The sequence below is a fragment of the Pseudophryne corroboree genome, chromosome 8 (assembly GCF_028390025.1).
Source record: "Pseudophryne corroboree isolate aPseCor3 chromosome 8, aPseCor3.hap2, whole genome shotgun sequence".
Classification (NCBI taxonomy): domain Eukaryota; kingdom Metazoa; phylum Chordata; class Amphibia; order Anura; family Myobatrachidae; genus Pseudophryne; species Pseudophryne corroboree.
In genome coordinates, this window is record NC_086451.1 from 427,455,110 (window position 1) to 428,031,825 (window position 576,716).

Below are 576,716 nucleotides of genomic sequence, written 5' to 3' on the forward strand. Positions count from 1 at the left end.
CAGTGTACCCCGCTGCAGAAATTGTTAAGTTCAGCAAATGTTTTATGGGTTAAGTGAGGGAAGGATGATTGGGCAATATCATTTTATAGTAGAAAATGCCTTTAGTAAGCAAAGCAATGAGGCACACAAACTGTGTTACATTGAACTTCCATGTACAATATCTATCCGGCTTTCTCCACGTGATGTTAAAATGGGCTTTTTCTCTGGATCAACACAGTTCAAACTAGATTATGTAGATAGCCAGAAAAAAATTAGACCTATACACTGCACTTTCAGATAGACCTCTATGGTAATTAATATAAATTTATGGTAGGTAACTGCATGTGGTAACGTTAACGGTCAAATAAATAACGCAAAAGTGCAAAGCCACAGGGCATGCTGTTTTGTGACAACCAGGCCACTGTTGCACAATGGTAAAATCTTGTACCGACCAGTGGAAAGAGTTGGGTGGAAAACAAGTTTCAGTTTTGTGAGCCAGGATGATTTCAGTGACATTAATGGGTGGAAAATGGATATTTAATGGGACGTTCCACTGCTGCATTAGAGGGTTAATAGCCTTGTTGTTCCTGCAAATCGGATCTGAGTATGCCACTACCTCTGAGTCCTGGAGATCGGGTCCTGTCCCTTATGTTAGTGGGATGCATTCTTCTCCCAATTGCAATTCTGTGAGAAAATGCATTTCTTAGTGCACTTTACTGTAATATAAAGCTTGAAAACTCACTATATTGAATAAGTCGGTCCTAAAATTGTAGTGGATTGGACTTTAATGCGTTGTTTCACTGGTAACACAATGTACAGTTTACTGTCCACCAAATCATAACATTAGGGAAGGGTGTACTAAGCCTAGTGAGTTAATAACACACTGCTCATATATACTTGGTGAAATAATAAATGCACTAACACATATAACAGTGCACTGAGGGGCTGCGGGTTATAAATAACCATTATTGTCTGACTGCGAATCTCAAACCTGAAAAAAGCATCTGGAACTTCTGTCCGTTCTGTAGAGGGGTCATCTTTACATCACAGAAATAGTCTGGGCTATGTTTTCTGCCATCCCATTGGTTAATGTGAAATGTTGCAGGAAGGACAAAGCCCAGAAAATAAAAATATACAGTATATACTTTTAGTGTCTTCCCATTTTATACCCTTTGTACAATAATAAACTGTGCAATAGACTGATGCTTGAGTAAAGGGCCCTACACACTAACCGATCCGCCGCCGAGCTGCCCGACGGCGGATACGGCCGACCCGGCGGCGGGGGGGGGGCAGTGACAGGGGGAGTGAAGTTTCTTCACTCCCCCCGTCACGCGGCTCCATTGAAGTGCAGGCAAATATGGACGAGATCGTCCATATTGGCCTGCATGCACAGCCGACGGGGGACCAGCGATGAACGAGCGCGGGGACGCGCATCGTTCATCGCTGGAGCCTCCACCTGAAAGATATGAACGAGTTCTCGTTCATTTATCAACGAGATCGTTCATATCTTTCAAAAAATCGGCCAGTGTGTAGGGCCTATAAGGGTTTGAGGCCATAGGGCAATAAAAGGTCACATTTCCAAAACTGACAATTACAACTTGCGACCCATAATAGGAAAAGGAAAGAACAAAATGTATACAGAAACACACAACTAGAGTTTACCAAACTCTACCATTGCAGTCCATGTGTTAAGGATATCCATTTAACTTTAATCCAATTCATTTAATCACCTTGATATAAAATAAGAAAAAAAAAATGCTTCCCTTCCACGCAGAGCAGCGTAACTAGCTCCAGGCCAAGAAACACGTTGCTTTGAGTGAGGGATTTTATATTTTAAATGTAAGTTCCTGTACCCTTTTATCCCAGAATTTTTTATTCTATACAACTAATTGAAATTCTAACATATACGCCATTATTTGATTATTATTATTTCTCATACGTCCTAGAGGATGCTGGGGACGCTTCAAGAACCATGGGGTATAGACGGGATCCGCAGGAGACATGGGCACTTTAAGACTTTTAAGGGGTGTGAACTGGCTCCTCCCTCTATGCCCCTCCTCCAGACTCCAGTTTTACAATTGTGCCCAGGCAGACTGGATGCACTTGGAGGAGCTCTACTGAGTTTCTCTGAAAAGACTTTGTTAGGTTTTTTATTTTCAGGGAGGACTGCTGGCACTAGTCTCCGTGCATCGTGGGACTTAGGGGAGAGAAGTCAGACCTACTTCTAGTGAGTTAAAGGCTCTGCTTCTTGGCTACAGGACACCATTAGATCCTGAGGGTTTGGAACACTAGGTACGCCTAGGGGTTCACTCCCAGAGCCCGTCGTCACCCCCCTTGCAGAGCCAGAAGTCAGGTGAGTAGAAGAAGAAAAGAAGACTTCAGTGACTGCTTCTGAGGTACCGCACAGCGATCGCGCTGCGCCCCATGCTCCCACACACTGCGGCACTACAGGGTGCGGGGGATGGGGGGGCGCCCTGGGCAGCATAAAACTCCTCATTAAGGCTGGCAAAGTGGAAAATAAGTGCCTAGGCACTAAATCCTAACCCCCGCCAGTGTAATTATTTAAAAAAATAGCGGGGCTGAAGCGCGCCATTAAGGGGGCGGGGCTTAGCCCTCAGCTCTCATCAGCGCCATTTTCTCTTCACAGAGCTGCAGAGACCCTGGTCCTTCCTCAACACTGCTATACAAGTAACAAGGTGCAAAACGGGATGGGGGGGGGGGGGGTGGCACAGTTAATTTGGTGCAAATATAAGTATTATAAAAGCGCTACAGGTCTGAAGCTATATATTAACGTTTCAGAACCGGGATTGGGCGCTGGGTTGTGAGCTGGCAAACTCCCTCTGTGTTTCTCTGACAGGCTTTACTGTGGGTCTGTCCCCTTGTTGCCCAGTGTGTCTGTGGGTGTCGGTACGTGTGTGTCGGCATGTCTGAGGCGGAGTGCTCTTCCCAGGAGGAGACTGTGTTAGGGACAGAAACGGATGTGGGAGTGACCCTGTCGGCACTGCCGACTCCTGATTGGGTAAATATGTTGAATGCCTTGAATGCCATTGTGGCTCTTATTAATAAGAGATTAGATAGATCTGAATCTCAGAACCAGACATGGAAGAAATCTGTGGAGGATGTGTTATCACAGGTTCAGACCCCCTCGGGGTCACATAAACGTTCGTTTGCTCAGTTGGCAGACACAGATACCGACACTGACTCCAGTGTCGACAATAGTGATGCCAGATTAGACCCAAAATTGGCAAAGAACATTCAGTACATGATTGTGGCAATAAAAGACGTGTTACATATCACTGAAGACCCTGCGGTTCCTGATACTAGGGTCTGTATGTATAAGGGAAAGAAGCCTGAGGGAAGCCTAAAAAATTGTGGGAAAATCCTGACAAAAAGTTTCTGATTCCCAAAAGGATTCAGGTGGCGTATCCATTCCCCTCTGGGGATAGAGAAAAGTGGGAGTCATCCCCCATTGTGGACAAGGCTCTATCACGGTTGTCTTAAAAGGTGGCTTTACCGTATCCTGACACGGCAGCCCTTAAGGATCCTGCGGATCGTAGACAGGAAAATACATTAAAATCCACTTACGTCACCACGGGTACACTGCTCAGACCAACCATGGCATCTGCATGGGTGAGTAGTGCTATCGAAAAGTGGGCAGAGAACTTGTCATCTGATGTAGATACCCTAGATAGGGATAGTATCCTGTTAACTCTGGGTTATATCAAGGACGCTGCGGCCTACCTAAAGGAGGCGGTGAGAGATATTAGCATTTTGGGATTAAAAGCCAATGCCATGACGGTTTCAGCTAGGAGGGCATTGTGGATTCATCAATGGAATGCTGATGCTGACTAAGAAAGCTATGAAGTCTCTCCCATATAAAGGTAGTGTCTTGTTTGGTGAGGGTCTTACTGATTTGGTATCTACGGCTACCGCGGGTAAGTCGTCATTTTTGCCTTATGTTCCTCCACAACAAAAGAAAGCTCACCAATTTCAGATGCAGTCCTTTCGGCCAAATAAATATAAAAAAGTCCGAGGTTATTCCTTCCTTGCTAATAGGGGAAGAGGAAAAAGTAAAAGATCTCCGGCCGTGGCAGGTTCCCAGGAGCAGAAGTCCTCCCCGGCTTCTGCCTAATCCACCGCATGACGCTGGGGCTCCTCTGCGGGTGTCCGCACCGGTGGGGGCACGTCTCAAGCTCTTCAGTCAATTCTGGGCTCGTTCGCCCCTGGACCCATGGGTTTTAGAAATAGTGTCCCAGGGGTACAAACTGGAGTTTCAAGACGTTCCCCCTCACCGATTTTTCAAATCGACCTTACCAGCTTCTCTTCCGGACAGGAAGGTTGTATGCGATGCAATACAAAAGTTGTGTCTAAATCAAGTCATTATCAGGGTTCCCCCGTCTCAACAGGGAAAAGGCTTTTATTCAAGCCTGTTTGTGGGCCCGAAGCCAGACGGTTCGGTCAGACCAATTCTGAACCTAAAGTCCCTCAATCTTTACCTAAGAAAATTCAAATTCAAGATGGAATCTCTCTGAGCTGTGATCTCCAGTCTGGAGGAAGGGGATTTCATGGTATCAGTCGACATAAAGGATGCCTACTTACACATCCCCATATATCTTCTGCATCAGGCTTACCTGAGGTTTGCTATTCGGGATTGTCATTACCAATTTCAGACGTTGTCGTTTGGTCTGTCCACGGCTCCGAGGATTTTCACCACTGTAATGGCGGAAATGATGGTTCTCCTTCGCAAGCAAGGAGTCACAATTATCCCGTACTTGGACGATCTCCTGATAAAGGCGAGATCCAAAGACAAGCTGGTGCAGGATATTACGCTCTCCCTGACAGTTCTACAACAACATGGTTGGATCCTAAACTTGCCGAAGTCACAGTTTAATCCGACAAAACGGCTGTCGTTTTTGGGAATGATTCTGGACACGGAATTACAGAGAATTTTTCTTCCAGAAGAGAAGGCTCTGGAAATTCAGAGTTTGGTCAAACAAATTCTGAAACCAGCGAAAGTGTCAATCCATCAATGCACTCGATTGCTGGGGAAGATGGTGGCGGCCTACGAGGCCATTCAATTTGGCAGATTCCATGCCAGAGTGTTTCAGTGGGACCTGTTGGACAAGTGGTCCGGATCTCATCTGCACATGCACCGGAAACTAATCCTGTCCACCAAGACCAGAATCTCACTCCTGTGGTGGCTGCACAGCTCTCACCTCCTACAGGGACGCAGGTTCGGGATCCAGGACTGGATCCTAGTAACCACGGATGCGAGTCTCCGAGGCTGGGGAGCAGTCACACAGGGGGAAACCTTCAATGGAAAATGGTCAAGCCAGGAAGTTTGTCTACACATAAACGTTCTAGAGTTAAGGGCCATTTACAACGGTCTTCTTCAAGCGGAACGTCCTCTTCACAACCTGCCCGTCCTAATACAGTCGGACAACATAACAGCAGTAGCGCACATAAACCGCCAGGGCGGAACAAAGAGCAGGGCGGCAATGGCAGAGGCCACAAAAGCTCTCCGCTGGGAGGAAAGACATACAAGCGCTCTGTCAGCAATCTTCATTCCAGGAGTGGACAACTGGGAAGCAGACTTCCTCAGCAGACACAATCTCCATCCAGGGCCACAGAAGAGACACCCTGGCCCTGGGGGACAGGGTGATCACCCGATGCATCTGAAGATGCGATCCGGACCACTTGTCCAGCAGATCCCACTGAAAGATCCTCGCATGGAACCTGCCGAAGGGAATGGCTTCGTATGACGCCACCATCTTTCCCAGGACTCGTGTGCAGTGATGCACCGACACCTGTTTTGGCTTTAGGAGGTCTCTGACCAGAGTCACGAGCCCCTGAGCCTTCTCCTCCGGGAGAAACACCTTCTTCTGGTCTGTGTCCAGAATCATGTCCAGGAAGGGAAGACGCGTCGCAGGAATCAGCTGCGACTTTGGAATGTTCAGAATCCAGCCGTGCTGACGCAACACTTCCTGAGAGTGTGCTACGCTGATCAGCAACTGCTCCCTGGACCTCGCCTTTATGAGGAGATCGTCCAAGTATGGGATAATTGTAACCCCTTGCTTCCGAAGGAGCACCATCATTTCCGCCATCACCTTGGTAAAAACTCTCTGTGCCGTGGACAGGCCAAACGGCAACGTCTGGAATTGGTAATGACAGTCCCGTACCACAAACCTGAGGTACTCCTGATGAGACGGATAAATGGGGACATGCAAGTAAGCATCCTTGATGTCCAGAGACACCATAAAATCCCCCTCTTCCAGGCTTGCAATGACCGCTCTGAGCGATTCCATTTTGAACTTGAATCTTTTCAGATAAATGTTCAGGGATTTTAAATTGAAAATGGGTCTGACCGAACCGTCCGGTTTCGGTACCACAAACATAGTGGAATAGTAGCCCCTTCTCCGTTGAAGGGGGGAACCTCTACCACCACCTGCTGGAGAAAAAGTTTGTGAATTGCCGCCAACACTATCTCCCATTCCATGGGGGAAGTTGGTAAGGCCGATTTTAGGTAACGGTGAGGGGGCGTCACCTCGAATTCCAGCTTGTATCCCTGAGACACAATTTGTATAGCCCAAGGATCCACCTGTGAGTGAACCCACTGGTGGCTGAAATGTCGGAGACGCGCCCCCATGGCTCCTGGCTCCGCCTGTGGAGCCCCAGCGTCATGCGGTAGATTTAGTGGAAGCCGGGGAAGACTTTTGTTCCTGGGAACTAGCTGCATGGTGCAGCTTTTTTCCTCTACCCCTGCCTCTGGCAAGAAATGACGCACCTCTGACCTTCTTGCTCTTCTGAGAACGAAAGGACTGCATTTGGTAATACGGCGCTTTCTTAGGCTGTGGAGGGACATAAGGCAAGAAATTTGACTTCCCAGCCGTAGCTATGGAAACTAGGTCCGAGAGACCGTCTATCCGTCCCTGCAGCTACCGCACTACACATCCAGGCCGAAGCAATTGCTGGCCTCAGCAGTGTGCCAGAATGTGTATAAACAGACTTCAGGATAGCTTCCTGCTTTCTATCCGCAGGATCCTTTAGGGCGGCCATATCCTGAGACGGCAGGGCCACCTTCTTAGAAAAGCGTGTCAACGCCTTGTCTACCCTAGGGGAGGATTCCCAGCGCAACCTGTCCGTTGGCGGGAAAGGATACGCCATAAGTAATCTCTTGGAAATTATCACCTTCCTGTCAGGGGAATCCCACGCTTTTTCACATAATTCATGTGAAGGGGGAAAAGTCACTTCATGCTTTTTCTCCCCATACATATAAATCCACTTGTCAGGGACAGGATTTTCCTCAGAAATGTCTAATACATCCTTCATTGCTACAATCATGTAGCGGATGGCTTTAGTCATTTTAGGCTGCAACTTTGCGTCATCGACACTGGAGTCAGCTTCCGTGTCGACATCTGTGTCAACTATCTGGGATAGTGTGCGCTTTTGAGACCCTGACGGCCTCTGCGCTGTAGGATCAGGCATGGGTTGAGACCCTGACTGTCCCAAGGTTACAGTTTTATGTTATGCAAGGAGTTTACATTATCATTTAACACCTTCCACATATCCATCCAATCAGGTGTCGGCACCGTCGGCGGCGACACCACACTCAGCTGCACTTGTTCTGCCTCCACGTATCCTTCCTCATCAAACATGTCGACACAGGCGTACCGACACACAGCACACACACAGGGAATGCTCTGACTGAGGACAGGACCTCACAAAGGCTTTTGGGGAGACAGAGAGAGAGTATGCCAGCACACACCCCAGCGCTATATAACCCAGGGATTACACTGTACCTTAGTGTTTACCCCGTAGCTGCTGTTAAATATATCTCTGCGCCTAAATTTATGTGCCCCCCCTCTCTTTTTTATCCTCTATTGCACCTGTATACTGCAGGGGAGAGCCTGGGGAGCGTCCTTCCAGCGGAGCTGTGAAGAGAAAATGGCGCTGGTGTGCTGAGGAAGAAGGCCCCGCCCCCTCAGCGGCAGGCTTCTGTCCCGCTTTAATGTGTAAAAAATGGCGGGGGCTCGGGCATATATACAGTCCCAGACTGTATACAAGGGTCTACCTGTATTTAAAACTATGTCTATTTTTGCCAAAAAGGTCATTAATTGCTGCCCAGGGCGCCCCCCCCGCGCCCTACAGTGACCTGAGTGTACGGTGTGCTGTGGGAGCAATGGCGCACAGCTGCAGTGCTGTGCGCTACCTTAAGTGAAGACAGGAGTCTTCAGCCGCCGATTTTGATGTCTTCATGCTTCTGTTCTTCTGGCTCTGCGAGGGGGACGGCGATGCGGCTCCGGGAACGGACGATCAAGGTTAGGTACCTGTGTTCGATCCCTCTGGAGCTAATGGTGTCCAGTAGCCTAAGAAGTGCTACCTAGCTGCCGTGAGTAGGTTTGCTTCTCTCCCCTCAGTCCCTCGTAGCAGAGAGTCTGTTGCCAGCAGAAGCTCTCTGAAAATAAAAAACCTGACAAAATACTTTCTTTTCTAGCAAGCTCAGGAGAGCCCACTAGGAGCACCCAGCTCTGGCAGGGCACAGATTCTAACTGAGGTCTGGAGGAGGGGCATAGAGGGAGGAGCCAGTGCACACCAGATAGTACTAAATCTTTCTTTAGAGTGCCCAGTCTCCTGCGGAGCCCGCTATTCCCCATGGTCCTTACGGAGTCCCCAGCATCCACTAGGACGTTAGAGAAATGGTATTCCAGCCAATTAGCTACTGCCGTGTTTTGAAATGACAGGAGCTGATTGGCTGGAGCACCACTTAGAATATGCAACAAGTTTTAAATACAGGTAGACCCTTGATTATCCAGCACCTGATGGTCCGGCATCTCTTTTAATCCGGACACATAAGGTGCCGGGAGAAGTTAGGACGTGGGTAGGAGTTAGGCTGCGGGAGGGTTTAGACAGGCAGTAGGACTCGTAATTAAGCTTCGGGGTGGGGAAGAATGTCGGGCTGCGTGCGGGTAGTCCGGTTGCAGGCGGGGGCAGTCAGGATGTAGGGTTGGAGTTAGCCTAATTCTACCCAGCATGTCTCCCACAGCCTATCAGGATGTCGCTGACACCACCGTTAATAATCCGCCACAGTGCCAGAAGCGAGGGTGCCGGATTATCGAGGGTGTACCTGTAGCGAAAACTCATTAATAAATAACCCCATCGTTTTTTCCTACTTATACATACATACTGTATGATCCTCATTCCCTGATTCTATATCTCGGTGTCCTCCACCGAGTCATCTCTTTGTTCTTCTACTAAGAACCTCTCCTCTGTGTGTGTCCTCTGGTGCCTGTACAGGTGCGAGCTGCTACCATAAGATTTTCCGCAGTCACATATATATCTCTTTTCACTTTCCGTTTTTGCTTCTAGCTGGGACCTCTGGTGTCTATAAAGATGAGAACTACACGTGTAACTCTTCCCACAAGCGCAGACGTACGGCTTTAACTTTCTTTCCTGCTCTTCTCTCCGGAGATAAGTAACAACACAGCCCTCACTGTTCTCATCGTGCATTCTCGCGCAGGTTTTCTGGTGTCTATACAGATGTGAGCTGATGGTGTAGCTTTTCCCACAGATGCAGGTATAAGATTTAGCCTTTATCGTCTTCTCTTCCCAGGTTACGCTTTGACTGTGCCCACTGATCAGCTGGTTTTCTCCTGTGTGGGTTTTCTGGTGTCTATATAGATGCGAGCTACTGGTGTAACCTTTCCCACATATACAGGTGTACGTCTTCGCCTTCTGAGTTTGCGTTTCTGCAGCAAAGTTTGAAGGCTTTTTGTTGTCCTCGTTTATGCAATCATCTTCTCTTGGGGTCATCTGGTGTCCAGATGTGGATAAGACACTAGTAAGGTGTTTTCTTGGCTTATGGCTTGGTTTATGTAACAACGTTTCAGCCCCCTGCTCTTCCTCTGCGATAGCTGCTGGTGATTTTGAGGATTGGTCTTCTCTGTAGATGTCACTATCGACTGCTGAATTTGAATTTCCCGTAGTACTACATTCTCCATCACTCCAACTAGAAACTAAATGATCTTTACCCAGTTCTTCATCCCTTGAAAAATCCCCATTGCTGTTGGATCCCATTTCATGTACGGCCTTGGACAAATCCTCATCAGTTCATCGATCATTAGGGGCAAGGGGGTAGTGGTCTGTGAATTATTGGATTTATGGTTTGTTTTTGACGTTTAGTAGGAGTTCTGCAAATGTCTGCTGGATAAAAGCACACATTTTTTATTATAAACCTCAAAAATGTAAGATAACCTTTAAGCCTTTAATCGATTATTAGAATGGAACCAGCAGCAATCTTTTGCTTTACACATTACACATCGCTCCAGAGGTGAAAGCTGTATTTGCTAAAGACAGCACATGATTGAAGGCTATTATACAAATTTGAAACATTTATTTCAAACATCAAGCTCAAAAATAACTTTGATATAGACTTAAGGGAAAATCGAATTGCTTATTAATGCAAGTTGCAGTCATGTTGTGCAGGGAGCAACCTGCAATGATGTCGTAATGCTGTATGTAATGATTTAAATGTAAATATGCATTCCATCCGCATTGCAAACCATACACAGTCTCATGTGCCTAAGGGGGGAATTTATCAAAGCATACAACACTAACCAATCAGCTTCTTACTCTCATTTTACAGGCAATGAGGCAGATGTATTCACCTGGAGAAGGGATAATAGGATTTTAATTACCTACCGGTAAATCCTTTTCTAGTAGTCCGTAGAGGATGCTGGGGTCCATATTAGTGCCATGGGCTATAGACTCGTCCACCAGGAGCCATTGGCACTTTAAGAGTTTAATAGTGTGGGCTGGCTCCTCCCTCTATGCCCCTCCTACCAGACTCAGTCTAGAAACTGTGCCCGAGGAGACGACATACTTCGAGAGAAGGAATTATACAGATAGTGGCAAGATTCATACCAGCTCACACAACTGTCAAAGTCAGAAAAATATCTCTATACACGTTGCCATATTTGCACCGCACACTGGTCCGCGCTGCGCATGCGTACGCTCTCCCGTGAAGGCGCATACCCGCAATAGCGTGCACCCGCGGGCGCACGGTATGCGTATTTACGGTAGAGTTTATGTAGTCGTAGCGTGCGACTCATTCATTACACATTTTCATAATTAATGTAGTTTATAGATCATGATCCCTTTAATGATTTCTGAAAGTTTAGTTAACATAGAACGTCCCTGAACGGAGGAATCCCTCTTTGTATGGTACGAAGGGTCTAACAGGAATCATACTGTATAGCAGTGTTTGGTACCCATCGGAAGAGTATTTAATTAGCAATATTCCGGTGTTGGTTTGGAGCGTATTAATCGCTCGTGCGAATAGTTATGGACATAAGAAGTTTATGTCCATTTCTATTATTTACTCATACTCAGGTATGCGGCGGGAAACCCAGTTTCCCACCCACCTGAGCTGTTGGAAATCGTCACAGCCCACCTGTATGAATCAACCTATGACCTTTTGTTATGATGCGAAGCCGAATTCCTGTGTCCAATGGACGACAAGATTGTAGGGACCATTGGATTGCATTGTGTGTGGGGCATAAATAGGCAGGCCGACCACATCCAGCTCTCACTCTTCAACGGTTCTCATTGCTGAAAATCGGGTGCTGGATGTCCAGGCGCATGCGATCGTTTCCCCTTGTGCGTAAGTTTTCTCTCCGTAATCATTGTCTTACTGTGAGCCAATTTCTCTCATCTCTCTTTCTCTCTCTCTCCTTTCTCTTTTCTCTCACATCTCCCCTAGACTAGTATTGAATTGTATTAGATAGTATTGTATTTTGGTTAGGAAGTCTCTGTTATATTGTAGTGTATCATTTGTACTGTTATCCCCTTTTACAAGTATATTAGATATAATACAGTTAATAGGCTTTGGACCCTAAACCAGTATCTGTGTATTTTCTATAGTGTTAAGTGTTCACTTGAGCGTCGGTGACGCTCAAGCAGCTTTGTAGTTAGTCAGGTTACACAAGGTTGCACTTACACCCTGTATCCACATTAAGTTATTCTGTGTATTTCATTTGTATAAGGTTTAAACATAAAGGTATAGCATTGTGAGCGTCTGCGCCGCTGGTGACCTCCTCGTGGTCTCGAGCGTATGCTACGCCATAGCGAACCATTACTCTAGTCATAACCAATAACGTGTCCTGTGATCACTGGGCCGTGAGCGAACGTGACGCTTGAGCGTCTCGCCTACGGCGGAGCGATCGTTACGCAAATAGCGTACCCTTACGGTACTTCTTAAGTAAACAGCGTACAGTGTTCTTAGACTTCATAAAGGGTTGTTTATACGACAAAGGAATTTAGCATTGTCAATTGGGGACTCGTCCGATCCTTCTCATATCTGCACTAGGTAGATCAGCAGACATTATCCCTCCAGCAAAGGGTGGGAGGTTGTCTCGCAGTGCTGACGGGATAAGCGTCTGCTTCGCTTAGATAAAGAGTGCTGAAGGAATCCGGGAACCGGAAGTAAGAACAAAACGCTTGTGTCTTTTAAAAAAACTGTTTATTTCTCTTCTGTCTTGCGTATACACGCACGCATACATATATATCTGCATTTCTTTTTCAATTTCGTATATCACTATTCCTGTTTGCCAATTTTTATAGTTGATAGAAAGTGCTAAAAGAGATTTGCTGTTATTTCATAGTAGAGGTAATAGTTAAAATATAGACCAACACACGGCTTGTCTGGGAGATAAGGCAGTCAGTGTGGTGTGCGGTAGATGATCAGGGATCATCCACATTGATAAAAATAGAAATTGTGTTACGGTGGATCTTTGTTTTGCGTACACGTGTCCCTAACAAAAGACTTGCGTACGCAATCCAAAGGCAGACGCACGCAGCGTACATTACGCAACGTAGCGTCTGGTTACGCCCACGTAGCTCGTCACGAAAAGTTGAATTAGCGCAAAGCGATAATTAGCGCAAAGGCGATAGGTAACGCACAGCGGTAAATAACGCAAATCTATTTTTGGAAAAATCTGAAATTTAGTTTAACAGATCCTGCTCCTAATTGGTAACACAGTTGGACTGAAGACAATTTCTGCGCAGAAATAGATATAGAAACAAAGTGTACATGTGTTGAGTGAGTGTGTTTTTTTATCACATAAGTTTATATAACTTAGAGGTTGAACCAAAAGGAAAGTCGGGTACTCGTCAAGGGACATACGTGTAAGTGACATATACGGTGGCTAGGGAGGCATCCCTGGTTAAATAATATTTGAGCATTAGAGTATAGCGGGTCATAAGGTAACAAGACCAGGAGGTCATAAGGTAACAAGACCAGGAGGTCGTAAGGTACTAAAAGGTCCGCTATAAAAGGTACAAGAGGCACAACGCCTGGGGTGTTGGTGCAGAACCCATATAGGCCATAAGCTCTTGCTGAAGGAATCGCGGCCGGAAACATCGATTCCATTAATCTCTCAGTACATAACAGGTAGTGCTTATGTACTGAACGATTGGACCGCACGTAATTGTGTGCAGTAGTTAGTAATCTGACCTAATACCATTAGAGTAAAGTGGTCACAAACGCTATTTGTACATTCTGACGTGATTTGTGTAATTTTTTATTTTTAAAGGGAAGTTCGCTGGTCACTCAGGAACTATCTAACAACCCCAACTTTACTGGAAAGAGTAAGTGTCCTTCGGGTAACCCTCACATGTTCCAGTAAATAAAGGTTCACAGGGGCCCTGGGTTGGGTACAGCAGCTCTGGTTACAGTGATTGCAGTACTGGCCAACGTGGGCGAGAAGTAAGTGGGGTACTTGGTAAACCGCCACCGCCGGCCTGCCCAGGACATCTTGGTTTGTTTGGAAGGGTTCGCTGAAAACCTTGATATAAAGATCCAAGGAGGAATAAGCAACACCTGCAGATTATGGGGGCCATTTGTTCAGGTAGGGGGCGATCAACCTCGGTTCGGGTTGATTTAGGGAACCGGCCAGTCGGGTCGGCACGATATGTGATGTGTGAGAAATATGGAAATCACGCTGAAGTTTTATGTGATGAATGGGAGAGAATGACTGTACAAGACAGGTAGAAATTCCCAAGAATAGGTAGCTCCAGTCCAGAAGTGTTACAAAATTTAAGGAGGAGGATATGTCTCATTGAACCAACAAAGAGACGAAGTAAACATTATGATTATTTGCAGTTAGGGCAACAGGAAGGTGAATTACAAAGAGACTCAATTGACTTTTCTGAGAGGAGAGATAGTGGCATCGGGGGGGGAGTTGATTGCGGAGAGAAAAGCACAAGGTTGAACAATAAAAACGCTCTTAGCAACTGTAGTATAGATTATAAGAATAAGTGTAATAACTGTAACAATGATTATTGTAATACTGTTGAATGTACGACTATTAACCTGTGCAAGTTGCACCCCATGTCAAACTTCCCTAAGGAATACAAACAAGAAAGTGAACCCAGAACGATGTCAGCACCTCTTCCAGCAACCATCACAAAAGCCATCCAGGTGGACGCGACCAAATTGGTAAAGGCAATAATCGAACCCCCTAACGGAGGGTCAGGTGAGGTCGTGTCCACAGGTACGTACAATGTTTCATATCACGCACAAACAAATATACCCCAAAATGTAAGACCAACACAAGATGATGTAACTGAGCTCGATCTGGCCAGGGTGATCTCAGTCCCCAATGGGAAGACTGACGATCAGGGAATCATTCCCGTCAAGGACAGTGCAATGCGCTGTCTCTGGTCCCGGACCGAATTGAGATCAATTATGTCTGAATTTCCTGATCCTAGGAAAAATCTAGCCAAATGTCAAAGGTTTATTAAAGAACTAGGAAACGCCACAGAACCCACCAACAAAGAGTGGCGGACAGTGCTGAGGGCTTGTTTGCCCTCCTGGGTTGACCCTGAAATATTCATTGCTGATTGTAAATTAAACACGGAGGTACCTTGTATGGAGGAACACAATCAGGAATGTATTAGGCAGATTAACCGACAGTTAGGAATATATTTCCCAGCTACTGTCAAGTGGAATGACATTTTCTCCATAAGGCAAAACGAAAGGGAAAATGTTTCTAATTATTTCAATCGAGCACTGCAAATAATGGCTAGAAACACTGGGATCGCAGACATCAAGACAAATGCACAACATAAAGGAATAGCGGTTTAGGTATTAATGAATGGTTTAAAAGATGAATTAAAAACAAGGGTACAGACCACCAACCCAAACTGGAGAGATATCTCGGTGACCGCACTAAGAGAGGCCGTCATCAATCATGATCAGAATATCACCAGATACAGAGAGTCACAAAGAGATAAGTTAATGGCAGCAAATATACAGGCCCAAACCACAAGACCACCCCAACAAAAGCCCCACACCCCTGCGAAAAATCCAGATATGGAAGTCTATTACAATTGTCATAAAAAGGGACACTTTGCAAGAGATTGTAGATCAAGAGAAAGACGACACCATAATCATAAAATCCAAGGAATCAGGGAAGTACAGGGGAAACGATTGACGATGATGAGCATCCGAGCGTTTGAGGAGGCATCAAATCAACCAAAACCTCAGGTCATTGACACGTGGAGGAAACCCAGGATTTGTTATCATTGTAGGAGAGAAGGGCATTATGCCAGCAACTGTAATAACCCACATAAAGTTAGACCCCCTAGACCAAGAAATGAGCAAAATTACGACACACACCATTATAATCAGGGATCACATAGGCAGGAAAGGTGATTATTAGGAATGGAGGCAAGCCTGAGGTAACGGTTAATAAAGTGGGAGGTCATTCACTGAAGACACAGGAATGACCAGGTGCAAAGTTGTAAATGTATTTGTGAAAAATGTTTTTCTCTCTCTCTCTATCCCCATCTCTGACTAGTAGTGGTAAGAATTCACACATTGCATATCCACTTGGTCCTTGCAGAAGTCTACCAAACCCCAGCATGACCTCCGCCACAATGTATTTCTGGCCAGATACAGACAGTGGAGTAATGCAGGTGCTGGTGGGGAGGGACTGCTCAAGGAGACCATTAGACACATAGATATGACAGCCTAATAAGTCTGACAATGTTTTCTTAATGTTGACAATGTTTAAAAATGCTTTGTTTCTCTTTTCTTATTGGTGGTTATTGTCGAGTTATGTAATGTATATATGCACATGAATTGTTCTCTATCTCTTTTGTTTTTTTGTTGTCTCTCTCTTCCCACTCATGTTTCCATGGTTTAAAGATGGTATGTCACCCCTCAGTTGGACCAATGGTAATGCCAGATTTTTTTTCTCCTTACAGAAAGATCGCCGGTTAGGAAGGAATATTGCATCACCAGAATGTTCGTTTGGAAGACTGAGAGACAGCACCTTTGAGAGGACAGCAGAACAAGAAGAACAACAAGACGAGAGAACTTATTATCGTAACAAGTTCTCTCCCCCTCAAACTGTTTTCTTATACCCCCTTTACAAATTTCTTCTTTTCTCCTCCTGTAAGATGGACTTGCCCCAAGAGACTGTGATATGGATTTTCCCGTTAACCATGATGTTGACCAGAGCAGTCTGTTTCGGTGAGAGTACCAGTGAGGTCGAGAAAGGATCCAGAAAGGTCCTGATGACTGAGACGGAGGTGTAAATTTCCAATAGCAACTCAATCACCAAGCAAAGGCGAGTACCGGGCACGATCTAACAACCATGTTATCTGTAAACATTTTCTTTGAAGGATTGTTGGTTCAAAAAGAAAACTGTATCTGTAGGCTCGGTAACAATAATGCCAATCCAGTTTTAATAACCATATGGACCGGCATCCATTGAGTGACTATCACTCCTTAGTGGGTAGCGTGTTAAATGAGACAGATTGTTGGGTAGGTTCTCAAGTACCTCAAGGGCATAGCAAATCAGGGCTAGTACCATTTCCTTTAACGGTAGGGGAGGTACTTGAGCTAAAGGGTGGGAGACCGGTGGACCGGAGGTTTAACATCTCCAGCCCCCCTAGTTTGAAGTTCCACCAATACCATGTGGATAGGTCCCTCTTATGTTTTAATATCTCCAATCCCCGTAAGCCGGGAAATTGGGAAGTGTCATGGAGCAACCAAACCATGACATTTTCGCATAGAGCAGATAGAATGCCTACAGATACAGAGCTGGTACGCCACATAGCCAGTAGAGGAAAATCTTTCCGGTATCGATATACCTTAGGAAATAGGATTACTAGAGTTGGAGAGGTATCACCAGGATACTGTGCACATATCGTACAAACTGATACGTGCATTAAGCAGATGGAAGAATTAGGGTCAGGAGATTTCACCTGGAAGGTTTGTAACATGGTCATGTCCTTCTCCGTCCCTTATGTTCTCCCCGATGATGCATATTTCACATGCGGGAGAAAGGCGTACAAGTGGCTTGCCCCAAACTCTGAAGGATTGTGTTATATTGGAAAAGTATTGCCTGAAGTGATGACTGTTACACATGACAAAATGAAGGACATACACCGTGGTGCCCAAGCTCCTTATACTCACACTCATTACGAGCACCGAGTTAAAAGACAACTGTCAGAAAGGTTAGAGCATCCGGCCTCTGATCTTATCCATGAATCCACCGGGATTCAGGTTCTGGTAGCGTTAGATTTCACTCGTACCGCTCGAGGAGTGATGAATTATAGATACATTTCCGCACTCGCCAATTTGTTAGATAATATCACTGAAATGTATGATGACACGTTTAGATACACTGGAAGAGAACTTCAAGCTTACAAAACAGAACTAGTTCAACATAGGATGGTTCTTAATTATCTTACAGCAGTAACAGGCGGATATTGTGTTACATTGGCAACACAGTACGGCATAAAGTGTTGCACGTATATCACAAATAGCACCGAGGATCCGGTAGAGGTCATAGACCAAAAGATGGACGATATTCTGCAATTAAAGTGGGAATTTCGTCGAAAACACAATCTCACCCTTGCTGCTGTAGGTAATGAGCTGACTGGTTGGGTGTCATGGTTGAACCCGCGAAATTGGTTCTCCGGTTTAGGAGACTGGGCTCAAGGAGTCATAATGGATGTTGGAAAGTTTCTACTATGTATCTTGGGTGTCGTTATATCGTTTGGATTGATATTTAGATGCGGGCAGGCTTTAATGAGGTGCAAACAAAGTACAAAAGTGATGAGCTTGAGGAGTGAGGAAACCGTAATTAACCTGGATTTGATTTATGACCCAACGATAGAAACCAGAATGTGATGAAAATGCGATTATACGGTCCGTTTCTTTCACCTGTTTTTCTGTTTTTCTCCAAGATACAAAGACCCCCTTGGACGAGGAAGCTGACGAGACGAGATGTATACAGACAACAGACAAGCACCAAAGATGAAGTTTTGACAACCTATGATATGGACACTTGATGAACTTTGCCATGGATCCCCAGTTTCCCTAGTACTTTTAAACTCACGCTAGCCCAACATTTTCTGTAAATCCGATGGCTCTGACAAAGCTATTTGCTCATGCCCAAGGAGCAATACAGCGCAAAGAAGACGACTCTCAACAGATACCGAACACAACTTCGACGACAGATGTACATTTCCCTGACATAGAATATCATTGCATTTTCCATAAGTGTTCTTCATTTTCATCTCTACAACCCTCAGGTAATAACACACATAGTATAGGGAATACAGGCACAGATATCAACAATCACATATTCCCCCATTCATGTATCATCAACTAAAATGTGCTCCCCATTTTGTTAAAAAAAAAAATCCGAAAAGAGCTCGGTAAAGTTTGACAGCCCATCCACAGACCTGTACCACAGGATAAGAAGGAATTCAAATGTATACTTCGCAATACTTCGAAGCTTGATTTACCACACGTACGGCACGATGATACATGACCCTCCAAACATGGACTCATACACACATGCTTCTGCTTTCTCACTAGGTCATACCCTCTTCACACCTACTCCTCTCTCCTCCCCTACCCAACCATGGAAATGAATTAACCCCTGACATATATTTTTCTCCTTTTGAAATGTTTTAGAAGGTGGTAGTTATTATTGACTGCCAAAGGGTGGACTGTCAAAGTCAGAAAAATATCTCTATACACGTTGCCATATTTGCACCGCACACTGGTCCGCGCTGCGCATGCGTACGCTCTCCCGTGAAGGCGCATACCCGCAATAGCGTGCACCCGCGGGCGCACGGTATGCGTATTTACGGTAGAGTTTATGTAGTCGTAGCGTGCGACTCATTCGTTACACATTTTCATAATTAATGTAGTTTATAGATCATGATCCCTTTAATGATTTCTGAAAGTTTAGTTAACATAGAACGTCCCTGAACGGAGGAATCCCTCTTTGTATGGTACGAAGGGTCTAACAGGAATCATATAGCAGTGTTTGGTACCCATCGGAAGAGTATTTAATTAGCAATATTCCGGTGTTGGTTTGGAGCGTATTAATCGCTCGTGCGAATAGTTATGGACATAAGAAGTTTATGTCCATTTCTATTATTTACTCATACTCAGGTATGCGGCGGGAAACCCAGTTTCCCACCCACCTGAGCTGTTGGAAATCGTCACAGCCCACCTGTATGAATCAACCTATGACCTTTTGTTATGATGCGAAGCCGAATTCCTGTGTCCAATGGACGACAAGATTGTAGGGACCATTGGATTGCATTGTGTGTGGGGCATAAATAGGCAGGCCGACCACATCCAGCTCTCACTCTTCAACGGTTCTCATTGCTGAAAATCGGGTGCTGGATGTCCAGGCGCATGCGATCGTTTCCCCTTGTGCGTAAGTTTTCTCTCCGTAATCATTGTCTTACTGTGAGCCAATTTCTCTCATCTCTCTTTCTCTCTCTCTCCTTTCTCTTTTCTCTCACATCTCCCCTAGACTAGTATTGAATTGTATTAGATAGTATTGTATTTTGGTTAGGAAGTCTCTGTTATATTGTAGTGTATCATTTGTACTGTTATCCCCTTTTACAAGTATATTAGATATAATACAGTTAATAGGCTTTGGACCCTAAACCAGTATCTGTGTATTTTCTATAGTGTTAAGTGTTCACTTGAGCGTCGGTGACGCTCAAGCAGCTTTGTAGTTAGTCAGGTTACACAAGGTTGCACTTACACCCTGTATCCACATTAAGTTATTCTGTGTATTTCATTTGTATAAGGTTTAAACATAAAGGTATAGCATTGTGAGCGTCTGCGCCGCTGGTGACCTCCTCGTGGTCTCGAGCGTATGCTACGCCATAGCGAACCATTACTCTAGTCATAACCAATAACGTGTCCTGTGATCACTGGGCCGTGAGCGAACGTGACGCTTGAGCGTCTCGCCTACGGCGGAGCGATCGTTACGCAAATAGCGTACCCTTACGGTACTTCTTAAGTAAACAGCGTACAGTGTTCTTAGACTTCATAAAGGGTTGTTTATACGACAAAGGAATTTAGCATTGTCACAACATACAAATCCGGCTAACATGCCGGAAAACTCAGCAACAGCTGAAACAGTAAATAACGCAGAACTTACCTAGGAACCAGGCAGTACTAAACTATAACACCAATGCAGGAAAACGAAGCGCTGGGCGGGCACCCAGCATCCTCTGCGGACTACAAGAAAAGGATTTACCGGTAGGTAATTAAAATCCTATTTTCTCTTACGTCCGAGAGGATGCTGGGGTCCATATTATTACCATGGGGATGTACAAAAGCTCCCAGAACGGGAGGGAGAGCGCGGAGGCTCCTGCAACACTGCTTGACCAAACTTAAGGTCATCAGAGGCCAAAGTATCGAACTGGTAAAACTTAGCAAACGTGTTCGAACCAGACCAAGTAGCAGCTCGGCAAAGTTGTAAAGCCGAGACACCCCGGGCAGCCGCCCAGGAAGAACCCACTTTACGAGTAGAGTGGGCCTTAACCGATTTCGGACACGTCAATCCTGCCGTAGAATACACATGCTGGATAGTGAACCTGATCCAATGCAAAATCGACTGCTTAGAAGCAGGACACCCAATTTTCTTGGGATCGCAGAGGACAAAGAGAGAGTCAGTCTTTCTATGATGAGCTGTCCTCTTCACATAGATCTTCAAAGCCCTGACCACATCCAAAGCCATTGAAGCAATTGAGGAGTCAGTAGCCACTGGCACCACAATAGGTTGGTTGATATGGAAAGCCGATACAACCTTAGGCAGGAACTGTGGACGAGTCCTAAGTTCCGCCCTGTCTTCATGGAAGATCAGATAAGGGCTTTTACAAGATAAAGCCCCCAATTCCGACACACGTCGTGCAGAAGCCAAGGCCAACAAAGTGACCGCCTTCCACGTGAGAAACTTGATGTCAGCCTCCAGCAGAGGCTCAAACCAAGCTGATTGTAGGAACTGCAACACCACATCTAGATCCCAGGGTGCCGTTGGTGCCACAAAGGGAGGCTGGATGTGCAGTACCCCTTTCAAAAAGGTCTGAACCTCAGGGAGGACAGCCAATTGTTTTTGAAAAAAAGATGGACAAAGCAGAGATCTGGACCTTGATGGATCCTAATCTCAGGCCCACATCCACTCCCATCTGCAGGAAAAGGAGAAAACGTCCAAAGTTGAAACTCCACCGCAGGAAATTTTCTTGTTTCACACCAAGAAACTTATCTCTTCCAAATACGGTGGTAATGTTTAGACGTTACCCCCTTCCTACCTGAATCAGAGTAGGAATGACCTCACTCGGGATACCTTTCCGAGCTAAGATCTGGCGCTTAACCGCCATGCCGTCAAAAGTAGCCGTGGTAAGTCTTGATAGGCGAACGGCACCTGCAGTAGCAGATCTTCTCGAAGAGGTAAGGGCTTTGGATCTTCCAGCAGAAGATCCAGTAGATCCGCATACCAAGCCCTCCTTGGCCAGTCCGGAGCAATGAGGAATGCCAGAACCTTTGTTCTTCTTGCCAGCTGAAGAACCCTTGGAATCAGAGGAAGTGGAGGGAACACATACACTGACGGGAACACCCACGGAGTTACCAGTGCATCCACCGCCACTGCCTTAGGGTCTCTTGACCTGGAACAGTACCTCCCCAGCTTCTTGTTGAGGTGGGAGACAATCATGTCTATGTGAGGAACCCCCCACCAACCGGTTACCTCCTCGAACACCTCCGGATGGAGGCTCCACTCCCCTGGATGGAGATCGTGTCTGCTGAGGAAGTCTGCTTCCCAGTTGTCTACTCCCGGAATGAAGATTGCTGACACCGCTACAGCGTGCCTTTCCGCCCAGAGGAGGATTCTTGACACCTCTGACATAGCAACCCTGCTCTTCGTTCCGCCTTGTCGGTTTATGTAGGCTACACTGGTCACGTTGTCAGACTGTACCTGAACAGCCCGATCCTGTAGAAGGTATGCTGCTTGCAGAAGGGCGTTGTACACGGCCCTTAGCTCCAGGATCTTTATTGGGAGAAGGGATTCTTGATTCGACCAACTTCCCTGAAAGGTTTCTCCCAGAGCGACTGCTCCCCAACCTCTTAGACTTGCATCTGTGGTTAAAAGGATCCAGTCCTGAATTCCGAACCTTCAGCCTTCCAGAAGGTGCGGAAGTTGTAGCCACCAGAGGAGTGAAATCCTGGCCTTCGGAGACAGGCGTATCCTCTTGTGCATCTGTAGGTGAGAGCCAGACCACTGGTCCAATAGGTCCAGCTGAAACGGTCGAGCATGAAACCTGCCGTACTGCAGAGCCTCGTAGGTGGCAACCATCTTCCCCAGAAGGCGGATGCATTTATGAACCGATACCTGGGTAAGCTTTGAGACCTCCCGGACCATTGTTTGAATCACCAATGCTTTCTCCACCGGGAGAAAAACCCTCTGCACTTCTGTGTCGAGGATCATTCCCAGGATAGACCGCCTCCTTGTCGGCTCCAGATGAGACTTTAGAAGGTTCAGGATCCAACCGTGCTTCCTGAACAGCTATGTCGTGAGCGCGATGTATCGCAACAACCTCTCCTGGACGACGCCTTGATCAGGAGATAGTCCATATATGGAATTATGTTCACCCCGTTTGCGTAGGAGAACCATCATCTCCGCCATCAGCTTTGTGAAGATCCTTGGTGCTGTGGAGAGGCCAAACGGCAGCGCCTGGAACTAATAGTGATCGTCCAACAGTGCAAACCTGAAATATGCTTGATGTGGTGACCAAATGGGAATGTGGAGGTAAGCATCCTTGATGTCCAGCGACACCAGGAACTCCCCCTCCGTCAGTCCTGAGATGACAGCTCTCAGAGATTCCATCTTGAATTTGAACTCCCTGAGATAAGGGTTCAAAGACTTTAAGATTAGAATAGACCGTACCGAACCATCCGGTTTTGGTACCACAAAAAGGTTCGAATAATAACCTTTGTCCCACTGCTGAGGTGGAACTGGAACAATTACCTCTGACACCAGCAATTTTCTGATGGCCTCCAGAAGAATTGTTCTGTCTGCCAGCAGAGCTGGCAAGCCCGACTTGAAGAAACGGTGAGGTGAGGGATCTTGAAACTCCAGTCTGTACCCCCTGGACACTATATCCAGGACCCAGGGGTCCAGGCTAGACGACACCCAGATGTGGCTGAACTGCCCCCACCTGACCTTCCTCCAGGCCTAGCTGTCCACCGTCATGCGGAGGACTTAGGGGTATCAGAAGCGGGCTTCTGAGTTTGGGAACCTGCGGGAGCAGGTTTCTTTCCTTTGGCACGACCACCTCTGAAGAAGGTGTTCGAAGGCTTGTTCTTTCTAGACCTCGCGGGCCGAAAGGACTGTGACGTGGCTGATGTAAAAGGCTTCTTCGTAGCCGGTGCAGCTGAAGGGAGAAAAGGAGACTTACCCGCGGTAGCCATGGCAATCCATGCATCCAGCGCCTCCCCAAAGAGAGCCTGACCTGTAGAGGGTAGGCCCTCCACACTCTTCCTGGATTCCGCGTCCGCAGACCATTGGCGCAGCCAGAGACCCCTGCGAGCCGAGACGGACATGGAGGAGATCCCCGCAGCCATGGAACCCAGGTCCTTCATGGAATCTACCAGGAACCCTGCAGAATCCTAAATATGGCGTAAAAATAAATCAACGTCGCCTCTATCCAGCGAAGCCGACTCCTCCCGCAGAGTGATTGACCACCTGGCAATAGCTTTTGCAATCCAAGCACAGGCTATAGTAGGCCGTAATATAGCCCCGGAAGCCGTGTAAATGGATTTTAGCGTAGCATCCACCTTGCGATCTGCCGGGTCCTTCAACACGGTAGATCCCGGGACTGGCAACACCACCTGTTTAGACAGCCTGGAGACAGAGGCGTCGACTATCGGCGGGGACTCCCATTTCTTTCTATCTTCCTCTGGGAAGGGAAAAGCAACCAAGATCTTCTTTGGGATCTGAAATTTCTTTTCCGGAGTTTCCCAAGCTTTCAAAGATAGCGTTTAATTCATTGGATGCCGGGAAGGTGAGGGGGGGCTTCTTATTATCTGTAAAAAAGGCCTCCTCCATCTGCTCAGGAGCTGCGTCAGAAATATGTAAAACGTCCCTTACAGCTTCAATCATCAACTGCACCCCCTTAGCAAGTGATGCTGTCCCACTCGACACATCCCCATCACCGTCTGCAGTGTCAGAGTCGGTGTCCGTGTCATCCTGCATAAGCATTGCAAGTGCACGTTTCTGAGAATGTACCGCAGGGGACCCCGTGGAAGCAGTATCAGACCATACAACCATAGAGGATTGTAGGACCTGAGTGGCATGCTCAGTCCTAGCAACCCTATCAGAAATCTGAGAAATAGTCCTCCTCAGAGAGACTAACCACTCTGGCTCTCTAGCCGGGATCTGCGCTACAACATGGTATGGAATCTTCCTGGGAAGACAAATCCTCTGCAGCATATGAAACAGTGTCCCTAGACATGTTGACACACACACCAAACACCCCACAAACACACAGGGTATTTACTTAGACAGAGTTTCCCGCCAAGAATGGCAGAGAGACACAGAGACTGGAGCCAACCTACACACAGCGCTATAAAAGGTATAGGGAGACCCTAACCAGCTCTGACTGAGTCCCTTAATAGGTGACACAGCCTAAATACAGCCTCCCCTCCCTTCTACAACCCCCTGGTACCATACAGATAGCTGGAGTTGCTCTGGAGGGACTTGGACATCCACTGGCAGTGATTGCAGGCAGGAAAAATGGCGCTGAACGCTGCTGGGTCCGCTCTGAGGAGAAGCTCCGCCCCTTCAATTGCACTGTCTTCCCGCTCTTGAAGATTATACTGGCCTACGGAAATTTTTGCTGGCTGAGATCCGCGGACCCCGACAGGCTGGAAATGGTCAGAGCAGGGTTCTGTGCTGGCTCAGGGCGCCCTTCACAGCGCCGCACCGCAGTACTGCTGAACCGTCCGGGAGCGCGGTTAATACCGCTCTCACACCCTTAAGCCGCCCTCTTCACATTGACCCCCCGCTTGTAAGGGGGGACAGTGACTAACTCGCCACTCTTCAGCACTATGAGGGGGTGGCGGCTGGCTGCCAGGGTGAGCGTTCCCCTGTGACGGGGCGCGATCTGTCCCCTCTGGAGGTCAATGTCCAGTCAGCGGAGGCAGTGGCTCAAGACCCCGCAGGGCGGACACTGCTCCCCCCTCAGTCCCTCGATGCAGGGAGGCTGTTGCCAGCAGCCTCCCTGTAAAATAACTAACTCTACAAAAAACTTTTACTAGAGAAGCTTTGTAGAGCTCCCCTAGCTGTGACTGGCAACTCCGGGCACATTTTCTAAACTGAGTCTGGTAGTCGGGGCATAGAGGGAGGAGCCAGCCCACACTATTAAACTCTTAAAGTGCCAATGGCTCCTGGTGGACCTGTCTATACTCCATGGTACTAATATGGACCCCAGCATCCTCTAGGACGTAAGAGAAAAAGAAGTGATAAGTGCAAGGTGATAACGCACCAGCCAATAATTACGGATTTGAAAAATGACAAGAGCTGATTGGCTGGTGCATTATCACCTTGCACTTATCACTTCTTTATCCCTTCTCCAGGCTTAATACATCTGCCTCTGTGTTTGAAAAAATAAGATTTTAAACCTACCGGTAAATCTTTTTCTCCTAGTCCGTAGAGGATGCTGGGGACTCCGTAAGGACCATGGGGAATAGACGGGCTCCGCAGGAGACATGGGCATTAAAAAGAACTTTAGGTATGGGTGTGCACTGGCTCCTCCCTCTATGCCCCTCCTCCAGACCTCAGTTAGAGAAACTGTGCCCAGAGGAGACGGACAGTACGAGGAAAGGAGTTTTGTTCATCTAAGGGCAAGATTCATACCAGCCCACACCATCCACACCGTATAACATGGATATACGAACCAGTCAACAGTATGAAATAAAACAGCATCAGCCCGAGACTGATCAAAACTGTAACCCTTATGTAAGCAGAAACTATATACAAGTCTTGCAGAATGTAGTCCGCACTGGGACGGGCGCCCAGCATCCTCTACGCACTAGGAGAAAAAGATTCACCGGTAGGTTTAAAATCTTATTTTCTCTTACGTCCTAGAGGATGCTGGGGACTCCGTAAGGACCATGGGGATTATACCAAAACTTTAAAACGGGCGGGAGAGTGCCGATGACTCTGCAGCACCGATTGAGCAAACATGAGGTCCTCATCAGCCAAGGTACCCAAGACGAGCCCACCTTCCTAGTGGAATGGGCCTTTACAGAATTTGGTAACGGCAATCCAGCCGTAGAATGAGCCTGCTGAATTGTGTTACAGATCCAGCGAGCAATAGTCTGCTTAGAAGCAGGAGCGCCAACCTTGTTGGCTGCATACAGGACAAACAGAGCCTCTGTTTTTCTAACCCGAGCCGTTCTGGCCACATACATTTTCAATGCCCTGACCACAGCAAGGGACTCGGAATCCTCCACAGGCACCACAATAGGTTGGTTCATATGAAAAGATGAAACCACCTTGGGCAAAAATTGAGGACGAGTCCGCAACTCCGCTCTATCCACATGGAAAACCAGATACGGGCTTTTGTGAGATAAAGCCGCCAATTCCGACACTCGCCTTGCCGATGCCAAGGCCAACAACATGACCACTTTCCAAGTGAGATACTTTGATTCCACCGTTTTAAGAGGTTCAAACCAGTGAGACTTAAGGAACCGCAACACCACGTTAAGGTCCCAGGGTGCTACTGGAGGTACAAAAGGAGGCTGGATATGCAGCACTCCCTTCACAAAAGTCTGTACTTCCGGAAGAGAAGCCAATTCCTTCTGAAAGAAAATGGATAGGGCCGAAATCTGAACCTTAATGGAGCCTAATTTTAGGCCCAAATTCACTCCAGTTTGTAGGAAGTGAAGGAAACGGCCCAGATGGAATTCTTCCAGAGGAGCATTCATTCCTGGACTCACACCAAGATACATACTTCCGCCATATACGGTGATAATGTTTTGCCGTCACGTCCTTCCTAGCCTTTATCAGAGTCGGAATGACCTCATCCGGAATGCCCTTTTACGCTAGGATCCGGCGTTCAACCGCCATGCCGTCAAACGCAGCCGCGGTAAGTCTTGGAACAGACAGGGCCCCTGTTGTAACAGGTCCTCTCCGAGAGGAAGAGGCCACGGATCTTCTGTGAGCATTCCCTGCAGATCCGGAGGAAGAGGAGGAAACACATATACCGACTGGAACACCCACGGTGTCACCAGGGCGTCCACTGCTTCCGCCTGAGGGTCCCTTGACCTGGCGCAATACCTCGGTAGCTTTTTGTTGAGGCGTGACGCCATCATGTCTATCTGAGGCAGTCCCCACTGACTTGCAATCTCCGCGAAGACTTCCTGATGAAGTCCCCACTCTCCTGGATGTAGATCGTGTCTGCTGAGGAAGTCTGCTTCCCAGTTGTCCACTCCCGGAATGAAGACTGCTGTCAGAGCGCTTACATGATTTTCCGCCCAGCGAAGAATCCTGGTGGCTTCTGCCATTGCCACTCTGCTCTTTGTTCCGCTTTGGCGGTTTACATGAGCCACTGCGGTGATGTTGTCTGACTGAATCAGAACCGGCAGGTCGCGAAGCAAAGTCTCCGTTTGACGAAGGCCGTTGTATATGGCCCTTAATTCCAGTACGTTGATGTGAAGACAAGCCTCCTGGCTTGACCAGAGACCTTGGAAGTTTCTTCCTGTGTGACTGCTCCCCAACCTCGGAGGCTCGCGTCCGTGGTTATCAGAACCCAGTCCTGAATACCGAACCTGCGACCCTCTAGAAGGTGAGCACTCTGCAGCCACCACAGGAGAGATACCCTGGCCCTGGGGGACAGGCTGATCTTCTGATGAATCTGTAGATGTGACCCGGACCACTTGTCCAGAAGGTCCCACTGAAAAGTCCTCGCATGGAACCTGCCGAACGGAATGGCCTCGTAAGACGCCACCATCTTTCCCAGAACTCGAGTGCAGTGATGCACCGACACCCTTTTTGGCTTCAAGAGGTCCCTGACCAAATTCATGAGTTCTTGGGCCTTTTCCATCGGGAGATAAACCCTATTCTGGTCTGTATCCAGAATCATGCCTAAGAAAGGCAAACGGGTCGTCGGAACCAACTGTGACTTCGGGATATTGAGAATCCAGCCGTGCTGCTGCAACACCCTCAGGGAAAACGATACGCTGTTCAGCAACTGCTCTCTTGATCTCACTTTTATTAGGAGATCATCCAAGTACAGGATAATTGTGACACCCTGCTTGCGCAGGAGCACCATCATTTCCGCCATTACCTTGGTGAAAATCCTCGGGGCCGTGGAAAGCCCAAACGGCAACGTCTGAAATTGGTAATGACAATCCTGTACAGCAAATCTCAGGAACGCCTGATGAGGAGGATATATGGGGACATGAAGGTATGCATCCTTGATGTCCAGGGACACCATATAATCCCCCCCTTCCAGGCTGGCTATGACCGCCCTGAGCGATTCCATCTTGAACTTGAACCTTTTAAGTATAGGTTTAAGGATTTTAAATTTAAAATAGGTCTGACCGAACCGTCCGGTTTTGGGACCACAAACAGGGTTGAGTAATACCCCATCCCCTGCTGAAGCAGGGGAACCTTGACCACCACTTATTGAAGACACAATTTTTGAATGCATTTAAAACTATCTCCCTCTCTGGGGAAGAAGCCCGTAGGGCCGATTTTGAAAAACCGGCGAGGAGGCACCTCTTCGAATTCCAGCTTGTAACCCTGGGAAACAATTTCTATTGCCCAGGGATCTACCTGTGAGTGAACCCAGACGTGGCTGAAAAGTCGAAGACGTGCTCCCACTGGGGCGGACTCCCTCAGCGGAGCCCCAGCGGCATGCGGTGAATTTTGTAGAGGCCGGGGAGGACTTCTGCTCCTGGGAACTAGCTGTAGTTGGCAGCTTTTTCCCCCTGCCCTTACCTCTGGCAAGAAAGGAAGATCCCCGTACTCTCTTGGGATTATGCGATCGAAAGGACTGCATCTGATAATGTGGTGTTTTCTTAGGTTGTGAGGAAACATAAGGCAAAAAAATTGATTTACCTGCAGTAGGTGTGGAAACCAGGTCCGTGAGACCTTCCCCAAACAATTCCTCACCCTTGTAAGGCAAAACCTCCATATGCCTCGAGTCGGCATCACCCGTCCATTGTCGGGTCCATAGGGCTCGTCTAGCAGAAATCGCCATAGCGTTGGCTCTGGACCCCAGTAGGCCAACGTCTCTCTGAGCATCTCTCATATATAGGACAGCATCCTTAATATGACCCAGGGTCAATAAAATGGTTTCCTTATCCAGCGTATCTATATCAGCAGATAAGGTATCTGTCCACGCTGCTACAGCGCTACAAACCCAAGCCGACGCTATTGCCGGTCTGAGTAATGTACCAGTATGTGTGTAAATTGACTTCAAGGTAGTCTCCTGCCTGCGATCAGCAGGATCCTTGAGGGTTTACGGTATCTTGAGATGGCAGCGCTACCTTTTTGGATAAGCCTGTCAACGCTTTGTCCACCCTTGAGGAGGATTCCCACCGTATCCTGTCCTTAGCCGGGAAAGGATACGCCATAAGAATCCTTTTGGGAATCTGCAGTTTTTTGTCCGGAGATTCCCAAGCCTTTTCAAATAACTCGTTCAGCTCATGAGAAGGGGGAAAGGTTACCTCAGGTTTCATTTCCTTATACATGCGCACCCTCGTGTCAGGGACAGAGGGGTCACCTGTGATATGCAACACCTCTTTTATTGCAATAATCATATAATGAATACTTTTAGCCAATTTTGGCTGTAACTTCTCATCATCATAGTCGACACTGGAGTCAAAATCCGTGTCGGTATCCGTGTCTACAACCTGGGATAGTGGGTGCTTTTGAGACCCAGAAGGCCCCTGCGACATAGTAAAAGGCAGGTCTAGACTCCCTGTACCTTCCCTGGACTCTGCTTTGTCCAACCTCTTGTGTAATAAATTCACATTTGCATTTAAAACATTCCACATATCCACCCAGTCAGGTGTCGACGTTGCCGACTGAGACACCACACTCATTTGCTCCACCTCCTCCCTAAAAGAGCCTTCCGCTTCAGCCATGCCAACACATGCGTACCAACACCCCACACACACAGGGAATCTCTAATCTGGAGACAGTTCCCCCACAAGGCCCTTAGGAGAGACAGAGAGAGAGTATGCCAGCACACACCCAGCGCTAATAACTTTGGAAACCAAAATTCCCAGATAGCGCCTTATATATATATATATATATACACAGTCCCGGAGATGCGGCACTCTGGTTCACTTAACAAGCAACAGGCGGGTGTGGACTCCCAGTAGGTGTCAATGTTTCAATATTTATTTATATTGTCATCAGGATACAAATAGAGAAAAAACAAACATACCTTTATGTAAGCCCATCACCACGTGAATGCCGGCGTCGGGAGCGGGACTGCACACCCGCCCCTTTGCCGCGCTGAAAATGGACGTCATAGACCTGCGTCTAATTCGTCCCAGTGTCGTCACCATAGCAACCAAAACAAGCCTAGAGACATAAAGCGCACTATAAATACAAACGTATTAATACCATTCTAAACAATGTTCATCCCTAATCTCATAAGGGACATATGGACAAACAGACAAATTTTAGAAAGATAAAAGGAACTTAGGGGTACTCATGGCAATATATTACCGTAATGCTGCATAAGATACATTTTCATTAAGTCCCTTTGGGGCAATTACATTAAGGCGATGGATCCATTGCGCTTCACAGCGCAATAATTGTAAGGATCTGTTGCCCCCTCTAATATTTATAGGGACAGTGTCAATCATACGGTAACGGAGACTCGTGAGAGGGTGTTTAAAAAGTGCAAAATGGCGAGCTACGGGTTGATCACTCGTGCCCGATGTGATTGCTGCCCGTATAGCTGCCCTATGGTTGCCCATACGCTCTTTGAATTTGCTCTCAGTTTTACCGATATACGATAAACCGCAAGGGCAAATGATTTGGTAGATTACAAAGGAAGAATTGCATGTAAAGTGATGTCTGATGAAAAACTGTTTTCCTGAATGAGGATGACAAAAAACGTCTCCCGTAAGGAGAAATTGGCAAGTGGTACAGGTACATTTAAAGCATCCTACTCGAGTATTAGACAAAAAAGTAGCTTTCTTAATAGGCCGTACAGAGGTCAAAGTTTTTAACCAAAGAATCTTTTAAATTTTTACCTCTTGAAAAACTGGGCATTAGCCCATGTTCCTGTAAATGTAATTTGTCATCACTTTGGATGATAGGCCATAGTTTTTTTGCTTTATTCATAATGGCTGATGAGCAAACATTATATTGACTCACCCAGGGTAACTTATTTTTATTTTTAGAGGTTCCAGATTCTATTACATCCCCTCTGGTCAATAAGCTAGTTCGATCCAACTTTAACACTTTGTCTTTGCATTGTAATAACAGGTTAAGTTTGTACCCACGTTCCAGAAAATTATCGATCATCACATCAAGTTGCTCAATTGCAACCCGCCTATCACTATTAATCCTCATCACCCTTACCATTTGCGAATACGGTAAACCGTTAATTAATGCTCTGGGGTGGCAGCTTTGTGGTTTCAATAGCAGGTTTCTATCAGTTTCTTTGGAGAAAAGTTTAGTATGCAGGCTCCTATTTTTAATGGATACATTTACATCTAAGAAATTAATGTTGTCATTACTGTAACTATAGGTAAATTTAATTGGATTCTTTGAATTATTGTGAATTTCTATTGCTTCTATAAGAATCTGTATATCACCTCTCCATACCAGAAATAAATCATTTATATATCTAACAAACATAAGAATCTTAGATGAAATAATCTCATTTGAGAAAAATAATAGATGCTCAATTAAGAACATCACCACATTTGCATAGGCTGGAGCCATAGAGCTCCCCATTGCACACCCCTTTGTTTGCAAATAAAACCGGTTATCATAAAGAAAAAAATTGTTATAAAGAATGAGTTCAAACATCTGGAGGATCACATCAATCACTTCATCAGAATAATCACTTTTAGTTTGTAGAAATAGTTTAAGCGCATGCAAACCCAAGGAGTGCGGTATAGATGTATACAAACTAACAACATCTATTACTACCAAATAGCTATCATCAGGAATCTCAGTAATAGTACTCAACCGGGTTAAAAAAGTAGTCGTATCAAGTAAGAAGGTTGGTTCCAATTGAATCAAAGGCTGCAGCAGAGAATCCAAAAAGGTTGCTAAAGGTTGCAGTAACGATCCCCGCGCCGATACAATAGGGCGACCAGGTGGCGGGTGTAACCCTTTATGTACCTTTTGGGATCGTATAAAAAATTGGTATTAATGGGAATTTAGGGTACAAAATATCCATAATATTCTCAGAAATAAACTGCATATCAACTGCAACCTGCAACAATTGGAACAACTTTCTCTTGCACACAGTGGAAGGATCCTTAGGTAACAACTGATAAGTTGACAAATCATTGAGTTGACGCATCACCTCCCTATCGTAATCCAGCAAATCCTGCAGAACTATCCCTCCGCCTTTATCTGCCTGGCGGATAACTAGCATTTTATTAGAAGTCAGTGTTTTTAAACCTTGACGTTCTGCCATAGTTAAATTAGGATGTGCTGGAACACGAGGGGAAGTTACTGCCTCAACCTCCTGATCTAGTAATCTAAAGAAAGTTCTTATGCTGGCATTATTAGAGACCGGATCAAAATTAGAACGCATAGCAAACTTTTTTAATTGGGCTGGAATCTCTGATTTACTCCCTACTCCCGGCCCTTTATTGCTTCCAAAGAACTCTTTCAATCTAATCGATCTAGCCAGTTCTTGTTTTTCCATCATCCAAGGTAGTTCTTTAAAGCTTACTGAAGGAATGAAGGACAGTCCTTTTAATAGTAGACTAACTTCACCTTTGGAAAGTTCATGGGACGATAAGTTAAAGATTAGGTCTTCCTGGCTAAGGGAGGTCTGCCTACTCGCCCTCTGCCTTTCTGACTGCCCTCCCAGCCTCGTGAATTTCCTTTTTCGCCTTGGTTGAATCCCCGTTGCGCTGCTCTGGTTAAGGCTCCTAAAGGGCCAGATGTAGATGGAGTTTGGTCCAGTTCACTGTTGGAACTCAAATTATCTTGGGAGGAGTCCGTATCAAAACGTTTAGTTTTTTAATAATAATTGCGTTGTTTATTTCTCCTAAAGAACGGTTGCTTACGTTCCTCATTTGGTCCTCCAGAAAGCCATCTATAAACTGTGTGTCTTTCATAATCAGACTCCACCTTATTAAGCTTCTCTTTCTTAAATTGAAGTAGTTCTCTTTTATAGGTTGCAATCTGCTGTTTCAGTCGATCCACCCAGTCGGTCCCCTGATCAGATGTTAGTACAGCCATATGGGAATTTTCAAAACTTGTAATTTTCTCTCTGATCGAGTGAAGCTCCTTAGTGGATTGTTCAATGACTAGTAGGATGAGGTCAAAAGAGCAGCGGTTTAGAATACCCACCCATTTGCGACAAAATTGGGGATCATAGCGACCTATTGTGGGGCAGTTCTTAACTCTGAATCCCCTAGGAATTTTCTTTGTTTTATAATAGTCGCTAAGAGAGAGTCCGTGTAGATAAAAATCTACTTCCTTCTTTTTTAAACGAAGAAGGTCTCTATAAATTAATTCTGGAGCCATAGCTTCAACCTCATCCTTAACTCCTGTGTTGTATAAGATGGCATCTACCTCTGATTCTGAGAAGGTATGGATGTCACCCACTGGGTAGCAAAACTGCAATGCCGGAGTCACAGCCTCCACGTCATCCGCCATAGTAGCCATAGTAAAATAACAATAAAGTGCCAAGTGCCTTCAGCTGTCTCCAACCAGTTCAGTGCCGTTTACCAAAAAGTGCAAGTGCTAGAAAAGTGTCCAAAGTGCATATGACAAACTCTAACGGGCGGCTAGGCCATATAATGCTTAATGGCCAAATTGCATGTGCCGCCCGCAATAAAAAGGTTTAAAAGCAACCACAAATTGTTGAAGCAGGTTTCAGCAATACATCCATATGGTGACTAAATAGCCGTAGGGTGCCGTGACAAAGCATTCATTTCCACAATGTCTGCCTACATATAAAACTCATGTCGATCTGGCACTCCCTTCAACGAAAAACATCACCTGCACCGGTGCCCTCATAGAAATAAAGATACAGTCCCGGAGATGCGGCACTCTGGTTCACTTAACAAGCAACAGGCGGGTGTGGACTCCCAGTAGGTGTCAACGTTTCAATATTTATTTATATTGTCATCAGGATACAAATAGAGAAAAAACAAACATACCTTTATGTAAGCCCATCACCACGTGAATGCCGGCGTCGGGAGCGGGACTGCACACCCGCCCCTTTGCCGCGCTGAAAATGGACGTCATAGACCTGCGTCTAATTCGTCCCAGTGTCGTCACCATAGCAACCAAAACAAGCCTAGAGACATAAAGCGCACTATAAATACAAACGTATTAATACCATTCTAAACAATGTTCATCCCTAATCTCATAAGGGACATATGGACAAACAGACAAATTTTAGAAAGATAAAAGGAACTTAGAGGTACTCATGGCAATATATTACCGTAATGCTGCATAAGATACATTTTCATTAAGTCCCTTTGGGGCAATTACATTAAGGCGATGGATCCATTGCGCTTCACAGCGCAATAATTGTAAGGATCTGTTGCCCCCTCTAATATTAATAGGGACAGTGTCAATCATACGGTAACGGAGACTCGTGAGAGGGTGTTTAAAAAGTGCAAAATGGCGAGCTACGGGTTGATCACTCGTGCCCGATGTGATTGCTGCCCGTATAGCTGCCCTATGGTTGCCCATACGCTCTTTGAATTTGCTCTCAGTTTTACCGATATACGCCAGCATAAGAACTTTCTTTAGATTACTAGATCAGGAGGTTGAGGCAGTAACTTCCCCTCGTGTTCCAGCACATCCTAATTTAACTATGGCAGAACGTCAAGGTTTAAAAACACTGACTTCTAATAAAATGCTAGTTATCCGCCAGGCAGATAAAGGCGGAGGGATAGTTCTGCAGGATTTGCTGGATTACGATAGGGAGGTGATGCGTCAACTCAATGATTTGTCAACTTATCAGTTGTTACCTAAGGATCCTTCCACTGTGTGCAAGAGAAAGTTGTTCCAATTGTTGCAGGTTGCAGTTGATATGCAGTTTATTTCTGAGAATATTATGGATATTTTGTACCCTAAATTCCCATTAATACCAATTTTTTATACGATCCCAAAAGGTACATAAAGGGTTACACCCGCCACCTGGTCGCCCTATTGTATCGGCGCGGGGATCGTTACTGCAACCTTTAGCAACCTTTTTGGATTCTCTGCTGCAGCCTTTGATTCAATTGGAACCAACCTTCTTACTTGATACGACTACTTTTTTAACCCGGTTGAGTACTATTACTGAGATTCCTGATGATAGCTATTTGGTAGTAATAGATGTTGTTAGTTTGTATACATCTATACCGCACTCCTTGGGTTTGCATGCGCTTAAACTATTTCTACAAACTAAAAGTGATTATTCTGATGAAGTGATTGATGTGATCCTCCAGATGTTTGAACTCATTCTTTATAACAATTTTTTTCTTTATGATAACCGGTTTTATTTGCAAACAAAGGGGTGTGCAATGGGGAGCTCTATGGCTCCAGCCTATGCAAATGTGGTGATGTTCTTAATTGAGCATCTATTATTTTTCTCAAATGAGATTATTTCATCTAAGATTCTTATGTTTGTTAGATATATAGATGATTTATTTCTGGTATGGAGAGGTGATATACAGATTCTTATAGAAGCAATAGAAATTCACAATAATTCAGAGAATCCAATTAAATTTACCTATAGTTACAGTAATGACAACATTAATTTCTTAGATGTAAATGTATCCATTAAAAATAGGAGCCTGCATACTAAACTTTTCTCCAAAGAAACTGATAGAAACCTGCTATTGAAACCACAAAGCTGCCACCCCAGAGCATTAATTAACGGTTTACCGTATTCGCAAATGGTAAGGGTGATGAGGATTAATAGTGATAGGCGGGTTGCAATTGAGCAACTTGATGTGATGATCGATAATTTTCTGGAACGTGGGTACAAACTTAACCTGTTATTACAATGCAAAGACAAAGTGTTAAAGTTGGATCGAACTAGCTTATTGACCAGAGGGGATGTAATAGAATCTGGAACCTCTAAAAATAAAAATAAGTTACCCTGGGTGAGCCAATATAATGTTTGCTCATCAGCCATTATGAATAAAGCAAAAAAACTATGGCCTATCATCCAAAGTGATGACAAATTATATTTACAGGAACATGGGCTAATGCCCAGTTTTTCAAGAGGTAAAAATGTAAAAGATTCTTTGGTTAAAACTTTGACCTCTGTACGGCCTATTAAGAAAGCTACTTTTTTGGTCTAATACTCGAGTAGGATGCTTTAAATGTACCTGTACCACTTGCCAATTTCTCCTTACGGGAGACGTTTTTTGTCATCCTCATTCAGGAAAACAGTTTTTCATCAGACATCACTTTACATGCAATTCTTCCTTTGTAATCTACCAAATCATTTGCCCTTGCGGTTTATCGTATATCGGTAAAACTGAGAGCAAATTCAAAGAGCGTATGGGCAACCATAGGGCAGCTATACGGGCAGCAATCACATCGGGCACGAGTGATCAACCCGTAGCTCGCCATTTTGCACTTTTTAAACACCCTCTCACGAGTCTCCGTTACCGTATGATTGACACTGTCCCTATTAATATTAGAGGGGGCAACAGATCCTTACAATTATTGCGCTGTGAAGCGCAATGGATCCATCGCCTTAATGTAATTGCCCCAAAGGGACTTAATGAAAATGTATCTTATGCAGCATTACGGTAATATATTGCCATGAGTACCCCTAAGTTCCTTTTATCTTTCTAAAATTTGTCTGTTTCTCCATATGTCCCTTATGAGATTAGGGATGAACATTGTTTAGAATGGTATTAATACGTTTGTATTTATAGTGCGCTTTATGTCTCTAGGCTTGTTTTGGTTGCTATGGTGACGACACTGGGACGAATTAGACGCAGGTCTATGACGTCCATTTTCAGCGCGGCAAAGGGGCGGGTGTGCAGTCCCGCTCCCGACGCCGGCATTCACGTGGTGATGGGCTTACATAAAGGTATGTTTGTTTTTTCTCTATTTGTATCCTGATGACAATATAAATAAATATTGAAACGTTGACACCTACTGGGAGTCCACACCCGCCTGTTGCTTGTTAAGTGAACCAGAGTGCCGCATCTCCGGGACTGTATCTTTATTTCTATGAGGGCACCGGTGCAGGTGATGTTTTTCGTTGAAGGGAGTGCCAGATCGACATGAGTTTTATATATATATATATATATATATATATCTTGATTTGCGCCAAATTATGTGCCCCCCCCCCCCCTTTTTTAAAGCCCTCTGTCACCGTATTCAGCAGGGGAGAGTCCGGAGAGCCAGCTTCTCAGCTTGTGCTGTGGAGAAAAATGGCGCTGGTGGGTGCTGAGGATCAAGCTCCGCCCCCTCAGCGGCGGGCTTCGGTCCCGCTCAAATCCATTCAAAAACTGGCGGGGGATACCCATATACAGGCCACAGAGACAATATATCTAGTTTTACCAGTCCCAGAGGTGTAAATTGCTGCCCAGGGCACCCCCCTGCACCCTTACAGTGCCTGCCGTGTGTGTTTTGTGTGGGAGCAATGGCGCGCAGCGTTACCTCAGTGAAGATCTGAAGTCTTCTGCCGCCTCTGAAGTCTTCTATCTTCTTATACTCACCCGGCTTCTATCTTCCGGCTCTGTGAGGAGGACGGCGGCGCGGCTCCGGGACGAACAGCTAGGAGAGACCTGCGTTCCGTCTCCCTCTGGAGCTAATGGTGTCCAGTAGCCTAAGAAGCAGAGCCTAGCATTTAAATAGGTCTGCTTCTCTCTCCTCAGTCCCTCGATGCAGGGAGCCTGTTGCCAGCAGGCTCCCTGAAATTAAAAAACCTAACAAAAATTCTTTCTTTCAGGAAACTCAGGAGATTCCCTGTAATGCACCCAGTCTCCTCTGGGCACAGTATCAAAACTGAGGTCTGGAGGAGGGGCATAGAGGGAGGAGCCAGTGCACACCCATACCTAAAGTTCTTTTTAGTGCCCATGTCTCCTGCGGAGCCCGTCTATTCCCCATGGTCCTTACGGAGTCCCCAACATCCTCTAGGACGTAAGAGAAATGACAGCAGCTGATTGGTTAGTGCTTTCTCTCTCTCTCTATGCTTTGATAAATACTCTCCTAAAACACTCCTGAGAGGAGTGCATTATACTGCATAGCACTTACCTATATTTTCACATTGTTATTACATTAAATAATTTCTATTTTTGGGGCTGCTCATCGCTGGAAATCCTTCTCTAGTCTAAATATGTGGCACAACATTGAGAGCTCCTACATTTTTGGCTACAGCCAATGGAAACTTTTTGAATTCGGTAGTAACTACACCTTGGTTGGCCTTTAAGTGGCGCTGGTCAGTCTGTTCTCCAGATCACCAACTGTCTGGTGATCTGGAGAGAATAAACTGTAACGAAAGCCGGCCTACGGGAGATTTAAAATCATGTATGTGAGGCAGCCCCATGACCACTGTATAAGCACCACACATGTATGTAAGGGATCAGGTCTCTAGGTCGACCACTATTGGTCGACAGGGTTTCTAGGTCGACATGTCAAAAGGTCGACATGAATTTTTCACAATTTTTTTCTTTTTATGAACCTCTTCATACTTTACGATCCACGTGGACTACAATTGGGAACGGTAACCTGTGCCGAGCGCAGCGAGTCACCTTGCCCGAAGCATGGCGAGTGAAACGAGCCATGCGAGGGGACACGGTGCACTAATTGGGGTTCCCGGTCACTGTACGAAGAAAACGACACAAAAAAAAAAACCTCATGTTGACCTAGACCCTGTCGACCTAAAGACCCTGTCGACCTAGTTACTGTCGACCAATAGTGGTCGACCTAGACACTGGACATAGGGCTCACAGGGAAGTTCCCCGGTGGGCCGACGCACCCATGGGGCCTGTTTTGGTTGTGGACATGTGGTCCTATTTATAGACATAATGAATGAGATGCAAAATAATAGGATTTTAATACCTACCGGTAAATCCTTTTCTCTTAGTCCGTAGGGGATGCTGGGGATGCTTCAAGAACCATGGGGTATAGACGGGATCCGCAGGAGACATGGGCACACTATAAGACTTTGAATGGGTGTGAACTGGCTCCTCCCTCTATGCCCCTCCTCCAGACTCCAGTTATAGGAACTGTGCCCAGGGAGACGGACATTTCGAGGAAAAGGATTTATTTAATAATTGTAAACTAAGGTGAGATACATACCAGCTCACACCACTAACACGCCGTACAACATGGCATTCAACAACAACGCATACAACGGCATGACCAACAACAGTCACAGATTGACAGAACTCAACGCAACATGAGCGTAACAATAACCAAACTGCAGATACAGCACGCACTGGGACGGGCGCCCAGCATCCTCTACGGACTAAGAGAAAAGGATTTACCGGTAGGTATTAAAATCCTATTTTCTCATACGTCCTAGAAGATGCTGGGGATGCTTCAAGAACCATGGGGTTTATACCAAAGCTCTAGAACGGGCGGGTGAGTGCAGATGACTCTGCAGCACCGATTGACCAAACAAGAGGTCCTCCTAAGCCAGGGTATCAAACTTGTAAACCTTCGCAAAGGTGTTTGAACCCGACCAAGTAGCAGCTCGGCAAAGTTGTAACGCCAAGACTCCCCGGGCAGCCGCCCAGGATGAGCCCACCTATCTGGTAGAATGGGCTTTCACCGATTTCGGTAACGGCAATCCTGCCGTAGAATGAGCATGCTGAATCGTATTACAAATCCAGCGCACAATAGTCTGCTTAGAAGCAGGAGCCCCAATCTTGTTGGGAGCCCACAGGACAAACAGAGCCTCTGCTTTCCTAATCTGCGACGTTCTGGCGACATAGATCTTCAAAGCTCTGACCACATCTAGAGACTTTGACTCCGCCAAGGCGTCAGTAGCCACTGGCACCACAATTGGCTGGTTAACATGAAATGATGAAACCACTTTTGGCAGAAATTGCTGACGAGTTCTCAACTCCGCTCTATCAGCATGGAAAATCAAATAGGGGCTTTTGTGAGACAAAGCCGCCAACTCACACTCGCCTTGCAGACGCCAAGGCCAACAACATGACCACTTTCCAAGTAAGGAATTTTAACTCAACCTTGCGCAAAGGTTGTAACCAATGTGATTGCAAAAATTGCAACACCACATTGAGGTCCCATGGTGCCACTGGGGGCACAAAGGGAGGTTGGATGTGCAGCATGCCTTTTACGAAGGTCTGAACTTCTGGAAGGGAGGCCAATTCTTTTTGAAAAAAGGTCGACAAGGCCGAAATCTGTACTTTAATAGAGCCTAACTTTAGGCCCGCATCCACACCTGCTTGTAGGAAATGGAGCAAACGCCCCAGGTGAAATTCTTCCGTAGGAGCCTTCTTGGATTCACACCAAGACACATATTTTCTCCAAATACGGTGGTAATGCTTTGCCGTTACTTCCTTTCTAGCCTTAAGAAGTGTAGGAATGACTTCACTGGGAATACCCTTTCGGGCTAGGATTTGGCGTTTAACCGCCACGCCGTCAAACGCAGCCGTGGTAAGTCCTGAAACACACACGGACCCTGTTGTAACAGGTCCTACCGAAGAGGAAGGAACCAGGGATCTTCTATGAGCAATTCCTGAAAATCTGGATACCAAGCCCTTTTTGGCCAATCTGGAACAATGAGGATCGCCTGAACCCTTGTTCTTCTTATAATTTTTATCACCTTTGGAATGAGTGGAAGTGGAGGGAACACATAGACCGACTGAAACACCCACGGTGTCACTAGGGCGTCCACCGCTATCGCCTGAGGGTCCCTTGACCTGGAACAATATCTCTGAAGTTTCTTGTTGAGACGGGACGCCATCATGTCCACTTGAGGAACTCCCCAACGACTTGTCACTTCTGCAAAGACTTCTTGATGAAGACCCCACTCTCCTGGATGGAGATCGTGTCTGCTGAGGAAGTCTGCTTCCCAGTTGTCCACTCCTGGTATGAAGACCGCTGACAGAGCGCTGGAATGTCTTTCCGCCCAGCAAAGAATCTTCGTGGCCTCGGCCACCGCCGCTCTGCTTTTTGTTACGCCTTGGCGGTTTATGCACGCCACTGCTGTCACGTTGTCTGACTGAATCTAGACCGGCATACCTCGAAGGAGATGTTCTGCTTGCAGTATGCCGTTGTAGATGGCTCTTAATTCCAGAATGTTTATGTGTAGACAAGCTTCCTGGCTTGACCACTTTCCCTGAAAGTTTCTTCCCTGTGTGACTGCTCCCCAGCCTCGAAGGCTTGCATCCGTGGTCACCAGGATCCAATCCTGAATCCCGAACCTGCGTCCCTCCAGAAGGTGAGAACTGTGCAGCCACCACAGAAGGGAATTTCTGGTCCTGGGAGATAGAATTATTTTCCGGTGCATTTCCAGGTGAAACCCGGACCACTGGTCCAGCAGGTTCCACTGAAACACCCTGGCATGGAACCTGCCATACGGAATGGCCTCATAGGCCGCCACCATCTTCCCCAGCAACCGCGTGCAGTGAAGAACTGACACCTTTGCCGGTTTCAGAATCTGCTTTACCATGTTCTGTAATTCCAAAGCTTTTTCCACTGGAAGAAAAACTCTTTGCAATCCCGTATCCAGAATCATACCCAGGAACGACAGCCGTGTCGTTGGATCCAACTGTGATTTTGGCAAATTTAGGAGCCAACCGTGTTGTTGCAGAATCGTCAGTGAAAGGGCCACATTTTTCAAAAATTGCTCCTTGGACCTCGCCTTTATGAGGAGATCGTCCAAGTACGGGATAATTGTGATTCCCTGCTTGCGTAGGAGAACCATCATCTCCGCCATTACTTTGGTGAAAATCCTCTGAGCCGTGGACAGACCAAACGGCAACATCTGAAATTGGTAATGACAATCCTGCACAGCAAATCTCAGGTAAGCCTGATGCGGAGGATATATGGGGACATGTAAGTAGGCATCTTTTATGTCGACCGACACCATAAAATCCCCCTCCTCCAGACTGGAGATCACTGCTTGTAGAGACTCCATCTTGAACTTGAATCTTTTCAGAAAGACATTGAGGGATTTTAGGTTTAGAATCGGTCTGACTGAGCCATCCGGCTTCGGGACCACGAACAGGCTCGAATAAAACCCTTCCCCGTGTTGAGACGGGGGCACCGTGACAATCACTTGATTTTGACACAACTTTAGTATTGCAGCGCTTACTACCTCCCTTTCTGGAAGAGAAGCTAGCAAGGCCAATTTTAAAAATCAGTGAGGGGGCACGTCTTGAAACTCTAACTTGTACCCTTGGGTTACTAAGTCTACTATCCAAGGATCCAGGTCTGAGTGCACCCAGACCTGACTGAAGAGCTTGAGACGTGCCCCCACTGGTGCGGACTCCCGCAACTGAGCCCCAGCGTCATGTGGTGGATTTGGTAGAAGCCGGAGAGGACTTCTGCTCTTGGGAACTTGCCACCGCCTGCGACCTCTTTCCCCTTCCTCTCGCAGCAAGGAAGGAGGACCCTCGTCCTTTTTTTAATTTATTGGGCCGAAAGGACTGCATCTGATAGTGGGGCGTTTTCTTCTGTTGTGCAGGAACATAAGGTAAAAATTACGACTTACTCGCGGTAGCCGTAGACACCAGGTCAGTAAGGCCGTCGCCAAACAATACCCTACCGTTAAACGGCAGAGACTCCATCGCCTTCTTAGAGTCAGCATTCCATTGATGAATCCACAACGCTCTCCTAGCCGAGACCGCCATGGCATTGGCCCTTGTTCCCAAAAGGCCAATATCCCTTACAGCTTCTTTTAAATATGCTGCAGCGTCCCTGATGTGACCCAGAGTCAAAAGCCCACTATCTCTGTCTAGGGAATCTACCTCAGATGATAAGTTATCTGCCCACCGTTCAATAGCGCTATTCACCCATGCCGCAGCAACGGCAGGCCTGAGTAGTGACCCCGTAGTGACATAAATAGATTTCAGTGTATTTTCCTGCTTACGATCCGCAGAATCCTTTAGGGCTGCGGTGTCAGAGGACAGGAGCGCCACTTTTTTGGATAGACGCGACAAAGCCTTGTCTACCGTGGGGATGGACTCCCACCTTTCTCTGTCCCCAGAAGGGAACGGATATGCCACTGGAATTCTTTTGGGAACATGAATCCTTTTGTCAGGATTTTCCCAAGCTTTTTCAAAAAGTGCGTTCAGCTCATGAGAGGGAGGAAACGTTACCTCAGGTTTCTTTCCTTTATACATACAGACCCTAGTATCAGGAACAGTGGGGCCATAATTGATATGTAAAACATCTTTTATTGCCACAATCATGTACTGAATACTCTTAGCCAGTTTGGGATGTAATCTGGCATCACTATAGTCGACACTGGAATCAGAGTCCGTGTCGGTATCTGTATCTGCTACCTGGGTAAATGGCCGTTTCTGTGACCCAGAAGGAGTCTGGGCCTGTGACAAAGCATCCTCCATGGATTTCCTCCATGTCTGGTTCTTAGAATCAGATTTATCAAATCTCTTAGCTAACTTAGTCACATTTACGTTTAAAACACTTAACATATGCACCCAATCATCTGGCGGCGGTGCTGACAGGGCCACTCTCACAGAATTGTCTGTCCCCACTCCAGTCTCCTCCTGGGAAGAGCATTCAGCCTCATATGTCAACACACACACACACGTACCGACACAACCACACTAGGGCTACAGGAGACAGACCCACACTAAAGCCTGCCAGAGAGACACAGAGAGAGTTCTGCCAGCTCACACCCAGCGCCTATCCCGGTACTGAGGCCAGTAATAAGACTGCCCAGACCTGCTAGCGCTTTTTTTATATAAAATAAATCACCAAATTTTCAGCCTCCCCCCCGTTTTGCACCCTGTTACTTGCACAGTGTGGAGGACAGGGACAGCGTCGCTGCAGCCTTCAGTGAAGAGAAAAAATAAGATTTTACTCACCGGTAAATCTATTTCTCGTAGTCCGTAGTGGATGCTGGGAACTCCGTAAGGACCATGGGGAATAGACGGGCTCCGCAGGAGACTGGGCACTCTAAAAGAAAAATTAGGCACTATCTGGTGTGCACTGGCTCCTCCCACTATGACCCTCCTCCAGAACTCAGTTAGGATACTGTGCCCGGAAGAGCTGACACAATAAGGAAGGATTTTGAATCCCGGGTAAGACTCATACCAGCCACACCAATCACACCGTATAACTCGTGATACTATACCCAGTTAACAGTATGAAATATAACTGAGCCTCTCAACAGATGGCTCAACAATAACCCTTAGTTAGGCAATAACTACATACAAGTATTGCAGACAATCCGCACTTGGGATGGGCGCCCAGCATCCACTACGGACTACGAGAAATAGATTTACCGGTGAGTAAAATCTTATTTTCTCTGACGTCCTAGTGGATGCTGGGAACTCCGTAAGGACCATGGGGATTATACCAAAGCTCCCAAACGGGCGGGAGAGTGCGGATGACTCTGCAGCACCGAATGAGAGAACTCAAGGTCCTCCTCAGCCAGGGTATCAAATTTGTAGAATTTAGCAAACGTGTTTGCCCCTGACCAAGTTGCAGCTCGGCAAAGTTGTAAAGCCGAGACCACTCGGGCAGCCGCCCAAGATGAGCCCACTTTCCTCGTGGAATGGGCTTTTATTGATTTAGGATGCGGCAATCCAGCCGCAGAATGCTCCAGCTGAATTGTGCTACAAATTCAGCGAGCAATAGTCTGCTTAGAAGCAGGAGCACCTATTTTGTTGGGTGCCTACAGGATAAAAAGCGAGTCAGTTTTCCTGACTCCAGCCGTCCTGGAAATATAATTTTTTAAGGCCCTGACTACGTCCAGTAACTTGGAATCTTCCAAGTCCCTAGTAGCCGCAGGCACCACAATAGGTTGGTTCAAGTGAAAAGCTGATACCACCTTAGGGAGAAACTGGGGACGAGTCCTCAATTCTGCCCTATCCATATGGAAAATCAGATAATGGCTTTTACATGACAAAGCCGCCAATTCTGACACACGCCTGGCCGAAGCCAAGGCCAATAACATGACCACTTTCCACGTGAGATATTTCAAATCCACAGTTTTAAGTGGCTCAAACCAATGTGATTTTAAGAAACTCAACACCACGTTGAGATCCCAAGGTGCCACAGGAGGCACAAAAGGGGGCTGAATATGTAGCACTCCCTTTACAAATGTCTGAACTCCAGGCAGTGAAGCCAGTTCTTTCTGGAAGAAAATCGACAGAGCCGAAATCTGGACCTTAATGGAACCCAAGTTTAGGCCCATAGTCACTCCTGACTGTAGGAAGTGCAGAAAACGACCCAGCTGAAATTCCTCTGTTGGGGCCTTCCTGGCCTCACACCACGCAACATATTTTCGCCAAATACGGTGATAATGGTTTGCGGTTACTTCTTTCCTGGCTTTTATCAGCGTAGGAATGACTTCCTCCGGAATGCCCTTTTCCTTTAGGATCCGGAATTCAACCGCCATGCCGTCAAACGCAGCCGCGGTAAGTCTTGGAACAGACAGGGTCCCTGCTGTAGCAGATCCTGTATGAGCGGTAGAGGCCATGGGTCCTCTGATATCATTTCTTGAAGTTCTGGGTACCAAGCTCTTCTTGGCCCATCCGGAACCACGAGTATCGTTCTTACTCCTCGTTTTCTTATTATTCTCAGTACCTTTGGTATGAGAGGCAGAGGAGGGATTACATAAACCGACTGGTACACCCACGGTGTCACTAGAGCGTCCACAGCTATTGCCTGAGGGTCCCTTGACCTGGCGCAATATCTAGTTTTTTGTTTAGGCGGGACGCCATCATGTCCACCTGTGGCCTTTCCCAACGGTTTATCAACAGTTGGAAGACTTCTGGATGAAGTCCCCACTCTCCCGGGTGTAGGTCGTGTCTGCTGAGGAAGTCTGCTTCCCAGTTGTCCACTCCCGGAATGAACACTGCTGACAGTGCTAAGACGTGATTTTCCGCCCATCGGAGAATCCTTGTGGCTTCTGCCATCGCCATCCTGCTTCTTGTGCCGCCCTGTCGGTTTACATGTGCGACTACCGTGATGTTGTCTGATTGGATCAGTACCGGCTGGTTTTGAAGCAAGAGGCCTTGCCAGACTTAGGGCATTGTAAATGGCCCTCAGTTCCAGAATATTTATGTGTAGGGACGACTCCTGACTTGACCAAAGTCCTTGGAAATTTCTTCCCTGTGTGACTGCCCCCCAGCCTCGAAGGCTGGCATCCGTGGTTACCAGGACCCAGTCCTGTATGCCGAATCTGCGGCCCTCTTGAAGATGAGCACTCTGCAGCCACCTCAGTAGAGATACCCTGGTCCTTGGAGATAGGGTTATCAGCCGATGCATCTGAAGATGCGATCCCAACCACTTGTCCAAGAGGTCCCACTGAAAGGTTCTTGCATGGAACCTGCCGAATGGAATTTTGCTTCGTAAGAAGCTACCATTTTTCCCAGGACTCGTGTGCAGTGATGCACCGATACCCGTTTTGGTTTCAGGAGGTCTCTGACTAGAGATGACAGCTCCTTGGCTTTTTCCTGCGGGAGAAACACTTTTTTCTGTTCTGTGTCCAGAACCATCCCCAGGAACAGTAGGCGTGTGGTAGGAACCAGCTGTGACTTTGGAATGTATAGAATCCATCCGTGCTGTTGTAGCACTTCCCGAGATAGTGCTACTCCGACCAACAACTGCTCCTTGGACCTCGCCTTTATAAGGAGATCATCCAAGTACGGGATAATTAAAACTCCCTTTTTTCGAAGGAGTATCATCATTTCTGCCATTACCTTGGTAAAGACCCTCGGTGCCGTGGACAGTCCAAACGGCAGTGTTTGGAATTGGTAATGGCAATCCTGTACCACAAATCTGAGGTACTCCTGGTGAGGATGGTAAATGGGGACATGTAGGTAAGCATCCTTGATGTCCAGGGATACCATGTAATCCCCCTCCTCCAGGCTTGCAATAACCGCCCTGAGCGATTCCATCTTGAACTTGAATTTTTTTATGTATGTGTTCAAGGATTTCAAATTTAAAATGGGTCTCACCGAACCGTCCGGTTTCGGTACCACAAACAGTGTGGAATAGTAACCCCGTCCTTGTTGAAGTAGGGGCACCTTGACTATCACCTGCTGGGAATACAGCTTGTGAATTGCCTCTAGCACAGCCTCCCTGCCTGAGGGAGTTGTCGGCAAGGCAGATTTGAGGAAACGGCGGGGGGGAGACGCCTCGAATTCCAGCTTGTACCCCTGAGATACTACTTGAAGGATCCAGGGATCCACCTGTGAGCGAGCCCACTGATCGCTGAAATTTTTGAGGCGGCCCCCCACCGTACCTGGCTCCGCCTGTGGAGCCCCCGCGTCATGCGGTGGACTCAGAGGAAGCGGGGGAAGAATTTTGATTCTGGGAACTGGCTGACTGGTGCAGCTTTTTCCCTCTTCCCTCGTCTCTGTGCAGAAAGGAAGCGCCTTTGACCCGCTTGCTTTTCTGAAGCCGAAAGGACTGTACCTGATAATACAGTGCTTTCTTAGGCTGTGAGGAAACCTGAGGTAAAAAAAATTTCTTTCCAGCTGTTGCTGTGGATACGAGGTCCCAGAGACCATCCCCAAACAATTCCTCACCCTTATAAGGCTCTATGTGCCTTTTAAAGTCAGCATCACCTGTCCAGTGTCGGGTCTCTAATACCCTCCTGACAGAATGGACATTGCATTAATTCTGGATGCCAGCCGGAAAAATATCCCTCTGTGCATCCCTCATATATAAGACGACGTCTTATGTTCGCAAAATAGTATCCCTGTTTGACAGGGTTACAGACCACGCTGCAGCAGCACTATCTGCAGGTCTCAGTCTAGTACCTGAGTGTGTAAATACAGACTTCAGGATAGCCTCCTGCTTTTTATCAGCAGGTACCTTCAAAGTGGCCGTATCCTAAGACGGCAGTGCCACCTTTTTTGACAAACGTGTGAGCGCCTTATCCACCCTAGGGGGATATCTCCCAGCGTAACTTATCCTCTGGCGGGAAAGGGTACGCCATCAGTAACTTTTTAGAAATTACCAGTTTCTTATCGGGGGAACCCACGCTTTTTCACACTTCATTCACTCATTTGATGGGGGAACAAAACACTGCCTGCTTTTTCTCCCCAAACATAAAACCCTTTTTTAGTGGTACTTGGGTTAATGTCAGAAATGTGTAACACATTTTTTATTGCCGGGATCATGTAACGGATGTTCCTAGTGGATTGTGTATATGTCTCAACCTCGTCGACACTGGAGTCAGACTCCGTGTCGACATCTGTGTCTGCCATCTGAGGGAGCGGGCGTTTTTGAGCCCCTGATGGCCTTTGAGACGCCTGGGCAGGCGCGGGCTGAGAAGCCGGCTGTCCCATAGCTGTTACGTCATCCAGCCTTTTATGTAAGGAGTTGACACTGTCGGTTATACCTTCCACCTATCCATCCACTCTGGTGTCGGCCCCACAGGGGGCGACATCACATTTATCGGCATCTGCTCTGCCATCACATAAGCCTCCTCATCAAACGTGTCGACACAGCCGAACCGACACACCGCACACACACAGGGAATGCTCTGACTGAGGACAGGACCCCACACAGCCCTTTGGGGAGACCGAGAGAGAGTATGCCAGTACACACCAGAGCGCTATATAATTTAGGGATTAACACTATATTGAGTGAATTTTTCCCAATAGCTGCTTGTATATACAATATTGCGCCTAAATTTAGTGCCCCCCCTCTCTTTTTAACCCTTTGAGCCTGCAAACTACAGGGGAGAGCCTGGGGAGCTGTCTTCCAGCTGCACTGTGAAGAGAAAATGGCGCCAGTGTGCTGAGGGAGATAGCTCCGCCCCTTTTTCACAGACTTTTCTCCCGCTTTTTTATGGATTCTGGCAGGGGTATTTATCACATATATAGCCTCTGGGGCTATATATTGTGATATATATATTTGCCAGCCAAGGTGTTTTTATTGCTGCTCAGGGCGCCCCCCCCCAGCGCCCTGCACCCTCAGTGACCGGAGTGTGAAGTGTGCATGAGGAGCAATGGCGCACAGCTGCAGTGCTGTGCGCTACCTTGGTGAAGACTGATGTCTTCTGCCGCCGATTTTCCGGACCTCTTCTTGCTTCTGGCTCTGTAAGGGGGACAGCGGCGCGGCTCCGGGAACGAACACCAAGGCCAGTTCCATGCGGTCGATCCCTCTGGAGCTAATGGTGTCCAGTAGCCTAAGAAGCCCAAGCTAGCTGCAAGCAGGTAGGTTCGCTTCTTCTCCCCTTAGTCCCTCGATGCAGTGAGCCTGTTGCCAGCAGGTCTCACTGTAAAATAAAAAACCTAAAATAAACTTTCTTTCTAGGAGCTCAGGAGAGCCCCTAGTGTGCATCCAGCTCGGCCGGGCACAGAAATCTAACTGAGGTCTGGAGGAGGGTCATAGTGGGAGGAGCCAGTGCACACCAGATAGTACCTAATCTTTCTTTTAGAGTGCCCAGTCTCCTGCGGAGCCCGTCTATTCCCCATGGTCCTTACGGAGTTCCCAGCATCCACTAGGACGTCAGAGAAAAAAGGCGCTGGTCAGAGCTATGCGGGCTAAGCCACGCCCACTACATGGCGCGCTTCCGTCCCGCTCAAAATCTTTATACGGGCGGGGGTCCCTTAGCTAGTGCCTGGGCACTGTTAACTTTTATGCCAGTGCAGTCTGAGGTCCCCCCATGCTGCCCAGGGTGCCCCCCCTGCGCCCTGCAGTGCCGTGATCCATGTGGGCGCATGGCGCGCAGCGCGACCGCTGCGCGGTACCTCAGACGCGTCTTCTGCCGTCACTGAAGTCTTCTGTTCTACTCATACTCACCCGGCTTCAATCTTCTGGCTCTGTGAGGGGATGACGGCGCGGCTCCGGGAACAAGCAGCTAGGCATACCAAGTGATCGAACCCTCTGGAGCTAATGGTGTCCAGTAGCCTAAGAAGCAGAGCCCTTGAACCCTTAAGGCCCATATAGACGGGCCGATGCGGGAGAGATGTGTGCTGAGCGAACCGCTCAGCTCACATCTCTCCCGCCGCTCAGCACAGCGCGATCTGTGCGGAGCGTGCGTGTCAGGAATCGACTCACCAAGCTGACATCTGTCCGCCGCTGCGGACTCCGTACTGGGTCCCTGCGTTCATCTGTCATCTGCGTCTCTGCCATCAGACGCCATCCTGGGCCTGGGAGCGCTCCTGTGATAGCGGGCGTGTAGCACGCCGCGTTCCCGCTAGGCCGCGGCATGGGCGCCGCCATGACAGCCTCCAGCAGTCAGCATACGGCGGCCAATCCGGTGCTTGGCCGCACCCACTTTTCCTCACTCCACCAATGACTGTTTAACAAGGGGTATATATGAAGCTGCAGGATAAGTCTGCAGGCATCCTGAACTTTGTGTCACTCCTGCGACTCATGTGTAAGGATCTGGTTCCTGTTTCCTCCGTGTACCTGGATACCTACCTGCTGTTCCGTGTTCCTGGCTTTCTACCTGAGACTTTGTACTCCTGGTTACTTTTCACAGCTCCGTGGAACTTCAAGCCCCAGCAATACCTGCATCCATCTACAGGCTTCACACTCATCACCATCTCTGTGTGCTTCAGCCTAGCAGTAGAGACTGACTCCAGGTGTGTTCCATCTCCCCACCTGTGATGCAGCTTGCTCGCTGCCAGTGCCTCATCACCTGCACTGTGGACATAGTCAGACTCCTGCCTCTGCTACCAGGTTTGCCATACAACACCATCTCTGCTGGTTCCATGTTTTAATCTGCTCTGGTTTCCATACCAGAATATTCTCTGCCAAATTATCACTCATCTGTTATCATCACTACCGGTTATTATTTCATCAGTCACCATTCATTCTGTTACCATAGACTCTCAGCTATTACGCTGTACAATTGACATTTGCATTTCTACTGTTATTTTCTGCTGCCGTTTGTGAATCATCTGTATAATAAATATCATTGCGCTCATGCGCAGAAACATAATCCAGCCTCCTCGTTTTCTCCCATCCACCTCCACTGACCCACTAGCGCCCCCTCCGGGGACACAGACAAAACCAAGTCTGACAGTAAGTTCAGGATCGATGGACTCGGACGGTGGACGGAGTGTGGGGTCAGAGGCCTTGCAAAATCTGGTCTCCCGTTTGGATGGTCAAGAGGCTGCGCAGCAGCAGATGTTCCAGTTCCTGCAAGGGATGTCCTCCCGGATAGATACACTACAGCAATCCCTGCCTAGTGTACACACTTCTACAGTTCCTGTTACTCCAGCACCTGCCAGTACTGTGAGTTCCTCTATGCCGGCTGCATCAGCTCCAGTGTCACGTCTGCACCTGCCCGTGCCAAGCAAGTATGATGGCAGCCCAAAGTTATGTCGCGGGTTTCTCAACCAATGTGAAATCCAGTTTGAATTGTTGTCACATAATTTCCCCACGTCAAGATCCAAGGTTGCTTACATCATCTCTCTACTTTCTGGATCTGCTTTGAGTTGGGTGTCTCCTCTGTGGGAACGTGCCGACCCTCTGATTAACAACTATACAGAATTCGTGTCAACCTTCAGACGGATCTTTGACGAGCCTGGTCGTGCAACATCAGCTTCTGCAGACCTAATCCAACTTCGTCAAGGTACCCGTAGTATGGGACAATATGTCATCCAGTTCCAGACGTTGGCCGCAGAGATTCAGTGGAACAATCAAGCCCTGGTAGCAGCTTTCTGGCATGGACTCTCTGATCGGATCAAGGACGAACTGGCAACCCGCGATCTTCCTGTACAATTGTCTGATTTAATTTCCCTGTGCATCAAGTTGGACTCTCGCATCCGCGAACGCAACAATGAACGTGCTCGGAGTGAGCCACGCAGATCAAGGATGATACCTTCCGTACAGTTCCAGTCTCCACCTTCTGATGAGCCTATGCAAATAAATAGGTCCCGCCTAACTCCTGAGGAGCGGTCAAGAAGACTTCGTGAGAGACTTTGTCTTTATTGTGCGGCTGCAGGTCACCAGATTAATTCCTGCACAGTGCGTTCGGGAAACGCCAGATCCTGACTTGTAAAGGAGGAGTCAAGTTGGGATCTTCTAGACAAGCTCCTTCTAATCAAGACCTTATCCTTCCTGTGACTTTAGAGACTTCAGTTGGGCTTCAGTCTGCATCAGCATTAGTGGACTGTGGAGCCGCAGGAAATTTCATCACCCAAGCTGCGGTAAATAAATTTTGCTTGCCTGTATGTGAACTTTCTTACCCAGTCTACATTACCGCCGTGGATGGTAGCCGAATCTCCAAGGGGAATATTTCTCACCAAACTGCACCAGTGGTTTTGGGAGTTGGGTTCCTACACTCAGAATTAATAAAGTTCTTAGTCATTCCTCAAGCCACCCAGGAGATCGTTTTGGGCATGCCCTGGCTCCAGCTACACAATCCACAGTTTGACTGGTCAACGTTACAACTTACTTCATGGGGTTCACATTGCCATCAGTCCTGTTTAGCCCAAGTTTGTCCAATCAAGTCTACTGAAGTAAAAACCCAGTCAAGTCTTCCTGCGGCTTATCAAGATTTCTCTGATGTCTTCAGTGAAAAGGCCGCGGATGTCCTGCCGCCCCATAGAGAATGGGATTGTCCCATCGATCTCCTTCCTGGCAAGAAGCCACCTAGGGGGCGTACCTACCCGTTATCTGTTCCCGAAACTGAAGCGATGAGCGACTACATCCGGGAGAATTTACAGAAGGGATTCATCCGTCCTTCATCATCACCCGCTGGTGCAGGCTTCTTCTTTGTTAAAAAGAAGGATGGAGGACTGCGTCCATGCATTGACTACCGGGGTCTCAATGACATTACCATTAAAAATAGTTATCCATTACCACTCATTACCGAATTATTTGACAGAGTTAAAGGAGCCCGCATCTTCACCAAGCTAGATCTCCGCGGTGCCTACAACCTCATCAGAATCCGGAGTGGTGACGAATGGAAGACAGCTTTTAACACTCGAGATGGTCATTACGAGTACCTGGTAATGCCATTCGGGTTGAGTAATGCCCCAGCAGTGTTCCAACACTTTGTGAACGAAATCTTCCGTGACGTTCTGTATAAATACCTCGTTGTTTATCTGGATGATATCCTCATCTTCTCCCAAGATCTTCCCTCTCATCGTCTACAAGTCCGTGAAGTCCTCCGACGTCTTCGTGAGAACCGGCTCTACGGTAAACTATCCAAGTGTACCTTTGAAGTTTCCTCTATACCCTTCCTGGGTTATATAATTTCCGGATCGGATCTCCAGATGGACCCGACAAAGTTGGAAGCCATTGCCAATTGGTCCATTCCAAATTCTCTCAAGTCTATTCAGCGGTTCCTGGGATTTGCCAACTACTATAGGAAATTTATTCGGGGATTCTCCACTCTCATCGCTCCTATTACCAACTTAACTCGGAAAGGGGCAGACCATTCCAACTGGTCAGAAGAGGCTTTAGCGGCCTTCCAGAAGATCAAGCTGGCCTTTATGTCTGCTCCAGTTCTGTCCCAGCCAGATGTAAACAGACCGTTCGAGTTGGAGGTGGATGCCTCTACAGTTGGAGTTGGAGCTGTTCTCTCCCAGAAGGGAACCGATGGGAAAATCCACCCCTGTGGATTTTATTCTCGTAAATTCCTCCCTGCAGAAGCTAACTACTCCGTTGGAGATCAAGAACTACTGGCGATTAAGCTGGCCCTCGAGGAATGGAGGTATCTCCTGGAAGGGGCCAAACATCCGTTCAACATCTACACGGATCATAAAAATCTGCTATATTTAAAGGCAGCCCAGTGCCTTAATCCTCGCCAGTCCAGGTGGGCTATGTTTTTCTCACGTTTTAACTTTAAGCTTCATTTCCGCCCAGGTTCGCAGAATGTTAAAGCTGACGCCTTATCCCGATCTATGGAATCCGAAGAGGAAACGCCTGACTCAGTTCCACATTCCATCCTGAGTCCAGTGGTATTTGCTGCATCTCAAGTCTCCCCAGCTCCTCCTCCTGGTAAGACTTTTGTTTCCCCAGAACTCCGTCCCAAGTTGCTGTCTTGGGCCCATCAATCCAAGTTCACTGGTCATCCCGGTGTCCTGAAAACCTTCAAGTTCCTCTCTGAGACATACTGGTGGCCAAAGATGAAAGCTGACATCAAGGATTTCGTAGCATCCTGTCCTAAGTGTGTGCAGCACAAGACTCCTCGTCAGTCTCCAGCAGGTCAGTTACAACCATTGTCTATTCCTAGTCGCCCTTGGTCACACCTGTCCATGGACTTTATCTCCGACCTTCCTCCTTCTCAAGGATACAATACCATCTGGGTTGTAGTGGACAGATTTACCAAGATGGCCCATTTTGTTCCTCTCCAGGGTCTCCCTTCTGCCCCAAAACTCGCCCAAATCTTCCTACGGGAGATTTTCCGCTTACATGGTCTACCCTCAGAAATAATATCCGACCGAGGTGTACAGTTTGTAGCGAGGTTTTGGAGGGCTCTCTGTTCTGCCATGCAGGTTAAACTGAAGTTCTCGTCATCTTACCACCCTCAGACGAATGGGCAGACAGAGAGGGTAAATCAAGAACTAGAGACATTTTTAAGATTGTATGTTTCATCTTCTCAGGATGACTGGTTTGATCTGCTCCCATGGGCCGAGTTTGCCCACAACTTCCGCTACCACACTGCTACTGAGACAACTCCATTCTTTGCAGTATATGGGCAACATCCTCGTGTTCCAGACTTCCAAGAACTCCCTCACATGGATGTTCCTGCCGCCACTACTGCCCTGAGTCAGTTTTCTTCAATCTGGAGGAAGATTCACATTTCTCTCAAAAAGGCCTCCAGCCGGTATAAATACTTTGCTGATCGCAAAAGACGCGCAGTTCCTAGCCTGAAACCTGGGGACAAGGTTTGGCTGTCTACCCGGAACCTCCGTCTTAGGGTCCCGTCTATGAAATTTGCACCACGTTTCATTGGTCCCTTCCCTGTCGAAAGAGTCATCAACCCTGTGGCCTACAAGCTGAAGTTACCACCTTCTCTGCGAATACCTAATGCTTTTCATGTTTCTCTCCTCAGACCTTTAGTCCTGAATCATTTCCAAAGAGCTCTTCCAGTTGGCCCCAAAGTTCGAACTCAGCGGGGCGTGGAGTTCGAGATTGGCAAGATTCTGGATTCCCGTTGCCGGTATGGACGTCTTCAATACCTTGTCGATTGGTCCGGTTATGGCCCAGAGGAGAGAAGTTGGGTAAATTCGTTGGATGTCCATGCTCCAAGGTTGGTCCGTGTCTTCCATAACACTCATCCTTCCAAGCCACGTGGGTGTTCGGTGCCCACCCTTAAAGGGGGGGGTACTGTCAGGAATCGACTCACCAAGCTGACATCTGTCCGCCGCTGCGGACTCCGTCCTGGGTCCCTGCGTTCATCTGTCATCTGCGTCTCTGCCATCAGACGCCATCCTGGGCCTGGGAGCGCTCCTGTGATAGCGGGCGTGTAGCACGCCGCGTTCCCGCTAGGCCGCGGCATGGGCGCCGCCATGACAGCCTCCAGCAGTCAGCATACGGCGGCCAATCCGGTGCTTGGCCGCACCCACTTTTCCTCACTCCACCAATGACTGTTTAACAAGGGGTATATATGAAGCTGCAGGATCAGTCTGCAGGCATCCTGAACTTTGTGTCACTCCTGCGACTCATGTGTAAGGATCTGGTTCCTGTTTCCTCCGTGTACCTGGATACCTACCTGCTGTTCCATGTTCCTGGCTTTCTACCTGAGACTTTGTACTCCTGGTTACTTTTCACAGCTCCGTGGAACTTCAAGCCCCAGCAATACCTGCATCCATCTACAGGCTTCACACTCATCACCATCTCTGTGTGCTTCAGCCTAGCAGTAGAGACTGACTCCAGGTGTGTTCCATCTCCCCACCTGTGATGCAGCTTGCTCGCTGCCAGTGCCTCATCACCTGCACTGTGGACATAGTCAGACTCCTGCCTCTGCTACCAGGTTTGCCATACAACACCATCTCTGCTGGTTCCATGTTTTAATCTGCTCTGGTTTCCATACCAGAATATTCTCTGCCAAATTATCACTCATCTGTTATCATCACTACCGGTTATTATTTCATCAGTCACCATTCATTCTGTTACCATAGACTCTCAGCTATTACGCTGTACAATTGACATTTGCATTTCTACTGTTATTTTCTGCTGCCGTTTGTGAATCATCTGTATAATAAATATCATTGCGCTCATGCGCAGAAACATAATCCAGCCTCCTCGTTTTCTCCCATCCACCTCCACTGACCCACTAGCGCCCCCTCCGGGGACACAGACAAAACCAAGTCTGACAGTGCGGGGGGAGACGGGGGTGCCGCTCATTTCACCCAGCGGGTGAAGTGAGCGACCCGCTAGATTGGCCTGCATGCAGGCCAATCTAGCAGCAGCGATATCGATGAGCGGGGCTGCGCATCGCTATCGCTGTAGGGGGTACACACGGAGCGATAATGCTGAAATTTTAAGCAATCTGGTCAGATTGCTTAGAATATCGCTCCGTGAGTACCCCCCTTTAAGAAGTAGGTCTGCTTCTCTCCCCTCACTCCCACGATGCAGGGAGCCTGTAGCCAGCAGGTCTCCCTGAAAATAACAAACCTAATAAAGTCTTTTCCTGAGAAACTCTGGAAAGCTTCTCAGTGTGCATCCAGTCTCACTGGGCACAGAATCTAACTAGTGTCTAGAGGAGGGGCATAGAGGGAGGAGCCAGTTCACACCCATTCAAAGTCTTATAGTGTGCCCATGTCTCCTGCGGATCCCGTCTATACCTCATGGTTCTTGAAGCATCCCCAGCATCCTCTAAGACGTATGAGAAAATTTGCATATATGAAAATTTCTTTGCCACTTAGCCTGTGATTGCAGATGATCTAGTCCAGGGGTTCTCAAACTCGGTCCTCAGGACCCCACACAGTGCATGTTTGCAGGTAACCCAGCAGGTGCGCAGGTGTATTAATTAGTCACTGGCACATTTTAAAAGGTCCACAGGTGGAGCTAATTATGTCACTTGTGATTCTGTGAGGAGGCCTGCAAAACATGCACCGTGTGGGGTCCTGAGGACCGAGTTTGAGAACCTGTGATCTAGTGTATGCTTTGTCTGCCTGCTTGGCTGACATAATAGATTGAGTGAATAGTGATTGGGATACGCGGTTGGTGTAATAAGCAAGAAAATATATCTTTCTAAAGAATTAAATAGTTTCCTAAATTCTGAAGGTGTATCACATAATGTGCTCATAATATTTAATTTTATTTCCTATTAACTTCCCCCTTGATGCTGGACATGCCCACTATCTGAAAAGTCTTAGGGGGAGGGTGCTGCTGCCATGGCCCATGGCTAGACCTTACACCTCTGGTGTTGCCCATGTGGGGCCACTAGTACAAATTTTTCCAGGGCCACTTTTTGTTCCCAATCTGCCCCTGAGCACCACACATGTATGTAATGCAGCCTGCACTGTATACACACTACACATGTATGTAATACTGACCTATGACCACTGTATAAGCACCACACATGTATGTAATGCAGCCCCATGACCATTATATAAGCACCACACATGTATGTAATGCAGCCCCCACTGTATAAGCACTATACACGTATGTAAGGCAGCCCCACTGTATAGGTACCCACACGTGTATGTAATGCTGACCTATGACCACTGTATAAGCACCACACATGTATGTAATGCAGCCTGCACTGTATAAGCACCACACATGTATGTAATGCAGCCCCATGACCACTGTATAAGCACCACACATGTATGTAATGCAGCCTGCACTGTATAAGCACCACACATGTATGTAATGCAGCCCCATGACCACTGTATAAGCACCACACGTGTATGTAATGCAGCCTCATGTCTGCTGTATAAGCACCACACATGTATGTAATGCAGCCCCACTGTATAGGTACCACACATGTATGTAATGCTGACCTATGACCACTGTATAAGCACCACACATGTATGTAATGCAGCCCCACTGTATAGGTACCACACATGTATGTAATGCTGACCTATGACCACTGTATAAGCACCACACATGTATGTAATGCAGCCCCCACTGTATAAGCACTACACATGTATGTAATGCAGCCTGCACTGTATACACACTACACATGTATGTAATACTGACCTATGACCACTGTATAAACACCACATGTATGTGATGCAGACCTCACTGTATAAGCACCACACATGTATGTAATGCAGCCCCATGACCACAAGATAAGCACCACACATGTATGTAATGCAGTGTGCAGGAGCCTTCCTGTTAGCTGTCCATGACCTGGCTGTATGTAGTGTAACCTATAGCCAGTTACAGTGTAGATGAGCCCAGCACCACCATCACTCACCAGCATCGCTGCCCCTACACCACGGGTAGCGTTTAGTTTCTCTTCGTGCAGAGGACCCTACACCACGCCGAAGGATTCCACTTCTGCGCCGTGATTGGCCGATACGCCGCCTTCAGCCAATCAGTGAAAAACAGTGGAAGTACCCAATCCCAGGGACGACTGTTACCGTGCTCTGCTGTGATAGGGTGCTGCTGATGCCAGTCACTGGTGCCTTGTCCCTCCTCCTCCGCTCATTGAAATGTTTAGCGTCTGAGCGGGACATCGCCGCGTACTCCGCTCCCCTTCTGCATCCAGCGCTGCCCCATCCTCCCCTCAGCTGCTGACCCCGCCTGGCGGCGGCTCTGTACTGGGCAGGTGACGTCACGGCGCGTCCCGGGGAGCCGCAGAGCTAACACTCCAGAGATTGCCCTGTAGTCTATCAGCATGCTATACAAACCCAGACCAGCCAAGCGGAAAGTCACACCGTAACAAAATAAAGCACATAAAAATAATTTGTTCTTAATGTCTTTTATTAGTGAGTATAATATATATATATATATATATATATATATATATATATAAATCCATCTACTGCCGGCACTCTGTACACAGGACAGCTTGCTCCGGTGCCATATCCAAAATCAAATACAAGTCCATGTAAGAAGGCACTCAGGAGACATCAATAGTAGCAAAAACTCAAAGTGTATTCACGGTCGAGTACTTTCGGGGACAGCACCCCGTCCTCAGGACCACACCAATACAGCACAAACAATACATGTACAAAAAACTTACCCCCTTATACCCCTACTCATGCCGCAATCTCCTCCCCTGGTGCCGCCATTCAGCTCCCGGGACCCGCCGGCCGAGGACGCACCCGGTGATGCACTTCCGGGAGTCGCTCCGCCGTCACCATGGGAACGCCAGCATGCGTTTCAACAGTCAGGAAGGATGCGTTCCACCAGTGTTAACTCCAGGCTGCCTCATCCGGTGAGACCCTAGGGCCAATGGTACAGCATCGGGTTAGTGACTGCAGCAGGCATATTACTTATAAACATTGCATATAGAGAAAAGAAAATAACATATAGAATAAAATACAAATACATAATGCGGAAGAAAAATCATATCTATAAAAAACAGACGCAAAAAACAACAGTAATATCAGTATATCATATATCCCAGAAACCATATATATATAACGAAGAAGACATATTACACCAGGGAATTCCAATTAATTTTGTCATTGAGGCCCCCAGGTTTAGTAGTTCCAAGCCTCAAAATCCAACAGGATTCTTTAATCAATAATGATTTAGCCCTATCCCCACCTCGTAAGGATTCGGGGACATGGTCTATAATAAAATATCGGATAGACTCAAGGGGATGTTTGAACTCCTTAAAGTGACGTGGTACTGGTTGATCTATATCTTTACCATTAAGGGAAAGTCTAATGGCGGATCTATGGGCGTTCATCCTTTCTTTAAACTTCCGAGTGGTCTGTCCGACATAGTATAAACCACACGGACAGACCACCACATATACCACATGAGTGGTATTGCAAGTGAGCACAAACCTAATGTCGTACATCTTATCTCCATGAGGGTGCTTAAACTTTTTACATGGGATAATGAACTTACAGGTGGTACAATCATTGCAGGAGTAACACCCCGCTGGTTTTACATAAGTATTAGGGGCTTTACAAATATTACGTCCTGATATATCCGTATGGACTAAACGGTCTCTCAAGTTGCTGCCTCGCCGAAAGGCAGCAATAGGTCTCTTACCCTGGAAGATAGACAAATCTTTGTCAGTACTAATTATGGGCCAAAGAGCTTTACTGGCTCTCTTTACAATAGAGCTAGCAACAGTAAAGTCGCTGCTCCAAGGTAAGATGTTCTCCTGATCTCGGACTTTGGTTTCCAACAGGGCTGCTCTGGGCATGTTAAGAACTTTTACTTTATGTTCTTCTAAAAGTTTATTATCATACCCTCTAGATGCAAACTTAGCGACTACTTTATCCACCTCACTGGGTACTTTGTCTTTATTACTAGAGATGCGAGCAACTCGCATCATCTGAGATAGGGGGAGTCCCTTCTTTAATGCACTAGGGTGGTGGCTCGATGCCACCAAAAGGGTATTCCTGTCGGTGGGTTTTTGGTACACTGTAGTCTCAAATTTATGGTTCACTATATTAACCTGAACATCCAGAAAGTTAGTGTTGGTATGACTATAGGTATACGTAAACTTGATGGGGGTCTGTAGGTTATTAATCTCACCCATCAAATCCAAAAAAATTTCTACACCACCTGTCCAGAGTAGGAAAACATCATCGATGTACCTCTTATAAAGCAAAATATGTCGGCTACGATCAGGGTCAGAGAAAAATACCTTGGATTCAAAATCAAACATGTAAATGTTTGCATAAGAGGGGGCGACAGAAGACCCCATCGCACACCCTCTTAATTGCAAATAATATTTACTGTCAAATAAAAAGTAATTACGACATAAAGTAAGCTCCAAGAGATGTAAGAACAAATCATGGTCAAACACCTCTATTGGTACATTAGTTTCAATAAACTGCCTCATCGCCCTCATTCCCCCCTCATGGGGGATACTAGTGTATAAACTACTAATATCTAAACAACACATCAACGTCTCAGATGGAAGGTCTGGAAAATCTTTCAAAATATTAAAAAATGAAGTAGTGTCCTTCAAAAAAGAGTCTTGATGTAACAGGCAAGGTTGCAAAACGCAATCTAGGAGCTGTGATACCGGTGAGTATAAAGAGTCCCTAGCCGAAATTATCGGCCTCCCTGGGGGTTTGTCTTCATTCTTGTGTATTTTTGGAATTGTGTACAGTACCGGAATTTTCGGGTACTGCACACACAATGCTTCAAAGATCCTTTTAGAGATCTTGTGTTCAGAGAGAGCCTTTGTGAGAATTTGAAATAATTCCTTCTGGTAGGATGCAGTCGGGTCGCAGGATAACTTCTTATACACCCCAATATCTGAGAGCTGAGAAACAATCTCAGAACGGTAATCGTCAATATTCTGAATCACAATCGCCCCGCCTTTATCGGCGGGTCTTATAACAATGTCCTCATAGCCTTGTAATGTTTTCAAAGCAATATGCTCAGATCTAGATAGATTTAGGTGAGGTTTGCCCGGGGCCTTGGAAAATTTATTAATAGGTGAATAAATTTTCCAAGGCCCCGGGCAAACCTCACCTAAATCTATCTAGATCTGAGCATATAGCTTTGAAAACATTACAAGGCTATGAGGACATTGTTATAAGACCCGCCGATAAAGGCGGGGCGATTGTGATTAAGAATATTGACGATTACCGTTCTGAGATTGTTTCTCAGCTCTCAGATATTGGGGTGTATAAGAAGTTATCCTGCGACCCGACTGCATCCTACCAGAAGGAATTATTTCAAATTCTCACAAAGGCTCTCTCTGAACACAAGATCTCTAAAAGGATCTTTGAAGCATTGTGTGTGCAGTACCCGAAAATTCCGGTACTGTACACAATTCCAAAAATACACAAGACTGAAGACAAACCCCCAGGGAGGCCGATAATTTCGGCTAGGGACTCTTTATACTCACCGGTATCACAGCTCCTAGATTGCGTTTTGCAACCTTGCCTGTTACATCAAGACTCTTTTTTGAAGGACACTACTTCATTTTTGAATATTCTGAAAGATTTTCCAGACCTTCCATCTGAGACGTTGATGTGTTGTTTAGATATTAGTAGTTTATACACTAGTATCCCCCATGAGGGGGGAATGAGGGCGATGAGGCAGTTTATTGAAACTAATGTACCAATAGAGGTGTTTGACCATGATTTGTTCTTACATCTCTTGGAGCTTACTTTATGTCGTAATTACTTTTTGTTTGACAGTAAATATTATTTGCAATTAAGAGGGTGTGCGATGGGGTCTTCTGTCGCCCCCTCTTATGCAAACATTTACATGTTTGATTTTGAATCCAAGGTATTTTTCTCTGACCCTGATCGTAGCCGACATATTTTGCTTTATAAGAGGTACATCGATGATGTTTTCCTACTCTGGACAGGTGGTGTAGAAAATTTTTTGGATTTGATGGGTGAGATTAATAACCTACAGACCCCCATCAAGTTTACGTATACCTATAGTCATACCAACACTAACTTTCTGGATGTTCAGGTTAATATAGTGAACCATAAATTTGAGACTACAGTGTACCAAAAACCCACCGACAGGAATACCCTTTTGGTGGCATCGAGCCACCACCCTAGTGCATTAAAGAAGGGACTCCCCCTATCTCAGATGATGCGAGTTGCTCGCATCTCTAGTAATAAAGACAAAGTACCCAGTGAGGTGGATAAAGTAGTCGCTAAGTTTGCATCTAGAGGGTATGATAATAAACTTTTAGAAGAACATAAAGTAAAAGTTCTTAACATGCCCAGAGCAGCCCTGTTGGAAACCAAAGTCCGAGATCAGGAGAACATCTTACCTTGGAGCAGCGACTTTACTGTTGCTAGCTCTATTGTAAAGAGAGCCAGTAAAGCTCTTTGGCCCATAATTAGTACTGACAAAGATTTGTCTATCTTCCAGGGTAAGAGACCTATTGCTGCCTTTCGGCGAGGCAGCAACTTGAGAGACCGTTTAGTCCATACGGATATATCAGGACGTAATATTTGTAAAGCCCCTAATACTTATGTAAAACCAGCGGGGTGTTACTCCTGCAATGATTGTACCCTGTAAGTTCATTATCCCATGTAAAAAGTTTAAGCACCCTCATGGAGATAAGATGTACGACATTAGGTTTGTGCTCACTTGCAATACCACTCATGTGGTATATGTGGTGGTCTGTCCGTGTGGTTTATACTATGTCGGACAGACCACTCGGATCCGCCATTAGACTTTCCCTTAATGGTAAAGATATAGATCAACCAGTACCACGTCACTTTAAGGAGTTCAAACATCCCCTTGAGTCTATCCGATATTTTATTATAGACCATGTCCCCGAATCCTTACGAGGTGGGGATAGGGCTAAATCATTATTGATTAAAGAATCCCGTTGGATTTTGAGGCTTGGAACTACTAAACCTGGGGGCCTCAATGACAAAATTAATTGGAATTCCCTGGTGTAATATGTCTTCTTCGTTATATATATATGGTTTCTGGGATATATGATATACTGATATTACTGTTGTTTTTTGCGTCTGTTTTTTATAGATATGATTTTTCTTCCGCATTATGTATTTGTATTTTATTCTATATGTTATTTTCTTTTCTCTATATGCAATGTTTATAAGTAATATGCCTGCTGCAGTCACTAACCCGATGCTGTACCATTGGCCCTAGGGTCTCACCGGATGAGGCAGCCTGGAGTTAACACTGGTGGAACGCATCCTTCCTGACTGTTGGAACGCATGCTGGCGTTCCCATGGTGACGGCGGAGCGACTCCCGGAAGTGCATCACCGGGTGCGTCCTCGGCCGGCGGGTCCCGGGAGCTGAATGGCGGCACCAGGGGAGGAGATTGCGGCATGAGTAGGGGTATAAGGGGGTAAGTTTTTTGTACATGTATTGTTTGTGCTGTATTGGTGTGGTCCTGAGGACGGGGTGCTGTCCCCGAAAGTACTCGACCGTGACCGTGAATACACTTTGAGTTTTTGCTACTATTGATGTCTCCTGAGTGCCTTCTTACATGGACTTGTGTATATATATATATATATATATTATATAGAATTCGAAAATAAATTGTCAGATAAATCTGGTTTATAGAAATCTATTTGTGTTTCAAATAATGCCTTTACAGGAACACAGGAGGTGAATACCAGAGATCTGTCGCTGCTAGCAGGATATTTAAATAAGAATCTGTTACTGTTGTGTCTCTGAGCTGATAGCTGCCTGCGGCGGTGAAACACGTTACCGGTATGCACTTACCCGCAAGTCACAGAGGTGCCCAGACGCGTTGGATAGGAAATGGCGGCAGATAGGAGACCGACTGCCGTATCCCAATGTTTAGAAGTCCAACATGGGCAAGGTAAGTATAGTTACCTTACCCCAATGACCCCCCAGGACACACACCTCAACCCTAACCCTCCCCAGTGGTGCCTTACCCTAACCCCCCCCCCGCAGTGCCGGGATGTTGCTCCTTGTTGGTATTCCGGCGTCGGGATACAGTCGTTCGGTCAACCACTGAAGGTCGACATTATCATTAGGTTTACATGCAGTAGGTCGTCATATACTAGATCAAAAAGGTAGACATGAGTTATTTAAAAAAAAATAACATTTCTCATACGTCCTGGAGGATGCTGGGGGCGACATCAAGACCATGGGGTATAGACGGGATCCGCAGGAGACATGGGCACTCTAAAGACTTTTCATTGGGTGTGAACTGGCACCTCCCTCTATGCCCCTCCTCCAGACCTCAGTTTTAGAAATGTGCCCAGGTCGACTGGATGCACGCTGAGAAGCTCTACTGAGTTTCTCTGAAAAGACTTATGTTAGGTTTTTTATTTTCAGGGAGATCTGCTGGCATCAGACTCCCTGCTTCGTGGGACTGAGGGGGCAGAAGCAGAACCAACTTCCTCAGAGTTTCATGGCTCTGCTTCTGGCTGACAGGACACCATTAGCTCCTGAAGGGAACTGAACGCTAGCCGTGTCTAGATGCTCACTCCCACAGCATGCCGTCACCCCCTCACAGAGTCAGAAGACAGGTGAGTATGAGAAGAATGATCTTCAATCAAGTAAGTGACGGCTGAGGTGCATTGCTGCCCACACACACTGGCACTGCAGGGCGCGGGGGCGCCCTGGGCAGCAAGAAAAATACCTCAAACTGGCTAAAAGGGGGCATAAGATGCGCAGGCACAGCCCTAGCCCCACCAGTATAAATATTATGAAAAGTTTCTGAGGTAAAAAGGGCGGACCTTCTTCCTCAGGCAGCCAGCACACTACTCAGCACCATTTTCTCTCCTCAGACTGCAGAGAACACACTGGTCCTCTCCTCCACTTCTCACAAGTACAGGGTGCTGTAAAGGGGGGGCACAAAGCGATTGTGGTGCATTTGATAGTGTATATTACTATTTAAAAGCGCTTTTGGGCTGTGGACATACTGTGTTCACAGGCAATACTGGCGCTGGGTTTGTGAACTGGCTGCTCCTATCCTGTGTCCCTCTGACAGATTTTACTGTGGGTCTGTCCCCAAAATAAGTCCCAGTGTGTCTGTGAGTGTGGTGTACACGTGTGAGGCATGGCTGAGGCAGGGAGTTCCTCCCCGGAGGAAGCCATTTTAGGGACACAGAGTTGTAATGTAGTGTCGCTACTGGCACACCAAGAGCCTGCATGGGTGAAAGAGCTACGTGACAGTATGCATCTGAGTAACCGTAGATTGGATAAGTCTGAATCTAAGGCTGCATGCTGGAGAAAATCTGTGGAAGATGTGATTTTTCAGGATGCTGTTATTCCTTATGCGGGTGGCCCCTCTGGTTCACGTAAGAGACCATTTGGAAATGTTGTAAACACTGATACCGACACGGATTTTGATTCTTGTGTCGACAATAGTGAATCCAGAGAGATAGATCATAAATTGGCAAAAAGTATACAATATATGATTGTGGCTATAAGGGACGTGTTGGACGTTACAGAAAGCACTCCTGTACCTCAGGAGAGAGCTTATTTATGTAAGGAAAAGAAATCCAAAGTCATGTTCCCTCCTACACACAAACTAAGTGCTCTGTTTGAAGGGATGTGGGTAATTCCTGATAAAAAAAAAATTGTATTCCCAAAAGGATTCACATGGGAGTCACCCCCTGTGTTAGACAGTGCACTTTCCAGGTTGACAAAGAAGGTAATTATCCCTGTTCCTGGCACGGCTTCTCTTAAAGAGCCAGCTGACCGCAAAATGGAAACAACATTGAAATCCATTTATGTTACCAATGGTACACTGCTCAGGCCCACTATTGCCTGCGGATGGGTAAGTCGCGCTACTGAAAAATGGTCAGAAAGCGTGTCATCAGAAATTGACACGATTGATAAAGATGAGATACTCCTTAAGTTAGGGAATATGAAGGACGCTGCCGCCTACATGCTGGAAGCAATGAAGGATATTGGACTCGAGTTCACAAGCCGCTACCATGGCAGTATCGGCTGGGCGGGCGTTATGGATTCGCCAGTGGAACGCGGATGCAGATTCCAAAAGAAACATGGAGGCTCTCCCATATAAAGGTGAGGCCTTATTTGGCGATGGCCTGGATGCGTTAAGTCTCGCCGGCTACCGCAGGCAAGTCAACATTTTTGCCCTCTGCGCCTGCACCGGCAAAAAAGACCTATCACCCGCAAATGCAGTCCTTTCGGCCCAATAAATACAAAAAGACGAGAGGTTCCCCCTTCTTTGCAGGAAAGGGAAAGAAGCCCACACTGGCTCCAGGTTCCAAAGAGCAAAAGTCTACCCCTAATTCTGCCAAATCCCCAGCATGACGCTGGAACTCCCTTGCGGGAGGCTGCTCGGGTGGGGGCACGTCTCAAACTCTTCAGCCAGGATTGGATTCTGTCTGGCCTGGACCCCTAGGTGTTGCAAATAGTATCCCAGGGATACAAACTAGAGTTTCAAGACAATTTTTCAAATCGACCTTGCCAGCTTCTCCACCAGAGAGAAGCAGTAACAGCGGTAATCCAAAAAATTAGGTCAAGACCAGGTCATAGTCCTGGTACCGTTGTCACAACAAGGGCGGGGTTTTTATTCAAGCCTTCTTGTTGTTCCGAAGCCGGACGGCTCGGTCAGACCGATCCTAAATCTAAAAAAATCTGAATTTCTTCCTGAAAAGGTTCAAGTACAAGATGGAATCACTTCGGGCGGTGATTGCCAGTCTGGAGGAGGGGGACTGCTTGGTGTCAGTGGACATAAAGGATGCTTACCTGCATGTTCCCATTTATACTCCTCACCAGGCTTATCTGAGATTCGCGATTCAGGATTGCCATTTCCAATTCCAGACGTTACCTTTCGGTCTCTCTACGGCGCCGAGGGTATTCACCAAGGTGATGGCGGAGATGATGGTCCTCCTTCATCAGAAAGGAGTCAATATAATCCCTTATCTGGACGACCTCCTGATAAAGGCGAGATCCAGGGAGCAATTATTACAAAACATATCCCTATCCCTGTCAATACTCCAACAACACGGATGGATCATAAATTACCCAAAGTCACAGTTGGAACCGACGACAAGGTTGTCTTTCCTCGGGATGATTCTGGACACAGAAGTTCAGAGTATTTCTTCCGCTGGAAAAGGCTCTGGAAATCCACAAAATGGTAAAACAGATATTGAAACCATCAAGTGTGTCGATCCATCAGTGCATTCGGTTGTTAGGGAAGATGGTGGCGGCCTACGAGGCCATACAGTTTGGCAGGTTCCATGCCAGAGTATTCCAGTGGGACCTGTTGGACAAGTGGCCGGGGTCACACCTACACATGCACAGAAAGATAATCCTGTCGTCAAAAACCAGGATTTCGCTGCTGTGGTGGTTGCACAGCTCTCACCTGCTAGAGGGAAGCAGGTTCAGCATTCAGGACTGGGTCCTAGTAACCACGGATGCAAGTCTCCGAGGCTGGGGAGCAGTCTTTCAGGGAGAAAACTTCCAGGGACGTTGGTCACAGCAGGAAGCCTGCCTTCACATAAACGTGCTGGAGCTAAGAGCCATTTACAACGGCCTTCAACAAGCGGTACATCTTCAAGACCGTCCCATGCAGATCCAGGCAGGCAATGTAACAGCAGTCGCATACATAAACAGGCAGGGCGGAACGAAAAGCAGAGCGGCAATGGCAGAGGTGACAAAAATCCTCCGCTGGGCAGAAAAACATCTATAAGCTCTGTCGGTAATATTCATTCCAGGAGTAGACAACTGGGAAGCAGACTTCCTCAGCAGACACGATCTCCATCTAGGAGAGTGGGGCCTCCACCAAGAAGTCTTCGCAGAGGTGACAAGTCTTTGGGGAGTTTCTCAAATAGACATGATGGTGTCTCGTCTCAACGAGAAGCTTCAGAGATACTGTTCCAGGTCGAGGGACCCTCAAGCAGTAGCAGTGGATGCATTGGTGACCCAGTGGGTGTTTCAGTCAGTGTATGTTTTCCTTCCACTTCCGCTGATCCCAAATGTACTCAGGATCATAAGAAAGACAAGGGTTCGAGCAATCTTCATTGCCCCAGACTGGCCAAGAAGGGCTTGGTACCCAGATCTTCAGCAGTTACTCATAGGAGATCCTCGGGCTCTTCCTCCTCGGGAGGACCTGCTGCAGCAGGGGCCGTGTGTGTACCAAGACTTACCGCGGCTACGTTTGACGGCATGACTGTTGAGCGCTGTATCCTAGCCAGGAAGGGTATTCCTAAGGAGGTCATCCCCACCCTTATTCAGGCCAGAAAGGGAGTAACGTCAAAACATTACCACCGTATTTGGAGAAAATATGTGTCTTGGTGTGAATCCAAGAAAGCTCCTACGGAAGAGTTCCACTTAGGACTTTTTCTCCACTTTTTGTAGGATGGTGTGGAGACGGGCCTATGATTGGGATCAATCAAGGTCCAGATTTCGGCCTTGTCAGTGTTCTTCCAAAAACAATTGGCCTCTCTTCCAGAGGTTCAGACCTTCATGAAAGGGGTTCTGCACATCCAGCCTCCATTCCTGCCTCCAGTGGCACCATGGGACCTTAACGTGGTATTGCAGTTTGAGCCTCGACAAAAGATAGAGTTGAAGTTTCTCACTTGGAAAGTGGTGATGCTTTTGGCATTGACATACGCAAGGCGGATGTCTGAATTGGGGGCCTTGTCTCACAAGAGCCCTTACCTGATTTTCCATGAAGATAGGGCAGAGTTGCGGACTCGCCAACATTTTCTTCCAAAGGTGGTTTCTGCTTTTTACATAAACCAACCTATTGTGGTGCCACTAGTTACTGACACATTCACTGATTCAAAGTCTCTAGATGTGGTTAGAGCTTTGAAAATCTATGTTGCTAGACCAGCTTGTATACGGAAAACAGAGGCTCTGTTTGTCCTGTATGATCACAAGATTGGCTGTCCTGCTTCTAAGCAGACTATTGCACGTTGGATTAGAAATACGATTCAGCAAGCTCATACTACGGCTGGATTGCCGTTACAGCCGTCGGTAAAGGCCCACTCCACTAGGAAGGTGGGTTTATCCTGGGCGGCCGCCCGGGGGGGGGGGGGGGGGGGGGGGGTTTCGGCATTACAACTTTGCCGAGCAGCTACGTGGTCAGGGTCAAACACATTTGCTAAGTTCTACACCTTGGCCGATGAGGATCTAAAGTTTGGTCAATCGGTGCTGCAGGGTCATCCGCACTCTCCTGCCTGTACTGGAGATTTGGTATAGACCCCATGGTCTTGATGTCGTCCCCAGCATCCTCTAGGACGCATTAGAAAATAGGATTTTGATAACCTACCCGTAAATCCTTTTCTCCTAGTCCGTAGATGCTGGGCGCCCCTCCCAGTGCGTACTTTACCTGCAGTTTAGTTATTACAGTTACACAAGTTGTGTTATCTTGGTTTCAGCATGTTGCTGCAATTAGTTCATGCCTGTTGGCGTGTGTTATGTTGAATGCAATGTGTGCGGCATGGTTGAGGGTGTGAGTTGGTAGATATCGCACCACTAGTAAAGTAATTCCTTTCCTCGAAATGTCAGTCTCCCTGGGCACAGTTCCTACAACTGAGGTCTGGAGGAGAGGCAGAGGGAGGAGCCAGTTCATACCCAATGAAAAATCTTTAGAGTGCCCATGTCTCCTGCTGATCCCGTCTATACCCCATGGTCTTGATGTCGTCCCCAGCATCCTCTACGGACTAGGAGAAAATAAGATTTTAAACCTACCGGTAAATCTTTGTCTCCTAGACCGTAGAGGATGCTGGGGACTCCGTAAGGACCATAGGGTATAGACGGGCTCAGCAGGAGACATGGGCACTGTAAAGACTTTAGATGGGTGTGCACTGGCTCCTCCCTCTATGCCCCTCCTCCAGACCTCAGTTCTGAGAACTATGCCCAGAGGAGACGGACAGTACGAGGAAAGGATTTTTGTTAATCCAAGGGCAAAATACATAACCAGCCCACACCATCCACACCGTACAACTTGGAACATACGAACCAGTTAACAGTATGAAACAAAACAGCATCAGCCAGAGACTGATCAAAACTGTTACATAACCCTTATGTAAGCAATAACTATATAGAAGTCTTGCAGAACTTCGTCCGCACTGGGACGGGCGCCCAGCATCCTCTATGGACTAGGAGAAAAAGATTTACCGGTAGGTTTAAAATCTTATTTTCTCTTACGTCCTAGAGGATGCTGGGGACTCCGTAAGGACCATGGGGATTATACCAGAGCTCCAGACCGGGCGGGAGAGTGCGGATAACTCTGCAGCACCGATTGAGCAAACATGAGGTCCTCCTCAGCCAAGGTATCAAACTTGTAGAATTTAGCAAAAGTGTTTGACCCCGACCAAGTCGCTGCTCGGCAAAGCTGCAATGCCGAGACGCCTCGGGCAGCCGCCCAAGAAGAGCCCACCTTCCTAGTGGAATGGGCCTTTACTGAATTTGGTAACTGCAATCCAGCCGTAGAATGAGCCTGCTGAATCGTATTACAGATCCAGCGAGCAATAGTCTGCTTGGAAGCAGGAGCGCCAACCTTGTTGGCTGCATACAGGACAAACAGTACCTGTTTTCCTAACCCGAGCCGTCCTGGCTACATAAATTTTTAAGGCCCTGACTACATCAAGGGACTTGGAATCCTCCAAGTCACCCGTAGCCACAGGCACCACAATAGGTTGGTTCATATGAAAAGATGAAACCACCTTAGGCAAAAATTGAGGACGAGTCCTCAATTCTGCTCTATCCACATGGAAAATCAGATAGGGGCTCTTGTGAAACAAAGCCGCCAATTCGGACACCCGCCTTGCAGATACCAAGGCCAATAACATGACCACCTTCCAAGTGAGAAATTTCATTCAACTGTTTGAAGAGGCTCAAACCAGTGAGATTTTAGGAACTGTAACACCACGTTAAGGTCCCATGGTGCCATTGGGGGCACAAAAGGAGGCTGGATATGCAGCACTCCCTTTACAAAAGTCTGGACTTCTGGGAGAGAAGCCAATTCCTTCTGAAAGAAAATTGATAGGCTCCATTAAGGTACAGATTTCGGCCCTAACTTTAGGCCCATATCCACCCCTGTCTGTAGAAAGTGGAGAAAACGGCCCAGATGGAAATCATCAGTAGAAACATTCTTGGCTTCACACCAAAATACATACTTCAACCAGATGCAGTGATAATGTTTCGCCGTCACCTCCTTCCTAGCCTTAATCAGAGTAGAGATGACTTCCTCCGGAATACCCTTCCCAGCTAGGATTTGGTGTTCAACCGCCATGCCGTCAAACTTAACAGCGGTAAGTCTTGGAACACGCAGGGCCCCTGCTGCAACAGGTCTTCCCTGAGAGGAAGAGGCCACGGATCTTCTGTGAGCATTTCCTGAAGATCTGAATACCAGGCCCTTCGAGGCGAATCTGGAACAATGAGTATTGTCTGCACTCTTTTTCGTCTTATGATTCTCAGTATTTTTGAGATAAGCGGAAGAGGAGGGAACACATAGACCGACTGAAACACCCATGATGTCACCAGGGCATCCACAGCTACTGCCTGAGGGTCCCTTGACCTGGACAATACCTCCGAAGCTTCTTAATGAGGCGTGACGCCATCATGTCTATTTGTGGAAGTCCCCACTGACTTGTTATCTCTGCAAAAACTTCCTGATGAAGTCCCCACTCTCCTGGATGGAGATCGTGCCTGCTGAGGAAATCTGTTTCCACTCTCGGAATGAAGACCGCTGACAGAGCGCTTACGTGATTTTCTGCCCAGCGAAGAATCCTGGTGGCTTCCGCCATTGCCACTCTGCTCCTTGTCCCGCCTTGGCGGTTTACATGAGCCACAGCTGTGACGTTGTCCGATTGAATCAGAACCGGTAGGGCGCGAAGAATATTCTCCGCTTGACGTAGGCCGTTGTATATGGCCCTCAATTCCAGTACGTTGATATGTAGACAAGCCTCCTGGCTTGACCATAGTCCCTGAAAATTTCTTCCTTGTGTGACTGCTCCCCATCCTCGGAGGCTCGCGTCCGTGGTCACCAAAACCCAGTCTTGAGTGCCGAACCTGCGACCCTCAAGAAGGCGAGCACTCTGCAGCCACCACAGGAGAGATACCCTGGCCCTGGGGGACAGGCTTATTTTTCAATGTATTTGTAGATGGGACCCCGACCACTTGTCCAGAAGGTCCCACTGAAACGTCCTCGCATGGAACCTGCCGAAGGGGATAGCCTCGTAGGTCGCCACCATTTTTCCCAGTACTCGAGTGCATTGATGGACCGACACTCTTTTCGGTTTTAACAGGTCTCTGACCATGTTCTGGAGTTCCTGGGCTTTTTCCATTGGGAGAAAAACCCTCTTTAGTTCCGTGTCCAGAATCATGCCTAAGAAAGATAGCTGAGTCGTTGGAATCAACTGTGACTTTGGTAGATTTAGAATCCAGCCATGCTGAGCGACACGCTCTTCTGCAATTGATCTCTCGATCTCGCTTTTATCAGGAGATCGTCCAAGTATGGGATAATTGTGACTCCCTGTCTGCGCAGGAGCACCATTATTTCCGCCATAACTTTGGTAAAAATCCTCGGGGCCGTGGAAAGCCCAAACGGCAACATCTGAAACTGGTAATGACAGTCCTGTACATCGAATCTCAGGTACGCCCATGTCTCCTGCGGAGCCCGTCTATACCCCATGGTCCTTACGGAGTCCCCAGCATCCTCTAGGACGTAAGAGAAAAGGATTTACCGGTAGGTTATCAAAATCCTATTTTTTGGATTTCTTCATACTTTACGATCCACGTGTACTACGATTGGAACGGTAACCTGTACCGAGCGCTGCGAGGCACCTTGCCCGAAGCATGGCGAGCCATGAGAGGGGACACGGTGCACTAATTGGGGTTCCCCGTCACTTTACGCAAAAAACGACACCAAAGACACGTCAACCTTTTTACCTGTCAACCTAGTACATGTCGACCTAACGCCCATGTCAACCTAGTGCCAATGTCAACCTTCAGTGGTCGAGCTAATGACTGTCGACCTAAGTTGGGTCGACCCAACGACCCATACCCCCGGCGTCTGTATTTCCACTGACGGTAAAACCTGGCCGGATCCCACCCAGACACTGCTGTAATCTCAAAGGTGTTACTGATTTGCCAACCTCTTCACTCAGATATATAAAAAGACTATATGTGCATTGTATCATCCCAAAGAACTCTTCTTTCACACTGATACGTCATTATTCACCCGGACGCTTAAATAGGATAAAATATAAATAAATAAAAAAGTGCTGAATACATGCAAATCACGCATCTTATGGTTTGTAATTGAGTGAGTTACATTAAAAGTATAAATAATTTGTTTCTTTACATCTGACGTCTCTTAATATTTTCTTTTACAGTTTGCGATTGATGAGAATTATTTATTTGATTAAAAACAATTTAAAAAAAAAATATTCAGCAGATCGGCAGATGTTCAAGGCATGGATTGGCAGCACTTTCCACCTCACCAGTCGTCTGAGTCATCCGTCGTGTCGGAACATTCCTGTTTGGCTTGAAGCTTTTCCCTCCTATGAACTTTGTAGTGTGTATCCAGGATAAACTTCCTGTTAAATCTTTTCCCACATATCTCACATTCATAGGGCTTTTCTCCGGTGTGGATTCTCAAGTGCCTGTTGAGGCTCGTTTTCCGGGTGAAGCTTTTCGGACACTCCGGGCACTTGTGTGGCTTATCGCCGATGTGAATCTGTTGATGCCTCTTCAAGCACGAAGAGAACGAAAAACTTGAGTTACACTCAGGGCAAATGTAGGGCTTCACCCCTGTGTGAGTTCTCTGGTGGCTCGTAAGGTGCGACAAGGTCGTAAAACCTTTTGGGCACTCCGAACACTTATAAGGTTTCTCCCCGGTGTGCATTCTGTGGTGTACGACAAGGTCCTGTTTGTCACGGAATTCTTTATCACACTCACCACACTTGTATTCTTTCTTTTGGGAGTGTTTGATTATGTGTTTCCTCAAATGCCAAATAAACCTGAAGGTCTTATCACACAATAAGCAAGCATAGCGGTTCTCTCCATTCTCACCTTGAACCACCTTCTCTCCATTCTCACCTTGAACTACCTTCTCTCCATTTTCACCTTGAGCCTCCTCTTCTTCACCCCAAGTCTCCGGTTCAGGATAATCTGTGTCATCCTCCTTTTGGCAAAACGTGTTACTGTTCTTACTGTGAACACTTTTTTCTTTATTTATAGTCTTACCTACGTCAATATCTGATTCCATCGCACAGGTTAATAATCTCTGATAAATGGCAAATCACTCTCTAAATTCTATGCGGAGTCCACACTTGCAATTTCTACTCAACGATTCATAAAACAAATACTGAAATTCTCTATGAAGTGATGATACAAGTATTTCCAGGAAAGCTTCCTTCTTCAGGTCTCTATGCATCTGAATTATTATAAAGGTTCAACAAAAAGGAGTTCGGCTCTTTTTTTCTGTTTCATACCTAAAATAAAAAAATAATAATGAAAAAAAATTTTTTTTTATAAAGATGTGACGTAAAATGAAAAAAAAAAAAACACAATATATAATTAAATTCAAATGCACATTATAGGCTGAATATGTCACTAGGTGTTAAATTTACTAAAGCTTCTAAAACAGAGAATTGTTTATGTTACCTATAGCAACCAATCAGATTCTATCATTTCCCTATGGCCTTTTACAAAATGATAGACAGCATCACCAATAAACATCATGTCTATACTTTTTTTTCTCTCATACGTCATAGAGGATGCTGGGGTCCACTTCAGTACCATAGGGTATAGACTATTCCGCAGGAGCCATGGCACTTTAAGACTTTTTCAGAGTGTGAACTGGCTCCTCCCTCTATGCCCCTCCTCCAGACCTCAGTTTAGAAAATGTGCCCAGGCAGACTGGTCGCACTCTAGTGGAGCTCTACCGAGTTTCACTAAAAAGACTTTATGTTAGGTTTTTTAATTTTCAGGCAGACTGCTGGCAACAGTCTCCCTGCTACGTGGGACTTAGGGGAAGAAGTAGGAACCAACTTCCTGAATAGTTTCATGGCACTGCTTCTTGCTGACAGGACACCATTAGCTCCTGAAGGGTACTGAACACTAGCTGCGGCTATGCGCTCACTCCCACAGCACACTGTCACCCCCCTAACAGAGCCAGAAGTCAGAAGACAGGCGAGTGTATTACCGAAGAGGATCTCAGGCCATCGTGACGGCAAAAAGGTACCGCGCAGCGGGCGGGAACGCTGCGCGAACATGCTTCCCATAACATAGGCACAGCAGGGCGCGGGGGGGGGGGGGGGGGCACCCTGGCCAGCATGAAAACCTACTCTATCTGGCAAAAAGGTAGCATATTGGGCCGTGGCACAATCATACACCCCCGCCAGTGTAAATATTACCTCATGTTTGCTGAGGAAAAACGCGCCATTGCAGAGGGCGGGGTTTCTTTCTCAGGCAGCCAGCACATTGTTCAGCGCCATTTTCTTCCAGCAAAAAGCAAGGGAAGAAACGCTGATCCTTCTCTCAACGTATGATTTTAGTATCAGAGTGCAAAAAAGGGGGATAAAGTGTATATTGTGGTATTATTGTTTATTATTTATTTATTAACAGTTTCTTATATAGCGCAGCATATTCCGTTGCGCTTTACAATTAGAACAGTAATAGAACAAAACTGGGTAAAAACAGACAGACAGAGGTAGGAAGGCCCTGCTCGCAAGCTTACAATCTATAGATAACCTATTATTGACTATTTATAGAGAGAGAGATAAAAAAAAGTCTGTGTACAAAGTACACAACAGAGGGATTTTTATTTTATTTTTTAAGCGCTGAGTTGTGGACTGGCAATGCCTTTTCTGTGTCCTTCTGACAGATTTTACTGTGGGTCTGTCCCCTATAAGCCCCGGAGTGTCTGTGGTGTGATTGTACACGTGTGTGACATGTCTGAGGGGGTGGTCTTCAGTATGCCGGCGGTCGGGCTCCCGGCGACCAGCATACCGGTGCCGGGAGCCCGACAGCCGGCATACCGACACTTATTCTCCCTCGTGGGGGTCCACGACCCCCCTGGAGGGAGAATAAAATAGTGTGGCACGCATAGCGCGCCACCGTGCCCGTAGCGTGGCGAGCGCAGCGAGCCCGCAAGGGGCTCATTTGCGCTCGCCACACTGTCGGTAAGCCGGCGGTCGGGCTCCCGGCGCCGGTATGCTGGTCGCCGGGAGCCCGACCGCCGGCATATCGCAGTGAACCCGTCTGAGGCAGGGAGCTCTTCCTCTGTGGGAGCCATGTTAGGGACACAGAGTTGTAATGTGACACCAAGAGCCTGACTGGGTGAAAGATTTACGTGATCGTGTAAATCATATCAGTAAGAGAGTGGATAAGTCTGAGTCTCATGCAGAAAACTGAAAATAATCTGTTGAAGATGTGCTTTTTAATAGTTCTGCCTTTCATCCACAGGGGACCCCTCTGGGTCACAAACATTTGCACAAGTAGTATGAACTGATACCAACACGGACGCTGTATCCTGTGTCGACACAGAGGAATAGGTCCCAAGTTAGCGAAAACATTCAAAACATGTTTTTAGCTATAAAGGAGGCATTAGAAGTTACGGGGCCCCCTCCTTTACCACAGGAGCAGGCTTATTTTAGTAAAGAAGTAATGTAACTTTCCCTCCACCCCATGAGCTAAACAGTCTCTTGGAGGGAGTCTGGTTTAACCCGAAAATAAATTTCAGATTCCCAAAAGAAGTCAGGCAGCTTAGCTTTTTCCATGCAGAGGACAGGAAAAGGTCGGAGTCACCCCCCATTTTAGACAGTGCCCTGTCACGGTTAAAAGGCGTTTCTCCCTGCGCCTGGGACGGCTTCACTTAAGGAGCCGGCAGATCGCAAACTGGAGACTACGTTGTAATCTATTGATGTGGCCAATGGGACACTACTCAGGCCTACCATTGCCTGTGCGTGGGTGCTATTGAAAACTGGTCAGAAAACTAATCATCAGACATTGACACAATAGATAGAGACAACATACTCCTAAACGTTAGGTCCTATCAAAGACGCTGCTGCGTACATGCTAGAAACCATGAAAGATATTGGTCTCTTGGGATCAACAGCCGCTACCTTGGCAATCTCAGCACGGAGGGCGTGGTGGTTTTGCCAATGGAATGCTGACGCAGATTCCAAAAGGAATATGGAGGCTCTCCCGTATAAAGGCGAGTCCTTATTTGGAGATGGGCTGGCTTACCGCAGGTAAGTCGACATTTTTACCTATTGCTCCTGCGTCGGCAAAAAAGAAATCACTCTCAGATGCAGTCATTTCGGCCCAAAAATTACAAAAAAGGGTAAAGGTTCCCCTTTCTTTGTGGGTAAAGGAAGGGGAAAAGGAAATAAAGTCCATAGCGCAGGCATTCCCAACCACAGTCCTCAAGGCACACCAACAGTGCAGGTTTTAGAGATATCCAGGCCGCAGCACAGATGGTTAAATCAAAATAACTGAGCTACTAATTAAGTCACCTGTGCTGAAGCCTGGATATCACTAAAACCTGCACTGTTGGTGTGCCTTGAGGACTGTGGTTGGGAATGCCTGCCATAGCGTCTCCAGGATCACAGGAGCAGAAATCAACCACTGCTTCTGCAAAATCTTCAGCATGACGCTGGGACTCCCTTGCAGGAGTCCGCTCAGGTGGGGGCACGTCTGAAACTCTTCAGTCAGTTCTGGGTTCAATCTGGCCTAGACCCGTGGGTCATACAAATAGAGTCCCACGGGTACAAACTGGAGTTTCAAGACATTTCCCCAGGCCGTATTTTCAAATCGACCTTACCAGCTTCTTTCCCAGACAGGGAAGTGGTGGCAGCAGCAATACAAAAATTGTGTCAGGATCAAGTTTTTGTCCTGGTTCTCTTGTTACAACAAGGAGAAGGGTTTTATTGCAACCCTATTCGTGGTTCCAAAGCCGGACGGCTCAGTCATACCAATTCTTAACCTGTATACTCTGAATCTCTACCTGCAAAGGTTCTAGTTCAAGATGGAATCTCTGAGGACAGTGGTTTCCAGTCTGGAGGAGGGGGACTTCATGGTGTCAGTAGACATAAGAAATGCCTACTTACACGTTCCCATTTATCCTCCACATCAAGCTTATCTGAGATTGGCAATACAGAATTGTCATTACCAATTTCAGACGTTGCCGTTAGGACCTTCCACGGCACCGAGGGTACATGGCACTCTCACTGACAGTACTTCAACATCACGGTTGGATCATAAGTTTTCCAAAGTTACAATTGGAACCGATGACAAGATTGTCCTTTCTGGGGATGATACTGGACACAGAAGTACAGAGGGTATTTCTTCCAGTAGAAAAGAGAATGGTCAAACAAATTCTGAAACCAACAAGAGTGTCGATTCATCAATGCATTCGAGTGTTGGGGAAGATGGTAGCGGCCTACGAGGCCATACAGCTTGGCCGATTCCATGCCAGAGTATTTCAGTGGGACCTATTGGACAAGTGGTCCGGATCCCATCTACACATGCATCAGAGGATAATTCTGTCATCCAAAGCCAGAATTTCGCTCCTGTGGTGGCTACACAGTTCTCATCTCCTAGAGGGACGCAGGTTCAGGATTCAAGACTGGACCCTGGTGACCACGGATGCAAGTCTCCGAGGCTGGGGAGCAGTCACACAGGGGGGGGGGAACTTCTAAGGAAGATGGTCAAGTCAAGAAACTTGTCTTCACATAAACGTTCTGGAGTTGAGAGCCATTTACAACGGCCTTCTACAAGCGGTGCATCTTCTTCAAGATCAACCCGTACAGATCCAGTCGGACAATGTAACAGCAGTCGCGTACATAAACCATCAGGGTGGAACGAAAAGCAGAGCGGCAATGACAGGTGTCAAAGAACTTCCTCTGGGCAGAAAGACATGCAAGAGCTCTGTCGGCAATTTTCATTCCGGGAATGGACAACTGGGAAGCAGACTTCCTCAGCAGACACGATCTCCATCCAGGAGAATGGGTCCTCCACTAAGAAGTCTTTGCAGAGGTGGCAGGTCTTAGGGGAGTTCCTCAAGTAGACATGATGGCATCTCGTCTCAACAAGAAGCTTCAGAGATATTGTTCCAGGTCGAGAGGCCCTCAAGCAATAGCAGTGGATGCACTAGTGACCCAGTGGGTGTTTTGGTCGGTATATGTCTTCCCTCCACTTCCACTCATTCCGAAAGCTCTCAAGCTCATAAGAAGAACAGGCGTTCGAGCGATCCTCATTGTCCCAGACTGGCCAAGGAGGGCTTGGTATCCAGATCTTCAGGAGTTGCTCATAGAAGATTCTCGGACTCTTCCTCTTCGCGAGGACCTGCTCCAGCAGGGTCCGTGCATGTATCAAGACTTACCGTGGCTACGTTTGACGGCATGGCTGTTGAGCGCCGGATCCTAGCCCGAAATGGTATTCCCAAAGAAGTCATTCCCACTCTTATTCAGGCCAGGTAAGGAGTAACGTCTAAACATTACCACCGTATTTGGAGAAAATATGCGTCTTGGTGTGAATCCAAGAAGGCTCCAACAGAAGAGTTTAAGTTAGGACGTTTTCTCCATTTTCTCCAGACGGGTGTGGATGCGGGCCTACGATTGGGTTCAATCAAGGTCCAGATTTCAGCCTTGTCTGTTTTCTTTCAGAAACAATTGACTCCCTTCCAGAAGTTCAGATATCGTGAAAATAAGAATTTACTCACCGGTAATTCTATTTCTCGTAGTCCGTAGTGGATGCTGGGAACTACGTAAGGACCATGGGGAATAGCGGCTCCGCAGGAGACTGGGCACATCTAAGAAAGATTTAGGACTACCTGGTGTGCACTGGCTCCTCCCTCTATGCCCCTCCTCCAGACCTCAGTTAGGAAACTGTGCCCGGAAGAGCTGACACAATAAGGAAAGAATTTGGAATCCCGGGTAAGACTCATACCAGCCAAACCAATCACACCGTACAACTCGTGATACTATACACAGTTAACAGTATGAACAACAACTGAGCCTCTCAACAGATGGCTCCCAACAATAACCCTTTAGTTAAGCCATAACTATATACAAGTATTGCAGACAATCCGCACTTGGGATGGGCGCCCAGCATCCACTACGGACTACGAGAAATAGAATTACCGGTGAGTAAATTCTTATTTTCTCTGACGTCCTAGTGGATGCTGGGAACTCCGTAAGGACCATGGGGATTATACCAAAGCTCCCAAACGGGCGGGAGAGTGCGGATGACTCTGCAGCACCGAATGAGCAAACTCAAGGTCCTCCTCAGCCAGGGTATCAAACTTGTAGAATTTTGCAAATGTGTTTTAACCCGACCAAGTAGCAGCTCGGCAAATTGTAAAGCCGAGACCCCTCGGGCAGCCGCCCAAAAAGAGCCCACCTTCCTCGTGGAATGGGCTTTTACAGATTTAGGATGCGGCAGTCCAGCCGCAGAATGTGCAAGTTGAATCGTGGAGCAGATCCAGCGAGCAATAGTCTGCTTTGAAGCAGGAGCACCCAGCTTGTTGGGTGCATACAGGATAAATAGCGAGTCAGTCTTCCTGACTCTAGCCGTCCTGGAAACATAGATTTTCAGGGCCCTGACCACGTCCAGCAACTTGGAATCCTCCAAGTCCCTAGTAGCCGCAGGCACCACAATAGGTTGGTTCAAATGAAAGGCTGATACCACCTTAGGAAGAAATTGGGGACGAGTCCTCAATTCCGCCCTATCCATATGGAAAATCAGATAAGGGCTTTTACATGACAAAGCCGCCAATTCTGACACACGCCTGGCCGAAGCCAAGGCCAACAGCATGACCACTTTCCACGTGAGATATTTTAGCTCCACGGTTTTAAGTGGCTCAAACCAATGCGACTTTAGGAAATCCAACACCACGTTGAGATCCCAAGGTGCCACAGGAGGCACAAAAGGGGGCTGAATATGTAGCACTCCTTTAAGAAAAGTCTGAACTTCAGGCAGTGAAGCCAGTTCTTTTTGGAAGAAAATTGACAGAGCGGAAATCTGGACCTTAATGGTACCCAATTTGAGGCCCATAGTCACCCCTGACTGTAGGAAGTGCAGAAATCGACCCAGCTGAAATTCCTCCGTTGGGGCCTTCCTGGCCTCACACCAAGCAACATATTTCCGCCATATGCAGTGATAATGTTTTGCGGTCATATCCTTCCTAACTTTAATCAGCGTAGGAATGACTTCCTCCAGAATGCCCTTTTCCTTTAGGATCCGATGTTCAACCGCCACACCGTCAAACGCAGCCGCGGTAAGTCTTGGAACAGACAGGGCCCCTGCTGCAGCAGGTCCTGTCTGAGCGGCAGAGGCCATGGGTCCTCTGAGATAATTTCTTGAAGTTCTGGGTACCAAGCTCTTCTTGGCCAATCCGGAACAATGAGTATAGTTCTTACTCTTCTCCTTCTTATTATCCTCAGTACCTTGGGTATGAGAGGAAGAGGAGGGAATACATAAACCGACTGGTACACCCACGGTGTCACTAGAGCGTCCACAGCTATCGCCTGAGGGTCCCTTGACCTGGCGCAATATCTTTTTAGCTTTTTGTTGAGGCGGGACGCCATCATGTCCACCTGTGGCCCTTCCCAACGGTTTACAATCATTTTGAAGACTTCTTGATGAAGCCCCACTCTCCCGGGTGGAGGTCGTGTCTGCTGAGGAAGTCTGCTTCCTAGTTGTCCACTTCCGGAATGAACACTGCTGACAGTGCTAACACGTGATTTTTCGCCCATCGGAGAATCCTTGTGGCTTCTGCCATCGCCATCCTGCTTCTTGTGCTGCCCTGTCGGTTTACATGGGCGACCGCCGTGATGTTGTCTGACTGGATCAGCACCGGCTGGTTTTGAAGCAGGGGTCTTGCATGACTTAGGGCATTGTAAATGGCCCTTAGTTCCAGAATATTTATGTGTAGGGAAGTCTCCTGGCTTGACCATAGTCCTTGGAAGTTTCTTCCCTGTGTGACTGCCCCCCAGCCTCGAAGGCTGGCATCCGTGGTCACCAGGACCCAGTCCTGTATGCCATATCTGCGGCCCTCTAGAAGATGAGCACTCTGCAGCCACCACAGCAGAGACACCCTGGTCCTTGGAGACAGGGTTATCAGCTGATGCATCTGAAGATGCGATCCGGACCACTTGTCCAACAGATCCCACTGAAAGATTCTTGCATGGAACCTGCTGAATGGAATTGCTTCGTAGGAAGCTACCATCTTTCCCAGGACTCGCGTGCAGTGATGCACCGACACCTGTTTCGGTTTTAGGAGGTCTCTGACTAGAGATGACAGCTCCTTGGCTTTCTCCTCCGGGAGAAACACTTTTTTCTGGTCTGTGTCCAGAACCATCCCCAGGAACAGTAGACGTGTCGTAGGAACCAGCTGTGACTTTGGAATATTCAGAATCCAACCGTGCTGTTGTAGCACCTCCCGAGATAGTGCTACCGCGACCAACAACTGCTCCCTGGACCTCGCCTTTATAAGGAGATCGTCCAAGTACGGGATAATTAAAACTCCCTTTTTTCGAAGGAGTATCATCATTTCGGCCATTACCTTGGTAAATACCCTCGGTGCCGTGGACAGACCAAACGGCAACGTCTGGAATTGGTAATGACAGTCCTGTACCACAAATCTGAGGTACTCCTGGTGAGGAGGGTAAATGGGGACATGCAGGTAAGCATCCTTGATGTCCAGTGATACCATGTAATCCCCTTCGTCCAGGCTTGAAATAACCGTCCTGAGCGATTCCATCTTGAACTTGAACCTACTTATATAAGTGTTCAAGGATTTCAAATTTAAAATGGGTCTCACCGAACCGTCCGGTTTCGGTACCACAAACATTGTGGAATAGTAACCCCGTCCTTGTTGAAGGAGGGGTACCTTGACTATCACCTGCTGAGAATACAGCTTGTGAATTGTCTCCAGCACTGCCTCCCTGTCTGAGGGAGTTGTTGGCAAGGCAGATTTGAGGAAACGGCGAGGGGGAGACATCTCGAATTCCAGCTTGTACCCCTGAGATACCACTTGTAGAATCCAGGGATCCACCCGTGAGCGAGCCCACTGATCGCTGAAGTTCTTGAGACGGGCCCCCACCGCACCTGGCTCCGCCTGTGGAGCCCCAGCGTCATGCGGTAGACTTGGAGGAAGCGGGGGAGGACTTTTGTTCCTGGGAACTGACTGTATGTTGCAGCTTTTTCCCTCTGCCTCTGGGCAGAAAGGACGCGCCTCTAACCCGCTTGCCTTTCTGGGGCCGAAAGGACTGTACCTGATAATACGGTGCTTTCTTTGGCTGTGAGGGAACATGGGGTAAAAATGTTGACTTCCCAGCTGTTGCTGTGGAAACTAGGTCAGAGAGACCATCCCCAAACAACTCCTCACCTTTGTAAGGCAAAACTTCCATGTGCCTTTTAGAATCTGCATCCCCTGTCCACTGCCGAGTCCATAATCCTCTCCTGGCAGAAATGGACATTGCATTTATTCTAGATGCCAGCCGGCAAATATCCCTCTGTGCATCTCTCATGTATAAGACTGTGTCTTTAATATGCTCTATGGTTAGCAATATAGTGTCCCTGTCTAGGGTATCAATATTTTCCGACCGGGAATCTGACCACGCAGCTGCAGCACTGCACATCCATGCTGAAGCAATAGCTGCTCTCAGTATAATGCCTGAGTGTGTATATACAGACTTCAGGATAGCCTCCTGCTTCCTATCAGCAGGCTCCTTTAGGGCGGCCGTGTCCGGAGACGGTAGTGCCACCTTCTTTGACAGACGTGTGAGCACTTTATCCACCCTAGGGGATGTCTCCCAACGTAACCTGTCCTCTGGCGGGAAAGGGTACGCCATTAGTAACTTTTTAGAAATTACCAGTTTCTTATCGGGGGAAGCCCACGCTTCTTCACACACTTCATTTAATTCATCAGATGGGGGAAAAACCACTGGTAGTTTTTTCTCCCCAAACATAATACCCTTTTTTGTGGTACCTGGGGTAATATCAGAAATGTGCAACACATTTTTCATTGCCGTAATCATGTAACGGGTGGCTCTATTGGAATGTACACTAGTCTCATCGTCATCGACACTGGAGTCAGTATCCGTGTCGACATCTGTGTCTGCCATCTGAGGTAGCGGGCGTTTTAGAGCCCCTGATGGCTTTTGAGACGCCTGGGCAGGCACGAGCTGAGAAGCCGGCTGTCCCACATCTGCTATGTCGTCAAACCTTTTATGTAAGAAGTTGACACTGTCACGTAATTCCTTCCACATGTTCATCCATTCAGGTGTCGGCCCCGCAGGGGGTGACATCACATTTATCGGCACCTGCTCCGCCTCCACATAAGCCTCCTCATCAAACATGTCGACACAGCCGTACCGACACACCACACACACACAGGGAATGCTCTGACTGAGGACAGGACCCCACAAAGTCCTTTGGGGAGACAGAGAGAGAGTATGCCAGCACACACCAGAGCGCTATATAATGCAGGGATTCACACTACACACAGTGATTTTTCCCCTATAGCTGCTATAAATACAGTTTGCGCCTAAATTTAGTGCCCCCCCCCCCTCTCTTTTTTACCCTATTGAGCCTGGAAACTGCAGGGGAGAGCCTGGGGAGCGTCCTTCCAGCGGAGGTGTGAGAGGAAATGGCGCCAGTGTGCTGAGGGAGATAGCCCCGCCCCCTTCTCGGCGGACTTCTCCCGCTTTTTTAAGGATATTTTTGGCAGGGGATTTTACACATATATAGTCCTACTGACTATATTATGTGTTTTTTTGCCAATATAAGGTAATCTTATTGCAGCCCAGGGCGTTCCCCCCCAGCGCCCTGCACCCATCAGTGACCGGAGTGTGTGGTGTGCATGGGGAGCAATGGCGCACAGCTGCAGTGCTGTGCGCTAACTTAATGAAGACCGAAGTCTTCAGCCGCCGATTTTCAGGACGTTCTTCTTGCTTCTGGCTCTGCAAGGGGGACGGCGGCGCGGCTCCGGGACCGGACGACCGAGGCTGGGCCTGTGTTCGATCCCTCTGGAGCTAATGGTGTCCAGTAGCCTAGAAGCCCAAGCTAGCTGCAAGCAGGTAGGTTCGCTTCTCTCCCCTAAGTCCCTCGTAGCAGTGAGTCTGTTGCCAGCAGATCTCACTGAAAATAAAAAAACCTAAATATATACTTTCTTTTCTAAGAGCTCAGGAGAGCCCCTAGTGTGCAACCAGCTCGGCCGGGCACAGAATTCTAACTGGGGTCTGGAGGAGGGGCATAGAGGGAGGAGCCAGTGCACACCAGGTAGTCCTAAATCTTTCTTAGATGTGCCCAGTCTCCTGCGGAGCCGCTATTCCCCATGGTCCTTACGGAGTTCCCAGCATCCACTAGGACGTCAGAGAAAGGGGTTTTGCACATCCAACCTCCTTTTGTGCCTCCTACAGCACCGTGGGATCTTAATGCGATGTTGCAGTTCCTTAAATCGGACTGGTTTGAACCTCTCCAAGAGGTCAAGTTAAGGTTTCTTACTTGGAAAGTGGTCCGTTGTTGGCCTTGGCATCCGCAAGGCGGGTGTCTGAGTTAGGGGCCTTGTCTCACAAATGCCCTTATTTGATCTATATGGAGATAGGGCTGAACTAAGAACTTGTCAGCAATTTCTTCCAAAGGTGGTTTATTCTTTCCATGTGAACCAACCTATTTTGGTGCCAGTAGCTACTGACACTTCCGCTGTTTCGAAGACTCTGGATGTGGTCAGAGCTTTGAGAATTTATGTCAAGAGAACAGCTCGGATAAGGAAAACAGAGGCTCTGTTTGTCCTGTATGTTCCCTACAAGGTTGGGTGCCCTGCTTCTAAGCAGACGATTGCGTGCTGGATCAGATGTACGATTCAGCATACTCATTCCACGGCAGGATTGCCGGTACCGAATTCGGTGAATGCCCATTCTACTAGAATGGTGGGCGCCTCCTGGGCGGCTGCCCGGGGAGTCTCGGCTTTGCAGCTGTCGAGCTGCTACTTGGTCAGGGGCAAACACATTTGCAAAGTTTTACAAGTTTGACACCTTGGCCGCTGATGACCTAAAGTTTGGTCAATCGGTTCTGCAGGAACATCCGCACTCTCCCGCCCGTACTGGAGCTTTGGTATAAACCCATGGTACTGAAGTGGACCTCAGCATCCTCTAGGACGTATGAGAAAACAGGATTTTAATACCTACCGGTAAATCCTTTTCTCTAACGTCCTAGAGGATGCTGGGACTCCGTAAGGACCATGGGGATAGATGGGCTCTGCAGGAGACATGGGCACTTTAAGAAAGACTTTGACTCTGGGTGTGCACTGGCTCCTCCCTCTATGCCCCTCCTCCAGACCTCAGTTTGATACTGTGCCCAGTGGAGACTGGGTGCTTTTCCGGAGCTCTCCTGAGTTCCCTGTAAAGAAAGCATTTTAGTTTGGTTTTTTATTTTCAGGGAGCCTGCTGGCAACAGACTTCCTGCATCGAGGGACTGAGGAGAGAGAAACAGACTCACTTCTTTGAGTTTCAGGGCTCTGTTTCTTAGGCTACTGGACACCATTAGCTCCAGAGGGATCAGTCCCAGAGCAGCGCCGCCGTCCTCCTCGCAGAGCCAGAAGAAAGAAGCCAGGTGAGTATGTGAGGAAAAGACATCACAGGCGGCAGAAGACTTCAGGATCTTCACTGAGGTAACGCACAGCACTGCAGCTGTGCGCCATTGCTCCCATTCCCCTCACACACCTCGGTCACTGTAAGGGTGCAGGGCGCAGGGGGGGGCTCCCTGGGCAGCAATATAAACCTCTCCTTTGGCATATATGTGTATATACATGTACAGCTGGGCACTGTACATGTATATAAAGAGCCCCCGCCATATTATCAGATATTTTGAGCGGGACAGAAGCCCGCCGCCGAGGGGGCGGGGCTTCTCCCTCAGCACTCACCAGCGCCATTTTTCTCCACAGCACCACTGAGAGGAAGCTCCCCGGACTCTCCCCTGCTTGACACACGGTGAAAGACGGGTTTTTAAGTAGAGGGGGGGCACATAAACGGCGCATATACATATGAACAGCGCTACTGAGTAAACAGACTGTGTTTTTTCCTGGGCCATATAGCGCTGGGGTGTGTGCTGGCATACTCTCTCTGTGTCTCTCCAAAGGGCCTGGTGGGGAACCTGTCTTCAGAAAAGAGCTTCCCTGTGTGTGTGTGCGGTGTGCCGGTACGCGTGTGTCGACATGTCTGAGATTGAAGGCTCACCTAAGGAGGAGGGGGAGTGTATGAATGCTAGGTCTCCGTCGGTAGTGCCGACACCTGACTGGTTGGATATGTGGAATGTTTTAAGTGCTAATGTTAATTTATTGCACAAAAGATTAGACAAAGCTGAAGCTGGGTTACAGTCAGGGAGTCAACCCATGCCTGTCCCAATGTCGCCTGGACCTTCGGGGTCTCAGAAGCACCCACTATCCCAAATAGCTGACACAGATACCGACACGGATTCAGACTCCAGTGTCGACTACGATGATGCAAAATTGCAGCCAAGGGTGGCTAAATGTATTCGATATATGATTATCGCTATAAAAGGTGTTTTGCATATCACTGAGGAACCCCCTGTCTCTGACACGAGGGTACACATGTTTAAGGGAAAGAAACCTGAGGTCGCCTTTCCCTCCTCACATGAGCTGAACGAATTATGCGAAAAAGCGTGGGAAACTCCAGACAAAAAACTGCTTATTCCCAAAAGGATTCTTATAGCGTATCCTTTCCCGTCACAGGACAGAATACGGTGGGAATCCTCCCCTAGGGTGGACAAAGCTTTGACACGCTTATCAAAAAAAGATAGCACTTCCATCCCAAGATACGGCTACCCTCAAGGATCCTGCTGACCGCAAGCAGCAGGTTACCTTGAAGTCCATTTACGCACATTTTGGTTCGTTACTCAGACCGGCTATTGCGTCAGCCTGGGTTTGTAGTGCTGTAGCAGCATGGACAGATTCCTTGTTAGCGGATATTGAGACTCTTGATAAGGATACCATTTAATGACCCTAGGGCATATAAAAGATGCTGTCTTATATATGATAGATGCTCAAAGAGACATTAGTTTACTGGGTTCCAGGATAAACGCTATGTCTATTTCTGCTAGGCGTGTCTTATGGACCCGGCAGTGGATAGGTGATGCCGACTCCAAGAGGCATATGGAGTTGTTGCCTTACAAGGGTGAGGAATTGTTCGGAGAGGGCCTCTCGGACCTCGTCTCCACGGCTACGGCAGGTAAATCGAATTTTTTGCCATATATTCCCTCACAATCTAAAAAAGCGCCTCATTATCAAATGCAGTCCTTTCGTTCCAATAAAAGCAAGAGAGTACGGGGATCGTCCTTTCTTTCCAGAGGTAAGGGCAGAGGGAAAAAGCTGCACAACACAGCTAGTTCTCAGGAACAGAAGTCCTCCCTGGCCTCTGCAAAATCCACCGCATGACGCTGGGGCTCCCCTGAGGGAGTCCGCTCCAGTGGGGGTACGTCTTCGACTGTTCAGCCACATCTGGGTTCACTCGCAGGTGGATCCCTGGGCAATAGAAATTGTTTCCCAGGGTTACAAGCTGGAATTCGAAGAGGTGCCTCCTCGCCGGTTCTTCAAATCGGCCCTACCGACTCCTACACTGGAAAGGGAGATAGTGTTAAATGCGATTCACAAATGATGTCTTCAACAAGTGGTGGTAGAGGTTCCCCTGCTTCAAAGAGGGAAGGGGTACTACTCAACTCTGTTTGTGGTCCCAAAACCGGACGGTTCGGTCAGACCCATTTTGAATTTAAAATCCCTGAACCTTTACTTAAAACGGTTCAAGTTCAAGATGGAATCGCTCAGAGCGGTCATCGCAAGCCTGGAAGGGGGGGATTTTATGGTATCTCTGGACATAAAGGATGCATACCTGCATGTTCCCATATATCCTTCTCATCAGGCGTACCTGAGATTTGCGGTACAGGATTGTCTACCAATTTAAGACGTTGCCGTTTGGGCTTTCCACGACCCCGAGAATTTTCACCAAGGTTTTGGCGGAAATGATGGTGCTCCTGCGCAAGCAGGGTGTCACAATTATCCCGTACTTGGACGATCTCCTCATAAAAGCGAGATCACGGGAGAAGTTGCTGAACAGCGTATCACTTTCACTGAATGTGTTACAGCGACACGGCTGGGTTCTCAATATTCCAAAGTCGCAGCTGAATCCTACAACTCGTCTGCCCTTCTTGGGCATGATTCTGGACACAGACCACAATAGGGTTTTTCTTCCGACAGAAAAAGCGCAGGAACTCATGACTCTAGTCATGAACCTGTTGAAGCCAAAACAAATGTCAGTACATTGTTCAATATTTTCATTAACGACCTAACAGAAGGTCTAGAGAGCATGGTGTCAATTTTTGCAGATGATACTAAATTGTGTAAGGCTATAAATACAGAGGAGGATGCCGAGTCTCTTCAGAACGACTTAGTTAAATTAGAAGCATGGGCAGCCAAATGGAGAATGCGCTTCAACACAGACAAGTGTAAGGTAATGCACTGTGGTAACAAGAACATAAATTACACCTACCTACTAAATGGGGTAAACTTAGGGGTTTCTGTACTGGAAAAGGACTTAGGTGTCCTCATAGATAGCAAGCTAAGCAGTAGTACCCAAAGTAGGACTGCAGCAAAGAAGGCTAATAAGATATTAGCATGCATAAAACGGGGTATTGATGCTAGGGACGAGAGTATTATACTCCCGTTATATAAATCACTAGTGAGGCCACACCTTGAATACTGTGTACAATTCTGGGCACCGTACTACAAAAAGGATATCCTGGAGCTTGAAAAGGTACAGAGGAGGGCGAACAAACTAATTAAGGGCATGGAGACGATGGAATACAAGGAAAGGCTTTAAAGACTAGGCATGTGTACATTGGAAAAGCGGAGACTAAGAGGGGATATGATCAACATCTACAAATATATAAGGGGACAATACACAGAGCTTGCGCGGGACCTGTTTTTGGTTAGATCAACACAGAGGACTCGTGGACACTCGCTCAGGTTAGAGGAGAGGAGATTCCGCACAATACCGCGTAAAGGCTTTTTCACGGTAAGGACAATACATGTTTGGAATTCCCTGCTTGAGGGAGTTGTAATGGCGGAATCTGTCAACACCTTTAAGAATGGGTTAGATAAATTCCTAATGGATAAGGATATCCAGGGGTATGGTGCATAGTCATGCATTATAGTTACTATAAATAGGGATAAAATGTAACAGCTGACAGCAGCATCAGTCAGAAATTTTAGTCAAATCATCATGCATAGGAGACCACAAATAGGTTGAACTCGATGGACAATTGTCTTTTTTCAACCTCAGATACTATGTCAGATACTATGTTACATCATTGCACTCAAGTCCTGGGAAAAATGGTGGCGACATACGAAGCCATTCCCTACGGCAGATTCCATGCAAGGACCTTCCAATGGGACCTATTGGACAAATTGTCCGGGTCACATCTGCAAATGCATCAGCAGATCACCCTGTCCCCCAGGGCCAGAGTGTCTTTCCTGTGGTGGCTGAAAAGTGCTCACCTTCTAGAGGTTCGGCATTCAGGACTGGATCCTGGTGACCACAGACGCGAGCCTCCGAGGTTGGGGAGCAGTCACACAGGGAAGAAATTTCCAAGGCCTTTGGTCAAGTCAAGAGGCTTGTCTTCACATCAACATCCTGGAACTAAGGGCCATATACAACGCCCTACGTCAAGCGGAGATCTTACTTCGCGATCGACGAGTTTTGATCCAGTCAGACGTCACAGCAGTAGCTCATGTAAACCGCCAAGGTGGCACAAGAAGCAGAGTGGCGATGGCGGAAGCCACCAGAATTCTTCACTGGGCAGAGAATCATGCAAGCGCTCTGTCAGCAGTGTTCATTCCGGGAGTGGACAACTGGGAAGCAGACTTCCTCAGCAGACACGACCTGCATCCGGGAGTGTGGGGACTTCATCAGGAAGTCTTCGCGCAGATTACAAGTCGGTGGGGACTGCCCCAAATAGACATGATGGCATCCCATCCCGTCTCAACAAAAAGCTACAAAGGTATTGCGCCAGGTCAAGAGACCATCAGGCGGTAGCTGTTGACGCCCTAGTGACACCGTGGGTGTTCCAGTCGGTCTATGTGTTTCCTCCTCTTCCTCTCATACCCAAGGTGTTGAGGATAGTAAGAAAAAAAGTGAGAACAATACTCATTGTTTCGGATTGGCCACGAAGGACCTGGTATCCGGATCTGCAGGAAATGCTCACAGAAGATCCGTGGCCTCTTCCTCTAAGACAGGACCTGTTGCAACCTGTTGCAATCTGTTCCAAGACTTACCGCGGCTGCGTTTGACGGCATGGCGGTTGAACGCCGGATCCTAGCGGAAAAAGGTATTCCGGATGAGGTCATTCCCACGCTAATTAAGGCTAGGAAGGACGTGACATCTAAACATGATCACTGAATATGGCGAAAATATGTTTCTTGGTGTGAGGCCAGGAATGCTCCTACGGAAGAATTCCACCTAGGCCGTTTTCTTCACTTCCTACAAACTGGAGTGAATTTGGGCCTAAAATTAGGCTCCATTAAAGTTCAGATTTCGGCCTTATCCATTTTCTTTCAAAAGGAATTGGCCTCTTTACCTGAAGTACAGACTTTTGTGAAGGGAGTGCTGCATGTTCATCCTCCTTTTGTACCTCCGGTGGCGCCTTGGGACCTTAACGTGGTGTTAAGTTTCCTTAAGTCACATCGGTTTGAACCACTTAAAACAGTGGAGTTAAAATACCTCACTTGGAAGGTGGTCATGTTGTTAGCCTTGGCTTCGGCTAGGCGAGTTTCGGAATTGGGGCTTTATCACATAAAAGCCCCTATCTAGTTTTCCATATGGATAGAGCGGAATTGCGGACCCGTCCTCAATTCCTGCCTAAGGTGGTCTCATCCTTTCATATGAACCAACCTATTGTTGTGCCTGTGGCTACACGTGACTTGGAGGATTCCGAGTCCCTTGATGTGGTCCGGGCTTTCAAAATTTACGTGGCCAGAACGGCTAGGATCAGAAAAACAGAAGCACTGTTTGTCCTGTATGCAGCCAACAAGGTTGGCGGCCCTGCTTCAAAGCAGACTATTGGCTCGTTGAATCTGTAACACGATTCAGCAGGCTCATTCAACGGCTGGATTGCCATTACCAAAATCGATTAAGGCCCATTCCACTAGGAAGGTGGGTTCTTCTTGGGCGGCTGCCCGAGGGGTCTCGGCATTGCAATTATGCCGAGCTGCTACTTGGTCGGGGTCAAACACCTTTCCAAAGTTCTATAAGTTTGATACCCTGGCTGAGGAGGACCTCCTGTTTGCTCAATCGGTGCTGCAGAGTCATCCGCACTCTCCCGCCCATTTGGGAGCTTTGGTATAATCCCCATGGTCCTTACGGAGTCCCAGCATCCTCTAGGACGTTAGAGAAAATAAGATTTTACTCACCGGTAAATCTATTTCTCGTAGTCCGTAGTGGATGCTGGGTACTCCGTAAGGACCATGGGGAATAGACGGGCTCCGCAGTAGACTGGGCACTCTAAAGAAAGATTTAGGTCTACCTGGTGTGCACTGGCTCCTCCCCCTATGACCCTCCTCCAAGCCTCAGTTAGGACACTGTGCCCGGAAGAGCTGACACAATAAGGAAGGATTTTGAATCCCGGGTAAGACTCATACCAGCCACACCAATCACACCATATAACTCGTGATAGGAACCCCGGTTAACAGTATGATAACAATGGAGCCTCTGAACAGATGGCTCGCAATAACAACCCGATTTTTGTAACAATAACTATTTACAAGTATTGCAGACAATCCGCACTTGGGATGGGCGCCCAGCATCCACTACGGACTACGAGAAATAGATTTACCGGTGAGTAAAATCTTATTTTCTCTGACGTCCTAGTGGATGCTGGGTACTCCGTAAGGACCATGGGGATTATACCAAAGCTCCCAAACGGGCGGGAGAGTGCGGATGACTCTGCAGCACCGAATGAGCAAACTCAAGGTCCTCCTCAGCCAGGGTATCAAATTTATAAAATTTTGCAACCGTGTTTGCCCCTGACCAAGTAGCAGCTCGGCAAAGTTGTAAAGCTGAGACCCCTCGGGCAGCCGCCCAAGATGAGCCCTCCTTCCTCGTGGAATGGGCTTTTACAGATTTAGGCTGCGGTAGTCCCACTGCAGAATGCGCCAGCTGAATAGTGCTACAAATCCAGCGCGCGATAGTCTGCTTAGAAGCAGGTGCACCCAGCTTGTTGGGTGCATATAAAATAAACAGCGAGTCAGTTTTCCTGACTCCAGCCGTCCTGGAAATATAAATTTTCAGGGCCCTGACTACGTCCAGAAACTTGGAATCCTCCAAGTCCCTAGTAGCCGCAGGCACCACAATAGGTTGGTTCAAGTGAAAAGCTGATACCACCTTCGGGAGAAACTGAGGACGAGTCCTCAACTCTGCCCTATCCATATGGAAAATCAGATAGGGGCTTTTACAGGACAAAGCCGCCAATTCTGACACACGTCTGGCCGAAGCCAGAGCCAACAACATAACCACTTTCCACGTGAGATATTTTAAATCCACAGTCTTAAGTGGCTCAAACCAATGTGATTTCAGAAACTCCCAAAACCACATTGAGATCCCACGGTGCCACTGGGGGCACAAAAGGAGGCTGAATATGCAGAACTCCCTTGACAAAAGTCTGAACTTCAGGCAGTGAAGCCAGTTCTTTCTGGAAGAAAATCGACAGGGCCGAGATCTGGACCTTAATGGACCCCAATTTGAGGCCCAACGTCACACCTGCTTGCAGGAAATGCAGGAATCGACCCAGTTGAAATTCCTCCGTTGGGGCCTTCTTGGCCTCACACCAAGCAACATATTTTCGCCAAATGCGGTGATAATGTTTTGCGGTGACATCCTTCCTGGCCTTGATCAGGGTAGGGATGACTTCCTCCGGAATGCCTTTTTCCTTCAGGATCCGGTGTTCAACCGCCATGCCGTCAAACGCAGCCGCGGTAAGTCTTGGAACAGACAGGGTCCCTGCTGCAGCAGGTCTTGTCTGAGCGGCAGAGGCCAAGTGTCCTCTGCAAGCATCTCTTGAAGCTCCGGGTACCAAGCCCTTCTTGGCCAATCCGGAGCCACGAGAATAGTTCTCACTCCTCGCTTTCTTATTATTCTCAGTACTTTGGGTATGAGAGGTAGAGGAGGAAACACATAAACCGACTGGTACACCCACTGTGTCACTAGAGCGTCCACAGCGATCGCCTGAGGGTCCCTTGACCTGGCGCAATATCTTTTTAGCTTTTTGTTGAGGCGGGACGCCATCATGTCCACCTGTGGTTTTTCCCAACGGTTTACCAGCATCTGGAAGACTTCTGGATGAAGTCCCCATTCTCCCGGGTGGAGGTTGTGCCTGCTGAGGAAGTCTGCTTCCCAGTTGTCCACTCCCGGAATGAACACTGCTGTCAGTGCTAACACATGATTCTCCGCCCATCGGAGAATCCTTGTGACTTCTGCCATTGCCCTCCTGCTTCTTGTGCCGCCCTGTCTGTTTACATGGGCGACCGCCGTGATGTTGTCTGATTGGATCAGTACTGGCCGGTTCTGAAGCAGGGGTCTTGCTTGGCTTAGGGCATTGTAAATGGCCCTTAGCTCCAGAATATTTATGTGAAGCGAAATCTCCTGATTTGACCACAGTCCTTGGAAATTTCCTCCCTGTGTGAATGCACCCCAGCCCCGAAGGCTGGCATCCGTGGTCACCAGGACCCAGTCCTGTATTCCGAATCTGCGGCCCTCTAGTAGATGAGCCCTCTGCAGCCACCACAGCAGCGACACCCTGGTCCTTGCCGACAGGGTTATTCGCTGTTGCATCTGGAGATGGGACCCGGACCATTTGTCCAACAGGTCCCACTGGAAAGTCCTTGCGTGGAACCGTCCGAATGGAATAGCCTCGTACGAAGCTACCATTTTTCCCAGGACTCGTGTGCATTGATGTACCGACACCTGTCCCGGTTTTAGGATGTCTCTGACTAGAGATGACAACTCCTCGGCTTTTTCCATTGGAAGAAACACTTTTTTCTGGTCTGTTTCCAGAATCATTCCCAGGAACAGAAGACGTGTCGTCGGGACCAGCTGTGACTTTGGAATCGAGAATCCAGTCCTGCTGTTGCAGCACTTCCGGAGAAAGTGCTACCCCCTTACCAACTGTTCCTTGGACCTCGCCTGTATCAGGAGATCGTCCAAGTACGGGATAATTAAAACTCCCTTCTTGCGAAGGAGTATCATCCTTTCGGTCATTACCCATGGTAAAGACCCTCGGTGCCGTGGATAATCCAAACGGCAGCTTCTGGAACTGATAGTGACAGTCCGGTACCACAATCTTGAGGTACTCCTGGTGAGGAGGGTAAATGGGGACATGCAGGTAAGTATCCTTGATGTCCAGAGAGACCCTGTAATCCCCCTCGTCCAGGATCGCAATAATCGCCCTGAGCGATTCCATCTTGAACTTGAATCTTTTGTTATATGTGTTCAAGGATTTTAAATTTAAGATGGGTCTCACCGAACCGTCCGGTTTCGGTACCACAAACATTGTGGAAAAGTAACCCTTTTCCTGTTGAAGGAGGGGTACCTTGATAATCACTTGCTGTGAATACAGTTTTTTGGATAGCCACCAACACTGCCTCCCTGGCAGAGGGAGTTGCCGGTAAGGCAGATTTTAGGAAACGGCGGGGGGGAGACGTCTCGAATTCCAGCCTGTACCTCTGAGATACTGTTTGAAGAACCCAGGGATCCACCTGTGAGAGAGCCCACTGTGCGCTGAAATTTCTGAGACGGGCCCCCACCGTACCCGGGTCCGCCTGAGCAGCCCCAGCGTCATGCTGTGGACTTACCGGACGCAGGGGAGGACTTCTGCTCCCGGGAACTAGCTGTGTGCTGCAGCTTTTTCCCTCTACCTTTTCCTCTTGGCAGAAAAGATGAGCCTCTAGCCCTCTACTTTTCTGGGGCCGAAGGGACTGTACCTGATACTACAGTGCTTACTTTTGCTGTGGGGTAGCTTGTGGCAAAAGTTTTGATTTCCCAGCCGTAGCTGTGGAAACGAGGTCTGAAAGACCATCCCCAACCAGTTCCACCCCCTTCTAGGGCAAACTTCCATGTGCCGTTTTCAATCGGCATCGCCCGACCATTGCCGAGTCCATAACCCCCGTCTGGCGGCAATGGTTTTACATAGCGCTTATTAGTGATGCCAGTCGGCAAATATCCCTCTGTGCATCACGCATGTATAAGACAGCGTCTTTTATGTGCTCTATTTTCAGCAAAATATTGTCCCTATCTATAGTATAACTATTATCCGACAGGGAATCTGACCACGCAGCTGCCGCACTGCACATCCATGCCGAGGCAATAGCAGGTCTCAATATAATGGATATATGCAATGCAGAAAGAGGACTACTCCTGATTGGCGCTTGTCAGATAACACCCACATAAAACATTATGATTGAGCCATGATTGGTAGGAAATAAAGCATGTATCTAGTGTTATGTAAAAACAATCTCTGTTTTAATTTAAACAAACACTTAAAATCAAAACACATATAAAATGGAAGTAGATAACACAGAGAATCCTACCAAGATGGTGGCCGGAGCCGCAGGTGTTATATGCAAGGTATACCTGGGAAAGATACCCTGCATAAGGCTCCGGAAGGCGAGATTTTCCCTGTGGTATAAACTGAGTCCAAAAACGTCCTTGGAAGTCCAGAGCAATGGTAGGCAGGCAAGTGTTTGTTTAAATTAAAACAGAGATTGTTTTTACATAACACTAGACACATGCTTTATTTCCTACCAATCATGGCTCAATAAAAATGTTTTATGTGGGTGTTATCTGACAAGCGCCAATCAGGAGTAGTCCTCTTTCTGTATTGCATATATCAATTTCTATTTTTGGGCTCAACAGGGGAGCCCTGTGACCACCCCTAGGCCAGCTAAAGTCTATACAGCGCAGTTTTTCTACCTCAACCCCATTTTGACAAAGGTCTCAATATAATGCCCGTGTGTGTGTATATAGCTTTAAGGGTAGTTTTCTGCTTTCTATCAGCAGGTCCTTCAGGGCGGTCGTATCCATGACGGTAGTGCCACCTTTTTTAATAAGCGTGTAACCGCTTTATCTACCCTAGGGGTTATTTCCCAACGTAACCTATCCTCTGGCGGAAAAGGGTACGCTGCTTAGAAATTATCAATTTCTTAACGGGGGAAGTCCACGCTTCCTCACACACCTCATATCAATTCCTCAGATGCAGGAAAACTACTGGTAGTTTTCGGTCACCAAACATAATACCCTTTTTTGTGGTATCTGGGGTATTATCAGAAATGTGTAATACATTTTTCATTGCCTCAATCATGTAACGGGTGGCCCTATTGGAAGGTACACTAGTCTCATCGTCGTTGACACTGGAGTCGGTATCCGTGTCAACATCTGTGTCTGCCATCTGAGGTAGCGGGCGTTTTAGAGCCCCTGATGACATGTGAGACGCTTGGACAGGCACAAGCTGAGCAGCCGGCTGTCCTATGTCGTCAAACCTTTTATGTAAGGAGTTGACACTGTCACATAATTCCTTCCATAAGTCCATCCACACCGGTGTCGACCCCGCAGGGGGTGACATCCCATTCACAGGCATTTGCTCCGCCTCCACATCATTATCCTCATCATACATGTCGACACAGCAGTACCGACACACAGCACACACACAGGGAATGCTCTGACAGAGGACAGGACCCCACAAAGCCCTTTGGGGAGACAGAGGGAGAGTATGCCAGCACACACCAGAGCGCTATATATCACAGGGATATCACCTAAGAGAGTGTTTTCCCTCATAGCTGCATAATATATATATATATATATATATATATATATATATATATATATATATATACTGCGCCTAATTTGTGCCCCCCCTCTCTTTTTAACCCTTTTCTGTAGTGCAGGACTGCAGGGGAGAGCCAGGGAGCGATACCTCCAGCAGAGCTGTGAGGGAAAATGGCGCCAGTGTGCTGAGGGAGATGGCTCCGCCCCTTTTTCGGCGGGCTTTCTCCCGCTATTGTAAGAGTTCTGGCAGGGGTTAATAAACACCTATATAGCCCCTGGGGCTATATATGGTGTCAGTTCGCCAGCCAAGGTGTTAATATTGCTGCTCAGGGCGCCCCCCCCCAGCGCCCTGCACCCATCAGTGACCGCAGTGTGTGGTGTGCATGAGGAGCAATGGCGCACAGCTGCAGTGCTGTGCGCTACCTTGGAGAAGACAGAAGTCTTCAGCCGCCGATTTTCCGGACCACCTTCTTGCGTCTGGCTCTGTAAGGGGGACGGCGGCGCGGCTCCTCATCAAACATGTCGACACAGCCGTACCGACACACCGCACACACACAGGGAATGCTCTGACAGAGGACAGGACCCCACAAAGCCCTTTGGGAAGACAGAGAGAGAGTATGCCAGCACACATCAGAGCGCTATATAACACAGGGATGAACACTATAACTGAGTGATTTTCCCTTATAGCTGCTTATATATATACTGCTGCGCCTAAATTTAGTGCCCCCCCCTCTCTTTTTTACCCTTTGTAGTCTTGACACTGCAGGGGAGAGCCTGGGAGCGATCCTTCCAGCGGAGCTGTGAGGGAAAAATGGTGCCAGTGTGCTGAGGGAGATAGCCCCGCCCCTTTTCCGGCGGACTTCTCCCGCTTTTTTAAGGATATCTGGCAGGGGTATTTTTCACATATATAGCCTCTAGGACTATATATTGTGATTTTTTTTTGCCAGCCAAGGTGTTAATATTGCTGCTCAGGGCGCCCCCCCCCAGCGCCCTGCACCCATCAGTGACCGGAGTGTGAGGTGTGCATGAGGAGCAATGGCGCACAGCTGCAGTGCTGTGCGCTACCTTGTTGAAGACCGAAGTCTTCTGCCGCCGATTTTCAGGACCATCTTCTTGCTTCTGGCTCTGTAAGGGGGACGGCGGCGCGGCTCCGGGACCGGACGATCGAGGTCGGGCCCTGTGTTCGATCCCTCTGGAGCTAATGGTGTCCAGTAGCCTAAGAAGCCCAAGCTAGCTGCAAGCAGGTAGGTTCGCTTCTTCTCCCCTTAGTCCCTCGTAGCAGTGAGTCTGTTGCCAGCAGATCTCACTGAAAATAAAAAAACCTAAATTATACTTTCTTTTCTAGGAGCTCAGGAAAGCCCCTAGTGTGCATCCAGCTCAGCCGGGCACAGAAATCTAACTGGAGGAGGGTCATAGGGGGAGGAGCCAGTGCACACCAGGTAGACCTAAATCTTTCTTTAGAGTGCCCAGTCTCCTGCGGAGCCCGTCTATTCCCCATGGTCCTTACAAAGTACCCAGCATCCACTAGGACGTCAGAGAAAATAGGTTTAAAATCTTACCGGTAAATCTTTTTCTCGTAGTCCGTAGAGGATGCTGGGCGCCCGTCCCAAGTGCGGACTACTTCTGCAAGACTTGTATATAGTTATTGCCTACATAAGGGTTATGTTAGAGATTCATCGGTTTTGGACCGATGATAAGTTGTTTTTCATACTGTTAACTAGATAGTATATCACAAGTTATACGGTGTGATTGGTGTGGCTGGTATGAATCTTGCCCTTGGATTAACAAAAATCCTTTCCTCTTACTGTCCGTCTCCTCTGGGCACAGTTTCTCTAACTGAGGTCTGGAGGAGGGGCATAGAGGGAGGAGCCAGTGCACACCCAGAGTCAAAGTCTTTCTTAAAGTGCCCATGTCTCCTGCGGAGCCCGTCTATCCCCATGGTCCTTACGGAGTCCCAGCATCCTCTACGGACTACGATAAAAAGATTTACCGGTAGGTTTAAAATCTTATTTTCTCATACGTCCTAGAGGATGCTGGGGACTCCGTAAGGACCATGGGGATTATACCAAAGCTCCCAAACGGGCGCGAGAGTGTGGCTGACTCTGCAGCACCGATTGAGCAAACAGGAGGTCCTCCTCAGCCAGGGCATCAAACTTGTAAAATTTTGCAAAGGTGTTTGAACCCGACCAAGTAGCAGCTCGGCATAATTGCAATGCCGAGACCCCTCGGGCAGCCGCCCAAGAAGAACCCACCTTCCTAGTGGAATGGGCCTTAATCGATTTTGGTAATGGCAATCCAGCCGTTGAATGAGCCTGCTGAATCGTGTTACAGATCCAACGAGCCAATAGTCTGCTTTGAAGCAGGAGCGCCAACCTTGTTGGCAGCATACAGGACAAATAGAGCTTCTGTTTTTCTGACCCTAGCCGTTCTGGCTACGTAAATTTTCAAAGCCCTGACCACATCAAGGGACTTGGAATCCTCCAACTCTCGTGTAGCTACAGGCACTACAATAGGTTGGTTTATATGAAAAGATGAAACCACCTTAGGCAAGAATTGAGGACAGGTCCGCAATTCCGCTCTATCCATATGGAAAACCAGATAGGGGCTTTTATGAGACAAAGCCGCTAATTCCGACACTCGCCTAGCCGAAGCCAAGGCTAACAACATGACCACTTTCCAAGTGAGATATTTTAATTCCACTGTTTTAAGTGGTTCAAACCAGTGCAACTTAAGGAAACTCAACACCACGTTAAGGTCCCAAGGCTCCACTGGAGGTACAAAATGAGGCTGAATATGCAGCACTCCCTTCACAAAAGTCTATACTTCTGGGAGAGAAGCTAAATCCTTCTGAAAGAAAATGGATAGGGCCGAAATCTGAACCTTAATGGAGCCTAATTTTAGGCCCAAATTCACTCCAGTTTGTTGGAAGTGAAGGAAACGGCCCAGATGGAAATCTTCCATAGGAGCATTCCTGGCCTCACACCAAGAAACATACTTTCGCCATATACGGTGATAATGTTTAGCTGTCACGTCCTTCCTAGCCTTTATCAGAGTAGGAATGACCTCAACCGGAATGCCCTTTTCCGCTAGGATCTGGCGTTCAACCGCCATGCCGTCAAACGCAGCCGCAGTAAGTCTTGGGACAGGGCCCCTGTTGTAACAGGTCCTGTCTTAGAGGAAGAGGCCACGGATCTTCTGTGAGCATTTCCTGCAGATCCGGATACCAGGCCCTTCGCGGCCAATCTGGAACAATTGTCTGTACTCCTCTCATTCTTATTATTCTCAACACCTTGGGGATGAGAGGAAGAGGAGGAAACACATAGATCGACTGAAACACCCACAGTGTCACTAGGGCGTCCACTGCCACCGCCTGAGGGTCTCTTGACCTGGCGCAATAACTCTGTAGTTTTTTGTTTAGGCGGGACGCCATCATGTCTATCTGGGGCAGGCCCCACTGACTTGCAATCTGTGCGAAGACTTCCTGATGAAGTCCCCACTCTCCTGGATGTAGATTGTGTCTGCTGAGGAAGTCTGCTTCCCAGTTGTCCACTCCCGGAATGAACACTGCCGACAGTGCGCCTACATGATTTTCCGCCCAGCGAAGAATCCTGGTTGCTTCCGCCATTGCTACTCTGCGCCTTGTGCCGCCTTGGCGGTTTACATGAGCTACTGCGGTGATGTTGTCTGACTGGATCAGAACCGGTAGGTCGCGAAGCAAAGTCTCCGCTTGACGAAAGGCGTTGTATATGGCCCTCAGTTCCAGGACGTTGATGTGGAGACAAGTCTCCTGACTTGACCAAAGACCTTGGAAGTTTCTTCCCTGTGTGACTGCTCCCCAACCTCGGAGGCTCGCGTCCGTGGTCACCAGAACCCAGTTCTGAATGCCGAATCTGCGACCCTCCAGAAGGTGAGCACTCTGCAGCCACCACAGGAGAGACACCCTGGCCCTGGGGGACAGGGTGATCAACTGATGAATCTGTAGATGTGACCCGGACCACTTGTCCAGTAGGTCCCATTGGAAGGTCCTCGCATGGAACCTGCCGAAAGGGATGGCGTCGTAAGATGCCACCATCTTTCCCAGGACTCGAGTGCAGTGATGCACCAACACCTGTTTTGGCTTCAATAGGTTCCTGACCAGAGTCATGAGTTCCTGGGCCTTTTCGATCGGAAGATAAACCCTTTTCTGGTCCGTATCCAGAATCATGCCCAAAAAGGTCAAACGAGTTGTAGGAACCAACTGTGACTTCGGTATATTGAGAATCCAGCCGTGTTGCTATAACACTTTCAGTGAGAGTGACACGCTGTTCAACAACTGTTCTTGTGATCTCTCTTTTATTAGGAGATCGTCCAAGTATGGGATAATTGTGACACCCTGCTTGCGCAGGAGCACCATCATTTCCGCCATCACCTTGGTGAAAATCCTCGGGCCGTGGAAAGCCCAAACGGCAACGTCTGAAATTGGTAATGACAATCCTGTACCGCAAATCTCAGGTACGCCTGATGAGGTGGATATATGGGAACATGAAGGTATGCATCCTTTATGTCCAGGGATACCATAAAATCCCCCGCTTCTAGGCTGGCGATGACCGCTCTGAGCGATTCCATCTTGAACTTGAACCTTTTCAGGTATAGGTTCAAGGATTTTAAATTTAAAATGGGTCTGACTGAACCGTCCAGTTTCGGGACTACAAATAGGGTTGAGTAATACCCCCTACCTCGTTGAAGCAGGGGAACTTTTACCACCACCTGTTGAAGACACAATTTGTGAATTGCATTTAAAAACTATCTCCCTTTCTGGGGGAGAAGCTGGTAGGGCTGATTTGAAAAACCGGCGAGGAGGCATCTCTTCGAATTCCAGCTTGTAACCCTGGGAAACAATTTCTATTGCCCAGGGATCCACCTGTGAGTGAACCCAGATGTGGCTGAAAAGTCAAAGACGTGCCCCCACTGGGGCGGACTCCCTCAGCGGAGCGTCATGCGGTGGATTTTGTAGAGGCCAGGGAGGACTTCTGCTCCTGGGAACTAGCTGTGGTTGGCAGTCTTTTTCCTCTGCCCTTACCTCTGGCAAGAAAGGACGATCCTCGTGCTCTCTTGTTTTTATTTGACCGAAAGGACTGCATTTGATAATGCGGCGCTTTCTTAGGCTGTGTGGGAATATAAGGCAAAAAATTTGATTTACCTGCCGTAGCAGTGGAGACCAGGTCCGAGAGACCTTCCCCAAACAATTCCTCACCCCTGTAAGGCAAAACCTCCATATGCCTCTTTGAGTCGGCATCACCTGTCCATTGTCGGGTCCATATGACTCGTCTAGCAGAAATCGACATAGCGTTGACTCTAGACCCCAGCAGGACAATGTCTCTTTGAGCATCTCTCATACATAAGACAGCATCTTTAATATGACCCAGGATTAATAAAACTGTATCCTTATCCAGGGTATCTAGTTCCGCCGATAAGGTATCTGTCCACGCTGCTACAGCGCTACAAACCCATGCCGACGCTATCGCCAGTCTGAGTAAAGTACCAGAATGTGTGTAAATGGACTTTAAAATCGCCTCCTGCTTGCGATCAGCAGGATCCCTGAGGGTAGCTGTATCTTGGGATGGCAGCGTAACCTTTTTGGATAAGCGTGCCAACGCTTTATCCACCCTAGGGTAGGATTCCCACCGTATCCTGTCCTTAGCCGGGAAAGGATACGCCATAAGAACCCTTTTGGGAATCTGCAGTTTCTTGTCTGGAGATTCCCAAGCTTTTTCACATAACTCGTTAAGCTCATGAGAGGGGGGAAAGGTTACCTCAGCTTTCTTTCCCTTAAACATGTGTACCCTCGTGTGTCAGGGCTCATGAGTGATATGCAGTACATACTTTATTGCAATAATCATATATTGAATATTTTTTGCCAATTTTGGCTGTAACCTTGCATCATCGTAGTCGACACTGGAGTCAGAATCTGTGTCGGTATCAGTGTCTACTACTTGGGATAGTTGGCACTTTTAAGACCCCGAAGGTCCCTGCAACATAGGGGCAGGCAAGGGTTGACTCCCTGCCTGTTCCCTGGCTTCAGCTTTGTCCAACCTTTTGTGCAATAAATTCACATTTGCACTTAAAACATTCCACATATCCACCCAGTCAGGTGTCGGTGTTGCCGATGGAGACACCACATTCATCTGCTCCACCGCCTCACTAGGAAAGCCTTCTACCTCAGACATGCCGACACACGCGTACCGACACGCCACACACCCAGGGAATCCTCTTATCTGAAGACAGTTCCCCCACAAGGCCCTTTGGAGAGACAGAGAGACAGTATGCCAGCACACACCCAGCGCCAATGACCCAGGAAAAAACACACAATATGTTTACCCAGAAAGCGATGTAATCTGTATTTTGCGCCAAATTATGTGCCCCCCTCCTTCTTTAAAAACCTCTTTCACCGTGGATAAGCAGGGGAGAGTCCGGGGAGCTTCCTCTCAGCGCTGTGCTGTGGAGAAAATGGCGCTGGTGAGTGCTGAGGGACAAGCTCTGCCCCCTCAGCGGCGGGTTTCGGTCCTGCTCAAATATTGAAAAAACTGGCGGGGGCTCTTTTATATACAATGCCTAGCTGTATATATGTACTTTTGCCGGAAAATAAGAATTTACTTACCGATAATTCTATTTCTCGTAGTCCGTAGTGGATGCTGGGGACTCCGTCAGGACCATGGGGATTAGCGGCTCCGCAGGAGACAGGGCACAAAAGTAAAAGCTTTAGGATCAGGTGGTGTGCACTGGCTCCTCCCCCTATGACCCTCCTCCAAGCCTCAGTTAGGATACTGTGCCCGGACGAGCGTACACAATAAGGAAGGATTTTGAATCCCGGGTAAGACTCACACCAGCCACACCAATCACACTGTACAACCTGTGATCTGAACCCAGTTAACAGCATGATAACAGCGGAGCCTCTGAAAAGATGGCTCACAACAATAATAACCCGATTTTTGTAACAATAACTATGTACAAGTATTGCAGACAATCCGCACTTGGGATGGGCGCCCAGCATCCACTACGGACTACGAGAAATAGAATTATCGGTAAGTAAATTCTTATTTTCTCTGACGTCCTAAGTGGATGCTGGGGACTCCGTCAGGACCATGGGGATTATACCAAAGCTCCCAAACGGGCGGGAGAGTGCGGATGACTCTGCAGCACCGAATGAGAGAACTCCCGGTCCTCCTCAGTCAGGGTGTGCCCCTGACCAAGTAGCTGCTCGGCAAAGTTGTAAAGCCGAGACCCCTCGGGCAGCCGCCCAAGATGAGCCCACCTTCCTTGTGGAATGGGCATTTACATATTTTGGCTGTGGCAGGCCTGCCACAGCATGTGCAAGCTGAATTGTACTACACATCCAACTAGAAATCGTCTGCTTAGAATCAAGAGCACCCAGTTTATTGGGTGCATACAGGATAACAGCAAGTCAGTTTTCCTGACTACAGCCGTCCTGGAAACCTATATTTTCAGGGCCCTGACAACATCTAGCAACTTGGAGTCCTCCAAGTCCCTAGTAGCCGCAGGTACCACAATAAGCTGGTTCAGGTGAAACACTGACACCACCTTAGGGAGAAACTGGGGACGAGTCCGCAGCTCTGCCCTGTCCGAATGGACAATCAGATATGGGCTTTTGTGAGACAAAGCCGCCAATTCTGACACTCGCCTGGCCGAGGCCAGGGCCAACAGCATGGTCACTTCCCATGTGAGATATTTCAAATCCACAGATTTGAGCGGTTTAAACCAATGTGATTTGAGGAATCCCAGAACTACGTTGAGATCCCACAGTGCCACTGGAGGCACAAAAGGGGGTTGTATATGCAGTACTCCCTTGACAAACTTCTGGACTTCAGGAACTGAAGCCAATTCTTTCTGGAAGAAAATCGACAGGGCCGAAATTTGAACCTTAATGGACCCCAATTTGAGGCCCATAGACACTCCTGTTTGCAGGAAATGCAGGAATCGACCGAGTTGAAATTTCTTCGTGGGGCCTTCCTGGCCTCACACCACGCAACATATTTTCGCCACATGTGGTGATAATGTTGTGCGGTCACCTCCTTCCTGGCTTTGACCAGGGTAGGAATGACCTCTTCCGGAACGCCTTTTTCCCTTAGGATCCGGCGTTCAACCGCCATGCCGTCAAACGCAGCCGCGGTAAGTCTTGGAACAGACATGGTACTTGCTGAAGCAAGTCCCTTCTTAGCGGCAGAGGCCATGAGTCCTCTGTGAGCATCTCTTGAAGTTCCAGGTACCAAGTCCTTCTTGGCCAATCCGGAGCCACGAGTATAGTTCTTACTCCTCTACGTCTTATAATTCTCAGTACCTTGGGTATGAGAAGCAGAGGCGGGAACACATACACTGACTGGTACACCCATGGTGTTACCAGAGCGTCCACAGCTATTGCCTGAGGGTCTCTTGACCTGGCGCAATACCTGTCCAGTTTTTTGTTCAGGCGGGACGCCATCATGTCCACCTTTGGTCTTTCCCAATGGTTCACAATCATGTGGAAGACTTCCCGATGAAATCCCCACTCTCCCGGGCGTCGGAATGAACACTGCTGACAGTGCTATCACCTGATTTTCCGCCCAGCGAAGAATCCTTGCAGTTTCTGCTATTGCCCTTCTGCTTCTTGTGCCGCCCTGTCTGTCTACGTGGGCGACTGCCGTGATGTTGTCCCACTGGATCAATACCGGCTGACCTTGAAGCAGAGGTCTTGCTAAGCTTAGAGCATTGTAACTTGCCCTTAGCTCCAGTATATTTATGTGGAGAGAATTCTCCAGACTTGATCACACTCCCTGGAAATTTTTTCCCTGTGTGACTGCTCCCTAGCCTCTCAGGCTGGCATCCCTGGACACCAGGACCCTTCCTGAATGCCGAATCTGCGGCCCATTAGTAGATGAGTACTTTGCAGCCACCGCAGAAGAAACACCCTTGTCCTTGGAGACAGGTGTTATCCGCTGATGCATCTGAAGATGCGATCCGGACCATTTTTCCAGCAGATCCCACTGAAAAGTTCTTGCGTGAAAACTGCCGAATGGAATCGCTTCGTAAGAAGCCACCATTTTTCCCAGGACCCTTGTGCGATGATGCACTGACACTTTTCCTGGTTTTAGGAGGTTCCTGACTAGCTCGGATAACTCCCTGGCTTTCTTCTCCGGGAGAAACACCCTTTTCTGGACTGTGTCAAGAAACATCCCTAGGAACAGCCGATGTGTCGTCGGAAACAACTGCGGTTTTGGAATATTTAGAATCCACCCGTGCTGTCGTAGAACTACTTGAGATAGTGCTACTCCGACCTCCAACTGTTCTCTGGACCTTGCTCTTATCAGGAGGTCGTCCATTTTCTTTGAAGAAGAATCATCATTTCGGCCATTACCTTGGTAAAGACCCGGGGTGCCGTGGACAATCCAAACGGCAGCGTCTGAAACTGATAGTGACAGTTCTGTACCATGAACCTGAGGTACCCTTGGTGAGAAGGGCAAATTGGGACATGGAGGTAAGTATCCCTGATGTCCCGGGACACCCTATAGTCCCCTTCTTCCTGGTTCGCTATCACTGCTCTGAGTGACTCCATCTTGATTTGAACCTTTGTAAGTGTTCAAATATTTCAGATTTAGAATAGGTCTCACCGAGCCTTCTGGCTTCAGTACCACAACATAGTGTGGAATAATACCCCTTTCCTTGTTGTAGGAGGGGTACTTTGATCATCACCTGCTGGGAATACAGCTTGTGAATTGTTTCCAATACTGCCTCCCTGTCGGAGGGAGACGTTGGTAAAGCAGACTTCAGGAACCTGCGAGGGGGAAACGTCACGACTTTCCAATCTGTACCCCTGGGATCCTACTTGTAGGATCCAGGTGTCCTGTACGGCCCCAGCGTCATGCTGAGAAACTTGGCAGAAGCGGTGGAGGCTTCTGTTCCTGGGAATGGGCTGCCTGCTGCAGTCTTCTTCCCTGTCCTCTATCCCTGGGCAGATATGACTCTTATGGGGACGAAAGGACTGAGGCTGAAAAGACGGTGTCTTTTTCTGCAGAGATGTGACTTAGGGTAAAAACGGTGGATTTTCCAGCAGTTGCCGTGGCCACCAGGTCCGATGGACCGACCCCAAATAACTCCTCCCCTTTATACGGCAATACTTCTTTGTGCCGTTTGGAATCTGCATCACCTGACCACTGTCGTGTCCATAAACATCTTCTGGCAGATATGGACATCGCACTTACTCTTGATGCCAGAGTGCAAATATCCCTCTGTGCATCTCGTATATATAGAAATGCATCCTTTAAATGCTCTATAGTCAATAAAATACTGTCCCTGTCAAGGGTATCAATATTTTTAGTCAGGGAATCCGACCAAGCCACCCCAGCTCTGCACATCCAGGCTGAGGCGATCGCTGGTCGCAGTATAACACCAGTATGTGTGTATATACTTCTTAGGATATTTTCCAGCCTCCTATCAGTTGGCTCCTTGAGGACGGCCCTATCCGGAGACGGTACCGCCACTTGTTTTGATAAGCGTGTGAGCGCCTTATCCACCCTAAGGGGTGTTTCCCAACGCGCCCTAACTTCTGGCGGGAAGGGGTATACCGCCAATAATTTTCTATCGGGGGAAACCCACTCATCATCACACACTTCATTTAATTTATCTGATTCAGGAAAAACTACAGGTAGTTTTTTCACACCCCACATAATACCCTTTTTTGTGGTAATGTAGTATCAGAAATATGTAACACCTCCTTCATTGCCCTTAACAAGTAACGTGTGGCCCTAAAGGAAAATACGTTTGTTTCTTCACCGTCGACACTGAAATCAGTGTCCGTGTCTGTGTCGACCGACTGAGGTAAATGGGCGTTTTAAAGCCCCTGACGGTGTTTGAGACGCCTGGACAGGTACTATTTTTTTGCCGGCCGTCTCTGTTATCACGTAATTCCTTGAATAAGCCATCCATTCCGGTGTCGACTCCCTAGAGTGACATCACCATTACAGGCAATTGCTCCGCCTCCTCACCAACATCGTCCTCATACATGTCGACACACACGTACCGACACACAGCACACACACAGGGAATGCTCTGATAGAGGACAGGACCCCACTAGCCCTTTGGGGAGACAGAGGGAGAGTTTGCCAGCACACACCAAAAACGCTATAATTATACAGGGACAACCTTTATATAAGTGTTTTTCCCTTATAGCATTTTAATATATATAGTCATATCGCCAAATAAGTGCCCCCCCTCTCTGTTTTAACCCTGTTTCTGTAGTGCAGTGCAGGGGAGAGCCTGGGAGCCTTCCCACCAGCATTTCTGTGAGGGAAAATGGCGCTGTGTGCTGAGGAGAATAGGCCCCGCCCCCTTTTCGGCGGGCTTCTTCTCCCGTTTTTCTGAGACCTGGCAGGGGTTAAATACATCCATATAGCCCCCAGGGGCTATATGTGATGTATTTTTAGCCAGAATAAGGTACTATCATTGCTGCCCAGGGCGCCCCCCCCAGCGCTCTGCACCCTCAGTGACCGCTGCTATGAAGTGTGCTGACAACAATGGCGCACAGCTGCAGTGCTGTGCGCTACCTTATGAAGACTGAAAAGTCTTCTGCCGCCGGTTTCTGGACCTCTTCACTTTTCGACATCTGCAAGGGGGTCGGCGGCGCGGCTCCGGGACGAACCCCAGGGTGAGACCTGTGTTCCGACTCCCTCTGGAGCTAATGGTGTCCAGTAGCCTAAGAAGTCAATCCATCCTGCACGCAGGTGAGTTCACTTCTCTCCCCTAAGTCCCTCGATGCAGTGAGCCTGTTGCCAGCAGGACTCACTGAAAATAAAAAACCTAACAAAACTTTTACTCTAAGCAGCTCTTTAGGAGAGCCATCTAGATTGCACCCTTCTCGGCCGGGCACAAAAATCTAACTGAGGCTTGGAGGAGGGTCATAGGGGGAGGAGCCAGTGCACACCACCTGATCCTAAAGCTTTTACTTTTGTGCCCTGTCTCCTGCGGAGCCGCTAATCCCCATGGTCCTGACGGAGTCCCCAGCATCCACTTAGGACGTCAGAGAAAATTAGGTTTATATTGCTGCCCGCACCCTTACAGTGACTGCTGTGTGGGAGCAATGGCGCACAACATTACCGCTGTGCGTTACCTCTATGAAGATCTGAAGTCTTCTTCCTTCTCATACTCACCCGGCTTCTATCTTCCGGCTCTGCGAGGAGGACGACGGCGCGGCTCTGGGACGGACGGCGAGGGTGAGACCTGCGTACCGATCCCTCTGGAGCTAATGGTGTCCAGTAGCCTAAGAAACAGAGCCTAACTTAAAGTAGGTCTGTTTCTCTCCCCTCAGTCCCTCGCTGCAGGGAGTCTGTTGCCAGCAGGCTCCCTGAAAATAAAAAAACCTAACTAAAATACTTTCTTTTCAGGAAACTCAGGAGAGCTCCCTGTAATGCACCTAGTCTCTTCTGGGCACAGTAATAAACTGAGGTCTGGAGGAGAGGCATAGAGGGAGGAGCCAGTGCACACCCATACCTAAAGTTCTTTCTTGAAGTGCCCATGTCTCCTGCGGAGCCCGTCTATCCCCATGGTCCTTACGGAGTCCCCAGCATCCTCTAGGATGTAAGAGAAATACCGTTATCAACGGTAAGTTCTTACCATGACGTATATTTCCTACTGTCCGTGAAAAAGGCCTCCTCAACCTGCTCAGGGGGTGTATCAGCAATATTCAACACATACCGCATGGCCTCAATCATCAACGGCACCTCCTTGGCAAGTGATGCCGTCCCCCTCGACACATCCCCATCATCGTCTGCTGTGTCAGAATCGGTATCCGTGTCATCCTGCGTAATTTGGGCAAGAGCACGTTTGTGAGAATGTACCGCAGGGGCCCCCGAGGGAACAGGACCGGACCATACTGCCACAGAGGACTGTAATACCTGAGTGGCAGCTTCAGTCCTTGCAACCCTTTCAGAAATCTGAGAAATAACCCCACTAAGAGAGGCTAACCACTCCGGTTCCCTAGCTGGGATCTGCGCTACAACAGTGCAATCCTGATTACATGGAATGGGATCTTCCTGAGTAGATACATCCTCTGCAGCATATGATAGAGTCCCTAGACATGGTTGCCTGCACACCCCATATACACACAGGGTAAAGGGTAGACAGAGTTTCCCCCTAAGAATGGCAGAGAGACACAGATATTGGAGCCAACCCGCACACAGCGCTATACAGGTATAGGGAGACCCTTAACCAGCGCTGACTGTGCCCCTTAATAGGTGACACAGTCTATATACAGCCTCCCTATCTCCCCCCCCGCCCCCCCTCTCCTACAACCCTCTGGTACCATGCAGATAGCTGGAGGTGCTCTGGAGGGACTGCTCTTCAAGCAGCGTGGATGCATGCAGGAAAATGGCGCTGAACGCTGCTTGGTCTGCTCTGAGAAGCTCCGCCCCCTTAATGGCGCTGTCTTCCCGCTCTTGAAGATTATACTGGCCTGAGGATTGTGGTGCTGGCTGAGATCCAAGGACCCCGGCAGGCTGTGTGGTCAGTATAGGGTGTAGGCGCCCCTCACAGCTCCGCACCATGTGCCGCTGAGTCCCGGAGTGCAGTTAGTACTGCGCTCCCTACCCTGTTGCCGCCATCTTCACATCGGCTCCTCACTCGCCACTCTTCAGCTCTGCAAGGGGGTGGCGGCATTCTGCTGGGGTGAGCGTTCTCCTGCGGCAGGGAGCAATCTATCCCCTCTGGAGCTCAGTGTCCAGTCAGTCAGACCCCGCAGGGCGGACACTGACCCCCCCCCCCCCCCCCCCCCCCCCAGTCCCTCAATGCAGGGAGGCTGTTGCCAGCAGCCTCCCTGTAAAATAACAAACTCTAAAAAAAACTTTTACTAAAGAAGCTTTGTAGAGCTCCCCTAGCTGTGACTGGCAACTCCGGGCACATTTTCTAAACTGAGTCTGGTAGTCGGGGCATAGAGGGAGGAGCCAGCCCACACTATTAAACTCTTAAAGTGCCAATGGCTCCTGGTGGACCAGTATATACCCCATGGTACTAATATGGACCCCCAGCATCCTCTAGGACGATAGAGAAATCATGTAATGCAGCCCCATGACCACTGTATAAGCACCACACATGTATGTAATGCAGCCCCACTGTATAGGTACCACACATGTATGTAATGCTGACCTATGACCATAGGCGTGCGCAGGGGGGGTGCCTGGTGCGCACAGGCACCCCCTAATGTCTGGCACCCCGATCTCACATGCCTGATGCAGCGATTGCCGAGCAGGCTGATTACTGTCCCCTCTGCGCTGCACCCTCTCAGGAATGCATTACTGACCGGGTGCCTGGGTTAATCAAGGGTGCCACTGCCAACGGCTTTCAAATTTCCGGCTCCACTTCCATGTACAAAAACAGCGTGATGTGACATGATGATGTCAGGCTGCTCGCACGCCCACCCGTCACACGGAAAGACAGGGGTAGCCAGACCAGGCTGAGGAGGAGCAGTGTAATTGCAGTGAGTGCCATCAGAAGTGTTTGTTTGGTGCACATCACAACATCTGACAATGTATCTGCATTATTAGGATTGGTACAAGGGTGGATATTTATATTGTGTTGACCGTCAATAGACGGTGCTAGACATACCCAAAAGGCTGTGCTATGCACACCATTCCGACGGTGCACCCCCTAACGAAATGTGCTGCGCACGCCTATGCCTATGACCACTATATAAGCACCACACATGTATGTAATGCAGCCCCATCACCACTGTATAATGACCACACATGTATGAAATGCAGCTTCCACTGTATAAGCGCTACACATGTATGTAATGCAGCCCCATGACCACAATATAAGCGTGTGCAGGAGCCTTCCTGTTAGCTGTCCATGACCTGGCTGTATGTAGTGTAACCTATAGCCAGTTACAGTGTAGTAGATGAGCCCAGCAGCACCATCACTCACCAGCATCGCTGCCCCTACACCACGGGTAGCGTTTAGTTAGTTTCTCTTCGTGCAGAGGACCCTACACCACGCCGGAGGATTCCACTTCCGCGCCGTGATTGCCCGATACGTCGCCTTCAGCCAATCAGAGTTAAAAATAGTGCAAGTACCCAATCCCAGGGACGACTGTTACCGTGCTCTGCTGTGATAAGCTGCTGCTGATGCCAGTCACTGGTGCCATGTCCCTTCTACTGCGCTCCCTTCCTGCCCACCGCATACCGGTTGCGTCTAGATTCCGGGGTTGATTCTATTTCGGAGTGGGAGAAGGGACCTTCTGACGTATCTAGGGGAGGAGACACGTCACCAGGGGGAGGAGCTACGGGCGAACAGGGTACCCGAAAAGAACCCTCGCCACCTGATTACTAATGGTAATAGTTGGTGGCGTGGATAGTAGAGGAACTATCCCGCTGGCGTAGCTCCTCCCGCTAGTGTCGTGGCTCCTCCCCCTTACGGAAAAGGTCCCTTAGCCCACTTGATTCTAGCATCTACCGCATACCCGGCGCTGCCCCATCCTCCCCTCTGCTGCGGATCCCGCCCGGCGGCGGCTCTGTACTGGGCGGGTGACGTCACGGCGCGTCCCGGGGAGCCGCAGAGCTAACACTCCAGAGATTGCCCTGTGGTCTGTAGTCTAGCAGCATGCTATACAAACCCAGAACCGCCAAGCGGCAAGTTAAACTATAACAAAATAAAGCACATAAAAATAATTTGTTCCTAATGTCTTTTATTAGTGAGTATATATAAATTTTATATAGAATTCGAAAATAAATTGTCAGATAAATCTGATTTATAGAAATCTAAATCTGTTTCAAATAATGCCTTTACAGGAACACAGGAGGTGAATACCAGAGATCTGTCGCTGCTAGCAGGATATATAAATAAGAATCTGTTACTGTTGTGTCTCTGAGCTGATAGTTGCCTGCGGCGGTGAAACATGTTACCGGTATGCACTTATCCACACATCACAGAGGTGCCCAGACGTGTTGGATAGGAAATGCCGGCGGTTAGGAGACCGACCGCCATATACCAATGTTTAAAAGTCCAACATGGGCAAGGTAAGTATAGTCACCTTATCCCAATGCCCCACTAACACCCCCTCTCCAACACACACACCTCAACCCTAACCCTCCCCAGTGGTGCCTTATCCTAAACCCCCCTTCCCGCAGCCTAATCCTAACTCCCCACCCCCAGTGACGGGATGGTGCTCCTTGTCGGTATTCCAGCGTCGGGATACGATTGTTATGTCGACAGTCATTAGGTCGACGTTAGCATTCGGTTGACATGCAATAGGTCGACATGAGTTTTTTAAAAAATGTTAAAATTTTTGGATTTTTTCATACTTTACGATCCACGTGTTCTACGAGTGGAATGGTAACCTGTACCGAGCGCGAGGCACTTTGCCCGAAGCATGGCGAGCCATGAGAGGGGACACGGTGCACTAATTGGGGTTCCCCACCACTTTACGCAAAAACAACACCAAAAATACTCCAAAAACTCATGTCAACCTAGTACATGTCGACCTAACGCCCATGTCGACCTAATGCCAATGTCAACCTTCAGTGGTCGAGCTAATGACTGTCGACCTAAGTTGGGTCGACCCAACGATCCATACCCCCGGCGTCAGTATTTCCACTGACGGTAAAACCTGGCCGGATCCCACCCACAGACTGCTGTAATCTCTCTGCATACCAAAGGCGTTACTGATTTGCCAACCTCTTCACTCAGATATATAAAAAGACTATATATGCATTGTATCATCCCAAAGAACTCTTCTTTCACACGGATGCATAATTATTCACCCGGACGCTTAAATAGGATTGAAAAAATGTGCGGAATACATGCAAGTCACGCATCTTATGGTTTGTACTTGAGTGACTTACATTAAAAGTATAAATAATTTGTTTCTTTTCATCTGACGTCTCTTAATATTTTTTTTTACAGTTTGCGATTGATGAGAATTATTTATTTGATTAGAAACAATTTTAAAAAAAATATTCAGCAGATCGGCAGAGGTTCAAGGCATGGATTGGCAGCACTTTCCACCTCACCAGTCGTCTGAGTCATCCGTCGTGTCGGAACATTCCTGTTTGGCTTGAAGCTTTTCCCTCCTATGAACTTTGTAGTGTGTATCCAAGATAAACTTTCTGTTAAATCTTTTCCCACATATCTCACATTCATAGGGCTTTTCTCCGGTGTGGATTCTCAAGTGCCTGTCGAGGTGCATTTTCCGGCCGAAGCTTTTCGGACACTCCGGGCACTTGTGTGGCTTATCGCCGATGTGAATCTGTTGATGCCTCTTCAAGCACGAAGAGAACGAAAAACTTGAGTTACACTCAGGGCAAATGTAGGGCTTCACCCCCGTGTGAGTTCTCTGGTGGCTCGTAAGGTGCGACAAGGTCGTAAAACCTTTTGGGCACTCCGAACACTTATAAGGTTTCTCCCCGGTGTGCATTCTGTGGTGTACGACAAGGTCCTGTTTGTCACGGAATTCTTTATCACACTCACCACACTTGTATTCTTTCTTTTGGGAGTGTTTGATTATGTGTTTCCTCAAATGCCAAATAAACCTGAAGGTCTTATCACACAATAAGCAAGCATAGCGGTTCTCTCCATTCTCACCTTGAACTACCTTCTCTCCATTCTCACCTTGAACCACCTTTTCTCCATTTTCACCTTGAGCCTCCTCTTCTTCACCCCAAGTCTCCGTTTCAGGATAGTCTGTGTCATCCTCCTTTGGGCCAAACGTGTTACTGTTCTTACTGTGAACATTTTTTTCTTTATTTATAGTCTTACCTACGTCAATATCTGATTCCATCGCACTGGTTAATAATCTCTGATAAAATGGCAAATCACTCTCTAAATTCTATGCGGAGTCCACACTTGCAATTTCTACTCAACGATTCATTAAGGGATGACACAAGTATTTCCAGGAAAGCTTCCTTCTTCAGTTCTCTATGCATCTGAATTATTATAAAGGTTCAACAAAAGGAGTTCGGCTCTTTTTTTCGGTTTCATACCTAAAATAAAAAATAAAATAAAAAAAAAGTATAAAAATGTGACGTTATAAAATGAAAACAAAACAAAAACAAATCACAATATATAATTAAATTCAAATGCACGTTATAGGCTGAATATGTCACTAGGTGGTAAATTTACTAAAGCTTCTAAAACAGAGAATTGTTGATGTTACCTATAGCAAACAATCAGATGCTGTCTATCATTTCCCTATGGCCTTTTACAAAATGATAGACGGCATCACCAATAAACATCATGTCTGTGCTTATATACTTTTTTTTTTTTCTAGGTTAGCATTTATATTTAGTCTAAGCAAACCGGAAACTATGAGACGCATTTAACCTATGAGACTTTATATTTATGAAAACTGAAGAATCCTACTGCTCAAGGAGAAAACAAGAAACGTGCCCCTACAAACCTCTTTTGTAGGGGCACGCTTGTGTAATAATTTATTAAAATGTAACTTTTATTTATTTATTGGTAAAAATAGTACAAAAATAGATCCTGTGTAATATATATATATATATATATATAGCATATGGAACTCGGCACTCTGTGCTTTAGAAGTCAACTCGCCCGGTGCCCTCTTAAACAGCTCTGCGACTGTAAAATAGCCAAACAATCATAAGCGGCACTCACGGGACTCCTCAAATGAACGGGTCCGACACCCCGATATTCAGCAACGTTTCGGTTTTATTTCAAACCTCCACACCAAAAAAAAAAAAGAAAAGAGAAAAGACAAATTAACTTCCATTACTAAGGCACCTGTTGTACCAAGTGATTCATTGACGCTGAACACATTGTTTCAAGTTGGGACATTTGTCTTTTCTCTTTTTTTTTGGTGTGGAGGTTTGAAATAAAACCGAAACGTTGCTGAATATCGGTGTGTCGGACCCGTTCATTTGAGGAGTCCCGTGAGTGCCGCTTATGATTGTTTGGCTATTTTACAGTCGCAGAGCTGTTTAAGAGGGCACCGGGCGAGTTGACTTCTAAAGCACAGAGTGCCGAGTTCCATATGCTATATATATCAGGAGGAGTGTGCATACACTTCCATTACTAAGGCACCTGTTGTACTAAGTGATTCATTGACGCTGAACACATTGTTTCAAGTTGGGACATTTGTCTTGTCTCTTTTCTTTTTATTTTTTTTTGGTGTGGAGGTTTGAAATAAAACCGAAACGTTGCTGAATATCGGGGTGTCGGACCCGTTCATTTGAGGAGTATCGTGAGTGCCGCTTATGATTGTTTGGCTTTGGCTATATATATATATATATATATATATATATATATATATATATATATATCTTACGTCCTAGAGGATGCTGGGAACTCCGTAAGGACCATGGGGTATAGACGGCTCCGCAGGAGACATGGGCACTGTAAAGCTTTAGAATGGGTGTGCACTGGCTCCTCCCTCTATGCCCCTCCTCCAGACCTCAGTTAGTTCCTGTGCCCAGTGGTGACTGGATGCACTGCAGGGGAGCTCTCCCGAGTTTCTCTGAAAAAGCTTTTGTTAGGTTTATTATTTTCAGGGAGCACTGCTGGCAACAGGCTCCCTGCTTCGTGGGACTGAGGGGAGAGAAGCAGACCTACTTAAATGATAGGCTCTGCTTCTTAGGCTACTGGACACCATTAGCTCCAGAGGGAGTCGGAACGCAGGTCTCACCCTCGCCGTTCGTCCCGGAGTCGCGCTGCCGTCCTCCTCACAGAGCCGGAAGATAGAAGCCAGGTGAGTATAAGAAGAAAGAAGACTTCAAAGGCGGCAGAAAACTTCAGCTCTTCATGAGGTAAGGCGCAGTGGTAACGCTGCGCGCCATTGCTCCCAGCTCACACACACAGGCGCCACAAAAAGGGTGCAGGGCGCAGGGGGGCACCCTGGGCAGCATAAATATACCTCAAATAAGACTGGCAGAGTACTTATATATACTGCGGAGGCTGTATAATTCCAAATCCCCCGCCAGTATAAAGATTTAGAGCAAGACCGAAGCCCGCCGTCGGGGGGCGGAGCTTGATCCCCCAGCACTAACCAGCGCCATTTTTCTCCTCAGCATGCTGCAGAGAAGCTGCCCCGGACTCTCCCCTGCTGTTAGCTAGTAGAGAGGGCCAAAACGAGGGGGGGGGCACATTATTTGGCGATAAAGTTTGGTGTTTTACACATATATATACAAAAAGCGCTGACAGACTGGGATTTTTGTCTCAGTGTATAGTGGCGCTGGGTGTGTGCTGGCATTCTCTCTCTCTGTCTCTCCTATTAGGTATCCCAGTGTGTGTGGGGGTGTCAGTACGTGTGTGTCGACATGTCTGAGGTGGAAGGCTCATCTAGGGAGGATGCAGAGCAGATGATTGTGTTGTCTCCGTCGGCGCCGCCGACACCTGATTGGATGAATATGTGGAATGTTTAAAATGCTAATGTGACTCATTACACAAAAAGCAGGAAGTCAATCCATAGCTTGACTGTGTCACAGGGCCCTTCGGGGTCTCAGTAACGTCCCCTTTCCCAGATAGTAGACACTGATACCGACACGGATTCCGACTCCAGTGTCGACTATGATGATGCTAGGTTGCACCCAAGGGTGGCCAAGAGTATTCAATATATGATTGTTGCAATAAAAGATGTTTTGCATATCACTGAGGACCCCTCTGTTTCTGACACGAGGGTCTGCATGTTAAGGGAAAGAAACCTGAGGTATCTTTTCCCCCATCTCACGAGCTGAACGCCCTATTTGAAATAGCTTGGGAAACTCCAGATAAGAAACTGCAGATTCCCAAGAGAATTATTATGGCGCATCCTTTCCTCTCCCAGGACAGGTTACGGTGGGAATCCTCACCCACGGTGGACAAGGCTTTAACGCGCTTGTCAAAAAAGGTGGCGCTACCATCCCCTGATACTGCAGCCCTCAAGGATCCTGCTGATCGCAGACCAGAAACTACCATACGGGTGCCCTACTAAGGCCGCCAGTAGCGTCGGCATGGGTGGGTAGCTCAGTTGCAGCGTGGGCAGATATCTTGTCATCTGACTTTGACACCCTAGATAAAGATGCCATTTTGTCGACCTTGGGTCACATTAAGACGAGGCGTTATATATGAGAGAAGCTGTGAGAGATATTGGGCTGTTGGGTTCAAGAGCCAATGCCATGGCAATTTCTGCTAGACGGTCCCTGTCGACCCGCCAATGGACAGGTGATGCCGATTCAAAAATATGGAGACTTTGCCTTACAAAGGTGAAGTTTTATTTGGGGAGGGCCTCGTGGTTCTGGTTACCACAGCTACAGTGGGTAAATCTTCTTTTTTGCCTTATGTTCCCCCACAGCAAAAGAAAACACCTCAATATCAGATGCAGTCCTTTCGGTCGCATAAGTTCAGAAAGGGTCGGGGCTCTTCTTTCCTCGCTAGAGGTAGAGGGAAAAGAGCGCCTGCTACGGCTAGTTCCCAGGAACAAAAGTCCTCCCCGTCCTCTACAAAATCCACTGCATGACGCTGGGGCTCCGCTGAGGGAGTCCACGCCGGTGGGGGCACGTCTTCGACTCTTCAGCCAAGTCTGGGTTCAGTCGGACTTGGATCCTTGGACGGTAGAAATTGTGTCCCAGGGATACAAACTGGAATTCGAAGATGTGCCTCCTCACCGATTTTTCAAATCGGCCTTGCCAGTTTCCCCCCCAGAGAGGGAAATAGTGGCAGCTGCCATACAGCAGCTTTATCATCAGCAAGTGATTATCAAGGTTCCCCTGCTACAACAGGGGAAGGGTTTTTATTCAAGCCTCTTTGTGGTCCCGAAACCGGATGGCTCGGTCAGGCCCATTTTGAATCTAAAATCCCTGAACCTGTATCTGAAAAGGTTCAAATTCAAGATGGAATCTCTCCGGGCGATGATTTCCAGCCTGGAAGTGGGGGATTTTATGGTGTCGCTAGACATAAAGGATGCATACCTTCATGTTCCCATATATGCTCCTCATCAGGAGTACCTGAGATTCGCTGTACAGGATTGTCATTACCAATTTCAGACGTTGCCGTTTGGGCTTTCCACGGACCCGAGGATTTTCACCAGGGTAATGGCGGAAATGATGGTGCTCCTGCGCAAGCAAGGGTCACAATTATCCCATACTTGGACGATCTCCTGATAAAGGCGAGTTCAAGGAAAAAATTGTTACAAAGCGTATCTCTCTCCCTGAGAATACTACAAAACACGGCTAGATCCTAAATCTACCAAAGTCACAGTTGGTTCCAACAACTCGACTGTCGTTTTGGGCATGATTATGGACATAGAAAACAAAAGGTCTTTCTTCCAGAGGAAAAAGCCCAAGTACTCCAGAACATGGTCAGAGACCTGTTAAAGCCAAAAAGAGTGTCAGTGCATCAATGCACTCGGGTATTAGGAAAGATGGTGACGGCCTACGAGGCCATTCCATTCGGCAGATTCCATGCAAGGACTTTTCAGTGGGACCTTCTGGACAAGTGGTCAGGGTCCCACCTGCATATGCATCGGAAGATTGCCCTGTCCCCCTGGGCCAGGATCTATCTCCTGTGGTGGCTCCAGAGTACTCACCTTCTAGAGGGTCGCAGATTCGGCATTCAAGATTGGGTTCTTGTGACCATGGACGCGAGCCTCCGAGGATGGGGAGCAGTCACACAGGGAAACAGTTTTCAGAGAATATGGTCAAGCCAAGAGGCTTGTCTACACATCAATGTGCTGGAATTGAGGGCCATTTACAACGACCTCAAACAGGCGGAGAATCTTCTTCGCAACCTACCTGTTCTGATACAGTCAGACAACGTCACAGCCGTGGCGCATGTAAACCGCCAGGGCGGGACAAGGAGCAGAGCAGTAATGGCAGAAGCCACCAGGATTCTTCGCTGGGCGGAAAATCATGTAAGCGCTCTGTCAGCAGTATTCATTCCAGGCACGATCTCCATCCAGGAGAGTGGGGACTTCATCAGGAAGTTTTTGCAGAGGTGACAAGTCGTTGGGGACTTCCTCAAATAGACATGATGGCGCACGCCTCAACAGGAAGATTCGGACGTATTGTTCCAGGTCGAGGGACCCTCAGGCAGTGGCGGGGGACGCCCTGGTGACGCCGTGGGTGTTTCAGTCGGTCTATGTGTTCCCTCCACTTCCTCTCATCTTAAAAATACTGAGAATCATAAGACGAACAGTAGTGCAGACAATACTCATTGTTCCAGATTGGCCTCGAAGGGCCTAGTATGCAGATCTTCAGGGACGGCTCTCAGAAGATCCGTGGCCCCTTCCTCTCAAGGAGGACCTGCTTCTACAGGGGCCCTGCGTGTTCCAAGACTTACCGCGGTTACGTTTGACGGCATGGCGGTTGAACACCAAATCCTAGCTAAAAAGGGTGTTCCAGAGGAGGTCATCCCTACTCTTATTAAAGCTAGAAAAGATGTTACGGCGAAACACTATCACCGTATCTGGAGAAAATATGTGTCTTGGTGTGAAGCCAAGGATGCTCCTACTGAGGGTTTCCAACTGGGACGTTTTCTCCATTTTCTACAGTCAGGTGTGGATATGGGCCTGAAGTTAGGCTTCATTAAGGTGCAGTTTTCTGCCTTATCAATATTTTTTCAGAAGGAATTGGCTTCTCTCCCAGAAGTCCAGACTTTTGTAGAAGGAGTGTTGCACATCCAACCTCCTTTTGTGCCCTCAGTGGCACCATGGGACCTTAACGTGGTGTTACGGTTCCTTGAGTCACACTGGTTTGAACCGCTTCAAACAGTTGAATTGAAGTTTCTCACTTGGAAAGTGCTCATGCTATTGGACTTGGCATCTGCGAGGCGGATGTCTGAATTGACGGCCTTGTCTTACAAGAGCCTCTATCTGATTTTCCATGCAGATCTAGCGTAGTTGAGAACTCATCCTCAATTTCTGCCTAAAGTGGTTTCGTCATTTCATATGAACCAACCTTTTGTGGTGCCTGTGGCTACGGTGGCCTTGGAGAATTCCAAGTCCCTAGATGTAGACAGGGCCTTAAAGATTTATTTAGCCAGAACGGCTAGGGTTAGGAAAACAGAGGCACTGTTTTGTCCTGAATGCAGCCAACAAGGTTGGCACTCCAGCATCTAAGCAGACTATTGCTCGCTGGATCTGTAACACGATTCAGCAGGCTCATTCTACGGCTGGATTGCCGGTACCAAATTCAGTAAAGGCCCATTCCACTAGGAAGGTGGGCTCTTCTTGGGCGGCTGGCCGAGGCGTCTCGGCATTACAGCTTTGCTGGGCAGCTACTTGGTCGGGGTCAAACACTTTTGCTAAGTTCTACAAGTTTGATACCCTGGCTGATGAGGAACTCATGTTTGCTCAGTCGGTGCTGCAGAGTCATCCGCACTCTCCCGCCAGTTCTGGAGCTTTGGTATAAACCCAATGGTCCTTACGGAGTCCCCAGCATCCTCTAGGACGTAAGAGAAAATAAGATTTTAAACCTACCGGTAAATCTTTTTCTCCTAGTCCGTAGAGGATGCTGGGCGCCCGTCCCAGTGCGGACAATTTCTGCAAGACTGGTATATAGTTATTGCATACTTAAGGGTTAAGTTACAGTTGAGATCGGCCTATGGCTGATGCTGTTTTGTTCATGCTGTTAACTGGTTATTGTATACCATGTTGTACGGTGTGTATGGTGTGGGCTGGTGTGTATCTCGCCCTTAGATAACAAAATCCTTTTCCTCGTACTGTCAGTCTCCTCTGGGCACAGTCCTAACTGAGGTCTGGAGGAGGGGCATAGAGTGCCCATGTCTCCTGCGGAGCCGTCTATACCCCATGGTCCTTACGGAGTCCCCAGCATCCTCTACGGACAAGGAGAAAAAGATTTACCGGTAGGTTTAAAATCTTATTTTTTTTTAATATATATATATATATATATATATCTCGCCTCTTTTTGAATAAACACTGATAAATAGTGTAGAGACTGATTATCACGGGTTCAGTATGATTTCCCGATGGACGGAGTTCAAGCGGTCAGAATCCCGACAGCCCCCCAGTAAGCCCCCTAACCCTCCCTTGTAGGTGCCTAACCCTAACTTTTTTGTTAAAGAGATGAAATATGTATGTCTATGATAAAACAATCATATGTCATTCTTATAGCGGGTATGGGTCAGTAGGTCAACCACTATTGGTTGACATGCATTAGGTCAACATGGTCACTAGGTCGACATGAACAAGGTCGACATGGGAAAAGGTCAACATGAGTTTTTTTTTAACTTGGTGTAGTTGTATTTGTAAAGTGATGGGGAACCCCAATTAGTGCACCGTCTCGCTTCGCTCGCCAAGCTTCAGGCAAGGTGCCTCGCTCTGCTGCGCTCGGCACAGGTTACTATTCCCAATCGTAGTCCACGTGGATCGTAAAGTATGAAAAAGTAAAAAAAAAAAAAAAAAAAAAAGCATGTCGACCTTGTTCCATGTCGACCAACAGTGGCCGACCTAATGACTGTCGACCTAAGTGTGGTCGACCTAATGACCATATCCAGTTATAGCATGGCTAGGTTTAGGGCATAGATAGATAGATTTATATATTTTTACTAAAAATTAATAATATTTTGAACATTTTGTGAATCACAAATGCAGGACGGACATGAATGCACGGCCAACGGGGGATGCTGCCGATGACACGTGGGAGCACGCATAGTCAGCGACATAGTGCAGACACACTAGCCGATATTGTGGACAATGGCCCTCATTCCGAGTTGATCGCTCGGTAAAAATCTTCGCATCGCTGCGATTTTACGCTTAATGCGCATGCGCAATGTTCGCACTGCGACTGCGCCAAGTAAATTTGCTATGTACTTAGGAATTTTACTCACGGCTTTTTCATCGGTCTGGCGATCGTAATGTGATTGACAGGAAATGGGTGTTACTGGGCGGAAACAGGCCGTTTTATGGGCGTGTGGGAAAAAACGCTACCGTTTCCGGAAAAAACGCAGGAGTGGCCGGAGAAACGGGGGAGTGTCTGGGCGAACGCTGGGTGTGTTTGTGAAGTCAAACCAGGAACGACAAGCACTGAACTGATCGCAGATGGCGAGTAAGTCTGGAGCTACTCTGAAACTGCTACGAGGTGTGTAATCGCAATATTGCGAATACATCGTTCGCAATTTTAAGATGCTAAGATTCACTCCCAGTAGGCAGCGGCTTAGCGTGAGCAACTCTGCTAAAATCGCCTTGCGAGCGACCAACTCGGAATGAGGGCCCATATGTCGGAATTGGGCACATCGTCCACTATATCGTGCAGTGTGTACCCAGCTTATGAGAGTTCCCTGACACACTAAGCCAGTACTGTTTTTCTTTATTATAGGTTTAGAATTTTCATAAATGTAAGGCTCAGCTCATAAATGCCTGTTTCTCTTACGTCCTAGAGGATGCTGGGGTTCCATTTAGTACCATGGGGTATAGATGGGTTCTTTGGGAGCCATGGGCACTTTAAGAGTTTAATAGTGTGGACTGGCTCCTCCCTCTATGCCCCTCCTACCAGACTCAGTTTAGAAAATGTGCCCGGAGGAGCCGGTCACAGCTAGGGGAGCTTTTCTAGTTTTATTATTTTCTGAGTTTAGTTAGGTACAGGCAGACTGCTGGCAACAGCCTCCCTGCTTCGTGGGACTTAGGAGGGGGGGAGGAGGAACCAACTCTAGAAGTTAATGTTTTCTATCTCCGCTGACAGGACACTGATCTCCTGAGGGTGTTACTCGCAAGCCCATGAGGTGACCGCTCACTCCGGCAGCACAGCCGCCACCCCCTAAAAGAGCCAGAAGAAAGAAGAGTGGTGAGTATAGCGCCGGCGGACCGGTTATCGGGTCGCCGGCGGGAGTGGTGGCACAAGGGTGGGAGCGCAGCTCTGACAGGCTGCGCTCTGGCTGGCTCAGCAACACACTGTGTAGGCGCTTGAGGGGCGTTCTGGGCCAGTGCAATTCACCCTAAATTGGTCACTTGGCTAGCAGGGGCTAATCCCTGCTGTTAGCAACAAACACCTCAGACCAGTATAAACAATTTAGTGCGGGAAGCCGCGTGCCATTGCAAGGGGCGGGGCTTCCGCTCAAAGCTGTTCCAGCACTCACCAGCGCCATTTTATCCCTGCAGATCATAGGAGACGCTGAAATGGAAGGCTGCCCACCAGATAACTCCAGCTATACCTCTGCGGTACCAGGGTGTTAAAGACAGGGGGGGGGGGGGGGGGGGAAGTGTGGTAACAGTATTAACTACCCCATTAAGGTTAGTTAGTCAGCACCGGGCTTTTATCATAATTGCCTACTGGGGGCGCTGTGTGGCTGGCTCCTTATACTCTGTGACTCTCTGTAGGTACTCTAGGGGAAACTGTGTCTGACATTTTCCTGTGTGTGTGTGTGTGTATATCTCACGTTACCATGTCTAAGGACTCTGTGTCCTGTGCTGCAGAGTGTGTATCTTCTCCTGAAAAGTCTATTCCATGTACTGAGCACTGCAATGTAATTTCCCAGCCCTCTGAATCTGAACCCCCATGGGTGGATTCTTTAAGGGGAATGATATACCAGATTTCAACAAGGATGCCGCATACTGAGAAAGAAACACAGTTTTTGAGGAGATCTGTGGAGGGTTTGACATTTCTGTGACAGGACGATACCGTACGGAAGCACTCGCAGCTTCCGCGTCCCGTTGACTGCGCACAGAATGGAAGGTCAAGCCGCACGAGGCCTGACCACATAGGGGATTCCCGCTTACCGTCAGTAACCGCCTGTTACTGACTCCACCCACTGCGCTGTGGGCGGGTTCTCGCTGCCACCACCAAACTCCTAACCTGCCGTGGCGTTTGGAACCACGGTTCTGCTCTGTATGTGCCGACGCACTGCTTTACCACACCTGTGCGGTGTCGACGAATCCCCACTAGCCACTTGCTAGGCCTCTACCGGTAGCTGGCGGAAGGCGGAGCTTGGAGACGTCAGGTGCTTCCCTGGACAGCCGGAGGACGGGGCTAGGTTTGGCCTAACCCTGTTGGTCACAAGATGAAGCAGTCTTCTTGAGGCAAAGGTGTTTATTGCTCAAATAACCTTTAAAAAGGCTCCTCCCTATTGCTAGGGGCAACAGCATACAATTAAGATGTTTCAGCAGAAGAAGATGTTACAATACACACTGTACATTTCCCTTTGTTAAATATACACTGAGCCTGTGCCCTGCACAGGCTCTACATACTCAGGCACTGCAGTGCCTTCCCTAGCCCTGCAGCCTGGCCGCGAGGGCTCTCTGTGTGCTGGAGGTATGGGGCTGGCTTCCCCCATCCTCCAGCCTGCTTTTCTGCCTCTGGGGTTCCAGGGAGCTGGCTCTCCCTGTCCCCCCAGGGAGGCACTAATCAGTGGCCTCGCCGCACGCAGCGGCGCACCCCCCTGTACCGAAGTCCGGCGGACCGGGACACTTGTCCCGGCCGCCGTGACCCTGGCTTGTTTCAGCGCTGAGGCGCCGGGAGCGTAGCTCCCGGACCCCAGCGCTCACCATCCTGCTGGCCCGCCTAATGTGCCCACGCCGCTAGGGAGCCGGCTAGCCCGGTCCCCCCTGAGCGGTGCCTGTCTTGTGGCCTCGCTGCAGCGTCCGGCGGGGAGCCGGGCTGCAGCGCACCCCCCTCGCCGGCTAGCAGCCCGGGACGTCCGTCCCGGCTGCTGCGGCTGGCCACCCGTGCTGTGCTGAGGCGCTGGGAGCAGAGCTCCCGGCCCCCAGCGGCGGTTCTCACATAGAGCACTGCAGCGGGAGCCGAGCTCCCAGCCGCAGCGCTCACCCTTCTCCCCGGCGCGCACACTCCAGTGCGCCCGGGGCTACACTGACCGCTGCCGGGAGCGGAGCTCCCGGACTCCGGCGGTCAGCGGCTGCCTCCTCTCCCCCGGCGCGCACACTCTGCTGAGCGCGCCGGGGAGCTGTCCTCACTGCCGTGGTCTCCGGAGGGGTCCGGGACCACGGCACAGTTTAAAAATACATTTTCATACATTGTTATAAACACGGCGCCTAGCGTCCACCACAATTCAAATTTGGCGCCAAGCGCCCCTTTGTCCTTAACAAATGGCGCCGGGCACTAGGGATTAACCCCTTCAGTGCTGCGGCGGCCATTTGCCTCGTGGCTGGGGCTCTCCGGCCACACTCCTCCCCCCCCATTCAAGCGGGTCAACCAGGTACCCATGTCCCAACGATTTGGGTCCTGGTCCCGCAGTCCGTTGGGGTGAAGGGGACGCTACCTGGGGGGTGTAGGCTCTGGCCTAGACAGTTCATCCATAGTGTAGTGGGCATCTCTTCGTGGGTGCACAATGTTCAAATAGTCCACCTGAAGTCCAAGTTCAAGGCTCCACCACAAAAGTCTGTCCACTTCCCCCAAGGTAGGTTGCAGCCACCTAACAGGTAGGTGGTAAGTCACCACGGTGGGGGGCCGGTTACAAACAAGTGCCACCCACGGTGTCCCAACTGTGGCATACCCCACCTCCCACAATAGCAGTTTTCTGCTCAAACAGGCCACAGGGTGCTCCTGCCCATATGGCTCTTTCTGGCTTGGTACTGCTCCCAGTCCGTGCAGTGGCGCAATAGTTCGTAACACACAGTCCTGGTCAAGAATGTGCGCCATCAGCACTGGAGCGGGTACCCGAGCCTCTTTCAATGACTGGAATGCCAACTCGCAAGCGGGTGCAAAGTCCACTGACTTGGGAATGCCCTTCCTAGCCATCTCTGTCAAGGGGTTCACTACAGGACTAAAGTCAATGACAACATGTCCGTAGGGCCTTACAGGTTCTAAGGTCAGTACCAGTCTGGGTGATGTAGGTCGGGGACAGCCTCTGGTTGCCTCCACCCCCTCTGGGTTGGGCCTACCCCTGTCTCCTCCCACATGGTGCCCCAGGCACTGCACCTCCGTCATACCTATCGGGCAACTGTCTGCCCTAACTGTCAGACCTGCCCTCCAATCCTCCTCCGTCGACCTATGACTCGGGAAACCTACCCTGTCACCTAGGCCTACTCCTTCCTCCTCGTCCGCTACCTGTGCCACAGTGATGGCGGCCAGACCACCAGCCTCTGGATCCTGTGTGGCATCCACTACAGTGAGGCTGCGTGTCTTCAACGATCTACTGCGCACAGGCAGGGGACCTGCTATGTCCACAGCAACTTGCTGCAAGGGTTCTCCTATGGGCAGAGGCCCAGAGACAACACAAACGCTGGAGTGCCCCGGCTGCCAACGCATGGCACCAGCCTTACCTGTGGTCTGGGCGTCATCCGACATTCCAGACCAGGGTAAGCTCTGTGTCAGGCACTTCAGGGTACGGTCTGTCTCCGGGTTGCTGTCCAAAGGGGTTTCGCTGGCAACCGACACCGGTTGCACAGGAACGTTCCCTGAGGGGACCAGTTGGACACATTCCCTATCTGGTCTATCCCCTCCCACTTTCCTGGCTACCCTGTACCTTAACCCTTCCCGCCAGGTCAAACTTCCTGCCCCAACCCTGTCAAGGCCGCTGCCAGAGTGGCGCCTCATGCCTTTCAGGGATGGGTCAGAGAGTTGAGCCTCCCTAAACTCCTGCCTGCGGCCCTCAATCTCTCCTAAATTGGGACACACTACAGGGGGATCTAGGTGGGGACTACTGGGGTCAGTCTGGTAGGGGTCAGTCATGGAAAAGTCAGAGTGGTTTCTCATACTCACCGCCGGAGTTGGCAAACCACTTGGGTCAGGAGCATCATTGGGCACCCCCACAGGATCACACGAGCTGGAACCGACATCCTCTGCGTAGCTAGGGGACGTAGGCATACCAGAGGCAAAAGGCATGCGGGGTCGATGTACTGATCTAGCCGCTGTGATCTTTTCCTCTGGGCTGGTTGATGCTGTGGTTGGCTGTGCTGGCAGTTGTCTAGCAGCTGTAGTCTTTTCCTCTGGGCTGGGCTGTGCTGGAGTAGCTGATGTCAACGGTGGTTTTGGAACTTGACTCCGGGGAATGGCGCCAACAAACATAGTGACGATCCCACCACCCAGATCATTTCCTAGGACCACATCAGTTGGGAGACCATCCATGACGGCAACTTCTCGCAACTCTGGTCCAGCTCCCCAGTCCAGGTAGACTCTTGCCATGGGAACCGCTTTTTCTGTTCCTTCTGCCAGGGTGACCGTGGCAGTGCGACCCTGCAATACGGCAGCAGGATCTATAAGGTGGGGGCTCACCACAGTGATTGAGGCCCCAGAGTCTCTTAGGCCTTCTCCCTGCAGGGGTCCCACGTGGACTGGCTGCAGGTGCCTCCACAGGTTGTGTAGGGGCTGTTTGGCCATGCAGGTGACTCTCTCCGCAGAGTGCACCTGTCTCTCGCCACACTCCATCGGACTGACTGGAGGGGGAACAGTCTCTGTAGGCTCATCTCCTCTCGTCAAACAAGCGAGCCGGGCTCCAGCACTCGGATTTGGGGCACGAGTCTGGGGTGCTTGGGATGCAGGACAGTTCATCCTCAGATGTCCGATTTTCCCACAGCCGTAGCACTTCTTCTCCAGTCGTGGCACCGATGATCTCTGATCAGTTGCAGGGACGCTGCGGTGCGGTTGCTGGCCAAGAGCACCCGGGTTGGAAGATGCTTGTCTTTGGGGGTGATGAGCTGAAGAGGGGGGTCCCCTTGGTGGTACAGTCTGTTGGAGCTGGCTGCTGGCGAGAGACAGGTGCACTCTGCGGAGAGAGTCACCTGCATGGCCAAACAGCCCCTACACAACCCCTACGTACCCACAAAAACGTACACTTGCCCAGATAATGCAAGTTGACACTGATACGGACTCTGATACAGGGAACAGTGATGGAGATTTGCGGGGGGGTGCATCACTTGCTAAGGGGGTGCAACTGATTGAAGGCATTAGGGTTATTTTACATATTTCTGAGAAAGTACCTGAGCAGGAAGAAGAATCATATTTCACAGAAAGTAAGAAATTCTCGCTTACCTTCCTGGCTTCTAAGGAGTTAAATCTTTGAAAGACCTTGGGAAAACCCAGAGAAAAAATTCCAGATCCCAAAAAGGGTTCTCATTGCTTTCCCTTTCCCTGAAGAGGACAGAAAAAAACAAGATTTTACTCACCGGTAAATCTATTTCTCGTAGTCCGTAGTGGATGCTGGGGACTCCGTAAGGACCATGGGGAATAGACGGCTCCGCAGGAGACTGGGCACATCTAAGAAAGATTTAGGACTATCTGGTGTGCACTGGCTCCTCCCCCTATGACCCTCCTCCAAGCCTCAGTTAGGAACTGTGCCCGGAAGAGCTGACACAATAAGGAAGGATTTTTGAATCCCGGGTAAGACTCATACCAGCCACACCAATCACACCATATAACACGTGATAGGAACCCCGGTTAACAGTATGATAACAAAATGGAGCCTCTAAAGAGATGGCTCACAACAAAACCCGATTTTTGTAACAATAACTATGTACAGGTATTGCAGACAATCCGCACTTGGGATGGGCGCCCAGCATCCACTACGGACTACGAGAAATAGATTTACCGGTGAGTAAAATCTTATTTTCTCTGACGTCCTAGTGGATGCTGGGGACTCCGTAAGGACCATGGGGATTATACCAAAGCTCCCAAACGGGCGGGAGAGTGCGGATGACTCTGCAGCACCGAATGAGAGAATTCCAGGTCCTCCTCAGCCAGGGTATCAAATTTGTAGAATTTTGCAAACGTGTTTGCCCCCGACCAAGTAGCTGCTCGGCAAAGTTGTAAAGCCGAGACCCCTCGGGCAGCCGCCCAAGATGAGCCCACCTTCCGTGTGGAATGGGCTTTTACAGATTTAGGCTGCGGTAAGCCTACCGCAGAATGCGCCAGCTGAATAGTGCTACAAATCCAGCGCGCAATAGACTGCTTAGAAGCAGGAGCACCCAGCTTGGTGGGTGCATACAGGATAAACAGCGAGTCAGTCTTTCTGACTCCAGCCGTCCTGGAAATATAAATTTTTAGGGCCCTGACTACGTCCAGCAACTTGGAATCCTCCAAGTCCCTAGTAGCCGCAGGCACCACAATAGGTTGGTTCAAGTGAAACGCTGAGACCACCTTTGGGAGAAACTGAGGACGAGTCCTCAATTCTGCCCTATCCATATGGAAAATCAGATAAGGGCTTTTACAAGACAAAGCCGCCAATTCTGAAACCTGCCTGGCTGACGCCAAGGCCAACAGCATGACCACTTTCCACGTGAGATATTTTAAATCCACAGTCTTAAGTGGTTCGAACCAATGTGATTTCAGAAATGCCAAAACCACATTGAGATCCCAAGGTGCCACTGGGGGCACAAAAGGAGGCTGAATATGCAGTACTCCTTTGACAAAAGTCTGAACTTCGGCAATGAAGCCAGTTCTTTTTAGAAGAAAATCGACAGAGCCGAAATCTGGACCTTTATGGACCCCAATTTGAGGCCCAACGTCACCCCTGCTTGCAGGAAGTGCAGGAATCGACCCAGTTGAAATTCCTCCGTCGGGGCCTTCATGGCCTCACACCAAGCAACATATTTTCGCCAAATGCGGTGATAATGTCTTGCGGTGACATCCTTCCTGGCTTTGATCAGGGTAGGGATGACTTCCTCCGGAATACCCTTTTCCTTCAGGATCCGGTGTTCAACCGCCATGCCGTCAAACGCAGCCGCGGTAAGTCTTGGAACAGACAGGGTCCCTGCTGCAGCAGGTCTTGTCTGAGCGGCAGAGGCCAAGGGTCCTCTGTAAGCATCTCTTGAAGTTCCGGGTACCAAGCTCTTCTTGGCCAATCCGGAACCACGAGTATGGTTTTCACTCCTCGCCTTCTTATTATTCTCAGTACCTTGGGTATGAGAGGTAGAGGAGGAAACACATAAACCGACTGGTACACCCATGGTGTCACTAGAGCGTCCACCGCTATCGCCTGAGGGTCTCTTGACCGGGCGCAATATCTTTTCAACTTCTTGTTGAGGCGGGACGCCATCATGTCTACCTGTGGTTTTTCCCACCGGTTGACCAGCATTTGGAAGACTTCTGGATGAAGTCCCCATTCTCCCGGGTGGAGGTCGTGCCTGCTGAGGAAGTCTGCTTCCCAGTTGTCCACTCCCGGAATGAACACTGCCGTCAGTGCTAACACATGATTCTCTGCCCATCTGAGAATCCTTGTGGCTTCTGCCATCGCCATCCTGCTTCTCGTGCTGCCCTGTCTGTTTACATGGGCGACCGCCGTGATGTTGTCTGACTGGATCAGTACCGGCTGGTTTTGAAGCAGGGGTCTTGCCTGGCTTAGGGCATTGTAAATGGCCCTTAGCTCTAGGATATTTATGTGAAGAGAAATCTCCTGATTTGACCACAGTCCTTGGAAATTTCTTCCCTTTGTGACTGCCCCCCAGCCCCGAAGGCTGGCATCCGTGGTCACCAGGACCCAGTCCTGTATTCCGAATCTGCGGCCCTCTAGTAGATGAGCCCTCTGCAGCCACCACAGCAGCGACACCCTGGTTCTGGCCGATAGGGTTATCCGCTGTTGCATCTGGAGATGGGACCCGGACCATTTGTCCAACAGGTCCCACTGGAACGTCCTTGCGTGGAACCTTCCGAATGGAATTGCTTCGTACGAAGCTACCATTTTTCCCAGGACTCGTGTGCATTGATGTACCGACACTTTTCCTGGTTTTAGAATGTCTCTGACCAGAGATGACAATTCCTCGGCTTTTTCCAGTGGAAGAAACACTCTTTTCTGGTCTGTGTCCAGAATCATTCCCAGGAACAGAAGACGTGTCGTCGGGACCAGCTGTGACTTTGGAATGTTTAGAATCCAGCCGTGCTGTTGTAGCACTTCCTGAGAAAGTGCCACCCCCACTATCAACTGTTCTTTGGACCTCGCCTTTATCAGGAGATCGTCCAAGTACGGGATAATTAAAACTCCCTTCTTGCGAAGGAGTATCATCATTTCGGCCATTACCTTGGTAAAGACCCTCGGTGCCGTGGATAACCCGAACGGCAGCGTCTGGAACTGATAGTGACAGTCCTGTGCCACAAATCTGAGGTACTCCTGGTGCGGAGGGTAAATGGGGACATGCAGGTACGCATCCTTGATGTCCAGGGATACCATGTAATCCCCCTCCTCCAGGCTCGCAATAACCGCCGTGAGCGATTCCATCTTGAACTTGAACCATTTGATATAAGTGTTCAAGGTTTTTAAATTTAAGATGGGTCTCACCGAACCGTCCGGTTTCGGTACCACAAACATTGTGGAGTAGTAACCCTTTCCTTGCTGAAGGAGGGGTACCTTGACGATCACTTTCTGTGAATACAGTTTTTGAATAGCCACCAACACTGCCTCCCTGGCAGAGGGAGTTGCCGGCAAGGCAGATTTTAGGAAACGGCGGGGGGGAGACGTCTCGAATTCCAGCCTGTACCCCTGAGATACTACTTGAAGGACCTACTTGAAGAGAGCCCACTGTGTGCTGAAAAACCTGAGACGTGCCCCCACCGTTCCCGATTCCGCCTGAGCAGCCCCAGCGTCATGCTGTGGACTTACCGGACGCAGGGGAGGACTTCAGCTCCTGGGAACTAGCTGTGTGCTGCAGCTTTTTTCCCCTTCCTCTGCCCCTCGGCAGAAAGGATGAGCCTCTAGCCCGCTTATTTTTCTGGGGCCGAAAGGACTGTACTTGATAATACGGTGCTTTCTTTTGCTGCGGGGTAGCCTGTGGCAAAAAAGTCGATTTCCCAGCAGTAGCTGTGGAAACGAGGTCTGAAAAACCTTCCCCAAAAAGTTCCGCCCCTTTATAGGGTAAAACTTCCATGTGCCGCTTGGAGTCGGCATCACCTGACCATTGCCAAGTCCATAACCCCCGTCTGGCGGCAATGGACATAGCGCTTATTTTTGATGCCAGCCGGCAAACATCCCTCTGTGCATCACGCATGTATAAGACCGCATCTTTTATATGGTCAATCGTTAGCAAAATATTGTCCCTATCCATGGTATCAATGTTTTCCGACAGGGAGTCTGACCACGCAGCAGCAGCACTGCACATCCAAGCTGATGCAATAGCGGGTCTCAATATAATGCCAGTGTGTGTGTATATAGCTTTTAGGGTACTTTCCAGCTTTCTATCAGCCGGTTCTTTTAGGGCGGCCGTATCCGGAGACGGTAGTGCCACCTTCTTTGATAAGCGTGTCAATGCTTTATCTATCCTAGGGGGTGTTTCCCAGCGTGACCTATCCTCTGGCGGGAAAGGGTACGCAGCCATTAACCGTTTAGAAATGATCAATTTCTTATCTGGGGAAGTCCACGCTTCCTCACACACCTCATTTAATTCGTCAGATGCAGGAAAAACTACTGGTAGTTTTTTCTCACCAAACATAATACCCTTTTTTGTGGTACCTGGGGTATCATCAGAAATGTGTAAAACATTTTTCATAGCCTCAATCATATAACGGGTGGATCTATTGGAGGGTACACTCGTCTCATCATCGTCGACACTGGAGTCGGTATCCGTGTCGACATCTGTATCTGTCATCTGAGGTAGCGGGCGTTTTATAGCCCCTGATGACATTTGAGACGCTTGGACAGGCACAAGCTGAGTAGCCGGCTGTCCTATGTCGTCAAACCTTTTATGTAAGGAGCTGACACTGTCACGTAATTCCTTCCATAAGTCCATCCACACTGGTGTCGACCCCGCAGGGGGTGACATCACATTCACAGGCATTTGCTCCGCCTCCACATCATTATCCTCATCATACATGTCGACACAGCAGTACCGACACACAGCAGACACACAGGGAATGCTCTTACAGAGGACAGGACCCCACAAAGCCCTTTGGGGAGACAGAGGGAGAGTATGCCAGCACACACCAGGGCGCTATATAACACAGGGATATCACTATACAGAGTGTTTTCCCCTATAGCTGCCTATAATATATATATATATATATATATATATATATATACATACTGCGCCTAAATTGTGCCCCCCCTCTCTTTTTTACCCTTTCTGTAGTGCAGGACTGCAGGGGAGAGCCAGGGAGCTTCCTTCCAGTGAAGCTGTGAGGAAATAATGGCGCCAGTGTGCTGAGGGAGTTGGCTCCGCCCCTTTTTCGGCGGGCTTTCTCCCGCTATTTTATCGTTTCTGGCAGGGGTTAATATACACCTATATAGCCTCTGGGGCTATATATGGTGTTAGTTTTGCCAGCCAAGGTGTTATTATTGCTGCTCAGGGCACCCCCCCTCCAGCGCCCTGCACCCATCAGTGACCGCAGTGTGTGGTGTGCATGAGGAGCAATGGCGCACAGCTGCAGTGCTGTGCGCTACCTTGGAGAAGACAGAAGTCTTCAGCCGCCGATTTTCCGGACCACCTTCTTGTTTCTGGCTCTGTAAGGGGGACGGCGGCGCGGCTCCGGGAACGGACGACGAGGTCGGGTCCTGTGTTCGATCCTTCTGGAGCTAATGGTGTCCAGTAGCCTAAGAAGCCCAAGCTACCACCACTTAGGTAGGTTCGCTTCTTCTCCCCTTAGTCCCTCGTTGCAGTGAGCCTGTTGCCAGCAGGTCTCACTGAAAATAAAAAACCTAAACTATACTTTCTTCTAGGAGCTCAGGAGAGCCCCTAGTGTGCATCCAGCTCAGCCGGGCACAGAAATCTAACTGAGGCTTGGAGGAGGGTCATAGGGGGAGGAGCCAGTGCACACCAGATAGTCCTAAATCTTTCTTAGATGTGCCCAGTCTCCTGCGGAGCCATCTATTCCCCATGGTCCTTACGGAGTCCCCAGCATCCACTAGGACGTCAGAGAAAAGTGGGAAAACCCTCCCTATAGTAGACGCATATGTATCTAGGTTGTCAAAAAAGGTGGTTTTACCTGTCCCTGGTTCAACCGCTTTGAAAGAGCCGGCTGACCGCAATATTGAGACTACGCTCAAATCACTATACACAGCTACAGGCATAGCTTTAAGGCCCACCATTGCTTGTGCGTGGATTTCTAAGGCCATAGTAAAGTGGTCAAGCACGTTACTAGAGGACTTAGATACTATGGATAGGAGTGACATTGAATTGTTTTTGCGTCACATACAGGATTCTGGAGGTTTCATGGTGGAGGCCATAAAAGATCTTGGCATGCTGAATGCAAGGGCTACTTCCATGGCAGTCTCGGCACGCAGAGGACTCTGGCTACGCCAATGGACTGCGGATGCAGAATCCAAGAAAAGTGTGGAGAACCTACCCTTCACAGGTCAGGCTCTGTTTGGGGACGCATTGGATGCGTGGATCTCCACGGCAACTGCGGGTAAGTTAACATTTCTTCCCTCAGCAGCACCACCAGCTAGGAAATCTTATCCTACGTGTACTCTGCAGTCCTTTCGGACTGCAAAAGTTAAAAAGTCCAAATCCCCTTCAACTTTCTCCCAGCCCGGTAGGACATGTGGGGGCAAGACTAAAGGATTTCAGTCACATCTGGGCATCATCATGCCTAGACCCCTGGGTACAAGAGATTGTTGCCCAGGGGTACAGACTGGAGTTTCAAGTGCTCCCACCTTACAGATTCTTCAAATCAGGCTTACCAGCTTTGCTGACAGAAAGTGCTATCCTACAGGAAGCAATTAAAAAATTGGTTCAAACAAATGTCATTGTTCCAGTTCCACCTCACCTACAACACAAGGGTTATTACTCAAACCTGTTTGTGGTACCGAAACCGGACGGTTCAGTAAGGACGATATTAAACCTAAAGTCATTGAACCCCTACTTGAGGGAATTCAAATTCAATATGGAGTCTCTGAGAGCGGTGATCTCAGGTCTGGAGGAAGGGGAATTCCTGGTATCCCTGTATAGCAAGAATGCATACCTTCACGTTCCGATCTGGCCGCCTCAGCAGGCTTATCTAAGATTTGCGCTGCTGGAATGTCACTATCGGTTCCAGGCGGTGCCATTTGGGCTCTCCACAGCAAAGAGGGTGTTTACCAAGGTCATGGCAGAGATGATGCTACTCCTCCGCAAGCAGGGAGTGAACATCATTCCATATCTGGACGATCTGCTGATAAAAGCATTTCCAGGGAGAAGCTGTTACAGAGCATTGCTCTCTCAACTCGACTACTCCAGGATCATGGGTGGATCCTGAACCTTCCAGAGTCACATTTAGAGCAGACAGGGAGACTGTCCTTCCTGGGGATGATTCTCGACGTGGAAGTGCAGAGGGTGTTTCTACCGGTGGAGAAAGCGTTGGTGATCCAATCAATGGTCCGGGATGTCCTGAAGCCAGCCCGGGTATCGGTTCATCAGTGCATTCACCTTCTGGGGAAGATGGTTGCCTCCTACAAGGCTCTACAGTACGGAAGATTCCATGCACGGTCCTTCCAACTGGATCTCCTGGACAAATAGTCGGGATCACATCTTCACATGCACAAGTGGATACGCCTGTCGCCGAAAGCCAGAATTTCACTCCTCTGGTGGCTGCAAACTTCTCACTTTCTCGAGGGCTGCAGGTTCAGGATTCAGAATTGGATCCTTCTAACCACGGATGCAAGTCTCAGAGGTTGGAGAGCAGTCACCCAAGGGGAAAACTTCCAAGGAAAGTGGTCAAGTCTGGAATCCATTCTTCTGATAAACATTCTGGAACTAAGGGCCATATACAACGGCCTTCTACAAGCGGCACATCTTCTGCAAGATCAGGCCATTCAGGTTCAGTCGGACAATGTAACGACAGTGTTCTACATAAACCGAAAGAGCGGAATGAAGAGCAGAGCTGCAATGGCAGAGGAAACAAGAATCCTCCTCTGGGCAGAAAAGCATGCGGTGGCGCTGTCAGCAATCTTCATTCCGGGAGTGGACAACTGGGAAGCGGACTTCCTCAGCAGACATCCGGGAGAATGGGACCTCCACCCGGAGATGTTCGCAGAGGTGACAAGCCATTGGGGTGTCCCTCAGATAGACATGATGGCCTCTCGCCTCAACAAGAAGCTTCGGAGGTACTGTTCCAGGTCGAGACACCCACAAGCAGTGGCGGTGGACGCACTGGCAACTCCGTGGGTGTACCACTCAGTGTATGTGTTCCCTCCACTTCCACTCATCCCAAGGATTCTCAAACTAATAAAAAGAACAAGAGTTCAGGCGATCCTAATTGCTCCGGACTGGCCAAGGGCTTGGTACGCGGATCTTCTGGAATTACTCCTGGAGGATCTGAGGCCTCTTCCTGTTCGCGAGGAACTTCTTCAACAGGGGCCTTTCGCTTATCAAGACTTACCGCGGCTACGTTTTACGGCATGGAGGTTGAACGCCAGATCTTAACTCGGAAGGGCATTCCGAAAAAATAAGAATTTACTTACCGATAATTCTATTTCTCATAGTCCGTAGTGGATGCTGGGAACTCCGTAAGGACCATGGGGAATAGCGGCTCCGCAGGAGACTGGGCACATCTAAAGAAAGCTTTAGGACTAGCTGGTGTGCACTGGCTCCTCCCCCTATGACCCTCCTCCAAGCCTCAGTTAGGATACTGTGCCCGGACGAGCGTACATAATAAGGAAGGATATTGAATCCCGGGTAAGACTCATACCAGCCACACCAATCACACCGTACAACTTGTGATCTGAACCCAGTTAACAGTATGATAACAACGAAGGAGCCTCTGAAAAGATGGCTCACAACAATAACCCGATTTAGTTAACAATAACTATGTACAAGTATTGCAGACAATCCGCACTTGGGATGGGCGCCCAGCATCCACTACGGACTATGAGAAATAGAATTATCGGTAAGTAAATTCTTATTTTCTCTGACGTCCTAGTGGATGCTGGGAACTCCGTAAGGACCATGGGGATTATACCAAAGCTCCCAAACGGGCGGGAGAGTGCGGATGACTCTGCAGCACCGAATGAGAGAACTCCAGGTCCTCCTCAGCCAGGGTATCAAATTTGTAGAATTTAGCAAACGTGTTTGCCCCTGACCAAGTAGCTGCTCGGCAAAGTTGTAAATCCGAGACCCCTCGGGCAGCCGCCCAAGATGAGCCCACTTTCCTTGTGGAATGGGCTTTTACAGATTTTGGCTGTGGCAGGCCTGCCACAGAATGTGCAAGCTGAATTGTACTACAAATCCAACGAGCAATAGTCTGCTTAGAAGCAGGAGCACCCAGCTTGTTGGGTGCATACAGGATAAACAGCGAGTCAGACTTTCTGACTCCAGCCGTCCTGGAAACATATATTTTCAGGGCCCTGACAACGTCAAGTAACTTGGAGTCCTCCAAGTCCCTAGTAGCCGCAGGCACCACAATAGGTTGGTTCATGTGAAAAGCAGAAAACACCTTAGGGAGAAATTGAGGACGAGTCCTCAATTCTGCCCTGTCAGAATGAAAAATTAAGTAAGGGCTTTTATATGATAAAGCCGCCAATTCTGACACACGCCTGGCTGAAGCCAGGGCTAACAGCATCGTCACCTTCCATGTGAGATATTTTAAGTCCACAGTGGTGAGTGGTTCAAACCAATGTGACTTAAGGAACCTCAAAACAACATTGAGATCCCAAGGTGCCACTGGAGGCACAAAAGGAGGTTGTATATGCAGTACCCCTTTTACAAATGTCTGAACTTCAGGTACTGAAGCCAGTTCTTTCTGGAAGAAAATCGACAGGGCCGAAATTTGAACCTTAATGGACCCTAATTTTAGGCCCATAGACAGTCCTGTCTGCAGGAAATGGAGGAAACGACCTAGTTGAAATTCCTCTGTAGGGGCCTTCTTGGCCTCACACCACGCAACATATTTTCGCCAAATGCGGTGATAATGTTTTGCGGTTACATCCTTCCTGGCTTTGACCAGGGTAGGGATGACTTCATCTGGAATGCCTTTTTCCTTCAGGATCCGGCGTTCAACCGCCATGCCGTCAAACGCAGCCGCGGTAAGTCTTGGAACAGACAAGGCCCCTGCTGGAGCAGGTCCTTTCTTAAAGGTAGAGGCCACGGGTCTTCCGTGAGCATCTCTTGAAGTTCCGGGTACCAAGTCCTTCTTGGCCAATCCGGAACCACGAGTATCGTTCTTACTCCTCTCCTTCTTATGATTCTCAGTACTTTTGGTATGAGAGGCAGAGGAGGGAACACATACACTGACTGGTACACCCACGGTGTCACCAGAGCGTCCACCGCTATTGCCTGAGGGTCCCTTGACCTTGCGCAATATCTGTCCAGTTTCTTGTTAAGACGGGACGCCATCATGTCCACCTTTGGTTTTTCCCAACGGTTTACAATCAGTTGGAAGACTTCTGGGTGAAGTCCCCACTCCCCCGGGTGGAGGTCGTGTCTGCTGAGGAAGTCTACTTCCCAGTTGTCCACTCCCGGAATGAACACTGCTAACAGTGCTATCACATGATTTTCCGCCCAGCGGAGAATCCTTGCAGCTTCTGCCATTGCCCTCCTGCTTCTTGTGCCGCCCTGTCTGTTTACGTGGGCGACAGCCGTGATGTTGTCCGACTGGATCAATACCGGTTGACCCTGAAGCAGAGGCTTTGCTTGACTTAGGGCATTGTAAATGGCCCTTAGTTCCAGGATATTATGTGAAGTGATGTCTCCAGGCTTGACCATAAGCCCTGGATATTTCTTCCCTGTGTGACTGCTCCCCAGCCTTGCAGGCTGGCATCCGTGGTCACCAGGACCCAGTCCTGAATGCCGAATCTGCGGCCCTCTAGAAGATGAGCACTCTGCAACCACCACAGGAGGGACACCCTTGTCCTTGGTGACAGGGTTATCCGCTGATGCATCTGAAGATGCGACCCGGACCATTTGTCCAGTAGGATCCACTGGAAAGTTCTTGTGTGGAATCTGCCGAATGGGATTGCTTCGTAGGAAGCCACCATTTTTACCCAGAACCCTTGTGCATTGATGCACTGAGACTTGGTTCGGTTTTCGGAGGTTCCTGACTAGCTCGGATAACTCCCTGGCTTTCTCCTCCGGGAGAAACACCGTCTTTCTGGACTGTGTCCAGGATTATCCCTAGGAACAGAAGACAAGTCGTCGGAACCAGCTGCGATTTTTGCATATTGAGAATCCACTCGTGCTGCCGCAACACTACCTGAGATAGTGCTACACCGACCTCCAACTGTTCTCTGGATCTTACCCTTATCAGGGAATCGTCCAAGTAAGGGATAACTAAAATTCCCTTCCTTCGAAGGAATATCATCATTTCGGTCATTACTTCAGTAAAGACCCGGGGTGCCGTGGACCATCCCTACGGCAGCGTCTGAACTGATAGTGACAGTTCTGTACCATAACCTGAGATACCCTTGGTGAGAAGGGCAAATTTTGACATGAAGGTAAGCCTCCTTGATGTCCCGAGACATCATGTAGTCCCCTTCTTCCAGGTTTGCAATCACTGCTCTGAGTGACTCAATTTTGAATTTGAACCTCTGTATGTAAGTGTTCAAAGATTTTAGATTTTAAAATCGGTCTCACCGAGCCGTCTGGCTTCGGTACCACAATAGTGTGGAATAATACCCCGTTCCCTGTTGCAGGAGGGGTACCTTAATTATCACCTGCTGGGAATACAGCTTGTGAATGGCTTCCAAAACTGCCTCCCTGTCAGCGGGAGACGTCGGTAAAACAGACTTTTGGAAACGGCGAGGGGAATACGTCTCGAATTCCAATTTGTACCCCTGAAATATTACCTGAAGGATCCAGGGGTCTACTTGCGAGTGAGCCCACTGCGCACTGAAATTCACTGAGAACGGGCCCCCACCGTGCCTGAACTTGTAAAGCCCTAGCGTCATACTGAGGGCTTGGCAGAGGCGGAAAAGGGTTTCTGTTCCTGGGAACTGGCTGATCTCTGCAGCCATTTTTCTCTCCCTCTGTCACGAGCAGAATAGAGGAACCCTTTTGTCCGCTTGCCAACCAGGACTGCGCCTGATAATACGGCGTCTTATTTTGAGAGGCGACCTAGGGTACATCCCCTTTTTTAAGGCAATACTTCCAAATGCCGTTTGGAATCCCTGACCACTTTACTGGTAGAATACAACGCACTTATACTTGATGCCAGTCGGCAAATATTCCGCTGTGCATCATGCATATATAGAAATGCATCTTTTAATTGCTCTATAGGCAATAATATACTGTCCTTATCTAGGATATCAATATTTCCAGTCAGGGAATCCGACCACGCCAACCCATGCACTGCACATCCAGGCTGAGGCGATTGCTGGTCGCAGTATAACACCAGTATGTGTGTAAATACATTTTAGGATACCCTCCTGCTTTTTATCAGCAGGATCCTTAAGGGCGGCCATCTCAAGAGAGGGTAGAGCCCTTGTTCTTACAAGCGTGTGAGCGCCTTATCCCCTGTAGGGGGTGTTTCCCAACGCACCCTAACCTCTGGCGGGAAAAGGTATACTGCCAATAACTTTTTAGACTTATCAATTGTCATCGGGGGGAAACCCACGCATCATCACACACCTCATTTTATTTTTCAGATTCAGGAAAACTACAGGAAGTTTTTCCTCACCAAACATAATACCCCTTTTTTGGTGGTATTCATATTATCAGAAAAGTGTAAACATTTTCCATTGCATCAATCATGCAATGTGTGGCCCTATTGGAAATCACGGTCGTCTCTTCACCGTCGACACAGGAGTCAGTATCCGTGTCGGCGTCTGTATCTGAGGTAACGGGCGCTTTAAAGCCCCTGTATGAGACGTCTGGACATGCACAAGCTGAGTAGCCGGCTGTCTCATGTCAACCACTGTCTTTTATACAAAGCTGACACTGTCACGCAATTTCAACAGTACATCCACTCAGGTGTCGACCCCCTAGGGGGTGACAACACTATTACAGACACTCTACTCCGTCTCCACATCATTTTTCTCCTCATACATGTCGACACCAACGTACCGACACACAGCACACACACAGGGAATGCTCTGATAGAGGACAGGACCCACTAGCCCTTTGGGGAGACAGAGGGAGAGTTTGCCAGCACACACCAGAGCGCTATATATATACAGGGATAACCTTATATAAGTGTTTTTCCCTTTATAGCTGCTGTATTGTTTATACTGCGCCTAATTTGTGCCCCCCTCTCTTTTTTAACCCCTTTCTGTAGTGTAGTGACTGCAGGGGAGAGCCAGGGAGCTTCCCTCCAACTGAGCTGTGAGGGAAAATGGCGCCAGTGTGCTGAGGAGATAGGCTCCGCCCCTTTCTCGGCGTCCTTATCATCCGTTTTTTTATATGTTTTGGCAGGGGTTAAATGCATCCATATAGCCCAGGAGTTATATGTGATGCATTTATTTTAGCCATATAAGGTTTTAATCGATTTATTGCGTCTCAGGGCGCTGCCCCCCCAGCGCCCTGCACCCTCAGTGACCGGAGTGTGAAGTGTGCTGAGAGCAATGGCGCACAGCTGCGGTGCTGTGCGCTACCTTATCTGAAGACAGGATCGTCTTCTGCCGCCGATTTCACCGGACCTCTTCGCTCTTCTGGCTCTGTAAGGGGGCCGGCGGCGCGGCTCCGGGACCCATCCAGGCTGAACCTGTGATCGTCCCTCTGGAGCTAATGTCCAGTAGCCTAAGAAACCCGATCCACTCTGCACGCAGGTGAGTCCGTTTCTTCTCCCCTTAGTCCCACGATGCAGTGAGCCTGTTGCCAGCAGGTCTCACTGAAAATAATAAACCTAAACTAAAACTTTCACAAAGAGCTCAGGAGAGCCCCTAGTGTGCACCCTTCTCGTCGGGCACAGAAATCTAACTGAGGCTTGGAGGAGGGTCATAGGGGGAGGAGCCAGTGCACACCAGCTAGTCCTAAAGCTTTCTTTAGATGTGCCCAGTCTCCTGCGGAGCCGCTATTCCCCATGGTCCTTACGGAGTTCCCAGCATCCACTAGGACGTCAGAGAAAAGGGAATTCCTACCCTGATACAGGCTAGGAAGGGTCGTGTAAACATTACCATTGGATTTGGAAAAAGTATGTGTCTTGGTGTGAATACAAGAAGTTTCCTACAGTGGAGTTTCAACTGGGACGGTTTCTCTTCTTTCTACAAGCAGGTGTGGATGTGGGCCTACTATTGGGATCCATTAAAGTCCAGATTTCGGCCTTGTCCATTTTCTTCCAGAAACAATTGGCTGCTCTCCCTGAGGTTGACATTCTTGAAAGGGATTCTGCTCATCCAACCTCCCTTTGTGCCTCCCACGGCACCTTGGGATCTTAATGTGGTGCTGCAGTTCCTGCAATCAGATTGGTTTGAGCCTTTACAGGAGGTGGACGTAAAGTTTCTTACTTGGAAGGCGGTCACACTGTTGGCTTTGGCATCTGCTAGACGTGTGTCAGAATTGGGGGCATTGTCATGCAAGACCCCTTACTTGATTTTCCATGAAGATAGAGCTGAGCTCAGAACACGTCAGCAATTTTTTCCAAAGGTTGTGTCAGCTTTTCATATCAACCAGCCTATTGTGGTGCCAGTGGCTACTGACTCCTCAATTACCTCAAAGTCCTTGGATTTTGTGAGGGCTTTGAAAATATATGTGAAGAGAATTTCTCGTCACAGGAAGTCGGACGCTCTGTTTGTCCTTTATGAACCCAACAAGGTTGGGTGTCCTGCTTCTAAGCAGACAATTTCTCGCTGAATCAGGTGTACTATCCAGCATGCTTATTCTACGGCAGGGTTGCCGTGTCCAAAATCTGTTAAGGCCCACTCTACTTGTAAACTGGGTTCTTCCGGGGCGGCTGCCCGGGGTGTCTTGGCTTTACAGCTTTGCTGAGCAGCTACTTGGTCAGGGTCGAACACGTTTGCTAAGTTCTACAAGTTTGATACTTTGGCCTCTGAGGACCAATCTGTTCTGCAGGAACCTCAGCACTCTCCCTCCCGTACTGGGAGCTTTGGTACATACCCATGGTACTAAATGGAACCCCAGCATCCTCTAGGACGTAAGAGAGAATAGGATTTTAATTACCTACCGGTAAATCCTTTTCTCGTAGTCCGTAGAGGATGCTGGGCGCCCGCTCAGTGCTTCGTTTTCCTGCATTGTTACTTGGTTAAGTACTGTTGTTCAGCCGTTGCTGAATCGTTTCAAGTTGGTTAGCTTGGCTTTCCTTTTGTTATATGTGAGCTGGTTGTGAATCTCACCACTATCTGTGTATTTCCTTCTCTCGAAGTATGTCCGTCTCCTCAGGCACAGTTTCTAGACTGAGGGGCAGATGTATTAACCTGGAGAAGGCATAAGGAAGTGATAAACCAGTGATATGTGCAAGGTGATAAAGGCAGCAGCCAATGAGATCCTAACTGTTAATTTACATATTGGAGCTGATTGGCTGGTACATTTATCACCTTGCACATATCACTGGTTTATCACTTCCTTATGCCTTCTCCAGGTTAATACATCTGCCCCAGTGTCTGGTAGGAGGGACATAGAGGGAGGAGCCAGCCCACACTTTCAAACTCTTAAAGTGCCCATGGCTCCCAAAGGACCCGTCTATTCCCCATGGTACTAAATGGAACCCCAGCATCCTCTACGGACTACGAGAAAAGGATTTACCGGTATGTAATTAAAATCCCTTTTTTTTTTCTACACACGTCCAGCAAGCGTGCAATGCACTTCCAGCAACTACTCAGACAGCATAGAAACATGCTGGGCATACACGTACAGACAAAATGATCTGACAGTCTGAGATCCCTCAGATATTGTGGCCAGACAATGTGAGATCTCTCATGATAGCTACGCTCCGCCCATTGGGTGAAAACATCTCCCCGTTCCTTCCTATGGGAATGAACAGGGAAAATGTCCATTGGCCGGCTGCAGCAGGGCATACACTGCCCGATGCGGCCGACTTTCAACTTAGAAAAAATAGCTTTGAACGGACAAGCTGGGCAATCCGGCATGGTGGACCAAACGATATTTTGGAATTGGCCGCCCACATACAGGCTACACTAATCTGGGTAATCACCCAGCCCATCAATAGAATTTGATGACAGATAAGAACCACTTGGCCCATCTAGTCTGCCCTAAGCACATGTACAAGCACACACTTATACAGTAGGGTTAATATTTGTCAGGAGCCAATTGGCCTACCTATATTTTTGGGTCGTGGGAGGAAACCCATGCAAACAGGAAGAATATACAAACTCAGTTACCCAATCTCAGGGTTATATCTAGAATCAAGTTGGAGAAAGGACCTCTGACCAGTAGCGGATCTTGCCACGGGCAAGCAGGACTTTTGCCCGGGGCACCGCCTCCCGGAGGGCGCAGGGCGCCATCCGGAGGGCGCCGCACCAGGGCAAGATCCACTGCTGCTGTGCCCCCCGCTGCCGCTGTGAAGGGAAACTAGACGCGTCGTGGAGAGGTCCTTTATTGTGCGGTGCGCGACGACGTCAGAGCGCTACAGTAGTCTGTACAGGGGGCGTAACTGACCTCGCCCCCTGTACGAAGCCACGCCCCCTATTGCCGCCCGGGGCGCACAGAGCCCCAGAACCGGCCCTGCCTCTGACGTCACCAGGGGAGGAGCCGCGTCACCAGGAGGCGTAGCCATGCCCGAGCAGGGTACCCAAAATGTACCCTCACCACGCTTCGGGCACGGTGGCTCACTCGGCTTCACTCCCCTTCGGGTTACTAAAGGGAGTAGTTGGTGGCATGACAAAACTATCCTGCTGGCTGAGCTCCTCCCGCTGGTGACGTGGCTCCTCCCCTTGACGTCAGAGGTCCTTTACCCACTTGATTCTAGCATCTACCATGACCTCAGGGTTGGTTCTATATCGGAGGGGCTGAAGGGACCTTGTGACGTATTGAGGGGAGGAGCTACGTCACCAGGGGGAGGAGCTACGGGCGAACAGGGTACCCGAAAAGTTCGCTCGCCACGCTTCGGGCACGGTGGCTCGCTTCGCTCACCACCTAATTACTAAAGGTAATAGTTGGTGGCGTGGATAGTAGAGGAACTATCCCGCTGGCCTAGCTCCTCCCCCTTGCGTCGTAACTCCTCCCCCTTACGGAAAAGGTCCCTTAGCCCACTTGATTCTAGCATCTACCATGACCTCAGTGATGCGAGTCAGTAATGCCAACAATTACACCATCCGTACTGCCCATGCTATGGACCTGCAGTGCCTACACGCCCCCAGTATGTGAGCCCTCCAGTCCTCACCCGCCTGAGCCGTCACTGTCACCTGCTCTCCGCCCGGGTCTGCACAGCACAACACTGCGGCCCACAAACAGCGCCACGGTCACGTGACTCCACTTCCCGGACCGGGCCAACACGTGACTGTGCGCAGCGGGGCGTGACGGGACTTCCTTACTGCGCTAACGTCACCACTGCACATACTCACACCGCCGGTATCACCGCCACTGTCGACCACTATGCTACACTACATGCTGTCGCTCATCCTGTCTGCGTGCCAAGTCTCGCCCCTGACAGCAGCCGCGCACTGACTGCTGGGAGTTGTAGTTCTGTGCTGTGATAGGCTGGTAGGAAGTTGGGCTGGGGCGTGCTGGTCACCGGTGTGTCTCCTGTCAGCGCCGCTCAGGGCAGGGTGAGTGTGTGTGCCTGGAGGAGGCAAGGTCACTGACTGCTGCCTGATATGTGAGATGTGTCACTGACATACAGGAGGGGGAGACAGGACGGGGATAGGGAACAGGGAGTAGGGAGACAGGACAGGGGATAGGAAACAGGGAGTAGGGGGATAGGGAGTAGGGGGACAGGATAGGGAGTAGGGGGATAGGGAACAGGGAGTAGGGGGACATGACAGGGGATAGGGAGTAGGGGGACAGGACAGGGGATAGGGAGTAGGGGGACAGGATAGGGAGTAGGGGGACAGGATAGGGAACAGGGAGTAGGGGGACATGACAGGGGATAGGAAACGGGCATACGGAGACAGGTTAGGGAGTAGGGAGACAGGAAGGGAACAGGGAGTAGAGAGACAGGACAGGGGATAGGAAACGGGCATACGGAGACAGGTCAGGGGGATAGGGAGTAGGGAAGCAGGATAGGGAACAGGGAGTAGGGAGACAGGACAGGGGATAGGGAACATGCAGTAGGGGGATAGGGAACAGGCAGAAAGGACAGGGGATAGGGAGTAGGGGGACAGGATAGGTAACAGGGAGTAGGAGGACAGGATAGGGAGTAGGGGGACGGGATAGGGAGTAGGGGGACAGGGAACGGAGTAGGGAGACAGGACAGGGGATAGGGAGTAGGGGGACAGGACAGGGGATAGGGAGTAGGGGGACAAGGGATAGGGAGTAGGGGGACAGGACGGGAACAGGGAGTAGGGAGACAGGACAGGGGATAGGAAACGGGCATACGGAGACAGGTCAGGGGGGTAGGGAGACAGGACAGAGGATGGAGAACAGGGAGTAGGGAAACAGGACAGGGGATAGGGAGTAGGGGGACAGGGGATAGGGAGTAGGGGACAGGATAGGGAGACAGGACGGGATAGGGAACAGGGAGTAGGGAGACAGTACAGGGGATAGGAAACGGGCATACGGAGACAGGTCAGGGGGATAGGGAGTAGGGAGACAGGACAGGGGATAGGGAGTAGGGGGACAGGATAGGGAGTAGGGGGACAGGGAACGGAGTAGGGAGACAGGACAGGGGATAGGGAGTAGGGGGACAGGACAGGGGATAGGGAGTAGGGGGACGGGATAGGGAGTAGGGGGACAGGGAACGGAGTAGGGAGACAGGACAGGGGATAGGGAGTAGGGGGACAGGACAGGGGATAGGGAGTAGGGGGACAGGGGATAGGGAGTAGGGGGACAGGACGGGAACAGGGAGTAGGGAGACAGGACAGGGGATAGGAAACGGGCATACGGAGACAGGTCAGGGGGGTAGGGAGACAGGACAGAGGATGGAGAACAGGGAGTAGGGAAACAGGACAGGGGATAGGGAGTAGGGGGACAGGGGATAGGGAGTAGGGGACAGGATAGGGAGACAGGACGGGATAGGGAACAGGGAGTAGGGAGACAGTACAGGGGATAGGAAACGGGCATACGGAGACAGGTCAGGGGGATAGGGAGTAGGGAGACAGGATAGGGAACAGGGAGTAGGGAGACAGGACAGAGGATGGAGAACAGGGAGACGGAACAGGAAGATGTGGTGGGAGAGAGGATAGGGCAGAGGTTCTCAAACCCGGTCCTCAAGGCAACCCTACGGTCCAGGTTTTTAGTTTATCCCTTGCCTGGCCATGAGTGACTTAATTAGCACCTTAGCCAACTTCATATAACCATCTGTGCTGAGCCATGGATATACCTAAAACCTGGACCGTTGTGGTGCCTTGAGGACCGTGTTTGATAACTTCTGGTTTAGAGAACAGGTAAACAGCGAGAGAGAGGATAGGGGGGGTCATTCCGAGTTGGTCGCTCGCTAGCTACTTTTAGCAGCATTGCAAACGCATATTCCCCGCCCACCGGGGAGTATATTTTCGCTTAGCAGAAGTGTGAACGCTTGTGCAGCAGAGCAGCTGCAAAACCTTTTCTCTATCGTCCTAGTGGATGCTGGGGTTCCTGAAAGGACCATGGGAAATAGCGGCTCCGCAGGAGACAGGGCACAAAAAGTAAAGCTTTTCCAGATCAGGTGGTGTGCACTGGCTCCTCCCCCTATGACCCTCCTCCAGACTCCAGTTAGATTTTTGTGCCCGGCCGAGAAGGGTGCAATCTAGGTGGCTCTCCTAAAGAGCTGCTTAGAAAAAGTTTAGCTTAGGTTTTTTATTTTACAGTGAGTCCTGCTGGCAACAGGATCACTGCAACGAGGGACTGAGGGGAGAAGAAGTGAACTCGCCTGCGTGCAGGATGGATTGGCTTCTTGGCTACTGGACATCAGCTCCAGAGGGACGATCACAGGTACAGCCTGGATGGTCACCGGAGCCGCGCCGCCGGCCCCCTTGCAGATGCTGAAGTCAGAAGAGGTCCAAAATCGGCGGCTGAAGACTCCTGCAGTCTTCTAAAGGTAGCGCACAGCACTGCAGCTGTGCGCCATTTTCCTCTCAGCACACTTCACACGCAGTCACTGAGGGTGCAGGGCGCTGGGGGGGGGGCGCCCTGGGAGGCAAATGTAACCTATATAAAGGCTAAAAATACCTCACATATAGCCCCCAGAGGCTATATGGAGATATTTAACCCCTGCCTGGATTCACAAAATAGCGGGAGACGAGCCCGCCGGAAAAGGGGCGGGGCCTATCTCCTCAGCACACGGCGCCATTTCCTCTCACAGCTCCGCTGGTCAGGACGGCTCCCAGGTCTCTCCCCTGCACTGCACTACAGAAACAGGGTAAAACAGAGAGGGGGGGCAAATTTATGGCGATATTTTTATATATATAAAGCAGCTATAAGGGAGCACTTATTATAAGGCTATCCCTGTTATATATAGCGCTTTTGGTGTGTGCTGGCAAACTCTTCCTCTGTCTCCCCAAAGGGCTAGTGGGTCCTGTCTTCGTTAGGAGCATTCCCTGTGTGTCTGCTGTGTGTCGGTACGTGTGTGTCGACATGTATGAGGACGATATTGGTGTGGAGGCGGAGCAATTGCCAAATATGAGGATGTCACCCCCTAGGGAGTCGACACCAGAATGGATGCCTTTATTTATGGAACTACGGGATAGTGTCAACACGCTAAAGCAGTCGTTTGACGACATGAGACGGCCGGACAATCAATTAGTGCCTGTCCAGGCGACTCAAACACCGTCAGGGGCTGTAAAACGCCCTTTGCCTCAGTCGGTCGACACAGACCCAGACACAGGCACTGACTCCAGTGGTGACGGTGACGAATCAACCGTATTTTCCAGTAGGGCCACACGTTATATGATTTTGGCAATGAAGGAGGCGTTACATTTAGCTGATACTACAGGTACCACTAAACAGGGTATTATGTGGGGTGTGAAAAAACTACCTATAGTTTTTCCTGAATCAGAAGAATTAAATGACGTGTGTAATGAAGCGTGGGTTGCTCCTGATAAAAAGCTGAAAATTTCAAAGAAATTATTGGCATTATACCCTTTCCCGCCAGAGGTTAGGGAGCGCTGGGAAACATCTCCTAGGGTGGACAAGGCGCTAACACGCTTATCTAAACAAGTGGCGTTACCCTCTCCTGAGACGGCCGCACTTAAAGATCCATCAGATAGGAGGATGGAAAATATCCAAAAAAGTATATACACACATGCAGGTGTTATACTACGACCAGCTATAGCGACTGCCTGGATGTGCAGTGCTGGGGTAGTTTGGTCAGAGTCCCTGATTGAAAATATTGATACCCTGGACAGGGACAATATTTTACTGTCGTTAGAACAAATAAAGGATGCATTTCTTTATATGCGTGATGCACAGAGGGATATCTGCACACTGGCATCACGGGTAAGTGCTATGTCCATTTCGGCCAGAAGAGCTTTATGGACGCGACAGTGGACAGGCGATGCGGATTCAAAACGGCATATGGAAGTTTTGCCGTATAAAGGGGAGGAGTTATTTGGAGTCGGTCTATCAGATTTGGTGGCCACGGCTACAGCCGGGAAATCCACCTTTCTACCTCAAGTCACTCCCCAACAGAAAAAGGCACCGACTTTTCAACCGCAGCCCTTTCGTTCCTTTAAAAATAAGAGAGCAAAGGGCTATTCATATCTGCCACGAGGCAGAGGTCGAGGGAAGAGACAGCAACAGGCAGCTCCTTCCCAGGAACAGAAGCCCTCCCCGGCTTCTACAAAAGCCTCAGCATGACGCTGGGGCTTCTCAAGCGGACTCGGGGACGGTGGGCGGTCGTCTCAAAAATTACAGCGCGCAGTGGGCTCACTCGCAAGTAGATCCCTGGATCCTGCAGATAATATCTCAGGGGTACAGGTTGGAATTAGAGACAGATCCACCTCGCCGTTTCCTGAAGTCTGCTTTACCAACGTCCCCCTCCGAAAGGGAGACGGTTTTGGAAGCCATTCACAAGCTGTACTCTCAGCAGGTGATAGTCAAGGTACCTCTTCTACAACAAGGGAAGGGGTATTATTCCACTCTTTTTGTGGTACCGAAGCCGGATGGCTCGGTAAGGCCTATTCTAAATCTGAAGTCCTTGAACCTGTACATAAAGAAGTTCAAGTTCAAAATGGAGTCACTCAGAGCAGTGATAGCGAACCTGGAAGAGGGGGATTTTATGGTATCCTTGGACATCAAGGATGCGTATCTCCACGTTCCAATTTACCCCTCACACAAGGGGTACCTCAGGTTCGTTGTACAAAACTGTCACTATCAGTTTCAGACGCTGCCGTTCGGATTGTCCACGGCACCTAGGGTCTTTACAAAGGTAATGGCCGAGATGATGATTCTTCTTCGAAGAAAAGGCATATTAATTATCCCATACTTGGACGATCTCCTAATAAGAGCAAGGTCCAGAGAACAGCTAGAGATGGGATTAGCACTGTCTCAAGAAGTGCTAAAACAGCACGGGTGGATTCTGAATATTCCAAAATCCCAGTTAATGCCGACAACTCGTCTGCTGTTCCTAGGGATGATTCTGGACACGGTTCAGAAAAAGGTTTTTCTCCCGGAGGAAAAAGCCAAGGAGTTATCCGAGCTTGTCAGGAACCTCCTAAAACCAGGAAAGGTGTCTGTACATCAATGCACAAGAGTCCTGGGAAAAATGGTGGCTTCTTACGAAGCAATTCCATTCGGCAGATTCCACGCAAGAATTTTCCAAAGGGATCTGTTGGACAAATGGTCAGGGTCGCATCTTCAGATGCACCTGCGGATAACCCTGTCTCCAAGGACAAGGGTGTCTCTTCTGTGGTGGTTGCAGAGTGCTCATCTATTGGAGGGCCGCAGATTCGGCATACAGGATTGGATCCTGGTGACCACGGACGCCAGCCTGAGAGGCTGGGGAGCAGTCACACAAGGAAGAAACTTCCAGGGAGTATGGACGAGCCTGGAAACGTCTCTTCACATAAACATTCTGGAACTAAGAGCAATCTACAATGCTCTAAGCCAGGCAGAACCTCTGCTTCAGGGAAAACCGGTGTTGATCCAGTCGGACAACATCACGGCAGTCGCCCATGTGAACAGACAGGGCGGCACAAGAAGCAGGAGTGCAATGGCAGAAGCTGCAAGGATTCTTCGCTGGGCAGAGAATCATGTGATAGCACTGTCAGCAGTGTTCATCCCGGGAGTGGACAACTGGGAAGCAGACTTCCTCAGCAGACACGATCTTCACCCGGGAGAGTGGGGACTTCATCCAGAAGTCTTCCACATGCTGGTAACCCGTTGGGAAAGACCAATGGTGGACATGATGGCGTCTCGCCTCAACAAAAAACTGGACAGGTATTGCGCCAGGTCAAGAGATCCGCAGGCAATAGCTGTGGACGCGCTGGTAACGCCTTGGGTGTACCAGTCGGTGTATGTGTTTCCTCCTCTGCCTCTCATACCAAAAGTATTGAGAATTATACGGCAAAGAGGCGTAAGAACGATACTAGTGGTTCCGGATTGGCCAAGAAGGACTTGGTATCCGGAACTTCAAGAGATGATCACGGAAGATCCGTGGCCTCTACCTCTAAGGAGGGACTTGCTTCAGCAGGGTCCCTGTCTGTTTCAAGACTTACCGCGGCTGCGTTTGACGGCATGGCGGTTGAACGCCGGATCCTAAAGGAAAAAGGCATGCCGGAAGAAGTCATTCCTACTTTGATTAAAGCAAGGAAGGAAGTAACCGTGCAACATTATCACCGAATTTGGCGAAAATATGTTGCGTGGTGCGAAGATCGGAGTGCTCCGACGGAGGAATTTCAACTGGGTCGATTCCTACATTTCCTGCAATCAGGATTGTCTATGGGTCTCAAATTGGGATCTATTAAGGTTCAAATTTCGGCCCTGTCGATTTTCTTTCAAAAAGAATTGGCTTCAGTCCCTGAAGTCCAGACCTTTGTTAAGGGAGTGCTGCATATACAGCCTCCTGTGGTGCATCCAGTGGCACCGTGGGATCTCAATGTGGTTTTGGACTTTCTAAAATCTCATTGGTTTGAACCACTAAAAAAGGTGGATTTGAAATATCTCACATGGAAAGTGACCATGCTTCTAGCCCTGGCTTCGGCCAGGAGAGTGTCAGAACTGGCAGCTTTATCTTACAAAAGCCCATATCTGATTTTCCATTCGGACAGGGCAGAACTGCGGACTCGTCCGCATTTTCTCCCTAAGGTGGTGTCAGCATTTCATCTGAACCAGCCTATTGTAGTGCCTGCGGCTACAAGTGACTTGGAGGACTCCAAGTTACTGGACGTTGTCAGAGCATTAAAAATATATATTGCAAGGACAGCTGGAGTCAGAAAATCTGACTCGTTGTTTATATTGTATGCACCCAACAAGATGGGTGCTCCTGCGTCTAAGCAGACGATTGCTCGTTGGATCTGTAGCACAATCCAACTTGCACATTCTGTGGCAGGCCTGCCACAGCCTAAATCTGTAAAGGCCCACTCCACAAGGAAGGTGGGCTCATCTTGGGCGGCTGCCCGAGGGGTCTCGGCATTACAACTTTGCCGAGCAGCTACGTGGTCAGGGGAGAACACGTTTGTAAAATTTTACAAATTTGATACTCTGGCTAAGGAGGACCTGGAGTTCTCTCATTCGGTGCTGCAGAGTCATCCGCACTCTCCCGCCCGTTTGGGAGCTTTGGTATAATCCCCATGGTCCTTTCAGGAACCCCAGCATCCACTAGGACGATAGAGAAAATAAGATTTTACTTACCGATAAATCTATTTCTCGGAGTCCGTAGTGGATGCTGGGCGCCCATCCCAAGTGCGGATTATCTGCAATAATTGTACATAGTTATTGTTAACAAATTCGGGTTATTGTTGAAGGAAGCCATCTTTCAGAGGCTCCGCTGTTATCATACTGTTAACTGGGTTTAGATCACAAGTTGTACGGTGTGATTGGTGTGGCTGGTATGAGTCTTACCCGGGATTCAAAATCCTCCCTTATTGTGTACGCTCGTCCGGGCACAGTACCTAACTGGAGTCTGGAGGAGGGTCATAGGGGGAGGAGCCAGTGCACACCACCTGATCTGGAAAAGCTTTACTTTTTGTGCCCTGTCTCCTGCGGAGCCGCTATTCCCCATGGTCCTTTCAGGAACCCCAGCATCCACTACGGACTCCGAGAAATAGATTTATCGGTAAGTAAAATCTTATTTTTGTGCTAAACAAGACCAGCCCTGTACTTACTCTCCCTGTGCGTTGAATCTAACGCTGGAGGGTTGGCTTTTGACGTAACACACCTGCTCAGCCACGCCTGCGTTTTCCCTGGCACGCCTGCGTTTTTCTAAGCACTCTCTGAAAACGCTCAGTTGATACCCAGAAACGCCCCTTTCCTGTCAATCTTCTTGCGGCCGCCAGTGCGAATGTAAACGTCGCTAGAACCTGTGCAAAACCACAACAGACGTTGTATTCGTACGGTGCATACGCGTGGGCTGAAGTGCAGATTTTTAGCCTCATCGCTGCGCTGCGAACAACGGCAGTCAGCGATCAACTCGGAATGACCCCAGGGAACAGAGATGTTGCAGGAGAGAATAGGGAGACAGGTGGGACACAATATTGGGAACAGGGAGATGTGGCAGAAGGGAGGATAGGGAGCAGGTAGATAGCAAGAGATAGGATAGGGAGATGAGGAGAGAATATATGTAGGGAGAAAGTGTATAGGGAACAGAGAGATGTGGCGGGAGAGAGCATACAGTGCATCCGGAAAGTATTCACAGCGCTTCACTTTTTCCACATTTTGTTATGTTACAGCCTTATTCCAAAATGGAATAAATTCATTTTTCCCCTCAAAATTCTACACACAATACCCCATTATGACAACATAGAAAAAAGTTTCTCTGACGTCCTAGTGGATGCTGGGGACTCCGTAAGGAGCATGGGGAATAGATGGCTCCGCAGGAGACTGGGCACATCTAAGAAAGATTTAGGACTATCTGGTGTGCACTGGCTCCTCCCCCTATGACCCTCCTCCAAGCCTCAGTTAGATTTCTGTGCCCGGCTGAGCTGGATGCACACTAGGGGCTCTCCTGAGCTCCTAGAAGAAAGTATAGTTTAGGTTTTTTATTTTCAGTGAGACCTTCTGGCAACAGGCTCACTGCAACGAGGGACTAAGGGGAGAAGAAGCGAACCTACCTAACTGGTGGTAGCTTGGGCTTCTTAGGCTACTGGACACCATTAGCTCCAGAGGGATTGCACACAGGACCCGACCTCGTCGTCCGTTCCCGAAGCCGCGCCGCCGTCCCCCTTACAGAGCCAGAAACAAGAAGGTGGTCCGGAAAATCGGCGGCTGAAGACTTCTGTCTTCTCCAAGGTAGCGCACAGCACTGCAGCTGTGCGCCATTGCTCCTCATGCACACCAACACTGCGGTCACTGATGGGTGCAGGGCGCTGGGGGGGGCGCCCTGAGCAGCAATAATAACACCTTGGCTGGCAAAACTAACACCATATATAGCCCCAGAGGCTATATAGGTGTATATTAACCCCTGCCAGAAACTATAAAATAGCGGGAGAAAGCCCGCCGAAAAAGGGGCGGAGCCAACTCCCTCAGCACACTGGCGCCATTATTCCCTCACAGCTTCGCTGGAAGGAAGCTCCCTGGCTCTCCCCTGCAGTCCTGCACTACAGAAAGGGTAAAAAAGAGAGGGGGGGCACATTTTAGGCGCAGTATATATATATATATATATATATATATATATATATTTTATAGGCAGCTATAGGGGAAAACACTCTGTATAGTGATATCCCTGTGTTATATAGCGCCCTGGTGTGTGCTGGCATACTCTCCCTCTGTCTCCCCAAAGGGCTTTGTGGGGTTCTGTCCTCTGTAAGAGCATTCCCTGTGTGTCTGCTGTGTGTCGGTACTGCTGTGTCGACATGTATGATGAGGATAATGATGTGGAGGCGGAGCAAATGCCTGTGAATGTGATGTCACCCCCTGCGGGGTCGACACCAGTGTGGATGGACTTATGGAAGGAATTACGTGACAGTGTCAGCTCCTTACATAAAAGGTTTGACGACATAGGACAGCCGGCTACTCAGCTTGTGCCTGTCCAAACGTCTCAAATGTCATCAGGGGCTATAAAACGCCCGCTACCTCAGATGACAGATACAGATGTCGACACGGATACCGACTCCAGTGTCGACGATGATGAGACGAGTGTACCCTCCAATAGATCCACCCGTTATATGATTGAGGCTATGAAAAATGTTTTACACATTTCTGATGATACCCCAGGTACCACAAAAAAGGGTATTATGTTTGGTGAGAAAAAACTACCAGTAGTTTTTCCTGCATCTGACGAATTAAATGAGGTGTGTGAGGAAGCGTGGACTTCCCCAGATAAGAAATTGATCATTTCTAAACGGTTAATGGCTGCGTACCCTTTCCCGCCAGAGGATAGGTCACGCTGGGAAACACCCCCTAGGGTAGATAAAGCATTGACTCGCTTATCAAAGAAGGTGGCACTACCGTCTCCGGATACGGCCGCCCTAAAAGAACCTGCTGATAGAAAGCTGGAAAGTACCCTAAAAGCTATATACACACACACTGGCATTATATTGAGACCCGCTATTGCATCAGCTTGGATGTGCAGTGCTGCTGCTGCGTGGTCAGACTCCCTGTCGGAAAACATTGATACCATGGATAGGGACAATATTTTGCTAACGATTGACCATATAAAAGACGCGGTCTTATACATGCGTGATGCACAGAGGGATATTTGCCGGCTGGCATCAAAAATAAGCGCTATGTCCATTGCCGCCAGACGGGGGTTATGGACTAGGCAATGGTCAGGTGATGCCGACTCCAAGCGGCACATGGAAGTTTTACCCTATAAAGGGGTGGAACTTTTTGGGGAAGGTCTTTCAGACCTCGTTTCCACAGCTACTGCTGGGAAATCGACTTTTTTGCCACAGGCTACCCCACAGCAAAAGAAAGCACCGTATTATCAGGTACAGTCCTTTCAGCCCCAGAAAAATAAGCGGGCTAGAGGCTCATCCTTTCTGCCGAGGGGCAGAGGAAGGGGGAAAAAGCTGCAGCACACAGCTAGTTCCCAGGAGCAGAAGTCCTCCCCTGCGTCCGGTAAGTCCACAGCATGACGCTGGGGCTGCTCAGGCGGAATCGGGAACGGTGGGGGCACGTCTCAGGTTTTTCAGCACACAGTGGGCTCTCTCACAAGTGGATCCCTGGGTCCTTCAAGTAGTATCTCAGGGGTACAGGTTGGAATTCGAGACGTCTCCCCCCCGCCGTTTCCTAAAATCTGCCTTGCCGGCAACTCCCTCTGCCAGGGAGGCAGTGTTGGTGGCTATTCAAAAACTGTATTCACAGAAAGTGATCGTCAAGGTACCCCTCCTTCAGCAAGGAAAGGGTTACTACTCCACAATGTTTGTGGTACCGAAACCGGACGGTTCGGTGAGACCCATCTTAAATTTAAAAACCTTGAACACTTATATCAAAAGGTTCAAGTTCAAGATGGAATCGCTCAGGGCGGTTATTGCGAGCCTGGAGAAGGGGGATTACATGGTATCCCTGGACATCAAGGATGCGTACCTGCATGTCCCCATTTACCCTCCGCACCAGGAGTACCTCAGATTTGTGGTACAGGACTGTCACTATCAGTTCCAGACGCTGCCGTTTGGGTTATCCACGGCACCGAGGGTCTTTACCAAGGTAATGGCCGAAATGATGATACTCCTTCGCAAGAAGGGAGTTTTAATTATCCCGTACTTGGACGATGATCTGATAAAGGCGAGGTCCAAAGAACAGCTGATAGTGGGGGTGGCACTTTCTCAGGAAGTGCTACAACAGCACGGCTGGATTCTAAACATTCCAAAGTCACAGCTGGTCCCGACGACACGTCTTCTGTTCCTGGGAATGATTCTGGACACAGACCAGAAAAGAGTGTTTCTTCCACTGGAAAAAGCCGAGGAATTGTCATCTCTGGTCAGAGACATTCTAAAACCAGGAAAAGTGTCGGTACATCAATGCACACGAGTCCTGGGAAAAATGGTAGCTTCGTACGAAGCAATTCCATTCGGAAGATTCCACGCAAGGACGTTCCAGTGGGACCTGTTGGACAAATGGTCCGGGTCCCATCTCCAGATGCAACAGCGGATAACCCTATCGGCCAGAACCAGGGTGTCGCTGCTGTGGTGGCTGCAGAGGGCTCATCTACTAGAGGGCCGCAGATTCGGAATACAGGACTGGGTCCTGGTGACCACGGATGCCAGCCTTCGGGGCTGGGGGGCAGTCACAAAGGGAAGAAATTTCCAAGGACTGTGGTCAAATCAGGAGATTTCTCTTCACATAAATATCCTGGAGCTAAGGGCCATTTACAATGCCCTAAGCCAGGCAAGACCCCTGCTTCAAAACCAGCCGGTACTGATCCAGTCAGACAACATCACGGCGGTCGCCCATGTAAACAGACAGGGCGGCACGAGAAGCAGGATGGCGATGGCAGAAGCCACAAGGATTCTCAGATGGGCAGAGAATCATGTGTTAGCACTGACTGCAGTGTTCATTCCGGGAGTGGACAACTGGGAAGCAGACTTCCTCAGCAGGCTTGACCTCCACCCGGGAGAATGGGGACTTCATCCAGAAGTCTTCCAAATGCTGGTCAACCGGTGGGAAAAACCACAGGTAGACATGATGGCGTCCCGCCTCAACAAGAAGTTGAAAAGATATTGCGCCCGGTCAAGAGACCCTAAGGCGATAGCGGTGGACGCTCTAGTGACACCATGGGTGTACCAGTCGGTTTATGTGTTTCCTCCTCTACCTCTCATACCCAAGGTACTGAGAATAATAAGAAGGCGAGGAGTGAAAACCATACTCGTGGTTCCGGATTGGCCAAGAAGAGCTTGGTACCCGGAACTTCAAGAGATGCTTACAGAGGACCCTTGGCCTCTGCCGCTCAGACAAGACCTGCTGCAGCAGGGACCCTGTCTGTTCCAAGACTTACCGCGGCTGCGTTTGACGGCATGGCGGTTGAACACCGGATCCTGAAGGAAAAGGGTATTCCGGAGGAAGTCATCCCTACCCTGATCAAAGCCAGGAAGGATGTCACCGCAAGACATTATCACCGCATTTGGCGAAAATATGTTGCTTGGTGCGAGGCCATGAAGGCCCCGACGGAGGAATTTCAACTGGGTCGATTCCTGCACTTCCTGCAAGCAGGGGTGACGTTGGGCCTCAAATTGGGGTCCATAAAGGTCCAGATTTCGGCTCTGTCGATTTTCTTCCAAAAAGAACTGGCTTCACTGCCCGAAGTTCAGACTTTTGTCAAAGGAGTACTGCATATTCAGCCTCCTTTTGTGCCCCCAGTGGCACCTTGGGATCTCAATGTGGTTTTGGCATTCCTGAAATCACATTGGTTCGAACCACTTAAGACTGTGGATTTAAAATATCTCACGTGGAAAGTGGTCATGCTGTTGGCCTTGGCGTCGGCCAGGCGGGTTTCAGAATTGTCGGCTTTGTCTTGTAAAAGCCCTTATCTGATTTTCCATATGGATAGGGCAGAATTGAGGACTCGTCCTCAGTTTCTCCCAAAGGTGGTCTCAGCTTTTCACTTAAACCAACCTATTGTGGTGCCTGCGGCTACTAGGGACTTGGAGGATTCCAAGTTGCTGGACGTAGTCAGGGCCCTAAAAATGTATATTTCCAGGACGGCTGGAGTCAGAAAGACTGACTCGCTGTTTATCCTGTATGCACCCACCAAGCTGGGTGCTCCTGCTTCTAAGCAGTCTTGCGCGCTGGATTTGTAGCACTATTCAGCTGGTGCATTCTGCGGTAGGCTTACCGCAGCCTAAATCTGTAAAAGCCCATTCCACACGGAAGGTGGGCTCATCTTGGGCGGCTGCCCGAGGGGTCTCGGCTTTACAACTTTGCCGAGCAGCTACTTGGTCAGGGGCAAACACATTTGCAAAATTCTACAAATTTGATACCCTGGCTGAGGAGGACCTGGAATTCTCTCATTCGGTGCTGCAGAGTCATCCGCACTCTCCCGCCCGTTTGGGAGCTTTGGTATAATCCCCATGGTCCTTACGGAGTCCCCAGCATCCACTAGGACGTCAGAGAAAATAAGATTTTACTCACCGGTAAATCTATTTCTCGTAGTCCGTAGTGGATGCTGGGCGCCCATCCCAAGTGCGGATTGTCTGCAATACCTGTACATAGTTATTGTTACAAAAATCGGGTTTTGTTGTGAGCCATCTCTTCAGAGGCTCCATTTGTTATCATACTGTTAACCGGGGTTCCTATCACGTGTTATATGGTGTGATTGGTGTGGCTGGTATGAGTCTTACCCGGGATTCAAAAATCCTTCCTTATTGTGTCAGCTCTTCCGGGCACAGTTCCTAACTGAGGCTTGGAGGAGGGTCATAGGGGGAGGAGCCAGTGCACACCAGATAGTCCTAAATCTTTCTTAGATGTGCCCAGTCTCCTGCGGAGCCGTCTATTCCCCATGGTCCTTACGGAGTCCCCAGCATCCACTACGGACTACGAGAAATAGATTTACCGGTGAGTAAAATCTTATTTTTTTTGTTTTCTCATACGTCCTAGAGGATGCTGGGGACTCCAAAAGGACCATGGGGTATAGACGGATCCGCAGGAGCTTGGGCACACTATAAAGACTCAAAACTGGGTGTGAACTGGCTCCTCCCTCTATGCCCCTCTTTCAGACCTCAGTTAGACTTTGTGCCCAGGAGTGATGGGTCACACACTAGGGGAGCTCTCCTGAGTTTCTCTGAAAGACTTTATAGTTAGGTTTTTTATTTTCAGGAAGACCTGCTGGCTACAGGCTCGCTGCAGCGTGGGAGTGAGGGGAGAGAAGCAGACCTACTTCTGTGAGTTTCAAGGCTCTGCTTCTCGGCTACTGGACACCATTAGCTCCAGAGGGTTCGATCACTTGGTGCGCCTAGCAGCTTGTTCCCGGAGCCACGCCGTCACCCCCCTCAGAAGCCAGAAGAAAGAAGCCGTGTGAGTATATAGAAGCAAGAAGACTTCAGTGACGGCAGAAGACTTCAGTAACGGAGGTACAGCGGTCGCGCTGCGCTCCATGCTCCCACACACAAACGCACTCACAGGGTGCAGGGCGCTGGGGGGGGGGGGGAGCGCCCTGGGCAGCAGGTTGCTGATTTCTTTGTGTGGCTGGCAGAAAAGCATTTGGGTGCCTGAGCACCGTGTTTCATACCCCCGCCAGCATATACTGCGCGCCACTACTCCCCCGCCGCCGGCTTCCACGGGTGCAGGGCGCTGGGGGGGGGGAGCGCCCTGGGCAGACTTTTTATGGTCTCTGTGTGACTCTGGCGATGCCGGGGCTCCGTGTCCCGGACACCCGCCAGTATGTGTAGCGCACTAGGCGCCTTTTCTCCCCCGCCACCGGCTCTCACGGGTGCAGGGCGCTGGGGGGGGAGCACCCTGGGCAGACTTTTTACGGTCTCTGTGTAACTCTGGCGGTGCCGGGGCTCCGTGTCCCGGACACCCGCCAGTATGTGTAGCGCACTAGGTGCCTTTTCTCCCCCGCCGCCGGCTCTCACGGGTGCAGGGAGCTGGGGTGGAGCGCCCTGGGCAGCATATTATGATTTGCAGTGTTGAGCTGGCGGTGCCGGGGCTCCGTGTCCCGGACCCTGCCAGCGTGTTGTAGCGCACTGTGCGCCATCTCTCCACAGCCACCAGCTCCAGGGGTGCAGGGTGCTGGGGGGGAGCGTCCTGGGCAGCATTTCTTAATCCTTCCCTGGCGGGGGAACGTACCCGGACTCCGGGTGTATTCACCCCGCCAGGGCACCACAGCGTCCGCACTGCGCTCCATCGCTCCCACACACCAACGGTTTCCGTGGGTGCGGGGGCGCCCTGGGCTGCGTTCTGTATATATAAAGGAATATACAGGGGATTAATCCCTGTATATAAGTCCCCAGCTCAATTTAAGATATGTTTGGGCGGGCTTAAGCGCGCCAGGAGGGGGTGGAGCTTAGCCCTTACACAGGACTCTGCGCCATTTTCCTCAGGTCCCCGCCAAGATTTACTGTATGGTAAGAAGGAGGGGGGACACAGTGTTTGGTAATGCTATATGGGTGGAATATAGCATTATGTCAAATAATGGACGCATAATCCCTGTTGTGTTACATAAATTCACTATTTCCCTGTTTATTACCCACTATTGGTCGACATGTGTCGACAGGTCGTAAACTCCTGTGGGGATAACTGTCGGTTTTGCCGACGCTTGGCGGTACTTGATTCAAACAACTAAGTATTAGCATTTGTGTGTTTAAAAACGAGTAAACACGCTTGGGGAGACACGGTTATCTGTCGATGCCCTGTCGGCATCAACGGTATTTCCTGGGTAAAAGAATTAACAGGCGGTTATTGCCTTGTACCTGTATTTGTATATATATTTATATATATTTAGAGGTATATGTGGGGGGAGTGTTATTGAAATTGTATATGTATGCTTCCCTCAGACCCCTTGGGGTTCCAAGATTATTATTATTTTTGCCCGCTTACTATTCCGTGATGTCGACATTTACTCAGTTTCTGTCGGCCGTAACGTTCCTGGTAGATCCACATCGGGGGCACGTCAGTACATGGTCATACACATTCACAACACATTACTGTCACTAGGGACCTGACGGGTCTGGACTATCCACGTGCGTATAGGTTGTATCTATATGTATATATATGTAGATATAACTTTATATATGCATGGTTAGGATATGGGTGTTTTATTGTGTATTACATGATGTATATCCATGAATGCTGAAATAATGGTATTCTTCTCATGTGCTGATTGCTCTGTTGATTAAGCTCTAGATTGGCCGTTGGGAGTTGATTTCGATCCTCTCAGGGAGTCCGAATATTGGGGGTCATTCCGAGTTGTTCGCTCGTTATTTTTATTCTCGCAACGGAGCGATTAGTCGCTAATGCGCATGCGCAATGTCCGCAGTGCGACTGCGCCAAGTAAATTTGCTATGCAGTTAGGTATTTTACTCACGGCATTACAAGGTTTCTCTAACGTCCTAAGTGGATGCTGGGGACTCCGTAAGGACCATGGGGAATAGCGGCTCCGCAGGAGACTGGGCACATCTAAAGAAAGCTTTAGGACTATCTGGTGTGCACTGGCTCCTCCCCCTATGACCCTCCTCCAAGCCTCAGTTAGATCTTTGTGCCCAAACGAGAAGGGTGCACACTAGGTGGCTCTCCTGAGCTTCTTAGTGAAAGTTTTAGTTTAGGTTTTTTATTTTCAGTGAGACCTGCTGGCAACAGGCTCACTGCATCGAGGGACTAAGGGGAGAAGAAGCGAACTCACCTGCGTGCAGAGTGGATTGGGCTTCTTAGGCTACTGGACATTAGCTCCAGAGGGACGATCACAGGCCCAGCATTGGATGGGTCCCAGAGCCGCGCCGCCGGCCCCCTTACAGAGCCAGAAGACAGAAGAGGTCCGGAAAATCGGCGGCAGAAGACATCCTGTCTTCACCAAGGTAGCGCACAGCACTGCAGCTGTGCGCCATTGCTCCTCAGCACACTTCACACTTCGGTCACTGAGGGTGCAGGGCGCTAGGGGGGGGCGCCCTGAGCAGCATTAAAAACACCTTGGCTGGCGAAAATACATCACATATAGCCCCCAGGGCTATATGGATGAATTTTAACCCCTGCCAGAATCCATAAAAAAGCAGGAGAAAAGTCCGCGAAAAAGGGGCGGAGCCTATCTCCTCAGCACACTGGCGCCATTTTCCCTCACAGCTCCGTTGGAGGGAAGCTCCCCTGGCTCTCCCCTGCAGTCACTACACTACAGAAAGGGTTAAAAAAGAGAGGGGGGCACTAATTAGGCGCAGTATTAACAATACAGCAGCTATAAGGGGAAAAACACTTATATAAGGTTATCCCTGTATATATATAGCGCTTTGGTGTGTGCTGGCAAACTCTCCCTCTGTCTCCCCAAAGGGCTAGTGGGGTCCTGTCCTCTATCAGAGCATTCCCTGTGTGTGTGCTGTATGTCGGTACGTTTGTGTCGACATGTATGAGGAGAAAAATGATGTGGAGACGGAGCAGATTGCCTGTAATAGTGATGTCACCCCCTAGGGGGTCGACACCTGAGTGGATGAACTGTTGGAAGGAATTACGTGACAGTGTCAGCTCTGTATAAAAGACAGTGGTTGATATGAGACAGCCGGCTACTCAGCTTGTGCCTGTCCAGACGTCTCATAGGCCGTCAGGGGCTCTAAAGCGCCCGTTACCTCAGATGGCAGATATAGACGCCGACACGGATACTGACTCCAGTGTCGACGGTGAAGAGACAAATGTGACTTCCAGTAGGGCCACACGTTACATGATTGAGGCAATGAAAAATGTTTTACACATTTCTGATAATACGAGTACCACCAAAAAGGGGTATTATGTTCGGTGAGGAAAAACTACCTGTAGTTTTCCTGAATCTGAGAAATTAAATGAGGTGTGTGATGATGCGTGGTTTTCCCCCGATAACAACTGATAATTTCTAAAATGTTATTGGCATTTTCTCTATCGTCCTAAGTGGATGCTGGGGTTCCTGAAAGGACCATGGGGAATAGCGGCTCCGCAGGAGACAGGGCACAAAAAAGTAAAGCTTTACTAGGTCAGGTGGTGTGCACTGGCTCCTCCCCCTATGACCCTCCTCCAGACTCCAGTTAGGTTTTGTGCCCGAACGAGAAGGGTGCAATCTAGGTGGCTCTCCTAAAGAGCTGCTTAGAGAAAGTTTAGTTTAGGTTTTTTTTTCTTTACAGTGAGTCCTGCTGGCAACAGGATCACTGCAACGTGGGACTTAGGGGGAAAGTAGTAAACTCACCTGCATGCAGAGTGGATTTGCTGCTTGGCTACTGGACACCATTAGCTCCAGAGGGATCGAACACAGGCCCAGCCGTGGAGTCCGGTCCCGGAGCCGCGCCGCCGACCCCCTTGCAGATGCTGAAGCGTGAAGAGGTCCGGAAACCGGCGGCTGAAGACTCCTCAGTCTTCATAAGGTAGCGCACAGCACTGCAGCTGTGCGCCATTTTCCTCTCAGCACACTTCACTGGGCAGTCACTGAGGGTGCAGAGCGCTGGGGGGGGGCGCTCTGAGAGGCAAATATAAACCTTATACAAGGCTAAAAATACCTCACATATAGCCCATAGGGGCTATATGGAGATATTTAACCCCTGCCTGACTGGAAAAATAGCGGGAGAAGAACCCGCCGAAAAAGGGGCGGGGCCTATCTCCTCAGCACACGGCGCCATTTTCTGTCACAGCTCCGCTGGTCAGAACGGCTCCCAGGTCTCTCCCCTGCACTGCACTACAGAAACAGGGTAAAACAGAGAGGGGGGGCACATTAATGGCTATATATATATATATATTAAAGCAGCTATAAGGGAGCACTTAATATAAGGATATCCCTTGTATATATAGCGCTTTGTGGTGTGTGCTGGCAGACTCTCCCTCTGTCTCCCCAAAAGGGCTAGTGGGTCCTGTCTTCATTAGAGCATTCCCTGTGAGTTTGCGGTGTGTGTCGGTACGTGGTGTCGACATGTATGAGGACGATATTGGTGTGGAGGCGGAGCAATTGCCAAATATGCAGATGTCACCCCCCAGGGGGTCGACACCAGAATGGATGCCTTTATTTGTGGAATTACGTGATGGTTTATCTTCCCTTAAACAGTCAGTTGAGGACATGAGGCGGCCGGACAATCAATTAATGCCTGTCCAGGCGCCTCAAACACCGTCAGGGGCTGTAAAACGCCCTTTGCCTCAGTCGGTCGACACAGACCCAGACACGGGCACTGATTCCAGTGACGACGGTAGAAATTCAAACGTATTTTCCAGTAGGGCCACACGTTATATGATTTTGGCAATGAAGGAGACGTTACATTTAGCTGATACTACAGATACCGTAAAACAGGGTATTATGTATGGTGTGAAAAAACTACAAACAGTTTTTCCTGAATCAGAAGAATTAAATGACGTGTGTGATGAAGCGTGGGTTGCTCCTGATAAAAAGTTGATAATTTCAAAAAAGTTATTGGCATTATACCCTTTCCCGCCAGAGGTTAGGGCGCGCTGGGAAACACCCCCTAAGGTGGACAAGGCGCTCACACGCTTATCCAAACAAGTGGCGTTACCCTCTCCTGAGACGGCCGCACTTAAGGATCCATCAGATAGAAAGATGGAAGTTATTCAAAAGAATATATACACACATGCAGGTGTTATACTACGACCAGCTATAGCAACTGCCTGGATGTGCAGTGCTGGAGTAGTTTGGTCAGAATCCCTGATTGAAAATATTGATACCCTAGATAGGGACAATGTTTTACTGTCGTTAGAACAAATAAAGGATGCATTTATCTATATGCGTGATGCACAGAGGGATATTTGCACACTGGCATCTCGGGTGAGTGCTATGTCCATTTCAGCCAGAAGAGCCTTATGGACACGACAGTGGACAGGCGATGCGGATTCAAAACGTCACATGGAGGTTTTGCCGTATAAAGGGGAGGAGTTATTTGGAGTTGGTCTATCAGACTTGGTGGCCACGGCTACTGCCGGGAAATCCACTTTTTTACCTCAAGTCACTCCCCAACAGAGAAAGGCACCGACCTTTCAACCGCAGCCTTTTCGCTCCTACAAAAATAAGAGAGCAAAGGGCTTGTCGTACCTGCCACGAGGCAGAGGAAGAGGGAAGAGACACCAACAGGCAGCTCCTTCCCAGGAACAGAAGCCCTCCCCGGCTCCTGCAAAAACCTCAGCATGACGCTGGGGCCTCTCAAGCGGACTCGGGGACAGTGGGGGGCCGTCTCAAAAATTACAGCGCGCAGTGGGCTCACTCGCAGGTAGACCCCTGGATCCTGCAGATAATATCTCAGGGGTACAGGTTGGAATTAGAGACGGATCCTCCTCATCGTTTCCTGAAGTCTGCCTTACCAACCGTCTCTTCCGAAAGGGAGAGGGTGTTGGAAGCCATTCACAAGCTGTACGCTCAGCAGGTGATAGTCAAAGTACCCCTATTACAACAAGGAAAGGGGTATTATTCCACTCTATTTGTGGTACCGAAGCCGGATGGCTCGGTAAGGCCTATTCTAAATCTGAAGTCCTTGAACCTCTACATAAAAAAGTTCAAGTTCAAGATGGAGTCACTCAGAGCAGTGATAGCGAACCTGGAAGAAGGGGACTTTATGGTATCCTTGGACATCAAGGATGCGTATCTACACGTTCCGATTTACCCCGCACACCAGGGGTACCTCAGGTTCATTGTTCAAAACTGTCACTATCAGTTTCAGACGCTGCCGTTCGGATTGTCCACGGCGCCTCGGGTCTTTACCAAGGTAATGGCCGAGATGATGATTCTTCTTCGAAGAAAAGGCGTATTAGTTATCCCATACTTGGACGATCTCCTAATAAGGGCAAGGTCCAGAGAACAGCTGGAGACAGCTTTAGCACTATCTCAAGAGGTGCTAAGACAACACGGGTGGATTCTGAATATTCCAAAATCCCATTTAATCCCGACAACTCGTCTGCTGTTCCTAGGAATGATTCTGGACACGGTTCAGAAAAAGGTTTTCCTTCCAGAGGAAAAAGCCAAGGAGTTATCCGATCTGGTCAGGAACCTCCTAAAACCAGGAAAAGTGTCAGTACATCAATGCACAAGAGTCCTGGGAAAAATGGTGGCTTCTTACGAAGCAATTCCATTCGGCAGATTCCATGCAAGAATATTCCAAAGGGATCTGTTGGACAAATGGTCAGGGTCGCATCTGCAGATGCACCTGCGAATAACCCTGTCACCAAAGACAAGGGTGTCACTTCTGTGGTGGTTGCAGAAGGCTCACCTATTAGAAGGCCGCAGATTCGGCATTCAGGATTGGATCCTGGTGACCACGGACGCCAGCCTGAGAGGCTGGGGAGCAGTCACACAAGGAAGAAACTTCCAGGGAGTATGGACGAGTCTGGAAAAGTCTCTTCACATAAACATTCTGGAACTAAGAGCAATCTACAATGCTCTAAGCCAGGCGGAACTTCTCCTGCAAGGAAAGCCGGTGTTGATTCAGTCGGACAACATCACGGCGGTCGCCCATGTAAACAGGCAGGGCGGCACAAGAAGCAGGAGTGCAATGGCAGAAGCTGCCAAGATTCTTCGCTGGGCGGAGAATCACGTGATAGCACTGTCAGCAGTGTTCATCCCGGGCGTGGACAACTGGGAAGCAGACTTCCTCAGCAGACACGATCTTCATCCGGGAGAGTGGGGTCTACATCCAGAAGTCTTCAACATGTTAATAGACCGTTGGGAAAGACCAATTGTAGACATGATGGCGTCTCGCCTCAACAAGAAACTGGACAAATATTGCGCCAGGTCAAGAGATCCACAGGCAATAGCTGTGGACGCACTGGTAACTCCTTGGGTGTACCAGTCAGTGTATGTGTTTCCTCCTCTGCCGCTCATACCAAAGGTATTGAAGATCATACGGCAAAGAAGAGTAAGAACAATACTAGTGGTTCCGGATTGGCCGAGAAGGACTTGGTATCCGGAACTTCAAGAGATGCTCACGGACGAACCGTGGCCTCTACCTCTGAGAAGGGACCTGCTACAGCAGGGTCCCTGTCTTTTTCAAGACTTACCGCGGCTGCGTTTGACGGCATGGCGGTTGAACGCCAGATCCTAAAAGGGAAAGGCATTCCAGAAGAAGTCATTCCTACCTTGATTAAGGCACGGAAGGAAGTCACCGTGAAACATTATCACCGCATTTGGCGAAAATATGTAGCGTGGTGCGAGGATCGGAGGGTTCCGACGGAGGAATTCCAACTGGGTCGTTTCCTACATTTCCTGCAATCAGGATTATCTATGGGTCTCAAATTGGGATCCATTAAGGTTCAAATTTCGGCCCTGTCAATATTCTTCCAAAAAGAATTGGCCTCTGTCCCTGAGGTCCAGACTTTTGTCAAGGGAGTACTGCATATACAGCCTCCTGTGGTGCCTCCGGTGGCACCGTGGGATCTAAATGTAGTTTTAGATTTCCTCAAATCCCATTGGTTTGAACCATTGAAAAAGGTGGATTTGAAATATCTCACATTGAAAGTGACTATGTTACTAGCCCTGGCCTCTGCCAGGAGAGTATCTGAATTGGCGGCTTTATCTTATAAAAGTCCTTATCTAATCTTCCATTCGGATAGGGCAGAACTGCGGACTCGTCCGCATTTTCTCCCTAAAGTGGTATCAGCATTTCATCTGAACCAACCTATTGTGGTGCCTGCGGCCACTAGCGACTTGGAGGACTCCAAGTTGTTGGACGTTGTCAGAGCCTTAAAAATATACATTGCAAGGACGGCTGGAGTCAGAAAATCTGACTCGCTGTTTATATTGTATGCACCCAACAAGTTGGGCGCACCTGCTTCTAAGCAGTCGATTGCTCGTTGGATTTGTAACACAATTCAACTTGCACATTCTGTGGCAGGCCTGCCACAGCCTAAAACTGTAAAAGCCCACTCCACAAGGAAGGTGGGCTCATCTTGGGCGGCTGCCCGAGGGGTCTCGGCATTACAACTCTGCCGAGCAGCTACGTGGTCGGGGGAGAACACGTTTGTAAAATTTTACAAATTTGATACCCTGGCAAAGGAGGACCTGGAGTTCTCTCATTCGGTGCTGCAGAGTCATCCGCACTCTCCCGCCCGTTTGGGAGCTTTGGTATGATCCCCATGGTCCTTTCAGGAACCCCAGCATCCACTTAGGACGATAGAGAAAATAAGAATTTACTTACCGATAATTCTATTTCTCGGAGTCCGTAGTGGATGCTGGGCGCCCATCCCAAGTGCGGATTATCTGCAATACTTGTACATAGTTATTGTTAACTAATTCGGGTTATTGTTAAGGAGCCATCTTTAAGAGGCCCTTTCTGTTGTCATACTGTTAACTGGGTTTAGATCACAAGTTGTACGGTGTGATTGGTGTGGCTGGTATGAGTCTTACCCGGGATTCAAAATGCCTCCCTTATTGTGTATGCTCGTCCGGGCACAGTACCTAACTGGAGTCTGGAGGAGGGTCATAGGGGGAGGAGCCAGTGCACACCACCTGACCTAGTAAAGCTTTACTTTTTTGTGCCCTGTCTCCTGCGGAGCCGCTATTCCCCATGGTCCTTTCAGGAACCCCAGCATCCACTACGGACTCCGAGAAATAGAATTATCGGTAAGTAAATTCTTATTATATCCTTTCCCGCCAGAGGTTAGGGTGCGTTGGGAAACACCCCCTAGGGTGGATAAAGCGCTCACACGCTTGTAAGGGCTCTACCCTCTCCTGAGATGGCCGCCCTTAAGGATCCTGCTGATAGAAAGCAGGAGGGTATCCTAAAATGTATTTACACACATACTGGTGTTATACTGCGACCAGCAATCGCCTCAGCCTGGATGTGCAGTGCTGGGTTGGCGTGGTCGGATTCCCTGACTGAAAATATTGATACCCTAGATAGGGACAGTATATTTTTGCCTATAGAGCATTTAAAAGATGCATTTCTATATATGCGTGATGCACAGCGGAATATTTGCCGACTGGCATCAAGTCTAAGTGCGTTGTCCATTTCTACCAGTAGAGGGTTATGGACACGTCAGTGGTCAGGTGATGCGTATTCCAAACGGCATTTGGAAGTATTGCCTTAATAAGGGGAGGAGTTATTTGGGGTCGGTCTTTCAGACCTGGTGGCCACGGCAACAGCTGGGAAATCCACGTTTGTACCCCAGGTCGCCTCTCAACATGAGAAGACGCCGTATTATCAGGCGCAGTCTTTTCGTGGACAAGCGGGCAAAATGTTCCTCATTTCTGCCCCGTGACAGAGGGAGAGGAAAAAGGCTGCAGAAATCAGCCAGTTCCCAGGAACAGAAACCCTCTCCCGCCTCTGCCAAGCCCTCAGTATGACGCTGGGGCTTTACAAGCAGAATCAGGCACGGTGGGGGGCCCGTCTCAATGAATTTCAGCGCGCAGTGGGCTCACTCGCAAGTAGACCCCTGGATCCTTCAGGTGATATCTCAGGGGTACAAATTAGAATTCGAGACGTCTCCCCCTCGCCGTTTTCCTAAAGTCGGCTTTACCGATGTCTCCTTCTGACAGGGAGACAGTTTTGGAAGCCATTCACAAGCTGTATTCCCAGCAGGTGATAATCAAGATACCCCTCCTGCAACAGGGAACGGGGTATTATTCCATACTGTTGTGGTACCGAAGCCGGACGGCTCGGTGAGACCGATTCTAAATCTAAAATCTTTGAACACTTACGTACAGAGGTTCAAATTCAAGATTGAGTCACTCAGAGCAGTGATTGCGAACCTGGAAGAAGGGGACTACATGATGTCTCGGGACATCAAGGATGCTTACCTTCATGTCAAAATTTACCCTTCTCACCAAGGGTACCTCAGGTTTATGGTACAGAACTGTCACTATCAGTTCAGACGCTGCCGTATGGATGGTCCACGGCACCCCGGGTCTTTACCAAGGTAATGGCCGAAATGATGATATTCCTTCGAAGGAAGGGAATTTTAGTTATCCCTTACTTGGACGATTCCCTGATAAGGGTAAGATCCAGGGAACAGTTGGAGGTCGGTGTAGCACTATCTCAGGTAGTGTTGCGGCAGCACGATTGGATTCTCAATATTCCAAAATCGCAGCTGGTTCCGACGACTTGTCTTCTGTTCCTAGGGATGATCCTGGACACAGTCCAGAAAAAGGTGTTTCTCCCGGAGGGGAAAGCCAGGGAGTTATCCGAGCTAGTCAGGAACCTCCTAAAACCGAGCCAAGTCTCAGTGCATCAATGCACAAGGGTTCTGGGTAAAATGGTGGCTTCCTACAAAGCAATCCCATTCGGCAGATTCCACGCAAGAACTTTCCAGTGGGACCTGCTGGACAAATGGTCCGGGTCGCATCTTCAGATGCATCAGCGGATAACCCTGTCACCAAGGACAAGGGTGTCCCTCCTGCGGTGGTTTCAGAGTGCTCATCTTCTAGAGGGCCGCAGATTCGGCATTCAGGACTGGGTCCTGGTGACCACGGATGCCAGCCTGCGAGGCTGGGGAGCAGTCACACAGGGAAGGAATATCCAGGGCTTATGGTCAAGCCTGGAGACATCACTTCACATAAATATCCTGAAGCTAAGGGCCATTTACAATGCTCTAAGCTTAGCAAGACCTCTGCTTCAAGGTCAGCCGGTGTTGATCCAGTCGGACAACATCACGGCAGTCACCCACGTAAACAGACAGGGTGGCACAAGAAGCAGGAGGGCAATGGCAGAAGCTGCAAGGATTCTTCGCTGGGTGGAAAATCATGTGATAGCACTGTCAGCAGTATTCATTCCGGGAGTGGACAACTGGGAAGCAGACTTCCTCAGCACGACCTCCACCCGGGAGAGTGGGGACTTCACCCAGAAGTCTTCCACATGATTATAAACCGTTGGGAAAAACTCGACAGGTATTGCGCCAGGTCAAGGGACCCTCAGGCAATAGCTGTAGACGCTCTGGTAACACCGTGGGTGTACCAGTCAGTGTATGTGTTCCCTCCTCTGCCTCTCATACCCAAGGTACTGAGATTGATAAGATGGAGAGGAGTAAGCACTATATTAGTGGCTCCGGATTGGCCAAGAAGGACTTGGTAACCGGAACTTCAAGAGATGCTTACGGAGGATCCGTGGCCTCTACCTCTAAGAAGGGACCTGCTCCAACAAGGACCCTGTCTGTTCCAAGACTTACCGCGGCTGCGTTTGACGGCATGGCGGTTGAACGCCGGATCCTGAAGGAAAAAAGGCATTCCGGATGAAGTCATCCCTATCCTGATCAAAGCCAGGAAGGATGTAACCGCAAAACATTATCACCGCATTTGGCGAAAATAAGGCCCGACGGAGGAAATTCAACTGGGTCGATTCCTACATTTCCTGCAAACAGGAGTGTCTATGGGCCTGAAATTGGGGTCCATTAAGGTTCAAATTTCGGCCCTGTCAATTTTCTTCCAAAAAGAACTAGCTTCAGTCCCTGAAGTTCAGACGTTTGTAAAAGGGGTACTGCATATACAGCCTCCTTTTGTGCCTCCAGTGGCACTTTGGGATCTCAATGTAGTTTTTTGGGTTCCAAAAGTCACATTGGTTTGAACCACTTAAATCTGTGGAGTTAAAATATCTCACATGGAAAGTGGTCATGCTGTTGGTCCTGGCCTGGGCCAGGCGCGTGTCAGAATTGGCGGCTTTATCCTGTAAAAGCCCTTATCTGATTTTCCATTCGGACAGGGCGGAATTGAGGACTCGTCCTCAGTTTCTCCCTAAGGTGGTTTCAGCGTTTCACCTGAACCAACCTATTGTGGTGCCTGCGGCTACTAGGGACTTGGAGGACTCCAAGTTGCTAGACGTTGTCAGGGCCCTGAAAATATATGTTTCCAGGACGGCTGGAGTCAGAAAATCTGACTCGCTGTTTATCCTGTATGCACCCAACAAGCTGGGTGCTCCTGCTTCTAAGCAGACTATTGCTCGTTGGATTTGTAGTACAATTCAGCTTGCACATTCTGTGGCAGGCCTGCCACAGCCAAAAATCTGTAAATGCCCACTCCACAAGGAAGGTGGGCTCATCTTGGGCGGCTGCCCGAGGGGTCTCGGCTTTACAACTTTGCCGAGCAGCTACTTGGTCAGGAGCAAATACGTTTGTAAAATTCTACAAAATTGATACCCTGGCTGAGGGGGGACCTAGAGTTCTCTCAATTGGTGCTGCAGAGTCATCCGCACTCTCCCGCCCGTTTGGGAGCTTTGGTATAATCCCCATGGTCCTTACGGAGTCCCCAGCATCCACTTAGGACGTTAGAGAAAATAAGAATTTACTTACCGATAATTCTATTTCTCGTAGTCCGTAGTGGATGCTGGGCGCCCATCCCAAGTGCGGATTGTCTGCAATACTGGTACATAGTTATTGTTACCAAAAAATCGGGTTATTGCTGTAGTGAGCCATCTTTTCTAGAGGCTCCTCTGTTATCATGCTGTTAACGGTGTTCAGATCACAAGTTGTACGGTGTGATTGGTGTGGCTGGTATGAGTCTTACCCGGGATTCAAAATCCTTCCTTATTGTGTACGCTCGTCCGGGCACAGTATCCTAACTGAGGCTTGGAGGAGGGTCATAGGGGGAGGAGCCAGTGCACACCAGATAGTCCTAAAGCTTTCTTTAGATGTGCCCAGTCTCCTGCGGAGCCGCTATTCCCCATGGTCCTTACGGAGTCCCCAGCATCCACTACGGACTACGAGAAATAGAATTATCGGTAAGTAAATTCTTATTTTTTTCTTCGTTCTGGTGATCGGAGTGTGATTGACAGGAAGTGGGTGTTTCTGGGCGGAAACTGGCCGTTTTATGGGTGTGTGCGAAAAAACGCTACCGTTTCTGGGAAAAACGCGGGAATGGCTGGAGAAACGGAGGAGTGTCTGGGCGAACGCTGGGTGTGTTTGTGACGTCAAACCAGGAACGACAAGCACTGAACTGATCGCAGTTGCCGAGTAAGTCTGGAGCTACTCAGAAACTGCTAAGAAGTGTCTATTCGCAATTCTGCTAATCTTTCGTTCGCAATTTTGATAAGCTAAGATTCACTCCCAGTAGGCGGCGGCTTAGCGTGTGCAAAGCTGCTAAAAGCAGCTTGCGAGCGAACAACTCGGAATGACCCCCATTATTCTCTTCACAACGCGGAGAGAAAATTATGACAGTCAACTCCTGGTCGACGCAGAGCCCGGTCACAAAGGATCATACACAGGCAGCTAAGTGAAATTTTATTTCTATACTTTGACCTTATTTGCACTGTATGCACTTGAGGGTGTGTGGTAGTCGGGTAGGCATCCAATAGAATTATCCTACCCAGAGTGGGTAGGCTTGCCTATGTTTATTTTTCCTTATAACATTACAGCAGGCTGCCACGTGACAGCAGGTGGTGTGACCGGAAATATGCGGAGGGGGTCTCCGGGAGTTGCTGGTGGGAGGTATACAGCTGTTTGGTGTGGCCTCTGTTCAGTCAATCTCGGAGGTTTCCGCTGGTAAGTCTGAATTCGTGAGTTAGCCTCCTTCACAACGGTTGGTGACGCATTCCTTGGTGGGATGCAGTCCTTTTAACCGGTTCGATACCGTTCTTTTTTTCCTTTTCTGTGTAGACAGTGGAAGGTGAAAAGGTAAGTGTTCTGCAGCCTTGTTAGGTTCGCAGAAGTGGACGTAGTTTTCTGTTTCCACTACATACACCACTTGTCACTGAGTCTATCTGGCTGGTCCCCACTCCGGTGACCAATTGTCTACTAATTTTCAATTAGTCCAGGAATAGACTAGGACCTGTGAGTTATTTATAGAAGACAAAGGGGAACATTCTGAGTTACGGTTGTTGCCCCTTACTGTTTTTTCTAATAGATCTTGCCTTTCCCCTATGGTAGGGGAGGTAGTACGCAACGCCATACAGAGGTGCGTCACATTCAGGACATTGTCTGGTTGTCCCTGTATAAGGGTGCATATCGTTGTTTTTCTGTCTGAGGATCCAGAGTTGGATCGGCTTGAGGTGACACCTCATCAATAGGTTCCGTTAATAAGACAGATGGGTGCGGCCTAAGAGGTTTTTTTCGGTGAGCAGGTCTAATACCATAGTGGTTTTCTAGGGACCAGTTGGAAATGTGGTCCGGGTCTCACCTGTGCATGCACCGGAATATAATCAAAACGGCCAGGACATCGCTCCTGTGGTGTCTGCTCGGTTCTTTCCTTATAGAGGAATGAAGGTTAGGGATCCAGGTTTAGATCCTGGTGTCCGTGCTTACAGATCTCCATAGCTGGGGAGCAGTCCTTTGCAAGGGACGTATTTCCAGAGGATGAGGTCAAGTTGGGGAAACTTGTCTGCTGTATGTTTTCTTGAATTAAGAGCTATTTTAGATGAACGTATTCTTCGTGTTCTGCCCGTGTTAATTCTGCCAGACTGCTTGTCAGCAATGGAGTAAGTAAGCCGCTAGGGCGGAACAAGGAGCAAAGTGGCAATGGCAGAAGATGCACACTTTGCAGTCGAGTGGGAAGTCTGGTAAACGCTATATTAGCAGTCTTCGTTCCGGAGGTAAACGACGGAGAAATAGATTTCCTCTGCTGACACGATGTCCAGCCGGGAAAAATTCTGTCATCATCGAGAAGCTTTCCCAGACGTGACAAGTCTTTGAGGAGTGTCGCAATTGGACAGGTTGGCGTCTCGCCTCAACAAGAGGCCTCGAGGAGATTGTTCCAGGTCAAGGGACACTCAAGATATAGCGGCGGACATCTTCGTGACACCGTGGGTGTTTTTAGTCTGTCTATGTGGCCTCTCCGCTTTCACTTTTCTGACAGTGGTAAGCGTAAGATGATCGAAGGTTCCGATGATCCTCTTAAATCCGGTATAGCCAGAGAGGGTTGGCTATCCAGTTTTCATGGTTTACTCATAGAAAATTACTGCCCGCTTCCTTTACGTGAGGTAATGTTACAACAAGATCAGGGCGTGTATCAGGACTTGCCGAGGCTGCGTCTGACGGCGGGGCGATTGAATGCCATGTCCTAAGCCGAACGGGAGTTCCCAGTGAAGTCGTTTCTTCAATTCTTCAGGCTAGGAAAGAACTAACGGCACAGCGTTACCACCGTGGTTGGAGTAATTATGTGTTTCGGTGGGTATCCAGGAAGGATCCTATGGAGGACTTTCAGCTAGGTCGTGCTTATCCATGCTTTACAAGCCGAGGTGGAGGCAAGCCTAATAAGTTTCTTTACGAAATTTCTCTCTTGGAAAGTGGTCAGGCTATTGACTTGACGTCCGCAAGGCGGGTGTCGGTAGTGGTGGTTTTTTTGTCTCACAAGAGCCTTGTTTGAACTTTCAGGTGGATAGAGAGGAATTGAGTACTAGGTTGGTAGTTCTACCAAGAGTGGTTTCTGGGTTTCGCAGAAATCGGCCTAATTTGATGTCGGTGGTTAATTGGGCTTTAGCTGGTTCAAATTCCCTTGATCTAGTCAGGGGTTTGAGTATGTAGGTCATCATTTTGGCTCAGTTTGGAGAAACCGAGGCTCTGTTTGTCTGGTATATTCCCAGCTTGGTTTGGGAGACTGCGTTATGCAGTCTGTTACACGCTGAATCTGTGATGCGATTTGGCATGTTTGTTCTACGGCTGGATTACCGTTCCCGAAGTCGGCGGAAGCCCTTTCTAATGGAAAGATGGGATCTTCTTGGGCGGATGCCCGAGGTGTCTCGGTGGTTCAATTTTGCCGAGCGGATTATTGGTCGGGATCAAACTCTTTTGCAATGCTGTACAAGTTTGATACCCTGGGTTTTGGGGACCTTTTGTTTGCTCATTCGGTGCTGCAGAGTCGTCCGCACTCTCCCGCCCGTTTTGGAGCTTTGGTATAAACCCCATGGTCCTTTTGGAGTCCCCAGCATCCTCTAGGACGTATGAGAAAATAGGATTTTGGTACCTACCGGTAAATCCTTTTCTCTTAGTCCGTAGAGGATGCTGGGCGCCCGTCCCAGTGCGTACGGTATTTGCAGTTATTGTTTTTGGTTACACCCTGGTGGTGTGTCTTCTCGGTCAGGCGGTTGCTGACGTTTTTCATGCCATGGCATGCAGGGTCTTATTTTTGCTTATGTGAATACACGGTTTGTGTTACATATTCTCTCAGCATGTGGCTGTGTTTTGTTCATGCCGTTGGCTGGTATTCTACTGAATGCCACGTTCTACAGGTTTGTTTTTTTTTGCGGTGTGAGCTGGTATGACACTCACTGTGTTTATAACAATAAAATCCTTTCCTCGAAATTGTCCATCTCTCCTGGGCACAGTTTTCTAACTGAGGTCTGGAGGAGGGGCATAGAGGGAGGAGCCAGTTCACACCCAGTTTTAAGTCTTTATAGTGTGCCCAAGCTCCTGCGGATCCGTCTATACCCCATGGTCCTTTTGGAGTCCCCAGCATCCTCTACGGACTAAGAGAAAAGGATTTACCGGTAGGTACCAAAATCCTATTTTCTCTGACGTCCTAGTGGATGCTGGGAACTCCGTAAGGACCATGGGGAATAGCGGCTCCGCAGGAGACTGGGCACAAATAGAAAGCTTTAGTACTACCTGGTGTGCACTGGCTCCTCCCCCTATGACCCTCCTCCAAGCCTCAGTTAGACTTTTGTGCCCGAACGAGAAGGGTGCACACTAGGGGCTCTCCTGAGCTTCTTAGTGAAAGTTTTAGTTTAGGTTTTTTATTTTCAGTGAGACCTGCTGGCAACAGGCTCACTGCATCGAGGGACTAAGGGGAGAAGAAGCGAACTCACCTGCGTGCAGTGGATTGGGCTTCTTGGCTACTGGACACCATTAGCTCCAGAGGGACCGATCACAGGCCCAGCCTTGGAGCTCGGTCCCAGAGCCGTGCCGCCGGCCCCCTTACAGAGCCAGAAGCAAGAAGAGTCCGGCAAATCGGCGGCAGAAGACATCCTGTCTTCCACAAGGTAGCGCACAGCACTGCAGCTGTGCGCCATTGCTTCTCAGCACACTTCACACTCCGGTCACTGAGGTTGCAGGGCGCTATGGGGGGGCGCCCTGAGCAGCAATAGAAACACCTTGGCTGGCTAAAAATACATCACATATAGCTCCTGGGCTATATGGATGAATTTTAACCCCTGCCAGATTTTCACAAAAAGCGGGAGAAAGGCCGCCGAGAAGGGGGCGGAGCCTATCTCCTCAGCACACTGGCGCCATTTTCCCTCACAGCTCCGCTGGAAGGACGTCTCCCTGACTCTCCCCTGCACTACAGAAACAGGGTAAAAAAGAGAGGGGGGCACTAATTGGCGGGTTATTAACAATACAGCAGCTATAAGGGAGAAACACTTATATAAGGTTGTCCCTATATCTATATATAGCGCTCTTGTGTGTGCTGGCATACTCTCCCTCTGTCTCCCCAAAGGGCTAGTGGGGTCCTGTCCTCTATCAGAGCATTCCCTGTGCGTGTGCTGTGTGTCGGTACGTTTGTGTCGACATGTATGAGGAGGAAAATGATGTGGAGGCGGGGCAATTGCCTATAATAGAGATGTCACCCCCTAAGGAGTCGACACCTGAGTGGATGGCTTTATGGAAGGATTTACGTGACAGTGTCAGCTCCTTACAAAAGACGGTTGATGACATGAGACAGCCGACTAATCAGCTAGTCCCTGTCCAGGCGTCTCAGAAACCATCAGGGGCTCTAAAAAGGCCGTTACCTCAGGTGGTGGATACTGACGTCGACACGGATACTGACTCCAGTGTCGACGGTGAGGAGACAAAGTGACTTCCAGTAGGGCCACACGTTACATGATCACGGCAATGAGAGAGGTGTTAAACATTTCTGATACTGCAAGTACCACTAAAAAGGGTATTATGTGGGGTGTGAAAAAACTACCTGTAGTTTTTCCTGAATCAGACGAATTAAATGAGGTGTGTGATGAAGCGTGGGTTTCCCCCGATAAAAAACTGATAATTTCTAAAAAGTTATTGGCATTTACCCTTTCCCGCCAGAGGTTAGGGCGCGTTGGGAAACACCCCCTAGAGTGGATAAAGCGCTCACACGCTTATCAAAACAAGTGGCGTTACCGTCTCCTGATACGGCCGCCCTCAAGGAACCAGGTGACAGAAAACTGGAGAATATCCTAAAAAGTATATACACACATACTGGTGTTATACTGCGACCAGCAATCGCCTCAGCCTGGATGTGCAGCGCTGGGGTAGCTTGGTCGGATTCCCTGACTGAAAATATTGATACCCTGGATAGGGACAGTATATTGTTGACTATAGAGCATTTAAAAGATGCATTTCTATATATGCGAGATGCACAGAGGGATATTTCCACTCTGGCTTCAAGAGTGAGTGCGCTGTCCATTTCTGCCAGAAGAGGATTATGGACGCGACAGTGGTCAGGTGATGCGGACTCTAAACGGCATATGGAAATATTGCCTTATAAAGGGGAGGAGTTATTTGGGGTCGGTCTATCGGACCTGGTGGCCACGGCAACTGCTGGGAAATCCACATTTCTCTATCGTCCTAGTGGATGCTGGGGTTCCTGAAAGGACCATGGGGGATAGCGGCTCCGCAGGAGACAGGGCACAAAAAGTAAAGCTTTAGGATCAGGTGGTGTGCACTGGCTCCTCCCCCTATGACCCTCCTCCAAGCCTCAGTTAGGTTTTTGTGCCCGGCCGAGAAGGGTGCAATCTAGGTGGCTCTCCTAAAGAGCTGCTTAGAAAAGTTTAGCTTAGGTTTTTTATTTTACAGTGAGTCCTGCTGGCAACAGGATCACTGCATCGAGGGACTTAGGGGAGAAGAAGTGAACTCACCTGCGTGCAGGATGGATTGGCTTCTTTGGCTACTGGACATTAGCTCCAGAGGGACGATCACAGGTACAGCCTGGATGGTCACCGGAGCCTCGCCGCCGGCCCCCTTGCAGATGCTGAAAAGAGAAGAAGGTCCAGAATCGGCGGCAGAAGACTCCTCAGTCTTCTTAAGGTAGCGCACAGCACTGCAGCTGTGCGCCATTGCTCTCAGCACACTTCACACGGCAGTCACTGAGGGTGCAGGGCGCTGGGGGGGGGCGCCCTGGGCAGCAATGAAAATCCTTTTTTTGGCAAAAAATACCTCACATATAGCCTCCGGGGCTATATGGAGATATTTAACCCCTGCCAGAATCCATTTTTAAGCGGGAGACGAGCCCGCCGAAAAGGGGGCGGGGCCTATCTCCTCAGCACACAGCGCCATTTCCTCACACAGTTCCGCTGGTCAGGAAGGCTCCCAGGCTCTCCCCTGCACTGCACTACAGAAACAGGGTTAAATCAAGAGAGGGGGGGCAAAATTTGGCGAAATTGTGATTTTATAAAAGCAGCTATAAGGGAGCACTTATTATAAGGCTATCCCTGTAAAATATAGCGCTTTGGTGTGTGCTGGCAAACTCTCCCTCTGTCTCCCCAAGGGGCTAGTGGGGTCCTGTCCTCTATCAGAGCATTCCCTGTGTGTGTGTGCTATATGTCGGTACGTGTGTGTCGACATGTATGAGGACGATGTTGGTGAGGAGGCGGAGCAAATTGCCTGTAATGGTGATGTCACTCTCTAGGGAGTCGACACCGGAATGGATGGCTTATTTATGGAATTACGTGATAATGTCAACACGCTGCAAGGTCGGTTGGCGACATGAGACGGCTGGCAAACAAATTAGTACCTGTCCAGGCGTCTCAAACACCGTCAGGGGCGTTAAAACGTCCTTTTACCTCAGTCGGTCGACAGACACAGACACGGACACTGATTTCAGTGTCGACGGTGAAGAAACAAACGTATTTCCCTTTAGGGCCACACGTTACTTGTTAAGGGCAATGAAGGAGGTGTTACATATTTCTGATACTACAAGTACCACAAAAGAGGGTATTATGTGGGATGTGAAAAAAACTACCTGTAGTTTTTCCTGAATCAGATAAATTAAATGAAGTGTGTGATGATGCGTGGGTTCCCCCCGATAGAAAATTATTGGCGGTATACCCTTTCCCGCCAGAAGTTAGGGCGCGGTGGGAAACACCCCTTAGGGTGGATAAGGCGCTCACACGCTTATCAAAACAAGTGGCGGTACCGTCTATAGATAGGGCCGTCCTCAAGGAGCCAGCTGACAGGAGGCTGGAAAATATCATAAAAAGTATATACACACATACTGGTGTTATACTGCGACCAGCGATCGCCTCAGCCTGGATGTGCAGAGCTGGGGTAGCTTGGTCGGATTCCCTGACTAAAAATATTGATACCCTTGACAGGGACAGTATTTTATTGACTATAGAGCATTTAAAGGATGCATTTCTATATATACGAGATGCACAGAGGGATATTTGCACTCTGGCATCAAGAGTAAGTGCAATGTCCATATCTGCCAGAAGATGTTTATGGACACGACAGTGGTCAGGTGATGCAGATTCCAAACGGCACAAAGGTGTATTGCCGTATAAAGGAAGAGGAGTTATTTGGGGTCGGTCCATCGGACCTGGTGGCCACGGCAACTGCTGGAAAATCCACCGTTTTTACCCTAAGTCACATCTCTGCAGAAAAAGACACCGTCTTTTCAGCCTCAGTCCTTTCGTCCCTATAAGAGTCATATCTGCCCAGGGATAGAGGAAAGGGAAGAAGACTGCAGCAGGCAGCCCATTCCCAGGAACAGAAGCCTTCCACCGCTTCTGCCAAGCTCTCAGCATGACGCTGGGACCGTACAGGACCCCTGGATCCTACAAGTAGTATCCCAGGGGTACAGATTGGAATGTCGAGACGTTTCCCCCTCGCAGGCTCCTGAAGTCTGCTTTAGCAAGGTCTCCCTCCGACAAGGAGGCAGTATGGGAAACAATTCACAAGCTGTATTCCCAGCAGGTGATAATCAAATTACCCCTCCTACAACAAGGAAAGGGGTATTATTCCACACTATATTGTGGTACTGAAGCCAGAAGGCTAGGTGAGACCTATTCTAAATCTAAAAAATTTGAACACTTACAAAGGTTCAAATCAAGATGGAGTCACTCAGAGCAGTGATAACGAACCAGGAATAAGGGGACTATATAGTGTCCCGGGACATCAGGGATGCTTACCTCCATGTCCCAAATTTGCCCTTCTCACTAAGGGTACTTCAGGTTCGTGGTACAGAACTGTCACTATCAGTTTCAGACGCTGCCGTTGGATTGTCCACGGCACCCCGGGTCTTTACCAAGGTAATGGCCGAAATGATGATTCTTCTTCGAAGAAAAGGCGTCTTAATTATCCCTTACTTGGACGATCTCCTGATAAGGGCAAAGTCCAGGGAACAGTTGGAGGTCGGAGTAGCACTATCTCGGATACTGCTACAACAGCACGGGTGGATTCTAAATATTCCAAAATCGCAGCTGATCCCGACGACACGTCTGCTGTGCCTAGGGATGATTCTGGACACAGTCCAGAAAAAGGTGTTTCTCCCGGAAGAGAAAGCCAGGGAGTTATCCGAGCTAGTCAGGAACCTCCTAAAACCAGGAAAAGTGTCAGTGCATCATTGCACAAGGGTCCTGGTAAAAATGGTGGCTTCCTACGAAGCAATTCCATTCGGCAGATTTCACGCAAGAACTTTTCAGTGGGATCTGCTGGACAAATGGTCCGGATCGCATCTTCAGATGCATCAGCGGATAACCCTATATCCAAGGACAAGGGTGTCTCTCCTGTGGTGGTTACAGAGTGCTCATCTTCTAGAGGGCCGCAGATTCGGCATTCAGGATTGGATGCTGGTGACCACGGAGGCCAGCCCGAGAGGCTGGGGAGCAGTCACACAAGGAAAAAATTTCCAGGGAGTGTGATCAAGTCTGGAGACTTTTCTCCACATAAATATACTGGAGCTAAGGGTAATTTTATAATGCTCTAAGCTTAGCAAGACCTCTGCTTCAAGGTCAGCCGGTATTGATCCAGTGGGAAAAACATCACGGCAGTCGCCCACGTAAACAGACAGGGCGGCACAAGAAGCAGGAGGGCAATGGCAAAAACTGCAAGGACTTTTCGCTGGGCGGAAAATCATGTGATAGCACTGTCAGCAGTGTTTCATTCCGGGAATGGAAACTGGGAAGCAGACTTCCTCAGCAGGCACGACCTCCACCCGGGAGAGTGGAAACTTCATCTGGAAGTTTTTCCACATGATTGTGAACCGTTGGGAAATACCAAAGGTGGACATGATGGCGTCCCGTCTGAACAAAAAACGGGACAGGTATTGCGCCAGGTCAAGAGACCCTCAGGCAATAGCTGTGGACGTTCTGGTAACACCGTGGGTGTACCAGTCGGTGTATGTGTTCCCTCCTCTGCTTCTCATACCTAAGGTACTGAGAATTATAAGACGTAGAGGAGTAAGAACTATACTCATGGCTCCGGATTGGCCAAGAAGGACTTGGTACCCGGAACTTCAAGAGATGCTCACAGAGGACTTATGGCCTCTGCCGCTAAGAAGGGACTTGCTTCAGCAAGTACCATGTCTGTTCCAAGACTTACCGCAGCTGCGTTTGACGGCATGGCGGTGGAACGCCGGATCCTAAGGGAAAAAGGCATTCCGGAAGAGGTCATTCCTACCCTGGTCAAAGCCAGGAAGGAGGTGACCGCACAACATTATCACCACATGTGGCGAAAATATGTTGCGTGGTGTGAGGCCAGGAAGGCCCCACGAAGAAATTTCAACTCGGTCGATTCCTGCATTTCCTGCAAACAGGAGTGTCTATGGGCCTCAAATTGGGGTCCATTAAGGTTCAAATTTCGTCCCTGTCGATTTTCTTCCAGAAAGAATTGGCTTCAGTTCCTGAAGTCCAGAAGTTTGTCAAGGGAGTATTGCATATACAACCCCCTTTTGTGCCTCCAGTGGCACTGTGGGATCTCAACGTAGTTCTGGGATTCCTCAAATCACATTGGTTTAAAACCAGTCAAATCTGTGGATTTGAAGCATCTCACATGAAAAGTGACCATGCTCTTGGCCCTGGCCTGGGCCAGGCGAGTGTCAAATTGGTGGGTTTTTTTCTCAAAAAACCCCATATCTGTTTGTCCATTCGGACAGGGCAGAGCTGCGGACTCGTCCCCAGTTCTCTCCCTAAGGTGGTGTCAGTGTTTCACCTGAACCAGCTTATTGTGGTGCCTTGCGCCTACTAGGGACTTGGAGGACTCCAAGTTGCTAGATGTTGTCAGGGCCCTGAAAATATAGGTTCCAGGACGGCTGGAGTCAGGAAAACTGACTTGCTGTTATCCTGTATGCACCCAACAAACTGGGTGCTCTTGCTTCTAAGCAGACTATTGCTAGTTGGATGTGTAATACAATTCAGCTTGCACATTCTGTGGCAGGCCTGCCACAGCCAAAATATGTAAATGCCCATTCCACAAGGAAGGTGGGCTCATCTTGGGCGGCTGCCCGAGGGGTCTCGGCTTTACAACTTTGCCGAGCGGCTACTTAGTCAGGGGCAAACACGTTTGTAAAATCCTACAAATTTGATACCCTGGCTAAGGAGGACCTGGAGTTCTCTCATTCGGTGCTGCAGAGTCATCCGCACTCTCCCGCCCGTTTGGGAGCTTTGGTATAATCCCCATGGTCCTTTCAGGAACCCCAGCATCCACTAGGACGATAGAGAAAATAAGAATTTACTTACCGATAATTCTATTTCTCGGAGTCCGTAGTGGATGCTGGGCGCCCATCCCAAGTGCGGATTATCTGCAATACTTGTACATAGTTACAAAAATCGGGTTATTATTGTTGTGAGCCATCTTTTCAGAGGCTCCGCTGTTATCATACTGTTAACTGGGTTCAGATCACAGGTTGTACAGTGTGATTGGTGTGGCTGGTATGAGTCTTACCCGGGATTCAAAATCCTTCCTTATTGTGTACGCTCGTCCGGGCACAGTATCCTAACTGAGGCTTGGAGGAGGGTCATAGGGGGAGGAGCCAGTGCACACCACCTGATCCTAAAGCTTTACTTTTTGTGCCCTGTCTCCTGCGGAGCCGCTATCCCCCATGGTCCTTTCAGGAACCCCAGCATCCACTACGGACTCCGAGAAATAGAATTATCGGTAAGTAAATTCTTATTTTTTACCCCAGGTAGCCTCTCAACATAAAAAGACGCCGTCTTATCCGGCTCAGTCCTTTCGTCCCCATAAGGGCAAGCGGGCAAAAGGTTCCTCTTTTCTGCCCCGGGGCAGAGGAAGGGGAAAAAGACTGCAACAGACAGCCACTCCCCAGGAACAAAAGCCCTCCCCCGCTTCTGCCAAGTCCTCAGCATGACGCTGGGGCCTTACAAGCGGACTCAGGCACGGTGGGGGCCCGTCTCAAGAATTTCAGCGCGCAGTGGGCTCACTCGCAAGTGGACCCCTGGATCCTGCAAGTAGTATCTCAGGGGTACAAATTGGAGTTCGAGACGTCTCCCCCTCGCCGGTTCCTGAAGTCTGCTTTACCAACGTCTCCCTCCGACAGGGAGGCAGTATTGGAGGCAGTTCACAAGCTGTATTCCCAGCAGGTGATAATCAAGGTACCCCTCCTGCAACAAGGGAAGGGGTATTATTCCACGCTGTTTGTGGTACCGAAGCCGGACGGCTCGGTGAGACCAATTTTAAATCTGAAGTCTTTGAACACTTACATACAGAGGTTCAAATTCAAGATGGAGTCACTCAGGGCAGTGATCGCGAACCTGGAAGAGGGGGACTATATGGTGTCTCTGGACATCAAAGATGCCTACCTCCATGTCCCCATTTACCCTTCTCCTCAAGGGTACCTCAGGTTTGTGGTACAAAACTGTCACTATCCGTTTCAGACGCTGCCGTTTGGATTATCCACGGCACCTCGGGTCTTTACCAAGGTAATGGCCGAAATGATGATTCTTCTTAGAAGAAAAGGTGTTTTAATTATCCCTTACTTGGACGATCTCCTGATAAGAGCAAGATCCAGAGAACAGTTAGTAGTCGGAGTAGCCCTATCTCAAGTAGTGCTACGGCAGCACGGCTGGATTCTAAATATCCCAAAATCGCAGCTGATTCCGACAACACGTCTTCTGTTCCTAGGGATGATTCTGGACACAGTCCAGAAAAAGGTGTTCCTTCCGGAAGAAAAGGCCAGGGAGTTATCCGACCTAGTCAGAAACCTCCTGAAACCAGGGCAAGTCTCAGTGCATCAATGCACAAGAGTCCTGGGAAAGATGGTAGCTTCCTACGAAGCGATTCCATTCGGCAGATTCCACGCAAGAACGTTCCAGTGGGATCTGCTGGACAAATGGTCCGGATCGCATCTTCAGATGCATCAGCGGATAACCCTGTCCCCAAGGACAAGGGTGTCTCTTCTGTGGTGGTTGCAGAGTGCTCATCTTCTAGAGGGCCGCAGATTCGGCATTCAGGACTGGGTCCTGGTGACCACGGATGCCAGCCTGAGAGGCTGGGGAGCAGTCACACAAGGAAAAAAATTTCCAGGGCTTGTGGTCAAGCCTGGAGACATCACTTCACATAAATATCCTGGAGCTAAGGGCCATCTACAATGCTCTAAGCCTAGCACGACCTCTGCTTCAAGGTCAGCCGGTGCTGATTCAGTCAGACAACATCACGGCAGTCGCCCACGTAAACAGACAGCGCGGCACAAGAAGCAGGAGGGCAATGGCAGAAGTTGCAAGGATTCTTCGCTGGGCGGAAAATCATGTGATAGCACTGTCAGCAGTGTTCATTCCGGGAGTGGACAACTGGGAAGCAGACTTCCTCAGCAGGCACGACCTCCACCCGGGAGAGTGGGGACTTCACCCAGAAGTTTTCCACATGATTGTGAACCGTTGGGAAAAACCAAAGGTGGACATGATGGCGTCACGCCTCAACAAAAAACTAGACAGGTATTGCGCCAGGTCACGGGACCCTCAGGCAATAGCTGTGGACGCTCTGGTAACACCGTGGGTGTACCAGTCAGTGTATGTGTTCCCTCCTCTGCCTCTCATACCCAAGGTACTGAGAATCATAAGAAGGAGAGGAGTAAGGACTATACTCGTGGCTCCGGATTGGCCAAGAAGGACTTGGTACCCGGAACTTCAAGAGATGCTCACGGAGGACCCGAGGCCTCTACCTCTACGAAGGGACCTGCTCCAGCAGGGACCCTGTCTGTTCCAAGACTTACCGCGGCTGCGTTTGACGGCATGGCGGTTGAACGCCGGATCCTGAAGGAAAAAGGCATTCCGGATGAAGTCATCCCTACCCTGATCAAAGCCAGGAAGGATGTAACCGTGCAGCATTATCACCGTATTTGGCGTAAATATGTTGCGTGGTGCGAGGCCAGGAAGGCCCCTACAGAGGAATTTCAACTGGGTCGTTTCCTGCATTTCCTGCAAACAGGACTGTCTATGGGCCTAAAATTAGGGTCCATTAAGGTTCAAATTTCGGCCCTGTCGATCTTCTTCCAAAAAGAACTGGCTTTAGTTCCTGAAGTTCAGACGTTTGTCAAAGGGGTGCTGCATATACAGCCTCCTTTTGTGCCTCCAGTGGCACCTTGGGATCTCAATGTGGTTTTGGGGTTCCTAAAATCACATTGGTTTGAACCACTCACCACTGTGGACTTAAAATATCTCACATGGAAAGTGGTAATGCTGTTGGCCCTGGCTTCAGCCAGGCGCGTGTCAGAATTGGCGGCTTTATCCTATAAAAGCCCTTACCTAATTTTTCATACGGATAGGGCAGAATTGAGGACTCGTCCTCAATTTCTCCCTAAGGTGGTTTCAGCGTTTCACCTGAACCAGCCTATTGTGGTACCTGCGGCTACTAGAGACTTGGAGGACTCCAAGTTGCTGGACGTAGTCAGGGCCCTGAAAATATACGTTTCCAGGACGGCTGGAGTCAGAAATTCTGACTCGCTGTTTATCCTGTATGCACCCAACAAGCTGGGTGCTCCTGCTTCTAAGCAGACTATTGCCCGTTGGATTTGTAGTACAATTCAGCTTGCACATTCCGTGGCAGGCCTGCCACAGCCAAAATCTGTAAAAGCCCATTCCACACGGAAAGTGGGCTCATCTTGGGCGGCCGCCCGAGGGGTCTCGGCTTTACAACTTTGCCGAGCAGCTACTTGGTCAGGGGCAAACACGTTTGCTAAATTCTACAAATTTGATACCCTGGCTGAGGAGGACCTGGAGTTCTCTCATTCGGTGCTGCAGAGTCATCCGCACTCTCCCGCCCGTTTGGGAGCTTTGGTATAATCCCCATGGTCCTTACGGAGTTCCCAGCATCCACTAGGACGTCAGAGAAAATAAGAATTTACTTACCGATAATTCTATTTCTCATAGTCCGTAGTGGATGCTGGGCGCCCATCCCAAGTGCGGATTGTCTGCAATACTTGTACATAGTTATTGTTAACTAAATCGGGTTATTGTTGTAGTGAGCCATCTTTTCTAGAGGCTCCTCTGTTTATCATACTGTTAACTGGGTTCAGATCACAAGTTATACGGTGTGATTGGTGTGGCTGGTATGAGTCTTACCCGGGATTCAAAATCCTTCCTTATTGTGTACGCTCGTCCGGGCACAGTATCCTAACTGAGGCTTGGAGGAGGGTCATAGGGGGAGGAGCCAGTGCACACCAGGTAGTACTAAAGCTTTCTATTTGTGCCCAGTCTCCTGCGGAGCCGCTATTCCCCATGGTCCTTACGGAGTTCCCAGCATCCACTACGGACTATGAGAAATAGAATTATCGGTAAGTAAATTCTTATTATTTTTGCAAATTTATTAAAAATAAAAAACTAAGAAATCACATGTACATAAGTGTTCACAGCCTTTGCCATGATGCTCAAAATTGCGCTCAGGTGCTTCCGGTCTCCACTGATCATCCTTGAGACGTTCCTACAGCTTAATTGGAGTCCACCTGTGGTAAATTCAGTTGATTGAACATGATTTGGAAAGGCACACACCTGTGTATATAAGGTCCCACACTTGACAGTGCATGTCTGAGCACAAACTAAGCATGAAGTCAAAGGTATTCAGTGATCGCGCTGGGCGAAAAAAAATGTGGGTCCCAGGGACCCCTTGCTTTGAAAATGTGGGGTCCTACTTAACGATTTCTGGGTCCCATAACATAATATAGGGGGTGAGGCAGCAACATGGGATAAAGCGGGTAAGGGCAAGCAGCATTTGGGGTAAAGCTGGTGGTAGAGGGGGCCAAGGACAGGCAGGGAGGGGGAATGTTCAGTCAATTGGCAATGTTTTCTATTTATTATTATTTCTATAATAATAATAATGCCTGCACAGATCCTATAAACTGCTGTTTTATATAAAAGGGAAATCCAACACTACAAACACGAAATGTGTATAACTAACAAACAAAAACGAAGCTGTATATAATGTATGGTAAACATCATGAATAGGTATGTAGTTATGATCCCGGCGGTCAGAATATCGACGCGGGGATCCCGACCGCTGTGCTTGGGCTATTCCCACTCGTGGGTGTCCACGAAACCCATCGAGTGGGAATAGAACCTGTGGCGAGCGCAGAGAGCCCCCAAGGGGCTACGTTGCACTCATCCTCCAGCAGGCATTCTGGCGGCCATGATCCCGGCGTCGGTATACTGACCGCCCCAACTCCATGAATATACATGTATTGCACAACAAATCTGAAAGACGAAATTCCTTTAATCAAATAACATACACAGCTATCCGCTCCCCTCCTTCCCCCCCTGCAGCACATACACCGCGATCCGCTCCCCTCTCCCCACCCTGCAGCACATACAGCCATCCGCTCCCCTCTTCCTCCCCCCCTGCAGCCCATACAGCGATCCGCTCCCCTCTACCCCCCTGCAGCACATGCAGCCATCCCCCCCCCCCCGCAGCACATACACCGCAATCCGCTCCCCTCTTCCTCCCCCCCCTGCAGCACATACAGCCATCCGCTCCCCTCCCCCCCCCGCAGCACATACAGCCATCCGCTCCTCTCTCCCCCCCTGCAGCACATACAGCCATCCGCTCCCCTCTTCCTCCCCCCCTGCAGCACATACACAGCCATCCGCTCCCCTCTCCCCCCCTGCAGCACATACACAGCCATCCGCTCCCCCCCCCCCTGCAGCACATACACCGCAATCCGCTCCCCTCTTCCTCCCCCCCTGCAGCACATACACAGCCATCTGCTGCCCTCTCCCCCCTGCAGCACATACACAGCTATCCGCTCCCCTCTCCCCCCCCCCCTGCAGCACATACACCGCAATCCGCTCCCCTCTTCCTCCCCCCCTGCAGCACATACACAGCCATCCGCTGCCCTCTCCCACCCTGCAGCACATACAGCCATCTGCTGCCCTCTCCCCCCCTGCAGCACATACACAGCCATCCGCTGCCCTCTCCCCCCCTGCAGCACATACACAGCCATCTGCTCCCCTCTCCCCCCCCCCCCCCCCCTGCAGCACATACACCGCAATCCGCTCCCCTCTTCCTCCCCCCCTGCAGCACATGTACAGCCATCCACTCTCCTCTCCCCCCCCCCCCCTGCAGCACATACACAGCGATCCGCTCCCCTCTCCCCCCCTGCAGCACATACACAGCCACCCGCTCCTCTCTCCCCCCCCTGCAGCACATACACAGCCATCCGCAGCCCTCTCCCCCCCTGCAGCACATACAGCCATCCGCTCCCCTCTCCCCCCCCCCTGCAGCACATACACCGCAATCCGCTCCCCTCTTCCTCCCCCCCCTGCAGCACATGTACAGCCATCCACTCTCCTCTCCCCCCCCCCTGCAGCACATACACAGCGATCCGCTCCCCTCTCCCCCCCCTGCAGCACATACACAGCCATCCGCTCCTCTCTCCCCCCCTGCAGCACATACACAGCCATCCGCTCCTCACTCCCCCCCTGCAGCACATACACAGCCATCCGCTCCTCTCTCCCCCCCTGCAGCACATACACAGCCATCCGCTCCCCCCCCCCCCGCAGCACATACAGCCATCCGCTCCCCTCTCCCCCCCTGCAGCACATACAGCCATCCGCTCCCCTCTCCCCCCCTGCAGCACATACAGCCATCCGCTCCTCTCTCCCCCCTACAGCACATACAGCCATCCGCGCCTCTCTCCCCCCCGCAGCACATACAGCCATCCGCTCCCCTCTCCCCCCCTGCAGCACATACAGCCATCCGCTCCTCTCTCCCCCCTGCAGCACATACAGCCATCCGCTACTCTCTCTCCCCTGCAGCACATACAGCCATCCGCTCCCCTCTCCCCCGTGCAGCACATACACAGCCATCCGCTCCCCTCTTCCTCCCCCCCTGCAGCACATGTACAGCCATCCACTCTCCTCTCCCCCCCCCCCCCCTGCAGCACATACACAGCGATCCGCTCCCCTCTCCCCCCCCTGCAGCACATACACAGCCATCCGCTCCTCTCTCCTCCCCTGCAGCACATACACAGCCATCCGCTCCTCTCTCCCCCCCTGCAGCACATACAGCCATCCGCTCCCCTCTCCCCCCCTGCAGCACATACAGCCATCCGCTCCCCTCTCCCCCCCTGCAGCACATACAGCCATCCGCTCCTCTCTCCCCCCTGCAGCACATACAGCCATCCGCTCCTCTCTTCCCCCCGCAGCACATACAGCCATCCGCTCCCCTCTCCCCTCCTGCAGCACATACAGCCATCCGCTCCTCTCTCCCCCCTGCAGCACATACAGCCATCCGCTCCTCTCTCCCCCCTGCAGCACATACAGCCATCCGCTCCCCTCTCCCCCCTGCAGCACATACACAGCCATCCGCTCCCCTCTCCCCCCCCCCCTGCAGCACATACAGCCATCCGCTCCCCTCTCCCTCCCCACCCTGCAGCACATACACAGCCATCCGCTCCCCTCCCCCCCCCCCCTGCAGCACATACAGCCATCCGCTCCCCTCCCCCCCCCCCCTGCAGCACATACAGCCATCCGCTCCCCTCTTCCTCCCCACCCTGCGGCACATACACAGCCATCCGCTCCCCCCCCCCCCCCCCCCCCTGCAGCACATACACCGCAATCCGCTCCCCCCTTCCTCCCCCCCCCCCCTGCAGCACATACAGTTACTAACGATGACTCCCGTAGCACACGCCTGTCACCCGCTGACTGGATACCCCTTGAGTGCAGCCACGTTAAATACAAAACGTCTTCTGCAGCCTTCCATGGGGTCCCGCACACTACACTGAGCCATCATGCCGGGACCTTGTGTGAAGCCGCTGCACATGACCAGGAGAGGAGTCAAAGCTCCACCTCCTCATTTTCTCTGACGTCCTAGTGGATGCTGGGGACTCCGTAAGGACCATGGGGAATAGCGGCTCCGCAGGAGACTGGGCACAAAAGTAAAGCTTTAGAACTACCTGGTGTGCACTGGCTCCTCCCCCTATGACCCTCCTCCAAGCCTCAGTTAGATTTTTGTGCCCGAACGAGAAGGGTGCACACTAGGTGGCTCTCCTGAGCTGCTTAGTGAAAAGTTTAGTTTTAGGTTTTTTATGTTCAGTGAGACCTGCTGGCAACAGGCTCACTGCATCGAGGGACTAAGGGGAGAAGAAGCGAACTCACCTGCGTGCAGAGTGGATTGGGCTTCTTAGGCTACTGGACATTAGCTCCAGAGGGACCGATCACAGGCCCAGCCATGGATAGGTCCCAGAGCCGCGCCGCCGGCCCCCTTACAGAGCCAGAAGACAGAAGAGGTCCGGAAAATCGGCGGCAGAAGATGTCCTGTCTTCAACAAGGTAGCGCACAGCACTGCAGCTGTGCGCCATTGCTCTCAGCACACTTCACACTCCGGTCACTGAGGGTGCAGGGCGCTGGGGGGGGGGGCGCCCTGAGACGCAATAAAAACACCTTGGATGGCAAAAAATGCATCACATATAGCTCCTGGGCTATATGGATGAATTTAACCCCTGCCAGAATACACAGAAAAACGGGAGATAAGGCCGACGAGAAGGGGGCGGAGCCTATCTCCTCAGCACACTGGCGCCATTTTCCCTCACAGCTCCGTTGGAGGGAAGCTCCCTGGCTCTCCCCTGCAGTCACTACACTACAGAAAGGGTTAAAAAAGAGAGGGGGGCACTAATTGGGCGCAGTATTAACAATACAGCAGCTATAAGGGGAAAAACACTTATATAAGGTTATCCCTATATATATATAGCGCTCTGGTGTGTGCTGGCAAACTCTCCCTCTGTCTCCCCAAAGGGCTAGTGGGGTCCTGTCCTCTATCAGAGCATTCCCTGTGTGTGTGCTGTGTGTCGGTACGTTTGTGTCGACATGTATGAGGAGAAAAATGATGTGGAGACGGAGCAGATTGCCTGTAATAGTGATGTCGCCTCCTAGGGGGTCGACACCTGAGTGGATGAACTGTTGGAAGGATCAGATGGCAGATATAGACGCCGACACGGATACTGACTCCAGTGTCGACGGTGAAGAGACAAATGTGACTTCCAGTAGGGCCACACGTTACATGATTGAGGCAATGGAAAAATGTTTTACACATTTCTGATAATACGAGTACCACCAAAAAGGGGTATTATGTTCGGTGAGGAAAAACTACCTGTAGTTTTCCTGAATCTGAGAAATTAAATGAGGTGTGTGATGATGCGTGGGTTTCCCCCGATAACAACTGATAATTTCTAAAATGTTATTGGCATTATATCCTTTCCCGCCAGAGGTTAGGGTGCGTTGAGAAACACCCCCTAGGGTGGATAAAGCGCTCACACGCTTGTAAGAACAAGGGCTCTACCCTCTCCTGAGATGGCCGCCCTTAAGGATCCTGCTGATAGAAAGCAGGAGGGTATCCTAAAATGTATTTACACACATACTGGTGTTATACTGCGACCAGCAATCGCCTCAGCCTGGATGTGCAGTGCTGGGTTGGCGTGGTCGGATTCCCTGACTGAAAATATTGATACCCTAGATAGGGACAGTATATTATTGCCTATAGAGCATTTAAAAGATGCATTTCTATATATGCGTGATGCACAGCGGAATATTTGCCGACTGGCATCAAGTCTAAGTGCGTTGTCCATTTCTGCCAGTAGAGGGTTATGGACACGACAGTGGTCAGGTGATGCGGATTCCAAACGGCATTTGGAAGTATTGCCTTATTAAGGGGAGGAGTTATTTGGGGTCGGTCTTTCAGACCTGGTGGCCACGGCAACAGCTGGGAAATCCACGTTTGTACCCCAGGTCGCTTCTCAACATAAGAAGACGCCGTATTATCAGGCGCAGTCTTTTCGTGGGCAAGCGGGCAAAAGGTTCCTCATTTCTGCCCCGTGACAGAGGGAGAGGAAAAAGGCTGCAGAAATCAGCCAGTTCCCAGGAACAGAAGCCCTCTCCCGCCTCTGCCAAGCCCTCAGTATGACGCTGGGGCTTTACAAGCAGAACCAGGCACGGTGGGGGACCGTCTCAATGAATTTCAGCGCGCTGTGGGCTCACTCGCAAGTAGACCCCTGGGTCCTTCAGGTGATATCTCAGGGGTACAAATTGGAATTCGAGACGTCTCCCCCTCGCCGTTTCCTAAAGTCGGCTTTACCGATGTCTCCTTCTGACAGGGAGGCAGTTTTGGAAGCCATTCACAAGCTGTATTCCCAGCAGGTGATAATCAAGGTACCCCTCCTGCAACAGGGAACGGGGTATTATTCCACACTGTTGTGGTACCGAAGCCGGACGGCTCGGTGAGACCGATTCTAAATCTAAAATCTTGAACACTTACATACGGAGGTTCAAATTCAAGATTGAGTCACTCAGAGCAGTGATTGCGAACCTGGAAGAAGGGGACTACATGATGTCGGGACATCAAGGATGCTTACCTTCATGTCCCAATTTACCCTTCTCACCAAGGGTACCTCAGGTTTATGGTACAGAACTGTCACTATCAGTTTCAGACGCTGCCGTATGGATGGTCCACGGCACCCTGGGTCTTTACCAAGGTAATGGCCGAAATGATGATACTCCTTCGAAGGAAGGGAATTTTAGTTATCCCTTACTTGGACGATTCCCTGATAAGGGTAAGATCCAGGGAACAGTTGGAGGTCGGTGTAGCACTATCTCAGGTAGTGTTGCGGCAGCACGATTGGATTCTCAATATTCCAAAATCGCAGCTGATTCCGACGACTCGTCTTCTGTTCCTAGGGATGATCCTGGACACAGTCCAGAAAAAGGTGTTTCTCCCGGAGGAGAAAGTCAGGGAGTTATCCGAGCTAGTCGGGAACCTCCTATAACCGAGCCAAGTCTCAGTACATCAATGAAATGGTTCTGGGAAAAATGGTGGCTTCCTACGAAGCAATCCCATTCGGCAGGTTCCACGCAAGAACTTTCCAGTGGGACCTGCTGGACAAATGGTCCGGGTCGCATCTTCAGATGCATCAGCGGATAACCCTGTCACCAAGCACAAGGGTGTCTCTCCTGTGGTGGTTGCAGAGTGCTCATCTTCTAGAGGGCCGCACATTCCGGACTGGGTCCTGGTGACCACGGATGCCAGCCTGCGAGGCTGGGGAGCAGTCACACAGGGAAGGAATTTCCAGAGCTTATGGTCAAGCCTGGAGACATCACTTCACATAAATATCCTGAAGCTAAGGGCCATTTACAATGCTCTAAGCTCAGCAAGACCTCTGCTTCAAGGTCACCTGGAGTTGATTCATTCGGACAACATCACGGCAGTCACCCACGTAAACAGACAGGGTGACACAAGAAGCAGGAGGGCAATGGCAGAAGCTGCAAGGATTCTTCGCTGGGAGGAAAATCATGTGATAGCACTGTCAGCAGTATTCATTCCGGGAGTGGACAACTGGGAAGCAGACTTCCTCAGCAGACACGACCTCCACCCGGGAGAGTGGGGACTTCACCCAGAAGTCTTCCACATGTTTATAAAACTCGACAAGTATTGCGCCAGGTCAAGGGACCCTCAGGCAATAGCTGTAGACCAGGGCTGGCCAAACCGGTCCTCGAGATCTACCAACAGTTCATGTTTTCCAGGCCTCCTGGAGATCTGTAGAATTGTCAGTTAGGAATGAATGCAGCACATCTTAATTAGTAATGACTACACCTGTGCACTAGCTAGGTGGTCTGGAAAATGTGTACTGTTGGTAGATCTCGAGGACTGGTTTGGCCAGCTCTGCTGTAGACGCTCTGGTAACACAGTGGGTGTACCAGTCAGTGTATGTGTTCCCTCCTCTGCCTCTCATACCCAAGGTACTGAGAATTATAAGATGGAGAGGAGTAAGCACTATATTCGTGGCTCCGGATTGGCCAAGAAGGACTTGGTAACCGGAACTTCAAGAGATGCTCACGGAGGATCCGTGGCCTCTACCTCTAAGAAGGGACCTGCTCCAGCAAGGACTCTGTCTGTTCCAAGACTTACCGCGGCTGCGTTTGACGGCATGGCGGTTGAACGCCGGATCCTGAAGGAGAAAGGCATTCCGGATGAAGTCATTCCTATCCTGATCAAAGCCAGGAAAGATATAACCGCAAAACATTATCACCGCATTTGGCGAAAATATGTTGCGTGGTGCGAGGCCAGTAAGGCCCCGACGGAGGAATTTTCAACTAGGTCAATTCCTACATTTCCTGCAAACAGGAGTGTTTATGGGCCTGAAATGGGGGTCCATCAAGGTTCAAATTTCGGCCCTGTCAATTTTCTTCCAAAAAGAACTAGCTTCAGTCCCTGAAGTTCAGACGTTTGTGAAAGGGGTACTGTATATACAGCCTCCTTTTGTGCCTCCAGTTGCACCTTGGGATCTAAATGTAGTTTTTGGGTTCCAAAAGTCACATTGGTTTGAACCACTTAAATATGTGGAGTTAAAATATCTCACATGGAAAGTGGTCATGCTGTTGGCCCTGGCCTGGGCCAGGTGCGTGTCAGAATTGGCGGCTTTATCCTGTAAAAGCCCTCATCTGATTTTCCATTCGGACAGGGCGGAATTGAGGACTTGTCCTCAGTGTCTCCCTAAGGTGGTTTTCAGCGTTTCACCTGAATCAACCTATTGTGGTGCCTGCGGCTACTAGGGACTTGGAGGACTCCAAGTTGCTAGACGTTGTCAGAGCCCTGGAAATATAGGTTTCCAGGACGGCTGGAGTCAGAAAATCTGACTCGTTGTTTATTCTGTATGCACCCAACAAGCTGGGTGCTCCTGCTTCTAAGCAGACTATTGCTCGTTGGATTTGTAGTACAATTCAGCTTGCACATTCTGTGGCAGGCCTGCCACAGCCAAAATCTGTAAAAGCCCATTCCGCAAGGAAGGTGGGCTCATCTTGGGCGGCTGCCCGAGGGGTCTCGGCTTTACAACTTTGCCGAGCAGCTACTTGGTCAGGAGCAAATACGTTTGTAAAATTCTACAAATTTGATACCCTGGCTGAGGAGGACCTGGAGTTCTCTCATTTGGTGCTGCAGAGTCATCCGCACTCTCCCGCCCGTTTGGGAGCTTTGGTATAATCCCCATGGTCCTTACGGAGTCCCCAGCATCCACTAGGACGTCAGAGAAAATAAGAATTTACTTACCGATAATTCTATTTCTCATAGTCCGTAGTGGATGCTGGGCGCCCATCCCAAGTGCGGATTGTCTGCAATACTGGTACATAGTTATTGTTACCAAAAAAATCGGGTTATTGCTGTAGTGAGCCATCTTTTCTAGAGGCTCCTCTGTTATGCTGTTAACTGGGTTTAGATCACAAGTTATACGGTGTGATTGGTGTGGCTGGTATGAGTCTTACCCGGGATTCAAAAATCCTTCCTTATTGTGTACGCTCGTCCGGGCACAGTATCCTAACTGAGGCTTGGAGGAGGGTCATAGGGGGAGGAGCCAGTGCACACCAGGTAGTTCTAAAGCTTTACTTTAGTGCCCAGTCTCCTGCGGAGCCGCTATTCCCCATGGTCCTTACGGAGTCCCCAGCATCCACTACGGACTATGAGAAATAGAATTATCGGTAAGTAAATTCTTATTTTAAAGCCAGGATTCATCAAGCGGAGCGCGTCCCCGGGGACCCGCCCATTTTAGAAAAGTGAGTCCCTGGCCATGAAAACTGGGTAAAATACGCGCTATATCGCGTTTTTGCGGACACTGGTATTGTCTGTAGACCTCCCAGACAGGATTGTCTCAAGGCACACATCTGCAGAAGAGTACAGAAAAATATCTGCTGCTTTGAAGGTCCCAATTAGCACAGTGGTCTCCATCATCTGTAAATAGAAGAAGTTTGGAACCACCAAGACTCTTCCTAGAACTGGCCGGCCGTCTAAACTGAGCGATCGGGGCAGAAGGGCCCTAGTCAGGGAGGTGACCAAGAACCCAATGGTCACTCTGTCAGAGCTACAGAATTCCTCTGTGGAGAGAGGAGAACCTTCCAGAAGGACAACCATCTCTGCAGCAATCCATCAATCAGGCCTGTATGGTAGAGTGGCCAGACGGAAGCCACTCCTTAGTAAAAAAAAAAGCACATGGCAGCCCGCCTGGAGTTTGCCAAAATGCACCTGAAATTTTTTTTCGGGTCTGATGAGACAAAGGTTGAACTCTTTGGCGTGAATGCTAGGCGTCATGTTTGGAGGAAACCAGGCACCGCTCATCACCAGGCCAATACCTTCCCTACAGTGAAGCATGGTGGTGGCAGCATCATGCTGTGGGGATGTTTTTCAGTGGCAGGAATTGGGAGACTAGTCAGGATAGAGGGAAAGATGAATGCAGCAATGTACAGAGACATCCTGGATGAAAACCTGCTTCAGAGCGCTCTTGATGTCAGACTGGGGAGATGGTTCATCTTTCAGCAGGACAAAGACCCTAAGCACACTGCCAGTATATCAAAGGAGTGGCTTCAGGACAACTCTGTGAATGTCCTTGAGTGGCCCAGCCAGAGCCCAGACTTGAATCCGATTGTACATCTCTGGAGAGATCTGAAAATGGCTGTGCACTGACGCTTCCCATCCAACCTGATGGAGCTTGAGAGGTGCTGCAAAGAGGAATGGGCGGAACTGCCCAAAGATAGGTGTGCCAAGCTTGTGGCCTCATATTCAAAAAGACTTGAGGCTATAATTGCTGCCAAAAGTGCATTAAAAAAGTATTGAGCAAAGGCTGTGAATACTTATGTACATGTGATTTCACAAATTTGCAAAAATCTGATTATTTTTTTTTTATCACGTTGTCATTATATGGTATTGTGTGTAGAATTTTGAGGGGAAAAATTAATTTATTCCAGTTTAGAATAAGGCTGCAACATAACAAAATGTGGAAAAATTGAAGCGCTGTCAATACTTTCCGGATGCACTGTAGGAAAGAGTTTATATATCAGCAGAAAGGCTAGGAGAGAGTATAAGGAACATGAAAATGAGGGCGGGATATGGAGATTGAGTGGAAGAGAGGATAGGGCACAGGGAGATGGTGTGGGAGAGAGGATAGGGAACAGCGAGATGGTGCGGAAGAGAGGATAGGGAACAGGGAGCTGGAGCGGGAGAGAGGATAGGGAACAGGGAGATGGAGCAGGAGAGAGGATAGGGAACAGGGAGATGGAGCTGGAGATAGGATAGGGAACAGAGAGATGGAGAGAGGATAGGGAACAGAGAGATGGAGAGAGGATAGGGAACAGGGAGATGGAGCGGAAGAGAGGATAGGGAACAGGGAGATGAAGTGGAAGAGAGGATAGGGAACAGAGAGATGGAGTGGGTGAGAGGATCGGGAACAGGGAGATGGAGCGGGAGAGAGGATCGGGAACAGGGAGATGGAGCGGGAGAGAGGATCGGGAACAGGGAGATGGAGCGGGAGAGAGGATCGGGAACAGGGAGATGGAGCGGGAGAGAGGATAGGGAACAGGGAGATGGAGCGGGAGAGAGAATAGGGAACAGGGAGATGGAGCGGGAGAAGAGGATAAGTAACAGTGAGAAGTGATGGGAGGGAGGATAAGTAACAATGAGAAGGGATGGGAGGGAGGATAAGTAACAGTGAGAAGGGATGGGAGAGAGAATAAGTAACAATGAGAAGGGATGGGAGGGAGGATAAGTAACAGTGAGAAGGGATGGAAGAGAGGATAAGTAACAGTGAGAAGGGATGGGAGAAGAGGATAAGTAACAGTGAGAAGGGATGGGAGAGAGAATAAGTAACAGTGAGAAGGGATGGGAGAAGAGGATAAGTAACAGTGAGAAGAGATGGGAGGGAGGATAAGTAACAATGAGAAGGGATGGGAGAGAGGATAAGTAACAGTGAGAAGGGATGGGAGAAGAGGATAAGTAACAGTGAGAAGGGATGGGAGGGAGGATAAGTAACAATGAGAAGCGATGGGAGAACAGGATAAGTAACAGTGAGAAGGGATGGGAGAGAGGATAAGTAACAGTGAGAAGGGATGGGAGGGAGGATAAGTAACAGTGAGAAGGGATGGGAGAGAGGATAAGTAACAGTGAGAAGGGATGGGAGGGAGGATAAGTAACAGTGAGAAGGGATGGGAGAAGAGGATAAGTAACAGTGAGAAAGGATGGGAGGGAGGATAAGTAACAATGAGAAGGGATGGGTGAGAGGATAAGTAACAGTGAGAAGGGATGGGAGGGAGGATAAGTAACAGTGAGAAGGGATGGGAGGGAGGATAAGTAACAGTGAGAAGGGATGGGAGAGAGGATAAGTAACAATGAGAAGGGATGGGAGAGAGGATAAGTAACAGTGAGAAGGGATGGGAGGGAGGATAATTAACAATGAGAAGGGATGGGAGAGAGGATAAGTAACAGTGAGAAGGGATGGGAGAGAGTATAGGTAACAGTGAGAAGGGATGGGAGAGAGTATAGGTAACAATGAGAAGGGATGGGAGAGAGGATAAGTAACAGTGAGAAGGGATGGGAGAGAGTATAGGTAACAGTGAGAAGGGATGGGAGAGAGTATAGGTTACAGTGAGAAGGGATGGGAGAGAGTATAGGTAACAGTGAGAAGGGATGGGAGAGAGGATAAGTAACAGTGAGAAGGGATGGGAGAGAGGATAAGTAACAGTGAGAAGGGATGGGAGAGAGGATAAGTAACAGTGAGAAGGGATGGGAGAGAGGATAAGTAACAATGAGAAGGGAAGGGAGAGAGGATAAGTAACAGTGAGAAGGGATGGGAGAGAGGATAAGTAACAGTGAGAAGGGATGGGAGAGAGGATAAGTAACAGTGAGAAGGGATGGGAGGGAGGATAAGTAACAGTGAGAAGGGATGGGAGGGAGGATAAGTAACAGTGAGAAGGGATGAGAACGAGAATAAGTAACAGTGAGAAGGGATGGGAGGAAGGATAAGTAACAATGAGAAGGGATGGGAGAGAGAATAAGTAACAGTGAGAAGGGATGGGAGAGAGGATAATTAACAATGAGAAGGGATGGGAGAGAGGATAAGTAACAGTGAGAAGGGATGGGAGGGAGGATAAGTAACAGTGAGAAGGGATGGGAGGGAGGATAAGTAACAGTGAGAAGAGATGGGAACGAGAATAAGTAACAGTGAGAAGGGATGGGAGGGAGGATAAGTAACAATGAGAAGGGATGGGAGAGAGGATAAGTAACAGTGAGAAGGGATGGGAGGGAGGATAATTAACAATGAGAAGGGATGGGAGAGAGGATAAGTAACAGTGAGAAGGGATGGGAGAGAGTATAGGTAACAGTGAGAAGGGATGGGAGAGAGTATAGGTAACAATGAGAAGGGATGGGAGAGAGGATAAGTAACAGTGAGAAGGGATGGGAGAGAGTATAGGTAACAATGAGAAGGGATGGGAGAGAGGATAAGTAACAGTGAGAAGGGATGGGAGAGAGTATAGGTAACAGTGAGAAGGGATGGGAGAGAGTATAGGTTACAGTGAGAAGGGATGGGAGAGAGTATAGGTAACAGTGAGAAGGGATGGGAGAGAGGATAAGTAACAGTGAGAAGGGATGGGAGAGAGGATAAGTAACAGTGAGAAGGGATGGGAGAGAGGATAAGTAACAATGAGAAGGGAAGGGAGAGAGGATAAGTAACAGTGAGAAGGGATGGGAGAGAGAATAAGTAACAGTGAGAAGGGATGGGAGAGAGGATAAGTAACAATGAGAAGGGAAGGGAGAGAGGATAAGTAACAGTGAGAAGGGATGGGAGAGAGGATAAGTAACAGTGAGAAGGGATGGGAGGGAGGATAAGTAACAGTGAGAAGGGATGGGAGGGAGGATAAGTAACAGTGAGAAGGGATGGGAACGAGAATAAGTAACAGTGAGAAGGGATGGGAGGAAGGATAAGTAACAATGAGAAGGGATGGGAGAGAGAATAAGTAACAGTGAGAAGGGATGGGAGAGAGTATAGGTAACAGTGAGAAGGGATGGGAGAGAGGATAAGTAACAATGAGAAGGGATGGGAGAGAGAATAAGTAACAGTGAGAAGGGATGGGAGAGAGGATAAGTAACAGTGAGAAGGGATGGGAGAGACAATAAGTAACAGTGAGAAGGGATGGGAGAGAGGATAAGTAACAATGAGAAGGGATCGGAGAGAGGATAAGTAACAGTGAGAAGGGATGGGAGAGAGGATAAGTAACAGTGAGAAGGGATGGGAGAGAGGATAAGTAACAATGAGAAGGGATGGGAGAGAGAATAAGTAACAGTGAGAAGGGATGGGAGAGAGGATAAGTAACAGTGAGAAGGGATGGGAGAGAGGATAAGTAACAGTGAGAAGGGATGGGAGAGAGGATAAGTAACAGTGAGAAGGGATGGGAGAGAGGATAAGTAACAGTGAGAAGGGATGGGAGGGAGGATAAGTAACAGTGAGAAGGGATGGGAGGGAGGATAAGTAACAGTGAGAAGGGATGGGAGAGAGGATAAGTAACAGTGAGAAGGGATGGGAGGGAGGATAAGTAACAATGAGAAGGGATGGGAGAGAGGATAAGTAACAATGAGAAGGGATGGGAGAGAGGATAAGTAACAATGAGAAGGGATCGGAGAGAGGATAAGTAACAGTGAGAAGGGATGGGAGGGAGGATAAGTAACAGTGAGAAGGGATGGGAGAGAGGATAAGTAACAGTGAGAAGGGATGGGAGAGAGGATAAGTAACAATGAGAAGGGATCGGAGAGAGGATAAGTAACAGTGAGAAGGGATGGGAGAGAGGATAAGTAACAGTGAGAAGGGATGGGAGAGAGGATAAGTAACAGTGAGAAGGGATGGGAGAGAGTATAGGTAACAGTGAGAAGGGATGGGAGAGAGTATAGGTAACAGTGAGAAGTGGTGGGAGAAGAGGATAAGTAACAGTGAGAAGGGATGGGAGAGAGTATAGGTAACAGTGAGAAGTGGTGGGAGAAGAGGATAAGTAACAATGAGAAGGGATGGGAGAGAGGATAAGTAACAGTGAGAAGGGATGGGAGATGGAAACAAGGACAGTGAGGCAGACAGTGGGAGAAAGGAGTGGAGATAGTGGCACAGGAGGAAGAAGTAACTTATAATAACTAGTACATGTCTGCCATTGGGATCTCTAGGTCTCCTCACAATGCTTCGCCTCCTCTCCAGCCAGACTGTTACAGGCTTACCACCACGTAGGGGTGTTGCCAGCATCACAGAACGAATTAAGCGAGATGAGCGCCGGCAGCGTCAGCGGATTCAGCTAGAGGAAGGAGCTGCTCAGGAAACAGAAGTATGATCGCTGTGCTAATCTTGAATTGCACATAAACTCAGCATTATGATGCAAATACAGATATATTTTTTTTGCCCTGTATTTGTAAATCTGTAACTATACCATTTTCATTTACTTGTAATTTCTCTCCCTATCAAAAATCAGGTATCAGATGTTAAAGGCCAGTGCTGGAGAGCTAAAGAGGAGATAGAGTATAAAATTGCTACAAAGCCAGGAGACAAAAAAGGTTGGATAGTGCACTCTTCTCTATTATTCACAATGCTTGCGTCAATGCCCTTACTGCTCTGGGGTCTACCCTGCCTGCAGCGCCAGGAACAAAGGCTTCTTGTGCTCCCAGTGCATGCAATGTCCTCCATGCTTGGCATCATAAGAGCTAGCTCTGCGGGTTGCTTGATTACCCCCATTAATTGTGTTGCCCCTATCCATGACTGTATCTGCAATTTTCCTGTCCTATGGTGGGACACCCCCAATCATTTTCGGACATCAGATCTTTCTGCTGCGGGGTACACTGGGCTCCACAAGGATTGGACAATGGGGTGTAGAGTAGGATCTTGATCCGAGGCACGAACAGGCTCAAAGCTTTGACTGTTCCCAGAATGCACAGTGCCGCCTCCTATATCACCCCGCCTCCCAGCACAGGAGCTCAGTTTTGTAAGTTGGTGCTGCAGTAAGCAGGCACTTAACAGAGGGGCTGCTCCAAGCAGCCCTAAGAAAAGCTTTTTATGAGGTAAAAAGTGAAGACTTCAAGGGCAGCAGCAGTGGTAAATGTCTTGTGACATTCACTGCTGCAGCTCCAGCTCTCCCCAGCGGCACTGTACACTCCCGAGCCCTGGTTGCCGAGTACCTACAGCGGAGGCTCCGGTTTTCTTCACGTTAGACACACACGGCTGGGGCTCTCCAGGATCGCGTGGCCGCGCTTCGGGAGGTGGTAAGTGGGTCCCGCTTGCGGGACCCGGTCTTTATCGCGATCCGGCGCGCGCTGGCGGTGGACACTGTGGCAGTACAGGCGATCCCACTAGATCACCAGGGCATGGGCGCAGGTCAGGTTTTCTCTCTAAACCAATTCTTATATCGCCCACAGTACCCGGTGGTTTTGCCAGCAGAGGGGATAAGGCTTAGACCTGAAGCCACTCCCCCAGCCCCAGGGCGCCATTTCTAGCAAGTGTTCCCGCCTTGGAGCTGCATATCTGTCTTTTCCTCACTCCCTGTCAGTGTCTGCGGCACCATTATCCCTCAGCTCACTGTTCCTGGGACTGCTTGGGCAAATCCTCCTATGTAAAGCCGCCTGGTTGTCAGCGCTGTGCCTTTACATGACACTTAAGTATTCTACCTGCCTTTTTAGACAGTGATAGTTAAGAAAGAGTGCATTTAGTGAGGGTTTTATAGTACAATTACCCTGTGATATGCATCCAGTTCTTACTGTGTACTGTTATATCTATTGTTATATAGCTGTGTAAGCTAGTCCAGTGCAGTATTATTGTCAGTAATAACCTCTGCATTGTACAAACTGTGACTTTCTGTGTGTGCATTTGATAGCTGAGTGGTGTCCATTTCGTGTCTTTCACTCAACCTGCTATCCCTATATTCCATAACCTGAGGGGGCTTGGTGCGTCAGGTGTTATCTAATATAGGATTTTCACAAAGATATAATGTATTATGTATTTTTCTCTGTGATTTAGTCACCATATCTCTCCTTTATCTCTGCTAGTGCTGACTACACTGCGCAGGGGTTTGGGTTTAGAGGTATAGTGCTGCTGATAATTGTACTGTGTTAACCTTATACTGCAAGTTATATCATGTCTTGCTCTGAGGGTAACGGTTCTGGGGCGGAACACACTGCCGGTGTTGCTGAAGCTACGGGGCCATATGAGGAGAATATAGCAGCTGTGGGCTCTGGTTCTGGGGGCTCCTTGCCCCCCAGTGGGACTATGGCAACGGAGGCACATACTGACCCACCGTGGGCCGCTTTTTCCACGCTTCTGCATACTCTAGTTCATAAACTAACTCCCCCTATGGGACCCCCAATGCCGGTACAACCGTATGTGGTCCCTGCAGCTAACCCGCCGTGGGCGGACGATTTATCTGCTCAATTAAAGAAGTTGAACCAGTCCTTGACTATTAAAAAGTCTGACCAACGCTCACCTAAGTCCAAGAGGTCCTCTGAGTGACACTGACACCTCGTCTGATGAAGACGGCCCATATACTGACCCCTCAGGTTCTGACTTAGATATGGCTGATGGGGAGAGTAGTTCACATGTGGATGTTCCTGATCTTTTGGAAGCTATTAAGTTAATTCTGCAGATTACGGATGATCCCGAGCCATCCGTTCCTCCTAAGAAACCAGATAGGTTCAAGCGTCAGAAGGTGTTTAAGCAAGTTTTACCTCACTGTGACCACCTAGTGGATATACGTCAGGAACCCTGGGAAAACCCGGGTACGAAGTTTGTGCCTCAAAAGAAGATGCTGGCTCGCTATCCCCTCGCTCCAGAGCTGTCTAAAAATTGGGAAACACATCCTCCAGTGGACTCACATGTGGCTAGGATGGTGGTTTCCTCAGCTCTACCTGTCACTACTGTCACGTCTCTAAAAGAGCCTACGGATAAACGTGTGGAGGGTTGTCTAATAGCGATTTACACCCTCACGGGAGCTGCACAAAGGCCCACTATTGCAGCTACTTGAGCTGCAGAGGCTTTTGAAGCATGGGCCTTGGAGTTAGAAGCTGAAATCTCTTCTGACCATGCTAGACAATGCTTGTCATATATTGTCACAGCTTCTCGATATATTAAAGAGGCGGCTTCTGATGCCGGTATCCTAGAAGCCAAAGCCTCTACTACGTCAGTCCTGGCTCGCCGGATATTGTGGCTGAGATCCTGGTCTGTGGATCTGGACTCTAGAAAAACCCTGGAGGTACTTCCTTTCAAGGGAGATATTCTGTTTGGGGAGGACTTAAATAAGATTGTGGCTGACTTGGCTACTGCCAAAACTGCCTGTCTGCCTAATATCGCTCCTTCTATGTCGAAGGCTAAAGGTACGTCCTTTCGTCCTTCAGGTAAAGCAAAAGGTCAGACGTACAATAAGCAGGCCCGCACTTCCAAACCTGGTAAGCCGAAGCCCAAAAGAGCCTGGGCTGCCCGTCAGCCAGCTGCCAAGACCGATAAGCCTGCCACATGACGGGGCGGGCCTCCCCCTGGGGGATCCCAGGGTGGGGGGCCGGCTTCTAGGGTATACCCAGGAATGGTTGAAGACCACTTCAGATGCCTGGGTACGAGAAGTCGTCACTCGAGGTTACGCCGTAGCCTTCAAATACCGACCCCCTCATCGATTTTGCCAGACAGACGTCCCTTTGGACCAGACAAAGGCAAAAACTCTACACTAGGTGGTACAGACCCTCCTGGATACAGGAGTCGTAGTACAGGTGCCTCTTGCTCAGAGGGGCCTGGGGTATTATTCTCCGCTGTTTTTAGTCCCGAAACCGAATGGGTCCTCCCGGCCCATTCTCAACCTCAAGGCATTGAACAGGTTTGTGAAGGTTTCCAAGTTCCGTATGGAAACCCTTCGCTCTATGGGTCTGGCCTTGGAACCTGGGGACTACATGGTCTCCCTGGACATACAGGATGCTTACCTGCATATTCCTATAGCAGTGTCACATCAACAACACCTGAGGTTCGCTATTGGCAACCTACATTACCAGTTTCGGGCGTTACCTTTTGGTTTAACAACGGCTCCGCGAGTCTTCACCAAAGTCATGGCGGTGATGACGGTGGTACTCCGCCGTCAAGGGGTCAGGATACTGCTGTATCTGGACGACTTGTTAATCCTAGCAAAAACCCCAGATCTTCTCCTACGTCATCTGGATATGACTCTCCGGTTTCTACAAGCCCACGGGTGGCTCATCAACTGGAAGAAATCCTCCCTGGTCCCTGCTCAGAGCATGGTGCACCTGGGAGCGTTGTTGGACACTCACAACCAGAGGTTGTTCTTGTCTCAGGAGAAAGTCCTGAAGCTTCAGGACAGGATTCGTTGCTTCCTTTCTCGTCCGCAAGTGTCGATACATTCGGCAATGCAGGTGCTGGGCCTAATGGTATCAGCATTCGACATGGTGGCGTATGCTCAATTCCATTCTCGCCGCCTCCAGAGGCTGATTCTAGCCAAGTGGGACGGCCTGCCTCACCGGATCAGATCTCAAATGATCTTCTTGACTCCGGAGGTCCGTCTGTCGCTACACTGGTGGCTCCGGGACCAACAATTGTGCAGGGGTCGTCCCTTCTGGATATCCAGTTGGGTCCTGTTGACGACAGATGCCAGTCTAAGAGGTTGGAGCGCGGTGCTGGAGCAACACTCCCTTCAGGGTCGGTGGACCAAGGAGGAATCTCTCCTCTCAATCAACATTCTGGAATTGCGGGCGGTCTTCAATGCGTTGAACCCGGCCCAGCATTTAATTCAGAACCGTCCTGTTCAAGTACAGTCGGACAACGCCACCACAGTGGCTTACATAAATCATCAAGGCGGCACTCGAAGCCGTATGGCAATGAAGGAAGTCTTACGGATTCTACGTTGGGCGGAACGCCATCTACCGGCCATATCGGAAATATTCATTCCGGGAGTCCTGAATTGGGAAGCTGACTTTCTCAGTCGTCAGGACGTGCATGCCGGCGAGTGGGGCCTCCATCCAGAAGTGTTTCAACTCCTCGTGGAAAAGTGGGGTCTTCCAGACGTGGATCTGATGGCGTCTCGACACAATCACAAGGTTCCGGTCTTCGGAGCAAGGGCAAGGGATCCTCAAACAGCATTCGTGGATGCGCTGGCGGTGCCGTGGAGGTTTCGGCTGCCATATGTGTTCCCTCCGGTGTCACTCCTGCCCAGGGTAATTCGGAAGTTTAAGCAAGAAAAAGGAAATCTGCTTCTCATAGCTCCGGCGTGGCCCAGACGGCACTGGTTCTTAGACCTTCAGGGCCTATCATCAGAGTGTCCAATTCTACTTCCACAACGCCCAGACCTCCTCGTTCAGGGCCCCTGTGTCTCCCAGGACCTAGCCCGTCTGTCTTTGACGGCGTGGCTCTTGAAGCTTCCGTCTTGAGGGCTAACGGTTTTTCTGAAGAGGTCACTAAAACTATGTTGCGGGCCCGGAAACCGGCTTCTGCTCGGATTTATCATAGGGTCTGGCATTCCTACTTTGTTTGGTGCGCATCTAACAATTATGACGCTTCCACGTTTAGTACAGCCAAGCCCAACTTTTCTGCAGCAAGGCCTAGAGTTGGGCCTGCGTCTGGCCTCCCTAAAGGTTCATATTTCTGCCTTGTCGGTGTGGTTTCAGAGAAAAATTGCGACTTTGCCTGATGTTCATACTTTCACTTAGGGTGTGTTGCGTATCCAACCTCCCTATGTCCCGCCTGTGGCTCCTTGGGACTTGTCGGTGGTTTTGGAGGCATTGCTGGAGCCTCCGCTTGAACCCCTTGGTTCAGCTGACCTTAAGTGGCTTTCCCTTAAGGTGGTGTTCTTGCTGGCTATTGCCTCTGCTAGAAGAGTGTCGGATCTGGGTGCCTTGTCTTGTAGTTCCCCGTATCTGATTTTTCACCATGATCGGGCGGTTCTTAGGACTCGTCCCGGATATTTACCTAAGGTGGTTTCTTCGTTTCACAGTAATCAGGAGATTGTGGTTCCGGCCTTTGTCTCTCCTGATTTGTCTCCCAAAGAGCGGTCTTTGTATGTGGTACGGGCTCTCCGTATCTATGTGAAGAGAACTGCTTCTATCCGAAAATCTGATTCTCTCTTTGTTTTGTTTGGATTTCACACAAATGTGGCTGGCCTGCTCACAAGCAGACCCTGGCCTGATGGATTAGAATGGTGATTGCACATGCTTATGTGAAGGCTGGTTGGTCTCTCTGCTCCTGTTCACATTAAGGCCCATTCTACTCGGTCTGTTGGACCTTCTTGGCCGGCCCAACGTGGTGCGATCCTTTGAACAATTGTGCAAGGCGGCTACGTGGTCTTCCAGGAACACGTTCATAAGGTTCTATGCCTTCGATACTGCCGCTTCCCAGGATGCTTCCTTTGGACGCCGGGTTCTTGTGCCCGCTACAGTGCGTCCCCTCCCATAAAGAACTGCTTTAGGACATCTCCATTGTCCAATCCTTGTGGAGCCCAGTGTACCCCGCAGCAGAAACGAGTTTTATGGTAAGAACTTACCTTTGTTAAAACTTTTTCTGCGAGGTACACTGGGCTCCACAAGGCGCCCACCCTGACGCACTTAGCTTCTTTGGATTGGTATGGCATTAGCCACTGACACTTCTCTTGTCGTGAGAGTTTGGTGTATGTAGCTACTAACTGTTGTCGTCTCTTTTCCTGCTACTGCATTGGGCTGGTTAACTAAAAACTGAGCTACTGTGCTGGGAGGCGGGGTGATATAGGAGGCGGCGCTGTGCATTCTGGGAAGAGTCAAAGCTTTGAGCCTGTTGGTGCCTCGGATCAAGATCCTACTCTACACCCCATTGTCCAATCCTTGTGGAGCCCAGTGTACCTCGCAGAAAGAGTTTTAACAAAGGTAAGTTCTTACCATAAAACTCGTTTTTGGTGGTCTTCACTCCTTGGCTTACAGTATCTGTTCATTACCTTTAATTTCCAGATACCACCTGTCCACTGCCTGCTTCCTACAGCCCACATTATGTGGAGGCTGCATGGTATTCCTGGTGGGTGAAAGAGGGTTTCTTCAAGCCAGAGTACCAGGTAAGAATGCAGAAGAAGCTGTGTTATGTCCATGCTACTAGTGAAAGGGAGCTACTGGAACCCACAGTGCAGAATGGCCAATGATTATATAACGGGCATTTCTGCTAAACTTCCTAGTGACCAACTGAATGGCTGTTGAGATGGGGAGCTATAGCAGTTACATCTATAGTAATATTACATTAATGGGGAGCTATAGCAGTTACATCTATAGTAATATTACATTACTGATTTGCAGAGTGGCCTCCCGCACGCTACTCCAGAAGTCTTCTCACTCTGCATCCCGCCGCCCAACGTCACTGGCTCCCTTCACCTCGGACATGCTCTCACGGTGGCCATTGAGGACTCTCTCGTTCGCTGGTGAGTGGGCTAATACAATTCTAGATAGTGATAATATAGGTAATCCTATACGGGATACAGTCGTTAGGTCGACAGTCATTAGGTCGACCATTGAAGGTTGACATGCATTAGGTCGACATGGCCAATAGGTCGACGTGGTCATTAGGTCGACATTTACTAGGTCGACAGGTCAAAAGGTCGACATGGGTTTTCACTTCTTTTTTTTTTCTTCATTTTTTTGGATTTTTTCATACTTAATGATACACATGGACTACGATTGGACCGGTAACCTGTGCCGAGCAAAGCGGTAGCCGAGTACAAGGTGTACTAATTGCGGTTCCCCATCACTTTATGAAGAAAACGCCCAAAAAAAGTAAGAAAAACCACATCGACCTTTTGACCTGTCGACCTAGTACATGTCGACCTAATGACCATGTTTACCTATTGTCCCTGATGACCTAATGCATGTCGACCTTCCATGGTCAACCTAATGACTGTCTACCCAACGACCCATACCCATCCTATGCATATCTGCATGGAATCAGAATGATTTACCGGCGGGCGGGATACCGGCTATCCATATCCCAAGAGCGGCATTCTGCTAGCCAGAATACCGGCAGCGGGGCGAGTGCAGAGAGAGTCCCTTTGTGGGCTTGTTGGCTCACTGCGCTCGCCACAAGTTCTATTCCCACTCTATTCCGGCATCAGTATCTTGACTGCCGGGATCCCGACAGACGGCAAATGGTGGGCACCCACAAGTGGGAATAGTCCTGTTTTGCCGTGACTCCGGCTGGCGGGATTCCGGCATCAGTATCTTGACTGCCGGGATCCCGACAGCCGGCAAATTGAACGGATCCCATCTGCACCTATATACAGTACAGCAACTATATATATGCACCTATATACAGTACATTTAATACTCTCTAACGTCCTAGTGGATGCTGGGGACTCAGTAAGGACCATGGGGATAGACGGGCTCCGCAGGAGACATGGGCACTTTAAGAAAGAATTTAGGTTCTGGTGTGCTCTGGCTCCTACCTCTATGCCCCTCCTCCAGACCTCAGTTTGATACTGTGCCCAGAGCGAGCTGGGTGCTTTTCAGTGAGCTCTCCTGAGTTTGCTGAGAGAAAGTATTTTGTTAGGTTTTTTATTTTCAGGGAGCTCTGCTGGCAACAGACTCCCTGCATCGTGGGACTGAGGGGAGAGAAGCAGCCCTACTCTCTGAAGCTAGGTCCTGCTTCTTAGGCTACTGCACACCATTAGCTCCAGAGGGATCGTACGCAGGATCTCACCCTCGCCGTCCGATCCCAGAGCCGCGCCGCTGTCCCCCTCGCAGAGCCGGAAGACAGAAGCCGGGTGAGTATGATAAGCAAGAAGACTTCGAAATCGGCGGCAGAAGACTCCTGTCTTCACTGAGGTAACGCACAGCACTGCAGCTTTGCGCCATTGCTCCCACACACCTCACATACTCCGGTCACTGTAAGGGTGCAGGGCGCTGGGGGGGGGGGCGCCCTGGGCAGCATTTGGACCTCTTTTTGGCAAAAGTAAACATATATACAGTTGGGCACTGTATATATGTATGAGCCCCCGCCAAGAAAATGTATATTTAAGCGGGACAGAAGCCCGCCGTCGAGGGGGCGGGGCTTCTTCCTCAGCACTCACCAGCGCCATGTTTTTTCTCCACAGCACCGCTGAGAGGAAGCTCCCCGGTCTCTCCCCTACTTATACCACGGTAGAAGAGAGGGTTTTAAAGAAGAGGGGGGGCACATAATTCGGCGCAGATAATAACAGCGCTACTGGGTAAACATTAAATTTCTGTGTTTTTTCCTGGGTCATATAGCGCTGGGGTGTGTGCTGGCATACTCTCTCTCTGTCTCTCCAAAGGGCCTTGTGGGGGAATTATCTTCAGATGAGCATTTCCTGAGTGTGTGGTGTGTAGGTACGTGTGTGTCGACATGTCTGAGGTAAAAGGCTTTCCTAAGGAGGTGATGGAGCAAATGTGTGTGGTGTCTCCGTCGACAACGCCGACACCTGATTGGATATGTGAAATTAAGTGCTGAGGTAAATTTATTGCACAAAAGATTAGAGAACAGACAGGGAATCTACCCATGTCTGTCCCGATGTCGCAGAGACATTCAGAGTCTCACAACGCTCACTATCCAAAATAATAGACACTGATATCGACACGGAGTCTGACTCCAGTGTCGACTACGATAATGCAAAGTTACAGCCAAATGGCAGGAAAGTATTCAATATATGATTATTGTAATGAAAGATGTTTTGCATATCACTGAAGACTCATCTGTCCCTGACACAAGGGTACACATGCTTAAGGGGAAGAAAGCTGAGGTAAATTTCCCTCCTCTCATGAAGAAAAAGAGCGGGAATCTCCAGACAAGAAGCTGCAGCTTCCCACAAAGAATTCTCAGGGAGTATCCTTTCCCTACTAGGGCCAGGATACGATGGGAATCTTCCCCTAGGGTGGACAAAGCTTGTCACGTTTACCCAAAAGGTAGCGCTGACTTAACAGCTATCCTCAGGGATCCTGCAGATAGCATGCAGTAAAAGTACTTTGAAGTCCATTTACACACATGCTGGTACACTACTCAGACCGGCGATTGTGTTGGCATGGGGTTATAGCGCTGTAGCAGCGTGGACATTGAGACCCTAGTATGTGTATACATATGTGTATGTGTATATATATATATATATATATATATATATATATAAAGATGCTGTCTTATATATATATATATATATATATATATATATATATATATAACATGCCCAAAGAGACATTAGTCTACTGGGTTCTAGAGTCAACGCTATGTCGATTTCTGCTAGACGTGTCCTGTGGAACATGCACAGGTGATGCCGAATAAAAGAGGCATATGCAAGGTTTACCTTACAAGGCTGAGGAATTGTGTGGAGAAGGGCTCTCGGACCTGGTCTCCACAGCTATAGCTGGTAATTCTGATCTTTTGACTTATATTCCCGCACAGCCTAAGAAAGCACGACATTATCAAATGCAGTCCTTTCGATCACAAAGCAAGAAAGTCCGAGGTGCGTCCTTTCTTGCCAGAGGCAGGGGCAGAGGAAAGAAGCTGCACAACACAGCTAGTTCCCAGGAACAGAAGTCCTCCCCGGCCTCTACAAAATCCACCGCAGGACGCTGGGGCTCCACAGGCGGAACTAGGCCTGGTGGGGGCACGTCTTCGAAATTTCAGCCACAAGTGGGTTCACTCCCAGGTGGATCCCTGGGCAATAAAAATTGTGTCTCAGGGATACAAGCTGGAAGTCGAAGAGATGCCCCCTCACCGATACCTCAAATCGGCCCGACCAGCTTCCCACCACGAGAGGGAAATAGTGTTAACTGCAATTCACAAATTGTATCTTTAACAGGTGGTGGTCAAGGTTCCCCTCCTACAACAGGGAAGGGGTTATTATTCGACCATGTTTGTAGTCCCGAAACCGGACGGTTCGGTCAGACCCATATTGAATTTAAAATCCCTGAACATATATCTGAAAAGGTTCAAGTTCAAGATGGAATTGCTGAGAGCGGTCATCGCAAGCCTGGAAGGGGGGGACTTTATGGTGTCTCTGGACATAAAGGATGCATACCTTCATGTCCCCATTTATCCACCTCATCAGGCGTACCTCAGATTTGTGGTACAGGATTGTCATTACCAATTTCAGACGTTGCCGTTTGGTCTCTCCACGGCACCGAGAATATTTATCAAGGTTATGGCAGAAATGATGGTACTTCTGAGGAAGCAAGGGGTAACAATTATCCCATACTTGGACGATCTCCTCATAAAGGCGAGATCAAGAGAGCAGTTGCTGATCAGCGTAGCACTTTCTCTGGAAGTGTTACGGCAACACGGCTGGATTCTAAATATTCCAAAGTCGCAGTTGGTTCCTACGACTAGTCTGCCTTTCCTGGGCATGATTCCAGACACAGACCAGAAAAGGGTTTATCTCCCGATAGAGAAAGCTCAGGAACTCATGACACTGGTCAGGAACCTATTAAAACCAAAACAGGTGTCAGTGCATCACTGCACTCGAGTCCTGGGAAAGATGGTGGCATCATAGAGGCCATTCCCTTCGGCAGGTTCCATGCGAGGACCTTTCAATGGGACTTACTGGACAAGTGGTCCGGATCACATCTTCAGATGCATCGGTTAATCACCCTATCCCCCAGGGCCAGGGTGTCTCTTCTATGGTGGCTGCAGAGCGCTCACCTTCTAGAGGGCCGCGGATTCGGCATTCAGGACTGGGTCCTGGTGACCACGGATGCAAGCCTCCGAGGGTGGGGAGCAGTCACACAGGGAAGAGATTTCCAAGGTCTGTGGTCAAGTCAAGAAACTTGCCTTCACATCAACATCCTGGAACTAAGGGCCGTATACAACGCCCTGCGTCAAGCGGAGAACTTGCTTCGCGACCAACCGGTTCTGATTCAGTCAGACAACATCACCGCAGTGGCTCATGTAAACCGACAAGGCGGCACAAGGAGCAGAGTGGCGATGGCGGAAGCCACCAGAATTCTTCGCTGCACGGAGAATCACGTAAGCGCACTGTCAGCAGTGTTCATCCCGGGAGTGGACAACTGGGAAGCAGACTTCCTCAGCAGACACGACCTCCACCCGGGAGAGTGGGGACTTCATCAGGAAGTCTTCGCACAGATTACAAGTCGGTGGGGACTGCCACAGGTGGACATGATGGCATCCCGCTTCAACAAAAAGCTACAGAGGTATTGCGCCAGGTCAAGAGACCCTCAGGCAATAGCTGTAGACGCCCTGGTGACACCGTGGGTGTTCCAGTCGGTCTATGTATTCCCTCCTCTTCCTCTCATACTCAAGGTGCTGAGGATAATAAGAAAAAGAGGAGTGAGAACAATACTCATTGTTCCAGATTGGCCACGAAGGACTTGGTATCCAGATCTGCAAGAAATGCTCACAGAGGACCCGTGGCCTCTTCCTCTAAGACAGGACTTGTTGCAACAGGGGCTCTGTCTGTTCCAAGACTTGCCGTGGCTGCGTTTGACGGCATGGCGGTTGAACGCCGGATCCTAGCAGAGAAAGGCATTCCGGATGAGGTCATTCCTACGCTGATAAAGGCTAGGAAGGACGTAACAGCTCAACATTATCACCCTATATGGCGAAAATATGTTGCTTGGTGTGAGGCTAGGAATGCCCCTACGGAGGAATTCCAGCTGGGCCGTTCCTTCACTTCCTACAGTCAGGAGTGAATTTGGGCCTAAAATTGGGTTCCATTAAGGTCCAGATTTCGGCCCTATCCATTTTCTTTCAAAAGGAGTTGACTTCTCTACCTGAAGTTCAGACGTTTGTAAAGGGAGTGCTGCATATTCAGCCCCCTTTTGTGCCTCCAGTGGCACCTTGGGATCTTAACGTGGTGTTGAGTTTCCTGAAATCCCTCTGGTTTGGACCACTCAAAACGGTGGAGTTGAAATATCTCACGTGGAAGGTGGTCATGCTATTAGCCTTGACTTCGGCTAGGCGTGTGTCAGAGTTGGCGGCTTTGTCACATAAAAGCCCCTATCTGGTTTTCCATGTGGATAGAGCAGAATTGCGGACCCGTCCATAATTTCTGCCGAAAGTGGTTTCATTCTTTCATATAAACCAACCTATTGTGGTGCCTGTGGCTACTACTGACTTGGAGGATTCCGAGTTGCTTGATGTGGTCAGGACTTTGAAGGTTTATGTAGCCAGAACGGCTAGGGTCAGAAAAACAGAGTCTTTGTTTCTCCTGTATGCTTCCAACAAGCTTGGTGCTCCCGCTTCAAAGCAAACTATTGCTCGCTGGATCTGTAACACGATTCAGCAGGCTCATTCTGCGGCTGGATTGCCGCTGCCAAAATCGGTTAAGGCCCATTCCACTAGGAAGGTGGGCTCTTCTTGGGCGGCTGCCCGAGGGGTCTCTGCATTACAGCTTTGCCGAGCGGCTACTTGGTCAGGTTCAAACACTTTTGCAAAGTTCTACAAGTTTGATACCCTGGCTGAGGAGGACCTTGAGTTTGCTCAATCGTTGCTGCAGAGTTATCGGCACTCTCCCGCCCGTTTGGGAGCTTTGGTATAATCCCCATGGTCCTTACGGAGTCCCCAGCATCCACTAGGACGTTAGAGAAAATAAGATTTTACTTACCGGTAAATCTATTTCTCGTAGTCCATAGTGGATGCTGGGCGCCCGTCCCAAGTGCGGACTTCTTCTGCAATGCTTGTATATAGTTATTGCTTCAATAAGGGTTATGTTATGGTTGCATCAGGGTTGGACCTGATGCTCTGTTGTTGTCATACTGTTGACTGGTTGTTATAAACTCATGTTATATGGTGTGATTGGTGTGGCTGGTATGAATCTTGCCCTTGATTACCAAAATCCTTTCCTTGTACTGTCAGCTCTTCTGGGCACAGTTTCGGAGGAGGGGCATAGAGGGAGGAGCCAGAGCACACCAGAACCTAAATTCTTTCTTAAAGTGCCCATGTCTCCTGCGGAGCCCGTCTATCCCCATGGTCCTTACGGAGTCCCCAGCATCCACTACGGACTACGAGAAATAGATTTACCGGCAAGTTAAAATCTTATTTATTTCATTGAATATTGAACTTAGAAAATCCCTTACAAAAGTAAACAAGTCTACAAGATCATATAAAGGGTATAAAACACATAAGTCAGGTAGAAATAGCAGCGTAAGTGATGTAAAGCACGCAGCCATTGGTCTATGGAGCAATGTTCTCTAGAGTGCCGAATCGCACGTCGCCTTCTGGCAGCTCGGCTAACTGTCGGGGTTTGGAGGATGGAGGCTGTTCTAGAATCAGTGGGAGATCAACTCGACATGAATGCCCATTGGTTTTGAAATGAGAGGTACAACAATGTATGGTGGTGATTGGGTATGGTCATTGACTATTGGCAAAAAGAAAATGAGCCCTAGTGTCCATGTTAGTGAGTTTAGATTGCAATCTCCGATATAGCATGCACTCTGTACTACGCTGTGTAATATGGTGGTGCTGTAGATCTGAATTAAATGTAAGCAGAGGTACAGACCCTTTCTTGTCTTGTCAGGAGGAGGATGCTGGGGCAGAAAGTTTTATGGGTGCCTGGCTCGGATCATGCTGGAATCGCCACGCAGGTAAGATTTGGACCTGCCATATGTTACTTTTGTTTGTTTTTCTGATTGATTGCAGTAATAAATGAGCCAATGGTCACCATGGGGGAGATTTATCAAAGCTTGGAGAGATAACGTACCAACCAATCATCTCCTAACTGTCATTCTACAAACACAGCCTGGAAAATGATAGAAGCTGATTGGTTGGTACTTTAGGGGTCATTCAGACCCCGCCACTGTTGCAGCGCAGTGCAGTTTGCCGGTGGAGACTGATTGCGCATGCGCAGCGGGCGCATCGTTGCTGCACGGACATATACATTGCGGTGGATGCGGCCGTAATGTGAGTGACAGTGGGAGCGTTCGTGAGGTGCCGACGCTTCGTTGGGGGGGTGACTGTTTTTGATGTCACATGCAACCGCTCCCAAAAAAAAAAAGGCCACTGAAGACGCAGCCAGGCTGCACTGTCAGGGGTCATCATTAGATCAGATGCGTCCGCAGTCTAATTGCGGACGCATCAGGGGGCGGACTTACAAATGCGGGGCGGCCTTGCCCTGTGCTGGTCGGCCCCCAGCATGTTTGTAGATGAACGCAGATCTGGCTGCGTATCTCTCTGAATAACCCCCTTTCTCTGACGTCCTAGTGGATGCTGGGACTCCGTAAGGACCATGGGGAATAGCGGCTCCGCAGGAGACAGGGCACAAAATAAAAGCTTAAGGATCAGGTGGTGTGCACTGGCTCCTCCCCCTATGACCCTCCTCCAAGCCTCAGTTAGATTTTTGTGCCCGGCCGAGAAGGGTGCAATCTAGGTGGCTCTCCTGAGCTGCTTAGAATAAAAGTTTAGTTAGGTTTTTTTATTTTCAGTGAGTCCTGCTGGCAACAGGCTCACTGCATCGTGGGACTAAGGGGAGAAGAAACGGACTCACCTGAGTGCAGAGTGGATCGGGTTTCTTAGGCTACTGGACACTAGCTCCAGAGGGACGATCACAGGTTCAGCCTGGATGGGTCACCGGAGCCGCGCCGCCGTCCCCCTTACAGAGCCAGAAGAGACGAAGAGGTCCGGTGAAATCGGCGGCAGAAGACATCCTGTCTTCAGACTAAGGTAGCGCACAGCACTGCAGCTGTGCGCCATTGCTCTCAGCACACTCCGGTCACTGAGGGTGCAGGGCGCTGGGGGGGGGGAGCGCCCTGAGACGCAATATAACAGAATACCTTAGGTGGCAAAACAGAATACATCACATATAGCTCCTGGGCTATATGGATGTATTTTAATCCCCTGCCATTTTACACAAAAAAGCGGGAGATAAGGACGTCGTGAAGGGGCGGAGCCTATCTCCTCAGCACACAAGCGCCATTTTCCCTCACAGCTCCGCTGGAAGGACGGCTCCCTGACTCTCCCCTGCAGTCCTGCTTCAGAATCAGGGTAAAAAAGAGAAGGGGGGGCACGTTTGGCAGCAAATAAATATATTAACAGCAGCTATAAGGGAGTAACACTTATATAAGGTTATCCCTGTATATATATATATAGCGCTGGGTGTGTGCTGGCAGACTCTCCCTCTGTCTCTCCAAAGGGCTAAGTGGGGTCCTGTCCTCTATCAGAGCATTCCCGGTGTGTGTGCTGTGTGTCGGTACGCGTGTGTCGACATGTATGAGGAGGAAAATGATGTGGAGGCGGAGCAGTTGCCTGTGTTGGTGATGTCACCCCCTAGGGAGTCGACACCTGACTGGATGATTGTATTTAAACAATTAAGTGATAATGTCAGCAATTTGCAAAAAACTGTTGACGACATGAGACAGCCGGCAAAGCAATTAGTGCCTGTCCGTCAGGGGCGCTAAAACGCCCGTTACCTCAGTGGGTCGACACAGACCCTGACACAGATACTGAGTCTAGTGTCGACGGTGACGAGACAAACGTAATGTCCAGTAGGGCCACACGTTACATGATCACGGCAATGAAAGAGGCATTGAACCTTTCTGACACTACAAGTACCACAAAGAAGGGTATTATGTGGGGTGAGAAAAAACTACCAATATTTTTTCCTGAGTCAGAGGAAATAAATGAGGTGTGTGAAAAAGCGTGGGTTTCCCCCGATAAAAAACAGCTAATTTCTAAAAAATTATTAGCATTATATCCTTTCCCGCCAGAGGTTAGGGCGCGTTGGGAAACACCCCCTAGGGTAGATAAGGCGCTCACACGTTTATCAAAACAAGTAGCGTTACCGTCTCCTGATACGGCTACCCTCAAAGAACCAGCTGATAGAAGGCTGGAAAATATCCTAAAAAGTATATACACACATACTGGTGTTATACTGCGACCAGCAATCGCCTCAGCCTGGATGTGCAGTGCTGGAGTCGCATGGTCGGATTCCCTGACCGAGAATATTGATACCCTGGATAGGGACAATATTTTGTTAACTATAGAACATTTAAAGGATGCATTACTATATATGCGTGATGCACAGAGGGATATTTGCACCCTGGCATCAAGAGTAAGTGCTATGTCCATCTCTGCCAGAAGAGCGTTATGGACGCGACAGTGGTCAGGGGATGCGGATTCCAAACGGCACATGGAAGTATTGCCGTATAAAGGGGAGGAGTTATTTGGGGCTGGTCTATCGGACCTGGTGGCCACGGCAACGGCTGGAAAATCCACCTTTTTACCCCAGGTCACTCCACATCAGCAGAAAAAGACACCGTCTTTTCAAACTCAGTCCTTTCGTTCCCATAAGTACAAGCGAGCAAAAGGCCACTCCTTTCTGCCCCGGGGCAGAGGAAGAGGAAAAAGACTGCACCATGCAGCCGCTTCCCAGGAGCAGAAGCCCTCCCCTGCTTCTGCCAAGTCTTCAGCATGACGCTGGGGCTTTACAAGCAGACTCAGATATGGTGGGGGCCCGTCTCAAGAATTTCAACGCGCAGTGGGCTCACTCGCAAGTGGATCCCTGGATTCTACAGGTAGTATCGCAGGGGTACAAACTGGAATTCGAGGCGTTTCCCCCTCATCGGTTCCTGAAGTCTGCTTTACCAAAGTCTCCCTCCGACAGGGAGGCAGTTTTGGAAGCCATTCACAAGCTGTATTCCCAGCAGGTGATAATCAAGGTACCCCTCCTGCAACAGGGAAAGGGGTATTATTCCACGCTGTTTGTGGTACCGAAGCCGGACGGCTCGGTGAGACCAATTTTAAATCTGAAATCCTTGAACGCTTACATAAAAAGGTTCAAATTCAAGATGGAGTCACTCAGAGCAGTGATAGCGAACCTGGAAGAAGGGGACTATATGGTGTCTCTGGACATCAAAGATGCTTATCTCCACGTCCCAATATACCCTTCTCACCAAGGGTACCTCAGGTTTGTAGTACAAAACTGTCATTATCAGTTTCAGACGCTGCCGTTTGGATTGTCCACGGCACCTCGGGTCTTTATCAAGGTAATGGCCGAAATGATGATTCTTCTACGAAGAAAAGGCATTTTAATTATCCCTTACTTGGACAATCTCCTGATAAGGGCAAGATCCAGGGAACAGTTAGAAGTCGGAGTAGCACTATCTCAGGTAGTGTTACGTCAGCACGGGTGGATTCTAAATATTCCAAAATCGCAGCTGATTCCAACGACACGTCTACTGTTCCTAGGAATGATTCTGGACACAGTCCAGAAGAAGGTGTTTCTCCCGGAGGAGAAGGCCAGGGAGTTATCCGAGCTAGTCAGGAACCTCCTAAAACCAGGACAGGTCTCAGTGCATCAGTGCACGAGGGTCCTGGGAAAAATGGTGGCTTCTTACGAAGCGATTCCATTCGGAAGATTCCATGCAAGAACGTTTCAGTGGGATCTACTGGACAAATGGTCCGGATCGCATCTGCAGATGCATCAGCGGATAACCCTGTCGCCAAGGACAAGGGTGTCTCTCCTGTGGTGGCTGCAGAGTGCTCATCTACTAGAGGGCCGCAGATTTGGCATTCAGGATTGGATCCTGGTAACCACGGATGCCAGCCTGAGAGGCTGGGGAGCAGTCACACAGGGAAGGAATTTCCAGGGCTTGTGGTCAAGCATGGAAACATCTCTTCATATAAACATTCTGGAACTAAGGGCCATTTACAATGCCCTAAGTCAAGCAAAACCTCTGCTTCAGGGTCAGGCGGTGTTGATCCAATCGGACAACATCACGTCAGTCGCCCACGTAAACAGACAGGGCGGCACGAGAAGCAGGAGGGCAATGGCAGAAGCTGCAAGGATTCTTCGCTGGGCGGAAAATCATGTGATAGCACTGTCAGCAGTGTTCATTCCGGGAGTGGACAACTGGGAAGCAGACTTCCTCAGCAGACACGACCTTCACCCGGGAGAGTGGGGACTTCACCCAGAAGTCTTCCACCTGATTGTAAACCGTTGGAAAAAACCAAAGGTGGACATGATGGCGTCACGTCTAAACAAAAAACTGGACAGATATTGCGCCAGGTCAAGGGACCCTCAGGCAATAGCAGTGGACGCGCTGGTAACGCCGTGGGTGTACCAGTCAGTGTATGTGTTCCCTCCTCTGCCTCTCATACCAAAAGTACTGAGAATCATAAGAAGGAGAGGAGTAAGAACTATACTCGTGGTTCCGGATTGGCCAAGAAGGACTTGGTACCCGGAACTTCAAGAGATGCTCACGGACGAACCGTGGCCTCTACCTCTAAGAAAGGACCTGCTACTGCAGGGGCCTTGTCTGTTCCAAGACTTACCGCGGCTGCGTTTGACGGCATGGCGGTTGAACGCCGGATCCTGAGGGAAAAAGGCATTCCAGAAGAAGTCATCCCTACTCTGGTCAAAGCCAGGAAGGACGTAACCGCAAAACATTATCACCGCATTTGGCGTAAATATGTTGCGTGGTGTGAGGCCAAGAAGGCCCCTACAGAGGAATTTCAACTGGGTCGTTTCCTTCATTTCCTGCAAACAGGACTGTCTATGGGCCTAAAATTGGGGTCCATTAAGGTTCAAATTTCGGCCCTGTCGATTTTCTTCCAGAAAGAACTGGCTTCAGTACCTGAAGTTCAGACTTTTGTAAAAGGGGTGCTGCACATACAGCCTCCTTTTGTGCCTCCAGTGGCACCTTGGGATCTCAATGTTGTGTTGAGTTTTCTAAAGTCACATTGGTTTGAACCACTTTCCACTGTGGACTTAAAATATCTCACATGGAAGGTGTCGATGCTGTTAGCCTTGGCTTCAGCCAGGCGTGTGTCAGAATTGGCGGCTTTATCATATAAAAGCCCTTACTTAATTTTTCATTCTGACAGGGCGGAATTGAGGACTCGTCCTCAATTTCTACCTAAGGTGGTTTCTGCATTTCACATGAACCAACCTATTGTGGTACCTGCGGCTACCAGGGACTTAGAGGACTCTAAGTTGCTTGACGTTGTCAGGGCCTTGAAAATATATGTTTCCAGGACGGCTGGAGTCAGAAAATCTGACTCGCTGTTTATCCTGTATGCACCCAACAAGCTGGGTGCTCCTTCTTCAAAGCAGACGATTGCTCGTTGGATTTGTAGTACAATTCAGCTTGCACATTCTGTGGCAGGATTGCCACAACCAAAATCAGTAAAAGCCCATTCCACAAGGAAAGTGGGCTCATCTTGGGCGGCTGCCCGAGGGGTCTCGGCTTTACAACTTTGCCGAGCAGCTACTTGGTCAGGGGCAAACACGTTTGCTAAATTCTACAAATTTGATACCCTGGCTGAGGAGGACCTGGAGTTCTCTCATTCGGTGCTGCAGAGTCATCCGCACTCTCCCGCCCGTTTGGGAGCTTTGGTATAATCCCCATGGTCCTTACGGAGTCCCAGCATCCACTAGGACGTCAGAGAAAATAAGATTTTACTTACCGATAAATCTATTTCTCGTAGTCCGTAGTGGATGCTGGGCGCCCATCCCTAGTGCGGATTGTCTGCAATACTTGTATATAGTTATTGTTACAAAAATTCGGGTTATTATTGTTGTGAGCCATCTTTTCAGAGGCTCCTTTGCGTTTATCATACTGTTAACTGGGTTCAGATCACGAGTTGTACGGTGTGATTGGTGTGGCTGGTATGAGTCTTACCCGGGATTCAATATCCTTCCTTATTATGTACGCTCGTCCGGGCACAGTATCCTAACTGAGGCTTGGAGGAGGGTCATAGGGGGAGGAGCCAGTGCACACCACCTGATCCTTAAGCTTTTATTTTGTGCCCTGTCTCCTGCGGAGCCGCTATTCCCCATGGTCCTTACGGAGTCCCAGCATCCACTACGGACTACGAGAAATAGATTTATCGGTAAGTAAAATCTTATTTTTATCTCTCTCCAAGCTTTAATTACTCTTCCCCCTTGTCCTATCTCCTAGGCAGTGGTTGAGAAGAACCTGTATAAAGAACAAGGCCTCTCGCGCCATGATTTGGGCCGGGAAGAATTCTTAAAAGCTGTCTGGAAGTGGAAGGAGAAGTAAGTGCTGGTGATGGGACGGTATGGCTTGCTGCTGTAATGTTAGGCATGTGTGCTCGCATTGTCTGTAGGGTTTTTCATTTTTCTTTCTTTCTCTTAGTAAAGGAGAGAGGATTTATCATCAACTACAGTCGCTCGGAGCTTCTCTCGACTGGGACAGATCCTGCTTTACTATGGACGAAGTAAGCCCTACATCTGTGCTTCTGTTTTGTGTCCCCCTCCTATGTGCTATCAGGAAGCTATTTTCCTATGGAAAGGTCATGCAGTGTTTCAGTATCGGAGACAGGAAACTTCTCCATTCTTAAGTGTGGATTAGTTCTCTCATACCCCTTTCAGTCATAAGCCAAAACCCCCACGTTTTTTTGCAGTGTATGCACATCTACCTGGGTGTCCGGCTTATGTCTGAAAGGTCTGACCTGGGTCTTGATAACCTTGGTCATGCCTAATAGAAATTAATTGTCGGAAGACAGTGGCAGCTGGAGATGTGCCAAGCAGGGGTGTATCTAGGGGTCCGAGCGCCCCTGGCATGGTAAGGGGCTGACGCCCCCTCCCCCCCACCTACACACATTTGGAAAAAGGAGTGAGTATTGGAAATGGGGCATGGTCTTGTGGGAGAAGGGCGTGGACACAATAGTACTCCCAATTCAAATTATGCCACACAGTAGTGTCCCTTATTCGCATTACACTGCACAGTAGTGTCTCGTATTCACGTTACATCGTCCCTCCCCACCTTTCCCACAGCCTGACCTTAACTGCCCCCCCCCCCTCAAAAGCCTCTTCAGTGGTGCCTAACCCACCCTTCCTAATCTCCCTCCCTGCAGCCTAACTGCCCCACCCTTGCATCCTAACCCTCCCACGTGGCTTGCCAGTGGAGACTTTGGCACCAACTCGATCCGGTTTTTGGCATTCTGCATCGCTATCTATGTTGGGATGCCAGCATCAGCATTCAGAGCAGTTCCGGGATGCTGGCGTCAGCTTTCCGACCGCCGGGATGCCAAATGCCGGCATCTTGACTGCATCCCGAATGAAAATGCTAATGAGCTGCTGTGAGAGGAGCCTCAAATGGACCCAGCCATTAACTAAACACCATTAGCTGGATGGTAGAAGTGCTTCCTGTTAGAAATAACATTAGGGTGCCATCTCTTCCAATACAATTATACAATAAACTGATCTACATTTCTCTAACGTCCTAGTGGATGCTGGGGACTCCGAAAGGACCATGGGGAATAGCGGCTCCGCAGGAGACTGGGCACAAAGTAAAAGCTTTAGGACTAGCTGGTGTGCACTGGCTCCTCCCCCTATGACCCTCCTCCAAGCCTCAGTTAGATTTTGTGCCCGAACGAGAAGGGTGCAATCTAGGTGGCTCTCCTGAGCTGCTTAGAGTAAAAGTTTAAATAGGTTTTTTATTTTCAGTGAGACCTGCTGGCAACAGGCTCACTGCATCGAGGGACTTAGGGGAGAGAAACGAACTCACCTGCGTGCAGAGTGGATTGGGTTTCTTAGGCTACTGGACATTAGCTCCAGAGGGACGATCACAGGCCCAGCCATGGATGGGTCCCGGAGCCGCGCCGCCGGCCCCCTTACAGATGCTGAAGCAAGAAGAGGTCCATAAATCGGCGGCAGAAGACTTTCCTGTCTTCATAAGGTAGCGCACAGCACTGCAGCTGTGCGCCATTGCTCTCAGCACACTTCACACTCCGGTCACTGAGGGTGCAGGACGCTGGGGGGGGGGGCGTCCTGGGAAGCAATGAATTTACCTTAGTTGGCGAAAAATACATCACATATAGCTCCTGGGCTATATGGATGTATTTAACCCCTGCCAGTTTTCCAGTAAAAAGCGGGAGAAGAGCCCGCCGTGAAGGGGGCGGGGCCTATCTCCTCAGCACACAGCGCCATTTTTCCCACACAGCTCCGCTGGTAGGAAGGCTCCCAGAATCTCCCCTGCATCCTGCAACTACAGAAACAGGGTAAAAAAGAGAGGGGGGCACTTATTTGGCAAAATAACAGATATAAGCAGCTATAAGGGATAGACACTTATTGTAAGGTTGTCCCTATACATATATAGCGCTCTGGTGTGTGCTGGCAAACTCTCCCTCTGTCTCCCCAAAGGGCTAAGTGGGTCCTGTCCTCTATCAGAGCATTCCCTGTGTGTGTGCTGGGTGTCGGTACGTGTGTGTCGACATGTATGAGGAGGAAAATGATGTGGAGGCGGAGCAGAGTGTCTGTAACAGTGATGTCACCCCCTAGGGGGTCGACACCTGAGTGGATGTACTGTTGAAAATTACGTGACAGTGTCAGCTCTATATAAAAAAACAGTGGTTGACATGAGACAGCCGGCTACTCAGCTTGTGCCTGTCCAGACGTCTCATAGGCCGTCAGGCAGATGGCAGATACAGACGCCGACACGGATACTGACTCCTGTGTCGACGGTGAAGAGACAACCGTGATTTCCAGTAGGGCCACACGTTACATGATTGAGACAATGGAAAATGTTTTATACATTTCTGATAATACGAGTACCACCAAAAAAGGGGTATTATGTTCGGTGAGGGAAAAACTACCTGTAGTTTTCCTGAATCTGAGAAATAAAATGTGTGATGATGCGTGGGTTTCCCCCCGATAACAATTAATAATTTCTTAAAAAGTATTGGCTGCATACCCTTTCCCGCCAGAGGTTAGGATGCATTGGGAAACACCCCCTAGGGGGGATAAGGCGCTCACACGCTTGTAAGAACAAGGGCTCTACCCTCTCATGAGATGGCCGCCCTTAAGGATCCTGCTGATAGAAAGCAGGAGGGTATCCAAAAAAAGGTATTTACACACATACTGGTGTTATACTGCGACCAGCTATCGCCTCAGCCTGGAGGTGCAGTAGTGGGTTGGCATGGTCGGATTCCCTGACTGGAAATATTGATATCCTAGATAAGGATAGTATATTATTGCCTATAGAGCATTTAAAAGATGCATTTCTATATATGCATGATGCACAGCGGAATAATTGCCGACTGGCATCAAGTATAAGTGCGTTGTCCAATTCTACCAGTAAAATGGTCAGGTGATGCGGATTCCAAACGTCATTTGGAAGTATTGCCTTTGAAAGGGGACATTTGGGGTCGGTCTTTTAGACCTGGTGGCCACGGCAACAGCTGGGAAATCCACGTTTGTACCCCAGGTCGCCTCTCAAAATAAGACGCCGTATTATCAGGCGCAGTCCTTTGTTGGCAAGCGGACAAAAGGTTCCTCTTTTCTGCTCGTGACAGAGGGAAAGGAAAAAGGCTGCAGAGATCAGCCAGTTCCCAGGAACAGAAACCCTTTCCAGCCTCTGCCAAGCCCTCAGTATGACGCTAGGGCTTTACAAGCTCAGGCACGGTGGGGGCCCGTTCTCAATGAATTTCAGTGCGCAGTGGGCTCACTCGCAAGTAGACCCCTGGATCCTTCAGGTAATATCTCAGGGGTACATATTGGAATTCGAGACGTCTCCCCCTCGCCGTTTCCAAAAGTCGACTTTACCGACGTCTCCCTCGGACAGGGAGGCAGTTTTGGAAGCCATTCACAAGCTGTATTCCCAGCAGGTGATAATCAAGGTACCCCTCCTGCAACAGGGAACGGGGTATTATTCCACACTATTGTGGTACCGAAGCCAGACGGCTCGGTGAGACCGATTCTAAAATCTAAAATCTTTGAACACTTACATACAGAGGTTCAAATTCAAGATTGAGTCACTCAGAGCAGTGATTGCGAACCTGGAAGAAGGGGACTACATGATGTCTCGGGACATCAAGGATGCTTACCTTCATGTCAAAATTTACCCTTCTCACCAAGGGTACCTCAGGTTTATGGTACAGAACTGTCACTATCAGTTCAGACGCTGCCGTAGGGATGGTCCACGGCACCCCGGGTCTTTACCAAGGTAATGGCCGAAATTATGATGTTCCTTCGAAGGAAGGGAATTTTAGTTATCCCTTACTTGGACGATTCCCTGATAAGGGTAAGATCCAGGGAACAGTTGGAGGTCGGTGTAGCACTATCTCAGATAGTGTTGCGGCAGCACGATTGGATTCTCAATATTCCAAAATCGCAGCTGGTTCCGTCGACGTGTCTTCTGTTCCTAGGGATGATCCTGGACACAGTCCAGAAAAAGGTGTTTCTCCCGGAGGAGAAAGCCAGGGAGTTATCCGAGCTAGTCAGGAACCTCCTCAAACCGAGCCAAGTCTCATTGCATCAATGCACAAGGGTTCTGGGTAAAATGGGGGCTTCCTACGAAGCAATCCCATTTGGCAGATTCCACGCAAGAACTTTCCAGTGGGACCTGCTGGACAAATGGTCCGGGTCGCATCTTCAGATGCATCAGCGGATAACCCTGTCACCAAGGACAAGGGTGTCCCTCCTGTGGTGGTTGCAGAGTGCTCATCTTCTAGAGGGCCGCAGATTCGGCATTCAGGACTGGGTCCTGGTAACCACGGATGCCAGCCTGCGAGGCTGGGGAGCAGTCACACAGGGAAGGAATATCCAGGACTTATGGTCAAGCCTGGAGACATCACTTCACATAAATATCCTGAAGCTAAGGGACATTTACAATGCTCTAAGCTTAGCAAGACCTTTGCTTCAAGGACAGCCGGTGTTGATCCAGTCGGACAACATCACGGCAGTCACCCACGTAAACAGACAGGGTGGCACAAGAAGCAGAAGGGCAATGACAGAAGCTGCAAGGATTCTTCGCTGGGCGGAAAATCATGGGATAGCACTGTCAGCAGTATTCATTCCGGGAGTGGACAACTGGGAAGCAGACTTCCTCAGCACGACCTCCACCCGGGGAGAGTGGGGACTTCACCCAGAAGTCTTCCACAGGATTATAAACCGTTGGGAAAAACTCGACAGGTATTGCGCCAGGTCCAGGGACCCTCAGGCAATAGCTGTAGACGCTCTGGTAACACCGTGGGTGTACCAGTCAGGGTATGTGTTTCCTCCTCTGCCTCTCATACCCAAGGTACTGAGATTGATAAGATGGTGAGGAGTAAGCACTATATTCGTGGCTCCGGATTGGCCAAGAAGGACTTGGTAACCGGAACTTCAAGAGATGCTCACGGAGGATCCGTGACCTCTACCTCTAAGAAGGGACCTGCTCCAGCAAGGACCCTGTCTGTTCCAAGACTTACCGCGGCTGCGTTTGACGGCATGGCGGTTGAACGCCGGATCCTGAAGGAAAAAGGGCATTCCGGATGAAGTCATCCCTATCCTGATCAAAGCCAGGAAGGATGTAACCGCAAAAACATTATCACCGCAATTGGCGAAAATATGTTGCGTGGTGCGAGGCCAGTAAGGCCCGACGGTGGAAATTCGACTGGGTCGATTCCTACATTTCCTGCAAACAGGAGTGTCTATGGGCCTGAAATTGGGGTCCATTAAGGTTCAAATTTCGGCCCTGTCAATTTTCTTCCAAAAAGAACTAGCTTCAGTCCCTGAAGTTCAGACGTTTGTAAAAGGGGTACTGCATATACAGCCTCCTTTTGTGCCTCCAGTGGCACTTGGGATCTCAATGTAGTTTTTTTTTTGGATTCCAAAAGTCACATTGGTTTGAACCACTTAAATCTGTGGAGTTAAAATATCTCACATGGAAAGTGGTCATGCTGTTGGCCCTGGCCTGGGCCAGGCGCGTGTCAGAATTGGCGGCTTTATCCTGTAAAAGCCCTTATCTGATTTTCCATTCGGACAGGGCGGAATTGAGGACTCGTCCTCAATTTCTCCCTAAGGTGTTTTCAGCATTTCACTTAAACCAACCTATTGTGGTGCCTGCGGCTACTAGGGACTTGGAGGATTCCAAGTTGCTGGACGTAGTCAGGGCCCTGAAAATATATGTTTCCAGGACGGCTGGAGTCAGAAAATCTGACTCGCTGTTTATCCTGTATGCACCCAACAAGCTGGGTGCTCCTGCTTCTAAGCAGACGATTGCTCGTTGGATTTGCAGTACAATTCAGCTTGCACATTCTGTGGCAGGCCTGCCACAGCCAAAATCTGTAAAAGCCCATTCCACACGGAAAGTGGGCTCATCTTGGGCGGCTGCCCGAGGGGTCTCGGCTTTACAACTTTGCCGAGCAGCTACTTGGTCAGGGGCAAACACGTTTGCTAAATTCTACAAATTTGATACCCTGGCTGAGGAGGACCTGGAGTGCTCTCATTCGGTGCTGCAGAGTCATCGCACTCTCCCGCCCGTTTGGGAGCTTTGGTATAATCCCCATGGTCCTTTCGGAGTCCCCAGCATCCACTAGGACGTTAGAGAAAATAAGAATTTACTTACCGATAATTCTATTTCTCATAGTCCGTAGTGGATGCTGGGCGCCCATCCCAAGTGCGGATTGTCTGCATTACTTGTACATAGTTATTGTTACAAAAATCGGGTTATTGTTGTTGTGAGCCATCTTTTCAGAGGCTCCTTCTGTTATCATGCTGTTAACTGGGTTCAGATCACAAGTTGTACGGTGTGATTGGTGTGGCTGGTAATGAGTCTTACCCGGGATTCAAAATCCTTCCTTATTGTGTACGCTCGTCCGGGCACAGTATCCTAACTGAGGCTTGGAGGAGGGTCATAGGGGGAGGAGCCAGTGCACACCAGCTAGTCCTAAAGCTTTTACTTTGTGCCCAGTCTCCTGCGGAGCCGCTATTCCCCATGGTCCTTTCGGAGTCCCCAGCATCCACTACGGACTATGAGAAATAGAATTATCGGTAAGTAAATTTTTATTTTCCTTGAACCTGGCCTTGAAATAGGTAAGATATGTATTTTCTTTATTAAACTGAACAAGTTAAAGTTTTCGCTTACTTGCTACTTTTACTTACATCTAACATGCATGAAAATTGTGTAGTTTTCCAGGTACTACAGTCCCTTCTCCCAAACACTGCCACTTTTTTATTATCTTCAACAACAAATAGATCTATAGCACTGTGCTATATATCAATTGCTGTCTACCTGGTGAGAGTCTGTTAGCACCGCACTGCACTAGTGATCAGACTAGTGTCCGGCAGCACCGCACTGCACTAGTGATCAGACTAGTGTCCAGCAGCACCGCACTGCACTAGTGATCAGACTAGTGTCCGGCAGCACCGCACTGCACTAGTGATCAGACTAGTGTCCGGCAGCACCGCACTTGTAATCAGACTCAAAATAAACTACAGTTCCCAGCAGCTCTTGCTGCCGGGAGCTCCCAGTAACAAGGGCTGCTGGGAGCTGTAGTTTATTTTGAGTCTGACTACAAGTGCGGTGCTGCCGGACACCAGCGCCGTTCCAGCAGTAACAGACTCTCACCAGGTACAGTCTGACAGTACTACTTTTCTACCCTTTGGCCGCGGGTGGCATAGCCAGGCGGCGCCCCCTCCTTGCCTGGCACCCCTGGCGAGTGTCATCCTGGCCAATGGGAAGATACGCCCACTGCAAACTGAGAGACAGACGTGTCACTGGTACGCCCGAGTCCGGTGTGAAGGGTGACGACCTGGGAGTAACCCGGGTCCTCACCCTTCTGTAAATGGGGTGAGTACAGAAAACCCTGGTTTCAACTCGTGCTCAGTGTCCCGGGTCCGAGCCGGGTTATAGCTGGGGTTTTAAGTCTGAAAGAGTTGTCGGTGTAAGATGAAAGTGAATAATGAATGCTGGGGGTAATTCAGAATTGATCGCAGCAGCAAATTTGTTAGCAGTTGGGCAAAACCATGTAAATTGCAGGGGAGGCAGATATAACATTTGTAGAGAGAGTTAGATTTGGGTGGGTTATATTGTTTCTGTGCAGGGTAAATACTGGATGCTTTATTTTTACACTGCAATTTAGATTTCAGTTTGAACACACCCCACTGAAATCCAACTCTCTCTGCACATGTTATATCCGCCCCACCTGCAGTGCACATGGTTTTGCCCAACTGCTAACAAATTTGCTGCTGCGATCAACTCTGAATTGGGGGGTTATTCTGAGTTGATCGCTCGCTAGCAGTTTTTAGCAGTCGTGCAAACGCTATGCCGCCGCCCACTGGGAGTGTATTTTTGCTTAGCAGAAGTGCGAACGAAAGGATCGCACAGCGGCTACAAAATTTTTTTGTGCAGTTTCAGAGTAGCTTCAGACCCAGACTATTCAGTTCCTGATTTGACGTCACAAACACGCCCTGCGTTTTTCCTGGCACGCCTGCGTTTTTCAGAACACTTTCTGAAAACGGTCAGTTGACAACCAGAAACGCCCACTTCCTGTCAATCACTCTACGGCTGCCTGTGCGACTGAAAAGCATCGCTAGACCCTGTGTAAAACTACATTGTTCGTTGTAATAGTACGCCGCGTGTGTGCATTGCGCCGCATACGCAGAAGTGCCGATTTTTTTTGCCTCATCGAATGCAGCTAGCGATCAACTCGGAATGACCCCCTAGGCCCGCTGTTCCTATCATGAGTGGTTGTACTGTAGAGATGCCGCATGTTGACTTTGCCCTTAATATCTTGTTTGCTGAAGGTCACAGCTCCTTCTTGAAATTGAATACAAAACACAATGAAAATATCAGTTTTAAAGATTCACATAAGAAGTTTTAATACATGTAATAGTGGTAAACGGAGATGTTCGAGTCATATCAAAACTACAATATTGGTAAATATTACAGCACAGATGCTCAAACAAAGAAGTGTTTGCTAAACTGTTTTTATTTTATTTTTGTGATTCCGTTTACATTGTGTGTCAGTGTCAAGTGTATGTATACCCAGTATTTGTTGTTTGTTTGTTTTGTTGTTTCTTTTCTATGGTCTTTTAGTTAGTGTAATCTAGGCTACACAAAGGCAGCTTTCAACACCTTTGGATCACCAGCGTTGGTTCTCTCCCTTCCTGCGGGGGTCATTCCGAGTTGTTCGCTCGTTATTTTTTTTCGCTACGGAGCGATTAGTCGCAAACTGCGCATGCGCAATGTTCGCAGTGCGCCTGCGCCAAGTAAATTTGCACAAAAGTTTGGTAATTTACTCACGGCGTAACGAGATTTTCTCTGACGTCCTAGTGGATGCTGGGTACTCCGTAAGGACCATCGGGAATAGACGGGCTCCGCAGGAGACTGGGCACTCTTAAAAGAAAGATTAGGTACTATATCTGGTGTGCACTGGCTCCTCCCTCTATGCCCCTCCTCCAGACCTCAGTTAGTATCTGTGCCCGGCCAGAGCTGGATGCACCCTAGGGGCTCTCCTGAGCTTCCTAGAAAATAAAGTATTTGTTAGGTTTTTTATTTTCAGTGAGATCTGCTGGCAACAGACTCACTGCTACGTGGGACTGAGGGGAGAGAAGCGAACCTACCTGCTTGCAGCTAGCTTGGGCTTCTAAGGCTACTGGACACCATTAGCTCCAGAGGGATCGAACACAGGCCCAGTCCTCGGTCGTCCGGTCCCGGAGCCGCGCCGCCGCCCCCCCTTGCAGAGCCAGAAGAACGAAGAGAAGTTGAAAATCGGCGGCTGAAGACTCCGGTCTTCATTAAGGTAGCGCACAGCACTGCAGCTGTGCGCCATTGCTCCCTTAGCACACCACACACTCCGGTCACTGATGGGTGCAGGGCGCTGGGGGGGGGGGGGGCGCCCTGGGCAGCAATTAGATTACCTTACTTGGCGAAAAGCACATAATACAGTCTGATAAACTGTATATGTGCATTAACCCCCGCCATTAAAGTACATAAAAGGACAGAAGCCCGCCGCTGAGGGGGCCGGGCCTTCTTCCTCAGCACACCGGCGCCATTTTCTCTTCACAGCTCAGCTGGAAGGAAGCTCCCCAGGCTCTCCCCTGCAGTATCCTGGTACACAAAGGGTAAAAAAGAGAGGGGGGGCACATAAATTTAGGCGCAAAACTGTGTATATAAGCTGCTATAGGGAAAAAATCACTCGGTATAGTGTACATCCCTGTATTATATAGCGCTGTGGTGTGTGCTGGCATACTCTCTCTCTGTCTCTCCAAAGGGCCTGGTGGGGGAACTGTCTTCAAATAGAGCATCCCCTGTGTGTGTGGTGTGTCGGTATGCGTGTGTCGACATGTCTGAGGTAAAAGGCTCCTCTAAGGAGGTGATAGAGCGGATATGTGTGGGGGAGGGTGTCTCCGTCGACAACGCCGACACCTGTTTGGATATGTGTAAGTGCTGAGGTAAAATTATTGCACAAAATGTTAGGGAACAGAAAGGAAATCTACCCTGGTCTGTCCCTATGTCACAGAGTCCTTCAGAGTCTCTCTATGTTCACTATCCAAAATAACAAAGTATCGACACGGAGTTTAACTCCACTGTCGACTACGATAATGCAAAGTTACAGCCAAGAGGGCTAAAAGATATTCAATATATGATTATTGGAATAAAAGATGATTTGCATATCACTGATGACTCATCTGTCCCTGACACGAGAGTACACATGTTAAGGGGAAGAATGCTGAGGTAAATTTCCCTCCTCTCATGAGGAAAAAGAGCGGGAATCTCCAGACAAGAGACGGCAGCTTCCCACAAGAGAATTCTCAGGCTGTATCCTTTCCCCACTAGGGCCAGGATGTGTTGAGAATCTTCCCCTTGGGTGTCCTGTTTGCACTAGCTATTCTCAGGGATCCTGCAGATAGTGTGCACATTCTAGTATACTACCCAGACCGGCGATTGTGTCGGCATGGGTTTATAGCGCTGTGGCAGCGTGGACAGGTACCTTATCAGCAGAGATTGAGACCCTAGTATGCATATAAATATTTTAAGATGCTGTCTTAAGTGATAGATATATAATTATAAAGCATGCCCAAAGGGACATGAGTATACTGGGTCCTAGAGACAAAAGCTATGTCGATTTCTGCTTGACGTGTCCTGTAGAATATACATTGGACAGATGATGCCGACTTAAGAGGCATATGGAAGGCTGAGGATTGTGTGGAGAAAGGTTCTCGGGCTTGGTCTCCACAGCTATAGCTGGTATTTCTGATATTTTGCCTTATATTCCTGCACAGCCTAGGAAAGCACGACATTATTAAATGCAGCTTTTCGAATAAATAAACAAGAAAGTCTGAGGTGCGTCCTTTCTTGTCAGAGTCGGGGGCAGAGGAAAGAAGCTGTACAACACAGCTAGTCCCCAGGAACAGAAGTCCTCCCCGGCCTCTACAAAAATCCACCGCATGTCGCTGGGGCTCCACAGGCGGAGCTAGGCCCGGTGGGGACACGCCTTCGTAAGTTCAGCCACAAGTGGGTTCACTCCCTGTTAGATCCCTGGGCAATAGAAATTGTATCGCAGGGATACAGGCTGGACTGTGAGAAGATGCCCCCTCACCGAGGACCCGGCGGGCTTCCCCCCAAGAGAGGGAGCCAGTGTTAACTGCAATTCGTAAATTGTATCTTCAACAGGTGGTGGTCAAGGGACCCCTCCTTCAACAAGAGGGTGTTATTATTCGACCTTGTTATAATCCCGAAACCAGACGGTTCGGTTAGACCCATATTGTATTAAAATCCCTGAACATATACCTGAAAAGGTTCAGGTTCAAGATGGAATCGCTAAGAGCGGTCATTGCAAGCCTGAAATTAATCGGGACATAAGGGATGCATACCTTCGTGTCCCCATTTATCCACCTCATCAGGCGTACCTCAGAACTGCGGTACGGGATTGTCATTACCAATTTCACCAAGGTAATGGCGGACATGATGGTGCTCCTGTGGAAGCAAGGTGTCACTATTATCACATACTTGGATGATCTCCTCATAAAAGCGAGATCAAGAGAGCAGTTGCTGGACAGCGTATCACCTTCTCTGGAAGTGAAACGGCAACACGACTGGATTCTATATATTCCGAGGTCGCAGTTGGTTCCTACAGCTCATCTGCCTCGCCTAGGCATGATCCTAGACACAGACCAGAAGAGGGTTTATCTCCCGATAGAGCGAGCTCAGGAGCTCATGACACTGGTCAGGAATCCATTGAAAACCAAAACAGGTGTCAGTGCATCACTGCACTCGAGTCCTGGGAAGGATGATGGCATCATACGAGGCCATCCCCTTCGGCTGGTTCCATGCAAGGACAATGGAACTTACTGGACAAGTGGTCCGGATCACATCTTCAGATGCATCGGTTAATCACCCTATCCCCCAGGGCCAGGGTGTCTCTCCTGTGGTGGCTGCGGAGTGCTCACCTTCTCGAGGGCCGCAGATTCGGCATTCAGGACTGGGTCCTGGTGACCACGGATGCAAGCCTCCGAGGGTGGGGGGCAGTTACACAGGGAAGAAAATTCCAAGGTTTGTGGTCAAGCTAACAGACTTGCCTTCACATCAATATCCTGGAACTAAGGGCCATATGCAACGCCCTAAGTCAAGCGGAGTTCCTGCTTCGCGACCAACCGGTTCTGATCCAGTCAGACTGCAGGGGCTCATGTAAACCGCCAGGGCGGCACAAGGAGCAGGGTGGCGAGGGTAGAAGCCACCAGAATTCTTCGCTGGGCGGAGAATCAAGTAAGCGCACTGTCAGCAGTGTTCATTCCGGGAGTGGACACGACCTCCACCCGGGAAAGTGGTGACTTCATCAGGAAGTCTTCACGCAGTTTTGCAAATTGATGGAAACTGCCTCAGGTGGACTACATGGCGTCCCACCTCAATAAAAAGATAAAAAAGGTTTTACGCTGGGTCAAGGGACTCTCAGGCGATAGCTGTGGTCGCACTAGTAACACCGGGGGTGTTCCAGTCGGTCTATATATTCCCTCCTCTTCCTCTCAGACCCAAGGGCTGAGAATTGTAAGAAACGGAGGAGTGTGAACAATATTCTTTGCTCCGGATTGGCCAAGAAGGACTCGGTACCCGGAACTGCAAGAAATACTCTCAGAGGACCCATGGCCTCTGCCTCTCAGTCAGGACATGTTGCAACAGGGACCCTGTCTGATCCAAGACTTACCGCGGCTGCGTTGGACGGCATGGCGGTTGAACGCCGGATCCTAGCGGAAAAGGGCATTCCGGATGCAGTTATTCCTACGCTGATAAAGGCTAGGAAAGACGTGACAGCAAGACTTTTCACTGTATATGGCGAAAATTGGTTGCTTGGTGTGTGGCCGGGAAGGCCCTACAGAGGAATTCCAGGGGGGTCGATTCCTGCACTTCCTACAGTCAGGAGTGACTATGGGCCTAAAATTAGGATCCATAAAGGCCAAGATTTCGGCCCTATCCCTTTTTCTCTCAAAAAGAACTGGCTTCACTGCCTGAAGTTCGGACGTTGTTACAGGGGTGCTGCATATTCAGCCCCTTTTGTGCCTCCAGTGGCACCTTGGGATCTTAACGTGTGTTGGATTCCTAAAATCCCACTGGTTTGAGCCACTTAAGACCGTGGAGCTAAAATATCTCACGTGGAAAGTGGTCATGCTTTTGGCCTTAGCTTGGACTAGGCGTGTGTCAGAATTGGCGGCTTTGTCATGTAAAAGCCCATATCTGATCTTCCATATGGAAAGGGCAGAATGGAGGACTCGTCCCCAATTTCTCCCTAAGGTGGTATCATCGTTTCATTTGAACCAACCTATTGTGGTGCCTGCGGCTACTAGGGACTTGGAGGATTCCAAGTTGCTGGACATAGTCCGGGCCCTGAAACTTTGTTTCCAGGACGGCTAGAGTCAGAAAAACTGACTTGCTATTTATCCTGCATGCACCCAACAAGCTGGGTGCTCCTGCTTCAAAGCAGACTATTGCTCGCTGGATCTGTAGCACGATTCAGCTTGCACATTCTGCTTCTGGACTGCCGCATCCTAAATTAGTAAAAGCGCATTCTACGAGGAAGGTGGGCTCTTTTTGGGCGGCTGCCCGAGGGGTCTCGGCTTTACAACTTTGCCGAGCTGCTACTTGGTCGGGATCAAACACGTTTGCAAAATTCTACAAGTTTGATACCCTGGCTGAGGAGGACCTTGAGTTTGCTCATTCGGTGCTGCAGAGTCATCCGCACTCTCCCGCCCGTTTGGGAGCTTTGGTATAATCCCCATGGTCCTTACGGAGTACCCAGCATCCACTAGGACGTCAGAGAAAATAAGAATTTACTCACCGGTAATTCTATTTCTTGTAGTCCGTAGTGGATGCTGGGAGCCCGTCCCAAGTGCGGACCCTCTGCAATACATGTATATAGTTATTGCTTAACTAAAGGGTTATTGTATGAGCCATCTTTTGAGAGAGGCTCAGTTATTGTTCATACTGTTAACTGGGTATAGTTTATCACGAGTTGTACGGTGTGATTGGTGTGGCTGGTATGAGTCTTACCCTGGATTCCAAATCCTTTCCTAGTAATGTCAGCTCTTCCGGGCACAGTTTCCCTAACTGAGGTCTGGAGGAGGGGCATAGAGGGAGGAGCCAGTGCACACCAGATATAGTACCTAATCTTTCTTTTAAGAGTGCCCAGTCTCCTGCGGAGCCCGTCTATTCCCCATGGTCCTTACGGAGTTCCCAGCATCCACTACGGACTACGAGAAATAGAATTACCGGTGAGTAAATTCTTATTTTTTCATCGTTCTGCTGATCGTAGTGTGATTGACAGGAAGTGGGTGTTTCTGGGCGGAAACTGACCGTTTTATGGGAGTGTGCGGAAAAACGCAGGCGTTTCAGGGAAAAACGCGGGAGTGTCTGGAGAAACGGGGGAGTGGCTGGACGAACGCTGGGTGTGTTTGTGACGTCAAACCAGGAACGAAAAGGACTGAACTGATCGCAGTGTAGGAGTAAGTCTCGAGCTACTCAGAAACTGCTAAGAAATTTCTATTCGCAATTCAGCTAATCTTTCGTTCGCAATTCTGCTATGCAAAGGTACACTCCCAGTAGTAGGCGGCTTAGCGTGTGCAATGCTGCTAAAAGCAGCTAGCGAGCGAACCACTCGGAATCACCCCCTGCATGTATGGGATTGTGTACAGTTTTTCTCATTATATGAATTATTTAATGTACAGAGATTAAAGTTGTCACTTGTGCTTTGGAAGTCAGGCTCTCATTCAGCATGGATCTCATTGGCAAAGCTTCCCGCAGCAGCTTTGCAAATGCAATCCTTAGCAATGCAAATGCAGAAGGAACTTGCTGCATTTGCAATCATATAAATAGAGTGTTGATTCTAAGTCGGACACTGCAGCGTCTCCCTACGGTCGCTGCATTGCATTTACTTTCATTTTGTTGTTTTGTTTTTTTAAGTAGAAAAAAAATCTGTTAAGGGTTAATGATCAACAAATGTATACAGGTCAATACATTATCCAGATCGCTTGTTTGGTTTGCTGTTATTGATGCTTACTTACCATGATCTGTCACAGTAGGGTGATAAAGGATGAGAAATTTTTATTTATTAAGTTCATTGACTTGGTGTATGGGATAGAATTTTTATAGAATATGGCAGCCTTTACTGTGCAATTGATAAATGATTGGCGGATTAAACAAAGCTTTGATCTATATGTTTTATTCTGACTGATTTGCTTTGACATTACCAACATGTATGAAGTCTCTGGTCTGATCGTGTCTGCATTACTTTCATTCTTAGCATTTCTCTAGGGCCGTTTCTGAAGCTTTTATCCATCTCTATGAGGATGGTTTGCTTTCTCGCCGTAACTGCCTTGTGAACTGGTCCTGCGCCCTCCGTTCTTCCATATCTGATATAGAGGTAAGAAAGCCTTGTGTACTTTCTCGTTTGACCACCATTTCCTCTGCTTGTTTTAAAATGTTTACATTATACATGTCTACACAATGGGGCAGAATTCAATTGTTTTTTAAGGCTCCTAAACTAATGGGCGTCTGTCGGAGCTATTCAATTATTGCTCCGATCAGACGAGCATTAGCCGTGGCAGCTACATTTCAGCTCTCGCCCCCAGAGGCGGCGAGCTGAAATGTGCGAAAAGTCGTCTGTCTGTGCACCAAAACAGTACTTTTCCGTTAGTTTAATCATGTTTATTTGCTTTACGTGGCTTAACGTGACTAATTGGGTGCAATAATTAAAGGGAGCCCAAAACAGCTGAATTGCAACAATGGGCGTCCATTATCGCGCTTTAAAAAACAATTAAATTCTGTCCATGGTATATATTGACATGAACAGAATGTCAAGATTGTCAAGATGTCGACATTAGGGTTAGATTAGGGCTAGACCAACCTACAAAGGATCACTGCCAATATTTTGACCATGTCATTGTGAACCTGTTCACTGTCGACATAGTGACCATATCAACAAAATATAATAAACCCCTCCTCTGTAACTAACTCCCTCGCCAAGTGAGACTGTCTACAAGTCCCACCAGTTTCAATGTTCACTCAAAACTCCTTTTCATCAGAGCCTGCCATCCCACCACCTGAATATACTTAGTGTTCATTCTAGCACCCTGCACCTTTCAAAACCCGTGCAGTTCCTTTTTCCTGCCTGGGGTGTCGCTCTCTGCTCTGGTGCTTCTCAGCACACACTTGTCTGTATCACAGCACTGAGTTACAAATCAGAGTGTGCTGAGAAGCACCACAGCAGAGGGCGACACCCATGGCAGGAAAGAGGAACTGCACGGATTTTGAAAGGTGCAGGGTGCTAAAATGAACACTAATACTTTCACTCCTCCCCTGCCCTACACTTCTCCCAAGGGCAACCCTACAATTGTTCACCGCTCCTTTTAGTATTTAAGCTCTAGGTACACGAGGAAAGAGTTTGTTTGGTGCTGCACTGGACTTATTAATTAGCTCAAAGGGCTATGTTATATTTGGCCCTTGAAAAACCAACGATTTATTAAGTAGGAGATTCCTGGAATGGGTTTCAATGATTACCTTAAGTTGGTGGTGCTCCCAGAGCCAGTAGTATATGTTGGTGTGTAGAGGGAGAGGAAAAAAAAGACTGTGTTGGGGCACACTTGAAATGACAGAAATTATTAAAACGTAACTTTTAATTATGTAAAGTATAAAAGAGTTGATACATAGAAAGCACAACTTAAAATATCACCTCCACATCCAGTGTCTTGAAGTATTATTCTTAGTTAGATGATTATTCTGAAGATTCAGTCAATAAAGATATATTCATTTGGGATGCACCTGAGGTGAAAATATTAAAACTGGAAAGTCAATAGATATCCAGAAAAAAATCAGAACAGAGGCTCAATTCAAATAATAAGAACTGCAGTGTTGTCCAATGTGGGATGCCCTCTGTTTAAATGGTCTCCTGGTACAGATTAATTAGCTGCCCATATATTTAAATAGATTAGATGATAAGGAGGTGGTAAGGATCAAAGGTTGCTCCAACACTTCTGCTGTTTGTATCAGGTGGAGAATTATGCTTACCGCACCTGATATTCCCTACAGGTCTCCCATCTAGGCACTGATCAGGCTTTTCACTGCTTAGCTTCCAATATCAGATGAGATCGGGCGTGACCAGTGAAATATGGCAGTAATGTACCCAACTAGACCAAATGGGAGAGTGTGGTTGATGACATGTACCCAGAATTAGAGTACTTCTGCTGTCCAATTAATAGCACAGGTTCCCTGTTACCGTAGTATTGCAAAGAATAGTTTACTGGCATTTGGATGAGAGAGTACTGATATCAGACTAGTACATAGAGAATAGGGTAGGGGCTCCACCGTCTGCTGTCCACTGTCAGCCTTTAGCCTATTGAAAAGAGAGAACCAGAATGAAGTCAGAGACTAGTTTCTGAGAGGGTCACAGTGTTCCAAAATACAGCATGTAATTCCTAATTCCCAGAAAGGATGCACATATTGGATAAGAGCAATAGTTTTTGGAACATAAAGTTTGCATTAGTACCAAGCAAATGCAGAGAGATGCATGAAAATGTAACTATAAGTATTTATAGTAGTTAGTGATTTTCACAGGTGCCAAATAGTCTGCTGCTGATTATGTTAAATATAATGTACTGCATAGTACTTACAGGAAGAGTCTCAGAACATTCTTTAAACAGAAATAGTATACAAAGAAGAAATCATTGTCTATTTCAGGGGTTCAAAAGAAACTTTGTGGCTGCTTAATAATAATAATGTATAATTGTGCACTTGCAGCCTGAGAGTGAACCCCTCTCCCGTACATTATATACAGTGGTCTCTCTTTGCAGGTGGAGAGCCAGCAGTTGAATGGTAAAACCTACTTCTCTGTACCTGGGTACAAAAGAAAAGTTCCTTTTGGACTTCTGTTCAGCTTTGCTTATCGCACAGAGCAAGGAGGTAAATCTGGCCATACGATTCCACTGTCCGTCCTTTTATCAGTGTCACTAAATCTCAGCGCTTCTCCACCCTGACTTTACAGATGATGAAATCGTTGTGGCCACCACACGCCCAGAGACCATGCTAGGTGACACTGCTGTGGCTGTCCATCCAGAAGACCCTAGATACTTGGTTAGTACCGTACGAGTCTCTTCAGAACTATGCTGGAGAAGACTCTCCAGAAGGTCGCACAAGATTGGGTGAAATCTTACGGAGCTGAATTGGCATGTTTAGTTTGTGGTAAAGTGTCCCTAAATTTGATTTCTCTGACGTCCTAGTGGATGCTGGGACTCCGTAAGGACCATGGGGAATAGCGGCTCCGCAGGAGACAGGGCACAAGAATAAAAGCTTTAGGATCAGGTGGTGTGCACTGGCTCCTCCCCCTATGACCCTCCTCCATGCCTCAGTTAGATTTTTGTGCCCGAACGAGAAGGCTGCAGGCTAGGTGGCTCTCCTGAGCTGCTTAGAATAAAAGTGTATTTTAGGTTTTTTATTTTCAGTGAGTCCTGCTGGCAACAGGCTCACTGCATCGTGGGACTAAGGGGAGAAGAAACGGACTCACCTGCGTGCAGAGTGGATTGGGCTTCTTAGGCTACTGGACATTAGCTCCAGAGGGACGATCACAGGTTCAGCCTGGATGGGTCCCGGAGCCGCGCCGCCGGCCCCCTTACAGAGCCAGAAGAGCGAAGAGGTCCGGTGAAATCGGCGGCAGAAGACGATCCTGTCTTCAGACTAAGGTAGCGCACAGCACCGCAGCTGTGCGCCATTGCTCTCAGCACACTTCACACTCCGGTCACTGAGGGTGCAGGGCGCTGGGGTGGAGCGCCCTGAGACGCAATATAACAGATGATACCTTAGGTTGGCAAAAGAATACATCACATATAGCTCTTGGGCACTATTGGCAGCTAAAAATTATATAAACAGCAGCTATAAGGAATAACACTTATATAAGGTTATTCCTGTATATATATATATAGCGCTTGGTGTGTGCTGGCAGACTCTCCCTCTGTCTCTCCAAAGGGCTTGTGGGGTCCTGTCCTCTATCAGAGCATTCCCGGTGTGTGTGCGGTGTGTCGGTACGTGTGTGTCGACATGTATGAGGAGGAAAATGATGTGGAGGCGGAGCAATTGCCTGGGTTAGTGATGTCACCCCCTAGGGAGTCGACACCTGACTGGATGATCGTATTTAAAGAATTAAGTGATAATGTCAGCACTTTGCAAAGAACGGTTGATGACATGAGACAGCCGGCAAATCAATTAGTGCCTGTCCAGGCGTCTCAGACACCGTCAGGGGCCCTAAAACGCCCGTTACCTCAGTGGGTCGACACAGACCCAGACACAGATACTGAGTCTAGTGTCGACGGTGAGGAGACAAACGTAATGTCCAGTAGGGCCACACGTTACATGATCACGGCAATGAAGGAGGCATTGAACATTTCTGACACTACAAGTACCACAAAGAAGGGTATTATGTGGGGTGTGAAAAAACTACCAATAGTTTTCCCTGAGTCAGATGAGTTAAATGAGGTGTGTGAAAAAGCGTGGGTTTCCCCCGACAAAAAACTGCTAATTTCTAAAAAATTATTGGCTCTATATCCTTTCCCGTCAGAGGTTAGGACGCGTTGGGAAACACCCCCTAGGGTAGATAAGGCGCTCACACGTTTATCTAAACAAGTAGCGTTACCGTCCCCTGATACGGCCACCCTCAAAGAACCAGCAGATAGAAGGCTGGAAAATATTCTTAAAAGTATATACACACATACTGGTGTTATACTGCGACCAGCAATCGCCTCAGCCTGGATGTGCAGTGCTGGAGTCGCGTGGTCGGATTCCCTGACTGAAAATATTGATACCCTGGATAGGGACAATATTCTGTTAACTATAGAGCATTTGAAGGATGCATTACTACAGGCCTGGCCAACCTGTGGCTCTCCAGATGTTGTGAAACTACACATCCCAGCATGCCCTGCCACAGTTTTAGCCTTCCCTAATAGCAAAACTGTAGCAAAGCATGATGGGACTTGCAGTTTTATAACAGCTGGAGAGCCACAGGTTGGCCAGGCCTGCATTACTATATATGCGTGATGCACAGAGGGATATTTGCACCCTGGCATCAAGAGTAAGTGCTATGTCCATTTCTGCCAGAAGAGCGTTATGGACGCGACAGTGGTCAGGCGATGCGGATTCCAAACGACATATGGAAGTATTGCCGTATAAAGGGGAGGAGTTATTTGGGGCTGGTCTATCGGACCTGGTGGCCACGGCAACGGCTGGAAAATCCACCTTTTTACCCCAGGTCACTTCACATCAGCAGAAAAAGACACCGTCTTTTCAAACTCAGTCCTTTCGTTCCCATAAGTACAAGCGAGCTAAAGGCCATTCCTTCCTGCCCCGGGGCAGAGGAAGGGGAAAAAGACTGCACCATGCAGCCGCTTCCCAGGAGCAGAAGCCCTCCCCTGCTTCTGCCAAGTCTTCAGCATGACGCTGGGGCTTTACAAGCAGACTCAGACATGGTGGGGGCCCGTCTCAAGAATTTCAACGCGCAGTGGGCTCACTCGCAAGTGGACCCCTGGATTCTACAGGTAGTATCGCAGGGGTACAAACTGGAATTCGAGGCGTTTCCCCCTCGCCGGTTCCTGAAGTCTGCTCTACCAAAGTCTCCCTCCGACAGGGAGGCAGTTTTGGAAGCCATTCACAAGCTGTATTCCCAGCAGGTGATAATCAAGGTACCCCTCCTACAACAGGGAGTATTATTCCACGCTGTTTGTGGTACCGAAGCCGGACGGCTCGGTGAGACCAATTTTAAATCTGAAATCCTTGAACACTTACATAAAGAGGTTCAAATTCAAGATGGAATCACTCAGAGCGGTGATAGCAAACCTGGAAGAAGGGGACTATATGGTGTCTCTGGACATCAAGGATGCTTATCTCCACGTCCCAATCTACCCGTCTCACCAAGGGTACCTCAGGTTTGTAGTACAAGACTGTCATTATCAGTTTCAGACGCTGCCGTTTGGGTTGTCCACGGCACCTCGGGTCTTTACCAAGGTAATGGCCGAAATGATGATTCTTCTTCGAAGAAAAGGCATCTTAATTATCCCTTACTTGGACGATCTCCTGATAAGGGCAAGGTCCAGGGAACAGTTAGAAGTCGGAGTAGCACTATCTCAGGTAGTGTTACGTCAGCACGGGTGGATCCTAAATATTCCAAAATCGCAGCTGATTCCAACGACACGTCTACTGTTCCTAGGAATGATTCTGGACACAGTCCAGAAAAAGGTGTTTCTCCCGGAGGAGAAGGCCAGGGAGTTATCCGAGCTAGTCAGGAACCTCCTAAAACCAGGCCAGGTGTCAGTGCATCAGTGCACGAGGGTCCTGGGAAAAATGGTGGCTTCTTACGAAGCGATTCCATTCGGAAGATTCCATGCAAGAACTTTTCAGTGGGATCTACTGGACAAATGGTCCGGATCGCATCTTCAGATGCATCAGCGGATAACCCTGTCGCCAAGGACAAGGGTGTCTCTTCTGTGGTGGCTGCAGAGTGCTCATCTACTAGAGGGCCGCAGATTTGGCATTCAGGATTGGATCCTGGTGACCACGGATGCAAGCCTGAGAGGCTGGGGAGCAGTCACACGGAAGAAATTTCCAGGGCTTGTGGTCAAGCATGGAAGCATCTCTTCATATAAACATTCTGGAACTAAGGGCCATTTACAATGCCCTAAGTCAAGCGAAACCCCTGCTTCAGGGTCAGGCGGTATTGATCCAATCGGACAACATCACGTCAGTCGCCCACGTAAACAGACAGGGCGGCACGAGAAGCAGGAGGGCAATGGCAGAAGCTGCAAGGATTCTTCGCTGGGCGGAAAATCATGTGATAGCACTGTCAGCAGTGTTCATTCCGGGAGTGGACAACTGGGAAGCAGACTTCCTCAGCAGACACGACCTCCACCCGGGAGAGTGGGGACTTCACCCAGAAGTCTTCCACCTGATAGTAAACCGTTGGGAAGAACCAAAGGTGGACATGATGGCGTCCCGTCTAAACAAAAAACTAGACAGATATTGCGCCAGGTCAAGGGACCCTCAGGCAATAGCGGTGGACGCCCTGGTAACGCCGTGGGTGTACCAGTCAGTGTATGTGTTCCCTCCTCTGCCTCTCATACCAAAGGTACTGAGAATCATAAGAAGGAGAGGAGTAAGAACTATACTCGTGGTTCCGGATTGGCCAAGAAGGACTTGGTACCCGGAACTTCAAGAGATGCTCACGGACGAACCGTGGCCTCTACCTCTGAGAAAGGACCTGCTCCAGCAGGGGCCTTGTCTGTTCCAAGACTTACCGCGGCTGCGTTTGACGGCATGGCGGTTGAACGCCGGATCCTGAGGGAAAAAGGCATTCCAGATGAAGTCATCCCTACCCTGGTCAAGGCCAGGAAGGACGTAACCGCAAAACATTATCACCGCATTTGGCGAAAATATGTTGCGTGGTGTGAGGCCAAGAAGGCCCCTACAGAGGAATTTCAACTGGGTCGTTTCCTCCATTTCCTGCAAACAGGACTATCTATGGGCCTAAAATTAGGGTCCATTAAGGTTCAAATTTCGGCCCTGTCGATTTTCTTCCAGAAAGAACTGGCTTCAATGCCTGAAGTTCAGACATTTGTAAAAGGGGTACTGCATATACAGCCTCCTTTTGTGCCTCCAGTGGCACCTTGGGATCTCAATGTTGTGTTGAGTTTTCTAAAGTCACATTGGTTTGATCCACTCACCACTGTGGACTTCAAATATCTCACATGGAAGGTGACGATGCTGTTAGCCCTGGCTTCAGCCAGGCGTGTGTCAGAATTGGCGGCTTTATCATATAAAAGTCCTTACTTAATTTTTCATTCTGACAGGGCAGAATTGAGGACTCGTCCTCAATTTCTACCTAAGGTGGTTTCTGCATTTCACATGAACCAACCTATTGTGGTACCTGCGGCTACTAGGGACTTGGAGGACTCCAAGTTGCTTGACGTTGTCAGGGCCCTGAAAATATATGTTTCCAGGACGGCTGGAGTCAGAAAATCTGACTCGCTGTTTATCCTGTATGCACCCAACAAGCTGGGTGCTCCTGCTTCTAAGCAGACGATTGCTCGTTGGATTTGTAGTACAATTCAGCTTGCACATTCTGTGGCAGGCCTGCCACAGCCAAAATCGGTAAAAGCCCATTCCACAAGGAAAGTGGGCTCATCTTGGGCGGCTGCCCGAGGGGTCTCGGCTTTACAACTTTGCCGAGCAGCTACTTGGTCAGGGGCAAACACGTTTGCGAAATTCTACAAATTTGATACCCTGGCTGAGGAGGACCTGGAGTTCTCTCATTCGGTGCTGCAGAGTCATCCGCACTCTCCCGCCCGTTTGGGAGCTTTGGTATAATCCCCATGGTCCTTACGGAGTCCCAGCATCCACTAGGACGTCAGAGAAAATAAGATTTTACTTACCGATAAATCTATTTCTCGTAGTCCGTAGTGGATGCTGGGCGCCCATCCCAAGTGCGGATTGTCTGCAATACTTGTATATAGTTATTGTTACAAAAATTCGGGTTATTATTGTTGTGAGCCATCTTTTCAGAGGCTCCTTTTCGTTTTATCATACTGTTAACTGGGTTCAGATCACAAGTTGTACGGTGTGATTGGTGTGGCTGGTATGAGTCTTACCCGGGATTCAATATCCTTCCTTATTATGTACGCTCGTCCGGGCACAGTATCCTAACTGAGGCTTGGAGGAGGGTCATAGGGGGAGGAGCCAGTGCACACCACCTGATCCTAAAGCTTTTATTCTTGTGCCCTGTCTCCTGCGGAGCCGCTATTCCCCATGGTCCTTACGGAGTCCTAGCATCCACTACGGACTACGAGAAATAGATTTATCGGTAAGTAAAATCTTATTTTTGTTTAATTTTTCCTTTTAGAAATTTCATGGGAAGAATCTTTGTCACCCCTTCTCTGGAAGCCTACTTCCCGTCGTCACCCATCCTCTCGTCAACCCAGAGTTTGGTACAGGTCAGTATAGCACAGGGTACTATTGACTCCTACACTTACCATTGTACAGGAAAAGTTATTTCAACGCCGTGAAATCATTGAAATCTATTTTGTTTTTTAATTGTAGTACTGAAAATACTTATTGAGAGTGCAAATAATTTGTGGGATAGAGGACACTATGAATTAGATGTATGAAGAAGTGAGCCAGTGGAGATTGGTTGAAGAAGTGAGTCAGTGGAGATTGGTTGCCCATGGCAACCAATCAGCGTTGAGGTAACATTTATCAAGTGCATTCTATAAAATTATACCTAGCAGCTGATTGGTTGCCAAGGGCAACTGCTCCAGTGGCTCACTTCTCGACTCTTTTCACTGCTTCATACATCTGCCCCTATATAGAGTAAGGGAAGAGTAGAGAAGAGCTCTCAGTGATTTTTATAGTTAGGAAGCTTATGGAAGGTTAACATCAGTGACCAGGAGGAAGATTGCGTTTCTTTCATTCGTTAGTGTTGACTGGGAGAGAGCAAAGGAAGAAAGGTACATGTCAGAATTGGTAAAGGTGTTGGAGGAGAGAAGGATGACATAACGTCTATGTGGTAGAGGTTTGACTTCTTGAAGGAGAAGGCTTCCAGTTACAAGTAGGCAAATAAATTAATATGCAAGTGAGGGAGAGTTAGATAGGAGGAAGGCTCAATACTGGGTGGAGAATACACAGCATAAGGAACACCAGACACGCAATGGTAATGGGACATTCAATTCTAGGAGCTGTAAAAGTGACCCCTGCCCACAGCATGGTAGACTTTGAGATAGCTCAGGACCTGAAGCTGCCCTTGGTGTCTGTGATTGGAGAAGACGGAGCAATGACGGAGGCCAGCGGAGACTGGATAAAGGTTTGGGACATGCTGTTATTTCCTCATGCCAGGCTACCCTGCCGGTTTCTCTACCTTCATTGGGTGTCTTTACGGTATGTTGCTGAAGACAGTCTTCCTCCGTCCCTCATTATCTGTATCTCCACTCTGTCTCACAGGGGGTGAAAAGGTTTGATGCCAGGGATACAATTCTGGCTGCATTAAAGGAGAAGGGTCTGTATAGGGGAGATTGTGAGCACTCCATGCCGCTTCCCATCTGCAGGTGAGAAGGTCATTGTCCCGAACCCCACACCTTGTCTGTAGAAGGGCTTATGTTACAGCATAGGCCATCTGTGTTGTCTGTGTCATGAAACTAAAGATGTAGGACCTCATTCAGAGATAAATGCAGATTGTTGCATCCGCAGCAAGATCTGCGTCCATCTCCTTGCATGCTGGGGGCCGCAAAGCACAGGGCAAGACCACCCAGCATGTGTAGCGCCGTCTCACCGTGCATCCACAATTTAATTGCGGATGCATTGATTTAAGGTCGACCACTGGCTGCGCTGGCAGGCGGCCTGCCGCCATTTTTTTTTTATCGGAGCGGCTGTGTGTGACGTCACACAGCCGCCCTGAAAATGCTCATGACACGCCCCCGTTTCAGCCGGCACTCCCCCGCAACGTTGAAACGCTACACCTCGAACGCCCTCCACTATCAATCACCTTGCGACCACATCCTGGAAGCTTGCGCAGACCTTCCGAATGCATCCACTGCGTACAGACGCACAGCTGCGTTTGGCTCTGAATAGCCCCCATAATCTGCTGTCAGAAGTCATTTAGTGGAAAGATGAGTATGACTTGTGTCTGTGCACATTTCTCTTCATATTCTTCATCATCTGTATGTGCTATTTCTTCTTCGTCCACTAGGGGGCACCGGAGCATTACGCTGGGTATGGGATGGCTGGGAGCTAGGCAGGCACCAAAGGGGTCACGTTAAAATACCCAGAAGACCTTGCCTCCCTTTCCTCTATACCCCGACCCCGAACCTGCCAGTTTTCTCTTTACGCAGGGATAGAATGACATGTAGCTAATCGGATCATTTGAATGTTTGCAGCAGAACTTAGATGGGTTATTGTGGTTTTATGGGAAGTAGTTACCTGCCCAGCAATATAATTATGTTGATGTTATACCCCTTTCATATTGCCAGCAGTAACCCAGGTTTTAGCTCAGTCTAAGCGACTCTGCATTTCAACCCGGGTAGCGAGCAGGGTTCAACCCGGGTGCCGGTGCAGTGTGAATGGGTAAGCCAGGGCGATGCAAACTGTTCACAGCAATGGAACAGCCGGCATTTGGAGATGGTCTGATGTGCGGTGACGTTAGGGACCGACCCCAATCTGCAAGGGTTCTCTGCTGTGTCACACCCTGTTTGGATCCATGTACAAAATCCTGTGTGCGCAATCTGAAAGGGGTATTAATGAGGGCAGGCCCGACTTGTCATAGGGGCAGTATCATAAAGTGAAGAGATTAGGTTGGCATGCATCTGCAGATTGTGAGTTAGATGGTGGATGGAGCATGGTCCATCAGCAGAACAGATAAGGGGGCGATGTATCGAACCTTGGAGAGAGAGAGAGAGTGCACGGAGATAGCCAATCAGCTACTAACTGCCATGTTACAGGCTGTGTTTGGAAAATGAGTGTCAGGAGCTGATTGATTGGTATATTGTCTCTCTCCATCATATCTTTCCAAGCTTTGATACACCTCCCCCTAGTACTGTGAAGATTCTGTCACACTTGTGATCAAAGCTGTTCTGTGTGATGTAGTAGGGCGTGCTTCTTAGAGGAAATGTGGAGCCGCTCTTTAATACATGTCACAGGCTGTGCAATACTGAGGAGAACAATATACATGAAATAACCAATCTTACCATGTTCAGAGGTTTCTGAAACAGAATAGCTGCAGATTGATTGACAGTATGGCAGACATGCTTCTCAGAAATCCTCTGTGTGGATTGGTGGATTCATGTGCAGTGATGTTTCACTGTAGTGGGAATTAAAATACATTCTCTGCTTTTTTGATCCATGTATTCCAATATCTTAATTACAAATTTGCTAGCAGATTTCCCATTAATTAATTATTCTATCCCTGTATCTCAGTCGTTCCGGTGATGTAATCGAACATCTACTGAAGAACCAATGGTTTTTGAACTGCGAGGCAATGGCAGAAAAAGCTCTGAGGGTGAGGCTGGCTATTCTCCATCTCCCTTTTCTAGCCTCTTTCTCTGTGTCTCCTGCATAACCAGGAGGTGCACATCTTCCTATGCCTCTCCCTGTCACCCACTGCCTCTCCCCATCTTCCTATGCCTCTCCCTGTCACCCACTGCTTCTCCCCTTCTTCCTATGCCTCTCCCTGTCACCCACTGCCTCTTCCCGTCTTCCTTTGCCTCTCCCTGTCACCCACTGCCTCTCCCTGACACTCACTGGCGTATGTTATTATTATGAACTTGGGATTGGGCAGAAGAGGGGGGCCTAAAGTATATTTTCTCTGACGTCCTAGTGGATGCTGGGGACTCCGAAAGGACCATGGGGAATAGCGGCTCCGCAGGAGACTGGGCACAAAAGTAAAAGCTTTAGGACTACCTGGTGTGCACTGGCTCCTCCCCCTATGACCCTCCTCCAAGCCTCAGTTAGATTTTTGTGCCCGAACGAGAAGGGTGCTCACTAGGTGGCTCTCCTGAGCTGCTTAGTAAAAAAGTTTAAGTATAGGTTTTTTATTTTCAGTGAATCCTGCTGGCAACAGGTTCACTGCACCGAGGGACTAAGGGGAGAAGAAGCGAACTCACCTGCGTGCAGAGTGGATTGGGCTTCTTAGGCTACTGGACATTAGCTCCAGAGGGACGATCACAGGCCCAGCCATGGATGGGTCCCAGAGCCGCGCCGCCGGCCCCCTTACAGAGCCAGAAGACTGAAGAGGTCCGGAAAATCGGCGGCAGAAGACGTCCTGTCTTCAATAAGGTAGCGCACAGCACCGCAGCTGTGCGCCATTGCTCTCAGCACACTTCACACTCCGGTCACTGAGGGTGCAGGGCGCTGGGGGGGGGGGCGCCCTGAGACGCAATAAAAACACCTTATATGGCAAAAAATACATCACATATAGCTCCTGGGCTATATGGATGCATTTAACCCCTGCCAATTTTTCCTTAAAAAAGCGGGAGAAAGGCCGCCGAGAAGGGGGCGGAGCCTATCTCCTCAGCACACTGGCGCCATTTTTCCTCACAGCTCCGTTGGAGGGAAGCTCCCTGACTCTCCCCTGCAGTCCTGCACTACAGAAACAGGATAAAACAAGAGAGGGGGGCACTAATTTGGCAGATAAATCTATACAGCAGCTATATAAGGGAAAAATCCCACCGCTGCCACCACTTTGTGACGACGCTGCCGGCCTAACAAAGCAGAATTCCTTTATCGTACTTATAACCATATATGAGGTCTAAGAACACTGTACGCTGTTTACTTAAGAAGTACCGTAAGGGTACGCTAGTTGCGTAGCGATCGCTCAGCCGTAGGCGAGACGCTCAAGCGTCACGTTCGCTCACGGCCCAGAGATCACAGGCAAGCACGCTATTGGCTACAGACAAACGTAATGATTCGCTATGGCGTAGCAGACGCTCGAGACCACGAGGAGGTCACCAGCGGTGCAGACGCTCACAACACTATACCTTTATATCTATATTTTTAACAATGAAATACACAGTATACCTTTATGTAGAGACAATGTGTAAGTGCAACCTGGTATAACCTGATTAACTACAAAGCTGCTTGAGAGTCACCGACGCTCAAGTGAACACTTAACACTATAAGAAATACACAGATACTTGTTTAGGGTCCAAAGCCTACTATATGTATTATAACTAATATACTTGCAAAAAGGAATCACAGTACAAATGATACACTACAATATAACAGAGACTTCCTAACCAAAATAGCTACACCAGAAATACAATACAATACCAATCTAATACAATCTAATACAATACAATACTAGTCAAGGGGAGATATGGGAGAACAGAGAAGGGAGAGAGAGATAGAGACGGAGAGAGAGAAATTGCTCACAGCAAGACAATATGATTATGGAGAGAACTTACGCACAAGGGTAACGATCGCAAGCGCTTTCTGGACAGCCAGCTTCCCGATTATCAGCAAAGAGAACCGTTTGATGAGAAGTGAAAGCTGGATGCCACAGGCCCGTCTTTTATGCTACTCACACAATGCAATCTAATGGTCCCTACAATCTCATTGTCCATTGGACGCAGGAATTCGGCTTCGCATTATAACAAAGGTCATAGGTTGATTCATACAGGTGGGCTGTATGTGGTCTTGGTTATGCAAAACAATGGGTGATAACTAACACATTCCTGTCTTCTGGAGAGCTATTGTTTGGCGAATACAAAACAGAATCCTGTCTGGGTTCTGTTCTATATTCATGATGTCCACTTTCAGTTGAGACAATGACATCTCAGCCCTCATTCTCCTGTATACAAATCCAGCCCCATTTGTAAACACAGGTGTTGGCCCTCCTCATTGAGTCTCAAAGCTCAGTGTAATTAAAGGCTATTGTACTCCGTCTGCGGGAAAGATACTGATTTGGAGTACAATTGATCTTCAATTACTATTCCGGTGCTTACCTTATGCATGTAAAGATATGAGGCCCTCCCAACATGCAAACTATTGTTTGGGGGATCTCTGAGGTCAAAGAGCCATTTGAGACCCACTGATACCTGTACTGTTCAGGTGCATGACTAAGTAAGAACAAATAATAATAAATGGACATAACTTCTTATGTCCATAACTATTCGCACGAGCGATTAATCCGCTCCAAACCAACACCGGAATATTGCTATTTAAATACTCTTCCGATGGGTACCAAACACCACTGTATGACTCCTGTTAGACCCTTCGCACAATACAAAGAGGGATTCCTCCGTTCAGGGACATTCTATATTAACCAAACTTTCAGAATCTATCAAAGGGACCATGATCTATAAAATACATTATTAATGAAAATATGTAATGGTTGAGTCGCACGCTATGATTACATAAACTCTACCGTAAATACGCATACCGTGCGCCTGCGGGTGCCCGCGGCTGTGAGCATGTGCACGTACGGGAGAGCGTACGCCTGCGCAGCGCGGACATGAATGAGGTGCAAATATGGCAGTGTGCATAGAGATATTTTTCTGACTTTGACAGTCTACCCTTTGGCAGTCAATAATAACTGCCACCTTCTAAAACATTTCAAAAGGAGAAAAATATAGGTCAGGGGTTAATTCATTTCCATGGTTGGGCAGGGGAGGAGAGAGGAGTAGGTGTGAAGAGGGTATGACCTAGTGAGATAGCAGAAGCGTGTGTGTATGAGTCCATGTTTGGGGGGGTCATGTATCATCGTGCCGTACGTGTTGTAAATCAAGCTTCGAGGTATTGCGAAGTATACATTTGAATTCCTTCTTATCCCGTATCAAGGGTCTGTGGATGGGCTGTCAAACTCTACCGAGCTCATTTTGGCTTTCAGTTGTAACAAAATGGGGATGCACATTTTAGTTGATGATACATGAATGGGGGGAGGTATGTGGTTGCTGATACCTGTGCCTGTATTCCCTATCGACTATGTGTGTCATTACCTGAGGGTTGTAGAGATGAAGATAAAGAACACTTATGGAAAATGCAATGATATTCTATGTCAGGGAAATGTACATCTGTCGTTGAAGTTTTGTTCGGTATCAGTTGAAAGTCGTCTTCTTTGCGCTGTTTTGCTCGTTAGGCATGAGCAACAAGCTTTGTCAATGCCATCAGATTTACAAAAAATGTTGGGCTAGCGTGAGTTTAAAAGTACTAGGGAAACTGGGGATCCATGGCAAAGTTCATCAAGTGTCCATTTCTCAAGTGGTCAAAAACTCTTTCTCTGGTCCATCCGTTGTCTGTATAGGGTCTCGTCAACTTCCTCGTCCAAGGGGGTCTTGTTATCTTGGAGAAAAGCAGAAAAACAGGTGAAAGAAACGGACCGTATAATCGCATTTTCATCACATCCTGGTTTCTATCATTGGGTCATAAATCAAATCCAGGTTAATTACAGTTTCCTCACTCCTCAAACTCATCACTCTTGTCCTTTGTTTGCACTTTATTAAAGCCTGCCCGCATCTAAATATCAATCCAATAAATATAACAACACCTAAGATACATAGGAGAAACTTCCCAACATCCATTATGACTCCTTGAGCCCAGTCTCCCAAACCGGAGAACCAATTTCGCGGGTTCAACCATGACACCCAACCAGTCAGCTCATTACCTACAGCAGCAAGAGTGAGATTGTGTTTTCGGCGAAATTCCCACTTTAACTGGAGAATATCGTCCATCTTTTGGTCTATGACCTCTACCGGATCCTCGGTGCTATTTGTGATATACGTGCAACACTTTATGCCGTACTGTGTTGCCAATGTAACACAGTATCCGCCTGTTACTGCTGTAAGATAATTAAGAACCATTCTATGCTGTACCAGTTCTGTTTTGTAGGCTTGAAGTTCTCTTCCAGTGTATCTAAACGTGTCATCATACATTTCAGTGATATTATCTAACAAATTGGCAAGCGCAGAGATGTATCTATAATTCATCACTCCTCGAGCGGTGCGAGTGAAATCTAACGCCACCAGAACCTGAATCCCGGTGGATTCATGGATTAGGTCAGAGGCCGGATGCTCTAACCTTTCTGACAGTTGTCTTTTAACTCGGTGCTCGTAATGAGTGTGAGTATAAGGAGCTTGGGCACCACGGTGTATGTCTTTCATTTTGTCATGTGACACAGTCATTACTTCAGGCAATACTTTTCCAATATAACACAATCCTTCAGAGTTTGGGGCAAGCCACTTGTACGCCTTTCTCCCGCATATGAAATATGCATCATCGGGGAGAACATAAGGGACGGAGAAGGACATGACCATATTACAAACCTTCCAGGTGAAATCTCCTGACCCTAATTCTTCCATCTGCTTAATGCACGTATCAGACTGTACGATATGTGCACAGTATCCTGGTGATACTTCTCCAACTCTAGTAATTCTATTTCCTAAGGTGTACCTATACCGGAAAGATTTTCCTCTACTGGCTATGTGGCGTACAAGCTCTGTATCTGTAGGCATTCTATCTGCTCTATGCGAGAAGGTCATGGTCAGGTTGCTCCATGACACTTCCCAATTTCCCGGCTGTCGGGGATTGGAGATGTTAAAACATAAGAGGGACCTATCCACATGGTATTGGTGGAGCTTCAAGCTAGGAGGGCTGGAGATGTTAAATCTCCTGTCCACCGGTCTCCCACCATTTAACTCAAGTACCTCCCCTATCGTTAAAGGAAATGGTACTAGCCCTGATTTGCTATGACCTTGAGGTACTTGAGAACATACCCAACAATCTGTCTCATTTAACACGCTACCCACTAAGGAGTGATAGTCACTCAATGGATGCCGGTCCATATGGTTATTAAAACTGGATTGGCATTATTGTTACCGAGCCTACAGATACAGTTTTCTTTTTGAACTAACAATCCTTCAAAGAAAATGTTTACAGATAACATGGTTGTTAGATCGTGCCCGGTACTCGCCTTTGCTTGGTGGTTGAGTTGCTATTGGAAATTTACACCTCCGTCTCAGTCATCAGGACCTTTCTGGATCCTTTCTCGACCTCACTGGTACTCTCACCGAAACAGACTGCTCTGGTCAACATCATGGTTAACGGAAAAATCCATATCACAGTCTCTTGGGGCAAGTCCATCTTACAGGAGGAGAAAAGAAGAAATTTGTAAAGGGGGTATAAAAAAACAGTTTGAGGGGGAGAGAACTTGTTACGATAATAAGTTCTCTCGTCTTGTTGTTCTTCTTGTTCTGCTGTCCTCTCAAAGGTGCTGTCTCTCAGTCTTCCAAACGAACATTCTGGTGATGCAATATTCCTTCCCAACCGACGATCTTTCTGTAAGGAGCAAAAATCTGGCATTACCATTGGTCCAACTGAGGGGTGACATAGCATCTTTAAACCATGGAAACATGAGTGGGAAGAGAGAGACAACAACAAAAAAAAAAAAAAAAAGAGATAGAGAACAATTCATGTGCATATATACATTACATAACTCGACAATAACCATCAATAAGAAAAGAGAAACAAAGCATTTTTAAACATTGTCAACATTAAGAAAACATTGTTAGCATTAGAAAAACATTGTCAGACTTATTAGGCTGTCATATCTATGTGTCTAATGGTCTCCTTGAGCAGTCCCTCCCCACCAGCACCTGCATTACTCCACTGTCTGTATCTGGCCAGAAATACATTGTGGCGGAGGTCATGCTGGGGTTTGGTAGACTTCTGCAAGGACCAAGTGGATAGGCAATGTGTGAATTCTTACCACTACTCGTCAGAGATGGGGATAGAGAGAGAGAGAAAAAAAAAACATTTTTCACAAATACATTTACAACTTTTCACCTGGTCATTCCTGTGTCTTCAGTGAATGACCTCCCACTTTATTAACCGTTACCTCAGGCTTACCATCAGTTCTAATGTTCACCTTTCCTGACTACATATCATGAGTGTGGGCCAGAATTCTTCCTGTCGGATCTCTGATTATAATTTGGTGTGTCCTTACTTTGCTCATTTCTTGGTCTAGGGGGTCTAACTTTATGTGGGCTGTTACAGTTGCTAGCATAATGCCCTTCTCTTCTACAATGGTAACAGATCCTTGGCTTTCTCCAAGTGTCAGTGAACTGGGGTCTTGGCTGATTTGATGCCTCCTCAAACGCTTCGATGCTCATCACCATCAACCGCTTTCCCTGTACCTACCTGATTCCTTGGATACCATGATAATGTCGTTGTCTAGGGAGTTGATATACCTTCTGTGAATCTTTGATCATACAGTTAGATCTTTCCTAGGATCTGGGTAATCAGACATGATTGATCTCAATTCTGTCCGGGACCAGGGATGGCGCATTGCACTGTCCTTGACGGGAATGGTTCCCTGATCGTCAGTCTTCCCATTGGGGACTGTGATCACCCTGACAGGACTAAACTCAATTACATCACCTTGTTTTGGTCTTACAATATGGGGTACATTTGTTTGTGCGTGATATAAAACTTTGTACGTACCTGTGGACACGACCTCACCTGACCCTCCGTTAGGGGGTTTGAGTATTGCCTTTACCGATTTGATCGTGTCCACCTGGATGTCTTGTAGGATGGCTTCTGGAAGAGGTGCCGACATTGTTCTGGGCTCACTTTCTTGTTTGTATTCCTGAGGGAAGTTTGACATGGGGTGCAACTTGTATAGGTTAATAGTTGTACATTCAACAGTATTACAATAATCATTGTTACATTTATTACACTTATTCTTATAATCTATACTACAGTTGCTAAGAGCGTTTTTATTGTTCACCCTTGTGCTTTTCTCTCCGCAATCAACTCCTCTCCTGATGCCATGTCTCTCCCCTCAAGATAAGAGTCAGAAAAGTCAATTGAATCTCTTTGTAATTCACCTTCCTGTTGCCATAACTGCAAATAATCATAATGTTTACTTCGTCTCTTTGTTGGTTCAATGAGACATATCCTCCTCCTTAAATTTTGTAACACTTTTGGGCTAAAGCTGCCTATATTTGGGAACTTCTCCCCATCATGTACAGTCATTCTCTCCCATTCATCACATAAAACTTCTGCGTGATTTCCTCACACATGATGTACCTTGCCGACCCGACTGGTCGGTTCTCTGAATCAACCCGAACCGAGGTTGATCGCCCCCTACCTGAACAACTGGCCCCCATAATCTGCAGGTGTTGCTTATCTTTATATCACGGTCTTCAGCGAACCCTTACAGCAAACCAAATTATTCAAAATAGGCCGGCGGTGGCGGTTTACCGAGTACCCCACTCACTCGCCCACCTCGACCAATACGACCTGATCACACCGATATGGTGCTGGCGTACTCGATACAGGGCCCTACCAGAAACCTTCTGTTTACTGGAACATATGAGGGTTACCCGAAGGACACTTACTCTTTCCAGTAAAGGTGGGGTTGTTAGATAGTTCCTGAGTGACCAGCGAACTTCCCTTCAAAAAAAAAAATTACACAAATCACGTCAGAATGTACAAATAGCGTTTATGACCTTTGTACGCAAAATGATACTGGTCGGATTTACTAATGCACACAATGACGTGCGGTACAATCGTTCAGTACATAAGCACTACCTGTTATGTACTGAGAGATCAATGGAATCGAAAATTTCGGCTGCGAATTCCTTCAGCCAGAGCTTGTACGGCCTATATGGGTTCTGCACCAACCCCCCCGGGTTGTGCCTCTTACCTTTATAGCGGACTTCTTTGTCTCCTTATGACCTCCTGGTCTGTGTGGTCCGCTATACTCTAATGCTCAAATATTTATTTTAACCAAGGATGCCTCCTTAGCCACCGTATATGTCACTTACACGTATGTCCCTTACGAGTACCCGATTTCTTTTTGGTTCAACCTCTAAGTTATATAAACTTATGTGATAAAAACACACTCACTCAACACATGTACACTTTTGTTTCTATATCTATTTCTGCGCAGAAATTTTCTTTAGCCCAGCTGTGTTACCAATTAGGAGCAGGATCTGTTAAACTAAATTTCAGATTTCCAAAAATAGACTTGCGTTATTTATCGCCTGTTGCGCTATTTACCGCTTTGCGCTAACTACCGCTTTTGCGTTAATTATCGTTTTGCGCTAAAATTCAACTTTTCGTGACTTGGGCTACGTGGGCGTAACCGGACGCTCCTTTGCGTAATGTACGCTGCGTGCGTCAGCCTTTGGATTGCGTACGCTAGTCTTTGTTAGAGACACGTGTACGCAAAACAAAGATCCACCGTAACACAATATACTTTTATTAATGTAAACGATCCCTGATCATCTACCGCGTACCCCACTGGCTTTGCCTTATCTCCCAGGCAAACCTGTGTGTTTGTCTACACTTTTAACTATTACCTCTATTCTTAAACTATGAAATAACAGCAAGTCTCTTTTTGCACTTTTCTATCAACTATAAAACTGGCAAACAGGATAGTGATATACGAAAAATGAAATACACAGATGGAAAAGAAATGCAGATATATATATGTATGCGTGCGTATATATGCAAGACAGAAGAAAAATAAACAGTTTTAAAAGACACTAGCGTTTTGTTCTTACCTCCGGTTCCCGGATTCCTTCAGCACTCTTTATCTAAGCGAAGCAGACGCTTATCCCATCAGCACTGCGAGACAACCTTCCGCCCTTTGCTGGGGGATAATGTCTGCTGATCTACCTAGTGCAGATATGTGAAGGACTGGACGGCCCCCAATTAACAAAGCAGAATTCCTTTATCGTACTTATAACCATATATGAGGTCTAAGAACACTGTACGCTGTTTACTTAAGAAGTACCGTAAGGGTACGCTAGTTGCGTAGCGATCGCTCAGCCGTAGGCGAGACGCTCAAGCGTCACGTTCGCTCACGGCCCAGAGATCACAGGCAAGCACGCTATTGGCTACAGACAAACGTAATGATTCGCTATGGCGTAGCAGACGCTCGAGACCACGAGGAGGTCACCAGCGGTGCAGACGCTCACAACACTATACCTTTATATCTATATTTTTAACAATGAAATACACAGTATACCTTTATGTAGAGACAATGTGTAAGTGCAACCTGGTATAACCTGATTAACTACAAAGCTGCTTGAGAGTCACCGACGCTCAAGTGAACACTTAACACTATAAGAAATACACAGATACTTGTTTAGGGTCCAAAGCCTACTATATGTATTATAACTAATATACTTGCAAAAAGGAATCACAGTACAAATGATACACTACAATATAACAGAGACTTCCTAACCAAAATAGCTACACCAGAAATACAATACAATACCAATCTAATACAATACAATACAATACTAGTCAAGGGGAGATATGGGAGAACAGAGAAGGGAGAGAGAGATAGAGACGGAGAGAGAGAAATTGCTCACAGCAAGACAATATGATTATGGAGAGAACTTACGCACAAGGGTAACGATCGCAAGCGCTTTCTGGACAGCCAGCTTCCCGATTATCAGCAATGAGAACCGTTTGATGAGAAGTGAAAGCTGGATGCCACAGGCCCGTCTTTTATGCTACTCACACAATGCAATCTAATGGTCCCTACAATCTCATTGTCCATTGGACGCAGGAATTCGGCTTCGCATTATAACAAAGGTCATAGGTTGATTCATACAGGTGGGCTGTATGTGGTCTTGGTTATGCAAAACAATGGGTGATAACTAACACATTCCTGTCTTCTGGAGAGCTATTGTTTGGCGAATACAAAACAGAATCCTGTCTGGGTTCTGTTCTATATTCATGATGTCCACTTTCAGTTGAGACAATGACATCTCAGCCCTCATTCTCCTGTATACAAATCCAGCCCCATTTGTAAACACAGGTGTTGGCCCTCCTCATTGAGTCTCAAAGCTCAGTGTAATTAAAGGCTATTGTACTCCGTCTGCGGGAAAGATACTGATTTGGAGTACAATTGATCTTCAATTACTATTCCGGTGCTTACCTTATGCATGTAAAGATATGAGGCCCTCCCAACATGCAAACTATTGTTTGGGGGATCTCTGAGGTCAAAGAGCCATTTGAGACCCACTGATACCTGTACTGTTCAGGTGCATGACTAAGTAAGAACAAATAATAATAAATGGACATAACTTCTTATGTCCATAACTATTCGCACGAGCGATTAATCCGCTCCAAACCAACACCGGAATATTGCTATTTAAATACTCTTCCGATGGGTACCAAACACCACTGTATGACTCCTGTTAGACCCTTCGCACAATACAAAGAGGGATTCCTCCGTTCAGGGACATTCTATATTAACCAAACTTTCAGAATCTATCAAAGGGACCATGATCTATAAAATACATTATTAATGAAAATATGTAATGGTTGAGTCGCACGCTATGATTACATAAACTCTACCGTAAATACGCATACCGTGCGCCTGCGGGTGCCCGCGGCTGTGAGCATGTGCACGTACGGGAGAGCGTACGCCTGCGCAGCGCGGACATGAATGAGGTGCAAATATGGCAGTGTGCATAGAGATATTTTTCTGACTTTGACAGGCCAATTCCACAAATACGCCAATTTGAGAATTGCCGCATGCGCCGTACGGGGGTCAATTTTGACACACGGGATTATTTAAATACTTTCAGCTGCCACCAGCAAAGACTTTCCAACGTATTACGGACGTTGCAGGCGTCTTTAGCTTTACCTTTCACACACACACTGCAATACTTAGAAAAATAGATAGGCGCGAGCCACACAGGCGTTGGAGTTCATAAGAACAACAGGATCAGAACTAAAATTAGGATTTTAATTTCAAGAATACTTCAGAGCTTTGGTTACAAAAAGGTTACAAAGATTATTAAGAATATTTTAAAAACACACACAGAATACAGCAATCTCAATAAATGAAAAGGAAATAAAACTTACAGAAATCTTTACACTTACGCAAACAAGTTTTAAGTATTTCTGTTGTGGGGGACTTCACAGAAACTCAGGTCACCTCCAGCATACTAGCTGTATCCCCAAGAGATCACAACTCCTATTTTCATGAGTGGAACAGATATAGTCTCCAGATTCATCAGGCCCCCTCCGTTGGGATTTTTAACCACTCTCCTGATGGACAAAACACCTACACCAGGTTTTGCATACTTGGTGCTTGGCAACAGCCAAGGGGGGAGGTAATGAGTATACTGTAGCAATCTCTTTCAAAGAAAGCAAGGTTTATGACATTACTGTAGCCAGGAAACAGGATTCCTGGTCTGTTTACAGCCCCTCTGTTGATACAACAACAAATGGCCTTATCAGCCCTCAATGTCCAGAGCTTGCAAATCTCTGCTTTTGATGTAGGAATGTCATCTCAAACTTTATGGACTGCAGATCTCTCTTGGCCTGGACCTATGGGGGTCAAATGCATGTCAGCCATGTTGTCACATCTCGGCTGAAAAGAATACAAAATTATATATATACAGTCACTTGAAAACATTATTGGTGATTATTCCTGCAGGTAATCACCACACCTTAGATCACATATCATTTGTGAGCCTCCTTTCTCTATTCAAACGTGACATCTCCCCCGGCAAATGGCGCACAAGGGGCGGTGACCCACGTCACCGACTCATTGCTGCGCTACTGACCACTTGTTCACCCTGCGGCAAGGTGAGACTCCATCTCAGGAGTTTCCTATTGTCTCCAGACAATCTATTAAGTTTACTCTGACCGACATCAGACACATTTTTACACGTTTGGTTCACATGATCCCCTGTTACTTTCAACTCTACATGGGTGAATATATTACCAACGGGAGTACTCTCATTATTAATGCTCACGGTGGGACAGGTGACTATGTTCTTCTTCCACATAATCTCACCTTGTGCCCTTTCCTGATATGGTGGCCTGCCCCTCACCCACACGGGCCCTGAGGTCAGGGCATCTTGTCCTACAGGATGCTCTGGACAGGTTTCCCTGCACATCATTTGGGGTATACCTAGGACATTGGGATCCTCACCTAAATGTCCCTTTCTGAGATAGATTCTTCCTGATTTATCACCCCAGCCTGTCTGACTGATCTGCGTCCTTACAGAGGCTAAGTCAGGATCAGCTGGTTGCCCTTCCTTGGTATAGTGGTAAAATATGTGTCTTGTGATGGGAACACACTCTTTCGTACACGGTGCTCCCTGTGTTGCTATCTCTGCTGTTATTGTACCAGTGACGTCACTGCTCCAGTCTTTGTCACTGCCCCATCTCCACAAGACTGGGGTCGCCCACCTCCATACACAACCTCTGTGAATAACCACTGTATATTTCTACACTCCTGTTACCTACACCTGGAGAGAGAATAACATGTTCCTTTCCTGGCTCAGCCTCAGGAGAAGGTTGATAGGCCCTCCCGCTCAGAGGTTCTGCAGCTTCTGACTGTGGCCCACCCCTGACCCTCCCTGGCTGCTCTCTGTCAGGACAGAGGGGGGTTTGCATGGCAGGACTTGCATCACACTCCTGTCCAAACCTTTTGTTCATCTTATCACCTGGCACTTGTAAATGGGAATTCACATTCTGATTACACACAATTTCAGGCTTTTTTTTTTTTGAAAATGTATTTATTCAAATTTTTCAATTATAGACAAACAGTTTGACAAGGCATCATCTCCACAGCACTACCAATTGCGGCCGCATGGTATTTCTAGCAATGGAGAAATAGTACAATATACATGTCCAATATTTAATACACTAAACAATCAAACAACAAGACAAAGACATTGGGTTAAGAAGGGGGGGGGGGGGGCATATATTGAATCAGGTTACATGTTACCCGCCAGGGCGGCTTCATGACATATCACATTCTAGTCATTTGCTCCATCGATTTGGATTTGTAATGGGATTTCAGGAGTGGCAAGACTCACAGGGATAAGGTGTTGGGGGGTGCATATCTCTCTCAGGGTCTTTCTCTCCAGCGAGTCGAAAAATTTTAGGATATGTGATCTTAACATGGGGTCTAGAACTTCTATAAATGGTCCCCACTTCTTATAGAATAGGTGAGCATGCTTGTCTACATCATACATGGCAGATTGTCTATCATAATATAAGGTCGACTTTACCATACCCAGAAGTTGTTCTAGCCTGGGGGGGGATCTGTGGATCCATTGTGTCAAAATGGCTTTCTTTGCCAGAGTAAGAAACACATAGAGGAAAGGGCGCAAAGGGAGGATCTTAGCCAGTAAATTCCCATCGGGGAGATGTAAACCTAGTAGTATCCTAGGTAATAGGGGGAGTCGCAATCCAAATTTACTGTTTAGATACGAGAGGATTTTATTCCAAAACCTCTGTATTTTGGGGCAACTCCAAAATACATGCATCAAAGTTGCATGGGGCGCCCTACATTTAAGACATTGTCCCGAATCCAAAGGCACCATATGACTCCTCTGACTGGGGGATATATAAGCTCGGTTTAAAAATTTCACATGGATCTCCTGTAGGTTCGAGGAATGAAGGGCTTTAAAAATACCTGGTAGGGGGCGGAAAAATTCATTTAGAGACCCTTGCATAGATAGGTCTACCCTCCATCTTTCGAACATCTGACTCCATAACCTCTCCACAACACAAGGAAGAAGGTCCCAATATAGCCATTTCGTTTTATAGGGCAACTTGATAGTTCGAGTGAGTAGAGACGTGAGGGAGTCAGAACCTCCAGGTTGAATTAATGGGTCAGGGAGGGATTGCACATAATGTCTAACCTGGAGATACATAAAAAATTCCGATCGATGCACACCATACCTCTCCACTAGTCCAGAAAATGAATACACCAGACCTCCAGGATCGAAAACGTCTCTAATGCTACTGATTCCCTTAGACCGCCACACCTCAAATTTTACATTCTCCATGGGCGGGGTAAAGCAAGGATTCCCACAGAACGGAATACAATCCGTACAGGTGAAATTCCTGTGAAGTGCTTTATTTATTATTTTCCAGGCGACATAAGTATCCCAAAATAACAAATTATTTTTTGCTTGTGGAGGAAGCAAAGTGAGTGGGGCGTGCAATAAAGCCCTCAAATCATAAGGTGATACCAAGGCCTGTTCAATTTGATAATTCGTATATGTGGTTTTTGTCTTAAGCCAGTCATTTATATATCGGAAGGCCACTGCCCTAGAGAAGGTAAGTAGATCTGGGATCGCAAGGCCCCCCTCCTCCTTTCGCAACTTGAGTTTAGCTAATGCTATTCTTGGTTTTTTATTTGCCCACAAGAATTTTGTGCATGTTTTGTCATAGGCATGCGCATCTGCTCTGGAAATTTTAAGGGGCAGCAACTGGAGCGCGTAGGATATCTTTGGGAAAATAATGCTCTTGAGGACCGCCGCGCGGCCTAGCAAAGATAAAGGGAGTGCTGACCATGATTTGAGCTGGGTAGAGATAGCCTGCAGTGTGGGTGTATAGTTCAGCTTGTATAGATTTGTTAAATCAGGTGGTAAATAGACCCCTAGGTACTTTAATTTAGTTTTTGTAACAGTGAACTGGGATATGAGAGGGAGAGAAGACATATTAAGTGCTGACTGGGTTAAAGGGAGTAATTCGGATTTTAATGTATTTACTCTATAACCGGCAAAGAGGCCGAATTCATGAATTTTTTCAATTATGGCTGGGATGGAGACTTCAGGGTGGGATACAAAGAGTAACATATCATCTGCAAATAGGCTTAATTTAAGTTCCTGGTCATGAATTGAGATACCTGAGAATGAGGTGAGCCCCCGCAGCTCCAGAGCAAGAGGCTCTATGGCTAGCGCAAATAAAAGGGGTGATAATGGACATCCCTGTCTGGTGCCCCTTCCCAAACGCACTGGGTCCGAGAGAAATCCATTACATAGGATACGAGAGCTGGAATTTGAGTACAAGGCCCGCAGCACACTAGCTAGGCCCGACGGGAACCCAAACCTCTCCAGAGTGGTGTATAAATGATCCCAGCTCACCATGTCAAAGGCCTTTTCGGCATCTAGCGAGAAGAGAAAATGTGGGTCTTCATTTCCCGATTGGCCCAGCCAGTGCACCGCCGCCAGTATTTTGCGAATATTACTAGTGGAATGTCTCCCAGAGATAAATCCTGTTTGGTCGGGGTGGATTACAGAAGGAAGAAGGGGTTTCAGTCTGTCTGCGAGAATTTTTGTAAACAATTTATAGTCTACATTTAGGAGCGAGATCGGTCTATAGGACCCTGGGAGTTGTAAATCCTTGCCTGGTTTAGGTAGGAGCCGTATAAAGGCATCATTAAAATATGTGGGTATTTTATGGGATATTATGATTATATTAAAAAGGGAGGTAAGATGGGGAATCAATTTTGCTGAGAGTAATTTATAGTATTCCCCAGAATAACCATCCGGCCCCGGGGATTTTAAGGGTTTCAGGTGTTTAATGGCCTTTTCTACCTCAACTTCTGTTATAAGTGAGCAGAGATGTTTTGTCAGGGATGAATCCACCTGAGGTGGAGAAATAGAATCCCAGAACGACTGTTTAGAGCCCTCATTAACGGAGGAAGTTTCATAAATAGTAGCGTAAAAATCTGACAGAACTCTCGCTATGTCTTTAGATTTAGAAGCCAATGTGTCATCTGGCCTCTTCAGTGGATGAATAAGAGAATTTGAGGTAGATCCTTTCAATAAATGGGATAATAATTTGCCTGTCTTATTTCCGAAACGGTAAAATCTATGGTTCTTATGAAATGTGTGTTTATCCCCCAGCGCCTGCAGAACTGCGTTAAAAGCTACTTTAGCATCCAGATATTGGGATTTTGTGGCCGGGGAGGGATTCTGTTTGAACTTCTGGTAGGCCTCAGTCAGTTGCTGTTGGGAGCTCTTAAAAGTAGAAGCGAATGATTTTTTCCTTCGGGAGACATACTCAATGAGGCGTCCCCTAATGACTGCTTTAGAGGCCTGCCAGAAAACCAAAGGGTCATCCTGTGCCATCGGGGCATTTGTGGTAGCGTACTCATCCCAATATGACTCCAGTTCCTTACGAAATTCTAGAGAGGAGGAGAAATCTGTAGGAAAGCGCCAGCGCCTAAAGGTACCAACATCTACTTTTGTGGACATGGAGGCCCATACTACTGAATGGTCCGACAACGCCATTGGTTCAATAGAGGAATCAAGGGCATGTATAACCAAGGAATCAGAGACCATCAAATAATCGATCCTGGATAGGGAATGATGGGCAGCGGAGAGGCAGGTGTACTCTCTATCCGTGGGGTGTAAAAATCTCCAAATATCTAATATTTGGAGTTGTTGCTCCATATACGGGATGCCCATTTTAGGGGGGTTGCGGGTGGAGGTGGAGGATTGAACATCCATGTATTTTGAAGCAATGACATTAAAGTCACCCCCTACAATCATAGATGAGGTGGCATATGGATATAGGGCAATAAGCAGGGAGCGAAAGAAGGCTTTTGAGTATTGGTTAGGAGCGTAAACCGTACACAACACATACTTTGCTTCCCAAATGGTTACTTCTATAATAAGGTACCTGCCTGCCGGGTCTACTACAGAAGAGACCACCTCCAGCCCCAATGAGCGCCTGGCCATAACCAGAACCCCTCTGGCTTTTGATGAGTAGGGAGCATCGGCCACCACCCGCCAACCTAGCGTGCCTAATTTCTTGGCCTCTGGGGACAGGAGGTGGGTCTCCTGCAAGAAAACCAGGTCTAAACGCAGCTTATTAAGATATAAGAGTATTTTCTTCCTCTTTATAGGTGAGTGTATACCCCCAACATTCCACGTAGCCACTTTGAAACTAGACATCAAATCCCAAATCTAAAGGAATGAGCATCCTTCTGGTAGAGAGAAGGCCCGTCATTAGGCTTCCAGAAGGAAATCAGGAGGTAGAAATACCGGGTACCCAACAGGAACAGTAACCTATTAATGCAACTTATAGACACATTAGGAGGGGATGGGGTGGGGGAACACAAGACAAACAGAAAAACAATAAACCATATAACAGAAGCACCTAACATGTGTCTCTGTCATAGATATCCAATACGGACTTCACAGTATGAATAATGCGGATTGATAAAGCAGGGAGTACATTAGGCTCCTAGCCTCAACCACCTATCAGATAGGATGTATAAATGCAATACCGCAACCAATTTAAGGATTAAAGAATTTAAACTCCTTTGGGGCCTATGTATGATTTCAGGCCTGCAACATGAGGGGTGGGGGGAGGGGAGGGGGGGGGGGGGGGGTGGAAGCTCTTGCACTTAGACCTGCAGTTGTTCCTTCCCCTTTGTATAAAATGCAGGATCAGCGTCCATCGGGTGACGAGAGGGGAAGGAGGGGGGAAGGGGGAGGGGGGGACAGATTCCGGGCCAAAGTCCAGCTTCAGAGTATGTGTTTAGACTCCTAGTTCAAAAAAGACTGAATTGCCAGGTCTTCCAGGCCTGCTAATTTAATATATATATTAGTTGTCTTCTTCTTCCATCCTGTTATGTCCCTCCAATAGGAAACTCTCAGCATCTGCAGGTGTGGAGAAATCTTTAAAGGAGTTTCCATCAAAGATCCTTAAACGTGCAGGATAAAGCAGAGCAAATTTACGACCGGCCGACACCAGTGAGGAGCATATAGGAGTGAAAGCCTTCCGCAGCCGCGTCAATTCCGGGGAATAGTCCTGGAACAGCAATAATTTGTTCCCGTCCCACGAGATATCCCTGAGGCGGCGGGATGCAGACCACAGCGCTTCTTTATGTAGGAAATTTAGGCATTTAAAGAGGACTGCGCGTGGCCTAGAGCCTGAGCCTGAGGGCCTGGAGGGGCCCGTTCTATGAGCACGTTCCACAACCAAGTCTGCACACACTTCCTGCATATCCAGAATTTCGGGTAACGTGTGGCGTAGAAATTTGTATAACTCAGGGCCGCGAATGGACTCAGGCAGGCCTATGAGGCGCAAATTACATCTGCGCGAGCGATTCTCCAAATCATCTAATTTCGCCAAAACCTGCGTATCAGATTTCTGTAGGTTAGCTACCGTGTCTTTTAAATCAGCAAGATCCTGAAAATTGGAGCCTGCAGTTTGTTCCACTTGTGCCAGCCTCTTGGTGAGTTTCTTATATTGGCTTTTTATATCTAGCACTGCTTGTTGTAAGGCAGCTGCCTGCGTCTGAGCTTGCTCCTGTAATAAAGGTTGCACTGTCTCTTTTACAGCCCTCACAATGTCAGCATAGGATAAGGGAGGGTTATGTGCAGTATTTGGTGTTGTATCGCTGGCAGGAGCCTTGCGGAGCTGCTTTTGTACCTGTAGTTCCACAGAGCTGGCAGTGTCTGGATGTCCAGGATTAACAGCAACTGCGGTGGCCATCTTGGATGTGGCAGGTCTGTCCCCGTCCCTTCCCGGTTTCTGCTGCTTCTGGGGCATGTTGCCGGTCAGGTACCTCTCCATACAGTGGATGGGGGGACCCCCAGGAGGTTTGAGGAGGTGGGTGGTTGCGGTAGGGTAGCCTAAAAAGGCTATTCGCCGTGTAAATAAGTGGCGGGCACCGGAGCTTGAGAGGAGCGCTGCTACTCCATTCGCTGCCGGAACCGGAAGTCCCAATTTCAGGCTTTTTACATACATCAGTGCCTATATCAGGCACAGCCATTCCTGAAACTTGTAAGTTTTCTACTTTCATTGCTAAATTGAAAGGAGACGGTCTCTTATCAGCAGAAATACTTTCTGATTCCTTTCCAAGGGTTAATGTGCAGCCCTTCTGCATTGCTCTCTGCTGGGTACCCATAGTTAGGTCACACCTCACATCAGACACATCTCTATACAGTGTGCCCACATCATTCCCAGGTGTCTGTAACTCGGTGTGTCTAGTGGTACCACAATGGGGAGAAATTTCCTCATTAACACATACTGGGGAAAATACACCTAGACACTTCTCCCAAACAATTTCTTCCTGCCCTTGTGCTGTATTACAACTGGCTCTCTGTTCAACCTGGAGAGGTAAGTTTTCCACTGAAGCCTCAGTGTATGGGAATCCCTGCTGGGTGTCTGCATGCAAGAGCAGGGCAGGAAGGGGAGTCTGAGGGGGAGGGACAGCAATGTGTGTTTCTCCCTTCTCAGCTGTTGACACAGCCCTGGTACCTAACATGCTGGCAGCACCCCCGACAGACACATCATTTCCTACATTGATACATGCATCATCAGAAGTACTGGTAACACGGATACAAGACAATACATCATCCTCATTGACTCCCTTCTCTAGGCTAGCATCTGAGCTTGCAACTTTCACAGGGAGGGAGGGGGGCGGAGAGGGATCTCTGGCTTTTGAGTCACCCTCCCCACTTGCAGGGGTTAAATCACAGATTATCTGTGCTGCTGCACTGCGTGTCATTACTGCTACCCCAGGCGTGGTATTACATACAGTATTCAACACAGTATCATCATCAATACAAGGAATCATTGGCCCTCCTTTATACATAGACATTTGCCTGTTTTCGGGGCCCCTCAGTACCTGCAAATCAATTTGAACATTTTCAACAATACAGGGAGTAATTTCTTTGTCCCTACACATAGACATTGGCATGTTATTTTCTAGTTCACACTGGTTGGTAACATTCTCAGCATCACATACATTGGCAATAATGTTGTGTGGATCAGCGAGGGTCCCCTGAGGAAAAGAAGGGTTAGTTCCTGCAGCAATACAGTTCATTTCACTGGTATTATCACAAGTCTCTGTCACAGTAGGAAATGCAACATGTTCATGGGGCACTACGTTTTGACCCAGAGTCACTTCTGTGCAAGATCCAGCAGTATCACATAGCATTACAGGTACTGTACACAGAGCAATACCATTGCAAGGTTTAGCATCATCACATACTACCTGAGATGATTCACATATTTCAACAGACTTAGAAATGTCAGGCACAGATTGTGCTATCAATTGTCCAAAGTCAGTTCTCACGAACACATTCTTGGGAATAATATCTGACACTCCCACCTCTCTTGTCGACATAATCTCCTCCACAATCAGGTTCTCCTGAAAATCAGCTTCTTCCAGCTGCAAATTCTGAGCAGACGGTGGTAATATGCTGTTCGTACCAACATCTCCTCCCAGTAGGGTACACTGCACCTTTGGAAGCGAGAACTCCGTAACATAGTCCACACCGACTGTAGATGATGGGAGTACCTGTTCCTCCTGGGGCACCCCTGCAGGCTGGACTACTGCTTCTTCCGCTGATAAAAAAAAGCTTTTGCAGACGTTGTCTTTCATCATCCACTCTGCGACACTGATCGTGCCAGAATGGGGTATCGAGCTTCCTCAAACTGTGTGCCTCTCTCCATGCATCTTCAAAACATTCCTCCAACACACGCAGCAGGTACGTAGAACTTATCTCGGAACCTGACCGCAGAAGGGTGGATCGATACCTGCTGAAGGCATTGCACTCGCTCACCTCTGCCCACCAGAGCTGACAGAGCATCTTGCTGCGGGTATTGTCACGGCATACAAGACCCTGCAGCTGACATTCTTTAATTAGCTCCTCCGTACTCATCCTGGAAAACAGGTCATCTGGGCCATACCCCCATTGCTCTTCTGACGCTGTCTCGGATGGTGGCCCAGCAATTTCTGCCATCTCCCTGGCAGCCTCACGTTCCAGAGCTGCATGGCGTTTGGCAAGGATCTGTTGCTCCAGATGCATAAGGGCTGCCCAGGCTGGAGATGACTTCATAGCTGAAATTGCACTCTGTAAATACTTATCCAGGTCAGGATCTTCAGTGTAGATGTAAGAGGTGCCTGACCTCCACTGGGTATTTGCAGCACTGTCCACGTTCACATAGTCCGTCATACTAGGGACTTGATCCAGGCAAGGTTTAACAGTGACCTCCCTGGTCTCATGGTATCGCGAGCAATCACTTTCTTGTCGCGATGCAATTTGTAGCTCACATTCTCTCTTAGCTACTCGGTTTTCAGAACTCGTTTCTGCCATAGGACTCTCCCTCTGCACCAGGTGTGCAGCACTGGCAGGCCCTATCTCTCTCTCCTCTCGTGCACTGGAACACTTTTTCCCTGTCCAGCACGCAGCTCCGACAGTTTCCAGGAACGGGGGGATAAGATCCATATTTGAGGCAGCCACAGCAGGCCTCACATTGATAACAGAGTCCACATCAGAATCCAGCGTCGCACTATTACTACCCGCAGTACATAATAGTCCAGTACGCAATACATCTCCTACTGTCTCAGCAGCCCAGGCCGATGTATCATTCCCACGCACAGGTTTGCAGCCATCATGATGCTCTGTATCTTTCCCATACTTGATATCCGTCTGCGAATATTCATCCAAGGCCATATGCACAGACCTCGCGTCGATAACAGTGTCTACATCAGAAATCAGCATGGCACCATTACTACCCGCAGTACGTAACAGTCCAGTGCGCAATACATCCCCTACTGTCTCGGCAGCACAGGGCGATGCATCATTCCCACGCACAAATTTGCCATCATCCTTCATCAGATGCTTAGACTTAGTCATCTTTGATCTCATTTTCGCCAAAATAAAATAATAGAAAAGAAAAACAAGAGATGGGGAGGGGAACAGAGATTGCCACTCACTGTGTGGATTTTAAAATTATAATAAAGCTCTGAGTTCTGATTCTGGTGAAGTGGATGTTCCGCTCACGGAATTATTACCACCTTCACTTAAGTTCTTAGATAAAAACAAACAATTATCATCCCACCGCTTGCCACCACTTTGTGACGACGCTGCCGGCCAATTCCACAAATACGCCAATTTGAGAATTGCCGCATGCGCCGTACGGGGTTCACTTTTGACACACGGGATTATTTAAATACTTTCAGCTGCCACCAGCAAAGACTTTTCAACGTATTACGGACGTTGCAGGCGTCTTTAGCTTTACCTGTCACACACACACTGCAATACTTAGAAAAATAGATAGGCGTGAGCCACACAGGCGTTGGAGTTCATAAGAACAACAGGATCAGAACTAAAATTAGGATTTTAATTTCAAGAATACTTCAGAGCTTTGGTTACAAAAAGGTTACAAAGATTATTAAGAATATTTTAAAAACACACACAGAATACAGCAATCTCAATAAATGAAAAGGAAATAAAACTTACAGAAATCTTTACACTTACGCAAACAAGTTTTAAGTATTTCTGTTGTGGGGGACTTCACAGAAACTCAGGTCACCTCCAGCATACTAGCTGTATCCCCAAGAGATCACAACTCCTATTTTCATGAGTGGAACAGATATAGTCTCCAGATTCATCAGGCCCCCTCCCTTGGGATTTTTAACCACTCTCCTGATGGACAAAACACCTACACCAGGTTTTACATACTTGGTGCTTGGCAACAGCCAAGGGGGGAGGTAATGAGTATACTGTAGCAATCTCTTTCAAAGAAAGCAAGGTTTATGACATTAGCCAGGAAACAGGATTCCTGGTCTGTTTACAGCCCCTCTGTTGATACAACAACAAATGGCCTTATCAGCCCTCAATGTGCAGAGCTTGCAAATCTCTGCTTTTGATGTAGGAATGTCATCTCAAACTTTATGGACTGCAGATCTCTCTTGGCCTGGACCTATGGGGGTCAAATGCATGTCAGCCATGTTGTCACATCTCGGCTGAAAAGAATACAAAATTATATATATACAGTCACTTGAAAACATTATTGGTGATTATTCCTGCAGGTAATCACCACACCTTAGATCACATATCATTTGTGAGCCTCCTTTCTCTATTCAAACGTGACATAAGGTTATCCCTGTATATATATAGCGCTCTGGTGTGTGCTGGCAAACTCTCCCTCTGTCTCCCCAAAGGGCTAGTGGGGTCCTGTCCTCTATCAGAGCATTCCCTGTGTGTGTGCTGTGTGTCGGTACGTTGTGTCGACATGTATGAGGAGGAAAATGGTATGGAGGCGGAGCAATTGCCTGTAATAGTGATGTCACCCCCTAGGCAGTCGACACCTGACTGGATGGTCTTATGGAAGGAATTACGTGATAGCGTCAGCACTTTACAAAAGACTGTTGACGACATGAGACAGCCGGCAAATCAGTTATTACCTGTACAGGCGTCTCAAACACCGTCAGGGGCTCTAAAGCGCCCGTTACCTCAGATGGTCGACACAGACCGAGACACAGACACTGACTCCAGTGTCGACGGTGAGGAAACAAACGTATTTTCCAGTAGGGCCACACGTTACATGATCACGGCAATGAAGGAGGTTTTGAACATTTCTGATACTACAAGTACCACAAAAAAGGGTATTATGTGGGGTGTGAAAAAACTACCCGTAGTTTTTCCTGAATCAGATGAATTAAATGAGGTGTGTGATGAAGCGTGGGTTTCCCCCGATAAAAAACTGCTAATTTCTAAAAAATTATTGGCATTATACCCTTTCCCGCCAGAGGTTAGGGCGCGTTGGGAAACACCCCCTAGGGTAGATAAGGCGCTCACACGCTTATCAAAACAAGTGGCGTTACCGTCTCCTGATACAGCCGCCCTCAAGGAACCAGCTGATAGGAAGCTGGAAAATATCCTAAAAAGTATATACACACATACTGGTATTATACTGTGACCAGCAATCGCCTCAGCCTGGATGTGCAGTGCTGGGGTGGCTTGGTCGGATTCCCTGACTGAAAATATTGATACCCTGGACAGGGACAGTATATTATTGACTATAGAGCATTTAAAGGATGCATTTCTATATATGCGAGATGCACAGAGGGATATTTGCACTCTGGCATCAAGAGTAAGTGCGCTGTCCATTTCTGCCAGAAGAGGGTTATGGACGCGACAGTGGTCAGGTGATGCGGATTCCAAACGGCATATGGAAGTATTGCCGTATAAAGGGGAGGAGTTATTTGGGGTCGGTCTATCGGACCTGGTGGCCACGGCAACGGCTGGGAAATCCACCTTTTTACCCCAGGTCACCTCTCAGCAGAAAAAGACACGTCTTTTCAGGCTCAGTCCTTTCGTCCCCATAAGGGCAAGCGGGCAAAAGGCCACTCATATCTGCCCCGGGGCAGAGGAAGGGGAAAAAGACTGCAGCAGGCAGCCTCTTCCCAGGAACAGAAGCCCTCCCCCGCTTCTGCCAAGTCCTCAGCATGACGCTGGGGCCTTACAAGCGGACTCAGGCACGGTGGGGGCCCGTCTCAAGAATTTCAGCGCGCAGTGGGCTCACTCGCAAGTGGACCCCTGGATCCTGCAGGTAGTATCTCAGGGGTACAAATTGGAATTCGAGACGTCTCCTCCTCGCCGGTTCCTGAAGTCTGCTTTACCAACGTCTCCCTCCGACAGGGAGGCGGTATTGGAAGCCATTCACAAGCTGTATTCCCAGCAGGTGATAATCAAGGTACCCCTCCTACAACAGGGAAAGGGGTATTATTCCACGCTGTTTGTGGTACCGAAGCCGGACGGCTCGGTGAGACCTATTTTAAATCTGAAATCCTTGAACACTTACATACAAAGGTTCAAATTCAAGATGGAGTCACTCAGAGCAGTGATAGCGAACCTGGAAGAAGGGGACTATATGGTGTCTCTGGACATCAAGGATGCTTACCTCCATGTCCCAATTTGCCCTTCTCACCAAGGGTACCTCAGGTTTGTGGTACAGAACTGTCACTATCAGTTTCAGACGCTGCCGTTTGGATTGTCCACGGCACCCCGGGTCTTTACCAAGGTAATGGCCGAAATGATGATTCTTCTTCAAAGAAAAGGCGTCTTAATTATCCCTTACTTGGACGATCTCCTGATAAGGGAAAGGTCCAGAGAACAGTTAGAGGTCGGAGTAGCACTATCTCAGGTAGTACTACGACAGCACGGGTGGATTCTAAATATTCCAAAATCGCAGCTGATTCCGACGACACGTCTGCTGTTCCTAGGGATGATTCTGGACACAGTCCAGAAAAAGGTGTTTCTCCCGGAGGAGAAAGCCAGGGAGTTATCCGACCTAGTCAGGAACCTCCTAAAACCAGGCCAAGAGTCATTGCATCAATGCACAAGGGTCCTGGGAAAAATGGTGGCTTCTTACGAAGCGATTCCATTCGGCAGATTCCACGCAAGAACTTTTCAGTTTGATCTGCTGGACAAATGGTCCGGATCGCATCTTCAAATGCATCAGCGGATAACCCTGTCTCCAAGGACAAGGGTGTCTCTCCTGTGGTGGTTACAGAGTGCTCATCTTCTAGAGGGCCGCAGATTCGGCATTCAGGACTGGGTCCTGGTGACCACGGATGCCAGCCTGAGAGGCTGGGGAGAAGTCACACAGGGAAGAAATTTCCAGGGCTTGTGGTCAAGCATGGAAACGTCACTTCACATAAATATCCTGGAACTAAGGGCCATTTACAATGCCCTAAGTCAGGCAAGGCCTCTGCTTCAGGGTCAGCCGGTGTTGATCCAGTCGGACAACATCACGGCAGTCGCCCACGTAAACAGACAGGGCGGCACAAGAAGCAGGAGGGCAATGACGGAAGTTGCAAGGATTCTTCGCAGGGCGGAAAATCATGTGATAGCACTGTCAGCAGTGTTCATTCCGGGAGTGGACAACTGGGAAGCAGACTTCCTCAGCAGACACGACCTCCACCCGGGGGAGTGGGGACTTCACCCAGAAGTCTTCCACATGATTGTGAACCGTTGGGAAAAACCAAAGGTGGACATGATGGCGTCCCGCCTCAACAAAAAACTGGACAGATATTGCGCCAGGTCAAGGGACCCTCAGGCAATAGCTGTGGACGCTCTGGTAACACCGTGGGTGTACCAGTCAGTGTATGTGTTCCCTCCTCTGCCTCTCATACCCAAGGTACTGAGAATCATAAGAAGGAGAGGAGTAAGGACTATACTCGTGGCTCCGGATTGGCCAAGAAGGACTTGGTACCCGGAACTTCAAGAGATGCTCACGGAAGACCCGTGGCCTCTACCTCTAAGAAAGGACCTGCTCCAGCACGGACCCTGTCTGTTCCAAGACTTACCGCGGCTGCGTTTGACGGCATGGCGGTTGAACGCCGGATCCTGAAGGAAAAAGGCATTCCGGATGAAGTCATCCCTACCCTGATCAAAGCCAGGAAGGATGTAACTGTGCAACATTATCACCGTATTTGGCGTAAATATGTTGCGTGGTGTGAGGCCAGGAAGGCCCCTACAGAGGAATTTCAACTGGGTCGTTTCCTGCATTTCCTGCAAACAGGACTGTCTATGGGCCTAAAATTAGGGTCCATTAAGGTTCAAATTTCGTCCCTGTCGATATTCTTCCAAAAAGAACTAGCTTCAGTTCCTGAAGTTCAGACGTTTGTCAAGGGGGTACTGCATATACAGCCTCCTTTTGTGCATCCAGTGGCACCTTGGGATCTCAATGTAGTTTTGGGGTTCCTAAAATCACATTGGTTTGAACCACTCACCACTGTGGACTTAAAATATCCCACATGGAAAGTGGTAATGCTGTTAGCCCTGGCTTCAGCCAGGCGTGTCTCAGAATTGGCGGCTTTATCCTATAAAAGCCCTTACCTAATTTTTCATACGGACAGGGCAGAATTGAGGACTCGTCCTCAATTTCTCCCTAAGGTGGTTTCAGCGTTTCACTTAAACCAGCCTATTGTGGTACCTGCGGCTACTAGGGACTTGGAGGATTCCAAGTTGCTGGACGTAGTCAGGGCCCTGAAAATATATGTTTCCAGGACGGCTGGAGTCAGAAAATCTGACTCGCTGTTTATCCTGTATGCACCCAACAAGCTGAGTGCTCCTGCTTCTAAGCAGACTATTGCTCGTTGGGTTTGTAGTACAATTCAGCTTGCACATTCTGTGGCAGGCCTGCCACAGCCAAAATCTGTAAAAGCCCATTGCACACGGAAAGTGGGCTCATCTTGGGCGGCTGCCCGAGGGGTCTCGGCTTTACAACTTTGCCGAGCAGCTACTTGGTCAGGGGCAAACACGTTTGCTAAATTCTACAAATTTGATACCCTGGCTGAGGAGGACCTGGAGTTCTCTCATTCGGTGCTGCAGAGTCATCCGCACTCTCCCGCCCGTTTGGGAGCTTTGGTATAATCCCCATGGTCCTTTCGGAGTCCCCAGCATCCACTAGGACGTCAGAGAAAATAAGAATTTACTTACCAATAATTCTATTTCTCATCCCAAGTGCGGATTGTCTGCAATACTTGTACATAGTTATTGTTACAAAAATCGGGTTATTATTGTTGTGAGCCATCTTTTCAGAGGCTCCTCTGTTATCATGCTGTTAACTGGGTTCAGATCACAAGTTGTACGGTGTGATTGGTGTGGCTGGTATGAGTCTTACCCGGGATTCAAAAATCCTTCCTTATTGTGTACGCTCGTCCGGGCACAGTATCCTAACTGAGGCTTGGAGGAGGGTCATAGGGGGAGGAGCCAGTGCACACCAGGTAGTCCTAAAGCTTTTACTTTTGTGCCCAGTCTCCTGCGGAGCCGCTATTCCCCATGGTCCTTTCGGAGTCCCCAGCATCCACTACGGACTATGAGAAATAGAATTATCGGTAAGTAAATTCTTATTTTTGCATCTGGGCCCACCACTGAAAAGTTCCACAACTGTGCATAACATGCATTTCTTCTGCCCTGTTTCCTCCAGGCTGTGAATTCCGGACAGCTGAAGCTCACCCCGACCTATCACCAGAAAAACTGGAGGAATTGGCTCTCCAATATAAGGTGAATTGGGAGAGGAGTTTTTTTCACATGTTGTGGTTATACCAATATCTCCCTGACATGACTTTACATAACATACTGTAGTCATACTTCTATTTAAACCCAGTCATTTACGTTATTATGTTTTAACAACATGTACCTCTATGTCAAATAATATTTACAAAATAACATTTTACAAAAATCTTTTGAGAATACCTTTCCCATCATCCCCTTGCTGAAAGCAGACCTCTCTGCACAACATACGGTGTATCTGGTAGCTGTGTTCATGTACGGTTGTCAGATTTTGCTATAGGCATACAGGGGAGAATTCAAATGTTATCGCACCCCCGATCTCCCGTCTTAAGTGACGGGAGATCGCGGGGCGATTTTCAAATACCCCCACTTATCGCTCTGATCGTGCTCATTACACTTGGGTTTAGGCGCGTAAAGCACGTAGGATAGAATCTCGCCCGCAGACTCCAAAGACCTTCTAACTAAATTAACCTGTGCGTTTGTGTGTACATGGCTTTGGAATATAGAGTGTAAGCTCCACTGGGGCAGGAATAGATGTGAATGTGTAACATGTTCTATAAAGCACTCCATAATATATAGATACAACACTTGTGTATGGCCAGCATCCAGGATTTGGTGCTTGGACTATGTCAGCCGTCCTACATTAGCACACATATAGCCATGGTCCTACAACTGATGCATGTCTCCTGCCAAATGATACGTGTATGGAAATGCCACTTTTTGGGGTTAGTTGTCTTACATTCTGATATGCATAAATATGTGCTGGAGGGTAAATGAAAACAATACCTTACTATGGGGATAATTCAGACCTGATCGTAGCAGCAAATGTGTTAGCAGTTGGGCAAAACCATGTGCACTGCAGGGGGGGCAGATATAACATGTGCAGAGAGAGTTAGATTTGGGCGGGTTATATTGTTTCTGTGCAGGGTAAATACTGGCTGCTTTATTTTTACACTGCAATTTAGATTTCAGTTTGAACGCACCCCACCCAAATCTAACTCTCTCTGCACATGTTACATCTGTCCCACCTGCAGTGCACATGGGGTCATTCAGACCTGATCGCACGCTAGGTTTTTTCGCTGCGCTGCTATCAGGTCAGAACTGCGTGTGTGTATGCACCGCAATGCGCAGGCGCGTCGTACAAGTACAAAGCGGATCGTTGCCCAGCGATGGATTATACGAAGAATCCGTTCGCACAGCCAATCGCAAGGAGATTGACAGGAAAAGGGCGTTTTTGGGTGTCAACTGACCGTTTTCTGGGAGTGTTTGGAAAAACGCAGGCGTGACCAAGCATTTGCAGGGTGGGTGTCTGACGTCAATTCCGGTCCCGGACAGGCTGAAGTGATCGCAGCGGCAGAGTAAGTCCTGGGCTACTCAGAAACTGCACAAAACTTTTTTGTACCGCTCGGCTGCACATGCGATTGCACACATGCAGAGTGAAAATACACTCCCCTATAGGCGGCGACTATCTGCTCGCAGCAGTGCAAAAATACCCTAGCGAGCGATCAGGTCTGAATTAGGCCCATGGTTTTGCCCATCTGCTAACAAAGTTGCTGCTGTGATCAGGTCTGAATTAGGCTCTATAACTGTTGTCTTATCAACTTATTTAAAATCTGTTTGTTTTTTCTTTTCTGTAAAATCTGCAAAACCTTTGGTAGCGGTATTACATCTCATTTTAACTTTCACTTTGCTCTTCAATTAAAGTGACTGGTGTGTGTCAAGGCAGCTGTGGTGGGGACATCAGATTCCAGCGTATCGGGTGATCCCGTCGGAGTTGCAGCCTGCCCAGGTAACTACTACTAGGATATCATTCTGTGGACATGACATGGAAATACTTTCTTTACCTGTCAAGGTGATGCAGATTAAAGTAAGCGTTCTGTATTCTTCAGGACACGGCGACCACTGGCCTGTTCTCCCCTGAGAAAAACATGGGTGAGAGTAGAGAAATCTGGGTCGCCGCCCACAGTGAGGCTGAGGCCAGGAAGAAAGCCGCTGCGGCCTTGGGCAAATTGGAGGCAGAGCTGAAGCTGGAAAGAGGTGAGAGGGGAAATTGTTTTCTCTGATTAAACAGGATGGAGAAATAAACATTGACCTAAATTTGCGGACGTGTTATATAAAAACAATCGGATAAAAGGTGGTTATGACACAAACCGGGCGTTTTTGTTGTTTTGTTTTTTATATTTTCATAAAGTTCATTTCAAATGGCTCATATGGGGTTAAACGTGTCCAATTGAACAGTCATTGCTGTTTGTTATATTGTAAAGGGCCCCATACACTAGAACAATAATACCCAATTTCATCCGATTTTGGACCTTCGGCCCGATATATCGGGTGGAATCGGGCATTTTGGAGGTGTTTCCGATCTGATCCGATGCGCGTTCCTGTGAGCATCGGATCGGATCCTCCAGATTGAACGTGCTGCACTAGCGATCAGGTCCAACCCCGCAGGCATGGCTGGGATTGCCCAAGATATATTGTTTATGCAAAAGGACAGCATCCGATGTATCTTGGGCGATCCTGCCGCCTGGGAGGCTGCCGGGGTGATTGCCTGCGACATGTCGCATAAGTGTATGGGGCCCTTAACTCATTTTAGTAGGATTTTCTGCTCATTGTTACAGTGTGGTCTTTTTAATGGGGATCCGGTCTTTAGGTCGACCTCTATTGGTCGACAGTAAGTAGGTCGATATGGTTTCTAGGTCGACAGGGACTCTAGGTCGACATGACAAAAGGTCGACATGAGTTTTTCACTTTTATTTTATTCATTTTTTTATCTTTTTCATACTTTACGATCCACGTGGGCTACAATTGGTAACGGTAACCTTGCCCGAAGCAAGGGGACACGGTGCACTAATTGGGGTTCCCGGTCACTGTACGGAGAAAACGACACCAAAAAAAGTAAAAAATCTCATGTTGACTTTTTCTCATGTCGACCTAGTACATGTCAGCCTAGAGTCCCTGTCGACTTAGAAACCATGTTGACCTACTTACTGTCTACCAATAGTGGTCGACCTAGACACTGTCGACCTAAGTCTAATCTACCTAACATAGCACACCCTTTTAATGATGCGTATCTGTTATTACATGCTTATACTGTTTTTTGTACTTTTGGAACTTGTGGTCTACTTATTTCAGAACCCGCAGCGCTGTTTAATATTAGTTGTTCAGGCTACTTTTTGTGAACCGCACAGAGGTGTACCCTAAGCATCCGCTCAGGTCTGAGCATTATTACTTAATGCAGCGCTATTTGGGAATTTTGTTTTATTGCAGTGTCCTCTTCTTCTGAGGACTGTCTTGGAATGTCCCAACTTTTCTGTGTCCCCAAACTTTACCCATGAGAACAATATTGTGTGTTTTTGGTTTTCTACATTTGACAAGTAACTTGGAATCAATTGAGAAAAACATGACACATTAGATATTGTTTTCCTGCCTGGTCCAATCAAAGCAGAGGGATACACCTTTAATGGTTCTGTAGTCATCATTCTCTTTCCGAGTGTAACAGATGCGGATTACACCTACTGCCCTAATGTCCGCCAGAAACCTACGGGGGAGAATAATTTTATTATTAAAGCCTCAGGTAAGAATGAAATGCTATATGGCTCACTCATGCACTTATTCTTTTTCAGACCAAGATGTCCTTGATACCTGGTTTTCCTCCGCTCTCTTCCCATTTGCCATGTTGGGATGGCCGGAGCATGTGAGTTACTTCTCTGTGATGTCATCTTGTTCAAGAACTGGATATGAGATGTAAAACTTGCCTGTACGTTTCAAACAATTGCGTATATTCGCTGCCTGCAGAGTTGTATGGTGATAATGTCGATATTATCTTAGACCGTAAAGCTATACCTCTAAATACACTTTTACCGTGGAGCCGCTATGGCCGCTAGACCGAACACACGTGCTACGCACTTTGTACGCTATTTGCGTACAGAGTCCCGTATGTGGTACGTACTTGGCGTATCCACGCCGCGCTGAGTGTACAGAGTACACACAGCGTGCGCACACACAATTGATAACCATTAAACCTTGATAGTGATACAATGTAATGATATGTTTACACTTTAAACCCTTAGCAGCAAAGTACTGCAACGATGTTATACCTTAAACCTTAAGTAGCGCTGACGGTATAAAGTACCCACAGTGCGTACACCTTCTCAAGACTTATAAACCTTATACAGATAAATATACTTTAAAACCCTTGCAGGAAAGTGAAGACACAACACCGATTTGTAGTTGAAACCACAGGGTTCTAAGGCCACCGTGGATTATTCCAAAAGGTAAAACAGTACAAATCATACACTACAGGCTAACAAGATAAATCTAAACAGAATAGTGGCTACAGAGAATGTACATACGTGAGAATGTTTGCAAGCGCAACCCGGCCGGTCCTCCGCTAGTCAGATAGAAAGCGTTCAGAGTCTTCTGACCGGCCAGGCAACAATGGGCTTTTTATACACAACTTACATACACAATACAATGGTCACTGTAATCTCATTGTCCATTGGACACAGAGATGTGTCTTTTCATTACAGAAGAGGTCATAGGTTGATTTGAATAGATGGGCGATGTCTTTCCCCAACTGCTCTTGTGGGTGGTATCCTCTGGATTCCCGCCGCATACTTAATATACAGTAAATACAGTTAATATCTATTTTCTACTTTTGCACATAACTATACGCTGGAACATGCGATCTTTCTCTAACCAATACCGGAATGTTACCCTCAAAATACCCTACAGCTGGATACTAGACATCACCTTCCAACCTTTATCTGACCCTTCCTATCATGCAAAGGCGAATCTCTTAGTCCTGGAACTGTTTAAACTATCAATACTCGCTGATGTGGTGCAAGGGAGTTATATCTAAAATGTACACTATTTGGGTTAAATATGTAACGTTCTAATAACCCTCTACGCGCTCACAAACTCCGCCGTAAATACCCATATCACGCGCATGATCGCAGGAGCGATCCTACGCAAATTGCGGATATGTGCACTCACGGCGGACTGAGTGCACGAGCAGCGGGCATGTGCATGGGGTTAGTACAAGGCATATGCATTACAATATTTTTTGACTTTGACAGTCCACCCTTTGGCAGTCAACAATAACTGCCACTATCTAAACATTGAACAGAAAAATATACAATACAATATCTACAGATGGTTGGATAAAAATATACAATACATTATCCATAGATGATTGGATGGTAGGAGGAGAGGTGTAGGCGGGAAATGTATGACCCAGTGGGACAGTAAAAGCATGTATGTATGAAATCCATGTCTGAGGGACATGTATCATCGTGCCGTATATGTTCTAGATAAGCTTCGAGGTATTGCGAAGTATACATTAAATCCTTCTCATCCCGTATTAAGGGTCTGTAAGTGGGCCAACAAACACTACCGAACTCTTTTCGGCTTCTTGTTCCAACAAATGGGGTGCACATTTAGTTGATACATGGAGGGGGAACACATGTGAATGCTAATATGTGGATATCACCTGTCGACTATGTGTGTCACTACCTGAAGGTTGTAGAGATGAGGATAAGACACATATGTACAATACATTCACATAACATTTTCGTAATCATTCTTGGGTGTTGATTGAAGTCTTCTCCGGATGGGTGTATTTTTGCTGAGGGAAAACAAAGGAGAAACGGGTGAAAGAAACGGACCGTGGAATCACGTCTTATCACAACATTGTCTCTATTGATGGGTCATAAATTAAATCAGTTGCTGTACCAATGCCCCCGCTCCTTAAACTCATCACTTTGGTACCGCGCTTGCACCGCGTTAAAATTCGAACACACCTAAATATCAAACCAATCATTATGACAACTCCCAGGATACAAAGGAGAAACTTTCCTACACTCACAATAACATTTTGAGCCCATTCTCCTAAACCTGAGAACCAATTGCGTGGGTTCAACCATGAGACCCAGCCGGTCTGTTCATTACTCACAGCAGTAAGGGTAAGGTTGTGTCTCCTCCGGAACTCCCACTTCAACTGCAAGATATCGTCCATCTTTTGATCTATGACCTCGGTTGGGTCATCAGTGCTGTTTGTAATGTACGTGCAGCACTTCACACCATACTGAGTTGCCAAGGTGACACAGTACCCGCCTGTCACCGCTGTGATATAATTTAGAACCATCCTGTGCTGGATCAGTTCCATTTTGTAAGCTTGCAACTCCCTCCCTGCATACCTGAAGGTGTCATCATACATCTCGGTGATATTATCTATTAGGTTCGCTAGCGCGTGAATATACCTATAATTTATAATTCCTCTGGCGGTACGGGTGATGTCTAACGCGAGAAGGAATTGAATCCCGGTGGATTCGTGGATCAAATCAGAGGCTGCGTGCTCTGTCCTATCTATAAGGTGTCTCTTAACGATGTGTTCATAGTGAGTGTGAGTGTAAGGAGCTTGAGCATTAATGTGAACGTCTTTCATCTTATTATGGGTTATGGTCATAACTTCTGGCAACACTCTTCCAATGTAACACAATCCCTCTGAGTTTGGGGCAAGCCACTTATACGCCTTCCTCCTGCATATGAAATATGCATCATCGGGTAGAACATATGGGACAGAATATGACATTACCATATTGCAAACCTTCCAAGTGAAAAATCCTATCCCTAACTCTCCCATCTGTTCAGTACACGTATCAGGCTGTATGATATGCGCACAGTACCCTGGTGATACTTCTCCAACCCGCATGGTCCTACTTCCTAGAGTATACCTATACCGAAAATACCTTCCACCGTCGGCTATTTGGCGTATAAGTTCAGAGTCTATGGGCATTCTGTCGGCTCTGTGTGAAAATGCCCTGGTTTGGTTATTCCATGTCACTTCCCAATTTCCCGGCTTTCGGGAGTTGGAAATGTTGAAACATACTAAGAATCTATCCACATGATATTGGTGGAGCTTCAAACTAGGGGGCCTAGAAATATTAAATTTCTTGTCCACCGGTCTCCCACCCCGTAATTCAAATACCTCATCTATTGTTAAAGGATACGGTACTAGTCCTGACTTGCTCTGACCTTGAGGTACTTGTGAGCACACCCAGCATTCTGTTTGGTTTGAAACCTTACCCACTAATGAGTGATAATCACTCAATGGATGACGGTCCATGTTGATATTAAGGCTGGACTGACATCTCTGGATGCACCCATCCTCAACTATGTTTTCACAGTTTCTACAAATACAATTTTCCTCAGCCAATAACCCTTCACAGTGCCTCCTAGTTTCTTGACTACCAGATCGTTTTCTGATACTCGCCTTTGCTCGGTGGATGTGTTGCTCTTGGAATTCTACAAATCCGTCCTTGCCATCAGAACCCATTCCAGATCCTTTCTCGACCTCTCTGGTACTCTCACCGAAACAGACTACTCTGGTCAACAACAGGGTCAACAGGAAAACCCGGAATGCAGTCTCTTGGGGTAAGTCCATCTTGTTAAGGGGAGAGAAAAAGGAGCAAGGGGGAAAGGAGGGTAATGGGAGATAGAGAAAATAATAAAAAGGAAAAAGAAATTTGGTGCGACAACCGCCTCTGGTCTTGTAGTTCTCTGTGCTCAGGTGCCGTGACAACAGTCCTGCCTCTCAACCTTCCCGGAACAGGCACTCCAGTGATACGATTTCCTCTACACTCTGCTCTTTGTCACGGGCTCTCTCTGGGTCAGCGACCTTCTTACAGTGGGACGAGTGGACCCAAGTCTCTCTCTCGGCAACCTTTAATGCTGTCATGCTGGTTAGTAAGACTTGGTACGGTCCTTCCCACCTGTCAATGAGGCAACCTGAGCGTAGAAAATTTCGAATCATTACATAATCCCCAGGTTCAATGTCATGGCAATTACTGCTTGGTAGGTCAGGAATCACCAGCTTTAGATTTCTGTTTTGATTCCTCAACTGCTTGCTCATCTTAACCAAATATTTTACAGTCACCTCATTAGTGCATTTCAAATCATCCTGGGGGTCAATCATTACATGGGGTTGTCGGCCAAAAAGAATCTCAAAGGGTGATAGGTTAAGGGGGGACCTGGGAGTGGTTCTGATGCTGTACAATACAAGTGGCAAAGCGTCTGGCCACAACAATCCAGTTTCAGCCATCACTTTGCTCAACTTGTTCTTAATAGTGCTGTTTACTCTTTCCACTTTCACACTCGCCTGTGGGCGGCACGGAGTATGCAGCTTACTATTAATTCCCATCAGTTTGCACATTACCTGAAAGACTTCACCTGTAAAATGGGTACCCCTATTGCTTTCAATTATCCTAGGGATACCATATCTGCACACACATTCCTGCACAATTTTCTTTGCAGTGAACGTAGCAGTATTTGTGGCAGCGGGGAACGCTTCTACCCAATTTGAAAACACGTCAATACAAACTAACACATATTTTAAATTTCTGCAGGGTGGTAACTGTATGAAATCAATTTGTATTACCGGAAAAGGGCCGTCTGTCGGTGGGATATGGGATGGTTCTGTTGGTATTGACTTTCCAATATTCTTCCTCAAGCAGATAGGACATGTCATTGCTCTCTTACCCGCATGAGAAGAGAATCCTGGCGCACACCAGTAGGCTCTCACCAGCTTACACATGCCCTCTTTGCCCAGATGAGTCAGACCGTGTGCCGCTTCAGCTAAGCTTGGAAGATATGCTCTGGGGGCTACTGGCTTACCTTGTCCATCTGTCCAGAGTCCTGAGGACTCCTGGCCATATCCTTTTGACCTCCAGACTGCCTTTTCCTGTGGAGAACACAAATTTTGCATTTCACTTAATTTTTGTGTGTTGACGGTATTGAATACCATCAGTTGTGTGATATCTGTCTGTATGGGGGTGCTGGCTGCTGATTTAGCAGCTTCATCTGCCCGGCTGTTACCAAGTGACACTGGGTCTTGACTGTAAGTGTGGGCTTTGCACTTGATAACAGCCACTCTGTCAGGTTCTTGTATCGCTGTTAGATGCCTTTTTATATGGGATGCATGCGCTACAGGTGTGCCAGCTGCCGTCATGAAATGTCTGAGGCGCCATAGGGCCCCGAAATCATGCACTACTCCAAAGGCATACCTAGAATCTGTATATATATTGGCTGACTTACCCTTAGCCAATTCACACGCTCTGGTTAGGGCGACCAGCTCAGCAACTTGTGCTGAGTGCGGTGGGCCCAGGGGTTCAGCTTCTATGATATCTCTGTCCTCTACGACTGCGTATCCAGTACACAAGTCTCCCGAGTCCGTCTGTCTGTGGTAACTACCGTCAGTGTAAAAAGTAAAATCTACGCCTTTCAGTGGGTTGTCACTAATGTCGGGTCTTGCAGTGAAAGTTTGGTTCAGATATTCCATACAATCATGTGTGTCAGTGTCTATACTAAATCCTCCTTCACCATCACTCTCATCCTCCACCCTTTGTGCCTGTCCAGACACACCTGGGAGATAAGTTGCAGGATTTAGTGCGCTGCATCTCTTTATGGTGATGTTTACAGGTGCCATTAGTGCTAATTCCCACCTTGTAAACCGTGCTGATGAGACATGTCTGGTTTGGGCAGAGTTCAGTAAGGCTGACATTGCTTGAGGTGTATGAATGGTCAGGTTGTGTCCCAACACTACGTCTTCACTGTTACTCACTAGCAATGCTATCGCTGCAACACTTCGCAAGCATGTGGGGAGAGACCGTGCTACGGTGTCCAACAGTGCACTGTAGTAAGCTACCGGCCTGCTGGCATCACCATGTCTCTGGGTTAGGACACCTGCCGCACACCCAGCACTTTCCGTACCATACAACTCAAAAGGTTTCCCTGAATCTGGCATGCCTAATGCAGGTGCCTGTGATAAGCATTGTTTAAGTCTCTCAAATGCCAGTCCGGACTCATCTGTGTGAGAGATCCGATCTAGTTTGTTCGAGGAGACCATTTCCTGCAAAGGTAAAGCCAGTATGGAGAACCCTGGGATCCAGTTTCGGCAGTACCCACACATTCCAAGGAAAGTGCGGATCTGCTGCTGGGTTTGTGGCAGAGTCATGTCGCGAATCGCCTGTATTCTATCAGCAGTGAGATGTCTAAGTCCTTGTGTCAAGCAATGTCCCAAATATTTTACCTTGGTCCGGCACAACTATAACTTATCCTTTGAAACCTTGTGTCCCGTATTAGAAAGGTGACACAGAAGCTGTCTCGTGTCTTTCAAGGACGACTCGAGTGAATCTGAACATAGCAGTAAGTCATCTACATACTGTATTAATACTGATCCGCTCTCAGGTTGAAAGGATTGTAAACAGTCATGCAAAGCCTGGGAGAAAATACTTGGGCTGTCAATGAAACCTTGGGGTAGGCGAGTCCAGGTGTACTGCACTCCCCTGTATGTAAATGCAAACAAATATTGGCTGTCAGGGTGCAGAGGGACCGAAAAGAAAGCAGAACAGAGGTCAATGACAGTGAAATATTTTGCAGTAGCGGGAATTTGCATGAGGATGACAGCTGGATTTGGCACTACAGGGAATTGGCTCTCAACTATCTTGTTTATCCCCCTTAGATCCTGCACTAGCCTGTAACCCCTCCCCCCACTCTTTTTCACAGGGAAGATGGGACTATTGGTAGTGCTGAACGTCCTAACTAGGATGCCCTGTTTTAGCAAGCGCTCTATGACTGGGTACACTCCTAATTCCACCTCTGGCTTCAGAGGATACTATGGGATTTTTGGAGCTATCCTACCATCTTTTACTTGCACAACTACAGGAGCTACATTTGCCATCAATCCAGTGTCTTGTCCATCTTTGGTCCAGAGGGATTCCGGTATCTGGGAGATCATTTCCTCTACCTTGGATGGACACCTATCTATAACAGCAGAGTGTGACATTAACCTTTGTGGGGTGTCTAATATATCCTGCACTTCCTGAACATGATTCTCGGGTATATCTAAGAAGTCACCCTCAGGAGTACAATATATGACACACCTCATCTTACACAATAAATCTCTCCCAAGTAGATTAGTAGGAGTTGATGCAGCTAGCAAAAAGGAGTGCTTGGTCTGCAAAGGCCCTATCGTAATCTCCGCTGGTCTACTTAAAGGGTAGTGTTGCACTACTCCTGTTACCCCCATTGCTGAAATTGTTTTACCCGTGGTTTTCATACCTACCGTTGAATTTAACACTGACCTGTATCTACAAGGAAAGGTAGTGATCTACCAGCTACATCAACTGTAACCTCGGGTTCATTTCCAAGGCTAGCAATCAACTTCACTGGCTGCAAACTACAGGTGTGGCCTAACCCCTATTGTATGTTGTGACCCTCCCGCAGCGCGCTGGCAGCTACAATATGTGAGGGGGGTAGCTGAGAATTTCCAGAGGTTTGCCAGTCCCTCCTAGGTGGGTACCTCCTTGTTTCCCCAGCGTGTGGCTCAAAATTCCTCCTGTGCGATCCCTGATCCCAATTACGTGTGTTATGCTGTGAGTCATGTTCTGGTCTAGGGGGTCGATATACGTTATGTGTGCTTTTATAATTACAATTCCGTGCGTAATGTCCTTCCCTCTGACAATTATAACATTTTACTACATACGACTTACCATCAGGGGTCTGGGGTTTTGGCTGATGTGGCTTCGTTGTCGGGGCTTTTATACTTACTGTCATCAGCTTATCCCCCTGTGACTCCCTGTGCTTAATGATGTTTAGATCGTGCTCGATAGCGGACTCTCAAATGAATTTCACAGGGTCAATATTGGAGGGCAAACATACCCGTAGCACTGTCCGCCAATCTTTGTTTGTGGGTTCGGTGGCGTTACCTAATTCTCTAATAAACCTCTGACATGCGGCTAGATCCTTTCTGGGATCGGGGAATTCAGACATAATTATCCTCAATTCTGTCCGGGACCAAGGACAATGCATAGCAATGTTCCTGACGGGAGTGATTCCCTGAGCGTCAGTCTTCCCATTGGGGACTGCGATCACCCTGACAGGATTTAGTTCAATTACATCATTCTGAGTTGCTTCTACAATGTGAGGTGCATTTGTCTCTGCATAATGTACTGTACCGTACTTACCTGTGGACACGACCTCACCTGTCCCTCCGCTAGGGGCCTTTGCTACTGTTCTTACTGGTTGGGCCGTGCCCACTTGTGTGTCTTGTATGGTGGCTGCTAGAGAGAGTGCCGATATCGTGCTGGGCTCATCTTCTTGCTCGCAGTCCTGAGGGAAGTTTAAGATGGGATACAACTTGCACGGGTTAGCATTAATACATTTATCAAGTTCACTCTTATTATATATTAGTATGCCATTGTCTGTAGCCACTTTCTCCCCTGTAATATACGGTGGTGGTGGTGCAGTCGCAATCCGTTTCCTGCTAGGGTTGGCACCGGCACGTGAGCTAGTTCCCTTTGCATATCACTCTCTCGTTGCCATAAATGTAAACAGTTTGAGTGTCTGATCCTTTCTTTTCGGGATTTTAACAGACATATCCTAATCCTTAAATTCTGCAACACCTCTGGATTAAAACTGCCTACCTTAGGGAATGGTTCCCTATCTTCCGCAGTCATACGTTCCCATTCATTGCATAAAACGTCCCCATTCATTGCATAAAACGTCTGCGTGTGATCCATATTTCTCACACATTATGTACCTCGCCGACCCCTTGGGCTGCGGAATATCAACCTGAACCCTGGTTGATCGTCCCTTACTTGAGCAACTGGCCCCCATCTTTTGCAGGTATTGCCTTCTCAGCTAAGTAATTCCTACAAATAAACCAAAATACTCAATTATAAGGCAACGGTGAAAGTTCAACGAGTGCTCTCACCCACTCACGCTCACGTTGGCCAGTACACCTAAACACTGTCGTCAGCGCCGGTACGTACCCAACCTAGGGCCCCTGTGTAACCTCTATTTACTGAAAGTATATGGGGGTGACTTACCCTTCCCAGTAAATATTGGTCGTTGGAGATTTCCTGAATGACCAGTGAAAACTCCCTTAAAACAAAAAAAATGTTACACAAATCACGTTGCGTGTGCTACACCTAGCGCTTATGATCCCGCGATTTTACGCAAAACTCGTAAAAGGGTATCACGGTGAGCTAAGTATTGCACCCATGAACGCGCGGTCCAACCACACAGCGTATAGGTAACTGTTACTTATCCGCCGTACGACCAATGGAATCGTTTTTCAGGCTGCGAAACCTCAGCCGGAGCGTATCTGAATGGGCCTATATGGGTTCTACGCCAACCACCTGGGCTGCGCTCTCTAAACAAAAACCTCGCTGACCTTTGGTCTGCGGTACTCTATACCTTCGCTGACCTTTGGTCTGCGATATCTACTACTTTGCTCCTTTGTACTTTAATCAATGTTAACGTGAGCAAGCCACTCTCACACCACCAAGTGTCCACTCACCTGGTGTGGTCTCCTACGGGATCCCGAATTCCCTGGGTCCACAAAACCTTTATTGTTTGCACACTCACGCTCGTTCACTCATATACACTTTGGTTTTTCTGTACAGAAAATTAACTTTCATTCAGATAAAACAGCCTTAGTGCCAGAGGTAATACAGTAAAAAAGGTTTTTAAACTAAATATTGGAAACTGAACAATTTGTGCTATTATCGCGTGGCTACCGTCTCGCGCCTAAACTAAAACAATGCTATTGCGTGATTTGTACTTAGCGGTCGTACTTTTACGCACGTTGCGTGAACACGCCACGTGTGTATGCCTTTACGTTGCGTACGCAGTCCCGTACTTTGTCCGAGACACGTATACAAAGGCCGTACGTCCGCAGTACTACAAATCCCACACTTCTATAAATGTAAGCGATATTTAACTATAATCGCTCACTTAACACACCACACAGTTTCTACTGTATAAACCTTTACAACTAGGCCAGGCTGCGTGTGCGTCTTACACTTACTTCCTTAACTATTAACTCTACATTTTAACTAAATAGCAACAAATTTACTCAGTACAGGTCAAAATGAATCTAGTAATCAATGCTTATGGCAATAATGCGAGCAGATATGCAAAGTACAAAATACAGTTGTATGCGTGTGTTGTGTGCGCATTTGGCGCCAGACAGAAATTTACAGACTTTAAATCTAGCTTTGCGTTCTTACCTTACGGATCCCTCCAGCATCCCTACAAACCATGCAGGGCAGACGCTTATCTAATCAGCACTAGTGTATCCACCAACCATGAGAAGTTTTACGGGGGATACCTTTCCGCCCTTTGCTGATAGATAAAGTCTGCGTAAACCTGCTAGGCTGCGGGTATGAGGAAAAACCAGACGAGCTCCCAATTGATAATGTCGATATTATCTTAGACCGTAAAGCTATACCTCTAAATACACTTTTACCGTGGAGCCGCTATGGCCGCTAGACCGAACACACGTGCTACGCACTTTGTACGCTATTTGCGTACAGAGTCCCGTACGTGGTACGTACTTGGCGTATCCACGCCGCGCTGAGTGTACAGAGTACACACAGCGTGCGCACACACAATTGATAAGCTTTAAACCTTGATAGTGATACAATGTAATGATATGTTTACACTTTAAACCCTTAGCAGCAAAGTACTGCAACGATGTTATACCTTAAACCTTAAGTAGCGCTGACGGTATAAAGTACCCGCAGTGCGTACACCTTCTCAAGACTTATAAACCTTTCTCTAACGTCCTAAGTGGATGCTGGGGACTCCGTCAGGACCATGGGGTTTAGCGGCTCCGCAGGAGACAGGGCACAATAATAAAAGCTTTAGGATCAGGTGGTGTGCACTGGCTCCTCCCCCTATGACCCTCCTCCAAGCCTCAGTTAGATTTTTGTGCCCGGCCGAGAAGGGTGCAATCTAGGTGGCTCTCCTGAGCTGCTTAGAATAAAAGTTTAAGTTAGGTTTTTTATTTTCAGTGAGTCCTGCTGGCAACAGGCTCACTGCTACGAGGGACTTAGGGGAGAGAAGTAAACTCACCTGCGTGCAGGATGGATTTGCTTCTTAGGCTACTGGACACCATTAGCTCCAGAGGGAGTCGGAACACAGGTCTCACCCTGGGGTTCGTCCCGGAGTTGTGCCGCCGACCCCCCTTGCAGATGCCGAAGTTGAAGAGGTCCAGAGGTCCAGAAACAGGCGGCAGAAGACTTTCAGTCTTCATAAGGTAGCGCACAGCACTGCAGCTGTGCGCCATTGTTGTCAGCACACTTCATACCAGCGGTCACTGAGGGTGCAGGGCGCTGGGGGGGGCGCCCTGGGCAGCAATGTATTATACCTTTTTTATGGCTAAAATACATCACATATAGCCCTTGAGGCTATATGGATGTATTTAACCCCTGCCAGATCTCACAAACTCCGGGAGAAGAGCCCACCGTTTTAGGGGGCGGGGCCTATTCTCCTCAGCACACGGTGCCATTTTCCTGCTCAGCTCTGCTGTGAGGAAGGCTCCCAGGCTCTCCCCTGCACTGCACTACAGAAACAGGGTTAAAACAGAGAGGGGGGGCACTTATTTGGCGATATGATTACATATGTGAAAATGCTATAAGGGAAAACACTTGTATAAGGGGTTGTCCCTGTATAATTATAGCGTTTTTGGTGTGTGCTGGCAAACTCTCCCTCTGTCTCCCCAAAGGGCTAGTGGGGTCCTGTCCTCTATCAGAGCATTCCCTGTGTGTGTGCTGTGTGTCGGTACGTGTGTGTCGACATGTAGGAGGACGATGTTGGTGAGGAGGCGGAGCAAATTGCCTGTATTGGTGATGTCACTCTCTAGGGAGTCGACACCGGAATGGATGGCTTATTTAGGAATTACGTGATAATGTCAACACGATGCAAGGTCGGTTGACGACATGAGACGGCCGGCAAACAAATTAGTACCTGTCCAGGCGTCTCAGACACCGTCAGGGGCTTGTAAAAACGTCCATTTACCTCAGTTGGTCGACATAGACCCAGACACGGACACTGATTTCAGTGTCGACGGTGAAGAAACAAACGTATTTTCCTTTAGGGCCACACGTTACATGTTAAGGGCAATGAAGGAGGTGTTACATATTTCTGATACTACAAGTACCACAAATAAGGGTATTATGTAGGGTGGGAATAATCTACTTGTAGTTTTTCCTGAATCAGATAAATTAAAGTGTGTGATGATACGTGGGTTTCCTCCGATAGAAAATTATTGGACGTATACCCTTTCCAGCCAGAAGTGAGGGCGAGTTGGGAAACACACCTTAGGGTGGATAAGGCGCTCACACGCTTATAAAAACAAGTGGCGTTACCGTCTCCAGATACGGCCGCCCTCAAGGAGCCAGCTGATAGGAAGCTGAAAAATATCCTAAAAAGTATATACACACATACTGGTGTTATACTACGACCAGCAATCGCCTCAGCCTGGATGTGCAGCGCTGGGGGGGCTTGGTCGGATTTCCTGACTGAAAATATTGATACCCTTGACAGGAACAATATTTTATTGACTATAGAGCATTTTAAGGATGCATTTCTATATATGCGAGATGCGCAGAGGGATATTTGCATTCTGGCATCAAGAGTAGATGTGATGTCCATATCTGCCAGACGATGTTTATAGACACGACAGTGGTCAGGTGATGCAGATTCCAGACGGCACATGGAAGTATTGCCGTATAAAGGGGCGGTCCATCGGACCTGGTGGCCATGGCAACAGCTGGAAAATCCACTTTTGTTACCCCAAGTCACATCTCAGCAGAAAAGGACACAGTCTTTTCAGTCTCAGTCCTTTCGTACCCATAAAGGCAGGCGGGCAAAAGGCCAGTCATATCTGCCCAGGGTTAGAGGAAAGGGAAGAAGACTGCAGCAGGCAGCCCATTCCCAGGAACAGAAGTCCTCCACAGCTTCTGCCAAGTCCGCAGCATGACACTGGGGCCATACAAGCGGACTCAGGTGCGGTGGGGGGTCATCTCAAGAGTTTCAGCACGCAGTGGGCTCACTCGCAAGTGGACTCCTGGATCCTACACGTAGTATCCCAGGTGTACATTGGAAATTCGAGACGTCTTCCCCTCACAAGTTCCTGAAGTCTGCTTTACCAACGTCTCCCTCCGACAGGGAGGCAGTATTGGGAAAAAATTCACAGGCTGTATTCCCAGCAGGTGATAATCAAAGTACCCCTCCTACAACAAGGGAAGGGGTATTATTCCACACTATATTGTGGTACTGAAGCCAAACGGCTCGGTGAGATCTAAAAGATTTGAACAATTACATACAAGGGTTCAAATCAAGATGGAGTCACTCAGAGCAGTGATAGCGAACCAGGACGATATGGTGTCACTGGATATCAGGGACGCTTACCTACATGTCCAAATTTTGCCCTTCTCACCAAGGGTATCTCAGGTTCGTGGTACAGAACTGTCACTATCAGTTCAGACGCTGCCGTTTGGATTGTCCACGGCACCCCGGGTCTTTACCATGGTAATGGCCGAAATGATGATTCTTCCTAAAAGAAATATGGACGCTTTCCTGATAAGGGCAAGGTCCAGAGAACAGTTGGCGGTCGGAGTAGCACTATCTCAAGTAGTTCTACGACAGCACGAGTGGATTCTAAATATTCCAAAATCGCAGCTTTCTCTAACGTCCTAGTGGATGCTGGGGACTCCGTCAGGACCATGGGGAATAGCGGGCTCCGCAGGAGACAGGGCACATCTAAAAAAGCTTTTTGGGTCACATGGTGTGTACTGGCTCCTCCCCCTATGACCCTCCTCCAAGCCTCAGTTAGGTTTTTGTGCCCGTCCGAGAAGGGTGCAATCTAGGTGGCTCTCTTAAAGAGCTGTTTAGAAAAGGTTTTTTTTTTAGGTTTCATTCAGTGATTCCTGCTGGCAACAGGATCACTGCAACGAGGGACTTAGGGGAGAGATCTCCAACTCACCTGCGTGCAGGATGGATTGGGATCTTAGGCTACTGGACACTGAGCTCCAGAGGGAGTCGGAACACAGGTCAGCCTGGGGTTCGTCCCGGAGCCGCGCCGCCGATCCCCCTTACAGACGCTGAAGAAGACGGCAGAACGGAGGTCCGGAAACAGGCGGCAGAAGACTTCACAGTCTTCATGAAGGTAGCGCACAGCACTGCAGCTGTGCGCCATTGTTGTCACACGGCTCACTGACCTAGTCACGGAGGGTGCAGGGCGCTGCTGGGGGCGCCCTGGGCAGCAATATAAGTACCTTATTGGCAAAATAAATACATCACATATAGCCATTAAGGCTATATGTATGTATTTTAACCCAGGCCAGTTCTTAAAAACCGGGAGAAAAAGCCCGCCGAAAAGGGGGCGGAGCTTATTCTCCTCCGCACACAGCGCCATTTTCCCTCACAGAAAGGCTGAGGGGAAGGCTCCCATGCTCTCCCCTGCACTGCACTACAGAAACAGGGTTAAAACAGAGAGGGGGGGCACTGATTTGGCGATATAAATATATATTAAATGCTATAAGGGAGGAACACTTTTATAAAGGTTGTCCCTGTATAATTATAGCATTTTGGTGTGTGCTGGCAAACTCTCCCTCTGTCTCCCCAAAGGGCTAGTGGGTCCTGTCCTCTATCAGAGCATTCCCTGTGTGTGTGCTGTATGTCGGTACGTGTGTGTCGACATGTATGAGGAAAATGTTGGTGAGGAGGCGGAGCAAATTGCCTGTAATGGTGATGTCACTCTCTAGGGAGTCGACACCGGAATGGATGGCTTACTTGTGGAAGTACGTGATCATGTCAACACGCTGCGAGCCGGTTGACGACATGAGACGACCGGCAAACAAATTAGTACCTGTCCAGGCGTCTCAGACACCGTCAGGGGCTTGTAAAAACGCCCATTTACCTCACGGACACTGACTCCAGTGTCGACGGTGAAGAAACAAACGTATTTTCCTTTAGGGCCACACGTTACATGTTAAGGGCATGAAGGAGGTGTTACATATTTCTGATACTACAAGTACCACAAATAAGGGTATTTTGTAGGGTGTGAATAAACTACTTGTAGTTTTGCCTGAATCAGATAAATTAAATGAAGTGTGTGATGATACGTGGGGTTCCTCCGATAGAAAGTTATGGGCGGTATACCCTTTCCCGCCAGAAGTAAGGGCGAGTTGGGAAACACACCTTAGGGTGGATAAGGCGCTCACACGCTTATAAAAACAAGTGGCGTTACCGTCTCCAGATACGGCCGCCCTCAAGGAGCCAGCTGATAGGAAGCTGAAAAATAGCCTAAGAAGTATATACACACATACTGGTGTTATACTACGACCAGCAATCGCCTCAGACTGGATGTGCAGCGCTGAGGGGGCTTGGTCGGATTTCCTGACTGAAAATTTTGATACCCTTGACAGGGACAAGATTTTATTGTCTATAGAGCATTTTAAGGATGCATTTCTATATATGCGTGATGCGCAGAGGGATATTTGCATTCTGGCATCAAGAGTAAATGTGATGTCCATATCTGCCAGACGAAGACACGACAGTGGTCAGGTGAGGCAGATTCCAGACGGCACATGGAAGTATTGCCGTATAAAGGGGCGGTCCATCGGACCTGGTGGCCATGGCAACAGCTGAAAAATCCACCTTTTGTTCCCCGAGTCACATCTCAGCAGAAAAGGACACAGTCTTTTCAGTCTCAGTCCTTTCGTCCCCATACGGGCAGGCGGGCAAAGGCCAGTCATATCTGCCCAGGGGTAGAGGAACGGGAAGAAGACTGCAGCAAGCAGCCCATTCCCAGGAACAGAAGCCCTTCACAGCTTCTGCCAAGTCCGCAGCATGACGCTGGGGCAGTACAAGCGGACTCAGGTGCGGTAGGGGGTCATCTCAAGAGTTTCAGCACGCAGTGGGCTCACTCGCAAGGGGACTCCTGGATCCTACATGTAGTATCCCAGGTGTACATTGGAAATTCGAGACGTCTCCTCCTCACAAGTTCCGGAAGTCTGTTTTACCAACGTCTACCTCCGACAGGGAGGCAGTATTGGAAACAATTCACAGGCTGTATTCCCAGCAGGTGATAATCAAAGTACCCCTCCTACAACAAGGGAGGGGGTATTATTCCACACTATATTGTGGTACTGAAGCCAAACGGCTCGGTGAGATCTGAAATATTTGAACACTTACATACAAGCGTTCAAATCAAGATGGAGTCACTCAGAGCAGTGATAGCGAACCAGGAAGAAGGGGACGAGATGGTGTCACTGGATATCAGGGACATTTACCTACATGTCCAAATTTGCCCTTCTCACCAAGGGTACTTCAGGTTCGTGGTACAGAACTGTCACTATCAGTTCAGACGCTGCCGTTTGGATTGTCCACGGCGCCCCGGGTCTTTACCAAGGTAATGGCCGAAATGATGATTCTTCTTAAAAGAAACTTGGACGCTTTCCTGATAAGGGCAAGGTCCAGAGAACAGTTGGAGGTCGGAGTAGCACTATCTTTAATAGTTCTACGACAGCACGAGTGGATTCTAAATATTCCAAAATCGTGCTTTTCCGAGGACACGTCTACTGTTCCTAGGGATGATTCTGGACACAGTCCAGAAAAAGGTGTTTCTCCCAGAGGAGAAAGCCAGGGAGTTATCCGAGCTAATCGGGATCCTCCTAAAACCAGGAAAAGTGTCAGTGCATCATTGCACAAGAGTCCTGGTAAAAATGGTGGCTTATTACGAAGCAATTCCATTCGGCAGATTTCACGCAAGAACTCTTCAGTGGGATCTGCTGGACAAATGGTCCGGATCGCATCTTCAGATGCATCAGCGGATAACCCTATATCCAAGGACAAGGGTGTCTCTCCTGTGGTGATTACAGAGTGCTCATCTTCTAGAGGGCCACAGATTCAGCATTCAGGATTGGATGCTGGTGACCACGGAGGCCAGCCTGAGAGGCTGGGGAGCAGTCACACAGGGAAAAAATTTCCAGGAAAGTGTGATCAAGTCTGGAGAATTCTCTCCACATAGATGGAGCTAAGAGCAAAATTATAAGGCTCTAAACTTAGCAAGACCTCTGCTTCAAGGTCAGCCGGTATTGATCCAGTGGGATAACATCACGGCAGTCGCCCACGTAAACAGAAAGGGCGACACAAGAAGCTGGAGGGCAGTGAAAAAACTGCAAGGATTTTTCGCTAGGCGGAAAATCATGTGATAGCACTGTCAGCAGTGTTCTCTCCGGGAGTGGACGACTGGGAAGCAGACTTCCTCAGCAGGCATGACCTCCACCTGGGAGAGTGGGAACTTCATAGGGAAGTTTTTCCGCATGATTGTGAGCCATTGGCAAAGACCAAAGGTGGAAATGATGGCGTCCCGCCCGAACAAAAAACGGGACAGGTATTGCGCCAGGTCATGAGACCTTCAGGCGATAGCTGTGGATGTCCTGGTAACACCGTGGGTGTAACAGTCGGTGTATGTGTTCCCTCCTCTGCTTCTCATAACCAAGGTATTGAGAATTATAAGACATAGAGGAGTATGAACTATACTCGTGACTCCGGATTGGCCAAGAGGGACTTGGTACCCGGAACTTCAAGAGATGCTCACAGAGGACTAAGGGCCTGGGGAGCTAAGAAGGGACTTGCTTCAGCAGGTACCATGTCTATTCCAAGACTTACCGCGGCTGCGTTTGACGGCATGGCGGTTGAATGCCGGATCCTGAAGGAAAAAGGCATTCCATAAGAGGTCATACCTACCCTGGTCAAAGCCAGGAAGGAGGTGACCGCACAACGTCATCACCACATGTGGTGAAAATATGTTGCGTGGGTGAGGCCAGGAAGGCCCCACGAAGAAAATTCAACTAGGTCGATTTCTACACTTCCTGAAAACAGGAGTGTTTTTGAGCCTAAAATTGGGGTTCTTTAAGGTTTTAAGTTTCGGCCCTGTAGAATTTCTTCCGAAAAGAATTGACTTCAGTTCCTGAAGTCCAGATTGTCAAGGGAGTATTGCATATACACCCCTTTTTGTGCCTCTAGTGGCACCGTGGGATCTCAACATAGTGTTGGGATTCCTTAAAATCATATTGGTTTGAACCGCTCAAATCTGTGGATTTGAAATATATCACATGGAAAGTGAACATGCTGTTGACCAATATCTCACATGGACAGTGACCATGCTGTTGGTCCTGGCCTCGGCCAGGCGATTGTCAGAGTGGGCGGCTTTGTCTTACAAAAGCCCATATTTAATTTTCCATTCGGACAGGGCAGAACTGGGACTCGTCTCCAGTTTTCTTCCTAAGGGGGTGTCAGGTTTTTCACCTGAAACAACCTATTATGGTGCCTGCGGCTTCTAGGGACTTGGAGGACTCCAGGTTAATAGACGTTGTCAGGACCCTAAAAATATATATATATATATATATATATATATATATATATATATATATATATATATATATATAGTTTAGGACGGCTGGAGTCAGAAAGTCTGACTTGCTGTTTATATTGTATGCACCCAACAAGATGGGTGCTCCTGCGTCTAAACAGACGATTGCACGTTGGATCTGTAGCACAATCCAACTTGCACATTCTGTGGCAGGCGTGCCACAGCCTAAATCTGTAAAGGCCCACTCCACTAGGAAAGTGGGCGCATCTTGGGCGGCTGCCCGAGGGGTCTCGGCATTACAACTTTGCCGAGCAGCTACGTGGTCAGGGGAGAACACGTTTGTAAAATTTTACAAATTTGATACTCTGGCTAAGGAGGACCTGGAGTTCTCTCATTCGGTGCTGCAGAGTCATCCGCACTCTCCCGCCCGTTTGGGAGCTTTGGTATAATCCCCATGGTCCTGACGGAGTCCCCAGCATCCACTAGGACGTTAGAGAAAATAAGAATTTACTTACCGATAATTCTATTTCTCGTAGTCCGTAGTGGATGCTGGGCGCCCATCCCAAGTGCGGATTGTCTGCAATGCTTGTACATAGTTATTGTTACAAAAATCGGGTTATTCTTGTTGTGAGCCATCTTTTCAGAGGCTACTTCGTTTTGTTATCATACTGTTAACTGGGTTCAGATCACAAGTGGTACGGTGTGATTGGTGTGGCTGGTATGAGTCTTACCCGGGATTCAAGATCCTTCCTTATTGTGTACGCTCGTCCGGGCACAGTACCTAACTGAGGCTTGGAGGAGGGTCATAGGGGGAGGAGCCAGTACACACCATGTGACCCAAAAAGCTTTTTTAGATGTGCCCTGTCTCCTGCGGAGCCCGCTATTCCCCATGGTCCTGACGGAGTCCCCAGCATCCACTACGGACTACGAGAAATAGAATTATCGGTAAGTAAATTCTTATTTTTTCCGACGACACGTCTAATGTTCCTAGGAATGATTCTGGACACAGTCCAGAAAAGGATGTTTTCTCCCGGAGAAGAAGGCCAGGGAGTTATCCGAGCTAGTCAGGAACCTCCTAAAACCAGGAAAAGTATCAGTGCATCATTGCACAAGGGTCCTGTGAAAAATGGTGGGTTCTTACAAAGCGATCCCATTCGGTAGATTTCACGCAAGAACCTTTCAGTAGAATCTGCTGGGAAAATGGTCCGGATCGCATCTTCAGATGCATCAGCGGATAACCCTGTCTCCAAGGACAAGGGTGTTTTCTTCTGCGGTGGCTGCAGAGTGCTCATCTATGAAAGGGCCGCAGATTCGACATTCAGGACTGGGTCCTGGTGACCACGGATGCCAGCCTGAGTGGCTGGGGAGCAGTCACACAAGGAAAAAATTTCCAGGGAGTGTGATCAAGTCTGGAGACTTCTCTCCACATAAATATACTGGAGCTAAGGGCAATTTACAAGGCTCTAAGCTTAGCAAGACCTCTGCTTCAAGGTCAGCCGGTATTGATCCAGTGGGACAACATCACGGCAGTCGCCCACGTAAACAGACAGGGCGGCACATGAAGCAGGAGGGAAATGGCAGAAACTGCAAGGATTCTTCGCTGGGCGAAAAATCATGTGATAACACTCTCAGCAGTGTTAATTCCGGGAGTGGAAAACTGGGAAGCAGACTTCCTCAGCAGGCATAACCTCCACCCGGGAGAGTGGGGACTTCAGCGGGAAGTCTTCCACATGATTGTAAACCGTTGGGAAAAACCAAAGGTGGACATGATGGCGTCCCGCCTGAACAAAAAACTAGACAGATATTGCGCCAGGTCAAGGGACCCTCAGGCAATAGCTGTGGACGCTCTGGTAACACTGTGGGTGTACCAGTCAGGGTATGTGTTCCCTCCTATGCATCTCATACCAAAAGTACTGAGAATCATAAGAAGGAGATGAGTAAGAACGATACTCGTGGTTCCGGATGGGTCAAGAAGGACTTGGTACCCGGAACTTCAAGAGATGCTCACGGAAGAACCGTGGCCTCTACCTTTAAGAGAGGACCTGCTCCAGCAGGGGCCTTGTCTGTTCCAAGACTTACCGCGGCTGCGTTTGACGGCATGGCAGTTGAACGCCGGATCCTGAAAGGGCATTCCAGATGAAGTCATCCCTACCCTGGTCGAAGCCAGGAAGGATGTAACCGCAAAACATTTTCACCGCATTTGGCGAAAATATGTTGCGTGGTGTGAGGCCAAGAAGGTCCCTACAGAGGAATTCCAACTGGGTCGTTTCCTACATTTCCTGAAAACAGGACTGTCTATGGGCCTAAAATTAGGGTCCATTAAGGTTCAAATTTCGACCCTGTCGAATTTCTTCCAGAAAGAACTGGCTTCAGTGCCTGAAGTTCAGACGTTTGTAAAAGGGGTACTGCATATACAGCCTCCTTTTGTGCCCCCAGTGGCACCTTGGGATCTCAATGTTGTTTTGAGTTTCCTAAAGTCACATTGGTTTGATCCACTCACCACTGTGGAATTAAAATATTTCACATGGAAGGTGAAGATTCTATTAGCCCTGGCTTCAGCCAGGCGTGTGTCAGAATGGGCGGCTTTATCATATAAAAGCCCTTACTTAATTTTTCATTCTGACAGGGCAGAATTGAGGACTCGTCCTCAATTTCTCCTTAAGGTGTTTTCTGTTTTTCACATGAACCAACCTATTGTGGTACCTGCGGCTACTAGGGACTTGGAGGACTCCAAGTTACTTGACGTTGTCAGGGCCCTGAAAATATATGTTTCCAGGACGACTGGAGTCAGAAAATCTGACTCGCTGTTTATCCTGTATGCACCCAACAAGCTGGGTGTTCCTGCTTCTAAGCAGAAGATTGCTCGCTGGATTTGTAGTACAATTCAGCTTGCACATTCTGTGGCAGGCTTGCCACAGCCAAAATCAGTAAAAGCCCATTCCACAAGGAAGTGGGCTCATCTTGGGCGGCGGCCCGAGGGGTCTCGGCTTTACAACTTTGCCGAGCTGCTACTTGGTCAGGGGCACACCCTGACTGAGGAGGACCTGGAGTTCTCTCATTCGGTGCTGCAGAGTCATCCGCACTCTCCCGCCCGTTTGGGAGCTTTGGTATAATCCCCATGGTCCTGACGGAGTCCCCAGCATCCACTTAGGACGTTAGAGAAAATAAGAATTTACTTACCGATAATTCTATTTCTCGTAGTCCGTAGTGGATGCTGGGCGCCCATCCCAAGTGCGGATTGTCTGCAATACTTGTACATAGTTATTGTTACAAAAATCGGGTTATTCTTGTTGTGAGCCATCTTTTCAGAGGCTCCTTCGTTGTTATCATACTGTTAACTGGGTTCAGATCACAGGTTGTACGGTGTGATTGGTGTGGCTGGTATGAGTCTTACCCGGGATTCAATATCCTTCCTTATTATGCACGCTCGTCCGGGCACAGTATCCTAACTGAGGCTTGGAGGAGGGTCATAGGGGGAGGAGCCAGTGCACACCACCTGATCCTAAAGCTTTTATTATTGTGCCCTGTCTCCTGCGGAGCCGCTAAACCCCATGGTCCTGACGGAGTCCCCAGCATCCACTACGGACTACGAGAAATAGAATTATCGGTAAGTAAATTCTTATTTATACAGATAAATATACTTTAAAACCCTTGCAGGAAAGTGAAGACACAACACCGATTTGTAGTTGAAACCACAGGGTTCTAAGGCCACCGTGGATTATTCCAAAAGGTAAAACAGTACAAATCATACACTACATGCTAACAAGATAAATCTAAACAGAATAGTGGCTACAGAGAATGTACATATGTGAGAATGTTTGCAAGCGCAACCCGGCCGGTCCTCCGCTAGTCAGATAGAAAGCGTTCAGAGTCTTCTGACCGGCCAGGCAACAATAGGCTTTTTATACACAACTTCCATACACAATACAATGGTCACTGTAATCTCATTGTCCATTGGACACAGGGATGTGTCTTTACATTACAGAAGAGGTCATGGGTTGATTTGAATTTATGGGCGATGTCTTTCCCCAACTGCTCTTGTGGGTGGTATCCTCTGGATTCCCGCTGCATACATAATATACAGTAAATACAGTTAATATCTATTTTCTACTTTTGCACATAACTATACGCTGGAACATGCGATCTTTCTCTAACCAATACCGGAATGTTACCCTCAAAATACCCTACAGCTGGATACTAGACATCACCTTCCAACCTTTATCTGACCCTTCCTATCATGCAAAGGCGAATCTCTTAGTCCTGGAACTGTTTAAACTATCAATACTCGCTGATGTGGTGCAAGGGAGTTATATCTAAAATGTACACTATTTGGGTTAAATATGTAATGTTCTAATAACCCTCTACGCGCTCACAAACTCCGCCGTAAATACCCATATCACGCGCATGATCGCAGGAGCGATCCTACGCAAATTGCGGATATGTGCACTCACGGCGGACTGAGTGCACGAGCAGCGGGCATGTGCATGGGGTTAGTACAAGGCATATGCATTACAATATTTTTCGACTTTGACAATGGGTTTCTGCGTCCAGACGACCCCTGTTCATACGGGCTGCCCCCTATCCGCAGGTGTCGGATTTTCAGTGCTCACTTGCATCAGCCTTATTTTCAGTGTAAAAGATGCATCTGATGATATCTGTATGTAGCAATACATAGGTCTCGTCTACAATCGTAGCAACAAACACTATGTGGACCTTGAAATTCCGCCACCAGGAGATCCAACATGCGTGACGGCAGTACAGTTGTAAACACGATGGTTGATTACCATGTTTGCAGTTGTACTGGCAGCGAGCATAAATCGCTTCAAGTATAACTTGTCGATCTCCCCGTGTCGGCGTTGCATTGTCCACACAGTGCTTGTCGCCCATATAAATGCTGACAAGCCAACTGCATACCGTGTGTTTATGCTTCCAGACAATTCTGCGCAGCGGAGAACGCCAGATTACAGCCCTTCAGTCACAAGTGCATACAATGGGTTCCGTAGCACTCACAGGGGTATATGCAATTAGCGGCGAATCGCGGCAAATTATCGTCCGTTTTTCAATTCGACACAATTCGACAGTCTAATTTCGGCAAGTGGGTGCCGAAATTGACCATATGCAATAAAAAACGGATTCGACAGTCCCGCTGCCGAAAAACGGACGATTTGACGGATTTGTTCCGTTTGTTTAAAAACGGGAAAAAACTCTGAAAAAAATGGCGTGGGGTCCCCCCTCCAAAGCATAACCAGCCTCGGGCTCTTCGAGCTGGTCCTGGTTCTAAAAATCCGGGAGAAAAATGGACAGGGGATCCCCCGTATTTTTAAAACTAGCACCGGGCTCTGCGCCTGGTGCTGGTGCCAAAAATACGTGGGACAAAAAGAGTAGGGGTCCCCCGTATTTTTTACACCAGCATCGGGCTCCACTAGCTGGACAGATAATGCCACAGCCGGGGGTCACTTTTATACAGCGCCCTGCGGCCGTGGCATTAAATATCCAACTAGTCACCCCTGGCCGGGGTACCCTGGGGGAGTGGGGACCCCTTCAATCAAGGGGTCCCGTCCCCCCCCAGCCACCTAAGGGCCAGGGGTGAAGCCCGAGGCTGTCCCCCCCCCATCCAAGGGCTGCGGATGGGAGGCTGATAGCCTTGAGAAAATGTAAAGAATATTGTTTTTTCCTGCAAGCTGGTACTTGGAGAACCACAAGTACCAGCATGCGGGAGAAAAACGGGCCCGCTGGTACCTGTAGTACTACTGCAAGCTACCTAACACCTTGAGATATGCACTAACTTTCTTTAAGATTTGAACTATATAGTCAAAATCTTACAGATTTTTCATGGATGGAGACCTGTGGTGCCCCTTCTCCATCTTTCTATTGCAGTACACTGTGAGAGAATCTAAGCCAAGCTGTGGCTCTCCAGCTGTTGTAAAACTACAAGTCCCATCATGCCTTGCCAAAGTTTTGCTATTAGAGAATGCTAAAACTGAATCAGGGCATGCTGGGATGTGTAGTTTCACAACGTCTGGCGAGCCACAGGTTGGCCTGGCCTGCCCTAGCCACTACAATAAGCCTGACCATTGCATTATTTCTCTCTCCGCTACAGACCAAAGATCTCGCAGAGTTCTACCCCAACTCTCTCCTGGAGACGGGCAGCGATCTTCTCTTCTTCTGGGTGGCTCGGATGGTAATGTTAGGAGAACAGCTCACGGGGCAGTTGCCATTCAAAGAGGTAATAGCAGTCTCATAATGAAACTGTACCCATCGCCTGCACACAGTGCAGTTCCTAGTGAGGCGATTGCCGTAGTCATGAGACTGACTGCTGTGTGTGCTGACAGGTGTTGCTGCACTCGATGGTCCGAGATGCCCATGGGAGGAAGATGAGCAAGTCTCTAGGAAATGTTCTGGATCCTCTAGATGTGATGACAGGGATTTCTCTGGAGGTACAAGTGGCTGTCTATTCTGCTGTGCAATGCTCTCCGTGTATTGCGTTTCTCACTGTACCGCACACCGATTTCCATCAATTAGTCAGCAACAGTAGTTTTTCCCGACTAACAATCCACACATATGGGTTTCCTTATCTGCATTTATTTAATCAGGCAATAAATGGTTTGTAATGAATTGTAAAGCTTATGTATGTAAGCAGCTTCTGTGTCACTGATGTTTACCATGATGCTCTCTGATGCTCCATGCGTATAGATTTTGGACTGTGATCTACAGATGTAGCCGCGCTCATCCAGCCTGCACCATGGACACACATGCCACTCTTAGGTACGCCAAGCCACGTTTTGGTACGCTGCACATGTATTCTGATGGGTGCGCGTACTTGGATGAATGCACACGTCCTAGTTGTGGGCACACTCGCCGCTCCTGGCTTGCCGTGAATACGCCAAGCTGCAGGCTAGATGAGCGTGGCTGCATCTGTATGCGATTCCAGGATGTGACAGTGTTACCCATGCACAACTGTCTCGATACCACTCTATGAAACACACCTAAGTCTGTATATCTTTCTTGTATAACAAAGCTGCCAGAGCCTTACCCAAAGTCCGGTCTCTCTCTGTGGTCTACCCCATGTGCTACAGATTTTGTAGCTTCATACACAATATACTGCATATGCTTTGGATACAGTAGAGAGGGCATCTGCACCAGCCAGTAGCTTTGCATTAACCATTTCATTCATAAACATTTTCTCTCAGAGCCATCATTATCATATCTAACTGGAATCCTCACAATTACCTTACAGAGCCTGCGCAATAAGCTAAGAGAGGGGAACTTGGATCCATGGGAGTGTAAAGTAGCGGAGTCTGCCTTGGTAAGATGCGCGGTTTTATACTACGTAGGTACAAAGTAACCTCGGATGTCGTCTGTATCCGTGCGACAGGATCTTGTACATTGCTAGTGTATAGACATCAGTATTGGGAGGACAGCGGCGAGTATCCACACATGAAGGGGTGTGGTTCGTTTTATCGACAGTATCTAGGTCGACAATGTTTAGGTCGACCACTATAGGTCGACAGTCACTAGGTCGACATGGATGGAAGGTCGACAGGGTTTAGGTCGACGTGCTAGGTCGACAGGTCTAAAGGTCGACATGAGGAACTTTTTTTTTTTTTTTGGTGTCGTTTTCTTCGTAGAGTGACCGGGATCCCAAATTAGTGCACCGCGTCCCCTCGCATGGTGCCTTCGCTCCGCTACCGCTTCGCTCGGCACACTTTACCGTTCCAATCGTAGTCCACATGGATCGTTAAGTATGAAAAAATCCACAAAAAAAATAAAAATGTGAAAAACTCATGTCGACCTTTAGACCTGTCGACCTAGCACATGTCGACCTAGAAACCCTGTCAACCTTCCATCCATGTCGACCTAGTGACTGTCGACCTATAGTGGTCGACCTAAACATTGTCGACCTAGACACTGTCGATCTTCAGACCGGATCCCCACATGAAGAGGCAGCAGTGTGATTCTATATATTATGCCATAACGGTGTTTCTTTCCAGGTAAAAGATTATCCGCACGGCATCCCGGAGTGTGGGACAGACGCTCTGAGGTTCGCCCTCTGCTCTCATAGACTACATGGTGAGGAAAAAAGTGAAAGGGCATTTAAAAAAGATAAAAACACAAATGGTAAAAAATGAAGAAAAAAAAAATCTATATACACAACATAAAAATACAGTAAACTGGTGTATTATATATGCCTTCAAAAAGTGTCCCTATAGAACTTTGCTTTTCTTCTCCCCTTAGCAGGATGAGAGGGGGGCTGCAGTAATCTTGGTAGGCATGGGGTTAATATCCAGGCTGTCAGGATCCCGGTTGTCGCAATACCAACGGCGGAATCCTGACACAGCCATTCCGACGGGGTCAAGACACCGACACCGATGCCGAAACTCAGACAGGCTCCTGCCCTTGTAAGTATAGCCGCGGGAGCTCTCATTAGTGCCGGCGGGGGGTTACGGTTAGACTGCAGGGGGTGGATGGTTAGGGTTAGTCTGCGCCCAGGGGGGGTTTAGGGTTAGGCACCACCGGAATGGAGTAAGGTTTAGGCACCAAGGGGCGGGCGTTAGGTTTAGACGACGGCGGGGGGGGTTAGGTTTAGGCACCACCGGGAGGAGGTTAGGGTTGGGCACTAAGGGTGGAGGACAGGGTTAGGCTGCGGGAAGAGACGGTTAGGCTTAGTGGGCAAGGGGCAGGGGTTAGATTAGTAAAATCACCCCTGTCAGGATTTTAAAAATTGGGATGCCGGCAACGGTATGTTGACTGCCGACATCCCATCCGGCGGTCATTCATACCGGACATTCTTGGTAGTCTATGTGTATGCTCTGTTGATATACGGCTTTTACTATCATTACAAAGTGCTTTATGACAAGAGACCCTAAGTTCACCTACAACCCCCCCCCCCCCCCCTTCCCCCCAAGCCAGCCTGTGTGATAAACCTAGACACTAAGCTATGCATTTCCTACAAACCGGAGACATCACTGAGGCCTTCTGAATATTGGGTTGTCCCAGACCATGTCTCCCTGCTTTGTATGTAGGTGACTGGTAAAAACAACAATTCTTGTTAAACTATTTTCTCTGACGTCCTAGTGGATGCTGGGAACTCCGTAAGGACCATGGGAATAGCGGCTCCGCAGGAGACTGGGCACATCTAAAGAAAGCTTTAGGATCACCTGGTGTGCACTGGCTCCTCCCCCTATGACCCTCCTCCAAGCCTCAGTTAGATTTTTGTGCCCGACGAGAAGGGTGCACACTAGGGGCTCTCCTGAGCTCTTTGTGAAAGTTTTAGTTTAGGTTTATTATTTTCAGTGAGACCTGCTGGCAACAGGCTCACTGCATCGAGGGACTAATGGGAGAAGAAGCGAACTCACCTGCGTGCAGAGTGGATTGGGCTTCTTAGGCTACTGGACATTAGCTCCAGAGGGACGATCACAGGTTCAGCCTGGATGGGTCACCGGAGCCGCGCCGCCGTCCCCCTTACAGAGCCAGAAGAGCGAAGAGGTCCGGAAAAATCGGCGGCAGAAGACGATCCTGTCTTCAGATAAGGTAGCGCACAGCACCGCAGCTGTGCGCCATTGCTCTCAGCACACTTCACACTCCGGTCACTGAGGGTGCAGGGCGCTGGGGGGGGCAGCGCCCTGAGACGCAATAAATCGATAAAAAAAACCTTATATGGCTAAAATAAATGCATCACATATAACTCCTGGGCTATATGGATGCATTTAACCCCTGCCAAAACATACAGAAAAAGGATGATAAGGACGCCGAGAAAGGGGCGGAGCCTATCTCCTCAGCACACTGGCGCCATTTTCCCTCACAGCTCAGTTGGAGGGAAGCTCCCTGGCTCTCCCCTGCAGTCACTACACTACAGAAAGGGGTTAAAAAAGAGAGGGGGGCACAAATTAGGCGCAGTATATAACAATACAGCAGCTATAAAGGGAAAAACACTTATATAAGGTTATCCCTGTATATATATAGCGCTCTGGTGTGTGCTGGCAAACTCTCCCTCTGTCTCCCCAAAGGGCTAGTGGGGTCCTGTCCTCTATCAGAGCATTCCCTGTGTGTGTGCTGTGTGTCGGTACGTTGGTGTCGACATGTATGAGGAGAAAAATGATAAGGAGACGGAGTAGAGTGTCTGAAATTGTGTTGTCACCCTCTAGGGCAGGCATTCCCAACCACGGTCCTCAAGGCACACCAACAGTGCAGGTTTTAGTGATATCCAGGCTTCAGCACAGGTGACTTAATTAGTAGCTCAGTTATTTTGATTTAACCATCTGTGCTGCAGCCTGGATATCACTAAAACCTGCACTGTTGGTGTGCCTTGAGGACCGTGGTTGGGAATGCCTGCTCTAGGGGGTCGACACCTGAGTGGATGTACTGTTGAAATTGCGTGACAGTGTCAGCTTTGTATAAAAGACAGTGGTTGACATGAGACAGCCGGCTACTCAGCTTGTGCATGTCCAGACGTCTCATACAGGGGCCCTAAAGCGCCCGTTACCTCAGATACAGATGCCGACAGGGGTACTGACTCCTGTGTCGACGGTGAACAGACAACCGTGATTTCCAATAGGGCCACACATTGCATGATTGAGGCAATGGAAAAAGTTTACACTTTTCTGATAATATGAATACCACCAAAAAAAGGGGTATTATGTTTGGTGAGGAAAAACTTCCTGTAGTTTTCCTGAATCTGAGAAATAAAATGAGGTGTGTGATGATGCGTGGGTTTCCCCCCGATAACAATTGATATTTTCTAAAAAGTTATTGGCAGTATACCTTTTCCCGCCAGAGGTTAGGGTGCGTTGGGAAACACCCCCTAGGGTGGATAAAGCGCTCACACGCTTGTAAAAACAAGGGCTCTACCCTCTCCTGAGATGGCCGCCCTTAAGGATCCTGCTGATAGAAAGCAGGAGCGTATCCTAAAATGTATTTACACACATACTGGTGTTATACTGCGACCAGCAATCACCTCAGCCTGGATGTGCAGTGCTGGGTTGGCGTGGTCGGATTCCCTGACTGGAAATATGATATCCTAGATAAGGACAGTATATTATTGCCTATAGAGCAATTAAAAGATGCATTTCTATATATGCAGGATGCACAGCGGAATATTTGCCGACTGGCATCAAGTATAAGTGCGTTGTCCAATTATTCCAGTAAAGTGGTCAGGTGATGCGGATTCCAAACGGCATTTGGAAGTATTGCCTTAAAAGAGGGGATGTACCCCAGGTCGCCTCTCAAAATAAGACGCCGTATTATCAGGCGCAGTCCTGGTTGGCAAGCGGACAAAAGGGTTCCTCTTTTCTGCTCGTGACAGAGGGAGAGGAAAATGGCTGCAGAGATCAGCCAGTTCCAAGGAACAGAAACCCTTTTCCGCCGCTGCCAAGCCCTCAGTATGACGCTAGGGCTTTACAAATTCAGGCACGGTGGGGTCCCGTTCTCAATGAATTTCAGTGCGCAGTGGGCTCACTCGCAAGTAGACCCCTGGATCCTTCAGATAATATTTCAGGGGTACAAATTGGAATTCGAGACGTATTCCCCTCGCCGTTTCCAAAAGTCTGTTTTACCGACGTCTCCCGCTGACAGGGAGGCAGTTTTGGAAGCCATTCACAAGCTGTATTCCCAGCAGGTGATAATCAAGGTACCCCTCCTGCAACAGGGAACGGGGTATTATTCCACACTATTGTGGTACCGAAGCCAGACGGCTCGGTGAGACCGATTTTAAAATCTAAAATCTAAAATCTTTGAACACTTGCATACAGAGGTTCAAATTCAAAATTGAGTCACTCAGAGCAGTGATTGCAAACCTGGAAGAAGGGGACTACATGATGTCTCGGGACATCAAGGAGGCTTACCTTCATGTCAAAATTTACCCTTCTCACCAAGGGTATTTCAGGTTATGGTACAGAACTGTATCAGTTCGGACGCTGCCGTAGGGATGGTCCACAGCACCCCGGGTCTTTACTGAAGTAATGACCGAAATGATGATATTCCTTCGAAGGAAGGGAATTTTAGTTATCCTTTACTTGGACGATTCCCTGATAAGGGTAAGATCCAGGGAACAGTTGGAGATCGGTGTAGCACTATATCAGGTAGTGTTGCGGCAGCACGATTGGATTTTCAATATTCCAAAAATCGCAGCTGGTTCCGACGACTTGTCTTCTGTTCCTAGGGATGATTCTGGACATAGTCCAGAAAGAAGGTGCTTCTCCCGGAGGAGAAAGCCAGGGAGTTATCCGAGCTAGTCAGGAACCTCCTAAAACCGAACCAAGTCTCAGTGCATCAATGCACAAGGGTTCTGGGTAAAAATGGTGGCTTCCTACGAAGCAATCCCATTCGGCAGATTCCACGCACAGTGGAACCTTCTGGACAAATGGTCCGGGTCGCATCTTCAGATGCTTCAGCGGATAACCCTGTCACCAGGGACAAGGGTATCCCTCCTGTGGTGGTTGCAGAGTGCTCATCTTCTAGAGGGCCGCAGATTCGGCATTCGGGACTGGGTCCTGGTGGCCACGGATGCCAGCCTGCGAGGCTGGGGAGCAGTCACACAGGGAAGGAATTTCCAGGGCTTATGGTCAAGCCTGGAGACATCTCTTCATAAAAACATTCTGGAACTAAGGGCCATTTACAATGCCCTAAGTCAAGCGAAACCCCTGCTTCAGGGTCAGGCGGTATTGATCCAATCGGACAACATCACGTCAGTCGCCCACGTAAACAGACAGGGCGGCACGAGAAGCAGGAGGGCAATGGCAGAAGCTGCAAGGATTTTCGCTGGGCGGAAAATCATGTGATAGCACTGTCAGCAGTGTTCATTCCGGGAGTGGACAACTGGGAAGCAGACTTCCTCAGCAGACACGACCTTCACCCGGGAGAGTGGGGACTTCACCCAGAAGTCTTCCACCTGATTGTAAACCGTTGGGAAAAACAAAAGGTGGACATAATGGCGTCCCGTCTAAACAAAAAACTAGACAGATATTGCGCCAGGTCAAGGGACCCTCAGGCAATAGCGGTGGACGCTCTGGTAACACCGTGGGTGTACCAGTCAGTGTATGGGTTCCCTCCTCTGCCCCTCATACCAAAAGTACTGAGAATCATAAGAAGGAGAGGAGTAAGAACTATACTCGTGGTTCCGGATTGGCCAAGAATGACTTGGTATCCGGAACTTCAAGAGATGCTCACGGACGAACCGTGGCCTCTACCTCTAAGAAAGGACCTGCTCCAGCAAGGGCCTTGTCTGTTCCAAGACTTACCGCGGCTGCGTTTGACGGCATGGCGGTTGAACGCCGGATCCTGAAGATCCCTACCCTGGTCAAGGCCAGGAAAGACGTAACCGCAAAACATTATCACCGCATTTGGCGAAAATATGTTGCGTGGGGTGAGGCCAAGAAGGCCCCTACAGAGGAATTTCAACTGGGTCGTTTCCTCCATTTCCTGCAAACAGGACTGTCTATGGGCCTAAAATTAGGGTCCATTAAGGTTCAAAATTCGGCCCTGTCGATTTTCTTCCAAAAAGAACTGGCTTCAGTGCCTGAAGTTCAGACATTTGTAAAAGGGGTACTGCATATACAGTCTCCTTTTGTGCCTCCAGTGGCACCTTGGGGATCTCAATGTTGTGTTGAGTTTTCCTAAAGTCACATTGGTTTGAACCACTCACCACTGTGGACTTAAAATATCTCACATGGAAGTGACGAGTTAGCCCTGGTTTCAGCCAGGCGGGTGTCAGAATTGGCGGCTTTATCATATAAAAGCCCTTACTTAATAGTTCATTCTGAAAGGACAGAATTGAGGACTCGTCCTCAAATTTTCTACCTAAGGTGGTTTCTGCATTTCACATGAACCAACCTATTGTGGTACCTGCGGCTACTAAGGACTTGGAGGATTCCAAGTTGCTTGACGTGGTCAGGACCCTGAAAATACATGTTTCCAGGACGGCTGGAGTCAGAAAATCTGACTCGCTGTTTATCCTGTATGCACCCAACAAACTGGGTGCTTCTGCTTCTAAGCAGACGATTGCTCGTTGGATTTGTAGTACAATTCAGCTTGCACATTCTGTGGCAGGCCTGCCACAGCCAAAAATCTTAAAATGCCCACTCCACAAGGAAGGTGGGCTCATCTTGGGCAGCTGCCCGAGGGGTCTCGGCTTTACAACTTTGCCGAGCAGTTACTTGGTCAGGAGCAAATACGTTTGTAAAATTCTACAAATTTGATATCTTGACTGAGGAGGACCTGGAGTTCTCTCACTCGGTGCTGCAGAGTCATCCGCACTCTCCCGCCCGTTTGGGAGCTTTGGTATAATCCCCATGGTCCTTACGGAGTTCCCAGCATCCACTAGGACGTCAGAGAAAATAAGAATTTACTTACCGATAATTCTATTTCTCGTAGTCCGTAGTGGATGCTGGGCGCCCATCCCAAGTGCGGATTGTCTGCAATACTGGTACATAATTATTGTTACCAAAAAATTCGGGTTATTGTTGTAGTGAGCCATCTTTTCTAGAGGCTCCTCTATTATCATGCTGTTAACTGGGTTCAGATCACAAGTTGTACAGTGTGATTGGTGTGGCTGGTATGAGTCTTACCCGGGATTCAAAATCCTTCCTTATTGTGTACGCTCGTCCGGGCACAGTATCCTAACTGAGGCTTGGAGGAGGGTCATAGGGGGAGGAGCCAGTGCACACCAGGTGATCCTAAAGCTTTCTTTAGATGTGCCCAGTCTCCTGCGGAGCCGCTATTCCCATGGTCCTTACGGAGTTCCCAGCATCCACTACGGACTACGAGAAATAGAATTATCGGTAAGTAAATTCTTATTTTTCCATGGACATGCATGTACATCATTTCTATACATATTTGAATGTAGCGCTGCACCTGGCAATTGCAGTATCTCTTGCTTAGCAGATATTATGGGTAATGGGGATTTCCAATGTCAGATTTTGTGCTTGTTCATACCCTCCTGCAACATTTCATACATGAGTTGTTTCCTTCCAGGTTTTTTCTGTGTATTTTCAGCCATGCCTTTATATAATCACCCAGATTTGTTTATTTCCATGCAGAGAGCATAAAGTAGCTGTTTCCTAAGGCAGAAATCGACAGCTCTGCCAGATGATAGAAAAATATTGGCTGAAAGGCACCGGCAGAAGCTTAAAATAAAAAGACGTTTTATTCAGCATAAGCTGCAAAAGGGCGCACATAGGGGGTCATTCCGAGTTGATCGCTAGCTAAAAATGTTCGCTGTGCAGCGATGATGCAAAAAAATGGCACTTCTGCGCATGCGGCGCAATGCACACGCGCAACATACTTTCACAACGGACAATGTAGTTTTACACAAGGTCTAGCAAAGATTTTCAGTCGCACTGCTGACCACAGAGTGATTGACAGGAAGAGGGCGTTTCTGGGTGTCAACTGACCGTTTTCAGGTAGTGTTTGAAAAAACGCAGGCGTGCCAGGAAAAACGCAGGCGTGACTGGGCGAACGCAGGGCGTGTTTGTGACGTCAAACCAAGTGCTGAGTAGGTCTGCAGCTAATCTGAACCTGCTCAAAAAATTTTTGTAGCCGCTCTGCGATCCTTTCGTTCGCACTTCTGCTATGCTAAAATACACTCCCAGTGGGCGGCGGCATAGCGTTTGCACAGCTGGTAAAAACTGCTAGCGAGCGATCAACTCGGAATGACTCCCATAGTCTCTCATCTCCCATTGATGGAAATGACAGAATGCTTTCTAGTTTTATCGGCAAGATTTGTTTTGTTACATGTATATAGTTGAAAAAATTAAATCTGTATATAAATTTTATTCCATAACATCCCCTATGGTTCTGGAACCTCTCAGTACTTGACACCTTTCTCCTCCTTCTGTTCCCTCTCTGTCTTTCAGGTGACAATATTAATCTGGATGTCTCCGTAGTTGTTTCCTTCCGCCATTTCTGCAACAAAATCTGGAACGGGGTGAAGTTCACGCTGTCTGCTCTGGGGGAAGGGTTCTCTCCGCTCCCATTGGAAGAGGTGAGTGGCGTTTTCCAGGTCTGCTCATTTTCAGTGTTCTTCCGTAGCTGCTGCTTTTGGCTATTTGGCATTTATCTGGTGCTCTTGTCCATCTTGACCATATAAATCAGTCAGCTGCTTAGCGCATGCTCTGTACTTTCAGACTTATTAGGCAGTGTGCACGGAGGAACTGCAAATTAAAAAAATAGCGTTCCTCCCTGGGGCTGATCTTCAGAAGCTTTTTACCTGTTTCCTGCCCCAGTCCACATGTGTTGGATGACAGACATTGTAGTACTAGCTACCATACAGGTGGTAAGCTAATATATATGAACATACTTGCAGATGTGTTATTGTTCTGTGTGAGCATTCAACATCACCATGAACAGGAGCTTGGGACACTCACCATGTGTCTTTTTTATTGCACATAATACAGTATATACACATTCCGGTGGTCCTGACCTAAACGCATGTCGCATGAATAGATGCTAGGACAACTTGATTCGCTCACATCCACATGGTTCCGGTATGAAAGATAGACAGTGTCTAGTTAGACAGTCAATAGATAGACATCATATGTTAGACAGACATTAGGTCGACAGGGTCAAAAGGTCGACAGGGTCAAAAGGTCGACATGAAAAAGGTAGACACCATGTTTTTTGCATTTGTGTGGTTTGTGTGGATAGTTTTGTCATCTGGGACCCCCAATTGTAGAAGGGCATACCCTCGCAGGGCTCGCTTCGCTCGCCACGCTTCGGGCGCAGTGGCTTGCTGCGCTCGCCACAAGCTTTATAACCGACTCTATGCCGACATGGATAGAGAAAGTATGAAATAATCCAAAAACATGTTACATTAAAAAAAAAAACATTTGTCTATCTTTTTTATGTCGACCATTTTCATGTCGACCTTTAGACCATGTCGACCTTTAGACCATGTCGACCTTTAGACCATGTCGACCTTTTGACCCTGTCGACCTTTTGACCCTGTCGACCTAATGTCTGTCTTACATATGGTGTCCATCTATTGACTGTCTAACTAGACACTGCCTATCTATCAAACGGATAGGCATCCACATACCTAAATCTCTCTTTGGCCAGATGCAACCCACACTCGTTGTACCTCCTAATAGGTGCATGAAATTAAGTCTATCTCCCTTAAAATTATAACTAAGGACACTACTTAGCCAATCACTTATTATGGGACCACGTTATAAAAGAACCTGTGGGACTATGGGGGGCTCAGCAGAGATTGGATGTCTCTTATGGTTCCTTATAAACTCCAGCTGTGACTGTAGAGCAGGGGTGGCCAAGCCGCGGCTCTCGAGCCGCATGCGGCTCTTTCATCCACCGCATGCGGCTCAGCCAGCTCCTGGCCACCGCTGCCCTGGCCTCCCCTACTCCCGTGCTGCTGCTGTCTGTGAGGGGAGGAGAGCGCAGCGTGCGCCTCTCCTGCCCCTCACTCTCCGGCGCTGGTCTGTGAGCCAATCAGAGCTCGCGGACCGGCAGCTAAGGCTACCGGACCGCGAGCTTTGATTGGCTCACGGACAGGCGCCTAGAAGAGAGACACAGCCGCCGGAGAGTGAGGGGTAGGAGAGGCGCACGCTGCGCTCTCCTCCCCTCACAGACAGCAGCCACACTGTGAGCAGCACGGGGGAAGGGGGGGGGGGGTCATCGTCATGTATAGCTGGCACTGGGGGCATTGCTGGCACTGGGGAGTCATGTATAGCTGGCACTGGGGGCATTGCTGGCACTGGGGAGTCATGTATATCTGGCACTGGGGGGCATATCTGGCACTGTGGGGACACTGGCACTGGGGGCATTGCTGGCACTGTGGGGACATATATATCTGGCACTTGGGGGACATATCTGGCACTGTGGGGACACTGGCATTGGGGGCATAGCTGGCACTGTGGGGACATGTATATCTGGCACTAGGGGCATAGCTGGCACTGTGGGGACAAGTATATCTGGCACTGGGGGCATATCTGGCACTGTGGGGACACTGCATTGGGCATAGCTGGCACTTTGGGGACATATATATCTGGCACTAGGGGCATAGCTGGCACTGTGGGGACATATATATCTGGCACTGGGGGCATATCTGGCACTGGGGGGAATATTGTATCTGGCACTGTGAGGCATATATGTATCTGGCGCTGTGGGGACATATGTGTATGTGGCACTGTGGGGACATATGTTTCTGGGAGTGTGGAGGCACCCATTTTTTTAAATGTTTATATGTATTTGGCACTGTACTAGGGCATTATATGTATGTGGCACTGTACAACATGACTAAAAACGGAGTTATGACAGAAGGTCATACTCCTACAAACGTCATAACGAAAAAGGTGTGCGCACAAAATGGGGTGTGGCTTTGTGAAAACTAGGCCACGCCCCCATGATACTGGCTCTTGCCCTTGACTACAGATCTTTTCTGGTTCTTTGACTCTGACTGGTTGGCCACTCCTGCTGTAGGGAATCCTCTGTGCCGCTGCTCTATGTTTGGTTTGTGATAACATTGTGAGTAACATCATAGCAGCCAGGTATTGTTCTGGGAATGAATGATTTTCTGCCTTCGCCCTAGTTGAGGCCCCAGGCCCCCATGGACCGGTGGCTTCTGGACTGCCTGCAGCAGCTCATTGTGGAGTGTGAGAAGAAGCTTCAGTCCTATGAGCTCCATGGAGCTACAGGAGCTATTTACACCTTCTGGGTGAAGCACTACTGTGATACCTATGTGGTAAGTAGCCCGGCAGGGCCTCATGTAACACACTGTATAACTGATTTGTGAGCAGGCAAAGCGGCAAGCGCTTGTGTAGGTTTGCTGGAGCTAGTGGGTAAGTGTTAGTGACACTGAATCAGCCCCACACAATGTAACCTGAGAGTATTAAAGCCAACAGCCGCAAGGTGCTCATGTGATCTTCAGGTCCCTGACGTCTCTGAGATGAGGGCCCACTTTCAGGATTACCGATATATTGTGCTGTATGTCCATTGCATCTAATTTATGTGTTCAGTGTAACAGTGAGGAGTCCTGAGGCTCATACATATCTGGGAACATAAGATGTGTCTTCTTACATCTTTGCTCTATGCGCTACAAGTCGCATTACACAGCGCATGAGTGCCGAGTGACTCTGTAGCGCCGAGCGTCTTTTTTAGTTTCTTTTGTCGCGAAAATGCGTCTAAAGTAATGCAAAAAGACACGCAAGCAGCTTCTGCTGATTAAAATGATATGCGGCATGCCTATATTCTGTGTGATTGCAGTTCTAACTGCATCCGATTTGAAACGTTAGTGTTTTCCAGGAAAACAAAGTAGCATAACATCTTGTATGCTAATACAGTCACACACACAATATAGGCATGCTGCATATCATTTTAATCCACAGAAGCTGCCTGTGCGGCCTATTGCACCACATTGTGTCTAAGATGCATTATTGCGGCGAAAGACGCAAAAAAGGCACTTGTGCTACCGAGTCTCGCCACGGCATGACGTGACTTGACGGGCTGATTAGCGTGACTGCAGCAAGGATGTAAAAGGACACATCTGTATTCCTCTAAACCTTACATTACATTTTGTGTTTTTTGTCTTCTCTCCCAACACAGGAAGCTGTAAAACCCGTCTTAAAGGGGCCAGGCTCTCAGGATGCCCAACAGGTGCTGTACTGGGGGGCAGAACAGACGCTTCGTCTTCTTGCCCCTTTTACCCCGTACTTATCAGAGGAGCTGTGGCAGCGTTTACCAGCAGCCCCTTCACGACGAGCACCCAGCATCTGTGTTGCTGAGTACCCCACTCCCGGGCACACGGTAAGCCACAACATGGAGACGCTACGGCCATAAGATACCTTGTTGTGTCTGTGTGAGTGCACTGGGGTTATTTCAAGCTGGTATATTGTTGTCTTATGTTTTCCTTCACCCAGGCTCATTGGTCGTACCCCGAGGAGGCACAACGCTTTAGCTTTGTTCACGCCGTAATCACCACGCTGCGCAGCCTAAGAAGTGACTTCAGCATGACCAAGGCGAGGCCGGAGGGTGAGTAGGCATAACTGAGAATCATCAGCATTGCATGAAACATAGTGGGGTAAATTTACTAAGGTGGGAGTATTTTTGAACTGGTGTTGTTGTTCATAGCAACTAATTAGATTCTACTTAACATTTATCTAGCTGCTTCTAGAAGATAATAGATAGAATCTGATTGGTTGCTGTGGGCAACATCACCAGTTCTAAAAGATTCCCACCTTAGTAAATTGACCCCAATTATTGTGAGTGTGCAGATGGTTGGCATTTCCAGTATCAGAATATATTTTCTCCTTCAGTAACATGGGAGAAAAGATGTTGGGTTAGGTTTAACTCTAGGTCACTAGCAGCCTTTGGTGCTGGCCAAAGCTTTTCCTACCTATGACCTCCCTGGTCACATGCTTACTCCTCCGTTCTTTTTTCAATCCCCCGCCCCTTTTGGTAAACTGCTCCCCCTAGCTGTGTCTCTCTAAAGCTTTAGGGAAAGGGCCTTTCAGTGGTACGTTTAGAAGACCAATTACATCCATGTACATCACATCCATAGTTTTAAAACATGAATTAAGAGTTTATCTGCTTGACAAAACTTGGTCTCACACGTGGATTTTCTGATCAGCCCGAAAAGTGTTTTCTCAGCTGAGGGTAATAGTAGTTTCGGACTTATAGCTCTTTATAGCATATGCAGGAACCGGTTATTACATCATATGTTCATTTCTGTGTGTGTAGGGGGCAGCAGTGTTTTTCCCTTCCAAGGGGAATATACTGTAGGCAGCATTCTTGAGTGGTCGCTGTTCTGTAAAAGGCCAGTGTACTAGGAAATACCAAGACCCAAAGTCCTCATTGATATCAGGAATCATCAGCTGACATATAAAACCCAGCTCTGAACCTCAGGTGTGCCAAAGTGTAAGGGAAGGGAGAACTTATAGCTTGCACACGAGGGCGGCAGCAGCTGTTTTGTAAATACGGCCTATTAATAAAGAAATAGTGACGTCACTAAAATCCATAGTCTGCCCTCTCTGGTATGTTGGTTCAGTCAGGTGGCTGCATAGATTTGTCCCCTTGGGAAAATGACAATGACAAGGGTCTAACTGGTTAAGTAACTGGAGCGAAAGAGTTTTTGTGGTCTAATCGGAATGTTTTTCCTTGTCTCTCCCCCCTGCCCCACCACCTTCTCTCTCAGTCCATATCATCTGTTCTCAGGAAGATGACCTGCACTCCCTCCAGATTTTCCTGTCTCCACTCCAGACGCTCTCGCTCACAGGTCCCCTCCACCTTCATCTCTCCAGGTGTGCTCCTCAGGAGTGTGGGGATGGAGTTGGCTGGGCCTCAGGAGAAGTGGGTGATAGCTGTCATCTTTACATGAACCTACAGGTCAGTAATATCTGCCCCTCATAGTCCAGGACCTGTACCCAGGAACCACTAATTATCAAATATAGCATCATTCTAGTACAGGAATTATTAGAGGGGCTTGGACTGCACACGCTAATTCTAAACATAAGGAGAGGTGATACCATACTGAGACTTGTAGTTCCACACATAAAAAAGTGCAGGTGCACACTCTAAATACTAAGCACTGCTAATCAGAATAATTATAATAAACTCTGCAATAGAATATAGAGTACATGCGAGGTGCTTAGCATAATTTTGGCTAAAAATATGGGCCCACCAACCCCGACCAGATGACCTCATCTGGTGGGTCTCTAACACTAAGGTTCAAGTCCTCCTATAGGTAAGTGCTTACCTATAGGAGGCAGGAGCTGGACAACCTCCTTCTCATTTATAACCTCCCAAAGCTTTCATCAATTCTTTATTTCTATATTTGGAGTGGAGTTGGCATGGGAGGTTGGGTGACGAATACCCTGTATTAGGGGTTGTTGTACAGAGGACCAGCAATGCTGTCTCACTGTATTACAGTTAGAAAATCTCCCCATCAGTTTGTTTCATTAAATGACATTGTCTTTGTTTCTTAACCAGGGACTGATTGATCCCATCACAGAGCGTAACAAGCTGCAGACTAAACTTAAGAAATTAGAATGTCATCTTCAGAACCAAGTGAAATGCAAAGAGGACAATGAGGTATGTCAGACCCCTGCACAGTTTTAGAAACCTTGCTAAATTAAGTCCATATGATCCTCCTTTTAAAGTCTCAGCATAAATAAAATGTCACTTCGCCTTTTGAAAGCTGCAGATGGCTGATGCTGAGGTCGCTGCTGAGCTGTAACCTTACAAAGATATAAAGCAGGCGCCCACAGGGAATTGTAAAGAGGTGGCTTGTAGTCAGATTATTTTTACATTGTAAATAAATAAAAAAGTCATTTTTTCATATACTTATATTATATATATATTGTTAGACTGTAGTTGTATGATCACAATACACACCACTTCTTTTTTTTTTTTTTTTTTTACATTTTCCACCTAATCCAATCAGATTATCAATAAATTTAACGTTCACAGTTAATGACATCAGATCTGTTTGCTATATGCTCACTTCTGTTTAATCGCACAGTGAGAAATGATTGGATTGGGATGTGTGTGATGGTGGATTTATTTCCTATTATCAGTTAAAGGGGCGTGAAGAAGTTAAAGCTAAAATTGCATTAAAACATACATACAGCATGAAGATAGGGAATAAAGAAGACCATGCAGACCTTTACTTACAGAGGCTGGTTCTTAGTCGGACGCCGGCTTGGGCTGCGTCATTATGGTAATGCCACTATAAAGCCTTTCCCTGTTCTACATCCGTGCACCCGAATGTGCAAGGCACAAGACGCCGACTGTCAGCATCCATAAACGCTGGAATACTGCATGGCGTGTCCTTAGTAGCACCATTGAAACTTGTATCAGCTGTATGTCTCAGGTGCAGTTACCCCGTCTCAGTATGGACTGTCACGCCTGCAATACTCCCATAGGACACAATATCTCCGTGCTTCCTTCCAGCCATCCCCTTTACCCCCCCAAGTCACCGACCAGGAACGTCCCTTACATTTCTGCTACTGTGCATCCAAACCTGTACTGTGATTTTATACGTACAAAATCTGGACGCATGCGCAGTGAGACTCGGACCCATGTGCAGGCAAAAACGCAGCAACTTTTTGCATGAATATCTGCATAGCAGGCCCATAGTGTTTTATTGCCAAGGGTTTATAATCTTTCTAATCTTGATTCCTGTTGTTGTTTCTCCCTGCAGGATAATTCTCTGCACCTGAAGATCTCCAAATTACAGAATACAATGAGGACTTTGGAGAAAATGATCACTGACCAATAGCTTTTATCGCCATCCTGTGGTCACTATGTGTATCACAGCTGGGTTATATATAGGTTATATTCTACATCACAGTGATGTGACGCCCTGGGGTTATGTCTGGTTATTCGTATACTGTAGGTATACATGAGAATAAGTCTCCTGTGGTCACTATGGGGGATATTCAATTGTTTGAAAAGTAGATTGGGTGTCTGTTTTTTCCTATTAGACAGAGACCCAACTAACTTTTCAAACAATTGAATACCTATATGTATTGTGAAAACAGAAATGCTGTGTATATACTAGTTTTATAATAAATGTATACATTTTATATTCATATCAATTAGGTTTATTGTGTAGACGTTTGACGGTCATTAAAAACGTGTCAATCAAAGATTACGTAAGGTTTTTATTAATACAAAGCAATAATATGGCACAGTATAGTTCAGAGGGTATTCCGCACTGTGGCTTCCACTACTATATAGAGCATGAAATACCAAGGTGACTTCTAATTTCCATAATAATCTACAGTAGGGCTGTAATGTTTCTCGATGTCCTCACAGGGGATTCAGTCGCTGGCGATGTGCCGCATGCTTGGGAGTAATGGATAGGCCAGTTATGGTAGCAATGACATCGCAAGCTTCCTCTCGGGGATGCGTGGAAAAATGTGTGATGCCGGTGGACGCGCTGTGCCGTTCCGGGATGTTACTTCGCATCCAGCCGGCCAAACTGAACTTCTCCCTAGTACTGTATATTTAAATAATATTTTAGATTGATATCCATCAAAGCAGTGTAGTACATGTATTCAGAGGGATGTAGTTATGTGACCGGCGGTCAGGAGACACAATGCCTCCACCGCCATCCCCCCTACATCCCGCTTCCTTAGAAACCCGACAGTCAGCATGCCCACTAGCAGGGACTATCGACACGACACTCATGGAGTGGGAAAAGAACCTGTGGCAAGCGCAGCAAGCCCGCAAGGAACTTATTGCGCTCGCCCCCCACCAGCCATCTCGATGCCGGGAACCCGGCGTCGGTATGGTGACCGCCGATCACGCATACCCAACCCTATTCAGATCACTTGTGTATTATACGCATACTAGAAATCACAGGTGAGGTCCATAACTATGTAAGGGGTCTTTTATATAGGTCATGGAACTCTGAGTTGGCATCTGATATATTTATAAGCTTAATATATATGATGTGATGCACCCCCTCCCCGCACACACTACACTACCGCCACTACCCTGCACCCCGCTCCCGACACACACTACACTACCGCCGCTACCCTGCACCCCGCTCCCGACACACACACTACCGCCGCTACCCTGCACCCCGCTCCCGACACACACTACACCACCGCCACTACCCTGCACCCCCCTCCCCGCACACACTTCACCACCGCCACTACCCTGCACCCCCTCCCCGCACACACTACACTACCGCCACTACCCTGCACCCCGCTCCCGACACACACACTACCGCCGCTACCCTGCACCCCGCTCCCGACACACACTACACCACCGCCACTACCCTGCACCCCCCTCCCCGCACACACTTCACCACCGCCACTACCCTGCACCCCCTCCCCGCACACACTACACTACCGCCACTACCCTGCACCCCCCTCCTCGTACACACTACACCACCGCCACTACCCTGCACCACGACACACACTACACTACCGCAACTACCCTGCACCCCCCTCCTCGTACACACTACACTGCCGCCACTACCCTGCACCCCCTTCCCGCACACACTACACCACCGCCACTACCCTGCACCCCGCTCCCGACACACACTACACTACCGCCACTCCCTGCACCCCCCTCCCCGCACATACTTCACCACCGCCACTACCCTGCACCCCCTCCCCGCACACACTACACTACCGCCACTACCCTGCACCCCCCTCCTCGTACACACTACACCACCGCCACTACCCTGCACCCCGACACACACTACACTACCGCAACTACCCTGCACCCCCCTCCTCGTACACACTACACTGCCGCCACTACCCTGCACCCCCTTCCCGCACACACTACACCACCGCCACTACCCTGCACCCCGCTCCCGACACACACTACACTACCGCCACTCCCTGCACCCCCCTCCCTGCACACACTACACCACCGCCACTACCCTGCACCCCTCTCCTCGCACACACTACACCACCGCCACTACCCTGCACCCCACTCCCTGCGCACACTACACTACCACCACTACCCTGCATCCCCCTCCCCGCACACACTACACTACCCTGCACCCTGCTCCCGACACACACTACGCTAATGCCGCTACCCTGCACCCCCCTCCCGACACACACTACACTACTGCCACTGCCCTGCACCCCCCTCCCCGTACACACTACAATGCCGTGGTACCCTGCACCCCCCTCCCCGTACACACTACAATGCCGCTTACCCTGCAACCCCTTCCCGCACACACTACACCACCGCCACTACCCTGCACCCCCCTCCCCGCACACACTACACTACCGCCACTACCCTGCACCCCCCTCCCCGCACACACTACACTACCGCCACTATCCCGCACCCTGCTCCCGACACACACTACGCTAACGCCGCTACCCTGCACCCTGCTTCCGACACACACTACACTACCGCCGCTACCCTGCACCCTGCTCCCGACACACACTACACTAACGCCGCTACCCTGCACCCCACACCCGACGCACACTACACTACCGCCACTACCCTGCACCCCCCTACCCGCACACGCTACCCTGCACCCCCTTCCCGCACACACTACACTGCCGCTGCTACCCTGCACCCACCTCCCGACACACATTACACTACCACCACTACCCGGCACCCCCCTTCCGACACACACTACACTACCGCCACTACCCTGCACCCTGCTCCCGACACACACTACACTACCGTCGCTACCCTGCACCCCCCTCCCGACACACTACACTAAAGCCGCTACCCTGCACCCCCTCCCGACATTCACTACCGCCACTACCTTGCAACCCGCTCCCGACACACACTACACTACCGCCGCTACCCTGCACCCCCCTCCCGACACACACTACACTACCGCCTCTACCCACTACCCCCTCCCGGCATACACTACACTACAGCCACTACCCTGCACCCCCCTCCCCGCACACACTACACTACCGCCGCTACCCTGCACCCCCCTCCCCGCACACACAACACTACTGCCGCTACCCTGCACCCTGCTTCCGACACACACTACAGTACCGCCGCTACCCTGCACCCCCTCCCGACACACACTACACTACCGCCACTACCCTGCACCCCCCTCCCGACACACACTACACTACCGCCACTACCCTGCACCCCCCTCCCGACACACACTACCGCCACTACCCTGCACCCCCCTCCCGACACACACTACACTACCGTCGCTACCCTGCACCCCCCTCCCGACATACACTACCGCCACTACCCTGCAACCCGCTCCCGACACACACTACACTACCGCCGCTACCCTGCACCCCCCTCCCGACACACACTACACTACCGCCTCTACCCACTACCCCCTCCCGGCACACACTACACTACAGCCACTACCCTGCACCCCCTCCCCACACACACTACACTACCGCCACTACCCTGCACCCCCCTCCCCGCACACATTACACTACCGCCACTACCCTGCACCCTGCTCCCGACACACACTACGCTAACGCCGCTACCCTGCACCCTGCTTCCGACACACACTACACTACCGCCGCTACCCTGCACCCGACACACACTACACTAACGCCGCTACCCTGCACCCCACACCCGACACACACTACACTACCGCCACTACCCTGCACCCCCCTACCCGCACACACTACACTAACGCCGCTACCCTGCACCCCCTTCCCGCACACACTACACTGCCGCCGCTACCCTGCACCCACCTCCCGACACACACTACACTACCACCACTACCCGGCACCCCCCTTCCGACACACACTACACTACCGCCACTACCCTGCTCCCGACACACACTACACTACCGCCACTACCCTGCACCCCCCTCCCGAAACACACTACACTACCGTCGCTACCCTGCACCCCCCTCCCGACACACTACACTAAAGCCGCTACCCTGCACCCCCTCCCGACATACACTACCGCCACTACCCTGCAACCCGCTCCCGACACACACTACACTACCGTCGCTACCCTGCACCATCCCTCCCGACAAACTACACTAAAGCCGCTACCCTGCACCCCCTCCCGACATACACTATCGCCACTACCCTGCAACCCGCTCCCGACACACACTACACTACCGCCGCTACCCTGCACCCCCCTCCCGACACACACTACACTACCGCCTCTACCCACTACCCCCTCCCGGCACACACTACACTACAGCCACTACCCTGCACCCCCCTCCCCGCACACACTACACTACCGCCGCTACCCTGCACCCTGCTTCCGACACACACTACAGTACCGCCGCTACCCTGCACCCCCTCCCGACACACACTACACTACCCCGCACCCCCCTCCCGACACACAATACCACCACTACCCCGCACCCCCCTCCCGACACACACTACACTACTGTCGCTACCCTGCACCCCCCTCCCGACACACACTACACTACCGCCACTACCCTGCTCCCGACACACACTACACTACTGTCGCTACCCTGCACCCCCCTCCCGACACACACTACACTACCGCCACTACCCTGCACCCTGCTCCCGACACACACTACACTACTGCCACTACCCTGCACCCCCCCTCCCGACACACACTACACCACCGCCACTACCCTGCACCCCCCTCCCGACAGACACTACACTACTGCCACTACCCTGCACCCCCTCTCCGCACACACTACACTACCACCGCTTCCACGCACACCCTCCTGACACACTACACTACCGCCACTACCCTGCACCCCCTCCCCGCACACACTACACTACCGCCGCTACCCTGCTCCCGACACACTACCGCCACTACCCTGCACCCCCCTCCCCGCGCACACTACACTACCGCCGCTACCCTGCACCCCCCTCCCGACACACACTACACTACCGCTGCTACGGTGCATGCCTCTCCCCGCCCACACTACACTAAACTTACCTTCTCTGGCTGGCTTCCTTCATGCTGAGGAGCACAGGAGCCGGTCCAGCGGTCAGAGAACGCAGCCGGGCACAGATGACAACGAAGCTTCTGGATCAGGTAAGATCTTTTTTCTCGCACCATAGGGCTTTCAACACAGAAAACTCCACGTGCATTTAAAAAAAAAAGATTGGATACAGAGTATCGGAAGCGTGCATACCCACGGTAATCCAAAATTGGTCACGAGGTCCGCATACTTTATTTCTCATACGTCCTAGAGGATGCTGGGGATGCTTCAAGAACCATGGGGTATAGACGGGATCCGCAGGAGACATGGGCACTTTAAGACTTTAAAAGGGGTGTGAACTGGCTCCTCCCTCTATGCCTCTCCTCCAGACTCCAGTTAGATTCTGTGCCCAGTGAGACTGGATGCACACTGAGGAGCTCTCCTGAGTTTCTCTGAAAAAGACTTTGTTAGGTTTATTATTTTCAGGGAGCACTGCTGGCAACAGGCTCCCTGCATCGTGGGACTGAGGGGAGAGAAGCAGACCTACTTCTGTGAGTTCAAATGCTCTGCTTCTTAGGCTACTGGACACCATTAGCTCCAGAGGGTCCGATCACTTGGTGCGCCTAGCTGCTCGTTACCGGAGCCGCGCCGTCAGCCCCCTTGCAGAGTCAGAAGATAGAAGCCGGGTGAGTAACAGAAGATCAGAAGACTTCAGTGACGGCAGAAGACGGCTTTTTGAGGTACCGCGCAGCGCGCTATGCTCCCACATAAGAACGGCACTGCAGGGCGCAGGGGGGGCGCCCTGGGCAGCATAAATCCTCAATTTAGCGACTGGCAGAAAGTGTATAAAGTGCCTGGGCACTAATTACAGACCCCCGCCAGTATAAAGATGTAAAATTAAGCGGGACTGAAGCGCGTCATTAAGGGGGCGTGGCTTAGCCCTCACAGCTCTGACCAGCGCCATTTTCTCTTAACAGAAGCTGCAGAGACGCTGAGCTTGGCCTCCCACACTGCTGTACAAGTAACAGGGTGCAAAACGTGGGGTGGGGGGGTACAAGAGATTTGGTGCTAATTATTGAAAGTAAAAGCGCTAACAGGTCTGGGCAGTAATTTACTAGCTTCAGAACCGGGATAGGTGCTGGGTGTGAGCTGGCAGAACTCCCTCTGTGTTTCTCTAACAGGCTTTGTTGTGGGTCTGTCTCCTATAGCCCCAGTGTGGTTGTCGGCACGTGTGTGTCGACATGTCTGAGGCTGAGTGCTCTTCCCAAGAGGAGGCTGGAGTGGGGACAGAAAAGGCTGTGGGAGTGACCGTGTCGGCACCGCCGACGGCTGATTGGGTAAATATGCTGAGTGTTTTGAATGCTAATGTGGCTCGGTTGACTAAGAGATTAGATAAATCTGAGTCTAAAAACCAGACATGGAGGAAATCCATGGAAGATGCATTGTCACAAGCCCAGACCCCTTCGGGGTCACAGAAACGTGCATTTACCCAGATAACAGATACGAATACCGACACGGACTCTGATTCCAGTGTCGACTATAGTGATGCCAGATTGAATCCTAAACTGGCTAAGAGCATTCAGTACATGATTGTGGCAATAAAAGAAGTGTTGCATATAACAGAGGACCCTGGTGTTCCTGATACTAGGGTCTGTATGTATAAAGGAAAGAAACCTGAGGTAACGTTTCCTCCCTCTCATGAACTGAATGCTCTTTTTGAAAAGGCTTGGGAAAATCCTGACAAGAAGGTACAGGTTCACAAAAGAATTCCAGCGGCATATCCGTTTCCTTTTGGGGACAGGGAAAAGTGTGAGTCAATCCCCACGGTGGATGAAGCTCTATCGCGTCTATCCAAAAAGGTGGCGCTTCCGTCTCCTGACACGGCAGCCCTAATGGATCCTGCGGATCGTAAGCAGGAAAATACACTAAAATCCATTTATGTCACTACGGGTTCGCTACTCAGGCCTGTCGTTGCTTCGGCATGGGTGAGTAGCTCTATTGAAAAGTGGGCAGATAACTTGTCATCTGAGAGAGATTCCCTAGACAGGGATAGCGTACTTTTGACTCTGGGTCATATCAGGGACGCTGCAGCATATTTAAAAGAAGCTGTGAGGGATATTGGCCTTTTGGGATCAAGGGCCAATGCCATGGCAGTCTCAGCTAGGAGAGCATTGTGGATTCATCAATGGAATGCTGACGCTGACTCTAAGAAGGCGATGGAGTCTTTACCGTTTAACGGTAGTGTCTTGTTTGGTGACGGCCTCACTGACCTGGTATCTACGGCTACCGTGGGTAAGTCGTCATTTTTACCTTATGTTCCTGCACAACAGAAGAAAACGCCCCATTATCAGATGAAGTCCTTTCGGCCCAATAAATTAAAAAAAGGATGAGGGTCCTCCTTCCTTACTGCGAGAGGAAGGGGAAAGAGGTCACATGCTGTGGCAAGTTCCCAAGAGCAAAAGTCTTCTCCGGCTTCTACCAAATCCACCGCATGACGCTGGGGCTCCTCTGCGGGAGTCCGCACCGGTGGGGGCACGTCTCAAACTCTTCAGTCAGGTCTGGGTACACTCGGACCTGGATCCTTGGATATTAGAAACAATAACCCAAGGGTACAAATTAGAGTTTCAAGACATGCCCCCTCACCGATTTTTCAAATCAACCTTGCCAGCTTCTCATCTAGAAAGGGAGGTAGTATGCGCGGCAATACTAAAGCTGTGTCAAAATCAAGTCATTGTCACGGTACCCCCGTCACAACGGGGGGAGGGTTTTTATTCAAGTTTTTTCTCCTTCATCCACTAGGGGCCACTGGAGCGTAGTTACAATGGGGAAATAGTAGGCAGTAATTGGGAACTAGCACTTTAAAATTCTAACACTGGCTAGCTCCTCCCCTACTATCTCCCCTCCAAGCCAGTCTTAGTTTAGTTCCCGAGGGAGCTGGTTCACTTGGGTTTAGCTGAAGAAATTTTTCTTTTTTCTTTATTATTTTATTTTTCTTACTATCACACACAGACTGGCAGCTCTGCCACTGCCAGTCTGCACCGCGGGAGCTGCCGGCGGGGTCCCATCGCAGCTGCGTACGGCTCGGGATGGGCCCCGGCTGAGGGAGACACTGAGCTCTCCTGAGTTGGCCGGACACCGCTGCGTGCGGCGCGTGTCGGGGCCGCTCCACCAGCAGAAGATTCCGGCAGCATGGCAGCAGTGAGTATAAGCGGTCGGACACCGCTGCGAGCGGCGCGTGTCGGGGCCACTCCATCAGGATCCTGCAAGCAGCGGTGAGTACAGACATACACCTCACTCCCCGCTTCCTGCTCCCATACATGGGGGCCACGCTCAGGGTCCCTGGTCTAATCCCCCCCCCCCCTCCACTCATACAGTATGGGCTGTGTAACAGTTTGCATTAAAAAAAAAATATATATTTTGGAGGCACCTTTATGATTTTATATTAGGCGCCATTACTAGGGGGCGGAGCTTAATCCCGCAGTGGAGCTCAACAGACTAATGCAGAGATCTGTGGTATAGAGGGACCTGGGTTCAAGCCCAGTGCCACCTAGATGATTTCTATTTAGACCTGGCAGGCTAAGCGCCCCCGCTCCCCGGCCGCGGCTCGCAGGGCCGTCAGTTAGTTAGTAACAGGTACTGCTCCACTATTATAGTAAATCAATGTTTTCCATATGCCGTTTTTTAAATCAGTTCACATTATTGTTTGTGTTCACTTTATATATTTTATTCATTGTGTTTATATCACATAGGATGTCACTGGGGAAACAGCAGCGGTGCCCTGAGAGACGCCAAAGCTGTTCCCATGGTTACTACCCTGTTCTTCCGGCGCACCTGACACGCCAGCTTCCAGCGACGCAGCATACAGCCGAGCGGAACGGCGGGCGGGAGCGCCGATGAACAGGTGAGTATGTTCATGTTCATTTAGGTTGGGTATATATGTATGTTGTTTGATATGTATGTTTCACTTGCTGTTTGACCCTGAGGACGGGGTTCTGCCCCGAAACATGTCGGTTTCACGGTCTCAATAAATGACCTGATTTTGCATATTGAAGAGTCTGTCTGAGTGCCGCCGCACATTCACGTCATATACCAGTGACCTAGAGTCACCCGGAGGGCACCGCAGCAGTTATCATACAGGCGTTCAGGAGTGCCGGGCCATCCACAGCTACTTTATATATATATATATATATATATATATATATATATATATACATATTTTGTTATATGTATATTATATTTTATATAGTTTGTTTTTATATATAAGATTATATTGGATTATATCTATATATGCATATATAATCAATTAGCGCCGTGGATTTTACAGTTAGGCGCCATAGTGAGGGGGCTTAAACCTAACTCTCAGGTCAGTGCCCCTTTGTCAGGGGGGCTAGTGCTGTTAATTCAACACGGAGTCCGCTGTTTAGGGAATATGGAGTCAGCTCACTAATGCTCTATATCAGGGCACAGTTAGGCTCACTGAATATTTACAATAAGATAGAACTACAAGCTCCTCCGACATTTATTATAATAACGCAGACCTGGGTTCACGTCCCACATATCTTCACCCTGCAACATTAATTTTTCCCCCGGCTTTACTCACCGGCTAGCCGCCATTTCGGACCAGCGGAGCTTACTAAATTAGCAGTACACTACATACACGGGTATTGTCACCCCTTTTTCTCTAACGTCTGTTCCCCGTGGTCCTTGCGGAGTCCCCAGCATCCACTACGGACTACGAGAAATAGATTTACCGGTGAGTAAAATCTTTTCTCTAACGTCCTAGTGGATGCTGGGGACTCCGTCAGGACCATGGGGAATAGCGGCTCCGCAGGAGACAGGGCACAAAAGCAAGCTTTTAGGATCACATGGTGTGTACTGGCTCCTCCCCCTATGACCCTCCTCCAAGCCTCAGTTAGGTTTTTGTGCCCGTCCGAGTAGGGTGCAATCTAGGTGGCTCTCTTAAAGAGTTACTTAGAAAAAGTTTTTAGGTTCTTTATTTTCAGTGAGTCCTGCTGGCAACAGGCTCACTGCATCGAGGGACTTAGGGGAGAGATTTTCAACTCACCTGCGTGCAGGATGGATTGGATTCTTAGGCTACTGGACACCATTAGCTCCAGAGGGAGTCGGAACACAGGGCTCGCCCTGGGGTTCGTCCCGGAGCCGCGCCGCCGACCCCCCCTTGCAGATGCTGAAGATGAAGAGGTCCGGAACCAGGCGGCAGAAGACTTTCAGTCTTCATCAGGTAGCGCACAGCACTGCAGCTGTGCGCCATTGTTGTCAGCACACTTCTCACAGCAGTCACGGAGGGTGCAGGGCGCTGGGGGGGGGCGCCCTGGGCAGCAATGTATAATACCTGTATGGCGAAAAATACATCACATATAGCCCTTGAGGCTATATGGATGTATTTAACCCCTGCCAGATATCAAAAACTCCGGAGAAGAAGCCCGCCGAAAAGGGGGCGGGGCCTATTCTCCTCAGCACACAGCGCCATTTTCCCTCACAGAAATGCTGGTGGGAAGGCTCCCAGGCTCTCCCCTGCACTGCACTACAGAAACAGGGTTAAAACAGAGAGGGGGGGCACTGATTTGGCGATATGTACATATATTAAAATGCTATAAGGGAGGAACACTTATATAAAGGTTGTCCCTGGATAATTATAGCGTTTTGGTGTGTGCTGGCAAACTCTCCCTCTGTCTCCCCAAAGGGCTAGTACATGGGTCTTCAACCTGCGACCCTCCAGCTGCTGTGGAACTACACATCCCAGCATGCCCTGCCTCAGTTTTAGCATACCTTATAGCAAAACTGTGGCAGGGCGTGCTGGGATGTGTAGTTTCACAGCAGCTGGAGGGCCACAGGATGAAGACCCATGGGCTAGTGGGTCCTGTCCTCTATCAGAGCATTCCCTATGTGTGTGCTGTATGTCGGTACGTGTGTGTCGACATGTATGAGGTAAATGTTGGTGAGGAGGCGGAGCAAATTGCCTGTAATGGTGATGTCACTCTCTAGGGAGTCGACACCGGAATGGATGGCTTATTTATGGAATTACGTGATAATGTCAACACGCTGTAAGCCGGTTGACGACATGAGAGGGCCGGCGAACAAATTAGTATCTGTCCAGGCGTCTCAAACACCGTCAGGGGCTGTAAAATGCCCATTTACCTCAGTCGGTCGACACAGACCCAGACAAGGACACTGATCTCAGTGTCGACGGTGAAGAAACAAACGTATTTTCCTTTAGGGCCACACGTTAAGGGCAATGAAGGAGGTGTTACATATTTCTGATACTCCAAGTACCACAAAAAAGGGTATTATGTGTGAGGTGAAAAAACTACCTGTAGTTTTTCCTGAATCAGATAAATTATATGAAGTGTGTGATGATGCGTGGGTTTCCCCCGATAGAAAATTATTGGCGGTATACCTTTTCCCGCCAGAAGTTAAGGCGCGTTGGGAAACACCCCTCAGGGTGGATAAGGCGCTCACACGCTTATCAGAACAAGTGGCGGTACCATCTACAGATAGGACCGTACTTAAGGAGCCAGCTAATAGGAGGCTGAAAAATATCCTAAAATGTATACACACACATGCTGGTGTTATACTGTGACCAGCGATCGCCTCAGCCTGGATGTGCAGACCTGAGGTGGCTTGGTCGGATTCCCTGACTAAAAATATTGATACCCTTGACAGGGACAGTATTTTATTGACTATAGAGCATTTAAAGGATGCATTTCTATATATGCGAGATGCGCAGAGGGATATTGCACTCTGGCATCAAGAGTAAATGCGATGTCCATATCTGCAAGAAGATGTTTATGGACACGACAGTGGTCAGGTGATGCAGATTCCAAACGGCACAAAGATGTATTGCCGTATAAAGGGGAGGAGTTATTTGGGGTCGGTCCATGGGACCTGGTGGCCACGGCAACTGCTGGAAAATCCACCGTTATTTACCCTAAGTCACATCTCTGCAGAAAAAGACACCGTCTTTTCAGCCTCAGTCTTTTCGTCCCTATAAGAGTCATATCTGCCCAGGGATAGAGAAAAGGGAAGAAGACTGCAGCAGGCAGCCCATTCCCAGGAATAGAAGCCCTTCGCCGCTTCTACTAAGTTCTCAGCATGACGCTGGGACCGTACAGGACCCCTGGATCCTACAAGTAGTATCCAAGGGGTACAGATTGGAATGTCGAGGCGTTTCCCCCCTCGCAGGTTCCTGTAGTCTGCTGTACCAATGTCTCCCTCCGACAGGGAGGCAGTATTGAAAATAATTCACAAGCTGTATTCCCAGCAGGTGATAATAAAAATACCCCTCCTACAACAAGGAAAGGGGTATTGTTCCACACTATATGGTGGTACTGAAGCCAGAAGGCTAGGTGAGACCGATTCTAAATCAAAAATTTTTTTTTGAACACTTACAAAGGTTCAAATTCAGATGGAGTCACTCAGAGCAGTGATAGCAAACAAGGGGACTATATAGTGTCCCGGGACATCAGGGATGCTTACCTCCATGTCCCAAAAAATTTGTTTTTCTCACCAAGGGTACCTCAGGTTCGTGGTACAGAACTGTCACTATCAGTTTCAGACGATGCCGTTGGATTGTCCAAGGCACCCCGGGTCCTTACCAAGGTAATGACCGAAATGAGGATTCGTCGTCAAAGAGAATGGACGACCTCCTGATAAGAACAAGGTCCAGAGAACAGTTGGAGGTCGGAGTAGCACTATCTCAAGTAGTTCTACGACAGCACGGGTGGATTCTAAATATTCCATAACCGCAGTTGTTCCGACGACACGTCTGCTGGTCCTAGGGATGATTCTGGACACAGTCCAGGAAAAGGTGTTTCTCCCAGAGGAGAAAGCCAGGGAGTTATCCGAGCTAATCGGGATCCTCCTTAAACCAGGAAAAGTGTCAGTGCATCATTGCACAAGAGTCCTGGTAAAAATGGTGGCTTATTACGAAGCGCTTCCATTCGGCAGATTTCACACAAGAACTCTTCAGTGGGATCTGCTGGACAAATGGTCCGGATCGCATCTTCAGATGCATCAGCGGATAACCCTATATCCAAGGACAAGGGTGTCTCTCCTGTGGTGATTACAGAGTGCTCATCTTCTAGAGGGCCGCAGATTCGGCATTCAGGATTGGATGCTGGTAACCACGGAGGCCAGCCTGAGAGGCTGGGGAGCAGTCACACAGGGAAAAAATTTCCAGGGAGTGTGATCAAGTCTGGAGAATTCTCTCCACATAAATATACTGGAGCTAAGAGCAAATTTATAATGCTCTAAGTTTAGCAAGGCCTCTGCTTCAAGGTCAGCCGGTATTGATCCAGTGGGATAACATCACGGCAGTCGCCCACGTAAACAGAAAGGGCGGCACAAGAAGCAGGAGGGCAGTGGTCAAAACTGCAAGGATTTTTCGCTAGGCGGAAAATCATGTGTTAGCACTGTCAGCAGTGTTCATTCCGGGAGTGGATGACTGGGAAGCAGACTTCCTCAGCAGGCACGACCTCCACCCGGGAGAGTGGGAACTTCATCGGGAAGTTTTCCGCATGATTGTGAACCGTTGGGAAAGACCAAAGGTGGACATGATGGCGTCCCGCCCGAACAAAAAACGTGACAGGTATTGCGCCAGGTCACGAGACCTTCAGGCGATAGCTGTGGACGTCCTGGTAACACCGTGGGTGTAACAGTCGGTGTATGTGTTCCCTCCTCTGTTTCTCATAACCAAGGTATTGAGAATTATAAGACGTAGAGGAGTAAGAACTATACTCGTGGCTCCGGATTGGCCAAGAGGGACTTGGTACCCGGAACTTCAAGAGATGCTCACAGAGGACTAATGGCCTCGGGAGCTAAGATGGGATTTGCTTTCAGCAAGAACCATGTCTGTTCCAAGAGGAACCGTGGCATCTGCCTCTAAGAAAGGACCTGCTCCAGCAGGGACCTTGTCTGTTCCAAGACTTACCGCGACTGCGTTTGACGGCATGGTGGTTGAACGCCGGATCCTAAGGGAAAAGGCATTCCGGAAGAAGTCATACCTACCCTGGTCAAAGCCAGGAAGGAGGTGACCGTACAACGTTATCACCACATGTGGTGAAAATATATTGCGTGGGTGAGGCCAGGAAGGCCCCACGAAAAAATTTCGACTAGGTCGATTTCTGCACTTCCTGAAAACAGGAGTGTCTATGAGCCTCAAATTGGGGTCCATTAAGGTTCAAGTTTCGGCCCTGTAGATTTTCTTCCAGAAAAAATTGGCTTCAATTCCTGAAGTCCAGACGTTTGTCAAGGGAGTATTGCATATACAGCCCCTTGTGTGCCTCCAGTGGCACCGTGGGATCTCAACGTAGTGTTGGGATTCCTAAAATCATATTGGTTTGAACCGCTCAAATCTGTGGATTTGAAATATCTCACATGGAAAGTGACCATGTTGTGGCCCTGGCCTCGGCCAGACGATTGTCAGAATTGGGGGCTTTGTCTTAAAAAAGCCCATATTTGTTTTTCCAGTCGGACAAGGCAGAACTGCGGACTCGTCCCCAGTTTCTTCCTAAGGTGGTGTCAGCGTTTCACCTGAAACAACATATTGTGGTGCCTGCGGCTACTAGGGACTTGGAGGACTCCAAGTTGCTAGACGTTGTCGGGGCCCTAAAAATATATATATATATATATATATATATATATATATATATATATATATATATTTCCAGGACGGCTGGAGTCAGAAATTCTGACTTGCTGTTTATATTGTATGCACCCAAAAAGCTGGGTGCTCCTGCTTCTAAGCAGACTATTGCTTGTTGGATTTGTAGTACAATTCAGCTTGCACATTCTGTGGCAGGCCTGCCACAGCCAAAATCTGTAAGTGCCCATTCCACAAGGAAGGTGGGCTCATCTTGGGCGGATGCCCGAGGGGGTCTCGGCTTTAAAATTTTGCCGAGCAGTTACGTGGTCAGGGGGGAACACGTTTGTAAAATTCTACAAATTTGATACCCTGGCTGAGGAGGACCTGGAGTTCTCTCATTCGGTGCTGCAGAGTCATCCGCACTCTCCCGCCCGTTTGGGAGCTTTGGTATAATCCCCATGGTCCTGACGGAGTCCCCAGCATCCACTAGGACGTTAGAGAAAATAAGATTTTACTTACCGATAAATCTATTTCTCGTAGTCCGTAGTGGATGCTGGGCGCCCATCCCAAGTGCGGATTGTCTGCATTACTTGTACATAGTTATTGTTACAAAAATCGGGTTATTATTGTTGTGAGCCATCTTTTTTAGAGGCTACTTCATTGTTATCATACTGTTAACTGGGTTCAGATCGCAAGTTGTACGGTGTGATTGGTGTGGCTGGTATGAGTCTTACCCGGGATTCAAGATCCTTCCTTATTGTGTACGCTCGTCCGGGCACAGTACCTAACTGAGGCTTGGAGGAGGGTCATAGGGGGAGGAGCCAGTACACACCATGTGATCCTAAAAGCTTGCTTTTGTGCCCTGTCTCCTGCGGAGCCGCTATTCCCCATGGTCCTGACGGAGTCCCCAGCATCCACTACGGACTACGAGAAATAGATTTATCGGTAAGTAAAATCTTATTATTACTACTCCTTTGTTTCACTTGGTAATAATACTGTGTGTAATTTGGGGATATGTGTGTGGTGTCAGCCAAATAGCCCCTGTGGCTCAGTACGCTTATAGCGGGGACATCTGAACACAGATTGAATTCCATCAAACACCAACTTTAGGGGATATGTGCCTGTCACTGCACGTTATAGTGCAGAGTTTATAGAGGGTTACACTTCTTTCTCTATCGTCCTAGTGGATGCTGGGGTTCCTGAAAGGACCATGGGGAATAGCGGCTCCGCAGGAGACAGGGCACAAAAGTAAAGCTTTCCGATCAGGTGGTGTGCACTGGCTCCTCCCCCTATGACCCTCCTCCAAGCCAGTTAGATTTTTGTGCCCGGCCGAGAAGGGTGCAATCTAGGTGGCTCTCCTAAAGAGCTGCTTAGAAAAGTTTAGCTTAGGTTTTTTATTTTACAGTGAGTCCTGCTGGCAACAGGATCACTGCAACGAGGGACTTAGGGGAGAAGAAGTGAACTCACCTGCGTGCAGGATGGATTGGCTTCTTGGCTACTGGACATCAGCTCCAGAGGGACGATCACAGGTACAGCCTGGATGGTCACCGGAGCCTTGCCGCCGGCCCCCTTGCAGATGCTGAAGTAAGAAGAGGTCCAGAATCGGCGGCAGAAGACTCCTCAGTCTTCTAAAGGTAGCGCACAGCACTGCAGCTGTGCGCCATTTTCCTCTCAGCACACTTCACACGGCAGTCACTGAGGGTGCAGGGCGCTGGGAGGGGGGCGCCCTGGGAGGCAAATGAATACCTATTTTGGCTAAAAATACCTCACATATAGCCTCCGGAGGCTATATGGAGATATTTAACCCCTGCCAGAATCCGTTAAGAGCGGGAGACGAGGCCGCCGAAAAAGGGGCGGGGCCTATCTCCTCAGCACACAGCGCCATTTTCCCTCACAGAAAGGCTGGAGGGAAGGCTCCCAGGCTCTCCCCTGCACTGCACTACAGAAACAGGGTTAAAACAGAGAGGGGGGGCACTAATTTGGCGATATGCTTATATATTAAGATGCTATAAGGGAAAACACTTATGAGGTTGTCCCTATATAATTATAGCGTTTTTGGTGTGTGCTGGCAAACTCTCCCTCTGTCTCTCCAAAGGGCTAGTGGGTCCTGTCCTCTATCAGAGCATCCCCTGTGTGTGTGCTGTGTGTCGGTACGTGTGTGTCGACATGTAGGAGGACGATGTTGGTGAGGAGGCGGAGCAATTGCCTGTAATGGTGATGTCACTCTCTAGGGAGTCGACACCGGAATGGATGGCTTATTTAGGAAATTACGTGATAATGTCAACACGCTGCAAGGTCGGTTGACGACATGAGACGGCCGACAAACAATTAGTACCGGTCCAGACGTCTCAAAAACACCGTCAGGGGTTTTAAAACGCCCGTTTACTTTAGTCGGTCGACACAGACACAGACAGGGACACTGAATCCAGTGTCGACGGTGAATAAACAAACGTATTCCTTATTAGGGCCACACGTTAAAGGCAATGAAGGAGGTGTTACATATTTCTGATACTACAAGTACCACAAAAGAGGGTATTATGTGGGATGTGAAAAAACTACCATAGTTTTTCCTGAATCAGATAAATTAAATAAAGTGTGTGATGATGCGTGGGTTCCCCCCGATAGAAAATTATGGGCGGTATACCCTTTCCCGCCAGAAGTTAGGGCGCGTTGGGAAACACCCCTTAAGGTGGATAAGGCGCTCACACGCTTATCAAAACAAGTGGCGGTACCGTCTATAGATAGGGCCGTCCTCAAGGACCAGCTGACAGGAGGCTGGAAAATATCATAAAATAGTATATACACACATACTGGTGTTATACTGCGACCAGCGATCGCCTCAGCCTGGATGTGCAGAGCTGGGGTGGCTTGGTCGGATTCCCTGACTAAAAATATTGATACCCTTGACAGGGACAGTATTTTATTGACTATAGAGCATTTAAAGGATGCATTTCTATATATGCGAGATGCACAGAGGGATATTTGCACTCTGGCATCAGGAGTAAATGCGATGTCCATAACTGCCAGAAGATGTTATGGACACGACAGTGGTCAGGTGATGCAGATTCCAAACGGCACAAAGGTGTATTGCCGTATAAAGGAAGAGGAGTTATTTGGGGTCGGTCCATCGGACCTGGTGGCCACGGCAACTGCTGGAAAATCCACCGTTCTTTACCCTAAGTCACATCTCTGCAGAAAAAGACACCGTCTTTTCAGCCTCAGTCCTCTCGTCCCTATAAGATCATATCTGCCCAGGGATAGAGGAAAGGGAAGAAGACTGCAGCAGGCAGCCCATTCCCAGGAACAGAAGCGTTCCACCGCTTCTGACAAGTTCTCAGCATGGCGCTGAGACCGTACAGGACCCCTGGATCCTACAAGTAGTATCCCAGGGGTACAGATTGGAATGTCGAGACGTTTCCCCTTCGCAGGCTCCTGAAGTCTGCTTTACCAAGGTCTCCCTCCGACAAGGAGGCAGTATGGAAAAAATTCACAAGCTGTATTCCCAGCAGGTGATAATTAAATTACCCCTCCTACTACAAGAAAAGGGGTATTATTCCACACTATATTGTGGTACTGAAGCCAGAAGGCTAGGTGAGACTTATTCTAAAAAAAATTTTTTGAACACTTACAAAGGTTCAAATCTAGATGGAGTCACTCAGAACAGTGATAACGAACCAGGAAGAAGGGGACTATATAGTGTCCCGGGACATCAGGGATGCTTACCTCTATGTCCCAAATTTGCCCTTCTCACTAAGGGTACCTCAGGTTCGTGGTGCAGAACTGTCACTATCAGTTTCAGACGCTGCCGTTTGGATTGTCCACGGCACCCCGGGTCTTTACCAAGGTAATGGCCGAAATGATGATTCTTCTTCGAAGAAAAGGCGTCTTAATTATCCCTTACTTGGACGATCTCCTGATAAGGGCATAGTCCAGGGAACAGTTGGAGGTCGGAGTAGCACTATCTCGGATACTGCTACAACAGCACGGGTGGATTCTAAATATTCCAAAATCGCAGCTGATCCCGACGACACGTCTGCTGTGCCTAGGGATGATTCTGGACACAGTCCAGAAAAAGGTGTTTCTCCCGGAAGAGAAAGCCAGGGAGTTATCCAAGTTAGTCAGGAACCTCCTAATAACAGTGCATCATTGCACAAGGGTCCTGGTAAAAATGGTGGCTTCCTACGAAGCAATTCCATTCGGCAGATTTCACGCAAGAACTTTTCAGTGGGATCTGCTGGACAAATGGTCCGGATCGCATCTTCAGATGCATCAGCGGATAACCCTATATCCAAGGACAAGGGTGTCTCTCCTGTGGTCGTTATAGAGTGCTCATCTTCTAGAGGGCCGCAGATTCGGCATTCAGGATTGGATGCTGGTGACCACGGAGCCCAGCCCGAGAGGCTGGGGAGCAGTCACACAAGGAAAAAATTTCCAGGGAGTGTGATCAAGTCTGGAGACTTTTCTCCACATAAATATACTGGAGCTAAGGGTAAATTTATAATGCTCTAAGCTTAGCAAGACCTCTGCTTCAAGGTCAGCCGGTATTGATCCAGTGGGAAAAACATCACGGCAGTCGCCCACGTAAACAGACAGGGCGACACAAGAAGCAGGAGGGCAATGGCAAAAACTGCAAGGACTTTTCGCTGGGCGGAAAATCATGTGATAGCACTGTCAGCAGTGTTTCATCCCGGGAATGGAAACTGGGAAGCAGACTTCCTCAGCAGGCACGACCTCCACCCGGGAGAGTGGAAACTTCATCGGGAAGTTTTTTCCACATGATTGTAAACCGTTGGGAAATACCAAAGGTGGACATGATGGCGTCCCGTCTGAACAAAAAACGGGACAGGTATTGCGCCAGGTCAAGAGACCCTCAGGCAATAGCTGTGGACGTTCTGGTAACACCGTGGGTGTACCAGTCGGTGTATGTGTTCCCTCCTCTGCTTCTCATACCTAAGGTGCTGAGAATTATAAGACGTAGAGGAGTAAGAACTATACTCATGGCTCCGGATTGGCCAAGAAGGACTTGGTACCCGGAACTTCAAGAGATGCTTACAGAGGTCTTATGGCCTCTGCCGCTAAGAAGGGACTTGCTTCAGCAAGTACCATGTCTGTTCCAAGACTTACCGCGGCTACGTTTGTCGGCATGGCGGTGGAAAGCCGGATCCTAAGGGAAAAAGGCATTCCGGAAGAGGTCATTCCTACCCTGGTCAAAGCCAGAAAGGAGGTGACCGCACAACATTATCACCACATGTGGCGAAAATATGTTGCGTGGTGTGAGGCCAGGAAGGCCCCACAAAGAAATTTCAACTCGGTCGTTTCCTGCATTTCCTGCAAACAGGAGTGTCTATGGGCCTCAAATTGGGGTCCATTAAGGTTCAAATTTCGGCCCTGTCGATTTTCTTCCAGAAAGAATTGGCTTCAGTTCCTGAAGTCCAGAAGTTTGTCAAGGGAGTATTGCATATACAACCCCCTTTTGTGCCTCCAGTGGCACTGTGGGATCTCAACGTAGTTCTGGGATTCCTCAAATCACATTGGTTTAAAACCAGTCAAATCTGTGGATTTGAAGCATCTCACATGAAAAGTGACCATGCTCTTGGCCCTGGCCTGGACCAGGCGAGTGTCAAATTGGTGATTTTTTCTCAAAAAAGCCCATATCTGTTTGTCCATTCGGACAGGGCAGAGCTGCGGACTCGTCCCCAGTTCTCTCCCTAAGGTGGTGTCAGTGTTTCACCTGAACCAGCTTATTGTGGTGCCTTGCACCTACTAGGGACTTGGAGGACTCCAAGTTGCTAGATGTTGTCAGGGCCCTGAAAATATGTTCCAGGACGGCTGGAATCAGGAAAACTGACTTGCTGTTATCCTGTATGCACCCAACAAACTGGGTGCTCTTGCTTCTAAGCAGACTATTGCTAGTTGGATGTGTAATACAATTCAGCTTGCACATTCTGTGGCAGGCCTGCCACAGCCAAAATATGTAAATGCCCATTCCACAAGGAAGGTGGGCTCATCTTGGGCGGCTGCCCGAGGGGTCTCGGCTTTACAACTTTGCCGAGCAGCTACTTGGTCAGGGGCAAACACGTTTGCTAAATTCTACAAATTTGATACCCTGGCTAAGGAGGACCTGGAGTTCTCTCATTCGGTGCTGCAGAGTCATCCGCACTCTCCCGCCCGTTTGGGAGCTTTGGTATAATCCCCATGGTCCTTTCAGGAACCCCAGCATCCACTAGGACGATAGAGAAAATAAGAATTTACTTACCGATAATTCTATTTCTCGGAGTCCGTAGTGGATGCTGGGCGCCCATCCCAAGTGCGGATTATCTGCAATACTTGTAAATAGTTACAAAAATCGGGTTATTATTGTTGTGAGCCATCTTTTCAGAGGCTCCGCTGTTATCATACTGTTAACTGGGTTTAGATCACAAGTTGTACGGTGTGATTGGTGTGGCTGGTATGAGTCTTACCCGGGATTCAAAATTCCTCCCTTATTGTGTACGCTCGTCCGGGCACAGTACCTAACTGGCTTGGAGGAGGGTCATAGGGGGAGGAGCCAGTGCACACCACCTGATCGGAAAGCTTTACTTTTGTGCCCTGTCTCCTGCGGAGCCGCTATTCCCCATGGTCCTTTCAGGAACCCCAGCATCCACTACGGACTCCGAGAAATAGAATTATCGGTAAGTAAATTCTTATTTTCTCTGACGTCCTAGTGGATGCTGGGGACTCCGTAAGGACCATGGGGAATAGACGGCTCCGCAGGAGACTGGGCACATCTAAAGAAAGATTTAGGACTATCTGGTGTGCACTGGCTCCTCCCCCTATGACCCTCCTCCAAGCCCCAGTTAGATTTCTGTGCCCGGCTGAGCTGGATGCACACTAGGGGCTCTCCTGAGCTCCTAGAAGAAAGTATAGTTTAGGTTTTTTATTTTCTGTGAGACCTGCTGGCAACAGGCTCACTGCAACGAGGGACTAAGGGGAGAAGAAGCGAACCTACCTAAGTGGTGGTAGCTTGGGCTTCTTAGGCTACTGGACACCATTAGCTCCAGAGGGATCGAACACAGGACCCGACCTCGTCGTCCGTTCCCGGAGCCGCGCCGCCGTCCCCCTTACAGAGCCAGAAACAAGAAGATGGTCCGGAAAATCGGCGGCTGAAGACTTCTGTCTTCTCCAAGGTAGCGCACAGCACTGCAGCTGTGCGCCATTGCTCCTCATGCACACCACACACTGCGGTCACTGATGGGTGCAGGGCGCTGGGGGGGGGGCGCCCTGAGCAGCAATAATAACACCTTGGCTGGCAAAACTAACACCATATATAGCCCCAGAGGCTATATAGGTGTATATTAACCCCTGCCAGAAACGATAAAATAGCGGGAGAAAGCCCGCCGAAAAAGGGGCGGAGCCAACTCCCTCAGCACACTGGCGCCATTATTCCCTCACAGCTTCGCTGGAAGGAAGCTCCCTGGCTCTCCCCTGCAGTCCTGCACTACAGAAAGGGTAAAAAAGAGAGGGGGGGCACAATTTAGGCGCAGTATATATATATATTATAGGCAGCTATAGGGGAAAACACTCTGTATAGTGATATCCCTGTGTTATATAGCGCCCTGGTGTGTGCTGGCATACTCTCCCTCTGTCTCCCCAAAGGGCTTTGTGGGGTCCTGTCCTCTGTAAGAGCATTCCCTGTGTGTCTGCTGTGTGTCGGTACTGTTGTGTCGACATGTATGATGAGGATAATGATGTGGAGGCGGAGCAAATGCCTGTGAATGTGATGTCACCCCCCGCGGGGTCGACACCAGTGTGGATGGACTTATGGAAGGAATTACGTGACAGTGTCAGCTCCTTACATAAAAGGTTTGACGACATAGGACAGCCGGCTACTCAGCTTGTGCCTGTCCAAATGTCATCAGGGGCTATAAAACGCCCGCTACCTCAGATGACAGATACAGATGTCGACACGGATACCGACTCCAGTGTCGACGATGATGAGACGAGTGTACCCTCCAATACATCCACCCGTTATATGATTGAGGCTATGAAAAATGTTTTACACATTTCTGATGATACCCCAGGTACCACAAAAAAGGGTATTATGTTTGGTGAGAAAAAACTACCAGTAGTTTTTCCTGCATCTGACGAATTAAATGAGGTGTGTGAGGAAGCGTGGACTTCCCCAGATAAGAAATTGATCATTTCTAAACGGTTAATGGCTGCGTACCCTTTCCCGCCAGAGGATAGGTCACGCTGGGGAACACCCCCTAGGGTAGATAAAGCATAGACACGCTTATCAAAGAAGATGGCACTACCGTCTCCGGATACGGCCGCCCTAAAAGAACCTGCTGATAGAAAGCTGGAAAGTACCCTAAAAGCTATATACACACACACTGGCATTATATTGAGACCCGCTATTGCATCAGCTTGGATGTGCAGTGCTGCTGCTGCGTGGTCAGACTCCCTGTCGGAAAACATTGATACCATGGATAGGGACAATATTTTGCTAACGATTGACCATATAAAAGACGCGGTTGCACAGAGGGATATTTGCCGGCTGGCATCAAAAATAAGCGCTATGTCCATTGCCGCCAGACGGGGGTTATGGACTAGGCAATGGTCAGGTGATGCCGACTCCAAGCGGCACATGGAAGTTTTACCCTATAAAGGGGTGGAACTTTTTGGGGAAGGTCTTTCAGACCTCGTTTCCACAGCTACTGCTGGGAAATCGACTTTTTTGCCACAGGCTACCCCACAGCAAAAGAAAGCACCGTATTATCAGGTACAGTCCTTTCGGCCCCAGAAAAATAAGCGGGCTAGAGGCTCATCCTTTCTGCCGAGGGGCAGAGGAAGGGGGAAAAAGCTGCAGCACACAGCTAGTTCCCAGGAGCAGAAGTCCTCCCCTGCGTCCGGTAAGTCCACAGCATGACGCTGGGGCTGCTCAGGCGGAATCGGGAACGGTGGGGGCACGTCTCAGGTTTTTCAGCACACAGTGGGCTCTCTCACAAGTGGATCCCTGGGTCCTTCAAGTAGTATCTCAGGGGTACAGGCTGGAATTCGAGACGTCTCCCCCCCGTTTCCTAAAATCTGTCTTGCCGGCAACTCCCTCTGCCAGGGAGGCAGTGTTGGTGGCTATTCAAAAACTGTATTCACAGAAAGTGATCGTCAAGGTACCCCTCCTTCAGCAAGGAAAGGGTTACTACTCCACAATGTTTGTGGTACCGAAACCGGACGGTTCGGTGAGACCCATCTTAAATTTAAAAACCTTGAACACTTATATCAAAAGGTTCAAGATGGAATCGCTCAGGGCGGTTATTGCGAGCCTGGAGGAGGGGGATTATATGGTATCCCTGGACATCAAGGATGCGTACCTGCATGTCCCCATTTACCCTCCGCACCAGGAGTACCTCAGATTTGTGGTACAGGACTGTCACTATCAGTTCCAGACGCTGCCGTTCGGGTTATCCACGGCACCGAGGGTCTTTACCAAGGTAATGGCCGAAATGATGATACTCCTTCGCAAGAAGGGAGTTTTAATTATCCCGTACTTGGACGATCTCCTGATAAAGGCGAGGTCCAAAGAACAGTTGATAGTGGGGGTGGCACTTTCTCAGGAAGTGCTACAACAGCACGGCTGGATTCTAAACATTCCAAAGTCACAGCTGGTCCCGACGACACGTCTTCTGTTCCTGGGAATGATTCTGGACACAGACCAGAAAAGAGTGTTTCTTCCACTGGAAAAAGCAGAGGAATTGTCATCTCTGGTCAGAGACATCCTAAAACCAGGAAAAGTGTCGGTATATCAATGCACACGAGTCCTGGGAAAAATGGTAGCTTCGTACGAAGCAATTCCATTCGGAAGGTTCCACGCAAGGACGTTCCAGTGGGACCTGTTGGACAAATGGTCCGGGTCCCATCTCCAGATGCAACAGCGGATAACCCTATCGGCCAGAACCAGGGTGTCGCTGCTGTGGTGGCTGCAGAGGGCTCATCTACTAGAGGGCCGCAGATTCGGAATACAGGACTGGGTCCTGGTGACCACGGATGCCAGCCTTCGGGGCTGGGGGGCAGTCACAAAGGGAAGAAATTTCCAAGGACTGTGGTCAAATCAGGAGATTTCTCTTCACATAAATATCCTGGAGCTAAGGGCCATTTACAATGCCCTAAGCCAGGCAAGACCCCTGCTTCAAAACCAGCCGGTACTGATCCAGTCAGACAACATCACGGCGGTCGCCCATGTAAACAGACAGGGCGGCACGAGAAGCAGGATGGCGATGGCAGAAGCCACAAGGATTCTCAGATGGGCAGAGAATCATGTGTTAGCACTGACGGCAGTGTTCATTCCGGGAGTGGACAACTGGGAAGCAGACTTCCTCAGCAGGCACGACCTCCACCCGGGAGAATGGGGACTTCATCCAGAAGTCTTCCAAATGCTGGTCAACCGGTGGGAAAAACCACAGGTAGACATGATGGCGTCCCGCCTCAACAAGAAGTTGAAAAGATATTGCGCCCGGTCAAGAGACCCTCAGGCGATAGCGGTGGACGCTCTAGTGACACCATGGGTGTACCAGTCGGTTTATGTGTTTCCTCCTCTACCTCTCATACCCAAGGTACTGAGAATAATAAGAAGGCGAGGAGTGAAAACCATACTCGTGGTTCCGGATTGGCCAAGAAGAGCTTGGTACCCGGAACTTCAAGAGATGCTTACAGAGGACCCTTGGCCTCTGCCGCTCAGACAAGACCTGCTGCAGCAGGGACCCTGTCTGTTCCAAGACTTACCGCGGCTGCGTTTGACGGCATGGCGGTTGAACACCGGATCCTGAAGGAAAAGGGTTTTCCGGAGGAAGTCATCCCTACCCTGATCAAAGCCAGGAAGGATGTCACCGCAAGACATTATCACCGCATTTGGCGAAAATATGTTGCTTGGTGTGAGGCCATGAAGGCCCCGACGGAGGAATTTCAACTGGGTCGATTCCTGCACTTCCTGCAAGCAGGGGTGGCGTTGGGCCTCAAATTGGGGTCCATAAAGGTCCAGTTTTCGGCTCTGTCGATTTTCTTCCAAAAAGAACTGGCTTCACTGCCCGAAGTTCAGACTTTTGTCAAAGGAGTACTGCATATTCAGCCTCCTTTTGTGCCCCCAGTGGCACCTTGGGATCTCAATGTGGTTTTGGCATTCCTGAAATCACATTGGTTCGAACCACTTAAGACTGTGGATTTAAAATATCTCACGTGGAAAGTGGTCATGCTGTTGGCCTTAGCGTCGGCCAGGCGGGTTTCAGAATTGGCGGCTTTGTCTTGTAAAAGGCCTTATCTGATTTTCCATATGGATAGGGCAGAATTGAGGACTCGTCCTCAGTTTCTCCCAAAGGTGGTCTCAGCTTTTCACTTGAACCAACCTATTGTGGTGCCTGCGGCTACTAGGGACTTGGAGGATTCCAAGTTGCTGGACGTAGTCAGGGCCCTAAAAATTTATATTTCCAGGACGGCTGGAGTCAGAAAGACTGACTCGCTGTTTATCCTGCATGCACCCACCAAGCTGGGTGCTCCTGCTTCTAAGCAGTCTATTGCGCGCTGGATTTGTAGCACTATTTAGCTGGCACATTCTGCGGTAGGCTTACCGCAGCCTAAATCTGTAAAAGCCCATTCCACACGGAAGGTGGGCTCATCTTGGGCAGCTGCCCGAGGGGTCTCGGCTTTACAACTTTGCCGAGCAGCTACTTGGTCGGGGGCAAACACGTTTGCAAAATTCTACAAATTTGATACCCTGGCTGAGGAGGACCTGGAATTCTCTCATTCGGTGCTGCAGAGTCATCCGCACTCTCCCGCCCGTTTGGGAGCTTTGGTATAATCCCCATGGTCCTTACGGAGTCCCCAGCATCCACTAGGACGTCAGAGAAAATAAGAATTTACTCACCGGTAATTCTATTTCTCGTAGTCCGTAGTGGATGCTGGGCGCCCATCCCAAGTGCGGATTGTCTGCAATACCTGTACATAGTTATTGTTACAAAAATCGGGTTTTGTTGTGAGCCATCTCTTCAGAGGCTCCATTTGTTATCATACTGTTAACCGGGGTTCCTATCACGTGTTATATGGTGTGATTGGTGTGGCTGGTATGAGTCTTACCCGGGATTCAAAAATCCTTCCTTATTGTGTCAGCTCTTCCGGGCACAGTTCCTAACTGAGGCTTGGAGGAGGGTCATAGGGGGAGGAGCCAGTGCACACCAGATAGTCCTAAATCTTTCTTTAGATGTGCACTGTCTCCTGCAGAGCCGTCTATTCCCCATGGTCCTTACGGAGTCCCCAGCATCCACTACGGACTACGAGAAATAGAATTACCGGTGAGTAAATTCTTATTTTAACCTGTCTTTTCTCTTTTCGTTTAACTAAACGTAACACCCAGGACAGAGAATTCCCTGTTATGTGTAGATTGTGCGGTGGAGCCATCTGATTAGCCCCCAATGCAGCTGCAGGACGTTCCTGTTTGAACAGCTCAGCTTATGCAGGTAAGGTCACCGTTACCAGAGACCCCGTCCGTCATTTCTTCTCCCCAGGATTCAAAAAGGATCTTGCTAACATCCATGTTACACGAGATACTGGTTATGTTTCGGTGGAGTCTGAACCAGTATCTCAGGATATTGAGGCGTATTGTACAGCAGTTCGTCTGGTGCTGCAAGTAAAGAGGATGGACGCTTCAGGTCCCTTGGGGTTTTGACGCCAAGGAAGAAATGACAGCGACTTGTTCCGTTTCGAATGAGCTGGGCATGCTCCGGTAGGCGGCCGGGAAACATCCGAATTCACAATTTCAGGTATCAAACAATGTTTGTTTGCCTATCTTTTTCCCGCAGATAACAGGAAACGATATCAGGACTCTCCAGGGTATACCCCTCAATGTATCGCCGGTCCAACAGGCTGTCGTTTTTCCTGGGGCAACCTTGCTGAGGGATCCATCTGAGAGACATATCCGACAGCAGGGGTTCAACCTTGTCCGGAGCAGGTAGGTTGTGGAACAATTGTCCTCTAGGTTACAGGATAATTCGCATCAGGATCAACTGATGCTTTGGGGCAGATCAGAATCACGATTCTGCTTTATATTCTTTTGAGGTCTCCACGTCTATATACTCGGAACCTGCAGTTTCGCTTGGGCTGTCTTAACCCGACGACCTCTGGCGCTGCGACAGTGACAGGTGAACATGGATTCCTAAGGGGCGGCTGGTTCAGGGGAAAGAACTTCCTGCATGATTTCTCGAGCCATTGGGGGTAAGTCCACTTTTCTTTCCCCTACGGCTGCCCCAGCTCCAAGACGGACCTTTACCGGTCTTTCCTTTAGATCTTTCCGTGCCCTTTCAGGTTTTCGACTACAAGTCAGGGGCGGTATCTCCGTCGCCAAGGGATCTCATGGTAGCAGGCTGAAGCATCCTCGGTTCGATCTGATTTTAGGTCATCCAACACACCCACCGCAGGTCAGACCTTCCTACCACCTGGGGGGGGTCCCAGGGTAGGCGCCTGTCGGTGGTCCTACTGGGAGGACTGGGAAGGCTTGGGCGGTTACAAACTCGATTTTGGAGTCCAACCGTCTCAGGGGTCCCTCGGCATGGGTCGGCCGGTTTACGATGACAAGGCAGTCATACTGCAGGCGGCGCTCCAGATGCTTCTAACCGCAAAGGGTGTTGATCCCTGTTTTCGCATATCATTTGAATCGGGGCATTTCTCAGCCCTTTGTTTTCTTTTCCCGTGCCGAAGCCAGAGGGCTCGGCAAGGCCTATTCTGGTCTTAGAATCCTTTCAGTCTGTGATTGCTAGTTTGAAGAAGAAAGGGGGTTTTACGCGTCCCTTGTCTTCAAGGATGCCTGTTTACTGAACTCTTTTGGGTTTTCACATCGTTTTTTTCTCAGATTCGCATTACAGGATACCGCTCCCACAGGGTTCAGGAAAATCACAGAATAGCTCTTTTTCAAAGGCAGGGAGTGACGTTTGTTCCCTTTTTGGACAATCTACTGCTGGAATCCCACTCAGCAGATTAGGTTGCTTCTGAATATCAGGAGGATCCAGGAGCTTCTGGTTCGACACGGGTCCAATTTCTGCTCCTCGTAGAGGGTTCTCAACTCGGTCCGTCAGAGGATTTTTCCTTCCTCGGGACCAGGTACTCTTTCTTCAGTCAAGTTGCAATGCGATGAGTGGTCGCCTACATTCCCCTCTGAGCGGAGGACAACCGTCTTCTTTCCAGGTCAAGCCGCCAGGTCAGACTCCCGGGTGAGGGGACATTCCCCGGAGTTTTGTCAGCTGGGCCGCTGTTGGCGGAGATTCCGGATCGACCTCAGGGCGTTCTGACTGACTCTTAAACCCTTTACTACTCTCGGACGGGAGCTCTGGCGGCAATAACCGAGGATGCCATCAGGGCTCTTTGGAGTTTCTGGTTAATCTATCTTGCCTCCTTTTCTATTTCTACCTCACTTTCGGTAACACAGGAGGGGAGAATGCGCGCTAGTCCTCCCGGTGGATCCGGTTTGGCCGTGCATGACTTAAAGATCCAGTCTGCACCTGTTGTCAGTAGAGGAGCCTTGGCTCTTACCTCTGCAGGACTGTCTACTTCAACAGGGACCTTTTTCTTTGTTCACTCTTACACTGGTGTCGTTTTACGGCGTGACTGTTCACGAGACCTCAGAAGGGAGAAGTTCCCTAGTTCGGTTGTGCCTACTGGGCCCCGATTTCGGAAGTCGGTTACCTCTTCTCGCTTTTGCCACTTTGGGAAACTTTAAGGGGCATAGTGTGGATAACAGGGCTTTTCCCGTTTTGATTTACCATTCAGCCGTCATCTTTGGTTTTCTCTGGGTGGTTTGCTCGGCTGCGCTTCAAACTACGTTGACCTGAATTTTAGGTCTCTGCCCTTTCGATTTTCTTCCAAAAGAAATTAGCCTGGCGGCCGTAAGTTCGGGCTCTCTTTCAGGGAGTACTCTATGGCAACTCCTCCTTTTCGACGGGGGTTACGGATGAGCTTCAGACTCAGCGGTCGTTTCTTCCAGGGGGGATGTCCGTTTTTCATATAAATCTGACACTGGTGTTTTCGGCCCTCTCTGAATGTTGTCAGAGCTCGCTGACTCTCTCTACAGAGGTCTTCGGCTATTCGACGAAGTGTTTTCTTCTTTGTTCTGTACGATGCTCCCGTACTAAATAGCCGGGGTCCCAGCATACGCTGGGCCGTTGGATACATCTGACCATCAGACAGTCTTATTGGCGGTTGCTCGGGAGCCTCCGTTTTCCATTTCAGCGCACTCTACGCGCGTTGTGGGACCTTCGTGGGTGGCTGCCCGTGGGGTCTCCATGACTACTTCATGTCAGGCGGGTACTTGGTGGGGCCGACATACGTTTGTCAAATTCTATAAGTTTGACACTTTTGCGGCCTCTGCATCACAGTTTGGCCGAGCGGTTTTACAGGACTCTCAGCGCTCTCCCACCCGTTTTGGGAGCTCTGGGACGTCCCCATTGTAACTACGCTCCAGTGGCCCCTAGTGGATGAAGGAGAAATCAGGATTTTGGTACTTACCGATAAATCCCTTTCTCCGATTCCACAGGGGCCACTGGACGCCCGCCCAGCGCTGTTTCCTCCTTGTTTTTTGCTTAAAGGTTTGCAGATCACTAGGTGCCTGCTTGTTCAGTTCAGGTTAACCTGCTTTTTGTTAGGTTCTGTTCCAGGTTTAGTTTGTGTTATCCTGGTTTACAGGGCGTCATTAACCTCCTCTACCTTAAGGTTTGTTTATTCCAGCTCTCCTCGAGCACAGTTTTACGTAGACTGGCTTGGAGGGGAGATAGTAGGGGAGGAGCTAGCCACAGTGTTAGAATTTTAAAGTGCCAGCTCCCAATTACTGCCTACTATTTCCCCATTGTAACTACGCTCCAGTGGCCCCTGTGGAATCGGAGAAAGGGATTATCGGTAAGTACCAAAATCCTGATTTCGTGGTCCCGAAGCCGGATGGCTCAGTCAGACCGATTCTGAACCTAAAATCCCTCAATTTCTTTCTGAAAAAATTCAAATTCAAGATGGAATCTCTCCGAGCAGTGATCTCCAGTCTGGAGGAGGGGGATTTTATGGTGTCGGTCGACATAAAGGATGCTTACTTACACGTTCCCATATATCCTCCACATCAGGCATACCTGAGGTTTGCTGTTCAGGATCGTCATTACCAATTTCAGACGTTGCCGTTTGGTCTGTCCACAGCACCAAGGATTTTGACCAAGGTTATGGCGGAAATGATGGTTCTCCTGCGCAAGCAGGGAATTACAATTATCCCGTACTTGGACGATCTCCTCATAAAGGCGAGATCCAAGGAGCAATTGCTGAAAAACTTTGCGCTCTCACTGACGATTCTGCAACAACATGGTTGGCTCCTAAACTTGCCAAATCACAGTTGGTTCCGACGACACGGCTGTCGTTCCTGGGTATGATTCTGGATACAGAATTACAGAGAGTTTTTCTTCCAGTGGAAAAGGCTCTGGAAATACAGAACATGGTAAAACAGATTCTGAAACCGGCAAAAGTGTCAGTTCTTCAATGCACTCGGTTGCTGGGGAAGATGGTGGCGGCCTACGAGGCCATTCCGTATGGCAGGTTCCATGCCAGGGTGTTTCAGTGGGACCTGTTGGACAAGTGGCCCGGGTCTCACCTGTACATGCACCGGAAAATAATCCTATCTTCCAGGACCAGGATCTCCCTTCTGTGGTGGCTGCACAGTTCTCACCTTCTGGAGGGACGCAGGTTCAGGATTGGATCCTGGTGACCACAGATGCAAGTCTCCGAGGGGGAGCAGTCACACAGGGGAGAAACTTTCTGGGAAAATGGTCAAGCCAGGAAGCTTGTCTGCACATATGCATTCTGGAATTAAGGGCCATTTACAACGGCATTCTGCAAGCGAAACATCATCTTCGCGGTCTGCCAGTCTTGATTCATTCAGACAACGTGACAGCAGTGGTGTACATAAACCGCCAGTGCGGAACAAAGAGCAGAGCGGGGATGGCCGAGGCCATGAAAGTTCTTCGCTGGGCGGAAAGACATGCAACCGCTCTGTCAGCAGTCTTCATTCCAGGAGTGGACAACTGGGAAGCAGACTTCCTCAGCAGACACGATCTCCATCCAGGAGAGTGGGGTCTTCATCAAGAGGTATTTGCAGAAGTGACAAGTCGTTGGGGAATTCCTCAAATAGACATGATGGCATCCCGCCTCAACAAGAAACTTCAGAGATATTGTTCCAGGTCGAGGGACCCTCAAGCAATAGCAGTGGACGCCCTAGTGACACCGTGGGTGTTTCCGTCGGTCTATGTGTTCCCTCCACTTCCACTCATTCCAAAGGTGATAAAGATTATAAGAAGAACAAGGGTTCAGGCGATACTCATTGTTCCAGACTGGCCAAAGAGGGCCTGGTATCCAGATCTTCAGGAGTTGCTCATAGAAGATCCCTGGTCACTTCCTCTACGGGAGGACCTGTTACAACAAGGTCCGTGCGTGTATCAGGATTTACCGCGGCTGCGTTTGACGGCATGGCGGTTGAACGCCAAATCCTAGCCAGAAAGGGTATTCCCAGTGAAGTCATTCCCACTCTTCTTCAGGATAGAAAGGAAGTACCGGCAAAGCATTACCACCGTATTTGGAGAAAATGTGTCTTGGTGTGAATCCAAGAAGGCTCCTACGGAAGAATTTCAGCTGGGGCGTTTGCTCCACTTTTTGCAAGCAGGTGTGGATGCGGGCCTAAAGTTAGGCTCTATTAAAGTACAAATTTTGGCCTTATCAATTTTCTTTCAGAAAGAATTGGCCTCCCTTCCAGAAGTTCAGACCTTCGTGAAAGTGTGCTGCATATCCAACCTCCATTTGTGCCTCCTGTGGCACCGTGGGATCTAATGTGGTATTGCAGTTCCTGCAATCTCATTGGTTTGAACCTTTACGTAAGGTTGAGTTAAAATTCCTTACTTGGAAAGTAGTCATGTTGTTGGCCTTGGCATCCGCAAGGCGGGTTTCTGAGTTGGCGGCTTTGTCTCACAAAAGCCCCTATTTAATCTTCCATGCTGATAGAGCGGAGTTGAGAACTCGTCAGCAATTTCGTCCAAAAGTGGTTTCACCATTTCATGTAAACCAGCCTATTGTGGTGCCAGTGGCTACTGACACCTTGGCGGAGTCGAAGTCTCTCGATGTGTTCAGAGCTTTGAAGATCTATGTCACCAGAACGGCACAGATTAGGAAAACAGAGGCTCTGTTTGTCCTGTGGGCTCCCAACAAGATTGGGGCTCCTGCTTCCAAGCAGACTATTGCACGCTGGATCTGTAATACGATTCAGCAGGCTCATTCTACGGCAGGATTGCCGTTATCGAAATTGGTGAAAGCCCATTCTACCAGAAAGGTGGGCTCATCCTGGGCGGCTGCCCGAGGGGTCTCGGCATTACAGCTTTGCCGAGCTGCTACCTGGTCGGGTTCAAACACCTTTGCGAAGTTTTACAAGTTTGATACCCTAGCTGAGGAGGACCTCTTGTTTGGTCAATCGGTGCTGCAGAGTCATCCGCACTCTCCCGCCCGTTCTAGAGCTTTGGTATAAACCCCATGGTTCTTGAAGCATCCCCAGCATCCTCTACGACAGGGGAGGCCAACCAGTCAGAGACAAAGAGCCAAGAAATCTTGTTAGGTACATCAAAGAGCCGAAGGCGCACTTGCAAAAATGGGGTGTGACCTTGTGCCTGCTAGGCCACACCCCTAGTATAAAATACATTGAAAAAGCCAGATCCAACATAAAATACAATGAAAAAGCCACTCCTACATCAAATAATTGAAAAAGCCAGATCCGCATAAAATATATTGAAAAGCCAGATTCACATAATACACTTCAGTTTCCCCATGTGTCACTCCAGCCAGCACCCGCCTGTGTCACTCCAGCCACCACCTGCCTGTGTCACTCCAGCCAGCTCCCCCATGTGCGTTTGGCTCCCACAGTTCTCAGTCTATGTAGTGCTGTTGCATGTCTGGATGGAGTGCAGCAGTTTACAGATCTCTTGTGGTCACGTGACTTTGAGTGTTGGGAGCCACATTTGAATAAAGAAAGAGCCGCATTTGGCTCAAGAGCCACGCGTTGGCCACCACTGCTCTAGGACGTATGAGAAAATAGGACTTTAATACCTACCGGTAAATCCTTTTCTCTTAGTCCGTAGAGGATGCTGGGCACCTGTCCCAATGCGGACTGTATCTGCAGTTTGGTTTTGGTAACACTCAGTTGAGTTAAGTACAGTCAGTCTGTGGCTGATGTTGGTCATGCCGTTGCATGCGTTGTTGTTGAATGCCATGTTGTACGGTGTGTTTGTGGTGTGAGCTGGTATGTATCTCACCTTAGTTTAACAATAAATCCTTTTCCTCGAAATGTCCGTCTCCCTGGGCACAGTTCCTATAACTGGAGTCTGGAGGAGGGGCATAGAGGGAGGAGCCAGTTCACACCCCTTTTAAAGTCTTAAAGTACCCATGTCTCCTGCGGATCCCGTCTATACCCCATGGTTCTTGAAGCATCCCCAGCATCCTCTACGGTCTAAGAGAAAAGAATTTACCAGTAGGTATTAAAATCCTATTTTTACGTGGACAACCTTGCAGTCAGTTGATTATGCCTCTTTGCGTCTGACTGAAGGCATACTTCCGATTACAAAGATTGTTGGAGGAGGAATAATTGCCTGCGGTACTTCTGCAGTTCATGATTTGGCCTGGACCACTTCTTCCAGTGAAGTGACCCCTTAATGTTACAACCTACACACAGTGATATTCTAATTATGTGTTTCCAACTTTGTGGAATCAATTTGGAGAAGCAAAACAAAAACCAGAGTAACTGGTTAATGACACAACAGTAATCATAGACAATATCACTGTAAATGCAATCCTCCTATTACACTGTGTCACATATAAATAATACTGGTAATCCTAACTGCTTAATGTAGTATTATGTAATATGACGATGATTGGAAAGGGTGTATAGAAACTCAATAAAAATATTTATACACCACCTATAAAAGCAGCATGGTTTCTGTCTTAGTTTCCGGTTTTAGCTTTACTGCAAGGGACTGATATTAACCCGTAGAAGACACTTACAACTTATGTTCAGTCATTAACTTCATTGATAAACCAAGGTGTTTTTGCTGCTGCTGTTGTGTAACAGTTTGGGGAAGGCCTTTTCCTGACTCTGCAATGAACAAAGCAAAATCCATCCAAGAATGGTTTGCTAAGGTTGGTGCTAAAGACCTTGAGTGGTCCTGAGCCCAAAGTGGAGTCTGCGAGCCAAGCCTTTCTCCCCGACCTCATTAATGCTGTTGTGGCTAAAGGGGTGCAAATCCCTGCAGCCATGTTCCAAAATGTAGTGGAAGGCCTTCCCAGAAGATTGGAGGCTGATATAGTAGGGGGGGCAGTCCATAATTTTGCAGAGATGTTCCAACAATCACATTCATGTATTTTAAAACTAAGATGAAAAAGAGGGCGGCAAATTGGTTAATATGACTGTCTTACATGGGTCATGTGTTTGATTTTGAATAGGGCTTATCTATGCAGAGTTTGTATGTTCTTCTTGTGTTTATGATGGCCATGAGTGCTGGGTTTGAACTGGTCCGTGTAGTGGTAACATAAGATACCGTACCAACAAGAGATCTTAATGAATTGTCTTGACAAATATTTTTTCATGCTGTGATAGTTATAGGAGGAAAATACAGAGCACGATAAATCTGTCCCTTACTCTGACCATCCCCAGAGGCCTTCAGCTTCTTTTGCTGTAAGAGTTGTTGCTGCAATGACACTCCCTTTATTAATCATTTGCTCCCCTGTCACATTCAGCCTCTTATTCTCCACTAGAATCTCCCATTGGCCAACTCTTTGCTGTTGCTGTATTTTTTTCCTGGTTTCTCTAGTTTGAGCAGAGGTTCTCAAACACGGTTCTCAAGGCACCCCAATGGTCCAGGTTTTTAGTAGACATCCATGCTTGGCCATATGTGACTTGATTAGCACCACAGTCAATTAGATTTAACCATCTGTGCTGAGCCAAGGATATACCTAAAACCTGGACCATTGGTGTGCCTTGAGGACCGCGTTTGATAACCTCTGAGTTAAGTTCATCTTAATTTTGTGACAGGAGGTCAGACAGACTCCAAGTGATGGTGGCCTGCCAACACTTAACATTTAAAGCTGACAAAGTGATTGCATTGTCCTAACCCAGCGTTTCTCATACCCGGTCCTCACGGAACCCTAATATAGTACATCTAGCGGGAGCATAGCTGTGCTAATTGGCTAACACAACAGATCACTGTTTCCAAACCACCATCTTCAAGGTACAGTAATAGTCAAGATTTTAGTGATATCCATGCTTGAGTACAGATGGTTAAGTCAAAATAACAGGTGCTAATTAAGTCACCTGTGCTCAAGTATGTCTGTCCTTAAAACCTGGACTGTTAAGCTGGTTATACACTAGGCGATATACAGGCCGTTCGAACTCGAATGGACGATATATATAGCGACCCCGATGGTGTGTATGTACCCCCGATATGTCTGTGAACGACGACGTTCACAGAACTATCGCACCAGCTATGCAGCACAGCTGCTGGCCTATATACCTTCACATACAATACAGTATATTGGTCCATCTGGCTGTGTGTACAGTCTATCCATTGACCGCCCGTACACTTGCTGTGGGGGGCTGACGTCACAGCTTGGCGGACAAATCAAATGGCCGCCCAGCTGGGTATCCGGTCCGACACGTCGAGTAAGTGTGTATATTTACCTGGATCAGTCGGCAGGATGGCGGGTCAGATGTGTACCCAGCCTTAGTGTACCTTGAGGCCCGTGATTGGGAAACATTGAAATAGATCTACAGGTGGTACTAATTATTCCTGAGGTTACCTTGAACACATGCACTGTTAAGGTTCCGTGAGACTTGAGAAACACTGCTCAAACCCAGTGGTTCTCAACTCCAGTCTTCAAGTACCAGCAACAGATCATAATAGACTCTAGAAGAAAAACTCCAAAATGAAATATATTCCAGAAAAAACAAAGTTCTTATAAAAAAAGGTTATTCCCCAGTGTTGAGTGATACCCATTTAATGTTTACTTCATTAGAGCAGCTCTTTTATAAGAACTTTTGTTTTTCCAGAATATGTATAACTTTGGAGGTTTTTTCTTCTAGAATCTATTTTAGATCCACTACAAGGTATAAATGTACATTGTTTTAATTACATGTACATTTTTAATCTGTTCTCTGTGTTATAAGATTGCGTCACAAAGGAGTTTCTCTTTCACTCTCGTATGTTAGTATATTGTACATTATTGACACTTTGGTGCACCCCCAACGGGACATTATTGACTCTTTGGTGCACTCCCAACAGGACATTATTGACTCTTTGGTGCACTCCCAACAGGACATTATTGACTCTTCGGTGGTGCACCACCAACATCCTATATATATTATATATATATATATAAGAGAGAAAAATTCTTTCTTTTACAATATGGTTGGTTTCTTACTAATTAATACTTATAATAACTTCCAGTGAGATCCCCTCCTCTTTTCCTAAAGTCACCTATATAAAAAGCACACTGTATGCAGCCTTTTGCTCTTACATGGTCCCAGGACTCACAAAATAGTTATTTTATGTTATAGTAGAGGGTAATTTATCAGATATATACCAATGATCAGTGATGAGTTGACACCTTAGTGTTGATAAATCCCCTTGGTATGACCACTGGGTCACCCCTTGCTTCTATAATCCTAATTTTACTATGATCCTAATTTTAGGATCTCCGCTGTAAGATAATGCTCTACGCCCAAATAACAAGCAAGTGTACAATTCATACAATGAGACTGTATTTCATGACAGATCCTCTGCAAGTTTTATTGCACATATCCATATTTAAACATAAGATTAATTTTTATTACAAAGATACAAAAACACACACTGTTTGGCACAAATAGCTCTCGGCGGGAGCTTGTTCGCTTGGCTACAAATAATCGGACAACACCTTCCATTCTGACTTAATCGGACAACACCTTCGATTCTGACTCAAGCCAGGTAATATGTCAAGGAATCCATCTGTACACGGCTCACTGAAAATACATCATATATGCAGGAAATTGGAGATGGGAACCAGGAATCTGAAGATGGGATCCAGGAAACAGGAGAATTTGTACAAAAATAAATATTTACAATTTATTTGGTTTTGACCTCTTCAAACTTTTAGCGTTTACGCCAGTTGGCGGAAGATTGATGAATATTCCTGTGAAATAAAAGAGACTGTTACTACACATTGTCATCCGCTTATGATCTCTGACTTAGACACTGTTAGTTTGGTCATTCCAAGTGTATTATTCAGCAATATAGGGTCTAGGTCGTTCCACAAGAGTGATAAGACCAGGCCTACACAATGGGGCAGAGATTGTATGGGCCTGGTCTTATCCCTCTTGTGGAACGACCTAGGCCCTATATTTCTGAATCATACACTTAGAGTTTGAGAACCTACTGTATGATTTAAATCTATCCCCCTTGTATTATTGAGGAAGTGACGGTAGGACTTCATGTTAAAGGCGTAGTGTCAAAATAGGACTAGAGGAATGACGGGAAGCCAAATACTAAGGGCTAAATTTACTAAGATGGGAGTTCTATTTAATATAGGATGTTGCCCATAACAACCAATTAGATTCCAGGTTATATCTTCTAGAAGGTGCTAGATAAATGAGAAGTAGAATCTGATTGGTTGCTATTTACAACATGCCATCTTAAATAGAACTCCCATCCTAGTAAATTTACCCCTAAGAGTGGAAAGAGCATGGTCTCTGAACAGGACAGAATAGTGATGTGAGGCTTCTGTCATACTGATATACATACAGTACAAGTCCTTAATGTTATTACATCTATATGAAACAGTGTCCATGCATCCATATGATGCTTTGTCATTGAGTATAGGGTTGTGTTTGCTACTCCTGTAACTACTACAGATAGGTGGTCATTCCGAGTTGATCGCTAGCTGCATTAGTTCGCTGTGCAGCAATGAGGCAAAAAAACTGCACTTCTGTGCATGCGGCGCAATGCGCACGCGCGACGTACTATTACAACGAACGATGTAGTTTCACACAGGGTCTAGCGAAGCTTTTCAGTCGCACTGCTGGCCGCAGAGTGATTGACATGAAGTGGGTGTTTCTGGGTGGCAACTAACCGTTTTCAGGGAGTGTTCGGAACTGGGCGAACGCAGGGCGTGTTTGTGATGTCAAAACAGGAACTGAACAGTCTGAAGTGATCGCAAGCGCTGAGTAGGTTTTGAGCTACTCTAAAACTGCACAAAAAAACTTTGCCGCCGCTCTGTGATCCTTTTGTTCGCACTTCTGCCAAGCTAAAATACACTCCCAGTGGGAGGCGGCATAGCATTTGCACGGCTGCTAAAAACTGCTAGCGTGCGAACAACTCGGAATGACCCCCATAGCCCCCTCCTCTGTACAGTAGAACACACATTAACTTACCGCTTCACGCATAAACTTTAGAATCCAGCAAGCTTCTATCACCCAGACTGTACAATTTGTTGTAGAGAACCTGTAAAGAGAGATTCAAATAACCCATTTAAGAAAACACAAACTCTTTATAGTAGTCATAATTTGCAATATATGTTTAACAGACTCCCCAAGACCTTTTACGTTCTCCATGTATGAGTCTCAGATGGGATGAGATAAACATGGTCCTTCCAGGCCAGTTTTTGAAAGACTTACAAGTAAAGAATGTTTTTTTATTTCACGGGCTACCTTGGACACAGGACATGCTGTCATTTAAATGTCCACAGAAAAGGACAGCCAAAGATTTCCAAGGTTGTTCTAGGTAAAGGTCTTAAAATCTTCCTAGTGATGGCCATCAAATGTTTCTAACATCGATGGTGAATTGTTTTAAACTATCAGCAGAAAGCCATTGCTGGCCATACCTAAATCTCCCTACCATCATTAACCATGCAAATGCATTTATAGTGAACCCTCATCTGGGTTCCTCACTATTACATGATACCACTAATTATCACTGGTAAGTTCCAACATAGACCGCTGGGTGATCCATGAATACAGCCACTCAGGTTTAATTCCAAATACAAAGAACTGGGAACCTGGGACATTATGTATCTACTGATTTTACACACAAAAAAAGGCTAAGTTCCATAGACAAACACATCTGCAAACTTAGCCCGGCTTGGCTGCAAACTCTTCAGATGCTCATGGTGTGAATATGATGTTACAGTTTGTCGTCTTAAGCGAGTTTGCTGCGCATCCTTATTGGCCACAGCCATTATTCTGATCAGTTCCTAAGGTGGCTACATCCCATCTATTGACCTGAGGCATAGAGGGATTTTAGGGGACCCCAATTAATGAACTTGCATTCTGCTAAGGATTATTTTAGTCCCCCGAATGGTGGCTTCAAACAGTGGCACAATATTACAGGACAAAACAAGTATCATAAGAATGATACCATTATCTGCTGATGTTAACTCCAAAATGTAGCTATATTTGACAAAAATATGATGGTGAGAGTTATTTTGCTTTGGGAAGTAGAGATATATTTGACAATTCAGAATTGAAAGAATTGGGAAGCTATAGAAGACTAGTAACTGATATACTGTAGTTGTCTGACATGGAATCCGTGTTCTCCTTACTGTCACTTACCTGAGGATCCACTGCCTCCACCTGGTCGAATTGAGCCTTGATTTTGTGATTGATTGATCTGGGAGAATCCACCACCACCACCACCTCCTGCTCCTCCCCCAGCACCACCTCCATGTATTGATCCTTGGTTCTGGGACTGAGAGATCTGGGAGAAACCACCACCTCCTGCTCCTCCTCCTGCTCCTCCTCCTGCACCACCTCCTTGTCCGTGGGATTGGGAGACCTGGGAGAAATCACCACCTGTTCCTCCAATGTTGGATGCTGGAACAATTATAAAAATAACATTACAATGATAGAAACAGGACTGTCTACAAAAGTACAGAATGAAGGCATTACCACTACTTGAACTGGAGAGTTGTAATTATTATCTGATGTCTGTTAATTAATTATGCACTCCATACAGATAATATGCATTTGTTGAAGAATATTTCTTAAGAATATATTGATTGTATGAGGCCTCTCTTTCTTTTGGAAAAATGCTGGAGGGGAGATGTATCAACCCTTTGCGTGAAATAAAGTAGAGTTTTTGTCATTTCATAGACTGATATATGCTTCTCCACTTTCTCTCTCTCCAAGGTTTTATTCTCCTCCTGGGGATTTTTTTAATCGATGAATATATCATACTAAGACCAGTGGCATATTTTCCATTAGGCATGTGATAAAGTACCAACCAATCAGCTCCTAATTGTCATTTTTCAAACACAGCCTGTAACATGACAGTTAGGAGCTGGTTGGCTGGCGCTTTATCACTATCCAAGGCTTGATAAATCTGGGACTAAATGTTTCATCATGAAGCACATATCAGGATAATACCATATGAAGCAACTAGATCTCAGGCTGGACCTCAGAGCATACAATCCCAGCACATCATTAAAAGATCATATTTAATGTTATAAACTGGTATGGCATTTCACTTACTTTTATCTACACATTATGCACTACCTACATTCAGTGATTAGCTTATTTAGAGACACTGTATTTATCTTCTGTAGTTACTCTGATGGAGAAGATAATGCATAGACAGGACGTCTTTCCTCCTAAGATCAATGAAGGACGCTTTAGTTAAACCATTATTCACTGGGAGGTTTGCAAACCACAAGATTTACCAAACGGGAAACCACTATTTTAGGAAGCACCACATTACATGTCCTGATGTATTATTACATTAGCTTTTAGCGGGCGGTTTGTCATAAACCACCTGTGATTTATGGGATTTTAAATCTCCACGCATTGGCAGCAGGTTGAGTTCTCACCCTAGACACCACGGGGAGGGGAAACCTGAAAATATCCTTTGGTGTCGGCTTAATTTCCGCCATTTGTTCCATTTTGTGTTTGCCACATGCACACACAGTGGGGACCCTACACTGAGCCTTAGAAAACCCGCAAACAGTAGATCAGATATATATGTTTTTTACTAACATTAAAAATGAAATTAACATGAGGCCTAGAACATCGGCTAACGTTTGTTAAGCCAGTACTTGCTGATTATAAGCACATTGGGCCGAGATTCATGTTTGTATGGAGCTGCACAGACGCAAGGAAGCGACTGCGCAATTCTGTCTAATTAAAGTTCTATTGCAGCTGGAGGCACCTATAGAAGTTAAACGCTTCCTGTTAGCATTAGCGAGGAGCCGAGTGCTATGTCTGATCACCATTGCTACCATTGGTTGCGATTCATGATGGTTACATGCATCGGCCAGCCTGCGTAAGATGAAGCTTGCTCAGACTGGCCGTAAGATCCGGACACCGGGGTCTAGGAAGTCTGCGTCCAATGACGCAGTCCCAGGACCCGTCATGTTTTGAAAAAACGTGATTGGTGCCGCCCCACCTTAAATGCCACAGCATGTCAATCATGTTGCGGATGATAGTGGGCTGCGAGCGACATGGAACATGCGCAGACCCCAAACATCGTATTTCTGAACAAATCATAAACCATCGGGTTTACGTACAATTATGAATCGGGCACATGATACAGCCTCAAAGACAGGCTGCTGCAGCCACCGAAAGTCTTCAGCTTGTGTGTTGGGTCCGATATAGCAGTGTCGGGATTCCAGCATCGGCATTTTGACTTCCAGTATCTTGACCGGATCTCCTTTTATTTAATAGTACTAGAATTCCTTCTGTATACCTTTTGCATCTCGTAGTATTAAACAATGGCAAAAAGGGTTACATCATTTCTTAAAAAACGTGCAATTCTTACATCCTCCTCCTGAAGTTTTCTTACAGCCTTTGGACACTGGTACATCCTTTGGATTTATTCCCCCTGTAATTAGTCAAATAAACAATATTATGCATTTTATTTAATTACAATGGAAAAATTAGCTAAAACGAGGAGCAAATTTACATATTCCTTAAATTAATGTCAGCACAATTCATCCAGTGTTGTGACCACAGCGCTGTTCTAATGCTTAGGCAGAGAACATCAACAGCATTACCAATTAAAAGGCTCAGACAACCAATAGAACAGGTTTCTTCTTGCACTGGCCAAAACAAAGAATGAACAACCTTTATACACCCTTAATAATTGAATGTATCTATCTGTCTATCTAAATGTGTGTGTGTGTGTGTGTGTGTGTGTGTGTGTATATATATATATATATATATAATAATAATTATACCTGTTAAGCGCTGAAATCTATTGAAATCTATATACAGGGTGATTCAAAAGTCTCAGTACACCCTTTTGTTTCAAAATCTGCAGAAAATGGGAAAACTGACTTAGATGTAAGATGGCTAATTTCAAGATGGCACCCATGTTCGGCACAGACTCTAATAGATTGCCTACCTCACCTATACCTTACTGGAGTATTCAGTTTTCCCATTTCCTGCACAGTTTCTGAAACAAACGGGTGTACTGCGACTTTTGAATCACCCTGTATAATTAGTTTACAACTTTATCTTAAGGGCTGCTAACTCCAAAATGCCATTTGCCGACAAGGGACAATAAAATAGTGATGCCAAGAATACTAAGGAACCTTTTATATAATTACTCACTCTCTCTCTCTCTCTCTCTCTCTCTCTCTCTCTCTATATATATATATATATATATATCTTGAACAATGATGAGGGTGATACAATATACTTAGTCACCTTGTAAGTTTTAATACACAATTTTATTACAGATACAATAAAATATTTCAAATTCACATTTGTATCATATTCATTTTTGACAGAAGGTACTTCTATTCACTGTGCTTTGTATTCCATCAAAGTGTTCAATTGTTCCAGCCACCCGTAAGACTATAGCATCACCCAACGTGTTTGATCCTATATGACTTCATCAGGGGTGTTTCTATTCTTTTGTAGGTCAAGTGAAATGGATAAATGTCCCACATGCAGCTTGGTAGGAGAAACCCTTTTGCTCTATTTGAATCAAGACTCTGGCAAAAAAATATGTAGGCCAGACTACTGATCCTGGCATATGATTCTGACATGTGGACCGTACATCATTATATCATGTTAAAGTCTAAAAGGTGAAAATTGCGTGAAACATTTATCCATTAGACTTGATTTACAAAAGAATAGAATCACCCCTGAGGAAGTCATATAGGACGAAACGCGTTGGCGGTGCTATAGTATTATGGGTAGATGGAACAATGGAAAACTTTTGAAAACAATGGAAAACTTTGTTCCAATACAAAGCACAGTGAATATAAGTATCTTTTGTCACAAATGAATACTGTATGACACAAATGTGAATTTTAAATATTTTTATGTATTTTTAATAAAATTGTGTATTAAAATATACAAGGTTGACTCGGTATATTGAATCATCCTCATCATTGTTCAAGATGTATATATAATCATATTAATATCATGTAAATATATAAAAGGTTTCTTAGTATCACCAGATGGGTCGCTATTCCAATATATATATATATATATATATATATATATATATATATATATATAAACACCAGCACTCTAACCCAATAAGGAGGATCGGGACGAGCACATAAATATTATGATCAGCACATTGGACCTCATTCAGTTAGGATTGCAAAATTTGTGAATCGCAATCTGGCCAATTATTGAACGACTGCACATGCGCAGCGTTCGCATTATGCACGTCTGAGCAAAAATAGTGACAAAAATTGTGTACAGATTGTGATCGCAATGCAGCTGCTGTTTGACTGACAGGAAGCCGGCATTTCTGGGTGGAAACCTAACATTTTCTGGGTGTGTCTAAAAAATCTCAGGTGTGCCCAGGCGGTTTTAAGGAGGGCCTCTGACGTCAGCGATGACCACTTCCAGCCTCTTGTGTCCCAAGAATTGTGGATGACCTTGCCTGGCGCAGATAGGGAACATCTTCTATGTTCCGGGAATTGCATATGGTTTTGCAATCAGCCCGCATATTGCGATGCAGGCGCAATTTCTGAAATGGGCGTTTTTTCTCTATTTCTGGGGGGCAACTATCTGATCGCAGCAACTACTTATTAGCAGAAATTGCAATTCTTACTGAATGAGGTCCATTGTGTTTGTCCTGATCCTCCTTATGTGAGTGCTGCTATTGTATTGCATATTTACTATGGAGTTTGATGGCACCTGGTGCCTATTACAGTGGCAATAAGCATTTGCGTTCTGAGTGGAGAAATATAAATACAGTACATACATACAGAGTATATTTAATGTATTTTTTTATTATTAATAAATTATTTTACTGTGTTTATTTTTATCTTTCACTTCTGTTAATGTTACAGGAAATTGAAACTATTTAATTAAAAAGTAGCAGTGTAAACAAATCTTGTTTTTAATAAGGTTCAAATTGTTTTTAATGTTTTCTCACTCATAACAACTAGAATTGGACTGATTGGGCAAGTGTCCGATTGATGTATCAAATTTTGCACTCTTTTTGGAAAATGCAGAAAGGACTGACCTAACCCTAGCGAAGATTCATTTGTAAAATCAATTTTAAAATATATTTCTAATATGAAGAATATGCAAAGGAGAAATACATATTTTAATTTACCTGGTAATCTAATTGTGTTTGATGAACCAACTCCGGTGGCGGAACCACTGCCAAGGGAGCTTCCACCTCCACCTCCAGTATGGATCTGCTGAAAAGAACCAGCTCCTCCACCTGCTGATCCTAAGAATGAACCACCACCTCCACCTGCAGATCCATGAAATGAACCTCCACCTCCGCCTCCGCCTGCTGATCCAGAAAATGAACCACCGCCTCCACCTGCAGATCCATGAAATGAACTTCCACCTCCGCCTGCTGATCCAGAAAATGAACCACCGCTTGCAACTAATGAACTTCCACTTGAAGACCCAGAAAATGAACTGCTCTGACCAAAAGAGCCTCCACTTCCTCCTCCAATAACCGCTCCTCCATGTGCAGGGACAAACTTCACCGATCCAAGAATGATAGAGCTTTGCTGAGATGAGCCACCACCTCCACCTGCGGATCCTCCAAATGAGCCTCCACCTCCACCTGCAGATCCTCCAAATGAGCCTCCACTAGCTGATCCAGAAGATGATGAACTGATTTGACTGAAGGAGCCTCCACTTACTCCGCCTCCTAAACGTGGAGGGACAAAATTCCCTGATGCTATTACAGTGTTTTGCTGAGATGAGCCACCAACACCTCCCCCTCCACCGGCTGATGATGAAAGTGAACCTCCTCCTCCACCAGCTGATCCAGAAGAAGAAATGCTTTGTCCAAACTGGCTTCCTCCTCCAGCAGCTCCCCAACTTCCACCACCACCGCCGCCGCCACCACCTGACATGCTATTTCCATGGATCACAGTGTTAGATTGCTGACTGCCACTTATTATGGAATGGGAGCTGCTTCCTCCACTCGCAGATTGAAAGGAGCCCTCAAAAGATCCGCCCTGACCTGCAACAACCAAGACAAAGGGTGTGATACTGATATAGAAAATCCCTTGTTCCACCCAATTATCTTCCCACGTTATCCCTGGAACACTTTCCAGGTGTTACTTTTTGAGTTTTTCCTTATGATTACAATGATCTTTTTAATACAAATTACTCAACATGGTTAAATTTACATTTCACAATAACTCTAATTCCCCTTAAATGTTCCTACTTGGCCATTAGAAATGTAGGAAAGTGCTATATCTCCTCCTGCAACGTCACATTAATGTGTACCGGCTGCCTACATTGGCTGGAGGCAGCTGTAGTGTGAGCTGAGCCACTATTCAATTTACCTATCAAGTAACTGAGCCAATGCATTGCCAAGGTACAAAAGTAGCGGAGAATGGAGCTACAGAAGTGGCCACATGTACCGATCCTCAAATAACGCTAAATAACCCCATTCAGCATGCAATGAAAAATGTGACTAACCTTCGGCATGCTACTTTTTGCTCAATACTATACTCAATTTGAGGTATTTGTATTAAGCCTTGGAGAGAGATAAAGTACTAACCAATCAGCTAGTAACTGCCATTTTACTGGTTGTATTTGAAAAATGACAGTTAGGGGATGATTGGTTGGTCCTTTGGGGTACATGTATGATTGGGGGGAAGTGATATTAATGCACGTTATGTGCGCTGATATTGCTTCACCCCCATGTATTAATGTGGCTATGCATCATTATCGCCGCTGCTTTCTCTAAGATAGTGCTGATGTGCTGGGCAATGTAATAATGGTCAGTGGCACTGACCGTTCCTACACCTGCAGCTATCGGTTTCGACCAGCTGTAGGTGCCATTGCCTCATTCTCAGCCACTGTCTGTGGCTGTTGCGGGTGCCGGGCTCTGGGCTGCATGGGAGATCTTGCGCATGCCCAGTGGATCCTGACGGGCAGTGAGACACAGCATATAGGCACTAGGCTGATGCACTGTGGGGTCTGACAGGGATTGCTGGAGGGGGGAGGAGGTTCACTCCCCCAGTCCGGAAGCCGAGATGTTCACACATCTCCTCGCTACTGCTTCCTGCTTTGACTCGGTAAACGATTCGTGCCTTTGCTAATGCAATAAAACCACAAAGTTTGTATAACCTGTATACCACTAGTGGATGCGTGGGCTATAGTCATGCAAAAAAGACACTAATCTGAGCCGGGGACCAATATGACTGAGCAGAGCCATTCATCCTGCCATGCAGCACTGTGAGAATTTACATTGTCACCATTGCCAAAAAATTGCACATATAGTCCCCAGCACATTGCAGCCTGTTGATATGCAGCTGCAATGCAAAAAAAGACTCTAAACTGTAAAAGTACGAAACTCGTCCATGGTGTCGCATCTAAGTCATGCCAAGTGTCTTACTCCATATAACGCAAATGCTGGAAGTATGAGGACACGTCTCTATCAGTCTACCCATCCCGGAGATTTGCCGGACACTTACCAGAAGAGAATCCTGATATTTGGGTGTATCCAGGTGTTCCATCACACACAGGAAACTTGGCCATGGGGTCTGCAGGAAATGGAGGGTAAAAACAAAACATTAAAATAGTTAAAGTGTGTAGAGTAAATCTACAGTGGAGAAGGGCCCATTAAACCTGAAATACGAGTTGAAGAGGCATCTAGAGGCTACACTACCAGTCTACCACTACTCCCAGGGAGAAGCCCAGTGGCTAAGAGGTTATGGCTTGAGATGTAGTTTTCTTGCTCACACACCCCATCCGCCATATATAATGGAGGCGAGCATTACTGATTTGTTGGTTCAGATAGTCCTGGGAAAACTGCTGCAGAGAGCAGCCTCTGGGGATTCCACTAAAAACTGTTCTATGCAGGGGTGGAACAGGACCTACAGCTGTGAAACTACCCATAATTTTGGATTTTGTATAATAAATCAAGTGCAAGTTTAATCAGATTTAATGTTACACAAAACATGTAAAATACATATTTTCCTGATAACACCCTTTAAGTTTCCTTAGATCAAATGCACGGTAAAGAAACATTCATTTTGCAATATATCAGGTTTTGTTCCAGTCTGCCTTTTTTTTCTTCTTTTTAAGAGGGCACCTCTCCTCCATTGTCCCAGCTTCCACCATCTCCTTCAACCCAGCAAACATCATTATTTTATACAGGAGGAGCTGTGTGGCAGCCTGGTGGGCGGGCGCAGGTTAGTGCTGCATTGCCGAACATCCAGTGAATTGGAAATAAACCAGGGTGATCGGTGCTTGCATGTGGGTGCAATCAAATCATAAGTATCCTTTTCAGAGATTTAACAGGTGAATAAAAGCCTTAATAAGATTGGTTGTTATGGGCAACACCACTAGGCTACTACTAAACCGGCACTTATATAGCAATATATTTGAGAGGTGGAAAGTATTGTCCTTTTCTCTAACGTCCTAAGTGGATGCTGGGGACTCCGTAAGGACCAAGCCTCAGTTAGATTTCTGTGCCCGACGAGAAGGGTGCACACTAGGGGCTCTCCTGAGCTTCTTAGTGAAAGTTTTAGTTTAGGTTTGTTATTTTCAGTGAGACCTGCTGGCAACAGGCTCACTGCATCGAGGGACTAAGGGGAGAAGAAGCGAACTCACCTGCGTGCAGAGTGGATTGGGCTTCTTGGCTACTGGACATTAGCTCCAGAGGAACGATCACAGGCCCAGCCTGGATGGGTCCCGGAGCCGCGCCGCCGGCCCCCTTACAGAGCCAGAAGAGCGAAGAGGTCCGGAAAAATCGGCGGCAGAAGACGTTCCTGTCTTCAATAAGGTAGCGCACAGCACTGCAGCTGTGCGCCATTGCTCTCAGCACACTTCATACTCCGGTCACTGAGGGTGCAGGGCGCTGGGGGGGGCGCCCTGAGACGCAATAAAACATGATAAAAATACCTTACATGGCAAAAAATACATCACATATAGCTCCTGGGCTATATGGATGCATTTAACCCCTGCCAGAATATACAGAAAAACGGGAGATAAGGCCGCCGAAAAGGGGGCGGAGCCTATCTCCTCAGCACACTGGCGCCATTTTCCCTCACAGCTCAGTTGGAGGGAAGCTCCCTGGCTCTTCCCTGCAGTCACTACACTACAGAAAGGGTTAAAAAAAGAGAGGGGGGCACTAATTAGGCGCAGTATTAAAACATACAGCAGCTATAAGGGGAAAAACACTTATATAAGGTTATCCCTATATATATATATATATATAGCGCTCTGGTGTGTGCTGGCATACTCTCCCTCTGTCTCCCCAAAGGGCTAGTGGGGTCCTGTCCTCTATCAGAGCATTCCCTGTGTGTGTGCTGTGTGTCGGTACGTTTGTGTCGACATGTATGAGGAGAAAAATGATGTGGAGACGGAGCAGAGTGTCTGTAACAGTGATGTCACCACCTAGGGGGTCGACACCTGAGTGGATGTACTGTTGAAAATTACGTGACAGTGTCAGCTCTGTATAAAAAAACAGTGGTTGACATGAGACAGCCGGCTACTCAGCTTGTGCCTGTCCAGACGTCTCATAGGCCGTCAGGGGCTCTAAAGCGCCCGTTACCTCAGATGGCAGATACAGACGCCGACACGGATACTGACTCCTGTGTCGACGGTGAAGAGACAACCGTGATTTCCAGTAGGGCCACACGTTACATGATTGAGACAATGGAAAATGTTTTATACATTTCTGATAATACGAGTACCATCAAAAAGGGGTATTATGTTTGGTGAGGGAAAAACTACCTGTAGTTTTCCTGAATCTGAGAAATAAAATGAGGTGTGTGATGATGCGTGGGTTTCCCCCCGATAACAATTGATAATTTCTTAAAAAGTATTGGCTGTATACCTTTTCCCGCCAGAGGTTAGGGTGCGTTGGGAAACACCCCCTAGGGGGGATAAGGCGCTCACACGCTTGTAAGAACAAGGGCTCTACCCTCTCATGAGATGGCCGCCCTTAAGGATCCTGCTGATAGAAAGCAGGAGGGTATCCAAAAATGTATTCACACACATACTGGTGTTATACTGCGACCAGCAATCGCCTCAGCCTGGAGGTGCAGTGCTGGGTTGGCATGGTCGGATTCCCTGACTGGAAATATTGATATCCTAGATAAGGATAGTATATTATTGCCTATAGAGCATTTAAAAGATGCATTTCTATATATGCATGATGCACAGCGGAATATTTGCCGACTGGCATCAAGTATAAGTGCGTTGTCCAATTCTACCAGTAAAATGGTCAGGTGATGCGGATTCCAAACGGCATTTGGAAGTATTGCCTTTGAAAGGGGACATTTGGGGTCGGTCTTTTAGACCTGGTGGCCACGGCAACAACTGGGAAATCCACGTTTGTACCCCAGGTCGCCTCTCAAAATAAGACGCCGTATTATCAGGCGCAGTCCTTTGTTGGCAAGCGGACAAAAGGTTCCTCTTTTCTGCTCGTGACAGAGGGAGAGGAAAAAGGCTGAAGAGATTACCCAGTTCCCAGGAACAGAAACCCTTTCCCGCCTCTGCAAAGCCCTCAGTATGACGCTAGGGCCTTACAAGCTCAGGCACGGTGGGGGCCCGTTCTCAATGAATTTCAGTGCGCAGTGGGCTCACTCGCAAGTAGACCCCTGGATCCTTCAGGTAATATCTCAAGGGTACATATTGAAATTCGAGACGTCTCCCCCTCGCCGTTTCCAAAAGTCGGCTTTACCGACGTCTCCCTCTGACAGGGAGGCAGTTTTGGAAGCCATTCACAAGCTGTATTCCCAGCAGGTGATAATCAAGGTACCCCTCCTGCAACAGGGAACGGGGTATTATTCCACACTATTGTGGTACCGAAGCCAGACGGCTCGGTGAGACCGATTCTAAATCTAAAATCTAAAATCTTTGAATACTTACATACAGAGGTTCAAATTCAAGATTGAGTCACTCAGAGCAGTGATTGCGAACCTGGAAGAAGGGGACTACATGATGTCTCGGGACATCAAGGATGCTTACCTTCATGTCAAAATTTACCCTTCTCACCAAGGGTACCTCAGGTTATGGTACAGAACTGTCACTATCAGTTCAGACGCTGCCGTAGGGATGGTCCACGGCACCCCGGGTCTTTACCAAGGTAATGGCCGAAATGATATCCCTTCGAAGGAAGGGAATTTTAGTTATCCCTTACTTGGACGATTCCCTGATAAGGGTAAGTTCCAGGGAACAGTTGGAAGTCGGTGTAGCACTATCTCAGGTAGTGTTGCGGCAGCACGATTGGATTCTCAATATTCCAAAATCGCAGCTGGTTCCGACGACTTGTCTTCTGTTTCCTAGGGATGTTCCTGGACACAGTCCAGAAAAAAGGTGTTTCTCCCGGAAGAGAAAGCCAGGGAGTTATCCGAGCTAGTCAGGAACCTCCTAAAACCGAACCAAGTCTCAGTGCATCAATGCACAAGGGTTCTGGGTAAAAATGGTGGCTTCCTACGAAGCAATCCCATTCGTTAGATTCCACGCAAGAACTTTCCAGTGGAACCTACTGGACAAAGGGTCCGGGTCGCATTTTCAGATGCATCAGCGGATAACCCTGTCACCAAGGACAAGGGTATCCATCCTGTGGTGGTTGCAGAGTGCTCATCATCTAGAGGGCCGCAGATTCTGCATTCAGGACTGGGTCCTGGTGACCACGGATGCCAGCCTACGAGGCTGGGGAGCAGTCACACAGGGAAGGAATATCCAGGGCTTAGGGTCAAGCCTGGATACATCACTTCACATAAATATCCTGAAGCTAAGGGCCATTTACAATGCTCTAAGCTTAGCAAGACCTCTGCTTCAAGGTCAGCCGGTGTTGATCCAGTCGGACAACATCATGGCAGTCACCCACGTAAACAGACAGGGTGGCACAAGAAGCAGGAGGGCAATGGCAGAAGCTGCAGGGATTCTTCGCTGGGCGGAAAATCATGTGATAGCACTGTCAACAGTATTCATTCCGGGAGTGGACAACTGGGAAGCAGACTTCCTCAGCACGACCTCCACCCGGGAGAGTGGGGACTTCACCCAGAAGTCGTCCACATGATTAAAAAACTCGACAAGTATTGCGCCAGGTCAAGAGACCCTCAGGCAATAGTTGTAGACGCTCTGGTAACACTGTGGGTGTACCAGTCAGTGTATGTGTTCCCTCCTCTGCCTCTCATACCCAAGGTACTGAGATTGATAAGATGGAGAGGAGAAAGCACTATATTCGTGGCTCCGGATTGGCCAAGAAGGACTTGGTAACCGGAACTTCAAGAGATGCTCACGGAGGATCCGTGGCCTCTACCTCTAAGAAGGGACCTGCTCCAGCAAGGACCCTGTCTGTTCCAAGACTTACCGCGGCTGCGTTTGACGGCATGCCGGTTGAACACCGGATCCTGAAGGAAAAAAGGCATTCCGGATGAAGTCATCCATATCCTGATCTAAAGCCAGGAAGGATGTAACCGCAAAAACATTATCACCGCAATTGGCGAAAATATGTTGCGTAGTGCGAGGCCAGTAAGGCCCGACGGAGGAAATTCAACTGGGTCGATTCCTACATTTCCTGCAAACAGGAGTGTCTATGGGCCTGAAATTGGGGTCCATTAAGGTTCAGATTTCGGCCCTGTCAATTTTCTTCCAAAAAAGAACTAGCTTCAGTCCCTGAAGTTTAGACGTTTGTAAAAGGGGTACTGCATATACAGCCTCCTTTTGTGCCTCCAGTGGCAATTTGGGATCTCAATGTAGTTTGGGTTCCAAAAGTCACATTGGTTTGAACCACTTAAATCTGTGGAGTTAAAATATCTCACATGGAAAGTGGTCATGCTGTTGGCCCTGGCCTGGGCCAGGCGCGTGTCAAAATTGGCGGCTTTATCCTGTAAAAGCCCTTATCTGATTTTCCATTCGGACAGGGCGGAATTGAGGACTCGTCCTCAGTTTCTCCCTAAGGTGGTTCCAGCGTTTTCACCTGAACCAACCTATTGTGGTGCCTGCGGCTACTAGGGACTTGGAGGAATCCAAGTTGCTGGATGTTGTCAGGGTCCTGAAAATATGTTTCCAGGACGGCTGAAGTCAGGAAATCTGACTCGCTGTTTATCCTGTATGCACCCAACAAGCTGGGTGCTCCTGCTTCTAAGCAGACTATTGCTCGTTGGATTTGTAGTACAATTCAGCTTGCACATTCTGTGGCAGGCCTGCCACAGCTAAAATCTGTAAAAGCCCGTTCCACAAGGAAAGTGGGCTCATCTTGGGCGGCTGCCCGAGGGGTCTCGGCTTTACAACTTTGCCGAGCAGCTACTTGGTCAGGGGCAAACACGTTTACTAAATTCTACAAATTTGATACCCTGGCTGAGGAGGACCTGGAGTTCTCTCATTCGGTGCTGCAGAGTCATCCGCACTCTCCCGCCCGTTTGGGAGCTTTGGTATAATCCCCATGGTCCTTACGGAGTCCCCAGCATCCACTTAGGACGTTAGAGAAAATAAGAATTTACTTACCGATAATTCTATTTCTCGTAGTCCGTAGTGGATGCTGGGCGCCCATCCCAAGTGCGGATTGTCTGCAATACTTGTACATAGTTATTGTTACAAAAATCGGGTTATTATTGTTGGGAGCCATCTTTTCAGAGGCTCCTCTGTTATCATACTGTTAACTGGGTTCAGATCACAAGTTATACGGTGTGATTGGTGTGGCTGGTATGAGTCTTACCCGGGATTCAAAATCCTTCCTTATTGTGTACGCTCGTCCGGGCAGAGTATCCTAACTGAGGCTTGGAGGAGGGTCATAGGGGGAGGAGCCAGTGCACACCAGTTAGTCCTAAAGCTTTCTTTAGATGTGCCCAGTCTCCTGCGGAGCCGCTATTCCCCATGGTCCTTACGGAGTCCCCAGCATCCACTACGGACTATGAGAAATAGAATTATCGGTAAGTAAATTCTTATTATTTTGGCCACACAACTAGGTCATTAAGTTCGGTGGCCGGATCGGTTCCAGAGTCCTTAGAGCCTGTTAGAGCCAATAGGGACTCAAAGTGGATGGAGATAAAGTACCAACAAACCAGGTCCTAACTGCCATGTTACAGGCTGTGTTTTACAAATGACAGGAGCTGATTGGCTGGTACTTTATCTCCATCCACATTATCTCTCTAAAAGGCTTAGTACATAGACCCCTCAGTGTCATGAATGCTATAAGGTAGAGATGTACTAAGCAGTGAAGAAGTGAGCCAGTGGAGAAGTTGCCCATGGTAACCAATCAGCTCCTACGTATAACTGTATAGAATGCACTTTATAAATGTTACCTCGACACTGATTGGTTACCATGGGCAACTTCTCCACTGGCTCACTCCTCCACTCTTTTCACTGCTTTCTGAATAGACCGCATATGGGTCTATTTACTAAGCCTTGGATGGAGATAAAGTGGACGAAGATAAACTACCAGCCAATCAGCTCCTAACTGTCATGTCACATACTGGGATTGAAAAATGACAGGAGGTGATTGGCTGGTACTTTATCTCCGTCCACTTTACCTCCATTCAAGGCTTAGTAAATAGACCCCTATGTACCCGTCCTGCCCGCTTCAATAGGAGATCTGCCTACGCCAAAAATTGGGATTCTCCTGCAACTTCCGGTACAGTCCAATGTGGTGATTACTAGTTTAAGACAGGAGGGCATAAAACACGTTTAACTAATAGTCTGTGATTAGAACACCAGACAGTGGAAATATCGATTAAAAAATTATTGAAATGTTGGTGAGAAAATGTGCAATTGTATTGGACTGTAAAACATGGCCGGATGTGATAACAGCCGAGTTCAGTGGCCGGGGGTGATGTCGGCCGAACTCGGATGTTTTTTTTAAAGTAGCAATCACTTACAAGGCAAAACCATCCCTTGTCAGCGATTGACCCTTTAAAAAAAAATTTACGTTTTGCCAGGCAACCTGCACGGCCGCCGAACACGGGTGCCATTACATCTGGCCCATGTGGATTATTACTACAATTTTGTGACTTTATCAAATTTAGACTTCCTTGTGAAAAGCTTCTCATTAGGGGTCTTGGTTCTGTAGAATTATTTACAAAAAGCCCCCACCATGACCCAGTTAATCTTAAACCAGATACTCCCACTCCTCTGGAAGTTATGCAGAAGCTGAGAGACTGCCAGCTGGTATGTGCCACACCTATGCCAATTTAGGACAGGGATGCCAAGAAAGAGGCTTGCCCACACTGTAGCACAATTTCAAGAGTTGCCTGGGGATTGCTGATATAGAAGATATGTAACAGGCGTGATTTTCAGGGCGGGTATAAAGGGTAGTCAGACTGGCACCTTCCAGCGAAGGATGTATCATACAGTTCCTAGAGGGGTCTAGGTATCACAGGAATAATGTCATGCCTTCGTGCCCACTCAGCCATGATTCCTCATAGCCTCTCCATTACTACCACTTCTCCAGAAGGATATATTTTAATTCAAGGAAAACATTATTTAATCAAACATTACAATGTGTCTCCATTTCTCGAGCAACAGTAAATTCAGTGTTTTAGATTTTTTTAGAAGACTACTTTTATATTCAAGCTGTACAGAATGTTAGTGCTGATGCACACCGGTAATGATGTCATAACTTACCAGAAGCACCTGTGAGTGAGTAGGTGGGGCTCCTGCAATACATCGGTGATGGAACAGCATCTATGGACACAAAAACAAGTCTTCACCATTCCATTTCACAGAGTTCTAAGAACACCTCGAGCAGAACTGGCCCCGTCATTTATACACTGGTGTCAATTATATATATATATTTTAAGTTATCAATAAGTTGCATTCACCATATAAAAAGAGTCTGTGAGGCAGATTGAATTATCAGCAGCTAAAGTTCTGGGTTTAATGCCCGGAGCTATTCAATTATTAGGATATTTCCAGCAGTAAACCCGCGGCTGACGTCTTTTTAACCCACAGACTCCGGGTTAAGTGACCATAATGTATGGGCCACCCAATACGGTAAGCCCCAGAGGGAGAATAAATTGTGGATTTTTCCTTGCAGCTCCTGAGGCTGAGAGGAAAATTCATGTTAAGCGTGCACTCTGGGGTTTAACGCGTAGGGTACGGACACCCTGCAGCTAATTGAATCTGCCACTGTTGGAGGGAATTTAGTTCAGTACAGTGCACAGACACAGTTATATAGTGAAAGAAGCAGGGGCCCCAGCAGCACAGAGTATATAATGACAGGGATATACTGTATATGACATGGGAAGCTACTATCAAACTGGTTTAAGAGTTTTGTGGTGACAAATGCCCTTCTACCTCTTTAATTCCAGCTAAATCAATATTTTACACAAGTGCAAACTATGCAGGAATTTACTAATTCCTTGCCCAAGAGAGCTTAACATCTGTTTTGGTGCCTGAGAACTTTTTAGAAAGTTGAGTAAGAACATGTAACTACTTTGTCATTCCTTAATTTGTATGATTCATAAACTGCTTTTGGTAAGCTTCCAAAATATGTTGCAAATGCATTTGTTCTCTAATACTTCTAGAATTGTATTGCCTGTATCTAACGGTACAAACTTGCAACCAGTATTCTCTAAATTTACAAAATAGGTGTGCAAAATGATCAAAGTATCGCATGCTAAATAGAAGTAAGAAAATAGACATACAAATACACACACACACACACACACACACACACACACACACACACACACACACACACACACACATATATACACATACATGTATGTTTGTGTGGTTCATCAAATCGACAGTATCTAGGTCGACAATGTTTAGGTCGACATGTGCTAGGTCGACAACTCTAAAGGTCGACATGAGGTTTAATAAAAAATTTTGTGTCGTTTTCTTCGTAGAGTGACCGGGATCCCAAATTAGTGCACCGGGTCCGCTCGCCATGCTTCGGGCATGGTGCCTTTGCTCCGCTACTGCTTCGCTCGGCACAGATTACCGTTCAAATCGTAGTCCACGTGGATCGTTAAGTATGAAAAAATTCAAAAAAAGAAAAAAAATGTGAAAAACTCATGTCGACCTTTAGACCTGTCGACCTAGCACACGTCGACCTAGAAACCCTGTTGACCTTCCATCCATGTCGACCTAGTGACTGTCGACCTATAGTGGTCGACCTAAACATTGTCGACCTAGGCAGTGTCGACCTTCAGACCGGATCCCGTGTGTGTATATACCATTGTTCTGTGTGTGTGCGTTTGTGTCAAAATGATGAAACAACACAACAGTTAAGTCAGCGCTGACAGCTGTGTGCGCCTGAATGGAGCAACAATTGAATTGCTCCATCAATTGAATTGCTCCATCAGGTGCCAGCTAGTGGCCGTCAGCGTGCAAAACACTCTGTATGTACAGAGCAATTGTACATAATAATTGTGTATGGCTGTACCACCTCTTCATTGCGCAAGCCACAACGTCTCCCACCAGGACTGCCTTGGGAGAAGAGAGTCATTCACCGGGTCCGTATAAAATAACAGCTAGGATGGATAGATAGATAGATAGATAGATAGATAGATAGATAGATAGATAGATAGATAGATAAACAAACAGATAGACAGACAGACATGCAGACAGACTGAGTGACTGACTGACTAGTAGATTATCATCATATAGAAACATATGATAACCTCCACAGATTTGGCAAAGTACATTGCAGCCGTTGCAAGCGAGGAATTATAGTTCAAGAATGCACATAATTAATTTTTTGGCACAGGAATATAGGCTCTGCATGCTATAACCATAATCCCCAACTCCATACAGAATGCTTTTACAGCTGAAGATCAAGTTTAGACAGAGGAATATTCAAGTTATTAAACAACAGAATATATCCTCCAAGTTATATTATATAAATCACCAGAAAACTGCCCTCTAAAACTGTCCCTCACACTTGGCTGATATGACACACCCTTAGCCCCGTATGTAAAAGCCAGAGACTTAGCCAGTGGGTTTAAAGTAGCATCAATTTAAAACCAACCTGATATTGCCTATGAGCTAAGTCATTGGAATCACGCTGGTCCCTGCAACTCACAGGCTAAAGTGGAGAGAGGTAAAGTAGCAACTAATCAGCTCCTGACATTTTTCAAACGCAGCCCGTAAAATCACAGTTAGGAGCGGATTGGTTGGTACTTTATCTCTCTCTACTTTATCACTCTCCACAATTTGATAACTCTCAACCCCTTAGGCTGGAACATTAACATGGTAAATAAACTCTTATATTATAAAATCTCCCCTTCCTAGGCGGAAACATTTTTATTTTCAAGTCTGGCAGTCAGATGTCACATTGCTGACTATCATTCCAGGTTCCAAGGACCAAAGCAATAAATACACATCCTAACATGGAAACTCCTCCATAAACCCCCTCAACTGGTGGCTTTTGTTATAGTCTGGATGAGGAGTCCTCATAAACTGAATCAGGAGCAATAGTTCAGCATGTTCCACTACACTCATACGGGGAGAAGTGAAGGCTTCTTCAGTCCAAGTTCCCTCTCAGCACCATGGACAGAGGACAAGGCTCTTACTAAGCTGCACAAGCTTTGGGTTCAATGTGATAGTGTACAAAATAAGCATCTATTTAATAGGGTAGTTGCAAAATCATATAACTGAAAATATATATTCGCTAGAAGATAGTCTTCTGTAAGGTATGTAGAAGTATATTTAAAACATAGAAGACATAGGACAGTTATTAATGGAATGTACTTGTACTAAGCTAAAGTTAATGGCCCCGGACATTTGGACCTTTTAATAATGACCTTCTAGATGGCCTAGAAAGTAAAGTGTCCTTGTTTAGTGTCATTAACATACGAGCAGGATAGTTACTTGCTACGGAAAGATTCAGACATGCACAGTAGGAAGTTGCAGATGGAATGTATTGCAGATACCTGTAGTTACTCTCTGAGGTTTTGGGAGTAACTATACTACTTATTTACACATGAAATTAAATACAGTTGTGGATAACTGAGATAGAGAGGACGCGGGAAGTCTAGATGACTGAAAGATGAGTGGTAGTCCAGTGTCAGGATGTGGTAGCCCAGTGTTATAGTATTGTAGTGTTCTCCAGATCTCTGGAGTGATGGGTATAAAAGTACATTTACAGACTCAAAAAAGTTACTGTTCTACCTGCATAATACATATTTATAGGGTAATACTTTCAGTGACTGAGAAAATAAAGACAACCCCATTACACCCCATTCACTGACCCTCTATCTTTTCCACCCATCCCTCCATGTATAATACTTACGACAGACACAAAGAACAGCAGCCCAGCAAAGGAGAGCCCCGGGGGTAACTAGTTTGTCCATCCTGGCTTCTGGGGGGGTCACCTTCCTCAGAACACAGGATCTCTTTATCACCAAGTCAATGATATTTATAGAACGGGCTCAGTGGGAGGAGATCTCACATCTCCTGGTTTGGCTGGTAACCTAGGATGTGCCTGACAAAGCATGTCTCACTAGGGTGTGAGAGGAGAGCAGAGAGAATACACCCATGGGTGCGACTGTTTATGGCTCTGGCTTATTTCTATCCCAAAACATGCTACCCAGCAGTTATAGGGTGGAGGGAGAGTGATTCACTGGCTTTGTGATACTACTTTCTCCCCATGCTGCCTTTATGCCTGTGTCACTCTATGTCAGTCTCATTGATTTATTCTGTATCAGTCCTGGTTGGTTCTTGTATCCACAGGTCTCACTGCTTCTTACCATAGTAAAGTCATTTAGAGTAACCTGTCCAATGTGCGTCCATCAGTCTGTCCCATTTGTACTTGCTAATGTATCAATCAGGTCTTTTACTTATTTTTGTTTGTCTCATTTTCTCTAATAAAGGGACATGTACTAAGCAGTGATAAAAGTGGAGAAGTGAGCCAGTGGAGAAGTTGCCCATGGCAGCCAATCAGGTTTGACGTAACATTTATAATTTGCATACTATAAACATGTACAGAACAGCTGATTGGTTGCCATGGGCAACTTCACCACTGGCTAAATTCTCCACTTTTATCGCTGCTTAGTACATGGCCCCCATAGTCTGACATATTTCTTTCTCCTTCTCTGTCGGTCTCACTTGTTCCTATCTACGGTGCTGTCTTCTGTCTCTCTTTGTTTATCAGACTCATTTTTTTTTGTAATAAATCTCATTTTTCTTGTTGTGTCAACTTGATTCTTAGGGGCACATTCAATTGCAGGTGATGTTCTCGCCCCAGCGAGTTAGTGCGGCAACCTGTGAGACAGCTCAGACTCGCACAATTTTGTTCACAGACCCTAGCGTACATAATTGTGCACATTCAGGGTGAGAGCTGCCCGTTTCTATGCTGCTGCAATGGCAAATTGCACCCTTTGCCCACAATTGAATTTCCCCCTCCCTTGTGCATACTGATTTATTTCTGTCTACAACTGTTTCTGTCTACATTACTGATGGGTACTTATGGTATCAAACGTACTCAAATGGGGTGATTCAGACCTGATCACTGCTGGGCATTTTTGACCAGCGGGCGTTCAGGTCATAACTGGGCATGAGTATGCACCGCAATGCGCACGCGCGTCGGACAACAACAACGGGCATTGCCAGTCAGTGATAGGATAGTGCGAAAATTCTGATCGCATGGGCGTTCACAAGGTTATTGACAGGAGGTAGCCATTTGTGGGTGATAACTGAGCATTTACTGGGAGTGTCCGGAAAGACGCAGGAGTGCCCAAGCGTTTTCAGGGAGGGTGTGTGACGTCAGCTCCGGCCCCGATCAGCCTGTTCTGATTGCACTGTAGGAGTAAGTCCTGGGCTGCGCACAGATTGCACACACTGGATTTTTACAGCTTGGTGTACACATGGGATCGCACACTTGCACGGTGAATTTACCCTCCCCTTTGAGTGGCGACTATCTGAAAGCAGGACAGCAAAGTTAGCAGCCCAGCGGTCAGGTCTGAATCACCCCCAAAGTCCACTGAGAACATAAACTAGTATTGTACATCCAGTACTCACATTACAATGTAACGTGTTCCCAGGATTTCGGAAAACACATCACAGCTCACAGGTGTGTATAGGGGCCTTAAATATGACAGATGTGGATGTTTTTGTATCAACACGTCTTTTTCAGTACAGTATGTCTCATTTGTTTCTTTCTATGATCAATCTGTTACACCCTGCTTGTTTCTGTTTTTTTATTTGGTCTGTCTCAGTTTTTGTATGAAAGTATCAGTTTCAGTTGTTTTATTATTCAGTTTTGTTTTTGTTTAGTTTTTTTATCGCAATGTCTCTCTGTTTTATTTCTTTGCACTTTTGTATATACAGGAATCTTTTTGCAATCAGCATATAATATATACTTTATGTGTCAGGAGACATCCGTCTAATCCTGCTTAGTCTGCAAAAGAAATCACACGAGGTGACAATAAGATGACATACAGTACTGTAAATAACCCCATGTCCTGTAATAAAAGGTATGTCCCTAGCCATGTGAGCCGCACCCTATAGTCTATGTTTAACAGTCACCTAAACTTAAAATCAAGTATTAAACTCTCTGTACTATACATTGTCCCAGGTTGTATAGTATGTAATAATCACTAGAGACTGAGCGGTAAATGTAATATTCGGTGCAATGCAGTTATCAGTTGATTTTTGGTTTATTTAAATGTTTTGTATTTTAAATGATAAAACATCAGGCAGAGTTGCCAGAATCTACTAATATGGGTGGAAGATTATTTGGTAACTTTAGTGACAAGTCTGAACTTAAGTGCATTATGGTGGTCATTCCGAGTTGATCGCAGCCAGCAACTTTTAGCTGCTGCTGCGATCAATAGTCCACGCCTATGGGGGAGTGTATTTTAGCTTAGCAGGGCTGCGATCGTTTGTGCAGCCCTGCTAAGCTAAAAAAAAATCAAGCAGAAGAAGAGTAGCCCTGGACATACATACCCTGTGCGATGGATCCAGCGATGATGGGCCCGTCTTTGACGTCACTCCTCCGCCCTCCGTTGTCCTGGACATGCCTGCGTTTTACTCACCACTCCCCGAAAACGGTCCGGATCCACCCATCCACGCCTCCTTCCTGTCAATCTTCTTAGCGGTCGCGCTGCGACTGCTTCTGTCGGTAGCCAAGACGTAACCCGTCGATCCCTGTCGCTGGGCAATGTAGCGCACGCACACAGCGGGCCGCCGCGCATGCGCATTCCGCACCCGTTTGCACTGCAGCGAAAAACCGCTGCGTGCAAACGGGTCGGAATGACCCCCTATGGCTTAAATGCAGAAGGTTTTTTTAGCTGTGCATGGAATGCTGCAGTCACGATACAATTACAAGCTCTTTTTTTCTGATATCAAAGTGTTTTTTCACACATGTAGTGAAAGCAGTCTTGTTAATCTCTCACTCTAATGACTTTTTAAAACATAAATGAGTCTGCAACAAACAGAAAAATGTAAAAGTTGTCATTAATATGAGGGTTGGAGAGTAAAAGAAAGCAGGATTTCAAAGTGAGGGTTTTAACTTTTGATGGCATCAGCAATCCCATTATAGACCAAAACCCTTCAGATGTCTGCAGAAAGCATCATCACAGGGTCACTACCAAAACGCCCAAGGTATGCATTATTATGTGAACAGTGCAATACTAGATGTACTGTGCAAATTAATATGCATTGGCCCTAATCAAAATATGCAGATACTCACAAATGTCAAATTTGTGTTTATTGACAATAAAAATACTTTTAGACTCACTAATCATTGTCTTAACAGGTAATATAAACAAGTTAGTCCCAGTGCATCAAAATCTCATCTAATAAATGTCTAAGGGATGTTATCAACATCCCAATGGACAGGATGCTGGTGGTCATGTGACCAATACCAGAATCCTAAGACCACTAATGACACTGGTGCCGGAAGACTGACCGCCAACATCCTGAAGGTGAGTAGGGGGAGTATGTTAGGGTTAGGACCAGGCGAGCAAAGGGAGGGGGGGTAGGGTTAGGCACAAGGGGGAGGGATTAGCCCTAGCTGCCATTCCTGAGGGTTAGCCCTAGCAGCCGCCCCGGAGGGTTAGGGTAGGGGTGGTGGGGGGCTAAATATACTTACCCCTTTTGCCTTCAGGATCGTCAATGTCGGGATACCTGTCATGTCATATGCCCGCTGGTATCCCGACTACCAGGATATCATACATGCAATGGGGCAGATGTATTAAGCTTGGAGAAGTGATAAAGCAGTGATAAGTGGAAGGTGATAATGCACCAGCCTATCAGCTCCTGTCAATTTACATATTGGAGCTGATTGGCTTGCACTTATCACTGATTTATAATTGCTTTATCACTTCTCCAGGCTTAATACAGCTGCCCCAATAATATCCCATTTCTAATGATAGACCCTTACGAGCACATATATTACCTTTTCACAATAAGTATCAAACCTTAGAGAGAGAGATAAAGCGGAGTAGTTGCCCATAACTACAAATTATCTTCTAAGTGTTATTTCATAGTCTGTGCTAGAAAAATGATCGCTAGAATCTGATTGGTTTATCTCTCTCTAAGGTCTGATACATCTCCTCCTAAATAAATACATTTATGGGTGGTGGTGGTGGCTACCATGACAATCTCTGGGGTAATAACAATCAAAGAGAATAGAAGAATGAGATTGGTAGATTAATTTATATGAATATATTTCAATATATACATTCCAACCCCAGCCAAATATATAGAACATGATAAATACATTTCTGTTTTAGAATAAAATGATGCAGTGTTATATGCTGTATGTATCTCTTATACATTATGTCTGTCCCTTACTTACAGTGCGCTACTGCCTTTTATATCTGCGGCGCATTTCAAACCCTCATATGACAATTCGGTTTCTGTTCCTTCAGGCATACGGGATGTTCTAACTACGTCATTTATCATAAATCACTTTCCTTTGTCTTATATAGTCCCTGAGGATATCACTTTAGAGTTATATTATATTCAACTTAATATTACATGCTTGTGTCAAAGATTTCAGTGGATTTCTAAAACACAGTATATATAGTTACAATGTAATGAACTTAGGGGGTGATTCAGAGTTGATCGTAGCTACGATCATCCACACTGACATGCAGGGGGACGCCCAGCACAGAATTAGCCCGCCCGCATGTCAGGCCCTGCCCCGTCGCAGAAGTACAAAAGCATCGCACGGCGGCGATGCTTTTGCACTTCAGGAGTAGCTTCGGGAGCTACTCGTCACTGCCCGGGTCACAGCGGCTGTCAGAGCTGGATTAAGGCATCGGGGGGCCCGGGGTTCTTAAAACAGGGGGGCCCTAAGGTCTAAAATTATATATATGATACACAATGTACCGTTTGAACTAGGGGCGTATCGATACATACATACATACATACATACATACATACATACATACATACATACTCCAGCACTCACTCGTCGTAAGCCACAGAAATAACCTGCCAAGGTGCCCTCTTAGGGACCAGCAAAGCCTATCCATTATGCAAAACATCAGAGGCGGTACTCCCGGACTCAGTACTTGGTGAAAGATAAAGTGCTTTACTGCAACGTTTTGAGGTAATCCCCCCCCCACCGTCATCAGAACACACTTGTCCCCTGATGACGGGGGGCAGTATCCCGAAACGTCGAAGTAAAGCACTTTATCTTTCACCAAGTACTGAGTCCTGGAGTGCCGCCTCTGTTGTTGTATATATGTGTGTATATATGTGTGTATGTATGTGTGTGTGTGTGTATATATATATATATATATATACAAAATAGAGAATTCAGCACTCACCATAGCAAGCTCACTTGTACTCACTACATCAATAAATTTTGTATGTATTTGGGTAGGTGGCCATGGGCTGCATGCACCCCCCCCTATGAGTGGTGAGTGCAGACACTGCACCCCGCTTCTGGGGTGGCGAGTGCTGTGGTTTTCTATATTTGTTTGTATATTTTGGGGTTAATCTTTGGTTAACTCTTATTAACCATGGTCACAGGCCTTTTCATGCACCCCTGTGGAATCTCAATTGTTCTAAACCTGTGTCAGCTGCTCCTTAGTAATTTACCGGCTGTGTCAGGTGACTAGTATGCCTTTAAAAGCCACTAGATATGTGGCAGGCATACATTAAACCTAGTGGGCATATTTGCAGTTATATTATATGTGATACAGTTGCCAGGTTTTAATTCTTTAGGCTTTGTGATAGTGTAGGACCTGCATGAAGGTGGGGTACCTTGAAAATCGGTATGCAGGCTTCCGTGCATTGGCCAATCCACCAACTAAACCCCCATCATTTATTTATTGATGTAGTGAGTACAAGTGAGCTTGCTATGGTGAGTGCTGAATTCTCTATTTTGTATGTATTTGGGTAGGTGGCCATGGGCTGCATGCACCCCCCCCTATGAGTGGTGAGTGCAGACACTGCACCCCGCTTCTGGGGTGGCGAGTGCTGTGGTTTTCTATATTTGTTTGTATATTTTGGGGTTAATCTTTGGTTAACTCTTATTAACCATGGTCACAGGCCTTTTCATGCACCCCTGTGGAATCTCAATTGTTCTAAACCTGTGTCAGCTGCTCCTTAGTAATTTACCGGCTGTGTCAGGTGACTAGTATGCCTTTAAAAGCCACTAGATATGTGGCAGGCATACATTAAACCTAGTGGGCATATTTGCAGTTATATTATATGTGATACAGTTGCCAGGTTTTAATTCTTTAGGCTTTGTGATAGTGTAGGACCTGCATGAAGGTGGGGTACCTTGAAAATCGGTATGCAGGCTTCCGTGCATTGGCCAATCCACCAACTAAACCCCCATCATTTATTTATTGATGTAGTGAGTACAAGTGAGCTTGCTATGGTGAGTGCTGAATTCTCTATTTTGTATGTATTTGGGTAGGTGGCCATGGGCTGCATGCACCCCCCCTATGAGTGGTGAGTGCAGACACTGCACCCCGCTTCTGGGGTGGCGAGTGCTGTGGTTTTCTATATTTGTTTGTATATTTTGGGGTTAATCTTTGGTTAACTCTTATTAACCATGGTCACAGGCCTTTTCATGCACCCCTGTGGAATCTCAATTGTTCTAAACCTGTGTCAGCTGCTCCTTAGTAATTTACCGGCTGTGTCAGGTGACTAGTATGCCTTTAAAAGCCACTAGATATGTGGCAGGCATACATTAAACCTAGTGGGCATATTTGCAGTTATATTATATGTGATACAGTTGCCAGGTTTTAATTCTTTAGGCTTTGTGATAGTGTAGGACCTGCATGAAGGTGGGGTACCTTGAAAATCGGTATGCAGGCTTCCGTGCATTGGCCAATCCACCAACTAAACCCCCATCATTTATTTATTGATGTAGTGAGTACAAGTGAGCTTGCTATGGTGAGTGCTGAATTCTCTATTTTGTATGTATTTGGGTAGGTGGCCATGGGCTGCATGCACCCCCCCCCTATGAGTGGTGAGTGCAGACACTGCACCCCGCTTCTGGGGTGGCGAGTGCTGTGGTTTTCTATATTTGTTTGTATATTTTGGGGTTAATCTTTGGTTAACTCTTATTAACCATGGTCACAGGCCTTTTCATGCACCCCTGTGGAATCTCAATTGTTCTAAACCTGTGTCAGCTGCTCCTTAGTAATTTACCGGCTGTGTCAGGTGACTAGTATGCCTTTAAAAGCCACTAGATATGTGGCAGGCATACATTAAACCTAGTGGGCATATTTGCAGTTATATTATATGTGATACAGTTGCCAGGTTTTAATTCTTTAGGCTTTGTGATAGTGTAGGACCTGCATGAAGGTGGGGTACCTTGAAAATCGGTATGCAGGCTTCCGTGCATTGGCCAATCCACCAACTAAACCCCCATCATTTATTTATTGATGTAGTGAGTACAAGTGAGCTTGCTATGGTGAGTGCTGAATTCTCTATTTTGTATGTATTTGGGTAGGTGGCCATGGGCTGCATGCACCCCCCCCTATGAGTGGTGAGTGCAGACACTGCACCCCGCTTCTGGGGTGGCGAGTGCTGTGGTTTTCTATATTTGTTTGTATATTTTGGGGTTAATCTTTGGTTAACTCTTATTAACCATGGTCACAGGCCTTTTCATGCACCCCTGTGGAATCTCAATTGTTCTAAACCTGTGTCAGCTGCTCCTTAGTAATTTACCGGCTGTGTCAGGTGACTAGTATGCCTTTAAAAGCCACTAGATATGTGGCAGGCATACATTAAACCTAGTGGGCATATTTGCAGTTATATTATATGTGATACAGTTGCCAGGTTTTAATTCTTTAGGCTTTGTGATAGTGTAGGACCTGCATGAAGGTGGGGTACCTTGAAAATCGGTATGCAGGCTTCCGTGCATTGGCCAATCCACCAACTAAACCCCCATCATTTATTTATTGATGTAGTGAGTACAAGTGAGCTTGCTATGGTGAGTGCTGAATTCTCTATTTTGTATGTATTTGGGTAGGTGGCCATGGGCTGCATGCACCCCCCCCCTATGAGTGGTGAGTGCAGACACTGCACCCCGCTTCTGGGGTGGCGAGTGCTGTGGTTTTCTATATTTGTTTGTATATTTTGGGGTTAATCTTTGGTTAACTCTTATTAACCATGGTCACAGGCCTTTTCATGCACCCCTGTGGAATCTCAATTGTTCTAAACCTGTGTCAGCTGCTCCTTAGTAATTTACCGGCTGTGTCAGGTGACTAGTATGCCTTTAAAAGCCACTAGATATGTGGCAGGCATACATTAAACCTAGTGGGCATATTTGCAGTTATATTATATGTGATACAGTTGCCAGGTTTTAATTCTTTAGGCTTTGTGATAGTGTAGGACCTGCATGAAGGTGGGGTACCTTGAAAATCGGTATGCAGGCTTCCGTGCATTGGCCAATCCACCAACTAAACCCCCATCATTTATTTATTGATGTAGTGAGTACAAGTGAGCTTGCTATGGTGAGTGCTGAATTCTCTATTTCAGTGGTTCTCAAACTCGGTCCTCAGGACCCCACACAGTGCATGTTTTGCAGGTAACCCAGCAGGTGAACAGGTGTATTAATTACTCACTGACACATTTTAAAAGGTCCGCAGGTGGAGTTAATTATTTCACTTGTGATTCTGTGAGGAGACCTGCAAAACATGCACTGTGTGGGGTCCTGAGGACCGAGTTTGAGAACCTGTGCTCTATTTTGTATGTATTTGGGTAGGTGGCCATGGGCTGCATGCACCCCCCCCTATGAGTGGTGAGTGCAGACACTGCACCCCGCTTCTGGGGTGGCGAGTGCTGTGGTTTTCTATATTTGTGTATATTATATATATATATACACACACACACACACAAACGGAGGCTTAACGCCGCCGTCCCGCTCAGCGACCGCCTCTGCCTGTCAATCAGGCAGAGGTGATCGCTAGCTAAAGACAGCCGTCGGCACACTGCACCGGCACACTGCATCGCCAGTGCATGCGCAGTTTAGACCCGATCGCTGCTGTGCGAAAATGCACAGCAGCGATCGGGTCGGAATGACCCCCTTAGTTACTTCTATTGGATTTGATACTATTGTGAAAGGAACACATACGCTGGATTAAAAGGTTCAAGCAGTCCCTTTATTCTCAGGCAAGTAATCAGTAATCAGGTTATCTTTGAACAGCATAAACTTCACAGCATGGAAGTTTACAGTTCACAAACAAGTTGGCATCACATCCATATGACTTCCTATCATAACCCCACCATACTTGCCTACATGACCCTCTCCATGAGGGAGAAAATGCTCTGTTCCTGGACTTTCCTGGTAATGTATGATTGCCATCACTTGTGGTGAAACACCTTTCTTATCAATTAACTAGCTCCCCACAGGTGATGGCAATCATACATTACAAGGAAAGTCCAGGAACAGAGCATTTTCTCCCTCATGGAGAGGGTCAGGTAGGCAAGTATGAACCCCACACCCCCAGCCTATCGTCCGGGCGACTGGTTCATCATTGGAAGCATGGTGGATCTGCACTGACACAACTTTAAAGGCAGATTACAGGTGCTGCTAATCAGCCTTGTTCGTGGTTTACCACTGGTCCTAGGAAAATCTGGATTGGATCTCTGTTTATTGCTCCATCTCTACACACAGCTGCTGCTCCACCATAACCTCGTTTGAAGGAGTGCTGTCCCTGTCACACTATTTTATTGTTTATATGTATAACTACCCTACTTGCTCATGGCATCTGATATATAACAACTTTAATTTCTTCTCTTGATAACTATAACACTCTGGTCATCTACATCAATGGGTCTTTGTTCTTTATCAGTACCAGAAAAGGGCCTCTCAATGCTAAGTAGACATTCAGGTTATAAGAGCCATCCAACAAGTGTAATAGGGGGAGACGTATGAAGCCTTGGAGTGAGATAAAGTGGAGAGAGGTAAAGTACCAACCAATCACTATCTAACTGCCGTGCTACAGGCCTTGCTAGAAAAATGACAGTTACAAGCTGATTTATTGGTAATTTGTCTCTCTCCTCTTTATCTCTCTCCAAGAAATCTCCCCCACAGTGTGTATAAGCCATGAGTTTGTGTTACTTACTCTTCCTACCACTTTGTGGGGGTCTCTGCAGCACTAGAAAAGCAGGTTACAGTGTTAACGGTTGTTACAAAATTCCTACGCAAAAGTGAAAATCTAGGGGGTAATTCCAAGTTGGTCGCAGCAGGAAATTTTTTAGCAGTTGGGCAAAACCATGTGCACTGCAGCAGAGGCAGATATAACATGTGCAGAGAGAGTTAGATTTAGGTGGGTTATTTTGTTTCTGTGCAGGGTAAATACTGGCTGCTTTATTTTTACACTGCAATTTATATTGCAGATTGAACTCACCACACCCAAATCTAACTCTCTCTGCACATGTTATATCTGCCTCCCCTGCAGTGCACATGGTTTTGCCCAACTGCTAAAAAATTTCCTGCTGCGATCAACTTGGAATTACCCCCCTAGTGTTGAGAGGGACAAATTCGGAGTGAAATCACAACTATTTAGGCTACCATTGCCGGCTTTCCATTTCTGTTGAAATGATACAATACCGACATCACCAGCAGTTTGTCTCTAATTGTATTGACCTACTTCTGGTGATGAGTGGCTAAGGTCATCAACAACACTGCAGCATTTTTTAAACATATAGGGGTTGATTCAATTAGCTGCAAAGTGACTCTCCTTGATGCCAGTAAGTACATAAGTGCGGTAGAACTTGCATAATTTTGTTCACAGCCCCATAGAATGTTTTCGTGAATCAAGAACTAGATCAGAGGCCCGAGGCCAGTAAAGGTAAAAGGAGGTAATAATAATAATAATAATAATAATAATAATTTTATTTATATAGCGCTCTTTCTCCAACAGGACTCAAGGCGCTTTACAGACATCAAAAACAATGCACATTATACGGAGGATTTGAGTAATACAACAATTGACAAGCAACACAGATATAAAAGAAAACCTTAAGCACACAGAAAGCATAATGCAGGATTGATGTAGGCATTTTGGGTAATAACTTCCAAGGGTTGTGTATTCCACCCTCACAAGGTACCAAGTGCGGCAGCCATCTTGGGCACTCAGCGTAGGATTACCCAGGGTGGAATAGTGCACCCCTAGAAGAGATGACACAAAATGGGGGTGATTTCAGAGTCCTACAGTTTAGAGTAGGGTTCCAACAAAACCACAAGGTCCATGTATTTTTCATCCCATCCACAAGTGTACCATATGGGGCAGCCATGTTGGGCGCACTTTGAAGGTTACACTGTGGTAGGTGAGCCATACAAGGGCCAAGTTAATATATGGGAAAACTGATGCTTATGTAGTAGTATGATGTACCCTGTATGTAGGGCACAATGGCAAGGTGTGCAATCAGTGGAGGTTAACATTACAGGAAAAACAAATGGTGGGGTGAAGCGAGCAATGGAAAAAAAAAACACAATAGCAGGTAATTAGCAGCAGAATTAAAATTGGGATAACATTATTTTGATAAGATCATAGTACGGGTGGGTAGGAGAATGTGGGTGGCATACTCAGAAGCAATGGGGATGTCCCTGCTGAGCCTGGTCCTGGTGCTCTTCCCCCACAGTTCCATGTTCATCTTGATGGTTAGGCCCAGGGGCAGACTTGAAGTTCTCATGTTAGAGGCGAGGAGAGGCCACATAAAGTTCCAGAGTTTTGTGGTAATGCAGTCCTTCTGTTATCTTGTTTGTTTGCCTTCTGTTTTCCTTCGGTTTAACACAGGTATAACACTGCTATTGATTTTAGCTGCCACTTGATAACTAGCCACTTCATATACTAGTCACTGCAGCGTCCTATGCTATACTGACTAAATAAGTCTACAAACACTTCCTTTCTGATTACAACCCCCTCCCCCACACAGCAACCCTCCACCAAAAGGTGTTAATCAACTACCAAATGTGAGGATTGTAAACCACAGTCAATCACTATAAGTTTTTGCAGACTACAGATATTAATCCACTTAAAACAATTTTCAAACCATGCAAAGTAATGTGCAATGGTCTGCTGTAATTACCAAATATATCTTTAGCAAGAAAGAAACAATGGCCTGCACTCTGCTGTAATTACCAAATATATCTTTAGCAAGAAAGAAACAATGGCCTGCACTCTGCTGTAATTACCAAATATATCTTTATCAAGAAAGAAACAATGGCCTGCACTCTGCTGTAATTACCAAATATATCTTTAGCAAGAAAAAAACAATGGCCTGCACTCTGCTGTAATTACCAAATATATCTTTAGCAAGAAAGAAACAATGGCCTGCACTCTGCTGTAATTACCAAATATATCTTTAGCAAGAAAAAAACAATGGCCTGCACTCTGCTGTAATTACCTGTTGACGAAAAGGAGAGACAGGAGTCAATTTTAAGTATCAGTTGAAGATGTAACTAATAACACACAGGTATAACACTGCTATTGATTTTAGCTGCCACTTGATAACTAGCCACTTCATATACTAGTTACTGCAGCGTCCTAATAGGCCTGATCAGAATATTTTAGATAGGTAGAATATTTTAATACTATTTATGTAATGGAAACAAGGTAAAGCATGTCATTGGTGGATTGATTTGATTGATCGATTGAAACTTCCTGAGTCCATATCAGTACTAATAGCACCTAATGGCAGGCATATATTTTTTTTACAAACTGCTCCCGCCTCAAGCCCCGCCCTTATCCATACTCCAGTGTGAAATGGTGCCTGATCAGGAGGGAGGGAATTTTATATGGAATTCAAAATATGTGAGAACTGACTCCAGGTACACCCAAAACATGCGGGATCCAACTCTGGGAAAATTAAGTTTTGTCTTATTCTGGTATCTGAGTATGGCGGGAAGACCCGAACTGGGACTTATAAATGCTCAGATCCCCTAAATTCAGGGGTGTTTAAAAAAAATGAAAAGAGCGCCACATCTCTATTTATTTCATGTAGCTGTCATTCAATACAGTGTCGGTATGAGTGTGTATACCAGGCTTTTTCAACCAGTGTGCCGTGGCACACTAGTGTGCCGCGACCAGTTGCATGGTGTGCTGTGGAGCCAGAGCAGCTTCCTGCACCTTCAGAGTGAACTGTTGGCCCGGGCTCTTCTTAGAGGATCATTCATGCTCTGGCTGTGACCTGTGCCTTGATGACGCGGCGGTGTGATATCATAGGTCACGGCCGCCGCGTCTACCACCCAGCCAGCTCACCCACCTGCACACACATCTTCCAGTTCTCGCCTGCATCCACAGCTTTCCTTGCCCACCCACAACCACACCTGCCCAACCGCCCGCTGCTCAGTATTCGCAGCACTCCACTATGAACAACACCCGCTACTGAGAGACAGGGAGGAGGACAGCTGACCGATAGGGGCTAATGTTTGTTATGTCATTTCTCCTGTGGGCAACAATAGGATTTATGTGGAGAGAATAAGGATTTATGGATTTATGGAGGGAAAAATGTGATTGTTTTTTCTGTGTAGGCCAATGTATGTGTGGATTTTTTATTACTGTGAGGGCCAGTGAGTGTGTTTTTTTTTTTTCTGTGGGGAACTGATGGTGTGCCTTGGCAATTTAAAAATATTGTTTGGTGTGCCGCGAGTAAAAATAGGTTGACAATCACTGGTGTATACGGATGATTGTCCAGGTTCCCTCTGTTGTCATATAGGATTTAGATTTACTACAGTAAGTGCATGGGATTCCCCTCGCGGCTCGTATTTCCTGCCATCTCATTATGTTTTTGCATCATGTGCAATTAGCTTCAAGCTTTTGAGGAATATTCTCTGCATTAGTCATAAAGCTGTCAAGATGTCACAGACGTAATCATTTCAGGTGGGCGTCAAAGACGTCAGGTTTGCTGGAGTAAATGGTTTTACTGAGGAATTTAGCTTCATCACCTGGAGAGTCTTATTATGTGTAACGTCATGTAATAGAACAGTCACGACTAAAGAATGGTCAAATAATTGGATGCAACAAAATAAATCCCCCCCAACCTATAATTTGGTTCAAATAGGACCAGGGATTAGGATGGGCCCCCTCAGGCACCTGATGGTCACTCCCTGGTGCCCTACGTTATATAAAACACATATATTCTAGAGATGAGCGGGTTCGGTTTTACTCGGATTTACTCTAGTCTCCTTATTGGCTCACGGACGTCACGTTTTTTGGTTAGCCAATAAGAAAAATCCAGAAAATAAGAAATAGCGATAATTCTGTCGTAAAGAACCGAGTAAATCCGAACCCGCTCATCTCTAATATATTCACATTAGTCTCTGACAGCACAGACTACAAATAAGAACCTTAGGTGGACTGCGGCAGTGTCGTACTAGGGCATGAAGGGCACACCCGGGGGAATGTAGTAGTAGGGTCTCTTGTTTAGAGGTGTGGTCAGTTTCCAGAGGGGGTGTGGCCAGCTGCCACAGAAGCTTGGCTAACCATTAGAGAGTGCATGGTCTGGGCACCTTGATAAATATATATTTTTTTAAATACTCAAGGGTGTATTTACGAAAGGTCAATTTTGATCATTTTCAGGATGTGCGGTGAGGTGAGGCAGATCCTTTCCTGTCATACTAAGGTTTGGACTGAGTTTTGACTGTATAAAGTATATGAAAAATACAATGAATATGTTAGAAATATCTTCTTTGTATTATTCTAATAATTTTTATAGTCAAATCTCTGGAGTAAAATGTCTATGGCAGGTGAGGCAGTGTCTCCCTGCCTACCTTTTCCGCACATCTCTGATCACAACTCACCAAATTCCCAGGAGTTTTTACCTCTGCACCTGTGTATAATGCCCAGATGTACCCTTTGGCTCATATATTGTGTGTAAATCTGGCTCTGGTACTAGCCAGTGCCTCCTGGGCCATTTTACCTCACCGCACGTTCCTGGCTTACAGGGCTAAAACCAATTTCTAACAGATGATTTTTTTTTTAATATTAAAATTTTAAATGTTTTGACCCTGAAAGCCCAACACTGATTAGGATCAATTTTACTCAATTTGACCTTTAGGAAATGTACCCGTCACAATCATGCACTTTCACACAAGCACCGCTGTAAAAAGATGAATTGGTTGGTGCCCACGGACAATGGCGTCACAAGGGCGGAGTGAGTCTCCCCCAGGTGTCGCGCTTCCAGGGGGTGACACCAAAATGCTGACTTCTCAGCAGTGACAGGAGCCAGGTGAGCAGTAGGACATTACCTGCCGCGCTCTGCTCCGATCACTGAGAAGGGGACGGCAGTGCCGGAAGAGTCTCCGAGGACAACCTGCATGCCCCCAGAGTGAGGTAATCAGGGGCTTTCAGGGGCTTTCCCCACAAAGCCATGCCCCTTTTTGATGTCAGTGGGCTCCTGTGAGGCCACACCCCTTTTAAGCGAAGCTACGTCCCACCCTGGTGCCGCTACTGCCCACAGATTCCACTGGGTTCTGCAGAAAGACATTTCTGTCAGTATGCTTTAGCGGAAGTAGTTTGGGATGCACACAACTGATGTTGCAATATAATATAACATATAGTATGTGAGGGCAGAGAGTTAGTCACTTAAGTTAGTAAGAAGTATTAATGCATTTCATTAGCATTTTATTGTTAGTCAGTTCTTTGTTTTTGTTTTTTCTGCCTGTGACTTAGAAATGCTAATTACAAATTAAAATAAAAAGTACACGCAAAGAGATGCTTTCAGCTTCATTAGCATTTAAATATGTTCACCTCAAAGATTTACCATGTTATGTAAGTAGGGAGATAGCTGATAAAGCTTTGACTCATTAGGAAGCTGTAGTGCTTAAAGTGGTCCTAGAGAGGGGTCTGGGACTGAGGGTCGACAGCACAAAGGTCGACACACCTTAGGTCGACACCAATTGGTCAACACACCTTAGGTCGACATGGACAAAAGGTCGACATGGACAAAAGGTCGACAGGAACAAGGTCGACATGGAAAAAGGTCGACATGAGTTTTTTATGTTTTTTTGGTGTCGTTTTCTTCGTAGAGTGACCGGGAACCCCAATTAGTGCACCGCGTCCCCTCGCATGGCTCGCTTCACTCGCCATGCTTCGGGCATGGTGCCTTCGCTCCGCTACCGCTTCGCTCGGCACACTTTACCGTTCCAATCGTAGTCCACGTGGATCGTTAAGTATGAAAAGGTTCAAAAAAAGAAAAAAATCGTGAAAAACTCATGTAGACCTTTTTCCATATCGACCTTGTTCCTGTCGACCTTTTGTCCATGTCGACCTTTTGTCCATGTCGACCTAAGGTGTGTCGACCAATTGGCGGCGACCTAAGGTATGTCGACCTTTGTGCTGTCGACCTGGAGTCCGGATACCCTAGAGAGGTGGTGGAACTCACCCCCCTTCCCGGCACCCATGCAAAAAAGGGATTGCACACACCGCCAAAAAGGGGCGTGTCTCAAAAAGAAAGAGGCATGGTCACGCAAACGTATCAGCAATTAAACTTATTCCACACAGTAGCACAATCTTATTCACATTACGCCACATAGTGGTGACCCTTATTTATGTTATGACACACAGTAGTAGCACCCCTAATACACATAATACCCACAGCAGTAGCGCCCCTTATACAATGCCCACAGAAGTAGCGCCCCTTATACAATGCCCACAGTAGTAGTGACCCTTATGCAATGTCCACTGGAGTGGTAGTGACCACAGTGGTAGTGCCCCTTATGTAGAGCCCATAGTAGTGGTGCTGCTTATGTAATGCCCCCAGTAGTAGTGCCCCTTATGTCCCCAGGAGTGATGCCTCTTATACAATGCCCTCATTAGTAATGCCCTTGGTGGTAATACCCCTGTGTAATTTTGCCCCAGTAGTAATGCCCCTGTATTAGTGCTGCCTGTAGTTATGCCCCCATTAGTTTAGCCCCCAGTTGTAATGCCCCCCAGTAGTTTATCCCCCAGTTGTAATGCCCCCGAGTGGTTATGCCGCCAGTAGTTTAGCCTCCTGTAGTTTATCCGTCAGTGGTAATGCCCCTGTAGTTATGCCCCCAGTAGATTAGACCCCAGTGGTAATGCCCCAGTAGTTTAGCCTCCTGCAGTTATGCCCCCTTGCACATTTTAAAAATCTATTTATAATGACCATACGATAGGCAGTATTTTGCGCTATATTGGCCAAACACTGTCTGAAAGCTTTACTGATGTACATTATCCGACAGACGGCTCACGGAAACAGAGTTTGCTTTTATCATTACATTCATTTACTTTTACAGTTTTGCTTCTTTAATAGACCGACAATTTGGCATAAGGCAGTGTTGTCTGCCCGCTACTAGACGCTGGTAGACAGGGAAAGCAGCCTCAGCTAGTTAGTACGATGGCAGTGTGGGGACCCTCTGTAAATTATGTAACACCCAAAGGGCACTTGATACCACAGGGGAGAAAGGGGTGGGGGTCTGTGTGTTTGAGCAGAGAGTGGGGTTTGTTGGGTAGTGGTCATAGGTGTCGCCAGTCAGTGAGAGGCACAAACAATATACTGGGTCGTGGGTGCAGTGCGGCTGCCAACTAGGGTTGCTACCGGCAGTGTCAGGATGGAGATTATCCCCTTTCTGGCTGCTTCACCTCCTCCATCCCCACAGACCTTCTTCAACCACATCCAGGGCCCTCTTCTGCTCTGCACCCAGCTCCAGCCCCTGCAGTGTGTGGCTATTTACTGTGGGTTGGCCCCTCCTTTGGAACCATCCCTGTGCCCTTCTCACTTCCCACTTCATATGTTACTCAGCTCTTCAACCTCAAATCCCCCTTCATCCTTTCTCTCCCCTACATGCAGATAGAGAGAGAGAGAGAGAGAGAGAGAGAGAGAGAGAGAGAGAGAGAGAGAGATAGGAAAATAAATACGGAGATAGATAGAAACAGATACTGTATCTGTATAAATATCTATCTTTGTCAGGTACAGTAGGTTGTGTGGCGGGTAAGTCCAGCTGCCCCTGATGTAGGGGCATTCAGTAATTTAGTGGTGGCAACATGAAATTAGATCTTGGACCCCCCAAACCTAAAAACATTGTGGCCCCCATGTTAGTTGTACTGGGTTTCAAGAACTCTGGATTTCAGACTGATCATAGCCCATTTCCCATAGGTCATTGCTGCCTAATTGAAAAGTATAATCACAAGGAAAGGAGTTAAATAATGACCACAGAAAACAACCAATTATCAGCCAGCCACAATTAGATGTTTATGGAGGCCCAAACAGGATAAATGACATCTAAGTGAAAGAGTGCCAGTCGAGGAGCATGGTAAAATGCCCATACTTGCTTCCAGGCACTGTGGTTGGAGAAGATGTAGATCCACTGAGCCACAGGAGTGAGCATGATGTATGGCAGGCAGCTCACGGAACATGATAGATGTGGACAAATCTAATTTTTTCACTGCAGTAATTAGACACAGGATGGCATACAGTTTAAGAAAACACAGGTAGGAAAATCCCAACCTCTGGGAAATGTAAGCTTTATAGGGGGATATGGAGAAGCCAGCTACTTATTCATATACCTATACATATGGGGGGTAATTCCGAGTTGATCACAGCAGGAAATTTTTTAGCAGTTGGGCAAAACCATGTGCACTGCAGGGGAGGCAGATATAACATGTGCAGAGAGAGATAGATTTGGGTGTGGTCAGTTCAATCTGCAATCTAAATTGCAGTGTAAAAATAAAGCAGCCAGTATTTACCCTGCACAGAAAAAAAATAACCCACCCAAATCTAACTCTCTCTGCAAATGTTATATCTGCCCCACCTGCAGTGCACATGGTTTTGCCCAACTGCTAAAAAATATCCTGCTGCGATCAACTTGGAATTACCCCCATGGTTCAATTAGCACCAGGGCAGTAAACAGATATAATTTATTTTCATTTAGTTGTATTGCCTCGCCAAAATAATAATAATGGCTCAATTTACTTGTGCAAAAGACAGAGGACACTCCTGATGGGATATAAAGAGAGCCTGAGGCAGTTTTTGGCATATCTATCAAGGGGTCTTTGGAAATGGGGATCACACAAGGAAAATTATTTTCTTCTGAACACTAGGCTACATGTTGGACACCACTTCTGTGTGCCTCCTCTTTTGTAGTGAGAGTAAGCAGGGGAGCAAGTGACTTAGGAAGGACTGATATTGATTTGCACGGTATTGCACAGCTGTAGGAAGTGATTAATGTGCTGTGTCTGAAGCTGTAGCATCGGATCGCCATCAAGACCATCGGATGCAGTCCTCGACCACTCTGCTTAAGCCAAAGAATGATGACACTGACCCTGGTGGCAGCACACATACACTAGTGTGTGTGTGTGTGGGGGGGTGCCTGGTGCCCCCAGGCAACTCCTAATATCTGGCACCACCCTCCCAAGTAGCGGATTTACTCGCTTAGGGACCGGCGAGTCTGATGGGGCCCCACGACATGCCTGAATCTCAGTAGGAGCCAGCACTGCAGTATTGAAACTGGAAATAAACTACGGCTCCCAGCAGCCCTTGCTGCCGGAAGCTATCATATGGCATTGGACACGCCCCTTAGCTGGTCATGGACACACACTTCTAGAACAGCCCAGAGCACAATTGGTATCTTTAGAATTGTACCCACTTTAAAAGCATGAAACTATGCCTTTTATTTGGTAAAATATTTATTGGGCAAACTCTAATATTAGAGATGTGCATGGACTCTCGTGTTTTGATCTTGGTTTTGCCAAAACCAGCCTCTGTTTTGTTTATGTTTCAGATTTGGTTTTGCTTTTGGATTTCTAGAAAATTGATAACAGTACCATAAAATCATGTAATCTGTGCCTATTTTTGCAGTATTATTAACATCAATAACATTCATTTCCAGTCAATTCTGACCACCTCACATCTCACAATATAGTTCACCAATATTGGCCAAAAACTAAAAAGAGAGCTAACTGGCTAAACAAAGAGCATAGCAGTGGAACAAACACATAGCAGTCACTTTAAAAGAATATAGCACATCTATGAAACATTGTGGCAGACAGGATGTCAGTTTCATTTACAACCTCATAGAATGTTTTCATTAATCAAGAACTAGATCAGAGGCCCGAGGCCAGTAAAGGTAAATGATGGTAGAATATTTTAATACTGTTTATGTAATTGAAACAAGGTAAAGCATGTCATTGGTGGATTAATAGAGTTGATTGATCGAGGGAGGAACTTTTATATGGAATTCAAAATATGCAAGAACTGACTCCGGGTACATTCAAAACATGTGGGGCCAAATATAATAGAGTGAGAGTTTCAGATAGTTGAGAGATTTGGTAAGGTTTTGCAGGTTTTTTTAAAGTGGCAATCATTTACACAGCAAGATCAACCTGGTTTTGCAGTGTAAATGATTGCCACTTTAAAAAAAAAAACTAAAAAACCTTACCAAATCTCTCACTTTCTGAAACTCTCACTCTATTTACAAAATTAAGTTTTGCCTTGTTCTGTTATCTAAGTGTGGCAAGAAGACACGAAACGCTCGGATCCCCTAAATTCAGGGCTGTTTAAAAATAAGAACCGCACATCTTTATTTATTTCATGTAGCTGTTATTCAATACAGTGTCGATACGAGTGTGTATACGGATGACTGTCCAGGTTCCCTCTGTTGTCATATAGGATTTAGATTTACTACAGTAGGTGCATGGGATTTCCCTCGCGGCTCGTATTTCCTGCCCTCTCATTATATTTTTACATCATATGCAATTAGCGTCAAGCGTTTGAGGAATATCCTCTGCATTAGTCATAAAGCTGTCAAGATGTCACAGATGTAATCATTTGAGGTGGGCGTCAAAGACATCAGGTTTGCTGGAGAAAATGGTTTTACTGAGGAATTTAGCTTTATCACCTGGAGAGTCTCATTATGTGTAATGACGTGTAATAGAACAGTCACGGCTAAAGAATGGTCAAATAATTGGATGCAACAAAATGAATCCCCCCCAACTCATCATTTGGTTGAAATAGGACCAGATTTTAGGATGGGGCCCCCTCAGGCGCATGATGATCACTCATTGTGCCCTATGTTATATAAAACACATATATTCACATTAGGCTATGACAGCATGCGTTGGGTATGTGTGACCGGCAATCAGGAGACCACTGGTCACAATACCAATGGCGGGATCCCGGTCGTCGGATGGCTGGCGGGGGAAGCCCCTCGCTGCGTTTCCACGAGTGGGAATAGTCCCTGTTGGTCAGCATGCCGACCATTGGGATGTTCAGATCAGGGACGTGCCTGTCATACCACAGTTTTGACTGTTAGGGGGGAATTCAAATGTTTCAAAAGTCGGTTGGGTATTTGTTTTTACCTGTCTATTAGATAGGAAAAAAAAACACCCAACTGACTTTTCAAACAATTGAATATCCCCCTACAAATGATTAGAATAATACAAAAAAGATATTTATAACTTATAAGTATCTTATTTGTAATATTGTAATTATTTTCATAGTTACACCTTGCCAGATTGGGGGGGCACCCTGGAATTGCAGGGAGAAACTAGACGTGAGGCCGCAACAGCTCAGCCTCCCCTCTCATAATCAGACACGGCCTGTCACTGTGTGAAGAGCGGGGTGGGACCACACCATGGCCAATAATACTGCTTAGAAAAGTGCAATGTGAGTAGAGGAGGATTTACCACAATGCAACCAAAGCGACTGCTTAGGGCCCTGTTGGTCTCAGGGGGCCCTGCTAGTCCCAGGGGGCTCGTCGACAAGGCTTTACAAAGGGCATTTCTGATGGACCACGAGCCTCACCAAAATTGTCCGAGAGCTGTGATTAGGCAGCTGTTGGGTGCTGGCTCCAGCACATGCCTGTTTCTCCAGTCTTGCAGTACTGTGCGTGTGACCAGTCGTGACACACGTATGTATGACTTCATATGTTTAGGGTCCCATTTACCAAGCAGTATTTGCAGCTATGCCCCCGAAAACACACGTTTTTTTGGGGGCTAGCTGCAGATACTATGTTTCCACCGAATATATGAAGGAGGGATCACAGCAGGTATCTCTGATACCTGTTGCGATCCCTCCATTACCACACGCAGCCTTCCAGATGTATCATTATCAGGAATGCAAAGCAAGCTACTGACTGCGGTAGCCATAGTAGCCTTTGGGCTACACATCGTGGGATATAGTTCTGGCAGGGTTCCCCAGGAATCCTCCGCTGGAAATGGCACCTGTGCATGAGGGTGAGGCTACCGCACATGCACAGAGGTCCGGTCCCCCGGGGTCCTTTTCGGAGCCCTTGTCCCTGCATATGCAGTGTGATGCATGCTGCTGATAGGATCGCATATTACAATGCGATCCTGGGCAGTAAGATACCGCCTAGATCACATGCAATATGCGATCCTTGGTAAATGGGCCCCTTAGAGAGTAGAGCCGGATGTGCACAGAAAAAAACATGAAGTCTTCCAGTGTACCTTATTATAGTATTATTCCAATTTTATATAACATCCACCTACTTCAAATTCCAATCAGGTGGGAGTGGGGGATGGGGGGTGGACAGTGGTATTTTAAGTACAGTGTCTAACATCTGCATGCTACAATCATGGCAGGGGAGGAGGTACACACTGACTGTGATATATCAATATGCTATAATACTCTATTTTAAGTACTACTGTGTATGGGAGGGGTGTGGTTCGTTTTATCGACAGTGTCTAGGTCGACAATGTTTATGTCGACCACTATAGGTCGACAGTCACTAGGTCGACATGGATGGAAGGTCGACAGGGTTTCTAGGTCGACATGTGCTAGGTCGACAGGTCTAAAGGTCGACATGAGGATATTTTTTTTGTGTCGTTTTCTTCGTAGAGTGACCGGGATCCCAAATTAGTGCATCGCGTCCCCTCGCATGGCTCGCTTCACTCGCCATGCTTCGGGCATGGTGCCTTCGCTCCGCTACCGCTTCGCTCGGCACACTTTACCGTTCCAATCGTAGTCCACGTGGATCGTTAAGTATGAATTTTTTTTTTTAAAAACTCATGTCGACCTTTAGACCTGTCGACATAGAAACCCTGTCGACCTTCCATCCATGTCGACCTAGTGACTGTCGACCTATAGTGGTCGACCTAAACATTGTCGACCTAGACACTGTCGATCTTCAGACCGGATCCCGTATGGGAGATGCCTGCTACAATCAGTGGGGAACTGATATGTAATAAATACACTCACACTGACTGAGAGGTGTAATAATGGGTATTATAGGGAATGGGGGACCTACTAGGCTGCTACAATCAGTATTGCATTATACACTGCTCAAAAAAATAAAGGGAACACTTAAACAACACAATGTAACTCCAAGTCAATCACACTTCTGTGAAATCAAACTGTCCACTTAGGAAGCAACACTGATTGACAATCAATTTCACATGCTGTTGTGCAAATGGAATAGACAACAGGTGGGAATTATAGGCAATTAGCAAGACACCCCCAATAAAGGAGTTGTTCTGCAGGTGGTGACCACAGGCCACTTCTCAGCTCCTATGCTTTTTTGCTGATGTTTTGGTCACTTTTGAAAGCTGGCGGTGCTTTCACACTAGTGGTAGCATGAGACGGAGTCTACAACCCACACAAGTGGCTCAGGTAGTGCAGCTCATCCAGGATGACACATCAATGCGAGCTGTGGCAAGAAGGTTTGCTGTGTCTGTCAGCGTAGTGTCCAGAGCATGGAGGCGCTACCAGGAGACAGGCCAGTACATCAGGAGACGTGGAGGAGGCCGTAGGAGGGCAACAACCCAGCAGCAGGACCGCTACCTCTGCCTTTGTGCAAGGAGGAACAGGAGGAGCACTGCAAAATGACCTCCAGCAAGCCACAAATGTGCATATGTGTCTACTCAAATGATCAGAAACAGACTCCATGAGGGTGGTATGAGGGCCCGACGTCCACAGGTGGGGGTTGTGCTTACAGCCCAACACCGTGCAGGATGTTTGGCATTTGCCAGAGAACACCAAGATTGGCAAATTCGCCACTGGCGCCCTGTGCTCTTCACAGATGAAAGCAGGTTCTCACTGAGCACATGTGACAGACGTGACAGAGTCTGGAGACGCCAAGGAGAACATTCTGCTGCCTGCAACATCCTCCAGCATGACTGATTTGGCAGTGGGTCAGTAATGGTGTGGGGTGGCATTTCTTTGGGGGGGGGGGGGGGCGCACAGCCCTCCATGTGCTCGCCAGAGGTAGCCTGACTGCCATTAGGTACCGAGATGAGATCCTCAGACCCCTTGTGAGACCATATTCTGGTGCGGTTGGCCCTGGGTTCCTCCTAATGCAAGACAATGCTAGACCTCATGTGGCTGGAGTGTGTCAGCAGTTCCTGCAAGACGAAGGCATTGATGCTATGGACTGGCCCGCCCATTCCCCAGACCTGAATCCAATTGAGCACATCTGGGACATCATGTCTCACTCCATCCACCAACGCCATGTTGCACCACAGACTGTCCAGGAGTTGGCGGATGCTTTAGTCCAGGTCTGGGAGGAGATCCCTCAGGAGACCATCCGCCACCTCATCAGGAGCATGCCCAGGCATTGTAGGGAGGGTCATACAGGCACGTGGAGGCCACACACTACTGAGCCTCATTTTGACTTGTTTTAAGGACATTACATCAAAGTTGGATCAGCCTGTAGTGTGTTTTTCCACTTTAATTTTGAGTGTGACTCCAAATCCAGACCTCCATGGGTTAATAAATTTGATTTCCATTGATAATTTTTGTGTGATTTTGTTGTCAGCACATTCAACTATGTAAAGAACAAAATATTTAATAAGAATATTTCATTCATTCAGATCTATGATGTGTTATTTTAGTGTTCCCTTTATTTTTTTGAGCAGTGTATATGAGTGCCCCTTACACACACACACACACACACACACACACACACACACACACACACACACTGATTGTACCACATTACCCATCCCCTATTAGCAGGTCCCCCATCCCTTATAATATTCATTATTGCACCCCTCAGTCAGTGACTCTATTGACTATATGTCTGTGCCTTTAGTGTGACTTCATTATACAAAGTCTGATAATTAATGGCGGCATAGTGAGTGGGGATCTGAAGGCTACAATTGGTGGGGGCACGCTGAGGATTGTTTTAGGAAGGGTGGACCCAAAATCTGTGTATTGCTTAGGGCCCCATGAGGTCTAAACCCTCCTCTGAATGTGAGGAATGCCTCTCAGTTGGGGGGCGTGCCTTTAGCAATGATGAACCAGTACAGAAAATCTGAACATGCTGACGCTGTGAAAAAACAAAAATGGAGGGACACAGTGATCTTTCAGCTTCCACTCCATCGGAGAGGAAGCCTCCCCCCTGCACCGCCAGCCTCGCACATCGGGAGGAGGTGACAGCACCCAGCATTGGAATCTTGGCTGTAACCCCAAGAATAGGCGCGCAGACCCTGCCAGCCGCTGAGCCCACAGTCCCTTTTACAGCTTGTCCTGGCGCTGGTGACCTGGTCTTCCATCTTCTCTGGATACCCCTTGGTGACTCTGAAGCCCGACCTCCTCCTCCACCTGTGGCTCCCGAGAGGAACGGCTTCTGAAACCCGACCTACATTGGCACTGCCAGCGAAAGATGGGGGAAGAGGAGACCAGCAGGTATTCGGCTGATGTGGGGCAATGCTTGGGCTCAGCTTATACTGTGTGTGTGTATCGCTCTCATTCAGTGTGTATTATAGTAATAATAATAATCATAAGTACAGTGTTGTTTTTTTATACTTATTTTTCTTGGGTGTCTTGTACTGTATATATATTCATCTCAACAGTGCTTACCCAGCCATTGCCTTCACCGCACATTACTGGTTCAGATGCTGGGACTCCGGCATCGGTATTGTGACCCGACAGCACAGACTACAAATTAGAACCTTAGAAGGACTGCGGCAGTGTTGGACTGGTGCATGAAGGGCCCACCAGGGGAATGTAGTAGCAGGGTCTCTTGTTTTGGGGAGCGGTCAGTCTCCAGAGAGGGTGTGGCCAGCTGCCACAGAGGCTTCGCTAACCATTAGAGAGGGCATGGTCTGGGCATCTTCATAAATATTTTTTTTAAATTACTAAAGTTTATATTTACTAAAGGTTGATTTTGATCGTTTTCAGAATGCTTAAAATCGATCTTAATTGATGTTGGGCTTCCAGTAATAAAGCACACAATTTCTAACAGATCAAATTTCAAATGTTAGTAAATGTGTGTTTTGGCCCTGGAAGCCAAACATTGATTAAAATTGAAAACAATTGGAGGTGGGAAAACACTGCGCCAAATGGTGACTGCAGTAAGGGAGTACAAGGAGAATTCACTCTATCTCCATAAACAAATTATACCAAACAAGCAAGAGTACGCCTTATGCTGCACTACCAAAAGTCCTTCAGTGGAGTAATTTTAATAACTGGATGTATACAAGTCCAAACTTCAGAACCCGAAGGTAAAATGTAATAAGGTCCAGTCTCAATATTCGTCTGGCAAATATAATCAAACAGTCTTGGAAATATCAAATACCAGCCATCTTGGGGTAATGGAAAAGACTTCCTATAGGTACGCACTTTCTCACAAAAAGGAGGAAGGATAAGAAAGAACTCCTATCAACATTGGAGCCAAAGGAGACCCCCACCTGAGGAGAGAAGAATCAATCAACAAGTTGACAGATACAGATATGGGGCAGAAAGAACCATGAGGAACCATACGAACAATTCAAGATGGTCTGAAAGGAGAACGGAGAAGGAGCGTTTGAGAAAGCCATCCAGATCCATTACTCCAGAAAAGGAAGAATCACATCACTCGAGGCCCTATTATTCACATAGAACCCCGGTTTGGAGACCAAGAAGGCTGAACTCTTTTAGAGAGATAAGAGAAGATGATGAGACTTTTTTAGACGAGGATTGGGACCAAAAAATAAGAAGATAAGGAAAAAAGAGAGGGACACGGGGATTGAATTCCTGCACCAACCATCAGAAGAAGTACCATAGGAGGAGGGAAAAGGTAAAAAAGGCAATGAGGAACGATAATAGGAATGCCATTCACCCAGGTTCTGAAGGAGGGGATTTTGAATACACTAAAATATATAATCTCAGTAGGCACATCATAACTGAGGATGAAACCAATGTCATAAAAAAGGGACTAAAGTATGCTCCGTCGAGCAATATAGATCGCTTTGGAGCTTATGTGGACCTTCAGAGATTCATCAGAAAACTTACTCCGAAGAAGTTTTTCCATGAATAACCTCCCACGAAAGAACCATCAGACAGTGCACCGTCAGCATTTAAACCCAAGTCCATCTTCTTCCCAGCCCATAAAAAAGGTTGCTTTATCGAAACCTTTGAGAAGATGGTGAAGGAGGATATAGAGAATAAAACATTCAGAAAAATAAGGGAACCCAATTTGAACAAGAAAGAAAGAGATGCCCTGAAAGATCTAGAGGAGAATAAATCCATTGTCATCAAACCAGCAGACAAGGGTGGCTCGGTTGTCTTCCAAAATGTGGAAGACTACAAAAATGAAATTATGAGACAACTCGATGATCCAGTGACATATAAGAAACTGAGAGGTAACCCCTCAGAAGGGGTAAATAAAAAACTGATGGACTTGCTGGAGAAATATGAACGAAAGAAGATCATCACGGCGAATGAACGGAAATATATGACAATAATGCATCCATCTATTCCAGTGATCTATACCCTCCCAAAGATTCATAAAAACCCGGAACGTCCACCAGGGAGACCCATTGTCACAGGTACAGAATCCATAACATCCAACCTGTCACAATATGTAGATCACACTTTTTACAACCATTGGCACAGAAGACTAAGTCTTATCTTAAGGACTCCACGGCAGTGATTGAAAAATTCAGCTCACTGCACTGGGAATCAAATTTCATTTTGGTCACGGCTGATGTAACATCTTTATACACAGACATCGACAACAAGCATGATCTGGAAGCAACTCGATTTTTTCTCGATCAAGAGGAATTCAATATGGATCACAAATCATTCATTATGGAGAGTATTGAGTTGATTCTCAAAAATAATTATTTTTGGTTAGATGAATCATTCTATTTGCAACTCCACGACACAGCCATGGGCACCAGGTTTTCCCCCAGTTATGCCAACCTATTCATGGCCCACTGGGAGGAACAATAGGTGTACAGTGGGCATGAGCTGGGGGCACACCTGGTGCTATGGGTCAGGTATATCAATGATATACTATTCGTTTGGAAAGGAGACCAGATATCACCAGATGCCTTCTGTGATCAACTCAACACCAACACTAGGAACATAAAGTTGACATTTGAGGACAAATTGTGAATTTTCTGGATTTAACCATCTTCGTTGAAAATGGTAAGGTAGAGACAAAAACCTTCATCAAACCCACGGACTGTAATTCCTTCATCCCTTACAAGAGCAACCATCACCCTAACTGGCTGTCATCTGTACCCAATAGTCAGTTCCATAGAGTGAGGAAGAACTGCTCAAAGTTTTGAAGACTATCAAGAACAAGGAACTTCACTTAAGGGACAGTTTATTGGGAAAGGATATAAAGAAGATAAGATCGTTGATTCATTTGAAAAATATGGAAAGAAGAATAGAAAATAATTAATCCAGTACAATAAGGACAAAAAGAAGAAAACGTTAGAAACAAAAACTGGAATCACTTTCATAACAAAGTATAACAGTCAATATAAGGATCTTGAACAGATCATAAAGAAACATTGGGCGGTACTATTGAAAGACCCCACTGTAAAAGAATATATCACAGAGAGACTGATATTCATATAACGAAAGGCAGATAATATAAAAAAATGGGTAGTCAACAGTATGTTGGAGGATGGATATAAGAAGAATCCAATAAAATCTAAAGGATTCTTCAGATGCAATTCCTGCTTGATGTGCAGGAACTGAAAAGGCACAAATACAGCACTAACTTAATACACTTCAACCAATATGAAAAAAGAATTCCCCATTCAAGATTTTATTACATGTGATAGTAAGAATGTCATCTACCTTATGCAATGCAAGTGTGACAAGCAATATGTGGGGAGAACCACTAGAAAGTTGAAAGAAAGAATGAGTGAACATGTCAGAAATATAAAAAAAGGACTTCCGACACGGGTTGTCGGCACATTTCCAGAATACACATAATTGTGATATATCTGAACTAGTCTCATTCTGTGGAATCCATGCTATCAAGAATAACTGGAGGAAAAATAATTCCAAAGAAAGGCTTGCCAGAAAAGAAATCGAAATTATCTTCAACCTAGGAACTATGACCCCCAGAGGACTGAATCTTGACTTCGAAACCAAGTGGTTCTTATGAAGTAAAACCATTCACACATTAGTTTCACACACTCAATTCTAATGTAGAGTAGGGTCCCCCCTTTTTCACCATAAGTAACGCCTTCCCTTTAAGTGAACCCTATATCATGTCTCTATAGCATGATTCTTTTTGGTAATTTCTGCTAACGAGGTTATCATGTTCTACCTCTCTACTGTTGAATTGAATTAGACATCTCATGTTTAATGAATTTTATACATTTGTATGTTTACATGTTTTTTATATATTTATTACCATTAGTATTTTCCTTTTTTTATTCTTATTATTTATATATATATATTTTGCAATTGTTGGTTGATCATTTTCAATCCATATGATTACATGCATGTTCCCTGCATAGACCTGGGGTGGGCATGTGACAGTACCTATTTTCTAACTGCCTAAGTGTGGTTTCCAAGTCAATATGCGCCCGTTATGACGAGGGCAACGTGGGCGGCACACTTTACAGGCATATAGGTAAAGCCTTGACTTCCGCCGTATTCGGTGTGCGTTCCAGGGCATCTGGAGTGCACGCCGGACAGGATAGCCCTCCACGTCACCACATACCCACGTTGCCATGACGACAGCAACGAGGGCCGCTTTCATGGGGAAACCGGACTTCCGCCGGATGCGCCGTGCGTTCCAGGACGGCTGGAACACGTGCCTCAATGAAAGATTTTCTCCCCTTTTCACAACTCGCACCTTATTGCTAGTGGAAGCTAATGGGAGCTTGGTGTAACAGCTATCTTACAATTATAACGTACCCCTTGTGTATTAAACATAAAGTCCATTTTTACATTTACCACCATGGGCCGCCCTTACACGCCCCTAAATGGGGGCTGTGACTATACTGTAGGGTATTTATACCTGTACAGCACACAGCACATACACACACCTTGAAAAATACTGTTGGTGATTAGAGGAGGATCACCCCGATACTCAGGAGACCAGTCCAAGGAATGTGGCAGTCCGGACTTTACCACACCCCAGGTCTGTGCATTTAATAACAACTTGTGCCTGGCATTTGGAGTTTTCCTCCATTGTTTGGCATGGTAACCCATGATTGAAGTTTTCTTTGTGGGTTTTATGGATCCTATGACTCTGACGAGGGCCTCATAGAAAAAGACCAGGAAGACCCCCCCCCCCAAAGAAACCTTGATGCGCTTTCTTAAACATCTGCAGAACGTGAGTTTGGGGTACGCCTCATCTTTCTTTTATCGACCCCTTAAAGATACCTTTATAAGAGAGTTGAAAAAAGTACTTATGTAAGTACGGTACGTCTCCTGTATATAACAGAGACTTATTTTGCCACTCTGTACGGTATATCACCGAATACATTACATGATGTATCACCGAATATATTACACTGTTGGGGCCTCTACCCCTCTTTATCTTTCATGAAGAGCGACTAAAGAGAAAGAAGACGGACAGCATATACATTGAGGTTGAACAGGAAAAGATACCTTTACGGACACCTTCTGCACATCGTACATGTGAGTATGGTGCGTACCTATAGGAAGTCTTTTCTATTACCCCAAGATGGCTGGTATTTGATATTTCCAAGACTGTTTAATTATATTTGCTGGACGAACATTGAGACTGGTTCTTATTACATTTTACCTTTGGGTTCTGAAGTTTGGACTTGTATACATCCAGTTATTAAAATTACTCCACTGAAGGACTTTTGGTAGTGCAGCCTAAGGCATACTCTTGCTTGTTTGGTATTGATTAAGATTGAATTTACTCAATCTGAAATCGCTCAAAATTGACCTTTAGGAAATGTACCCGTCACAATCAGACACTTTTACACAAGCACCGTTGTAAAAAGATGAATTGGTTGGTGCCCACAGACAATAGCGTCACAAGGGGCGGAGCGGGCCTCCTCTCGGGTGTCGCGCTTCCAAGGGGTGACACCAAAATGCTGACTACTCAGCAGTGACACGAGCCAGGTGCTGCAGTTTGACATTAACCTGCATCACTCCACTCCCATCACTGAGAAGGAGACGCCAGTGCCGGAAGAGTCTCCGAGGGCAACCTGCATGCCCCCAGAGTGAGGTAATCAGGGGCTTCCCCCACAAAGCCGTGCACCTTTTTTATGTCAGTGGGGCTCCTCTGAGGCCACACCCCTTTTATGCAAAACTACGTCCCACCCTGGTGCCGCTACTCCCCTCAGATTCCACTGGGTTCTGCAGATAGACATTTCTGTCAGTATGCTTTAGCGGAAGTCGTTTGAGATGCACACAGTTGATGTTGCAGTATAATATAACATATAGCATGTGAGGATAGAGAGTTAATCACTTCACTTAAGAAGTATTAATGCATTTCATTAGCATTTTATTGTTAGTCAATTCTTTGTTTTTGTTTTTTAAGCCTGTGACTTAGAAATGCTAATTCCAAATGAAAATAAAAAGTACACGCAGAGATGCTTTCAGCTTCATTAGCATTTAAATATGTTCACCTCAGAGATTGACCATGTTATGTAAGTAGGGAGATAGCTGATAAAGAACTCATTAGGAAGCTGAAATGGTATCCGGACAATGGGTCGACAGCGAAAAGGTTGACAAGCAATAGGTTGACACCAACCTTGCAAGGGGACGCGGTGCACTAATTGGGGGTTCACGTGCTGGAAGGGACATTTTTGACACCAAAAAAAATTAAAAAGCCATTTCGACGTTATGATTTGCCGACCATTTCAATCAATGTTGGATTTTCATTTCCGGTACATTAAAAAGTAACGCTGGTTCATATTTTTAAATTGAAAAATCGCCACCCTTATGTGTCACTTAACTATCACCCTAACATTACTGTACTAGACCTAAATGCATACTTTCCAAACTGAACTTTCATGTACACCTACTGTCAGGGCTGGATTAATGGCCTCATGGGTCTGGGGCTAAAAATGCACAAGAGCCTATTGTAGAAGTTTGGGAGGTGTATCCAGTGCTGTGTGGGTGTGTCCAGTGTTGTGTGGGTGTGGCCAGTGCCATGTGGATGTAGCCAGGGCCCTGTGGGTGTGTACACCTCTTACACTATCTTCCCCAATGTGTCCCTAAATATGTAAAAGTAGGAATATTGCATTATTTTGAGGAAAATAGAAACACAAGTTTAATACTTATGATTTAGGGCTGACCATGTGGCCAATAAAAATGCAAGTGAAAAAGACAACTCTACAAGATGGAGAGACACTGTTGATATTAAGAAGTAATTTAAAATATAAATTGACCTTTTTTTTGTTCCTACATTAGAATTTATATAATTTGCACATTTTAAAAATCTATTTATAATGACCATACGATACCAGCATTCTGCGCTACATTTGCCAAATGCTGTCTGAAAGCTTTACTGATGTACATTATTCAATGGATGGCTCACGGAAACAGAGCTTCTTTTATCCTGTGGCGTTTCTATATTGGGTGCAGTGTGTGCGGTGCATACAGGCCCCTGGGTCCAGAGGGGGCCCACACCGCACACACTGCACCCATTTCTTCTATATACTTACCTTTCTGGTGTCCAGGTGTGGGTCCCCTCCTCTCCCGAGTCCCGTTGCCGGCAGCCGCAGCAGTGCTGTTAGTGCTGTGTCTGAGCACTAGAGACTCTGGCACAGTGCCAGAGTCTACAGCGCATGCACAGGTCTCTGAAAAAATGCCCGCAGCGCCATTTTTTCGTAGACTGGGTAGCAGTGATAGGTGTTGTCAGTCAATCAGAGGCGCAGTCAATGTACTGGTTCACAAGTGCAGTTCGGCTGCCAGAATAGAAATAATCCCCTTTCCGGCTGCTCCACCACCTCCCCCCCCCCCCCCCCCCCAGACCTTATCCACCTGCATCCAGGGCCCACCTGCATATATATATATATATATATATATATATATATATATTCTGAAGGGGCACCAGAGATATCACTGTAGCAGGCCACAAGATTTCTGTTGCCGTCTCTGGTCGTACCCGCACCACCCGCAATCCTGGCGCCACACCTGCACCGCCCACCAACCCACCAATGCGCTGCTAAGCAAGGTGTGTGGTGTTTGGTGGCATGACTTGACTGCAGCAGTCTAGCTCCCATTTTGTTAGGGCTGTTTTGGGGTGCGACCACGACCCCAATGATTCCTGGCTCCCAGAAGTTGAGGGTGGCTTGCATGACACAAATACACGGAAGGGGGAGGGTGGAGAACACACAGAGAGACATAGAAGGGGGGGGGACATAGAATGTAGGGGGGCGACACAGAGAGACATAGAATGAAGGGGGATGGATGGACAGAGAGACACAGAATGAAGGGGGATGGATGGACAGAGAGACATAGAATGAGGGGTGAGGGGAAGAGAGACATAGAATGAAGGTGGGTGGGGAGACAAAGAATGAAGTTGGGGAGGCTGTTTGACACAGAGTGAATGGATGGGGATGGTGAAAGACACAGGTGGAACATGATGGCTTGGCAGAGAGACACAGTTGTGAGATGATTATGTGGCTGAGAGATGACAGAGTGGGGGGGGATGATGATGTGGCTGAGAGACGACATGGGAGAATGATGGTGTGGCTGAGAGATGGCATAGCTGAGAGGCAATGCAGGGTAAAGATTATGGTGTGGCTGAGAGACGCAAGGGGGAGGCTCATGCTGTGTGGCATAATGTGAATTTCGGCTCATACTTTGTGGCATATTGTGAATTTCGTTATACACTGTGTGGCATATTGTGATACTATGTGGTTTAATGTAAATTTTGGCTCCTACTGTGTGGCGTAATGTAAAATTTGTTTCATCCTATGAGGGGTAATGTAAATTTCTACTCATACTGTGTGGCATAATGTGAAAAAGGGGGACTACTGTCAGTAGCTGGTGAGCATGGTGACATGTGTGATAAATGCTGGTGTCGTGTAGAGGAGGGGTCTGATGGCATAGAAAGAGGCAGATGTGGCACTGATGGCATGTGTGTACATTTTAAACTTTACATGTGTTATATTAAATCTCAAATGTTCAGCCCCCTAAATCTCCCATACTTTTCAGAGTGGCCCACTCAAAATCAGGGTGTAGGTGCTAGGGGGGTGCAAAGGGTGGTCTGTGTGTGTGTGTGTGTGTGTGTGTGTGTGTATGTGTGTGTGTGTGTGCGTGCGTGTGTGTGTGTTTGGGGGTGAGGGCGGTTGGGGAAGTTGAATGCATATACACCTGAACCCAACACCCTCTAGTTCCGCCACTGGGAAAGGGATAGGTTAGGGAATTGTAAGCAACGATAGGGAGAATGGTCAGCTAGGGCTCAGGGTTGTGCCATAGCGGACGGTCAGTACCGGCCAGTGGTCGCACCATTAAGTTTTATTTTATTTCTCGGGTATATTATATCTACTTTATTATTAGGAACTAGGCAGAAATTAAATAACGCCATGATATTTTACTGAGAGAATGTAAAATAGTGCTAGGCATATTCCTGGGCAGAGATAGACATGCCCCAAAGTCGGTGCACCCCTAATAAAATTAGCTGTGCACGTCTAAGCAAACATACAAACTATTTTGTACAATGTTCCAGGCAGTCGCTGCCCCCGCTCCAGTGCTAAACACTGCAGCGGCTAAGGGAGGGGGGGGGGGGGTAGTGAATGTGGTGAAGATCTGACTGCAATTGGTGTGGATGAGAAAGTGTCTTTGGTGGAAGGAGATTAATCCATTCAGATAGTAAAACCTTTTTTTAAATGTCTGGCTATGACAAAAGTGGTTTCATCTTAAGAGAGCTTTCACGCATGTTTCATGGGCACAATGCCCATGTCAAAGATCTATAAAAAAAAACACAAAATCGGGGTGGCTGGGCAAGTATGGATCACCAAGGCAACTGACTTCAAACAGTGGTCCTGGGTAAAAAAAAGTACTAGGTAACTAATAACTACTATATGTAGCTATTACCATAGTAAAATAATAACATAGTAACTAGTACTATGAAACTAGTAATAAAGGCGGTAATTCAGACCTGATCGCTGGTGTGCATTTTCGCACAGCGAGCGATTAGGTCTGTGCTGCGCATGCGTATGCACTGCAATGCGGCGGCACGTCGGACGACTGCATCGGGCATCGGAGCCTAGCGGCGGGATGGTGCGAAAAAAGCGATTGCAAGGGTGATTGCAAGGTGACTAATAGGAAGAGGCCGTTTGTCGGTGGCAACTGACCATTTTAGAGGTGTCTCCGGGAAAACGCTGGAGTGACCAGGCATTTGGAGGGAGGGTTTCTGACGTCAGCTCCGACCCCGATCGTCGCAGAGGCTGAGTAAGTCCTGGGCTGAGCAGAAACTGCACAAACTGATCGCACACCTGCACACAGCTAATACCCTCCACCTGTAGGCGGCGACTATCTGATCACAGGGATGCAAAAATACACCCTAGCAATCAGGTATGAATTACCCCCAAAGTACTTTGTAACTTTTTGACACAACTTTGGGTTAAACTGATCATCAAGGTTGCTAGTTAAGGATGACTTCTAGTCTAGCTGATAATCAAGAGCATTGGTTAAGAATTATCTTGGTTCACCTTTATGTCTTTTTAAAACCTTGTTTACTGGTTGATTTGTTCAAACTACTGTTTTAGGCAACCAAAACCATGGAGTATTGGGGACATGGATAGTAAGCAATGAACACTAATACTCAGACCTGACTTGAACATTCATTGGCAGTCCAGTTCAGAACTGAAGGACACGAAATGCAGAAAGAACCTAATGGGTGCTTTGTAGTTTCTTAGCAACTCATGGTACTTTGTAGTCTCTTAGAAATGAATTGCTCTGGCCAGTCCATCTGACTGCAGTTTTGTAGAAATATTGCAAAATGCAACTAACTTTTTCATTGGTTTATCTAAAACTTAAAGTACACAGTGAGATTGTGTTACATTTACATAGAACATTAGGCAACAAATTTCAGGGCGGGAAGGGCGAGTTTTATTTATTACAGTCAGATAACTTAACATGTGTATTTGCATTTTATTTATAGTTTAAATTTGAATTTATAATTCTTCCTTTTTAAGTGGTTTTAACTCATGTATAAAAAAAAAAAAAAAGATAAAGACTAAATGACACCAAGATAAATAAATTAGGCTTAATTACCATTTTATTGATATGCAGTTTCTCTTCCGCTTATTTGTACTCATAGCGATGACTTTACAGATAAAGTAAAAAAGTGCCTGTGTGACACAACCCCAGCAGAGGTGCCAAATAGCCCAGGTGAGAACTTTTAGCATAGATGTTATATTGGCTCACACAGATCAGCTTACAAAACCAGTTTATGTGCATGTTTTACACACTTGCAGTGCTATTTTTCCTTTGAAATATATTAGGTACCATACTTAACCAAGGGTTACAAGGTGATACAAGACTTCCGTAATCTGGATGAGGGTACAGATGCTTATTTTATTTATTTCTGAAATGATTACACTGATTTCTTCCTCTTTCGGGAACAAGTTATAAGAATTAAAAATGACACAAAAACAAGGTGGCACCACTTTGTACCCCATAGCACTACCACAAAAAGGCACTGGCATAATCAACACAATCTGGTCAAAGGGTTGAATTCACAAGGACATTATATATTTCATTGCCGACTTGCTGAAAATAAATGAAAGAAAGGTTATTAAATATATGAATGATCATATGGTTTCAGAATAATTTCCATCTGAAGATTAAATAATTGGATAAATCTAACATCATTTAAAGTGCTGACAAAAAATGCATCTTTGCATCCGATCACTTTGTAGCCCATTCATTAACAAGTTTTATCATATGTGTATGATAAGTAGTGCTCCAGCTAATCAGCTCCTGTCATGTGTTTTAAAAATGACAGTTGGGTGCTGATTGGCTGGAGCACCATTTATCATACGCAACGAGTTTTAAAACTTGTTGCGTATGATAAAACTCATTGATAAATTTTTGTATCTGTCATTTTCTTGATAATAATTGGATGCAATAAAATCACATTTTGCACAGCTGAGTCTTAGGGCTTTATTTACTAAAGGTCAATTTTAATTGATTTTAATCGATTTCAGATCAATAAGAATTGGTCTTAATTGATTTTGGGCTTCCAGGGTTAAAACACACATTTACTAACAGATGTTTTTTTTATATTAATTTTTAAATGTTAGTAAATGTGTTATAACCCTGGAAGCCAAACATCAATTAAGTGTCAGGAACTGATGCAGAATCCGGAATTTGGGATCAGGTACCAAGTGGTTGACGTTACCCAGAACAGAGGCGTGGAGTCTAACACGCCGGGAGGTTTTCACCAGGGAACCCCGCAAGGGGATATGGGCTTCACGGCTCCTGACGTGCAGGTCGCGGCCCCCTGTCTGGGTCACTTGATACCTGAACTGGGCTAGAGTTATGGCAGAGGTGTAGTATGATAGTCCAGATGTATATGACAACCCACAGGGGTACGCAGGACAAACAGGAACTGGAGAAGGTGGCAGGGTGTGCACGGCCAGATGGTACACTGGGGCCGTGGAGATGGAACAACAGCAGGAACTCTAGGAGAGACACAGGAGGTAGTGGCACATGGACGGACTGGGGTGCAGACACTAGGAGGCAGGGTAAGTTCATCAGCAAGATGGTGAAGCTGGAATTCAATGCACGAACAAGGCAAAACCCACTGGACAGATGAACTGAGACCAGAGAGGAACCAGAGAGCAGAACACCATATGGAGAAGCTATAACTGGCAAGGCCTCTTGGGATTGAGAGGCTTAAAAGAACAGGCTGGACCAATCAGCTGTGAGCACCAGACAGGCCTCCAGTAATTGATATATCATGCAGCTGCAGTGCAGACTGATCAGGCTGACAAGCTGAATAGTAGGTTTCAGGTAACCAGCTGTAATTACAGAATGCAGACACCTGAGGAGTCAGTTGCTGAATGCAGGAGCTAAGGCACTGGGAGACAACTATGCAGGAGCTAGCTGTGATCTGTAGTTCCACAAACTGAGGCAAAGGTAAATCATGATATAACATGTGCAGAGAGAGTTAAATTTGGGTGGGGTGTGTTCAAACTGAAATCTAAATTGAAGTGTAAGAATAAAGCAGCCAACTATTTACCCTGCACAGAAACACTATAACCCACCCAAATCTAACTCTCTCTGCACATGTTATATCTGCCCCACCTGCAGTGCACATGGTTTTACCCATTAGCGGAAAATTTATTTTGCAATCAACCTTGAATTAGGTCCCTAAAACATAAAATAAACAAAAAACAAAGAACACTTACAACTGCATGTCTCAGCATATGATTTTGGGTTGCAAAAATAAACAATCACAGGAGGTTTGTCTCAGGTTCCTGCATTGCTTACATTAATATGAAATAGGCATAACAATTTTGCTACAGGTTGAGTATCCCATATCCAAATATTCCGAAATACGGAATATTCCGAAATACAGACTTTTTTGAGTGAGAGTGAGATAGTGAAACCTTTGTTTTTTGATGGCTCAATGTACACAAACTTTGTTTAATACACAAAGTTATTAATAATACTGTATTAGATGACCTTCAGGCTGTGTATATAAGGTGTATATGAAACATAAATGAATTGTGTGAATGTACACACACTTTGTTTAATGCACAAAGATTTAAAAAATATTGGCTAAAATGACCTTCAGGCTGTGTGTATAAGGTGTATATGATACATAAATGCATTATGTGCTTAGATTTAGGTCCCATCACCATGATATCTCATTATGTTATCTAATTATTCCAAAATACGGAAAAATCCGATATCCAAAATATCTCTGGTCTCAAGCATTTTGGATAAGGGATACTCAACCTGTATTATTAATATTTTAAAAGGAGACAGTGAAAGTATGGTAGACTTTCACAAAAAAATGGCAGCTTTCAGTAAGCAACTTCTGAACTACAGTATTTTATTGTCATGTGAAGGTAAACACTGCTGATTTTTTTTTTTTAATTAACACAACATAAACTATATTTTTTCCCATGAATTTTCAGCCGTACTTGCTTTAAGCTCCTGGTCTGCACCATCTTGCAACACATGAAAGGTATGTATTCAAGCAGAGATGAAAGTGGTGTACATTGGGGGTCATGCCGACCCGATCGCATGCTGCACTTCTTCGCAGCGGTGCGATCGGGTCGGAACTGCGCATGCTCGGCGTGCGCATTGTACACGAGTGCCATTGCCCGCAACGACGCCGGGAACGAGGAAAGCGTGTCGGGGCGTCAACTGACCATTTTCCGGGAGTGGTCTAGCGAATGCAGGCGTGTACAGGCATTTTGAGGGCGGATGTCTGACGTCAAATCCGGGACCTGCATCGCTGGATCCATCGCAAATGGTAAGTAGGTATAGGGCTGGTCTTGTTTTGCTAGAAACTTTTTTTAGCATTGCAGGGCTGCACAAGCGATCGCAGCCCTGCTATGCTAAAATACACTCCCCCATAGGCGGCGTCAGGATGATCGCACCAGCAGCAAAAAGTTGCTACGTGCGATCAGCTCGGAATGACCCCCATTGTGAGCCGATTGTGTAAGAACTCACAAATGGGCCAAAAATTATTTAGTGGATCCCTATGATCTTCTGTTTGCATAACTTCTTCGCACATAATTGGATTGACCCCTATGTGCGAATAGTGCGAGCTGCCATTGTCGCGGCTTTTCAAGCACCAGCAATAGCAATGAACGCGCGCCCCTCGTGGCCCGATTTCTACCCAAGTTCACTCAAAATTGCTTGCAGCCCTCTGGGGCGGCAATCCCTTTTGTGTGAGCTTGTGCTTCCGTAACGTGTGGCTGTTGCTGCACTGACTCGCGGGTGTCTGAAACTCGCACACAAATGGATTGACCCCATAATCTGATTATCACTAACTCTGGGGTTTTAAAGGTGTATCCAGCCTATTCCCAAAATGAGTTGTATGGCGGTACTAGATGCCACCTGATGGTGTAATAACTTATAACAATCCATACATTAAATAATACATACATAAAAACTCATGCTTGACATTGGCAAAATGTTATGTCATGTGATGCTATATAAAAGTTTAAAAAAAGGACCCATATACATACAGAGGTGTCCTCAAACACTGAGCGCCTGATTCAGATGTAAAAGGAGTGCCATCTTGCACTGCAAAGTACTGTCAGTCTGCACTTTACGCATGCACATGACAGGGGACGGCCGCAGACTGTCAGTGATTGACAGGCTGCTTCCATTTGGAGGGCGGGGAGGAGGCGGCAAAAGCCTGTGTTTTTCACAAAACGGAGGCATGTTGGAGCCTTTGCTGGGGAGGGATGAGGCCAAGATCTCCATCAGTGGACAGAGATTTCCCGGCCTCTTAGTAGCTCCTGTGGCTGCCGGCTTACGTGACCCATACTTGCCTACCCTCCCACATTCTACAGGAGGCTCCCTGAAATAGCAACAATCTCCCTGACTCCCTGAATAGTCCAGCCATCTCCCGGATTGCACCTATCCCCATTATATAGCTGTTACAGTCTTGGGGGAAAAAGAAATCAGAGATACATACATTCAAATGGAATCATCAGAGCCATTTCCCAGCATTGGTTATAAGGCACAATGATCCCTATGGCTACATGCATTTTGAATAAGGTTTCTCATGGCCACTTACAGTATATGGAACGTCTTGTAAAACACAATACACAAACAAATCCTGAAAAATACCAGAGTCTTTTCTTCAACATGTAGATCTTAATAAATTCAGGGCTCATTTACATTTGGATGTAAGTCATTTTTATGACACGCCTCTCAGATGTAGCAGTACGCGCCCGCGCTAATAGGTGTTACTTTCACATCTCCCTGAAATGCTTTTTCATAAGTAGGCAAGTATGATGTGACCTCATAGGTCATGCAGCCGGCCGATGTTGTTAGAAATGATCCGATACTGCCTCCTAGGAAGCAGTTCGGATCAGTAATGCATGCATGCAGTAGGCCTGACGCCTGCAGCTGCATTACCATATAGTTATATCACTGTTGCTTCTATGTAAGCAGCAGTGATAGCACCTGTAACCACATCTGAATCAAGCCCTGGGTGTCTTCAGGGCAGCCATCAGGGGGGGACTGTTGGGACTGGTGTCCCGGGCCCTTACAGAGAAAGGGGCCCACCTCTGGCTCCTGCCGCCAATACCTGTAGAGCTGCACCAGTCTGTGAATTAACAGCAGGCTGATGCGCAGGGAGGACTTCTTAAAACAAGCCTTATCTGTGCATCAGCTTTCTGCAAACTGTTTCTATAGGTCCGCAACACTCCACCTATGTGTAACGTCACAATGCCTGACATCACACAGGGGTGGAGCAGTGCGGCAGAATCTTTTTTTGGAAGGGAGGGGCCCTGTCTATTCTGTCAGTCCCGGGCCCCACAAGTTCTGATGGCAGCCCTGGGTGTCTTTAAGCCATAATGTGTGAGACCACTCGGTGCGACTGAGACAATCTGAGAAGAGGAGCGATCTGCATTTCTCTTTAAGGGGTCTATTCATGAAGCAGTGAAAAGAGAGGTGAAGTGAGCCAGTGGAGAAGTTGCCCATGGCAACCAATCAGCTGCTACGTATAATTTTATAGAATGCACTTTATAAATGTTAGTTCAATGCTGATTGGTTGTCATGGGCAACTTCTCCCCTGGCTCACTTCTCCACACTTCACTTGTTCATGAATAGACCCCTTCGTTTATCTTAGTAGCATTGCAGCGAAAACCCTCTCACAGTGTCCTAGATAATGTTACACTGTGTTTATAACCACACAGGACTTGCTATAATACGCATACACTGTATCAGATGAAGCACAGTGGAACTTGGTGTGAGGAAAATCATTGGGACCCTTTTTACACAGATTCAGACTCGGTAGCACACAGATGTACAAATGTAACAAACCCCAGTGGTCAGTGTATGCCAGCAATGTAATTCTGTCACTTCCAGTTGTTTCATTTATGCAATAAAGATGCACATTTTGAGCAAAAAAGACACTCGGTCAAGTAGCGCAGGACCTTGCACCACGAAAGAGGCTACTTGGTGTGACAGTATAATAGGACACATCTGTATATAAAACTTTGATAGATCTTATCTGGGTGATGTACTCTAGAACTTGTTATGCATTTGGGCAGATACTGAGATACTGGCAATAAATAGAACCTCCTCAAATCTCTTGTGGCTGCCAGTGGGCTGAGTAAGGAACAAGTTACAGCTAATTAGATGATAACACCTTTCATCCATGTAAATATTGGGGACCTAGTTAGTCCTTTGGGCCCTGCAGAGAGAATGAATGAAACAACGTTATGGAAAGCCACCCTATGCGTTTCATTCTAATACATTTTCAAGGGAAATTATATTTTAATGTTTTCATTCTTAACTTGAAATAAAGTTAACCCCTGCTGGTCTGGGTGCATTGTGGATAGATAAATTGAGGCTCTTGATCTGGGTAAAACTTTCATCATTTATATACACAACAGGTGACTAGTGGTCCACATTTCATAGTCACTTTGAGATCCGCCACTATGGAATAAATATTTGGGTTGAATTGGTTGTGTGCATTTGCCCCGCGGGTTATTATCGGCTGCACATAAATTAACCTTTATATCTGTGGTTGCACAATATTGTTCTTTTATTGTAATGAGATCAATCCCATAAGAGCTGGCACTACATGTTCTGGGTAGGTGTCTGGCAAAATGCCTGGACAATTACAGTGTAATCTGACAGTGGCTTCACTCAGAATTCAGCAAAAAGGAATTAACTACATAATAAACAGGGACAGACACGGAAGAGAAGAGATTGTATGCTGAACTTAATATGCTTTATTTTAATAAATTATAAAAGAAGCGTTGAAAGCGAATCCTCCATACGCTGGGGCTGAGGTCATGCAGGGTATATATATGTATATATATATGATCTTGTGCTTGGCTCATCTGGATGTGTTCCGAGTATAACCTGCAACATAAGCACAGAGGTCAATGCCATTACTTAGCTTCTGCAGTAGAGGAAACTAATAAAGACAAACACAGAATACAAATGTACAACAAACAAAACAGTTTTCTCTGCTCAAAAGCTACTAGAACCCTGCTGTGTCCCACTGCAACATTTTATGGAGGGTCTGGCAATGCAGCTCTAGCTCCCCGGCCCCCACTCTGCTCTTAGAGGAGCAGTGTGGGGCTTCTTGTCTGGCCCATGCACATAGACTTTCCTCAGAACCCTCACAGCTGATGCCTTAGACCTGCACATACTTAGAAAAGACCCCAACTCTAATATTCCAAGCAGAGTGGTGGGCCAGGACTGGGGGGCATTGTTGGGTCTCCCTCCCAACAGACCATTTTATTTTATTTTTTACAGAGCCATACGGTCAATTTTGCAGAGCAACTCAATGGACTGAGACATCACCCATATGTGAAACAAGGATCTTTTTTCTGTTTTGAACACCAGTAGGCTGAGATAGGTCCCTGCTCCAGAATCCATTTCTAGTGTTACGGCCCCAGTGCCAGTAAAAATGCCACCTCTGCCCCTTTATTAAAATGGATCTGGTCCGAATATGGGCACCATAGTGTAATATAATATTGTTTTTCACTGCTAAAGTTATAGTTAAGGGAATGACATTAAAAGCTACTACATATACTTATTTCTGTTACACAAATAAAGGGAGATGTACTAAGTCTTGGAGAGTAATAAAGTGGAGAGAGCTAAAGTACCAGCCAGCTGCTGTCATGTTATAGGTTGAGGGATCTATGTACTAAGCCTTGGTAGAGATAAAGTCGAGAGAGATAAAGTACCAATCAAGCAGCTCCTAACTGCCGTGTCACAGGCTGGGTTTGAAAAATGACAGTTAGGAGCTGGTTGGTTGCTCCTGAATCTCCACTTTATCTCTCTCCAAGGCTTAGTACATACTGTGGAGCACGAGTTTAAAAAAAAAATTGGCAGTTTGGAGCTGATTGGTTGGGCCTTTATCTTTCTCCACTTTGTCTCTTTCCAAGCTTTCATACATCTCGTCCATAATAATTCCCCTCATATTGGCCCTCATTCCGAGTTGTTCGCTCGCAAGCTGCTTTTAGCAGCATTGCACACGCTAAGCCGCCGCCTACTGGGAGTGAATCTTAGCTTATCAAAATTGCGAACAAACGATTAGCAAAATTGCGAATAGACACTTCTTAGCAGTTTCTGAGTAGCTCCAGACTTACTCGGCATCTGCGATCAGTTCAGTGCTTGTCGTTCCTGGTTTGACGTCATAAACACACCCAGCATTCGCCCAGACACTCCCCCGTTTCTTCAGCCACTCACGCGTTTTTCCCAGAAACGGTAGCGTTTTTTCACACACACCCATAAAACGGCCAGTTTCCGCCCAGAAACACCCACTTCCTGTCAATCACATTACGATCACCAGAACGAAGAAAAAACCTCGTAATATCGAGAGTAAAATACCTAACTGCATAGCAAATTTACTTGGCGCAGTCGCACTGCGGACATTGCGGATGCGCATTAGCGACTAATCGCTCCGTTGCAAAAGAAAAATAACGAGCGAACAACTCGGAATGACCCCCATTATACAGTATTACTCACCCTGCATCACACGCTTACCTGTTCACTGCAGGTGGTGCTCAGATTATTTCATGGTGGTGACTTCAGACTGATGGTACTGATGAATTGAGCAGAAACAGGTCAATTACTTACTGCACATAAATATTTCTTCATTTGTTGGATTGTTGAACTAGTAGGTCAGTTATACCCTTTTCACACCACACATATAACCCGGTATCGACGTGCGGTGTGAAAGGGGCATAGCCGAAATCGCGAGTCGCCTGACCCGGCAATTCAACCCGGGACTAAAGCAGTGTTATACCCGGGTTGAATACCGGATCAGTGGCTGCGTAAACGGGCTCCCAGGTCGATGTGTCCCGGGACCCGTTTACTACAGCAGGGAGAGGCGGCGCGGAGATGATCTCATCTCCCAGCGGCACCTCCGCCACCGGCTCCGCCCCTCGCTGCTATGGCAACCCGCCCGGAAAAGAGTCCTTGAAAAATATCCCGGGTTCAGTGACCCAGGTCGGACCTGGGAAGGATCCAAGTAACGGTGCAGCGTAAATGGGTGACCAGGGGTATGCGACCTGGGTCCCATTAAAGCATATGGAGAGCTGGCTCACCGGCACTTGAAGATGATGTCATCTTTATGCGCTGGCAGAGGGAAGACCTGGCAATAACTCGGGTCCAGCCTGCGGTGTGAACAAGGTTTTAAGCCGCTGCGACATGGCTTGAAACCACGTTCAATTACCCCGGTCGGACAGGGTTTTTTGGAGGAAAAGGGGCATTATTCTTACTGTAGATTATCCAAAGACCTTGTTTTATTACATTGAACAATAGAAATATACTCCACCTTATCCATCCGACTTGTTGGTGTTACTCACCATGTATGCCTGGTATCGCGCAAATACATGGAGGGTTTCCCCCAATTCCTGCAAAACAGATGCACATTAATGTTTAAGTTCTCACTCTAGGGAAGGTGTATCAAACCTGTGACAAAATGATGTCTGGAAGTTGCCCACAGCAATCAATCAGTTAATATCTATCAATTGTCTAGTACAGTATATAAAATGACAGAAGCTAATTGGTTGCTAACGGCAACTTCCCCACTTTATCTCTCTTGAAGGTTTGATACATCTCCCCACTCTATAATGAAGACAGACCATCATAATGTTCAGTTTCAGTCCAATGAGACTCTAATTTGAGGGCTAAATACATGACAAAGACTTAGTGAAGCCGCATCCGGGCTGAAATGACGGTAACACATTTAGCTGGATACATACTGGGCATGATTCAGATGTTGTTGGAGCTGTGCCCTGATGCACAAAGTACCAATCTTCCCTACTTCGCACATGAGCATACCCGTTCTGCTCGTACGCGAACAGGTCCTGCGACACAGGGCGCAGGGACGGCATCAGACTGTCAGTGATTGACGGTCTGATGCGGTTTGCGGGCGGGGAGGAGGAGGGGACGGGCTCCATTTGTGAAAATGGAGGCCTGTCACCCCCTATAGGGGAAGAAAAGAAGCCAGGGATCTCCGTTGTTGGACTCTGATACAGGAAACTTGTGTGTCTCTACTGGTGCTGCAAGCTCCCTGACGGTGTTGAGGAATATCCAGTTGGATGTAGTTTGGATCAGTAGAACAGCAGAAGGTGTGATGCCCCCAGATGTAACATGTGCAGAGAGAGTTAGATTTGGGTGGGGTGTGTTCAAACTGAAACCTAAATTGCAGTGTAAAAATAAAGCAGCCAGTATGTACCCTGCACAGAAACAATATAACCCACCCACATCTAACTCTCTCTGCACATGTTATATCTGCCCCACCTGCAATGCACATGATTTTACCCATTAGAGGAAAATTTATTTTGCAATCAACCTTGAATTAGGTTTATAGCACCCAAGTGTTTAATTACAGTAGATGGATGTCCAGGATGGATATACTGTAACTATGACCTATGCAAGCCTACATTGGTGGCACCGCAGTCTGCTCTAGCTGTTCAGTCAGCATTATTAAACTTAAACAGCCCCATGTCATTAATACATTATTGCATCTATCACATGACGCTCTCATATTGATATAATATTTATTACATGCATTAACACATATCTCTGATTAGTGCAACAATTACACAATATTTATTTATTTGATATTTATCTGATGATATTTATTCCTTTAAATCACATTCTTTTGCTTTTATTTTTTGCTGTGGGAATTACTGTGGTCTGACCTCACTTCCCTCACCATGCTTTGTGTGGTAAGTAGCCAGTTCAGGGGAATGCCTAGTCATTTCTGGGCTGCCTAGATGGATTTTGGAAGGGGTGGAAGGTATACACATGGCCATAACAGGGGGTTTACAGTTTTTGGAATGTCCTGTGATAGAAACTCACCGCCGGGGCAGCTCTCAGGGCACGGGTTGCCCACAGGGAAGGTGAATGGTCCAATTTTGGCTACAGTTGCAGGTAACACATGAGGCTGAGAATTTGTGAAGGCTAAATGTAAGAGTGAAAAGATAATTAGATTGTTTCCACAAATGATAAAAGGATTTTAAAAAGAACAGTAATATAATAATACAGTAATTACAATGGAACCCTATTGGTTATTCAACAACACTTCCAGTAAATGGAGGGAGATGATGGGTGTGTGTCTTCCCAGCTTTACAACCCAGCCCTCTCTGTTCTGCTAAAGTTACATTTCTGCAGCCTCCACTCGGGTAAATTTACTAAGATGGGAGTTCTATTTAAGCTGGGATGTTGCCCTTAGCAACCAATCAGATAAATGAGAAGTATAATCTGATTGTCTGATATGGGCAACATCCTATCTTAAAAAGAACACCCATCTTACAAAATTTACCTCACTGCGTGCAATGTACATACTGTACATAATGGTTATTGTACAGAAAAAGAAATGTAATTAAATAAAAGCAATTATGTTCTCAGTAATTACAATCTCCTCCCCTTACACTGCTGATTAGTGCACCCTGGAGCAGGTGGGGAGTGGGAGAGCACACTCTCCTCCTCTTGCTCTGCTGACTGGCCAGAGTGCATCCTTGGGCAGGTGGGAATCGGGAGAGCGCCATATGCCCTCCTCACTCTGGTGATTGACCAATGCATGTCCTGGAGCAGGTGGAGAGCAGGACAGCACACTCTCCTTTCCTTGCTCTGCTGATTGGCCAGAGCATGTCCTAGAGCAGGTGGGGAGCAGGAGAGCACACTCTCCTCCACTTGCTCTGCTGATTGGTTAGAGCACATCCTAGAGCAGGAAGGAATCAAGAGATTGCCTTCTCCCCTCCTCACTCTGCTGATTGACCAGTGCATGTCCTGGAGCAGGTGGGGAGCAGGAGAGCACACTCTTCTCCTCTTGCTCTGCTGATTGGTTAGAGCTTGTCCTGGAGCAGGTGGGGGGTGAGAGAGCACACTCTCCTCCTCTTGCTCTGCTGATTGGCCAGAGCACATCCTAGAGCAGGTGGGAATCAGGAGAGCGCCATATCCCCTCCTCACTCTGCTGATTGACCAGTGCATGTCATGGAGCAGGTGGGGAGCAGGAGAGAACACTCTTCTCCCCTTGCTCTGCTGATTGTCCAGAGCATGTCCTGGAGCAGGTGAGGAGTGGGAGAGCACACTCTCTTCCTCTTGCTCTGCTGATTGGTCAGAGCACATCCTAGAGCAGGTGGGAATCGGGAGAGCACCTTCTCCTCCCCTTACTCTGCTGATTGGCCAATGCATGTCCTGGAGCAGGTGAGAATCAGGAGAGTGCCATATGCCCTCCTCACTCTGCTGATTGACCAACGCATGTCCTGGAGCAGGTGAAGAGCAGGAGAGCACACTCTCCTCTGCTCTGCTGATTGGCCAGAGCATGTCCTAGAGCAGGTGGGGAGCGGGAGAGCACACTCTCCTCCACTTGCTCTGCTGATTGGTTAGAGCACATCCTAGAGCAGGTAAGAATCAGGAGAGCGCCTTCTACCCTCCCTACTCTGCTGATTGACCAATGCATGTCCTGGAGCAGGTGGGGAGTGGGAGAGCACACTCTCCTCCTCTTGCTCTGCTGTTCGGCCAGAGCACATCCTAGAGCAGGTGGGAATCAGGAGAGCGCCGTATCCCCTCCTCACTCTGCTGATTGACCAATGCATGTCCTGGAGCAGGTGCGGAGCGGGAGAGCGCACTCTCCTCCCCTTGCTCTGCTGATTGGTCAGAGCTTGTCCTGGAGCAGGTGGGGAGTGGGAGAGCACACTCTCCTCCTCTTGCTCTGCTGATTGGTCAGAGCTTGTCCTGGAGCAGGTGGGGAGTGGGAGAGCACACTCTCCTCCTCATGCTCTGCTGATTGGCCATAGCACGTCCTGGAGCAGGGGAGCACACTCTCCTCCTCTTGCTCTGCTGATTGGCCATAGCACGTCCTGGAGCAGGGGAGCACACTCTCCTCCTCTTGCTCTGCTGATTGGCCATAGCATGTCCTAGAGCAGGTGGGAAGAGGGAACACACTCTCCTGCCCTTGCTATGATTATTGGCCAGAGCACATACCGGGGGACCAGGCCTTTCTTTTTGACATCTCACTGTACTTGTGTATGGGACACCAGGAACCAACTCGTGACACACCAAAGTGTCACGACACACAGTTTGAGAGGCGTTGCCCTATAGGACTGGGACAAATGCTAAGAAGCAAGGCCCTTTAATGAAAGATGGGTAATTTATGTGTGATGTTGTGTTGCAGTTTAAAACTCACCCAAAAAAAGCTTAATTTATGCAAAGTTTGTGAGGTTTCTTTTTTTTTTTTTTTAAATGTGCTGTCAATCTTTCAATCTTTGATGTTAAATTTGCAGCAAGGCTGACACCTTGTGGATAGTCATAATGTATGACATTTGAGCCTATTTATCAAAGCACAGTATTTACAGTGAAGTCAGACATATTGTGGCTGAGATCTAAAACTCCCCCCCAATAAACCCCCCCCCCAAAAAAAAACACCTTCATTTACGCAAAGTTTGTAACTTTTTTTTTTTACTAAAGTGCTGTCAATCTTTCAATCTTTGATATTTCAGTTTACAAACAGGGGTTTTGACACGTAACGTGTGGAAAGTGGGTCTCGTGGTCCCCCTAAAAAGACTGCCAAAAAAAGGTACGGCACCAGCAGCCGGGGAGGACGTGTGCATTGTATACAGCTCATAAATGCATCAGTGATATCTAAAATAGCTGGCCAGCTGATTATATACAATTGTACAATTGTGGACATTGGACTTTTAAACACAGGAATTGAGTGTTGATTTAATTCTCTGATTGTCAAGAAAATTTCATCAGAAGGAAGTCCATTAATCCATTTATTCACACCTGAATGTAGTTTAATTGATCTGTATAAAATACTGGCAATAACTGTATGAATGCAACATTGTTGATACATTTTTTGAAGATAAGCTACAAGGTAGCATTAGATGTATCAGAGCTTTTTTCTTGCATTTTAATATATGTTTGGCTGCAGAGTGCAGCATAGATTTGTTGGAGTGTTTAGTGCAGATAATTTAGATGGTGATGTGTTTTAAAGCTTACACACTCGTCCTAAGGTTATAATAAATTGTTTTAATTAAATAAAAACCTTTTTATTTTATTCATTGATTTGTGCTTTTTCTGTGCGCTGCAATTCTGCTGCTTCTTTTTAGATATTCTACCTACAGGGTTGAGTGACCCCTGTCTATTGACAGCTGCACAGAAATTGCTATTGATTAGCGCCTGGTCAACCTTTTCTGTTTATTCAGTTTACAGCAAAGCTGACACCTTGTGGATAATCTGTGTACTACAGCATGTGTGACATTTGAGCCTATTTATCAAAGCACAGTATTTACAGTGAAGTCAGATATATTGTGGCTGAGATCTATTAAAGTATTAGGTAACAGTTACATCACTGAGATAATAAATATATTAAAGAACATTATACTAATGCACTCATTTCCAGGAGACTGATCTGTGACATTTATCCATTAAAGAGAATGCACAGTTGTAAGGGACTGTTGGAAAGTACAGCATGAGACTACAGGTGGCACATTTATTAAGTGAGGGATTGTATGTTTCATGCCTTGGAAACCAGAAGCTATAAATTAGAGATGAGCAAATCAGTCCTTCCACATTCACACTATACAGCGCAATAAAGTGACTGTGCAATGTGCAAAATGATGTATTTTACCTTGAAACTCCATAGGGGGAATGTAATAGGGTTTGAGAATCAGAAAGTGAGAGATTTTGTGAGAGTTCTGTTTTTTTTAAAGTGCCAGTCACTTACATGACAAAACCAGCTTGGTTTTGCCATGTAAATGATTGCCACTTTAAAAACAAAACAAAAAACAGAACTCTCACAAAATCTCTCAGTTCCTGATTCTCACACCCTTTTACATTCCCCTCATATGTGCAAAAATGTTGCCACAGTTCTGCTACATTTTACTACATATAAATGAAATTGGCAGTTATACTGACACCTTGTGGTCAATGTGAGTTTTACAAGAAGCTACAGCATGCTTAACAATACATGTTGTCTGCAAACATTTACTGTCTATTATAACAATAAAAACAAAAAAATATTTTCTTACCACTAGGAAGAGAAGTAACATTCTGAGGACCCAAGTTGAAAATAGCTAAAATGTAAAAAAAAACAAAGAAAAAAACAAAACACATTTTATTTTTTCTTCTCATTAGTGCTGACACATGTAAATAGTTACTGCATGTCATATCTATTCCCCTTAGTGCTCATACTATTGAGCATTTTATTAATGCTTTATCTGTATCCTACTCAACCCTTTGTGCACACATGATCTATTATGGAACTATGGGGGACATTTACTTAGCAGTGATAAGAGCAGAGAAGTGAGCCAGTGGAGAAATTGCCCATGGTAACCAATCAGCACTGAAATAACATCTATATTTGCATATTATAAAATTATACAGAACTGCTGATTGGTTGATGGGGCATCTTCTTCACTGGCTCACTTCTCTGCTCTTATCACTGCTTAGTAAATGTCCCCTTATGTGTGTGCAACTTACAGTACACAGGGGGTCATGCCGACCCGATTGCTCGCTGCAGTTTGTTGCAGCGCAACGATCGGGTCGGTACTGCGCATGCGCCGGAGCCGCAGTGCGCCGGCGCATGGCAGCTTTCGTTACCTAGCGATCGCCTCTGAGACAGAGGTGGTCGCTAGGCGGGAGGGGGCTGAACAGCAGCGTTAAGCCGCCGTTTAGGAGGAGCGGTCCGGCCAACGCAGGCGTGGCCGGACCGTTGGGGGGGCAGGCCGGGGCGGCTGCATGATGTGCTGGCTGGGAGTTACTCCCCAAATACAAAGGCATCGCCTCTGTGCGATGCTTTTCTATTTGTGTGTGTGTGTGTGTGTGGGGGGGGGGGCGGCACTGACATGCGGGGCGGACTAGCCCTGTGCTGGGCGTCCCCCCGCATGTCTGAGTTAACGATCGTAGCTGTGCTAAATTTAGCACAACTACGATCAACTCGGAATGACCCCCACTGTATCAACTCAAACACCTTCACCTACCACAGTCCTGACTGCCTATAATATCATGTTTACTTAGCTTTGCTGCACTTAGATTACATTTAAATGGTGTGATTGAGGGACTGATGTGAATGACTATGGGGGAAATGTGTCAAAGTCTTGGAGAGAGATAAAGTGGAGAGAGAAAAAGTACCAGCCGATCAGCTCCTGTCAGTTTTCAAACACAGGGCTGATTTATCAATGAGTTTTATCATACAGAATGAGTTTTAAAATTTGTTGTGTATGATACATGATGTTCCAGCCAATCAGCTCCCAATTGTCATTTTTAAAACAAATGACAGCTAGGAGCTGATTGGCTGGGATACCATTTATAATTCGCAACAAGTATTAAATAGCTAAAACTTGTTGATGAATGGGCTCCACAGCCTGTAAAATGGCAGTTAGATGCTGATTGGTTGGTACCTTGATCAGGGCCGTCTTTTCATATGGGCTCAATGGGCACTTGCCCAAGGGCCCCAGGAGTATAAGTGCCCTTGGATGATAGCTGAGGGTCCCCTCTTTCCAGAGGTACCAGATTTTTGAAAATCGGCCCTGGGGAACCGGAGATATCCGTATTCAAAGCAGTGGTCCCCATCCAAGCCTGTTAATTGCTCTTCCCAGCCAGCTATCTCAGGTCCTGTCTGACTTAGAGTTTTTCTGAGGGTATATTATAAAAGCTGGGACTCTCACCTTTTGGTGGACACTGGCAGCTTGTCTCTACTATGCCCAGAACCAGAGATATCAGCCTTCAAGCAGCTGGTTTCTGCTCCAGCTCCACACGTCTAATAAGCAGTTTTATATTTTCATCCATGAATTGCTCTGTCTCCTGAACTCTGATCCCCAAGTCCCCAGTACCTCATGAAATCTGTGACTCTCTAATTTTTTTTATCCCATTCTTCAAAGCTAAGAAATCTATTTCCAGGAACTTGAGATATCTGCAGTCGAGCAAGCTGTCCTCCCACCGCAAAATGATGACTATTAAGCCCACTCCATTATCCACCCCTCCCCTACGTATTAACCACCCCCTACCACCCTGGAAGTCATGTACCAGGACCCCTTCATTCAGTTCAATGCCCCCTTCTACAGTTAGTGTTTATCCTCCTGCTCCATCTTCCACCATCTGTGCAGTAAAGGAGTAATTAGCAGAAATTACTACTCCAGGTAATACATGCATCATGAATGGAAGATAGAACATCCCCTACCGCCCGCGGGACTTCAAAGCTGCCGCTGCTGAAAGCACCCCCCACCCCTACCGCTGAAGGATGGGTAGGGGCCCATTGTATTTCTGTGCCCAGAGGCCTACACTGCTGTTAAGACGGCCCTGACCTTGATGTCTGTTTACTAAGCCTTGGAGAAAGATAAAGTGGACGGAGATAAAGTACCAACCAATAAATAGTTTATTGAAGATTTATTGAAGAGTCATAGTATGGCATCAAGGCCTACAGTATGTGCTTTGATCATCTGGTACAGCATGTGACAGACTGCATAAACTTTACGCGTTTCACAGCACTGCTGCCCGATTCTTCAGACAGTTTATACTTGTTTTTTTAGCTAAAAGTCCCCAGTACAGAACAAGCTAGACACTGGCACTTTGCAAGCTTATTCTGACTCTAGCAATAGGATCGCCAGAAAAAAATAAACATAAACTGTCGGGCAGCATTTCTGTGAAACGCGTAACAAAGTTTATGCAGTCTATCACATGCTTTGCCACATGATCAAGCCATGTTTGTATTGATGCCATACTATGAATTGTCAATAAATCTTCAGTAAACTACTTTCAAAGACGTGATAATGACTATTCAGTTGGAGAAACCTTCACCAGAAAGGACATTGCATTTGGATTCTGTTGGAGAATTTTGGGAATTTTCTCCTCCCTTCAAGGCAGCAAAACCCGCAACATGCAAGTACGGAGAGAATATACAAACTCTGCACAGTTAGGGCCATGGGTGGGAATTGAACCCATGACCTCAGTGCTGTGAGGCAGTAATGTTAACCATTACACCATCCATACTGCCCTACGATATTCTTTCTTCCCCCCCGTATACTGTTGTGGATTTTTGTAGTGCTTTATAAATAAAGTGATATAGCCGGTTTCAACCAGGCAAAGGTTTGCTGAGCAGAACATTTTGCCTCTTTTCACCCCCTTAGGAGTGGAGACCACGTAGCATCCCTGTTTAGTGGGTGGCTGCACATAACTATGACAGTTTCCAGACTACCCAGCAGGTCACATGTCCCAAGTCACCCAGCAGGAACACAGGGAGTGTTCCCCAACTGTCACATTTTCCAATAGTTCAGTTGTGATGCATTTTATATGACTGGTGGACGCATTTCCATTGACTACGAAACAAAGCAACCAATCACAACGCCAATATCATTCTGCACATCTACAGACCAGGGCCCAAATGTACTAAGCTTTACCAAGAGATAAAATAGGATTTTAATTACCTACCGGTAAATCCTTTTCTCATAGTCCGTAGAGGATGCTGGGGTCCAAATTAGTACCATGGGGATGTACCAAAGCTCCCAGAACGGGAGGGAGAGCACGGAGGATCCTGCAGAACTGGTATCGAACTTGTAGAACTTTGCAAATGTGTTCGACCCCGGCCAAGTAGCCGCTCGGCAAAGCTGTAAAGCCAAGACACCCCGGGTAGCCGCCCAGGAAGAACCCACCTTACGAGTAGAGTGGGCCTTAACAGATGTAGGACACGGCAATCCTGCCGTAAAATACGCATGCTGGATAGTGAACCTGATCCAGCGAGAGATCGCCTGCTTAGAAGCAGGACACCCAAGTCTCTTGGGATCATACAGGACAGAGAGTCCAATTTTCTGTGACGAGTAGTCCTCTTCACATAGATTTTCAGAGCCCTTACAACATCTAAGGACTTTGATGAAATTGAGGAGTCAGTAGCATCTGGCACCTCAATAGGTTGGTTGATATGAAATGCCGACACAACCTTTGGAAAGAACTGCTGACATGTCCGGAGTTCAGCTCTATCTTCATGGAAGATCAAGTAGGGGCTCTTACAAGACAAAGCCCCCAGCTCCGACACACGTCTAGCAGAAGCTAAGGCCAACAAAGTGACAGCCTTCCATGTGAGAAACTTGACCTCAACCTCGTGTAGAGGCTCGAACCAATCCGATTGGAGAAACTGCAGCACCATGTTAAGATCCCATGGTGCCGTAGACGGATGTGCAGAACCCCTTTCAAAAAGGTCTGAACCTCAGGGAGGGAAGCCAACTGTTTCTGGAAGAAAATGGATAGGGCCGAAATCTGGACCTTTTCGGATCCCAAACTCAGGCCCATATCCACACCTGTTTGCAGGAAGAGGAGAAACCGTCCCAGTTGAAACTCCACCGTAGGAAACTTCTTGGACTCACACCAAGATACATATTTTTTCCAAATACGATGGTAATGTTTAGATGTTACTCCTTTCCTAGCTTGTATCAGGGTAGGAATGTTCTGAATGCCCTTCCGAGCTAATATCTGGCGTTCAACCTCCATGCCGTCAAACGTAGCCACGGTAATTCTTGATAAGTGAACGTCTCCTGCTGCAGCAGGTCCTCCCAAAGAGAAAGAGTCCTCGGCTCTTCTAGCAGTAGATCCAGAAGATCCGGGTACCAAGCCCTTCTTGGCCAGTCCAGAGCAATGAGGATCGCCTGAACTCTTGTTCTCCTTATGAGTTTTAGAACTCTTGGAATGAGCGGAAGTGGTGGAAACACGTACATCGACTGGAACACCCACAGAGTCATTAGGGTGTCCACCGCCACAACTTGCGGTTCCCTTGATCTGGAACAATACCACCGAAGCTTCTTGTTGAGACGAGAGTCCATCATGTATATTTGAGGTACACCCCAAAGATATGTTACCTCCGTAAACACCTCCGGATGGAGTCCCCGCTCTCCTGGATGGAGATCGTGTCTGCTGAGGAAGTCTGCTTCCTAGTTGTCTACTCCCGAAATAAAGACTGCCGACAGCGCAAATGCGTATTTTTCTGCCCAGAGGATGATTGTTACCTCTGATATTGCAGCTCTGCTCTTCGTTCCGCCCTGTCGGTTTATGTTAGCCACTGACGTTACATTGTCCGACTGCACTTGAATGGCTCGATCTTGCAGAAGATGGGTTGCGTGAAGAAGACCATTGTAGACGGTTAGTTCCAGAATGTTTATTGGAAGACTGGATTCCACGCTTGACCACCTTCTTTGGAAGATTTCCCCCTTAGAGACTGTGCCCCAGCCCCGCGAGAATTGCATCCGTGGTTAGAAGGATCCAGTCCTGAATCCCAAACCTGCGGCCCTTCAGAAGGTGAGGTAGTTGTAGCCACCAGAGGAGTGAAATCCTGGCTTTTGGCGACAGACGTATTCTCTGGTGCATGTGTAGATGAGATCCCGACCACTTGTCCAGGAGATCCAGTTGGAAAGGCCGAGCATGAAACCTTCCGTACTGTAGAGCCTCGTAAGAGGCCACCATCTTCCCCAGAAGGCGAATGCACTGATGAACTGAAACTCAGGCTGGCTTCAGGACATCCCGGACCATTGTTTGTATCACCAATCACAGAAACACCCTCTGCAGTTCTGTGTCGAGAATCATTCCCAGAAAAGACAACCTCCTGGTCGGCTCCAAATGTGATTTCGGAAGATTCAGGATCCAACCGTGTTCCCTGAGCAGATGAGTCGTGAGAACATGGACTGCAACAGCGTCTCCCTGGACGATGCCTTTATTAGCAGATCGTCCAGATATGGGATTATGTTCACCCCCTGCCTGCGGAGGAGAACCATCATCTCCGCCATCACCTTGGTGAACACCCTTGGTGCCGTGGAGAGGCTGAATGGCAGTGCCTGGAACTGAAAATGACTGTCTAACAGTGCGAATCGGAGAAAAGCCTGATGCGGCGGACAAATTGGAATGTGGAGGTACGCATCCTTGATATTCAGGGACACCAGGAATTCCCCCTCCTCCAGACCTGAGATCACCACCCTCAGAGACTCCATTTTGAACTTGAATTCCCTCAAAAAGGGGTTTAGCGATTTCAAGTTCAAAATGGGCCTGACCGAATCATCCGGTTTCGGTACCACGAAAAGGTTCGAATAATAACCTTTGTTTTGCAGATGAGGTGGAACTGATACAATGACCTCTGACTCTGCCAACTTTCGTATGGCTTCCTGTAGGACAGCCCTGTCTGCCTGAAAAGCTGGCAAGCCTGATTTTAAGAACCGGAGAGGCGGGAGTTCTTGAAACTCCAGCCTGTACCCCTGGGACACAATATCCTGCACCCAAGGGTCCAGGCCGGACGACACCCAGACGTGGCTGAACCGTCTGAGTCTCGCCCCCACCGGCCTGACCTCCAGGCCGCGCGGTCCACCCTCATGTTGAGGATTTTGATGTACCTGAAGCAGGTTTCTGTTCCTGGGAACCGGCAGTAGCAGGATTTTTGGATTTTGCCCAACCTCCTCTAAAGAAGGTGTTAGGCGGCTTGGTCTTTCTGGATTTGGCAGTCCGAAAGGACTGTGACACAGCTGAAGGAAAAGGTTTCTTCGTAGCAGGCGCAGCTGAGGGAAGAAAAGGTGACTTACCCACGGTTGCCGCGGAAATCCACGCATCCAACGCTTCCCCAAAGAGATCCTGAGCTGCGTAGGGTAAGTTCTCCACACCTCTCCTGGATTCCGCGTCGGCAGACCACTGGCGCAGCCAAAGTCCTCTGCGAGCTGAGACAAACATGGAAGATATCCCTGCAGCCATTGAACCCAGGTCTTTCATGGATTCCACCATAAATCCTGCAGAATCTTGTATGTTATGTAAAAACAATTCAAAGTCACTTTTATCCATTGTATCCGAATCTTCAAGTAACGTGCCTGACCACTTTATTATAGCTTTAGAAATCCATGCACAGGCAATAGTAGGCCATAATATCGCCCCTGAAGCCGTATATATGGATTTGAGCATAGTGTCAATCTTGCAATCAGCCGGTTCTTTTAACGCGGTAGATCCTGAACAGGTAAAACCACCTTTCTCTAACGTCCTAGTGGATGCTGGGGACTCCGAAAGGACCATGGGGAATAGCGGCTCCGCAGGAGACTGGGCACAAAGTAAAAGCTTTAGGACTAGCTGGTGTGCACTGGCTCCTCCCCCTATGACCCTCCTCCAAGCCTCAGTTAAGATTTTGTGCCCGAACGAGAAGGGTGCAATCTAGGTGGCTCTCCTGAGCTGCTTAGAGTAAAAGTTTAAATAGGTTTTTTATTTTCAGTGAGACCTGCTGGCAACAGGCTCACTGCATCGAGGGACTGAGGGGAGAAGAAACGAACTCACCTGCGTGCAGAGTGGATTGGGTTTCTTAGGCTACTGGACATTAGCTCCAGAGGGACGATCACAGGCCCAGCCATGGATGGGTCCCGGAGCCGCGCCGCCGGCCCCCTTACAGATGCTGAAGCAAGAAGAGGTCCATAAATCGGCGGCAGAAGACTTTCCTGTCTTCATAAGGTAGCGCACAGCACTGCAGCTGTGCGCCATTGCTCTCAGCACACTTCACACTCCGGTCACTGAGGGTGCAGGACGCTGGGGGGGGGCGTCCTGGGAAGCAATGAATTTACCTTTTTTGGCTAAAAATACATCACATATAGCTCCTGGGCTATATGGATGTATTTAACCCCTGCCAGTTTTCCTAAAAAAAGCGGGAGAAGAGCCCGCCGTGAAGGGGGCGGGGCCTATCTCCTCAGCACACAGCGCCATTTTTCCCACACAGCTCCGCTGGTAGGAAGGCTCCCAGAATCTCCCCTGCATCCTGCAACTACAGAAACAGGGTAAAAAAAGAGAGGGGGGCACTTATTTGGCAAAATAACAGATATAAGCAGCTATAAGGGATAGACACTTATTGTAAGGTTGTCACTATACATATATAGCGCTCTGGTGTGTGCTGGCAAACTCTCCCTCTGTCTCCCCAAGGGGCTAAGTGGGTCCTGTCCTCTATCAGAGCATTCCCTGTGTGTGTGCTGTGTGTCGGTACGTTTGTGTCGACATGTATGAGGAGAAAAATGATGTGGAGACGGAGCAGAGTGTCTGTAACAGTGATGTCACCCCCTAGGGGGTCGACACCTGAGTGGATGTACTGTTGAAAATTACGTGACAGTGTCAGCTCTATATAAAAAAACAGTGGTTGACATGAGACAGCCGGCTACTCAGCTTGTGCCTGTCCAGACGTCTCATAGGCCGTCAGGGGCTCTAAAGCGGCCGTTACCTCAGACAGACGCCGACACGGATACTGAGTCCTGTGTCGACGGTGAAGAGACAACCGTGATTTCCAGTAGGGCCACACGTTACATGATTGAGACAATAGAAAATGTTTTTATACATTTCTGATAATACGAGTACCACCAAAAAAGGGGTATTATGTTCGGTGAGGGAAAAACTACCTGTAGTTTTCCTGAATTTGAGAAATAAAATGAGGTGTGTGATGACGCGTGGGTTTCCCCCCGATAACAATTTCTTAAAAAGTATTGGCTGCATACCCTTTCCCGCCAGAGGTTAGGGTGCGTTGGGAAACACCCCCTAGGGGGGATAAGGCGCTCACACGCTTGTAAGAATAAGGGCTCTACCCTCTCATGAGATGGCCGCCCTTAAGGATCCTGCTGATAGAAAGCAGGAGGGTATCCAAAAATGTATTTACACACATACTGGTGTTATACTGCGACCAGCTATCGCCTCAGCCTGGAGGTGCAGTGCTGGGTTGGCATGGTCGGATTCCCTGACTGGAAATATTGATATCCTAGATAAGGATAGTATATTCTTGCCTATAGAGCATTTAAAGGATGCATTTCTATATATGCTTGATGCACAGCGGAATAATTGCCGACTGGCATCAAGTATAAGGCGTTGTCCAATTCTACCAGTAAAATGGTCAGGTGATGCGGATTCCAAACGGCATTTGGAAGTATTGCCTTTGAAAGGGGACATTTGGGGTCGGTCTTTTGGACCTGGTGGCCACGGCAACAGCTGGGAAATCCACGTTTGTACCCCAGGTCGCCTCTCAAAATAAGACGCCGTATTATCAGGCGCAGTCCTTTGTTGGCAAGTGGACAAAAGGTTCCTCTTTTCTGCTCGTGACAGAGGGAGAGGAAAAAGGCTGCAGAGATCAGCCAGTTCCAAGGAACAGAAACCCTTTCCCGCCTCTGCCAAGCCCTCAGTATGACGCTAGGGCTTTACAAGCTCAGGCACGGTGGGGGCCCGTTCTCAATGAATTTCAGTGCGCAGTGGGATCACTCGCAAGTAGACCCCTGGATCCTTCAGGTAATATCTCAGGGGTACATATTGGAATTCGAGACGTCTCCCCCTCACCGTTTCCAAAAGTCGGCTTTACCGACGTCTCCCTCTGACAGGGAGGCAGTTTTGGAAGCCATTCACAGGCTGTATTCCCAGCAGGTGATAATCAAGGTACCCCTCCTGCAACAGGGAAAGGGGTATTATTCCACACTATTGTGGTACCGAAGCCAGACGGCTCGGTGAGACCGATTCTAAATCTAAAATCTAAAATCTTTGAACACTTACATACAGAGGTTCAAATTCAAGATTGAGTCACTCAGAGTAGTGATTGCGAACCTGGAAGAAGGGGACTACATGATGTCTCGGGACATCAAGCATGCTTACCTTCATGTCAAAATTTACCCTTCTCACCAAGGGTACCTCAGGTTATGGTACAGAACTGTCACTATCAGTTCAGACGCTGCCGTAGGGATGGTCCACGGCACCCCGGGTCTTTACCAAGGTAATAGATGAAATGATATCCCTTCGAAGGAAGGGAATTTTAGTTATCCCTTACTTGGACGATTCCCTGATAAGGGTAAGATCCAGGGAACAGTTGGAGGTCGGTGTAGCACTATCTCAGGTAGTGTTGCGGCAGCACGATTGGATTCTCAATATTCCAAAATCGCAGCTGCTTCCGACGACTTGTCTTCTGTTTCCTAGGGATGATTCTCGACACAGTCCATAAAAAAGGTGTTTCTCCCGGAAGAGAAAGCCAGGGAGTTATCCGAGCTAATCAGGAACCTCCTAAAACCGAACCAAGTCTCAGTGCATCAATGCACAAGGGTTCTGGGTAAAAATGGTGGCTTCCTACGAAGCAATCCCATTCGTTAGATTCCACGCAAGAACTTTCCAGTGGAACCTACTGGACATATGATCCGGGTCGCATTTTCAGATGCATCAGCGGATAACCCTGTCACCAAGGACAAGGGTATCCATCCTGTGGTGGTTGCAGAGTGCTCATCTTCTAGAGGGCCGCAGATTCGGCATTCAGGACTGGGTCCTGGTGACCACGGATGCCAGCCTGCGAGGCTGGGGAGCAGTCACACAGGGAAGGAATATCCAGGGCTTAGGGTCAAGCCTGGATACATCTCTTCACATAAATATCCTGAAGCTAAGGGCCATTTACAATGCTCTAAGCTTAGCAAGACCTCTGCTTCAAGGTCAGCCGGTGTTGATCCAGTCGGACAACATCATGGCAGTCACCCACGTAAACAGACAGGGTGGCACAAGAAGCAGGAGGGCAATGGCAGAAGCTGCAGGGATTCTTCGCTGGGCGGAAAATCATGTGATAGCACTGTCAACAGTATTCATTCCGGGAGTGGACAACTGGGAAGCAGACTTCCTCAGCACGACCTCCACCCGGGAGAGTGGGGACTTCACCCAGAAGTCGTCCACATGATTAAAAAACTCGACAGGTATTGCGCCAGGTCAAGAGACCCTCAGGCAATAGTTGTAGACGCTCTGGTAACACCATGGGTGTACCAGTCAGTGTATGTGTTCCCTCCTCTGCCTTTCATACCCAAGGTACTGAGATTGATAAGATGGAGAGGAGAAAGCACTATATTCGTGGCTCCGGATTGGCCAAGAAGGACTTGGTAACCGGAACTTCAAGAGATGCTCACGGAGGATCCGTGGCCTCTACCTCTAAGAAGGGACCTGCTCCAGCAAGGACCCTGTCTGTTCCAAGACTTACCGCGGCTGCGTTTGACGGCATGCCGGTTGAACACCGGATCCTGAAGGAAAAAAGGCATTCCGGATGAAGTCATACATATCCTGATCTAAAGCCAGGAAGGATGTAACCGCAAAAACATTATCACCGCAATTGGCGAAAATATGTTGCGTAGTGCGAGGCCAGTAAGGCCCGACGGAGGAAAATCAACTGGGTCGATTCCTACATTTCCTGCAAACAGGAGTGTCTATGGGCCTGAAATTGGGGTCCATTAAGGTTCAGATTTCGGCCCTGTCAATTTTCTTCCAAAAAAGAACTAGCTTCAGTCCCTGAAGTTTAGACGTTTGTAAAAGGGGTACTGCATATACAGCCTCCCTTTGTGCCTCCGGTGGCAATTTGGGATCTCAATGTAGTTTGGGTTCCAAAAGTCACATTGGTTTGAACCACTTAAATCTGTAGAGTTAAAATATCTCACATGGAAAGTGGTCATGCTGTTGGCCCTGGCCTGGGCCAGGCGCGTGTCAGAATTGGCGGCTTTATCCTGTAAAAGCCCTTATCTGATTTTCCATTCGGACAGGGCGGAATTGAGGACTCGTCCTCAGTTTCTCCCTAAGGTGGTTCCAGCGGTTTCACCTGAACCAACCTATTGTGGTGCCTGCGGCTACTAGGGACTTGGAGGAATCCAGGTTGCTGGATGTTGTCAGAGCCCTGAAAATATGTTTCCAGGACGGCTGGAGTCAGGAAATCTGACTCGCTGTTTATCCTGTATGCACCCAACAAGCTGGGTGCTCCTGCTTCTAAGCAGACGATTGCTCGTTGGATTTGTAGTACAATTCAGCTTGCACATTCTGTGGCAGGCCTGCCACAGCCAAAATCTGTAAAAGCCCATTCCACACGGAAAGTGGGCTCATCTTGGGCGGCTGCCCGAGGGGTCTCGGCTTTACAACTTTGCCGAGCAGCTATTTGGTCAGGGGCAAACACGTTTGCAAAATTCTACAAATTTGATACCCTGGCTGAGGAGGACCTGGAGTTCTCTCATTCGGTGCTGCAGAGTCATCCGCACTCTCCCGCCCGTTTGGGAGCTTTGGTATAATCCCCATGGTCCTTTCGGAGTCCCCAGCATCCACTAGGACGTTAGAGAAAATAAGAATTTACTTACCGATAATTCTATTTCTCATAGTCCGTAGTGGATGCTGGGCGCCCATCCCAAGTGCGGATTGTCTGCATTACTTGTACATAGTTATTGTTACAAAAATCGGGTTATTGTTGTTGTGAGCCATCTTTTCAGAGGCTCCTTCTGTTATCATGCTGTTAACTGGGTTCAGATCACAAGTTGTACGGTGTGATTGGTGTGGCTGGTAATGAGTCTTACCCGGGATTCAAAATCCTTCCTTATTGTGTACGCTCGTCCGGGCACAGTATCCTAACTGAGGCTTGGAGGAGGGTCATAGGGGGAGGAGCCAGTGCACACCAGCTAGTCCTAAAGCTTTTACTTTGTGCCCAGTCTCCTGCGGAGCCGCTATTCCCCATGGTCCTTTCGGAGTCCCCAGCATCCACTACGGACTATGAGAAATAGAATTATCGGTAAGTAAATTCTTATTTTTTTGAGAGTCTGGAAACAGAAGCGTCAACTATGGGTGGGTTTTCCCATTTCTTCCTATCCTCCTCAGGAAAAGGAAAAGCAACCAGAACCTTTCTAGGGATCTGGAATTTTTTCTCCGGGTTTTCCCAGGATTTTTCAAATATAGCGTTTAATTCTTTAGACGCAGGGAAGGATAGCGAGGCTTTCTTATTGTCAGGGAAGAAAGCCTCCTCAACCTGCTCAGGTGTTGTGTCAGCAATATTCAACACATCTCTAATGGCCTCAATCATCAACTGCACCCCTTTTGCAAGAGATGCCGCCCCCCGCAGCACATCCCCATCACTGTCTGCCGTGTCAGAATCAGTATCCGTGTCATCTTGCATAATCTGGGCAAGAGCACATTTTTGAGAGTGCACGTTAGGGGGCCCTGACGGAACAGAACTGGACCAAACTGCCACAGAGTTCTGTAAAACTTGAGTTACAGTCTCATTCTGTGCAACCCTAGTAGAAATCTGAGAAATCATACCTTTAAGAGAAGTTAACCACTCAGGCTCCCTTGCAGGGACCTGCGCTAAAACAGTGCAATCCTGATTACATGGAATGGGATCATCCTGAGAGGAATTATCCTCATCAGCATATGACACAGAGTCCCTAGACATGGCTTTATGGAGACAACAAACACTCCACACACACACACACACACACACACACACACACACACACACACACGGAAAGGGCAGACAGAGTTTCCCTCCCAAGAATGCCTAGAGAGCCACAGAGATTGGAGCCAACCCACACACAGCACCTCAAGATATAGGGAAGACCCTACCCAGCGCTTACTGTGCACCTTAATAGGCTACACAGTACATATATATATAGCCTCCCCTCATTCTACAACCCCCTGGTACTGTACAAGATAGCTGGAGTTGACTTGGAGGGACAGCTCTCCCTGTCAGCGCTTCTGCAGGCAGGAAAATGGCGCTGAACGCTGCTGGGTCCACTCTGAGGAGAAACTCCGCCCTCTGAACATGGCGCTGCTTCAAGCTCTCCTGTAGTTTATACTGGCCTGAGGAATTGTGCTGGCAGCGATCCTGGGACCCTGATAGGCTTGCTGGACAGTGTAGGGTGTAGGCGTTGGCTCAGGGCGCCCCTCCCAGCGCCGCACCGTGTACCACTGAGCCTCTGGAGCGCAGTTAGTCCTGCACTCTCTACCCTGTTGCCGCCATCTTCACACTGGCTCCCCGCTTGCCAGTGAGGCCGGTGACTAACTCGCCACTGAAATCTTCTGGCTCTGTAAGGGGGTGGCGGCATGCTGCTGGGGTGAGTGATCCCCTGTTGTGGAGAACATTCGATCCCCTCAGGAGCTCAGTGTCCTGTCAGCGGAGATAGTGGCTCAGACCCCGCAGGGCGAACACTACTCTCCCCCTTAGTTCCTCGAAGCAGGGAGGCTTAGTCCCTGTGCCTAAACTCTAAAAAAAACAAACAAAAAAAACCCTAAAATAACTCCTATGGAGCTCCCCCAGCTGTGACCGGCTCCTCCGGGCACATTTTCTAAACTGAGTCTGGTAGTAGGGGCATAGAGGGAGGAGCCAGTCCACACTCTCAAACTCTTAAAGTGTCAGTGGCTCCTAGTGGACCCGTCTATACCCCCATGGTACTAATGTGGACCCCAGCATCCTCTAGGACGTAAGAGAAAATGGAGATAGATAAAGAGTGATAAAGCACCAGCCAATCAGCTTCCTAACTGCCATGTTACAGGCTGTGTTTTAAAAGTGACAGTTAGGAGCTGATTGTCTGGTCATTTATCACTCTTTATCCGTCTCCACTTTCTCTCTTGTTAAAGCTTAATACATTTGGGCCCAAGAGCTTTCATTTGGTATATGATGTGCCTTGCTCAGCCAATGGCATTATAGAAATAAGTCACTCATAAAAATCATCCTTACACTAATTATATATAGATAATAATAATAATAATAATACAGGTTGAGTATCCATATCCAAATATTCTGAAATACGGAATATTCCAAAATACGGACTTTTTTGAGTGAGAGTGAGATAGTGAAACCTTTGTTTTCTGATGACTCAATGTACACAAACTTTGTTTAATACACAAAGTTATTAAAAATATTGTATTAAATGACCTTCAGACTGTGTGTATAAGGTGTATATGAAACATAAATGAATTGTGTGAATGTACACACACTTTGTTTAATGCAAAAAGTTATAAAAAATATTGGTTTAAAATGACCTTCAGGCTGTGTGTATAAGAAGTATATGTAACATAAATGCATTCTGTGCTTAGACTTAGGTCCCATCACCATGATATCTCATTATGGTATGCAATTATTCCAAAATACGGGAAAATCCGATATCCAAAATACCTCTGGTCCCAAGCATTTTGGATAAGGGATACTCAACCTGTAATAATAATAATAATAATAATAATAATAATAATAATAATTATTATTATTATTATTATTATTATAATAACCTATTTGAAAGAAATCAACATTCCAGGTAGAAATTTGTTCTTTAAAAAATAAAAATAAAATAAAAAAACAATTTACGACTCACAACTGTTTCCAGACACTGTGTTTGCGGTCACAGATGGGACTGTCCCAGCCAGTGAAACATTGTTAGCAGGGACTGATCCTAGAAACAGAATGGAATGTTTAATTAGATGTCTTGCTTTTATTATCATCTCTTTAATACTGGATCCTATCAGATACGTTTATCACAATGTTATGTGGTGAATATTTTATGCATCGTTTTCATCCAGTCAACACACTATTATATTGGTATTACAAATGCGCTAACCATCCACCCAGTAAAATCGACTATAAAATGTTTATTTGTTTATATGTATATTACAGTGGGAAATGTATGCACTATATATAGTTTTATGGATCATACCACAGCCCCAACGTAGTCACACATGTTCTCATTCCCTGATGCTAAGCCATGACTGCCGCTGCGTTCCTGTGAGCAGATTATGGCATCTGAATAAGACTGACAGGAAGGCTCATTATGGAGTTGAGGGATAACCCTACTGCAGTGGTTCCCAAACTTTTTTGAATCACGGCGCCCTAGTGTAGCAGAATTTGTTTCACGGCAGCCCTAGGCCAAAAGTTTCTTACTGTGAAATTTAGAAGAAAATATTAAACTAGGTACATTGTGTTTATACTGTATGTCGTCCTCAGGTTCAGTTGAGTGGTGAGGAACAGGATTAGCTTGTTTTAGTCCATACATTTTATGATAGCAGCCACCAGCACTGGTTTTGACTATTATATTGACTATAATAATTTGAGTTGGTCCTGGACCACGAACCCAGGGCACCCATGCACGTGCCACGAGGCACCCCAGGGTGTCATGGCACCCAATTTGGGAACCATTAACCTACCTCAAAATACATTGTCTCCTCACGTGATGACTTATAAATATAGGTTTCTTGGCAGGAATTAGGAGACTGACCTCAGATAGTGTGTGGCAATCCAGGATGACCTCTAAGTTCCTGCTAGGGCAAGCTTTATCACATAGGAAAGGTGTTAGCCATAGAGGAGTAGGGTCAGCTTCTCCTGACCACCACAGACTCTGGTGGGACAAGCTCGAGCCCAGTTAACATTCTGCATACAACAAGTACATACATACATACATGCATACATACATACATACATACATACAGATACATACATACATATCATATAACAATGTATACATTTTTTTCCTAATTTATATTAGGAAAAATTTAGGATTCATGTGCCTTTAACATGTGTTTTTAATATTGCCCATAGTTAGTAAATATATGGGCAGTCCAATTAGCTGTGATGTTATTGCGGCGATAGTCACACTTTACAGCAGCCCGAAACTGCACAAAAATAAGCAAATTTGGGCGCAAGGAGGACTGCAAGATGTGATGCCTCTGCCTGAGTTTTAACGCTGTGGCAATGTGCACCCTTCATGGCTAATTGGATTGACTCCTTGGTCTAAAGAAAAGTCAAGACCGAATCAACTTTACCTGTACTAGCATTGGAAGAGCCTGGGTTTACTGCTGCAATAGTGACGGCAGTTGCTGTACCTAAAGGGTTAACAAAAATTCCATAGAAAAGTGTTACAGTGTTTTATTTGCTACCTTGGCAACATTCGTATGATAAATGGTTAATGTATACTGTGTACAGACATGTTAAACTTTAGAATTGTTAGGCATAAGAGTAGGTGTAATTATCCCTTACATGTTAGAACAGTAACTCCAAGGAAAATATGGATAACAATGGATAATGGATAAAAGAATGGATTCCTAACACATCCGTAGGCTCGTATAAATAAATGTTTCGTGGAGCAATGTTCATTAAGAGCTGCTGCATAATTATGTGTGGTAACTTCAGCATTTTTCATTTAGGCTGCCAATTCCAACCGTAGCCCAATATATGGCAAGTACTGACTAAACAATGTGGATTGAGATTTTTCTTTTAACTGAAGTTTATTCTCATTGGTCTATTCATGAATTCGGTGAAAAGTGTGGAGAAGTGAGCCAGTGGAGAAGTTGCCCATGGCAACCAATCAGCATTGAAGTAACATTTATAATTTGCATACTATAAAATTGTATGGAGCAGCTGATTGGTTGCCATGGGCAACTTCTCCACTCGTTTCACTGCTTCATGAATAAATGAATTCTTACTTTGGTATATTTCTGATGTCATCCCTTAAACTGCTGTATAGTGATGTCACTAGGGCATACAGTATGACTCATTTTAAAAATGCTCAATGTTGGAATCCACAGCTAGGTATCCGGTCTCTAGCTCGACCACTATTGGTCGACAGTAAATATGTCGACACATGGTCTCTATGTCTACATGGTCTCTAGGTCGACATGACAAAATGTCGACATGAGTTTTTCACATTTTGTTAATTTTTTTAACTTTTTCATGCTTTACGATCCACGTGGACAACGCTTGGGACGGTAATCTGTGCCGAGCGAAGCGAGGCAACTTGCCCGAAGCATGGCGAGTGAAGCAAGCCCTGCGAGGGGACACAATGCACTAATTGGGGTTCCTGGTCACTCTACAGAGAACACAACACAGTTTAAAAAAAAAACAAAAACCTCATGTCGTCCTTATACATTTTGACCTAGAAACCATGTCGACCTACTTACTGTCGACCAATAGTGGTCGACCTAAACACTGCCGACCTAAGTATGGTCGACCCTATGATCCACACCCGAAGCCAAAATGCACCTTTGTGTGGGTAGTAAATTGATACTTGTGTATAATAAGCAACAATGTACGCAAAGGTTTAAATAAAAATATATGGGGGAGATTCATCAAAACTTGGAGAGAGATGAAATGGAGAGAGATATAGTACCACTCAGCTCCTGTCATTTTTCAAATACAGCCTGTAACATGGCAGACGCTGATTGGTTGTATTTTATCTCTCTCTCTCTCTCTCCATTTTATTTCTCTCCAAGCTTTGATAAATCTCCCCTAATATCGCAAGCCAGCTTAGAGCTTAGAGCTTTGTGACCTGTACTTTGGCATGTGACCTGTGGCTTTGTGTCTATCATCAGGAAACTCCTTGATGTCTTTTACTAACATTAACTTTCACAGTGCGGGTTACACTATTTATTATATATTCAGCATTCTATAAATATGACGGAGGTAACTCACCATTGAAAAGAGAAAGTGCGGGACCTGACATAGTGACCAGTGCTGGTGATGCCGTGCTGTTTACACCAGGCACAGACCCTAAAATAAAAGCCAATACCCAATTTAAAAACCAGTACTATTGTCATATTCAAGCAACACACTGTCCCTTTAAATCAATGTTACGAACGTACAACACATAAAGATCCACATCACATTGTAATGTTCAGTGACTGCACTGTGCTAAAACAAAAGTTACGTGTGGTCATCGCAGCAAAATAAATCTTTTATCACCCAATTTAGCACAAAATTGGACCAATTTGCCAGTAATTGGGCGCTCGGCTTGTTTTTGTGTAGTGTGTATGAACGATCATTTGGGTATTTTGCTGATGAACTGGAGAAATCATGGCAACTAACATGCTTTGATTATCGGATCAATCAGCCAAGGCAAAAAATCTCGGCCTCTATCTCCCCATGTCGTGCAGTTTGTGGCCATTTTTGACAAAAGGACTATATTTTTCTGTTTTCAGTGACTACATCACCCTCATTGCGGCGGACATATGCAGATTCAGTGTGGTGTGGTTGAATATCATTTAAAAAATAATAATTTTATATATATATATATATATATATATATATATATATATATATATCACAGATATTAAGGCATTCAATTTGCAGAAAATTTGCCCCGATTGTCCGGAAGACCAAAAAATTGGATAGTGTGTACCTAACTTAAGTTCCCCAGCTATACTAAGTGGCTGAGTATTCTTTTTTTCCTTCTAGCAGGTAGTGGTAAGAAAACTCATTACCTTGCCAATCCTAACAGCCTCTGCAAATGTGTGCCCTGACTTCACCTGAACACACATGTGCAATGGACGTTCAACCCAGACTTGTAAAACATTAGAATTTTTGAATATATATTTTTAATTTAGAAAAAAATACATTATATAAATAGTAAATGCTTCTTTGTTTGTTAGAGTCATCCATGGAAATTTTGATAACAGGACGGCAATGCCTCTCATGTAAATGCAGGGCCATCTTAACAGCAGTGTATATCCCTGGGCAAAGCAATGCACTGGGGCCCCTACCCATCTTCCAGCGGTAGGGGCAGGGGGTGCTATCAGCGGTAGCTTTGATGTTACGCGGGGAGTAGGGGTGTTCTATCTTCAACTTAGCATGTAGGTCCTGGAGCAGTAATTTCTGCTAATTACTGCTTTACTGCACATATGGAGGGAGATGGAGCAGGAGAAAGAACACTAAACTGTAGAAGGGGCAGTGGGCTGAATGAAGTGGCCCTGGTACATGATTTCCTGGGTGGCAGGGGGTGTTTAATACACAGGGGAGGGGTGGATAATGGAGTGGGCTTAATATACATCATTTTCTGGTGGGAGGGCAACCTGCTTGACTGCAGATATCTCCAGTTTCTGGAAATAGATTTCTTAGCTTTCAATAGGATAAAAACTAGAGAGTCCTATCTTTTCAGGAGGTACTGGGGACTTGGGACAGAGTTCAGGAGTCAGAGCAAGCTGGAAGGATGATATCTCTGGTTCTGGGCATAGCAGAGACAAGCTCTCCAATGAAAGGGGAGAGTCCCAGCTTTTGGAATATACCCTCAAAAAAGTCAGACAGAACCTGAGATATCTGTCTATGAAAAGCAATTAACAGGCTCAGATGGTGACCACTACTTTGAAGTCAGAGATCTTTGGCTCCCCAGGGCCGATTTTAAAAAATCTGGTACCCCTGGAAAAAAGGGACCCTCGGCTATCGGTCTGGGCCCTTATACACTTGGGGGCCCATTGAGCCCATAAGAAAAGTCGGCCCTGCGTAAACGCTCCCATTCTATCAATGTTGCATGCTGGAGCCCTCATCAAACAGCCCCATCGCTGGCATAGCCCAATGATAACTTTTACCAGCAGGGAGGGCTAGGTGAATGGGCAAAAGCCCTACTGTATCTCAAGATAAATGGGTCTTCTCCCTATAATAAGTTTACCTTCAAGACATAAACTCTCCTGGCTGAGTAGAAGTTGCGTCACATAGTTTATAATTTCAGCATTATGAGACCATCTAGTTTGACTACACAAGACACACATTTAAAATCACTGCCTACGTACGTTTCACATACTGTATCTGTTTGTCAATATTACAATGATTTCTTTACTTGGTATGGATGATGGGAATGGTTCATTTTGCACAGGGTTATTGACAGCAAAACAATATCTGGAAAGCATTAAGATGTTGGGAAATCTCAATTGGTTAAGGCTACTTATCACTGAAGTTAATCAAACTCAGGAACTAGTGGAGAACCAACGTGTTTCATTGCTTAGAGCAAACACTACAGACAGTGTGATGTGAAGGCCAGAGTGTAGAAATACCTGTCGAGGAATTTCCAGACATGTTACCAGCTTTAGGGGTTGGGGCGAATGTGACGTTGCCACCAGCACCCATGGAGCCATTTGTGGAGCCTCCTGAGATAACACAAAGACACAAATGTATTGTTAATTCTTTGTCATCACAGAAATTGAAGGTGAATAAATTATTATTGCGGAGAAGGCAAAAGCATCACTTACAATGATAGAAAGGTGGGGAACAGCCAGGGAGCAATAAGACAAAATTAGTAACATAAAATGATAGAAACCAGCTGGAAAAAGGCAGATATACTGCAATACAGTTTGAATGCTTGTTTGACTGTAGGTTCGTTTGAATATTGAACAGATGCCTAAAGTGTGAATTCTGAAACACACCTACAGTATGGTTGGGGAAAGAGCATATAGTAAACTGACCCGGGCAGCAAAATTGTCTAATTTAACCACATTTTGCCTTCAATATGCCTGGCAGCTAGGCAATTACAATTACCAATTTATATGGCAGCATGCAAATAATTCTTATACATATGACTTTGAGGCAAACATCCCCCTGGCATTGTGGTTAATACTGGTGACAAACCGCGTGACTTATTGTGGTTGACAAGAGCTTGCCCTTAAGGCAGGTGGGTCCCAAAAAAATAGCACGCTGTGCGCCTGATTCATAGATGGAGGCAGTTGCATTCTCTCTTTCATCTGTTGCTGGAGTAGTATCTGCCCTTCCCTTAGTGTAGTAGATTGCACCCGAATGTTCCAGGGCCTAGATGCCCACCTTCTATGTCTCTGCACTCTGTAATGCAACTGGTGATTCTTTAGAAGCAACCACTGCTCGCACCATGGGCACTTGCACCAGCAGGCGTAGCTTCTCTGGCCCCCTATGGTTGCGCCTGTGCATCTGGGAACGCAGCGCTTTCCCTGACATGCTCACGACATTCCACTAACATACCCTTGAGACTTACTTTTTTTTACAGTCCACTTCCATCCTCCTCAGAGTCACCACCCAGGAACTCCCATCACTTTTCCGCCTTATTTCTGACACCACTGCACTCTGTGTAACGCATGGGCCGTAGGGGTTTTTAGAAATTGTCGTGCAGGCACAGTGGCTAGAAATCGCTGAACATGGGTATTGCGTGCAGATTGCGCACAGCTCAGATTCAGGCCTGGTGTCACAGAATCTGTGCGGCACAACTGCATATGCTAGTGGTTGTGGAGTGCCAGTGGGTTCCATTACCATGTTTTAACTAGCACTAATATATGTAAGTAAAAGCATATACCAGGAGGAAAAGGGGCTGATGCAGATGCATCATGGGAACTTAGGTCAGGCCATGGCGTTCTATGACGAGGAGGAAATCATCAGCTACAGGAGCATGAGGAACAAAATGAACTACAATAAAGAGGAGAATGACAGGAGAGAGGAGAAACGGCATTTGTGCTACTCACCTGTTGGGATGGCGGATGGCTGATTCTGTACTGGAGTTGAAGCTAGAATTGATGATAGATAATACATTATTTACGGCAGGTAAGAAAGGAACTCAGAAGCTGCTGCTTCATATGAGAGTATACTGTAGGTTTCTGATCCGCAATAGTAATACCAGCACAATGGGCCTTATCCAGAGATGGACGCAATGCCAATATTTACAGAGTTGGGCAATTATCATCCAACTGTGCATATATTATGGTAGCACTGCGCACGCTCCAAGCGACGCCGCTCGCAGTGAGGATTTATTGATTTACAGTGAGGGACCATTTGGGGGAGTGGCAGCAAAAACGCAGTCGTGACCGCTTTCAGGGTTGCCTATATACTGTATGTGATCCTGTATGCCAAAAAATATGGCACCAGCATGTCAGTTCCTGCGACCATTTTGTGCGTCCATTGGCTTACTCAGGAAATCGATTATTGATTATCCACCGCTGTGTGTTTGTACACAGTTGCTTTGATCTTTGAAGCCACCGTAGGACGTCCCAATACATTACCAGGCGGCTACAGCGTTAGCATATTTCAGCACATTAGCTGCGTACAGATTGCATTATCGTACACCTCTGAATCGGTCCCAATGTTTGCAATTAGGTTTGACTTATATCCACTGGGTTTCCAAAACATGTGCTTGTTATGCAGCAATTATACTGAGCAGTGAGTGCGAACCAGCCACAGGAGTACACAATGAGGTCACATTGCCAGCCACATGTGTGTGACATCCTTAGATGGTGAGCCTTAAGGTATCATAGCTCATATCTTCAAAGGTGGAGTTTGGGAAACAAGGTAGTCACCAACATCCCCCAGAGGTGCTCAGGAAAACCTGTGATGTATAGTTTACCGCCAATACGTTCCATAGCTGAACGTCGGTTGCCGCAATGCCTGACGGCACAACACATTTAACAACAGAATTGACCCCGTGGAGAGATATAATGTTGGGAGTGGGGGTAGTGGGTAACATAGAAGAAAGGATGTGAATAGTGTATATAAACGTATAAAGGCCATCTAATTATACTGTATGTCATATAGCAATCAGTGGCAGTGGTGCATGCAGGGGGGTTTCTGAGTACACAGAAACCCTCCCCCCGATCGACCATATTCTTTTTTTTCAGAGACAAAGACAGCTGTGTCTCCATCTCAATATAAACCACGTCCACGATCCCTGAAAACACCACTGACAGACAAGAGAGAAAACTATGATCTGTCTCTTGATCTTGTTATTGTGCATGAATAAGTAATATAAAATCAAACCCTTTATTGTTTTAATGAACACAAATTGATTTACTCACCTATGCTGCTTGTGTTTGAGGGAGTGACCTGGGGTCCTATTGTAGTCTCAACTGGAGCAGCATCTGTCAAATTAAATCTATACATAAATATATATATATATATATATATATATATACAGGTTGAGTATCCCATATCCAAATATTCCGAAATACGGAATATTCCGAAATACGGACTTTTTTGAGTGAGAATGAGATAGTGAAACCTTTGTTTTTTGATGGCTCAATGTACACAAACTTTGTTTAATACACAAAGTTATTAAAAATATTGTATTAAATGACCTTCAGGCTGTGTGTATAAGGTGTATATGAAACATAAATGAATTGTGTGAATGCAGACACACTTTGTTTAATGCACAAAGTTATAAAAAATATTGGCTAAAATTACGTTCAGGATGTGTGTATAAGGTCTATATGTAACATAAATGCATTCTGTGCTTAGATTTAGGTCCCATCACCATGATATCTCATTATGGTATGCAATTATTCCAAAATACGGAAAAATCCCATATCCAAAATACCTCTGGTCCCAAGCATTTTGGATAAGGGATACTCAACCTGTATATATATGTATATATATAATACAGACACCGGTATGTGAACATGTTAAACAAAAAATTATATAAATAAAACACTGTACAATGTAGCATTTAAGGTTAAACAAACTGGAAACTCATTAAACAGCTATTCATGTATTGGTCTGAGCTACTTGCTTGAACTTAGCCTGGGGTATTTTAGTTTATTAATATTATAATAAATGTAGCATGTTTCATAGAAACTAAACCACTTTGAAACAAATACTAGTTCTATCCAGGCTCCATGTGTCATCGTAGCAACTCCTGAAAACTCCTGAAACAGTGCAATGTACTGTATGAACCTTGTTTATAGAAGTTCATCATTTTCCTGCACCAGTATAATGGGGACTCACACAGTATATCTACACTGTACTGTAGAGAGCCTGCTCCTCACACCATTTAATTCTCCTTCTATGGCATCTTGCTCACCTTCATTTCCTTTCTCAAATAGCTCTGCTCCTATCACTTGCAGCCCTCTTCTCAGTAACACGTTATTCTTCTCGTGATATACTAGGCATGGCCATCGGTGGGTTAAGCATGGTACCGTTGGTCGTTAACCTTGATGTTATGAAACCAGAAGCTGGGGGGGGGATCCACAATGTTTTCACGCACCGATGGTCAACTCTGCTCTATTACTCAACGGGCAGTGGGCCAATCAGAGTTTCGGGCAAAGTATTACGGGTCTTGGTGGGGGATTGAGCTAGGTTCCATGTCCCAATGGGAGAGCCACTGATCTCCATCATAGATGCCAAAGTCATAGATGGTTAACCATGTATGGTTGTTAACTATCGATGAACAATGGCATTTGCTATGATATACTCTGTGCTGCTGAGTGCCTTGCTCCTTCCACTATATAATGCTCGGTCTGTGGCTTCCTGCTGCTTCCATTCCCCTCAAACATCCTGACACTGCCTCTGTCACATGCAGTCCTGTCCTCACCGATGCATCACTCATCTCCTGATATACTCTGTGCTGCTGGTGAACCCTTCTCCTTTCCCTGTATAACTCTCTGTGGCTTCCTGCGGCCTCCATTCCCCTCTTCATGTCATAACACCGACACGCTCACATGCAGTCCTGTCCTCACCAATACATCACTCATCTCCTCATATAATTCATCCACTTTATAACTGTCAGTCTGTGGCTTCCTGCTGCCTCCCTTCATCTCCTTACATACTGTCACTGCCCCTGTCACATACAGCACTGTCTTCACTAACACATCATTCGTCCTCTGATATACTTTGTGCTGCTGGGAGAACCTGCTCCCTCCACTGTATACCTGTCAGTCTGTGGCTTACTGATGCCTCCTCACAGCAAAACTGTGCCCCTGTCACTTGCATTCCTGTCCTTGGTAACTTAATCACACAAGTAGGCACGTTCCTGCCCCCACAGCATCAACACTCATGCTTATGTGGGTCATATTGGCTATAGGGGGTCATTCCGAGTTGATCGTAGCGGTGCTAAATTTAGACCGCAGGTGTGGCAGATATAACATGTGCAGAGAGAGTTAGATTTGGGTGGGTTATTTTGTTTCTGTGCAGGGTAAATACTGGCTGCTTTATTTTTACACTGCAATTTAGATTTCTGTTTGAACACACCCCACCCAAATCTAACTCTCTCTGCACATGTTACATCTGCCCCCCTGCAGTGCACATGGTTTTGGCCATTAGCTAACAAGTTTGCTGCTGCAATCAGATCTGAATTATGCCCATAGTTTGTTCGTGATATGGTCATTAGGTTGACAGCACTTAGGTCGACAGTCATTAGGTCGACCACTATTGGTCGGCATGCATTAGGTCGACATAGTCAATAGGTCGACATGGTCAATAAGTCGACATTAGTTTTTAACTTTTTTAAAATTTTTTGAACTTTTTCATATTTTAAGATTCATGTGGACTACAATTGGGAACGGTAATCTGTGCCGAGCGTAGCGAGGCACCTTGTCCGAAGCATGATGAGGGAAACAAGCCATGCGAGTGGACACGGTGCACTAATTGGGGTTCCCCGTCACTTTACGAAGAAAACAACACCAAAAACAATCAAAAAACTCATGTTGACCTAGTACATGTCGACCTATTGACCATGTTGACCTATTGACCATGTCGACTAACTGCATGTCGACCTAATGACTGTCGACCTAAGTGTGGTCAACCTAATGACCCATATCCGTTTGTTCTGTCCCTGCTCAGCTAACAACTGAAGACATACAATATAAGCTACTTACGGCACAAGCTGGCTAGTACCCCTTAACAGAAAAACACCTACACCATAATGACCTATAAAAAACACTTAATACTAAACTATACAATAGGAACACAGATAACTGTAATTGGCTTAACTTAGGTCATCAATTTATTGATAATAAATACTTTATTGACATAAATCAATATAATTTGGTGGCGAGGGAAGAGGGGACAAGCAGATAAAAAGGCTAATTAGGAAATTAAATGACTCTACCCAAAGTTTAATGGAATCTAGGATGATAAAGGCAAAACTATATTTTTTTCTGTGGTAAACCATAATGGGTTCAATCATCACTCATAAGTTCTCACATAGGGGAAGATGTACCAAGCCTTGGAGAGAGCTAAAGTACTAACCAATCAATTCCTGTCATTTTTCAAACACAGCCTGTAACATGGCAGTTAGGAGCTGATTGGCTGCTACTTTATCTATCTAAACTTTATTACTCTCCAAGGCTTAGTGCATTTGCATCATAAAGTCATAGATGACCTATACAGAGATATAGGAGTTTGTCAAAGCCCCCAGCATCAGACCGATATATACACACCAAGGGCAAACTTTAAAAACGTTAGTTGATCTTTCCCACTCATCTGGAGTAACACAACCATGAATGTACTCACTGCTCAGCTGAAGACAAGCCAACAGAAGAAGTGGCAAGGCTGCCTTGAGGTCCACCATTTTCAGCCAAGTGAGGAACTTCCTGGGAACTGGTCTTAGTGATAAGTAGCTTCCACCCCCACGTTCCTCTGTCTTTATACATCTTCTCTGAGCCAGATCCACCCCTACACCCAACGCGTACTCTAGTGTCTCCACCCTCATCGTCCATGATCTTCTTTTGGTGACTGTGAGGTCTCCTCCCTGAGCACAGACAAAGTGCATGTGAGAGTCTCCGTTTCTCCTTATGACAATGCAATACTATTACTTTTTATAGAGGATGTGGAACTTTAAGCCATACAGACTGGAAAAGCAAGAAAGACTGCACATTGTACAATTAATATGGATCACATAAAATTTAACTACTTTAATATTTTACACTTCAGTCATATTAAATAGTTTCTGTACTTCTTAGTAAATGAGTATGCATGCAGGCTGTGAGAATTAATTTTTGCACGGATATATGGACAGTATTTACTATGTACCAGAATAACATCAATACATTTCACAACTTGAATACACTCCTGGAATGGCCGGGAGTCTTCTGAAAATCAGATGGTGCTCCCGGCCCCCCGGAAGAGTGGGCAAGTCTCCTGGCCAGCCGCCACCTGCCTGCATCCCACCACAGCCAGGGGTCCGATGATGCAATTCACAGAGGGGAGGAGCCAGAAGGAGTTGAGACTTTCACAGTGACATTTTATGGAGTAGTGTAGCAACTGATATCAAGGCTGTCTTAACAGTATTGTAGGCCCTCGGCAAAGCAATGCACTGGGGCCCCTATACCCCCTTTCACGGGAACAAAGTAAATAAAATCATAACATGCCCCTCCTGTGGTAATGTGCTGTTTTTCCACGTTTCCTTACAGTGAATGGCTGTCAGCACTCTGATTGGTGGACAGCTCCAGTCATCCACCAATCAGAATGCTCACAGCCAGCCATTCACTGCCTGGTTGCAGGCTGGAAGGCAGGTAGAGAATGCTGCCTGGCTGCTCTGATGGTGTGAGCACCACCCATCCCTGCTCTAAGGACCCTAGAACTGTGGGGCCTTAAACAGCTGACTAGTGTGCCTATACGTTAAGATGATCCTGAATGATATCATCCTATACTCTACACGTGATCCATTTTGTGCCTCCATATTGGTATTCTGTGGAGAAAGGCATTTCCGGTAGCACTCTGTGAAATCTACTAAGTTTCACCTTTTGGGCCTGAGTCAGAGTTGGACACAAATCAGCTTGGTACGGCATCTTTGGTCACTTCAGATCTGAGAAGATATACTGATGCTGCAGGAGCCATCTTTTGTAAAGAGATATCCACTATCGGCTTCTCTGTTCCCCCGTGCTAGCTTGCGTCCGATGATGCAGCATCAGTCACATATTGAGAACATTGGTCGCACATATATTTGCTCAGAATGACTGTTGCCACTGAGATGCCAGGGGCAGATGCACTGTGTGTGAAAACACCATCACTGGCTGCGACATGCCCCAAAACCATAGTGACAGGCCTGAGTTTTAGTCTCCACTCTCCATTACTTACCCAAAACACTCCACACTGCGACTGTCACAAGACCATTGCGGCACATGTGCTGTGCAGCTCCGAATTTAGACTTCATCCACCTGAGAATTAGGCCCATAAACAATTTATGCAAAAATACAGACCATCCCAATGTCACCAAGCTTTTGTGATTAATAATAGCCATAAATGAGCCAAAGAGTATTCAAGGTGAAAAACTAAAAATATTGTTTTATCCAAGTGGTGGTTAAAATGTGCAGGAAGGTCGGGCTTTGATATGACAATTACATCTTTGCACAGTATGATTTTTCCATCACTTGGCACACCTGGGAGCATTTGTCATTTTCTTAAAGGCTCCTGAGAACAAGGGTAGGTGTGCGACTTGGAATATATTGGGAAGATAATCCAGTCCCTCTTTACATTCTCCCTTGGAAAGCTCATTCGCTTCTTTGACTTACCTTCTTCCCTTGCATCTCCAACTCGCCTGTCTGCATTTTTTTCCTGGATGTTGAAAATCTTCCTTGATCTCCCTGTGCCATCCACCCTTCTCTCTGTTGATAACATCACGCTATCTCCTACACTCCGCATCTGGTGCCTGAATGTCATCCTCAACTCCACTCTTTCCTTGATGCTACTCATCCAGGCCATCTCTCAAGTCTTGCTACTACTTCCAGCTCCAGAACATCTCTAAAATCAGTCCCTTCCCGGTGCCACCAAAACTCTCATTCTCACTCTTAGCATTTCCCCCCTATGATACTGTAACCTACCCTTTTCTGTTCTCTGGCCTTTCTCTCTACCCACTTACCACACTTTAATTTATACTTAACAATTTACTTTCCAGCATTCGTCTTCTGCCTTTCCCCCCTGAAACCTGATTTGCTCTCAAATACAAAGCCTAAAACCACTGCTCCCCAACACATCTCTAACTCATCTCTATCTACTCTCTCTCCCTCTCCACTCCCCCACTGATTGCCCACCAGCTTCACTCTGGTCACTTCTTCTTACCTCTAAGTTCTTCTGGAACTCACTCCCTCACCTTGTCAAACTCTCTTCTCAGCCTTAAATGTTCCTTGACATGTACCTTTTTCTGAAAGCTTACCAGCCCTTATAATGGTATGCGGTAACTTGACACTCTTTTTCTCTATACCCCTCCACCATATGTCCTTTGAAGTTCACCTTACAAATGTTCAACCCTTCCCCTTAGTATATAATCCATGCATGACTGTTATGTATGTATGTATGTATGTATGTATGTATGTATGCATGTTTAATATTATTGAGCATAACTGATCTGGAAACTTTAATATTAAACTTTATTTAAACATTTCTCTTTCTGGACAATTATTTCAGAGCAGGGAATGAAGAGTTAATAAATAACCCTTTGATGATGTCATGCGAGGCCTCCTGAAATTCCTCATAAAGAGATTGTAGAAACTGAAGAATGATGTATAATCCTAAAGGACTATTAAGTGTTTATAGACTCTTAGAGCATTTAAACTCCCATATTTAGAGAAAATGGTGTTGTTGAATCAGGATCAAAAGACAAGTATTTTGTGTAATAAAAAACAACAACAACAGTGACGTGATTGAGATAGCTTAAGTGGTTACCTGAAAGAGACTTTCTGTATTTCAACTTTCAAGACATTGCAGATTTTTCTCTGAGACTCTCCCAGTACATCCAGTGGACACATTATCGAGTACTTTGGGGTCAATTAAATTATGGGCGAAGGGGGTGAAGTTGCCATTTCAAAGGTGTCTAAGCGCCGACAGCGGTACTTGATCTTGACCCCTAACGGCTCGATCTTGCACTAGGCTCACTGATTTTTGTATGCATCTCTGTATGGTTGTGTACAAATATCAGTGAGTCTGGTGGTACCATAAGTGTGGCATATAGCCACACTTACGGGGGGCAAGAACTTCCCCCTATTTGAATTAACCTCTTTGTGTTAATTAGTAGGAATACATTTACATTAAATCCATTAAATGCATTTATATGTGAAAAAGCCAGCAGTGGTGAATACCTTTAATAGCCACTGCACCTGTGTAGTCACCGAGACCAATGCAGAGTTTAATGCAAATCAGTTTTGAGGATAAATCTTTCACCTTATGGCCAGCCCAGATGCTGTGACCACCGAGGTCATTACTTGAGAATACCTCCAGGAGCAATGGCATATAAGCCGTCATACGTCTTGACCGCATTCCCCATTCCTTCTGTGCATGCAAAAAGCTCTTATAAGGAGACTTGTCCGTTGCAATCTTACTATCGTACAAACATACAGAGTTACTAAATGCTGCTATACTTGCGCTCACTGGCAGGATGAATTCCATGCAAAATACATGCTTAATCCATCCATCCCGCCTCAGGTCTTTATATGATTTACTATAAGAAATGCATCAAAACAAACTTTCATTATCTATATTATGTGAGTTCCCTATGCCAGTCTATAATAAGTTAAAAGTTTAAACGAGCTATATGGCATGTATTTACCATAAATACCAGTCTGAAAGGAAACATATGGAAATGATACATCTTTCCAGTGAATCCATATTTCAGAATGATGTGTCAGTGCTCAGATTCATGTTCTATTTAATGGCATTATAAATAAAATTCTGCTGTGTATTTATAAGATGGATATCCTAGAACTCATCACTAGAACATTGGGGGTCATTCCGAGTTTATCACTCTCTAGCAACTTTTTACTGTGCTGCGATCAGATAGTCGCCGCCTATGGGGGAGTGTATTTTCGCTTTGCAAGTGTGCGAACGCTTTTGCAGCCAACGGCACAAAAAAGTTTGGTGCAGTTTCTGAGTAGCTCTGGACTTACTCAGCCGCTGCGATCACTTCAGTCTTTTTGGTCCCGGAATTGACGTCAGACACCCGCCCTGCAAACGCCTGGACACGCCTGCGTTTTTCCAAACACTCCTAGAAAACAGTCAGTTGACACCCATATAGGCCCTCTTTCTGTCAATCTTCTAGCGATTGGCTGTGCGTTAAATCCATCGGCCAGCACCGATCCTCTATGTATCCGTACGACATGCCTGCGCATTGCGGTGCATATGCATGCGCAGTTTTGCTGAGATTTAACCTGATCGCAGTGCTGCAAAAAGTTGCTAGTGAGCGATCGACTTGGAATGACCCCCAGTGTGCGAGAAATGGACTACACCAGTTGAGAATGAAATCAGCATACCAGCGAAGGAACGTGGTTGATGTGGAAAAAAAGTCTGCTACTGCGGTCCTGACTTTTTCTTATATTTCCCACAGGCAACAGTTACACAAAATGTATGTGACTCTTAGATTTGTGTTTCTGTTTGTTAATTTTAAGAGCGCTGTTTGCATTTGCAACTGTATGTGTGCTTTATTTACTCTTTTTTAATGCAATAAGTATTGTGACTTTCTTTATCAAATTAAATTCCCTTTGATAATATTCTATTTTTGTGTTTTTAAAGAATTAACATGCCAGATATGCTTGGTTGTTTATAACTGTATATTTAAGGCAGATGAATTTTGAATGTAAAAAAAAAAATCTTTGATAAGATTGTGTTGTGGTTACATTTTGAGGTAAGAAGCAACTGAAGTAACTTTCACAGTGTCATCTTTGGAACAAAAATTCTAGTGGTAGCAAAACTGGGTTGTGATGAGTGAGGGTGAGATATGTTTGAGTGGGTTTTAATAATTTTTACAAAGACCAGGTGGTTTTGTTTCAATTAATTCTTCCACAGTTTCTCATTACACATGCACAGGTAAGGCTTGATGTGACAATGATCAACATTTTTTCAAGTTAAATACAATTTTCAAAATGCAGTGTAAAATGTAAAAAAAATAAAAAAGTATGGTCCTTATGTGGCGTAGGCAAGAATTTTACACTTTCATTAATTTTACTGTTTCAAGTTTGTTAACTTTCTCCATATCAGACATTCGACATGTGATAAAATCATGGTGCCAACTGACCACTCTGAAATACTTATTGTGTTGCCCTGTTCTGGTCTCTTTAGAAATTCCGGCATCTTTGTACAGTAAGTTTACTATGTTTGGTTAAAGCTAATCACAAGAGCAGTCATACTGTGGCATTTTCATATATATTGTCTTTTGTTCTCTGAAATGCAGTCTCAATGAGCCTCTGTATACTTTTAAAGTGCATTTATACAGATATATCACCTATGTGTTTTTATTACTTACCTCCAGCCCATCTTTAGGACACCAGGGGGTATATTCACTAAAGTGCAGGTTTATAGAAGTGGAGATGTTGCCTGTAGCAACCAATCAGATTTGGGCCTGATTCATATTTGTAAGGAATGCAAATGATTAAACAACTGGGAGAACCATAATCTACTGCAGGGGGGCATATGTAACTTGCAGAAAGATTTAGATTTGGGCTGGGTGTGTTCAAACTGAAATCTAAATTGAAGTGTTAAAATAAAGGTGCCTAACATATGTGGGCTACATGCAAAAGCTGCCAGTATTTATCCTGCACATAAAAAACATAACCCAACAAAGTCTAAATCTACTGTATCTGCACGTTATATCTGCCCCACCTGCAGTGCAACATGGTTTTGTCCAGTTGCTTGATAATGTGCTTTGCAAACATGAATCAGGCTTTCTATCTGTTATCTTATAGAAGGTGCTAGATAAAATAATAAAGTGGGATGGGGATGAAACAGCCTATAGTCAATCAGATTATCATAATGTTAGTGAAGACAGTGCTGCATGTAGCAGGAGCCGTGCTATGATGTGAGGAGGGGAATGGATAAAGTGGAAAGAGACAAACTGAGAGCTAGTGGATGGAGTAGGGCAGGGTCGGACTGGCCCACAGGGGTACAGGGGAAACCACCGGTGGGTCCCACTGCCTGGGGGCCCCTCCTCCTCCTCATCTAGTGATCAGGTTCCAGACTGTGTTCTTGAATTATACATTATACATATGTTACCTTATACTGCACAGGACTAAGCCAGACCCCCTCTGGAGACTGACCACACCCCTAAACATGGGCCCCTACCACTGCATTCCCCAGTGGGCCCTTCATGCCCCAGTCCGACACTGGAGTAGGGTCCCCTAGCAGCACAGAGTATATCAGGAGATAAGTGATGTTTTAGTGAGGACAGTGCTGCATGTGATTGGGGCAGTGACACGATGTCAAGAAGAGAATGGAGGCATACTAACGTATATGCCAGAGTTTTGACTATAAAAATAAATGAAAAGAATATATTATAACTAACTTCTTTGTATTATTCCAATCTTTGTATAGTCAAAACTCTGGAATAAAAAGTCTATGACAGGTGAGATATGATAAAGCTAAATATTTATCTTACTTAAAACCCTTTAAGAGGTCTAAGAACACAGTACGCTATTTACGTATGGTATACCGTAAGGGAACGCACGTTGCGTAACAATCGCTTAGCCGTAGTCGAGACGCTCGAGCGTCACGTTCGCTTACGGCCAAGGGATCACAGGCAGGCACGCTATAGGCTGCCGACTAGATAAAGCCAGATATTTATCCTATATAACACACTATACAGAGGTTAAGAAACACTGTACGCAACTGGCGCACGAGGTACCGTAAGGGTACGCTCTTAGCGTAGCGGACGCTGTATCGGGAGCGAGCCGCTCGAGCGACACAAACGCTCGCGAGAATACGCTGTTGGTATCGGGCACACTATAGGTGAGCGACTACCGTAATGCTACGCTATCAGCGTAGCGGACGCTCGAGACCACGAGGAGATCACGAGCTGCGCAGACGCTCACAAGATAACAATCAGTAGACCTTGAATGTAACACACAGAAATGATATTCTTATACTGTAAACCCTTTTGTAGTGATAAGGTGAAAATGCAACACAGTGTAAGCTGGTTTACACTAAAGCTGTTTGAGCGATAGAGACGCTCCTATTACCCACTGCAATAAACACACAATACCGGTCTAAGGGTCTAACGCCTTTTAAGGAAATGAATGAATGTTCAAAAGAATAATACAATACAAGTCATACACTACCAATATAACATAGACTACCTAACCAGATAACTACACATGAAATACAATATCAGTACAATAACTATATAAGAGAAACGAGAGAGAAAGACAATATGATTGCGGAGAAAACTTACGCACAAAGGGGAACGATCGCATGCGCCTCTGGACATCCAGCTCCCGATTATCAGCAATGAGAACCGTTGAAGAGTGAGCTGGATGTGATCGGCTTGTCTATTTATGTCCCACACACAATACAATTCAATGGTCCCTACAATCTCATTGTTCATTGGACACAGGAATTCGTCTTCGCACTAAAACAAAAGGTCATAGGTTGATTCATACAGGTGGGCTGTGACTACTTCCAACTGCTCAGGTGGGTGGGAAACTAGGTTTCCCGCCGCATGGATAAGTAAGTGCAAATAATAGTAAATGGACATAAACTTCTTATGTCCATAACTATTCGCACGAGTGATTAATTCGCTTCAAACCAACACCGGAATATTGCTAATTAAATACTCTTCCGATGGATACTAAACACCACTGTATAATCCTTGTCTGACCCCCTGTATCAGAAAAAGAGGGATCTTTCTGTCCATGAACATGCTACATTAACTAAACTTTCAGAATCTATCAAAGGGACCATGATCTACAAAATACATTATATGGTTAAAATATATATCAATTGAGTCGCCCGCTAGACGCATACAAACTCTACCGTAAATGCGCATATCGTGCGCCTGCGGGTGCCCGCGAAGGCGAGTATGCGCACACACGGGAGAGCTCTTGCACGCGCAGCGGGAGCTCGCATGAGGTGCAAATATGGCAGTGTGCATAGTGATATTTTTCTGACTTTGACCGTCCACCCTTTGGCAGTCAACAATAACTGCCACTTCCTAAAACATTTCAAAACGAGAAAAATATATGTCAAGTGTAAATACATTTCCATGATTGGGTAGGGGAGGAGAGGAGAAGGTAGGAAAAGGGTATGACCTAGTGAGATAGCAGAAGCATGTGTGTATGAATCCATGTTTGGGGGGTCATGTATCATCGTGCCGTACGTGTTTTAAATCAAGCTTCGAGGTATTGCGAAGTATACATTCGAATTCCTTCTTATCCCGTGGTACGGGTCTGTGGATGGGCTGTCAAACTTTACCGAGCTTTCTTCGGCTTTTGGTTGCAACAAAATGGGGGAGCACATTTTAGTTGATGATACATGAATGGGGGAATATGTGATTGCTGATATCTGTGCCGGTATTCCCTATCGACTATGTGTGTTATTACCTGAAGGTTGTAGAGATGAAGATAAGACACAATTATGGTAAATGCAGTGGTATCCTATGTCAGGTTAATGAACATTTGTCGGTTGAAGTCTTGTTCGGTGTCTGTTGAATGCAGTCTTCTTTGGGCTTTTGCCAATAGGTGTGAGCAAAAGCTTTGTCAATGTCCATAGACTTACAAAAAGTGTTGGGCTAGCGTAAATTTAAAATTTCTAGGGAAACTGGGGGTCTATGGCATAGTTCATCAAATATCTGTGTATAAGGTTGTCAAAACTTCTTCTTTAATCCATCAGTTGTCTGTATACAGGCTCGTCAAATTCCTCGTCCAGGTGGGTCTTTTTACCTTGGAGAAAACGGAAAAACAGGTGAAAGAAACGGACCGTATAATCGCATTTTCATCACATCATTGCCTCTACCGTTGGGTCATAAATCAAATCCATTGGAATTACAATTTCCTCACTCCTTAAACTCATTACCCTGGTACTACGTTTGCACTTCATTAAAGCCTGACCGCATCTAAATATCAAGCCAATCGTTATGATAACACCTAAGATACATAGGAGAAACTTCCCTACATCCATTATGACTCCTTGAGCCCATTCTCCTAATCCAGAGAACCAATTTCGCGGGTTCAACCATGACACCCAACCAGTCAGCTCATTACCCACAGCAGCAAGGGTGAGATTGTGTCTCCTGCGAAATTCCCACTTTAATTGGAGAATATCGTCCATCTTTTGGTCTATGACCTCGACCGGGTCCTCGGTACTATTCGTTATATATGTGCAGCATTTCACGCCGTACTGCGTTGCCAGTGTGACACAATATCCACCTGTCACTGCCGTGAGATAATTGAGAATCATTCTATGCTGAACCAGTTCTGTTTTATAAGCTTGAAGCTCTCTTCCAGTATACCTAAAAGTGTCATTATACATTTCTGTGATATTGTCTAACAAATTTGCGAGCGCAGATATGTATTTATAATTCAACACTCCTCTGGCGGTGCGAGTGATGTCTAACGCAAGTAGAAACTGAATCCCGGTGGATTCATGGATCATGTCAGAGGCCGGATGCTCTGTTCTTTCTATCAGGTGCCGTTTAACTACGTGCTCGTAGTGGGTGTGAGTATAAGGAGCTTGGGCAACACGGTGTATATCTTTCATTTTGGCATGTGATACAGTCATTACTTCAGGCAGTACTTTTCCAATATAACACAATCCTTCAGAGTTTGGGGCAAGCCACTTATACGCCTTCCTCCCGCATATGAAATATGCATCATCGGGGAGAACATATGGGATGGAGTAGGACATAACCATATTACACATCTTCCATGTGAAATCTCCTAACCCTAATTCTCCCATCTGTCTAGTACACGTATCAGCTTGTACGATATGTGCACAGTATCCTGGTGATACCTCTCCAACTCTCGTAATCCTACTTCGTAGGGTATACCTATATCGGAAAGATTTTCCTCTACTGGCTATGTGGCGTATAAGCTCTGTATCTGTCGGCATTCTATCTGCTCTATATGAAAAGGTCATGGTTTGGTTATTCCATGACATTTCCCAATTTCCCGGCTTTCGGGGATTGGAAATGTTAAAACATATTAGGGATCTATCCACATGATATTGGTGGAGCTTCAAACTAGTAGGACTGGAGATATTAAACCTTCTGTCCACCGGCCTCCCACCACTTAGCTCAAGTACCTCCCCTATCGTTAAAGGAAATGGTACTAGTCCTGATTTGCTATGACCTTGAGGTACTTGAGAGCATACCCAACAATCTGTTTGATTTAACACACTACCCACTAAGGAGTGATAGTCACTCAAGGGATGCCGGTCCATGTGGATATTAAAACTGGATTGGCATTTCTTGATGCACCCATCCTCAACTACATTGTCACAGAGCCTACAGATACAGTTCTCTTTTCTGCTAACAATGTTTACAAATGTTTACAAATAACATGGCTGCTAGATCGTTTCCGGTACTCGCCTTTGCTTGGTGATTGTGTTGCTATTGGAAATTTACACCTCCGTCTCAGTCATCAGAAACCCATTCTGGATCCTTTCTCGACCTCACTGGTACTCTCACCGAAACAGACTGCTCTGGTCAACATCAGGGTCAACATGAAAATCCATATCACAGTCTCTTGAGGCGAGTCCATCTTACAGGAGGAGAAAAGGAGAAATTTGTAATGGGGGTACAGGAAAACAGTTTGAGGGGGAGAGAAACTTGCTACGATAATTAGTTCTCTAGTCTTGTTGTTCTTCTTGTTCTGCTGTCATCTCAAAGGTGCTGTCTCTCAGTCTTCCAACCGAACACTCTGGTGATACAATATTTCTTCCAAACCAGCGATCTTTCTGTAAGGAGCAAAAAATCTTGCATTACCATTTGTCTAACTGATGGGTGACATACCATCTTTAAAACATGGAAACAGGAGTGAGAAGAGAGAAAACAAAAAAAAAAAAAAAAAGAGAGAGAACAATTCATAAAAATATATATTACATAAACCAACAATAAACAACAACAGGGAAAAAAACATTTTCTTTCAAACATTTTAAAACATTGTCAGATCATCAGGCTGTCATATCTACATGTCCAATGGTTTCCTTGCGCAGTCCCTCCCCCCCCCGCACCTCCATACTCCACCCTCTGTATCTGGCCAGGATACATTGATGTGGGTAGGTCATGCTGGGGTTTGGTAGACTTCTGCAAAGACCAAGTAGATATGCAATGTTTGAGTCCTATCAATAGTCGTCAGAGATGGGGAGAGAAAAAGAAACATTTCACAGATACATTTACAACGTTTCACCCGGTCATTCCTGTGTCTTCAGAGAATGACCTCCCAATTTATTAACCGTTACCTCAGGCTTACCATCAGTCCTAATGATCACCTTTCCTGACTACATATTATGGGTGTGGGCCAAAATTTTTCCTATATGATCCCTGATTATAATTTGGTGTGTCATAACCCTGCTCATATCTTTGTCTAGGGGGTTTATGTGAATTTGGTCTACTTCTTGGTCTACAATCTCTTGCAAAATGACCTTCCTTCTGGCAATTATAACACCTTGTCACCTTTGACTTAACCACAGGGATCTGAGGCTTCTTTGTTTCCCCTTGCTTGATGCTGGTTTGCTCATGCCCAACAGCAGAGTCCCTTAATGCAGTTACTGATTTATCTCTCCAGTATGGATTGGTGATCTGTATCCTTGCTCTCAACACTTCCTTTAAACCATCCATTAGCACAGATACTGCTACTTCTCTGTGCGGTGCACTTGTTTCGATGTTTTCTATACCCGTATACCTAGTCATGTCCTGCAATGCCCGGTGGAAATAATTAGAAGTACTTTCCCCTTTGTTTTGTCTTATGGAGAAGATTTTGTTCCACTTGACAATGGCTGGGAAATATACTTCTAACTGTCGGTTGATCTGCTTAATACATTCCTGATTGTGTTCCTCCGTACAAGGTACCTCCGTGTCTAATTTACAATCAGCAATAAATTTCGCAGGGTCAACACTGGAGGGCAAACATGCCCTCAGCACTGTCCGCCACTCTATGTTGGTGGGTTCTGTGGAGTTTCCTAGTTCTTTAACAAACCTTTGACATGCTACTAGATTTTTCCTGGGATCAGGAAATTCAGACATAATTGATCTCAATTCCATCCGGGACCAGGGACAGCGCATTGCACTGTCCTTGACGGGAAGGATTCCCTGATCGTCAGTCTTCCCATCGGGGACTGTGATCACCCTGACAGGACTAAACTCAATTACATCACCTTGTTTTGGTCTTACAATATGGGGTACATTTGTTTGTGCGTGATATAAAACATTGTACGTACCTGTGGACACGACCTCACCTGACCCTCCGTTAGGGGGTTTGATTATTGCCTTTACCGATTTGGTCGCGTCCACCTGGATGTCTTGTGTGATGGCTGCTGGAAGAGGTGCCGACATCGGGCTGGGCTCACTTTCTTGTTTGTATTCCTGAGGGAAGTTTAACATGGGGTGCAACTTGCATAGGTTAATAGTTGTACATTTAACAGTATTACAATTATCATTGATATGTTTATTACACTTATTCTTATCATCTATACTACAGTTGCTAAGAGCGTTTTTATTGTTCAACATTGTGCCTTTCTCCGCAACCATAATTCTCTCCATTGCCATGTCTCTCCTCCCAAGATAAGAGTCAGATATGTTAGTTAACTCTCTTTGCAATTCACTTTCCTGTTGCCATAACTGTAAACAATCATAATGTTTGATTCGTCTCTTTGTTGATTTAATGAGACATATCCTTCTCCTTAGATTTTGTAACACTTCTGGGCTAAAGCTGCCTACTCTTGGGAACTTCTCCCCGTCATATACAGTCATTCTCTCCCATTCATCACATAAAACTTCTGTGTGTGAGCCGTATTTTTCACACATTACGTACCTTGCCGACCCGATTGGTCGGTTTATAGAATCAACCCGAACCGAGGTTGATCGCCCCCTTCCTGAACAATTGGCCCCCATAAAACCAAAACGTTCACGATAGGCTGATGGTGGCGGTTTACCGAGTACCCCACTCACTCGCCCACGCCGACCAATACGACCTACACACTGCCCTAGTGCTGGCGTACTCGACCCAGGGCCCCTATGAACCTTCGTTTACTGGAACATGTGAGTGTGTTCCGCAGAGCATTGACCCTTTCCAGTAACTGTTGGTTGTTGGATAATTCCTGAGTGACCAGCGAACTTCCCTTCAGAAAATAAAAAATTACACAAATCACGTCAGAATGTACAAATAGTGTTTGTGACCCGTCGTACACAAATGGTACTGGTCAGATTAACTAATGCACACAATTACGTGCGGTACAATCGTTCAGCACATAAGCAACTAATCTTATGTGCGGAGCGACCAGTGGAATCGAAAATTGCGGCTGCGAATTCCTTCAGCATGAGCTTTATTGGCCTATATGGGTTCTGCACCAACCCCCTGGGTTGTGCTCTTTTCTCTATTTATAGCGGACTTCCTAGTCTGCTGTACCTGGACCTCCTGGTCAATTCCGGAACAATAGACCTCCTGGTCTGCTGTACTCTAATGCTCAGATTTTATGTTTAACAAAGGATGCCTCCCTTGCCACCATGCACGTCACTTACATGTATGTACCCTGCGAGAACTCGACTTCCTGTGGTTCAAACCTCAAAAATTGTATAAACTTATATATGTAAACACTCACTCACCACATGTACACTTTTGTTTCTATTTCTATTTCTGCGCAGAAATTTTCTTTCCTTTAGACCAGATGTGTTGTAAATTTGGAGAAGGATCTGTTAATCTAAATTTCGGACACTAAAATAGATTTGCGCTATTTATCGCGTTGCCACCTTTTCGCCTGTTACAATAACACTAGCGTGTGATTTGAGTTACGTGGGCGTACCCGGACGCTCCGTTGCGTAATATACGCTGCGTGCGTCGGCCTTTGAGTTGCGTACGCGAGTCTCACCCTTTGTTAGAGACACGTGTATACAAAGCAAATATCCACCGTAACACAATGTACACGTTTATCAATGTAGATGATCCTTGATCATCTACCGAACACCACACCAATCTCTCCTTGTATCTTTAGGCAGAGCTGCGTGTGTGCTTTGCAATTTATCTCTTAATGTATTACTTTTATACTTTAACTATGAAATAGCGGCAAATCTCTCTTAGCACGTTTATCAATTATAGAATGGCAAACAGAAGAGTGATATATGAAAATACACGAATGAAAAGAAATGCAGATATGTGCGTGCGTACGCAAGACAGAAATAAACAGTTTTAAAAGACACTAGCGTGTTGTTCTTACCTCCGGTTCCGGATTCCCTCAGCACCCTTTACTAAGCGAAGCAGACGCTTATCCAGACAGCACTACGAGGAATATGATCTCCCGCCCTTTGCTGATGGATAATGTCTGCTGAAATTACCTAGTGCAGATATGTGAAGGACGGACGAGCCGCCAATTGATAAAGCTAAATATTTATCTTACTTAAAACCCTTTAAGAGGTCTAAGAACACAGTACGCTATTTACGTATGGTATACCGTAAGGGTACACACGTTGCGTAACAATCGCTTAGCCGTAGTCGAGACGCTCGAGCGTCACGTTCGCTTACGGCCAAGGGATCACAGGCAGGCACGCTATAGGCTGCCGACTAGATAAAGCCAGATATTTATCCTATATAACACACTATACAGAGGTTAAGAAACACTGTACGCAACTGGCGCACGAGGTACCGTAAGGGTACGCTCTTAGCGTAGCGGACGCTGTATCGGGAGCGAGCCGCTCGAGCGACACAAACGCTCGCGAGAATACGCTGTTGGTATCGGGCACACTATAGGTGAGCGACTACCGTAATGCTACGCTATCAGCGTAGCGGACGCTCGAGACCACGAGGAGATCACGTGGAAAGAAACAGCCCCGGTATTAGAGGCTGAGAAACGCGTCAAGCATTCCGCCCGACGTCCTGCCCGGTATCCTGGGTATTCAACATTCAGCACACCCACAGTACATTCAGCGGTTCCTGCTACGGATGCACGAGCGAACGGCTCCTGACTTCATCAGCCGCGAACGGCTTTCTGGTCTCAGGTAGCCGCGCTCTGAAGTGGTCCCCGTGAAGCGCAGTCTTCAACAGTGATACCGACACCTTGCTGTGCCGCTGTTCAGCGGTGTGGGCAGCCGGCGCCCACTACAGGAAAGACACTAAAGGGAAATTCCCATCATTCAAAAGTGGGTAAGCTTCATTATATGAGACTGCACAATCAGTGATTTGGCTAAATTATCACTGCACATATATGGAAATTTGCACAAATTAAGCTACCCATAGAAAGTCTACGTGATCTGGATAAGACTGCAATATACAAGCTGATTAATACCATATAAATACTTCACTGTGGATGGACTTCCTAAACAGCATCTAAGGAACCCACGTGAATTAATTAGCCCATGCATGGAGCTTAACCCTATAAGTACTAGTACATTTTAATTGCTACAGCATTTATTGGGAATTAAGAGGTTATGTTCTTTTTAAAGGTGATTATTGGAATCATTGAATGTTTGGTGTGTATTGTATGTTGAACATTCCAGGATAAGCGGATTATTTCATTGAGACTGTATTAAATATTTTTTAATAAATACATTTATTAGACTGTTCATTGGTAGCGCTTCTCTGAGTATTTATTGTTCTGCATTTTTTTGGGTTGAGGATCAGCATCTCGCCCTTGAGAGGCTGCAGCCAGTGAACAGCTATAACATTTTAGGTGTCCTTTAGCCATATTTCCTAGCGCCCACACACTTTCTCTCTCTGCAAATATTATATCTGACCCCCTGCAGTGCACATGGTTTTGCCCAACTGCTAAAAAATTTCCTGCTGCGATCAACTTGGAATTACCCCCAATGTGTGTAAATCTGGCTCCGGTGTTAGCCGTTGTCTCCTGAGCCATTTACATACCTCCCAACATGATCCTCTCCAGGAGGGACACAATGCTCTGCTCCTGGACTTTTCTCTTAATTTATGATTGCCAGCACCTGTGCTGAAACACCTTTCTTGTCCACTTACCTGTTCAAAACAGGTGCAGACAATCATACATTAAGAGAAATGTCCAGAAGCAGAGCATTGTGTCCCTCCTGGAGAGGATCATGTTGGCAGGTATGCATTTAGCTCACCGCACGTCCCTGCTCTACCCGAGTCATAACCTCATACATTCAACCTGTTTTTATGGAAATATGTGTTTGTGTGTCAGACACTGAGGTCTATATCACACAGCGACATCTTGTGACTAAACTATGTATTGCAGGAATGATGTGTCGTACAGATTTTCATGTAGTTGCAAAGTAGACTTATGTTACCTAAAGTCCTGAAGAGAATATAGGCCCTCATTCCGAGTTGATCGGTCGCAAGGCGAATTTAGCAGAGTTACACACGCTAAGCCGCCGCCTACTGGGAGTGTTTCTTAGTATCTTAAAATTGCGACCGATGTATTCGCAATATTGCGATCACAAACTACTTAGCAGTTTTAGAGTAGCTCCACACTTACTCTGCCTGTGCGATCAGTTCAGTGCTTGTCGTTCCTGGTTTGACGTCACAAACACACCCAGCGTTCGCCCAACCACTCCCCCGTTTCTCCGGCCACTCCTGCGTTTTTTCCGGAAACGGTAGCGATTTCAGCCACACGCCCATAAATCGCCGTGTTTCCGCCCAGTAACACCCATTTCCTGTCAATCACATTACGATCGCCGGAGCGATGAAAAAGCCGTGAGTAAAAATACTTTCTTCATAGCAAAGATACTTGGCGCAGTCGCAGTGCGAATATTGCGCATGCGCACTAAGCGGAATTTCACTGCGATGCGATGAAAAATACCGAGCGAACGACTCGGAATGAGGGCCATAGACTGGACTTTAGTGTGCCTTTTCCCTGTTTGCACTTTGTGCATTTTCCACAGCATCTGCAAGCTTGCAATGTTAGAATAATGTTTGTTTCAGGTATTTTTCCCAATATTGGAAGGGGACATGCACCTTTAAATGCAGTTGCCAGTCCCCATTAAATGTACAGTATTTACAGAAATAAAGGAGCAGCGCCAGTCCACCTATTTTACAATTGAAATTGGGCTTATTGTTGAAGCTGGTAACTGCTACCAGTACAGTACATAGGAACAGGTGAGTGAAATTGACAGAGGAGGGTCTTAGTTTTAAACAACTAATAAAATATGTAAATTAATTAATTAAAAGAGTTATGCTTGAATATCTTACCAGTTTTAAACGTGAAGCCTATTTGTGACCAATTTATCTTATGCTAACTCCATAATGGGGGTAATTCCAAGTTGATCGCAGCAGGAATTTTTTTAGCAGTTGGGCAAAACCATGTGCACTGCAGGGAAGGCAGATATAACATGTGCAGAGAGAGTTAGATTTGGGTGGGTTATTTTGTTTCTGTGCAGGGTAAATAAATACTGGCTGCTTTATTTTTACACTGCAATTTAGATTGCAGATTGAACTCACCACACCCAAATCTATCTCTCTCTGCACATGTTATATCTGCCCCCCCCCCTGCAGTGCACATGGTTTTGCCCAATTGCTAAAAAATTTCCTGCTGCGATCAACTTGGAATTACCCCCAATGTTCCTTACTGTACTCAGGGCTGTTTCTAGCCAATTTGGCTCCCAGTGCGAGATTGAAAAATGCGCCCCCCCCCCATGACATAAAAAAAATGCGCCCCCCCCCCCCCCACACACCTAGATAAAAAAAAATAACTTGCGCGCGCACCCGACAAGGGGGCGTGGCCTCATCTAAATGGGTGTGGCCTCACCTGAAAAGACTACCTCACAATCCAGTTTTTGACCCTGCTCCAACAGATCACGACCACCACAGGAAAAAAAATGTCTAACATATTAAGCACCACACAGTAATGCCCCCTGCACCATATTATGCCACACACCGCAATGCCCTTGATACATTAAATCCCCACACTACAGCAGGCAAGAGTCCCCATTTCACACATTACAGCAGGTGTCCCCATTTTACACATTGAGAGAGAGAGAGAATACTTACAGAGGCGATTACCGCTCTTCGGCCTGCCTCACCAGTCGCTCCTCGCGCCTGGCCTTTCCCTCTTCCTAACTTGGATCTAGAGATGAGCGCCTGAAATTTTTCGGGTTTTGTGTTTTGGTTTTGGGTTCGGTTCCGCGGCCGTGTTTTGGGTTCGAACGCGTTTTGGCAAAACCTCACCGAATTATTTTTGTCGGATTCGGGAGCGTTTTGGATTCGGGTGTTTTTTTCCAAAAACACTAAAAAACAGCTTAAATCATAGAATTTGGGGGTCATTTTGATCCCAAAGTATTATTAACCTCAAAAACCATAATTTACACTCATTTTCAGTCTATTCTGAATACCTCACACCTCACAATATTATTTTTAGTCCTAAAATTTGCACCGAGGTCGCTGTGTGAGTAAGATAAGCGACCCTAGTGGCCGACACAAACACCGGGCCCATCTAGGAGTGGCACTGCAGTGTCACGCAGGATGTCCCTTCCAAAAAACCCTCCCCAAACAGCACATGACGCAAAGAAAAAAAGAGGCGCAATGAGGTAGCTGTGTGAGTAAGATTAGCGACCCTAGTGGCCGACACAAACACCGGGCCCATCTAGGAGTGGCACTGCAGTGTCACGCAGGATGGCCCTTCCAAAAAACCCTCCCCAAACAGCACATGACGCAAAGAAAAAAAGAGGCGCAATGAGGTAGCTGTGTGAGTAAGATTAGCGACCCTAGTGGCCGACACAAACACCGGGCCCATCTAGGAGTGGCACTGCAGTGTCACGCAGGATGGCCCTTCCAAAAAACCCTCCCCAAACAGCACATGACGCAAAGAAAAAAAGAGGCGCAATGAGGTAGCTGGCTGTGTGAGTAAGATTAGCGACCCTAGTGGCCGACACAAACACCGGGCCCATCTAGGAGTGGCACTGCAGTGTCACGCAGGATGTCCCTTCCAAAAAACCCTCCCCAAACAGCACATGACGCAAAGAAAAAAAGAGGCGCAATGAGGTAGCTGTGTGAGTAAGATTAGCGACCCAAGTGGCCGACACAAACACCGGGCACATCTAGGAGTGGCACTGCAGAGTCACGCAGGATGTCCCTTCCAAAAAACCCTCCCCAAACAGCACATGACGCAAAGAAAAAAAGAGGCGCAATGAGGTAGCTGTGTGAGTAAGATTAGCGACCCTAGTGGCCGACACAAACACCGGGCCCATCTAGGAGTGGCACTGCAGTGTCACGCAGGATGTCCCTTCCAAAAAACCCTCCCCAATCAGCACATGATGCAAAGAAAAAGAAAAGAAAAAAGAGGTGCAAGATGGAATTATCCTTGGGCCCTCCCACCCACCCTTATGTTGTATAAACAAAACAGGACATGCACACTTTAACCAACCCATCATTTCAGTGACAGGGTCTGCCACACGACTGTGACTGATATGACGGGTTGGTTTGGACCCCCCCCAAAAAAGAAGCAATTAATCTCTCCTTGCACAAACTGGCTCTACAGAGGCAAGATGTCCACCTCATCTTCACCCTCCGATATATCACCGTGTACATCCCCCTCCTCACAGATTATCAATTCGTCCCCACTGGAATCCACCATCTCAGCTCCCTGTGTACTTTGTGGAGGCAATTGCTGCTGGTCAATGTCTCCGCGGAGGAATTGATTATAATTCATTTTAATGAACATCATCTTCTCCACATTTTCTGGATGTAACCTCGTACGCCGATTGCTGACAAGGTGAGCGGCGGCACTAAACACTCTTTCGGAGTACACACTTGTGGGAGGGCAACTTAGGTAGAATAAAGCCAGTTTGTGCAAGGGCCTCCAAATTGCCTCTTTTTCCTGCCAGTATAAGTACGGACTGTGTGACGTGCCTACTTGGATGCGGTCACTCATATAATCCTCCACCATTCTATCAATGTTGAGAGAATCATATGCAGTGACAGTAGACGACATGTCCGTAATCGTTGTCAGGTCCTTCAGTCCGGACCAGATGTCAGCATCAGCAGTCGCTCCAGACTGCCCTGCATCACCGCCAGCGGGTGGGCTCGGAATTCTGAGCCTTTTCCTCGCACCCCCAGTTGCGGGAGAATGTGAAGGAGGAGATGTTGACAGGTCGCGTTCCGCTTGACTTGACAATTTTGTCACCAGCAGGTCTTTCAACCCCAGCAGACCTGTGTCTGCCGGAAAGAGAGATCCAAGGTAGGCTTTAAATCTAGGATCGAGCACGGTGGCCAAAATGTAGTGCTCTGATTTCAACAGATTGACCACCCGTGAATCCTTGTTAAGCGAATTAAGGGCTGCATCCACAAGTCCCACATGCCTAGCGGAATCGCTCCCTTTTAGCTCCTTCTTCAATGCCTCCAGCTTCTTCTGCAAAAGCCTGATGAGGGGAATGACCTGACTCAGGCTGGCAGTGTCTGAACTGACTTCACGTGTGGCAAGTTCAAAGGGCATCAGAACCTTGCACAACGTTGAAATCATTCTCCACTGCACTTGAGACAGGTGCATTCCATCTCCTATATCGTGCTCAATTGTATAGGCTTGAATGGCCTTTTGCTGCTCCTCCAACCTCTGAAGCATATAGAGGGTTGAATTCCACCTCGTTACCACTTCTTGCTTCAGATGATGGCAGGGCAGGTTCAGTAGTTTTTGGTGGTGCTCCAGTCTTCTGTACGTGGTGCCTGTACGCCGAAAGTGTCCCGCAATTTTTCTGGCCACCGACAGCATCTCTTGCACGCCCCTGTCGTTTTTTAAAAAATTCTGCACCACCAAATTCAAGGTATGTGCAAAACATGGGACGTGCTGGAATTTGCCCATATTTAATGCACACACAATATTGCTGGCGTTGTCCGATGCCACAAATCCACAGGAGAGTCCAATTGGGGTAAGCCATTCCGCGATGATCTTCCTCAGTTGCCGTAAGAGGTTTTCAGCTGTGTGCGTATTCTGGAAAGCGGTGATACAAAGCGTAGCCTGCCTAGGAAAGAGTTGGCGTTTGCGAGATGCTGCTACTGGTGCCGCCGCTGCTGTTCTTGCGGCGGGAGTCCATACATCTACCCAGTGGGCTGTCACAGTCATATAGTCCTGACCCTGCCCTGCTCCACTTGTCCACATGTCCGTGGTTAAGTGGACATTGGGTACAACTGCATTTTTTAGGACACTGGTGAGTCTTTTTCTGACGTCCGTGTACATTCTCGGTATCGCCTGCCTAGAGAAGTGGAACCTAGATGGTATTTGGTAACGGGGGCACACTGCCTCAATAAATTGTCTAGTTCCCTGTGAACTAACGGCGGATACCGGACGCACGTCTAACACCAACATAGTTGTCAAGGACTCAGTTATCCGCTTTGCAGTAGGATGACTGCTGTGATATTTCATCTTCCTCGCAAAGGACTGTTGAACAGTCAATTGCTTACTGGAAGTAGTACAAGTGGGCTTACGACTTCCCCTCTGGGATGACCATCGACTCCCAGCGGCAACAACAGCAGCGCCAGCAGCAGTAGGCGTTACACGCAAGGATGCATCGGAGGAATCCCAGGCAGGAGAGGACTCGTCAGACTTGCCAGTGACATGGCCTGCAGGACTATTGGCATTCCTGGGGAAGGAGGAAATTGACACTGAGGGAGTTGGTGGGGTGGTTTGCGTGAGCTTGGTTACAAGAGGAAGGGATTTACTGGTCAGTGGACTGCTTCCGCTGTCACCCAAAGTTTTTGAACTTGTCACTGACTTATTATGAATGCGCTGCAGGTGACGTATAAGGGAGCATGTTCCGAGGTGGTTAACGTCCTTACCCCTACTTATTACAGCTTGACAAAGGGAACACACGGCTTGACACCTGTTGTCCGCATTTCTGGTGAAATACCTCCACACCGAAGAGCTGATTTTTTTGGTATTTTCACCTGGCATGTCAACGGCCATATTCCTCCCACGGACAACAGGTGTCTCCCCGGGTGCCTGACTTAAACAAACCACCTCACCATCAGAATCCTCCTGGTCAATTTCCTCCCCAGCGCCAGCAACACCCATATCCTCCTCATCCTGGTGTACTTCAACACTGACATCTTCAATCTGACTATCAGGAACTGGACTGCGGGTGCTCCTTCCAGCACTTGCAGGGGGCGTGCAAATGGTGGAAGGCGCATGCTCTTCACGTCCAGTGTTGGGAAGGTCAGGCATCGCAACCGACACAATTGGACTCTCCTTGTGGATTTGGGATTTCAAAGAACGCACAGTTCTTTGCGGTGCTTTTGCCAGCTTGAGTCTTTTCAGTTTTCTAGCGAGAGGCTGAGTGCTTCCATCCTCATGTGAAGCTGAACCACTAGCCATGAACATAGGCCAGGGCCTCAGCCGTTCCTTGCCACTCCGTGTGGTAAATGGCATATTGGCAAGTTTACGCTTCTCCTCCGACAATTTTATTTTAGGTTTTGGAGTCCTTTTTTTACTGATATTTGGTGTTTTGGTTTTGACATGCTCTGTACTATGCCATTGGGCATCGGCCTTGGCAGACGACGTTGCTGGCATTTCATCGTCTCGGCCATGACTAGTGGCAGCAGCTTCAGCACGAGGTGGAAGTGGATCTTGATCTTTCCCTAATTTTGGAACCTCAACATTTTTGTTCTCCATATTTTAATAGGCACAACTAAAAGGCACCTCAGGTAAACAATGGAGATGGATGGATTGGATACTAGTATACAATTATGGACGGGCTGCCGAGTGCCGACACAGAGGTAGCCACAGCCGTGAACTACCGCACTGTACTGTGTCTGCTGCTAATATATAGACTGGTTGATAAAGAGATAGTATACTCGTAACTAGTATGTATGTATAAAGAAAGAAAAAAAAACCACGGTTAGGTGGTATATACAATTATGGACGGGCTGCCGAGTGCCGACACAGAGGTAGCCACAGCCGTGAACTACCGCACTGTACTGTGTCTGCTGCTAATATATAGACTGGTTGATAAAGAGATAGTATACTCGTAACTAGTATGTATGTATAAAGAAAGAAAAAAAAACCACGGTTAGGTCACTGGTATATACAATTATGGACGGGCTGCCGAGTGCCGACACAGAGGTAGCCACAGCCGTGAACTACCGCACTGTACTGTGTCTGCTGCTAATATATAGACTGGTTGATAAAGAGATAGTATACTCGTAACTAGTATGTATGTATAAAGAAAAAAAAAAAAACCACGGTTAGGTGGTATATACAATTATGGACGGGCTGCCGAGTGCCGACACAGAGGTTGCCACAGCCGTGAACTACCGCACTGTACTGTGTCTGCTGCTAATATATAGACTGGTTGATAAAGAGATAGTATACTCGTAACTAGTATGTATGTATAAAGAAAGAAAAAAAAACCACGGTTAGGTCACTGGTATATACAATTATGGACGGGCTGCCGAGTGCCGACACAGAGGTAGCCACAGCCGTGAACTACCGCACTGTACTGTGTCTGCTGCTAATATATAGACTGGTTGATAAAGAGATAGTATACTCGTAACTAGTATGTATGTATAAAGAAAGAAAAAAAAACCACGGTTAGGTCACTGGTATATACAATTATGGACGGGCTGCCGAGTGCCGACACAGAGGTAGCCACAGCCGTGAACTACCGCACTGTACTGTGTCTGCTGCTAATATATAGACTGGTTGATAAAGAGATAGTATACTCGTAACTAGTATGTATGTATAAAGAAAGAAAAAAAAACCACGGTTAGGTCACTGGTATATACAATTATGGACGGGCTGCCGAGTGCCGACACAGAGGTAGCCACAGCCGTGAACTACCGCACTGTACTGTGTCTGCTGCTAATATATAGACTGGTTGATAAAGAGATAGTATACTCGTAACTAGTATGTATGTATAAAGAAAGAAAAAAAAACCACGGTTAGGTCACTGGTATATACAATTATGGACGGGCTGCCGAGTGCCGACACAGAGGTAGCCACAGCCGTGAACTACCGCACTGTACTGTGTCTGCTGCTAATATATAGACTGGTTGATAAAGAGATAGTATACTCGTAACTAGTATGTATGTATAAAGAAAGAAAAAAAAACCACGGTTAGGTCACTGGTATATACAATTATGGACGGGCTGCCGAGTGCCGACACAGAGGTAGCCACAGCCGTGAACTACCGCACTGTACTGTGTCTGCTGCTAATATATAGACTGGTTGATAAAGAGATAGTATACTCGTAACTAGTATGTATGTATAAAGAAAGAAAAAAAAACCACGGTTAGGTCACTGGTATATACAATTATGGACGGGCTGCCGAGTGCCGACACAGAGGTAGCCACAGCCGTGAACTACCGCACTGTACTGTGTCTGCTGCTAATATATAGACTGGTTAATAAAGAGATAGTATACTCGTAACTAGTATGTATGTATAAAGAAAGAAAAAAAAACCACGGTTAGGTCACTGGTATATACAATTATGGACGGGCTGCGGAGTGCCGACACAGAGGTAGCCACAGCCGTGAACTACCGCACTGTACTGTGTCTGCTGCTAATATATAGACTGGTTGATAAAGAGATAGTATACTCGTAACTAGTATGTATGTATAAAGAAAGAAAAAAAAACCACGGTTAGGTGGTATATACAATTATGGACGGGCTGCCGAGTGCCGACACAGAGGTAGCCACAGCCGTGAACTACCGCACTGTACTGTGTCTGCTGCTAATATATAGACTGGTTGATAAAGAGATAGTATACTCGTAACTAGTATGTATGTATAAAGAAAGAAAAAAAAACCACGGTTAGGTCACTGGTATATACAATTATGGACGGGCTGCCGAGTGCCGACACAGAGGTAGCCACAGCCGTGAACTACCGCACTGTACTGTGTCTGCTGCTAATATATAGACTGGTTGATAAAGAGATAGTATACTCGTAACTAGTATGTATGTATAAAGAAAGAAAAAAAAACCACGGTTAGGTCACTGGTATATACAATTATGGACGGGCTGCCGAGTGCCGACACAGAGGTAGCCACAGCCGTGAACTACCGCACTGTACTGTGTCTGCTGCTAATATAGACTGGTTGATAAAGAGATAGTATACTACTAATATTATATACTGGTGGTCAGGTCACTGGTCACTAGTCACACTGGCAGTGGCACTCCTGCAGCAAAAGTGTGCACTGTTTAATTTTAATATAATATTATGTACTCCTGGCTCCTGCTATAACCTATAACTGGCACTGCAGTAGTGCTCCCCAGTCTCCCCCACAATTATAAGCTGTGTGAGCTGAGCAGTCAGACAGATATATAATATATATAGATGATGCAGCACACTGGCCTGAGCCTGAGCAGTGCACACAGATATGGTATGTATGTGACTGAGTCACTGTGTGCTGTGTATCGCTTTTTTCAGGCAGAGAACGGATTATAAATAAAAGTGGTGGTCACTGGTCACTATCAGCAAAACTCTGCACTGTACACTACTGAGTACTCCTAATGCTCCCCAAAATTAGTAAATCAAGTGTCTAAACGGAGAGGACGCCAGCCACGTCCTCTCCCTATCAATCTCAATGCACGTGTGAAAATGGCGGCGACGCGCGGCTCCTTATATAGAATCCGAGTCTCGCGATAGAATCCGAGCCTCGCGAGAATCCGACAGCGTCATGATGACGTTCGGGCGCGCTCGGGTTAACCGAGCAAGGCGGGAAGATCCGAGTCGCTCGGACTCGTGAAAAAAAACATGAAGTTCTGGCGGGTTCGGATTCAGAGAAACCGAACCCGCTCATCTCTACTTGGATCCCCCTCTGTACTCCGCTCGGGAAGGGGGGGGGGGGAGTTTCGCGGAGTGACGGGGTTGCGTCGTGACGTAACGACGCAACGGCGTCATTCCGTGAAACTCTGCCCCCCGAGCGGGTTACTCGGGAAGAAATAGGAGGGGGAAGCAGGGAACCACAGTTAGTGCCGCAGCGGGCGCCCAGTGCGGTTGCACTGCTCGCCTGCCCCAAGAAACGGCCCTGACTGTACTGAGGCATTAGGTCCTTTACCAAGATGGCCACTGTTATGTTTCACGGCTCCCCTATCTGGCTACATCTGGAGCCGTCACTTGCACCAAGAGATGGGGCGGAGCCAGGCCCGGCGACAGGGGGGGGGGGTCAAAGGGGACACCCGTACCAGGCCCCGACGTTGTGAGGGGCCCCAAGGATCTGGGCATCAACCATGGCATCAAGCTGTGTCAGTGCAACTCGTAGGATGGGGTAAAATTTAAATGGATTGCGCTGGCCGGAAGAGAGCCGTGGCACTGTATAGTTGATAACTCCGTCGGTGGAACCCCCCCCCCCCCCCCCCCCCCTCTCTGTGGCGGTAACCCAGCCACTGCCCACAGTCACCTGTCCGTGTCCCACTGTGTGCGTAGATATCACATGACGCATCCATACGACGCTACACCCTTCACTTACTCCCCGCCTTTCACAGTTCACTTCAGTCTTTGCAGTGGCGACGGTCCTAAGAGGAGCCCAGTCCAGTGCCCAGGAGAAACACTGGACTGCAGGAGAAACAGCCCAGGCAGCTTGGAACTGGAGGATAGCAGTGGTATTTTGGTAAGTGTGTGGAAACGCTGTCACGCAGTGTCTCTCATGAGCCAGAGCATACAATGTTTTAAAACACAAACAAACCAGATAATATTCAATAATGCAATGCTATTTCAAAGTAATGCAGCATATTTTTATTAAAGTGCATAGTGAATATTATCTGTGTTTTTTTAATAATATTTAAAAAAACATTCAATATGCAATGTAATAAAAATATACTGCACTACTGCTGAGGATATGCTATAACACTATCTGCATCTTCAATAGAACGTCTCTACCTGATAGCAGTGACATTAGTGGTTTTTATTAATATTGTTGAATTGTCGGCATAATGTTATTTTAGAATTAAATAACATTATGCCAGCAATTCAACAATATTAATAACAAATACTAATTTCACTGGTAGAGGACTTCTATTCAAAGTGCAGATAATATATTATGGTCCACTTTGCTCAGCAGTAGTGCAGTGTACTGTATGTATAGTAACATCCCTAACTGTGTGGAGTTTGTATATTCTCCCCATGCTTGTGTGGGTTTCCTCTGGGTACTTGAGTGTCCTCCCACACTAAAGATATACTGTGTGTAAATCAGTGTGTGTAGACGTGTTTAGGGCAGACTAAATGGGCCAAGTGGTTCTTATCTGCTGTCAAATTCTCTATTTCTTTGTGTTCACCTGAACAATACACCTATATGGCAATACATTTATTGGCACATGCAAGGGACGGATGTGCGGGTCTGGTATCCGGGGGGGGGGGGGGGGGGGGAAGTGGTTGGAGGGAAGAGGGGGGCCCCAGAGGTATCAGTGTACCGGGCCCCGAGATTTCTGTTGCCGGCCCTGGGCGGAGCGGGTACTAATTGACCCCTCTTGAGTATACTTACCTTGATCTGGGAAGCAGGCCCCTCTTCCTCCACAAAGCCATCTTCCCAGTGACGACTTCGGGAAAATGGCGCAGCACAGTGCCAGAGTCTTTGCTCTCTAGTGCACATTCTTCCTGAATATCACTGGGAAAATGGTGCCATCCGAGGAGGAGGGACCTGTTTCCCGGAACAAGCAAGGTAAGATGACTCCCGCTCCCCCTCCCCCCCTCCCCTTCCCTTGATCTGAACGGCCGCCCTCCTCTGGTGCAATTAGCTTTTTTATATATGTATTTTTCCGGTTGCATCAAATTGCGGCAGTCGGGATCCTGGCGGTCAGCATACTGACGCCAGAATCCCGACTACTGACAATACTGACAGCCGCAATTCCGGCTCACAGGGGCTATTCCCACTCATAGGTGTCCACAACACCCATAGAGTGGGAATAGATCCTGTGGCAAGCGCAACGAACCACTGAGCCCACAGTGTGGCTAGCACAGTGAGCTCACAAGTGGTCTCTTTGCGCTCGCCTTGCTGCCAACATACTGACAGCCGGGATGCCGTTGTTGGTATACTGACAACTGGCATCCCGACCGTCGGTAAATCATACTGAACCCGTATTTTTCATAGGGACCGTGGACACGCCTCCTATTTAGGCTACGTCCCCTTGCAGTACCACGGCCTAACGCTGCCATGTACAGCCCTGACATGGCAGATGGGGCGGAGCGGGTACAGCCCTGACCACTGGTACACACAGATCAACATTCCAGAGTATGTAAGCTACTCTAAATCTTGTGTTCCCTGGATTATAAGGTCCAAGGCAGATGCATGGAGGTTATTCTACATGATGCATTTACAGCAAAGTCATAGACACCATAAATTCCAGCTGATGTACCATTCTGTAATGAATGATTCCCATGTGTTTTTAAAGTGTGTTCTATGGTGATCATTCCGAGTTGATCGCAGCCAGCAACTTTTTGCTGCTGCTGCGATCAACTAGTACACGCCTATGGGGGAGTGTATTTTAGCTTAGCAGGGCTGCGATCGCTTGTGCAGCCCTGCTAAGCTAAAAAGATTTCAAGCCAAAGAAGACCAGCCCTGGACATACTTACCTTGTGCGACGATCTGTGCGATGCTGGGGCCGGCTCTGACGTCAGACATCCGCCCTCTGTTCTGCTGGACACGGCTGCGTTTTCTTCTCCACTCCCAGAAAACGGTCTCCAACAGTCCGGATCCGCCCAGGTACGCCTTCTTTCTGTCAATCTTCTTGCGGTCGGCTCTGCGACCGCTTTCTTCGTAGGACGCAACGTAACCCGGCGACCCCTGTCGCCGGGCAACGTCACACATGCGCAGTGCGGCCGCTGCGCATGCGCATTCCGGAACCGTTCGTACCGCAGCGACAAACCGCTGCGTGCGAACGGGTCGGAATGACCCCCTATGTAAGGTTACATAAGACCATTCTATAGAACACGCAATTTTGAGAGTGCTGTATTACCAAAATCAAGCTTTAGAACCCGACTAATCATGTCTTCGTCTATAGAAGTCGCCTTTCCCTTAGAGCTGAACATGCTCTTCAATACTTGGTTGCCACAATGTCTGTTGTACTGAAACTGGCAATGTCACTATAAATATAGGAGACGGCAAACAACAATATCAGCAACAGAATAGGAAGAGCATTCAGGTAGTCACAAAGCTACGAAGATAGAATAATCTTACCGGTTATCCACGCTGAAATCAGCACAGGCACAAATCCAAGTATGGACAATGCCCAGGTAGCTTCCAAAGTAAAAGGTCAGAGCCATGGTCGGATTGGCCGTAGGGCTCACCAGGAAGATTCCTGGTAGCCTGACATGTCTGTGGGGCCTGTTTTGTGTGTTGTCATGTAGCTCCACCCCCCACATGACAGACAGTCCACCGCACTCAGTACACTGCATTGTCCCCATTCATTCTGTTATTCCATCTCTGCAGTACAGTAGCTCTGCCATCCAGTGATGCTGTCATGGCTACACGATATGTTATACCTCTTGTGCTGCCCATGTCGGGCCACTTATACAACATTTTACAGGGACACTTTTAGTTCCCAATCCACCCCTGGTCTCAGACACAACTGCAGCAAAGACTCAAGGAAGGTTGCAATTGTGTACAATCAGGCCCTATGAGGAGGGATCCCACCCCCCTCAACATACCCCATCCCCTCATCAGAAAGCACCCCCATTAGGGCTGCTCCCATAAATTTCCCAGGCAGGTTTTCCATCCCAATCCGCCCCTGGTCAGGGCAATCCATTGAATAGCTCAAAGCAGAAAGATCAAAAACAGAAAAGGAGCCAGGCAATACCCAATGATGGCGAACGCCAAGGAAAGGGTAGATGATTCTATTTTATCCAATGCAGCATGAGGCTTTTTGCATTATAAAGCATGCAGCCAATAAGAAGGTCCTGCAGTGCTGAGTCACTGATCACATGATTGTGCTGCATTACCAGCTGCTGTGACAATAGAAGCCAGGCAAGTAGAGGAGGCCTATTTTGCAGTGGAGTATTTCCCTTTTGCAGTGGAGCATTTTAAGTTTTCAAGCCCTAGATTCAGAACCAGAGGCAGTACACCTCTTCCCTGGGTGCGCTCATTAACTCCTTTGGCCTTCAATACCACCTCTATGCTGATGACACACAACTCTACCTCTCCTCTCCTGATCTGTCCCCCTCTGTCCTCTCTCAGGTCTCCAGCTGCCTCTCTGCCATCTCCTCCTGGATGTCTGAGCGCTCTCTGAAGCTCAACATGGATAAAACTGAACTTATTATCTTTCCCCCAGCCAGAGCAACACCCCCTACAAATATCTCTATCACTGTTGACAACACTATCATCTCCCCCGTTCCCCAACTCCGCTGCCTGAGCGTCACTCTTGACTCCTCCCTCTCCTTTGCACCCTACATCCAAGCTCTGGCGCAATCTTGTAGGTTCCAGCTACACAACATTGCTTGCATCCTTCCATTTCTCTCCCAGAGTGCAACTAAACTTATCATCCACTCACTGGTCATCTCACGACTCGACTACTGCAATGTGCTCCTCACTGGCCTCACTTGCTCCCACATCGCTCCCCTCCAATCTGACCTCAACTCCGCAGCTAGGCTCATCTTCCTCTGCCGCCATTCCACTTCTGCCACTCCCCTTCGACAAAATCTACACTGGCTCCCATTCCCCTACAGAATCCTCTTCAAACTCCTCACCCACACATACAAGGCCATCTCTAATTCCACTGCTCCCTACATCTCCAACCTCCTCTCCCTTCATACTCCCTCCCGCCCACTTTGGTCGGCTGATGACCGTCGCCTCTCCTCTGCCTTGGTCACTGCTTCACATGCACGAGTTCAGGATTTTGCCCGTGCTGCACCCCTTCAGTGGAATGCGCTCCCCCGCTCCATTAGACTCTCCCCGATCTTGCAAAGCTTCAAACGGGCACTGAAAACCCACCTATTTATCAAAGCGTACCCCTCCAATGCATAACCTAGTCCTTAGGCTGCTCCTCCATCCCCCTGCCCCATGCCTTGAACATCTCTGCTTTGCTCGCATACCACCATCAGGCTTCTACCTGCTTACTTGCACCTCATGTCATCTGTCTGTTGCCCCTCCCCACTAGATTGTTAGCTCTTCAGAGCAGGGCCCTCTTTCCTCTTGTCTAAGCCCTCTTCTTGACACATTTCACTCAGCGACCATCTTTACCTGCTTTTTCACCTGCTGGTAAATGGCCCCTCTCTATCTATGGCCGCCAGCCCCAAGTAGTACAATGATTACTCCTTCGCTACTTACATCTAAGCTGTATTATGTTTTGAGAATTGTGGTGCTCTTTGTTACCTGCACTCCATTTTTGTTATTTATTTACTGTTATGCTAAGTTTTGTCTCCCTGTACTGTCCTTTGTACGGCGCTGCGAAACACTTGTGGCGCCCTATAAATAAAATGTAATAATAATAATAACTCTGGGAGGCAACGGAGTCATCTGCTGCCGGGCTCCTGCTCTGAAGGGGGGCACCTCTCCTCCCATTCTGTGACACCATTGAATTAAGTTAATTGATAGCTGTCGCTGTCTTTTCAGTGGCCGACTTCCTCACTGGTCCCTGCACCTTACAAATCACACCCTCTTTATTATACTGTAGATACATATTTTACAAGTATCACACCCAGGATTAGAAACCACAACCTATTACACTTGAAGCAGACACCTTCCTGATGAAGCTATTTACTCCTGTATAGGAAATATGAGAATTTTAACTATATGAAGATACTTCTCTGACAATTACACGTACCTTCATATAGTTAGAATTCTCATGCTTCCTCTACAGGAGCAAATAAATCAAGTGTGTGCTATTAGTGTAACAGGTCATGGGTTCTAATTCTGGGTATGACTGCTAAGAAACGTGTGATTTAAAATAAAAGACAATTTTTGCCTCCGGGCAACAGTGACAAACTTACGCCACTGTTCAGAACTACCTGTTTTTTTTAGTATTGTTTTTATTAAATAGATTTTTAACTCACCAATCAGAACGGCTTGAGTTTTATGCCAGACACCCTTCTAGTTAATCTAAATAAATAATATATACTCATTAGTAGCTCCATATAAACTATTGGTGCTGCCAAAAAAGACAAAATAAATGTTTGCATACCTTGTATAAAATATAGTTACTACCATGGTATCTAGAGTACTACCTAAAATCTTCTTTTCTTGATCTGATAATCTATATGGGGAATAAAATACAACCCTAACAGACTGCTCCTGAGTGGCATCTCACGTGAAAGAAGTTAATTTCCGGTGAACCTGGTTACTTAATAGCCAAGCGGCCAATAAGGAGCTGTCTCATCTGTGATTGGCCTATTTTAGCTATGCTCATTGTCCCGACACCTTAAAAAAAAAAACAGCAGCATTCGGTTACACTATAACATCGATGGTGGGAAACCATCTGGTTCTCCCCCATCGATGCTAAAAGTAGTTACCATTGGTTGTAAACCATCGATGATTTTGAATCATCGATGGTCGATGGCCATCCCTAGTGAATAGTGTCAGTCTCCGTCTGTGCATTGCAGCAATTTACAGCAGCAGGGTGCAGGCCATACTGACATAATTTAATGCAAATCAGGTGGGATTATGTTGGTCTACTCTCTGCAGAGTGTAGGAGAACTCCCATAATCCTAGCAGTCTCCCTGACTTTCCGGTAGGGTAAATGAGCGTGCTGGAAATATTTCTATGGAAAGAAGTTATAAAAACAACCTATGGAGTCAGTATCATGAATTTGACAATGAACTGCAACATGCAACATTTACCTGTAGACATACTGGTGGTCATTCCGAGTTGTTCGCTCGTTGCCGTTTTTCGCAACGCAGCGATTAGGTGGAAAATGCGCATGCGCATGGTACGCAGCGCGCATGCGCTAAGTAATTTAACACAAAACTTTGGAGATTTACAGAAGCTCCAGCGACGTTTTTTAATCGCTCGAGTGATCGTAGTGTGATTGACAGGAAGTGGGTGTTTCTGGGCGGAAACTGGCCGTTTTCAGGGAGTGTGCTAAAAAACGCAGGCGTGCCAGGTAAAAACGCAGGAGTGGCTGGAGAAACGGGGGAGTGGCTGCCCGAACGCAGGGTGTGTTTGTGACCTCAAACCAGGCACTAAACGGACAGAGGTGATCGCAGTCTAGGAGTAGGTCTGGAGCTACTCAGAAACTGAAGGGAAATATTTAGTAGCAGATCTGCTAATCTTTCGATCTTTCGTTCGCTATTCTGCTAAGCTAAGATACACTCCCAGAGGGCGGCGGCCTAGCGTTTGCAATGCTGCTAAAAGCAGCTAGCGAGCGAACAACTCGGAATGAGGGCCACTGTACGTCTGCTGCAAAGAGAGTGGCAGGAAAGGTAAAAGAAATACTGTATATCACAAACACAAATTTAATTTTGTATTTGGTGGGGATTACTACATTAGGTAAGCTAAAATCCAGAGACTTACCTGGGGTGCACTGTTTGCTAGATCAGATGGGTTTCCTAAAGCTGCTAGTAGTCCAGCTCTGATCATCTATCTACTACCTATATACTACCGCTGGTCTGTGTTGCGAAAGCTCCTGTCCCATGGGGGGTCATTCCAAGTTGATCGCTCGCTAGCAGTTTTTAGCAGCCGTGCAAACGCTTTGCCACCACCCACTGGGAGTGTATTTTAGCTTAGCAGAAGTGCGATCGTTTTTATCAAATTTTTTGTGTAGTTTCAGAGTAGCTCAAATCCTACTCAGCGCTTGCGATCACTTCAGACTATTCAGTTCTGGATTTGACATCACACACCCGCCCAGCGTTCACCCAGCCACGCCTGCATTTTCCCTGGCACGCCTGGGTTTTTCCGAACACTCCCTGAAAATGGTCAGTTGCCACCCAGAAACGCCCTCTTCCTGTCAATCACTCTGTGGCAACCAGTGCGACTGAAATGCATCGCTAGACCCTGTGCAAAACTGCATCGCTCGTTGTGCCCGTACGTCGCGCGTGCACATTGCGCAGCATACGCATGTGCAGAACTGCCATTTTTTAGCCTGATTGCTGCGCTGCGAACAAATGTAGCTAGCGATCAACTCGGAATGACCCCCCATGTCCTTCCCAGTGCAGGAGGATAGGATACACCTGCGCCGCTTTGGTGCAGGTGTACCCGATGAATGAGATCCTTAGCTGGAGTAGTAGAATGCCATCTTTGTGTAAGGAAATAGTACCACCGGATCATATTCCAATATATTTCATTTTATTCAGTACATGAAAAAAACACGCTTATTTTTCCACCATTTAAACTACCGAATTAATGCAATTTAACAATACAAATTGAAAGATCATATAAATGTCTTCTTTATTTGGGACCTAAAAGGGTTTATTTTATGATTTTTAGCAAAATACAGGTCACATGGTTGTTGTTATTGTGTTTTAATTAATTAATTTAAAACAAATTATAATAGCAGAAAAGAGTAAAAAAAAATGTAAATAGCAAGATAATAAAACAAATGGCATACATCCTTAGACTGCGTAAATACATAAATACAGAATCAAACAAATATATAAAGATTGGCTCTGTTCAGCCACAATATTATACAAAAGTTGTTAACAACCTGCTACACACATGGACATTTCAATTAAGTGCAGTTATGTTCTACCAAAACGCATGTCGCTAAAGTGCTAATCGAGACTGGAAAGGTTGGTGAATTTTTTACATAAGTGATGTAGGGGTAAATTTACTAAGGTGGGAGTTTTTTAGAACTGGTCATAGCAAACAATCAGATTCTACTTAACATTTATCTAGCTGTATTTAGATATTAAAATGTGGGCTCTTTCCTTCTGAAGAAACTGCCACAGTGTAACGGCAGAGAAACGCGTAAAGGGTCAACGGCACTCACACCACCGCTACATGCTGCCAGTTACCGTGTTGCTATAAAGGGGTTCCAGTATGAATGGTCGACCATGTTAAGGTCGACATTGACATGGTCGACATAGACAAATGGTAGACACATAAAAATGGTGGACACATGACAGGTCGACAAATGAAAGGTGAACATGGAATTTTGAACTGTTTTTGGTGTCATTTTTTCCATAACATGACCAGGAACCCCAATTAGTGTACAGCATCCCCTTGCATGGTGAGCGAACTGCGGGCACAGTTCGTTGCGCTACCTCGCTCTGCTCGGCACAGCTTACTTATCCCAATCGTAGTCCACATGGATGGTAAAGTATGAAAAATGTAAAAATCTAATTTAAAAAAAAAAAAGCCATGTTGACCTTTCTATGTGTCGACCTGGCATGTGTCATCCATTTTCATTTGTCGACCATGTGTCCAGGTCGACCATGTCAATGTCGACCAATAGTAGTCGACCTGATGACTGTCGACCTAATGACTGTCAACCGTCCAAACGGATACCCTATAAAGGACGGAGACGAGTAGAAGCCGCGGCATCCCTCCAGCTCCGAGACTGTGACATCATTAAGGACGTCTGACAGCTTCAACCCTGTCTTTCACCCCGGGATCACCACCAATGCACAGGACAAAATGGTGAGCAGCTATATCCTCTCCACAGGCTTTTGAGGTAGAAAAAAGCTGTGACACCTTCAGCAAACTAGCCTAATTTTAGACAAGAAAGCTTACATCCTCGCAACTGAAACCCTAACGATCACCTCCCTCAGCCTAACCCTAACGATCCCATCCCGCAACTGAAACCCTAACCATCACCTCCCCCAGCCTAACCCTAACCATCCCATCCTGCAACTGAAACCCTAACCATCACCTCCCTCAGCCTAACCCTAACCATCCCATCCTGCAACTGAAACTTTAACCATCACCTCCCTCAGTCTAACCCTAACCATCCCATCCCACAACTGAAACCCTAACCATCACCTCCCCCAGCCTAACCCTAACCATCCCATCCTGCAACTGAAACTTTAACCATCACCTCCCTCAGCCTAACCCTAACCATCCCATCCTGCAACTGAAACCCTAACCATCACCTCCCCCAGCCTAACCCTAACCATCCCATCCTGCAACTGAAACTTTAACCATCACCTCCCTCAGCCTAACCCTAACCATCCCATCCTGCAACTGAAACTTTAACCATCACCTCCCTCAGCCTAACCCTAACCATCCCATCCTGCAACTGAAACTTTAACCATCACCTCCCTCAGCCTAACCCTAACCATCCCATCCTGCAACTGAAACCCTAACCATCACCTCCCCCAGCCTAACCCTAACCATCCCATCCTGCAACTGAAACTCTAACCATCACCTCCCTCAGTCTAACCCTAACCATCCCATCCCACAACTGAAACCCTAACCATCACCTCCCCCAGCCTAACCCTAACCATCCCATCCTGCAACTGAAACTCTAACCATCACCTCCCCCAGCCTAACCCTAACCATCCCATCCTGCAACTGAAACTTTAACCATCACCTCCCTCAGCCTAACCCTAACCATCCCATCCTGCAACTGAAACCCTAACCATCACCTCCCCCAGCCTAACCCTAACCATCCCATCCTGCAACTGAAACTTTAACCATCACCTCCCTCAGCCTAACCCTAACCATCCCATCCTGCAACTGAAACTTTAACCATCACCTCCCTCAGCCTAACCCTAACCATCCCATCCTGCAACTGAAACTTTAACCATCACCTCCCTCAGCCTAACCCTAACCATCCCATCCTGCAACTGAAACCTGTCACGATCCGGGTATCTGGATGCCATTTCTTACCCATCAGATGCCTCCTAAGGCTGGCTCAGCGCTCCAGGACCGGATCCCATCTGTTATCCTGATGTGTACATTCCTGTATCCTCTCCTGTCACTCTGGGACACTGTCACAGTAAACGCCATATTACACCTGGCATGGCGTCTCCCGCGGCCTCCGCCGCCGTCCCTGAACTTCTGCATGCAGAGTGTCTGAGTGGCGATTACGTCAGCCGCGGCCTCCGCTGTGTCCGCGTGGTTGGATGTGCATCTGTCAGCCTGGCGCCTCCTGTCTCCGGTGGCCGGCGCCGCCATTATTGTTTTCATTACCACATGGATTACAAACCAAACTTCCCTCCAAGTGTCTGCATGGGCGCAGCCATCTTGGATTCTGTCAGCTGATCATTTCCACCAATCTGTTCTCAGTATTGATAATCTGCATAATTGCCTAGCCAATCCCTTCCTTGCTGCAGGTATAAATACACTGTGCCTGAGCAAGGAAGGCGTCAGTGCTTTGGTTGTCAAACCTAGTTCCTGTTTGTCTCTCTCCTGTGATTGTCTTCCAGGTTCCAGCTCCTGTCTCAAGACTTCCACCATAGAGACCCGCACCAGCATTCCATCTGCGGTGTAGCCTGACTCTCCGATCCATTGTGGATTCATCTGTTTCCAGCTACAACTTTACCTGCTTCCAGCTCAGCTTCCAGCAGAGTACAGCTTCCCTTAAAGGGCCGGTGTCCTTTCTACACTTTACCACTCTCCACCGGTATTATTATTTCTCCGCTCTCAAGTTCTACATTTCAGTTCATATTTCATCGCTCCCAAGTTCATTTATTATTTAACTGGTTCCAGCCAGTATCCACTCCGTGCTAACAACAGTCTGGTTCCAGCCAGTATCCACAGCAGCTGTTTTATCTTCAGCAACCCAGCTTTTCCTGGAACACCAGCTGGCACAATCCTGGGTTATCTCCATTGCTACAGTCGGGCCTGGTAAGGACTTTCCATCTAGAAGATCATAAGAACTATCTCACACTACCAGTGCCCTGTGGCTCCTGCCATCCTGTAGTACCCAGGAACTGTATTTATTCTTTGCTGACTTTTTACGTTTTCTTTTACTGCTGCTGTGTTGCGGAGTTGTCATAATAAACATCATTGACTTTTATCCAAGTTGTCGTGGTCACGCCTTCGGGCAGTTATTATTCATGTTACTTACATGTCCAGGGGTCTGATACAACCTCCCAGGTTCCGGTACATCTCAGCCCCTACAACTGAGGCTGCCTCCCGTCAGCTCAGGCCCTCAGTTGTGACAGTAAGCACTGACCTAATGAATCCAGCCGGAGACCAGGATCAAGCGGCCAGGCCGATGCAAGAACTGGCAGCCCGACTAGAACATCAGGAGGCTGCACAGGGCCACATCATCCGCTGTCTCCAGGATCTCTCTACTCGGCTGGATGGGATTCAGACAACTCTCCGTGGATCAGGCGCGTCTGGTGCGTCAACCACAGTGACTCCAGCTATAACCCCACCCACCTTACCCATTTCTGCTCCACGTCTTCATCTTCCAACGCCAGCAAAATTTGACGGATCTCCAAGATTCTGCAGGGGATTTCTCAACCAGTGTGAGATTCAGTTTGAGCTACAACCTGGCAATTTTCCCAGTGACCGTACAAAAATTGCCTACATTATTTCTCTTCTCAGTGGCTCAGCCCTTGATTGGGCATCACCGTTATGGGAGAGGTCCGACACCCTGCTATCTTCCTACACTGCCTTCGTGTCAACATTCAGGCGCATCTTCGACGAGCCAGGCCGGGTAACCTCAGCTTCATCCGAGATTCTCCGTTTACGCCAGGGGTCACGTACTGTAGGACAATATCTGATACAGTTCCAGATCCTGGCATCCGAACTGGCATGGAACGACGAGGCCCTGTATGCTGCATTCTGGCATGGCTTATCTGAGCGTATTAAAGATGAGTTAGCTACCAGAGACTTACCTTCTAAGTTAGATGAGCTGATCTCACTCTGCACGAAAGTTGATTTACGTTTCAGAGAGAGAGCAATTGAGCGTGGAAGATCATCTGCTCCAAAATCTTCTGCTCCTCCTCCTCGTCAACTGTCACCATCTAAAGATGAGCCCATGCAACTTGGCCGTTCCCGTTTAACTCCTGCTGAGCGCCGAAGACGTCTCTCCGAGTTTCTCTGTCTCTATTGTGCAGCTCCGTCTCACACCATTAATGCCTGTCCCAAACGTCCGGGAAACTCCAAATCCTAGCTCGCCAAGGAGAGGGCCGGCTAGGAGTAATGATCTCCTCTCCATCTCCTCAAGATTGTAATCTCCCAGTCTCGCTTCAAGTTGCTCAACGTTATCGGAACGTCATTGCCCTCCTTGATTCCGGAGCAGCTGGGAACTTTATTACCGAAGCCTATGTTAAACGGTGGTCCCTACCCACCGAGAGACTTCCTTCGTCCATTTCTTTAACTGCCGTGGATGGCAGCAAAATTTTTGATGCAGTTATTTCTTTAAGGACTCTACCAGTTCGTCTGAGAGTGGGAGTTCTTCATTCCGAACTTATTTCTTTTTTAGTGATTCCAAGAGCCACACATCCTGTGGTCCTGGGCCTTCCATGGCTCCGTCTTCACAATCCTACAATTGATTGGACGACTACGCAAATCCTGGCATGGGGTTCCTCCTGTGCTGAGACATGTTTGTTTAAAGTATTGCCTGTCTGTTCTTCCTCCCCCAGGTCGTCTGATGTTCCACCTCCTCCATATCAAGATTTCACGGATGTGTTCAGTAAAGCTTCTGCTGATATCCTTCCTCCTCATAGAGAATGGGACTGTCCGATTGATCTCGTTCCAGGGAAGGTTCCACCTCGAGGCCGAACTTATCCGTTGTCTCTGCCTGAGACGCATTCTATGGAGGAATATATTAAAGAGAACCTAGCAAAGGGGTTCATTCGACCTTCTTCTTCTCCAGCCGGCGCAGGCTTCTTTTTTGTAAAAAAGAAAGATGGTGGTCTGCGGCCGTGCATCGACTACAGAGGTTTGAACGACATTACCATCAAGAACCGTTATCCTTTACCCCTGATTACTGAGCTCTTTGACAGAGTTAGCGGAGCTACCATCTTTACAAAGCTGGACTTGCGAGGTGCATACAATCTCATCCGGATCCGTGAGGGTGACGAGTGGAAGACCGCCTTTAACACCCGTGACGGACATTATGAGTACCTCGTCATGCCCTTCGGATTGAGCAATGCTCCAGCTGTCTTCCAGCATTTTGTCAATGAGATCTTCAGAGACATTCTATACCGTCATGTCGTGGTCTATCTAGACGATATCCTCATTTTTGCCAACGATTTAGAGGAACATCGTTTTTGGGTTAAAGAGGTTCTGTCCCGTCTCCGTGTCAATCATCTCTATTGCAAATTAGAAAAATGCGTCTTTGAAGTCAAGTCCATTCCGTTTCTAGGGTACATTGTGTCCGGTTCCGGACTAGAGATGGATCCTGAGAAACTACAAGCAATCCAAAATTGGCCGGTACCCTTAACCCTCAAAGGGGTCCAGAGGTTCTTAGGGTTCGCCAACTATTACCGAAAGTTTATACGAGACTTTTCCACCATTGTGGCGCCTATTACTGCTTTCACTAAGAAGGGTGCTAACCCGTCCAAGTGGTCTGAAGAAGCCATGCAAGCATTTCATCTTTTAAAACAAAGGTTCATCTCTGCGCCTGTTCTGAAACAGCCTGACATCGACTCTCCTTTCATCTTAGAGGTGGATGCCTCCTCCGTTGGAGTAGGAGCGGTGTTATCTCAGAGGGCTAAAGATGGCCATTTACACCCTTGCAGTTTCTTCTCCCGGAAGTTCTCCCCAGCTGAGCGCAACTATGCCATTGGCGACCAGGAGTTGCTAGCCATCAAGCTCGCTCTAGAAGAGTGGAGGTATCTGTTGGAGGGAGCTTCTCATTCAATCACCATACTTACAGACCACAAGAACCTTTTATACCTGAAGGGCGCACAATGTCTCAACCCTCGTCAGGCCAGATGGGCACTTTTCTTTTCCAGGTTCGACTTTAAACTCCAGTTCTGTCCGGGCTCTCAGAATCGCAAGGCCGATGCCCTTTCCCGCTCATGGGAGCAAGAAAATGAGTCAGAGTCTTCAGACAAGCATCCTATTATAAATCCGTTGGCATTCTCCACGGTAGGGATGGACTCTACGCCCCCATCAGGGAAAAGTTTTGTGAAGCCAATGCTAAGGAAGAAGCTCATGCATTGGGCCCATGCTTCCCGTTTTGCCGGACATACAGGTATCCAAAAAACCCTGGAGTTTATCTCTAGGTCCTATTGGTGGCCAACTCTGAAAAAGGACATCTTGGAGTTTATTGCATCTTGCCCAAAGTGTGCCCAACATAAAGTATCCCGCCAGTCGCCTGCGGGGCAACTGGTTCCACTATCCGTTCCCCGTCGACCATGGACCCACTTGTCGATGGATTTCATTACAGACTTACCCATGTGCAACAAGTTCAATACCATCTGGGTGGTAGTTGACCGGTTCACCAAGATGGCACACTTCATTCCTCTCACCGGTCTTCCGTCAGCTTCCAAGTTGGCTCAAGTATTCATACAAGAGATCTTCCGACTCCACGGTCTTCCTGAAGAAATTATCTCAGATCGAGGAGTTCAATTCACAGCCAAATTCTGGCGAAGTTTATGTCAAGTCCTCCAAGTCAAGCTAAAGTTTTCCACGGCTTACCATCCTCAGACCAATGGTCAAACCGAGAGGGTGAATCAGGACTTGGAGGCCTTCCTCCGCATCTATGTGTCCTCCTCTCAAGATGACTGGGTTCAATTACTTCCCTGGGCCGAGTTCTGTCATAACAACCAGTATCATTCTTCATCTGCTTCAACACCATTCTTCACTAACTTTGGATTCCACCCTAAAGTCCCTGAGTTCCAACCGCTTCCAGCAACTTCTGTTCCCGCAGTGGATATCACCTTGCATCAGTTTGCCAATATCTGGAAGAGCGTACGATCAGCTCTGCTCAAGGCATCGTTCAGGTACAAGAAGTTTGCGGATAAGAAGCGTCGAGCAGTTCCTGCTCTCAAGGTGGGTGATCGGGTATGGTTATCCACGAAGAATTTGAGGTTAAGAGTTCCCAGTATGAAGTTTGCACCTCGCTATATCGGTCCTTTCAAGATTGAACAAGTCATCAATCCTGTTGCTTACAGACTCCAGTTGCCTCCCTTCTTAAAAATACCCAGGACATTCCATGTTTCCCTGTTGAAACCGCTGATCTTGAATCGGTTTCATTCCTCACTTCCTCCAACTCCGAAAGTCCAAACTCAACGAGGCGTTGAGTATGAAGTGGCCAAGATCCTGGACTCACGTCACCGTTACGGTCAACTACAATATCTTATCGACTGGAAGGGTTATGGTCCTGAGGAACGTTCATGGACCAATGCTTCTGATGTCCATGCTCCTGCCTTGGTCCGGAGATTCCATTCCAAGTTTCCTCAAAAGCCAAAGAAGTGTCCTGGGGCCACTCCTAAAGGGGGGGGTGCTGTCACGATCCGGGTATCTGGACGCCATTTCTTACCCATCAGATGCCTCCTAAGGCTGGCTCAGCGCTCCAGGACCGGATCCCATCTGTTATCCTGATGTGTACATTCCTGTATCCTCTCCTGTCACTCTGGGACGCTGTCACAGTAAACGCCATATTACACCTGGCATGGCGTCTCCCGCGGCCTCCGCCGCCGTCCCTGAACTTCTGCATGCAGAGTGTCTGAGTGGCGATTACGTCAGCCGCGGCCTCCGCTGTGTCCGCGTGGTTGGATGTGCATCTGTCAGCCTGGCGCCTCCTGTCTCCGGTGGCCGGCGCCGCCATTATTGTTTTCATTACCACATGGATTACAAACCAAACTTCCCTCCAAGTGTCTGCATGGGCGCAGCCATCTTGGATTCTGTCAGCTGATCATTTCCACCAATCTGTTCTCAGTATTGATAATCTGCATAATTGCCTAGCCAATCCCTTCCTTGCTGCAGGTATAAATACACTGTGCCTGAGCAAGGAAGGCGTCAGTGCTTTGGTTGTCAAACCTAGTTCCTGTTTGTCTCTCTCCTGTGATTGTCTTCCAGGTTCCAGCTCCTGTCTCAAGACTTCCACCATAGAGACCCGCACCAGCATTCCATCTGCGGTGTAGCCTGACTCTCCAATCCATTGTGGATTCATCTGTTTCCAGCTACAACTTTACCTGCTTCCAGCTCAGCTTCCAGCAGAGTACCGCTTCCCTTAAAGGGCCGGTGTCCTTTCTGCACTTTACCACTCTCCACCGGTATTATTATTTCTCCGCTCTCAAGTTCTACATTTCAGTTCATATTTCATCGCTCCCAAGTTCATTTATTATTTAACTGGTTCCAGCCAGTATCCACTCCGTGCTAACAACAGTCTGGTTCCAGCCAGTATCCACAGCAGCTGTTTTATCTTCAGCAACCCAGCTTTTCCTGGAACACCAGCTGGCACAATCCTGGGTTATCTCCATTGCTACAGTCGGGCCTGGTAAGGACTTTCCATCTAGAAGATCATAAGAACTATCTCACACTACCAGTGCCCTGTGGCTCCTGCCATCCTGTAGTACCCAGGAACTGTATTTATTCTTTGCTGACTTTTTACGTTTTCTTTTACTGCTGCTGTGTTGCGGAGTTGTCATAATAAACATCATTGACTTTTATCCAAGTTGTCGTGGTCACGCCTTCGGGCAGTTATTATTCATGTTACTTACATGTCCAGGGGTCTGATACAACCTCCCAGGTTCCGGTACATCTCAGCCCCTACAACTGAGGCTGCCTCCCGTCAGCTCAGGCCCTCAGTTGTGACAGTAAGCACTGACCTAATGAATCCAGCCGGAGACCAGGATCAAGCGGCCAGGCCGATGCAAGAACTGGCAGCCCGACTAGAACATCAGGAGGCTGCACAGGGCCACATCATCCGCTGTCTCCAGGATCTCTCTACTCGGCTGGATGGGATTCAGACAACTCTCCGTGGATCAGGCGCGTCTGGTGCGTCAACCACAGTGACTCCAGCTATAACCCCACCCACCTTACCCATTTCTGTTCCACGTCTTCATCTTCCAACGCCAGCAAAATTTGACGGATCTCCAAGATTCTGCAGGGGATTTCTCAACCAGTGTGAGATTCAGTTTGAGCTACAACCTGGCAATTTTCCCAGTGACCGTACAAAAATTGCCTACATTATTTCTCTTCTCAGTGGCTCAGCCCTTGATTGGGCATCACCGTTATGGGAGAGGTCCGACACCCTGCTATCTTCCTACACTGCCTTCGTGTCAACATTCAGGCGCATCTTCGACGAGCCAGGCCGGGTAACCTCAGCTTCATCCGAGATTCTCCGTTTACGCCAGGGGTCACGTACTGTAGGACAATATCTGATACAGTTCCAGATCCTGGCATCCGAACTGGCATGGAACGACGAGGCCCTGTATGCTGCATTCTGGCATGGCTTATCTGAGCGTATTAAAGATGAGTTAGCTACCAGAGACTTACCTTCTAAGTTAGATGAGCTGATCTCACTCTGCACGAAAGTTGATTTACGTTTCAGAGAGAGAGCAACTGAGCGTGGAAGATCATCTGCTCCAAAATCTTCTGCTCCTCCTCCACGTCAACTGTCACCATCTAAAGATGAGCCCATGCAACTTGGCCGTTCCCGTTTAACTCCTGCTGAGCGCCGAAGACGTCTCTCCGAGTTTCTCTGTCTCTATTGTGCAGCTCCGTCTCACACCATTAATGCCTGTCCCAAACGTCCGGGAAACTCCAAATCCTAGCTCGCCAAGGAGAGGGCCGGCTAGGAGTAATGATCTCCTCTCCATCTCCTCAAGATTGTAATCTCCCAGTCTCGCTTCAAGTTGCTCAACGTTATCGGAACGTCATTGCCCTCCTTGATTCCGGAGCAGCTGGGAACTTTATTACCGAAGCCTATGTTAAACGGTGGTCCCTACCCACCGAGAGACTTCCTTCGTCCATTTCTTTAACTGCCGTGGATGGCAGCAAAATTTTTGATGCAGTTATTTCTTTAAGGACTCTACCAGTTCGTCTGAGAGTGGGAGTTCTTCATTCCGAACTTATTTCTTTTTTAGTGATTCCAAGAGCCACACATCCTGTGGTCCTGGGCCTTCCATGGCTCCGTCTTCACAATCCTACAATTGATTGGACGACTACGCAAATCCTGGCATGGGGTTCCTCCTGTGCTGAGACATGTTTGTTTAAAGTATTGCCTGTCTGTTCTTCCTCCCCCAGGTCGTCTGATGTTCCACCTCCTCCATATCAAGATTTCACGGATGTGTTCAGTAAAGCTTCTGCTGATATCCTTCCTCCTCATAGAGAATGGGACTGTCCGATTGATCTCGTTCCAGGGAAGGTTCCACCTCGAGGCCGAACTTATCCGTTGTCTCTGCCTGAGACGCATTCTATGGAGGAATATATTAAAGAGAACCTAGCAAAGGGGTTCATTCGACCTTCTTCTTCTCCAGCCGGCGCAGGCTTCTTTTTTGTAAAAAAGAAAGATGGTGGTCTGCGGCCGTGCATCGACTACAGAGGTTTGAACGACATTACCATCAAGAACCGTTATCCTTTACCCCTGATTACTGAGCTCTTTGACAGAGTTAGCGGAGCTACCATCTTTACAAAGCTGGACTTGCGAGGTGCATACAATCTCATCCGGATCCGTGAGGGTGACGAGTGGAAGACCGCCTTTAACACCCGTGACGGACATTATGAGTACCTCGTCATGCCCTTCGGATTGAGCAATGCTCCAGCTGTCTTCCAGCATTTTGTCAATGAGATCTTCAGAGACATTCTATACCGTCATGTCGTGGTCTATCTAGACGATATCCTCATTTTTGCCAACGATTTAGAGGAACATCGTTTTTGGGTTAAAGAGGTTCTGTCCCGTCTCCGTGTCAATCATCTCTATTGCAAATTAGAAAAATGCGTCTTTGAAGTCAAGTCCATTCCGTTTCTAGGGTACATTGTGTCCGGTTCCGGACTAGAGATGGATCCTGAGAAACTACAAGCAATCCAAAATTGGCCGGTACCCTTAACCCTCAAAGGGGTCCAGAGGTTCTTAGGGTTCGCCAACTATTACCGAAAGTTTATACGAGACTTTTCCACCATTGTGGCGCCTATTACTGCTTTCACTAAGAAGGGTGCTAACCCGTCCAAGTGGTCTGAAGAAGCCATGCAAGCATTTCATCTTTTAAAACAAAGGTTCATCTCTGCGCCTGTTCTGAAACAGCCTGACATCGACTCTCCTTTCATCTTAGAGGTGGATGCCTCCTCCGTTGGAGTAGGAGCGGTGTTATCTCAGAGGGCTAAAGATGGCCATTTACACCCTTGCAGTTTCTTCTCCCGGAAGTTCTCCCCAGCTGAGCGCAACTATGCCATTGGCGACCAGGAGTTGCTAGCCATCAAGCTCGCTCTAGAAGAGTGGAGGTATCTGTTGGAGGGAGCTTCTCATTCAATCACCATACTTACAGACCACAAGAACCTTTTATACCTGAAGGGCGCACAATGTCTCAACCCTCGTCAGGCCAGATGGGCACTTTTCTTTTCCAGGTTCGACTTTAAACTCCAGTTCTGTCCGGGCTCTCAGAATCGCAAGGCCGATGCCCTTTCCCGCTCATGGGAGCAAGAAAATGAGTCAGAGTCTTCAGACAAGCATCCTATTATAAATCCGTTGGCATTCTCCACGGTAGGGATGGACTCTACGCCCCCATCAGGGAAAAGTTTTGTGAAGCCGATGCTAAGGAAGAAGCTCATGCATTGGGCCCATGCTTCCCGTTTTGCCGGACATACAGGTATCCAAAAAACCCTGGAGTTTATCTCTAGGTCCTATTGGTGGCCAACTCTGAAAAAGGACATCTTGGAGTTTATTGCATCTTGCCCAAAGTGTGCCCAACATAAAGTATCCCGCCAGTCGCCTGCGGGGCAACTGGTTCCACTATCCGTTCCCCGTCGACCATGGACCCACTTGTCGATGGATTTCATTACAGACTTACCCATGTGCAACAAGTTCAATACCATCTGGGTGGTAGTTGACCGGTTCACCAAGATGGCACACTTCATTCCTCTCACCGGTCTTCCGTCAGCTTCCAAGTTGGCTCAAGTATTCATACAAGAGATCTTCCGACTCCACGGTCTTCCTGAAGAAATTATCTCAGATCGAGGAGTTCAATTCACAGCCAAATTCTGGCGAAGTTTATGTCAAGTCCTCCAAGTCAAGCTAAAGTTTTCCACGGCTTACCATCCTCAGACCAATGGTCAAACCGAGAGGGTGAATCAGGACTTGGAGGCCTTCCTCCGCATCTATGTGTCCTCCTCTCAAGATGACTGGGTTCAATTACTTCCCTGGGCCGAGTTCTGTCATAACAACCAGTATCATTCTTCATCTGCTTCAACACCATTCTTCACTAACTTTGGATTCCACCCTAAAGTCCCTGAGTTCCAACCGCTTCCAGCAACTTCTGTTCCCGCAGTGGATATCACCTTGCATCAGTTTGCCAATATCTGGAAGAGCGTACGATCAGCTCTGCTCAAGGCATCGTTCAGGTACAAGAAGTTTGCGGATAAGAAGCGTCGAGCAGTTCCTGCTCTCAAGGTGGGTGATCGGGTATGGTTATCCACGAAGAATTTGAGGTTAAGAGTTCCCAGTATGAAGTTTGCACCTCGCTATATCGGTCCTTTCAAGATTGAACAAGTCATCAATCCTGTTGCTTACAGACTCCAGTTGCCTCCCTTCTTAAAAATACCCAGGACATTCCATGTTTCCCTGTTGAAACCGCTGATCTTGAATCGGTTTCATTCCTCACTTCCTCCAACTCCGAAAGTCCAAACTCAACGAGGCGTTGAGTATGAAGTGGCCAAGATCCTGGACTCACGTCACCGTTACGGTCAACTACAATATCTTATCGACTGGAAGGGTTATGGTCCTGAGGAACGTTCATGGACCAATGCTTCTGATGTCCATGCTCCTGCCTTGGTCCGGAGATTCCATTCCAAGTTTCCTCAAAAGCCAAAGAAGTGTCCTGGGGCCACTCCTAAAGGGGGGGGTGCTGTCACGATCCGGGTATCTGGACGCCATTTCTTACCCATCAGATGCCTCCTAAGGCTGGCTCAGCGCTCCAGGACCGGATCCCATCTGTTATCCTGATGTGTACATTCCTGTATCCTCTCCTGTCACTCTGGGACGCTGTCACAGTAAACGCCATATTACACCTGGCATGGCGTCTCCCGCGGCCTCCGCCGCCGTCCCTGAACTTCTGCATGCAGAGTGTCTGAGTGGCGATTACGTCAGCCTCGGCCTCCGCTGTGTCCGCGTGGTTGGATGTGCATCTGTCAGCCTGGCGCCTCCTGTCTCCGGTGGCCGGCGCCGCCATTATTGTTTTCATTACCACATGGATTACAAACCAAACTTCCCTCCAAGTGTCTGCATGGGCGCAGCCATCTTGGATTCTGTCAGCTGATCATTTCCACCAATCTGTTCTCAGTATTGATAATCTGCATAATTGCCTAGCCAATCCCTTCCTTGCTGCAGGTATAAATACACTGTGCCTGAGCAAGGAAGGCGTCAGTGCTTTGGTTGTCAAACGTAGTTCCTGTTTGTCTCTCTCCTGTGATTGTCTTCCAGGTTCCAGCTCCTGTCTCAAGACTTCCACCATAGAGACCCGCACCAGCATTCCATCTGCGGTGTAGCCTGACTCTCCAATCCATTGTGGATTCATCTGTTTCCAGCTACAACTTTACCTGCTTCCAGCTCAGCTTCCAGCAGAGTACCGCTTCCCTTAAAGGGCCGGTGTCCTTTCTGCACTTTACCACTCTCCACCGGTATTATTATTTCTCCGCTCTCAAGTTCTACATTTCAGTTCATATTTCATCGCTCCCAAGTTCATTTATTATTTAACTGGTTCCAGCCAGTATCCACTCCGTGCTAACAACAGTCTGGTTCCAGCCAGTATCCACAGCAGCTGTTTTATCTTCAGCAACCCAGCTTTTCCTGGAACACCAGCTGGCACAATCCTGGGTTATCTCCATTGCTACAGTCGGGCCTGGTAAGGACTTTCCATCTAGAAGATCATAAGAACTATCTCACACTACCAGTGCCCTGTGGCTCCTGCCATCCTGTAGTACCCAGGAACTGTATTTATTCTTTGCTGACTTTTTACGTTTTCTTTTACTGCTGCTGTGTTGCGGAGTTGTCATAATAAACATCATTGACTTTTATCCAAGTTGTCGTGGTCACGCCTTCGGGCAGTTATTATTCATGTTACTTACATGTCCAGGGGTCTGATACAACCTCCCAGGTTCCGGTACATCTCAGCCCCTACAACTGAGGCTGCCTCCCGTCAGCTCAGGCCCTCAGTTGTGACAGTAAGCACTGACCTAATGAATCCAGCCGGAGACCAGGATCAAGCGGCCAGGCCGATGCAAGAACTGGCAGCCCGACTAGAACATCAGGAGGCTGCACAGGGCCACATCATCCGCTGTCTCCAGGATCTCTCTACTCGGCTGGATGGGATTCAGACAACTCTCCGTGGATCAGGCGCGTCTGGTGCGTCAACCACAGTGACTCCAGCTATAACCCCACCCACCTTACCCATTTCTGTTCCACGTCTTCATCTTCCAACGCCAGCAAAATTTGACGGATCTCCAAGATTCTGCAGGGGATTTCTCAACCAGTGTGAGATTCAGTTTGAGCTACAACCTGGCAATTTTCCCAGTGACCGTACAAAAATTGCCTACATTATTTCTCTTCTCAGTGGCTCAGCCCTTGATTGGGCATCACCGTTATGGGAGAGGTCCGACACCCTGCTATCTTCCTACACTGCCTTCGTGTCAACATTCAGGCGCATCTTCGACGAGCCAGGCCGGGTAACCTCAGCTTCATCCGAGATTCTCCGTTTACGCCAGGGGTCACGTACTGTAGGACAATATCTGATACAGTTCCAGATCCTGGCATCCGAACTGGCATGGAACGACGAGGCCCTGTATGCTGCATTCTGGCATGGCTTATCTGAGCGTATTAAAGATGAGTTAGCTACCAGAGACTTACCTTCTAAGTTAGATGAGCTGATCTCACTCTGCACGAAAGTTGATTTACGTTTCAGAGAGAGAGCAACTGAGCGTGGAAGATCATCTGCTCCAAAATCTTCTGCTCCTCCTCCACGTCAACTGTCACCATCTAAAGATGAGCCCATGCAACTTGGCCGTTCCCGTTTAACTCCTGCTGAGCGCCGAAGACGTCTCTCCGAGTTTCTCTGTCTCTATTGTGCAGCTCCGTCTCACACCATTAATGCCTGTCCCAAACGTCCGGGAAACTCCAAATCCTAGCTCGCCAAGGAGAGGGCCGGCTAGGAGTAATGATCTCCTCTCCATCTCCTCAAGATTGTAATCTCCCAGTCTCGCTTCAAGTTGCTCAACGTTATCGGAACGTCATTGCCCTCCTTGATTCCGGAGCAGCTGGGAACTTTATTACCGAAGCCTATGTTAAACGGTGGTCCCTACCCACCGAGAGACTTCCTTCGTCCATTTCTTTAACTGCCGTGGATGGCAGCAAAATTTTTGATGCAGTTATTTCTTTAAGGACTCTACCAGTTCGTCTGAGAGTGGGAGTTCTTCATTCCGAACTTATTTCTTTTTTAGTGATTCCAAGAGCCACACATCCTGTGGTCCTGGGCCTTCCATGGCTCCGTCTTCACAATCCTACAATTGATTGGACGACTACGCAAATCCTGGCATGGGGTTCCTCCTGTGCTGAGACATGTTTGTTTAAAGTATTGCCTGTCTGTTCTTCCTCCCCCAGGTCGTCTGATGTTCCACCTCCTCCATATCAAGATTTCACGGATGTGTTCAGTAAAGCTTCTGCTGATATCCTTCCTCCTCATAGAGAATGGGACTGTCCGATTGATCTCGTTCCAGGGAAGGTTCCACCTCGAGGCCGAACTTATCCGTTGTCTCTGCCTGAGACGCATTCTATGGAGGAATATATTAAAGAGAACCTAGCAAAGGGGTTCATTCGACCTTCTTCTTCTCCAGCCGGCGCAGGCTTCTTTTTTGTAAAAAAGAAAGATGGTGGTCTGCGGCCGTGCATCGACTACAGAGGTTTGAACGACATTACCATCAAGAACCGTTATCCTTTACCCCTGATTACTGAGCTCTTTGACAGAGTTAGCGGAGCTACCATCTTTACAAAGCTGGACTTGCGAGGTGCATACAATCTCATCCGGATCCGTGAGGGTGACGAGTGGAAGACCGCCTTTAACACCCGTGACGGACATTATGAGTACCTCGTCATGCCCTTCGGATTGAGCAATGCTCCAGCTGTCTTCCAGCATTTTGTCAATGAGATCTTCAGAGACATTCTATACCGTCATGTCGTGGTCTATCTAGACGATATCCTCATTTTTGCCAACGATTTAGAGGAACATCGTTTTTGGGTTAAAGAGGTTCTGTCCCGTCTCCGTGTCAATCATCTCTATTGCAAATTAGAAAAATGCGTCTTTGAAGTCAAGTCCATTCCGTTTCTAGGGTACATTGTGTCCGGTTCCGGACTAGAGATGGATCCTGAGAAACTACAAGCAATCCAAAATTGGCCGGTACCCTTAACCCTCAAAGGGGTCCAGAGGTTCTTAGGGTTCGCCAACTATTACCGAAAGTTTATACGAGACTTTTCCACCATTGTGGCGCCTATTACTGCTTTCACTAAGAAGGGTGCTAACCCGTCCAAGTGGTCTGAAGAAGCCATGCAAGCATTTCATCTTTTAAAACAAAGGTTCATCTCTGCGCCTGTTCTGAAACAGCCTGACATCGACTCTCCTTTCATCTTAGAGGTGGATGCCTCCTCCGTTGGAGTAGGAGCGGTGTTATCTCAGAGGGCTAAAGATGGCCATTTACACCCTTGCAGTTTCTTCTCCCGGAAGTTCTCCCCAGCTGAGCGCAACTATGCCATTGGCGACCAGGAGTTGCTAGCCATCAAGCTCGCTCTAGAAGAGTGGAGGTATCTGTTGGAGGGAGCTTCTCATTCAATCACCATACTTACAGACCACAAGAACCTTTTATACCTGAAGGGCGCACAATGTCTCAACCCTCGTCAGGCCAGATGGGCACTTTTCTTTTCCAGGTTCGACTTTAAACTCCAGTTCTGTCCGGGCTCTCAGAATCGCAAGGCCGATGCCCTTTCCCGCTCATGGGAGCAAGAAAATGAGTCAGAGTCTTCAGACAAGCATCCTATTATAAATCCGTTGGCATTCTCCACGGTAGGGATGGACTCTACGCCCCCATCAGGGAAAAGTTTTGTGAAGCCGATGCTAAGGAAGAAGCTCATGCATTGGGCCCATGCTTCCCGTTTTGCCGGACATACAGGTATCCAAAAAACCCTGGAGTTTATCTCTAGGTCCTATTGGTGGCCAACTCTGAAAAAGGACGTCTTGGAGTTTATTGCATCTTGCCCAAAGTGTGCCCAACATAAAGTATCCCGCCAGTCGCCTGCGGGGCAACTGGTTCCACTATCCGTTCCCCGTCGACCATGGACCCACTTGTCGATGGATTTCATTACAGACTTACCCATGTGCAACAAGTTCAATACCATCTGGGTGGTAGTTGACCGGTTCACCAAGATGGCACACTTCATTCCTCTCACCGGTCTTCCGTCAGCTTCCAAGTTGGCTCAAGTATTCATACAAGAGATCTTCCGACTCCACGGTCTTCCTGAAGAAATTATCTCAGATCGAGGAGTTCAATTCACAGCCAAATTCTGGCGAAGTTTATGTCAAGTCCTCCAAGTCAAGCTAAAGTTTTCCACGGCTTACCATCCTCAGACCAATGGTCAAACCGAGAGGGTGAATCAGGACTTGGAGGCCTTCCTCCGCATCTATGTGTCCTCCTCTCAAGATGACTGGGTTCAATTACTTCCCTGGGCCGAGTTCTGTCATAACAACCAGTATCATTCTTCATCTGCTTCAACACCATTCTTCACTAACTTTGGATTCCACCCTAAAGTCCCTGAGTTCCAACCGCTTCCAGCAACTTCTGTTCCCGCAGTGGATATCACCTTGCATCAGTTTGCCAATATCTGGAAGAGCGTACGATCAGCTCTGCTCAAGGCATCGTTCAGGTACAAGAAGTTTGCGGATAAGAAGCGTCGAGCAGTTCCTGCTCTCAAGGTGGGTGATCGGGTATGGTTATCCACGAAGAATTTGAGGTTAAGAGTTCCCAGTATGAAGTTTGCACCTCGCTATATCGGTCCTTTCAAGATTGAACAAGTCATCAATCCTGTTGCTTACAGACTCCAGTTGCCTCCCTTCTTAAAAATACCCAGGACATTCCATGTTTCCCTGTTGAAACCGCTGATCTTGAATCGGTTTCATTCCTCACTTCCTCCAACTCCGAAAGTCCAAACTCAACGAGGCGTTGAGTATGAAGTGGCCAAGATCCTGGACTCACGTCACCGTTACGGTCAACTACAATATCTTATCGACTGGAAGGGTTATGGTCCTGAGGAACGTTCATGGACCAATGCTTCTGATGTCCATGCTCCTGCCTTGGTCCGGAGATTCCATTCCAAGTTTCCTCAAAAGCCAAAGAAGTGTCCTGGGGCCACTCCTAAAGGGGGGGGTGCTGTCACGATCCGGGTATCTGGACGCCATTTCTTACCCATCAGATGCCTCCTAAGGCTGGCTCAGCGCTCCAGGACCGGATCCCATCTGTTATCCTGATGTGTACATTCCTGTATCCTCTCCTGTCACTCTGGGACGCTGTCACAGTAAACGCCATATTACACCTGGCATGGCGTCTCCCGCGGCCTCCGCCGCCGTCCCTGAACTTCTGCATGCAGAGTGTCTGAGTGGCGATTACGTCAGCCGCGGCCTCCGCTGTGTCCGCGTGGTTGGATGTGCATCTGTCAGCCTGGCGCCTCCTGTCTCCGGTGGCCGGCGCCGCCATTATTGTTTTCATTACCACATGGATTACAAACCAAACTTCCCTCCAAGTGTCTGCATGGGCGCAGCCATCTTGGATTCTGTCAGCTGATCATTTCCACCAATCTGTTCTCAGTATTGATAATCTGCATAATTGCCTAGCCAATCCCTTCCTTGCTGCAGGTATAAATACACTGTGCCTGAGCAAGGAAGGCGTCAGTGCTTTGGTTGTCAAACCTAGTTCCTGTTTGTCTCTCTCCTGTGATTGTCTTCCAGGTTCCAGCTCCTGTCTCAAGACTTCCACCATAGAGACCCGCACCAGCATTCCATCTGCGGTGTAGCCTGACTCTCCAATCCATTGTGGATTCATCTGTTTCCAGCTACAACTTTACCTGCTTCCAGCTCAGCTTCCAGCAGAGTACAGCTTCCCTTAAAGGGCCGGTGTCCTTTCTGCACTTTACCACTCTCCACCGGTATTATTATTTCTCCGCTCTCAAGTTCTACATTTCAGTTCATATTTCATCGCTCCCAAGTTCATTTATTATTTAACTGGTTCCAGCCAGTATCCACTCCGTGCTAACAACAGTCTGGTTCCAGCCAGTATCCACAGCAGCTGTTTTATCTTCAGCAACCCAGCTTTTCCTGGAACACCAGCTGGCACAATCCTGGGTTATCTCCATTGCTACAGTCGGGCCTGGTAAGGACTTTCCATCTAGAAGATCATAAGAACTATCTCACACTACCAGTGCCCTGTGGCTCCTGCCATCCTGTAGTACCCAGGAACTGTATTTATTCTTTGCTGACATTTTACGTTTTCTTTTACTGCTGCTGTGTTGCGGAGTTGTCATAATAAACATCATTGACTTTTATCCAAGTTGTCGTGGTCACGCCTTCGGGCAGTTATTATTCATGTTACTTACATGTCCAGGGGTCTGATACAACCTCCCAGGTTCCGGTACATCTCAGCCCCTACAACTGAGGCTGCCTCCCGTCAGCTCAGGCCCTCAGTTGTGACAAAACCCTAACCATCACCTCCCTCAGCCTAACCCTAACCATCCCATCCCGCAACTGAAACTCTAACCATCACCTCCCTCAGCCTAACCCTAACCATCCCATCCCACAACTGAAACTCTAACCATCACCTCCCTCAGCCTAACCCTAACCATCCCATCCCGCAACTGAAACTCTAACCATCACCTCCCTCAACCTAACCCTAACCATCCCATCCCACAACTGAAACTCTAACCATCACCTCCCTCAGCCTAACCCTAACCATCCCATCCCACAACTGAAACTCTAACCATCACCTCCCTCAGCCTAACCCTAACCATCCCATCCCGCAACTGAAACCCTAACCATCACCTCCCTCAGCCTAACGCTAACCATCCCATCCCGCAACTGAAACCCTAACCATCACCTCCCTCAGCCTAACCCTAACCATCCCATCCCGCAGCTGAAACCCAAACCATCACCTCCCTCAGCCTAACCCTAACCATCACATTTCCCACAGCCCTCCCCCTAGTGCCAAACCCTAAATCCAGTACTTACTGTTGGGTTCCCTCTGGATTCTTACCATCACGATCCCGCTGTCGGTATTCTCAATGTCCTGACCACGTCCCACCACCAGAGATGATATGTCAACATTCTAACCTATCGACATTTTGCTGCCTACATGATGAATGTCAACCTGATCTGCGTTAGCATTATGAGTATGTCAACATTTTCATGTCAAAATGATGAATGGTAAAATTATAACTGTCAACATATCATACCTATCCCGCTTATATATGCGTTCATGCAATATGTCAATAATTAGTTTCAACTTCCATACTTGAGCGTAATTAATGTCAGAGCAGAATGTATGTCTTGTAGCTTATATATTTAAGTATATGGTTAACTCTAAATAAGAAACAACTCATAGGAACACGCCCTTACTGTTCTGCATTTGCATACTGCTACCCTTGATCCTCCAGTCCAAACGCAAGGGGTCACAAGAGCAGTTGATGTAGATACTTTTAAAACAGACTCAAGTTGTGCTCAGCCAAAGTGCGGATCATATATTTTAGTTCACTTTAATTATATTTACACTATTTAGTGGAATTAAATGACAGTACAAGAAAGGTACATGTAGGTTTCTCTTAAAAATATAAAATGAAGTAAATTGTGAGTCCACCACCCATTACGTGTCATGATATAACAGGAAGCTAAGAGGTGTGGCTCACTTTCATCTCCTCATCCGGATTATGTAAACCAGCCTGCATTGCGGATGGGCTGTAGTTACCACCACTTCTTCTTGCCTTTCCCAACATTGTTGAAATCTAAAAAAACAAAACAAAGGATACAATATTATCCCTGATCAACTATCATTGTTACCATCATATAGCTGTATGCATTTTTCTAGATAAATGTTGAGCTTGAGCTGATAGCTATGTTGATTTCTAGTAGACATGATGAGGGGGGCAAAGTCAACTCTCGCTTTCTCTCATGTCTGCCTCAAGAACGATTCCTTAGAGTGTGAGGATCATGCACATTCTCAAAGACATGGAGAAACACAGTCTCTAAAATAGGGGTTGGACCATAGAGGATCTACTAGGCCAGAGAGAACTTACGAAGTTGTACAGTAGATACTTTAAAAACATTGAGTTGATGTCAGGACATTTGGCAGACAGATCATCAATGGAAAGGAGTAACTCATAAGGTCTCCATCCGGGTGTATTCCTGATGAGAGCCAGAGCAGGGAAATAAAGTAGAAAGGCCTGGCAGGAAATCAGAATTGTTCTATAGAGCCAGGATGGAAGGGGTGGGGGTATGTTTTATTATTGATAAATATTATTCACAATCCTCCCAGAACTGTGCTGAAAAGTCAAAGAAGGGAAAGTTTCCTGAGGACCTCCTACTGTTCTGTTTGGAAACTCCCTAGATGCAAGAGAATTAGTATAGCTTGAGATAACATAGTTACCTTTTAAGTCAATCCAGAACAAAGAAGCAGGTGGGAAAACAAGGCAATGACCCAGATGACCCGTGGCGTACCCATCGCCACAACTTGCAATGGATTCTATAGTAATGGCTCCTTAGTAACATATGTTTCTATGGTTCTGCAACTTGATGCAATTTCTTTCAGGACCACTGAGACATCCAGCAGGCATAGTGCTGGAGAGTGGGCATGGCCATACATGGGACCATGGCCTTTTCCAATCATAATACAATACACCGCTTTGTGGTGGAGTCTGTGGAAAGGAACGTTGTGGCACCTCCCTGTTTGGCTTAGGCTCCCACTGAGCTCACAGACAAGGTTGTAAAGTTTATTTTTAAATAGTCAAATGATTTCATTTATGGCAATGTATTAGACATACTTAAATAGTTGTCAGACACCAACACCCAATGGCATGGGTGAGTATAAAGTATCAGGGGCAGATGGTGCAACAGTCTGGGACTTGTCAAGAATGATCACTCAGGCATTATCTGTCCATCAATAGCCCCATACAAGTGGCAGTATGGATGGCTGATAGCAGGACTAAGTTTCTGCATGCACCAGGAGCTTCGTATTGGTCCATGCCGCAAAAACAACCATGGCTGTGTAGAAAGCAGTACCATTTGCTGGGGCCATGCCTGCTCCATGGTCCTTCCAATACCAGCAGAGCTCTAACATACAGAAATCCTTTGCATATTAGTTTCCATGTGTGTGTGCATGCTGTGTACGACTTTGAATGTGGTGTACTGGGTTGTAGAGCTGAGCCCCAGGTCTACTGAAAACCTTCCAACATCCTGCTTTACTGTATCACATTTGTCTACCCTACGTCTGAAAATGACCAGTTAGTCTTGTATGACACAAAGTAATGGTCATACAAGAATGCACTCCTGCAAATACTATCTGTATGAACTGGGGTGGCTCAAGGGCTGTTGCCTGGAGCACTGACGCCTGGTAGGGAGCAGCCGCAGACAGTGCAACCCCTCAGTCTCTGCATCATTTCACCGCCTCGCCTGGTCTGAAGTTGCCTTCCCCCCCATCTGCTCCATCCTGGCCCCCTGGTTCATTCTGCCTTCCCCCGTACATACTGTCTCTCCCCTGCTCCATCACGCCCCCTGGTTCATGCTGCCTTCTCCCTCTCCCTATTGCCTGCTGATGCTCCGTACTGCCTCCCACTGCACTGTGGTGCTGTCCCGCCTGTATATCATCCCTTATTCCCTGGTCCATGTTACCATTTCCCTGCTGCATGCTGCTTCCCCCTGCTCTGTGGTGCTGTCTCCCTCCTGCTGATTGCTGCTGCTGCCACTTCTCTGGTCTGTGGCCAGTAAATGACCTTTCTGGGACCAGCAGTCCCAGTGACATTATGTGGCTGCCAGTGGAAGACAGAAGCTATGCACCCCAGAGAGCAGTCATGTAGGTCGTGCAGACTACTACATAGGTGAGTGTACATGTATTAGATTTGCCTTCTTGCCCTAGCCCACTACTCCCCCCCCACAATGTATGTGTGTTGTCAGTATTTTCTATAGTAAGATATAGTAATACATTATTCTATATGTTGCACTTCTGGTTATACTGGGCGGGATTCAAATCTTTTATTACTCCTGATCTCCCGTCTAAAGTGACGGAAGATCGCGGGGCGATATTCTATGGCCCCCCGTTATCGCGCTGATCGCGCCCATTAGAGACGGGTTTAGCCACGTAAAGCAGCTAAACCTGACTAAAGACATGGGCGCGATCGTGAAAAGTCCCGTTTGGGCGTCCAAACGGGTCACTTTTCACGCATTTGAGCTCGCCACCCCTGGGGGTGGCGAGCTGAAATGCTGATATCGCACCCATCGGCAGTAACATTTGAATACTCCCGGCGGGCGCAATGGGGGCGGGAGGGGAGCTAAAAGATTTGAATCTCCCCCATTATGTCGATGTTATATATCTATATCTATATGGATGATATGTCAAAATAATTAACTGTCGGCAAAGTGTCCCTGGTGGTCTAGTAGATTCTTACCATCTCCTAGCGGCAACAGTGACTCCAGAACCAGTCACTTCAGGCGTGGACCTCTGATGCTGCAGCGTTCCAGTGAGTATTTCTCCCTCTATCCCTAACACTAATCTCTAACCCCCACTTCCAGTGCAGCTTAGGTAACTTGCAGCAGTAAAATAATCTTCTCCTTAAAATAGGTACTTATGATGAGTGTTGAACATTCTCTGAAAACTTGGCAATGGGCATTGCGCAAAACAAAAAGATCTCTACTAAGACACAAGAAAAAATTACATACAGTAATTAGGCCCATTTACTGTGTCAGAAGCATCAATCAATCAGAAGTGGCTGACTACACAGGCAAATGCAGGGGGGGTTTCCAGTTGCCTGGACCCCCCCAGCCCAAACCAAGGGCCTAATTCAGACCTGATCGCTCCTTTGCAGAGGTCTGCGATCAGATAGCCGCAGCCGCCCATGGAGAGGGAATGAATGCGTACGCCGTGCGAAAACTTCGCCAGACAGCGGACATCTGCAAATCCATGCGCAACTCACTCACCATAGAATTATTTTTCCAGTCTGTGCGTAGCCCAGGACTTACTCCTACAGTGCCATACAAACAGGTTGATCAGGCCGGAGCTGACCTCACACACCCACCCTGAATACGCTTGGAAATGCCTGCGTTTTTCCTGACACTCCCAGAAAATGGCCACTTACCACCCACAAACGCCTTCCAACTTGAGTGCTCCTAACGATTAAATTTTTCGCACCATTCTTTCGCAGTTTGGCCTCGTGCGTGCGTATTGCAATGCATACGCACGCGCAGTCATTCGATAAACGTCCGCTGTGGGATTTCGCACAACAGCGATCAGGTCTGAATTAGGCCTCATGACCACTATTAGCAATTGCATATAATACAATTTTAGCAGAGCTGCATGCTTAAAAGATCTCCTCAGTATTACTAATAAATAATTAGCAACACCGGTGGATCTTTTAAAATGTGTTAACCAGTAATTAATACACGTGTGTGCACCAACCAGGAGATCTGTAAAACATGCACTGTTAGGGGTGCTCTGCTATAGACCATCCATAGGATTAATTATTAATACTGTGATGTGTACATTTATGTCCAGGGCAGTTTGTAGGTTCTTCTGCCGCTCCCCCGGTATGCAGTTACATTGCCGGCAGTCAAGATCCCGGCGGTCAGGATACCGAAGCCGGAATCCCGACCACTGACAATACCCCCACCTGGAATCATGGCTAACAGGGGCTATTCCCACTCATGGGTGTCCACGTTGCGCTCAACCCCCAGCCAGCATTCTGGCAGCCAGGATCCCGGGATCGGATTGCTAACCGTTCGGATCCCAGCCCCCGGCATCCCATAACCAGTGCGCTCCCCCAGCCTTGCTCTAATGCAGTGGATTGGTGCTCACATCTGATATAAAGCATTTAGCTCAGACAGGATGTCCCCACTTCCACATCTAATGGCTTACTATGATCGCTGGCCCTGTATGTGCCAGAATCAGGACATATCGTGCTCTCTTCATGGACTGACCACATGCACTCTAACATCAAGCAGTTGGAAACCCTCATCAGGAAATCCTGCTGTTACCATTAGCATTTATATGCACCAGCTTTCAACCACTTGCAAGTGGTTAGTGTAATCGGGGGGTTCAGTATGTAATCCCGGGATCTGGGATGCCGGCAGTCACATGACCAACAGCAGCATCCCAAAACTGAAGATCCAGACATCCTCCCTTCCCTACCCTAACCCTCCGGGGGTATTGGCTAGGGCTTAACCTCCTACGGTGTTGGCTATGCTGAGTGAAAGAGGGTATGCCCAACTCAGTATGAGCAGCAATGTTTTATTGCTCCTGAAACTCCTCCATCTAGTTGAACCCCCCTATGTGAGAGATATAGATGTGTCCTCATATACCTATCCTTACAGCACCATGTGGTGCAAGATGCCTGGTGCGACTTAGATGCTCCACCATGGCAGAGGCGGTGTAAAAGAGGAGGGGGCCCATGTGCGGGTCCTGATTGTACCCCCTCCTCTCTGGCAGTGCAGTATACTCTGGTGGCAAAGTCTACTATGCATGTGCAGGTCTCCGGTAACATGGCGCCCGCACTTGTTCCTGAGGAACATCTCTACTGGGCATGTGCGAATCCCCCGGGAAAATGGCAGCTCTGCAGTCAGTGCCTGGTAGGTATTATTATATGGGTGCAGGTTGTGTGGGACCCCCTGGACTCAGGGGCCATGTGCACCACACACCATGCACCCATGATAGGTACACCAGTGCATCACGGGTAGCCATTCCCATACTATAAGTAGTTTTTCCTGAATTTAACATCTGATTCACATTGTAGCTGCATAGAAAGGCACTTATAGTGCACACGGGGGGTAATTCCAAGTTGATTGCAGCAGGAAATTTTTTAGCAGTTGGGCAAAACCATGTGCACTGCAGGGGAGGCAGATATAACATGTGCAGAGATAGTTAGATTTGGGTGGGTTATATTGTTTCTGTGCAGGGTAAATACTGGCTGCTTTATTTTTACACTGCAAATTAGATTGCAGATTGAACACACCACACCCAAATCTAACTCTCTCTCTGCACATGTTACATCTGCCCCCCCTGCAGTGCACATGGTTTTGCCCAATTGCTAACAGAATTCCTGCTGCGATCAACATGGAATTACCCCCTAAGTGTTTAGGTTTAGTTTTTTTGTCACAAAGGATTTGGTATAAAGTCGCAGATTAACCATAATGAAGCACGGGGTGACGCATAGTGCGAACCCCTTGTATTCTACCTGTCTGAGGCCTCTTTACCCAGATTAGTGACTAAGGGTCTATTACTAAGCCTTGGGTGGAGATAAAGTACCACCAATCAGTTCCTAACTGCCATGCCACAGCTGTGTTTGAAAAATGACAGTTAGGAGCTAATTGGCTGCTACTTTATCTCCGTCCTCTTTATCTCCATCCAAGGCTTAGTAAATTGACCCCTAAGTTGCACACAGAAGCTAAATGAATTGCGGTTGTCAGTATTCAGGGTACCCTCACATTGTACTATTGTTGCACAAATGATGCAAATAAGACGCATATTATGTGAAAAAGTCTTTGACTGGACCCTTGGCACGACTAAGTTTCATGGTGTGCCAAGGTGGGCTATTTGGTGCAATTTGAGGATAGGGGATATATTTACAGATGAATAGAAGTGTAGATGTTGCCCATAGCAACCAATAAGTTTCTAACTATTATCTTCGAGAACAGGCATTCCCAACCTCGTCCTCAAGTCACACTAACAGTGCAGGTTTTACTGATATCCAGGCTACAGCACATGTTTGAATCAAAATAACTGAGGTATTAATTAAGTGACCTGTACTCAAGCATGGATATCAGTAAAACCTGGACTGTTAATGTGCCTTGAGAACTGAGGTAGGGAATGCCTGTTCTGGAAGGTGCTAGATATATGATAAGTAAAATCTGATTAGTTGCACTTGCTATGGGCAACATCTCCACTTCTATAAACCTGCACTTTAGTAACTAACTATGGGGGACATTCCAAGTTGATCGCTCGCTAGCTACTTTTAGCAGCCGTGCAAATGCATTGTCGCCGCCCACTGGGGAATGTATTTTTGCTTTGCAGAAGTGCGCCCGCTTGTGAAGCAGAGCGGCTGCAAAATCATTTTGTGCAAAACAAGACCAGCCCTGTAGTTACTCTTCGTGTGAGTTGATTCTAACGACGGTGGGACGGCTTTTGACGTCACACACCCGCCCAGCGTTTGCCCAGCTATGCCAGCGTTTTTCCCGACACGCCTGCGTTTTTCTAAGCACTCCCTGAAAACGGTCGGTTGACACCCACAAACGCCCACTTCATGTCAATCTTCCTGCGTTTGGCCGCGCGACTGAAATCTTCGCTAGAACCTGTGCAAAACCACGATGCTCTTTGTAACTGTACGTCACACGTGCGCATTGCCGTGCATACGCATGCGCAGATTAGCCATTTTTTCCACTGATCACTGCGCTTCGAACAACGGCAGCTAGCAATCAACTCGGAATGACCCGCTATACCTCTACTGTAGGTGCATGTGGACACATTTGGACACTCCAACACCTTCCCGACTCCTCATGCCAGCATTCCAGGTATTGGTGGGTACTAGAGATTCAGGAAAACATGATCATACAGCATAGTCAGGAAAAGAAAACCAAGCATACCGTTATACAAAGCGTGAAGAGGAGACTGGTTCCCAGGGCAGTGAGAGCAGAGATAAGAATGATGATCCAGAGAGGGTAACACGGTTCCCTGCAAACTTTCGCTGTGCAACGAAAAAAAATACAGTTCGGTTACATGGTTTTATGATTTTTGTACTGTTAATTGCTTTGCAGTATACTGTATCTATAAAATCTTTGAGGTTATATGTAATAGGTTTTATGGAGCTGAAATCATTATGGACCAATTGAAATGACGGTACCACTTGTCTGTAATTGTATTTTGTAAAGTATGGGTGAGATGTACTAAGCCTTGTAGAGTGATAACATGGAGAGAGATAAAGTAGCAGCCAAGCAGCTGCTAACTGCCATGTTACAGGCTGTATTTGAAAAATGTCCGGAGCTGATTGGTTGGTATTTTATTCTCTCTCCACTTTATTACTCTTTAAGGCTTAGTACTGTACATCTGCCCCATAATAATTTATGCTTTACAGACACCTGAAAAGAGATTACTAGAACTGTAACTATGATCACCTGTAGAAAAACTCATTCAGGATCCCAACCCATACCCTACAGCTACCTCTGGAACTGAAGCAGTCATCATCATTTGTTGAGCCTCCAAAGTGAAGAAAGGGGCTAATTCAGGTTGGATTGCAAAGAGCGATCCAACAGGAATTTTTACGATTGCTCCGTGGGCGCATGGGTGGGGGGGGGGGGGGGGGAGTACTAGCATGCTGGGCGCCTTGCCCTGCCCAGCATGCAATCCCAAGGATTGCAAATTCTGCTACTTACCAGAATTTGCAATCCTTACTGAATCAGGTCCAAAGTCTGGAGCTATCGGATTGTCAATGTAGAGTGTGCAGTGAAAGTATTACCTGAAAGAACAGGTACCACTGCTGTTAAATCAGATGTAGCTATATTGCACAATGGCTGCTGACAATAGCTTTAAGTCTAATGGTGGTCATTCCGAGTTGTTCGCTCGCAAGGCGATTTTAGCAGAGTTGCTCACGCTAAGCCGCCGCCTACTGGGAGTGAATCTCAGCTTCTTAAAATTGCGAACGAAAGATTCGCAATATTGTGATTACAAACTTCTTAGCAGTTTCAGAGTAGCTCCACACTTACTCGGCATCTGCGATCAGTTCAGTGCTTGTCGTTCCTGGTTTGACGTCACAAACACACCCAGCGTTCGCACAGACACTCCCCCGTTTCTCCAGCCACTCCCGCGTTTTTTCCAGAAACGGTAGCGTTTTTTCCCACACGCCCATAAAACGCTGTGTTTCCGCCCAGAAACACCCATTTCCTGTCAATCACACTACGATCGTCGGAGCGAAGAAAAAGCTGTGAGTAAAAATACTACATTCATAGCAAATTTACTTTGCGCAGTCACAGTGCGGACATTGCGCATGCGCACTAAGCGGAAAATCGCTGCGATGCGATGAAATTTACCGAGCGAACGACTCGGAATGACCACCAATGTCTCTACAAAATGATGGTAATTGCAGTGGTCCCAGTGGTTTCCATTTGGTATGGGGCGTTTCCCAATCAGAAAGACCTGCTTTGTGTGGGCTCCTTTTACATATTTTATTTTATTTCTATATTTTTATATAGACATATTTACATAATATAAATGTTGAGTATAAACATATATATATATATATATATATATATATATATATATTTATTGGGTAGTGGGGGTACGGCGCCACAGGTGTGTGTGAACAGATATTTATAAAAAGATAATACAGTAATTAAAGACACTCCTTTAAAAATGTAAGGTGTCAGCTAACCCCTAAATATTCGGCAGTGATAAGCTGCCTTTCAAATTAAGATGTGGAAGGGGGGAATAGGGGTACCAGCGACTTACAATGTCTAATAAAAATAACTATGAAGAATATAGCGGGATACGGTTTCCAAAAAAAGGTAACAATTTTATTTATACAGTTTAGAATATGATAATGGGATAAAAAAGTAGATAAAAAGCTGGATAGTAAGAGCAATGAAAAATACTAAAAATATATAAAGATAAAATACTGCAGTTAAGCTAGAACCCTAAATTACATAAAATCAGTAAAAAACAATTTTCTACTGATAAAAATATTTAAGGATAAAAAATGATGCTTATCTTTGAGAATGGAGGGTCAGTGGAGGTGTACCCAACGCGTTTCGTCCTCAGACTTCATCAAGGGGTGGAGGACTAGTGTGCGAACACTCTTATTTATAGCAGTAGTGATTAAGGAAGAATGTGTATGACATCACTTCCTGTTAGTGTTAACATTCATATATATATATTGCAGTATTTGATAATATTTGCTTACTTGGTTTAGCTGTAGTATTATTTCTTGTAGTCTGACCGCACGTTGTGGCCGGTTTAGTTATAGATGTTGTCTGAGTACTTGTTGAGGATGATGTGGTTCTGGTTGGTGGTTGTTCTGTGCTTGTAGCAGTTGAAGTGACAGGTGTGATTCGGGTTGATCTTGGTTCTGTACATATTGTAGTTGAAGGCACAGGCATAGTAGTCGCTGTTGTTAGTTCTGTAGTTGTCATAGTTGAAGTCACAGGTGTGTTGTTGGTTGGTGTTGTCTCTGTACTTGTAGATGAAGGGATAGATGTAGTAGTGGTTGATGTTGGTTCTGTACTTGTAGATGAAGGGAGAGATGTAGTACTGGTTGATGTTGGCTCTGTACTTGTAGTAGAAGGGATAGATGTAGTACTGGTTGACATTGGCTCTGTACTTCTTGTAGTAGAAGGAAGAAATGTAGTACTGGTTGACGTTGGCTCTGTACTACTTGTAGATGAAGGGAGTGATGTAGTACTGGTTGATGTTTGCTCTGTACTTATAGATGAAGGAAGAGCTGTAGCACTGGTTGATGTAGGCTTTGTACTTCTTGTAGATGAAGGAAAAGAAGTAGTACTGGTTGATGTTGGTTCTGTAATTGTAGTAGAAGGGAGAGATGTAGTACTGGTTGATGTTGGTTCTGTAATTGTAGTAGAAGGGAGAGATGTAGTACTGGTTGATGTTGGCTCTGTACTTGTAGTAGAAGGGAGAGATGTAGTACTGGTTGATGTTGGCTCTGTACTTGTAGTAGAAGGGAGAGATGTAGTACTGGTTGATGTTGGCTCTGTACTTGTAGTAGAAGGGAGAGATGTAGTACTGGTTGATGTTGGTTCTGTACTTGTAGTAGAAGGGAGAGATGTAGTACTGGTTGATGTTGGCTCTGTACTTCTTGTAGTTGAAGGGAGAGATGTAGTACTGGTTGACGTTGGTTCTGTACTTGTAGTAGAAGGGAGAGATGTAGTACTGGTTGATGTTGGTTCTGTACTTGTAGTAGAAGGGAGAGATGTAGTACTGGTTGATGTTGGCTCTGTACTTGTAGTTGAAGGGAGAGATGTAGTACTGGTTGATGTTGGTTCTGTACTTGTAGTTGAAGGGAGAGATGTAGTGCTGGTTGATGTTGGCTCTGTACTTGTAGTAGAAGGGAGAGATGTAGTACTGGTTGATGTTGGCTCTGTACTTGTAGTAGAAGGGAGAGATGTAGTACTGGTTGATGTTGGTTCTGTACTTGTAGTAGAAGGGAGAGACGTAGTACTGGTTGATGTTGGTTCTGTACTTGTAGTAGAAGGGAGAGATGTAGTACTGGTTGATGTTGGCTCTGTACTTCTTGTAGTTGAAGGGAGAGATGTAGTACTGGTTGATGTTGGTTCTGTACTTGTAGTAGAAGGGAGAGACATAGTACTGGTTGATGTTGGTTCTGTACTTGTAGCAGAAGGGAGAGATGTAGTACTGGTTGATGTTGGCTCTGTACTTCTTGTAGTTGAAGGGTGAGATGTAGTACTGGTTGATGTTGGTTCTGTACTTGTAGTAGAAGGGAGAGACGTAGTACTGGTTGATGTTGGCTCTTTACTTGTAGTAGAAGGGAGCGATGTAGTACTGGTTGATGTTGGCTCTGTACTTGTAGTAGAAGGGAGAGATGTAGTACTGGTTGATGTTGGCTCTGTACTTGTAGTAGAAGGGAGAGATGTAGTACTGGTTGATGTTGGTTCTGTACTTGTAGTAGAAGGGAGAGACGTAGTACTGGTTGATGTTGGTTCTGTACTTGTAGTAGAAGGGAGAGATGTAGTACTGGTTGATGTTGGCTCTGCACTTCTTGTAGTTGAAGGGAGAGATGTAGTACTGGTTGATGTTGGTTCTGTACTTGTAGTAGAAGGGAGAGATGTAGTACTGGTTGATGTTGGCTCTTTACTTGTAGTAGAAGGGAGCGATGTAGTACTGGTTGATGTTGGCTCTGTACTTGTAGTAGAAGGGAGTGATGTAGTACTGGTTGATGTTGGCTTTGTACTTGTAGTAGAAGGAAGAGATGTAGTACTGATTGATGTTGGCTCTGTACTTCTTGTAGTAAAAGGGATAGATGTAATACTAGTTGATGTTTGTTCTGTAGTTGAAAGCACATTTGTAGTACTGACTGAAGTTGTTTCTGTACTTGTCCCAGTTGTAGGCATTTTTGTAGTACTAGGAATGGGTTCAGTACTTGTCACTGGAGAGGAAGACGATACTGGTTGATGGCTTGTCAATATACTTGAAGAAGATTGGGTTGTATAAGTTGTTGGATAAGTACTGGACTTGGTAGTTAACAAAGTTACTGTAGAAGGGGTTGGCTTACTTGTAGTAGTTAGTGTAGTGATTTGGGTATTAAGGTGTATTGTTGAGACTGAATCATTTGAATAAGAATTATCTAATATGTCAAAGTTAGTAATTATATTTCCAGTGGTAGAGCCTGAAATGTATACATTAGCCGTTAATCTGTTTGGGTTAACAGCACTTGTTTTTACAGTCAGATGAATAATATTGCCAATGTTTATTACCTGAAAAATATTTTTATTGGCTACCTCAGTGGAATAAATTTCTTTTGTGACATTTCCAGCTTCCATCTTTATATTTAGAATCAACTGAGTTTCATTTTTTAAGCCTGTTGTATCCTGCTGTGCTATAACACCAAATGTGATGTAGGCAGTTCCAAAGCCAACAGTAGTATTGATAATTTTTGAATCTTTATCATGGGGAATGTATGCACTAATAGTTAATGAGGACATGCTAGGTAATAGCGCTACATATTTCCCTCCCAATGGATGACTGTGATTTATTTCTGTCATATTATTGTCAGTAAGTAAAACTTCTGCGTTTCCACGCTTAGTCTTATTGTCCAACGCTGAATGTTTAAACTGATCCTTTGACTTCTTAGTCTCAGCTGTGGGAAACAAATAAACAGCATTAGCTTTTGTTGCATGATGGATAGATAAACTGACAAGCCTACAAATGCTCATGGTTAACCAAAGGAAGACAGATGATGCAGCTTGTCAAAATAAATAGAGGCAATTTAAAATTCAACACAAGGGGCCTGGCTAAGAGGGTGAAGCAAAGTGTTCACAATGCCTAAGTTTGCGTTGTTGAGTGATTATTGAAGTGTTGCGCCTGAGTCGGACTACGGATGTGTTGTGATGGTCTTGAGACAGCGGTCGCAGCGAGAATTTGCAGTGTGATTAATAGTCATTGACTGTTTATGGGAGGTAATGAGGGAGCTAGTCAAAAGTGGGCATATCGAGAGCGGATTGTGGCTGTGTTGCAGCCAGTGTGCAAAGTTGTATGAAGATGTAATGGCTCTGGCGACAGACATTCTGCATAACCAAAGGGTTGCCCAGTTGTCCGATAGTGCAACCTATGGTGCGACAAATGTGCTACCAATGTTGCATCTCTCTACACAAGCGGTGGCTTAGAGATGTCATCAGTGGGCATCTTGTATAAATACCTGTGGCTGCAACATTAGCATAATTTCCTAGAACCGCTGCTTCCACCTTTGAATCTGGTTAAATATCTACTCATATTCCTCAAATGTACAAATCTGCACTAAAACCATCACAACCAATTAGCAGTTTGCATTTATCTCTCTAGCAGATGTCAAACTACGACAGCAAATATCTGATTTATGTCTATAGTGATAATAAATGACCAAAATAATTAGAGATGTGCGCTGACCCTCGTGTTTTGGTTTTGGATTCAATTTTGGATGCGGATTTACCTTTCATGTTTTGCAAAACCAACTTCAAGTGTTTTGGTTCAGAATTCATATTTAAAATCTGAATCTTGGGTTTTGGATATCTTGAAAATGGATAAAAACAGCTAAAGTCATGACATTTTTGCAATCCAAAACCCGAAATTCGGATTTAGGGGAAAATTTAATAGGATCCGAGTTGCCGAAGGTCCGGGATTTCAGCTAAGCATGCCCATATTTATAAAGCGGCAATAATTTATTATAGTAAATAATTGCCGCATTGAAAATACTGTATGGACATTCTCGGATGAAATCCTGCACCTCCGGCAACTCAGACCCTATTACATTTACACCCTAGAATTTGAATTCTAAACCACAGGAAGATCCAAACTGGGACTGAGGTTAGTTTAGATCTCTTCAGGAGATCTGAATCAGAAATCAGTTCAGTTTGGATCCACAAAATTCGGGTGGGTTCAGATTTCTAAAGAACTGAACTGCACATCTCTAAAAATAAGTCAATGAATATTCTTGAAACTCATGATGCTCATGGCTAGTATTAAGATGTTGAGTTACTCTTCTCATAAAACATAAACCTTTTGAGAGCGTGGCTTGGCTGGCAACTGCAGTAGCTGCGTTTGTGTGGAGCTCCGGCTTGCACACATATAAAAAGCCCTTATTATACATATAAATACCCCTTTCCCCGGACCCACTTGCCCCCTCCCTCCTCCTCAACATCCCCATACCCACAGGTAAGCACCGCGGAATCGGGAGCCGGTTTCAGCCGTTTCTGCGGGTTTCGACCTTCCTACATCTGCCAAGCCGGGGACTCAATTTTGAAGATGGACCGGGATGCACTATCAAGCCGCGTACGGGGGCCCTGTGACCGTGCCTCTGACTGCACAGTCCGCCGGAGACTGCCTCATCGCTCCCCGCGGTGGCCGCATCACCTGCACAACGTGCTGGGAGCCATGAAACGGAACGCATATAAGACCTCTGGGAGCACTCACCAAAAAGCAGCGGCCATCTTGTAGGCTGTGAGGTGAGCCTTTACTGCCGGAGATAAAGTCTCTAACCTGGAGCTCCTGTGTGCACATTTTCCTACCTCTCCTTCTTGCTGCAAGCTGATATATGTCCATTTCCTCTGTCATCACAGCAGACATGCTTCACTTGGCCTGAGCTGCATATATTGAACCTTGTGAAGATAAATACAGTGTATACTCCATTCTAATCACTACACTACTTGGTGCCAGCCATGTGCCACTGACTTTCACCACCTTACTGACCCCCACCTCACCCTGAATGTGCTGGGAAATTACCTCAGCTTTGGAATATATGCTGCTTTCCTTCCCTTGGACGACGCTGCTGGACGGGTCGTATTGGTGAGGGGGACAGCTCTGTCTTCCAGGGCGTGTTGTGTGTGTCTGCTCCCACAACTGCAGGCGACCTTTTTACGCCACCTTGCACTCAGAGGTGTCAACATTATGTTTCTCTCCCCACGCTTCTCCAAATCTAATATGGAGTAATGTTATCTGAGCGGTGTCCGTGACCGTCTCTCTTACTGAACACACAATTGGATATCTTCTGGCCTGCCCTGATATTGTCTATAGTGCCTATTGAATGTGTTATGGACAAATTCGTCACCTTATCAGTGCCTAAAGCTCAACGTATCAAAGGGAGTGGTAAGGGAGCTGTGACAGCCTTCGACCCACCTCCTACTCCTGATCCAGGTAACCCTGAATTGGGTCCCGAAGGCCTTGGCATAATGCCACCTAAAGCCTCTACCACGCCTTACTTCTATGCAGAGCTTGTGAAAGCAAAAAAGGAAACATTGGAACCTCTACTTCAAGCACAGGCTGATAAGCTTATGTCAGCGGTCTCCGATATTAAGGCTGAACTGCATTCCATGTCTCGTAAAATCTCCACTAATGAAAACCGCATAGGAGCCAACTTTCAAGAAATTGATGATTTGAAGAAACAAGTATCCCACCTGTCATCGTCTCGGCAACATATGATGTCGAAGATAGATGATCTTGAGAATCACTTGAGGAGGAACAACTTGAGGATAATAGGCCTACCAGAAACCCTTAGGTTCCGGATCTGTTAAAATTCCTGCTGTCTGAATTGCCCGAAATACTTGGGATCTCTGGAGAATTATCTTCACTGGAAATTGAGAGAGCGCATCGCTTGGGCCCACCGAGAAAATCTAATCAGGCTCGATCCCGCCCGGTGATATTTAAGTGTCTTAACTTTCGTCATAAGGAGCTGATTTGGTCTACGGCTCGTTCTAAGGGTCCTCTGAAATGGGAAGGCCAGAGGCTTTTCCTGTTTTAGGACTACTCCGCTGAGGTATCCAGAGCTAGACGAGAGATGTCCACAGTCTGCTCACAACTGGTCCAATCAGGCACTAAATTTGCGCTAATGTACCCAGCCCGACTCCGCATCTTCTCACTTCAAGGTCTGAAAGACTTTTCTAGCGTAGAAGATGCAAAGGCGTTTCTACATCAGGTGGTCGATGCACCGGATCATACCGCAATGGACCAGAATGACTGAGATTCCAGCTGACAGAATCGTACCATACTATGCACCTGGGACACTAGTAACTTTGTTGATCATATTTTATTTTATCGTATAGATTTATAGCTATTGATTATCGTTTTAAGATCTGTTCAATTGCTAGTCTTCCCATACCGTTTAATAATGATGGGATGCTGACCCGGTTGCTTAGGAGGCTGCAATTGCGGTAGCCTTGCTTCCGAGCCCATAGTGCCCTTTTGTTCCTGATAGAGTTTTTGGTCCTATGCCTAAGTGATCTATTTAGTCTGACCTTTACCAAGGTTTTGTTTCACAGGAGAACGGAAGAGGAAAAGAATGTCTCTTTGTTGGCGCACAAGTGAAAGTTAAAAATTAACCTTTAATAGATTCATTAAAATTGTCTAACCACGAAGTGAATTATAATAAGCTTATATAATATGATCACCATATGTAATAAGTGAAAATAATAATAAATTTAATATCAAGGTGCGCTACCTGTGTCGTGTCTTTATTATTCCTTGAATGTACCAATCACAGCATTCCACACTGACCCCCCCTAATTCCAGGTCAAATAATACAATCTCCTATGGTAAGTATTTCTGTTATAGTATATTATAATGTAATTACTAAAAACAGCTTTGATAAGAAGATGAGGCGGAGGAGGGGGGGAGGGGGGCAGCGGGAGGGAAAGAGACAAGGGACATCCAATATATCAAAGTATTGCTTGCAAAAAAAGTACTGTAGATTGCATCTGCATGTAAATAAATGCTTGATGTTAAATAAATGCTATAGTTGGAGATCTCAATTGCCTTTATTGTGTAATTCAACTCAAATGGGAAGTTTTGGCTATCCACAGTATCTGTGTTTGCTACAATTATAGCATACGGCTATTATGTTATTCTTACAGCAGTGGCTTCCTTGATTATGAGTCTGCTAGCATAATCTCCTACAGCAGCTGTTGTTACTGTTATAATAAAGATACAATGTAACTGCTGGGGAGAACTCCTAATGCAAAGAAAGGAAGCACCAGATATGTCTGCTGAAGAGGTGCTTATGAGTCAAATTATTATTAAGTTGCTCTATGATGCAGCGTATAAGTGTAGTTTCTTTACTGAAAAGAGCTCCTTTAAATAAAGTGAGATGTATCTAGCACCAGTAGCTACATTTATTACATTCAGTACCACATGATTATTGCATCACAGTATTGCATACAAAGTTCCTATATTTAGCACAGTATCTGTGTTTGTTATAATAATGGTGGTATATAACTATTAAGTTACTACTACAGCAGTAGCTTCCTTGATTGGAGGTCTAATAACCTGATGTCCTGCAGCAGCTGCTGTTTTTGTTATAATAGTAATATAGCTGCTGGGAGGGACTTCCAATACAAAGGGAGGAAGCACCAAATATGTCTGCTAATAAGATATTTATGAGACAACTTGTTATTATGTTGCTCTGCAATACAGCATATATGTGTATATGATTTCTTTGCTGAGAAAGGGTTCCTTTAAATGTAGGAAAATGTATCTAGCAGCAGTAGCTACATTAGTTCCATTTGTTACCAGGTGGCCACTGTATCACAGTATTATGCACAGTCCCTGTGGTTCAATAGCTATATAGTAACTGCATTTGTTACACTAGCTACCATATGATTGCTGTTTCACAGTGCTAAATCCAATCCTCACATTCAATAGCTATACAGTAATTAAGTTTGTGTATTTAATTGGCTGCTAATAGCTTGGTACGTATATCTAGGAGCATACATTAGTTTAGCTAACTGACTCTGCCCCTCATACATTCACAACAATAGCGGTACTGCAGTCTCTTATATTCCCTATTGTTTCTCTACAGTGCGTATTCCCTATCACTAAACATTGGTTGCTGTTACAGATCTAAATACATTCTTTTGGATTTAAATATATCGTGACCAGGTAGCGGTCATAATGCCGCCGACACGTGTTTCGTACTACTTAGACTTTTTCAGGGCTTTTTCAGACATATCTGGTGCTTCCTTTCTTTGCATTAGGAGTTCTCCCCAGCAGTTACATTGTATCTTTATTATAACAGTAACAACAGCTGCTGTAGGAGATTATGCTAGCAGACTCATAATCAAGGAAGCCACTGCTGTAAGAATAACATAATAGCCGTATGCTATAATTGTAGCAAACACAGATACTGTGGATAGCCAAAACTTCCCATTTGAGTTGAATTACACAATAAAGGCAATTGAGATCTCCAACTATAGCATTTATTTAACATCTAGCATTTATTTACATGCAGATGCAATCTACAGTACTTTTTTTTGCAAGCAATACTTTGATAAGGGGACATATTGGATGTCCCTTGTCTCTTTCCCTCCCGCTGCCCCCCTCCCCCCCTCCTCCGCCTCATCTTCTTATCAAAGCTGTTTTTAGTAATTACATTATAATATACTATAACAGAAATACTTACCATAGGAGATTGTATTATTTGACCTGGAATTAGGGGGGGTCAGTGTGGAATGCTGTGATTGGTACATTCAAGGAATAATAAAGACACGACACAGGTAGCGCACCTTGATATTAAATTTATTATTATTTTCACTTATTACATATGGTGATCATATTATATAAGCTTATTATAATTCACTTCGTGGTTAGACAATTTTAATGAATCTATTAAAGGTTAATTTTTAACTTTCACTTGTGCGCCAACAAAGAGACATTCTTTTCCTCTTCCGTTCTCCTGTATAACATTACTTGTCTCTGGTAGCACCCCCAAACGTCCTATAACCAATATTTAAGGAAATTGATGGACATTTGTTGGGGCTTTCTCATATAAATTTATAGCAACTCAACAGCTGGTGCAGAACATACCCCCTTTCCCCTTATTCCCAATATATCCCAAGGTTTTGTTTCTCAAGATTTACTTAACGGACATGTTAGAATAATTTTTTTCTTGTTCTGATTCTTATTATTCCTTACCTAAAAAATGTTTTGTCCTGTTCCTGTCCTCTTCGTGTTTGGGTTTGAGGGTGTTCACGGGTTCTGCCATGGGTTGTTTTACACTCAAACGACCTAATGTCTTACAATTGTCTTCTCCATTTTCTATTTTTTTCTAGTTCTTGTTCTTTCTTCCATTTCTTCCCCTTCCCTGCTGTACCTCTGTCTTCCCTTTTCACTGGGGGTTGGGGGTGGTTCCTACCTGGAATATGCCATAGAGTTGTATGAGAATGATATTGTGGTTACACTTCTTTGCCTTGCTGTGCATTTTAGAACCTGATGAGTATCCTACTAAATTACTGTTCTCTGTTATGAAGTATGGCCTCCCAGGTTAATATTTTCTCATGGAATGTGCGGGGTATCCACTCCCCCATTAAACGTAGAAGGATAGTTACGTATTTGAATAAGATGAAGGCAGATGTGACTATGTTACAAGAAACTCATTTGACTCCGGAGGAGCATCATCCCCCCCCCTCCCTTTTTTCTCTCCATTTCCCATCTGTCCACCCTGATCTTCTTATTCTATCTATTTTTCCTTCTGCCATCTTCCTTTCAATAAATAAAATATAAAAAGGGACTGTCGATATGTATATTTTACTGCTCTAGAAATATACTAGTTATGTGTATTGCTGATACTTTAATTGTGTGAATTATTGATTCTTGTATGTTTCGATTTCTGTACTTGTTGACAGTTCAATAAACAGATTTATAAAAAAACAAAAAACAAAAACATAGACCTTTTGCTGAGATGCATGCAATACCAAATGCAATACATCTCATAGTATTGCAAACAGCGCATGTGTTTCAACCTGCGTACTTAGAGCAATAGAGTGGATACTCACTTGGGGACTTCTAACATAGGGCTTAATGGACGTTACAGATGGCACTGGAGCAGTAATGGGGGTTTCCTATGTAGAAGATGCATCTAGGAGCAATGTAGACACAGTTGCAGGCTATTCTGAGCTAAGTGTTTGCAGAGATCCATGCTATTTCAGTTGGCTCTTCTGCACCCAGGACAGGGTAGGTGCAAATGCCAGTGACAGTGATGACACCTGCTCTTGCAAGTGAAGGGCTTGGAGTGGTGCAATTGCATAGATGCGTCTGACTATGAATACATGCAGATGATCACATGGGATTTCTGTTCACTGGAAGCAGCCAGAATTGCGACCATATTACGTGTGACTCAGAGTCAGGCCTTATGTGAAGACTTACATGCAGTTAAAGATAAAAGAATAATCCTAAATAATAAGTTTGTGACCTTGGACTTAAATCAGTTAGCATCCTGATTCAGTAAAAAGAAGTACCACACCTTCTTAGCAAAAGCATAGACAAATATACCGAAACACAGCACAGATTGCTGTTACGTTCTTGGTGCTCTGAACAAAGAGGTGTAGTGTAGCAACTCCAAAGCACCAGAACGTGACGCTGAAATAATGGCCAGGTGTGATGGTAACCCCTAGCAACCTACCTCCGTTGTTTCACCCGCGTGGTCAGTTCACGCCTGCGAGACTGTGGTTTCTTGGGCCTACGGCAGCCGCGTTTGAAGGGCGGATTAGGTCTGCCCAACTCCGATGCCCCCAGGTCTTAATGTGAGACAAGGCGTGAACCGAGACGGGATGATAACAAGGGGACCACTAACTAAACAAAACAGAGAGCCAGGGGCTACTCGGAAACCTAAAACTAAATATATGTGCGGCACGCCGCCAAAGAAAAAGAACAACAAAAGGTTCCACTGTCCACACCCTACACGGCACCGTCGTATACCAGGGAGGACAGTGAGAGCGGAAACCTCCGCAAAAACACCAGCAACAAATAAACACAAGGACTCAGCAACCTAGGCCGCAAGACGTGGCAGAAGCCGCTACTCACGAAACCGGGAGAGAACCCCAACGAGCGAGAACCCCGAGATGACTGTTACAGGTACACTCGACTAGAGAACTGGAATGATTCCCACGACCGGCTTCTGAACTCCTGGACTCAGGACCACAGGGAGCAGGATCGACCAGATAACAGCACGCTGGACAAGGAACTCTGCAGGGCAAGAACAGCATACAGGAAGCTATCACCGGCGAGGCTGCAATGTGCTGGTTCCAATAAAAAGGCCCTGATGGCCAATAACAGGAGAGCCAGCAAAACCAGCCCCCAGACCCTAATTGATAGTTGTCATGCAGCTGCCCTGCTGCACGAACAACTGATCAGGTGCAATTAGTATCTGGCAAAGGGGAACGCGGTCTGCCAGTGGCGTCCCCGTTGCCATGGACCCGGCGGCTGTGGACGCCCGGCGGCTGTGGACGCCCGGTGTCCTAGCGTTGCCAGGGACCCGGCGGCTACAGCACGCATGGCGTCCTGGCGTTGCTAGGCGCCGGGCGGGCAAACAGGGAGGTGCGGCGGCTGTGACCGTCGCTCGGCAACAGTCGGAGCGGTGCCACGGACTGCCGCGCCTAACAGTACCCCCCTTGAGGAGGGGTTAAAGAACCCCTAAAACCGGGTTTCTGAGGAAATTCCTGAAAGAATAATCTCTTAAGTTTAGGGGCATGTAAATCCTTATCCAGGACCCAAGACCTTTCCTCCGGGCCATAGCCTTTCCAGTGAACCAAAAAATAAAGGCGGCCCCGAGAAACCTTGGAATCTAAAACCTTCTCCACCAGGAACTCTTGTTGCCCCTGAACATCCACCGGAGGTCTACTCTGGGAAGTCTTCCGAGGGAATCTCATGGAAAAAATATATTGCTTCAGAAGAGAACAGTGAAAAGTGTTGCCAATTTTGAGTGATTTAGGCAACCGTAGCAGGGGATTAAGTCCGACAGCACTTGCTCAGTTAATCCTATTAAAGGGATAGATGAACAGGGCTCCATCTGTAACCCATTCTCCCAGTACTTGTGGCCACAAAGATTAGTGACAAAGAAGTATATAGTGTAACACTGTTGGCGATCTTTAAATGTGCTTGATTATTGAAATTGCACTCACATTTATCAAACCTGTACCATCGCATATACAGGTTTCTTTAACTGAAATGGTTCCTCCATCTCTTCACAGTCTCCCTCGTGTCTCACAGGGTTTCCTGGGTCTCACGCCATACTGTGCAATCTGCACTGTAGTTCAGTATATTTGTTTGTCTAAAGATAAAATAAGTTAATTGTTTCTTAAATGTTTGAAAAATGAAGATTTTATTCCATTTGTCACTCCCATTCCACATTGTGTAGCTTTTAAATGCTTTAATTATGAATACTTGTTTGAAAATGTTCCCAAATTTGGCCGGTCTGATGTAATCAAAGTATTTGTTTTACAAACATGATTTTTGGCCAAATTCGCTTTGGGTTCCACAGCCACAAGCAAGTTTGTTGTTCAGTGTGGGAAGTAGAAGTTTACTACCAAGGTTTGAGCAACAACATGTTGCTGTTTTCTACTGAGGAGATTAAGGGGTCAATTCTGTCACCCTCAAAGAGTGCAAGTTGCCATTGCAGCAGTTTGTAAACACCAGTAATAGCGCCACAATTTGCCCCCATTGCGGCCCTATTTCACCCTGGATTTATTGATTTTTGTACACAGCCCTATGGCGCTGCGTGCAAAAATCAGCAAGTCTGGCATACAGCCGCACTTGTCCCACCACTTCAAGACTGACCCCTAGATATGTATTCTAGAACAGGACTCTCACTCTCTTATCCCTCTTCTTAAATATATTATCATTTATTTTTTTCCTTGATTTATTTTTTTGCTGAAACATTTTGCCTATGTTCTGGTTAATCAAGACCCCTGACAGTAGTAGACATTAATTGCCACGCTCGAAAAGAGGTCTGGGAGATTGGAGCAACGAGGTCAAATATTATGGTTGATTCAAGCATTTTATTAGATGAAGGAAAACACGTCTACCACAATTTCAAATATTATTTTCATTAGGTAAACCTCACCCATTTAAGTAATACTGTATAAAATGCTGTATTGCAACTCTATGCAATATACTTCACATTATCACACTGTCTGTACATACTATAACACAAAGATAACATGATATAATGTACTGTATGAAGTTAATTGTCTAGCAACAGGAAATATTCTATTACTACCACTTGCAAAATGAATTACATAAGGAATTTAATGATATACCGTAACAAGGAGACAGCTGTAAACGGAATCGGTATGTTTTACTGACAGTCGGGATGACGGCTGTCAGTATACCGACAGCGGCATCCTGTCTGTTGGAATCCCGGTAGCGAGGAATCAAGTCCCTTCGCAGGCTCACTTCAGGCCCGGTGGCTCGCTTTGCTTGCCACAGGTTATATTCGGCGTGGACCCACCAACCGGGTGGGAATACCCTGGGGAGGTCTCAATTCCGTCCACCGTATTTCACTGGCTGTCGGGATTCCGGCGGCGGTCTCCTCAATGCCGTGATCCTGACAGCCTGAATTTTAACTGCGTCCCGCTGTAAACATCTGATACATTTTTGAGCTACTATATGAACAGTATAATAAATATTAAAAATTTTACAAATATTTTTATAAATAAAATGAGATAACGTAATGCTTGATTTAAATAGTATTCATATCAAAAATATACCAGCACACCAAATTAGATCACAGAGGATTACGCAAGATCATTGTGATCTAATGGTCAGAAAAATCAGAGAACTCTAACTACAATCTAGATATGATGCACAAATGTTGGTGTGTGAAGAGTTAATGGAATGTCAAGATGAAGAAATTACCCTATGGGTTAACGTAATCCCATAGAGGCTCATTTGCCGTCAGACATTATGTCTTGTGCATCATGTGCTTTAGCTCTTATAATGTCATAATAAGTTATAACATGGGTTTCTCACTGAATATTATTTACTGCTTTATATTAATTCAGATAATGTCCTGAAACAAACAATATATTGTGCAGACTATGATAACAGGAAGAGAAGAAATGACGATCTCAGTGCAAAAATTTTCAAAAATGATTTAATACATTGAGCGCCTTTTAAAGTTTCATTTTACAAATTAGACTTTTAATAGTGAGCACTATGTTCTTCCTTACCAATCATGAACACGGCTAGTAGAATGAAAGCTCCAAGCCTTAGCCCCATGTCTTGTCTTCACTGGCCTCCTACTCCTATGTCCACTGACCACTACACGGCTGAAAGTCTCTTCATTATAGGGAGAAAATTGTGTGTATATACAGCGAAGGACAAAAGGGTTGGGTCTTTATCAAATCCCTTTTGTGCGACGCCGTCATAAAGAGTAAGTCTATGGCAGAACGTATTATGTGCTGCTGATAAACCCTGACTCCAGCCTTTATGTTAAGCAATTATTAACATCATTATGTGCATGATTATGAATATATAGTGTATAAAAAAGTATGTTGTGTCTGCAGGGATGGTGGAAAGGTTCTATATTATGAAATGTAAGAGTAATAGTGGTAGCACAAAAATGTATAGTCATAATAAAAAGTCACTGGAAATGGGGGTGGGGATTGGGTGGGGGATAGATACAATAACTGGAGAAGGTCTATGGGGACTAAGGGGGACATTTACTAAGCAGTGATAAATGAGCCAGTGGAGAAATTGCCCCATCAACCAATTAGCAGCTCTGTATCTTTTTATAGTATGTAAATTATAGATGTTACTTCAGTGCTGATTGGTTGCCATGGGCAACTTCTCCACTGGCTCACTTCTCCGCTCTTATCACTGCTTAGTAAATGTCCCCCTAAGTGGAATAAATAAATGGCACAGTTATATCGGGTGATTGGAGGAAAATGAAATATAGTAATGTATTATATATGTCAAGTGGGGGTATTTTAACTAAAAGTTATGTTGTAGTTATAGTATATAATAAACAGTTATCCTGTATGTAGGGGTTACATAGATTAATGGAGATATTATTTGGAAATCTAGCAGAAGATATGAGAATCATAATGCAGAATAATATAAGGTATTAGTTAGAGACATAATGTACAGTAATAAGAAGCATTAGACAAAATCTAGTCATTATATAAATTTTCAGAAGATTTTTTTTGCAGTAATAGGATAAGTTATATGTACAGTATGGGTGTATATTAGAGATGTGCGCTGGACCATTTTTTCTGGTTTTGGTTCTAATTTGTTGTCTGGTTTTGATTTTGGATTCGGTTTTGGATTTTGACTGTGACTGGATTTGGTTCTGTATTTTTCCCCCCAAAATTTACAAAACAAGTTAAAATCACATTATTGGGGGAAGTGTCCATCTCAGAGTGGCTGTGCGGTGTCCATCTCAAGGGTACTGCAGGCCCCACCAACTGCATTCACATAAGCAGTGGATTAAAAAAAAGTAAAATAAAAAATAAAGTTAAAAGTTTTACAAATGTTAGATTTTTTTGTACTGTGCTGCTGACTGCACCCCAGTATGCTGCACCCCAGTATGCTCTGTATCCCAGTGCATGTGCATAAAAGTGGTCTGACTCCACACAGTGTGAGCTGAGCTGTCAGTTAAAAAATAAAAAATATAAAAAAAAATTGTGTCATTTGTTTGTACTGTTCTGTGCACTGCACCCCAGTATGTTCTGTACCCTACTGCACTTTGTTCACTTCACATAAGCCCCGTGACTCCACACAGCGTGAGCCAAACTGCCAGTTAAAAAAAATGTATTGTTGTATAATTTGTTTGTACTGTTCTGTGCACTCTAAATACCCCTGTATGCTCTTGTACAATTCCATCTTGCACCAATTTTCATTTCTGCAACTGTTGTGTGGCAGTGTTTCTTAGATGTGCTATAAACTGTCTTGTGTTTGTGCTGCTGCTCTGTTTCTTAGTTTAGCCAGCCAGCCTTTGGCCTATGTTGGTGAACAATATTGTAAGCTGTGAAGTGGCCAAATTGATTGGGAATGAGTGGAAAATAATGTTGCTGAGGTTAATAATACCCTAGGAATAAAAAAGGCCCAAATTATATGATTTTAGCTTGCTTTGTAAATTTAAGGAAAAAATACAAAACCAAAACCAGTCACGGCCGAAATCCAAAAAAGATTCAAAAACTAAAACCAGGAAAAATGGGCGGTCACACATCTGTAATTTCCAGTTAATTTTGACCACCTAAAAGCTCACAATATTGTTTTCATCCACTTTAGGCCAAAGGCTGCAGCAAGCTGGCTGGTTATTAAGCAACAGAGAAGCGGCACAAAAACATGGCAGTTTATAGCAGATCTATAGTATAAAAACACTGCCACACAGCAGTGGCAGAAATGAAGAGTGCTGCAAGATGGAATTGTCCTTGGATATTAAATGGTGCAAGATCGAATTGTCCTTGGATATTAAATTATGCAAGATTGAATTGTTCTTGGATATTAAAAACAAGGACATACATACACAGTTTAACAGACCAAGCACCTCAGCAACATGGACTGCCAGTTTTGTGGCTGACGTGCTTGGTTTGTTTGGGCACCCACAAAACAATTTTTTGGAAAGACTAATCCTGATCACTAATGAGGAGGTTAATGATTAGGGTGTTAATTACATTATAATCTTGTAAAATAAATTTAATGAATTCACCTCAAATGACATGGAGGAGGTGCCTAGATGGCTAACATCTCTATCTCTACTAACTTTGACCTCACAAATGGAGTAGATGCCTTCACAAACATTGTCATGATTTGGGTCAAAGTTAGTAGAGGTGGCTTTTTTGGTCCTATGCCCAAGCATCACAATGGTTTTCTTTTTATCACAGGCAAAAACTGCAGCCACTGGTGGCTTACTTACAGTACACAAAGAACATCATCAACATCCTCATCCTCAGTGTCAGATAGTAGTAGTGCTCACATACAGTATTCCCCTCATCCTGTTCCACTTCCACACAAGCATCCTAAATTTCTATTATGTCCTGATCACCATCTTTGCTCATGCTCCCCACATGTGCATATTGTGCAGAAATTTTGGAAGGAGGCAAAAGAGACTTCTCTATGAGGACAGTGTGAGAAATTTCAGACTCATGTATAGCTAACATGGACACCCCTAGACTCTCTTCGGGGATGTGTGACCATTCTGAACACACAGGTTCTTCTGCTGAGTAAAAAGTTCTTGCATCATAATGAGAGGCAGAAGAATATGCCTCACTGACAGTTGCAGAACCACCACTCATGGTGAATGGCATGTTGGCAATTTTATGTTTTTCTGCACTGAACTTTACCTTTATTAGAAGTGTTTTTTTCTTTACCACTGCATATTGTTTTTATTTTATTTTAGATGCCCTCTGTGCCCGTTTAGTAGATGGTGTTGAAGTACTAGCGTCATCATCATGACTGGTTGCAGCAGCTGCAGTGCTAGTATTTGGTTGCTCTTCTGTAAAGTTTTCAATTCACAAATCACTGCATGGAGTCACAGGGATTATTTATGCACGTGAAGAAAGCGCACTAGGGTAAAGCACACCAAACAGTACAAACAATAGAGAAATAAGTATACATCCCTTCAATTGGGTGATGTTGTCCTCATAATATGCAGTCCTCAAATCATGGTTAACCGCACATGAGGAAAGATCAAAAAATATCATGTGCAGTAAAATCAATTTAATCACATAACAAATAAAATATATACACAGACAGTATTGGAATGGCAATACAATAAAATCCCCCTTCTTCCTGTTGGTATGGAAAAAACTGAACAATTACCAGAAGAGTGGTAATTGTTCAGTTTTTTCCATACCAACAGGAAGAAGGAGGATTTTGTTGTATTGCCATTCCAATACTGTCTGTGTATATATTTTATTTGTTATGTGATTAAATTGATTTTACTGCACATGTTATTTTTTTGATCTTTCCTCATGTGCGGTTAACCATGATTTGAGGACTGCATATTATGAGGACAACATCACCCAATTGAAGGGATGTATATTTATTTCTTAATATCCTTTTTCTGTGGCGCTTAGTGGTACTTCTATCTTCTACCATTTCTTTTATACTCTAAGGTGTTTTTGGGGAGACACTTTTTCATGATATTTGTACCTGTAGGCTGCCTGGATTGCGCTGTTATAAATACATCACCGAAACGTTCTTTTTTTACTGCAAGTACAAACAATAGACCTATATTTTATATATATATATATATATATATATTTATTTTAACTCACAGCTCGGTTCAAACTGCATGGAGTCATAGGGTTTTAAGCAAATGGAGTTATTTAAAGATGGATGCAGATTTTGCTTCCGCAGCAAGACCTGCATCCATCTACTCACATGCCGGGGGCCGCCCAGCACAGGGCAAGGCCACCCAGCATGTGTGTTGCGCTTCCCCACATTGCATTCACAATTTAATTACGAACACATCGATTTGAGGACGAATCCTGCCTGTGCAGCCTAGGTAAACAAGTAGTTTTATATTGTTACTATGTGTAGATATTTATTCAGCTGGGAACAAGAATGCACACAAATAATAAAATACTGTATATATGGACATTAGTATTAGTGAATCATGCAGACAGAAATCTATTAATTGACCAATCAAATTCCAGCCTGGAGACAGCAAGAACACCCAATCAGAAGTCGGATACGCACATCCAATGAAAAAACTAACATGCAGACAGAAAACCATTGATTGACCAATCAAAATCCAGGCTGGAGACAGACAGCAACAACAGCCAATCAGAAGTCGGATACGCACATCGAATGAAAAAAACTATCACCCACCCACAAAGTGGAGTATTAACCCCACTCAAACTGGAAATAAGTTCATACACAATCTCCCAGAGGAAGGCCATACGGGCTGAAAAACATTAGAGCACCGACGGGCATACAGCATTTTGCACTTTCAAAGTTGATGACCCAAAATCCCGAAAGAATATATGCCACAAGCATGCAAGTGGCGAGAACAGGTAGTCGAAAGCAGGAAGAACACAGCACCAATGGCTGGCAAGGAAGACGGGAGCATAGTAGAGGAAGGAAACCAGGTAAGTCTCTGCAGTGAAGGGAGTCCTGACAAAAGGTTCACGTGCGCCGTAGCTGGTGGATCCCCTCCACAGGCAACAACAGGCATGGCGCATGGCTCCAGCCCACGGCCCTACCCTATAATAAGAACATACCGTGGGAACTGACCCCGCAGCTGAGCCGGTCAGCCCGGAGCCCTTGGCAACTACTCACAGCCCCTCTCCTGTCCACTGGCCTGAAGAGGACATTCCAGTACCCCACGTTAACACCTTACAACGGCCGCAACGTAAAGTGCTTTATATTATTAACACTGTAGTGGAGTGGGATGCTGCCCCCTAACACCGGACATATCCTGCAGCATTGACAACTGTACTGTTGCAGAAAAGGGGAATTTAATACCTACCGGTAATTCCTTTTCTCATAGTCCGTATTGGATACTGGGAATTGAAGATTACCATGGGGTAGAGATCAGGTCCACTGGAGCATGGCACTTTAAGAAATCAATAGTGTGTGCTGGTTCCTCCCCTCTATGCCCCTCCTAGAAGACTAAGTCTAGGAAAACTGTGCCCGAGGAGATGGACATACTTTGAGAGAAGGATAGAACACAAAAAGCGGTGAGGTAATGAACCAACACACACAATAACAAGATAGCAGAGCTAACCAGAACAGAGGAAGGTAACGCTAACTATAGAAGGATAGCAACGCTAACCAAACATGGAATAGGTAAAGCAACAGCAAACCCAACCAAGAACACTTACAAACATAGAAACATAGAATTTGACGGCAGATAAGAACCACTTGGTCCATCTAGTCTGCCCCTTTTATATCCTTTAGGTAATCTCAACCCTTTTCGAACCTTAGTTCTAAGGATATTCATATGCCTATTCCAAGCATGTTTAAATTGCTCTACAGTGTTAGCCTCTACCACCTCTGATGGGAGGCTATTCCACTTGTCCACTACCCTTTCTGTGAAGTCATTTTTCCTTAAATTTCCCCTGAACCTGCCTCCCTCCAGTTTCAGTGTATGTGCTCAAGTTCTAATACTCCTCTTCCTTTGAAGAATGTTTCCCTCCTGAACTTTGTTAAAACCCTTGGTATATTTGAAAGTTTCTATCATGCCCCCCCCCCCTTTTCCCTTCTCCAAACTATACATGTTGAGATCGTTTAGCCTTTCCGGGTAAGTTTTGTGATGTAGTCCATGCACCATTTTAGTTGCCCTTCTTTGTACACTCTCTAATGTATTTATATCCCTCTATATACAACCTTGTAAGCAGGAATTCGAAGCACTGAGGCGGGTGCCCAGTATTCACTACAGACTACGAGAAAAGGAATTACAGGTAGGTTTTAAACTTCCCTTTTCTCTAACATCCTAGTGGATACTGGGAATTGAAGATTACCACGGGGACGTCCCAAAGCTCCAGAATGGGTAGGAGAGTGCTGAGACCCTTGCATAACCACCTGACCAAACTGAAGGTCATCCTGGGTCAAGGTGTCGAACCAGTAGAACTTTACAAACGTGTTCGAACCAGACCAAGTAGCTGCCCGGCACAACTGTAAGGCCGAGACACCACAGGCAGCCGCCCAGGAAGAACCCACCGACCTTGTGGAGTGGGCCTGAATACTAGTAGAGCTGCTGAAGTATAGGCTTGTTGAATAGTCAGTTTGAGCCACCTAGCAATGGACTGCTTAGAGGCAGGGCGACCAATTTTAGAAGAATCATAATGAACAAAGAGCGAGTCAGACTTCCTGTGACGAGCAGTCCTTTTGATGCAGATCTTCAAAGCCCTAACCATGTCCAGGGACTTTGGAGCAATGTAAGTGTCGGATAACACTGGGACCACAATCGGTTGATTCACATGAAAGGCCGATACTACCTTCGGAAAAAAGTGTGGGCGAGTTCTGAGCTCCGCCTTATCCTCATGAAATATCAAGTACGGGCTCTTATAGGATAAGGCCCCCAATTCCGACACCCTTTGAGCAGATGCCAACTGTCTTCCACATTAGGTATTTCAAGTCTACCATATGTAAGGGTTCAAACCAATCTGATTGGAGAATGGTCAAAACCACGTTGAGGTCCCACGGAGCCGTGGGAGGGACAAAGGTCTGTACTTCTGGATCGCCAGTTGTTTCTGGAAGAAGATGGAGAGAGCTGAAATCTGAACTTTACGGGCCTGGACCATAGTGGAAACAACCTTGGAAGAGAGACCCTTTTTAGTTAAAATCTCCCTCACAACTTCCAAGCCATCAAACGTAGCCACTGTAAGTCTGGATAGACAAACGGTCCTTGTTGAAGAAGGTCCCTGTGTAGTGGCAGAGGCCAGGGTTCCTCCTGAACCAATGACAGGAGGTCCGCATACCAGGCCAGCCGAGGCCAATCTGGGACAATCAGAATTGCCTGAACGCTTTCCTTTTTGATTCTTTTTAAAACTCTTGGAATGAGAGGAAGAGGAGAAAACAGGTATACAAACTGGTAAGTCCATTGTGTCGTCAGAGCGTCTACCGCTATTGCTTTCGGGTATCTCATTCTGGAGCAGTAACGACGGAGCTTCTTGTTAAGACAGGATGCCATCAGGTCTATTTGCGGACAGCCCCACCGGTGAATCAGATGTTGAAACACCTGAGGGTGAAGGCACCATTCCCCCGGATGGAGGTCATGCCTGCTGAGGAAGTCTGCTTCCAGTTGTTCACTCCTGGAATGTAAATGGCTGAAATGACCCTTGCATTGGCTTCCGCCCAGAGGAGTATTCCTGACACCTTTCGCATTGCGGCCCTGCTTCTTGTTCCTCCCTGTCGATTGAGCTACGCCACTGCCGTGGCGTTGTCTGACTGCACCTGGATGTCTTGACTCCGAAGGAGGTATGAGGCTTGCAGGAGAGCATTGTAAATCACTCTGAGTTCCAGGATGTTGATTGGAAGTGCAGTGACATGACCATTTCCCCTGGAACTGCGCCCCTTGGGTCACAGCCCCCCAAACCCCGGAGGCTGGCATCCGTTGTTAACAGATTCCAAGACTGGATATTGAAACTCCGACCCTCCACGAGATGGGAGACTTGAAGCAACCATAGTAGGGATATCCTTGCTTTCGGCGACAGAGTTAGTGTACATGGTTTTGCCCATTAGAGAAAAATGTTGCTGCTGCGATCAGGTCTGAATTAGGCCGTATATAGACTCTCTACAGATGTTGTGCCAGGAATCTGGTCAGACCCTTTAGTGCTGTACAATTCTACCACATAATTGAACATAACGTTTGCACAGGTTCTTTATCTCTTATTATCTGTATATTCTAAGAAAATCATCAGGCAAGTTTACATTACCTTTACTATAATCAATGCTTTTGTTAGCATTGTCAATATGCCTGATATTAGACTCCTGAATACACAGATCAGGTATTTCTCTTATGTTCTGTGTCAAAGCTTTGGATTCTCTCTGGTAGGTTCCTTTAGTAGTTTTGCGGACATTCCCGTTCTCCGACTGTGATTGCACAGATACTCCAGATCTTTCCAGCTGATGCTACCTTAAGATTGCTGGTTTCTCTTTGTGCAAATCTCACCCAATTTGGGCAGGAATGCTCAGTTTTTGCCAAATCTCTGTCCCTTTCACGGCCCACAAACATGAGAACCAGCATGTAACAGTGAGTACGGCTGTACCTGCTATCTATCAATAATCCAACACCTCTGGTTAAATACTTTTATAACCCATTGTTTAATAGAGCCGGATAAGATTTACCACTAAATGCATGGATTCCATCCAAAATATATTTCTGTTTATGTATGCGTACAGGCGTAAGGGGTATATGGAGGTCATGAATTGCCCACCTGCTTTAGAAATGAATAAAACCAAATATTAAATTCCTGGCTTTTCTTTCCTGGGTTCTTTGAAAACTATAACCTCTCTCTAGAGTCTGGTGTAAAAAAAATCTAATTAGTAGATGACAATTAAGCTCAAAATCTTCATTACTTAAAAATTACACAAAAATAAGAAATTGCTTCTTGTAAAAAAAAAAAAAAAAAAAAAAAATGTGGTTCTGCTTTAATGCTCCAACTCCTTTTAGTTAAATCAGTACCCTTAATAAAAAATATATTTTTTAATGTGTGCAAAAGAGAAAACATCATGAGGCCCCAGCATTTGCCCCCCAGTCCCCGCTCAGCCATTTTAGTCATGACAGCCAATTGAGTGACTTCGGTCTTAACGTGATTGCCAACTGCAGCGGTGATCGCAAGCGACTGTGGGCCTAATTCAGACCTGATTGCTAGCAGGCGATTTTTGCACCGCTGCGATCAGATAGTCGCCGCCTACAGGGGGAGTGTATTTTAGCTGTGCAAGTGTGCGAACGCATGTGTAGCAAAGCTGTACGAATAGATCTTGTGCAGTTTCTGAGTAGCCCAGGATCTTGTGCAGTTTCTCAGCTGCTGCGATCACTGCAGCCTTTCCGGGGCCGGAATTGACGTCAGATACCCGTCATGCTGGAGGCTGCAGCTGCAGCCGAGCAGTTGCACATGTTAGAGGCAATGTAGAAGGTGCCCCCTTCACTGCTGGAGCCCGGCGGCAACCGACTCCATTGCCTCCCTGACTTGGGAATGGTAACCTGTGCCGAGAGCAGCGAGGCACCTTGCCTGAAGCATGGCGAGCGAAGCGAGGGGACATGGTGCACTAATTGGGGTTCCCGGTCACTCCACGAAGAAAACGACACAATTTTGTAAAAAAAAATCATGTCGACCTTTTGACCTGTCAACCTAGACCATGTCGACCTAGAGACCCTGTCGACCTAGTTACTGTCGACCAATAGTGGTCGACCTAAAGACTGTCGACCTAGTTACTATCTACCTTCCATACCACACCCGCAGTGCACGCTACAGATTTTCGCGGATGCGCCGGCGTCGCAGTGGGACGGAGCATGGCCGCCCGTCGCTGCGCTACGATCGCCTCTGCCTGATTGACAGGCAGAGGCGGTCGATAGGCAGGAGGGGGCGAAACGGCGGCGTTTGGCCGCCGTTTTCATGGGCGCAGGCGTGGCCAGACCGTGCGGGGAGTGGCCCGCAGCGGCTGCGTGACGTCACACGCAGCCGCTGCGGGCTGGGGAGTGCACGCTAAAGCTACTGTGCGATGCCTTTGCACTTCTGCGGGGGGGGGCGGCACTGACATGCGGGGCGGGCTAACCCAGTGCTGGGCGTCCCCCCACATGTCTGAGTTCATGATTGTAGCTGTGCTAAATTTAGCACAGCTACGATCTACTCGGGATGACCCCCATGGTTTTACCCAACTGCTAACAAATTTGCTGCTATGATCAGATCTGAATTACTCCCTGTGTTTTGTATCCTTTTAGGGGGTGTATTTATTCATTTATGGCTATGTATTTGTTATCTTTTAATAAAATTTAATTAATCTTATGTCTAATGATATTAGGGTTTGCATGTTAACTATTTCTTTGCCCCCATTGGTGATTAGAATCACTTTTTGTTTGTAGGTTTTGTGAATAATAGGTAACACAGTATTTTCTACTGGGGAGCAGCGAGTATATAATAACTTTTAGGCAGAGGCGTTTTAACAGAGGAGGGGGTCCGTGTGCACCTCCGAGTGGGCCCCCTCTTCTGCACGGTGTAGTAGTCCCCAGCAATGTGTGGAGTGTACTGCGCATGCGCAGGTCTCTGGAAACATGGCACGCACCAGGTTCTGGACACCAATTTGACTACCGTGCATGTGTGGCGACCCTTTTGGCTGTGATTTTCACCGCGTCTGGAGTGCCCGCCGCTGGACTCTGGAAAGGTAAGTATTAAAATATGGCTGCAGTGTGTGTGGTGTGGACCCACCTGCACCCAAGGGCCCGTGTGCACCGCACACACTGCACCCATTATAGAAACGCCAATGCTTTCAGGATGTTTTTCCTACTTATGTGCGACTGGAAGTTTGTGTTTGAGTCTGTTGAGACATTTCGTTTTGCGTTGTCTGAAAATGAATATTGTTTTCAGAGCTCCCTGTCCCCCCCACTGTGTTAGCCACAAGTTAGCAGATGCTTTTTATTTTAACTTTGCTTGGTTTTGGGTGCTGCCTCCTATGGCCTCTGCGGTTGGTCTTTTTTGGCGCAAGGAGGCATTGTGAAGCACTTACTCTCTGTTATATAGTAAGTTTGTCCTGCTTGGGTGCTTCCAGTGTGGAGGTATCCAGACTGTGCCCAGGTGAGAGGAAGTAAGTGTTCCGCAGCGCGGATGCCTCAGTAAGGGACGTTTTAACTTCTGGAGAGTCTAGAACTGAGATCGCAGCGCCTCCTGGCCATGTTTCTCAGATAAATTAACTAGTTAATGCAGAGTCGTTTTAAGAGAGGAGGAGGCCCGTGTTCAGCCTCCTCCGTTCTGGCCCCCTCCTCTCTGCCTGGAGCGCTGTAGAGTCTGAGCGCTGTAGAGTCTGAGCACTCAGACTCTATTGCGCATGAGCAGATCTCTGGGAAAATGGCGCAGTGGCCATTTTCCATGAGATTTCTCTACTGCGCATGCGCAGAACTCCGCGAAAATGCCGCTGAGCCATTTTCACTGTGTTCGAATAGCGCTGAGGATGGGGTGAGTATTTTAAAAATGGGTGCAGTGTGTGCGGTGGGGACCCCTCTGAACTCAGGGTCTCCATTTTCGCGGGACCGTTTCTTTAGGACTGTCCGATCCGTGTGCCGCAGTGTCTCGTGGTGAGGGGAGGGGGGGGGGGGGGGAGTTGGGAGGCTCCTGTCACTCACTGCTCTGCTTAGCAGAGCAGCGGTGAATAGATGCTGTGCGCATGTGCAAAACGTCTATTAACTGGAGACAGAGGGAGAGGTGGCATGCCAACAGTGACAAAAATGGGGGGGGGGGGTGGCTCGCGATCAAGGAACTCCAGCAAAGCCACGCCCTTTCCCCATAGACCACACCCTCTTTTCAAAATAGCAAAAGTCCTGCATCCCCTACCATAGATGTTGGGAGGTATGCATTATGTGTTGCTCCTGAATTGCATGTACCGTTGGGGGGGGGGGGGAGAGAAAATAAATGTACACTTGCGCAAGAAAACTGTATTCATGAAATCAAAATAATCACCCGTAGAAAAATGTCCATCAATTGCTCTCAAGATGATATTCAATGGTGCAAGATCACAATGCATGGAGTAATTTCTTAGTTAGAAGTCTTCTATTTTTGGATGATTATCCACTTTAATAGCTCCACCAATGATATGAGCATGTAAAAAAAATAAAAAATACCATATAGTGCAGACACCTTTAAAATATTTAAAAGGTTTTAATTATACAAAAATGCACGCACAAACATATACAAATTAGAGATGTGCGGCGGACACTTTTCGGGTTTTGTGTTTTGGATTTGGATCTGTATCTCTGCTCATGTTTTGGATCTGGATTGGTTTAGCCAAAACCACCCTTTCGGGCTTTGGTTTTGGATCTGGATGTTTTTTAAAAAAAAATATAAAAACAGCAAAAATCACAGAATTTGGGGGTACTTTTTATTTTACGGTATTACTAACCTCAATCACATTAATTTCCACTCATTTCCAGTCTATTCTGGACACCTCACACCTCACAATATTGCTTTTAGACCAAAAGGTTGCACCGAGGTAGCTGGATGACTATGATAAGCGACACAAGTGTGCGGCACAAACACCTGGTCCATCTAGGAGTGGCACTGCAGTGGCAGACAGAATGCCAGTTTTAAAAAAAAAGGCCCCAAAGAGCACATCATGCAAAGATAAAAAAGAGGTGCAAGATGGAATTGTCCTCGGGCCCTCCCACCCAACCTTATGTTATATAAACAGGACATGCACAATTTAACAAACCAATCATTTCAGAGACAGGGTCTGCCACACGACTGTGGCTGTAATGATTGCTTTGTTTGGGCCCCCACCAAAAAAGAAGCAAATAATCCCCCCACCAAAAAAGAAGCAATTAATCTCTCCTTGCACAAACTGGCTCTACAGAGGCAAGATGTCCACCTCCTTCTCATCCTCCTCATCCTCATCCCTTTCAGTGTGTAGATCCTCATCCTCACAGAGTATTAATTCGTCCCCACTGGAATCCACCATCACAGGTCCCTGTGTACCTTCTGGAGGCTATTGCTGGTAAAGGTCTTCCAGGAGGAATTTATAATTCATTTTCATGAACATCATCTTCTCCACATTTTGTGGAAGTAACCTCCTACGCCTATCGCTGACAAGGTTACTGGCTGCACTAAACACTCTTTCGGAGTAAACACTGGAGGGGGGGCAACTTAGGTAAAATTTAGCGAGTTTGTGCAGGGGTCTCCAAATTGCCTTACTTTCCTGCCAGTATACATGTGGACTGTCTGACATGCCTACTTGGATGCTGTCACCGATATAATTCTTCACCATTCTTTCAATGGTGACAGCATCATATGCAGTGACAAAAGACATGTCAGTAATTGTTTGCAATCCAGACCAGATGTCAACAGTTGCTACTGACTGCCCTGCATCACCGACAGCGGGTGGGCTAGGAAATTATATCCTTTTCCTTGCAGCCCCAGTTGCAGGAGAAAATAAAGGAGGAGCTGTTGACGGGTCACATTCCGCTTGAGTTGACAATTTTCTCACAAGCAGGTCTTTGAACCTCTGCAGACTTGTGTCCGCCAGAAAGAGAGATACAACGTAGGCTGTAAACCTAGGATTGAGCACCGTGGCCAAAATGTAGTGCTCTGATTTCAACTAGTGATGAGCACCGGAAATTTTTCGGGTTTTGTGTTTTGGTTTTGGGTTCGGTTCCGCGGCCATGTTTTGGGTTCGAACGCGTTTTGGCAAAACCTCACCGAATTTTTTTTGTCGGATTTGGGTGTGTTTTGGATTCGGGTGTTTTTTTCAAAAAACCCTAAAAAACAGCTTAAATCATGGAATTTGGGGGTCATTTTGATCCCAAAGTATTATTAACCTCAATAACCATAATTTCCACTCATTTTCAGTCTATTCTGAACACCTCACACCTCACAATATTATTTTTAGTCCTAAAATTTGCACCGAGGTCGCTGGATGACTAAGCTCAGCGACCCAAGTGGCCGACACAAACACCTGGCCCATCTAGGAGTGTCACTGCAGTGTCACGCAGGATGGCCCTTCCAAAAAACACCCCCCAGACAGCACATGACGCAAAGAAGAAAAAAAAGAGGCGCAATGAGGTAGCTGTGTGAGTAAGCTAAGCGACCCTAGTGGCCGACACAAACACCTGGCCCATCTAGGAGTGGCACTGCAGTGTCACGCAGGATGGCCCTTCCAAAAAACACCCCCCAAACAGCACATGACGCAAAGAAAAAAAGAGGCGCAATGAGGTAGCTGTGTGACTAAGATAAGCGACCCAAGTGGCCGACACAAACACCTGGCCCATCTAGGAGTGGCACTGCAGTGTCACGCAGGATGGCTCTTCCAAAAACTACTCCCCAAACAGCACATGACGCAAAGAAAAATGAAAGAAAAAAGAGGTGCAAGATGGAATTGTCCTTGGGCCCTCCCACCCACCCTTATGTTGTATAAACAGGACATGCACACTTTAACCAACCCATCATTTCCGTGACAGGGTCTGCCACACGACTGTGACTGAAATGACGGGTTGGTTTGGACCCCCACCAAAAAAGAAGCAATTAATCTCTCCTTGCACAAACTGGCTCTACAGAGGCAAGATGTCCACCTCATCATCATCCTCCGATATATCACCGTGTACATCCCCCTCCTCACAGATTATCAATTCGTCCCCACTGGAATCCACCATCTCAGCTCCCTGTGTACTTTGTGGAGGCAATTGCTGCTGGTGAATGTCTCCACGGAGGAATTGATTATAATTCATTTTAATGAACATCATCTTCTCCACATTTTTCTGGATGTAACCTCGTACGCCGATTGCTGACAAGGTGAGCGGCGGCACTAAACACTCTTTCGGAGTACACACTTGTGGGAGGGCAACTTAGGTAGAATAAAGCCAGTTTGTGCAAGGGCCTCCAAATTGCCTCTTTTTCCTGCCAGTATAAGTACGGACTGTCTGACGTGCCTACTTGGATGCGGTCACTCATATAATCCTCCACCATTCTTTCAATGGGGAGAGAATCATATGCAGTGACAGTAGACGACATGTCCGTAATCGTTGTCAGGTCCTTCAGTCCGGACCAGATGTCAGCATCAGCAGTCGCTCCAGACTGCCCTGCATCACCGCCAGCGGGTGGGCTCGGAATTCTGAGCCTTTTCCTCGCACCCCCAGTTGCGGGAGAATGTGAAGGAGGAGATGTTGACAGGTCGCGTTCCGCTTGACTTGACAATTTTCTCACCAGCAGTTCTTTGAACCCCAGCAGACTTGTGTCTGCCGGAAAGAGAGATCCAAGGTAGGTTTTAAATCTAGGATCGAGCACGGTGGCCAAAATGTAGTGCTCTGATTTCAACAGATTGACCACCCGTGAATCCTTGTTAAGCGAATTAAGGGCTCCATCCACAAGTCCCACATGCCTAGCGGAATCGCTCTGTGTTAGCTCCTCCTTCAATGTCTCCAGCTTCTTCTGCAAAAGCCTGATGAGGGGAATGACCTGACTCAGGCTGGCAGTGTCTGAACTGACTTCACGTGTGGCAAGTTCAAAAGGTTGCAGAACCTTGCACAACGTTGAAATCATTCTCCACTGCGCTTGAGACAGGTGCATTCCACCTCCTATATCGTGCTCAGTTGTATAGGCTTGAATGGCCTTTTGCTGCTCCTCCAACCTCTGAAGCATATAGAGGGTTGAATTCCACCTCGTTACCACTTCTTGCTTCAGATGATGGCAGGGCAGGTTCAGGCGTTTTTGGTGGTGCTCCAGTCTTCTGTACGTGGTGCCTGTACGCCGAAAGTGTGCCGCAATTCTTCTGGCCACCGACAGCATCTCTTGCACGCCCCTCTCGTTTTTTAAATAATTCTGCACCACCAAATTCAAGGTATGTGCAAAACATGGGACGTGCTGGAATTTGCCCAGATTTAATGCACACACAATATTGCTGGCGTTGTCCGATGCCACAAATCCACAGGAGAGTCCAATTGGGGTAAGCCATTCTGCGATGATCTTCCTCAGTTGCCGTAAGAGGTTTTCAGCTGTGTGCGTATTCTGGAAAGCGGTGATACAAAGCGTAGCCTGCCTAGGAAAGAGTTGGCGTTTGCGAGATGCTGCTACTGGTGCCGCCGCTGCTGTTCTTGCGGCGGGAGTCCATACATCTACCCAGTGGGCTGTCACAGTCATATAGTCCTGAGTCTGCCCTGCTCCACTTGTCCACATGTCCGTGGTTAAGTGGACATTGGGTACAACTGCATTTTTAAGGACACTGGTGAGTCTTTTTCTGAGGTCTGTGTACATTTTCGGTATCGCCTGCCTAGAGAAATGGAACCTAGATGGTATTTGGTACCGGGGACACAGTACCTCCAACAAGTCTCTAGTTGGCTCTGCAGTAATGATGGATACCGGAACCACGTTTCTCACCGCCCAGGATGCCAAGGCCTCAGTTATCCGCTTTGCAGCAGGATGACTGCTGTGATATTTCATCTTCCTCGCAAAGGACTGTTGGACAGTCAATTGCTTGGTGGAAGTAGTAAAAGTGGTCTTACGACTTCCCCTCTGGGATGACCATCGACTCCCAGCAGCAACAACAGCAGCGCCAGCAGCAGTAGGCGTTACACGCAAGGATGCATCGGAGGAATCCCAGGCAGGAGAGGACTCGTCAGAATTGCCAGTGACATGGCCTGCAGGACTATTGGCATTCCTGGGAAAGGAGGAAATTGACACTGAGGGAGTTGGTGGGGTGGTTTGCGTGAGCTTGGTTACAAGAGGAAGGGATTTACTGGTCAGTGGACTGCTTCCGCTGTCGCCGAAAGTTTTTGAACTTGTCACTGACTTATGATGAATGCGCTGCAGGTGACGTATAAGGGAGGATGTTCCGAGGTGGTTAACGTCCTTACCCCTACTTATTACAGCTTGACAAAGGCAACACACGGCTTGACAAATGTTGTCCGCATTTCTGTTGAAATACTTCCACACCGAAGAGCTGATTTTTTTGGTATTTTCACCAGGCATGTCAATGGCCATATTCCTCCCACGGACAACAGGTGTCTCCCCGGGTGCCTGACTTAAACAAACCACCTCACCATCAGAATCCTCCTGGTCAATTTCCTCCCCAGCGCCAGCAACACCCATATCCTCCTCATCCTGGTGTACTTCAACACTGACATCTTCAATCTGACTATCAGGAACTGGACTGCGGGTGCTCCTTCCAGCACTTGCAGGGGGCGTGCAAATGGTGGAAGGCGCATGCTCTTCACGTCCAGTGTTGGGAAGGTCAGGCATCGCAACCAACACAATTGGACTCTCCTTGTGGATTTGTGATTTCGAAGAACGCACAGTTCTTTGCTGTGCTTTTGCCAGCTTAAGTCTTTTCATTTTTCTAGCGAGAGGCTGAGTGCTTCCATCCTCATGTGAAGCTGAACCACTAGCCATGAACATAGGCCAGGGCCTCAGCCGTTCCTTGCCACTCCGTGTGGTAAATGGCATATTGGCAAGTTTACGCTTCTCCTCCGACGATTTTATTTTAGATTTTTGAGTCCTTTTTTTACTGATATTTGGTGTTTTGGATTTTACATGCTCTGTACTATGACATTGGGCATCGGCCTTGGCAGACGACGTTGATGGCATTTCATCGACTCGGCCATGACTAGTGGCAGCAGCTTCAGCACGAGGTGGAAGTGGATCTTGATCTTTCCCTATTTTTGGAACCTCAACATTTTTGTTCTCCATATTTTAATAGGCACAACTAAAAGGCACCTCAGGTAAACAATGGAGATGGATGGATACTAGTATACTTATGGATGACGAGCGACTGCCGACACAGAGGTAGCTACAGCCGTGGACTACGGTACTGCGTCTGCTAGTATAGACTGGATGATAATGATATAAAAAATATATATATATATCACTACTGCAGGACAGGTATATATTGTATAATGACGGACCTGCTGGACACTGTCAGCACTGCAGACTCCTAAACTACTAGTATGAAGAAGATAGAAAAAAAAAAAACCACCACAGGTAGGTATACAATTATGGACGAGCGACTGCCAGTGACGACACAGAGGTAGCTACAGCCGTGAACTGCGTCTGCTAGTATAGACTGGATGATAATGATATAAAAAATATATATATATCACTACTGCAGGACAGGTATATATTGTATAATGATGGACCTGCTGGACACTGTCAGCACTGCAGACTCCTAAACTACTAGTATGAAGAAGATAGAAAAAAAAACCCACCACAGGTAGGTATACAATTATGGACGAGCGACTGCCGACACAGAGGTAGCTACAGCCGTGGACTACCGTACTGCGTCTGCTAGTATAGACTGGATGATAATGATATAAAAAATATATATATATCACTACTGCAGGACAGGTATATATTATATAATGACGGACCTGCTGGACACTGTCAGCACTGCAGACTCCTAAACTACTAGTATGAAGAAGATAGAAAAAAAAAACACCACCACAGGTAGGTATACAATTATGGACGAGCGACTGCCGACACAGAGGTAGCTACAGCCGTGGACTACTGTACTGCGTCTGCTAGTATAGACTGGATGATAATGATATAAAATATATATATATATCACTACTGCAGGACAGGTATATATTATATAATGACGGACCTGCTGGACACTGTCAGCACTGCAGACTCCTAAACTACTAGTATGAAGAAGATAGAAAAAAAAAAACCACCACAGGTAGGTATACAATTATGGACGAGCGACTGCCAGTGCCGACACTCAGGTAGCTACAGCCGTGGACTACCGTACTGCGTCTGCTAGTATAGACTGGATGATAATGATATAAAAAATATATATATATCACTACTGCAGGACAGGTATATATTATATAATGACGGACCTGCTGGACACTGTCAGCACTGCAGACTCCTAAACTACTAGTATGAAGAAGATAGAAAAAAAAAACCCACCACAGGTAGGTATACAATTATGGACGAGCGACTGCCGACACAGAGGTAGCTACAGCCGTGGACTACCGTACTGCGTCTGCTAGTATAGACTGGATGATAATGATATAAAAAATATATATATATCACTACTGCAGGACAGGTATATATTATATAATGACGGACCTGCTGGACACTGTCAGCACTGCAGACTCCTAAACTACTAGTATGAAGAAGATAGAAAAAAAAAAACCACCACAGGTAGGTATACAATTATGGACAAGCGACTGCCGACACAGAGGTAGCTACAGCCGTGGACTACCGTACTGCGTCTGCTAGTATAGACTGGATGATAATGATATAAAAAATATATATATATCACTACTGCAGGACAGGTATATATTATATAATGACGGACCTGCTGGTATGAAGAAGATAGAAATATAATGAATGACGGACCTGCTGGACACTGTCAGCAGAATGCGTTTATAGAATTAAAAAAAAAAACACCACACGAGTGTTTAACTTTTTCAGGCAGACAATATACTGGTGGTCACTGCTGGTCAGTCACACTGGCACTCTGGCAGCAAAAGTGTGCACTGTTAAATATGTACTCCTGCTATAACTGCTCCCCAGTCTCCCCCACAATTAAGCTGTGTGAGCAGTGAGCACTACTCAGCACAGTCAGATATACATAGATGATATTATCATGCAGCACACTGAGGCTGAGCACAGATATGGTATGTGACTGTGTATCGTTTTTTTTCAGGCAGAGAACGGATTATATTAAATAATAAATAAAACTGGTTGTCACTAGTATAACTATCAGCAAAACTCTGCACTCTCTGAGTACTCCTAATGCTCCAGTAAATCAAGTGTCTCACTCTCTATCTAAACGGAGAGGACGCCAGCCACGTCCTCTCCCTATCAATCTCAATGCACGTGTGAAAATGGCGGCGACGCGCGGCTCCTTATACAGAATCCGAGTCTCGCGATAGAATACGAGCCTCGCGAGAATCTGACAGCGGGATGATGACGTTCGGGCGCGCTCGGGTTAGCCGAGCAAGGCGGGAAGATCCGAGTCTGCCTCGGACCCGTGTAAAAAGGCTGAAGTTCGGGGGGGTTCGGTTTCCGAGAAACCGAACCCGCTCATCACTAATTTCAACAGATTGACCACCCTGAATCCTGACTAAGTGAATGAAGGGCTCCATCCACAAGTCCCACATACTTTGCGGAATTGCTCCGTCTTAGCTCCTCCTTCAATTTCTCCAACTGCATCTGCAAAAGCCTGATGAGGGGAATGACCTGACAGCTGGCAGTGTCTGAACTTACTTCACGTGTGGCAAGTTCGAAGGGTTGGAGAACCTTGCACAACACGGAACTCATTTCTCCACTGCGCTTGAGTCAGGTGCATTCCCCCTCCTTTGCCTATATCATAGGTGGATGTATAGGATTGAATGGCCTTTTGCTGCTCCTCTATCCTCGGAAGCATATAGAGTGTTGAATTCCACCTCGTTACCACCTTTTGCTTCAGGTGATGGCAGGGCAGGTTCAGGAGTGTTTGCTGGCGCTCCAGTCTTCGGCACGCAGTGGCAGAATGCCGGAAGTGGCCCGCAATTTTTCAGGCCACTGACAGCATCTCCTGCACGCCCCTGTCATTTTTAAAAAACTCTGCACCACCAAATTAATTGTATGTGCAACACATGGAACGTGCTGGAATTTGCCCAGTTGTAATGCATACACAATATTGGTAGCATTATCAGTTATCACAAATCCCCGGGAGAGCCTAAGTGGGGTAAGACATTGTGCGATGATGTCCTTCAGTTTCCGTAAGAGGTTGTCAGTGGTGTGCCTCTTACGGTGACCGGTGATACACAGTGTAGCCTGCCTAGGAATGAGTTGGTGTTTGTGAGATGTTGCTACTGGTGCCGCTGCTGTTGTTGCTGCGGGAGGCAACACATCTACCCAGTGGACTGTCACAGTCATATAGTCCTTAGTTTGCCCTGTTCCATTTGTCCACATGTCTGTGGTTAAGTGGACAATGGGTACAACTGCATTTTTCAGGACACTGAGGACACTTTTCCTAATGTCTCTAAATCCCACTGCACTAATTGCGGATGCCGGATGCACATCTAACACCAGTATAGTTGTTATAACCTCAGTAATCCGCTTTGCAACAGGGTGACTGCTGTCATATTTCATCTTCCTCACAAAGGACTGTTGGACAGTCAATTGCTTAGTTGAAGTAGTACAAGTGGTCTTCTGACTTCCTCTCTGGGATGACGATCGACTCCCAGCAGCAACAGTAGCAGTAGGTGTACCACTCAAAGGTCAGTAGGCTTACCACTCAAGGGTCCACTGGAGGAATCCCGGATAGGAGAAGATTCGTCAGTCATACCAGTGACATGGCCTGCAGGACTACTTACGTTCCTGACTGAGGAGGAAATTGACATTGAGGGAGCTGCTGGTGAGGATTGCAGGAACTTGGGTACAACAGGAAGAAGGGATTTAGGTGTCAGTGGACTGCTTACGCTATTACCCAAAATTTCCGAACTTGACAATGACTTCTGATGAATGCGCTGCAGATGACGTATAAGGGAGGATGTTCCTAGGTGGTTAACATCCTTACCCCTACTCATTATGGATTGACAAAGACAAAACATGGCTTGACACCTGTTGTCCGGATTTGTGGAGAAATAATTCCACCCTGATGAGGAGGTTTTTTTGGTATTTTGCCCAGGCATGACAATGGACTTTTTCATCCCATGGCCAACAACTGTCTCCAGTGGTGCCTTATTCAAACAAACCACAGCACCATCAGAAACCTCATCGTCTACTTCCTCCTCAGTGCCAGCTACACCAATATCCTCCTCATCCTGGTGTACTTCTACAGTGACATCCTCAATCTCAATATCAGCAACTGGACTGGCGGTGCTCATCCCAGCACTTGCAGGGAGTGTGCAAATTATGGTAGGGGCCTCATCTTTCCATACAGTCGTGGGAAGGTCAGGACTAGACATCACAACTGCGGACACACTTGGACTCTCTTTGGGGATTTGTGATATCTATGAACGCACAGTTGTTTTTTCCTGTGCTTTAACAAGCTAAATTTTTAACATTTCTCGAGAGGGAGATGGGCTTCCATCCTCATGAGAAGCTGAGCCACCAGTCATGAACCTAGGCCAAGGCCTTAGCCTTTCCTTTCCACTTCTTGTCATGAATGGCATACTGTATTGACAATTTTAAATTTCTCACCAGATAATTTCTTTTTTTTTTATTATAAATTTTTGCTTCTTGGATTTTACATGCCCTCTATGACATTGGACATTGGTGGTCATTCCGAGTTGATCGCTAGCTGCATTCATTCGCTGCGCAGCGACGAGGCAAAAACAGGCACTTCTGCGCATGTGTACTATTACAACGAACGATGTAGTTTCACACAGTCTAGCAAATCTTTTCAGTCGCACTGCTGACCGCAGAGTGATTGACATGAAGTGGGCGTTTCTGGGTGTTAACTGACCTTTTTCAGGGAGTGTTTGGAAAAACGCAGGCGTGCCAGGAAAAACGCAGGCATGGCTGGGCGAACGCAGGGTGTGTTTGTGATGTCAAAACAGGAACTGAACAGTCTGAAGTGATCGCAAGGGCTGAGTAGATTTTGAGCTACTCAGAAACTACACCAAAAAAATTTGTAGCCGCTCTGCGATCCTTTTGTTCGCACTTCTGCTAAGCTAAAATACACTCCCAGTGGGCAGCGGCATAGCGTTTGCATTGCTGCTAAAAACTGCTATCAAGCGATCAACTCGTAATGACCACCATTGGCCTTAGCAGACGACGTTAATGGAATTGCATCGTCAATGGCATGACTGGTGGAAGCAGTCCAAATTCCTCCAAATTTTTGTTCTCTATGTCACAGGACAGCACCCCTTTATTATTACAGCACACAGAACAGTGCCCCTTTATTTTCACAGCACCCCTGTATTTTTAAAGCATACAGGAGGGATCAGTACTAAATGCTGCCGGCCGGAATCCCGGCGGTCGAAATCCCGACGCCGGAATCCCGACCACACAATCCCGACAGGGGTAGCGAGCGGAACGCAGCCCCTTGCGGGCTCGCTTCGCTCGTCACGTGCGGGCACGGTGCCTCGCTACGCTCGGCATACTATTATATTCTCCCTCTATGGGTGTCGTGGACACCCACGGAGGGAGAATATGTCGGGATTGTGGCAGTCGGGATGCCGGCGTCGGTATTTCGACCGCCGGGATTCCGGCCGGCGGCATCTTGTCCGCATCCCATACAGGACCAGTGTACTTTTATTTTAACAACAGCGCCCCTGTATGTTTACAGCATGCAGGGCCAGTGTACTTTTATTTTAACATGAGCACCCCTGTGTTTGTACAGCATACAGGACCAGTGTATTTTTAGGTTAACAACAGCGCCCCTGTGTTTTTACATTATACAGGACCAGTGTACTTTTATTTTAACAACAGCGCCCCTGTATTTTTATAGCATACAGGGCCAGTGTACTTTTATTTTAACATGAGCACGCCTGTATTTTTACAGCATACAGGACCAGTGTACTTTTAGGTTAACAACAGCGCCCCTGTATTTTTACATTATACAGGACCAGTGTACTCTTATTTTAACAACAGCGCCAGAGCCGGATTAAGGGGGGAGCCCAGGAGACACATTACCCTGGGCCCCCCAAATTGAAGGGCCCCCCGTGCCTGCCGTGAAGCACTGGCAGTTTTGCATGTTTTTTTTTTTTTTAATGAAGCTCAGCAAACTGTTTCAGAGACGGAGAAAGCCTTATCTCCGTCTCTGCACTCGGCGGGACCACCCACAGGCACTAACGAGCTGCCGAGAACTCTACTCACAGAGAGCTCTGATCAGCAGAGCTCTCTGTACTGGGCAGTGGACACATGAGTCACAGTGGAAGGAGCTGCTGAGCATGTGCAGCAGCAGCAGCAGCTCCTGTGCTTAAACTAACTCCGTCAAAATCTCCTTCTCTACTCTTAAATTGGTTAGTGCTGTGTATGTGTGTTTCTGTAGATATGCTGTTTATTTGTAGGTATGTAGTGTGGGTGTGGGTGTCTTTGTAGGTGTGTATGCATGCTGATTGATTTTGTGTGTGTGTGTGTGTGTGTTTGTACTGTATGTATGCTATGTGTGTTTATGTAGGTATGGTGTGTGTGTGTGTGTGTATGCTGATTGTGTGTGTATGTACTGTATGCATGCTGTGTGTGTTTATGTAGGTATGGTGTGTGTGTGTGTGTGTGTGTGTGTATGCATGCTGATTGTGTGTGTATGTACTGTATGCATGCTATGTGTGTTTATGTAGGTATGGTGTGTGTGTGTGTGTGTGTGTGTGTGTGTTTGTAGGTGTGTAGTGTGTGTGTATGTACTGTATGCATGCTATGTGTGTTTATGTAGGTATGGTGTGTGCGTGTGTGTATGTATGTACTGTATGTGTGTGGATGTTTTGTGTGGATGTATGCTGTGTGGATGTAGGTATACTGTGTGTGTATGTTAACAGTTTTCTTCTTGTAGTACTATAGGGTTTAGGATTAGTTGATATACTTCATTTTGTGACAGGCAGATTATACAATCCTGCACTGTTGTAACCATCAGCTTGCCTATCCCTAGACGCAAGCGGATCATGACCCCACATAATACTATCACCACCTACTGTGTGACAGGTTTGCGGTGACCCTGTGCCTCGCAGACTAGCCACAACGTCCAATCCTCTGAGTCTAGCTGAACACTACAGTGTGATATCATATTGTTTTTCTACAGTGTATACATACGCTAATTTTCTGTTGAATAATATGTGCTATATGTTGTTACTGCCTCTAACAGCTGTCTTCTTATACTTTTATCTATCCTATATATATATATATATATATATACATACATACACGCGCACACACGTGTAAGGTACATCCCCTTCCTATATACACTATATTTAGTCCTCTGGGGCCCCCCTTGTCTAAAGTACCCCGGGCCCCCTGAAGCCTTAATCCGGCCCTGAACAGCGCCCCTGTATTTTTACAGCATACAGGGCTAGTGTACATTTATTTTAACAACAGCAGTCCTGAATTTTTACAGCATGCAAGACAGGGACAGTGAACATTTATTTTCACTGCACCCCTGAATTTTTACAGCATACAAGACAGGGCCAGTGTACTTTTATTTTAACAACAGCACCCCTCAATTTTTACAGCATGCAAGACAGGGCCAGTGTACTTTTATTTTAACAACAGCACCCCTGTATTTTTACAGCATACAGGACTAGTGTACTTGTTTTTTTTTACAATAGCACCCCTGTATTTTACTGCATACAGGACCAGTGTACTTTTATTTTAACAAGAGTGCTCCTGTATTTTTACAGCATACAAGACCAGTGTACTTTTATTTTAACAGCAGCACCCCTGTATTTTTACAGCATACAAGATAGGACCAGTGTACTTTTCCTTCAACAAGAGCGCCCCTGTATTTTTACAGCATACAGGGCCAGTGTACTTTTATTTTAACAAGAGCACCCCTGTACTTTTACAGCATACAGGAGCAGTGTACTTTTATTTTAACAAGAGCGCCCCTGTATTTTCACAGCATACAGGGCCAGTGTACTTTTATTTTAACAGCAGCACCCCTGCATTTTTACAGCATATAAGACAGGACCAATGTACTTTTATTTTAGCTATAAAGTGAATAATTAATCATCCAAAAATAGAAGACTTCTATCTAAGAAATTACTCCATGCATTGTGATCTTACACCATTGACTATCGTCTTGGGAGCAATTGATGAACATTTTTCTAAGGGTGATTATTTTGATCTCATGAATACAGTTTTCTTGCGCAAGTGTACATTTATTTTCTCTCTGTTCTAAATTGTTGTGAGGAGTATCTGGTGAAGCTCCTTTTAGTGTACGTGCTGCATTTTGTGAACTGTTTTTGTGCATAATCACAGAACAATTGTTGTTTATTATGTACCGTATGGGAAAAATGTGCATATTCTCCTGTATGCTGAGTTGTGTGCATTTTGCAGAACGCTGCCCCTCTCCGTAGCCATCATCATCAGGGCACACTTGCAACTAGCACCGCAGCCCTGTTACGCCTCTTCGGTGGTAAATGTAGACTGCAATGAGTATGAGTCTCCATCTCCTGTATACGTGCTCAGATTGGTGCACGCACAGTGCAAAACACACAAGGCTCAACAGACATATGTTTAGCACAGCATCAGCCCCAAACATACATATTGTATATAAGAAATTCACCCCTGATTATAGGTTGGAACTTTACGGAACAATAACTGAAACATTTTCTGCAAACGCCTTCTAGTACTTTCAATTTCTTGGAATATTCTAATTTAATGACGTGACTTTTAGACAAATACTGTAATTGTTCAAGGTTTGCAGCTTTTTATTTGAAATTCATTGCATGACAAACTATAGATGAGATTAGAGATTGCGAGACCAGGAAACATTTGCACCGCGAGACAGAAGCCTTTACATTCCGCATTATCAGCAAATACGTGTTTACTTTACTGCTATATACCGTAGCAATGTCATATGTAGGGTAATCATGTCATCTGACTGCAGCTGGGTCAGACACATATAACTCTCCCCAATGACATACTCTATGGTGTATTGCCTGCGGATTGTTCAGCAGTGCTAAGGGTGTTGCATTAAGCTTAGTTTAAACAGCCATGATTTACATATTTCCATCGTTATGTATGTGTGTATTATTCACTCTCATTTCTTGATTCCTTTCTTTTGGAATACATACTAATTCCCAGGGGTCAGGATACCAGCAGTCGCATGAAGATCCCGACCTTGGAGGGTGTAGGTATTTCTACCTCTCCCAATCCCAACCCTCGGGGGATGGTTGCTAGCGTTAACAACCCCCCTAGTGACTAGCACTGACCCCCTCTAGTGCCTAACACTAACCACCCCCCCTCGCCTAGTCATAGGGTGGAGATTTTCTGGCCTCTCAGACATGCGGCTTGCACGGCACCATGGTGGCCATAAGTCACCCGATGGTGGGTGAGTGATCCGAAGCTGTATCTTAGGCCGCAGGTCAGATCACTACTGCAGCAGGAGGCATCTGTATGTAATAGACGTATTGTGCTAGATCACCATACGCTATCACTACTGCTTCCAAGGAAGCGATAGCAACTCCAACCACATCTGAATTAGCCTCATAGACAAAGTGAAATTTCTACATTTTTGATGTTCTGCGCTGTCATAAACTAACAGAGTAACCTGGCTGGTTGCCTTAGCCAAAGCCAGTGAACTGCAAATTTGGGTCAATCGATATCCAACTTCTGGAATTGTTTCATACTCCATGTTATAGACAGGGGGCTAATTCAGAAGTGGTTAGAGTGGCAATGCAACAGGAGGCATCTATTCTAATACTGGGTATAACACTTTTACACTGTGCATCTATAATACAGAGGGTGTGACTTGTAAGGTGCAGGGGAGGGGAATCGGCCACGGAAGAGCTAGTGGTGGCTGTCAATTAACTTAATTGAATGGTGTCGGGAACACGGGAGGAAAGGTGCCCCCCTACAGAGCAGGAGCCCGGCGGCAGCTGACTCCATTGCCTCCCACAGTTATGCCTCTGGGTGCAGTTGCTATGGAGACCGAGATGCTTTCAGGGCCCACAGCTCCCCCTCCAGTCAACTCTAAGGCCCGATATTAAGAAGATATGGATAATAACTGTAACATGAAGCACACTCCCCCACCCCGGCGGTTAGCTGTTCCCATGCCACCGCCGCCCCTGCCACCCCCACAACTGATTTTTGAGGTTGAAAAAAGACAATTTGTCCATCGAGTTACACCTATTTTTGGTCTCCTACACTGTATTATTTGTGAATATCGGTCGTTGTGTTTATTCCTCTTTTGTTAACTATAATACGTTATCTACCCAATATAACCCTGTATATCCTTATCCGATAGGAAATTATCTAGCCCATTCTTAAGAGTAATGGCTGAGTCCACTATTACCACTCTCTCAGACAGGGAATTCCAAACACATATTGTCCTTACTCTGAAGAAACCTTTTCGCCTCTGTGTGCGAAATCTCCTCTCCTCCAACCTAAGCAGGTGTCCACGTGTTCTCTGTATTGATCTTATCAAAAACAAATCCTCCGCAAGCTGTGTGTATTGTCCCCTTATATATTTGTAAATGTTAATCATGTCCCCTCTTAATCTCCTCTTCTCCAGTGTAAACATGCCTGGACTAGCAAGCCTTTCCTCGTATTCCAGTGTCTCCATCCCCTTAATCAGTTTGGTCTCCCGCCTCTGAAGCTCCTCTCACACCTGCAGCCCTGCGCTACTTTAAGTCTCTTCACGCAGAGTGAGCAGCTGAGCGGCAACAGATGTGCAACATGGCGGAAGATGAGGTGGATGCGGCAGGCCGGGACCTGCTGGTGGCAGTTATTCATGACCTCAACAGGCCAGAGGGGCACCCAAGGCCACAGAATCGGAGCCATGATGAGGCTGAGGGGGAGCTGCACGAGACTGTGCTGTTCCCCTTGGGGGACAGATAAGAGGGGAGGAGGCAGCGCAGCATGGGAGCAATGATGATGATTGGGACACGGGGTCTGACTGCGCCTCCTCCTGTTTAATCTGTGACTCTCCTGCAGACCTTCTCAGTACTGGGACGTGTAGTTACAGAGCAGCAGTGGGATTCCCAGGCGGCTTGATTAGTGTCAGTGTCTCTGTGCATCTCTGTCCCTACTCCCTGCTTTCTCCGCATCTGGTCGTCAGAGCTCTCTGCACAGAATATACACAGGGGAGCATGGGAGCTGTTGCACATGCTCATTGACAGCAGCTCCCTCTATGATCCGATGCATGCTCAAATTTGACAGTGAGCAGGTCACCAGTGTCAGGTCTGTATCTGTTCCCGGGTGTGTCACTAGTTGGTCAGTGGTGGTGCGATGCAGGAAACGATGAGGCTGAAGTAAGTTCTTGCGCATGTGCGCAAATGGTATTTATTGAGTACAAACAGGAAATATAAGTAACTTGAGCAATGTAAATGTAAACGTATGATTCAGCATGGAAGCTGATAGAGTCTGAAATAAACAGTCACTTAGAGATAGTTCGGTCTGGGTACCGATGGTAACTGGGAGCAACCGATGACCGGTCTGGGAACCGATAGTGACTTGGAGTTACCGATGATTGGTCTGGGAACTGATAGAGACTTGGAGCAAATGACGATCGGCCTGGGAACCGATGATGAACAGGAACAGATGACTAATGGCCTGGGAACTCATGATGAACAGGAACAGATGACTATCGGCCTGGGAACCGATGGTGAACAGGAACAGATGACTATCGGCCTGGGAACCGATGGTGAACAGGAACAGATGACTATCGGCCTGGGAACCGATGGTGAACAGGAACAGATGACTATCGGCCTGGGAACCGATGGTGAACAGGGACTATCGATGGTCGGCCTAGGAGCCGATAGTGAACAGGAACAGATGACTATCGGCCTGGGAACCGAAGATGTCAACTTGGAATAAACGATGGTCGCATACAAAGAAAAAGGTTGCAGGTGCACAATTCAAACATTACCACAATGGTAATGTTTGAATTGTGCACCTGCAACCTTTTTCTTTGTATGCAGTTCTACTGAAAGGTCTCGGCAGGGTCGCACCTCTCATTACCGGTGTGCACCCCAGGACCCCTCCCCAATAAACGATGGTCGGCCTGGAAGCCGATGATGACTTGAAATGGAGCTTTACACAGATACTTGGCAATATCGATGATCGGCCTGGAAACCGATGGTAACTTGAAACAGGAATTGTATAGGAAATTGGTAATGAGGATGATCGGCCTGGAAACCGATAGGAACCTGCAACAGGATTATACAGGCAATTGATAATGCAAATGATCAGCCTGGAAACTGATAGGAACTTGCCACAGAGCTACACAGTCAATAGGCAATGCCTGCATACAACAATAGAACCAGGAGAGGTTATTGCAGGAGACAGCTGAACTTTAAGCTGGATGCTTTAGCACAGTGCTGATGCAGAGTAATAACAAACAGGTGAGAATGATATACAGCACCTGGGGAGAGTCTCTTACTGCAAGTGATTGTAGGAGCAGAGTGTAACTGAAGCTGAAGACAAACTGGATGGCTGGTGCCTGTAGTTCCACGGAAGGATTACTAGGGATGTGCACTTGAAATTTTTCGGGTTTTGTGTTTTGGTTTTGGGTTCGGTTCCGCGGCCGTGTTTTGGGTTCGACCGCGTTTTGGCAAAACCTCACCGAATTTTTTTTGTCGGATTCGGGTGTGTTTTGGATTCGGGTGTTTTTTTCAAAAAACCCTAAAAAACAGCTTAAATCATAGAATTGGGGGTCATTTTGATCCCAAAGTATTATTAACCTCAAAAACCATAATTTCCACTCATTTTCAGTCTATTCTGAATACCTCACACCTCACAATATTATTTTTAGTCCTAAAATTTGCACCGAGGTCGCTGGATGACTAAGCTAAGCGACCCTAGTGGCCGACACAAACACCTGGCCCATCTAGGAGTGGCACTGCAGTGTCACGCAGGATGGCCCTTCCAAAAAACACTCCCCAAACAGCACATGACGCAAAGAAGAAAAAAAGAGGCGCAATGAGGTAGCTGTGTGAGTAAGCTAAGCGACCCTAGTGGCCGACACAAACACCTGGCCCATCTAGGAGTGGCACTGCAGTGTCACGCAGGATGGCCCTTCCAAAAAACACTCCCCAAACAGCACATGACGCAAAGAAGAAAAAAAGAGGCGCAATGAGGTAGCTGTGTGAGTAAGCTAAGCGACCCTAGTGGCCGACACAAACACCTGGCCCATCTAGGAGTGGCACTGCAGTGTCACACAGGATGGCCCTTCCAAAAAACACTCCCCAAACAGCACATGACGCAAAGAAGAAAAAAAGAGGCGCAATGAGGTAGCTGTGTGAGTAAGATAAGCGACCCTAGTGGCCGACACAAACACCTGGCCCATCTAGGAGTGGCACTGCAGTGTCACGCAGGATGGCCCTTCCAAAAAACACTCCCCAAACAGCACATGACGCAAAGAAGAAAAAAAGAGGCGCAATGAGGTAGCTGTGTGAGTAAGCTAAGCGACCCTAGTGGCCGACACAAACACCTGGCCCATCTAGGAGTGGCACTGCAGTGTCACGCAGGATGGCTTTTCCAAAAAACATGTAATGACTGATGACGGACCTGCTGGACACTGTCAGCTCAGCAGCACCGCAGACTGCTACAGTAAGCTACTATAGTAGTATGTATAAAGAAGAAAGAAAAAAAAAACCACGGGTAGGTGGTATACAATTATGGATGGACGAGAGACTGCCGACACAGAGGTAGCTACAGCCGTGGACTACCGTACTGTGTCTGCTGCTAATATAGACTGGATGATAAGGAGATGAAATTAATATATATATATATATAATATCACTAGTACTGCAGCCGGACAGGTATATATATTTATTATGTAATGACTGATGACGGACCTGCTGGACACTGTCAGCTCAGCAGCACCGCAGACTGCTACAGTAAGCTACTATAGTAGTATGTATAAAGAAGAAAGAAAAAAAAAAAACCACGGGTAGGTGGTATACAATTATGGATGGACGAGCGACTGCCGACACAGAGGTAGCTACAGCCGTGGACTACCGTACTGTGTCTGCTGCTAATATAGACTGGATGATAAGGAGATGAAATTAATATATATATATATATATATATAATATCACTAGTACTGCAGCCGGACAGGTATATATATTTATTATGTAATGACTGATGACGGACCTGCTGGACACTGTCAGCTCAGCAGCACCGCAGACTGCTACAGTAAGCTACTATAGTAGTATGTATAAAGAAGAAAGAAAAAAAAAAAAACACGGGTAGGTGGTATACAATTATGGATGGACGAGCGACTGCCGACACAGAGGTAGCTACAGCCGTGGACTACCGTACTGTGTCTGCTGCTAATATAGACTGGATGATAATGAGATGAAATCAATATATATATATATAATATCACTAGTACTGCAGCCGGACAGGTATATATATTTATTATGTAATGACTGATGACGGACCTGCTGGACACAGTCAGCTCAGCAGCACCGCAGACTGCTACAGTAAGCTACTATAGTAGTATGTATAAAGAAGAAAGAAAAAAAAAAAAACCACGGGTAGGTGGTATACAATTATGGATGGACGAGCGACTGCCGACACAGAGGTAGCTACAGCCGTGGACTACCGTACTGTGTCTGCTGCTAATATAGACTGGATGATAATGAGATGAAATCAATATATATATATATATAATATCACTAGTACTGCAGCCGGACAGGTATATATATTTATTATGTAATGACTAATGACGTACCTGCTGGACACAGTCAGCTCAGCAGCACCGCAGACTGCTACAGTAAGCTACTATAGTAGTATGTATAAAGAAGAAAGAAAAAAAAAAACCACGGGTAGGTGGTATACAATTATGGATGGACGAGAGACTGCCGACACAGAGGTAGCTACAGCCGTGGACTACCGTACTGTGTCTGCTGCTAATATAGACTGGATGATAAGGAGATGAAATTAATATATATATATATATATAATATCACTAGTACTGCAGCCGGACAGGTATATATATTTATTATGTAATGACTGATGACGGACCTGCTGGACACTGTCAGCTCAGCAGCACCGCAGACTGCTACAGTA

General features: G+C 47.1%; 4 protein-coding genes and 1 pseudogene across 9 annotated transcripts; 1 reads left to right on the plus strand and 4 right to left on the minus strand.

The window, feature by feature from the left end:
- Positions 1-970: 970 nt before the first annotated feature.
- On the minus strand, positions 971-59,808 carry LOC134949430 (zinc finger protein 629-like). The gene is made up of 3 exons (XM_063937997.1): positions 59,731-59,808; positions 9,160-10,179; positions 971-1,050 (listed from the first exon to the last, which is right to left on the minus strand). Exon 2 carries the CDS (start codon positions 10,051-10,053, stop codon positions 9,187-9,189), a length of 867 nt encoding a protein of 288 aa, XP_063794067.1. The 5' UTR covers positions 10,054-10,179; positions 59,731-59,808; the 3' UTR covers positions 971-1,050; positions 9,160-9,186.
- Positions 59,809-74,340: 14,532 nt separating this feature from the next.
- LOC134949433 (zinc finger protein 724-like) lies at positions 74,341-148,184 on the minus strand. 5 transcript variants are annotated; one of them, XR_010183159.1, is made up of 4 exons: positions 147,923-148,005; positions 130,829-130,927; positions 114,055-116,935; positions 74,341-75,539 (listed from the first exon to the last, which is right to left on the minus strand). XR_010183159.1 is itself a non-coding variant. In XM_063938000.1 (2 exons), the coding sequence occupies exon 2, from the start codon at positions 75,311-75,313 to the stop codon at positions 74,543-74,545; it is 771 nt and encodes a 256-aa protein (XP_063794070.1). In that variant the 5' UTR covers positions 75,314-75,539; positions 114,055-114,297; the 3' UTR covers positions 74,341-74,542. The 5 variants fall into 5 exon arrangements, 2 of the variants coding, with proteins under 2 accessions (XP_063794070.1, XP_063794071.1); XR_010183161.1 differs by lacking the exons at positions 130,829-130,927; positions 147,923-148,005 and adding an exon at positions 148,104-148,184; XR_010183160.1 differs by lacking the exon at positions 130,829-130,927 and having other exon boundaries at positions 147,945-148,025.
- Positions 148,185-148,223: 39 nt separating this feature from the next.
- Positions 148,224-327,455, plus strand: VARS2 (valyl-tRNA synthetase 2, mitochondrial). Of its 2 annotated transcripts, none has more exons than XM_063937998.1 (30): positions 148,224-148,307; positions 205,585-205,739; positions 205,884-205,965; positions 212,362-212,462; positions 212,698-212,819; positions 219,873-219,939; positions 226,252-226,349; positions 226,450-226,531; positions 241,814-241,933; positions 244,359-244,467; positions 244,550-244,638; positions 250,442-250,532; positions 251,271-251,398; positions 251,536-251,639; positions 253,504-253,585; positions 281,551-281,627; positions 283,341-283,425; positions 283,526-283,673; positions 285,260-285,330; positions 309,965-310,090; positions 310,197-310,301; positions 311,102-311,170; positions 311,856-311,934; positions 319,713-319,840; positions 322,400-322,552; positions 323,413-323,613; positions 323,727-323,838; positions 325,001-325,191; positions 325,795-325,896; positions 327,008-327,455. In XM_063937998.1, exons 2-30 carry the CDS (start codon positions 205,596-205,598, stop codon positions 327,083-327,085), a joined length of 3,144 nt encoding a protein of 1,047 aa, XP_063794068.1. In that variant the 5' UTR covers positions 148,224-148,307; positions 205,585-205,595; the 3' UTR covers positions 327,086-327,455. The 2 variants fall into 2 exon arrangements, with proteins under 2 accessions (XP_063794068.1, XP_063794069.1); XM_063937999.1 differs by lacking the exon at positions 148,224-148,307 and adding an exon at positions 148,321-148,357.
- LOC134953882 (5S ribosomal RNA) lies at positions 243,570-243,688 on the minus strand (annotated as a pseudogene).
- Positions 327,456-364,571: 37,116 nt separating the features above from the next.
- LOC134947910 (uncharacterized) lies at positions 364,572-382,863 on the minus strand. The gene is made up of 7 exons (XM_063935732.1): positions 382,807-382,863; positions 374,700-374,768; positions 372,362-373,234; positions 369,593-369,655; positions 367,393-367,653; positions 366,217-366,286; positions 364,572-364,979 (listed from the first exon to the last, which is right to left on the minus strand). The coding sequence occupies exons 1-6, from the start codon at positions 382,847-382,849 to the stop codon at positions 366,255-366,257; spliced, it is 1,341 nt and encodes a 446-aa protein (XP_063791802.1). The 5' UTR covers positions 382,850-382,863; the 3' UTR covers positions 364,572-364,979; positions 366,217-366,254.
- Positions 382,864-576,716: the final 193,853 nt, after the last annotated feature.

Coding starts and splice junctions, on each gene's coding strand:
- LOC134949433 (XM_063938000.1), bottom strand. CDS start 75,313: ATGGAATCAGATATTGACGTAGGTAAGACTATAAATAAAGAAAAAAGT.
- LOC134949430 (XM_063937997.1), bottom strand. CDS start 10,053: ATGGGATCCAACAGCAATGGGGATTTTTCAAGGGATGAAGAACTGGGT.
- LOC134947910 (XM_063935732.1), bottom strand. CDS start 382,849: ATGTATTGCAGGAGCCCCACCTACTCACTCACAGGTGCTTCTG. Junction 374,769..382,806: donor CTCACTCACAGGTGCTTCTG/GTAAGTTATGAC, acceptor CATTTCCTGCAG/ACCCCATGGCCAAGTTTCCT. Junction 373,235..374,699: donor AATATCAGGATTCTCTTCTG/GTAAGTGTCCGG, acceptor TGGTTGTTGCAG/GTCAGGGCGGATCTTTTGAG.
- VARS2 (XM_063937998.1), top strand. CDS start 205,596: ATGCTTCGCCTCCTCTCCAGCCAGACTGTTACAGGCTTACCACCACGT. Junction 244,468..244,549: donor TTATCGCACAGAGCAAGGAG/GTAAATCTGGCC, acceptor CTGACTTTACAG/ATGATGAAATCGTTGTGGCC. Junction 325,192..325,794: donor ATCTTTACATGAACCTACAG/GTCAGTAATATC, acceptor TTTCTTAACCAG/GGACTGATTGATCCCATCAC.